The sequence below is a fragment of the Leguminivora glycinivorella genome, chromosome 6 (assembly GCF_023078275.1).
Source record: "Leguminivora glycinivorella isolate SPB_JAAS2020 chromosome 6, LegGlyc_1.1, whole genome shotgun sequence".
Taxonomy (NCBI): Eukaryota; Metazoa; Arthropoda; class Insecta; order Lepidoptera; family Tortricidae; genus Leguminivora; species Leguminivora glycinivorella.
In genome coordinates, this window is record NC_062976.1 from 9702637 (window position 1) to 10190596 (window position 487960).

Genomic DNA, 487960 nt, shown 5'->3' on the forward strand with positions numbered 1-487960 from the left:
ATTCACCACGGAACCATCAAATAAATATTTATACCACATTCTTACACAAATCAGATGAACACGTACGGCAATAAGTAAGCTCAATACGCCTCGTATTTACTAGAAATCCGCGCCACGCCGGCGCGCCGCCGCCGCCGCCGGGTCGTCAAAAATGTCGCTCCGATTTCATACTTTCTGACTAAATTTGAAAAACCGGCCAAGAGCGTGTCGGGCCACGCTCAGTGTAGGGTTCCGTAGTTTTCCGTATTTTTCTCAAAAACTACTGAACCTATCAAGTTCAAAATAATTTTCCTAGAAAGTCTTTATAAAGTTCTACTTTTGTGATTTTTTTCATATTTTTTAAACATATGGTTCAAAAGTTAGAGGGGGGGACGCACTTTTTTTTCCTTTAGGAGAGATTATATCCGAAAATATTAATATTATCAAAAAACCATCTTAGTAAACCCTTATTCATTTTTAAATACCTATCCAACAATATATGACACGTTGGGGTTGGAATGAAAAAAAATATCAGCCCCCACTTTACATGTAGGGGGGGTACCCTAATAAAACATTTTTTTCCATTTTTTAGTTTTGCACTTTGTTGGCGTGATTGATATACATATTGGTACCAAATTTCAGCTTTCTAGTGCTTACGGTTACTGAGATTATCCGCGGACGGACGGACGGACGGACGGACGGACGGACAGACGGACAGACAGACATGGCGAAACTATAAGGGTTCCTAGTTGACTACGGAACCCTAAAAACGGTCACTAAGGTGCATTAGGGTAATTCCGAAAGACGTCTAATTTCGAAAGTCGCATAAAAATCACCATTATTTCCATCATATTAAGATTCCCCTTTCGGAATTAACCGAGCATTTCTGTCATTCGGGATTACCCTAATCCACCTTAAATCGTTTTTAGGGTTCCGTAGTCAACTAGGAACCCTTAGTGCGTTTTCACATTATCCGATCCGATATCGGATGTCGGACCGATATCCCATACATTACAGGCGCCATCTTGGATTTTTTCTATTGAAATCCTTCCGACATCCGATATCGGATCGGATAATGTGAAAACGGTCTTATAGCTTCGCCATGTCTGTCTGTCCGTCCGTCCGTCCGCGGATAATCTCAGTGACCGTTAGCACTAGAAAACTGAAATTTGGTACCAATATGTATATCAATCACGCCGACAAAGTGATAAAATAAAAAGTGAAGAAAAATGTTTTGTTAGAGTACCCCCCCTACATGTAAAGTGGGGACTGTTTTTTTTTTCATTCCAACCCCAATGTGTGATATATTGTTGGATAGGTATTTAAAAATGAATAAGGGTTTACTAAAATCGTTTTTTGATAATATTACTATTTTCGGAAATAATCGCTCCTAAAGGAAAAAAAAGTGTGTCCCCCCCCCTCTAACTTTTGAACCATATGTTTAAAAAATATAAAAAAGATCACAAAAGTAGAACTTTATAAAGACTTTCTAGGAAAATTATTTTCAACTTGATAGGTTTAGTAGTTTTTGAGAAAAATACGGGAAACTACGGAACCCTACACTGAGCGTGGCCCGACACGCTCTTGGCCGGTTTTTTTTAATTAACTGCTAGTGCGCAAGGAACGTAATATTTTGCAACCTGTAATTACGACTGTATGAACAACAGTTTCATGTACTTTTTGAAAAATACCTATTGAAATTTCATTCTTCAAAACAATGACCTTGACGCCGGGGTCGCCGTACCACGCCGGGTAGATAGAAATGCCAGCGCGCCGCCGCTGGTGCTTTAGGGCCCCCAGACGGGAGACAAAACTGTTTTGTCTCCGTCGCTCGGTCTATGGGCTAGTATTGCGCACACGAGGCGACGCAACTTTTCATACAAATACGAAAGTCGCCGAGCAACTGTTGTTCCCTCCGTGTGCGCGGGGCCTTAGGCTGCGCGGATCTCTTCTCGTAACACGGCCCGGCCTACCTAGGTACCTTTTTTTATGCGATAGGAGGCAAACAAGCAGTCAGGTCACCTGATTGTAAAGCACTAAACCTTTTTTTAGAGGCAGACCACGCTAAGCTACAGTGATTTTAATATGTTTTAAGTGTTATCTCAAAAAAACACAGTCTTTGCTTTTAAAATCGCGGCTAACTTAGCATGGTCTGATTTTAATTACCTATTTCTCTGACCTTCTATTTGAAAATCCCCGGGAACCACAATACCTAAGTTCTTCATCAAAGCATCACTCTTATTGTTAATTTTCTGACTAATAAGGTAGCCGACTATAAAATAAGTAACTAAGGCCATGACAAAGCTTTGCAAACATCATTTACCACGAATGAGGAAGCCAAAGCGTCCTTTGATCGAAAGGTATACTCATTGATCAGTCTCTATTTTTTTATGTAAACATTACGCTAGGAATATATTTAAATAAAGTATCTCAACATCGATTTTTCCTTTATACCTAAAGGAAAAATCGATGTCGACAGGAAAATTATAAATTTTAATATACATAGTTAAATTCGGGTAATGAATTAGAAATTAATGATTTAGCCAATTTATAATTACTTATAATTCGTATGATCTATAGACAAATTGGGGAATAACCTAATAGTTGCTAATGCAGACTACTTATTCACTATTGTGTTTTATCATCATCATCATCATCATCATGATCATGTAGTATATAAGGGCACGAAGGGCGCATTACTGGGCCGTGCCAAAATCACCGTATAAGTGAGAGCGAGAAAAAGGTAGGTATATTTTTTTCGTCTAACAGACTACACTAAAAAACATATTTTTTAAAACATATTTATTCAACTTTACAAATTCATATACAATATACACAGAATTTAATTACAGAACTTTGAATTTGAAAAGCAAACCCTTAACACTAACAGGATTAGTACCTGCAGCCGCCCTTAATCTTCGCAGGGAGTGGACCCCAACTCATGATGAGTTAGTTGCTCGCGAGGCAATAATTATGATCACGCGGCAAGCGTGCTATGAAGACGTGCCTCGGCCGAGGCATGCGCGCGTTTTGCTCGGACGAACAACCTGCCTCAGCCGAGGGTCGTCTACATTGGACTTTTGCCACGTGAGCACATTGCCTCGCGGCTTGCCTCGCTCTGATGTGTGGACCCGGCTAATAAAGTAACGACCTGCACGGGAAGCATGGTCGCGCGATAGACGATAAAATATCAGGCCGCCCCTATCGCACTTACAAATAGTGCGATAGGGACGGCCTGCTATTTTATCGTCTATCGCGCGACCATGCTTCCCGTGCTTATGCATATTAGAATTCCAAAGAGCTTAACACCTTCGCTGCGGCAACCACCGTAACTTGTAAATAACCATAATTCGCGAATCATCCCAAAGAAAAAAAAAATTCGCGCCTTTTTCAATTAACTTTGTTTGACCGGGAGGGACCGTTGGCAACTTAGCACCGCTTGACCGACTATTTTATTTTAAAATCTAATTGTATTCCAGGTATTAATTGTGTGCTCGGAAGATTGGTTGGACCGTGTTTGCACAGAAGGTCATAGTTATTTTACAATTTAACCAACTATAATTTATTTGTATCAAAAATCAATAACAGACATCAAGCCTTGAAATTGGCCGCGGCTTGCTGCTGGATCTGGTAGGCGCGCCGGTGGATTTTGAAGCCGTATAGTTTCGGCACAAACTGAACGGCAGTCCTCTTAGGCCGGTACTCGGGGTGCACCATGAACACCATGTGCGGGAAGCCGGTGCCGAAGTACGCGCCGTCCGTGAGGTGGTGACGCGACGACTTGGGCGTGTACACGTCCATACACTTCGGGCAGTACAACTTCACCATGGCTTCGCCAGGCACGTCCGACAGACCAAGCGGCAGCATAGGGTGAGTCTCACAGTAAACTCTAGGGCAATGTCCGAAGTCTTCAGCTTGAAATTTTTCTAACATCTTACCCATACCTCTGTTAGTCAAAATGTAGCGGGCGTGTATCAGCCCATAAAGCATTTCAGAAGCCTGCTTTAGAAGGTCATACTGGTTGGGATTTTCGTCCAAATCATCATCAGGCTCAAGGTCTAAGATCATATCCAGGGCTTGTCTATAGTGCGGTACTTGTTCATTCAGTCCCGTCAGATTAAATTTATCATTAATAAAATCTTCGTTCACCTCGCAAAAGAATTCATTCCCTCGCAGTCCGCAGAACCATGAAATCCATGATATCTCCTCCGAGCTACTCATTTTCCTTTTGGTGAATTGATTTACCAGTTAACCACGCTTGTTGTTCTTCCGTTCTACCGCCTGGCAAAAATTAAAAAGTTCTAGGAGAATGGAACAATTTTTTTTTTATCATAGCAACACTTACAGGAGAAAAAGTAGATAAAAATTAAAAATTTCTACGGGTGATAAATATAATATTTTATTTAAAATTTTCGGCTCTTTCTTTTTCTAGAGTGACGGAAACGACTTGATAGACTATATTCAACTCGCAAGAAAAATATAATCGTGTAGAATACGCTTAAATACGGTTGACAGCATCTTTTTGATAATTTTGATATCTGTGGCTTAACCATCCTAAAAATAAATATTGTCTATGGTTCAGTCTCCAAATCGGTGTGGTGGTCGATTTATCAATATTTTTCCAAGATTTGTGTGCTGAATAAAGGCGGGAAGAGCAGTTTCTCAATTAAAACCTGCAAAAATGAGCGTTGAAGAAGATGTTATGAAAATACAAAAGAAATTGACCAAAATGACATCGGATGATGGCACGGTTAGTTTTATAGATAGAAATTAATGGATATAGATTTCCGTACAACAACGCTTGTCACCAAGCTTTAAACGCCGCTTACCTATAATTTCAGTGCATTACAAGAACGGAATACTTTTAAAATGATATTTTATAGGTTTACTAAACACCGGCTGAGGATTTACAAGCGGTGATTGAAGCTATATTAGTGTGTTTAGTATTACAGTGAAATGATGAATGATCTTTTGTTCATAGGGCCAAGAAGAAGCATTGGAGTTGCTTAAAACTCTGCAGACCATGGCTATCAACCTGGATGTGCTGACTAAAACAAGGATAGGCATGACCGTAAATGCTCTACGTAAGTCTAGCAAGGATGAGGAAGTAATATCCCTTTGTAAAACGCTAATTAAAAACTGGAAAAAGTTCTTGTCGGCGCCTAATACTCCGTCCAAGGAGTCTGGAGGGTCATCTAAGTCTAAGAAAGATTCTGGTAAAGACAAGGATAAGAAAGATGATAAGGAAAAAGACAAAAAACTGCCCCAATCATTCCCACCCCAGTCAAACACAACTGATGCTGTAAGAATTAAGTGCAGGGAACTGCTCACTAGTGCACTTAAGGTAGATGGAGAAAACCCTAATTCTTGTGGAACCCCAGAAGAGCTTGCTGAAGAATTGGAAGAATGCATTTTTGGCGAATTTAAGAATACAGATATGAGATACAAAAATAGGGTTAGGTCAAGAGTAGCCAATTTGAAAGATCCTAAGAACCCAACCTTGCGCACAAACTTCCTCAATGGTGTCATTTCAGCTTCTCGGTTAGCAAAAATGACTCCAGAGGAAATGGCCAGTGATGAAATGAAGAAATTAAGAGAAAAATTCATCAAAGAAGCTATTGATGATGCTCAATTGGCCACCGTACAAGGCACCAAAACTGAAATGCTCAAGTGTGGTAAGTGCAAAAAGAAGAATTGTACTTACAACCAGCTGCAGACCAGAAGCTCTGATGAACCTATGACCACTTTCGTACTCTGTAACGAGTGTGGTAACCGCTGGAAATTCTGCTAAGACTGCTTTTAAATCCGTAGACAAATATTGTGTCAATGTATGATATATGTGGTCATACAATGTTTTACTATGAATTATGAATTTGTTTTTTTCTATTTTACTTGTGACCTTACTGCTAAGTTTGACAGAGTAATCACATTGAGTAGATAAGGCATTCTTAGTTTAATACTAATAAATTAATGTGCTTATGTAAGTGAAATTATAGTTTTATTCAACCTTATGAAAACAGCTGGCGGGTTCTATAATTAATTTTTCCCCTCACTAGCTCGGAAACACGTGTTTTGTCCTTTAATACCAGCGGGTAAAAACGCATTTTATCCACTAGTGGGTAAAGTAATTTGACCTTCAATAACGTCAAACTAACTGCTTTAAAATTGATAAAAGTAGGTGAATCTAGTAATAAAGATTATTTACCACCTGTGGAACTACTGGAAGCAGTGATAAACGCATTTTTTGCATTGTAGTTTCCTCGCTATAGTGAGGGGAAAAGTTTTGTGTTACACTCGGTGCAAATGTATTTTACTTCTCGTATGTTAAAAAACTCGCAAGTTCAGGATTCTATTCTCGAACCACTCGCTTCGCTCGTGGTTCAAATATAGAATCCTTTCACTTGCTCGTTTTTCAATTCCACACTCGGCGTTAAAATACAACTTTGCCCCCTTGTATAACAAATAACTATTTCCTACTTGTAATACATACCTACATCTTTAACTACTTTATTGGAAATATTCTTCAGTGTATTTATTATAATGTCTTGTAATACAAGCTTTCATGAAATCTGCCAACTTTTGGATGGAAGAATGTTCTGCACTAGCCCAAAAATAAGTAATTACCGACTATTCTAAGTGCGTTTTCACATTATCCGATATGATACTGGATGTAGGACCGATATTCCATACATTTAAGCCGCCATCTTTGATTCTTGTCTTTGAAATCCTTCCAACATCCGATATCGGATGAGATAATGTGAAAATGCACTAACATTAATAGTTTAAATACCTACACTTATAATATTGTCTATATGATTATTGCATTAACATGAAACTGAAGTGAAAAAATCAATCCCTGATACAAAAACACATTAAGGTAGCTACGCCACTAACAAGCGGTCACCGCTAACCAATAGACACAAGTGACCCTTAGGGCCAGTTGCATCAACTACATTTGACAGACACATCATCGTCACGCATCAGACGACTATGGAACTTCCCATACAATAAAATTTAACGAACGCTTTAACGGCGACAGACGGTTTGATGCAACCGGCCCTTAATCTTATTCTTATCTTATACTATTAAACGAGCAATTCTTGTATATTTATTTATTTATTTATATATATATTTATTTACACTGACGATCTCGGAAACCGCTCTAACGATTTCGCAGAAATTTGTTATGTGGGGGTTTTTGGGGTGAAAAATCGGTCTAACTTATCCTTAGGTCCCGGAAAACGCGAATTTTCGAGTTTTCATGCGTTTTTCTTCGCGCGCCATCTCGTGTGCAGTAGTTGTACTGTTAAGACAGAATTCTTTCGGTCGATGTAAGTACTATTTATTGCAAACACTAGATGGCGACACAGGTCAAGGCTAAAACGAATAGAAAATACACTATTTGAGTTTTTGTGGCGAAATGCGCGCCATCTCGTGTGGAGTAGTTGTGTTGTTAAGGCTGAGAATTCTTTCGCTCGATGTAGGTACTATTCATTTTTGAACTAGATGGCGACACATGTCAAGGATACGAAACAGAACCGAGCGAAGCTCGGTTGCCCAGATATTGCCATAGATGTCGATGATTATTTCCTTGCAAATAGAAATTTGTATATCCTGTAATATTTACCTTATGAGATATTATCATGATCCAAAACAATAACAACCCAGGCTCATGTCAATTATAATAATTATCTATAGTACAATGACGCAATTGTTTTCTGTAAACTATCGGCTGTTTTGTATCGCGGTGCAGGTAAACCCCCTCGGCTGCGCCCACGGTACTGTATCTTCGTGCGGTATCTAGAACACAGACTAGAAGATTTACCTACACCGTTATACAAGGTTCACAGTTCACACCGTGCCGGGCAAGGGAGTTATTCCAAACCAGCTCCTTGGCAAAACTTTGTACCACCCACGCAACTCTTAAGTTTCTACTCTTGGAACTGCTACGCTCGTGGTTAAATTTTGGCATCTTTTGTACTCGAGTATCAATTGATATTGATATTAATGCTGATGCATTAGTGACTAAGTAGCAGCTTTGACCGCTTAGTAGGTACCTTGTTATTAGTAGTTGTATAGTCAACCAATTTGAATCCTAGGGAACTGTAGAAGTTTTGCACAGTAAACGTCAATGTGACTTCTATCAGGGGCGGCTCGCCGCGCTACAAGTACATGCCGGGGGCCGCGAGTTCGCGGTCCATTCAACGGTTCACGCGGCGCAATAGAATTCAATGTCTGCTGCTCGAGTGTGGTCCCTTTGTTAATGTAGGTTATGAATTTTTAATGGCGGCATTTTGTGAATATCAAAGGAGTGAGCCTTCTGTACTTGTACTATTATATATTCTGTGCTTCTATGGCAAATAGTACACGGTGTAAATGAGACAGGGTTCTAGGTGGCCTAGGATTCAAATTGGTTGACTGTAATAAATCATAGGAGATTTATACTAAGTTAAATTAGTTGATAATCAATTAAAACAAGTAGGTATATAGTTATTCATTTGTTTATTGTTATTGAAATTAAATTTGAACTGAACTGTGAACAAGTCTTCTTGAAGGTACAGTCAGCATTAGGTACATACATGCTTATTTACTTTACCTACATATAGGTGATATAGGTACATAAATATGAAGTTCTTTCATAAACATAAGATTATTAAGTACTATTTTTAGCTTTGTGAATCTGTGTGTAGCTGCTGCTAACTGTATCAACGTACAAAAACTGTAAACTATACTCTGTCAAACAAGTCTGTCAGTAAATAAGAACAAAGAAAACTATAGGTATCCTTTTCTCTAGCACCCTAAAGAAAAGGATGCATATAGTTTTATTTGTTCTTATTTACTGATAGACTTGTTTGACAGAGTATACCTTGACATTGACTGTACAAAGATAAATAGGACAAGTTTTCAAGCAAATATTTGTCAATGCTGTTTATTGTTAAATCTAAGTTACAAAATCTCAGCGTATCTAATACTTGGCACAGGTGTTTGTAAGTAATAAAATATAAATTGTTTATGGATCAACCACGTTTAGATAATTCTAAGCAGCCACTCTTATTACGTAGTTGTCTGCATACAAATGTCCAAAAAGTGTCAGAATATTCCAGTTTCACTGGATAATTATAAATAATTCTTATTTATCTAATCTATTTGACTTAATTACCTATATTGCTAGTATCTAACACCCTTTTGGATAGAGATGTACGAATATTATTATATTAGGTACCTAATATTCATTACTTTCATTACCCTCTACTTTACTAGAACAATTAACATGAAGGCGATATCCAGCGTAAAAAAAAGACCTTTGATGCTTTCTGTACCGTTTGTCAATATGACGATATGGCCAACATTTCCATTTGCTTATCTGTGAATTCCGTTTGCGACTAAAGCGAAACGATAATGACTGCACCTGTAGCAAAATTTTAATTAGATGTGTAAAATCATAAGATTATTGGTTGCTTCTATTATAGATTGACAGGTTATGTATATACATAGATTAGCGCTGTACCTAATTACTAGTATATAGATATGTACATTATCTAAATGAGGGTTTACCGCGGAAACCACAGTTCGCAGTGTGGGCATCTTCCTCTTTTACTCCAATTAAGGCGTGGTTGTTCCAGAAAAAACATGCCCGCAGTTTGTGAATTGCGGCCACTTGCGGCGTTCGCGGTAGGCTTGTTCAGTACTTCACGATATAAGTTGACTTTGGACAATCCAGTTAGGGCCACTTGCACCACCCGCTTAACTCAAGGTTAGTGGGCTTAGGGCTGTCAACTGTCAAATTCCATATATAATAAATGGTGAGTTAACCTCAACAACAATTTCGGTGGTGCAAGTGACCCTAACTGAATAAAACGTAATACGAGTTGTAGTAAGTACATTATCTTCAGCGCTATCTAGCTCCGTTGTTAACTAGAATTTCTTTAGACTTCTGATCATTTAGGGCCATTTACAATCAACCACATTAGACAGACACATTAGGGTCCCCCCACATCTAGCGTCTCGCGAGCGTCGCGTCGGGCCAACTGTATGGGCAAAGCCTGACGCCGCGTCGACGTCTTTTTCCATGTAGTTGGCCCGACGCGACACTCGCGAGACGCTAGATGTGGGGGGGACCCTTATCGTCACGCAGCAGACTACTATGGAACTTCCCATACAATAAAATTTCACGAACGCTTTAACGATGACAGACGATTGATTTGATGCAACCGGCCCTAAATCCTTGATGTTTACCTCTTCTGTGACAATACTATTGCACCGTGCTTTGCCTAACGATATTCCCTAAAGTACTTTATTAGACATTGTAAATGAGAAACGTTGTAAGTAGGTAGTCTACCTAACCAAAAATTCTATATTTTATTAGCATAGTTGCAAAAGGTAACAAAGTTTCAAGTACTATTTAATGAATAGCAATAGTCCAAAACAAAACAATTTTACCAGAGTGCTAATATTTTTAACCTAATATGGCAAGCTATACTTTGGTGAACATATAAAACAATTCCTATTTTGGCTTTCCTATACCTACTAATAAGCTATTCTGCCAGTTACTCGAATATGGTGATAATCATATTAAATTAACAATCAACTATTTTACTAACTTTATTAGGTATTCCTAAAATAAGTTACTTTACTCTACAATAAGCTCCCCTGTTTTGAGTTTGACAAATATCTTATTATCATTTGAGTCGAAAGTAATTTTTTCATCTAAAGTTATAACTAGATCAGTAGAAGACTGCTCTTTCACCGCAACTTTTATATTTAATTTTGGCCCGTTTTTCTGACCATTTTTAATGATATCTTTCAGATCACATGTTTTGCTTTCTTCTACTTTCTTGTTATCGGTCAAATCATCCTTTTCACATTTGACATCCGTATCAGTGACATCTTCATTTATATTTTCACTCTTGTCTTCATGTTTTGTATCTTCTTCATCGTCGAGTTGTTTTATGACAAAAGACAGACCTTCACTAGCTGCATAGCATTCAGGGGTCAAATGCTTTTGATAATTAAAATGAGTCTTCAAATGTTCCCGCAAAAAGTGCGATTGGACGACGACTAGGTCACAATGAGGACATTTATGAATGCCATTGGCAGCGTTTAGGTTGTCTTCGTGTCTTTTGTAGTGATTTGTTAAAGCATCTTGGCGCTGATTCGTATACGGGCATAATAGACACATGTGTAGCTTACGTTCCTTTGCGGGGCTGGGGTCCGGTTGCTTTTCTTTTTCTGCATTATTAATAGACCGTCTTAATTGTAGTAGGCGAAGTGTCTGTTGATCACTGACAGAAAATTGCTGAAAGTCACTTTTTGGCCTTGTTGGCCCCTTTGGCATTGTTTTGATCGCAAGTTTAATATTTCCTTTTGCTGGTTTATCCTCCTGTGTCTCGTTCTCAGCCTCATTCGTCTCTTCGCTAGTTTTTCTTCTCTCGGCCTGAGCTTCATCATTCATTTGATGTTTCCTCATATGCTGCACGTAGTTGGCATAGTATTTAACGGAATAATCACAAACTTCGCACTTGTACCTCTGTTTGGATCCATGTAGCGACAAATGTATTTTGTATTGTTCCCTTTTCTCAAATGCAGATGGGCACTTGTGACACTTGTATCTTTTTTCTTTTTGACGGCCATTCTTCATGTATGTGGGATAGATAAACTCTGGGTTACCGTGCATTAGGTACCCAAATTGAGGATCTGCCTGTAGTACAGGAGGGAAATGGTCGTTGGGTTTCACTAACTTGTTGTTGTCTTTTACAACTCTTTTCTGTGCTTCAGTTTTCCGCTGAAATAAATCTGTACCAGATAATGGAATGTTTTTATAATCGTTGTCTTCTCCAGATTCGTAATCACACGTGTTGGTCTTTCCTTCATTTTCGTGTAACGATTCGTGTTTGGCCAAATTTCCTAAGTTTTTCACAGTATAGCTACATTTTTTGCACTTGTGGTCGCCATCCCCTCCGTGCAACCCCACGTGATAACTTAATGCAGACGTTTTGAAGAATTTGGCTGGACATTCCTTACAGAAATATTGCTTAGGTACTCTATTCTCATTGCCCTTTTTCGAAGAATCTACAATCTCAAAGTTGGTCGAAGGGTGTGTAACTATCCAATTAACTTCTGAAGTGAGTGGGCAGTGTACGACTTCCAATTTCGGCTCCTTATGCGCCGGGTGAGATCGGTGCTTAAACTTGAGCATTTTAGTTTCCGTCGCATACTCATCGGAATGGTGGACCGCATGAGCGTTTAATTCAGTCTCTTGGGGCACTGAAAATTCACAAAGCTTGCATTTGTTCGTGAACAGCAGATCGTGGAATTTGTCATGGATCCTCAAATCACTATCAATGAAAAACCTAGCTGGACATTTATGACAGAAGAATAATATTTTAAGTTCTTCGTTGTCTTTTGGAACCATGTCGTCCCTGGGGCTATCTGGGTTATTTATTTTCTCAGATTCTATAACCTTGCGTAGCTTAGCAATCTGCTCCTCATCAGGAACGTCGGTTTCGACTGGGCAGTAAATGCGTCCGTAAATTTCTCCGTGCGTCCTCGAATGTTCGGCCAACCGTCCGGCGTTATCGCAAGTAAACTTACATTCCAAGCATTTATAAATAGTGATTTCACTGTTTTCAAAGACGATACAATGAATTTTCTCATGATTTGGTATTTTACACTTTTGAGAATTCACATAGGAACAGTAGCGGCATTTGTACATTTTGTGGAATTCGTTTTTCGCCGAAACCCACACGAAAGGAATTTCACTTAAATCAATAGGAATTTCCATTTTACAAGAGGACGAGGACGCTTCCATTTCTAATTCCATTTCAGTTTTCTTAGGCATGATTCCGTGAACTCTCATATGCTGATGAAGAAGGTGTCTCTTGGAAACGCTGTAATTGCATTCCTGGCATTTGTATGGAGTGTCAGCTGGGAGTCGGTGGAACTGCTCGTGATACATGAACTGGGACTTGCTGTTGGTTTCGTAGGGACACTCCGTGCATTTGTGTCGTTTTGTTGAGGTGGACCCGCTCGAGTTCCCTGGGTTATCTGGCAGCGGCGACTTGCACCCCATTGCTTTGGAGATGTATTCTTCGGGGTCTGTGACGCCATGTAAAGCTAGATGTTGCAGTAAATCGTGTTCTGTTTTCACGAAGTACGGGCAGAAGTAACATTTGAATATGGACTGTGGCGAAGGCTGGTGCTGCTGCATGTGATTTTGAAGTTGTTTTCTGTCTGTAGCTTTGAACGGACATTTGGTGCAAGTGTCGTTCATTTCGTTCAACAATGAAGCATCAGGTTTCGGTTTGACCGTGGTAATCACTTTGATTACTCCATCATGCTTCAAACGGCAGTGTCTCTGGAAAAATAAGATATACATATATAAGATATAAACCCATGACAAAAGATATTCTGAAAATAAATAATTGGTTTCTGCATGTTGAGTATAACTTTTTTAAAGTACGTTTCAACACCACCCGATCAAACTCACAAATAAATATAAACTTCTTGATTTCGTGTAGGTACAGTGAGCTGCAAAATTGCATGAAGAAATTATGAATGCATTCATTGATAAATGACATGCACTTTTGCAGCTGATAGTACATGTCGACTTTATCTGTTCTAACATAACTCCTCAACTCCTAATAATGCTACTGTATCATAGGTAGGCTGTGTTACCTGTATGACGTGCTTCCAGTTGGACAGCTGGTTGCAGTGGCCGCAGCGGTAGGCCAGGTCGGCCGGGTCCGGCGTGTTCTCGGGTTTCTTGGCGAAGGACTTCTCCTCGCTGCCGTCTTCGGGCTTCGAGTGCTCGCGGACGTGTGCTAGTAGCGCTTCCTTTGATGGGTCCCTGAAACCACAACACACGGTGTTATTTATTTTTATACAAACAGACATTAGATTATTTATATTGCATTCGTATTTATCGTATCGAGTATATTAATTTATCTTTGAATAAAAATCTGTGAGGTACCCATATAGGTAAAGTTTCAGCGATGAGGAAAAATTCGTTACGAATGAATTGTACCTTCATATAATGTGATGTGTCCCTACTCTAACATAGAATTTAGGCAACACTTACTTGTAGTTGCATTTTTTACATTTCCACATAGTTTTCTTGGGTTTTTGGTCTTCGTTTTTGATATCTATTGTCTCCATACTATGCTGTCCATGTAGAGTTTGCAAGTTAAGAGGTTGCATTTCAAGTGTTGTGTTGATATTATCATTCGTGTCGTTGAATGATTCATCGAGTTCCATGCTACCGTTCGCCAGTGCGTTTGGATCTATATAATCAAATTCGGTTTCTCCATACTCGTTTACAACGGGCACTGCTAAGAACTTGTTATATTTACTGTAGTTCCTTCGTCCAGTTTCATCGGTCATCAAAACCTTTGCATCGTTGTGTTCAGGGTCTCTCGCTGACTTTAGTTTTATATGTTTAGTGATATCCCATCTCCAATTTGATTTATATTTGCAAAGGGAGCATTCAAATGGTTTTTTATTCAAATGTCCGACGATGTGAACGTGGAACCGTGATGCGGTCGATGCCCAGAACGTGCAGTGCGGACATTTGAATACCTTTTTTCCGGCAGCTTGGCTCGGCGACAAGTTCATGCCTTCATTTTCATCAACTATTTCTGAGTCGTAGTTTTTACTCGTTTCGGGCATAGTTGAATCATCATTAATATTGATGTCCAAAGGCGTCTCAAATTTGGCGGTATCGGGATTAATATTATTCCAAACGAAGACGACATTCTCCATGGGATGTGGTTCATCCTTAGCGATGTCGGTTTCATGGATAGATGACGTGGCTTCATGTCTGATTTCACTATCATTTGAATGTTCATTTCCCTCTTTGTACACTTTGCCGCATGTTTGCATGTGAACATATAAATCGGCACTTGATTTGCATCTATGCCGACAGTTCTGGCAACGTGTAGAGCCAAGGCTCGTGTGTGTGTTATTTGCCAAAACCCTGTTTGCAGACACTGTACAATTCTTTTCGTGTACTGAATGTTCTGATAAGCATTTGCTTTCAAAACCGCAGTTTTTGCATGTCAACGTTCCTTCCTCTCCGGTTGCCGTAAGCAACCTTTCTTTTAATCTGTCAAAAAAGGATTCATTTTTCTTTTTCATTGCGGGTTCTTTTGTAGCAAGGGGTGTACCATTTGTGACAGGTATTATCGTGATATCAGCTGGTAAGTTGTCGACATTGTCAACTATATTAGTATCTCTACTTGGATCTTCTTTGAACTTTTTAAGTGGTGGCTCTCCTGGCGGCGATTTGTTTTGATTGGGCGTGGACGTGTTTAGGGGAATTAATTGCGGGATGGGCCTGGGTATTTTTCTGCTTTGCTTGTTTGTTTTCCATTCTCCCATTGTGCTATTTGGTGATTGGCGCTGTTGCGTATCTTGTGCCAATTCAGTGTCTTTTTTGGCGGTGCTTTCTGTGCTCGTTTCGTTGTCACTGGTACAGGTGACCATTTCTATATCTGCATATTGAAGACCCATTTCCTGAAATGATACAAAATAAGTTGATAAAATTATACTGTAGGCAGGTAGGCTTATGCTACACAGGATTATGCTAATGTGTGTTGCGCCCTATGTTCAAAACTTCTTTAGATAAATCAGATTAGTTGAAATTGTTTATAAAGAAATTAAGTACATGTCTGGTAACTTTTAGCTTTTTCAAAGAAATAGAGTAACGTCCTAACTATCGACGAGTGGTTGGGGTTCCCTATCCCTAAAGGTAACAAACCGGCAATAGCTCTCACCACACCACGCCGCGCAGGTACAAAAACTTTTACAACTCCGTGGGGTTCCTCCAACCGTATACTTGTTTTGCGGGTTTTGTTACATTGAACTTAACTTAAATAGAAATTCGTGTGAAAATATAGTTTACGTGCGCTTGATCATTGACTGGGTAATTTAGCATTGTTTATATTAAATGATTACCTACCTACTGAAAAAGGGTTGGTACGGTAGGTTTACTGTACCTACGCGTAACTTTCGTTGCCTGCTTTTTGTATTTTACATATAATGTAAACGTGTTCTTTTGCGCGATAGGTATTTCGTTCGAGCTTGGGCCCATTACACGCAAGCGGGGGGCATACCGCCGGCGGGGAACAGCGATGGGGTAACTTTATTACGGCACAACGCGGCTGCAAGTACTTCTTTTAGACTGAATCTATTAATCATATTCAACGGTATGAATTCACATTCTTGTTAAAGTTCTACACTTTGATGCAAATCAAATGTTTGCCTGTTTTGTACATCATTAATTATGCATAATGCCTAAAGATAAAAGTCACCATCGCTGATAAATAATTGTTTTGTTTACCTATTGTTAATTATCGACCCTGAATCTGTCCAGTGTCCAGCGACGGCAGTGACTAAGACAATGGAAAAGCACGGCCTTCCTAAAACTATCAATAAACGAAACAAACATTGCAATAGATCGATGTTTGTAAAATAAATACAGAGCTCACGAAGAAGGAAGGAATTGTTTATATTTTGTCCAAATTATAATACCTATACCTAACTGACTGTAACTATATATTACTTATTTTGTGATAAGTCTAACAAGTGGACTTGATTGTATAAATTACATGAGTTTAAAACTTTGCTTTTTAAAGTTTCTACCACGTTTCTAGTTTTATACAAACGTCGCATTAAGCGAACATCTGCGGGCGTGTTTAGTCGCATAAATCGCCGAGACGCGATAACGAAGACAGTGGTCGGACGACGGTCGACCTTGGGCCGATGGAGAGGAGCGCACTCTGCGGAATACTACCTACTTTATACGTAGCTGTAGCAGATCGGTATAGGTAGCCATAGCCACTGACGACCCTTTTGCGTATTTAGTTTGTAGGCTATTGGGTTTTATTAGCGTTTTATAAATGTTACGTACTACCATGGGTACCGACTACCGACGCACCTATAATGAATTACTTACTGAGAAAAATAAAACGTGTCAATGAGCATGGCCTTTTTTGTACCCGCCATATGCAAACCGTTAAAACCGTAGATAAGTGAATAATCGAAGGCCATAGAAGAAAATACATCAATGGACAGTGTATAGTACCTATCGAAACAAAAAGCAATCTTAATTAAATTAATTTTTAATAAGTAGAAACGTTTGCTAACGAATCTAAACATTTTAAAATTAAAGTAAAAAATCTTAGGTTACGAAAAATCTCTATTTTAATAAAGACATGTGTTGTGTTATTGTTTACATCCTGTTGTGATAACGCTATACAGTATACAGGATCCATGTATACTGTATAGCGTTATCACACAGACACTAAATAAATAAAAGCGCCTGGGTGGCTAGCCGAATGGCACAATCGCTCACGAAACGAAGCGCTAGTAGATATCTATCTCTATCGCGCTTGCTTATTGGCGCGACAGAGCCAGCGGCGTATCGCTTTCGTTTGGCGTCGGAGAAATGCCATTCGGCTACGGGGCCTGGCTCTTGTTCCTTTTTGATCATAATCTCGTCTTTATACAAAAGAAGGAACTGTTTTATTGTGCTGCAGATTAACCTCAGGTACGACAAGCTTACCTCTCACTAACAGTTAAATGCTGCAAATTGCAAATAACAAAAAATAGTTATTTGTTATACAAGGGGGCAAAGCTGTATTTTAACGCCGAGTGTGGAATTGAAAAACGAGCAAGTGAAAGGATTCTATAGTTGAACCACGAGCGAAGCGAGTGATTCGAGAATAGAATCCTGAACATGCGAGTTTTTTAACACACGAGAAGTAAAATACATTTGCACCCGAGTGTAACACAAAACTTTTCCCCTCACTATAGCGAGGAAACTACAACGCAAAAAATGCGTTTATCACTGCTTCCAGTAGTTACGCAGGTGGTAAATCATCTTTATTACTAGATTCACCTACTTTTATCAATTTTAAAGCAGTTAATTTGACTTTATTCAAGGTCAAATTACTTTACCCACTAGTGTATACAATTCGTTTTTACCCGCTGGTATTAAAGGACAAAACACGTGTTTCGACGAGCTAGTGAGGAGAAAAAATATTTATATCGCACTGTCTTTCAAGCAAGGTCTTGCCGGTAAACCTTTAGGGGGGTCGCGGAGCGGGGGAGCATCTTTAGGGGGTGGTAGTCGTAAGGCCTCGCAGTTCTTGCAAAGCTTCGTAAAAAATAGACTCCATACAAGTGATTTAAGTTACAAGCAGAAGATATGATCGCGTAATGGAAAAGTGTTTATTAGAAAACACTTTCATTCTAAACAAAAACACATAACATAAAGACACAGGTACCGGACTAATTATTGAGTCTTATTGGAAGGTAAATTAACCATGGGATTACAATAACTGCCTACTAGAACTTTTGTTAATAAATATGTTTGAAAATGAGCTAGTTACAGTACCTAATATGAAAGTTTAATGCGTCTCATATTATATTAATTACCTACCTACCTATAAACGGAGTTTTCAACGCCACACGCAGCGCAAGCGGTATGAGAACATGCATAGATATGAGTAGGTACACATGATATAGATGGTTACGTGATGCAAGAGCGCGAGGGGTCGAGAGCTGAGTGCATTCGCACACCAACGGTGGCGCGATAACAGCGGGCGAGCGTGACGTCACCAGCGGCGCCCAGGGCGCGGCCCCTCGGCCTCCACGACAGGGGAACACTCACCGATGCGTGCGAGGAGCGCGAGTCGCCGCTCCCTTCCTCCTCCTTGACGATGAGCGCGCGCGCCGCGTCGGCGAGCGCGATGTCGCTGGCGCCCACCCGGTTGCGTCGGCGACTCGCTACCGATTGTCCCACGGGCGGCGTGTGATGATTCATCTCGTGCACCGTCAGACTCTGCTTGATGTCGGCGGTGAAGTTGCACATGGAACAATTGAAACTCCCCGTCCCTCCGTGATTCTTCATGTGTCGATCCAAATTCCACTTGTAGGGTGTTCGGAAATCGCACATTGTGCATTTTATCATTGGCATAGAATGGTATTTGACGTGCTTGGTGAATCTTGCACGGATGTGGGTGACGTAGTTGCATTTGGTGCAAGAGAAAAATTTCGTCTTGTCCTTTGGTAAATCCGAGGGTTCTTCGGCGACAGCTCTGTCGACCTCGACCTCCATATCTGCGGAGTGGTCCATCGACTCCTCGATGCAGTCTTCTAAATCTAATTGAATTTCTTCGGTGTCCTCGACTTCTTCGAGTAAATCTTCAATTCGCTCCTCCGGCTCCGCTGTGGTCGTGGCCACGGGCGCCGGCGGAGGCTCCAAATCCGCTTTGACCACTTGAGATGGTGCCGCATGAACCATCTTTATGTGTCTCACAAGCTTTTGATGATGTCTCGACGCGTAAACGCAATGGGGACAGTCATATATTTTAAACCTTTCAAAATGAACGTCTCTCGTATGCACTAAATAAACCCGCGGGTTTTGAGTGTAGAACGTGCACTTGGTGCAATTATAGTTTCTTCTTATCTTGCACTGTGGTAGTTCAAAATCTTCGGCGGCGTCCGAGGAGGCCTCAGAGGACGCGTCGCCGCACACGCGGCCCTCGAGTCGTACTAGGGATGCGACCTCGCCGACGTGAACGCTCGGCGGCGAGGACATTTGCTGGAGCATAGTCCGCTGGAACATAATAATCGTGTGTCGGTTAAAGTGCGGGGGAAGGCGCGCGGTACGGGACGGTGTCACGCGCGCTGCGGAGCGAGAGCGACACATGTGCGGCCGGCGAGAGCGTCGCCGGCAGAGTGAGGCGGCGGTCGCTGCGGCGCGGCAGGCGGCGACGGCAGGCCGAGCGCCCCGGCGGCGGCGGCGGCCGGGCCGAGGGCGCGTGGGCGCGGGACGGGCGCGGAGGGTCGGACGGATGCGATGCTCCTATGTTTTTCATCCTCCTCGACGGCTAGGGGAGCCGGCGGGGACGCGCCGCGCAACACTCGACAACCGGCCTAATGAGATCAGGAGCACCGCTCTTGACGCTCGAATGTCTTTCATTACGTTCCAACATAGCATAGAATTACGAAGTAAGCAGAAGGTCGTTAAAGAATAACATTACAATAACGTCATGCAATGCAAGCTGTACGTACATGACATAACTCAGCTACTAACGAGTTCTTTTCTCAATCCATCTACCAACACCGTACCTACAACATACCTACCTAATTTACGCCACACCATTGTTATTGCTATCTATAAGTAGAGTGCATGGGCAATACAAATATTAGTCATCTCGCAATGAACGTGTGTTAATTAAGGACTAAACATACAGTCTAATCGCGAAGTTAAAAATAACCTAAGATATCAAGTTAACAATGTCCAGCACTTTTCGCCTTTGAAAGTTTACTACTTATGTATTTATGTACTGGGTTATGTGCATGTAGCATGTAGGTACTTTATGTTATCTAGGTCGGAGAATTTTCTTTGATACATTAACATTTCATTTACGAGCGGCATTTTAACGAACCTATTCACTCAACATGATGCCTTGATGCCTTTTCATGTATCAAACTGTAACAGTGTTATTATGAACGTGTCATACATTTTTGATCGTTTTAAAGAACGTTGATGTCTTTTCTTATGACAATCGCAATTAATATTAGTCGAATGACTTGATTTGCTAAAGACTTCTCATTATCATTCATAATAATGGTAATAAAGATTTTTCTTATAGCAAAACAATTATAGATACTGGTATTTATTGATGTAAGGATAACTTGCGTAAAGCATATTTTTAATATGTATGCGGTGCGATATAGCCAACCCTCAGGGACACATGTGATGCTCGCGTTGCGTTCGCACCGTACCCCTCACCCGTGCACACCCAAAGGCATACATGCCATAACTATGCAATCCTGCAATAATTGCATTGTATTATATTAATAATAATTACGGCAATAATCACCACTACGTGCGTGCTACGCGTGTGCTACGCAGGTGATAGCGCTACGGTCTACGCAACCTTTTTGAGAAATTGTTAAATACTTTACAAATCTTATTTTAACTGTTTTCGTTTAATTACATTGATTATATTGTACTATTTGTGCTTAATGTTGAGTGAAGGTTGATTAATGTCATAAAATCATATGCATTTACGTATACTATGCAATTATGTTTTCACCACACCAACTGTAATGTTAAAGGCTTATTTTGCTATTCGAAAACAGATAGCAAAATTGCATTTTATCCACAAGAGTGCAAAGTAATTTCATACAAATTTTAGCTTGATGTCTTAAGTTGGCTGGTAGAATTTACCTATAAATGATGATTTTGAATCATAAATATTGAAAAAATTGATGGATTTGATTTAATTTGATGTTTTATAGAGGTAGTCAGTATTTTGTTCGTGTTGGTGTGATGAAAAATTTTGTGTTTCACTCGGTGGCAAAGTTTGTTTAACCTTCGTGCCTTGAAACCCTCGCAACGCTCAAGATTCCACTTTTTGAACCACTCGCTACGCTCGCGGTTCGTCGGTTGAACCGCGAGCGGAATCTTTCGCTTGCTCGGGTATCAATATTGGCACGTGCGGCTAAACAACTACTTTGCCCCCTTGTAAAACAAATAACTATTAAATTAAAACAAGAGTTTACTGTAGTTGCAAATTATCGCCTGACACACGACAACAACAAATGATGAATGAGCTTTTAAGCAACCTTTAATAGATTGACAATAAGAGACTTATTACCTATTTACCTACTACAGAAGAGTCTCGTTTAGAGTATCTCGGTTGACAGTAAATAGCGTCTGCTCTGCTGTGACTGTGAGTATGAAAAAGGTTCGTAAGTTGGGAGCGGCTTGCTGAAATATTTGATTAACGTTGGCAAAACAGGCACATGGGCTTACTTAATGTAAAGTGTTTGCCGTAGGTAGTCTATACGATACGAGGTAAACGAGCAGATAGGTCGCCTGACAGTAAGCGATCACTGCCGCCCATGGACACCCGAAACACCAGAAGGGTTGGATTGGAGGTGCGACGCGGGGCTTTAAGATGTACACTGTACAATACACTCTTTTCTTGAAGGCTTGAAGGTCGTATCGGTTCGGAAATACCGCAGACGACAGTTCATTCCACAATATAGCTAGCAGTTTAGCAGTTACGGACGGTTTCATCTCCACGAACGGGCATATTGGCAATATTAAATTTTTAACCCCCGACGCAAAAACGACGAGGTGTTATAAGTTTGACGTGTCTGTCTGCGTGTATGTCTGTCTGTCTGTCTGTGTATGTGTCTGTCTGTGGAATCGTAGCTCTCGAAAGGATGAACCGATTTTGGTTTAGTTTTTTTTGTCTGAAAGCTGAGTTAGTCGGGAGATTTCTTAGCCATGTTTCATGAAAATCGGTCCACTATGTCGCGGTCGGGGGTCTTTTTAAAATTTTATTTAAGATTTATACACATTATACATAGTCATCAAAAACCCCTGGCTGGTGCTCATTCTGGGAAATGCTTCTAAAACCGCACGGCGAGGCGCGCACCAAACTCGTATAACATGAGTAGGTATGAAACAATGTATTGTTGCTACAGAAATATTTGACGTATTTTATTACGTGATGCTGGGATGCGACGGTTGTATTGAAACGAGGAAAAAGTGTTCTGTGGAAAAGTAGCTATTTTCTCATACAGGTACTTGAGACGGGTATTAAACATGCAGGTAATCTACACAAAACCTATGTAAGGGTCTATAAAGCCAAGGATACACTAGGGGACAAATGTCCCACGACACGTGTCGCCAGCGACGTCGGGTGAAGTAGCGCGACGTTGTCAGACTTCGCTCGATATGTCTGGCGACATCGCGCGACACGTGTCGCCAGTGACATCGGGTGATGTAACGCGACGTTGCCGGACTTCGCTCGATATGTCTGGCAACATCGCGCGACACGTGTGGGCAGTGACATCGGGTGTCGCGCGATGTCGCCAGATATGTCAGGCGAAGTCGTACGACTTCGTTAGACATCGCTGCGGATATAAGTCGCGCGATGTCGCCAGATATGTCAGGCGAAATCGGCCGGCTTATATCCTCAGCGATGTCTAACGAAGTCGTACGACTTCGCGAGACTTCGCCTGACATATCTGGCGACATCGCGCGACACCCGATGTCTTTGCCCACACGTGTCGCGCGATGTTGCCAGACATATCGAGCGAAGTCCGGTAACGTCGCGTTACATCACCCGATGTCACTGGCGACACATGTCGCGCGATGTCGCCAGACATGTCGAGCGAAGTCTGACAACGTCGCGCTACTTCACCCGACGTCGCTGGCGACACGTGTCGTGGGACATTTGTCCCCTAGTGTATCCTTGGCTTCACTATCTAAAGGGCACCTTTATTTGCACCGGAAGTTGCACGGGGAGGCCTCTTCCAGTGGGTTGTTTAGTATAACTTTTTGATTTTACAGTTATTTAGGAAAGGATTTTAGTTTTAATTTAAGTAGGTAAAAGTAGCATTATTGATAAGTTGTTTTAGCGAAAACGTATCTAAAGAAAAGTCTTGTTTTCCACGTTATTAGGTAATTACAATATTAAACAAAAAAAAATACTTAATGAGGGTCTAATAAATTTATTGTCGGTTGATCAAATAGTCAGAAAATTAAAAATTTTCGACAATAAAATTGAAAGTAGCCCTTACGGAATATAACGTCAACAGTGTTTAATAGGCCTCGTCAAAAAAACTTTGGTGGTTGACGTTTTTACTTTTAAAACAGGCCCTTTCTTGACTACCTTTACGTACATGTTTTTGTTCAAGTCAGATTACCCGTATCTCTCATCTTTAAAAGAGAAATTCTAAGCAGCGTTTTATCAGTATGGAGTATCGTCACTCGGGGCATCGAACAATACCTAAGTCACTAAACTGCAGCAACTGATACCGATTACCGACTCGACTGCTGACTCATCATATGGTGAATGATATGCATATGCACCGGTGTAATTTAGACATAGCCTGGATTGTCAGTGGTAAGAACAAGTTAGAGTCGAATGTATCCTCTAATTCAATTTATTATGCATAATTGTGAATAAATCTTAGTCCAGCGTATGAAACGGGATTAAATAAAAAGAGAATTTGAAACTGTTAAAAACTTATAAGCGAAATATACTATAACGGCTTTCGAAGGTTATGCGATTTACTTTAGTTATTTAATATATTAAATAAAGTACAAGTGCTAGATCGATGGCAGCACAACTGGCGAGTAATAATTTTTCAACGGCAGTGAATAATTTAATGCGCGGCTCGTGCAAGTGGTGAGCTGCAGTTATGTAGTCGCCGGCAGCTGTCGGACGTGCCCTGGTGGGCCGGCGCGCGGGCGCGGGCGCGGGGCGCGGCGAGCAAGTCAGGGCCGAGGCAGGAAGAAGGCATCCCAGCCCGAGCACAATGGCGGCGGCGCGCCGCAGGGGGAGCCCTCACAATCGATATGGCGTCGCTAAGGTCCGTTGGCCGCTGCGAGCGGTTTGTGCTCTGCAGAGGCGGATGCCCTCTCCCCGCGCGCGCTCGCTCACCACACCTGCTGTGTATTTATAGAGCCCGGGGATGCAGGGATGTCGGCTACCACGGTCCTCTACCTATCTGCGGCTACGTTCGCACAAGGCTGTTATTCCTGGCACATTCCCTTGGGTGAACCGACATAAGTATGTCCTCGAGATTCGTATAAACTGTCCGTAATCGAATATCACACTTATACTGCTTCTCTTCAGTTCCAATCGCGTAAGGAAGGCACACAAACATTTGACTCATGGACGCCAGTATACTCTCCGTAATCTAATTAGGAATGCGCAGGGAAGTAGAGAGTAGACGATCGCTCGCGCATGAACTCTGTTAGCGATTGCAATACGGGTCAAATACATTTTGGTCAACATGCCATTTCTGTGGTCAATGTTATGCAATTTAATGACTCTGGTACATATGTATGTTATCTTATTTTATTAACCATAACATGCATATAATGTTAAATGGGCAGGCAGCCCATGTTCGATATTTATCTATATAACATGCATATAATGTTAAATGGGCAGGCAGCCCATGTTCGATATTTATCTATATAACAGTAGCACGTAATTCATCAACTATGTATGCGGAATCCGAGCTCAGCCGTAAACTGGTCTGGCCTGACCGTGACTAAGTGCTTCGCAAGCGTTGCGAACTAGGGTGCAGAATGTTTGCACACGCTCTACCCAACGTGGATGACGCCCGGCATTTGACACAACGAACGTAAAAATACCACACGATTGCCGCGAGTTCTTACACGTGGTAGCACAGCAACATGATAACTATTCGTACCAACGTATCAAAACATGGTATAATATTATGCCGCAATAGCACTCCACATGGATGCGACTAACATTTCAACATGCTATTTTTACTTGGTATGGAGGAGTACTCGATGTCGTCAGATGTGCGCTGTTGCGAGTGGATAGACATTTTATTTGAACGAGGCGAAGCTGCAAGCTGCATCGCGTTGAAATGCCGTGCTTCGACTTGCCACCTTTTTTCTTATTTGTCCCAGAGGATGTTCTTGCTTTCAAGCTTTCGCATAGACTATGTTTTCCAAGAACAAATTTACAAGAAGAATTACCGTTTCAAAGATTACATTGACTTTAAAAACTGCGTATTTTATAAGTTCCAGTCAACAGTCGTGTGTGAAATGGCCATAGCTGGGCACCGTTAATCAAATAGTTAACTTCGATAATCGTTAATGCGTTACTATAAAAGTTAACGTCGTTAATCGTTAAAGCGATACATTTCAACAAATTTAACGGAAGTTAAAGTTAACCGATAATCCGTTAATCGTGATAAAAAAATATTTTACTGTAGCTAGTTGCATCAGTTATTAACTATTAAGTTTTTGGGTAAGTTTATTATGTTACTGTAAATGACCGAAGATCGCCAAAATCTCTTGAAAAATCCCAGCTTCACGATCCACGGTAACTTGGTAGATAGCGAGGTCCGCCGAACTCTGGCTTGATGCGTCGGTTGCGCGATTTATGTGCCATGCGTCGTGCCTGATGGTTTACATTCTGTTTCGCGGTTAGTGATGGGTGCAGTAGGACTAATAAACTTTAGCAGGTCTCGAACAAGTGATCCAAAGGCACCAATTGATATGTAGACTGTGAATTTTCGGGAAAATCCTAGGTTTCGCCGTACTCCGGCCTTTTACAGTAGCGGTTAGAGCAAGTTTTACTCGGCGCGTGCGGAACTAGATTAACGATTAACGGACTCGAAGACATTTAACGGAAGTTAACGAATCCGTTAACATTTTTTAAAGTTAACTTAAAAGTTAATCCGTTAACCAAAATGTTAACTTCGTTAATTAACGATTAACGGATTAACGAGTTAATGCCCAGCTATGGAAATGGCGTATTAAATTAATATCGAAAAATATCTATACAGTTCACCGTAGTCATAAAAATTAGTAGGTAGTGTACACGGCACTCCTTTCACTTTCGATGCCCGAGTCCGATTCCCGAGACACGAGTCATTTGGAGTTATCGAGGACGCATACTAAAACTCTTGCTTTCAACGACCATCGCTCTATTGCCGATTCTCGCGCCGTTCATAATCGACTCTACGCTACGTAGAGCACGTTAGTGTTGTGTGGACCGATAATCGTTAATTGTTAATTTGGCAAACATCAGCGCGTAGCTGTGGCTTGTGGTTTAATAACTAGTCACAAATAATTATGTTTGTCATTGACAAAAAAAACATGATATTTGATAATATTGCTCCGCCAGTTCTTAAAAAGTTTCAACTCTCGTAACTTAAATATGTAGAGTGGGTCCTAAACTGAACATGATAAGTTGAGCGGTTTCTTAATATTTATTTTTGTTTTGAACCTTATGAACATCTGGAACCCTCCATTATGCGTGGTCCGACCCGACACACGCCTAGTTAACTACACATAGGTACCTATAGTGCTTGATGTTTCTTTTAAAATTTCATTTGACAGTCACAAAACGTTACACAATTGTGTTATTAGTAACAGAGTAATTCGTCGTCTTGTTTTTAATTGTTTTGTACTCGAACAGTAGGTACAGATTGCAAATATACCTGTAAAGCGAGCGCTTAATTTGGTGCAATGAACCCCCTTTGACCAGGTGTACCTCGCATCGGAACGCTCCATTGTCACCGACAACGCCTCCGTATGATGCGAATAAAAGTATTCACTAAGCGAATATTCATTATTACGAACCGTTTCGATATTAAGAGACTATACTGCTTGCGCTCGAGAATTTTTTATCCTGTTACATTGTAACGCCGTAATGTATGTCATCCAAGGAAATATATTAGCGTTGTTTACATTTGCGTTCCGAGAGTTTCACATCGACTTTAACAACATAGGTTGTCGGAAATTGTTACATCGTAAAAGGCAGCCTAATATGCTGAAATTCTGCCCAAAGAACTATGCATAGTTTTATAACCAAATTAGTTAAGGTCTGGAGAGGTTTCGCAAGACATTATCTACAGAGTCGGCGATTTAGCACGTGCGGCGTGCACATGTAAGGTTTAGCGTCGGTGCGTTGTGGACGGAGCGTATTATTTATAACAATCGTGGCTGTCTGTGGCGTCACATACCTACTTAGTTGATGGTTATACTCTTTGGCGTCGTTAGCGTCCGTCGGACCAGAATACTCGGTAAAGCGTAGTGTTAACCGGAGCGGACGGGACAGAGACAGCACGCCGTAAACGCGTTGGGATGCGAGGACGCATATGTCGTTGTTCTATCAAAGGAAACGCTGGTCCTCAGTTGGCGTGGGCAAGTGGGCATTCCACGCGTGACTAACCACGCAAATGCCGTGGTACTGGTAATGATACTGCGCTCACCTCGCCGCGGCCTCCGCTGAACACTTCTTGCATTCGAAACTTGTTCTTGCAAACGGTTACCCGCCACTAACCGAGAATATCTCTCGCAGGCTAAACTAAAAGTAAACCTAACCTACGATACGACCAATACTTGAATAAGTAGTGATTTATTTATTGACTCAAAAAATCTCTATCTATCCAATATCAAGACAAATGCACGTAGGTCGTGCAGATGGTGCAAAAATAAATATTAGCTTTGCTCACAAACCACAAATCATTAACTGTATTAATGAATACGGTCATTAGCATTACACGCACATAATTATTTTATAGGATGTATACGAGTCTTACGCCGCCGCCGGTTACGAGCAATGATTTAATGTTTTTCGTCTTTATAATGCGATCATAAGATTACCGCCAATTTAGTAGAACCTCTACAGCCCTCTAAACAACATAATTTCATAATGACTCGAGAGACACAATTTCCAATGCAATTTATATTACTTGGAGAGTAAATACTTAAGCTTGGAGGCATGTACCTACTTATATGTATAAGTATTAGGTACATAACCAACAGCGACAAATATTACATATATGCCACTCAGCCTGAGCTGTCAACTGATAAGTCGTGAGTTGGTTCTTTGATACGCACGCCCTAATTAACACTCGACGTGACGTTGCGTCGACACCGGGAAGGCGAAGTATCCTCATGAGTTGTAGTTCGATTACGAATGTGATTTACTGTTTTCACATTCCTCGATCCCCCCATTCCCCCCGCACAAACGCTAGTTGAAAGACTTGAAAGTGTAGGCCGTACTAATTTGTTTTGATAGCAACTGTTATAAATGCTTATAATGTTGAGTGTTAGCTGGATGGTGCACCGACGCTGCGGATTTTGCGACGCAAATAATTTGCGCGCCAATTGACCTTTCATCGGACGTCGTCGGCGCGGCGCGGCGGGTGCGGTCTCACCGGCTCCAACACGCGCTATATATAGCTGCGACAACACGCCACGCCGAGCGAACACCCGCCTGGGGACGACTACGTAGGCAGTTTTCCTTTATCACCCGCCCGACAGCCTCTAGCCTGGATTTTACCGAAGCGACGCTTCTGCCGCTATGGAGACGCAGGCGATGGGATGCCGACCCGCGCCTCCCTCCGGGATCGATACAGATGGTCGCCGCAAGAACACCCTAGTGTGGAGATGTAGGTACACGCGGCAGCCGAGCGCCAAGCCCAAGCGAAGGGAACTTTATTCGATATGACAACTAGCGCGGCCGGCCCATTGTTTTGCTCATAATGCAATGCATAGCAAAGACAACGTTCATAACAACTAGACAGCTTGTTTGCCACCGACGTAGTATAAAAAAAAAGACAGTCTTAGTTGTAGGTAAGTATCAATGCTCGCATCGCAATGAAAGAGTAAATAACTTTAACAATAGTCAATAGAATTGGTAATAAATCATCGGCGGTAAGACAAACTGCTTTTGAATGTAAAAGTCGGTAAGCACGTGTGTCGTTTTAACAATAATTATGCTCTGTCTAAAGATTCTACTTAGGTAGTGAACATTTACTTTGCTTGTCCAAGTGGCCATTAACATTATTAGCATAACCTTGAAGAGGCAAAGAGGTCGGCGGCGGCGCGACGGGCGCACGCTGGCAGCCGCACATAATGAAAGGAGTGCAGCGGCAGATGATGGCCGTCGCATTAACAACGTGATCTAGAATGGAATTCGTACCGAGCAGCGCGGGCGGGTAGCGTGCTCTGTGCTCGTTTAAAGATGGCTGCGATAAGGCGCAGTTGTGACGCTCCTCGGGCATCGGGCGCGGACTCCGTGTTGTCGTGTTGGCGGCGCGGATGTGTGCGTGCCGGTGAGCTGACGCCAGCCGTCCCTGGCGCTCCCGCCCCTCGCCGCGGCGCCCTGCCCCCGGCCCGCTGCACGTTCCGCAACATGTGTGAGAGCCGCCGCCGCCGGCTCTGCGCTCTGCGCGTCCGCCCGACTGCGGCCAACACCCGACCGCAGTCGCGGAGGCCCGCTGATAATGCCCTCTTATCAAACCACCAGATAGCAGAGGTGCTGTTCGCTCGTGTAGGTGTCACGGACGACGACGTTGCGCACTATCACAAACAACAGCTTCAACTTTGTTTGTGCCTCACGAGCCATTTATTCATGTGATGAGATGCGGCAAACAAACAACAACGTATACTACCCATTAACATACGACTACGTAGGTAGGTATGTTTGATTACAAATCATAGTTAGCAACCATGTAAACAGGTTGTACATAGGTATATAGGGTCGGCGAGTGTGTCTGTTGTTAGATGTGCAATCAAGTAGAGACAACAACACACTTGCTATAAATAGGTACCTATAACTAATACGCAAAAATGGTGTGGATGTCCGTAAATGCCAAATGCGGATGGCTTAGTTACCGAGTGGACATAAAAGCGATGGTGTGCCATACACCGCAGCGAGGCGGCGACCGTCGTGCGTGCCTAGAGGTACAACAAGCCTACAATATTAATGCTTCGGTCAATTCCAGATTAAACCAGACAGCTCGAAATAGATGCCAGAGAACAATGGTATCTACCTAACTAATACCTAATGCATGGCACATGGTGTATCAAAGGTTAGTTTTGATTACTAGCGTGCTATAGCACTCATATGTGGAAGTTATATGTCTTACCTATCCTGAAACAGAGATAACGAGAATTTACATGAATGTGACAATACAAGTACCTACATATTACAAATACTATAGCTCGTATCATATCACTTATCCGATAATTCTTTGGTACTAAACAAGCATAAAGGTTCGCCTAATGGCACCTAAGCAGTCGAAGTCGACATAGCCTATGGACGCTTACAACTGCAGCGGTGTTACGTATGCCGACCGTTTCAAAACCTAAACTAGACCGAGACTTAGCTTAGGTTCTAATTGATTACAGTCTGGAAAAAGTTATTTCCGATTACCAGCCAAAAACTTTTCTACTGCTATTCGTAGGTCGATCGTAGTCGTAGACTCGTAGTTATTAATTAATATGTGTATGTAGTTATATCAATACTGTCGCCGGATACATAATATAATTACGTTGCGTTGCGGTGTCAAGGCGTGGTTCTCGTGATATAAACAAATTTAGGCGAAGTGTAAATAAATTATCTAACTCATTTCAGAGAAGTGATTCGCTCACAGCTCTATGAAAAAAAGAGAGAATTGTGAATTTTATTGTTCCTAAAGAAAACAAGACGATAAGTTTTACTCACCTACATTAAGCGTGTGGTGTAGGGAGTAGAAACCCAGGAAAGCAGTCGCAACGTGTCGCAAGAAGCCGTTGAAGTAACATAAGCTCAGCAAATTATCAGGGCCGTGCGACGACGCCGCCGCGGGCTCACGACGGTCGCTGCCTACGCGCCAGCCGCCTATGTACCCACACAACTAGCTATACACGACTATGTACTCTAGCGACTCGAGTAAACAACTCCGCGAAGGCACGCTCGCAACACCGCCGGAAAAATACGATCACGGACGCGGCAAAGGACAACCGCTCGACAATGCGCACGACAACAAAGAGAGCCAACAACCCGCGCGCCCGCTTCTCGGAAGCCGTAGGGCTGAAGAGTAGGTATCTATTGTTCTGCGTTAGCGGTGACGACACGGACGCTGCATCTGCAGGTAGCGGATTAAGGTCATGATAACGTGGGCGATCACTGTTGTCTCGCGATATTGTTGAACGTTTGGTGGTTAGTCGGCCATATTGCCGCGTCTGCCTGGAAACAAGTTTTGAAGCCGGCGCTGGCAGCCGGCCGCCAGCTGCTCTCGTGTCAGGTGGTGGCCTCGCTAGCAATGTAGTGTATAATATACTGGTACCTCTATAACAGTCCGCGGCGATCGCAGACAAACACTAATTAAGGTGCAGAGTGGAGTCAATTAGGTGACGCCGCTCTTGCTAGCGTGCTACGCCCGGCCGACCAATGAAGGCGCGCCAACTCTACCATATTATACTTAGGTATTTATTATTTAAACATACGCGACATACTCACGATTACCGTAGTAGTACATAGACCATTACAAAAAAGGGAAGGTTAAATACTAGGTACGGGAAACCCTCCTCCTCCACTACAAACTCTCCTACGACAAAATAACTCTTGTCGGCTAATATAGTTATTTGTTTTACAAGGGGGCAAAGTTATTGTTTCAAGGCACGAAGGTTAAACAAACTTTGCCGCCGAGTGAAACACAAAATTTTTCACCACACCAATACGAACAAAATACTGACTATAAAATATCCAACTAAATCAAATCTATAAATTTATTCAATATTTAGTTATGATTCAAAATCATCATTTATAGGTAATTTCTACCAGCCAGCTCAAGATATCAAGTTAAAATTTGTATGAAATTACTTTGCACTCTTGTGGATTAAATTCAATTTTGCTATCTGTTTTTGAATAGCAAAGTAAGCCTAACTTTACCAGTTGGTGTGGTGAAAAATTTATTCCGAGGCTCAAATCTTTAATTATTCTCGGGGTAGAGTTTTATAGTTTTATGAATGAATGAATGAAAAATCATTCATTCGTAAAAATAATAAACGTCTACAACCTTCAATAAACTCGGCAATTAGGCTTCAGAAATATTTTTTGAAAATCACTATGAACATCATGAATTGTTATGCAGACTTGCAAAACCCTTATCACGGAACGAACGTGAAAAAATCTTGTGCTATCGTTATCACTGTTCACGAAGACAACGATAGCACTGAAATAATCATTCAGTCGTAAGAAGTAGCCATACCACGAGTTTATTTGAGTGACATATTGTACCTTAAGTACCGAAAGGTGTTTGACATGCCTAGAAATAAATAAGTCAGGGCGCTCAAAAGTCTATAACGCAGATTACAAGAGCCACAATGTACTTACATAATTAATTTTTCCCCTCACTAGCTCGGAAACACGTGTTTTGTCCTTTAATACCAGCGGGTAAAAACGCATTTTATCCACTAGTGGGTAAAGTAATTTGACCTTGAATAAAGTCAAATTAACTGGTTTAAAATTGATAAAAGTAGGTGAATCTAGTAATAAAGATGATTTACCACCTGTGGAACTACTGGAAGCAGTGATAAACGCATTTTTTGCGTTGTAGTTTCCTCGCTATAGTGAGGGGAAAAGTTTTGTGTTACACTCGGGTGCAAATGTATTTTACTTCTCGTGTGTTAAAAAACTCACAAGTTCAGGATTCTATTCTCGAACCACTCGCTTCGCTCGTGGTTCAACTATAGAATCCTTTCACTTGCTCGTTTTTCAATTCCACACTCGGCGTTAAAATACAACTTTGTCCCCTTGTATAACAAATAACTATTTAACCCCCGACGCAAAAACGACGGGGTGCTATATAACGCCGTGGCTTGCGTGGGCGACGGTCGCGCGATGGTAGCGCGACGGCGATGCGACGCATACGAAATCAAACCTTATCGATATGGAAGTATGAGACGCGACGGCGATGGTCGCGCGACGGTCGCGCGACCATCGCCCACGCAAGACACGGCGTAAGTTTGACGTGTCTGTCTGTCGGTCTGTCTATCTGTCTGTCTGTCTGTTTGTCTGTCTGTCTGTGTGTGTGTCTGTCTGTGGCATCGTAGCTCCCAAACGGATGAACCGATTTAGATTTCGTTTTTTTTGTCTGAAAGCTGAGTTAGTCGGGAGTGTTCTTAGCCATGTTTCATGAAAATCGGTCTAGTATGTCACGGTCGGGGGTTTTTTCAAAATTTTAATTTTGTGGTTAGGTTATTAAATACACGTACGCTGAATCCTTTGCCCATCCTTAACTTAACACATTCTCTGCTGAAAATGGCGTCACGAAAATTGTTATGTAGGTATGTGCATATACCTAAAGCATTACGCACATAAGGTTACAAGTTACAAAAAATAACACTGAGCACCAGGACCAATGGGAATGAATGCTGAGAATGGGAAATCATATAGCTGTCCTAAAACCTCACCCATGTGTCAGGCGTGCATAAAACAGATTCAGGATACTGGCGAACACCGCGGTGTCACGCGTGTCTTTACACGCGTCGCTGTGTGCGCTGTGCATGTGTTATACTCGATATAGAGGCGCTGGCGGCTGGCGAGAGGCCGACCTCTTTTCGTTTCAGTGACAGCGAGCATGACACTCCAGCTGCCTAATTCACAAGAAATATCCCGCTGCGTCCATATAACGAGAACCCACAAGATCCGCAACTACCTCGTAGTTGAAGATCACACCTATATCAGTCTCCTGAAGCGCTGCGCTCGGTGGGCAATCACAATTACTTCCCAGAGAGGGGGCGCATTGAAAGCATCCTGCCAGTGCGATTCCCATAATACGATACGACGATGAACTGGAGTCCACGGACATGACTGCTAAATTTCGTTAAAGTGGGCGACACGCCAAACGAGTGGTCGTCGTTTTGACGCATCGCGATCGAAATGATTGAGAAGTTTAGGTAAAAAGTATGAGTCGCATCAACAACAAACTAATTAAATTTTATTACCAATGCGGAGCTGTTTATCAGTTTATTTAGTTACGAATCACGGTAACGCCTTTGCGATGTTGTAGAGCCGACTCTACCATTCTTTCCTATATAACAGCTCAATAAGTAAATTAATTTACTTATTCTAGAGTTCAACGTAAAAGTAGTTCTATTCAACGTCTATTCGCAGAAGAGGTTTCATGGCCTTAGCGTTGATAAATATCACATTATAAACATTTTATAACCAATAATAATGTTTGTAATTATGCGATTTTGTTTTATATATTGGATAACATACAACTATTTTTCGGTTCTTTGCTAGAGAAAGAGGTTTACGTTTTTCACGCATATTTAAGGCGTTGGCGGTCTGCATGAGCTGCAATTAAGTGCAGTGTATGTAGGGGACAAGGACAACGCAGCTCGCAGTGCAACCGGCGCAAAGAGAAAGGCGAGCTGTGCTGACCTTCCCATTGCTTGCGCGAGCGTGGGGATTAATGTTCTAAAGCAATCTAGTACATTTTGACCTCCAGATCCGTAAAAACATTGCGCCTAATAGGAGAGCCCAACACTGGTACTGCTTCGACTCTGCTCGGTTAGCGATTGCAATGCACACTCGGCCGCAGAATCCTCGGCAAGGCTATCGCTGATAACATTATCTCAGAGCGGCGTGACAGCTACCTACTTCATAAGCCGCCTTTGCCTCGACTGTCAAAGGGTGTCTAGCGTAACTTGATATCCCGTTACTTAATTGTAAGGCGTACACGGGGATACATTTATACCGGATCTCGTGAAGTAAGTAATCGTTGAAAGTAAACGGTGAACGAGCTCTACCCGCCCAGGAAAATGGTGGATGTAATTTCAGTTTTCGTAGAGGGGAAGAGGTATATAATGTATCAAGTGCTAGAACTGAGCCTGTACAAATTACAATAAAGCATGTTTTATTTTAAATCAATCCATAGTTCTTTTAAGCAAATGTTCTTATGCTTCTATTCCTGTCTTTATTAACAGTTAACTCTTAGTAATTTTAGTAAATTCTAATAAGTGCGTGTACCTGCTAGCTGCAATCGCTTTTGTTCCATTTTGGGACAGAACCGTAAAAATGATGAATTGAGATATCGTCACTACTTTTAAAAAATCTCGTATCTCACGCTGTTCCTCAAAGTTAAAACGCAGTAAGCCTATATGCATTCCATACATACTTACTACAATTGTATTTTCATTGACAGACGAAGATACAAGTTTTTTTTAAAGTAGTGACGATATGTAGTAGGTACCTTCAACTACCTTCTCAACTTACATTTAGCTCTTTAGGAACACGCACTAAATACGAGTGTAGGTAAGTACCTACTCACTTAATGACACATATATACATATGATATAATCTAAAAGAGATCAGATTCGATAGCATGCTCGAACATAAACTAATCATTTAGTGCTCGCATGTATGTAATGTAATCGAGAGTTATAATCAGTCGAGTAAAACTGACCTAATTGGTTGTTAGGACGCAGGCACCGCGCCGCGCCGAGCGCCGAGCCAAGGACGAGACGTCAGACGCGCCTGCCTTATGGCAGCTATGGCTGCTAGGCTGCTACAGTTACGACACGACGCCAACGTGCCCTCGGCCACAGCCCCGCCCGACCCCGGCAGAGGGCTCGCAACGCTTACGGACCACTTTACCCTGTGGTAACCACTATAAACCACCCTACAATCACCTCTGGTAGCGCAAGATTCTCAAGGACCTCGGGACCAAGTTACACTAGATGTGTACAGTGGTGAGACAGAACATTTGGTGAATAAAGCATCTCTTGGCTGCGGGAAACGACGGGAGGCCACCCAACCTCCTTGGGATACTTCCAACCTGCCTATCCTAATGCGACCCGTCTTCCACTAGTCGTGCAACTTTTTTGAGATTACTTATTCTGTATGAAGGCAGCATTAATGTTTAACGTGTCCTGTTATCGTTTCCCTGCATGCTATATTGGATATAAGTATGTACTGGCAAAGCAAACTAGTCAACATATTTTCCATTACATTAGCTCGAAAAGGCTTCCTTATCCTATCCTTTTGGGAAATTGCATTTAGAAATTTTTGACTACAACATTATAGTGGACTAGAATGGGGTAAGAGATGTGTCGATACTTTCGACTGTTATTTAAGTTATTTAGTTAAATTATAATTATTTAATTTAGTTATGCTATGCATTATGATTTGCAATGTTTTCCTCTCGTTAATGTGGTGGATGGAATGTTTTACCTGGTAGCGACACATCGCTACGCTCAAGTGCCAAACAATTAATATTTTGCTTTTCTCGGTTATCAAAGTAATCATTATCAATTTATCAATTAGCACGAAAAGTATATAGTGAGGGACAACTTTAGTGCTTTATAGAACAACTAGCTTTTGCCCGCGGCTTCGCTCGCGTTAGAAAGAGACAAAAAGTAGCCTATAGCACTTTCCAACCCTTCAACTGTCTCCACTTAAAAAATCACGTCAATTCGTCGCTCCGTTTTTCCGTGAAAGACGGACAAACAAACAGACACACACACTTTCCCATTTATAATATTAGTTTGGATTAGTATGGATATGTACGGTCAACCAATTTGAATCCTAGGCCACTCTAGAACCCTGTCTCATTTAAACCATGATCTATTTGCCATAAGAAGTCACATTGACGTTTACTGTGCAAAGGTTCTACAGTGGCCTAGGATTCAAATTGGTTGACTGTACGTGTGTACGTCACGTCGTACCTATTATATCTTATAGTTAACTTTTATAGCGAAAGTTGTAATTAGGTTGTATATTTTGAAATACATGTGCCCATAGAATAAACCATACGATTTATTCGTAAATAATGTACGCATTTCGTATTTTTAATAAAAACATTGGGATATTCATCAAAATTTTAATATATTCTAGACGAATATTAAAACGTTCATCACTTAGATGTCCTGTAAATCTTGCATCCAACGCATCCTTCGTAACAAAAACGCAGCGAAGCGTAAATGCGCCGCCGCCGAGACGTCCGTAATAGGTAGCGGTGCGCTGGGTGCAGTCGGTGCAGCCAACAGCATAACGAGTGCCGTGCCAGCTGCAGTGCAGCTGCCGTGCGCCCGCCGCCCGGCGACGGCGACCAATCTCGACGCACGCGAATTATTCAACCATCAAGTTGGGTACAATGTGCCGCTGCCGGGTATCGTTCAACCATCAAGGGTTGCACGGTACAATGTGGTTCGGACTAGTCTACCCTGTTACTAAGTAAACAAATTGTCTGAATAGCAAAATTTTGCTTTTTACATTACCAAAACGTGCACATTTTCTGCACGCAAAAAGCTACAAAAAAAACTCCTTTTAACTGTCGGAAAATGGGTATAATGTCAGCAATTCCCGTTAAGTTTGTACATTTGGATCACGTCTCCGATTTGGATAAAAATTGGTGGGCTGATAGAGTCCATGATGCTGAGCAAGATCCGCTAGGTTTCCCAAAATGTCCTATGTAGTTTGTATGAAATCTTCCTTTTTTGTTACCAGATTTCTATACATTTTCGGTAACAAAAAAGGAAAGTTTCATACAATCAACCTAGGACATTTTGGGTAACCTAGTGGATCCTGCTCAGCATCGTGGACTCTATCAGCCTACCAATTTTTATCCAAATCGGAGACGTGATACAAATGTACAAACTAAACGGGAATTGCTGATGTAATGAATTCGTGTGTGTGTGGATTGAGTGAGCACCTTCCGAAAATAAAAAAAAAATATGTCGTTCCCATTTCACTTTTACTAAACTATACACATATAATAGCGGTCTAAATCTTATGTTTTTCATCAAAATTCGGCTTTTCAAAAGTGTGTGGATTGAGTGAGCATAAGAAACTATTTGTAAAAAATTTAATACGTCACTAGGTGATCTAATATTTATAGAGGTAGGTTGGCCTATTTTTTACTAAATGTTAGTATATAAATATTATATGTTAAATGAATATATTCACTGTTTTCGTTGGTAGTTTGTGAGAACTGAGTGAGCACATGTTAATGGCTGTATCTTTTGATTTATCTTTTTACAAATTCAGAGATTCGTTTTACAATTGTTTTAGAACTTTTACTAAATGATCAGCATATTTTTTTTTATTTTCGGAAGGTGCTCACTCAATCCACACACACACAATGAATTCAATAAGTTTCAGTTTATTCGCAAATGTCTTGCTAATGTAATGTGAAGTAGGTAATGTTATATTTTCCACACTAAGTAACAAAATAAACTATAAATATACTGACAACAAATTGGCACCTTCATTTTTAGTTTTGCGACTAAAAGTATCTTACCACCGGCACCGCACCGAACGCAGCACCGATGTAAAATGAAGCACTTTTTTATAAGTAAGGTAACGGACCCAATCATGGACAGTTTAAGATAAAATTTTGCCTATTTTTGATATTTCACTGATAATTACGTGTAAAAAATCATAAATTATAACGAGATAAAGCGATCTAACCTCTCGTTCCAACGTAAGCTGGCAGCGACATTGGCTAGTTTTGACAGCCTCGTGTTATTTAAAAGCACTTCGTCATTACGAAAAAGTCAGCGCGTTCATGTATCTTAGGTCATTGATAACCTGCGAAGAGTGCTATGGCTAACTTCGACAAGATTTGGAAGAACAGAGGAATCCGACGTCAAAATAAAGTGCGATTAGTTCGATCTCAAGAGTCTTCTCGATATCTCGATATTTATGTATGGTGCCGAAACTTGGACCCTGAAAACCTTTGACGTAGCTAAGAATGACGCTTTTGAGATGTGGTGCTGGCAGGAAGGATTTCAAAGGCAAAAATCAAAGATGGCGGCTTAAATATATGGGATATCGGGTCATCCTACATCCGATATCGGATAGGATAATGTGAAAACGCACAAAGGGCCACAACCAACCAATGTAGGGGTTCAACTGGGCATTAATCAATTTTACCGGCAGTCTCGCCCTTCATACAGAAAACTCTGCCAGTTACAGCGCGAGGTACTTACTTTAGTTACTTAGTGTGCGAATTTGACTTGTGGGTGTGGTAAAGTTACCGTTAAGATTCTTGTGACAACCGACAAAAAATGATATGTCTTGCCAGGATAGTTGGAGTTGAAAACCCCACATGTTAATACATCAGTGGTGGTAACGACCCACGGGCCTCGACCCGGCCGGACGCCCCGCCGCCCGGAATCCTGCCTCTATACATAAATTGTTTAGTAGAACCCCGCTTATGCCAGAAAATGACATACAACGGATAACTTGATGTTTATATCCGATTTTAAGCTCTTCTTCGATAAAAAAAACGTACGCTGGCGAAGTAGGGAAAAAGTAGAGATTTATAGCTCGGATATCGCTATAGATGGTATGGATGGATATAGAGGTAAATTGAACTTCGCAACAAGCGCGTAGTTATGAATCTAGAGGTCAATGTACAGTAGTCAGAATTTTGTGAAATATAAGCTAGCAACAACTGTGAAATATAAGAAAACAGCATTCTGAAAATTTATTTTTTTTGCCTAGAAATTGCTACTAACTAGTTTAGAGCAAAATAATACAAAACGTATGTATTTATGTATCGGAATCTAAATGGATCTAGTATCTGATATTAAAATTTAAAACCAAGTCAAGCAAATTATATTAAAGTGAAATAATAACAAAAGGCTTCCGGCAGGACTTGAACTGTTATAACTTATATACCGGGACGGGGAGAGTAGATAAAATAATAATCGCGGCACTTGTGAGAATATATATAGATAATACTGATTAGACTGAAGTATGGTCTGCATACTCGTTATATATATGTACTTATAGGATCAACTGATAACATCATTGGTGTGGCATCCTTCGTCCCCTGAACCCATCTGAACGAATAGAATAGCTGATGTGAATCTATAATACATACTTTCATGCGCTTCACACATATCGACGTTTCCATAGGTATAATGTGCAAATTATAGATTTAAGGTGAAATACCCCATAATGGACGGTGATCCCATTATGGACAAAAAACACAAATCTAAAAATAAGTATCTAAAATTAGTTTCTAAAAACTGTCGGCTATGTACCATAAACTAGAGTTGTAGAGCTGTTTCATTTTAGCGGCAGAGCACGCATGAAGTAAAGACACGTGTTGATTGTTGGCGAGAACATAGTTGAGGCCAATGGTTGAGATGAAGGTTGAATTGATACCTCGTATTCGTGTACTAGTAGTCAGGAATCGTTTTGCTGCCTGCGTGTATAATTGCTGTACGGCACCAACAGTGCTAACAAAGTTAGCGGGCAATTTAGCGGAGTCGTGTCGTGATCACGGGCGTGGCTCGCGTGCTCTGAAGGGCACTCGCTCCAGCCGTCCCGCCGCGCGGCGAAATGTGTAGGTGTTGGTACTTACTATAGTCCAAGTCTAAAATATCGATACGGTGGAGGTGAAAAAATGTGTCTACGACCTCATTGCCTGGACGTTATGGTCGTTTTGATTCGTCGTCGGATATAGATTGATTTTGATGACGATGACTTACAGTAGAAGTATGTACGTAGTGCCTACTTGCTTACGTTCACTTCACGTAGTATCTATCAGCCGTAGATGGATGGAGGAGTAAGATTACTGCTTGGATGGCTACACCTAATATAGCTATAGGTATTAGGTATGTTTGTTAATGACAAGGTAATGGATGTTTCTATTTGTCAGTTACTTACTAAACAGTTTCGTCGTGATATCTAAGTACAATATACCGCAAGAGAACTTTGATGTTACCTACGCTTGGAAAGTCGCTACTACAATTTTATGGGTTTGAAGCCTATACGAGTACTCTTCTTCGTTCTAAGATCAAGTTTGAGCCCAGCAACCTTAGTAGCTTTAGTACCTAAGGCTGCTGCTTTCAGGTCAGGATATCAGGCCGCGCATTTGCATAAATAGTTGTTAGGTTGTTACCACTACTCACCTACATTATAGCTACTAATATCTTATACTTTTAAACGAGCAATTCTTGTATATTTATTTATTTATTTATTTATTTATTTATACATACCGACGATCTCGGAAACCGCTCTAACGATTTCACTGAAATTTGTTATGTGGGGGTTTTCGGAGGTGAAAAATCGATCTAACTTATCCTTAGGTCTCGGAAAACGCGAATTTCCGAGTTTTCATGCGTTTTTCTTCGCGCGCCATCTCGTGTGCAGTAGATGTATTGTTAAGACAGAATTATTTCGGTCGATGTAAGTACTATTTATTATAAAGACTAGATGGCGACACAGATCAAGGCGTCGAATACGAAACAACAAACATTAGGTAACTTATAATTCGCGGGCGAGGTGTTATAATATTTTCAAGTCTTTTTATATTAATGAAAAGAATACTTAACACGAATAGAAAAATTCACTATTTGAGCTTTTGTGGTGTAACGCGCTCCATCTCGTGTAGAGTAGTTGTATTGTTAAGACAGAATTCTTTCGGTCGATGTAAGTACTATTTATGAGAAAACTAGATGGCGACACAGGTCAAGGATACAAAATAACAAACATTGACTAACTTATGAATTTTATGATTCGCGGGTGAAAACACTTACGTATTCATTAAGTGTTTTAATTATTATTACGAATTTTAAGCTTCTTGTATTATCTCAGTACTATTTTAAAACTCAATACTTCAAACAGATGTGCTATTACATTCTAGAATTATCCGTGTGTGTGTGGATTGAGTGAGCACCTTCCGAAAATAAAAAAAAATATGCTGATCATTTAGTAAAAGTTCTAAAACAATTGTAAAACGAATCTCTGAATTTGTAAAAAGATAAATCAAAAGATACAGCCATTAACATGTGCTCACTCAGTTCTCACAAACTACCAACGAAAACAGTGAATATATTCATTTAACATATAATATTTATATACTAACATTTAGTAAAAAATAGGCCAACCTACCTCTATAAATATTAGATCACCTAGTGACGTATTAAATTTTTTACAAATAGTTTCTTATGCTCACTCAATCCACACACTTTTGAAAAGCCGAATTTTGATGAAAAACATAAGATTTAGACCGCTATTATATGTGTATAGTTTAGTAAAAGTGAAATGGGAATTTGTAAAATACAAAACGAACCACTAACGTGTCAGGTTTTTTTATAATAAATTTTTGTAAGTGCTCACTCAGTCCACACGTTTTGAGAAAGTTAAAAATGTAAATATCTTACGATTTGTAGCACCTAAGACACTCGAAAGTACTTCAACATTTAGTAAAAATTTTTACTAAATATCCACCATCTAATATTTTATATTCGTTGTCTGGTTTTAAAGATATTCAGACATAACTTTTCTCATACAAATGTATCAAGTAGGGTGACTACACTATGTCGGCTCCTGATTTTCCCCACCTTCCCATTGTCATATTGAGATTGAGGAGTTTCGTTCGTTCAATTTTGATAATATTAAACTAATACCATATTAATTATCCATCTGCAAACTGTTTTTAGGTTATGTTCTTGGCCTAGTGATGATGTGTATTGTGTAATTTTTATCGACGTCAGGATAATAACCATATCGACATGCATGCATTAAAAAGGACATGAATGATAATTGGTAAGAAACAAAGAATATAATACTTCACTAGTAAGAAACCAGAACCTGGTAATCTAATCGCGCTAACAGATGAGCGTACCGGATTTGTAAGTGGGAGCGAGAAATAGTTATTCTTTTCTCGCTCCCACTTACAAATCCGGTGAACTATTATCAAAATTGAACGAAACTCCCCAATCTCAATATGACAATGGGAAGGTGGGGAAAATCAGGAGCCGACATAGTGTGGTCACCCTACTTGATACATTTGTATGAGAAAAGTTATGTCTGAATATCTTTAAAACCAGACAACGAATATAAAATATTAGATGGTGGATATTTAGTAAAAATTTTTACTAAATGTTGAAGTACTTTCGAGTGTCTTAGGTGCTACAAATCGTAAGATATTTACATTTTTAACTTTCTCAAAACGTGTGGACTGAGTGAGCACTTACAAAAATTTATTATAAAAAAACCTGACACGTTAGTGGTTCGTTTTGTATTTTACAAATTCCCATTTCACTTTTACTAAACTATACACATATAATAGCGGTCTAAATCTTATGTTTTTCATCAAAATTCGGCTTTTCAAAAGTGTGTGGATTGAGTGAGCATAAGAAACTATTTGTAAAAAATTTAATACGTCACTAGGTGATCTAATATTTATAGAGGTAGGTTGGCCTATTTTTTACTAAATGTTAGTATATAAATATTATATGTTAAATGAATATATTCACTGTTTTCGTTGGTAGTTTGTGAGAACTGAGTGAGCACATGTTAATGGCTGTATCTTTTGATTTATCTTTTTACAAATTCAGAGATTCGTTTTACAATTGTTTTAGAACTTTTACTAAATGATCAGCATATTTTTTTTTATTTTCGGAAGGTGCTCACTCAATCCACACACACACAATTATCCGGAAATAATAGGCACATACCGCCATCTCTATTTGAGCTTTCGTGGCAAAACGCGCGCCATCTCGTGTGGAGTAGTTGAGTTGTTAAGACAGAATTCTTTCGCTCGATGTAAGTACTATTTATGATAAAACTAGATGGCGACACAGGTCAAGGATACGAAACAACAAACATTGACTAACTTATGAATCTTATGACACGGTGTTTTCAGTCAAAGGAAATAGTAAATCCGATGTACTTTGTATATGTTTAGGAAAATTAACGATAGAGGGCGTGAAAAACAATTTTATGCCGTAGTGCAAGTTGTTCGCTAGATGTCACTGTTACCCCCGCAAACTGGGTAATGATTGTTATCGTAAAATGTATAAGTATTTTTTGATGTCCAAAATTTTCGCTAGATGTCGCTGTACCACCCGCAAACTAGCGAACGGCATTCTATGGCCAATTACATGTATTAAATTGTAAATTTTGTTAATGTCCTGTTTTATTGGCAAATAAGTTAGCGTTCAAATATTTATTAATTAATGTGACTGGTAGATGAAGGACCCATTTAGAAATCTTGCCATAAATATGTGGCGTTCCACGTTTAAGAGGGTCCACATCAAAGAATATAATACTCACTAGGAGGTCCACATGCTTTATACTCGTACTTTATGTTCTTAAATCCTTTAGGCATGGAAAGTCACATGAAAAGTTGTCGTAACTTAATAATAGATGGCGCTTCATTCGAAAATCTTGACTGATAACTCTATACCATACTATCACAGAATATATAATAGGACAAGTACAAAAGGCTCACTCCTTTGAAGTTCACAAAACGCCGCCATTCTAAATTATTACCTACATTAACAAACGGACCGCACGCGTGCAGACGACATTGAATTCTATTGCGCCGCGCGAAAGTCGTCGCCACTGAATGGGCCGCGAACTTGCGGCCGCCGGCATGTACTTGTAGCGCGGTGAAAGGATCGCGAAATGAGCCGCCCCTGATACTATTCAATATACTCTATGTCTTATGATTCTCGGGTGATAAAACTTACGTATTCATTAAGTGTTTTAATTTTTATTACGAATTTTAAGCTTCTTCCGTTATCTCAGTATTATTTATTTTAAAACTCAATACTTCAAACAGAAGTGCTATTATGCGTTATGTTGATTGTGTAAACTGTCAGATAATTATGTTTAAAGTAAAATAAAGTACCTATACAACTATAGTGTATCAATTATTTGTTTATTTAAGTGATTTACTGTTGATTTTTTCATACAAATTTGTTTGGAAGTGGTAAGTCTGTCATGTAAAAAACACAAGAAGTATAATAAAATAGAACACCGAGCGAAGCTCGGTCGCCCAGGTACTTTTGGTTTAAGAAACAATGTATTTCACGGATCCGATGTGGAATGCTACTACATAACGCACGGGACGGGCATGTTAGGTACAGGAAAACACATAATATGTATGTAGGTAGGTATGTAATATAGAAACGTACGTCGCACCTATATACGATATGAGTAAAATGATATTCAGAAATAACAAATTATAGCAGTATTGGTGTGTTCTTTAAATTTGCGGTTAAATAAAAAATATCACCTAACCAACACACTCAGTCTAGTATGTTAATATTTTTTTTTTTTTTAATTTATTTAGAACACAAACAGTCACATAAACAAATGAGTTGGTGTACTACAATGTAGGTACTAAGTAATTTGGATAAAAAAAGACCTGGAGGTTCATTACTGAATATAAAGATTGTTAACATACTAACAAAATTAGGTATGTAAGCTAATAGGTAAGCAAAAGAAATCATGAACAGTAGCTAATACTTAAGAAGTTTTACAGTCATTAGACTAAATACATTTTCTTTACTACGATTGGATACAATTATAATTAATTTAGTTAGAGGAGGTAAATATTAGTTACTCATATTAAACCGAACAAAAATGTACACTTAGGTTTTTTATTTGTAATACTAGTGTTAAGTCTAAATCTAAAACACTTTTCGCTTGAGTAAAACTTTCAAACTACACAAAGAAGTGTTAAAAGGATCAATGTCAAATAGATACTTATTATAATAACTAGGGACTCGTCTGAAAAAAGTGTGCTTTGAGTAATTTTTACGAGCAAAACTAATATGAAATAGAGATCTAGGACGTAGGGGGTGTCGCGGACAACTGAAGTAGTCATAGGGCTTACGGCGAAATTATGGGCAAAAGCTGCACTTTATGCAGAAAGCAAGCCACTTTGCACAGTGATACTAGGGACCAATACAAAGGTTTTCATCCGAGGAAACACGATTTTCATCCACTAGAATTCAAGATGGCGGACATTTTCCAAAATGGCGGCCGCATATTTAAAAAAAAAATATAGAATCGTAACGGCTGCACCGATTTTGATGGTTGGGGTGTCTATCGCATCGTATTGAAGCGTTCATTAATATAAAAATATAAAATAATAAAAAAATTAAGATGGCGGCCGAATAATAAGAAAAATATGAAAATTTCAGACTTTTTTTTTCATTCTCGTGCAATTTTCCAATAAATTTTCTATGATATTGCCACATTTTTATCTATTTAAATTAAACCTGATAATATTATCTACATAATAAAATAAAAATCATGAAAATCCGTTGAGTAGTTTTTGAACTATACTCATTTGAAATGGAGCGCGCGGATTTGAAAGACGTTTTCGCACGTGATGTAAACAATTTTGGAATCATAACGGCTGCACCGATTTTAATGGTTGGGGTAGCTACCAGTTTGTATTAAAACATTTATTTATATAAAAATTAAAATCATTTAAAAAATAAAGATGGCGGCCGAATAATAAAAAAAATATGAAATTTTCAATTTTTTTTTATTCTCACTAAATTTACAAATAGTTTTTCTGCCATATGGTCACATTTTTATTTATTTAAATAAAATCTGATATTAACATCTGGAAAATAAAACAAAAAACATTAAAATCCGTTCAGTAGTTTTTGAACTATACGCATTGAAAATGAAGCGCGCGGGTTTGAAAGACGTCTTTGCACTTGATATGTGATGCATCGTATCGTTTGGTATCGCTATACACGCAAGACTGATTTTTTTTTTTTGGTCACAACTTACTATATTACTATTCAGAATCAATTTTTTTAGTATTTATATACATAATTAGTTTTTTATTCCTAGTTTAGGTATATTTAGACAACCCCCGTAAACTTGACCATCACATAATTTTTATTTTAATACGTAAAAGAACTTAAATGCACATAACATAACATTTGTATTAATAGCAATTGTCCTTTCCGAGGACTCCAGAGATAATTTTCGACAACTTCTGTAGGGGGCTTCAGAAATATCTATGTATAAAATAACTTGTTTTCTGCGACAAGGAGCGTATGTTTTTGTAGTGCTGGCGATGTTGGTGGGATGCTGGTTATTAATTTTGGTTGGAAACAGTTCCTTGCGCACCAAGTTAACCAATAAATGTTGAGTCTGCGGATCAAGTTTTCAAGCTTGGCCATTATTCCTCCAGGAAGACACTGTTCAGTATGACAACCAACAAGACTTTTTCCAGAAACTGTAGCCTGTTGATGTTATAAGTGTGGTGATTATTTTTTTCTAAACAATTTACTTCCTCAGAGAACATTTGCTCTGCTATTTTAGGGTAAACCATAGGAACGTAACCGGAAGAAGCTGATAGCCTCATTGTACCTCGCGCAAAAGATATGGCGGAACAGGGACTCACGCGTATCATCACATCTTCCGATACAGATGTCTTGGTATTTAAATAAAAACCACTGGAGTCTTCGGGTGAAGGATAGACGTAAAGTCAGTGGCCAGATTCGGGTTTGGACCTAGCTTAGAGCCTCGAAAGGTCTTTGCCTCATGTGAGACCTCGAGTGAGTTCAGGGTGGTAACGGATGCTAGAGTGTCCCATGCCCTTTGTTGAGTTTATCTCGCAGTTTGTAGCCGTGGAGGCTTTCAGGGCGTTACGTGCGAGATCGGACGTGATGTAAATGGAGGCAGGAATGACGGCAAAACGACACTTTACGAGTGCCTCAGCCGATAAACCATACCGGTAAACAGGCCTGAGTCCATGCTTGCTCAGTAAAATATGTGTTAAGAACGGTCCCAATTTGGCATTTAAGCATGTGATCTATGGAGCTAATTATATTGGGAAATTTCCAATTCTTATCTAGTATACTTTCTTAAGACTTCAAATGAGAATAACCTACCGGAGTATAAGGTACTACTGCTATTGGTGGTTTTTACGCTTTTACGTCTGATACCACTTCTTTTTTCAATACAAAAGGAAAAAAATCATATTCTAAAACATTGTTTGCACACACACTGAAGTTATACCAGCTTTGATAGAAACATCGCAGTTCTGGATATTACTTCTGTGTCTATGCCATCATCCTGGGATTGGAAGACGTACAATGATAGTTGGGTACTGCACAGCAGTGGTCTGAAAACAGGGAGATATGGTATGAATATGTATACTTGGACAATTGCGGTTGTGAAAAAGGCTGCGAAACAATACGCTGTACGTGTTGTGGGTCTACCCTGCGCGGCGCAATTCAAATAATGCAATGTATTAATAATGTTATATTTGCAAAGGGATCTGCCAAAATAAAAAGTATTTTGCAAAAATGATATTATAAATTATTATGTTATCATTATTTCCTTGTTTGATATTATTTTGTATCTCTTTTATCTTTCAGTTTAACCTAGACGAGAAGCAAAAAATATGTTTTGTATTAATATATGTTTTCGTAGCCCCCTACAGAAGTTGTCGAAAATTATCTCTGGAGTCCTCGGAAAGGACAATTGCTATTAATACAAATGTTATGTTATGTGCATTTAAGTTCTTTTACGTATTAAAATAAAAATTATGTGATGGTCAAGTTTACGGAGGTTGTCTAAATATACCTAAACTAGGAATAAAAAACTAATAATGTATATAAATACTAAAAACATTGATTCTGAATAGTAATATAGTAAGTTGTGACCAAAATAAATAATCAATCTTGCGTGTATAGCGGTACCAAACGATACGATGCATCACATATCAAGTGCAAAGACGTCTTTCAAACCCGCGCGCTTCATTTTCAATGCGTATAGTTCAAAAACTACTCAACGGATTTTAATGTTTTTTGTTTTATTTTCCAGATGTTAATATCAGATTTTATTTAAATAAATAAAAATGTGACCATATATGGTAGAAAAACTATTTGTAAATTTCGTGAGAATAAAAAAAAATTGAAAATTTCATATTTTTTTTAATATTCGGCCGCCATCTTTATTTTTTAAATTATTTTAATTTTTATATAAATAAATGTTTTAATACAAACTGATAGCTACCCCAACCATTAAAATCGGTACAGCCGTTATGATTCCAAAATTGTTTACATCACGTGCGAAAACGGCTTTCAAATCCGCGCGCTCCATTTCAAATGAGTATAGTTCAAAAACTACTCAACGGATTTTCATGATTTTTATTTTATTATGTAGATAATATTATCAGGTTTAATTTAAATACATAAAAATGTGGCCATATTATAGAAAGTTTATTGGAAAATTGCACGAGAATGAAAAAAGAAGTTTGAAATTTTCATATTTTTCTTATTATTCGGCCGCCATCTTAATTTTTTTTATGACTTTATTTTTTTATATCAATGAACGTTTTAATACGATGCGATAGACACTCCAACCATCAAAATCGGTGCAGCCGTTACGATTCTATAAATTTTTAAAAATATGCGGCCGCCATTTTGGAAAATGTCCGCCATCTTGAATTCTAGTGGATGAAAATCGTGTTTCCTCGGATGAAAACGTTTGTATTGGTCCCTAGTATCACTGTGCAAAGTGGCTTGCTTTCTGCATAAAATGCAGTTTTTTTCCGTAAGCCCTATGACTAAAGGTAATTAAGTCTAAAAGGTTCGGACACTTTATCACGCCTTTAAGAATTTTAAATAAAAACATTTAAAAACATTGCATTGAAAACATTAAAAATATATGACGCGATATACGTAGATTAATTAGTAATTACATACACGCCCGCAAACATTTTATTGATCGCTATTGAATTAGAGTGGATGATTGGTAAGAGTTAAATCATGAATGGCAATGATGTAAAAACAAAACCACGTGACGCGGAAGTCTTGGTTCGCAACTCGCGAGTCAGCCCCGAACTTGACCCGGTTTTGATCACAATACCAATGCCACGCGGACATAACTAATAACTCCTGTGAGATGACAGGAAGCCGTGAATTTTTATTAATCGGTGACAAATTAGCGTACGTCCCGGTCCCGCCTGTACCTACCCTAGGACGCCTGCAACTCCATCTATTATAGTTACAGAGGTCATGTCTTTTGCCGACCCTTTGACAAAGAGATATTAAAATTCAAGGATTCCAATTTCAAAAACTTCTAATTAAATTATGGAATTGTCGACTTGGGAATGCCCATGGGAATGCATCGTGCGTGCGTTGGTGCTCACGTTTGGTACTAACACGTGTCCGAGCACGAGGATTAAACAAAAATGTTGAACTGGCACTGAATTTCTGTTCCCGAATACGAGTCCATAAGCGTGTTATCTATAAGAACATCCGATTTTTCTTCGACGTCGAATAAAGCAGCAGATTTAGCAAATCCTGGTTGGAAGTCCCGAGCACTCCTGCGGGGAGGCAGCCGACCCACCCACCCCCGACTTTCACTCTCATCGGGCCCTCGGCCACGGGTGTTATTCCAAACGACGCGAGTCGAAAGCTCAGTGGATCCTGTGTAAACTGCTATCCTCTGATTACGCATAGTTGATAAAGATCTTGAGGCCAACATCTCACTGGTTAGCCTAACAGTTCGTCTCATCCGTATTGAGCAATATGATAACACAGCAAGCTCCGACGCCGCGGGCCCGCACGGTTATATCCCTTACCATCCCGACGTAAGTGTGACTTTGGCAAGAACTTGAATGGTGCGAGGCCGGAATCATTTTAAGCGGTGCGTCTAGGGTATAATAAGAGGCTGGAAATATTTCACCGGGTTATAGAAGCTATACCCCTATCTTAAGGATTAGATTAGCGTACGAGGTTACGAGGCGCGTAAAATACTCTGCTTTCGAAGAGGACGCGCTGTACCAGATCCTTCGTCACCAGGCACAAAACTTACGAATGTTTCATATAGGCAAGTGCATGACGCGGATGGAGGTTGGTTTTTATACATAACTAGCTTTTACCCGCGGCTTCGCCCGCGTAATAAAAGTATTCATTAAGATTTTCATTTGGATCCTTAGGTTTCTCTGGTATATTTATCTGCGATTATTTCGATTGCACATAATACTTTTGCTTGCAATGATTGTAGAAATATTACACATCGACCACAGCGTAGGTAATTCTATATACGCTGGGGAAACCTTTATAAACATCCACATAGCCCGTATTTCGACACTATATGATCGGTGGGTAAAAAGTACTTTTTTTCTTTTATCCCTTACAATTTTTTACATTTTGCTTATACTTATCGCAAACGTAATCTTCAAGCAAGCAAACAACGATCGTCTTAGAGCACTTTGATTGTAAGAGACCGCCGACCGATTATTCGTATCCCTCTTAACGATACCCATATTATCCGTATCCTTATCCGTATCCGTATCCCTATCTCTATCCCTATCGCTATCGCTATCCCTATCGCTATCCCTATCGCTATCCCTATCGCTATCCCTATCGCTATCCCTATCCCTTATATCAAGATAACACTAAGTTCTCGCGCTTTGTACACATATTTAAAGTCACATACAGGTCGAATGCGATTAATTAACATTATTTTTACCTTTTTTCCCTATCGCTATCCCTATCGCTATCCCTATCCCTTATCAAGATAACACTAAGTTCTCGCGCTTTGTACACATATTTAAAGTCACATACAGGTCGAATGCGATTAATTAACATTATTTTTACCTTTTTCCCAACGTTTCGGCCAGGTTGCACTGGCCGTGGTCGCGGAAGACTGACGTCCCAGCAAAATGTCACCGGAGATGTAAACAACACTTTTACCTTTTTTCCCAACGTTTCGGCCAGGTTGCACTGGCCGTGGTCGCGGAAGACTGACGTCCCAGCAAAATGTCACCGGAGATGTAAACAACACAAAACTACCCGATATTAATTTATATAAATGTTCGGGGTAGACAAATAAATATAATCTACCCGCATGTAATTATTTACGACATCACATTAGAAACCTCAAAAATAACAGTACTTCTCCACTATTTAATGGATGTTATTATACATATAAACCTTCCTCTTGAATCACTCTATCTATTAAAAAAAACCGCATCAAAATCCCTTGCGTAGTTTCAAAGATTTAAGCATACAAAGGGACATAGGGACATAAGGACATAGGGACAGAGAAAGCGACTTTGTTTTATACTATGTAGTGAGTAGTGATAAGTGCGTTTTCACATTATCCGATCCGATATCGGATGTGGGACCGATATCTCATGCATTTAAGCCGCCATCTTGGATTTTTGCCTTTGAAATCCTTCCGACATCCGATATCGGATCGGATAATGTGAAAACGCGCTAAGAAGTATATTACGAATGTCTAAAAATCTGTTTAGATAAGATTGCAGCAATAACGCAGAGTCGCAGACACACTAAGTAAAAACAAACGTAGGTAGGTAATTACCTACTTATATCTCTTCAAAATAAGTACTCTTTGTAAAGGGGAGGGCCAAAAGACAGCAGCAGCGGCAGATTCGACAAGCGACCCGACTCGACCTGCCATGACAAGGTATGACATCTAGATCAGTAATACAATACCTATAATTATGTCTAATCAAATCTAACGTAATGGGTATATATAATCAATCGTCGCTTAAGTGTCAGGGCTGTGGTCAGATGATTGTTCGCCATTTGTTGTTGGTCGGACGGACGGACGGACAGACAGACATGGCGAAACTATAAGGGTTCCTAGTTGACTACGGAACCCTAAAAAATGGTAGTTACGTCCTTAACAAGTATTAATAACTGTGAAAACATTTGAAGATATGTGCCAATCGGTAAACATAATAAACATGGGCATATGCTATTATCAATTGCACGGTTACGTAACGCGATCCGATAGATGCCTAGTGCCTAGGTTATTTACTTCATTGAATTGCTTGCAAATTCTGCGTCAGTTATTGCTTCAAGTAGGTACGTATTGTAGAGAAGCTAACACAAGAGTTAGGTACTTAAAGTAACTGGTACGTAGGTATGGGCAGGTAAGTTATTTATCACCAACTGAATCATGTAACAATTGCCTGCAGTAGCCGAGAAAAATTCGGCTGACGCTTTTCTACTGATCTCATTGTTTTGGTGCGAGTGTTGCGCCTTAGCTGACCGTACCCGTAGGCCATAAGATAAGGGTAGGTATTTCATGTGCTATAGGTACGCAGTTGTAGGAAACGACGCAAGAGCAAAGCAAAGAGAGACCAGCTCGAGGCCGGGCGGCGGGCGTCGCCGCGCGTCTGTCGCCGGCCGCCGGCGCGCGCGACCCTACGGCCCACGCGATAAGGCCCATAACGCCGCGCGCGCGGCTGACCTCACCGCACCGACCGCCGGCAAGTAATAAATATGTAACACTGATAAACCCGCAGAAGCGATGACCGGCGTATTTAGGGATTCTCGGGAAACAAACAACGCGGGTCATCGCGCCGTGCGAGGCCGTCGGGATAGACGCCGACGACGTCGCACATCGGCTATTTCTGGTCGCTAAGCAACAGGATCGCGCCGAAATAGCCGCGCGGTAGAGTCACGTGTGGTACGTACCTGCAGCGGGCGTAGTGGATGTCGCGGGGACGGCACTCGAGTCGGAGGCGCGCGGCGGACTGGCAGGCGGCAGCACGGCGCGCCGACAGCGGCCGCCGCCCGCGCCCCGCGCGTGCATTCCGTGCGTCGCCGCCGTCGGGAGCGCTGCCGCTGACATCAGCCCGTATCTCACTCGCGAGCCTGTCACCTCTGCGTGACCCTCCCGACCCTGCCTACCCGGCCGCCGCGCCGGCCGACCGAGGTCGTCGTTCCTGCCTTTAACAACATAATATACCTATAGGTACATAATATATCTATGTACCTACATTCTAAACCTACCTCGTCTGCGCTGTTCCGATTTCTTGCGTTTGAATTATTTTTTTATACATATATATTCCAGGTTATTAAAAAGAAAACTGAAGAATTACAATAGTAACATGTTAGGTAAGGTGCATTAGGGTAATATCGAAAGTCGTCTAATTTCGAAAGTCGCATAAAATCACCATTATTTCCATCATATCAAGATTCCCCTTTCGAAATTACCCTAATGCACCTTACTATTTATTCTCTCGAGCCTTGGGCATCTTGAAGATATGTACATACCTACTACAGTTTTTCTTACTTAAATCAAATCTACTCTAAACTGTAACAAAGTGTTACTTTAGTGTACTACATAATATGTATTCTGTGCTTTAGGTGTTTATTTTACATATGTAAGAGCTGAAACTGCATATCTAATATATCTATTAAGTACTTTGACATTACTACATCGTTGACAAAAAACGTACCACCAGCCTGGTGATAAGTGGTCCCCGTAGCCTATGTACGCCTGTACACCAGAACGAGCACGCGGGCAACTCGCGGGTCTTTAAAAAAAGAAATAATTAGGGACAATAACAGACTGTAATCTACATGGTGATCGCTATTTTTTTAACCCCCGACGCAAAAACGAAGGGGTGTTATAAGTTTGACGTGTCTGTCTGTCTGTCCGTCTGTCTGTCTGTCTGTCTGTCTGTCTGTCTGTCTGTTTGTGTGTCTGTCGGTGGCATCGTAGCTCCCGAACGGATGAACCGATTTAGATTTAGTTTTTTTGTCTGAAAGCTGAGTTACGCCGTGTCTTGCGTGGGCCGTTGCGTCTCATACTTCCATATCGATAAGGTTTTATTTCGTATGCGTCGCATCGCCGTCGCGCGACCATCGCGCGACCGTCGCCCACGCAAGCCACGGCGTTAGTCGGAAGTGTTCTTAGCTATGTTTCATGAAAATCGGTCTACTATGTCGCAGTCGGGGGCTTTTTCAAAATTTTAATTTTGTGGTTAGGTTTTTTTTTATGGACTTTTTGTGGTTAGGTTAGTTTTACATTAGAAGGAATAGAGATAATTTTGTTAGTAAACAGACTCTTTTTACACTACTTTATCAGTAAACAGCGCCATCTACAAGATAACGGTGAAGCTACATATAAAAATACGCCTCATTTGGATGTGATATGTGATCATTGCGGCTAGTTAAAAATAGCTATCTAGTGTGCTAGTAAAACAATGTCATTATTAACATTCTATTTAATGAAAATAAAGTTCTCTAATTACCACTTATTGAATTATTTAATAAAATAACGTCAATTTGCGCCATCTAGCAGCTTCTAGTTGAACTTCTTCGAATAGTTACTTTGTTATGATTTCTAAAAATACTCGTAGACTTATTACAATACATCTTACATAGATGACGCTGTTGTACTTAACTTTGTTCACGGTTTTGAAACCTTTGAAAGCATTGTGTCCAAGTCAAACTGTCAAACTATTTACCGCCATAGTGCAAATCTGCTAACGTATGAAAAGTTGAAATCAAAGCTCGAGTGCGCGAAACACAGGACACAATAAAGCTTGTGTGTTTGGTTTGTGATTTGTTGGCGAATTACGGATTGAATCATAATTTCAAGTAATGCAAGTACATCTTTAGAAAATTAATCGCAATGGAAGTTACGGTTACGCATATGAAAAACCCATTTTCGTTTTTCTTGAAAGAAAAGGGTGATGAGAGTGATCGACAACTTTCCGATGAGGATCGGTGTGATCTGCAGAACACCTATTTGAAAAAACAGTGGTCGGATGTGAACCACGGAAAAGTGAGTAGTCTCTAGGACAAGCGTCCTAATTTTATTGTATTTGTTGTGTTACTGTTAAAGTCTACCCACAACAGTGTTTATAACTTGTTCGATTTCTTGTTAGTAAATACACAGGTAATACCTGGGATGAAAGTTAGTTAAGTTTGAAATACCTAAATAGCTTAATTTTATTCATCAGAAGATTCAGAAGCTATGACTTTTCCAATAATCTTACCTTTAGTAATGTTCTTGAAAACCTCTTAATTGATACTAATTTGGATACCTTCTGTATGAAAATAATGCATGTGTATCCAAAGAAATTCAATTTGTCAGTAAATAGAAAGATTTGTTAGTTTTATTTTGATTCTAGTATGTTGCTGTATGGAACCAGGGTAAATGGACCCGTGGTGTTGTGCACATGGAGTCTCAAGTCCTAATCTGGTTGGTTGACTGTGGGTACTATGTACGACCAGATGAAAGCATGATCTATGTGGATTTACCTCGGGAATTTAAGAAATTACCTACAAAAGTTTTTGAAGCCAGTATTCATGGAGTGGTACCAATTGATAAGGTAAGGAGGTACAGAAGCCTTATATTAACTTAGCTGATTCATAATCTGAATGGTACTTAAATAAAATAGTCTACTGCTAGCATTTTTGACTTATAGATATCTAGAATACAAAATTATTTATTTCCTAGAAAACTGACAACTGTGACACTGTTCTGCTTATTATGGGTGGATTTCTCAAGTAACAATCTCTCTCAATGTGCTATACATTATATTATATGAATATTTTCAGGCACTCTCAGATGAATGTGAGATAGAAGATGTCATTGCTACCACTTGGAACCATGGGTCCATTGAAAAGGGCCATGAAATCATCAATCTGGCCAGAGCTATTTATTTTGTGCCCATAGCCCTGTTATCAACAAAGGGAAATGATGTTGTGAGTACCAAATACCTGTAAAGAAAATAAATATAAATAAAAGCTCATATCATTCTTGAGTCTATTGTATTACAGACACATACATAAAAATTATGCAATGTACAGTTGAAAGTTAAATAAAAACAAGAACAGACATTCTACTAAGAACAATGATGAAAAAATAACAGATTGAGCGTTCATAAATTATTATCACTTTTTAAGAGGCAACAAGAGTGAAATGCTAAAATTAAAAGGATTTTTCCCTTTCAATTTGGGAATTTAGTTAAATATACTGTCTTGTGGTACTGACTAGATTTACAGAAAAAAAATTGTGTTTTATGGACAACTCGGGTAAAGCATATTGCATAAAAAATCTTTAAAACTGAGGTACCACTCTCGACTTTTTTCTCCTCCAAAACTTAACTAATGGGAACGAAATTTCAGTATCTGAATAACAATGAAATAATCTGTGTCGGACCATTTCTTTTTTGGCTAATTGTTATGTATGAAATTCAGTGAACATCACTTTTTTTTTGCGGCATAATCAGTTTGGCCGTTTTTGGATAATTTTGATGGACTCTAGCGCCTTTAAAAATAAGAATATCAAAAAAATAATAATAATCTTAAATTATTTCTCTAGCTTCAAAAACCAGGAAATAGTCAAAAGCCAGGAGAATGTTTGTATTTGAACGGAGAATTGCGTCTTAAATAACCAAAATATAATTACATGTTGTACTCACAGCGGTCAATTTTGACTGGAAGATAATTTCAACTAATTGAAACATTTTCCATGTTTTACATTGCTAAATTACTAGAGTGCTATATGTGTCCATTGGTAATACATATTTATGGCTTCAGTGGACGCATATGCCACCTTAGGCATTATTATAAACACGGAAAATATTTCGATAAGTCTTATTGTTGAGCCATCAAAAATATATTGGATTGGAACCAATCACGCATGACCTATACAGGTTGGTCCAAACCTCGACGTCAAAAAAACGTCATTGGCTATCAGAATATACCCCATGTATATTGGCCGATTTTTTGTACTTTTCGAGTTACAATTTTTTTTGAAATTCTCTTCCGTAAGAAATTCTTGAGGAAGTAATTAATTTATTTAAAAAAAAAACCATTTGTAAAACCATCACTACGAACGGCGTATTTACTGGAAAAAAAAAATCAACGTCCTCACTTTGATACAAGTTGGATAAAAAAATACTAACTTTTACTTTCAAAATGTATCAAACTTACATTTTGTACTTAAATAACAAAATACCATCTACCCGAATGATTTTCGCCTTCTGCTTTTAGCAAAAAAAAAGTGATAAAACTTTGAACGTACAACTTTGAAATTGGTATTTTATTCCAACTTGCATCAAAGTGACGACGCTGGTTTTTTTTCAGTAAATACTTCGTTTGTAGTGATGATTATGCAAAAAGAAACTAGCAAAAAAACTCAACAGTTCTTTTTTTAAATGATTTTTTTTTAAGGGAAAAAAATCAAAAATTCGTAACTCGAAAAGTACAGAAAACCGGCTAATATACATGGGGGTATATTCTGATAGCCCATGATGCGGGAAATTTAACAAAAAATCTTGACGTCAAGGTTTGGATCACCCTGTATGTTTGCCAATAGGTCTTGTCTTGGGCAGTAAGCTCAATCGCCACAATTTTGCTATAAAAACACCTCACCTTTTTTTTTAATACAGGTGCTTGGCGACTTGTATGTGGACACTCTTAGCCAAGGCGTGGTTAACTTTATTGACCTGATGGAGCTGTGGCCCGTGCATTTGCAGAAGAACCCAGCAGTCTACATTGAAAGTAAGATCAATGGAGTCATAAAATTATTAGATTATGTGTATTCTTAAATAAAATTGGCACCAATAAATAACTTAAACTAATAAAAACAGGCAGATCAATATCTGGTCAACCACCTTCATATTATTGACAAAAAAACCACAACAAATGTTTGATTTTTATAGTCTCTTAATTATAATAATATGTCAGTGTGCATGGGAAAACGTCCCACTTTGTCGATTGCTATAAAGCCACTTTGTCAGTTTATTCATATAAAGATACAAGTAAATCTCGCCTTAATGGTAACCGACAAAAATGGGACATTTTACTAAACAACAGTACAAAAGTTCTTGATGTGATGACACTGAACAAACGGTGAACAATGGTGCTCACAAATCCTCATAAGATCACATTTACTGCTTTAGTTTTCCTAATAACTAATAACTGGACGGGGTCACTGCCATCTTCTGGCGGACTGTTTTCAGCCCCTGATTGTTTCTCTCTTTCTTTTTTCTCTTTAATTTTTTGATATCTTCTCTTCGACTCTTCTCTCCATTTCTTTCTTTGATTTCTTTTCTGAGTAGGTGTCATCTCACTTATGTTGAGAATTTTTTTGGTCGCTTTTCTGTTTTCATATTTTAAACTTTGCTTCTTTTTAAGTTTTGTATATAGTTCCGGATTGTTTTTGATACTGTGGTATCTTAGTCTCTCGCGTTCCCTCTTTTTAGCTAATTGTTCTTCCCGGCTCTGAGGTTTACGTTTCTCCTTTTTATCTTTCTTTGGTTGATATGCACTGTTCCGTTCTTCTCCTAGGTTTCTTCTTTGAATTGTTTGCTTACTCGTCAACGATTCTATTATCGGGGTATTAGTCTCTTGCGTTTCGTTTCTTTCATAGTTAAAATTCAGTATTGTATTGTAATTTAGCTCCTCACTTTCCGATTTTATGGAAAAGTCTTCTATACTGGTTTCTTCTCCTTCGTGTTCACTTGAGGAAGCCCTTTGAATTGGAAGCTGACAATTTCCAATACCATCCAATTTTAATTCTGGATTGTCATTAATGTTTTCATAGTTTAATTCAATACTTTCTTTCATGGCAACAACTTCTTCATTGTTCTCTCTTCCTTTTTTCTCTTTAATTTTTTGATATCTTCTCTTTGACACTTCCCTCCATTTCTTTCTTTGATTTCTTTTCTGAGTAGGTGTCATCTCACTTATGTTGAGAATTTTTTTGGTTGCTTTTCTGTTTTCATATTTTAAACTTTGCTTCTTTTTAAGTTCTGTATATAGTTCCGGATTGTTTTTGATACTGTGGTACCTTAGTCTCTCGCGTTCCCTCTTTTTAGCTAATTGTTCTTCCCGGCTCTGAGGTTTACGTTTCTCCTTTTTATCTTTCTTTGGTTGATATGCACTGTTCCCTTCTTCTCCTAGGTTTCTTCTTTGAATTGTTTGCTTACTCGTCAACGATTCTATTATCGGGGTATTATTCTCTTGCGTTTCGTTTCTTTCATAGTTAAAAAAATTCAGTGTTGTATTGTAATTTAGCTCCTCACTTTCTGATTTTGTGGAAAAGTCTTCTATACTGTTTTCTTCGCCTTCGTGTTCACTTGAGGGAGACGCCCTTTGCATTGGAAGCTGACAATTTCCAATATCATCCAATTTTAATTCCGGATTGTCATTAATGTTTTCATAGTTTAAGTGAACACTTTCTATTTTTATGGCAACAACTTCTTCATTGTTCTTATGTTTAGGTTTTTCTTTAGAATATGTATATGTGTCAAGACTATCTCTTATTTCTTCTCTTATTGGCACCATTAGATGTTTTTGTTTACGAGATGTCATTTCTACATTAGGAATGTGTTCTTTTTGCATTGTAATATTTTCATGTAATTTTTGGAAATCATCATTTAGTTCCAAATTAACACCTACATCGTCACTTTGCGCCTTTGCAGTGAAAACTTCTTCGATATTCTCAATGTTAGGTACCAATACGGTTTCTATTAAATGAACGGGGTAAATATCTGGTTCTGGTGGTTTGTTTTCCATTATTTGATCTTTTTGCTTTCTTTCCTCTCGAAATTTCTTCCTTTGCTTACTTTGTTGAGAAATTGGCATTTTACTTATAGGAAGTACTTTATTCTTTTCATTATTTCCAGCTTTTGTTTTTCTAATAGTTAACAACTGAACGGGGTAACTGGCATCTTCTGGTAGACTATTTTCAGCCCCTGACTGTTTCTCTCTTGCTTTTTTCTCTTTAATTTTTTGATATCTTCTCTTTGACACTTCCCTCCATTTCTTTCTTTGATTTCTTTTCTGAATAGTTGTCATCTCACTTATGTGGAGAATTTTTTTGTTAGCTTTTCTGTTTTCATATTTTAAAATTTGCTTCTTTTTGAATTCTGTATATAGTGCCGGGTTGTTTTTAATATAGTGGTACCTTAGTCGCTCGCGTTCCCTCTTTTTGGCTAATAGTTCTTCCCTGGTTTGAGGTTTATGTTTCACTTTTTTGTTTTTCTTTGGTTGATATCTTTGCTGTCTTTCTTTTCCTATGTTTTTTCTTTGAATTGTTTGCATACCAGTTGACAATTCTTTTATAGAGGTGTTAGTTTCTTGCGTCTTGGTCCTTTCATTCAATTCTGTATTGCTATTAATATTTAGCTCCTCACTTTCCGTTAATGTGGAAAAATCTGCTTCACTGTTTTCTTCTTCTACATGTTTACTTAGGGGAGACATCCTTTGCATTGGATGCTGGCAATTTTCAATATCATCCAAATTTAATTCGGGATTGTCGTTAAAGCTTTCAATGCCTAAATCCTCAAGTTTCATATTTATTGTTAAAACGTCTTCAGTGTAGTTTACATCCTCACTTTCCGCCTTTATGGTGATAAGTTCTTCTATATTCTCAGGAGTCGCTATTAATACTGTTTCTATTAAATGAACAGCATCAACATCACCTTCGGGTGGTCTATTTTCTGCCATAGACTGTCTCTGTTTGTCTTTCCTTTGTTGATATCTTCTTTTTGATTCTTCCCTCCATTTTTTCCTTTGAACACTTTTCTGAGTAGGTGTCATTTCACTCTTACACGCTAGCCTCTTTTCATATTTTAGTCTGTTTCTCCTCTGATATTCTGCATACAATTCTGGGTCTTTTTTAATATTTTGGTACCATAATTTAGCTTGCTCCCTCTTTTTGGCTAAATATTCTTCTCTGTTCTCAGGTTTGCTCATTATTGGCTAAAACAGAAACAATGTGATACGTAAATAAAATTATTCTGAGTATTAAGTTGATATGGGTGATTCTAAGTTAAGAGGTACTTTCGACGGCACTGACAAAAAAATATATTTTTTCAGGATAATACTTCATAATAACATATTTATTATTATTATTTATTTATTTATATAATTTAGGCAGGCAGTTGAAAAAACAACTGATATGGCCTGTATCCTGGTATCTTTTTCTAGGTTTATCTCATATTATTATTTCTCATATTATTTATTTTATAAAACTAAATGTTTTCTACCTGGGCACTCAAAATTATTACAGAAATTCATGTAAATTAGTCACAATCAGCTCTAATGTAGGAAAAATGTCTCCCCTGGCCTGTCCCCCAACCGAATTTATTTGTCAACAAGTAATTATGACTTTGTTAAAATTCACTTATTATTTTAATAGCCTTAATTTTACAAACATAAATAACTAAGGAACAGTATTTTATGAGTGGAATTTCTTATATTACTGTATTTAACAACCATTATGAACTCCAAACTTTGTCCTACGTGTTTCGTGTCTCGTCCCCTGGCTTTTTAGTTTTCGTTCAAAAGTCGGTTTAATTTGTTAATCTGTGGAGGTTCTGTCGTCTAATACACAGGGTGTTATGTGAAGTTACCGTCAAGAGGCGCGTAAGGCAACTATGCATCCGTTTTGTTGATTATTTCGGCCACGGCAATCGCTGGGTACAGAAATGTTGAGTGAATGCAGTCTTTCCTCTGGTCACTTTTATTTCACAATCATTTGTTTAAATACTAATATATATAACAATATCCACTGTAAATGTTGAATATATTGTTACGTTTATTTATGAATTGCGTATGAGAAACACTTTTACAGCTATTTTTGATTTTCATCGAAAATGTATCTCCCCTGGCGTATCAAAAAAGCCAGGGGAGATACTTTTGTACTAGTTTTGATTATTTTTATTTCCGTTTTCTCTTAACCTTTGTTTAGCGTTGTACCTATTTTTATTCTAGCTTTACGATAGAAGGTTTTCTTTCCAGAAAAACGCAACTATTAAGAAAAAAACCGGCCAAGAGCGTGTCGGGCCACGCTCAGTGTAGGGTTCCGTAGTTTTTCGTATTTTTCTCAAAAACTACTGAACCTATCAAGTTCAAAACAATTTTCCTAGAAAGTCTTTATAAAGTTCTACTTTTGTGATTTTTTTCATATTTTTTAAACATATGGTTCAAAAGTTAGAGGGGGGGGGACGCACTTTTTTTTCCTTTGGGAGCGATTATTTCCGAAAATATTAATATTATCAAAAAACGATCTTAGTAAACCCTTATTCATTTTTAAATACCTATCCAACAATATATCACACGTTGGGGTTGGAATGAAAAAAAATATCAGCCCCCACTTTACGTGTAGGGGGGGGGGTACCCTAATAAAACAGTTTTTTCCATTTTTTATTTTTGCACTTTGTTGGCGTGATTGATATACATATTGGTACCAAATTTCAGCTTTCTAGTGCTTACGGTTACTGAGATTATCCGCGGACGGACGGACGGACGGACGGACGGACGGACGGACGGACGGACGGACAGACAGACATGGCGAAACTATAAGGGTTCCTAGTTGACTACGGAACCCTAAAAAGAGGACACATTCACATTCAACTTCATATGAAATTTTCGTGAAGCTGTTTAATAAAAAGGTTTAATACTGATATTAAAAGGATAGGCTTTTGTTTACTTGTTGCCTATTGATTGTACATTAAAATTATTTTTGTTTTAATGGATAATATGGAGAAGTGAAAAATAAGTCAACTCATTAAGGAATTATCACTTTTCTTGCTGTAAAAATATTATGAAATGTAAAGTTTGAGTATAAATAATCAATAATTATAATAAAAACAATAAATAGAGTTATTTCTTAAAAAATAAAACTAAATTTTTCATACAACTGTCTCTTCCCTGGTCACAAAGTATCCTCCCCTGTGCAACAGTATCTCCCCTGGACTGAGTATTTCCCCTGGTCGCTGATAAAACACGATAAAACAAATAAATTGACTGGTCCTCTTTGTAAACACTTCAAATTGGCAGTTTTAACTAATACAAATAAACAAATAGGTAAAAAACAACAAAAAAGTTCGCGCCGTCTCTCCATACAACGTATTACCTCTTAACTTAGAATCACCCATATACTAACTGTGTATTGGGTGAATCATTTTGGCCATATATGCCCAATTTGGATGTTTGTGGGTCAGAGAGGTCTTAGAGACCACCAATAGGGTAGGCTACTTTCCTTCTAGTCAAATCAGCTTTTTTTTAACAACTGTCCAAACATATTTGAACTATCTGCTAACATGGAACAAATATGAAATTGTGTTGACTGATGTCACGGTCAACTCATTTGCTCTATCTCTATTTCTCTTCAACCACAGAACACCCCACTAGAAGCCAAATGCAAGCGATATTGTTCGAGACGCAAATCACCAATCCTTGCGGGGTGAGGCGGGCGCGCACGGTGCTGCCATTGGTCGTTTCAAATAATGGCGCGCCTTTATGATTAGCAGTAGGGATGGGAATGGGACATGTCTATTATAGACAATGGTACCGGTACCAGTACTGTGGTGAATTTGTTTTGCAACAAATTATAATATTATAATTAAATTATAATAAGGCCTAGTTACCCTTCGGGTTGGAAGGTCAGATGGCAGTCGCTTTCATAAAACTAGTGCCTACGCCAAATCTTGGTAGTAGTTTCCAAAGCGGACCCCAGGCTCCCATAAGCCGTGGTGAATGCCGATGCCGGGATAACGCAAGGAGGATGATAATTGTGATAGCATCTCAATAAAAATCATTCTAGTAACTAATAACTAAACTGTGCATTTTTACTTACGTTTACTAAGTTAAATAACCAACTAAATATTCTAAACTAATCAATGAACTAAATACCACTACAGACTCTACAGATTCTAGATAATTATTCACTATTACAAATCTGCTTTCTTTTATATTTCATAAAATGGTAGCACATGGTACGAACGGCAGTACGAAGTTCCCGCAACAGACATAAACTAACATGGCCCCATGCCTAGTCGTTTACGTGAAAGGAATAGCATATCACATTGTTAACCCGGTAAAGAGGGATGGACGCGCCTCGGCGCCGCTCAGCACAACAATATTGACCAGTATAAATGAACTCCGCGGACAATAAACAATATTCAACAAAATAATTAATTTGACTTAACTGTGGAATGTTGTTCCATCTTTTTTACATGTAGAAGTGTTAGAAGACTTGCCACACCACTTTATGCTGTAAGAGACCATTGTTTGCAACCAAAATTGATTATTTAAGATTTTTTCCCGAGCGGACACGGACACTGTTAGCGGGTCGTATACTTGGGCGCTACTGATCGGTCTCGCACGCGTTCAAACTTTTATAAACCTGATTTGTCGTATGCTTGGTGACCGCGAGTCGCCCTGTAAGGGCCATCTTGTTGTATTGATCTGTGTCTTCAACTTATTAGATAGAAATTGGGTTTAAAAATAAATAGGTATTGTCAATGTTTTTTTCTGCCTTTTCTTATAATTATCTGATACTTTATTTCGTGCATGGTATAATAGTACATTGTGCAACAAGGGGAGAAAGTTGAATATTACTAACGAGAGTAAATTAGACCACGACTGCTTGCCGAAGCGATTTAAAGACTCGAGTTAGTAATATTCATACTCCCCGAGTTACACACAATGTTTTTCATCACACTCGCAATGTAAAAAATATGTAAATAGATGTAAAAAAGTTAAGTATGGTACAAGAAGTTTCATTATTCCCTTGGGAGAACGATTTTTCTATAACTCATGCTACGCCTGCTGCACGCAGCACATTTAAAGAGCGGGTGTAATGAAAAATATTTTATTTTACACATCTTACATAGATCAACTTAGCATCAAACAAAGTGTGGCTTGGCTAAGTTGATCTGTGTAAAATCTCCCCCAATATCTATTTATTTATTTGGTTTATATCTATAAAATTCGTGGGCAGTTGGCAATCCAGGCCACTTATCACACAATACTTTTTAAGAAACCAGGGAACAAAACTCCTGTATTATAATTTTTTAACACATTTTCACTCTCCTACTAAAGGTAAAAAAAATATTAGTACCCAAAACCTTCAGTGACTACGATAGTAGGTGTATCTTTCACCTGTCTAATATTTTTCAAATTATGGACCGACATACACTTGAACAGAACAAAATATTGTTGCAATACTTGCAACCCGTTACATTAGGTATGTTTCCTTTTAAGTAATGCAAGTACTTAAATAGAAATAACACTAATATTTGCAATATTTACATGTATAGTATTGAAATAATAACATTTGCCTGGCAACGTCGTACTTTCGACTACCCACTGTGATTATAACAATTTTAATGTAACTTACCTACTTGCTATAAACTCTTGCTTGCATAAAATTTATTTCTGTTTATTATTGACGGCATTACGAATATTACGATGAAACTAACTCCAAGTGTTCAACTGTCAGCTGTCGACTGAACTGTCAGTCTGTCACATCACACTGTCATTTGTCAGTGACAGGACCGTTTGGGCGGGGGTGAGGCAGGCGGGCCGCAATAATGGTCGCGTTCATCGGACAGAAAAACGACAATATCGCTTTTCTATACGCATTTCAAAACACTTTTACGTATACCATAATACAATATGATGTAGTTCTCGAGTAGTTGTCGTTTTTTTTAACTAACGATAAAAATTAAAATCTCTGCTTGAGCCTTAAAAACCCGTGTACCTAAGTGCCGTTAAAAAAGTAGTTTCAGGGTAAAAGCTTCAATAAAACTGAATGAATAAATAAAATAAAACTTCTCGACATGTTCTTTATGTATTTAACCAACTGCAATAATTTAGAATAAAATACAATAACTTTCACTATGGTTAGATTGGTTAGATCCACAGTGAAAGTTATTGTATTCTAGTCACCCCGTAAATTACGAAAAATTATACAATGTATCTATGTCAGCATAACTCATCATATACATAATATGTTGTAATTAATTAAAAAGCGAAACGAGAACTTGACATAAATTATTACTTCTAGATGTAAATAGAACCTATAGATTAATCACTTCTAGTTTTTTATCCATCAGATATTTCCACGTTTTACTCGAGCCGGCGTAAACACCACGCATGCAATCTCAAGCCGGCCATGCCGCGAGAACTACCGACCCTGACTCCCGCCACCATCAGTCTCGAGCAGTACGAGGCCATCGCCAGGGACGCCCCGCGACTCCAAACCCCCGAACACTCCATCACCGACGAATGCAGCACCGTCCTCACCAACCATCACGATCACCATCTCACGGCAGACGAAATTGAAGAGTACTCCAAGATGTACATCAAAGTCAATGGCATACAGTATAACGTTTTAAACATTATACTTAACAAGTGCCACGATTTGAGGATGTGTGAAAAGTATAAGGATAAAAAGTCTGTCGGACGGGCGACCTCGCGACGTCCTAATACGTGTAGCTATCAACGCCCGATTTTGGATGATATCGAAGAATTTGCTTAGACGATTACGGCAGGCGCTATACCTCGAGCTTGCCACTCAAGCGCCTACAACTGTCTTGTAAACTGCTTCCATAGGTAGGCATAAGTATCAGATGTTATTTAATAATTAAGGTTAAGACACGTCCGCCTCCTTGCGAGTTAGGTGTTGCTTTTTTGTATAATTATTATGGAAAAACTTATCTTGCGTTGTGCGTAATAGAAATAATTTATTTGACAACATATTTGGAAGTAAATACCTAATTCCTTACTTAATACTTGAAATGTGCTGGCACTGCTGTCGCGTTAGTTTTTATGTTTGCAGGGCTATGATTTATTATACACTCAGCTACATTTCATGTTTTTTTTTCATGGCGTACTTATAAGTACGTACGTGTATAATATTATATTACATACCACGTTACTACATTTAAGTGCAATTTAAAGCTGGACTTATATTTTTTGCATAGCAAAGAAGCAGGTTTACATTGTGTAGGTACTTTAAGCATGTTATTTTCGTAAGTTACTTCATAGATATTTTTTCCTTATCTTAAATGGAGAGAATACTTGTTTGGAGGTTTTCTGACAGTATTGATATAGATTATAATTATTATATGTGATTGAAAGCAACGTTTATAAATGATGTTAAAAATTTAAGAATATGTATGAGGAGTTAATTATACTTAGGTATAGCATGTTTTTGTTTAGAACGTTATAGTTAAGATTTAGTAAATATTGTTACTAATGAAAAGTTTATATTTTTGTTAAGAAAGTTTTTTTTGTGAGCATGTGTCACATAATATAGTTTAAGTTGACATAATAATATGTATATGCTTCCTAATTTTTTTTATTTATTTTTTGTTATACAAAGGCGATGTTTTTTTTTATTTTTCATAAAAAGTACAAGTAATCTCACTGGAAATATAAACCTAACAGTACGACATAATAAAAGTTTTTTTGTTAAGATTAGAAATGTAAAACGACAAAGAAATAAAACAAGTTAATGATCTTCTTAATTTTATTTTATATACAAATAAAAATTCGTCCCTAAGGTGATACACTAAATTCAACTTATTTGATACTTAAATTAAATTTACTGTACAAAATATTGTACGATGTAAAACAGGCAGTGGTGCTGGGATTTCGATGTCACCTGGTATGGAAATTTGGTCAATGTAAAAGGGCCTTTAATCATCCTATGAATTCTATGAAAAGCTTAACAGGGCTACAGTGGTTTGGATCACAGTTAATGCTATATTTCAAAACAGGTTGTAAGTAGAATTGCCCCTAAATATGTTACAGTGCGATCACAGTAACATTAGTGATTACGGTAACAGGTTCCGATTTAAATAACTAAATATTAGTTGGCATGGCTACAGTAGCTCACAAAATTGCTACATTTGAAAACATTGGGTTTAAGTAGAATTAAAATTGCCCCTAAACATGTGATCACACAGAGTGATTACGGTAACAGAGATTTAAATAACTAAATATTAGTTGGCATGGCTCACAGTAATGCTACATTTGAAAACATTGGGTTTAAGTAGAATTAAAATTGCCTCTAAACATGTTATAGTGTGATCACAGAGTGATTACGGTAACAGAGATTTAAATAACTAAATTAGACGGCGGTTGATCACAGACGGAGCCCCGGGTTGGTGCTGGCGACGTAGTTGAGGAGTTCCTCGGAGTCCTCGCAGACGACGGGCTTCTCGTGGTAGCAGGCGACGTCGTGCCACGCGATGCCGTCGTTGTACACGTTGTTCAGGACGGAGAGGCAGGACTCGGCGGTCTGGTTGATGTCGAACTCGGCGTTGTCGGGCTGCGGCCGCTTCTTGTGCCCGGTCTGCGACCACGGGTTGTAGCCCCAGCCGTTGGGGATCTGGAGCGGAAAGAGCGATATGAATAAGGAAAATGGAAGTGTTAACGCGATGTCTGGTATGGTTTGAATATAAATTCTAATACTAGTGGGTTATGCGTATGTGAATTGTGGTAAATAGCGTCTCTTTTAGCAAGAACGATTTAATACTGAACTGATAAAGCCCATACAAAAAAGCGTACCCCTTGAAATATATGGGCCTTTTAGGCTTAAAACTAGGCGCTGTTCGCAGCCTGGAAGTGGCCAAAATCATATTTTCCCCAAATATTTTTGCGTGTTCTTATGTTTTGTAAGAACAAATTACATTATTTCTTTATTTCAAAATCATGACATCACGCCAATACACATTTTGACAAAAAAAAATCATCAGTTAGGTATGATAGTATTTAATAGGTGGTGCTAAAAAATCGAGGTTACGATTCTTAGTATGAAGTATGTAAATCCTATATAAATAAACCTTGCTTTTAGCAATAAAATGTAGGTAATACTAATACCTACTTTAAATTTATTGAGTTAATCTGTATTTACCATTTATAAGTAGGCACCTGGTACAAAACATTCATTCTACAGAAACATCCCACATGTGCTATTGTATAACAGATTTGCAGGAGACACTTACCCTGTTGGTGGGCGAGACCTTTTCGCGGTTGGCGGACCAGAACCACCCGAAGATGTTCTTAGGTTCAAGATCCTTGCGTCCCTCGCAACCCTTGAAGTCGCAGAGGCGACCGGACGTCCAGATGTAGGGCACGTCATCTGCAAGGAGGTAAACATATTTGATAAGTTTAATGATTTCATAAATTATTGTGTCATTGTGTATGTACATGGTATACTTGAAATATCAGGGCCATCACGCCATCAGGGGCCTTTTTTTACTACAGATAATAGCTCAAGTCGTGTTCACCTAATAGGTTCCTACAGTGAATCGAGAAAATCGTCTCATAAATATGGTACTAACGCTCCTATTACACCGGACTAAGATGCTATGGGACATATTTTTGAGTAAGATGTGTAGACTCATATTTTCACACTTGACTTTACCTATTAGTTTAATAGGTACCTTCATCATAGATAGTTGTACTTCATTGTGTGCAAAATTTCAACACTGCTGGATAGAGTAGGTATGAGGTTATTCTCCTCCTGAGTTTCTATAGAAAAGAGATCACCATGGATTCGCTGCATAGGTTGCTATCCAACTAGTTCATCTAGGTTACGGTGACCGCTTTCCATCAGGCGGACCGTATGCTTGTTTGCCACCGACGTAGTATAAAAAAAATTGCAAGCCAGCGCGGGCACGTCTGACATTTTAAAAGTGGAACTTACTCTGCTGAATGAGCTTGAAGATGAGGTTGTTCTCCTCCTGCGTCTCCATGGAAACCAGGTCCATGCAGTACTCGCGACAGAGGTTGCGGCCATCCAGCCAGTCCATCTTCTTGTTGGCTAGCGCGGGCACGTGTCCGCTGTAGAAGTAGTTATGTCCTCGGTAGAAGAATTCCTTTGGTCCTGAGGAAATAAAAGAAGATCGTTGAAATATGGTTGACGTTATATGATGGAGGAAGCTCCTGAATGGTATATTTTTATGACTTTTAATTTGACATTTAGAACTCCAGCAACGTTGACCACCAAAGCCCACGACGTTGACTACAGCTACTATGAGTACCTACTACTAATATCTCCTCGCGGCTTCTAGAAGGTTCGCCATAGCGTGCTGGCGTTCAAGAGGTTATAAGTTCGACAACGGATTGAAATAATTTACTGCGGATAACTTTTCTAACTGGCAACATTTAAGTATTATTCAAGTAGGTATATTCCCATTATTAGATCTCAGTATTGCCAGTAGTTAGATATTTTTTAATATTGCATTAATATTATAAGTCAAAATAACATAAAAACTAATTCATAACAATTTAATTACAATCAGATATTCCGAATATAATTGATTTTATCACTGAGTTGCTAGAACATGAATAGTATCTTTTCATGAATAGTATTTTTTGACGACCGGTCTGGCGCAGTCGGTAGTGACCCTGCCTGCTGCGCCGCGGTCCCGGGTTCGAATCCCGGTAAGGGCATTTATTAGTGTGATGAGCACAGATATTTGTTCCTGAGTCATGGATGTTTTCTATGTATTAGCTTCGTGCGAAGTGCATGGAGGGGGTAAGCAAAGCGATCGCAGTGCTTGCGGTTGTCAAAATTGACACTGATTGTGGTTGTCATCTATCAAAACTCATAAAATATAATACAATGCCTTAATAAGATCACTCATGGACTTTGGTTCCATAATAATAGAACCATGTCGCAAAAAAGATCTTAAAAAATTAGATGCTATCCAGGCAAAAGCCCTCAGAATAGTAACAGGGGCTATGAGATCTTCCCCTGTTAGAGCACTTCAGGTGGAATGTGCTGACCCTCCTCTAAATTTCCGTCGCCAATATTTGGCTGACAGATACCTACTCCGCTCTTCTCAATTAGAAAATCATCCCATTTTCCCAAAACTCCAAATTTTGCAGGCCCATATTGAAGTAAACGCTTTCTGGCTTAGAAAACAAAAACCAAACCTTTATACCAGTCTAAACAGATTATATGATATCAACGTCCCCATAGCTAAATTTCCAAAAATACCCATTTATACTGTTCCTTATGCTGCCTTAATGTTCGAACAAAAATCTGTCAAAATCGGCGTTACGCGAAGTTCAAATAGCATAAATGAAAAATTCCTGATTGCAATAAGAGACAAATGGAAGGAATGGGATTTATTTTTCTCAGATGCTTCTAAATCTGTCAATAGCTCTGTTGGCTGTGCTTTCATTCATGATAACCTCGAATCAGTCCACAAATTTCAACTTCCTTCAGTTTGCTCTATTTTCACTGGGGAATGCGTAGCCATTTTGAAAGCAACCAGATACATTATGGAACACAAACTGTCTAAATCTGTAATCTTCTCCGATAGCTTAAGTTCAATCCAGGCTATCACCTGTAATTCTATCAAAAATTGTGCGAAAACCCCTATAATTTGCTTAATCAAAGAATCCCTCTTTACTTGTCACCTATTAAATTTAGACGTTCAGTTATCATGGATCCCTAGCCACAAAGGCATTCATGGTAATGAATTGGCTGATAAAGCTGCAAAAGAGGCAACTGTAACTGGTAGTAGGTGTTTCTATCAATGTTTTAGTAAGGACTTGGATGTGATTTCCTCGACAAAGCTGAACTCTGATTGGTCAGATCTTTGGATTACTAATAATAAATTACAGTTCTTTCAAATTCAGCAAAAAATTTACCCCAAACCTTGGTTCTTTAAATTTAAATTTAATAAGAAGGTAACGAGCTGCCTGATTCGCCTTAGACTGGGTCATGTCTGTTCTCCAGAATTCCTATACAAGATAAAGAAAAAGCTAGCCCAGAATGCCAATGTGGTTATGGCGTGGGCACAATCGAACATATATTTTTTGAATGCCCATCGAACCGTTTTTGCTTATACGATCTCTTACTTAAATTGAAAGTCCCTCTTCCTTGTAATATAAAATCTCTTTTAGCTAGCTCAGATCCCAAAGTATTAAAAATGATAGCACATTTTCTGGAAAAAAATAATATCAGTTTGTAAATATTGCGTATATACCTAGTTGTATATGTTTATTATGTTCATAATATTATGTACCAAGTATGCAACTTATTACTTTTGATTCAAAATTTGGGGTTAAATTTTTAGGTGCACTCCTGAAATCACCCTACTCACTTGACATTGGCAAAGTGCCCTGGCAGCAAAAGCCAATCCTAACAAAAAAAAAAAAAATATAATACAATGTGTAATGTTTGATATGGGGCATCAATGTTGTTTCGTTGTTAATTGTAAAAATAATGGCATAAATAGTCGTTGCACGTTCTATGTGTTTCTTAGAGCACACTGAAAATTGGATCAAAGAACTAAATGGATAGCTACGGTGAAAAGGAAACGTAAGTGACATGTCAAAACAAACCATTATAATAAATTATATTTAAACTTTGTTTACCTAATATTGTTCAATACGCTGTTAGTATTTTTCCTACCGTAAAAGATTATGCTTAAAGATTCAGGCCTAGCTTGGGAATAGGCCCGTGTCGGATATTTCTGCGGCCGCGGACATGACTAGGTACTTACGTTTAGACTTGTTTTATGTGGCATTAACGGGACGGAGGTTTAGCGAATACCATATCACTAGCTCGAAGAACTTGTACCATTACTCCTATGTTCTTCAAGATTCCTTATATGCCCTGCCAGCACCAATTTATTGACTCTTTCTGTAGTCTGGGGTTGGAAGTTTATACCGTGAGTGATGGCTTTGGAAACTGATTTTTGGTATTATATCCATGTCTTTATAATCTATCTACCTAAATTACACTTGAAATAGTAGCTCTTGTTATTCGATTTATTTAAAATTAACGAAAAATCGTTAAAATATAATGTTTGTTTACATGTCATTTTTTGACATTTTCCACTTCAAGTTCACATGGTAGTGGGCGTAATTGTCGTGCACGTAGCCAATATAATTATGTATTTATCTATTTAAGTATGTATATCGTCGCTTAGCACCCATAGTACAAGCTTTGCTTAGTTTGGGGCTAAGGTGATCTGTGTAAGGTGTCCCCCAATATTTATTTTATTTATTTATCTGTCTTGGATGGAAATAGTTAACTATGGACTTATGGAGTATGTGAATATTTAACTCAATTTCCTCAAGACAAGTTGCTGATGCTGATGGCCCTTATAAGTGCGTCCTTATGTCGCATACTTATAAATAATAAATAAACACAGTCGCGAGGTCGTATGTTCTAACCTCACGTAATATCGGCGTGAGTGAATAAATAGTGAATAATAATTTACATACATCCGCGGAGCTAATATGCGACCCTCGACATGGGTCGTGTACCCCGAATTGCGACACCACGGATTCTGCGATCACGGTCATGGCATTGCTCCTGGATCGGAACATGCCAAATAATTATTTAATTCTTTATTGTTAGCCTAGGAGTTGCACAACTTCCCCCCGCAGGTTGCTCACCTTGTCGTGGTGGAGGGGCTTAGTAACCGTGGCTTGGTCACCCACGGTGAAGCGAAGAAGCAACCAGGGCCGGCTTGTTGATGGGCGAGCTGGCCCGAGGAGGACGCTCCAAGTGGGCTTGTAAAGCCCACTTGAGATGCTTCTAGGAGGACTGCCGTGGGAGGGAAGATCCGGCAGTATGGGATGCCGCTCTGTGCCCTCCCACGGTAGCCGAGGTGGGATCGCAGGGGGAGAGGCGTGATGGTATAACGGTGCGCCACTCTCCCTACCCCCTGCGACCTTGGCGGGGCCGCTCCGCTGTAGCGGCATTGGTGGGGCCGCAAGGGAAGAGGAGTGCCGGTATTACGGTGCGCCGTTCTCCCTATCCTTTGCGGCCGACTTGGTTAGCGGTGGAACCAGAGACCATTTCCACCGCCGGGCGCCGGAACTCTTCTGGCGCCCATGGCCTCTTTGTGGCGGACTCGAGGGGGTCCGTCACTGTACCCATAAGTGGCCGAGGAGGAGGGTGCGCCCTGTCATCTGGCGCACTCATTGTGGAGGGCCGTTGGGCATCCACGGAGGAGCTGCAAGTGGGCGGCTGCCGCCGGCGGGGTCGCCGTTGTGAGCGTAAGTGTTCCGGTAACCCCGCCAACAAGGCGGCGAGGTGGCATGTGGGGGGGTTTTTAGTGGGTATACCGTGGCCTCATTAGCTAATACGGGAGTCCCACATAACCACTAGGGTCCCCCCTCGCACCCTAGTGGTATGCGGAACGCATTTTCCCCCCCCTAAACAAAAAAAAAAGGAGTTGCACAACTTGCGCGCGCGTAACTTTGGTCAGGCAGCATGAAAAATTGTAGTAGCCAAGGTGGTCAAATACTTCGTCGTACTAAATGTGTGTGGTGTGCTGTACCGTCAAACCCGACGGATTATAGGTACTGTTGATGCAAGCTTTTATATTTGGTTGCACCCGATAGAAGTAGTTGATGTAACACTGTTATCTACATGACTGATAGTCTGTTGGTTAGCTCTTCACGCTTCCACCGATGAAACCATAAAAAAAGGCATGCATACATTTTGGAGTTCGAGGAAGGACATACTTAATGTGTAAATGAGGCAGAAGCTAGTGCCAAGATGAGCTTCATGTTATATGATGTTAGCCTTTGTCACATTAATTAAGGAAGTAGATAGATATATAACGAATCTAAGCGGCGTGAAAATATGACAAAATAAAAAAAAAACCTAGATGATGCTGTGCTCAAGGTGCATCGTTTGGCCTTTAGGCATTATATTTGCATTAGACAACTACGTATGGTATGTGTTTACAAATTACTTGTTTTTGTAAGTAAACACAAAATATTACGTAAGGTCACTGACTAATTTACAAAATAACTACCTATGTACTTGTATCACAGAATATAATATAATATTGTACCTTGAATTTTTCTCTTAGATAATTGACCGAGCGAAGTGAGGTTTTAGGGTCAACTGTGCATTTTCCTTGTTTGTGTATGATATAAAATAATTGTTTTTACGTAATAGGCGGCAAACGAGCCGTCGAGCCGCCTGATGTGAAGCAGTCATAGACCCACATGGACATTAGCAATATCAGTGGAGTGGAGCCACTTTTGCGTTGCTAATAACCCTTTGAGAACCCTAAATGCAAGTATTTCTTGAAGAACTCCATGTTACGAGTGTAGCGCAAGGGAAACACGTCCGGAAGTAGTAGGTTCATTTCCACAACTTGCACGTTATGGGCAAAAATGGGCGAAAAGACAGTTTTTTGCCAGAGTCAGGGAAGTGTAGAGGAAAATCAAGTTTACGTTTGGACACGCTTCGTTCTCAGTTATCATAAAAAAAAGTTCGAATATGAGAAGGATGGACCCACAAAATGAGGAGTTAGATAAAATGAGTGTCGAGATCGCGGGGTTTCTATTCAGGGTAAATTAAAAGCTTTTCAGTGCCACTAAAATACCGCACCGATGTTTGTTTGGTGTTTACGTTTGGAACCTTAAAGGATGAATGATTGATTTGCTTCAAAGTTATTTCATAAGTAAGGTTGTATACCTACGTACGTGCTATAGAGGCAGATGCGTCGGTCACGCGGTGCCAATGCCAACTAGGCCAAGGAGCCGCGGGCATGTACATCGAATTGTTATTTACTAACAATACGATGCCCCCGAGGCGGCCGTCGGGCGATAATTTGCCGAAATGTCGGCGGACAATAACTGATTGCAATAATGATACTTTGATATGAAAGTGCGTATAGATATAATATTATTTAGCAATTTGCTTTTCTCGCAGACTGTCGAAGACACAATTCAGAACAGATCAGCTGGGTGATTAGGTTATGAGGTGAAATCCCACAAACGCTTGTATTAGCACTATGATGCCAGCCGGATTGCTGGATGCTCGATTCAGTAATTGCAAACCCTAGCGCCACAGTAAATAAACTGCTTGCTAAACGTCGTTGGTAGCCGAACAAAGTGAATAGAAAAAATGGTTTAATTTTCAGGTTTAAAGAATCGACGACGAAACTGATGAATTTTGGTAGCTTACAGCATTCAAAACTCCTAATAGTTCTTATTTCAAAGGCCGGTTCTCTTATGATTTAGGTACGCAGGTACCTACATGTATACCGTATACCTACTCATTTTACGAACAACTGATACAATAGAACCCACTAAAGTTAATTACATCGAATTGCACAAATATTAGTAACGACTAGTAACGAGTAGGCAATGATTGCCGAGGGAATGTGTTAAGACTTTAGGAGTCGCACGCAGACAATTATAGCGAGACCTTGCGCGGTGACAGACAGACAGATGTGCGATTGTTCGTCTATCGAGCACGCAACTCCGGTGCTATAAACCTATCTTATTGTTTTCACACACAAGTACGTCGTTATGCGTGCCATTATTCAAGTAGCCGCATACCGAAACGGCTGAGTGCTAGACGTCTATGACGATTTACCTTCATGTTTACGTCTCGCATCATCGTAAAGCATTAACATTTAGCAACGATCGAGCCGCTTATAGGTTTTAGCATGGAGAGGCATAAAGATGTAATAAGTTGCACGTTAGCAATATTGAGAGGGTACATATTTGGACGAAGGCTAGATTGCGAAACGGAGGGTCTCGTGACTGTATTGTGCGGTTAGTTTGTGTATCGATCGTCGAGATAACTTGCTCTTGCATCAAAAGACGTGATGTGTGCTCGTCAATAGCCTAATCCGAGTCACGTAAACTCGAGGTGGTAAATACGTCATAAAAATAATCAAGAACACAATTTATTTTATGAGATAGGAGGTTAATAGGCAAACAGTTGAAATATCAGGAAGGTTGTAGGGTGGACATTACCGGCCTTTAAGATGGGTGTCCGACTGTATACTTTCTTCTTGAAGGTTAACTCGATTCAATATTGATGCGAAAGATTCATTTAACTAAACTGCATTGCCTCAGCAAGTAACATTTTCATCGGCTGTATAAGAAATGATATAATGCTATAATATAAATCTTAAATAGTAAAATAAATATTTGTTAACGAGACACTTTACACACACATTTACATGATTCTAAAAGCTTTTATTGATAAACGACTGATTTATCGGCATCGGCACTTGAATCAGTGACGAAATAATCCCTAAGTCGATATCACCTCAGCAATAATAGCCCTTCAAGGCTACCAATGCAATTAAAAACATTTTTCTTTTAATTATTCGAATATTTCAACATGCTTTTAAAGACTTATCAAGGGCCTGTAAAGATCAAAAGACGTGTGTATATCAGCAAAGAAGTGTGAGTAATTGCAATAATACGCATGCAGCCCATGCAGGCAATTAGCTACTGATTGAAACCGAAATGTATGTGACCATAGCAATTTTATTACTAAATTGTCTTAACACCGTTATCGTCTTACGAATGGGTAATAAAATGCGACGGCTTTATGAATATTGAGGTATCGAGGACGCCGCAGACTCATGTGTCCCGTGACCGGCCGGCCGTGAGCCAAAACTCTGCCAAGCTTATTTATCAGAATCAATTTAAACTTAATGAGAAGCCATTAAACAATCAGAAGCCAAATGACGCTTATCTGTTAAAGTGGAAATTGCTAAATAACTGGATGCTCAGCAATAACGTAGCCAACGTCACTCATGACTAAGAACTTTTTCCCTCACTAGCTCGGAAACACGTGTTTTGTCCTTTAATACCAGCGGGTAAAAACGCATTTTATCCACTAGTGGGTAAAGTAATTTGACCTTGAATAAAGTCAAATTAACTGCTTTAAAATTGATAAAAGTAGGTGAATCTAGTAATAAAGATGATTTACCACCTGTGGAAATACTGGAAGCAGTGATAAACGCATTTTTTGCGTTGTAATTTCCTCGCTATAGTGAGGGGAAAAGTTTTGTGTTATACTCGAGTGCAAATGTATTTTACTTCTCGTGTGTTAAAAAACTCGCAAGTTCAGGATTCTATTCTCGGTATTTTTATAATTTCAAGGCAGCCCGTCTTGAATATTTACTAGTATCTACTAATAATACTTAATTAAATTACATTGAGTAGTTCCGCTAAAACTGGCAAATTATTGACGATTTTGGCGAATGTATAATATTATAGGACAGGAGACTCCTTGGAGTCCTTGGGAATACATTAGTACATCAAAGCCTTCGACCTAGGAGTGCGCCTCACTGACATTAGGTCAAGAATACATCTATGAGGATAGAATCAAATGTGTCGATACGTAATATGTAAATACAGTTGAATAAATAGCCGGCCAGCTACATACAGCAACAAGTGTTTGCTATGTCTACAAAGTTATATCATAATTTGGTCGTTAATTCATTATCTAGTCGTATCGCAGTTTGTAAAGCCAGATGTTTACTAAGTTGCAAGTTGCGAAAAATCCCGAGTTGCTCAACGCTGGAGAATGATTAATGACGTTACCTTATAATTTTATCTCAAGCACTGCGACTAATTGGTTAAGATTTCAGTTTACATACGTAAACTCACGTCCGTATACGTGAGTTTACGTATGTAAACCCAAACTGCTCAAGTTTCAGTGCCACTCGTATCAAATAAGAGGTTGAAAGAAAATGAAATCCCGATTTTTGATTGCAGTAATGTGGTAATAGGTTGCTAGCCCGTCGCCCACACCATTTGACCCTACATGGCCTACATCTTACAGTCGACTTCTACGACACGGGGAAACGGGGTCCTTTTAGTTATACCTAGATATATTGTATACCTATTATACCTAACTATATTTGTTTAAGCCACTCAAAACCTTCTGCGAGGAACAAATTATGATTAAGTAAGTCACAAGAACCGAACTAAGTGTCACAATAAACACTTATGTATCTTCAACAAAGTGTTAAGCGTGAAGAGTGAAATCATAAAGTACCTAATCAGAAAAACCTCAACAATTTAAATACCCCGCACCTAAAAATAAACTCAGCATGCAATCTGAAACTATTCTCATTCCATATATTCAAACCTCATCCATATTATATGAAGACATCATACCTAATTAAAATGATACCTATGTAAGTACAGTAATTAGAAATAATACGTAACACTAAACTGTTTTAAGATAACATCAATTACGTCGGTATTATGCACTTTATGATTATAATTAAACTGATTTCAACGAGAGCATTTATAATTAAAAATATTTATGTGTGCCCTAAATTAAAATGAATGAAGACACAATATTCGTAATAAGTAAACGTTGTAAATATGAGTACCTATGCCCTGGTTCCAAAACATTTTCAGTCGTTAAAGCAATTAAGTACGGTTTTCCGGCAACTGTTACGAATTATTAAGAAGCAACATTGAAATTTTAAATTTTCACTCAGTACTCTCCTTTGCAAACATTGTAAAACATGGAAAAAAATGGATTAGTTGCATTTGCTCTCCAGTCGTAATTTGCACGCAATAAGTACCTTACTTTTGCAAACGAAGAACCAACCCAGACCCACCGATAAAAAAATTTGAAAATCGAACTTTATCGAAGTTTATTTACATTTAAATGAAGATTGAATGTGGGTTGATTCCCGTTTGCATAAGTACATCCCATTATTAGAAAGGCATGCATTTCAGATTCCATGCACGTGAGGTCCCCAGAGGCCCGGGACGGGACGCGGCCGGGAGCGCCGTCCTCGCCCGCGGCCTTCCCAGCCCGGGCAACGACCGGCGAAAGTGAGCTTTTACTTTCGCGGCCGTAAACCCTGCGGTGACGCGTGCCTGTGTTTACGATTCGTTTCCTTTATTTTAATTGTTTATTAACTGTGACTTGTTTCCGTACACGATATTAAACTAACAAGCAAAGACATGAATAATGTAGATTTCTAACTATGATGGAACAAGAGCTTATCAGCATTATATTATCTACGGCAAATTCTGCCATTAGCTACTAAAGTCGTCCCATGAATCGTGACAAAACGCTGGTATACCTAACGCAAGGAAAAGAGGAATCTGCTTGGAAGTTGAGGTATATACCTTAAAGTACAACACAATGTAGCCACTTACATATTCGAAGCAAGGTATTTTTCTTACAATTACGTGGATACGTAAAAGGTATTAAATATTTCTGAAACAGACTAAGCGGTTCAAATCTCAGATGGATTTAAATCATAAAAACCTTTTAAAGAGCGTAAAGTTCAGATCACATAAATCGCATTAAAATATGTCGAAACCTTATAAACAGGACGCACTACGATGTTATGTTAACACGATGATCTAATAAAAGAGCGCCGTGTCACATAACACCACCTAAGGTTAATAGCAGCGTTTTACCTTACAATAAAACGCATATTAAGCGAAATACCTTATTTGAAGCCTATTTAATATATTGAGAGACAGCGATACTGTTTGTAGATGCGTAGCGGTTCACAGCAGGTACCTACAGCTGAACACCTGTAAACAACTTGCAACTCCAGTTTTACGATTCAGGTTTCCCCTTCCCCCAGGCGACCCGTGCCGTAGGGACGGCAACGATGTTTCATCATTGGTTCTCAAAATATTAATTTAACCGAAGTTGCAATATACCACTTACCAAACGGTTGCATCATTTATAAATTCAAATGTGAAATGAAATAAAGACGTATCTTCGAAACTGAATAGTCTAAAAATGTTGTTTACTAGCAGCGAACAAAAAATACCCTCAAATGGGAAAATAAATGTGCCTTGGTTTATTGCAACTGAGTGTTGTAGCCACAGGCGTAGTTAAAAATATAGGCTTCAAATAAGGTATTTCGCTTAATATGCGTTTTATTGTAAGGTAAAACGCTGCTATTAAGCTTCTGTACCGTTATTTGAAGCCTATTTAATATATTGAGACGTGTCTGTATTCGCCTGGTGGTCAAGAAACGCCAATGTGATTAATTGAATCGCCAATGGAAATAACAACTTCAAGTGCACTTCACACATCAGATACCTTGTGTACCTATATGGAGGAATGTGAATTGCAGCTGACAGCAGCTGCAGTGACTGAATTGATAAGTGCACAGTGACCTATTTTTCTATTGTAACTTATTATTAGTCGGTAAGGAATGTTTGAAACATTTTTAAATTTTATCTATATACCTATTATGTATACGGATTACGGACCCATAATGATATTAAAATAAATTATGAAAAAACCTGTTACTTTTTTATTTCATCCCCCTAACAAGGTCAGGTCATGACTTATGTTTACGTTTATTTCATTATTATATCCAATCTTAGTATGTTTTTAATGTTTTGACCCCGACTCTGCAATTGCCAGTAAGTAGGGTTATTGCAGTATCATTTCTTTTAGGGTAAGTATAAGCGAAAAACTTAAGTTTTGGATTGTGTGTCAATTTCCTCGCAACTCGTTTATCTCTTTTCAGTATCATAGAATAATCGACATGACATAGGTACATTATATTAATATATTGATTTGCATGACATGATATTATTACATATGATATTATAGAAAACAGTTAAGGAACTGATCCATTCATTAATGCCTTATCCAAATAGTCACTATTTATTTCTGGCAATTACAGCATTACATAATAGACAGTGAATATTATAATTACTGCCTTATGGCTATGACATGGCAAAATTTGGTAGCGAAGAAAAATTTTGCTCAATCGGCTACAACTTTAAAAGTGTATAACACTAATGTGCGCAGCTATTGAAAACCTTAATACCAATGGTATGACTAATGTTCCAACAATCATGGTTCTTTCGTGATGTACTTAATTCGTTTATGAAGTCTAATTTTAGTAATTTTCCCGAGCATTCTAGTATGCCGGAAATATTCTTGGCCTCTTGAGTATAACCCATACTGAACCCATGTGTAACGTGGTTCCAATTTTATTAACGGAAATAATAATCTGGGCACGTTTGGTAAGTGCTAAAAAAAATAATCTAATCATTCTAAAAAGTCTTATTATCATATAGTGAGGATAAGCACACTTGTGAATTTTTCATCATTGAAATCTCCTAAGCATAAGATACTCTTTTGGTAAACGAATCTATCATCCAGAAAGGAAGTGTAAAGTATATCAAGTAACAAGACTATTGAGGCTTTGTATAAGTATAACTTAGTCATTCGTTATACATTATGAGTATACGTATTAAGGTCATTGAATCCAAGTATGAATACAGTCCTAAACAAAGTACCTCCTGTGCAATTGGTAGTATTTGTACTACAACAGTTCAACTTTTAATTGCCTTGGTTAACAGGCTACAACTTAACCTTAGACTTTTTGTCTGGAGAGTTCTCTCCCAGTTTCCTAATATTTTTTGTTAGCTATTTACCCAATATGTATGTACTTTCTGTTAAGCCAAGGATTGGCCATAGGCTAACAACGCCTAGGCGGCTAGACGCGCGTGTGCGAAGCGTTTTATTTGTAATTTGTACACATGTAGTAGCCAATGCTGATGATAGAATTTTCTTCGTATATAAATGCCTTTTTGTTTTGGGTAACCAGCTTATGGAAGCGCAAGATGTTACAATCAAATATTTTTCTCCTTAAGGATACGTATGTATGCGGGTAAGACCCGTGATTTTCGTTGGAAGCATAAAGATATATAATCATTCCATTATATGGCATGACGTAGCCTTCTGGTTTTGTAATGAAGAATATGATTTTGAGGTTAAGGTACCTAGATCTGTAGTTCCGAGATCTGAGCTCCAAACAAAATTTTGAGATACTCATCAAACCCCATGGGTCATGGGTCATGGGCTTATTCGGCATAGCTTTAAAAATTGTTTTGACGGTCCATCTTTATATGAGTATTAAAATCATTTTGAAACCACATCAAGTACTTATCCTGCAAAATATTGTTACCAAAAACAATGATTAGGTATGAGAAATAGTTTTCCGAATACCCAATGAATGTGATATATTTATTAACCATAGAGGTTACTTTATTTAAAATGCTGATGAAAAGCTGTAATATGACAGCGTTTTAAGTTTGTAGGTGGGTTTATTACCCCATACATTTTATCACTTCTTACATAGGTGTCCTTTTCCCCTCTTTTATTTTTAAAAACGTGTTATGGCGGTAATCTTAACCTAAAACTCATAATTTAAATACGTATTGTTTCATTCAGACTAAATAATGAGTAGACGAGTCACCCCGTGCTACTTTATGAGGATGTGAACACATTTTAATGTAATGGTTCTTCTTCTTTGTAACATTGCTTCAGGTCGTTCCTGGAGCCTCAAAATATGTAATAACATATCACAACTGCATTATTACATAGCGAAAAACTATGCAAAAATTTTTGCTATTTCATCCACATAGCCAATTCCTTAAAATGTGTTCAACCCACGTGGGCTTAACTGAACAAATGAATGACCTAAAACAGTCCAAAGCAATCTGATCTTTAGATTATTGGCCTCATGTGGCGCCGGAGCGGCCAGCGGGCTAGATAACTATTTGATTAAAATAATAGATGAATAACCCATTTAAGATGTTTGGGAAACGGTTAATATCCTGAACCAAAGAATACTGCGGCCTTGATATGCATCAACACTATCAACAGGTTTACTTAAATGATTAAATGACCTCAAATCCCACTTTAAAACCTAAATCAGTAGGCTGATAAAACCGTGGTTAATTTTGAATATTATCGTGTCAACCCACTCCGCGTCAGCGTGAGCTAGGTGTTTCAAACGTCGTTAACGACAAGGATAAAATATGTAGTAGATAACTATATAGTGGAAAAAGTTCCCACAAAAAAGGAAACCACGTTTATCAAGTCATCAGCAATAACTGTGATAATCTTTTTAGTCTTCACCAGACTCATCATCATCCTCCTTGCGTTATCCCGGCATTGGCCGCGGCCTGTGAAGGCCTGGGGTCCGCTTTGACAAGTCTTCTCGAGACTATTTAATGTTTACTGGGAAGTGATTCCGCAGTAGAAATATATAACCACTGTCAAAATGACTTGGTAATTAACAAACTAAGGGCTTGGTACTAAGCTTAGGAGGCGTTATCATCTTGTGTTGTTTCCTCCATCACACGTAAGTTTCAAAAACGCCTTGCGTAGGCCGACAAAAACCGCTTTAGAACCATGCTAATTGTATTATGGGGAATCTATTTTTCCAAAAACTGAGGAAGGCTTGTACTATGGTAGCAAGGCGACATAATACTCGTATTATAGGCATATGTATACTTAAATACATAATAATACAACCGTAACTCGGGAAAAAATGGACGTAGTAAAAGGAAAAAGATCCAATTCACAAACATATTTGAATATAATCTCAACGTAAAAAGGGAAAAGCCATTCAAATAAAAGGCTATTTTCAGAGGATGGCTCTCTTTCGTTCAACTACGTCCCGCTATTTGTGTGCATCACACAAATATATTCCCATACTGGGATTCGAACCCAGAACAATAGGCTCTGCAGACAGGGTCACTGCCTACTGGATCAGACTAGTGCTTTTACACCGTCTTAACACTTGATAATTTTTCCACTCATGCCTGCTTCCACAGAATAATAATTATTATACCAGCCTTTTATATCCTTATATATGTTTTTATTTTGTGTATAGTCCTATACACAAAATAAAAACATACTGGTTGTAAATTTCTTCACACCTTGCGCAGGTAAGAAGTTTTTAGTAAGCTAGTGCAATGATGCACCCTTTTACTCTGCTTAAGCAGCAGCCAAGTAATCAAATTAATCAAATACGCTCGCCTTGCGTTATTAAACGCTATTATTATAGTTAAGAATTAAAGAGTGACTCTCTCGTATGCAGATTTTCTCAATTATCTTTAACCGGTATTTGGTAATTAATACAACTCTCCACATACCCGAGTTTCACTTTGTAATCCTTTACTTCCACTGGCAAGCGGCTTAGATTTGATTAAGGCATAAGAACATTACCAAACTACATTTTTCAGAGGTATCCCTGACGATACCGTACTGTGCATTTAAAATTGCCCATATTTATTTACGGAACATTTTGTTCCACAAAGACGCTAATGATATAGGTTTGTTAGTTACCTTTCTTTAGAGCGGAAAGTCGATTTTAAGGCACACAGGGATCGGATATAAAAGCCAACATGACACTTAGAATCAATACATATTTATTGACGCCCTTGCCAAGTCCGGCAGCTATAGGCTTTACCTTTCGACTTTTGATCTATTTCTGAATTCCGTTACAGAATATCGATCTATTTAAAGAGATTGTAAAGGAATTTTATCCCGCAGCACAGTACCTACCACAATGGGCACGCACGGAAATTATCAGGTCACAGCACAGGCTCATCTTCGGCCGCAAGGCAAAACAAACACTGATCGCGTCAATTACGACTTTAATAAGGACTGTTTTAGTCTCAAAGAGGACAATGAGATCATTTTTCAATTTTTACTTTCTTGACCTGTTCCGTGCTTAAGACGAATCGATTCACTGAAAAAAAAAAATAACTGAAAAAGAAATAAAAAATCGCTTACTTACGCGACACGCTGCGCTCAAAGTGAATCGATCAGGTGCTGAGCTTCTAAAACATTTAATTTATAATAGTAAACGAACGGTAAAACCGTTTTCTAAAACGATATTTTTGATTAAACTTACAAAAAATTCCAAGAATTAAAGAATTCTAAGAATTTTTTGTAGTGAACCGAACGTTCCGACAAACAGAACGCCAATGATGAAACATCGTTGCCGTCCCTACGGCACGGGTCGCCTGGGGGAAGGGGAAACCTGAATCGTAAAACTGGAGTTGCAAGTTGTTTACAGGTGTTCAGCTGTAGGTACCTGCTGTGAACCGCTACGCATCTACAAACAGTATCGCTGTCTCTCAATATATTAAATAGGCTTCAAATAACGGTACAGAAGCTTAATAGGTACAAGTGAAGTTCAAGACCACTTCATGCTAAGTAGTTCCCGATCAACGTTTCCTTATTTTCATTTCATTCATTATGAAAATTGTATGCTGTGTCGATGAAGCTTAAAATGCGATGTCAGGTTAGATTGTGTGGTAATGATGCGAAAAAATAGCGAAATATTTGTAGAAAATTATCATTAATCAAAGATAAGAATGAATTAGATATTTTATATGCTGTAGGGGTAAGGAATACTTAATTAAGTGATTATTTATAGTTTAGCTACCTAATAGAGTGAATAAACCCACAATTTGTCAAACACGTTTTACATAATTTTAAGTCTTAAATGACATTATAAATCATTTGTATGAGAAGTTATTTCATCATAAGCCTCGTAACCAAAATGGCGACTTTTCTACTAACTCTTTTTTTTGCTCCTTTACCTATTCTAATTAATGTTTTTTATCGGAGTAGTGCTACATCCGCTATATATCTTAAGTACCCAGCAACAGAGGACTCGTTTGTGTGGACTTTTAGTATCTGTTTTATGGGATCTAAATATGTAAATGTATCGGTTTTACCATAGTCTGCTTAAAATATTTGTAGGTAACTATTATATGATTGGTTTATTTAATTTGTAGAGTTATTTTAGTCGTAGAAATGAAATAAGGCATACAAACGTGCACACCCAAAATTTTGTTCCAAATTCTTAAGACAAGGCCCATCTTTTAGGTATAGAGGCATCAGCAAAAAAGTATTGAATATAATAAACTTTGATCGGTTCGTTGCAATTACATATTCTTAACTACACTAGATTCTGTCAACACTTCATTGGAAACTCATTCAGCAAATCAGCAATGCCATGCTGACAAGTAAAGTACCTAGTGTACCTACGAGTATATATCTATATTTTGGACTGGAACAATGCAAGGACTATAAGTACAGATGTGTATACTGGTGTATTGTTGAAAACGTTCGTGCTAGTACCTAAAGCTAATTCAGTATCTAATTCAAATATGTTTTATACTAAGATTGACTGAAAAGCTTTTCACATCCGTGCGTTTTTGCGCAAATATCACGGTAAAAGATTTTCTTTCTATGACCTTTCCTTTATAGCTTGTTTCTTGTTTCCTCACATTTTACAGAGAACCTATTCATGCGTAAGGTAACCATGATTGATGACTACTCACTGTTAGCGCATTTCTCGGGCACGGGGAGCGAGAGGAAGCGGCCGGGCTTCTGCGCGTGCGCCAGGCACGCCAGCGCCGCCGCGAACGCCACCACCAACCACGTCTGCATCTAAGGACAACACAAACTCATGTTAAACATATTGACTAACACGATTTTCACTCATATTATTATTTTATTTATTTATTTGCATTCACATATCATCAGGCCCCTATTTCAAAAAGGCTACAATTGTCAGTGACATATGTCGAGCGACAATTGTCGATGACAGGTGACAAATTACAATTTTATAAAATATTTTCTATAGAATTGCTTACAAACATGACAGGCATTTTGCTACAATTGTATGTATTACAATTATGTTGTGAAACAATAATTATTATTTCTAGGCGACATATTTGTAGAATTGTCGGTGAATCTCGACAGGAGGATTAAGATGTGTCGAATTGTGTGACAATTGTAGTAATTTGTGGTTGACATACGCGTTGTTCAAAATGGCTGCCCATGCGAGTGGTATAGTGAGACTATTAGTGATAGTGACAGTAATTCCTACCTATATACTTAGGTTTTCGTACTTAGTTAGGAGTTCCTGTTACTTCGCCGTCGATATAAGTTTCAATAATGCTACGTAAATATGAAATTAAATTTGTAGCAAACTACGGATATCTCAATTTATTTTTATCATTGTACCATCGGCAGCAATGTTAGTACCTTATTACAAGGGCATAAAGCCTACCGATGATTAGTTAAGAGTGTTACTGTTAGTAAACGCTATTGGCCCCTTCGTAACATTATTAGTACTTAGGTATATTTTTGAGATTTCTCTGCGTTAATACATATTATTATACTAAATTGTGTTTTTAAACTTATGTATCATAAAAAATAATACATACCTATGTACCTAAATAGCTATAATTAATATTATTTTATACAAATACCCTCAAATTAATTTGAGCGTTTTTAAATGAACGAGTTACCTTCGTATTTAGGTACACCTAATTCCAAATTCAAATATTTTTAGTTTAGTTAAGCATTTTAACTATTAGTTTAGAATAGTTTTAATTTATTTAATTTGTTATTTGTATATTTTTATTGTAGTACCTAATGGTCAATGTTTTTACTTCTTCTTCTTTTATTCACGTTTATAAGAAATAAATTTTATATATCTTAATAATTCAAACTTATTAAATACTTAGTATAGTGCCAAGTTAGGTATATATCTTAGATATTTCTATTTCTTTGCCATAAATACACCCGTTTCAATCAAACGTTGAGCTATTCCTTTATGTTTAAGTATTAACTTTCATTGCGGATATTAATTTGTTATCAAATTTATCAAATAACACGAATTTGCGGTCGGAAATCAATTTTAAGATAGTCATCTTTCTTATTATATCCATACTGCAATATTGTTTTTGAAACAAAATACTAACACATAACCAATGCCTACTTGATACACATAAATAATGTTACCGAAGAAAATTATATAATGGTGGGAGAGGATTTAGGTAATGAATAGTTTTAAATAAGTTTTATCGAAGTTAACAAAGGCATTTATATTTATAGTCAGCCAATAAATATAAAAATATCCATTAAATAAATTTACTTATTGCCATTTGAGTCAACTACTATTCATAATTTGATACATTTATCCCTATGGTTAGTCGTGACAATTGTATTCTACAATTGTCGCACCTGTCAGCGTGGTGAAACCAATAATTCTACATATGTAATATTTTGTGACAATTGTCGCACCTGTCACCCATATGAAATTGGGGCCAGATGTCACGAATGTTGTGTTTAGGCAAAGTGCGGGTAGTTCGAAAAACTCGTACAGCTAGAAGTTGTTGATACTACTCCCCGCCAGTCTGCCTGTGACCACGGACATAATGTCACGTCCGAAGCGTCGGGTCAAATGTAAAAGTACCTAAGTCTTACGAGATTAATTCATGTTAAACAGTTGTAAGGTAACGCTGCCACTGTATATGAGGACAACACAAACTCCTGTTAAACATTATCACTTTCTATGGCGGTTTGAGGTTAGGAGTACAATAGCGAATAGAATCTCGAAACGTGCTCACTTTGAGAACGAAAGACTACACGCTTGTTAAACCATTCAATGCTGGGACCGGTCACAGCATTGTCCTGTGCCCAGACACAACGTGTAACGTTTAGTTTACACTATTCGTCTACATTTTCGAACTAAGAGGGATGAATTACGCAATATATTATTTTCTTCCTTCAAGTACAGTATTAGGTACTTTTTACCTATTTATGATGTATGTCAGTTTCGATAATAATTATTACATGAGAGCTTTTGCTGGATCAAGGATCAGATTTGTTTAGCATAAAATTATCCTCCAGAGTACGCCTGATGACTGCTCTCTGACACTTATTGCAGCACTTAATGGGAGCTTGCGCATACTAATTTCGAATGCCAGAAGATTTGCAAATTAGCGTGCCTATGCATTATGCTATTCTAAATGCCAGTAGGACTAATGGTTATTTAATATAGGCAGACTTGAGTGGCATATGTGAGTCTCGCGGCATCGTGATGCAAGTCTGCAACCTCATGTTGTGATCGGTATTAATGACGCTGTTCTAGTTTGATGCTATAAATTGAGTTTAATTTAATTTTACTAAATAATTACGGCAGTAAAGCCATTAGTTATGTACATTACAAATTATGAAACAGAATTTATTATATGTTTACAAATCCAATTTGAACCCACCTGAAGCAGACTCGTATATTACTAGTGTGATGTACTTGCTCAAAAGTATTTGACATGATGTCAAAAGGTAACCACAGTGTTTGCTGTTGCCACGACTTCTGCATGCTTAATACTGGTTCGGAGAACATTTCCGAGGTCACGAGGCAAATATGTGGTGTCGTCCGTTAGTGCAAAAAAAATCGTTGGCCTTATTAAGTTGACTAATCTATCAATACAATTTGCGTAATATTACAAGTGGTCAAGCACAAGCAGGTGCGATGCAAAAAGGTTGCGACACCAAAAGCCTGAATTCTTTCCAAAAGTCTTATGACTTGTTGGAAAGTAGATTGTGGGCGGATGACGGACTGGGGCGCGGCGGGGCGTTGGGTAACACCACCTTTTCGGGAACGGATTATCGAGAACCCTTGTCGATTATATAGAGGCATATCGCGAGCAATGTCACGGGTAAATACACGGGACATATATTGGACAAACAATTTGAAAAACAAGGCTTCTTACTTAACGATGTGACTGCAGATGACTTAATATTAGCAGAGTTAAGCAAAATTGGTGGACAATCATTATCAACAACATTAGCAACAACACGTAACTGCCGTAACGTTCATCATAGTATTTTGTTTTGTCCAAGTTGCATGTTTGCTTTGTGACTTTTTTATCATTTGTTGAAACATCTGCATATTTGAAGAATTAAAAACTTCTTTCGGTAGGAGAGTAAGAGGTTTCATATGCAGAATGAAACCTTTTACAGGATTTGATATTCGGTAACTGGCAGTCATACCTACTTAGTACAGGCAGTAGTCCCCGATTTGAATTTAGAATCGTCCAACAATAACCTTAACCCAGTAGGTAAACAATTGCAAGTACATAATTGTATTGTATTTAGGACAATAATTTATATTGCTCCAGCTTATAAAAAACAACGAAGAAAAAACAATGTTTGAATCATAAACTTAAATTCATTGTATCTTAACTATACCTATAGTCCAACACGTAGTTTTTAAACGACATCGTTACTACGTTTGCATAGAGAACCGAACTGGGTGCGGACGAACTTAGGAAATAACTAGCCGGACGTCAAGTACCCCAAACATTTGTTTGACGTCGGGACAAGCCGATTGTTTTACGATTGCGGGCCACATGTTGGTCAACTATGGCATTACGTAAAGCTGACCAACTCCCCGAGGCGACGCGTGACACGACACGACGCCCAAACTCGCGACCTGATAACCGTTAACTGTGTCATACAAGGCTGTACGTAATATACTACTTGTACTATACTTTCTTCAGATCACTTGGCACCAGCAAAGACTTTCTTCAGAATCAATCTAGTTTATAGAAGTAAATATACTTAAACATACCGACCATCATAATAATTCGTTCTTAAATAGTATAATTAACGATTTAAAATGTCATCTAATTTCTAATTGTAAATTTGTACGTCTATCATCTAAGCACACGTACTGTACAGTACTGTATCTATAAAATTTGGATGCAAAAAAAACGGTATGTGATTACACAGCATCCTTAGTGTACTTACTCACGTGTTGTAATTACGTTTAGTTAACTATTTGCCGAGCCAGTCAGTATCAGTAATGACTAAATCGCGTAATGAGTTTAGGTGATTTAGTGGGTGCAAAAAAACGCACGTCCGCATGTGTCACTGATAACATGATTATGCACTTACTAGTGAGAACAGTCAAACGTTTATTTTAACACCAACGTGCAAAATAAATATGGTAGCACCGGGTATTCGAAATCAACATATTTATTCCTATATATATATATATATATATGGCCTTAGCGTCTATTTCAGACGATTTATGGTGCAATGTCCGAAAGACATCGCTTTTGATGACTAAAGAGACCTATGCGAGAGCGACACATTTTGCCACACATCTGACAAGGAAAGCTATTATTCCTATAGACTCCAATTTTATAACTTAACGAATACATAACCTTGACAAATGAGTACTTTGAACATGAATACAAGTTTAAATATAAATATATACAATATAATGACGTCTGAAAAAAAATACTTGCATGTTTTCAAAATTTCTAAATTAAATAATCCACAATTCATATATTTTTTAATGGGGCCTTATAAATCATATTATACATAATTGTATTGGAGCTTTCGTGTTTGAAGACTGCTATATACATTTTTGTCAGATTAATTGAATTAAAGGCACTGTTAAAACGATCAACTTTTTTGTCGGTTCGTTAAGTAAATTATCCGCATTACTCGCCACAGTTACCGCTCATTATCCGCGCGTATTAAACGACACGCCATCGCCATCCAAAAAAGTCACGACAAGAGGATCTATACGGGTCACAAAAAGCAGATTAGCGATGTCGTGTTCACGGCCCACGGACCCGGAAGCCCGGGGACCTTGACACGGATCCGCGACGGGATAATTGCGAGCCATCTCGATCTCATCAATAAATATAGGAGCGTCGTGCGCGCTCAGGGTTACTGGTAATGGACTTCCGATCACCAATATGGGCATAACCGCAGTTCCGAGTTTGATGGCTCATCTTGGAGTTTACGGGGTAATAAAAGGGCAATTATAAGGTAAGGTTGTTCGATTAAAGTAGTAAAGTTTTTATGTTTTTTATTTTTGTAACTGCGATGCATCGTCTTCCATTTCATAGCTTGCAAAAGGATTTAAGTAAGTTACGTCTAAATATAGGAAGTAAATAAGTACCTACCCAATACTAAAAGAAATCTTGATTATTTTTAGAGAATAAACAGTTAAATGAGAACACTAAATATAATTATGTATTATAAGTTCCGTCAGCTGTGCACTTCACTATTCCCTTAAATAGTACGAAAAGTTTAGATAACAAATGCGCAAATGATCAAATGCGCAATTATGACAAAGGCCTACCAAAATTTTTACATTCTTTACTAAACGAAACTTTCGTCAGTTTCAATGCTTTATTGAATTCAATGTCAATTTGCGTTCAATTTCACCAAGATCTTGCGTGAATGGACCTCTTCAAATGTTTCAAAACCCGAGATTGATGATTATGCTGCAACATTGCACTCCCTAGTTCGCGGATGCAATCGCGAGTGCAGTGCGATGGTGCTAATTTGAACTCGCAAAGTCCCATATGTGTATAGTATGAATTTTTTGAAACGAACGTTTCTAAACAAAGGTATTGTTCCTTTTGTGTTGAGCGGGAGCTTCTGTATTTGCACGCGCTAAGACAACAAGAAGCAACTGTATCCTGATAATTGTAAGGTTCAAATCTGTACAGCATCAAATTTGAGATAGATTATTTTGGAAATGTGAAGCGATAGACCACACCGCTATAGGTGCGAAAATACAGCGTTTCTAATACTTTGATACTTGGTGGTGGTGCTGTAAGTAATGAAACACGTATATTATCACTGTTATTTTTTATTAATGATTTTGTTAACAATCAACAATTGTATATAGCAATATATAAATAGTAATTACATAAATATTAGGTACAAGTCTTGATAAATAAAATAACATAAATAACTAAACAAACCGTAAACCGTATTTATAACAAAACATAACAATGGCGGTCAGATTGAAAAACCTTATCAGTGTTTATTGTCACTTTGCGATGACACCTTAAGGTGCCAGGTGCTTATCAACCTTTTAATCGTAGTTTCGCTGTTTAAACGTGTTATTTTTATTATACAGACTGACATATTACCGATGATTATTATAACTATATGTACTATACTTACACCATCAAGTATCAAAGTATTAGAAGCGCTGTATTTTCGCACCTATAGCGGTGTGGTCTATCGCTTCACATTTCCAAAATAATCTATCTCAAATTTGCTGCTGTACAGATTTGAACCTTACAATTATCTACAGTTGCTTCTTGTTGTCTTAGCGCGTGCAAATACAGAAGCTCCCGCTCAACACAAAAGGAACAATACCTTTGTTTAGAAACGTTCGTTTCAAAAAATTCATACTATAACTAAGTAGTTATTACAAAGGTTCAGCTCAGCGCAATAGTTCGCGAAAGTAATCGCGCGTGCAGCGCGAGCAAAGAGTACTATCTAGTGTGAGGTTCTTCCCTCTTGTGACTAATTTAATGTGAGCATGCAAACGGTTACAAGACATAAATGCCCAAAAATGACCCCTTAAGCCGAGTTTGTCAAACAAAACTTCCCACGTTTACTCGATCACAAAGTCGTTATCACAAAGGCTCGGCGGCTCAATAGTTCGCGAATGTGCGCGAGGTCCCTTAACAATGTGTTTCCACGGGGCGTTTCGCAAACGCTTCGAGGTCGGTCGTTCGTCCGTCAGTTTTGGTCACGATGCACGATCCTGCACCAGCCGAATGCTTGTCTAGGGTTGTCACATGTTGGTGAAGTAAGTTTAGTGAAGTCAAGGATTACATACTTCGTATTCATACTAAGAGTCGTACCTCGATTTTTTAGCGCCACCTATTAAGACGATACAGGAGGGCCACAGGAGGGGTCAATTCTTCATACAAACGCTCTCGACTATTTCCTACCTGGTTTTTGAAGATAGAGCAATTATTTTTTCAACACAGATTACTATTATTATTATCTGTGTCGGACCGTTTTGATTATTTTGATATTTTTATTTTTAAAGACGATAGAGCCAATTAAAATTTTCCGAAAACGGCCTTTTTCATTATGGCGCATAAAAAGGTGTGATACCTACTCAAGATTGGTAACAATTAGCCAAAAAAACTAAACGACACCGATTATTTCATTGTAATTCAGATTCTTAAATTTCGTTCCGATTGATTAAGTTTTGAAGGAGGAAACAGTCGAGAGCGAAACCTCGATTTTTTTTCGCAATATCTTTTAACCGAGTCGTTTTTAATGGACAATTTTTTTCGATAAATCTAGTTAATAACATTACTATATCTAACTAAAATTCCCAAATTGAAAGGGGGGCTCCTTTCCATTTTAGCATTTTCGCTCCTGTATAGTCTTACTGATGATGCCTACAAATTAATTTTTTTCAAAATGTGTATTTCCGTGATATCATGATTTTAAAATAAAGAAATATGTCATTTGATCTTATGAGAAATAGATTTCGGCCACTTTCAGGCTGCGAACAGCGCCATCTAGTTTTAAGCCTAACAGGTCCATACATTTCAGGGGTACGCTTTTTTATATGGGCTTTGTCAGTCCAGTATTAAATCGTTCTTGGTAAAGTATTTCAAATGTTAATGTATTAACAAGACCGAAAAAGCTACCCAATCGGGTGATTACGCCATGTCTAGTTTCCATTACGGTTCTTTCATTGTTATTGCTATGAGTTCTATAAATATAAACTTCGAAAGCATGAATAAAAGACTACAATAGGAAAACTTGATTATGATCATACTCGTACGCATTCAAATGTGCACGCGTACAAATGGATGGCAAAAGGTAGAGATAACTAAATCTACTTATAGATAACTCGCATTAATTAACATAATTCTGACCGGTCTGGCGCAGTCGGTAGTGACCCTGCCTGCTACGCCGCGGTCCCGGGTTCGAATCCCGGTAAGGGCATTTATTTGTGTGATGAGCACATATATTTGTTCCTGAGTCATGGATGTTTTCTATGTATATAAGTATGTATATATTATATACATCGTTGTTTGAGTACCCACAACACAAGCCTTCTTGAGCTTACCGTGGGCCTCAGTCAATCTGTGTAAGAATGTCCTATAATATTTATTTATTTATTTATTTATTTAATTTATATTTTTAAAGAAATTAAATGAAAATACATCGACACGTAACTCAGTTACAACCTTCAACATAATCCATCTATTCCCCCTAAAGGAAATATATATAATATAACACAGTTATTGGTGGCCAAGGCCAGCAATGCGCGATTACCGCAAAATTTTTGAATGAACAGTCAATGGTGTGTCAGTAATTACCGACCACCGGTGGCATAACCGCGGTTAACATGCACATATTACTTCAAGTTCAATGTTACGATATGTTGTAGGTATTTAAACCAGACTTCTGCGCTGTAGGTATGTATACTCGTAAGGAACTCAAAAACCACGAAATAGAATTTCATACGGCTACCGGCTATGAGTATGACCTATCCATAGAGTGATTCTTGAATACATAGTACGCGCTGAGTACGGAACGTCCCCACGCGCTGAGTACGGAAAGACCGTCTAGTGCTCGTTGTCGCGTAATTTCATATGGAAATAAGTATCAAAATCATGTTCATTGTTATATTCTGTAATAACAAGGAGTAACTAGTGTTCGTCCTAGGGATATCTATTGAAGACCAATGGATTAAGGATGAAAAACTGGTGTACCTTCGGAGGTGTAAGAAGTGATAGATATATAAATACAAAAGTTATATTCAGTAGACGGTCTTTCGGGGTAGACGGTCTTCCCCACACTGACCTTACGTGAATCGACCACGCTCTAAAAGAATCTGCCGTCTCCAGACCAGAATTTGTTTTCCAAATACACATGTAGGTTAGGTATATATGGACATGTATTTACAGTATTTATTTAGGGTCCCCCCACATCTAGCGTCTCGCGAACGTCGTCGCCTCTCCAACGCCCGCGCGGCGTCGACGCCGCGCTTCCGCAGCGCCGACGCGACGTTGCGGCGCCTCTCGAACGTCGACGTCGCAGTGACGTCCGCGCGGCGTCGACGCCGCGTTAGCGCCGCGCCTCCTCGACGTCAGTGGCAGTAAATCAAAAGTAGCTTATACGTTTGTTCGTGTGCCTTAACCAATTTTTTGAAAAGTTATTTCTATAATGTAGGTGCATCAACTTGTTTACAGAGGGTCTGTGGCCTGTGTTGTATCAACTACGTTTGACATATTGCTTTCTCTTTATCGGAAAAACTGTCATTTCATAGAAATATTGTAAAAACACTAAACAGAGAATGTGTCGAAAAAACGAGAGCAAAAAGCAATATTTACGCGTCTAGCGACCGTCATGATGCACAAATTTAAGGTTTTTGATTAGTAGTTTACGTTTATTTGCCATAATTTGTTAGTTACTAAAAATACCGGGATTCCGATTACAAAATTAAATATCGGTTTCGAAATCTACCCCAAAAATCCCGAGATACTGGGATCCCGGTATTGGAAGGCCTAGCTGGACGTTGGTCGCCGCTGGCATCACGGCGGCGCTACGCGGGCGCGGCGTTGGCGCGGCGTCGACGCCGCGCGGACGTCACTGCGACGTCGACGTTCGAGAGGCACCGCATCGTCGCGTCGGCGCTGCGGGAGCGCGGCGTCGACGCCGCGCGGGCGTTGGAGAGGCGACGACGTTCGCGAGACGCTAGATGTGGGGGGACCCTAAGAGATCTTGTTCCACACACCGAAACGTAGGTACTTATAAGTTGTATGTATTATTGATGATTTTGACGCGAAGCCTTATCCGATCAGTTACTTTTGGAGTTTTAGATGTTGACTTATGACTACTAGACGTTAGAAAGTAAAAATTATTTAGGTGGTAACTGATAAATTGATAATCTAATTAAACTATATTCCGCAAATCTGTTAGAGGTAAAACACATTAGTAGAAACAATGAAAATGGCACATCTGCGCGGTTAACTTTTAAGTCTATGATTGCGTCACCAAAATCGCGGCAGCCTCGCTCCTGCTCGCGTGTTCGTAGAATATTCAGCTGTCGGCCGATAATATTTGTTTGTGTGCGTTAATAATGTAGGTATACGTTTGTAGTAGTGTTGTTATTAAACTATATTATTTCAGGGGTATTGGAGTAGCAAAAAGTTGTGCTACGAGTATATGCTAGACAAATTGCGTAGACATCGATGTATGTAAATAGTCATAAACATAATATTGCTATTGCTGTTATCACAACATTTAAGCTTTTAAGCAGTCAGTCAATCAGCTTGGATTATGGATCTGAGTTTCGATTATAAATATTATAATTCACCATCATTATGTGCAAGTGCAAACAAAAGACATACGTAACATAAGAGATGGTTTTATCGATAAGGAAAGATCAATTATACGCGCAGACCGCCGTTGCAAAATATTGAGGTTAAATTAATATCGGATAGACCGGGTAGGCAAGCATGGTCGCGTGATAGACGATATAACGTAAGGCCGTCATTTTCGCACTATTTGTAAGTGCGATAGGGTTCGCACCGATGCGATAAAGTTTATCAAACTAGTGTGCTACGCCCGCAGTGCTATACTCTGTCAACCAAGTCTGTCACTAAATAAGAACAAAGAAAACTATATGCATCCTTTTCTTTAGGGTGCTAGAGAAAAGGTTACCTATAGTTTTCTTAGTTCTTATTTACTGACAGACTTGTTTGACAGAATATATATGAATATGACCTAAATTTAATTAATTATAGCAATTCATAATTATACACTATGTATTAAATGTAAGTAATATTGTTTTTATTTAAATACAAATAAAAAAATTACAAGTAAAAATTGAAATTGTCACAAAAGTTTACCCGTAGCATACCTACTCGTATGTTTGCTTCTAAACATTTGCAAACAAGTTAGATATACCTCTCACGTCAAAATATGCTCCCTATGCCAATTTATTACATAATAATCACAAATTACATGAAGTACTCGTAGATATTTTTTTTAAGTTTATTACTTTTAAGGATGTACTTAAAATACACTAACCCCGAGAACTATAAAACTGCTCATACAAAAGACATCAACGCGAACATAAAATTCCTAATACGCTATAAAATCTACGATTCACTTTGACACGTAACATGATAATAATTAATAATAACCGGACGTTTTTTACGTTAAGGTCAAAAAACTTCCAGCTATTATTACCTAAAACACGACTCGAGAGGTCTATAGCCTTGACCGGTTGCGTAACATTTGACATTTGTCCCGCGACGTAAATATCTTGCGGGTAGTTCGCCTTTCGAAAGACTGCCGGTTTCAGCCTTAATGTCCTATCATCAAATAAGTGCATTCGGTGATTTGCAACGCCACTCTGCAGTCGATCATTGCTTTTTGTATTGGTTTCTCGTAAGTGGGCTAAGAGCGAAACCATTTTGGTCTAAGATCACATACGTAGGTAAGTAAGTAGGTATTTTTTACACTAATAGTACATTACTATACAAGTGCGAAAAAAGGAAGTTCGAAACGAGTGGCGATAAATTAAAATACAACCGAAGGGAGTTTAAATCGACACGAGTTACGAATTTCCCTTTCGCACGTGAATCGTACGACGTTTTCCAGTACAGATGGCCCTCCGAAATTTCGACCAGGCCCCGTAGCCGAATGGCATTTCTCCGACGCCAAACGAAAGCGATACGCCGCTGGCTCTGTCGCGCCAATACGCAAGCGCGATAGAGATAGATATCTACTAGCGCTTCGTTTCGTGAGCGTTTCGTGAGCGATTGTGCCATTCGGCTAGCCACCATGACAAGAAATGAACCATTTCTCGTACTAGTGCGGACAAAAAGCACCATATGTACTGAAAAGATCTAACCTTTTAAGAATATAAAAAAAAAATCGCACTAATTGATAGCATATGATGTACCTAGTTTTATTTCACTTAAAATTTCATAAAATTATCCGATATGAACTCGCATGGTGACGTCTTACAAAAGTTATTTCGTTGGGTCACTGTCGACTAGAGAATTTATTTTTTTGTTTTAATTAACTTTGTTTATACAAAACAGTCATTGCCCTAAAAAATAAACTTATTTATATATATAACGATATTTTGGCATCACTAAAAGAAATGACATTCAAAGTGACACAGGACAGGACCCATGATAAAACGGCGCGATTATAGTGACGAGTTAGCGACACTTGCTCGCTACCAGTTGTCAGTATCACATTTCATAATCGGCATGATCTTGTAGGATAGTGATCTCGATACGATCGGTTGTCGAACCAATTCGCACTGCATTGCCCAACAGATTCATTGCTTATCTTTGTAGCCGTGGGACCGCCTTTTTCTTCCATTGCACATTGGTAATGCACTATTGTAATTCACGTGGTTGGGCTTTACACTACTTCTGTGTGTTTCGTATACATATTACTTAGTCACATGTATACGAGAGTAAATACAGTTGAGTTGTATGTTTTATTTAAGTCAGCCATTCTCAAAGTGTGCTCCGCGGACCCCTAGGGCTCCGCAAAGCCTCTCTGGGGGCTCCGTGTGAATTTTGGGTACCTGATATGCAACTTCAACTCTCTTCCATAAAACCAAATATTCACCAATTGTTAAAAAATAAAAAAACTGCTTCATGTAATACTTCACATTAGAATCTAGTGATTAGATTTTACTATCAAGATTGCTTATTAAAATAAAGATTGCAATAAAAAAAAATTTAAGGGTTCCGTCAGATGTTTTACTTTCTAAAAGGGTTCCATGGGAAAATAAGTTTGAGAACCGCTGATTTAAGTAGTTAATTTTTGTAATATCTGACGAAAAAGAGGCTGTCAACTTATTGTCTTGGAACAGGGGTCATTCATTTACTAATTAGTAATTACTTGAGAAAACTTTGATTGTCATTTTAATCGTCTGAGCCACTTAGATACGTTGGCTATGGATGTGGTCTTGGTAGCTCTAGTGGGTTAGCGATCTAGAGGCCGTTCATTCAATGCCATCCTAGACAATAATATTTACACTTTAATATGTATCTATCTGTCTAGACAATTAGAGTCCTTTGATTTTAAACTCATAGCAAAGTGCAAATGAACAATGTTGTGATTACAATAAGTACAGAGATGTACTCGTAGATATGTACCGGCGCTACCTAAGAAAACATCAGCAAATCAACAACTTAAACATAAATGTCTTTGGAATTTAAAGTTTTTGAACCGTGTTTTTATTGAATTCCGTTAACCTCGGCATATAGTTAGGTCCATCATAGGAAACAGAATGGCATAGTTAGTTTCCTTAAATTCGTATTTTTTTCTAAAAAAAAACATAACACCTGCAATAGATAGGTATATTGATTTAAACTAACACGATTTGCACTCATAATTTTAGAACATAAATAAGTCCTGTTTTGTTCGAAAATTATGACCTGCGATAGATGTTACTTTAATTGCTGATTGAGAACGAGCTTTACAATTAACTCACACTAAGTAAGTGTCAAAACTATGACATGTCAATCGCACATCGAACACACAAATCCCGTTTCTTAACAGCAATTGATGTAACATCTATACCTAGATAGATAGATAGATAAATTATTTATTCAACCACAAACTTACATCTATCGCAGGTGTATAGTGTTTTTCAGAAAAAAGTTACGAATTAAAAAAAAACTAACTATGATATTCTGTTTCCTATAATGAACCTAACTATATGCCGAAGTTAGCGGAATACAATAAAAACACAGTTCAAAATGTTTTTTTTTCTAGATTTTGTGCTGGCAAGTAGTTCAGAAATTCCGAATAGACATCCAAATTTTGAAAATGCCCCCGCCTCTCTCACAATACTTTCTAAAGCAATAGCCACGTAATGTTCTCAAACGTTGTAACAAAGACATCGAAATGAGTATCGAACAATGTTCGGCATGTCCAGTAGCTGACACAGATCCATGCGAGATGCGCCGGCGGCGCCTGTTGCAAGCTGTCAACAGTGTCAACGCTGTCGCGCATGCGTAACGAGCGACACTCGACCACCGACTGTTTTTAAATTGTCGAAGACTTCATTTTAAGTGGAATTTTAATTTTATTGTTGGCAGCGGAAGATATTGAGAATGGCATTTGATAAAACTACAGCTTCTTTTTGATTTGGTTGAAAATATTAACTTCGGTTACGTTTTTGTTACTCCAATTGTTTCATACAACTTGACAAAGGTGTAAAAATTAACCAAATAAGAACTATTACTTCAACGAAAAATTCAACGTAAATCAATAATATTGAATTGAATTAGACTGAATTGGTCAATAAATGTTACCTAAAATATCGACTCTAATCCATAAGTTATAGACACTGCAGACTGTAGTCTCATGCGCATGCCTCAGTAGGTTTATAATATGTACTAAGCACATATTATAACTATTATAAGTATTCATTAGGATGAATCAGGTTTTTGGCAAGACATATATATTAAATCAAAGTAAAAAATACAAAAGCTTAGGCGTTTGTAGAGATACGTATGTAAGTATATTATTTAATTTTAGACTTGTTGTTTAAGACTAATGATTGCTTCACGGCATTTACAAAAACATAAAAATAAAACACCATGAAAATGAGCAGATCACACGTGTTCCCACATATAACATAGTTTATTTTATTAACCGCGTATAATATTCAAATGCCAGACGTCCCTCAGTCGGAGAACCGGTAATGTAACTACTTAATGATATTATATGACATAATAATACCTAATACGGATCTAAACTATTACTGGCCGAATAACTTTAATCAGCTTAATGAAGCACTTAGGTGAACTTATGATTGTCTTCAATTGGAATATCTTAATCGTATCTCGAAGCAATGAAAAAAATATTTAAATATGTTTTTAAATTATTATGATAATGTATGTATGTATGAACTTATAGCATCTCATCTCATAGCGACCCACAAGTTTTTTTTTTTTCATGTAATGTTATTAAAATAGGTTCATTGTTTTTTTTATACAACTCAAAGCCATGTACGAGTGGATGTTTTCTACGTGAACTAGGTAGTACAAAGTACAATATAACAATATCGTATTATAATTGTATATTATCTACGGATGGATATCATTTCATTTATGATTGGACTACCGTAGCTTAAGTTTAATTAGATGTCCATGCTTAATTAATAACTAATAACTGGCCGGATGCCTTTACAACTCGTGACACAGACAGATGTAGCAACACATCGACAGGTTCTTATAATATCAACTAATGTTAACTCACATCTCTATTTCCATATCAAAGTCTAGACCTCTTAACAATTCGACTCGGAATAAAATTATGAAACCAGAATTTTAAAAAGTTAAAATCGGTATATGTGGTTATGTGGTGTGTGTGGTGTGTTGTTGATCATCGTCGATATATAATTGACCGTTTTTAAGTGTTGAGATTTCTTTATACATAAATGCCGCCGCTGCCCTTCGGCGTCTAAGCTATACAAGTGTCGAAATGACTATAGAAAAGGGCTCTTAGGCATAATCTCAGAATCGACGGTCCGTGTTGCAATTGTGGCTTGACATACATACGAGATGTTCGCTGTAATTTGCAGGCGGTTGGCCCGGCGGTTCGCACAAAACGTAAGGACGCTGATAAGCACGGATTAGCAATTTTTCTGTCGGCCCTGTCACGTTGACGAGCCCCTCGGGCTCTATAGACCGTTTGAAGCAACATGATCGGCATGACAGGTCAGGGATGTGCCCCTAATTTATTTTTTGATTATTGCACCATATTGTCTCTAGAACAATTAACTAAAAAAATTAAGGACAAAACTAATTATGTTAAATAAACCCGAATGTTATCCCCCGGATGATCCCACTGTTATCCTTAACCCCAAGTTCACTTACCTTTATTGTTGAATTAAATAATATATGGCGGCGGGAAAAATCACAGAGTCACTGTCGTAATAGCGCGCGGCTGCTTTGGGCGATGTCTTATATAGTCGGCGTAGCGGGGATGCGCGCATGGGGGGCACGGCGCGCCCGCGCCGCGGGTTCATGGGAGCCGGGACCCTAGCATATGTCACACTCATTTGATTATTAATTAAAATAATAATACTTTATGTTATCAATTGGGAAAAAGGTTTCAAAAAGGGAAAAGCTTAGAGTACTTGACAATATGTTGTAACTTTGACGACCGGTCTGGCTCAGTCGGTAGTGACCCTGCCTGCTAAGCCGCGGTGCTCGGTTCGAATCCCGGTAAGGGCATTTATTTGTGTGATGAGCACAGATATTTGTTCCTGAGTCATGGATGTTTTCAATGTATATACGTATGTATTTATCTATTTAAGTATGTACATCGTCGCTTAGCACCCATAGTATAATGATCTGTGTAAGGTGTCCCCAATATTTTATTTTGTTTCGATAATACTTTTATTCGTCTGAGAACAAACTTATTAGAAGAAAAATATCATATTTTAAGTTATAGAATGCCATACTAGTTAGTATACTAGGCTTAAATAGACAGACATAGAAATTCAGAGGACGACAACGAATACCCGGCTTTGACCTTTGAGGCATCATGTGACGGCTATATTTACATTGTTTTGAAGATAAACCAATTAATTGATTAAGCCTCGTCCGTTTTATTACTTCCACGCCACGGAAATGAATATTTCCTAAAAAATCATGTTTTGTATAAACGACAGGGTCAAGGGGCTTTGCTCTAAATCACGCACTATATGCTTGCTAATGATTTCAGCGCATACCTAAGTTTTTTCGATTCCGAGATGGGCCCATAGAAAATGTTGTTAGGGTAATTTAGCGATTTTTTTTGCAGGATACTAAATAACCACCCTGTAATCTGTATGTTATGAAGAGATGACATCACTTCTTTTAAAATGCTGTATTTCAATCAATTATTGGATATGTTTTTTTATTTATTATAATTATTATAAATCCTCATGAGAACGTACTTGTTAACCGACTTCAAAAAAAGGAGGAGGTTCTCAATTTTTTTTTGTATGTATGTTACCTGATATCTCCGAGATTCGTGAACCGATTTTCAAAATTTGTTTTTTTAATCGAACGGGTATAACCCCGAGATGGTGCCATTGGCACCAAGTCGGGGTCTGTTGATGGGATTCTGGAGAAATCGAGGGAACTCTTCAAATGTTATAGGCACTTGTAATGTTTTTAATGTATTTTTCAAAGGTAATTTATGCCTGATGGTAATAATTTTATGTGGCTAAGCTGATGATGGAAGGTCAACTCCTCAATGTTTAGGAGTTAAAGGATAATTCTTTCACTACTGTACGCATATTCGGACTGATACTTATAATATCAATAGGAACCACTAAAAATCAAAAATAAATTATAAACTTTAAAAAAAAAACTGCCTTCAAAAATAGACGCATTACAAAACACGGAGAAACTAAAAAGCAAAAAATAATAAACCTTTTAATTCAGATTTCTTATCGGATTGCAATAATCTAAACATCCAAATTATAAACAAATCAATTATTTTGTGTGTGTGTGGATTGAGTGAGCACCTTCCGAAAATAAAAAAAAATATGCTGATCATTTAGTAAAAGTTCTAAAACAATTGTAAAACGAATCTCTGAATTTGTAAAAAGATAAATCAAAAGATACAGCCATTAACATGTGCTCACTCAGTTCTCACAAACTACCAACGAAAACAGTGAATATATTCATTTAACATATAATATTTATATACTAACATTTAGTAAAAAATAGGCCAACCTACCTCTATAAATATTAGATCACCTAGTGACGTATTAAATTTTTTACAAATAGTTTCTTATGCTCACTCAATCCACACACTTTTGAAAAGCCGAATTTTGATGAAAAACATAAGATTTACACCGCTATTATATGTGTATAGTTTAGTAAAAGTGAAATGGGAATTTGTAAAATACAAAACGAACCACTAACGTGTCAGGTTTTTTTATAATAAATTTTTGTAAGTGCTCACTCAGTCCACACGTTTTGAGAAAGTTAAAAATGTAAATATCTTACGATTTGTAGCACCTAAGACACTCGAAAGTACTTCAACATTTAGTAAAAATTTTTACTAAATATCCACCATCTAATATTTTATATTCGTTGTCTGGTTTTAAAGATATTCAGACATAACTTTTCTCATACAAATGTATCAAGTAGGGTGACTACACTATGTCGGCTCCTGATTTTCCCCACCTTCCCATTGTCATATTGAGATTGGGGAGTTTCGTTCGTTCAATTTTGATAATATTAAACTAATACCATATTAATTATCCATCTGCAAACTGTTTTTAGGTTATGTTCTTGGCCTAGTGATGATGTGTATTGTGTAATTTTTATCGACGTCAGGATAATAACCATATCGACATGCATGCATTAAAAAGGACATGAATGATAATTGGTAAGAAACAAAGAATATAATACTTCACTAGTAAGAAACCAGAACCTGGTAATCTAATCGCGCTAACAGATGAGCGTACCGGATTTGTAAGTGGGAGCGAGAAATAGTTATTCTTTTCTCGCTCCCACTTACAAATCCGGTGAACTATTATCAAAATTGAACGAAACTTCCCAATCTCAATATGACAATGGGAAGGTGGGGAAAATCAGGAGCCGACATAGTGTGGTCACCCTACTTGATACATTTGTATGAGAAAAGTTATGTCTGAATATCTTTAAAACCAGACAACGAATATAAAATATTAGATGGTGGATATTTAGTAAAAATTTTTACTAAATGTTGAAGTACTTTCGAGTGTCTTAGGTGCTACAAATCGTAAGATATTTACATTTTTAACTTTCTCAAAACGTGTGGACTGAGTGAGCACTTACAAAAAATTATTATAAAAAAACCTGACACGTTAGTGGTTTGTTTTGTATTTTACAAATTCCCATTTCACTTTTACTAAACTATACACATATAATAGCGGTCTAAATCTTATGTTTTTCATCAAAATTCGGCTTTTCAAAAGTGTGTGGATTGAGTGAGCATAAGAAACTATTTGTAAAAAATTTAATACGTCACTAGGTGATCTAATATTTATAGAGGTAGGTTGGCCTATTTTTTACTAAATGTTAGTATATAAATATTATATGTTAAATGAATATATTCACTGTTTTCGTTGGTAGTTTGTGAGAACTGAGTGAGCACATGTTAATGGCTGTATCTTTTGATTTATCTTTTTACAAATTCAGAGATTCGTTTTACAATTGTTTTAGAACTTTTACTAAATGATCAGCATATTTTTTTTATTTTCGGAAGGTGCTCACTCAATCCACACACACACATTATTTTTGTAGTCGGTACCAGCCCTGTTCCTCGTCTTGCTATTGCTTATTTGCCCCACCCAACCATACGTAGGCTGGCCCCGACTCCAAATTTTTTTTTTTCACATCATATCAATATAAGGTGCATTAGGATAATTCCGAATGACAGAAATACTCTGGAATTCCGAAAGGGGAATCTTGACATGATGGAAATAATGGTGATTTTTGTGCGACTTTCGAAATTAGACGACTTTCGGAATTACTCTAATGCACCTTACATATTTACATAATACATACATCAATTTTTTTGAAACCAATACCTACGTACTTTATTGTTTTAATGCTGTTATCATACCTATTATAGCAGCTACTTTGCAGAATACTATGAGCAATGTTGTCATAATATTCTAGGTCTAGCGGAAGATAGGAGAGGAAATGAATATGTCATACAATTCGTTTCACACGCTAGCCTATTTTACAACTGAGTTTTAACGAACTATGAATAGAAAAGGTACAATTTTACATGTAGGTAGGCATATAATTAAGAAGACCGCTATAAAATGAGATGACGGGACGATTTGGACATGCAAGGGGACGGGAACTACTTACTATGATGTTGCCACTTTTTAATGTCTTCTCTTTTTTTGACAGGCTGTAATTGGAACGTACTGAAGACCAGGTTAAGCAGGAGAAATGATCCTTTGCTCACTAAAATTAACCCTCTGTGGGACACTAAATTTTCCTTACAAAAAAAGACAAATGCGAGTCAGAAAGTTGCGTAATTTAAACTTTATTTATTTAAACTTTATTGCACGACACAAAATTGTACAAATGGCGGACTTAATGCCTTAAGGCATTCTCTACCAGTCAACCATCGGATCAAACAGAAAGGAACTTTAAATAGTGCAGGATTGTAAATCTAGAGATGTGGCATGAAACACAAATCAAATTACTTATAATTACTAAATAACTTTTATATTAAAATTTTATTTCTATTTATTAGGGAATTAGTCAAACTGTGTAAAAGAATGTCCTATAATATTTATTTAGTTGCCACTGACAAATCAATATACTATTTCCACTCGTATGTGAATGTTAAGGTGGCTCGCCTAGGTTACCCGAAGCTCAGGCTGCGTTAGATGGCGTTAATCTGCAAATTACTAGTCTTATTTTTTTTGTGAAGTCGTACAGGCATTTATATACTTTCAAGTATGCTTTGCGAACATTTCATATTAAAATTGACGTATTAAAACGAACATTAAACTTTTCATTGTAACGTAAATCCCCTTAATGTAAACTAATTTACTATTTTACACTATTTTTAAGTACCACTCACACATGCAAACAGTGTTTTTGTATTCCTTCTAGTCGATAATTTCACGCGGCGACAGCTTGTTTAAATAGCATTGCGGTAAATACGTGGCATTGCATGATTTGCATGGAAGTGGAGTGAGTTCGAATCCTGGACTTTTTTCTTTTTTGTTTTATTATTATACATAAATGTTATATAAGAGGACTTTTTCTCTTTTTTGTTTTATTATTATACATAAATGTTATAAGAGCGTTTTCCACAAAAAAGATTAAAAACCTATTCTATTAAGCCATAATAATTTTTTGGTTCTTCCAACTCAAAATTTTTAACAATTAATATTATATTATCCTATTCAGATATTTTAAAAATTTCGAAAAAGTATAGATAAATTTTAGATTCCTAAATGAGTGGTTTTGTGAAACTACGATTCAAATGATTTTTTTTTCTAATTGTTTATTTTACATTGAGCAAGGGTATTCAAATCGCTTTTGAAATTTTAAATTAGTTAATGAAAATGCAATAGTTAACCGAGTAACGTAATGCTTTAAAAATTCAAGTGGACTTCTGTCTTTTTTATCTAATTAGTAATTTTGAAAAAATATTATATTGAGCGAGGGTATAGTAGTTGTGTTTTATATCTTAACTAAATAAATGGAACATCAAAATGACAATAAAAAATCAATACGTTCTTTCAGATAAAATTGATACCTTCGGCTCGCCCTTCTTGCTCGGTCAATAAAAAAATACGAAATTTATATCAAAAAAAATATACAAAAAGTTGATATAAACCCGGGATTCGAACGCAGCTTCACGGCGTGACAGACGACTGTTCACCAACGACGCCATTACATAACACGCAGTAACCGACGAAATTAGGCTAAACATATATTAATTTAAATATAAATAATAATGTCAAATTACTCTATAATCGAAGTAGTGGAAGAATTCGTTGTTTCACCAAAGATAATCTACCAGGCATAATAAAAAATTGTATTGTATTATTGTATGAAAAAAAAAAAATAGGAAAGCAATATAGCTAAATATTCCTTTAAAAAAATAAAAAAACTTCAAAAAAAGATCAAATGATTTGAAAAATACTTCGGAATGGAACTCGGGACAGATCCCGAGTTGACTGCATCATATTTTAGTCAGTAATTTGACCGAGACGCCATTTCGATTTACACTAGCAGTGCCGAAATACACGATAGGTATCTTCATTGACAAAATGCGTCATTATTTCTGAGTCTGCCGGCGTATTATGATTCCAATTTTATCTTATCCACGTGGATAAAGCATCCGTCACGCTTTGGCAAGTATGTCAGTGTGAGAGTGACAGTTGTCTTATCCATGTGGACAAGTGATAAAATTGGAACCATGATACGTCGGCTGCTCGAATTTAACTAAACCAATATCTCTAACTTTAAATAATTACTTGTCAAGAGCCAAGTGTCACTGATGACAATGTCAACTAAAAATGCGCGAAATATGACGGCTCTGTGTCTGTACACAAAATGTGGCACGCACATTTACGTAAAATTAATAAAAAATTCACATGGATTTGTCCATGATTTCTGTATGAAACAATGTATTTCATTTAACACTGCGCCAACGGATAATGTAAAGTAGATGTATGCGCATATTTTTATTTAGTTGTAGTGTGCGCTGACTAAATAAATGTCAGTTCTTTTTTGTATGGAAAGCGAGCCACCTTAATCATTTATTATTTAATTGGCTACACTACAAACATATTCAGAATAATTCACCTATAAGTTTACCACCTTAATAAGTCGTACCAAATCTGGCCCTGCCAACAATCCAAAGTACATGATCATAATTCTGTAGTTAGTAGACAAATGAGACAAGGGGCCATCCATTAATTAAGATAACAAGGTATGTATAAGTATAATTAACCTTCATTGATTGTGTTTAGTGCACGAAAATGTCATGACTTTGATAGGCCATGGGGTCAACAACCGTACCTACTGCTTTACAAATTTCCGAATATTTGGGTCATAATTTAGATACTCGTATAAGAGACATTACAGACATGCCTATATGATATGAGCTAGCAAAATACAGAATATAGGTATTTTTTAGTTGTTTCAGGAAATAGAAAAATAAATCAATCGACAAAAAGATGTGCTTTGTAACAATCGATAAATAAGTACTTAAAGCAAAAGTAGTACCTAATTCTAAATATGTAAATATTTTACAAAAAAAGTTATATTATGTATCTAGTTAAGCACTACTAATAAAATATGTTACATAAGATTATTTTTGTGGCACCTACATCTTAATATTTAAATGAAATCATAATAATTAGACTAGATCCACGAGGTGCTGTTACGAGTAAGTATATTTACATGTACGAGTTATAAGACATTAACCATAAAATTACGGAATACTTATTCAGATATACATTAACAGAACATTTACTTTAGTTATTATTGCTACCATGGGGGGTAAGTGATGATTACGTTATCTGTAGCTATTTATTTTTTTACACAAATTTTAACCCACACAATGTCAATGCTTGAAAAGTCCCGTTTGCAATTTTAAGTATACGAATTTTTTTACGAAGCATAGGGGCCCCGGGGGCATAGTAGAGGTGGGTGGTAATTTTAGTAATATATCTACTTACGTAATACCTGAACGGCCCCTTAATGTACGAAGCGACCTAAACCTTTGGTCCCCTGTCATGTGACTACAAGTGACGAAGTGGCTGGTCTGCGGGCTCGGCGCCTTAAATAAATATTATCTCCGGAATCCGGTTGTTACGACATTTCCACGTTACCTCTTGTTATTGAATTACGTGTCACATTGACGCCCTTTTTGAGGTGAAGCTCCCATATACTCCATATAGTATAACTCGATCTCGGTCATTTGTCTTTATACATAGATATCACATGATGTGAATGGAGCCATTAAAGCCAAGTCAGAGAGAGAGCTTTCCGACCGTTCCGTAGATATTTTTCGTAGGTAATATTCGCGTGCTTTATAGAGCTCGATATACTTCAAAAGAAAATGGAACCCTTATAGGATATAATATCTGCTATTTATCCAATGTAATAAAACTTAACTCAATCACATAATTATAAACCATTCAATTCGTATCATCTCGAAGCTGCATATAAACGGATAGCTCCATTTTTATATCATTACAACTCGATATTAAGTCATATAAGATGCCTTTATAGATTCCTTTCCTTGTCGCTAGGATAAAGCGATATGAATATTCATGATATCTCGTATGGTCATGTGATCCGTAATGTTTCTGAGAAGTCCGCGACCTTACAACGCTACGGGTGAATCACAAGCTTTTTTGGTCTTTTTAGATTCGATTCATTCGATTCCTCAATATGTTAAGTAATTTACTTGATCGGAGATATGAAATGGCAGAGAAGAACAAGGGTGAACAGGCATCTTCTGGGCGAGGTCACTCCATCGTAGGCCCTTTGCCTTTGTCTGGTTTGTGGCCAAGAGAAAGCCCATTTATAATTTAAAAAAACCGGCCAAGAGCTTGTCGGGCCACGCTCAGTGTAGGGTTCCGTAGTTTTCCGTATTTTTCTCAAAAACTGCTGAACCTATTAAGTTCAAACCAATTTTCCTAGAAAGTATTTGTAAAGTTCTACTTTTGTGATTTTTTTCATATTTTTTAAACATATGGTTCAAAAGTTAGAGGGGGGGGACGCACTTTTTTGTCCTTTAGGAGCGATTATTTCCGAAAATATTAATATTATTAAAAAACGATCTTAGTAAACCCTTATTCATTTCTCAATACCTATCTAACAATATATCACACGTTGGGGTTGGAATGAAAAAATATATCAGCGCCCTAATAAAACATTTTTTTCCATTTTTTATTTTTGCACTTTGTTGGCGTGATTGATATACATATTGATACCAAATTTCAGCTTTCTAGTGCTAACGGTCACTGAGATTATCCGAGGACGGACGGACGGACGGACGGACAGACAGACATGGATAGTTGACTACGGAACCCTAAAAAATTGAATGCATTTATGTGTAAGTGTTTTAATAAAGTACACTATAATTGGAATGGTGCTTTATACAATTGTAAATTGATTACAGTTTTCCTCGAGCATACACTTGTTAATCGATTAGTAATAATTATCAATTGAAACATTTGAAACATATATAACAGTATGTATTTACTACCAATATAAAAATGTCAGAATATGAATATCAGATCAGTCTTTCTCTTTTAGTATGTAAGTAGGTTATGAGGCATTCTACTATAGGCGTCATCACGAATTCGTTTTCGTTTCAGATTATTAGTTCAAGTACGTACGGGAGACCAGCATCTCTCTTTTTCAACTAGTCGTTCTCTTTTGTCCGTCCGCTCGGTATAGCCCTTACATTTGTGTGTGTCAAAAGGGCCTCTACGTCTTGGCTTTACCTCCGCGCAGGCCTCCCAAAGATCCGTAATACCCAATGGTTTCCGTGATGGGAAAGACATACAAAGAACTTAGTAGGTACTTTAAAAGATTCAGCTTTATTTTATTTGTTGCACTTTTAACTTTAGACGAGGAAGAGATTGTAAGTTCAGGGAAAACAACTCTCGCAACTCGTATCCTCTTTTTAGTATTTTTTACAGACAAAGGGACAATACCAAAGTTTATAAAAATAATTTACATACCTAACAGGCAGAATCTTTCCTCGAGGAAAGTCACAGAATATTCTATTTCTTACTGCTATTAATATTTATTATTTATTTATTTATTTAAACTTTATTGCACATAAATAAAAAAAAATGTACAAATGGCGGACTTAATGTCTAATGACATTCCCTACCAGTCAACCATCAGGCCAAACAGAGACAAGTAAAAATGGTGCAAAGAGAATGAAAAATAACAGATTAGAATTAATCGAAAACAGCTGAAGTACAATACAAAATAGTGATAAAATAAGTGAATAGTGGTAATATTCTCACTACCTTCTGTATAACTTCACAAGTTTACCTAATTTAGATAGGTAATTTGTGTTTTATCCTTTCTTTTCCATATTTTTTGCGAATTAAGAATTGTATCGTTTATATTAATAACTAGCTTGTACCCGCGGCTTCGCCCGCGTACTAAAAGAATTATTCAAACGTATACAAAAATTAATATTTTCATTTGGATCCATAGGTTTCTATGTAGGTACATTTGTCTGCGATTATTTAGATAACACATATAACTATTTTTTTAAAGAAATGCTCGCAAAGATTGTAAAAATGTTACACAGCGACCACGGCGTAGGTAGTGGGTACGAGTAGGTATGTATTCTATATACACTCTGGGGAAACTTCATACAACCCACATAGCCAGTATCTATGGTCAGTGGGTAAAAAGTACTTTCTCGCATTATCGCTTACAATTTTTTTGCATTTTGCTTATACTTATTGCAAACGTAAACTTATAAAAAGCAAGCAAACGACGATCTTCTTACAGCACGTCCCTATCCCTATCTTTATCCCTATCCCTATCTTTATCCCTAACCCTATCCCTATCCCTATCCCTATCCCCTCCCATCCCCTGTCCCTGTCAAATGATCATGTTAGGAGGTCAACTTTGAAAAATCTTAGTGCACCTCTAAGGAAATCACGTGTCAATTCGAAATCTCTTGAACCAGAAGTAAACATAAAAGTGTGTGTGTGGATTGAGTGAGCACCTTCCGAAAATAAAAAAAAATATGCTGATCATTTAGTAAAAGTTCTAAAACAATTGTAAAACGAATCTCTGAATTTGTAAAAAGATAAATCAAAAGATACAGCCATTAACATGTGCTCACTCAGTTCTCACAAACTACCAACGAAAACAGTGAATATATTCATTTAACATATAATATTTATATACTAACATTTAGTAAAAAATAGGCCAACCTACCTCTATAAATATTAGATCACCTAGTGACGTATTAAATTTTTTACAAATAGTTTCTTATGCTCACTCAATCCACACACTTTTGAAAAGCCGAATTTTGATAAAAAACATAAGATTTAGACCGCTATTATATGTGTATAGTTCAGTAAAAGTGAAATGGGAATTTGTAAAATACAAAACGAACCACTAACGTGTCAGGTTTTTTTATAATAAATTTTTGTAAGTGCTCACTCAGTCCACACGTTTTGAGAAAGTTAAAAATGTAAATATCTTGTCTGGTTTTAAAGATATTCAGACATAACTTTTCTCATACAAATGTATCAAGTAGGGTGACCACACTATGTCGGCTCCTGATTTTCCCCACCTTCCCATTGTCATATTGAGATTGGGGAGTTTCGTTCGTTTAATTTAGATAATATTAAACTAATACCATATTAATTATCCATCTGCAAACTGTTTTTAGGTTATGTTCTTGGCCTAGTGATGATGTGTATTGTGTAATTTTTATCGACGTCAGGATAATAACCATATCGACATGCATGCATTAAAAAGGACATGAATGATAATTGGTAAGAAACAAAGAATATAATACTTCACTAGTAAGAAACCAGAACCTGGTAATCTAATCGCGCTAACAGATGAGCGTACCGGATTTGTAAGTGGGAGCGAGAAATAGTTATTCTTTTCTCGCTCCCACTTACAAATCCGGTAAACTATTATCAAAATTGAACGAAACTCCCCAATCTCAATATGACAATGGGAAGGTGGGGAAAATCAGGAGCCGACATAGTGTGGTCACCCTGCTTGATACATTTGTATGAGAAAAGTTATGTCTGAATATCTTTAAAACCAGACAACGAATATAAAATATTAGATGGTGGATATTTAGTAAAAATTTTTACTAAATGTTGAAGTACTTTCGAGTGTCTTAGGTGCTACAAATCGTAAGATATTTACATTTTTAACTTTCTCAAAACGTGTGGACTGAGTGAGCACTTACAAAAATTTATTATAAAAAAACCTGACACGTTAGTGGTTCGTTTTGTATTTTACAAATTCCCATTTCACTTTTACTAAACTATACACATATAATAGCGGTCTAAATCTTATGTTTTTTATCAAAATTCGGCTTTTCAAAAGTGTGTGGATTGAGTGAGCATAAGAAACTATTTGTAAAAAATTTAATACGTCACTAGGTGATCTAATATTTATAGAGGTAGGTTGGCCTATTTTTTACTAAATGTTAGTATATAAATATTATATGTTAAATGAATATATTCACTGTTTTCGTTGGTAGTTTGTGAGAACTGAGTGAGCACATGTTAATGGCTGTATCTTTTGATTTATCTTTTTACAAATTCAGAGATTCGTTTTACAATTGTTTTAGAACTTTTACTAAATGATCAGCATATTTTTTTTTATTTTCGGAAGGTGCTCACTCAATCCACACACACACATAAAAACTAAATGCATATGACAATTTTGATATTTAAACCCCATCCATTGCACCATAACAGGAGAGAAGGTATTTCACTTCCGCCTCGTTAGATTTTAAAAGCGTTGTATTTATCGTGATCAGCGACCCGATAAACCATAAAAACGATACCCATATTGGTTTTTTTGACTTTATCACCCCCTTTTCATCCTTTTGGGGGTAAAATTTTCAAAAAACCTGAAACACGTATTTAGGAATCCTGGGAAGTTTCGAATAAAACGGTCAAACTAATCTTGTTTCCCTATACAAACTCTGAACCCCCATTTCACCCCCTTCGGACATGAATTTTGAAAAATCCTTTCTTAGTGCTCCTCTACTCCATATAAATTTAAGAACCTACGTGCCTTTGAAATCTCTAGAACCAGCGGCTTCGACTGTGCGTTGATATGTCAGTCAGTTTGTTCTTTTGTATTTTTTTAAATATTTTAACCCCATTGCACCACAACAGGGGAGAAAGTATATCACTTCCGACTCGTTAGATTTGAAAAGCGTTGTATTTATCGTGATCAGCGACCCGATAAACCATAAAAACGATACCCATATTGGTTTTATGACTTTATCACCCCCTTTTCACCCTTTTAGGGGTTAAATTTTTAAAAAACCTGAAACACGTATTTAGTCATACCTATGCCTTTAGGAATCCTCCTGTGAAGTTTCGAATAGAACAGTCAAACTAATCTTGTTTCCCCATATTAACTTTGAACCCCCATTTCACCCCCTTCGGACATGAATTTTGAAAAATCCTTTCTTAGTGCTCCTCTTCACTATATAAGGAACCTATGTGCCAAATTTGAAATCTCTAGAACCAGCGGCTTCGACTGTGCGTTGATATGTCAGTCAGTTTGTTCTTTTGTATTTTTTTTTAATATTTTAACCCCATTGCACCACAACAGGGGAGAAAGTATATCACTTCCGCCTCGTTAGATTTTAAAAGCGTTGTATTTATCGTGATCAGCGACCCGATAAACTATAAAAACGATACCCATATTGGTTTTTTGACTTTATCACCCCCTTTTCACCCTTTTAGGGGTTAAATTTTCAAAAAACCTGAAACACGTATTTAGTCATATGCCTTTAGGAATCCTCCTGTGAAGTTTCGAATAGAACAGTCAAACTAATCTTGTTTCCCCATACAAACTTTGAACCCCCATTTCACCCCCTTAGGAGGTGAATTTTGAAAAATCCTTTCTTAGGGCTCCTCTACACTATATAAGGAACCTACATGCCAAATTTGAAATCTCTAGGACCAGCGGTTTCAGCTGTGCGTTGATATGTCAGTCAGTCAGTCAGTCAGTCAGTCAGTCAGTCAGTCAGCTTCTTCTTTTATATATTTAGATGAAAATAGTAGTTTACAACAAACCTAACTGAGAGACCTTGCAATACACTAAACGACGTGTATTAGGGCCGATTCTGATGGACTGCATTTCTACTGCAAAGACCTCTCTTTTTTCGGTCGATGCGTTCTCTGTCAAATCTGTCAATCTAGTAGACGGTTAGATACAGAAATGTGTGATTTTCATGTGTCAATGATTCTAAAAAATTGCACATTTTCTACGCATAAATAGTCATATTTTACATACTCTGTCTATAAAACTTCTGTGTGTTCTCTGAAATGGTGCCAATTTCTAGTATGAAACATCAAGCACAATCAATCCAATTATTTGCCATCCTAAAAACTGTCTATTTTAAGGAGGAAAATTTGTTCCTTAATGCACACTTGCATCTTCAGAACGACCATACCCTTGTTAAAACATTGTACATGTATGTATGACAGGAGGTAATGCGAGAACTGCCAAGTTTTATTACTTACATCTCAAGCCCATGAATTAACATTAGTAAGTAAACTTGGTAATAACTCACAAGTTGGATACAACAATGTAATTTAACCCTTTGCCTACCAAATAACTCAACTGACGACAGCAGCGCGTACCCCAATATCAACCTTCATACATTCTGAGAAGATTTATTTTGACTTGCCGCACACGATACATTTAGTGTTCAAAGGGTTAACTAGCTAAAGGATCTCCGGCTCAACCAATTGTGAATTACATGAATTAAACATAAGTACATCACACCATGATGTCATAGATTATCTTAACAGATTCATTTCAGATTCTTAATATTCTAATACGGATATCAATGGGACCGATATGCTACAAACGATCTAAGTATTTTCAAACCAAACCCGATGCCGTGTTGCCGATGAACAATTTATGTGGTAGGTATAGTTTGGTACCTACTTAACTACCTATGATTCAGTGCTTTTTCCAAGACGTGTGCACATAAGCACAGTATAATACAGAGTAACTATCGTACAGTATTGCCACTCCCGCTCCCCGCTGAAAGTGCCGCCCACCCGCTCTCGGTTACCTCATAGTTACCGCCTGTCAAAAAAGCGAACAGTCGACCTGTCATATTTTACTCATACAAGCATAGTACGCGTTCACCTACACGAGCTTAGACTGTGTGCTAGGAACGCGCCTTTTTCATATATTTGATCGCCAGTGTTCGAGGTGTGACATAAGGAAAGGCATGGAAAGATTTGCGAGGTCCGGCGCGGTTTCGGCAGCTCAATTGGTTAAGAGCAATGCACGGATTGAAAAAGATGCGGGTTCAAGTCCCCGCCGGAAGCGTAAATTTTTCAATGTTTTCCTTCAATATAAAAATGCTTAGAATCCCTTACCACGGTGCTATTGATTGTATTAAATACTACACTACTATATCTAAATAAGCTTAATTGAAAACGAATAAGATGTTTAAATTCCAAGCCATCTTGGTAACACCTACGTATTAAGTAGCAACTTGCTATTCTATGCTAAACTGCCCTAAAAGTGTATTGAAGGCCTCTCATTATGATTTATGTTACGCGGTGAGCACCTTTTAGCGTAACTACTGTATGCGGAGCATATCGCAAACCAAAAAGGATGTAGAGGTCTCGAATAATATTATGAGCGATTATGCAATGCACAGGGAAAACAAAAAGTGTTTGGCTGATCATCGATGCAGCCGGTTATGCACGTACTGTCCGTATAGGTACCTACTTATTAGTAATGACCTATGGCGAATTTTAGACTATACCTATCATTACTATAGTTAACATTAAACTAATCTTTATGGGTTTATATGAAACTGACAAGTATAGGTACACTGAGAGAAAATACAACCAGTTTTCATGTTCGTTCAACAAGTTTTTTGGTTAAAATAGCGCCTACGTGCTCTTTGGTTCAAACAACAAGCTACTTGTCATTTGAATCGGCAATATATTTGAATCAACAAGTCGATTTTATAAAAACAAACTGACACATATTGTTTTAAACATACGTTTGGCTGATTCAAACGGATAAACCGCAACAAGTCGAACTTGTTAAATTCACAATGCAAATTTCTCTCAGTGTATTCATGCAGTAACAACAGAGATAAATAATTTCCCATAGTTATCAACTTATCAACAACTTACCTGCTTAGTAGGTGCGATGAATCAGGGTCAGAAAAAAAAAACTGTAGCCTATATAATGTACACTTACTTACATTAAGCAGGTAATTAACCGATTAACATCACTTTAACAAAGCTTTGTCTGTCGTACATCGAAGTGTCTGCGTGCTTGCAACAATTCAATTGCCAAACGCCATTGTCTGGTTAAAAAATAAGGCACCATGGGAAAGGCATTGTTTGCATCGACAACACACTGGTTGAAACAATGCCAGTCTGCCAGTGGCATCTGGAGATCGACGGATGCAGAATAATAAAGGAGATATGCGTCTAGCTCCCTTGGCCGCCACGTCTTGAACACGAACGCGCTAGGTAACGAAGGATTTGAAGTCCTGACGGGTGTTTTGATGTTTTTACTTTTAAGGCGAATAAGTGCGTTTTCACATTATCCGATCCGATATCGGATGTCGGAAGGATTTCAATAGAAAATATCCAAGATGGCGCCTGTAATGTATGGGATAACGGTCCGACATCCGATATCGGATCGGATAATGTGAGAACGTACTATGGCGATACAGGAGGGGTCAATTCTCCATACAAACGCTCTCGACTATTTCCTCCCTGGTTTTTAAAGATAGAACGCTGATCTTTTCAACACATTATTATTATTTTTTTCACCACACCATCTGTTAAAGGCTTACTTTGCTATTCGAAAACAGATAGCAAAATTGCATTTTATCCACAAGAGTGCAAAGCAATTTCATACAAATTTTAACTAGATGTCTTAAGTTGGCTGGAAGAATTTACCTATAAATGATGATTTTGAATCATAAGTATTGAATAAATCGATGGATTTGATTTAATTTGATGTTTTATACTTAGTATTTTCTTCGTGTTGGTGTGGTGAAAATATTTGTGTTTCACTCGGTGGCAAAGTTTGTTTAACCTTCGTGCCTTGAAACCCTCGCGACGCTCAAGATTCCACTTTTTGAACCACTCGCTACGCTCGCGGTTCAATATTGGAATCTTTCGCTTGCTCGGGTATCAATATTGGCACGTGCGGTTAAACAACAACTTTGCCCCCTTGTAAAACAAATACGAGGGTCATGCCAAAAGAAGTTAGATACTCCATGGTCATTTGATCGATACTGGCCAGTTATACACCATTGTAAAGGTGGGTTATTTGCTTATAAATTTAAAAATGGAACACTTGGAAATTCTTAGGATTTTTTTTTAATTATTTTTTTTCTAAATAATTTTGGCGGGAATTTTCCGCAACAATGGAGCTTACTGGACGTGATTTTCGTGTTATGATATATTATGACTTTAAAAAAGGTTTAAAACCTCAAGAGTGTTTTGAACTTTTAGTCTCGACTTTTGGAGAGTCTGCGTGTTCACGTGCAACTGTTTTTAATTGGTTTGCTGAATTTAAAAGAGGACGGGAGAGCTTTAAAGTTTAAAGATGAGGCGAAGACCGGACGGCCGCCAACCGCAGTCACTGAAGAAAATGTACAGGCTGTGGAAAAAAATATTCGTGCGAACCGACGAATTACATATGTAGAGCTCAAATGTGAACTGGGCTTTGGATCAGCAGCATTGCAAACTATAATTCATAGTAAACTGTCTCTTCATAAGCGTTTTTCAAGATGGGTGCCGCACAAGCTCACCGATTTATAGAAACCCCGTCGCATGGATTGGTGCAAATTTATGATAGATAAATTCGACGCAGGCGAGAAAAAAAACGTATATGATATACTTACAGGTGACGAAACATGGCTATATAACTACGATCCCGAAACAAAGCGACAGTCCACAGTATGGTGTTTTGTAGATGAACCGACGCCAACAAAATGTCGCCGAACCCGAAGTACACAAAAACAAATGGTTGCCTCATTTTTCTGCAAGACGGGACATATTGCTACAATAGTGCTAGAAGATCAAAAGACAGTTAATTCAGAATGGTATGTGACAGTTTGTGCCCCAAGAGTACTGTCAGCTTGGTGTGACAAGCGGCCGAAGTCAGGAACCCGGCACCTGCTCTGGCACCACGACAACGCTGCCCCGCACACTTCCGCTAGAACACTTGACTATTTCAGCTCAAAAAACGTGACTATTCTGCCCCACCCCCCATATTCCCCTGACCTAGCCCCCTGTGATTTTTACCTTTTTCCTAAAATTAAAGAAAAATTAAAAGGAAAGAGATTTGAGAACTTGTATAATTATGAAATTTCTGAGGTGTCTAAAGAAGAGTGGTCATCGGTATTTTCTAAGTGGTTTAGACGGATGGAAAAGTGTATACGTGTTCACGGTGAATACTTCGAAAAAATAGATAGCTGTAATAAAGAATAAAGTATGTAAATTTTGAGTATCTAATTTCTTTTGGCATGACACTCGTAACTATATCTGTGTCGGACCGTTTTAATTTTTTTGATACTCATATTTTTAAAGACGGGCTCTAGCCGGGCTCTAGAACTTGAAAAGTCGTCTAATTACACGAATGATAATCTTTAATTCTTTGTTTAGTAGAATGATATACTTTTGTCGTAGCTGTATATCTTATTTTGTATAACCGTCTACAAGATGTTATAATTTACGCAAATGTATTCGTACTTATTTTATAATGCATCAATAACACAAATAATTACCTAATTATATCAAGGTATGACATATACAAGAAAAAATATCAATGACATCAGACTGCAAACCTACATTATCGCGATATTATGAGATTTACTATAAACTCGTGCAACACTATTCCAAAGAACTATATTTATTCAGATCAAATGGCTGAGTGATCTCGGTGATTAGTTGATTACTCAATTCATATCGGCAATCGCTAATTTACGGGGTGCAAGCGTCACGACTCGGATGCGCCCTAAGGCTGATGTTCCTATACAATACTATACATGGAAGGGACCAATATAAATGTGACCACGCGAAGTATACGCACTATGCGTATTTAAAGACCATACTAAGTGTTGGTTCACCAACACCAACGCTTGCTTCAGAATAACAGCCCCGCTCGGCCTTCTCGCATCACGTGCTACGCTCCAGCGTATCCGTTCATTTTTATATCTAAGTAAAACAAGATTGCAAAACTGAAAAGGAAACTGCACGTTTATGTCAATTTGCCTAGAATGCGAGATAATAGCGTCGCATTTCAATGCGCTGGCCAGGACGCGCCTAGCATGCCAAGTGAAGCCCGTGGAAAAATAGGCTCACCATGTATATGTAGATGTAGGTAGACGCATTGCGTACCAAGTGATATGAGTTATGGCATCGTCAACAGCTGCACTTAATGAATCATGTTCACGACAGATTACTATGAGGTTTTTATTTAATAATTTGTTGCTACAGAAGTCGTAGAACTGATCTGATTCATATCTTCGTCAAACAAAGCCGGTTTGAAGCACACGGGGGTGTAAGAAAAGCTCATTGGATATCAGATTAACAAAAACTGAATTAGAGGACTAGGTATATTTTCCAATTAAGAAAATAATTACACTGAAATGGACTATTGAATGATTTTTAGTTTAAATTATAATTTAGGTAGGTATTTTGATAAACATACCGTCACTATACTTTTAAAAAAAACTTGTATCTTCGTCTGTCAATGAAAAGAAAATTGTAGTAAGTAAGTACATAACTATGTATGGAATGCATATAGACTTACTGCGTTTTAACTTTGAGGAGCAGCGTGAGATACGAGATTTTTTCAAAGTAGTGACGATATGTAATTAAAAATAAATAAATGAAAAACTTTCAAAACATTGATCTTAACATGATGAGCGTTTATTCAACTTAGGAATATCTGATAACCCGTTCAAACTAATGTTATAGGGTCATGTAAAAAATAACAAACTTGCATTAGTGCACATCTTCAAATTAAATTAACTTGAACTTTTACACCCTATCGACAATGAAAAATAATCTACAACCGCAAGTCCTCGTCTGTTTGCGTAGGTACGTGTCTATTACCATATTTATCATAAACGTCAGAGGTTATTGAAAATAGCTCTACAATGCAGGGTTACCACGTCAGATTTTTGTTAAGTCCTGAAATATTACCCAGTTTTTGCATTTCTCTTTTTGATAATAATCGAATAAGTACCTATCATACTGAACCAGTTATTCAGAAAGTACCTAGAAGTAGGTACAGTCACGGACTTTAATTGTTGATCCACTCCTAGTTAATTTTATACTGGAACGACATAGCTTAACTATGAATTCAACAATACAAAATTGTTACGGTGTTTGTAAAAAAATATGTATTAGGACTATTAGGTAATTATAAAAAAAGGGCTTTGTTAGGCACCGGGCCTTACATGGGTCAGGTACCTTAGGTATCAATCCCATTTAAACACTATATTTTCTTAATTTTCCACATTTCGAATATAGCCAATGTAATTGGCTAAAAATGTTCAATCTTGGATTTCATTAAAAAGATATTCTAACGGTCCACCCGAGTCCTGACCTGACAAACAATGAAAATTTGTAATGTTCGGAAAATCGAGACTGCGAACCCTAATCCCGTAGGGTCTAATTATGAAGGCACGGCGCGATTGTTTTGGAGGAGTAATCACCGACCTTAGCCCGCTTCGCAGCAGTCAGCTGAGCAGACAGGCGACCGCGGCTGTTGCGGTTACAGGACAGGAGGTCACATTTTGGTGTAGTTACTAGTTAGGTATTCTGATAATTGGTTCAATGATACAGGCAATCGAGGCGGTTCTAAAAAAGTTCGACAGAAAATTATCAGCTACACTTATACATATTTATTAACCTAACACTTAGCATAATTAAAATTCAATTTGATAAAATAAAAACACATTTATTATGTATACAGTTCACTGTTCATTGGAGGCAAACCATGTTAGTAGGTACAGTCGACTACAAAGAGATGTATCCACTTTTTCACCTTATTACAATGCAATAAGGTGAAAAAATGGATAAAACACTTTGTAGTCGACTGTACCTAATAGGGATAGGTTATATGTGCCGTCTCGTAAATATAAATGATGGGCATAATAAATATTAAATACTACCTGTATTTATTTTGTTATTTTCGTTACTAAATTATAAAGACCTCTAATCAATTATTCAATTTTAAATTTTGCATTTAAATGAGAAACCCTGAAGAAAAAAACCTCGATTTTTTTGGCATAGGAATGACCTGCCTGCAAGATATTTATTTGTGAATAACAAATGCACTGAAACTCCTTTTAAATTATATACTTGTTCTTACTTTGTTACCTCTAATCTGATGGTACAGTCGCGTTGAGTTAAATCTACACACAGAGTTACGCGTACAATAGTTATATGTTTTACAAGGGGACAAAATTTTTCACCACACCAATATGAACAAAATGCTGACTACAAAACATCAAACTAAATCAAATCCATCGATCTGTTCAACATTTATGATTCATCAATGTACATATATATAAAATCTTCCAGCCAGCTTAAGACATCAAGTTTATAAAATTAGGTACTTGCACTTGGATAAAATGCAATAATCTGTTTTCGAATAGCAAAGAGAGCCTTTACTAGTTGGTGTGGTGAAAAATTATTTGAACACGACTCTAATAAGATCTCTAAGGAGATCAGGGGTTACCATGACGTTCTAAAGCCGTTCAGTTTAGGTTGAGAGAGAGGGACGGAGCTATGTAACTGCTATAGCTGTGTCCCTTTCTCTCAACCTAAACTGAACGTCTTTAGTACGTCATGGTAACCCCCCAGATCTAGTGCATAGTTGCATACTTGCATTTCATAACATTCTACGGTTACTATACCGACCAAGTTTTCGCGGATTCTGATCTGGGTACGTAGCCGAATGGCACAAACGCTCACGAGACAAAACGCTCGTAGATGTCTATCTCTATCGCTCTTGCGTATTGGCGCGACAGAGCCAGACTACCTTTCACGGTGTTTCGTTTTCGTTTTGCGTCGCAGAAATGCCACTCGGCTACAGCACCTGACGTAGAGCAAATCCGCTCTAAGAGTTTCAATTTTACAATCCGAAAGGTCAAAAAGTAGATAAACTTTGAAATGGATTCTGCTTCCGCGAAGATTAAATACTACTTTTACAGTACAAGGTTTCTTTATAATTGCATTTTTATCAATATAGCAGTTCTTCGTGCCAATGGAGACCTTGCTAAGGACAGTAAACAGTAAGGATTAGGGAATGCAATCTCGTTCTCGCGAGATCTCTTTTGTACGAGATCTCGGTCATTTTTAGCGAGATTGATCTCGGCCGAAAAATTGACGAGATCTCGCGAGATCAACGAGATTGAACTCAAGCATAAAACGTCTTATTCGAAGCTCGCGAACTGACTAGACATGTTTCGTTCGCAAGTTGTAAATGATTTATATGAACTATATCATTTGACTGAACTCGCCAACTCGTTAACTCAGTAGAGATCTAGAGATTCAACTCGCTTATTTCGCTCAATAATTTACCTATCTCAGTCAAATGTTCAGTATGACGAATGACAGATTCAGACCGTTTCGAAATAATTCGAAGGGAGCCAGGGCTATTTGCGTGATTCTCCATTATGGTATTACACTTACGGCTGTGAGTATATAACAATCTATTTTACGAATTTTCGTGCACAGAGTTTTGTTGGATGTCGAGAGAGCAGAAGCCTACATCAACCTATACTACGGCTGTCGTTTGTTAGGCAACCAATTGTTTCTATTTTACACTCAAAAAATCAAATTATTTTATTATTTTTTATTTCTTTTTTAAATAGTCACACTACTATATATATATATCATAATAAGCATTTTGTGCGTGACGTGGGCCGTCGACTTAGGTTAAAGGGAGAAGGTCCGCGCTCCGAATCGTTTCTGGTGCAAAGGCTGGCCATAGCGATCCAACGGGGTAATGCCGCAAGCATTATGGGCACTTTTGCACCGGAGGCGGTGCGGAGCGGTATTGACTAATTACTGTTTGTAATTATTTTTAGTTAAGGCTTTTTTTTTGACATGTATTTCAAATAACTATAAATTGTTAATAATGTATATCAAAATAAATTTAAATATCATAATATGTTATTATTATATTTTTGACGACCGGTCTGGCCTAACCCAGCACGTAGTGACCTTGACTGTTACGCCGCGGTCTCTGATTCGAATCCCGGTAAGGGCATTCATTTGTGTGAAGAACACAGATATTTGTTCCTGAGTCATGAATGCTCTCTATGTATTTAAGTACTTGTATATTATGTATGTCGTTGTCTGAGTACCTACAACACAATCTTTCTTGAGCTTGCCATGGGACTCAGTCAATCTGTGAAAGAATGTCCTGTGATATTTATTTAATAATATTTATATTTATTTATTTAAAGTAAAAACAGGTTTCCATGACATTACAGTAAAACCAATGCGTCTGTTTTTTCTTTCCATTTTAGTTTCTTATTTAATTGTCGGGTTTAAGAAGCGCATTATTGGTAGTCTAATATTTTTATGTAATTTATTAGTAGTCAACTAGTCATAATTAATTGATTACAGCTAATGTTTTTATGTGGGTCTATTTAATGATGGTAGGGATAATGGTAGATGACGGATGACTTTTATAATGTTAATTTTATATCCTTTCATCAATAAAGGCATACGTTGCGGAATTTTTGAGTAGTCTCTACTGTGTACTGTTCGCGGTTAACATGGCAACGAATTTGAATTTGGCACGCTTCGTTTTTTTAACTCATTCGTGAATAATTTTATTTAATTTTCTTACATGATAATCTATACTTCAAAGTTTTAAAAAAATTATTGTGAGTTGTGAGGTACATAATTTATATTAAACAATGAAAAATAAATCCAAAAAACATGAAAAAATAGTCAAGATAAATATTTGTTTCATAATAGCAATCATTCTTATTACTAATATTGTCTTCGGTTACCGCGATAGTTACTCATGAAATAAAACTATGGAAACGGATTAAATCGCGTATAATGAATTTAAAATCGGATTAAATCGTCGGGATGTATTTTAAATTCATTATACGCGATTTAATCCGTTTCCATAGTTTTATTTCATTCTTATTACTGTTATCCTTATTCATTGCTGTATTGTGATTATTTACAAGAACAAACCCACAAACCGGCCAATCTCGCGAGATCTCGAAATTGGCGAGATCTCGCGAGATTGGTTTCATGAATTCTCGAGATCTCGCCTGGACCCTAATCTCGTCGAGATTGCATTCCCTAGTAAGGATGGTAAGAGGTCTATATCGTCGCTAAGTGATATCAAGTCAAATAAGCACTTAGTTTCGTCCTAGCTCGAGTCTGATGGAAAACGTGTACTCGTTGTCACTTATAAAGACAACGAGTACACGAGGACAATCTATGACTATTACCATGCCGCAGAGATATGAGTTTGGGTATACTCATTGATGGTATGACTTATAAATAATAAATAAATTGCAATGTAGAGCAAACTATTAAGTATATCCATACTAATCCATATCCATACTAATATTATAAATGGGAAAGTGTGTGTCTGTTTGTTTGTCCGTCTTTCACGGCAAAACGGAGCAACGAATTGACGTGATTTTTTAAGTGGAGATAGTTGAAGGGATGGAGAGCGACATAGGCTACTTTTTGTCTCTTTCTAACGCGAGCGAAGCCGCGGGCAAAAGCTAGTAGACTATATAGTAAGACTAGCTTTTGCCGGCGGCTTCGTTAGCATTAAATTCGAAAATTGTGGAATGCTTCATACAGATTTCCATTGTCACCCCCCCCCCTATTTTAGGCAAGTGGGAGGGATAGAAAGAGACAAAACGTATCCTATGTCACTGTCCATCCCTTCAACTATCTCCATTTAAAAAAACACGTCAATTAGTCGCTCCGTTTTGCCGTGAAAGACGGACAAACAGACATACACACACACTTGCCCATTTATAATATTAATACAAGTATGGATCCGCCCCCACACCCCAGCGGTATCTGGGCAGAGGCGACCCACCAGGCGGCCACCAGTTGGTCTTCCCAGATACGCCATCTTGTAGCAGCCCGAACCTCTCCCAGTAAGTCAGTAAATAATTGAACCAGCGAAGTCAATGGGATTTAGTTACGCTGATGATATTCGCTTCGACCACCAACTCCTTTATAAATAAATAAATAAATATTATAGGACATTCTTACACAGATCGACTGAGTCCCGCGGTAAGCTCAAGAAGGCTTGTGTTGCAGGTACTCAGACAACGATATATATAATATACAAATACTTAATTATATACATAGAAAACATCCATGACTCAGAAACAAATATCTGTGGTCATCACACAAATGCCCTTACCGGCATTCGAACCCGGGACCGCGGCGTAGCAGGCAGGGTCACTACGCGCTAGGCCAGACCGGTCGTCCTATGTCGTCGGTCGATTTATGTCGGCATTCTTCCTTATCCTCCACGTGCCGTCCACGTCATCTGTCTTGACACGTCCCAGGATTTTGCAACAGACCTTTTACCCTCACTAGCTCGGAAACACGTGTTTTGTCCTTTAATACCAGCGGGTAAAAACGCATTTTATCCACTAGTGGGTAAAGTAATTTGACCTTGAATAAAGTCAAATTAACTGCTTTAAAATTGATAAAAGTAGGTGAATCTAGTAATAAAGATGATTTACCACCTGTGAAAGTACTGGAAGCAGTGATAAACGCATTTTTTGCGTTGTAGTTTCCGCGCTGTAGTGACGGGAAAAGTTTTGTGTTACACTCGGGTGCAAATGTATTTTACTTCTCGTGTGTTAAAAAACTCGCAAGTTCAGGATTCTATTTTCGAACCACTCACTTCGCTCGTGGTTCAACTATCCTTTTACTTGCTCGTTTTTCAATTTCACACTCGGTGTTAAAATACAACTTTGCCCCCTTGTATAACAAATAACTATTCTTTCCGCCACCAGGAGCTAACTTTCCTCTTTTTGTGTTAGTGTCCGCCTCACAACCATACATTCGATTCGAATACCTATTTACTCATTCAAATATCATTATCCGTCATGGGTTCTGAACTCCTGAATGATAGTCGTAAGCATAGGTAAGTTATATTGTACCAACCATCACTATATTATCATAATTCATCGCAGTCACATGACAACTTTTTACTATACCAGTCAATTAGGTAAATACTTAATTAACAACTTCGTGTTTAAATAATGAGCCCAACCCACTTTTGCATAACTGAGTGACAGTTCTTCGCACGGCCCTTGGGGATAATGCGTCTCTATTGTTTGGGACAGGTAGGTCATTAGCTGTATAATATATAGTATCAAAACAAAAGAAATAAATATATGACCAAATTGACCATAAGTTGCACACTCGGAAGTTTTAGGCAAGTATATAACATACATACATACATACATACAATCACGCCTGTATCCCATAAAGGGGTAGGCTGAACACATGAAACTACTAAAGCTTCAGTGCCACCTGTGTGGTGACGGGTTAAGAATTTCACCACCCCCTTTGTTCCCGTGGGTGTCGTAGAAGGCGACTATGGGATATGGGTTAAATTGTGGCGTAGGCGAGAGGCTGGCAACCTGTCACTGCAATGTCACAGTTTCGTTTTCTTTCAACCCCTTATTTGCCAAGAGTGGCACTGAAGCAAGTATATTATTAGGTTCTATTTTTATATTCATTTATCTTTTAGCAGGGTTAGCACTTGATTGCCGCGAGAGTATGTCGCCGCGAGATAGACTAACCGTCCTTATGTCATTAATATAGTTAGAAGAAGACGTATCATCTATCTCGCGGCGACATACTCTCGCGGCAATCATGTGCTAGGCCTACAGCTTCGAATGTCTAACTCAATACACCGCCTAAAGTATTTATACTTAGTATTATACGTACTAAAAATACGCTTAAAAATCTCTGAAAGTCATATAAGGTAATTGATTCAGTACTTAATTGTAAGAATATTTTATCTAGTACCTACGCACTGCCACAGTTTAACAATCTATATGTATGTAGCACTTCGCACTTATTACGCTGGCCTCGCTTATCTATACGTATGAGGGCACCGAAGGCTCTCGGCATTGGACGCGTATTTTCGCGTTTTTCGACGGACCATTTGGTGTACAAGGCGCCCAAGTATCGGCACAGATTGCACCCGGCGATAACAGACATTTTAAATAGTGTAAACATGTCACAGAGATGCGTATAACTGCGAAACCGATCTGATCCGATCATACCTTAAACCAAAATCTGACAATTCAGTATAAATAGTAACATAATAAAGAGTATCGCTGTACTTCTAACTCCTATCAAATCCAAATTTACGTAAGGTACCTTTCAATCATTGAACAAGCGCGGATCCAGCTTCGTGCCCAGGGGGGGGTCACGTGGTAAAGGCCCAGGCCCCAGGGGGGGATCACGTGGTCTATTTGTATGGCCAACCTAGGCTCCAGGAGGGGGGTCATGACCCCCATGACCCCCCCTGGATCCGCGCATGTCATTGAACAGCACATACATTGCCCAACAACTCCTTTCTTCTAGCCATTATTGAATCGAACTCGATTAATGTCTATCCTAGACTAAGGTCGCTGACCTAATTTCCGGCTTCGTGTTATTAATTTCCAAGGTCGTGTAGATGCACCGTGATACATTGACCTTGCCGCCGCTCCATGGGAATAAGAGATAAGTCAATTATTAAGACTATCAATTGTTTCACAATCGTGACAGCCCGTCATCTTGTGAGGTGACAAAAATTGTGACATTGTGGATTTTGGCCCATTTGAGCTGAGGTGTATAGGTGTTTACCTCACCGCGCCATGGATCATGAGAGCCTGGGGTCTGCCTTAACTACAAATTTTAAGATTCTATAAGAAGAAATCTGCATGAAAGCTACTGTCTTCTGACCTTCCAACCCGAAGGGTAGGTAACTAGGCCTTAGTGGGATAAGTAGTCCGGTTTCCTCACGATGTTTTTCTTCACCGAAAACGTCTGGCAAATATGAAATTAAGGTTCGAACCCGCGACCGCCAGCCCTTTTTGAAGAACGAAACATACTACGTCGCTTATAAGTTCTTATTATTGACTGGTCTGTGATGGGAATGAACTGAGCAAATTCGCGCGTTGTATCAGACTGTAATCGCAGACGCAGAGGTTCAGTCGTGAGCTGACATTATATACTAATTTACTAAATGTAAAATAAATTAATTTTAACATTGATTTAGTTTTAAAAGGTCATGGTTACTTTCCTTTCCTCCGTTTTTTGGTAAGAGGTTTTGATATAAAGTCGAGTTCACATAGGTAATTTACAAACCAACGTTTCATAAAATAGAGATGTGTATTTTTGGAAATGTTGACTTGTAAAAGATATTTGTGTGCTCAACTATAATTGCATAGATTAAATATTCAAGAAGATCATACCATCCCATACATTAAAATGCGACCGTCTAAGAACGCGCAATCGCGCATACACTACACCACATAGATGGCGCCACAAAAAAATGTCTTGTAGCTTTCGATTATACTTGTAGATGGCGATAAGCAGGGAGCGTACTTTTCATGCCGATGACATTAATCTGACGTCACGCTCCGTATAGGGTGATCCCAAATAGTTTTATTGTAAATTATTAATCATTAGTCGTCAATCATTTTAATCGTGTACAAATTACTTCAAATACAGTAGTCCATTTACATGTGGCATAAATAATACCTACCTACTTGAAATGTGAAACGTGAATATATATATTTTTTTATACACAAATTTAATTAAATAGTATTGTTAACAACACATTACAATAAATACGTAGAAAAGAGAATTCATCTCTAACGTAAAGCACACCATCCTTCTTGCATTCATTACCATGCAAAGAAATTCATAACTTAAAATGATTAATGACTAATGATTAACAATTTACAATAAAACAATTTGTGATCACCCTATATGGAGCGTGACGTCAAATTGATGTCATCGGCACGAAAAGTACGCTCCCTGGCGATAAGTGTCACTTTTGACATAGATTTATGGCTCGAAAGTGACACTTAACGCCAATCTACAAATAATCGATGGCAACAAGGCATATTTAATATATGATAATAGGCAAGTTATTGGGGGTTGTAAGTATTATTACGCTTTCTCTTACGTTATTTAGTTATGTTCTTTTTGATTTTAACCCTACGTCTGTGTTTGATAAGGACGACTTTAAAAATTTAAATCAAAGTTAATTATTTGATGACAATTTTTTGATTTTGTTTTTTTGAGTGGAGACCGCGACTCGGCAAACGTGGTGTAGGACGCCCTGTGACAAGATGGAGTGACGACATCCGCAAGTTGGCTGGTGCGGGCTGGCTGAGACTAGCTGAAGATCGGGAGCAGTGATGAATTTTTGACGGAAACAGACGACGGGTTAATTTACATATTTCTTCATGGGCAATAAACTCGAAGTGTAAAAGTAATGAACACAATTTAAAAAGAAAATAAAAAACCGCATACAATTTGTTATACGAAATGTAATCTTAATTAGATAAATCAACAACATTCACAGAATTCATTAGCGTAAAAAAATACGTAACATCTCAGTTACCGGGTTAAACTTAAAAATAACATATGTGCGTTTTGTTCAAAGATGTGAAATGTAATCTTAGAAATATATCTATTCTACATCAAGGTCATTTGTTGGAGGCTTTCTTGGCTGCTTGGTCGACCGATCGGTCATCCGATTGACTGGGTTCACTTTGCAAGTGATTTTGTATGACTCGACCATTTTTACTGAATCCCGCACGAGGATCGTCGATCTGATGGTGAACGCGTGAGAGAAACAAACTGTCGCATCGCAGAGTGCGGTCTGGAAACTCAGGTAAAGGCGATAGTGAGTTTTACTGGTCCTATGTTTGAGCTTCATTTCCACTCTGCCGGGTAGTTTAGTCCCTTTATGTGGACAGTCTACAAATTCGAAATCGTTTAAGGTGACGTCTTTATTGTTGTCATCCCGCACGCACACATGCCAGTTCTGCGGCGCTCCTGGCGTGAAGTTCACATTCTTCGTCTCCGCGTCTAAACTTACGTTGAAATAAATAATGAGGTTACCGCACTTCCTATTGACGAAGAGATCATTTTTGTATAGTATTAAATTCTCAGGCTCCGTGAACTTGGGTTCTGGAAGTCGAACTTTGAATTCTTGGCACACGTTTTTGGTTATATTGAGGATTTTGATGCTATGGTTGTTGGTGTCCGCTATGTAGAGATATTTCCCATCGGCACTGGCTGAGAGCCCTGAAGGTTCGTTAAACTTGACGGGGTCGGTGGTCTCGATCATAGTGGGGGAGAGGGTCGTCACCTTCTGGAGGCCGATGTCGACTTTTTTTATCTTGTGGTTGTAGGAGTCGGCTATGTAGAGGGTTTTGTTCGACTCGCAGTAGGCGACTCCGAGCGGGTGTTGGAGTTTCGCCTCTTGGCCGATGTCATCTACATCTCCAAATGCGAACAGGTTCTGGAACAAAGGAACTTAGTTCGTATGGTTTTAACTTAGTTACAATAATATAACTGTATGGTTGTTAACCTACCAGAGGGTTTCTGTCGCCGCCGCAGAGTGTGGAGACCTGTCCCGTGGAAAGAGCGAGCCTCCTTATGGAAGAACTCTCCGAATCCGCAATAAATACCTCAGGACTTGAACCTAAAACAATACATAGATATGTAATTATGTATTAAACGAAGCATCTAAGTAGGAGACCACCACATTAAAAATAATATAAGCAGCATTAAACGTTGGAATAAAATGCAGGTTGTTAGTATCATTTAATATCCATGGCGTAAGCAAGCAATAAAAATAATTATGCAAATTAAACTAACCCATAAAAGAACGAAGAATAAGCAGAATATCACCTTTTTGTTAAATAAGTTTAGTTTCCGCAAGTCTCCTAGAAAATAGCACACCAAGTACATACCCTTCACGTTTTACGAAAAACGTCGATACTCAATCAGGTTTTGTGTGACAACTTTCGTTTATAAGGCGTTTATTCTAAATAGGTAGATCCAAATTTTATATCTTTTCTCAAAAACAGCTTTTGTAATGTTTAGGTAATTCAAAGCCAAGTGTAGCGTTTTGGTTATTTTTTTGTCCTTGCAAGTACCTAATATTTAGTTTTCTATTTGTTAAGGCGTGCTTTTAGGCAATGATAACCCTTTGAACTTTGTGCCATTATACTCATAATCCCGAGCCGATCCCGTGATGCCGATGACGTGATGACGAGAGCTCAAGCCAATTCATGTAATGTTATTAAACTTTGAAAACATTCGACAAACTGTGCAATATCATCGGCCTCGCCGCGACGGTGCTTGGAACTTCCCATGGCTACAATCATATTTATTTAGCGACACATTTTACGAGGGGTTTAAGTTCTTTGCGTTCAAAAGGTTAGAGAAGTAAAGCCAAATATGTACGGAATACGATGACATATAATGTACAGAATAGCAAGCGCGGATCCAGCTTCGTGTCCAGGGGGGGGGTCACGTGGTAAAGGCCCAGGCCCCAGGAAGGGGGTCACGTGGACTATTTGTATGGCCAACCTAGGCTCCGGGGGGGTCATGACCCCCATGACCCCCCCCCCCCTGGATCCGCGCATGCAGAATAGCTTACCGGTCCTCAGCGCCAGGCCGGAGGGCTGCGCGAAGGCGGCCGTGTTGGGGTAGGCGCTGTTGCGCGCCGCCTCGGCGCCCGAGCCCGCGATGCACACGCACAAACCTGTACCACAGTGGAAACAAACATCACTGAAGCTCAATTTCGATTAGCATTCAAAACTGAATTCCAATCGTGACTGATATACCAACATATTACTCGTATTTTCGAAACATCTTCAACCAAACGGCCAGTCACTCACTACCTTTGGTAAAAAAATGTAATCTTCGGCTCTTTAAGTAACATATTTTGACTGTTGGTACTGATACCGTGTCTATATTCTTTAAAAATTGCATGTGTGTTACTTAACGCTTTAATAACTGTAACTGATATAAGTACCCAGTTATTTATATCAAAGGAAAAAATTGAGAGATTTACGCTTCCGACGGGAATTGAACCGGATGAAAAAATGGAATAAAGCGGAATACACAGTTTAAAAACTTATACATATACAACGTGTTTCCGGTACCACTCAAAACCTCAGACACCCCAACTGATTTTTATTTTTTTAAACTCATCTAGAGTATTAATTTTTTAATCTGATGGTTACTTTTTTTTAAATTGAATTTTTAATTTTCTGTACAGCTCTACGTGACTTTTAGCTCTACACTCAATAAAATAATTGCTAACTACCATCATAAACCATTAAACTATTTATTTGTGTACGTTACTGCAACGACATAAGGTTTACCAATAGACAGCTACGATGTCACTGTAAAAGACTTTAAAGCTTTGTCACAGTAAACTTCAAATTGGACAGGTAATCGCAGTAAGCAAATTTAAACCCAATATTCAAAATGACAAGGTTGTAATTAGGTACGAGTTCAATTTGTTGTGATTTATGATAAACATTAAGATGAAATTGACAAACAACGTCAAACTCGTAGCGGAAAAAATAATCGTCCAAGTAACCAGCCAGTATTAATACCCCCAAATACTGAAAAAGGTAAACAACCTCTAGCAATGCGATATACACAATGTTTTATTATGAATACAATAGAATAGGCACATAAAAAGTAACTAATAATACTAATTTAAATAAAAATATTACCCCCATCAAGATATAGCTCAATCGATTCTACTCTCGATTCTGAACAAACGGTTTTCAGGTTTTTAGTGTTAAGTGAAACACGGTGTATAGAGCATGAGGTATATATATTTCATACCTTCAGTAAAAGTTTTGTACTTCCACCAAATAGTGGTGTCCAAGAACAGCGCCCAGATTTGATGCGAACCCGCGCAAGCCACGAGCAGTACTCGACGTTTTTCATCTTTCTTATCTGAAACAAAAGCTTATGTTAAGTTCCTAGTTAAATATAAAATTGATCATTACGTCAGTAACATTACCGAATTGCGTGGCATGGTTAAGAAGCTAAAAAAAACTGTAGTCAACTTTTTAAACATGAATAGTGTGTTGCAACACGTTTACTCACGGCGGCAGCTGTGACAGCGGTCAGCGGCCAGAGAGCTCTGTGGGGAAATGACGTGTGATACTATACAGCAGTGTCGTGCCAGGAAGTACCTATCTAGCACGACCACAACCCATGTCAAAACTCCGAAACCATGCGGGTGTTTTTTTTTAAAAGGTAAGTACAAAAAAGTACATTTTTTTTCATTTATTTGTACTGCAACAGAAATTTAAAAACTCCAAACATAGTGTGGTCGTGCCAGGGAGTAACTACCTAGCACGACCACGGCCCCTATGTCGAAACTCCAAAACCATAAGGGTACATTTTTTTAAACGTAAGTACAAAACAGTACATTTTTTTCGTGAATTAGTACCGCAACAGAATTAATAAAATCATCCGTGGTCGTGCTGTATAGTATCACACGAGATGCCCTCGATCCTAGCGTGTCCTCATGAACGGGAACTGTTGAGCCCCACCTTTTTCCTCCTCCTTATCATCTTTAGGCAGCGCGGCCTGCCCGGGCGGCGGCGGCGGCGGAGGCAGCAGCGGCCGTACGGACATGTCCATGTCAGGCGTGCGGTATAGTACCACATCCCAGGGTGAAGAAAGCGCTTGGAATCCGAGACATTTGCCACCTGAAACATACGTAAGTTATTAATATGTAAAGTCGAAATAATATCAAGGATCATTCGGGTGAAATACGAGAAAAAGTAGGGCAAAAGAACTTGTAAGGAATCCTCAGACTATCCCTTGCCTTATCTTGTTGACGACCGGGTTTCAGTTTTCAATTTAACTCTAACGAATTGACCAAAAGTCAAAACTCAATTGAGGTTCAAGGACGCGAGTCTCTAGAGGTTAAGGGCTTATTGTATCAACCACAGACACATCTATGTACATCACGCAGAATGGAAAAAAAAATAGTGAACGCTAAATTCGATAACAGAAGTCAACTAGCAACATAGTTTTACACAGAATATAATTTTATTGCTGTATTTACTCACCCTGGTCGCCGTGCGAGGCCTGCGTGCCGCTGCCCGCGAGCACCTCCACGGTGCCCTCGTCGAGATGCAGCGCCCGCAGCGCATGGTTGCCCGTGTCGCACACTGCTAGCACACTGCCGAGCAACCAGCACACGCCCTGCGGCGAATTTAGCGCCGCCTCGTGGAACTCTGACGAATAAATGCAGGTTTTTAAGTGAACTTTCAGTGGTGTTTTTGCGTACAATCGTTTTAATCACATATTTATCTGTTAGTTGGATTCATTAACTTTTTATATGTCCAAGCACTTGTGACTAATGTGACGACGGACAAAAGCCATTATATGATACAGTACATAATGTACTTAACAATTCATTTTGTAATTACATGTAGATACGAAATAAATATAAAAATTTTACCTTCCAATAAAATTGTTATTATTTTGCCTGGTATATCCGAGGTCTTATATAGAGAGAGTACGTCGTAGACGTCGCATCGGACCGATAGATGGCGCCATCGTTCGTTGTAAGTCGCTCCGGCGTCACACCGCCGCGATGTTGGTAGTCCCGTTTTCCCCACCTGCAACATAAGGCTCCTACGCGCCCCGGCCCGCCACCAGCCACCCTCATTGTTGAGGAGAAGTGCCGACGGTATATTAAGCCTACCAGGAAGGCATCACTCAGACCTCGGATATACCAGGCAAAATAATAACAATTTTATTGGAAGGTAAAATTTTTATATTATTTGTGCCGTTTGTATATCCGAGGTCTTATATAGAGACCTGTTTATTATCTCCTGGTGGCGAGTCAGCTGGCGCGCAAGCCTTTGGTAGCCCTATTGGCATAGCATAGAAGAATAAGTGAATCGGTTGTTGAACCGATTTGACAGATGTATCAGTCGAAATCGCCTTCGATCCGCGAATATCTCGGTGCCAGAAACGCCTAAAGAGATTTTCGTGATGACGTTTAGCTTTAGTCAGCGAATAGTTAGAGAAATGACATTATTATACATTGTAGGCGAGGCTGACTTGAACAAGATACAAAAAACCTTAGATACACTTTTATTATTAACAGACACGTTATTTTATCAGGTTATTATAAACCCAATTTCAGACACAAAGTGTGGAAATTAACTGTAAAAGTAGTGTAACTATCTGTACTGTAGCAGGGTAACGTAATTGATACTGCTTTTGTCAACCCTTCGTAAAAATTATCTAAATCAATATTAGCTTTGATATGACTATTTAAAGTCCAACGTCTTACGTCCATATCAAACACAGAAAAAGGTCATCACTCACGCGCCCGAGGGCTATTTGTTACGATACTGGTATTTTCGATCAGACTATTTCGCGTCAAGCGAGCGCGGTTACAAGCGAGACTCCTGAACTCTGAACTCTTTTTAGTGAGGGCATTTGAGGATACCGATCGCTCGGTAAAACTAGCCTAGAAGATGAAAAGTACGAGCGCTGTCGATTGCTACTACACTGGACGGAGGTATCAGTCGATTTCTTCAAGTCAGTCATTGACTCTTAGGGTAATCCATTACCTAATCCAAAACCCGATGCGACGGATTTCTACTTCGTGCAATGAAGGTCGACAGTGTAGACTGAGAGGTGACGTCCGTGTCGCATCGCTGGTGGTTGCTGAACACGTCGTGGTAGCAGGTCAAGGGGTGAATTAAAACACCGCCACACATGCGCGCTTTGAGAGCGTAGGCGGAGCGCAATAATGGCGGTGCACCGCACAAACGCTGGCGTTGCGCCCAGTGGGCACTAGCGGGAACTAACGAGCGCGGATTGCGAGCGCAACGCGCGCGGGACGCGAGCGGAATGCGCGCGCATTCAGCGCGCTGATAGCGTAGCGTTAGCGAAGCGGAATGCGCTTTATGTGTGGCGGAGGCTTAATACGTACCGTTGTACGGCGTAATGCAGGGCTCTCGCAGACGAAGAGGTACGATGACGGGCGAAGCAGAAGAAGGCGAGGTCACCGAAGGTCACTTACTTGGCTCCCAGGGGGTGCATACTGACCTCGTACGACAGTCTGTTGGAGTCAGCAGTTACTGTCGTAGTTACTCGTAACCGAAGAGATGTAGTCCTGCCATCGTACAGCATAACATAACATACAACCGAACTGTGCATAGCATATAGTGCTATGCGAACCTTAATCCGGCTGCATGTCACTTCAGTCGCCAGCGCCACCGCCTGTTGAAGATTATTTTCCATCGGAAGAGCTTTACTTTGTACAATATTCCGATTATTTAAGGTCTTATCGGGCTGCAAATGCAAGCAAAACAGGAGCGATTGGCCTACAGCTATCGGCAGCTGTACGAGGTAATGCTGGAAACCAACCTCCCTCTGTAGACTACGAAAGTTGTGAAATTTATGAAATCAGGTTCTACGATCGAATCAAGCTCTATATTAATTCAGTATAGTCGAGCCAGATGATAACTACTGAAGTCCTCCTGAGTTCCTGGCCCCTTTCGCTTTGAGCTGGAATCTCAAGTTCACTAAGGCGAAGCGGGTTTATTTTTCCCAATTTGTTTATTAGAGGCTCGGCGAATAAGTTAATCTCTCGAATGGACAGGGGGCGCCACAAGCCTCCGGGAAATCGTCGTGTACTTGGAACCCCCGCGGCCAGATTACCGATCGGTTTTGGTGTCCGCCCGGTAAACAGACGCACGCTCAGGATGCAGCACGCTGGCTCGAATTCAGATCTGGACATTCTGAGAGAGTTTTTTTTTTTTTTTTAATTCCGCAAACCTTTACGATGTCTTTGACCTACACAATGAGCGACGTACAGGAATCACAGGGTCGTCTCGCGAGGCGCCTCTCCGATTAGATAGCTCGCGAACATCGTCAGGACACCCTCGCAGCAGTGCGGCTCCTCGTCCGGTTATTGACGTCTTACCTCGTTCAACTATGGGTGGCCAAGCCACGTTAGGACGTAGCATCTTTAGAATTTATCTGTTCTCACTTCGGCGACGGAGGAGTCATTGGTCAAAATAGAGTGTAAATACTGTCGAAGTACTTCACGGGAACTGGAAAGAGAAGAGTGGATACCATAGTGTACGGGATGTCAGCTGATAGCGGCGCCCGGCGTCACATTGGAGGGCAGTATCAGCCTGGTCAGCAACAGAGTCTGCAACGATACCGTAGCAGACGGAGCCCGGATATGGTCGTGGCACCATTGTAGGGGAAGACAGTGCTCGCGGTGAGCGTGACATCTTAGGCGCGACGGGCGTTATCAGCGTGGCGGCTAGCAGTACCAAGGGACCACATCAGCAATCTTACCAGCTTGTCACTGCAGCAGACGATGTTACGTTCGGCGGTGAGATTGAGACGGCCGTCGTCAGCTCGAAAGGCGTCTTCGATGCCCCTGTCGCGTCACGCAGTATCGTGCTCGGTGGCCCTCTCGAGGTCGCCGCCGTCAGCGCGGGAGGCACCGGCGCCAGCATGACAGTCAGCTACATCGGTGAACAGCATCAACAGAGTTCGCGGCGTCGTCACGGCAGACGCGGCAGGAAAATTAGCGACGCCTTCGCGGCAGCCGCAGTATTGCGCTCGGTGGCGCGATGAAGGTCGCCGCGTCTGCAATCTTACCTCGTGCGATCGAGGAGACATCAAGGCGCCAGCATCAGCGTGTCGGCCGACGACGCCGGTGGAAAACTTCAAGTACCTTGCGGCGATGTCACGGCAGACGCAGCAGAAGGATTGCGACGCCTGTGCAGCGGTTAACAGTATTACGCTCCGCATCACCACTGAGGCTTGTCACGGCAGACGAACGCTCTGCATCACCATCGAGGCGCCAGCATAAGCGTGGCGGCCAGCGATACTGGTGGACAGCTTCAGCAGGGTCGCGGCGTACGGCAGATGAGCGCGCTGCATCACCATCGAGGCGCCAGCATAAGCGTGGCGGCCAGCGATACTGGTGGACAGCTTCAGCAGGATCGCGGCGTTGTCACGGCAGATGAGCTCGCTGCATCACCATCGAGGCGCCAGCATAAGCGTGGCGGCCAGCGATACTGGTGGACAGCTACAGCAGGATCGCGGCGTTGTCAGGGCTGACGCACGCTCTGCATTACCATCGAGGCGCCAGCATAACCGTGGCGGCCAGCGATACTGGTGGACAGTCAGCAGGATCGCGGCGTTGTCACGGCAGACGAACGCTCTGCATCACCATCGAGGCGCCAGCATAAGCGTGGCGGCTAGCGATATTGGTGGACAGCTTCAGCAGGCTCGCGGCGTTGTCAAGGCAGACGCACGCTCTGCATCACCATCGAGGCGCCAGCATAAGCGTGGCGGCCAGCGATACTGGTGGACAGCTTCAGCAGGATCGCGGCGTTGTCATGGCAGACGAACGCTCTGCATCACCATCGAGGCGCCAGCATAAGCGTGGCGGCCAGCGATATTGGTGGACAGCTTCAGCAGGCTCTCGGCGTTGTCAAGGCAGACGCACGCTCTGCATCACCATCGAGGCGCCAGCATAAGCGTGGCGGCCAGCGATACTGGTGGACAGCTTCAGCAGGATCGCGGCGTTGTCACGGCAGACGAACGCTCTGCATCACCATCGAGGCGCCAGCATAAGCGTGGCGGCCAGCGATATTGGTGGACAGCTTCAGCAGGCTCGCGGCGTTGTAGGCGGGGGCAGAAGGTGGCCGCGCTGGTAGCCTGCATATTGACGACAGATCACTAACGGCGCGGCGCTCGCGTCGGGGCAGCAGCAGACATACTTACAGCGTCGCACGCGACGCCTATGTGGCGGCCACAACGTTGTTCGGCGGCACCGCAGAGATGGCCATCGTTAACGAGGAGGCAACTTCTACGCAACTTCGGCGGCGCCGACGCGGCGGACAACACTGCCGCGGTCAGTGGCGCTATCGCAGCGCTACAGTAAGTTCCGGCGCCGACACGTGGTTTGGGGCCTCCGCACCGAATCGGAAACCGAACATGTTCTTTCTAAAATAATATGAATCTGCTCACCCATTCGTCGGAGAAATTCAAACCTCCTTGGAGCGCGGTATTCCTCCACCGCGCCCGCCGCCGCCGCCGCCGCAGCCCGCAGGTCGCGCAGCCCGCAGGTCGCGAAGCACGTGGTCCCCGGAGCACGTGGTCCCCGGCGGAGCAACTTACCTACGTTACCGCTTATATTCTCGCGCGAAACTTTTAATACGCGGATAACACTTCCTACTTTAGTCTCGGAAATGCGAATAGTTTAAAAAGAAAACTGATTAACGGTAACGATTTTTGCAGCATGGAACTTTCTTACAAAAAAGTGGGTAGAATCATAAAGCACCGCTCGTTCATTTCTATCGTGAGAACCCCGAAAGACGAATAATGATCGCTAGCGAGGCATAATATATCTCATTATTCAAGAAGAACGAGCGTAAATTAAAAGGGAAGAAAGAATTGACGGTGAAAATTGAAATTGAAAAATTTCATAATTCCGAAACGTTATAAGCCACTTTTTAAATAAAAACACGAATAACTCTGGTTTGACCAGGAGTAACAAGGAAATAGAAACTAAAAGATTAATTTCGAGACACCATGCTGTAAAAATGTTCGAACGGAATACGCGACAACCGGTCACTTCGGCGTTCGACGAAACAATGAGGGTGGCTGGTGGCGGGCCGGGGCGCGTAGGAGCCTTATGTTGCAGGTGGGGAAAACGGGACTACCAACATCGCGGCGGTGTGACGCCGGAGCGACTTACAACGAACGATGGCGCCATCTATCGGTCCGATGCGACGTCTACGACGTACTCTCTCTATATAAGACCTCGGATATACAAACGGCACAAATAATAATGCCTAAAGATTCCTTGTTTCATGCTTTAAGATAATTTTTAATAATAATTAGATTTATCAGAATTCCTGTTTGAACTTCAGATAGGACCTTACTGCACTTAAAGCATAAGAAGTGGAAAATTGGATACCATTCCATTTATAAGATGTGGCCGTGAAAATTCACGATTACAATGAAGCACTTAAACGAAACTACGAACAGACAATAATACAAGTCTTGATGTTTGAACTTACTTCCATCTTTGAAACCAGGATCCGGACCTCCAATAATTCTCAGGATAACCCCTGAGCAGTCCGTTATCAATACTCGATGGTTTCCCGTATCTGCGATCGCCAGGAAAGGCTCTTCTGAACGTCCTTTGTAAAATGGATTCAAGGCCACCTACAGCGTAGAAAACAAAAAAAAAAATAGTATCAAATATAATCAACTAGCTTTTTCCCGCGGCTTCGCTCGCGTACCTAATCTTTTTTTCCCATACAAACTTTGGACCTCCATTTAACCCCCTTAGGTGAATTTTGAAAAACCTTTTCTTAGAGTGCTCCTCTACACCTTATAAGGAGCCTACGTGCCAAAATTGGGATCTCTAGGACCAGCGGTTTCGGCTGTGCGTTGATATGTCAGTCAGTCAGTTTCTTCTTTAATATATTTAGCTGTTCAGAATTCGAAGGGAGGTACACATCGTGGTACTGCACAATACAAATGTGATGCAAGCTTGAATAAACCTTTCAAGGATTAGTCACTTAAAAAACTCTGGTTTTTGTCATGTTCATGACTATACACCGTGTCCAATAAGTCCGAATACTCACATTTTACCTCAGTTCTAAAGATATAGGGGTCACAGGCCATCAAATTCTTATTTAAACTAAAGAGTATATTCCTCTTAATAAAATACAAGCACAAAGTACATGAAATTTCCGAAGTGTCTAAGAAAAACAAAGAGGTAAAGTGCCAACAAAATACTTGCTCGCACGCAGGTGACGAGTTATTTTTTATAAGGAGAATCTGTATGTGATAAAACAGACGCCACGTGTCCAAAATAAACTATTATGGGTACCGAGGATAGATAACGTTCCGGGCAACTAGAAAAATGTGCCTAGGTTCCAGAGCTCACCATCGGCCCAGGTGTGGGATGCAGTATGTAAGCGAGGTAAACTACCTTCAGTACTTACAGATAAAAGCGTTAAAATCAACGTTTTTTTCTTTAAAACCAAGGTTTTAGAGAAAAAAATGCCTTAAAGTTAAAAAGGATGCTTGGGAATGAGTATCATGTGTCCCAACAAGACGCACCTCCAGCACATTCGGCAAATGGTATTCTAGCGTAGTTTCAGACTAATTTGGCAGTTTTTTTATCCGAAACATGAGTGGCCACCCAGGCCTCCAGGTCTAGGCGTATTAGACTATTTTGTATGGTCATACATGCTATGAAGACTAAATTTTTATAAAATCATAAACCTAGATCATTTCAAAAAGGTTATCGAGAGTATTTGGGATGAAATGTGAAGAAAACGGTGCGTGCCGCGTGTGATCCGTTTGAGAAGCGTTTGAGGCTGGTAAACAAGTTAATGCTGGAGTTATTCCAAAACATTTGTTGTGAATGTAGTAAATAAGAGTGCCATTCATAAAATATAATAATAATGTAGTAACTATTTGTTCATTTTGTTTTATTGGCTATTTGTGCTGTATTCAAACTTATTGGACACGGTGTACATTTTTGTTGTAAAAACAACTTGGTTCCCTTCACCCTTCAGGAGAAACATTGGCCCATTACAATACATACCTTACTAGGAAACCGCAGCACATCATCAGCTTTCGCCTTCAGATGCTTAGAGACACCTATCGGTAGGGGAGTAGTAGCGATCTTGCCAGTGAAATGTCGCAGCGCTGCGCCCACGAACCATACAAGTTCGTCACGGTGCCCTTCACCTGTCAGGACAAACATTGGCTTGTTGCCAGGACCTGTAAAAGTTTATAAAAGCTATAATGCTTTTCTAATATTTTTTTTTTGTTTTTCCAAAACTTAAAAAATAATAATTTGTTTCCTGTAATAACATAATAAACATGCTCTTTTTATTTTGTTACCTTGATTTTGAAATCAATACACCGTGTTTTTTTGTTTTCCGTTAAATTCGACACGCAGTTAGGTTCATCATCAGCATCCAGCCTGTATATCGCTTTTTGTTAAATTCGAAAAAAAAATGTTTTCGTTTCCATGCATAATAAATAGATTAATTAGTGTGAGAGGACCTTAATCAGTCATTGTCACTTGACTTGTTTGACGGCACATGTCAAAACAAATAACATTAGGAAGTGGTGAGGGATGCCACACAGGTGTTCAGTAATTAAATTTATTTTTTTAATAATTCGATAACCGTATTGAGTTAGGACGCTTAGTGGAGTAAAAGTAAGGTACCCTGGACATAATTCAATAACTCGTCCTTTTTGATATTTTATTGGGTATTATTATTAAGCATCAAATAGTAATTATGTACATAGATAAAAAAAAATACGATCGTATTCATATCTTATAAAAATCATGAGATAAAGTACATTATCCCACTTTTCGCTAACAGCAAAATAGTTAACCGAAAACTTTGTTAGATTAACTTTGTGGTGCACTCAGATGCGATCAGTTATTAGCGATATTACACAGAAAATAAATCTGCTTGTGTACTTTTTTTTACCGTTTTCATTTAATGTGAATATCTAGGTAGGTAAAAATGGTGACCATGATATATATATCAATTTGCATTGTATTAAGTATATATAGACATTTAACACCGATCTTAAACATATATTTTTAACGCTTAAATAAACATGAATTTCTCAGTAGGTATAAATTGTAACTGAGATTTTTTTGCTTAAGACCAGGTTTTTGTGTACTATAATCATGATTTTATCAAAATTAATACTGTGAAGGTCGCGCTTAAGAAACTGTAAATGTCAGTAATTTAAAAGGGTGCAAAGTTGTCGTAGAGCGGCTGTCGCGGGGCGGGGGAGCGCGCGGGGCGCGGGCCTGGGAGAGCGCGCCGCGCACCGGCCGCGTCACCGCGGCGGATCGGTTAATAGGTTAGGGACGTAAGGTACCGGCCACACCAGAGCGTCGCGTGTCTCGGGGCGCGCAACGGACGTCCGCGCCACGCCACCTGAGTGTAATTCAAAAATCGTCTCCTCAGTACATTTTGTATAGGAAGGACGTAAGACGCGCCCCAGGCGGCGTGGCGGCGGCGTGGCGCGCGCCGCGCCGCCTGGGACTTGGTGCCAATAGGACCATCTCGGGGTTATACCCGTTCGATTAAAAAAATAATTTGAAAATCGGTCCACGATTCTCGGAGATATCGAGTAACAAAAAAACCGGCCAAGAGCGTGTCGGTCCACGCTCAGTGTAGAGTTCCGTAGTTTTCCGTATTTTTCTCAAAACTATTTTCCTAGAAAGTCTTTATAAAGTTCTACTTTTTTGATCTTTTTTCATATTTTTTTAAACATAAGGTTCAAAATATAGAGGGGGGGAGGGGGGACGCACTTTTTTTTCCTTTAGGAGCGATTATTTCCGAAAATATTAATATGATCAAAAACCGGCCAAGAGCGTGTCGGGCCACGCTCAGTGTAGGGTTCCGTAGTTTTCAGTATTTTTCTCAAAAACTACTGAACCTATCAAGTTCAAAACAATTTTCCTAGAACAATTTTTTTCATACTTTTTAAACATATGGTTCAAAAGTTAGAGGGGGGGGGGACGCACTTTTTTTTTTCTTTAGGAGCGATTATTTCCGAAAATATTAATATTATCAAAAAACGATCTTAGTAAACCCTTATTCATTTTTAAATACCTATCCAACAATATATCACATGTTGGAGTTAGAATGAAAAAAAATATCAGCCCCCACTTTACATGTAGGGGGGGTACCCTAATAAATCATTTTTTTCCATTTTTTATTTTTGCACTTTGTTGGCGTGATTGATATACATATTGGTACCAAATTTCAGCTTTCTAGTGCTAACGGTTACTGAGATTATCCGCGGACGGACGGACGGACGGACGGACGGACAGACAGACATGGCGAAACTATAAGGGTTCCTAGTTGACTACGGAACCCTAAAAACGATCTTAGTAAAAGTAAACCCTTATTCATTTTTAAATACCTATCCAACAATATATCATACGTTGGGGTTGGAATGAAAAAAAAATCAGCCCCCACTTTACATGTAGGGGGTACCCTAATAAAACATTTTTTTCCATTTTTTATTTTTGCACTTTGTTGGCGTGATTGATACATTGGTACCAAATTTCAGCTTTCTAGTGCTTACGGTTACTGAGATTATCCGCGGACGGACGGACAGACAGACAGACAGGGGGAAACTATAAGGATTCCTAGTTGACTACGGAACCCTTAGAAACATTCAGTCGAATTGAGAACCTCCTACTTTTTTTGAAGTCGGTTAAAAAAACAACCTTTATTGCCGGCCGGCAAACGGCTAACCGATTGAAACAGAAACATAAATGAAAAGAGAGGGCGAACGGCGACACCTGCGTGTCGGCGATTTCAAAGGTAAGCGCACGTGCACCCGATCTCGCTACCTACGCCCAGGTGCGGGCGCGGCTTTCGACCTTCGCGCCGTGCAATAGAATTTAATGTCGGCTGCTCGTGTGCGGTCTGTTTGTTTTATAGAGTGGCGGCATTTTCAATATCAAAGGGTGAGCCTATTTTGTGCAAAATTCTGTTATATCAATAACTTCTCACGTCACTAGATTATCGACTTTGAATGTCGAGTATATTTATAGTATCATCACTTTATTTCAGTGTACGAATTTCGTATGTGTTAAAAATCATTGTTCTAGCTTCATAAACCAGGGAGGAAATAATGGAGAGCGTTTATATGTCTTGTTTTGCCTTAATTCAATATCATCACATATTTTTGTTGCTGATAAAATAATACATCCTATATATCAAGGCCTTGTAGCTCGGCGAAAGAATCGTGATCGCGGAGTGCGCCGGCACTGATTATAATTATTTTGTCCAGTTATTATAATAACATATACAAAAAGTACCGATAGAATAGGTATTCTAATCTATATCTGCATAGAACTATTTAAAACAAACCACAAAAGTTCATAGTTGATCGTTATTGGTACAGTCAGCAACTCAGCTGTGAATACAGATAAAGTGCCAAATATATGTATACACACACCTTAATGTACCAAGTACCAACACTTGTACAGGAAATAAAATACTCTATACATATTTTTGGCACTTTGTCTTGCCAGCTGTGTTGTTGACTGTACACGATCTAAAAAGGAGCCGAACGGTTATTATAATTACGCGGCGACTTGCGTAGTCGGCGGCCGCGCGATACATAGTGCTGTCTCTGTTCAGGCCCCGTAGCCGAATGCCATTTCTCCGACGCGAAACGAAAACGAAACGCAGTCTGGCTCTGTCGCGCCAATACGCAAGAGCGATAGAGATAGATATCTACTAGCGTTTCGTTTCGTGAGCGTTTGTGCCATTCGGCTACGCACCCTGTTCTCACTACCACGAATTTGAAGAACAATATTGCTGTCTCTCTCAATCTTTAGGCGTCATTCATATATTACGTCATACGTTTTTTGTTCTTGCACTGCCTGTTAACTTTTGTTTCTGTTCCGTTTTTCCAGCTACCCTAAGGTTGTCTGGAAGAGATAAGACCGCCTGTTGTTACCTAGTTATACTCTCACTAAACATTCTGTATACATATAACATGTAAAATGGTGCAATAAAGAATATTTACTTACTTACTTACTTACTTATTTACTTACTAAATGTGACAATCCATGTTAAAGGATTATAACAAAAAATAAAACCGCCTTCAAAAATAAGCGCGTTACAAAACACGGAGAAACTAAAAAGCAAAAAATAATAAACCTTTGAATTCAGATTTCTTATCGTATTGCAATAATCTAAACATCCAAATTATAAACAAATCAATTATTTTTGCAGTCGGTACCAGACCTGTTCGTCGCCTTGCTATTGCCTGTTTGCCCCACCCAACCATACGCAGGCTGGCACCGACTCCAAAAATAATTTATTTGTTTATAATTTGGATGTTTAGATTATTGCAATACGATAAGAAATCTGAATTCAAAGGTTTATTATTTTTTGCTTTTTAGTTTCTCCGTGTTTTGTAACGCGCTTATTTTTGAAGGCGGTTTTATTTTTTGTTAAAAAAGTTTATTTATTTGTTGATTTTTAGTGGTTCCTATTGATATTATATGTATCAGTCCGAATACATGTACACTAGTGAAAGAATTATCCTTTAACTCCTAACCATTGAGGAGTTGACCTTCCATCATCAGCTCAGCCACATAAAATTATTACCATCAGGCGTAAATACTGGTTTACCTTTGAAAAATACACTAAAAACATTACATGTGCCTATAACATTTGAAGAGTTCCCTCGATTTCTCCAGGATCCCATCATCAGACCCTGACTTGGTGCCAATGGGACCATCTCGGGGTTATACCCGTTCGATCAAAAAAAAAATTTTGAAAATCGGTCCACAATTCTCGGAGATATCGAGGAACATACATACAAAAAAAAAAAAAAAAACATTCAGTCGAATTGAGAACCTCCTTTTTTGAAGTCGGTTAAAAAAAGCGTGACATTGGGGGGTCCAAATAGTAGTCCATAAACCACGTCTTTGACCAACGTGAGTTATCAACGTGAGATATCTCTCTGTCACTCTTTACGTCTTTACTAACAGAAATTTAAATAACAATAGTGCTATCTCTGTCACTCTTTACTAACAGAAATTTAAATAACAAAAATGCTATCTCTGTCACTCTTTACTACCAGGAACTTAAATTATTATAGTGCTATCTCTATTCTCTGTCACTCTTTACTATCAGGAACTTAAATTGTTATAGTGCTATCTCTGTCACTCTTTACTACCAGGACCTTAAATTATTATAGTGCTATCTCTGTCACTCTTTACTGTGTGCGGGAAGTGCACATACCACGAGTTTGACTAACATGAGTGCTATCTCTATCACTCTTTACTACCAGGAACTTTAATTATGATAGTGCTATCTCTGTCACTCTTTACTACCAGGAACATAAATTTTATTATTACAGTGCTATCTCTGTCACTCTTTACTACCAGGAACTTAAATGATTATAGTGCTATCTCTGTCACTCTTTACTGTGTGCGGGAAGTGCACATACCACGAGTTTGACTAACATGAGTGCTATCTCTGTCACTCTTTACTACCAGGAACTTAAATGATTATAGTGCTATCTCTGTCACTCTTTACTTCTAGGAACTTAAATATTTTTTTCGGTTTCGGTTTTGGTCTTGGTTTCGGTGTCGGTTTTGGTGTAGTTTCGGTGTCGGTTTCGGTTTCGATTTCGGTTTTCGTTTCCATTCCCGTTTCGGTTTCCGTTTTCGTTTTCAGTTTTGTTTTTGTTTAAACTAACAGAACTAAAACTAAAACCAAAACCAAAACCAAACCAGAAACGGGAAACCGAACACGGGAAACCGGATATCGGATACCGAATACCGGAGACCTGTCACCGGTTACCGGTTACCGGATACCGGATACCGGTTACCGGTTACCGGTTACCGGTTACCGGATACCGGTTACCGGATACCGGTTACCGGATACCGGTTACCGGATACCGGATACCGGTTACCGGATACCGGTTACCGGATACCGGTTACCGGATACCGGTTACCGGATACCGGTTACCGGATACCGGTTACCGGATACCGGATACCGGTTACCGGATACCGGTTACCGGATACCGGATACCGGATACCGGTTACCGGTTACCGGTTACGGGTACCGGTTACCGGTTACCGGTTACCGGGTACCAGATACCAGAAACCAGGTTTTGATTTCTGGTTTCTCATGTTACAACGTGTATAGATTAGTCGATACCAAGTCGGACACTTCCGATTAGGCGATTTCGGCTCGCATTGTTACGCAGCATTCGAGTGTTGAGTTTCTCACACATGAGGCCCCCTAATAAAATTTGTACCACTCATATTATTGATTTGACTCTCGCAACACAAACACCTCATGCCCACACAAATACACACAAAATAAAATCATTCACAAACTTCAAATCATTCAAAAACTCAACAGTCACACGCGCTCCTCGCGGTCCTCTAAGAACTCCCTCGCGAGAGTCGACACTTCAAAATGAAGCGACATCGCATCGGCTCATCGTCCACAAATCCGAAAAGATCCACCGATAAATTTGTACCGGAAAGACCTCACCGCGACAATGTCACATTACCCATATTACTTCAAAAATCCTCTGAAAGTGAAACAGTTCATTAGGTTTACCGTAAGAGTGAGTGAGACAGACACGCACTGTGCTTCAAATTTGCCTCGCCAAAATACGTTACACACGACTCGAAAGAATACAGTCTTAAGCGCCGCAAGCTTTCATACATATTACGTTGTTGTGATCCAAGCATCTCGTCAAGCTCGATAGGTACTATTATTGAGCTAACGACTTGACCAGTTTAACGTGACCTATCGGACTAATTGATTTGTATGACTTTTGTCACTTGTAATAAGGGAGCTCTCTTATACTGGACGGTGAAATATTTGTTATCGAAGCGTTTTGAAAACGCGGCGCCCTTGATATCGCCGAGCGAAACACGTGTTGACGACTCGCCGCCCGTTCCCGCTACTACTATACTAGCTATACCTACTCTGTGCACGACCTTATTCTGCAGGTAATAACGTTCATATTAAAGCGCAAGTAAGAAAAATATCAATTAAGTAATGAATCTTACATATTTGTTGTTTAATTGATTTCGTATAGTACTAAGAATATATTAACGGCAAAATTTACCATCTTTCAATTTAGTTAGGTATTTTTCCTTTCCTAAAATTATCAATATTTAAGATTTTGAACAAGCGCCAAAAGTATTGGTATAAGTTTTAATAATTTATCAACACACGTAATATTATATTCATAATAAATTGCAGGATTACGGTTAACAATATTTTCTAGTGAAATACGCCTGAAAATGTGTAACTTACTAAACCTTCTTTATAAATGATAGTTCTGTATGAATTATTTATAAAAATTAGATGTTTTTATATGAAATGCAGGTGTCACAACATAATACAAGCACTTTTTCCGGATTACATTTAATACTTTAGTTATAAAATCAAAAAATATTCAAAGTTCGTTTTTATTTTTTTTTAAATTGAATCAGAACCCTAATTTGATTAATAATTTGTATTTTAACTATCACTAATGATACTTTATACGACAGAAAAAGAAAATTACGGTTATCGAATTATGTCCAGGTCAAGCTATTTTTCCTGGTCTAGCTAGTTTCTTAGAGAAATTGATTGTATTTGAACTAAAGAATCTTTCCTTAAAGCTCGGCCACACATCCGCGTTTTGTAAGTGCAGCGTTAGCGTAGCGTTGATGGCGGTGCGCCAGGCGGAGCAGAGTGCGAGCGTTTTCAAAGAGCGGCGCATGCGCCGCCGATCCACTCTGAATCCACTCCGCTAACGCTGCTATCAAAACGCCCTATGTGTGGCCAGACCTTTAAAGTTGACGGAATTCAATAAAAACAGGGTGTATTTAAGAGAAGCTAAGAGACAAGCAGGAGAAATGGAGCAAAATTATAATGGATTAATACCCTCGAGGTTGTACTAGGGGCCAGAAAACCTCAAAAAAGATGGGAGGACAAACTCAATCTCGCAGCGGGCCTGAAGTGGAAAAGAGTGGCCCAAGACAGACCCCAATGGAAAGAGCTAGAGGAGGCCTTTGCCAAGCGCCACACTGAATTAAGAACATACATACATACAACATACAATCACGCCTGTTTCCCAGAGGGGTAGGCAGAGATCACGGATTTCCATTACGGATTATTACGGATTTTGAATTAAGAAATATACTCTAATTCAGAAAAAAGGGGCTAAATAGATAGATAGAGATCTAAGTACCTCCTAGTATTGTACTTTTACAATTAAATGTTGAACAGATTTACCTATATTTATATGTGATGTGGGGTTAGGCCATGGAGGGTGATTTTAACAATCATCATCATCATTTCATGCAGACAAAATAATGAGCAGAAGCTAGCGCAATATTATATAACATATGTTGATTGACAATACATACTAATGTATAGAAAAAAAATCACAAGTATGTGTACAATACCTAGAATTAAAAGAGTAGGCCAGCAGCGAATCCCAAGGGTCTCCCACACAGAGCTATCAGCATCATTCACCACTGGGTGGTGGATGTCATACCGCTGCACCGCCGATAGTACATTTGCCGAATCCTTCTCATTACTAAACTTTGCACAGTGGACTCCAATCTGTCAATACAAAAAAATATAAAGTTCTAGGTTTATTTTACTGTACATTTTCTAATAAAGAGCAAAAATGTTGTACTAAGTTGATGTTTGACTTTTTCTGTTTGGTCCACCTAAGACATGCCTCAGGCAAAGCTAAAGACCCGGGTGAGGTCAGTCTTCACAGACCAAGCTGTATTGCATAGCAATTCTCTCTTGAGGCAGCTTGTTTTGTGTATATTCTGACTGCACATACCTACCATATATTATGGAAACATACTATATTAAAAATTGTTGAAAACATTCCTTACTATTGGGTTGGCACAAAAGTAATGACACACTCTACAAAACTCTATACATTTCCTTTCTTAAGTTAATTGTTTTCGATAATATTCTAGTATGTTGTAGAACATTCTAGGTACTTCTAATGTGAGGGTATATAAAGCCGCCCTCGTGATTGGTTTAGTTAGATTGAAATAAAATGGACGAGCGACAAGTTCGAACACTTTACTTATACGAGTACTTGTTAGGCCACAGTGCGCGGGCTGCGGCTGACAATATCAACACTGCATTGGGCGCTGGAAGTACAAGCCATGCCACGGTGTCCAGATGGTTTGATCGTTTTAAATCAGGAGACAGGAGCCTTGAAAGTCAGTCACGCTCAGGGCGACCACCTGCATTCAATGATGACGATTTACGCCGCTAACTACAGTCGAATCCTGATGCTACTACTCGTGAATTAGCGGAAGCACTTAACTGCAGTCACCACGCTGTGGAATACCATCTGTATGAGCTTGGGTATCGAAAAGTTTTGGCTAGATGGGTACCGCACATCCTTACCGACGCCAGTCGTGCAGTCCGTGTCGCCATCTGTCAATCACTTTTGCTGCGACCCCGACGTAAAGAGTTTTTGACTGATCTGGTTACGGGAAATGAACCATGGATTTATTATGAGAACGATACACGTCGTGCTTTTTGGCTGCCTCGAGAAGAAACGCCACCAACTCAACCGAAGCTGAGTCAAAAGAACCGCTTAAAAGTTTTGCTTTGTTGTTTCTGGGACTCGCAAGGCATGCTGTTTCATGAACTATTACACAATGAAACTGTAAACGCTAACAAATATTCAACACAGCTCACCGAACTATCTTCTGCTATCAAGAAAAAACGATGAAGACGAGCCACTGTAATTTTACTACATGATAACGCTCGACCTCATGTCACATCTACCGTTCGCCAACAGCTGCAGAACTTGGGCTGGGAGACGATACCCCACCCGCCTTATTCTCCAGACCTCGCACCATCAGACTTTCATTTGTTTAGAGCCCTGAAACGACATTTGCGGGGTAAACAATTCAATGATTTCCATGATGTACAGGTGGAGTTGAACAACGATTTTCGAGGCACAGCCATCAGAGTTCTGGGCAAAAGGCATCCAAACTTTGCCGGATCGTTGGCAAGAAGTCATAGATGCTAATGGTGATTACATCATCGACTAAGCTTTTTGTATTGTAATAATAATAAAAAATATAAAACGTAAACCAAGTGTCTCATTACTTTTGTGCCAACCCAATATTAGTGCAGATAATGGTTTAAGACATTTTCTCATAAGAATAAACAAATTTATCCATAAATAAAACGCTAAAATATTAGTAATTCAAGTACTTAAAAGATTGTTGAGAAATGAAACCCTAAAAGATATACAGTTTATTAGTTAAATAATTTGCTTACCACAACCAGCCCATTTTCTACTTTGTGTAACTTCTCAATATGAGCCAGGTCTGGTAAGACATGATAGCAATTAATGCAGCAATATGTCCAAAAGTCCAAGACCACAATCTTCTCCGAACAGTGTTGGGTTAGCGACAGTGGCTCTGATACATTCACCCACTCCAAGTCTAGAAATAGAATACATGTCATCACAAATTAGTGATCTCTATTCAGTAGGTTCTTGAGCGAATGTAGTCATATATCAGTTGTTTAGCACTTCTTAGGAATACTTACTTTTCTTGAAGTCTTCTACAGGAGGTACAACAGCCCAAACTTTTTTTATATGGCTGATAATGAGTGCATCCCGGTCGGCTTCGGATCCCGCCGCTGCCATGGCCTCGGTCAGGTCCATGCAGGCCTGTGCTACATAGTCTAAGGGACTCGACTCCATAGTTAAATAGATTTACGAAAGCAGACTCCAAATAGTCTCATTCCTAGCAGCTACCTCTGATCTGATTTTCAATTTCGGCTGGAAGTTCTGGAAAAACAAACTACAAACTACACACAATTGTTTGACGCTTGACATATAAAATAAATGTCAATGTCATTCCTACCAGAAGCTATTTAAGGATATTCAAAAAACGTGAAAACTACTTACATTGTTGGGCTTTATGTTATAAAATGTTGTGCTTATTTAGATGTCTCAAATAGCAAATAAAAGTTTATCATCATTTGACAATTGTCTATGAAATTTTGTTGTTCCAGACATATCTAAAAACTCCTATTGCATCTAACGAGCGTTTTTAGTGAAACCTAAACCATCACAATGTCTTCCGTCGTCTCGTGAGTTGTCATTTGTCTTCAACTGTCAGTGTTTGTTTTCGGCTTTTATTTTTCTTGTGTACTCAATAGTACTCATCGTACTTTAACTGCCTTCGAATAATTTGTTTCTTATTTGAAATCTTTTCAATATTATGATACAACATGGACGCTGTATTTGATATATGTTATTTAGCAACAGATGGTAACAACATTGAACCTGATGATATTCCTAAGACAAAGGATTACGTTTGGGTCTTGGGTAAAAAATATAGTGCTATTCAAGGTTCGTATTAATTTCGCCTTTGTATTTTGCTTTGTATTAGGATATAACTTACTATTACTCGTGTCATATTTTTCTTATTTGATTTTATAGACTTGGATCGCATCAGACGGGATATAACATCCATAATATGGTGTACCTATCGAAAGGGATTTGTACCTATTGGAGATGAAGGACTAACATCTGATAAAGGTTGGGGTTGCATGTTGCGATGCGGACAGATGGTCCTTGGAGTAGCTCTCGTCAGGATACACTTAGCTTCAGATTGGGTATGGACCCCAGAAACAAGGTATGACAATGCTTACTAATTTAGCAAAATTAAAATTGTAATGTGATAGTTTTTATATTACATTTATTTATTTTCTCACCAGAGATCCTATTTATTTGAAAATAGTTCAAAGATTTGAAGAAAGGAAACAAGCTCCATACTCGATCCACCAAGTGGCACTAATGGGGGCATCTGAGGGCAAAGAAGTTGGACAGTGGTTTGGCCCTAACACTGTAGCACAGGTTCTGAAGTAAGTACATCTGTACAGTCGACTACAAAGAGATGTATCCACTTTTTCACCTTATTGCATTGTAATAAGGTGAAAAAGTGGATACATCTTCTTGTAGTCAACTGTACACTGTTGGCTTTTGTCTAATTTAATTTTTATGTCTAAAATAGATAGTATTCTCTATTTGTCTTTAGTTTACGTGTGTATTTGGTAGACCAATTGAATTCACAATAGATTGTATCACTCTCCATAAGTTAAATAAAATGTTTATATTTTATTATAATATTTTAGGAAGTTGGTGGTGTATGACAAATGGAGTTCGCTAGTGATACATGTGGCTTTAGACAATACTGTTGTTACAGAAGACATTTGTAAGTATCCCTAATAATGTCATAAATACAAAATATACATAATCATTCAAGGCTCTAGAATAGTTCTTTAATACATATATCATATTGTCATCCCACTCAGACGAATTTGCCGTCAAAAGCATCTGCATAATTTTATTATCAAATAATGCTAATTACAATGAATCAATAACCTAAGTGATTTAAATATGAAAATGAGCAGTAACAATCCTGTTCCAATCTTATCAGTTTTGGCCTTATTGTAACAAACTAGACCATGTGTTGGCCAAATGTTATCTTTATAATTGTTACAATTACTGCTTGCTAAGATTTATTATGGAACAATAGTCATAGCACTCACAAAAACATTGAAATTAGTTTATTCATACAAAATTTAAGGGACTATCCAAACACAGGCGACGCATGTCCGGAGATATATATATATATATATATATATATTTTTTGTAAAATATTGTAACCTTACACCTGATTGTAAACGGGAAGAAACTGGCTCTTGAGACACAGGGAGACCTACTTTGAGAGCCAGGGACCAATATTGTATATGCACGTAACCTTATAAGGTCAGTGTGGGGAAGACCGTCTACCCAGAAAGACCGTCTACCCAGAAAGACCGTCTATTGACTATAACTTTTTTGTTTATATATCTACGCCTCTCACACCTCTGGAGGTATAGCAGTTTTTCATCCTTAATCCATTGGTCTTCAATACATATCCCTAGGACGAACACTAGTTAACAATAAACTTGTTTCTCGTTTCGAACTCGAACATCAAGTTCAACATGGTTCCGCAAAAAAATAAAATAAAATAGAAGCAGTCGGAATATTTGTATATCATGTATGTAACGCAGTCATTTAATAACCGTTATTTCTGACTAGTACTATTATTCTACTCAAAACGCGCTCAATTTCTAGTTTTATGTTCTGAAATATGTAACTTAGAAATTGTGCCTAGTCAGAAAGTCCGGCATAAAAGAGAAAGGCAAGACCGGCATATGATAAACAAGGAGTTGCCAACCTTTTTTAGGCTTTATTGGAAATAAGACGAGTCTAAACAATATCAATATATAGGTACGTTTTTGGCTTATGATAGTTGCACCGTTTTTGATTTTAACTTCGAAATACAGTTTTGATAATGATTCGTATGGTGTTACTAAAATCATTCGAAAGTATTAAGTAAAAATAAAATATATGTGACATGGTTGTGAAGAATGATAAGAGGTGAACAGAAGTAAGCCTACACTGCATTATTCATCATCATATTTAAGTTGGTAGAATTATCGTAAGCTCTAACCGTTTTTTATTGTTTTTGTTTAAGTATATTTAGATTGTGCAACATGCGGTGACAAATATTTCAAAAGAGAGTAGGGTTTCAAGTTGGTTATTATTTTTATAATCAGCATTACCCAACAGGGACCGTATGGGTACCCTTTAAAACGGTTTTGACACTTTTGACCGACTATTTTACGGCTACCCGACCGTTAATTGACATTGCTGGCTGTCACTTTGACAAAAAGTCGTCATGGGTGTCGTCAATAGGTTTTCGGGGGTGGTAGCTCAGGTAGTTGGTAACTCTGGTAGTAACTATAGAAAAACCAAGCATTGCTAAGAAATGTTACCAAACCAATTCACGACATCTTAATATCCTATTACCTTTTCTTAATAAAAAAAAGTTTCAAAAACAGATAAGTAGTTGGATTTATATGAGTCTGTTATATCGTGATTAAATTGTATCGCAGGTGTTCGTTGTAAAGTATTATGCAATATCTGGACCTGAAAAGAAAAGGTTATGAACCCCATCTACGGGACTTATGCCGGTCTTGCCTTATAAATAGAAAAATGCTTATATGTTCAAAATTTTAACATTATTTTATTAATTATCTAGCACATTCTGCCCTGTTATTACGTAAAATAACAATGATCATGATTTTGGAACCTAGTCTCATATGAAATTACGCGACAACAAGCACTAGACGGTCTTTCTGTACTCATCGCGGGAGGACGGTCAACCCGCCGAGCCTTATAAAATGTGATTTTTATGACTTAAAAGTACCTTATTTCACCAAAATATTATAAAAGCTTTGTAAAATATAATATTTGCTATCTCATAGGACCATGCGCATTACGCCAGACTACATTAATTATAGAGTTTTATCCACTCAAACTTTATTTCAAATAAACTATGCCGGTCTTTCCCGCACTGACCTTAGTTGCAATAAAGAATATTTTATTTTTATTTTATTTTTATACTGATAAATATTATCTCACATCTGTTTAATGTTGTGTTTTTCTCACAAACGCACATTCTCTTATTTTAATGGTTAGTTAAAAAGTATTGCCAAATGCTTCCATGTAAGATATGATATGTTGAAGAATACCATATTTTCTTATTTTTGGAAACAGCATTAATTTTTAATTACTTTTCCAGTACAGCAGTGTATAGTGAAGAATGACCGAGGGGACAGCTCGAGCTCCCCTGACAAAGTAGTTACCGATTGGATGCCTTTGCTCTTGATTGTGCCTCTGAGACTTGGCCTTAGTGAAATAAACCCAGTTTACATTGAAGGACTGAAGGTATGTTCTGACCAGAGAATAATTTAACTATCAAGTGTTTTGAACTACGAGTAAATATGTGATCGACAGTCGACAGCAGTCCCTAGCACCTATTTTTGTAAAATGTTAAGACAATCATGAAGAAAAACTAACCATTGGTAGAATGCTAATAGTTAGATAAGGTACTTAAAGCTTAAGCAAATTGAGTAGCCGCGCATCATTTGACATCTTTACTGGTTACATTATTGATAAATGATACAAATACTTTATTTCCAGATGTGCTTCCAATCACCACAGTCTATAGGTGTGATAGGAGGCAAACCAAACCAAGCTCTGTACCTGATAGGGTGTGTCGCTGATGAAGTCATATACTTAGATCCACACACTACCCAGCGCTCTGGACTAGTTGAAGTAAGTATAATTAGATTCATTAACATAGCTGATATTTTTTTATAATTTAAAGAAATTATTGGTAGGGTAGAACCTAGTCCTGTATAACCTTCCCTCTTACTTTTTGACATTCTTAATAATCATTAGGTAGCCAGTGTAGCCACCATAGTGGCATAACTTTATTTGTAAACTCAATGAATAAAATCCGTAACATACTATCTAAAGAGGGCGCCTCTGGACAGTAGACACAGTCAGAATAAAAAAGGTGCCCAATTAGTACCTTGGGAATTAACATTGAAGAAAAGGGCTTGATGAAAACTATTATGTTGCAGTATTTACAAATATTGAGTGGCTATTACAGTCAAGTTAATCCATTCTTACCAATGTAAGAATGGATTAACTTGACTGATCAATATTTTAATTTTTTTTTATGTTCTATTTCAGACCAAAATTACTGATGACCAAAAAGAAATGGACTGTTCTTATCACTGCAAATATGCGTCTCGTATCCCCATGCTTGCAATGGACCCTTCAGTGGCTGTGGTAAATATTTTGTAAATGCACTATGAATTGTAGCATGTATAGGGTATACCACATTTACTTTTGAAAAATCATCATGATTGTATATTATTAAGTTGGACCTTACCAAGAAAGGCCATATCAGGAAGAAAACTGTTTATCATTTATCCTCTTGTGTGCTGTTGTAACTAGCCATACCCACAGCGCCACGGAAAATTAGTGTTACTTTTACTTCATATGCTGTCAGATTAACATTGACACTTTCAAATACTGCTTACATTAGCTGGCTTGTGTCCGTAACCTGGGTGTGTTTTATTTTATTTATGATTTAACTCACAGGCTTTAAATTAGTTTTTCTTTGGCTATCCGTTTCCATAGTTTTATTTCATGAGTAACTATCGCGGTAACCGAAGACAATACTATCTTTTTATTTACTTTTTTTACGATTCATACACTTGTCTATTTATTCTCAAACTAGAATAATAATTATGTTTTCAGTGTTTCCTGTGCCGAACAAGAAGTGACTTCGACGAATTGTGTACCACCATTCAGCAAAAGCTAATGAAGGAGACCCAACCCCTCTTCGAAATATGCGAGAAGAGGCCATCGCACTGGGGCCCCAGTACTGCCGACATAGATTTACAAAACACGAGCCTATTTACTGGTAAATACATTTCCTATGTTCGTTTATGCTGGTATTGCCATTTCCACACATGGGTGAAAAAGTATGATCCGTCGTAAAGCCCAGTCTCTTTGCCTAATATCCTTAAATTCCTTAACTTCGCCTGGATTTGTAAAAGCTGAAATTACGCCTACTGCAGGTACACAAAATGTATTAATTGAATCTAATTCGAAGTAGTTTTTTTTTACGTCACTTGCATTAAACACTAGGCTTCAGCTGTTATTAGGCGAAAAGACCTGGTTTTATGGTATAGGAATATCACTATTTATTGATATGATGAAGCCTATTTTAGATCTGGTTTTAAGTGCAACTCTCCGCGCTACAATTTTCGACTGTATTTTGTATTTTTGCTTACACAACATTTTATTTTTCAGAATTTGAAGATGTGGACCGGCAATTTGATGATTCAGATGAAGAATTTGAAATTCTATGAGAGGAGTCTGATATAGACAGGTATAGAGTAAAATAATATTTAGTGTTATACAAACATACAATCACAAGAACTTGATATTACTATGGTAGCGTGATAATAGTTGTATTGGCGCCATCTAGCGTAAGCTTTTTTAGTTTTTTATATAGATTCCAAAACGTTGCATAATTTATTCGTAATAAATTAATTTCATATTAATTTCTGCAAAAGTTTGGATTCGCGTATTGCCTGCCATTCCTTAAAACATTTACAGAACGCATTTCATTAAGACAGAGTCAACTGAAACGCCACCTTTACCAAAATAAATGTAATCCTACAGAAATAGATGCAATTTTTTTAATTTCGTTGTATGTATGTATGTGTAAGCTTTATTGTACATAAAGGAAACAAAAGAGACATAGTTACAGAGTCAGTAATGTACAGTCACCGGCATAAATAAGTGATAATTTCTGTACCTTGTCATATTAACGTCTTGTTTGAAATTGTCAGACGATTAATAGCGACAAGGTACAGAAATCATCACTTCTTTATGACGGTGACTGTACAAATATTGATCATGTGAAGATAATTCAGTTTTCTAGTCATGTTGACCTGCAGTACGGTGGCAAACTAAAGTGTTCATGAGATACCTATTATATTTGGTAGAATACGACGTTTAGCACAAAATAACTGAAGTTCAGTTCCAAACAACTGTTAAATTTTATACATTTGCAGCTTTAAATACAAAGAATTATATAGGTAATTATGTAGGCATCTACTCATTTTAATCGAGAAAGCATTACTTGCAATTAACACAATTGTGTCACATTTAAGTTGACGCTTGTTAATTATATTAATAAATAGCTATTTTTATACAATTACTGTAATTTTTATTTGTCCATTATGTATGAATATACTATGTACCTACTCATAATTTTGTTAGCTAGGAATCTGTCGGAATATAATTATAGTATACCATATTGTGTTGGAAACTTAACCAACACTTATTTATTTATTGTATCGCTTCTCATAATTTTGATTGAATAAATGTTTTAATTATATACTACTTTCTTTTCTATTTCACTAAAAGTATTACACACATTAATGATTTCAGTTCAGATATTTGCAATATAAAATAGTACTTATAAAACGCAATAGTAGTTAGTTACCTCACGGCAGACTTTGTCCACTGACCACTGTTTATCCATGAGAAAATACGTAAATATGTGAATGCCTTTAGCGACAACGTGACCTCACAACTCACAAGTGCAAGTCATAATCGTAGGGCTATTTTTATTCCGTCAAGTGCAGACCACTGTTAGACATGAAATGGTAAGATTAGTCGGTACTTTTTTAATACCTTACTATCGACTTGATTATTACATGCTGCCTACTGTTGTACATAAAATAGGTAGATAGATAAATAACTTTATTCGTATCCACAACACAACATATAAAAGCTTACATAATAAACAGGAAAGAAGAAATGTGAGTACACCGCTTAACTAACCAAAGAAAAAAGAAACAAAATTATAAAGAAACATGTATCGTGGTACAAAAGGCGCTGGCTCAGCGTTGTGATGTGGCAAGCCACATCGCTGGTACATATTATACTAGCGAGACATATTTACCGGGGTTGTTTGAAGGGCCAAATTGTAGGGCCCTTTAGCTACAGTGGCTCCATGATCATCAATTATGATTTAAACAGGAAGAATGTCTTTGTTTCAATGTCTACATATACTAGTTGCGCACTTCTATCTATTATTAGAATATTGAGACATTCAAGTCATTGAACTACTTCAGTTAGATAGTGTTGAACATCTACATATATTACAATAAAACGCACATTTTATCAATACATATTTATTTACGTACACACACTTTGGTACATGGGCAAATCACATCACTAATTCAAAATTACGCACCGAATGTATACATACATTGAGAAATATTTAGAAGAACAGGTTAAGACGCAAGAATATATAACACTCCTGCGAGCCAACAGGGCCGAATTAGGTCAGAAAAGCAATGAGTAATCCCGGGCGACGAATTAATCTCATCATATGTCGACATCGTACCTTAGCGTAACCATTTTCGTTGGTGCTAATTTTGTACCCAGTAGCAGTTCATTTCAAGAAGCCTGGGCTGGCTTAAGAGCCGAAGAAATAGGGTAAATTGCCAGTATCTGATCACCTTGTATTAAAAATGAACTCTGTATACTGATAAACAGAATTCATTTTAGCATAACGTGGCTAGTTACTGAAAGGTGGCCAGTAATAGAAATTCTATGTAAAAATGAGCTTTATTATGTTAAAGGATTTTTTTTAGTATAGGGTGGCCAGTTACTGGCAATGCACCTACGTAATTCCTTGAGCAGTGGAACAGGTCTCTGGCAATGGTCGGCCCACAGAACTATGTTATCCTCCCTTGGATTGCAGTCAGCCTGAGTTCTATGCACCCGTACGTAGCTCAGCTGACTGTACTCCGTCTGTTTACGTATTTATGGACATTCAAGAATACTGTTTGGCACTTTTCCGTCAGATGTCACTGCAATTCTTACTATACCACATTTTCAATGAATTTTCGATCGTGAATTTTGGCCCCTATTTAACAGCAATTCCCGTCACCTTTGTACAATGCCACGTCAGCAAATTTTAATTGATCCTATTTTGTTACCAACATTTAGTAATATAATTCGACTTTCGTAAGATATATACAGGATCACAGAACTTAATTTAGATAGAAGAAACAAATTCATATATTTGTATAGGGGCCGAGCGTGTCAAATTTTGTACTGAAGTTGATTCTTGCCTGTAATTTTAAATATGTCTCAGGCTCTTGATTGTTCATAATTTTTGTGTTGTTGCAATTGAATATCACGTAACGAGGCATTTTTTATGTTTTGGTTGACTTCAACTTACAAAAATTGACGCCCGAAAGCTGCAAGCTGCGAGTAAAGACGGACAACTCAGTGGATTTCACTGAGTTCATTTGACACGCTAAGTAGATACGTTTGCTTGATCTATGGTATATATGACATCTGTGAGAGAACCTTAATGACGAAATAAAACTTAATAAAATCTCAATTCATCAACAAAATCTTGGTAACAAAATAGGAATTAATAAAAACAAATTTAACTTTTCCCTTAATTTTTGTACAAACTTTTCGAGAACTGCTGTTAACATGATCTCAAAAGAATTCATTTTTTTGTAATCACAAAATATTGTACTTGTTAGTAATGTGGAACATATTACATATCTACAAAGTTATTATGTTAAATTTAGTAAGATGACGTACAAAAATACTTTATAGTAATATCTACACATTGTATTTGATACAATGTTATTGCACAAAGTATTGAAAAAGCATTAGGCATATCTAGAGAATTTTATAAAGTCCAAGAATAATTGTTATAGCGCCTTTTTACAGGGTGATTCGTGAGACGTGACCAGGGCCAACCCCAACACTCGGTAAATCTTAATAGACCAATTAGAGTCATATTTAAATGAAATACTCACTATTTCCCTATTTGGGCATTTTCAGAATTTAGGACCCCCCAATTAGCTTAAGTTGTTAACAAAAATTAACTCGCTGTCAGTTTTGTGACGACAGTTAAGCATACAATCTGTCTAAAAATGTACTTTTTTTCACATTTCGAATGTAGATTATCGCTTAAAGTTTATGTTATTAACACAAAAACAATATTTTTATAGAAATTTCATGCTTAATTATCGTCACAAAACTGACAGTGAGTTAATTTTTGTTAACAACTTTCGCTAATTGGAAAATGCTCATTTTGACTTCATCCTATAAGGACAAATTTAATTATCTACAATCATGATAACTCTTAAAACTTTTTAATGATTACAGGTAAAAACCATTATATACCCATCACAATTGCACCATGATTATATGTGTCGCTAAACTTCAAACCTGGGTAAATCCATTCTGCTTTAAGGTTGAATATATAGAAAATATTATATGATCTGAAAGATCAATCAACCTTATAGCAGAATGGATTTACCCAGTTTTGAAGTTAAGCGACACATATTGAAATAAACAAAAGTATAGCAAATAGCTACATTTTTACGAAATAGTTCCTTAAAATTTTGCTAATGGGTTTTATGGGTTGATCATGTTCATGTCTCCTAAATCATCCTTCCAGTCAATAAAAAAATACTAAACTATATAGAAATTTATGTTACAACTTGGCAAAAAAGACCATATTGTGGCAATGTTATGAAATTGCAAGTTTACACAGTAGATCCTCTTATTACAAAGTTTTTACCGAAATCATGACTAGCACCAGAAGCAATAACATGGTAACAACTTTCAAATTTATCCAACTAACACAAAGCCACATCAAATGCAACAGTTTTATAATATTACAGTCTGAACACAATGCAATATTTTGCAAGAATATTTAAAATAATAACTGCACAACAGGTGTAGATCACTAATGCATGGTACTATTCATGTAAATAAGCAATTAAATGATTTAATTTAATACTACAAACATTCCAAAATTTTTAAAAACCATTATTATATACTAAAGCTAAAGTACTACACTAAAGTAATGTCAGATAAATGAATAATGACAGAATCAAGTTTTTTTTTCTTTACTAAACCTTAACATTTCTGTGACCATCACAACCATGCATAAATTCAAAATTTTCTTTTTTTACATGACAATATATGTTCAACATTCAAAAATATTATAAATTCTTTGTTAAAGCAAGATAACTACTGGACAAGGTATGGACATATATGAATATGTTATTATAATCACATCTTGAAAATTCAACTAGAAATATTAGGTATATACAAATAGAATACATATTATGCCTTATCAAATACACACCAAGGACTATAATATATTATTATATCATCAAATTTTAGTACATTGAAATGCATGCAATGTCATTATATTTACCTCTCATGCCAGTTTCCATGAATATTTGAAGTTAGGACAATCTGGCAAGTTGCTTGTATTAGGCCACAATTTTCTTTTATAAAAAAATAGTGTGGACAAAACATATAATTACTTAGGAACTCGTTACAACAAAAAAAGACCAGCAAAAGTTTGTACCAAACATCTGTACATGATTTGTACTAATTGTTTGCAATCTCTTATACAATTCCAAGACACACACCACAAAGTGCTGGCCTGTGTGACCTTAAACCTTGTCATTCAGTATAATGGATTTAATGCAATTCCTTTTAAGATCCAGTTACTCTGTAGCAGACGACACAATTTTGTTGTCTAGGAAATTGATGACCAGCACTGTTATGTTGTCAACAGAGCCCCTGTAATACGCCTGCAGGGTTAAACTTTTTGCTCCATAGTCAGGTTCATCTAATCGTTCCTTTATAAATTTGACTGCTTCTTCATTGGAAAAGGTGTCCCATAAGCCATCAGAGGCCAGCACGAGGAACATAGGCTTATGGTCACTGAGGTTGAATGTGAGAATGTCCGGGTCCGCAATAACAAACTTTTTGTCCTTCAATGGGTAGTCTCCCATTGCCCGAGATGTAGCCAGGATGCCCGCGACTCGCCAAACGCCATTAAATGCTATGTAGCCACCTGCTGCTTCTATTCTTTTCTGTTCCCTTACCTATAAAGAAAATCATTGTACATTATGCATGGAGTAAATGCTAAATGACATGTGATAAACATTGGAACCAGCCATTTGTCAGGATGGAAATAGTATAAAATAGAGATAAATTAATGGGTATGGCTTTTACCCAGCAGGGATCAGTGTAACAAACTATAAAAATGAATTGAATAACACTAAATAAAGCTAGAATATTAATAAAAAAAAAAGAACTAAATAGACATTCTAATTCATAAATACAGCTGAAATCTGAAGATAGATGTAAAAATTACCTGTTGTGGTTTATGGTCAAAAGATACAGGAATAGCATTTCCTCTTGAGTCGCACATGACACCTCTGGAGTCTCCCACATTGGCAACTATCAGGTGGTTTCCCTCCATGATGGCCAGCAATGCAGTGGTTCCAGCAACATTCATGGATCGCTTAGCTGCCTCCACCAGCAGTCTGTCTGCCGCCAACACCTCATCAGTCAGCAACTTGCCAAAGTTAATTTTCCCTTTATCTAAATAGCTGGTTAATGGTACAGCAACATTTTTAATTGGTTTGGTGGGTCTCACTTCCCTAGTTATTATTGGTCTGGCCTTTGAGAGCTGTGCCAGCAATTCTGGGTCAGTTATTTCCTTTTTAGAAGTGTCATCAGCAGTGCTCACTGATTTCTTAAAGCTAGTTTTTCGTTCAACACTACTATTGCTTTCTGGTTCTTGCTGTTTTTCCTCCTCTGCATTGTCTCTAGTGGGGGTACTAATGATTTTTCCCTCCTTGAAAGCACTTAATTCTACAATTTTGTTATAAAGATTTTGTATGAGATGATCTTTTGCATAGTTTGCAGCAAATTCTCCACCATGTCCATCAAATATAGCAAACAGGGAGATACCTGTACTGTTGATGTTTTCATTAATGATGAATCTGTCTTCCATATGCATCCTTCTTCCTTTGATTGCATAAGCTGCACTGAGAGAGCCTTTTAGTTCCCAGCTTTGTTTATCAGCTTCAGACCCTTCCATGAACTTCATACGCTGAACAGAGCTGATAGGGCTCATGGCATGTGAGAGTCGACTTAGTAACGTGCGACTCCACTGTTCAATCGTTTGCAGGTACATAATAAACAATATTATACCCAGTGTGATCACTGCTACCTCAGACCGCAACAAATAAAGACGCACCATCTTCCATAAATAGCCCACCGGAGTATCAAGCGGCGCACTGCTCGTAAAGCGCGTCACGATTTTCATAAAAGAAAGATACGTTTGATGCAAAACTCGATCCTCTAACTCGTCTTCCATGTCCTTGGCGCAAGTGTGAGGTGTTTGGAAACAACGGTTTTATGACTATTTCACAATCTTTTTATTTTTAACTATAATTTCCTTGCGTTGGCACCCTCATCACGCATATCTACATGTTGTGGACTAACTGAAAGCACTGAAACGAAACTGAATAATGAAATTGATTGAACACTACTTTGCTTTGACAGTAATAAAAACGTCAATTACGTCAATCATTTTAGGTGCGTTCAGATACTCCGCACGGTTACCACAATTTCGAATTGAACGCATCAACGCACCGAACCAATAATAAGTTTCACAGAGTGAGGGCCCCCACAGACGGGAGACAAAACTGTTTTGTCTCCGTCGCTCGGTCTATGGGCTAGTATGAAGGTGCGCACACGAGGCGACGAACTTTTCATACAAATACGAAAGTCGCCGAGCAACTGTTGCCTCCAGTGCATGACAGTTAATTTCCGTAACAGACTATCGTTTCAGACCAAGGTCACCCATAAGTCAAAGAGCAAGAAAATATTATTAAGCTAGGAACATACTACGCGGACGTCCGTCGTAAATCGACCGCGACCGCGACCGATCAGTGTGCACGGAACAAAACATCCAGCGAGCCAGATTTCGATTGGACGTCCATGCGCTCAAGGCCACGTCCACGTCCGTCGACCGATAGTTTGCACGGTTATGTGTAATTTCATTGTCCATTCCCGTCCGCGGTCGATTTACGACGGACGTCCGCGTAGTATGTTCTTAGCTTTACTCTCGCTTGGATGGATGACCTTGGTGTAGTACGACAGTCTGTTACGGCATTAAGACAAAAACATGCTACCCAACTCCTAGTGAGTATATTCTTTGACTCAGACACATGCACTTAATAAAAAAAAATACGCTGTTCAAAAATACCCATAAATATCCCACACTACGCCCAGGATCCTGTTTTAATAGTACATTGTGCAACAAGGGGAGGAAGTTGAATATTACTATACGAGAGTATTAGTTATATCGCGACGGCTCGCCGGAGCGATTTAAACACTCGAGTTAGTAATATTCATACTCCCCGAGTTACACACAATGTTTTTCATCACACTCGCAATGTAAAAAATATGTAAATAGTTGTAAAAAAGTTAAGTACGGTACAAGAAATTTCATTATTCCCTTGGGAGAACGATTTTTCTATAACTAAAGTGCGGGTGTGATGAAAAGTTCGAGCGACGGTGGGAAATAATATTATATTCCCCATGTAAGTTAAGGCATGAAATGAAACTCGATTGATTGGTTTTATAAAATGTATTAAAACAGTAAAATTCTGATTATTTTTATAGGAAGATACACTAGTTTGTGCATAAATCGTTACAAGTAATAAAGACAAGATAATCTTATTTAATAGCAATAATTTATCGGGAATCGTGTACGCATGATACAGACAGTCAGTCCAAGATAATTGGCAACGATTTTGATAGTCTCTCCGATGAAAATGCTATTTTTAACGTCAAACTTCGATGAAATCATGTTTATGCTATTTTTTAAATTGAAATCAGAAGTTTACTTCCCTTACAGATGCGGGGCTATCGAAATCGCTGCGAACTTATCTTGGCTTGACTCTAGCTAGAATAGAAATCAAATCAATACATTGTTCAATCGTGAGAAATCTGCAGAGAGCCTATCTATTAATTATATTAATAACTTCTTGTAATAAACAAATACAACATATAATCAGATATACAATGGAATGAAACTACATACAGTAGTGATAAAAAGGGAATCAGTCACATGAACTTATAAAATTCATGTGAGATTTATTCATATTACATGGATAATTCTTACAAAAAAGTAAAATAAAATATGTATTCTACAAATAAGATAATAAAGATTTCTGCAATGAGGTTTGTAGACAGAAATAAATGGATTCAGCCTTAACTTAAAGTTAACAAAATAAATTATAAACTTTGTTTAAAAAAAAGTCCATAATACCTACTGCAATTAGCTTATTGGTGATTGGTAGATGAATTTCTATCATATCGCATTCATTTTATATATGACGTAGAAGGAAATCAGTTTTGTTAAAACCATTTTGCAATTTGCTTACTGACTTTATAACTCATGTAAAGGCGAATTAAATGAATAAAAAAAAACAATTTATTGTATTACAATCTGGATACATTATCACACTGTTTTTATAACTTCGTCATTACAAATATTTAAAAGTTAAATTACACCCATAATTCGCTGTAACTACTGTACGTAGCTAACTACAGATATAAGTACTTGTTATACAAAAATGTCGACGATTCGTTAATTGTTTGAAATATTGACAAGTCTTCAGAGATGAGATCAGTCTGAATGGTAATTTTGAGCTTGACAGTCTATTTCAGTTTTTTTGAGCGAATAAGCTCTGTTAGGTATCAATGCACTAAAAATCACCATCATATTGAAATCCATAAAGTAGACAGCTAACATTTTTGTGTGTTTAATCTTGCACTAGGGAATACATTTTTTTTCGGCTCGAATTTCATCATAAGTCTGACTTAGACGGCGTGCGAACTCGCATGCGATTCTAGTTACATTGCGGGCTGTTGAGGTTACATACAATTTTGCACAGCCATCAAATACCGTAATGTAATAAAACTCGTATGTGAGTTCTCGTACCGTCTAAATCGGCCCTCATATAATTCATCTCTTATCAAAATGTGCATGTATAGGACGATTGTAGGATTTGTAGGGTTCAGTATATGACGACTAAACATGTTATTCAGTTTCGGATAAAAACTTGACGTGTGTTTCTTTGTCATAAAATTTGCCATCAACAATAGAAACATATCTTGGGTCATTCTAACCCGTCCATACTCCAGCAGACGTATGACGGACGCGGTTATCCACGTGGCAAAGCAACTGAGACATTTTAACACTACTAGATAGAAAAGAAACGCTGCCAATATCATGCTATCACGGGGATAACTGCGACCACCATATACAAAGGTAGGGTAGGGACATACAAAACTACTAACTACAGATACCTAGCTATGATAACAATCACTTCAGGGCTCAGCCCTATTATTGTAAGTATGAAATGTGTGTATTACGTTTGGATTTTATGACTATGAAATGGACTAATGGCACTTATTTCTAGTTTTTTTGCTAGCACTTACGTACTAGCCTAATTAAAAGACTGCAAATTCTCTGTTCATAGTTGTATGTATTTGAACTTTTTCTATCAACAATGTTGAAGGTATATAGGTAGGTAGGTAGGTGTTGATATTATGGGACACAGGATGGAATATAATTGAGGTTCAATGTATGAGCTTGTCTTTTACATCATTTAGGCTGGTAAATAAATAAATAATAAGTAAAACTAAACACGGTAGACATACGTAACACGAAATAAATTACGAAAAAAACAATACCTTAATAGTTACTACATCCATACAATCAAATAAAGCGAAATTGCTCATTTACTTTCAGAATAACATTTTGTTCGAAGTACATTATAGAATATCGTTAACTAAGAGGGACTTGATATCCCTATCTATAATAAATAATAGTTATAAGTATATTAAATATAATTTCGACTATAATCACCTGGAAAATTACCATTAAACCCGAAAGGCTAATAATAAAATTTTAACTAATATCCTGACCAGATCACCACCAGCATTTGTCATTTACATCTAATATCTCACTTTCTTTCGCTGCCGTCTTTATTAATACCCTTGACCGCTAAAGAAGGCAATTGCCTTGCGCTGTGACGAGCTATATAAATCTCCGCGTACTGATGAACCAACGGAAGGTTTCCAAAATTCTGCAATTTTCACATAGGAAAAGTTCCGAAACTTTCCATACTTTGTATGGACAATTGTATGGATGGAAACTTTTCATTTCGTAAATTTAAATTCTCTTTATTTTTCGTGATTTTTTTAAGTAAGCACATCACTACCTCCGCGCATTCCGACCACATTAGCTATAGGCCAAGAGTTAGACTACATTCAATGATGATTTCATAACTCATTTTCAAGTTTAAAGTAGTAATTTCGTAAATAGTCATAGAATAATTGCTTCAAATTCTTAGGCATTGCTGGAATCCAATTCGACACCAGTGACGGTGGTGCTAAGGTTACCGTTGACGAGTATATCGTGCAGTGGCTGCCCCAGCACGGAGGAGAGAGAGTCGCTGAGCTTCAAGTAGTTGGCTTCCAGCGCTTCGTGGTACGAGACTTGGTCGGAGCTGATGAGCTTCGCGTTCAGTTGGAGAGCTGCGTGGCAGACTGTCAGGAATTCCCTGAAAAAAATAGGTGGCTATTTAGTATTAATTCAAATGCCACCAAGGTTGTGTCTAACAGTTCACACTTATTGCCTGGATAAAATAGACGTCAATAGAGAAAAAAAAGCGAACGGGTGTTTATTTAGTATACACGGTGCTCGTGAGCATTGCGAGAGATTTTAACCACGTATTTCTGAGGCTAAAGGAAAGATTTTTAATACACATGAGGAAATTTTGCTAAAAAAATTGTTTTTTTATTTAAAAAAATTACTGTTTTCGAATGTATTTTCACATAAAAAGTAAATGTTATTCATAAAACTAGCACTTAAAATGAATTTTGACGTTTTTTATCTAAAAACCTCATTTTTGAAAGGTTTTATTTCGTTTTCTATCGACCCCTTATTTGCCAAGAGTGGCACTGAAACTCGAGTAGTTTCATGTGCTCTGCCTACCCCTTCATGGGATACAGGCGTGATTGTATGTATGTATGTTTATTTCGTACTTTTGGACATCTATCAATGAGGATAGTGAGACTAATTCTCCATAATGGCATCAACATCGTTAAAAAAGCCTTTTGTACTGAGTAACAATAAGATTTTTATTTTTTTTTTCAATTGGTCATAACTCTGAAACTAGGCGAAATCTAGAAAAGTGTATATGACATTTTAGTCTTAAAATGGGATCAGAAATATGCTCTTAAAATCTCTCGTAATGCTCACGAGCACCGTGTATTTAAGACGTTATTATAAACGTTGCTACTTGCTCAAATTACTATAACATAAAACACCGATTAACTATTATGGTCCTTGTAAAGTTTAGTAAAAAATGTGAGTTGGTCCCGTTTTGACATTTATCTGGAACCAGTGCGGAAGAAAGATAAGCAATATATTGTGATGATTTGACGTTTCTTAAAAAAGATTACTTAGTTTCACTGTTTTCTAATTCTTAGTTTCAATCACAATCAATTGAAAGGAACAAGTACTTACTTGAAAGTGTTTTTCAGTTTGTCGACTAGTTCGTCAGGATACATGGGAGCCAGAGTGGGATCCAGGAATGCGTTGGCGTACGCTAACGGCCCAGCGTTGACCTGCACGCACACGCTGCCTTGCAATCTGTAAACACAGTTATAAATATAATCAATTGCTGGAATAACGTGGTCATTTTTAACCCCCGACGCAAAAACGACGGGGTGTTATAAGTTTGAAGTGTCTTTCTGTCTGTCTGTTTGTATGTCTGTCTGTCTGTGTGTGCCTGTCTGTGGCATCATAGCTCCCGAACGGAAAAACCAATTTTGATTTAGTTTTTTTTTGTTAGAAACTTGAATTAGTCGGGACTGTTCTTAACCATGTTTCATGAAAATCGGTCCATCATGTCAGTTGTAATTCTGTGGTTAGGTTATGTTGCTTTTAATAGGTGTAGGTAATTTTTAGTATGAGTTAACTAACGCAAATCATCCGCCACACTGTCCTCAAGTCAGTGACTGACAAGAGGTTGCGCAGGTTCAGGACAGGATCACAGCCAAAACAGTTAGTTTAGTTAGGTGTTACGCATCTGAGATGCAACTTCTTGATGTCAAGCGCCTTGGCATTAACGATCTCGGTCAACTCGAGAACTTGGCCCTCCATTTCAGAGACTGCCACCTCGATGGAACTTTTCCCTTTCACCCAGGAGGTCGAGATCGGAAGGCAGACGGCCGCTGACGAAAAAACGCCATGGGTATCGACCTACAACCCTGTCTAACAGCAGTCGAGACGGCAACAGAGGGGTTTAGGTACGTGGCGTACAATGTTACCTGAGTTGCAGCTTCTTGATGTCCGGCGCCTTGACGTTGACGATCTCGGTCAGCTCGAGAACTTTACCCTCCATTTCGGAGACTGCCACCTCGATGGGACTCTTCCCTTTCACTCGAGTTTCGATCACATCACATCAGGAGGTCGAGACCGAAAGGCAGACGGCCGCTGACGGGGTTATGGAAAAACGCCAAGGGTATCGACCTACGACCCCGTCGAACAGCAGTCGAGACGGCAACGGATGGGTTTTAGGTACGTGGCGTACAATGTTACCTGAGTTGCAGCTTCTTGATGTCGGGCGCCTTGGCGTTGACGATCTCGGTCAGCTCGAGCACTTGGCCCTCCATTTCGGAAACCGCCACCTCGATAGGACTCTTCTCCTCCACTTGAGTTTCGATCACGGGCACGCGACGTTTCACGTACGGGAACCAGTTCTCAGCTGAAATAGTTCAGAAATTATCAATTAGTATTTGTGTAACAATAGTGATAAACACCGCTGCCTCTGCAATTAAATAGGGTTAGTATTCTATTTAATTGCAGAGGCAGCGGTGTTTATCACTATTGTTAAAGTTCGTTTGTCCCTTTCTATCACACATATACGTCGGAAAAGGACAAACGAAATTTATCGGCTTGATAACTTTAGTGAACGTTTATGAATAAGGGGGTTATAATTTAAACCCATTTCAAGAAAATGCAAAAGACCTGCGAGGGCTGCGAGGAAAATAGCACAGTTTTCAGGCCCCGCAGCCGAATGGCATTTCTCCGACGCGAAACGAAAACGAAACGCCGCGAAAGGTAGTCTGGCTCTGTCACGCCAATACACAAGAGCGATAGAGATAGATATCTACGAGCGTTTCGTGAGCGTTTGTGCCATGTGTGTGTCTCTAGGATATCGGTTATATTGTGGCAGTTCAAAATACATACGTTGTAAACAAACAACCTATTTGTTCATCATGTCATTATGTTATTATCATTTAATTTTGATTGACTGATGTCAGAGCAGGTTAAAACACAATGGAAAAAGATGGCTACTTTCACAATTTACTTTGTTAGTACAAAATATGTCAAATGTATGGATTTCTCATAGATGTCGCGCTTTTATCGATTGACAAAGTGATTATTACAACACTTAATGCTTACCCCCTTATTCAATAAACGTTCACTAAAGTTATAAAGCCGATAAAGTTCGTTTGTCCCTTTCTGACGTATTGGTGTGATAGAAAGGGACAAGCGAACGTTATGGGGTTGATAACTTTAGTGAACGTTTATGAATAAGGCCTGATTTAGACGGTGTGCGAACTCGCATGCGGTTTTAGTTACATTGCGGGCTATTGAGGTTATACAATTTTGCACAGCCAATGTAATAAAACTCGTATACGAGTTCTCGTACCGTCTAAATGGGCCCTAAGGGGGTTAATATTGAGTTACCGGTGAGCTTGGTGAGCCTGAGCCGCTGATGGTGCACGGGCCCTCTGGCCGCGCCGTCCCTGGTGAAGGGCGTCTCGAACACGAAGCGCCGCACGTTGTGAGCGCGCTCGAACGACTCGCCGCTGCTCGCGCCCGCCGCCACGCCTTCGGGCGCCGCGCGCACCCATGTTACTTGGATGTACGCTAGTTTGCTGTCCAGTTCTGAACGGTTTACCTGACGAAGAATATTACATGACATGAGTAATACAGGCAGGCAAGCACGGTCGCTTGATATAACGTCAGGCCGTCGTTCGCACTGTTTGTAAGCGCACCGATGACACACCGATACGATAAAGTTTATCACACTAGTGTGCTACGCCCGCTGGAGTATATAAATATGTCAGTAAGCACACAATTGTGAATAAAGATGAATAATTATGATAGAAATCTCAATGGTTGCTATTTCATCTGTTTGTTACTTTGTACAAGTGTACATTTAATTTAACATTGGGAGAGAATTTTATCGTTAATCATCGACATCACGATGGGCTAAGAAATTTATTAAGTAGATATCATTTTACGTTTTTTTTTAAATATTTATAGAGCATCTGTTACGTCGACAAGAAAAGTAAATACATTACTACTTCGTGTAGAAGGGAGTATGTATCTATCTTGTATCCCAGGTTTCAATTAATTGGCAAAAAAATAGCTTTGTAGCTATTATTTAAGTACAATATCATTGGTCATCCAGTTATAAGCATAATTTTATTCAGAATGTGAAACAGGGAAGTCATGTGCTGCTGTAAAGTGCTGTATTTGTAATGTATCAAAGTATCTTATGACAGATGTTGACAACACAATTAGTTATTTACGACAGGCAGGTAACATTGTTTCTGAAATTGATTTGCCAAACTACAATGAACGATATTATTAGTTACGGCTCGGTGAATTACTCTTCGCTCTATTGTATTGTTTTACGGTACTAAATACGCGTTGATACATGGGTATATTGATGTTACAATACTTATAATAAAAAAATCGCGCTAAGGATTGTATTTCTCACTGTCATATAGTCATATAAAACTGAGTAGGTACAGCTTGGCAAAAAAATAGTAGAAATTATAAAGTGGCAACATCGTAGAGTTGTCCCGTTTTCTCATACATATTGATTTGAAAGGGACGTCACGACGACGTTAGTACATTTTAATTTCTACTCTTTTCTTGCCTGGCTGTATAGCTAATAATCTTTTACAATTACAATACACTGTGTATATACTTTTACCTACGCATTTGTGAGGAAGTGATAATGCACTGTTTAACTAATCAGTACCGTAAGATTTTTATGAATAAAGCTTACCGGCGCTGAGTCCATAATCATTTTAACATTTTCCGCCCCATACTTGTGTTCGTAGTAAGTCTGCAATTTCTCCGATATCTCGCTGAGTGAGGTCAGTTTCGGTTCCTTATATATAAACTCGACGCCTTCTTCGTCTTCGCCGAAGTGGGCCTTGCCGAAGAACGCCACCCGGTAAAACCTTCCGAGCATTCGCTTCCCCGAGTTTGTGACTTCGATAACTTTGGCATAAGCTTTGGTGAGGTGCTGGTAGCAAGTGAGGAGGGCTTGGTAGTCCTTCCTCCGTTCGTAGATGGGGATGATGAGGCGGTAGAGCGGCCCGAGGAGCTCGTACCGCTCCGCTTTGTCGACGAACTCTGTGCAGATCATCAGCTGATCCAGAAGAGCTTGTTCGTTGTATTGGACGTCGGTCATACCTGCAAGAGAAGAAATAAATATGATTAATTTACTGTTGTCTCAACCCGTAGAAGTAAGATGACAAAAAACCCCTTTTGATAATCTGTTGAAATCACAAATTAAAAAATTACAATGATGTCGCGTGATTCGCGTGAAACACGACGTTTTCGTTTAAGAGGTTAACAGGAGAGCAAAGCTTTGTTAGACAACAGTCTTGTACTATTTCAACAAGTCTGTCATAAAGCGGTGACAGGGGGTGACAGGGGTCATATTAGATGATTATGGTGTGAATGGGAAAGTTTACGACCGCAGTTAGCACTTTTTTGCACATGCTCAGGGTCGGATTCAAGAGGCCCATATAGCGCAATATGTAACATAAAAAAACTGTAGAGTTGTGGTAAACAATTAATTGCCATCTTAAGGCATTGTACCTTAAGTTCATGTCATGCTTGGCCATACAGGCTGATTTATTTTCATTTAAGGTATTCCTTGTATAAGCCAATGATTCTACATTTTAAAAATCAATTGGTCAAAAATAAATGAAAACGATATATCTACATGGACATGTATCTATGTTTGTTTTTAGTAACTCAACCGTTATAAATTGAGATATTTGATTGTTTCCATTGCAGTTAGTTTTTATAACAATCGTGATTAGTTGGTATTATAATGCTGTACACCATACAGCGACCGTGACTTAGTTTCATGCTCATTAAGTCATTTATTTGATTTAATACCCGTAATAGGTACAAAGATACATGTTACACCAATAAGTAGTTCTGTATATTGTCGATGCTCGAAAGGGCGACTAACTAAAAGGTTTCGGGTCTTCAATTCAAGACTTAATATTCGGCTTCCCGAGACCTCATAATTTTCTAAGCGAATTTTTGGCCCAGAATCTTGTCGTATAATCAGTCCGCCAATTTGTTTTCAATAATTGACCACACCCGGAATCTGTTAACAAATTAAAAATAACTGTAGATGCTTTCCATGTTGCTGAAAAAGAAGACTTTATAATACTTTTTTTTCCTATTGTGTAACTTGATCTTTCGATTCCAATTGGTATCTACGTCACTTGAGCCGGCTCCCCGGCTAAAAGCTCAGAGCCTTTAGCACAAACTTTTTTTTTTTCAATTAAACAGGTAGTTATTAAATACCCAGCGATTATCCACGTGCCATAACTGTATTTTAAATGAGATTTTAAATACCTTACATTACGAAATCATTAAGTTCACTTCAATAAGTGTTTAAAATAAAAGAAACATAGAAATAAAGTGTCATACTGTAAATTCAACCATGGCCGGCGAAAGTAGAACAACTTCAAGATAATGATATCAGGTTAATGTATCATGGTTTATTATTTGCCTTAAGAACGCTTAAAAATGTAACAAAGTCAATAAATTTTATTATGATGTCATATTTCCTCTTCCTACATTGGCGACAGTGCCGTTCCGCTATTATTTCGCACGGCAGCAGGAGCGGTGCGATCCTAATCGCTCTTGAATAAACTATTCTATCAGTATATAAATGGAGCAGAGGCTCGGCGCGTTGCAGTCGAAAAGAGCTCGCGACCGCGCGCTGCTGGCCTCAGTGGGCGGGAAATAAAAAAAAAATGGGTATAGCGACTGTCGTTGTATTGTCTTTGGTCGCGTTGACGTGTGGCCAGGAGATACATCAGGAGGTGGACCAGCCGGTGGACCTGGCGGATGAGGTGGCGGACACCGATGTGGTGCTCGCTTTTGTGGTACGTCGGTGCTGATCGCTATTGTGACAGTCACGCTCGTTTTGCGTGCTCCAGGCAACTTGGGCCGTGGTACGGATTACCGCCAACAGCTGTATACATAAGTATATGCAAATAGTTACCGATCATTTCCTGCATATTTTTATTTATCGAAAAATAAAGGAATTTTAACTTTAAGTAATTATCGTAAAATTTATCTTTTAGTGAAAACGTATTATAACTTTAAGCAGTTACCTACTAGAGTCACAGTATATTAGTATTGCCTAATGATTCAATATTTTAAAACTGATGAATTGTGGCGACCTTCGCTAGTTTTAATAAAATAACAATACAGTTTAGTTACTACAAGGTCACACTGAAGGGACATGTAAACGAATATTCCGATGCTATGGATTAAACACAAGAAAAGCTTATGTTTTAAATATATACGTTTGTTTAAAGTGTAAAATTATAATATTTTTCGATAGGATATTTATATATCCGCCAAACGATAAGATTGTATACCTACGCTTTAAAGAAGGTATTGTGTTAAGAATATTAGTGCACTCATCCATTATTAAGAAGAACGGGTTAACACGTGCGTAAAATTTATCAAGCCTTGCGATAAACTAATCATGCACTGGGGTAAATTCGACTGGGGATCATTTTCACCTGATCGACATACATATTTTTCAATTACATTACACTAGGAAGTCGTGAATAGGTATTTCAAAGTTTGTCATTACATGAAATCCTCGAAAAATACATTGGGTACTTAGTAAATAAGATAATTAAGGTAAGGTCAATACGGGTAAGGTGTCACAAGGAGAAGTGTGTCTGGCCTTCGCATTTATTATTTTTACTCATAGTCATGTTCATGCTTTTGCAACTTGCTACTCACGGTTAGTGGTAAATATATGAACTCTCAATAAACGCTTATCATTGGTTTAAATAGGCCAAATGTGAAGGTAAGACACACTTTCACTTATGACACACTTAACCGTATTGTCCTTACCTATAGTGTATTTGTTTCGGAGCTTATAAATACCTACAGGTAAAAGCTGATAGACTAGTAAATGAACTGTGTATTCCCCGTTGTCACCGACGCACAAATGTAGGGAATATCTACATACAAATCACCCTCTTTTGTGCCCTGATTAAAAATGCGGCCGAAAATTGGGCCGAGATCTCGGTCTCGGTTCTCGGCCAAAATGGGCCGAGATTCTCGGCAAAATCGAGACTGCGGTTTTTAGCTTTCAGTTTGTTACATCGCCCGTTTGCATGGTATCCCGATTTTAGTGATTTTGGTAGGGTCTTTATCGATATTTTAAGCCAAAAACAAACAAATACCTAGGTATCATTCATAAAAGAGTGTAAAATATTTACGACAACTTGATGTGTGTGGAAGACAACGACGACGCGAAAAATCAAAGCAGCAGGTTAGAATAATATAATACCTACCTTACATGATAGAAATGGCGAATTACGGTATATCGGACGAAATTTTGAGCTTTGTGGATGCTGTTTTGAGTTTTTTTTAGTAAGTATGGGTTTTCCATAGTCATTGTTTTGCACACTGGCGACTGTGGGATATGGGTTAAATTGTGGCGTAGGCGAGAGGCTAGCAACCTGTCACTGCAATGTCACAGTTTCATTTTCTTTCAACCCCTTACTTGCCAAGAGTGGCACTGGAGCTTTAGTAGTTTCATGTGCTCTACCTACCCCTTTATGGGATACAGGCGTGATTGTATGTATGTATGTATGTATGTATGTATGTTTTTAATATACATACATACAATTTTGGAAATAATCACTATCAAAAAATAAAGTTCGTGTCGCTTAACTTTGAATCATGTGCCTAAAAATACGTCAAAATCAAAGTAAAGCTTAGTAAAGTTAATACCCGTAGAAAACACGATTCGACAACCTGTTTTATGATTTCTTGCAAAAAGTCACAAAAAATCAGGGTATTAAACGCGCGTGTAAAACCTCTGAAATTGCATGCCTCTATAGCCTATGGCGACTGCTTACCACCGGGCGAGCCGTATAGTTGTTTTTGTCACTGACGTAGTCTATTTTGCTACGGTAGGTAGGTAAGGAGTGCGGGTAGGTTTGGATAGTTACGGAACCAAACACTAAGCAGGACCCAACATACTCTTGGTTTCCTGGTTAATAGGCGAATTTCGATTATGAAAACCTTTTTTTTGTAAAAATGGCATATTTTTTACTGTTTTACAAATTCTCGGTCTCGGTCGAGAATCAAATTGAATCTCGGTCTCGTTCTCGGCAGAGACAAAAATATCGTTCTCGGTCGGACCTTAGCCCTGATGTCTGGTGTCACTTTCGTGATGAGGATGAGAATACACAAAATTAAATAGGAAGGAAATAAATAGGAATTAAATAAGTCGGTTCTGTGGCAATACTCACAATCAAGTCTATTCTTTCTTATTGATGAAATCAGGGGTCAACAAATGGCGGACCGCGGTCCGCATCCAGATCGCCGACCTACTCTAATGCGGACCGCGGTGACCCCTGGATTAAAGTATAATTTTGTAACAGATATTCCGGCACGGCGACCGCACCCCTGACGAGGAGGAGCTGGATCTCTCAGCGGAAGCCGTCAACAGAAATGTCTTCTTCCCTTACGGTATGAAGGCGCTAACCAATGTAAGTAAGTGTCCTAGTGGTTTCACTTCATTTCTCAAATAATATTATACTCGTGAATATAATTATTTCCATAGAAGGGTCCTTCTTATGTCTTCAATTAATTCAAAGGTTTAACCGTCTCGCCGTAAATCCAGATAAGATATGAATTGTGTCTTAGAATTAGGGCCGAATCCCTTTACTTTCCTATCAATTCTAAATGGTAATGAATCTACGGTTGTACTCACGTTGTTATATCGCTATTGCTGCGACATGTCTATCAGCGTGCACGCGCAGCGGGCGGAGCGGCGAGCGGCGCGGCCAGTTCACGGAGTTTAGCCGCCACGTGAACTCCTAATATGCCTGAAGAGGGGCCTCCGAATTGGCTCGAAACATGTCGCAGCAATAGCGATATAATAACGTGAGTACAACCCTAGATTCATTAATTATTTGAATATGTCTCACGAAAGTTTAACGTGTATATTCTAAATGGTATTTTTATTTTGGCCGCCTGCCGCTATCTCTGTATGCTATGTTTGAAAATTTTAAATTTAGGAGTAGTCGTTCCCACAAAGGTGTCATCCTAACAAACCTACCTTTCTTATTAAATATTTGTATATACCGAATTTTGAAAAGTGACAGCATCTAAATCAATTTAGACAAGTTTATGATTGAAATTTTTCCAAAACAGCGGGGTAAGCAACGAGCTTATCAGGTCGGGCAGTACATCAGGAGACGCTACGACGGCCTGATATCACGGCTGTACCTGCCGGACGAGGTCGTGATCCGGACAACGGACTATGCGCGGACGAAGATGACGGCGCTGGCTGCGCTGGCCGCGATATACCCGCCGCCGCCCGCGCAGAAATGGAACCCTGCGTTGGACTGGCAACCTGTGCCTTACGATACGTTGCCGTACGATGAGGATGACGTGAGTATTCTAAAAGTCGATTGTACCAAACCGTCTGTAATGGCTAGAACGTTTATTGTTTACTGCTTACGAACGAATATTCAAAGAATTTGTCTTGACACTTTTCCGCAGAGTAAGGATTTTTGGTAAATGGGTAAAATAGTTTAGGGCTGCGGTATATGTAACTTATCAACAATTAAATTATATTTACAGCTCCTATACTGGTACAACTGCCCACGATACCTCTGGCTGCGAGACAGAGTGTATGAATCGCCTGAGGTCGCTTCCACTTTGAGACAATACAACAGCTTATTCCAATACTTGAGCCAGCACTCAGGATCAAATATCACTACACCCGAACAAGTATTTTTCTTGGACAACCTTTTCCAAACACTGGTGACTATTTCATATGTCATATTTTTATTATTTTTCTTTTTATATAATGCTGGATCAAAATAAGTATTGTTATATTTCAGAATAATGTGAATCTAAGGCCCCCTAAATGGGCGCAAGACGTAATGCCTCAAATCAAAGCCATGACAAAGATTGAATATGCAATAGAAGGCTACAATGACGAATTAAAGCGATTGTCGACAGGTAAATATTTCCGTGTAGATTATAGGTACTTAACTACGCCAGAAAATAAATACAATACGAGGGTCATGCCAAAAGAAATTAGATACTCAAAATTTACATACTTTATTCTTTATTACAGCTATCTATTTTTTCGAAGTATTCACCGTGAACACGTATACACGTTTTCATCCGTCTAAACCACTTAGAAAATACCGATGACCACTCTTCTTTAGACACCTCAGAAATTTCGTAATTATACGCAGCCAACGCATCTTCTTTGTTCTCAAATCGCCTTCCTTTTAATTTTTCTTTAATTTTAGGAAAAAGATAAAAATCACAGGGGGATAGGTCAGGGGAATATGGGGGGTGGGGCAGAATAGTCACGTTTTTTGAGCTGAAATAGTCAAGTGTTCTAGCGGAAGTGTGCGGGGCAGCGTTGTCGTGGTGCCAGAGCAGGTGCCGGGTTCCTGACTTCGGCCGCTTGTCACACCAAGCTGACAGTACTCTTGGGGCACAAACTGTCACATACCATTCCGAGTTAACTGTCTTTTGATCTTCTAGCACTATTGTAGCAATATGTCCCGTCTTGCAGAAAAATGAGGCAACCATTTGTTTTTGTGTGCTTCGGGTTCGGCGACATTTTGTTGGCGTCGGCTCATCTTCAAAACACCATACTGTGGACTGTCGCTTTGTTTCGGGATCGTAGTTATATAGCCATGTTTCGTCACCTGTAAGTATATCATATACGTTTTTGTTCTCGCCTGCGTCGAATTTATCTATCATAAATTTGCACCAATCCACGCGACGGTCTTTCTGTAAATCGGTGAGCTTGTGCGGCACCCATCTTGAACAACGCTTATGAAGAGACAGTTTACTATGAATTATAGTTTGCAATGCTGCTGATCCAATGCCCAGTTCACGCTCGAGCTCTACATATGTAATTCGTCGGTTCGCACGAATATTTTTTTCCACAGTCTTTACATTTTCTTCAGTGACTGCGGTTGGCGGCCGTCCGGTCTTCGCCTCATCTTCAAAGCTCTCCCGTCCTCTTTTAAATTCAGCAAACCAATTGAAAACAGTTGCACGTGAACACGCAGACTCTCCAAAAGTCGAGACTAAAAGTTCAAAACACTCTTGAGGTGTTAAACCTTTTTTAAAGTCATAATATATCATAACACGAAAATCACGTCGAGTAAGCTCCATTGTTGCGGAAAATTCCCGCCAAAATTATTTAGAAAAAAAATAATTAAAAAAGTATAACTGGCCAGTATCAATCAAATGACCATGGAGTACTTCTTTTGGCATGACCCTCGTAAGCAAGACGGAAATTATTACAAAAACTTCTTAATATCGGTGTGTTGTGTTTTGAACTTCCACATGCGTTTACAGTCATGGCATGTGCACATAGACACTTTATAGATTTCCGTACTAATGTGACTGTTCTCTGTCTTTTTAACCCCCGAAGAAAAAACGACGGGGTGTTATTAGGTTTTGGCATCGTAGCTCCCGAACGGAAGAACTGATTTAGATTTAATTTTTTTTTTGTTTGAAAGCTGAATTAGTCGGGAGTGTTCTTAGCAGTGTTAGATGGAAATCGGTCCACTATGTCGGAATTTTTTTCAAAATTTAAATGTTGTGGTTAGATCCAATGTTTTTTTTCATTCGATAGGAGTGCTGATGGCCGAAATCGTGAATTCGACCAATGCCGCGATAGCGGGCTACACAGACCAGCCCAAGTTGCGACTATACTCCGCTCACGAGAACAACGTAGCTGCCCTGATGGCTGCCGCTGGAGTCTTCGAACCGCACCAGCCCAAGTACGGAGCTACATTCTCCTTGGAGTTGCGACGTCATCAACTCACCGGCCAGTATGGAATTACGGTAAGAGTAAACATAATGTACCTAACGTAATCAGAATCGTAGCTGTAGCAGGCCCCGTAGCCGAATGGCATTTTTGCGACGCAAAATGCCGCAGAAATGTAGTCTGGCTCTGTCGCGCCAATACGCAAGAGCGATAGAGATAGATAGCTACGAAGGAGATATTATCGTGAGTGTTTCGTGAGCGTTTGTGCATTCGGCTATGCACGCTGGACTCTCTGAAACGTCTGGAAAGGTTGCGGAAGAGTACTTCGTCATTCCTGGGACCTGACAGAGCCTGGGCCGACGGCTGCTACCGGCTCCTGTCTGTCCATAGGCTGATCTGGCTTCCCCACTTTAGTTCTTTTAATGCCCGTAATGCATTTACCCTCTTTAATGAAAAGGACTCTTTGAAATGTAACACTAACTATGGATTTGTCGTCTTTCGTTGGAGTAGATATAGGCATTCCCGTAGATACTGGGTAGGCTGTCTTAGGGATTTCTATTATCAGTTATTCTAACAGACGAGTACTATTTACATTGACGCATCATCGCAATAATAACTTAATTCAAAGTCATATTTGATTAAATAAATTCGGACATCTTAGGACAAAATTAAATTGCTCACAAAAGTAATGATTTCAATATTTTATCGACTTTCGTTCGAGCAATATAGTTTGAAATGTTTATTGTCAGATTGTGAGTTAGGTACGATGTACAATAATCTTAAAACTATGTCAGGATGTCATCACAATCACCGCGATGCGGCGTACAATATTAATAATACTAAAGCTAATCTTACAGCTAAAAAAAATTATTAACGAAAAATTAATACGAAAAAATACGAATGAAATAATTAATACAAAAAAAAAGAAAAAAGAATGAATTATTTGTACCTATGTAATATCAACCATTTTAAATACTATTGTTAGTCATTAGGTATTAGGTCCTGATACTATAAAGTCCTGATTTTTTTTCAAATCAAACGTATGTATTTTTTTATTGCTGACTGTAGGTACTAAGATCGCTTCAATGACATTGTACTATAATTATAATGTCACATTATTACTCGACAGGCCGTGTACACGCCCGTCCCCGGCGAGCCGGAGGAGTACCTCAAGGTAAAAGGGTGCGGCGGCACTACGTTCTGCAACTACAACCACTTCCTCGAGCTGACGCAGAACGTGCTGTGGTCCCGGGAGGAGTTCCGATACCAGTGCCCGAAGAGACATTAGTCATAATCACTGAACTATGGGAGTAAAACTTTAACAAAACTTGCTAAGTGGACATTATAGAGTTCTTACAGCCCTGAAAATATTAATAGTATTGTAAATCTTGGATTCAGGCGTAGAATCAAATTTAATTTAAATTTAACCTCCTGGGGTTCCATGTCATAATATTAGGACAAAATGCCTACGATGAAAGGCCATGCCAGGATAAGCTAAGTGAATCTGCCCCCAGCGAGTTTTGGCTTGAATTTTTTTTTATTGATTCGTCTTTGTATTAGTATCGAGTATGCCAAATTTCAGCTCCCAAAACTTTATAGTTTAGTAATTAAAAAAAAAAACGAAATTTGAACTTTCTTCGATATTTTTTTTTTCTGGGCAGCCGATTTCGACGTGCGTCACGTATATTATGCATGTAAGTAGGACAATTATATGATATTAATTTTGTGTTATGTTTCCATACAAAAACTCAAAAAAAAAATAAAAAAAAAAAAAAACATTTTTTTTAAGTATTATCATGCAAGCGACACCTCCAGATTTTTCATCAAAGTAAGCCTCTTTAATAAGCTACCAAATGAATATAAATACTTAATTTTATCTGTGGTAGAACAAGGTGTTTTTTTTAATTGAATACATCACAATACATTTTACTCCCATACACGCTCGTTAAAATTGCTGACAAACTCCAGAGAAACGTGTACGTTGGTCATAAACACTGGCCACTATTAAAAATAAAAAAAATATATATATATGAATGTTTTTTTGTAAAAAAATTGCGAAAAAAAATTCTTATACAATTTCTATGAAAAAAAAATTTTTTACATGGTGTTTTTCTGATGCTAATCGATTTCATTCCTATTCAGTATCAATAGTTTCTTAGGGCTCAACTTCCGGTAATGTACTAAAAGCCGAAAATTGTAGGAAACTTTCCACATTTACCCCATAGTGTGTATATGTAGATATCTACAAAAATGAAACTATTTTTTACAAACAGTTTTTTTGTTGCCAATCGATTCCATTCTTATCCAGTATCAATACTTGCTTTGCATTAAAAACCCACAAATCAATGGATACATTTTCCATACATTTTGTTATGGGGTAAATGTGGAAAAAGTTTTCTTCAATATGTGGCTCTTTAGTACATTACCGCAAGTTAAGCTCAAAGAAACTTTCGATACTGAATAGGAATGGAATCGATTGGCATCAGAAAAACACCATGTGAAAAAAAATGTTTTTCATAGAAATTGTATATGAAAAGTTTTTTGCAATTTGTGACTTTTTTTTATAAAAAAAAACATATTCATATATATATTTTTTTAATTTTTATTAGTGGCCAGTGTTTATGACCAACGCGCACGTTTCTCTGGAGTTTGTCAGCGATTCGTTTTAACCTTTTAACGAGCGTGTATGGGAGTAAATGTATTGTGATGTATTCAATTAAAAAAAACACCTTGTTCTACCACAGATAAAATTAAGTATTTATATTCATTTGGTAGCTTATTAAAGAGGCTTACTTTGATGAAAAATCTGGAGGTGTCGCTTGCATGATAATACTTAAAAAAAATGTTTTTTTTTTTTTTAGTTTTTTTTTTGAGTTTTTGTATGGAAACATAACACAAAATTAATATCATATAATTGTCCTACTTACATGCATAATATACGTGACGCACGTCGAAATCGGCTGCCCAGAAAAAAAAATATCGAAGAAAGTTCAAATTTCGTTTTTTTTTTTAATTACTAAACTATAAAGTTTTGGGAGCTGAAATTTGGCATACTCGATACTAATACAAAGACGAATCAATAAAAAAAAATTCAAGCCAAAACTCGCTGGGGGCAGATTCACTTAGCTTATCCTGGCATGGCCTTTGAATCTATGTTAAATGGAATTGAGCTGCTTTTGTTTTCATTTGTTTGATTTTCAAACAAAAGGAATTCTGCCCTGTTTTCTAGTACAATTGATTCATATTTGTTTGGCAATTTTTTTCGTATGGTGGGCCGCTAGAGGTTATGTCAGCTCTAAGGTTTTGTTAAAGTTTTACTCCGATAGTTCCGATCACTGGTCATAATGACCAGGGCCGTGGAGCGGCCGCTCTAGACGCCAAAACATAGGAGGGGCGCCAAAATGGCAAATGGCCAAAAGAATAGCCTCATTTGCGGGTTTGGTAAAAAAAAAGTGTTACCAAAGGCACCATAACTTCATTTTAGTCTACTCCGATTGAGTGCTCGAACCGGAGCTCATAATGAGGAGTGTCTCTTTAATAAATGTTTTGTATGTGGAATGATCGTCTCTAAAACATTCCTGAAATATGTTAATATGTAATACCTTTTGCTACCTGAGTAGCGCCTTTTTTAATTCAGTGAGTGTCAAAATCAGCAATTGGTTCTTAATATTTTGTTTGTAGACAATCTGACTAAACTATGCCATATTTTTGTTTTATTTATTACATACTTATTTGTTTGTCATTTGATATTTGCCAGTCGCTTTTCGGTGAAGGAAAACATCGTGAGGAAACCGGACTAATTCCAATAAGGTCTAGTTTACCCTTCGGGTTGGAAGGTCAGATGGCAGACGCTTTCGTGAAACTAGCGCCTACGCCAAATCTAGGGATTAGTTGTCAAGGCGGACCCCAGGCTCCCGTGAGTCGTGGCAAATGCCGGGATAACGCAAGAAGGATGATGATGATGATGATTCGTTTGTTAATTTTTGTTGAAGTCTAAATGCACTGAAAAACAATGACTGCGCGAAGAACTATGAATTTTATTACATTATTAATATTATACTATTTATAAGCAGATGTCGTAAATTTTTGCATTTCGGTGCAGATGGTGTAGCAATATTATAAAGGCGTTTATACAAACAGTTTCTAGGTATATCATCAACTAAGAATTATAACTATTGCTGTCAATAATCCTAATGAAGTGTTCCAGCTAGATTCGGACATATACCTATGCCTTCATTGCGACTGTAACTAAATTGCTAGAAAATGTACGATTTCTGATTATAACCAGAGGGCGGAATTGCTCATGGCAAAAATTAAACGTCAATAGAGTTGGAATGTTAAATTTTATCGACATTTTCAGCTATCGATAAATTCAGTCTCCTTTTACATTTCTGACTTTAACATTAACCTCTTTGATTAGCTATTCGACCATTTGATTTTGACTTCTTTGATTAAATTAAAAGTAAATTGTATGACATATAATTACTATTTCTGTCACTAGTCCTTTTGAAACTAATTCACGTTTGAAAAAAATGGTTAATCCAAAACGAAAAACAGTCAACAAATGGATAAAAAAGTATCCTTGTCGTACTTACGTCGAAAACAACTCAACAATATACTGATAATTTCAGTGTAATCGATAGTCGATAGAATTCAACGTTCCAACTCTATTGACGTTTGATTTTTGCCATGAGCAATTCCGCCCTCTGATTATAACTAATATAGTGAGCAATAAAAGGGCTGTGATTTAAACCTTGTTTTCTTTTCCTGTGTATTTTGATATCTACATAATCTATCTAGTACGTGTAGACATACATGTACTAAATAATTTATTAGAATATTTAATTTTAATAACGGTACTTGCGAAATATACTTTTTATGTACACAGATAAATAAATAAATATTGGGGTCACCTTACACAGATCAACTTAGCCCCAAACTAAGCAAAGCTTTTACTATGGGTGCTAAGCGACGATATACATACTTATATACATAGAAAACATCCATGACTCAGGAACAAATGTGCTCATCACACAAATAAATACCCTTTCCAGGACCGCGGCTCAGCAGGCAGGGTCACTACCGACTGAGCCAGACCGGTCGTCAATGTAGGTATTTTCAAGACAATAAAGATTGCTGTGACTGCGCAGACGTTTTATATTCAAATTTCGTAAAATGAGCACAAACTAGCAAACTGTGCCTGTGGGTTACTGAACCATCTACAGAAAACTCATATGACTTAATCCTTCAACTATGAATATTAATACTATTAATAGTAACTAGAAGTAAATTAATTAGGTATTGGCTAATTATAACGAAACGAAGACTATTTCGAACTTAAGTATTTAAAAAAATCTAAGGTCAGTGTGGAGAAGACCGTCTACCCAGAAATACCGTCTACTGAATATAACTTTTGTATTTATATATCTATCACTTCTTACACCTCCGAAGGTATACCAGTTTTTCATCCTTAATCCATTGGTCTCCAAAAGATATCTCTAGGACGAACACTAGTTAACAAAAAACTTGATTCGAGTTTCGAACTTGACCATCGAGTTCAACAAGGTTAGGCAAAAAATTAAAATAAAATAGAAGCAGTTGGAATATTTGTGCATTATGTATGTAACGTGTTAATTTAATAATCGTTCTTCCTGTCTAGTACAATTAATGCTCTTAAAACGCGTTCAATTTATTGTTTTATGTCCTGAAATATGTAACTTCGAAATAGTGCCCAATAGGAAACACCGCAATATAAGAGTAAGGCACCTTTTTTAGGCTTTACGGGAAATAAGTCGAGTTTAAACGAGTGTTGTAGGTTAATTTTAATAATAAGTTTCGGCTTTGCTTTTGTCTGGACCTGAAAAAAGAAGGTTATCAACCTCATTTACGGTACATATGACGGTCTTGCCTTATAAATAGAAAAATGCTGATATGTTGAAAATATCAACGTTATTTGTTTTAATATCTATCACATTACTCCCTGTTATTGCAGAATATAACAATGAAGATGATTTTGATACTTATTTCCATATGAAATTACGCGACAACGAGCACTAGACGGTCTTTCCGAACTCAGCGCGTGGGGACGGTCAACCCGCCGAGCCTTAAAAAAAGTGATTTTTATCACATAAGTTTACTTTAATTCACCAAAGTATATAAAAGCTGTGTAGAATATAAAATTTGCTAGCCTATAAGACCATGGGGATCACTCCAGACTACTTTAATAATCTAGTTTTATCCACTCAAACTTTATTTCAAATAAAGTATGCCGGTCTTGCCCGCACTGACCTTAAATAAACAATTGGAAACTGATGGCCTGGGTCTTACGAGGATAAATGTTGGAGCAGCCTTGTTACTCGTATTACTTTTTTTCATATGAAAAAAGAACTAGCTAAAAAAATTAAATAATAAGGAAACTAGAAGAAATAATGCTTGATCATATCACATCACATGTACGTACATATGTAGGTATGTCTAAAACACATACAGTAGAGTATTACTATTATTGCCACAGCAGCTTAATGTTTGTAGTTACAAAACTAGAGACCAAACATATAATAAAGTATGTATTATCTCCTTGTAGTTTAATTACATCTTGATTAGAGATAATAGCAAGTACCTGCATGTCGTGATACATCCGAGATCACAAATCACAATTATATCATTTCTGTGTCTCGTGTTGTGCGCGTGTTCTAATACCAAAACATTTTAATAACACATATATACTGTGATAATAAAATGTGAAAATAAAAACTGCATTTGTGCGTAGGGTTGTAAATAGAAAAAAAACCAAATGTTTTTTTTCAGAATTGTGAAAAAAACATGAAAAAAAACCGAGCACCATGGTTTTTTTTCTAAATATGGTTTTTTTTCAGATGAACAAATAATACGACAATAACGGTTTTTCGTGAGTTGTAACGTGTTTCAATAACAATAACGTACATTTTAATTCAATTAACATTCAGTATTACAAACGTTTATTGGGGAATTCCCGATGCTGTGTGTAGCGTGGAGTGGCGGTGGTGTTGCCAACAGTAAATAGTGATAACTACCAACTACAGATTTCGTAAATGTTACTTTTATAAGACCAGAAATTAAAGTTATTTCATTAAATTCGTTTAATAGTTAACATTAAGTCTAAAAAACCGTATAAAAGTATTAACTACTTTGCAAATTTTGAGATTCCGTACTTTAGAAAAAAAACATACTCCAGAAAAAAAACTGTTTTTTTTCACGGTTTTTTTTCATGTTTTTTTTCAAGCCAGAAAAAAAACCGTTTTTTTGCAACCCTATTTGTGCGTCTAAATCTGTAATTATACAAAGTAGTAAGAGAGTTCTAAAATGGTGCATTTATCGAGCATAATCTGTATCAAGTAAGTTTGTTTACATTCTATGGTTAATACCTAATGTCAACATCTCAAGTTTATTTACCCAGGAAAGATTCTTGTATTTTTGAAAACTTAAGATGTAGTCCATACTAATATTATAAATAGGAAAGTGTGTGTGTCTGTTTGTTTGTCCGTCTTTCACGACAAAACGCATGTAACGTGTATAACGTGGTTTTTTTAAGTGAACATAGTTGAAGCCATTGAGAGTGACATAGGCTACTTTCGGTCTCTTTCTAACGCGAGCGAAGCCGCGGGCAGACTAGTTAAAAATAAAAGTAAAAAGGTAATTGCTGAAAATTGTTATGTATAACCTACGTTACGCGGTTACATATTTCTGTCAAACCAGGCTTTGACAAACAAAATCTAAATACATCATAAAGGTTGAACACGCCAAAACTGAGGCATATAAATTCATTTGCTGCTTCGTAGATTTTTTTTTGATGCCAAATAAATCGTAAAAAAGTATAGTTTTTAAATATATCAGGTACTTTTGTGAAAGATTTATATATGTAGCGATATCGAACAGGCAACTGAAACAACGTGAACTTATTTTGCACGAAAACACAAAAAATCCAAAACTCAGCTACAGGGATGTGGGTAAAAGATTAAAATTTCCACAATCCACTGTTTGTTGCGTATTGAAAAGGTTTCGGGAACGCCTAACTTTAGAACGAAAGCCAGGATTGGTGGGTTGCAGGGTATAAAGGATAAAAAAAAGAAGGAACGCATCTTAAGGATATTTGCTTCAAATTGTATGATGTTACCTCGTGACGTGGCTAAAAAGTAAAGATGTCCCAATCGTATGTTCAAAAGGTGAAACGTAGAGCAGGGCTAAGAAGTTTTAAAGCACAAAACGGCACCAGATCGGAATATAAGACAGAAATCAGCAGCAGAAACTCGATTGAGAAACTATACGAAAATTTATTAACAAAATTTGACTGCGTTCTGATGGATGGTGAAACTTACATAAAATCCGATTTCTAAGAAATCCCTGGCCAAGAGTTTTATACTAGCAAAAGTAGCACAGAGGCTCCCAAAGACTGTCAAATAAAAAAAGATCTAAGTTTCCAAAAAAAATACCTACTTTGGCAGGCAATTAGCAGTTGCGGGAAAAGAAGCAGCTCTTTTGTCACTACCGGAACAATAAAGGGCAGCATCTATCAAAAAGAGTGCTTACAAAAGCGATTACTTCCGTTTATTAAGAAACACCACTCCTGGCCTTTATTTTGGCCAGACCTTGCCAGGTGTTACTACGCGAAACCTGTCATGGAGTGATACAAAGCAAATGGTGTAGCCGTGGTACCGAAATATAGCTATCCACTAAATTGCCTAGAACTACGGCCTATCGAGGAATATTGGAGTATAATGAAAGGGTTTCTTAAAAAGAGAGGCGGGGAGGTTAATTCCGCGGAGGAGCGACGAAAACTGTGGACCTGGCGACAAAGAGGTATCCTGACGTGATGGTGCAAACTCTTATGAGTCGTGTTCGAAGAAAAGTACGATCGAGGGCTTATTCGTCGAGAAACCTTGACTAATTATGGTTTGCATTTAAAATACATTAAATTTGCTCATATTTAAATCAAACATCTTTTATTTATTTATTATATTTTTTTTATAATAAACATTTAAGTGTGCCCCATTTTTGGCGTGTTCAACCTTTATGTAAAAAAACAGTTAACTGTAAATAAACATACGTTTGTAAATGCATCAAGATTATTCACTCCGCAACCCTGTGTGGACGGAAGGTATCGCGCATTCGCACGGAACAGACGAGTGCAATTGTTTAATGCCAACTATCAAATCACATCAGCATCACCCTGCGAGTAGTAGGGTATGGCTGCACTCTACAAGTCCATTATCTCTTCCGCGTCTTATGAGGAACGGCTTACAATCGTAGCTATAGTTTACACTTAGAGCCTCTTATAATTGATATTTTAGAATGCGATATTCTATGTCAGCGAAAATGTACGTAAGTTTTGGTTCTAGCAAGTAGGTAAGGTAAGTTACCCTTGGGAGGCGCTCGCCGTTTACTTTTTCTAGAAAATAATTGTCTTTCGTGACATTTTACTTACTCTATTGAGTAATGTATTCTAAAACATCAAAAACTCATATTCCTAACAGGCTCTTTTCATACTAGAAGTAGAAGTGTCGTATCGAATACTTACTGTACTTACAACAAAGGCAGGATGAACTTTTTAGGGTTCCGTAGCCAAAATGGCAAAAACGGAACCCTTATAGTTTCGTCATGTCCGTCTGTCCGTCTGTCCGTCTGTCCGTCTGTCCGTCTGTCACAGCCGATTTACTCGGAAACTATAAGTACTACAGTGATGAAATTTGATGGGAATATGTGTTGTATGAACCGCTACAAAATTATGACACTAAATAGTAAAAAAAAATTGGGGGTGGGGCCCCCATACATGTAACTGAGGGATGAAAATTTTTTTTCGATGTACATACCCGTGTGGGGTATCAATGGAAAGGTCTTTTAAAATGATATAAAGTTTTCTAAAAAACATTTTTCTTAAAGTGAACGGTTTTTGAGATATCAGCTCTCAAAGTCGTAAAAAGTATGTCCCCCCCCCTCTATTTTTATAACTACGGGGTATAAAATTCTAAAAAAAATAGAGGTGATGCATGCTAATTAACTCTTTCAACGATTTTTGGTTTGATCAAAGTATCTCTTATAGTTTTTGAGATAGGTTGATTTAACTGTAATTTTGGTTAAGTTATTGGTTTATTATATTTGCTGCTACGGAACCCTTTGTGCGCGAGCCCGACTCGCACTTGGCCGGTTTTTTGATTTATATTGATTGAGAATGAATGTCCGTAATTGAAGTTTTTACAAAGATTTACCCGGTGTAATTAATCAGCAAGTTGTACGTCTATTATTAACACATTTGCTATAGCGATTCCGTACATGGCTGGAATCGTCCAACTGTAACCGTATAGGTCAAAGCGTGCGCATGAGTAAATAGGTGCCGTGGCACAATCGATTGGACAAAGTCAATCATCTGCGCGGACAGGTCGCAGCGACCGTGAATCTGTCGCGCGCCTCAGTGGGACCCCGGCGGGCGATCTGTGCGCTTCCTGTACGTTACATCCAGTACTGACCGCGGTGTGATACAGTGATATAAGACTCAATTGTGAATGTCCCTAAATATTACCGGAAAAACTGACAGCATCAGATTACAATGTAGAGCTGCCCATAAGGCCGAGGAAAATGTGAGTCACGAGTGAAGATGAATCCCGTACTTTGTTAGTCGAAGGATTACAGCTATTAGTGGCTAGTTAATGTTGTGAAAGACATTGTTATTATGTCATTAACCGTAAATTACGGAAATGTTAAGTGTGTAGGTATTCATTAGGATAAAAGAGGGCACTAATACGAAATTAAATCAGGGCTCGAAGTCGTTATCTACTAAATACTTGAGTCGATCAACCAACTTTTTGAGAGTTGAAAACTGGAACTTATACCTGCGAAGTTGGAAAAGCATTTAGGCTTTTTTGAGATTTATATTTTGTGATCTGAAAGATATATAAAAAAAAATAATCCCGAAAATGCTTTGTAAAAGTTCTGCATTTGTGTACACTGAAGTCTCTAGCAGAAGTCTTCAGTGTTGAGAAGAGTCGCGGGTGTTTTCGTAAATGTGTGCGTTTGCGCAGGAGAGAGGGCGGTCACGAGGAGGAGCCGACCAACGCGGCGGAAGCGGCACCGGGCCTGCGCACCGAGCACACCTGCTGCTGCCTCGGCGTGTTGGTGGGCGTCTCGCTCATCGCCGGTAACTCGCACCTTATAAACTTGCCACTCCAGGGTTAGCAGACTAAGGGCCATTTGCACCAACCACATTTGACAGACACATCATCGTTACGCAGCAGATGTCTATGGAACTACCCATACAACAAAATTTAACGAACGCTTTAACGATGACAGATGGTTTGATGCAACCGGCCCTAACTAACCTTCTGTACTGTACTGTACTGCATAAATGGTTGACCCTGGATTAACGTATGCGGAATGAAATCTGGACAAAGTTTTGATATCGAACAGAGTAAGTAAATAAATAAACTAAAATAATGTATATGTCGCAGGGACATGGCCAAAACAGAGATTTGATCAAATCTCTAAGGGATTTGATCAAATCACGCAGGATGTCAAAATGGCGAATCCATTTCATCATTTCTCTAGAAAATTTCAGTCATTTAACTAAATCCCTGACTCTGTTTAGTGAAGATCACAAAATCGGCCAATAGACACGCCACGTTTTGTCATTTCACTAGATTTGTTTAGGGATTTGATAAAATCCCTGAACCGAGACAGTGAGTTGACGAAACGAACTCAAAAAGTCAACTAGTTTTAACGTTTCGCTAAACAAGTTCAGTGAAAAGTCAACCGTTTTTAAGAGTTTTCTATAAATAAGAAAATAAGAAAAAAAAAACAAGTTAAGAAACAAAGCTAAAAATGTTTCATTTTAAATTATTTTTATATTTATTAAAACATTCTTTTCACTGAACATGTTTAGCGAAATGATAAAACTAGTTGACTTTATAAGCTCATAAGCTCGTTTCGTCAAGTTACTGACGTGGTTCAGGGATTTTATCAAATCCCTAAACAAATCTAGTGAAATGACAAAACGTGGCGTGTCTATTGGTCGATTTTGTGATTTCACTAAACGGAGTCAGGGATTTAGTCAAATGAGTGAAATTTTCTAGAGAAGTGATAAAATCTACTCGCCATTTTGACATCCTGCGTAATTTGACCATATCCCTTAGTGATTTGATGAAATCTCTGTTTTGGCCATTTCCCTGCGACATATAAATGCCAGATTAAAGTTTACATATCTGTCATTTAAACTGGTAAGTTTCATGAGTATTGGATTCCTTTTCTCGAAATGATGGTCAATCGAGAAGGACGACCTAGCGAAACTGTTTGTAATTTCTACATACCAATTTTCTGTGACCGAATGCAAAGCCCGAGGAAAGTTTTGTAGGAAGGGTTAGAAGCTAACAGTCAATTTATAATAATTTTGCGTCCTTTTTCTTTACAAAAACTACCGCAACAAAGCGTGGTCCAAGAAAACATTACAGCATTGGGAAGTTTTCTGGGAGAGATTTGATTAAAAGAAATGTCGGCCCCCTAAGGCACAAAATCTCACAGAGAGCTCGAGACAGCATTCGAATGGGGCAGCGAAAGTGATAAAAATTATCTTGAAGACATGAGTATCGATACACATTCAAAAAAAGTTAGGCCTATAGTCTTCAAAAATAAAATAAACAACTTTGTAAATGCTGCTACGCCGTTAAGTCAAAAAATGTAAAAAACAGCTGTTTTTGCATTTCTGGGTTTATGAATGACTAATAATATGTCGAGTAAATGGAATTTCACGACAAGAAAACTATTATTTTGAGAACACTAATGATCCTACGGACAAGAATGTGAAAAATGTAGAGCATATGAAGCTTCTTTAAAAAGTTATCACATGGAAGATAAATTTGGACCTTAAAAAATGCTAACATTGGTTTTGTCGACACCGATGGACATAAAGTATCACAAGTTCTGTTAGAAGGCTCACATTGGCGAAAACTAACTCTTTTATTTATCGATATTCAATACATAATTAAAATCACGAAAGATATCAAAAATAAACTATGTTATATTAATTTTATAAGACATTGAATTTTGTCCAGATTTCATTCCGCATACGTTAGTTGCTTTACCCTAGATTGAGCATGCGTGAGCATTTTCAGAATTTGGGTCCCCCCAATTATCGTAAGTTGTTAACAAAAATTTACTCGCTGTCAGTTTTGTGGAGACAATAAAATTAAGCATAAAATCTGTCTAAATATTTACTTTTTTCATATTCTGAATGTAGATTATAGCTTAAAGTTTATGTAATACAAAAACTTTAAGCTAAACTTTATTGATATTTCATGCTTAATTATCGTCACAAAACTGACAGTGAGTTAATTTTTTTTTTCAACTTACGCGAATTGGAGGGTCCTAAATTCTGAAAATATCCATGTAGCCCTTTGATAGTAAACCCTCTAAGGTGTTAAAGGTAAGTTCGGGATTTTCGGGAATTTAGAGTACTGTCCTCTTTTACTTCAACTAAGTCGTGTTTCAAGTGATAGAAAAAAATACCTATTTTGTAACGTTTTTGTTCGGTCTACCCTTTGATTAAAAAACATACGTACTTAATCAAATAATGCGAACCTGTGTTTTATGCCTACCTATTTCTCCATAGGAGTAAATGATTAACATGGTTGGTCAAATAAATACTTACTGGACTAAGTAATAAAGACGAGAACGTAATTTCATGCTGGTGCTCCGTATAACTTAAACAATATCTGGGCGACCGAGCTTCGCTCGGTTCTGTTCCGTATCCTTGACCTGTGTCGCCATCTAGTTCAAAAATAAATAGTACCTACATCGAGCGAAAGAATTCTCAGTCTTAACAACACAACTACTCTACACGAGATGGCGCGCGTTTTGCCACAAAAGCTCAAATAGTGTATTTTTCTATTCGTGTTAGCCTTGACCTGTGTCGCCATCTAGTCTTTGCAATAAATAGTACTTACATCGACCGAAAGAATTCTGTCTTAACAGTACAACTACTGCACACGAGATGGCGCGCGAAGAAAAACGCATGAAAACTCGAAAATTCGCGTTTTCCAGGACCTAAGGATAAGTTAGATCGATTTTTCACCCCCGAAAACCCCCACATAACAAATTTCAGCGAAATCGTTAGAGCGGTTTCCGAGATCGTCGGTATATATAAATAAATAAATATACAAGAATTGCTCGTTTAAAAGTATAAGATATTTGTTAATAATTGCAAATGCCTTTCGCCCCATCCTTATTGCTTTTGATTTAATTGTGCTGAATATCCTAATATTTTTATTCAGCCCTCGTAGCTGTGATCCTGATGAAAGATAACAACGTGGAAGTAACTGTTTTACGACAAGTACATGTGGTGAGTTAAACTTTTTCAGACTATCCTTTATTTTTGGCAATAAACTTAAACCCTAGACTGCCTTGTCCCGTATCGTATCCGTCACAGTCACAGACAATTTGGACATTTGAAATGTTGATTGTGATTAATCTAGTAGCATTTTTTTGACATTGGAATTCAATGGGTTAATGGGCAAATGTTAGTAATTGGGTATATTGGTATTATTGGTAATAAGAAAGTGGGAAAGTGGCATGCGCCACACCTACTTATACCTATAGGTCACAAGCTTGACACTGATCTTAAATAGTCGCAGACGATAAATAGTGAATATATTATGTCAGTGTCAAAATAATGGTGTCTTCACATGTGATAAGTAATATACGAATATATGGATTCAATCAAGAATCCATAAAACTACCATTCTGCAATACAGTCAAATTAATGTAAGTATATTACACTACGTAAATCTGGAAACTGCAGTCAACCACGGAAATTATAAATTCAAATTTACGAAGTATGACTGCCTCAAAATTATGAATAATTTTCGATGATGCATATATATCACATCTGTCATCTAGTGGCACTGTGTGGGCTTGATGCATTTCGCAATTGCACAAGCAATTTTGTTAGCAATCAATATAAATTATGTTGGTTGAACATATCTTCGCGCTTGGAATATGGATGATATTTAATTGAAGGTGTTTCAGCTAATGTCCCACGGCGAGCGCACGCCCAGTGAACGCGAGCTGGCGATACTGGGGACTCCGCCTCCGGACCATGTCTTCGCGCCCTACGGTGCCGGAGCCATTACTAATGTGAGTTACGCATTTTAAACTATCTCTTACTCCTTAGTCTGTTACACACAATCCACATCTTTACGCCGAAGTCTGATATATAAGAGAAATATTTGTCTACGCCAAATCTTGGTATTAGTTGCCAAAGCGGTTCCGAGGCTCTCACGAGCCGTGCCAGATGCCGAGATAACGCAAGGAGGATGATGATGATTTGTATGAACTTCGTAATGGCGGCGGCACACTCAATGAAAATTTCTAAGCGGTTAAGGGCCCATTTAGACGGTACGAGAACTCGCATACGAGTTTTATTATATTGCGGTATTTGATGGCTGTGCAAAATTGTATGTAACCTCAACAGCCCGCAATGTAACTAAAATCGCATGCGAGCTCGCACGCCGTCTAAATCAGGCCTAAAACTGTTAAAGGTTTCTTGTCTAATGAGTACCTAACTCGTTAGTACATATTTATTAAATTATTCACTTTTATGGATGGAGTCAAATTGCTACAAAGATTACTCATTACTTTTCATGTTCACATTGCATAGATCTCATTTATAGGTTTCAATGATTATGTGGAACATTAGGCAGACCGTCCTATTCGGCACCATTGTCGTGTTATGTCGTATCGTGTCTCGATAAAGAAGTTGCAATCGCTCAAAAAAAGCACAAAAGGATATCAAAGCCATATTCAGGTGTACCGTGGGATTTTCATTTCATATCTGCACTAGAGCTCAATATTAGTGTCATAGCCAAAATAAAATTCAATTCCACTTCGTGGGAATCGCCGGAACAAAGTTTCGACAATAGGTTTTTATGAGCGTAGTTCCTCGATTCAGGAAAATTGGTTATCCGGCGGCCGTAACCAATCGCTTGCGTCATTCCAAACTTGAGATACACGAGTTGTTTGAATGAGGTTTCTGATGCATTGGTGCTTTATCCCGCCATGCCATTCAGACGGGACAAACGGCGTCCTTGTGGTGACTGCTCTCAGTGCATTGCAACGAATGCAGCTGATGTAATGTACCCCCTACAATTCTTTTACGGGATGTCAACAATTGGATCATGTTTATAATACAACTGCGCTGTACGAGTGCACGTGTTATAGCGGTTAGGGATCTGTTTAGAGTTTATTATATCCCTATCTTTCTATAGTAGGTATTGCAACTTCATAATTCTTCTGGACTTAGGTATCAAGAGCCGCAGGTATAATCAATGTTCATCATCATCCCCTTGCGTTATCCCGGCATACGCCGCGGCTCATGGGAGGGTCCGCTTTGACAACTAATTCCAAGATTTGGCGTAGGCACAAATTTTACGAAAGCGACTGCCATCTGACCTTTCAAACCGAAGGGTAACTAGGCCTTATTGGGAATTAGTCCGGTTTCCTCACGATGTTTTCCTCCCCCGAAAAGCGACAGGCAAATATCAAATGACATTACGCACATAAGTTCCGAAAAACTCATTGGTACGAGCCGGGGTTCGAACCCGCGACCTCCAGATTGAAAGTCGCACGCTCTTACCGCTAGGCCACCAGCGCTTCTATGTTCATAAAGTTTATATTCAGCTGAACGACTGGATGGAAAGTATTAAGGCTAACATATTTTCTTTTCCGACATTACACTAGACCCAGTGCATCCGTAATCGCAGCCCGCATCTATTCGCAAGTATCGTAACCAGGATCAGGGTCAGTGTGACAAGACAAAACGAGACAAATGAGTTTGTAACGAAGTGTCAACTTCCCGGTCAGGGAGAGACCTGGCGAAGGTCGTGAGGCTCCGATCGCGCTATTTACAAAGAGTATCTAAAGATATCGCGAGCGGACAACCATGTCTCTATAGGACATAGGGATCAGGATATACCAGATTTAAGCGCACAGTCGAGACAAACTGTTTTGTGAATGATAGAACAGGAACGTGGTAGCTCAGAAGAGGCAGATTACAGCGGACACTAATAATGATATATGACTTGTGGCTCCACGTGACAATATGTTAAAAAGTGTACGCATATACGAAATGATTTCAAGGTTTCGCGCACGGTAATGGATTTTATTTCCGCTTCTTTAATGATAGCCTTTACACGTCCCGTTCCTGGTTTAGTATTTTTAGATACACACTCTGAGGGGCTTTTTCTTACCAAGATATCCTTGTTTGTTCTTGTTTTAGAACTTATGTGTATATTTTGCATTTTTAGGAGGGCAAGATGTTGACTTACGAGATGGGCGCATTACTTAGAAAAAGGTACAATGACTTCATGGGACCCTATTATGAGCAAGGTATGGTAAAGCATTGTTGAACTGAATTTATCCATACTTAGAATATTATAAATGGGAAAGTGTGTGTGTCTGTTCGTTTGTCCGTCTTTCACGGATAAACGGCGCCACGACGTGATTTTTTTAAGTGGAGATAGTTGAAGGAATGGAGAGTGACATAGGCTACTTTTTGTGTCTTTCTAACCCCCACTTCCCTAAAATGGGGGGTGGAAGTTTGTATGGAGGATTCCGCAATTTTCGAATTTAACGTGAGCGAAGCCGCGGAGAAAAGATAGTAAATACATACATTTGATTGTTCTCTGTTAATTGTTCCCGGGATTAATATAAGATTGCATCAAAGAGCTGGTCTTAGGGCGGAATTGGAACTAATTCTGTAATCAAACATTTATGCAGCGTTCATGCAATGTTTCATTAACCAAAGTATTATGCCGACGTCTCATAATTTTAAGTTCAACAAAGTAGTCTGCTATTCGCTAGGTGCTGCGTGCAAATTAGTTCCAACCGCCGCCACTAGCATTAATGATTGACATGCCCTTAAGATTACGTGTATTTGTTACAATTAGCGCCACTGCTTCACGCACGTTATAAATATTATTATTCAGATTTCTATTAAGAGCATCTTGATAGCATATGCAAAGTGCATGTGATCCAATAGATTAGGGCGTCTTTACAACTAAACTAAATTATAAAAGAAAACCGACGAGCGTGTATGAGAAACGTTATGAAAGTGTGTGAAGCGAAAGTGGTTTGTCAGGATCGTAGTATATGGAAATCCGTGATCTTTGCCTACCCCTCTGGGAAACGGGCGTGATTGTATGTATGTATGTATAAAAGAAAAATTGAAGCCTCCAATGCCCGAAGCACTAATCGAAATAACGTATCTCTCGTATATCAATAACGATATAATTTTACACCTGGCCAGAAATATATGACCACTGTCAAGAGGGCGCTTGTATTCTGATGTATGCGGTGACAGTTCAGTATTGTATGAAAAAAATAGTTCTATTGAAATTCCGCAACATAGTGCGTAGTTATATACTTACTCGTATTTCTGGCCAGGCTTTATTCATAAATATTTTACATGTAATTTTCTTAACTCCAAATATACATATTGTACACATTTATCATCCTACAATCACGGCGCAGATACCTAGGTAAGATGCTTAGCCAGTTTAGCTATCCGCAACAGCAACAGTTCAAATTATTAGATTAATACTTAATAGCGTCACTATTTTCAATAAAATAAATTAAAACATTTTCATCTGAAGCAATGGCTTATTGAGCAATCATTTTATAGCTATAACGAGTTTATAGCGTATAAGGCATAACACATGTAAAAATACCTCTAACATTGTAATTTGGAATGAACGACTTAAAGCAATTGTTTGTAATAATTATTCATATATTATATTGTAGTTAATTACTACGAATTATTTATTGTTGACATGTAAATTGGTTTTATAAATAAAATATTATGATTATGATTATGATTTAATTAGTGTACTTTGGCATTGGGGTATCTAGATATAATTTTGATTTTAGCATCCGTTTGTAAAGTACCTAGTTTATACTTTAAATGACACTTTTTACCACAGATAACAGCATCGTGATAGCGTCGAACACGAATCTAAGCAAGATGACAGCTCTGCTGATATCTGCGGGGCTTTGGCCGCCGCCGCAGGAGCAAATGTGGAACGACACGATTAGCTGGCAGCCGGTGCCGTACAAATACCCTCCGAGGGATAAGGACTTTGTAAGTTGAAGCGTCTTTTTGTAAATTGTGCTGTAACGGTTGTTTTTATCAGCAGGCTAGCGGTTGTCTCATCTACGGTTTGATCTCTAAAAAATTTTCCCGTTTGAGTGTTTGCTCTCAGTCGTATACTACACTTGTAATTATAAACACGAAACAGTTACAAACAAAGTTCAAATTGTTCTACCAGTCAGGTGGATTAAAACAGTTCAGTCAACGGCAAAAACAAATACAACAAAAATAAGGCTGCATAAATATCTGACACACTTATGGCTCTAATCTAGAAATAAGATTGTCTCAGATATTTTTGCAATGTTTTTGTGCGATGTTATTGGCGGTGACAGTTCAAACTTTATTTCACAGCTACTGTATGAAGAGAACTGTCCAAGATACGCACAAGAAAAGGAGAGAATATTAGACGCGTACATAAAAGAGAGCTTGCTGACGCCTTACAAAGATCTCTTCAACAAGATCGCGCAGATGACTAACATCAACTACAGCACGCCGCAAGACGCTTACTATTTAAACAATTTGTTCCTAATACAGGTAATAGTTTTCTGCATATAATATTCGTAACATTCAATAAAGTGCAATCATTGTAACGGACGTTATTCGCATTTCCAGGACGATATAAAAGTACCGAACCCAAAATGGGCAAAACACGTGAAAAGAAAACTGATCGCCGCAGCTCATGTGGAGTACCAGATGATGTTTCACGACAATTTGTTGAAGAAACTCAGTGGTGGTAAGTGTTAAAGTACTTGCTTACTCTAACATTTACTTGATAGGTTGATTTAAGAGTTAACTCAAAGACGTTCTCGAGAAATACTTGCTTTATTGTAATGATTGTACTGTCTAGACAGAATAGAATCGAATGAATAGAGTGCAATAAAAGAGAGTAGGCATTTACCTAATTGTAGTGTTTATATACAAACTAAATGCTGATGGTGCAATCAATCACATGACTGGTAAAAACAATAATCACATGATTCTTTACTCGATGACGCATGTGCAATTTACTTGTACAGTAAGTGAAAAGATGGTAACAATAGTTATTTATTTTACAAGAGGGCAAAGTTGTTGTTTGACCGCACGTGCCATAATTGATACCAGAGCAAGCGAAAGATTTCAAAAAGTGGAATCTTGAGCGTTGCGAAGTTTTCAAGGCACGAAGGTTAAACAAACTTTGCCACCGAGTGAAACACAACATTTTTCACCACACCAAGACGAACAAAATACTGACTAAATATAAAACATCAAACTGAATCAAATCGATCAATTAATTCAATATTTATGATATAGGTACCTAATCATCATTTATAGGTAAAATCTACCAGCCAGCTGAAGACATCAAGTTAAAATTTGTACGAAATTACTTTGCACTCTTGTGGATAAAATGCAACTTTGCTATCTATTTTCGAATAGCAAAGTGAGCTTTTACCAGTTGGCGTGGGAAAAAAATACTTTACTGGAAAAACTATAAAACTAAAGTCAGTAAAGTTAACCTAACCTAACAATTTTTATTTTTTCTTTCTTTATTCATATAATTATTTGCGTACATATTCATTATCTCGGGTTTACTCTGACACGAGAAAAAACTTGTCAAGCTTTTTTTCCAATTTGACTCATTTTCCGTATTTCAGGGGCACTCCTTCAACAAATAATAAAAGAGGCGTCCAACTCCACTTGGCGAGTGATAGTGCGAACAGGCACTCCTGTAAATGTGGCTGCTCTGCTCGCCGCGTGCGTAGCGGCACCTCCCCGTATGCCAGACCCGGGCGCGGCGCTGCTTTTCGAATTACACGAAAAGCTACCACAACCGAATGACAAGAATACATTGACGTATGAGCAGAGGTTTGGTTTTAAGGTTAGATTATCACATTTTTGGCCTAGAGTCTAGAAATTAACAGGCACCCCTGTAAACGTAGCGGTACTACTGGCTGCGTGTATAGCAGAACCTCCCCGTATGTCATGATCCGGGCGCGGCGTTGCTTTTCGAATTGTACATACTAAAAGCTACCACAACCGAATGACACAAGAATACATTGTCGTATGAGCAGAGGTTTGGGTTTAAGGTTAGATTATCACATTTTTGGTCTAGAGTCTAGACATTAACAGGAATCCCTGTAAACGTGGCGGCTCTCCTAGCAGCATGGTAGCGGCGCTTCCCCGTATGCCAGATCCGGGCACGGCGCTGCTTTTCGAATTACACGAAAAGCTACCACAACCGAACGACAAAAATACATTGACGTATGAGCAGAGGTTCGGTTTTAAGGTTAGATTTTCACTATGGTCAAGACATAAAGTAAAGAATTAAGCCGCTTTATTAGTTAAAAATGTAAACACGCGCAAAGGACAAGGTATACAATGATGTTTTTACACTGTTGTACCCTTGTCGTATGTTTTCATGGTTCGTTTCTGGTTCTATCGATAATAGGATCGATCTTATCGTGGTAGGTATTTTACAAAGGTTCTTTCAACAGTGTAAATGTGTGTGTCAGTCATTATCTTTAACGACGTTGTTTGCCTACTTGTTTAAATTCGTAGGCAGGTTTTTGAACTCGAAATGTTATCTCTTTTGCATTATTTCACGACTGACTGATAATCATTAAACAGTTCAGATGACAAAAGGATATATTATGTACTATGTAAGATTAATGGCTTCATAATTTTATAACGTTACTTATGAAGTTTACGATGTTTTTGTGTAATTCACGCAGAATAATGGATTGTAAAAATTTGTTCGTTTCGACTATAAAGTAACCTTAGTTACTTTACATACCTATTTAGAATATTACGCGTTTACATGCGTTACATTTCACTACATGCATGCATGCATGTGACACTCTTTGAGTTGCAGGCGTTCATTGGTTACGGTGACCGCTTTCCATCAAGCGGGCCGTATGCTTGTTTGCCACCGACGTAGTATATAAAAAAAAAACATTTAACTCTTTCTCAACCATAAACCCACCTAATGAGCGCTCGTGAACTTTACTCAGATGCCGGAGAACCCGCCAGCAGGTTCACGCCACACAAGCAGGCGGTTATAAATTACGACCGGTTTCTGATGTAGTGCACCATTTTTTGTCTGGCAGTGAATGTGTTAATACATATATGCCTCTAGACCACTTTCTTCCTATATGTCAACATCAAAATCAAAACAGGTTACGTATTATCGCATCCACAATTAAAATTTTGAAACAACCCCCCACTGGTGAAGTGGGGGTTGTTTCGAAATTAGATTTTCATAAAACATGGCTAAAAACACTCCCGACGAACTCAGCTTTCAAACAAAAAAAAACTAAATCTAAATCGGTTCATCCGTTCGGGAGTTACGATACCACAGACATACAGAAAAACAGACAAACACGTCAAACATATAACACCCCGTCGTTTTTGCGTCGGGGGTTAAAAATGATATTGCTTATGTTTTATTCGCCAGATTTACTACTGGGACGACGATTCAGCCGAGCCTCGCCTGATGGAGGTTCCCGGGTGCAACGCTTTCTGTCCCCTGGAGACATTCAAGGAACTCACCGCTCTAATGGTGCCCGTCGACTTTACGAAGGAGTGCGAACTGACTGCGAACTGAATAGTGATATAGTGTAGTGAGACGAAGTGCAAGGCTGTGGTTTGTATTTAGTATTGGGCTTTAGGTAATAAAGCACGTTATTGTATTGAGTTTTCGTTTGATATTTAATTCAACCCCACGGCGTACAGTCAACGGTAGAGTAGAAGTACCTAAACTTCGCAAATATGAGGTAAGGATTTTTTTATCCAAATAGTAACATTTGTGCTAAGTAATTTACATTTTGTAATTAAACGGATTATCTTTTTTCTCTCTCCCAATAAGGCCTAGTTAGTTACCCTTCGGGTTGGAAGGTCAGATGGCAGTCGCTTACCTACGCCAAATCTTGGGATTAGTTGTCAAAGCGGACCCCAGGCTTCCATGAGCCGTGGCGAATGCCGGTATAACGCAAGGAGGATGACGATGGATTTTTTTTTTGGTGATAACAAGTTTTATTGCATACAAAGAACACAGAAATTTCGGCAAAGTCGCCAACGCCAGCTATAATTGTTGCAATATCATGATCACTTGACATACTTAGCTACCTTACCTGGATTTAGCTACCTTTGCCGATTTTGAGACCGGTATTCCCGTTCCGTTCTCGACAAAGGCATCAGGACCCCATTCCAGATTCGCCCGTAGTTTGAGATACTCGTGCATCGATAACATAATCATTTGATATACGGACTTACCTTCGTCTATTTTGAGCCCGGTCTCGTCTTTGGGAATATTCAAGGAGATCTCAGCGAAGGCGTCGGCGCCCCACGCGAGGTTCCCCCGCAGCTTGAGGTATTCGGCTATCAGTGCTGCGATGTGGAGTTGACAGCACATAGCCTACAAACATAGATAATATTAGGGCACAGGTAGAATAGTGTGTGTAGGGCACAGATAAAACAGGGGGCCGATTTTTGAGTCTCACGGCGTTCGAATTCAGAAAATTGTCACTGAAAATAATAGGCAATTCACCGTTTTCAACCGGTATTTTAGTGACAGTGAGACTCAAAAATCGGCCCCTGGATCTGAACGAAAAAAAAAACTATAATTAGAGAATTTTAGAGCTTTTAGTAAAACAATGTGCTTTAGATATTAGCTACAAATGACCAAAAGTTAGGCTACATAACAAATTACGAGTCACTACCTCGTCAATGTTCGTTGATGCTTCTGGACTTTGTGAGATATGCTGTGAAATGCAAGCAAGTACATGATGAGATGACGGGCGATAGTCATATGAAAGAATAAGAAGAAGAGAATGGTGTTACCAAACCCCTAGAATCCATACTAATATTATAAATAGGAAAGTGTGTGTGTCTGTTGGTTTGTCCGTCTTTCACGGCAAAACGGAGCGAGAAATTGATGCGAAATTTAAGTACCTAAAGATAGTTGAAGGGATGCAGAGCTATAGGGTACTTTTTGTCTCTTCCTAACCCCCTACTTCCCTAAAATGCGGGGTGGAAGTTTGTATAGAGCATTCCGGAATTTTCAAATTAAAAAAAAAAAAAAACTCTTACCTCATCATGGTCGCTCTGCCTCGCGTTGTGCTCAGCCAGTGTGGCCAACCATGCGTGCCGTAACCGCGGCGTCGCGCGGCAAGACGCTGCTAGCGCGTGCTGTAGCTCTGCTAAATGCACGCTGCCTGCTCCTATAAAGAAATCATTATGTTAACGAGTCTTTTCAAGTAATATGGTTGTGACGTACGAGTATGATAAAACCATAAGTACAGGAACCGTAAAAAAGTAACATGTGGTAGCTACAGAAGAATATAATTAATAATAAAATTACCCGCCGCGCCTCCACTGCCGCCAACTCCAGCCAATCTCGCCCGCGCTCCAACTACGGTCCGCACGCGACGCATCAACTCTGCTACCTCCGTTGACAACCCTGTCAAAACAATATTATAGTATGTAACTATGTATAGTTTTAATAACTTTATCAATTATCAATCTAGTAAATATATTATGTAGAGTATTTCTTACTAAAGGATTGATTCTATGGAGGTAGGCCTGTTTGAAAATTCGTCTGTTTTATCGGTAGATCAGATGCCTTCACATTGGAGAGCAAACTGTTTTTTGCTGTTTCAGTCCTGATCATAATAGATAATAGTAAAACTTACTAGTTTAAAAGTAACACAAAAGACACCCTTACTGTCAATGGTATTTTTTTGTGTTTATATACTTTTTTTATGAGTTTCATTCACACGTTTAGATAACCAATATAGCAATAACATTGGTGAATATTATCAAATATTGCTGTGATATTAAATCATCAGCGACATGCTTTGACCCTTTCGAATCAAATATTATAAAACTGTTTTAACGAATAACCAACACCATGACTACAAAATGCAAAGCATAACACAAACATACCTGTGCCCTTCATCGCCTTGTCGCCGGTCGCGAAGCAATTTATCACAGAAAGAGATTCTTGAAAACGTTTGCAGTTGAGAGCCGTTGATGTATCGAGGAGTTTGGAGACTGCTATGATGACCTGCGAAATAATAGCTTTTTGAAAAACTTAAATAAAGTTTATAAATAATTAAATAGACCAGAGACGGCGGGATGAGCCGCAAGACTTTGACAAAGACTTCAGGGGGTAGGGATACTTAAAGGAATTTGAGAGAAGCCTTTGCCCAGCAGTGGGACAATATGGGCTAAACAAACGCGTAAAGAAGTATTTCTTGACACACAATGCTAAATTAAACATAAATGGCCTATAAATGTATAAAAAATGCGCGTAATGTATGAAATAAACTGTAAACGTAACTGATTAACGCAAATACTAATTTGTACTAAGTATAACTGATAAATGAAACAAATTTTACAAGAGATTCTTAACGTACTTGTAACTCTACGTAAAGATGACAACTGAGCAATGATCTCATAGAATTTCGGTAGCCCAGTAAAATAAGAGGAGTGATAAAATACCGTTAGCGCTTCGCATTGTCCACTGCACTGATCGATTTACCGCGTCTTGGTGAGGTCATTGGTCCACAGTTGACAAACAATACCGAAACGTGATTGTTATTGAGGAAAAAATTTTAATTGGTGCGAAATAAGACTATATGTTCAGGGCTATAGTAAACCATATTAGAACCTAATATGTTTGTCAATATGTAGTTGTTTACAATTTTTTTAGTTAGGTCCGGGCGTTTTCGTTCAGGGCAATAAGTTTTGTCAGTTTTCTTATAGGAAAGAGAATTCAGTAGGAAATAATAGTAAAACTTTAGTAAAATATAATATTTATTCTATATAATATATTTATTCAACACTTTGACTTTATGACCTTGTTGCACAGGAATGCATCTTCACAACTATTATGATCCTGGAGGAAAATTCACAAAATGAATAACGACGACGTATAGTTAACCTTCGGGGGCGTCAGCTGCTAAGGAAATCGAGATTTGCCTGGTCCGTCTCTCAAGGCCGGTTGCATCAAGCCGTCTGTCACCGTTAAAGTTCCATAGACGTCTGTTGTGTGACGATGATGTGTCAAATGTGGTTCATGCCACTGGCCCTTAGACATATTTACCTGTAAATGTACGCGGGTCAAGCTCCCGCCGCCGCCGTGCTGGTAATTAGCCCGCATAAGCAGATACAGCGCGGCAGCCGCCTCGCGTCGAAGCCACGCCGCGCGCGCTTCACATAATCTTACTACTGCACTGACAACGCCGGCGCATAATGTGCTGCCACCTGGTAATAAAAATTGCTTGAATGTAACTAGTATTTACAAAAAAATAAACACAAAGGGCGAATCACCGAAATCCGGACACGTGACAAAGTTGCAATACACGCATGGCTGAGGTGAGCGAACTTCAAATATATCACCATAAATTAAATATAACAAGATCATACCATCCCATACATTAAAATGCGACCGCCTAAGACCGCGCTTACACTCCACCACACATAGATGGCGCCACAAAAAAAAATGTCTTGTAGGTTTCGATTATACCATAGAGGAAATAAGTAAGGGAAGAGTTGTAACTCCATACATCAGTAAATGCGAGTTATTTGTAGTGACATCTATCGTCATTCACTCGTCAATCACGCGCCAACTAGCGTAAATTATCAGTACTGCTACTTGTCAATAGACGTCACGACGAACAAAAAGTCTATTGCTCAACAATTTTTAGCTAATATTACAATAGTATTAATCAGTACTTTGCTTTCAATTACTTCAGCTTATAATATAAGGTGTAAACTGTTTTAATATTACATTTTTGGCAAACGCAACACTGTCGGCACCTAGTGTCGAGTAGCAGTACTGATAATTTACGCTAGTTGGCGCGTGATTGACGAGTGAATGACGATAGATGTCACTACAAATAACTCGCATTTACTGATGTATGGAGTTACAACTCTTCCCTTACTTATTCCTCTATGATTATACTTGTAGATGGCGTTAAGTGTCACTTTTGACATAGATTTACGCCTAGGAATTGTCACTTAATGCCAATCTACAAATAATCGGTGGCAACAAGGTATTTTTTTGTGGCGCCATCTATGTGTGGTGGAGTGTAAGCGCGTTCGTAGGCGGTCGCATTTTAATGTATGGGATGGTATGATCTTGTTATATTTAATTTATGATATCACGGAGTTTTGTAGGTACCAAATTTTGAATCACAAACAGAAATTGTTCTATCTATGATCTAAATGCGCCAATTCGATATAGAAATATGTCTTACCTTCAAACAACGTCTCTGAGAACTGATTGATGTACGCTCTCAAAGCGGCGAACAGATGTTTATAAAGCGTTTCGTTCTGAGAAAACTGCAGTAAATAAATATCTTCTATTGTATTCTATTCAGTAGCCTCAGATAAGGCCGGGCCGCAACCGCAGAGAAGTTGGCTGCGCCTACGTTCTTCGTAAAGATAACTATAGATCAGGTCGATTATTGTGAAATCGACTGTGGCTTATGTCGAGAAATATGTAGTAGTAAAAGTGTCAATAAATTTCTTACCTTCAAACAACGATTCAGAGAACTGATTGATATAAGCTCTCAAAGCAGCAAACAGATGTTTATATAGCGTTTCGCTTTGAGGAAATTGCAGTAGCCTCAGGTAAGGTCGGGCGGCAGAGCCTTCGGCCGCGCCTAAGTTCTTCGTAAAGAGGCAGGTTCGATCGATTATTGTGAGGCCGACCTCGGTAGCCAGACAGCCGGCTGATACGACGGCGTGCTCCGCTATGGTTTCTAGTTCTGTAAGAAAATAACAACAATGAAACGTGAAAATAAATAGCATGTTTAGTGTCGAAATGCGGAACAACAACCCCTCTTTGACTTTAATTGATGCGGCTTGGCGTATGGTCTTGGAACCACTTTATTGGCTAGCCAAATTGGTAATTCAGGTTGGGTACATTCAGCAGTTAAACTATTTCTTACCGGAGGTAACAGTGGCAGTAGCAAGATTCTCCCTATTGACCGTGTTATTCTTCTCGACAATAATAGGCGGTTCTTTCGAGAAGTCCGGCGGGCTCATCCTAGCGGGCAACGTTCGCGCTTTGAGCGGCTTCAGTTTACCGTTGCAGTCGGGAGTGGTCGCCTTAAGTTCGGAAAGGATGCGCTTGCGGCCGATGTATTGGAATTGTTCTGCGCATATTCTGGAAACAAATGGGTCTTTTAGAATTATTTCGATGAAATAGGAGCACATTAATTTGATATAAAATTGTACGGTAGAATATAGAAATTAGAAAGGTATCTGAAAAAGAAATCGTGGCCTACTAGGTAATTATACTTAAATGTAATTTCATTGGGTTGTTCGTTTCCCCTTCTTCGATCTTACATTATTCCAGGATAGTAGGTGTAGGTACGTTTTTTCTTTGAAGCGTTTTAAAAAACTAGATTAGAATCTTCTTGCTTGAATTGTATCCTTCAGATTCGCCTGACTGTCATGTTTTGCTTACAAGCAAAATGCGCGGGTGATCAGGCCAATAAGTGCAAACTATTTGTCGCCTACTTTTCACATCTGGCACTTACTGGGTTCAATTTTCTTGGATTTGTTTCTGATTAAGCGCATGAGACATAACTGCCGAAGAATTCATGGACAAAACTGTGCATGTAGCCATAACATAGAACTTACTCTAAAACATTGAAAAACGCCTGCTGCTGCGCCGTAGTATGCGTCTTCCACCACTCCACGAGCCGCTCCTCGTCTAAGTACTTCAACACAAACAGGAAACACAAAAGCACATCGCGCACCTCCTCCGCGGACATCACACCAAATCTGGACACACACAGGACGAATACACACTTTAGTACAGGGACATACTTAAGAATTAATCCAGCTTGATGCAGGTATCATATGAAACACTCGTATGTGTATACAACATACATACAGGAAAAGGTAAAGATACAGCTGTCTGTATACTCTGTATCTTATCTGTATAAGAGCTGTCTCTGCTCCAGTATTCACAAAGATTTACAGATTTACAGATAAAGAGCTCTTGTGTTCTCGATGATGTTTTTAGGGCGTGATACAGCTTCATTGTTAAAAAAATAAGGCTACTCTCTCTAAGAGAGATACGGCTACGGTGTGTATTTTGAGCTGACGTAATTATTAAAAACGTACAAATGGAAAGATTTACTGTAACAGTGAATATAGCCGTGTGCTGTACAGTCGACTACAAAGAGATGTATCCACTTTTTCACGTTATTGCATTGTAATAAGGTGATACATCTCTTTGTAGTTGACTGTACCAAACATTTAGTCCCCTCTGACGATAACATCATTCAACAAATGCTCATCGCCCATCATTTACCAAATATTAATGTTGCTACGTGTACGAACTACATCTCACGTCACGATGTTACGTTTTCGCAAGTATATTGCATATCCATTCATCGCTATTTCGCCTGAGCATAGGGAAAAGGTGACCATGTCTATATTCAGAGAGAGCTAAATGTTTGTCTTGAATCTAATGTGTTATCGTTTACCTATTGACTTGATCCCCGATATCGCTCAGGTCCAAGCGGCCGGCGTTCCGCGGGAGCGAATCTCCGCCCGACATGGTCGACACGGACTCTAGAGAGCTTTGTGACGCATTGTTTGTGTGATCTACAACACACAAGTGCATACTAGATAGCTTAAAAAGTGTGGAATGTACTTGAAATGAACCCTTTTCGTGGCGACACGTAGACATTTTGAAATAAAATATAAACCTTACGAACATCATGAAGTGATTAGCGTACTCCATTACAATTATATAGGCTTCTTAAAAATTATAAATTTATGAGCAACGGTGGCAGCGGTTCGTACGAGAGTGGGCTGGTTGCCTTCGCAAAAGTTTAACTATATTCAAAGACATATCGTCACTACTTGTTAAAAAACTTGTATCTTCGTCTATCAGTGAAAAGAAAATTGTAGTAAGTATGTATGGAATGCATATAGACTTACTGCGTTTTAACTTTGAGGAGCAGCGTGAGATACGAGATTTTTTGAAAGTAGTGACGATATGTAACTCCGTATAGACGGATAAAGTCTATGAAAAAAACGTACCTCAAACCCATAGAGAAAAAGGTACGGTGGCCTAGATGGCGTTACACCTTTGGGGAACGCTCGGCTAGATGGCGCTAATATTTTTATTTGACATTTTAATACATATCAAGCTAAGAATATGGGCCAAATTGTCAAAACTGAGGTTCAAAAGTTCTAAGCCTGTGTCGAGAGATTTTACTTTGACAGTAACTCTCTATAATACTCGATCCTCTTTGCTATATGGAAATAAACTGATCTTTCTTTTCTCACCATTCTTTCTCAGAACGAAAAGAAACACTGCCATCGTTGCGCAAACGCAGAGTCGTAAGGGATTTTGTGTAAATATTGACTAAAAATTGTGACACTGACAGTGTGCGTTAAAAAACAAAGGGACATTTCCAAAACCATTTTACAATAAACATTTGAAGACAAACAAGGGTAGCAAGCAACAAGAAAATTACAAACATACTATTACTAACCTTTGCCATAATTATTAATTTGCACGACCGGCGGATCTTTGAAATGTGCAGAATTCCTTACTGGCGTGTGGTCAAAGTGTAGCGTGAGTCGATTTCTTCGCGGCGTGCTGTTTGCTGAAACGACATCTTTAGTCGAGTTGTTGATGATCGGGTTGGCGGTCGCGTCGCCGTCGACTTTGTCATGGCCGTTCTCTAATACTGGACTGGCTAGTGTTTTGGTTACTAGGCGGTGGGCGTTGTCTATAATGAAGAAAGTATTGATGAAGCAAATAAAATTAAACAGGTAACATAGGAACATGATTTATCTAACTTCAGAAGTAATCCTTTAGCTTATATTTAGAAAAAGAGTTGTCGTTTCTAATACAAAGCTACTAAGAGTCTATGAATACGAAAGAGAAAGTGAAGTACGCTTATGTCCTTCCGCAACGTCAGAGCGCCTTTTGGTGGAAGTGGTCGATATGATCTAAAGTCTAAACATGCAACAGTTAACACACGTCCTGGATGATCCAAGGCGCGTAAAGAGGTGCTAACATTGTCATATACGGTAGTTATTACAGAAACACAACTTATGTCGGCTACTAGCAAGATTTGACATCCACAGAGAAAGAGCGAGAAATCCTCATCTCCGAATACAAGCCTGTTATGCGCGAGGCTCCACGTCTCTAGTGCTCCGCAGCATTTCTTAAGCCCCATTTAGATGGTACGAGTTTCTCGCCTCGAACGTACGATTATCGAAGTACGAGAAAAAATATCGTATCATGTAAACTATATGTACGATATCGCACGGGAGAAGGCGATAATCGCCTCGCCTTTTATGCGCTACAGTCGAAATGAATTCTCTTTACCTAGAAACAGAAACCATTTTATTTTTATATTTACAGCTAACTCTCAGTAACAGCTAAAACCAAAAATAAATTAGGGTTATCATTAAAAATCGAAATAAGATGTCATATATTAAAGAAAAAAACCGGCCAAGTGCGAGTCGGACTCGCGCACCGAGGGTTCCGTACAAACCTAAGGTTTTCGGAATTTTTCCTTTATGTGTGCTATAAAACGTTGCTTCATGCCAAATTTCAAGATTCTAGGTCGACTGGAAGTACCCTTTAGGTTTTGATTCCCTTGCGAGTACTTGCGAGTTTCAAAATATGCAGCTTAAATTGCTGTTTCTTTTGATTGCGTTGACATAGAAGTTTGATTTTGTTACAGCTTAAAGGTATTATAGACCTGAGTATTTGGTATGAATTTCAATTTAATACCTCTACGCGTTTATGAGGAAATGGGTAGTAAGGTTAAAATTATTAAAAAAAAATATATTATGTGATGTAACTAAAAATTTATGGTTTTCGTAATTTTTCCTTTATCTATGCTATAAGACGTTGCTTCGTACCAAATTTCAAGATTCTGAGTTCACGGGAAGCACCCTGTAGGTTTTGATTCCCTTGCAAGTGTCGAAAATTTGCGGCATAAACGGCTGTATCTTTTGATTGCGTTGGCTTAGAAGATTGATTTTTTCACAGCTTCAAGGGACAGTAGACCTGAGTAATTGATATAAATTTCAGCTTCATACCTCCACGCGTTCCTGAGAAAAAGGGTCTTGACAGACGGACGGACGGACGGACAGACGGACAGACGGACAACAAAGTGATCCTATAAGGGTTCCGTTTTTTCCTTTTGAGGTACGGAACCCTAAAAATGACGAGCACCACCAGTGGTGAAGGCCGGATTCGAACCGGCGTCTTTTAGCAATCCGGGCCAAACGCCATCACCCCTAGGCCACCTCGCCACAGCGGAAGCCGTCGAAATTTCTCTTCTATATGTCATCTTTGTAACAACACACAAATCAGAATATTTGTTAAAATAATTTGATTTGTTCCCATAGTTGCGTAGGGTTATCATTATCAATATTATATAGTTAATGTAGGGTATAATGCTATCATTTATAATAAATCTTATCTATATTCTATGTTCAATAATATCCTAAACCTAATCGCAAGTATCGCAACCAAGATTTTATTAGCTAGGTAACACTACGGTCGAATTCATTATTTTCCCTATTATATAATTATTATTTAGACCTTCATAAATGATTTATAGTGTTTTTAATATTATTGGGTACTATTCATCTTAAATTCAAATAAATCCAAAGTATATCCAACATTATAAAAAAGTATGAAATGTATGTGTTTATAATTAATTAATTAGCAACTAAGCACGCAAGTTGACAGGCAAAACTGGCATGAAAATCGGTTCGCTCCGATTCGTGCGATAATCGCACGTTCGAGAAGAAATGTCATACGAGAACCGGTTTAGACGAGTCGAGAAATGTTATGGAAATATTTCCCGGAAATTCAACTCTCCGTCTAAACTATTTCGCCTGGCGAGTATCGCATACGATACTCGTATGCGAGTTTTTATTTCTCGCACGAATGTAAACGTGTTCGTACGATAATCGCCAGGCGATTATCGCATACGATAATGTCATACGAGTTTCTCGACCAAAACGGGCGAGAAACTCGTACCATCTAAATGGGGCTTTATGCTGGTGGCGGGCCTGTCTCATCTACGTACCTCGACCGGCAGTAAACTAGGGAGCATATACAGTTGCCCGAGACAACCGCGGCACTACTCCGATCGATACCGATCGTCGTGTTCGTACTTCATTAGTTTCATTACCAGTCCGCGAAGTACACGTTGCATCCTTTCTGTAGCTGCCGGCAGGTATTTTTGTACATACAATCAGCGCTAGAAGACAACTTACCTCGCACGACGGTAAGCCAGGGAGCATATAGTTGCGCGAGACGTGCACGGCACTGTCGCGATCGGTAGCGATCGTCGTGTTCGTGCTTCGTGAGTAGTGCGCGAAGCACGCCCAGTGCCGTGCGCCGTTTTTGAGGTGCTTCCCGGAGGGATTGCTCCACCTGAAATCGTTTTTCCTTGAGCTAATAGGTACTACAAAACTAAGGATGATGAGAGAGTTAAAGTTTTTAAAAGACGCATTGTAAAATTAAACAATCGCAACACAACTGGAATCTCAGAATAAACATTTGTGCTATTGATGGATGCTTACTTGTCTGAGTAATACTCCTGATAGAAAATGCCTCATAATAAATTCCTCTGATAATTTTAACTTTGCCGGGTCTGCAACATAAAAAAAAATACTTATTACAAAAAAGGACCCCAAAAATAAAAACACTTCTATTGTGTAATTATTATTTTTTACCTTCATCCATATCTTTTCCCAGCTTGTTTGAGTGTAATGGCAAGTTGAATGGCACATAGTGTTCGTGTGAGCATATTGTTTGGAGGAACGTGAACTTGAACTCGAACAGCGCTTTGGGCTCGCACGCTTTGAACTTGTCTAGGTATCTTTTGACTTGGCGGAACACGAAGCCACGATCCATAAACGACAGGCAAGACTGAAAAGTACAAGTAATGGTTAAAAAAAACAAAATTCGTACTCTAGAATGAGGTTTAACTTTCGTGAAAGAAGCAGTCCTAAGGCCAAATATTCAAGAAAAACTCAAACAATGCCGCATCAAACGTTGGTAACTTAGGTTCCTCTGCCTACATAACCTGCTTTTGTACTATAAAATAAAAATAAATAAATAAAAATAAAATGCGTTTATTTCAGACTAACATGTGTCCATAGTTTGTTAGTAACAATGACAAGAACATCTTAAATAACTATATTAGTACCTAATCCTAAATGAAGTGAGGACCAATGCCTGATTAGGCCACTGTCCCACCTCTCAGCCACTACGCTCAGGAGGCTGTGGCGGCTGTCGCGGACTCTGCGGAGCACTGCGGCGCAGCGCTTGCGCAGCGTCGCGTGAAAACCATCTACGTGCGCGTCCGCGAACATGCCGGATGCGCTGCAGTGCCGCGGCAGCCGCAACAGCACCCTGAACGCATCATTATATTGAACCCGCAATGTATTTAGCGAGCGTTGCGTAAAATTTGTCCACAAGCTGCAGGTATACAGCGATGTACAGTACGCACGGAACAGGGTAATCTTAACTTGAGCTGTGCACCGACTGAACCTGCGAGCTATCATATTGGCTCTAACAGCAAGAGCCCTTCGCTCCCTCTCGATATCAGAATCATCACGCAAATCATCGGTAACCAAGTGCCCAAGGTATTTAAATGAATTTACTCTCCTGAGCTGCTCACCGTTCAAGAGAATCGGCGGGACATGAGACGGGCACTTGGTTCCCGCCTTGAAAACCATATACTCACTTTTCGATACATTATATTTTAAGCTATGTCTTAAAGCATATGACTCACACTTTTCGATAAGGGTTCGAAGTCCTCCAACCGATGGGCTCAACAACACCATATCATCTGCATAGCTTATGTTGTTAAATGCTACCCTGTTAACATGGCATCCGACATGCATGCTGCTGAGCCCATCGATGAGATCGTTAACATACAGATTAAATAATTTTGGTGAGCTCAATCCGCCTTGCCTGACTCCACAATTTAATCCATACTCATCTGACAAAACATTTCCCCATCGGACACTATTTCTCTGGCTGGCGTACCAGTATCTAAATATGCGTGTTAATTCTTTAGGAAAACTGGTCTCTCCCAGCTTCTGCCATAGCAAATCGTAATTTACCAGGTCAAAGGCCTTGGAAAGGTCTAGAAAACACGCATAAATAGGTGTCCTACGCCGGGTATAGTACTCAACAGTGTTCTTAAGACAAATGATCGCACTTTCCGTCGACAGGCCGGCTCGGAAGCCGAACTGTGCGTCATGTAGCTGCAAGCACTTGTCCAATTGCATGTTAAGTAAACTATCAAGTACTCTGGCTACGATTGTTGCCGGAGAAATAGGTCTGTAATTCGTCACATCAGATATATCGCCAGTTTTGTTTTTAACAATAGGTACCACTATAGTTTTTGTCATATGATTGGGTAAATAAGAGTGACCGATACATAGGTTAAAAAACATTGCTAGGATTCTAGGCAAGTGAGGGCCAGCAAACTGCAGGTGCTCAACGCTCAGGCAATCATGACCGGGAGACTTTCCCCTTTTCATATCCTTCAGTGCCTTAGTTATATCTCTTGCACTATAACGAATCTGCAAGTCACTCCCTACCTCATCGTCAGGCACCACCAGTTGAACTGACCCTGCAGGTACAGACTTGTCATTAAAATGACTTTTAAAATGGTCCTTAAACGTGTCAGCGATACCCTTGGCGTCAGAGACGCCATTGACACTAACAGAAAGCCCAGTCTTCACTTCCACTTTCTTTGTAAGTTTCCAGAAGTTACGAAAGTCACACTTTTTATGATGGGCCGCCAGCATATCCATCTTGATCTGGTCTTGGTGGTTTTGTACCCAACGCAGCCTAGATTTAAATATCTTTCGACTAATTCGCATTGAATTAAAAACATGACCCGTATTTGGCTTACCGCACAAGATCCAGTTTTGAAAGTGAAGTCTGGCCTCCCTGTGGGCCTCGCTGACATGCCTATTCCATCCCACAATTTTCCTATTTCCACTACCCCCTGCACTCACTTTACTGTAAACAGACGCCTCACTCAATGCGTTAATAATGTTTAGATACATGTCGTCAAGAATATTTATACTACTATGGGACAATAATAGGAGTATTGGGTGGATATTCAGTATATAAATATCATCATTCGCTTGACCTTATCCCAGTCGCTTGGGATCGGCGCGATATATAGAAAACATCGTCCACACACAGTAAATAATATGACCTATTATTATTGTTTGTAATGTAAAGGTTACAATTTGAATACATACCTTAAGAAATACGGCAAGATTTTTGTTAAATATGTGAGTCTGCAGAGGCTGTTGCAGAATGTATGATGGTTCAACGGTTGTGACCAATTTTTCAATGTTGTCCAAGAGATCAGCATGAAATCGTTCGTTTCGAGACATCTGTAAGCATAACCCAAAAGTAAATAATAGTCAAGAGTGAAAATACCCGTACAGAAATCAGTAAATGTCATGGGATTTTAAAATTATGATCTTTATATCGACGTGTCTGTGTGATCGCATGAATTTATAAGTTTGTTTCATTCGTACCTCTTCTTGACTTGAATTGTAAAACCAGTATGTATCTCCTCTTCAAACAAATACACAATAAGAAAGTTACATCCGGTATGAAGATTTACGGACATTTAGCCTAGGCGTTACCGAAATTCAGACAGTTACGAAGCAGTTAATATAAATGTGGCACTAACCTTAATTCGTCCAGTGTTAATAAGATACTGCGCCATGCTTTTGATGATAATGTCGAAGAAGAAACTAGAGTACTGCATGAACTTGTGCCCCAGTAGGAAGTCTTGCTGGTTGGGGTCCACGAACATGTACAGTGGCGCCGTCAATACCGTGTGCAGTTTGAACTCTACGCAGTTGAATACGTACTGTAAGAAAGAGATTAACATATTATAAAAATGCAAAATAAACGAAGACTAATCGATGGAATCAGGCGTTACTTTGAGGAAATCCATGTTTTTGATTCCATCCAATCCATAATATCAATGTTTTAGATTTTGTTTAAATGAAGATTACTACAAAAATAATTAGTGAAGTTTATCAGATCACAGATCACTGTTCCAATGGTCACATGTTTAAGGGCCGGCATAGACAGGTTTAAATCAAAAGTGAAATTTATATCGGAGCCGCAGGCTGATTGGACGACGACTGCACTTGTGTTAAAGTCCGTCTGTACCGATCCTAATGTATTAAAAGATTCAAATCTTCTTATCTAGTAGACTTTTCCTTTTAAAAGGGTCTAAATAATAATTAATCATCATCCTCTTTGCGTTATCCCGGCATTTGCCACGGCTCGTGGGAGCCTGGGTTCCGCTTTTGACAACTAATCCCAAGATTTGGCGGGCACTAGTTTTTACGACTGCCATCTGACCTTCCAACCCGAAGACCTAGTCTTTCGAAGAATTAGTCCGGTTTGTTCACGATGTTTTCCTTCACCGAAAAGCGACTGGCAAATATCAAATGACATTTCGCACATAAGTTACGAAAAACTCATTGGTACGAGCCGAGCCGAGGTTCGAACCCGCGACCTCCGGATAGAAAGTCGCATGCTCTTACCGCTAGGCCACCAGCGCTAAATAATAATTAATATCATATAGAAATAAATAAATAAAAAAAAAGAAAATCAATAATTAATTTACCTTGACGTAGCTATCTAGCAAGTCTTTTCGTCCGTAATCATGGATCATATGCACGAAATGCACGATCAACTTCACGATTTGATATCCCATGTCGTGCGTATAACTTTTCTCCACCGTCTGAAACAGAAAGAAAAACGAATTTAGTTTTTGGAAATTCATCGAAACATGTATGTAGCAAACAAGCGTCTTCGTTTAGCGTTGGCAGTCGCATGAACTTATTACCATGAACTCAAACGCTGGTTCAATATCGTAGGCGAATACGCCAGTAGCATTGCACACATAATTCGGGAGGTGAAGGTGAAGTAGGTGGTGAATTAGTTTTGATCAGAAGCTCCGCTTGCACGAATAAGTTTTTCACTTCTCATGCTCAAAAAGTGCACCTTTATGTCGTGCGTAGACGACATAAAATCGCATTTTATGTTCTAGAGCATAAAGTAAAACTTTCTTTTAAGACTAAGGTAATCGGTCTCAACAGCCAAACAGTTAAAACTTATTGCACAATTTTACTGAGCAATAAAATTGTGTAGATGCAGTAGATGACAAAACTTGTTATACTATTTTTTTTTGCTACAATTTATTAAAATTCCGTATTTTCTGTCATTAAATTTAGTAAATCACATATAATAGGAGTCGATTACCGTTCAAAAATGCTCCGAAAAGTTTGACTTGGCCGAAAACCAAGCATCTGAAACTAATCACATGTTGAAAACTAAAAAGTTAATTGACGGGAATTGGTTATGCATTATGTTCTTTCGCTTTACGACAATTTCGTGGTGTAAATTGCCAAAAAATATAATTATTTTACTCGCAATTGAAGTGAAAAGCAGAGTGTACGCTTCGCTCAGACCAAAAAATTGCCTCGGGTAAAAATGGGTCACTTTATGCCCTTGTTGTACAATCTACTACTGAAGATGTAGTATTTACGAGTCTAAGACTAAAACTTACCATTAACTCGAAGAGCTGGTTCAATATCGTAGGCAAGAACGCGACCAGCGCACTCAATTTGATCGCATGAGCAGCTTTCAAAGCATTACAGACATCATTCCACGGAGGAGGGGACGGTGATGTAGGCGGCGAGTTGGTTTTGATAAGTCGCTCCGCTTGCATGAATAAGTTGTGCAGGTGTGTGTCGCGGGTAGCTACTGTGGAGTCTAGGACCAGTTGGCAGCGGAAGAGTTGCTTCTCGCCTTCCACCCAGATTACTTCGGGGCCTGCGTTCTGTGGGAATAGTTTAGTCAGAACTTGGGGAGTCAATTTCAAACACGAATATTTATAAAAGCATTGTATGAAACTGGCAGACTATACTAATCATACTAGGCCAAGAATGACAACTTTGTATTTTTTGGCGATTATTTCCTGACGTCAATAGCTTTCTTTGCAGCGAAGTGAAGCGGAAACTTCGTTGCATAAGACGTCTCAGCGTGGGAAGGAGCAACTACATATACCTACGTACGTATACGTCAATAAGAGGATCTTATCAAATTGAAATAGTAACTTTTATATTAAAATGTTACTCACCCCTTTACCGAGTCCGAGTGGCTGGATGGACAGATAACCCGATGGCAAATGCGTGGCTATAGACAAATTCACGATCTCATCCACAAACTTGTTGTTCTTCAATAATGGCACCCATGCGTAGCTGTAAAAGAAAAAGTAATCATAAATGTCCAAACCATCGTTATATCATATATTTATTGTGATGCAAATGTTCAACGGAAACGTGTCTTTGCCGAGCTAAACGTGCATGCTGTCTCGGCTAAGGCAAAAACGTTTGCCGCGAGAGCATATTGCCTCGTGACGTGCCTGACTGTGTGGACCCGGCTATTCACGTAAGTGCCTTACCCAATGCACGTTTCAACGTTAGCATCGTTCTTCTTAGTCAAATCGCATGATATGTGATAAAACGTGAAGAGCAGGTGATGGTTTGGAGTGATAGTGGCTGGCAGGCGGATCTTGGCTTCATCGCTCCATGCGGGGTTCGCGTTGTGATGTAGCACGGAGCAACGGTATTGCGTTGTCATGCCGGCTCGCCCGTAGACCACCTAAGAGAGAATATTAGTTTAGAAAGAATAAAGAAAATAGGATGTAGTTCTTTTTTATCGTGAATCAAGAAGTACAATCAACAAAAAAAATGACATTACACTGATCCAGCAGAGTTAGTACATGATTGGTGCGAGAGTATGTCGCCACTCGCCGCGAGATAGACTACCCGTCCTTATGGCATTTATACAATTAAAATAAGACGTGTGATCTATCTCGCGCCAATCATGTGCTAACCTAGCTGGTGATTCATTAGGCGGGATCAGAGCAAGCAGCGTCGGATGTAGTTACTTCAATACAAATATTTTCTGAACTCTTGGAGTGTTCTAAATAAAAAAGATAGATCAATAATTAAACTAACCTGTAAAGGCTTATTATCGCCCGTATCACACTCCCTCAACTCAATAGAGCATGCGATATTCCTCGCGCGAGCGAACATCTTCTGCGACTCGAAGTTTAGCGACAGAGGCCTGACGTATAAGTGGTGTATGAAGGCCGCATAAGGTTGTTCTGGCTCCATATTTAGTGTGGCTAGTTCCAAGGTGAGCGGTGAGGTTGGGGGGAGGGGAAACGGCTTGAGTGCTGCGTATGCTGTTGACATGCAATCTAAAAAAAAAACATTTTATACGAAACGCTCTACCAGTTACCAGTTTCGATCAGATTTTGAGGATCTTGGACAACGAACATCAACTGCCCCACCTCTACAGATCAAGCGTGCGATTTCTACAAACGCGAGTAACCCATTAAGTACAATTATATTGTGTTCGGGTTATACGGAACGGCGAACCAAAATAATGCGCGCGCACATATGTCATAAATCTTACTAGTGTAATCAAACAGATAAACAATAATTTATTTGCGATAAAGGATAGGGATTATCTGCTGTTATTTTTAAGTTTTATTGCATGTATTTCTACTAAATAAACATTGATTTGTTCATTCACAAAACACTACTATTTACTCACTTGGTATTTGTTCGTTGCTAGGCGAAATGTTGATATTGAGCCAACCTGGTATTGTAGTCAACTTTGCTAACTTTTCCGGCTTCCGGAAATCTGACAGGATCTTTAACAAATCATCGTCTGACATTTTGTTCGGCTCTTGGCGGTAGATGGCGGGAAATTCTGGGGTTGTGTCCAAATCGTTGCTGTATAATCTGAAAATGACACAAATAAAGTTTAAAACTGATGAGATCCATCCACTAACATCTCGTAGAACTTGCAAGCTGCATAAATACACATAGGTAAAACTTGTATGATGAGTACAATAATCCCAAATTTTGAACAGTATAAATATAGACTCTTAAAACCATATTCTATATCACTGGTTAATATTTCAATAAAATCGATTTTATAAAATGTCTCGCAATTTGATTTGGCTTCTATTCTAATATCACTTCGAAATAGAACGTCAAAAATGTCTACATTTAAAAACTCGAAATCTCGGATGAATCTTTTATAAAACTCACTTCGTTCGTGTCATAAACCAACAAACTACAATCCCATGTCACAATCCCATTAACTTCAAATAGATTGCAAAATACTTACTTAAACAGTGGCTTTGCAGTCCACGCAAACGGCATCCTATAAGTTCCAACTCGATGGGCGTACGACTGGACAGTTTTGTGGACTTTGAGCCCGAGACGCGGGTCTTTGGTGGCTTTGAGGTAGGGCTCCAGCACTTGACTCACGTGGCCTTGCAGGATCTTGTCGATTTTGACGACTAGGAACAGGTCTGGGTGGGGATTGTTTATTGACAATAGGACCTGTAACAAAATATGAAGGAAATTCATTTGACAACTCAAATGGTACTTAAATGGTAGCCAATGGAGCGGTCTAAATCTTATGTTTTTCATCTAAATTCGGCTTTTCAAAAGTGTGAGGATTGAGTGAGCATAAGAAACTATTTGTAAAAAATTAAATACGTCACTAGGTGATCTAAAATGTATAGAGGTAAGTTGGCATATTTTTTTACTAAATGTTAGTATATAAATATTATATGTTAAATGAATACATTCACTGTTTTCGTTGGTAGTTTGTGAGAACTGAGTGAGCACATGTTAATGACTGTATCTTTTGATTTATCTTTTTACAAATTCAGAGATTCGTTTTACAATTGTTTTAGAACTTTTACTAAATGATCAGCATATTTTATTTTTATTTTCGAAAGGTGCTCACTCAATCCACACGCACACCGCTGTATGACCCCATACATTTACTATGTGGACATTGGTTAACCAATAAAATGTGACAATCCACATCCTAATACATATAGTATTTTGTCAGTCAGCTGCTATCATGAGCGACATAGGTGCTCAGAAAATTATTTGAACTAGCACTCTGGATAATACCTTGACAGTAGAGATGTATTGGGATATGAACAGTGAGCAATTTAGTCAATTTTATGTATCTCAAGGTGACTGCACAAAGGTATCTTCTTCAGGTTACAAGATTCGTTTTTGCAGTACGTGAAATAGAAATCATAGCTTACCTGTCTCTTCGACCTAAACCATTCCTCCGGTATCAATTTAACATCTACCTTCACATCATAGCTAAAGTTCTCGACCAGCGAGTTCGTATCCTCAACATCTTTGACTAGCTCCTTCACTGCCGCATGGTTTAGATCAAAATGAAAGTTCTCTGTCAACTTCTTGCCACTTCTTGCGTCGTATAAAGCGAGGTAGGTGAAGTAAGGCTCTACTTGGCATAAGAGCTCTTTTTCGCCATCTATTGGCGCTTGTAACCTAAATTTTAAGCTTTCGCATTTGAGCAGGATTTTTTGGCCGAAGTGTTCTCTGAAAAAAAAACATGTTACTGTAAACACTGTAGCATGTACATCATATTTTCTAGTTGGAAAAGCGAAAGGACAGTTATGTGGATAGAATAACAAACACATAAAACAATAGCGATATCGTTTTGCTCAGCGTTATTGGTTGAGTCAATCGATCACAGTAGATCAGGAATGGTCGCAGTGATTAGGCGCTACAAAGCCTTACATAGCCCCTAATAAAAATTAAAATTTTGAAAAACCCCCGACCGCGACATAGTGGACCGATTTTCATGAAACATGGCTAAGAACACTCCCGACTAACTCAGCTTTCAGACAAAAAAAACGAAATCAAAATCGGTTCATCCGTTCGGGAGCTACGATGCCACAGACAGACACACACACAGACAGACAGACAAACAGACAGACAGACAGACAGACGGACAGACAGACAGACACGTTTAACTTATAACACCCCTTCGTTTTTGCGTCGGGGGTTAAAAAAGAAGGGTAAAGACTTATAGGAAATTAGAATAAATATAGAAAATCATTCATTCATCTTTGGTCTTGATTGGGTATATGTAGAAATAATAAGCATTGATTAGCTACTGGTATTATTTAGATGTTCATTACCTCGTTCTAGAAGTAATACATTCTTACTTGAATGGTTCCAGCTGAGGTTCAGGAGAAGGCGTCCGTTTGTATGGCATGCTGAATATGTTAGCGCGGCATTCGTTTCTCGCCGCTGCTATAGACATGTCCGTCTCTCTTGAATACCGCATTAGAAGCGGATTCATGCTGTGTTCTAGGCCTTTTAGGGTTCCGTACGTTGGAGGTGGCGGCTCTGCTGTCAGCGAGACATCTGCGTCTGTAAAGAATATTTATAAGTTTTACAATTGTTTTAATATAATGTATTGTATTCCTAGAGATTTTTCAATCGTTATTTTCAGTGTACGCTATTTCTAGTTTTATTACCATTTAGCGTACAATAACTGAGTTAATAAGAAAAATCTTGATAAGCTTAATGAGAAGGAAACATTTTTCCTTATTGGTAATTCTTGAATATATTTAATTTAATTTGCAAACTTAGAAATGGCTACGAGAACAGGAAAATAATGCGTTTAACGTTTATATTTATTAGAAGACTTATATTATAAGTTATAAGTGTTATAATTATACTACACGGGCAAGGGTAACCGCTCGGTTTACCCTTTACATTTAATTTAAGTGTCAAAAGGGCGTCTACGTGGTGGCTTCAGCTCCGCGCACGTTTTTCAAAAGTCCGGTTCACCATTGTTCCGTGGTGGGAAAGATATTCATGGGCACATTTTGTACGTTCATCTGCATCACTATCGCTTATCGCCTGAAATCGCAAAAGCGATACAGAGGGAGATAACGAAATTTGGATGCTGGATGAACCCCAGTAATCATGGTATAGGCACATCTCGGACACTGGCGATCAAATATATGAATGAGGCGCGTTCCTAGCACACACTCTAAGCTCGTGTACGTGAACGCGTACCATGATTGTATGAGTGAGATATGACAGGTCGACTGTTCACGTTTTTGACAGGCGGTAACTGTGAGGTAACCGAGACGGGGTGGGCTGCACTTTCAGCGGGGAGCGCGAGTGGGATACTGTACGATAGTACTCTTTATTATACTGTGGTATAGGATGCAAACAGAACAGACCAATCCAAGCAAGCGTAAACCAGAGGGGTTGTAAGTTTTTTAATTTTTTTTAATGAAATAGGCAGCAAACGAGCAGGCGAGCCACCTGATGGGAAGCAGTCATCGCCGCCCATGGACATACTCGTAAACAATATTAGGGGAGCCACTTATGCGTTGCAGACCTTTAAGAACCCTAAATACCTGCTTCTTGAAGAACCCCATATCATAGCGCAAAGGAAACACCTCAGAAGGTAGCTCATTCCACAACTTGCACGTTCTGGGCAGGCCCGTTTGTTCTTGGTTTGCCACGTGTCGAGAAAGTGAGGATGAACTTTGTTTGTTTGGCGGGAGGTGCGGTGATAAAAGCGCGACGGTGGCACCAAGTCGAAGAGTTCATAAGAACATTCCCCGTTGTACAGACGGTAGAACAAGCACAGAGAGCCAACTATATATTTATATTTCGTTTTAAATTTTATCGTCACCAATTAATAAATTCATTTGTCGTCTGGCAAATTTGTTTACATTGTATTTTCGATATTTACATGCAAATCATATGATTTTAAAGAATTATTTCAACATCTATAAAAGCAGCCGATCTCATTTACATAGAAACGAGCTTATTGTTCATTTTTGTATTATCGGCGTCCTTCGGGAAACTAATGTATTATGCGATAAGATAACGCTAAATATAGTAGTCGTTTGATGCTTTTAAGAGTATTTTGTTTATTATTTACGGGAATGATGTTTATTTTGCTGGTGATTGTTCCCTGTAGTCATATTCACGTACGATATCGATATTAGCTTTAAATATCGATAAATAGTTTTGAAATCGAGCTTATTAATTAAAACATTATACACAATATAGTTACTCAATAAGGATATAATTATGTGGTAGAAGTTTTTTTTAGTGTGTTAACACTTTAAATTACTATCATCAGTCCGCGCGTCTTCGTGAAACTTGTTGCAATGCAGGACGGTTGATATTGGACACAAATAAATTCCCTTATCGGGATTGGAACCCAAGACCACTTAGCAGGCAGAGTCACTACCCGCTACTAGCTATATAGGCCATACCGGTCGTACTTGGTACTTTCTTCAACTTAAAATCTGTTCATACGGATTAGGGTAATTCCATGGCAGAGAGCGAAAAAAATCAATTTTTTGAGGTCAGAATTTTTAAAATATGGTTATGGGGTAATGTTCTTTGGCTCTAGACAGACCTTACTTGAACCGATTTTTTTTTCAGCAATTCCCGTCAACTTTGTACAATGCCACGTCAGCAAATTTTAATTGATCCTATTTTGTTACCAACATTTAGTAATATAATTCGACTTTCGTAACATATATACAGGATAATTGTTATAATTAAGAAAATATAGATACTAGAGAACCTTAATGACGAAATAAAACTTAATAAAATATCAATTCATCAACAAAATCTTGGTAACAAAATAGGAATTAATAAAAACAAATTTAAATTTTCCCTTAATTTTTGTACAAAGTTGACGGGAATTGCTGTTTTAATAAACTGAGTTTAACTAAGTATGCCAATTTTTTTAAAGTTTAAAATGCGTGCTTTTTAAGTTACGTGCGTAAACTGAACTAATTAAGACTCACTCCCTAAAAATCAAGGAATCCTGTATTTTTTTACTTCTGTAACTTTTACTTCATATTTCGATCAGTAACTATAAAAAAATACGTTTCATTCGGACGTAACAAAAGTTACTGATTTCTTGAAACGCAAGTTACCAATGTTTTGCATGGTTATTTTCATAATTGAAAAATATTAAGATTCCTTTTTGCTACATAAACATACCTGTACTCTTGACTGACACGATTTAAGTTACAAGAAAATTCGTAAACCAATATGGAAATAAAATAATCGTATTTAAATGATGCTTTAAAAACCCATGTCCAATTTCTGTAACGAAAGTTACCACCTCATTTTAGTGTACTGAGGCCAGAAAATGGTTATGTTTCAAATAATTTCCACTTTAGTTTAATGAGATTTAACTGTATTAAATGGTGCACCAGCAAAAAAAGATATTTAAGTATGAATCAAGCCACAAATAACCTTTGTTTGACAACTTTGCGTTCTAAATGTAACGCAAGTTATCATGGAATTACCCATTACCTTTATCTAACGCCTCATCCTGGTTGATTTCTGGACAATCCTGGTTTTTCTTCAAAGCCGCATTAAACGCTGCTATCCAGTCATTCATTTCCTCCTCACTGTCCGCCGAGAATGTGTACCCTTTTCCTCCGGCCATACGCAGCTCGAAACAGTGGCGCCCACGCTTTGGGTTCTGCAAACAGAAATAATGTAAAAAAAGGAAAAAAAAAACCCCGACGTAGTGGACCGATTTTCATCGAACATGACTAAAACCCCTCCCGACTAATTCAGCTTTCAAACAAAAAAAAAACGAAATCTAAATCGCTTCATCCGTTCGAAAGCTACGATGCCACAGACACACACCTCGTCGGTTTTGCGTCGGGGGTTAAAAATATCGTAACAAAAGCGTAGATAAGGTAATACAAAGAACTATTTTACTATTACACTAATTACGTGGCGCCAAACAGTACACAATGTACACATACTTCAATGAACGGCTAATGACTCGTTCTAATGAGTTATTTAACGACCGGTCTGCCGCAGTCGGTAGTGACCCTGCCTGCTACGACGCGGTCCCGGGTTCGAATCCCGGTAAGGGCATTTATTAGTGTGATGAGCACAGATATTTGTTCCTGAGTTATGGATGTTTTCTATGTAGGTATATAAGTATTTATATATTACTAGCTTTCGCCCGCGGCTACGCTCGCGTTACATTCGAAAATTACGGAATGCTCCATACAAACTTCCAACCCCCATTTTAGGAAATTGGAAGGTTAGAAAGAGACAAAAAGTAGCCTATGTCACTCTCCATCCTTTCAACTATCTCCACTTAAAAAGTCACGTCAATTCGTAGCTCTGTTTTGCCGTGAAAGACGGACAAACAAACAGACACATACAGTTTCCCATTTATAATATTAGTATGGATATATATCGTTGTCTGAGTACATACAAAATAAGCCTTCTTGAGCTTACCGTGGGCCTCAGTCAATCTGTGTAAGAATGTCCTATGATATTTATTTATTTATTTGGCAATCAGTGTTTAGATGCGAAAACCTTAGTAAGCTTTGCCTCATGTTTTCCTTAATCTCAATGTACAAGGTCACTTCTCCATAAATAGCCTAAGGGACCGGCCACATCAGAGCGTCGCGTGTCTCGGGGCGCGCAACGGACGTCTGCGCCACGCCGCTTCAGTGTAATTCAAAAAACGTCTCCTCAGTACATTTTGTATAGGAAGGACGTAAGACGGGCGCGCCACGCCACCTGGGGCGCGTCTTACGTCCTTCCTATACAAAATGTACTGAGGAGACGTTTTTTGAATTACATTCAGGTGGCGTGGCGCGGACGTCCGTTGCGCGCCCCGAGACACGCAACGCTTAAGTGGGAACGCTGGCTAAGAAGCACAACTAAAAGTACCTACGTACTTTTATCGAAGTGTCCGCCGACAGAGGTGTATTTTTATTTATTTTATTTAACCTTTATTGCACGTAAAGGCGGACGTAATGCCATAAGACATTATCTACCAGTCAACCTTTAGGTCGTAAGTTTATACTTTCTTAACGAATTAGAAATAAACAAAGTAGAACTTACTTTGACAACATCCGAGCAAAAATCCATGACGATAGTAAGCTTCGTATCGGTTTTCTTTTCATCCTTGTAAACCTCGAGAATGTAAGCACCGTCTGCTTCCCGGACCATTGAGCAATAGCGTTTCTTGAAGGATTTGGAAGCAAGGTTGCTGAATATTCTGTCTGAGCCGATTTCGGGCCCTTTGAGCAGGTAGCCCTCTTTGGTGCCAATGTCCACTTTCGCTGCTTGAGCTTCATTGTCGCTTTCTGTTTCGGCGTCTAAGTCATATACTTCTTCTAGTAATTTGTTATCTATTGGTCTGACAAAGAAAAAAAAAACATTAAGTACTATTTCATAACTCCCTACCTTAATAACAACGGGCTAATGAACATGGAATCACGTCGTTCTCTGCATTTTGCATGTATGCTATTTGGCATTATTAAATCATTGACCCCCCAGTATTTATCGAACAAGTTGCAATTTTCTCAGCGACATGTTAGGGAAGCTACTCGCCTCATCTGCCCACGGCACAACACAACTGCATTTCGTGGTAGTGGTGCAGCTTCAGATATGCCGCCACGAAATGCTGGAATAATATACCGCCGCCCATAAGAAACTCCCGTACAATGTTGTCTTTTAAAGTAAAATACAAAAACTACATTGCTTTTGAATTTATAAATTTGCAGAAATCTGTTCAATAGATCACTTGCTAGTGCCAATGCCATTATTTGCCTTATATAAATTTCGCTCCATGCAACCAGTAGGTAAACTCTAATTAGTCTCAGACATAGGTTAAATTAAAAAAATAAATTAATGCTCAATGTTAATGTAGTCATATATCTAGTTTTAATATTTATTTATTTTTCTTTCCAGATCTCGTAAGTTTAATTTTTGTTTTAAATATGTACTGACGCGATCGCTTGGACAGGTCTTCATGGAAGACCAGCGTCAAGTTACCTGGTAGGTAACTTGACAAAATGCTGAGGGGAGACCTTTTCAGTGACGTTCATATAATGCCTATTAATGTGTATCATAGACGTAAGGAATATTGTTAACGTCCTGAATAAAAAGTGGAAAAATACAGCATAATAAGAGGGACTCCCCTTACATTAGCGAGTAATGTTTACAATGGGCATTATTCATCAAATTTCTTAGATTCTAAGAAATGTTGATGACCCCGTTCCTAAGCCAACTAGCTGATAACACAAAATGGTTTATTATTACGGAAGTAATTTAACCAAATAAGGTTTTTAAATAATAATAATTTAACATGTAAGTATACATGGATCTCGGGCAAATTTTTATGCTTTTGAATTTAGAACCTGAAGAGAGAGAAGCCTTTTGAATACCTGACCTTACTGACGCACCTGAAACGTATCCTCCTGGAAGTCCTGGGTCCCGGTGCCCTCGTACGAGTACATAAAGTTTGAACTTTTACAAGAATAAAAGAAATTTATAGGACTTCCAGGAGGATACGTTTCAGGTGCGTCAGTAAGGTCAGGTATTTGAAAAATTCGTGAAAATTTAAATTCGTAGAATGCTCTTAATATAAACTATATATTGCATGTTTAATGTATTTAGGATTGTGGGTCAGGGAGGAACATTGAACGGTGCCAATAATGGTCTATGTGTTTTAGTGATAATTTAGTTACAAAGTCTATAATTTAACTGGGAAGATGAATTTATTTGGGAGAAAATATAATCTATTGATTGAAAGACGGAAACCTTATTGGGCGTTATCACACTGTCGATTTACAAGCGAGTTGAAAGAGAACTCGCTGCGAATCCGCCTTGCTTCAATTAGTTAGCAAATGGCCAGTGTCAAAACGCCCTAGTCTGCGGTTAAATGATCGTGCCTTAATAGACAAAAAACATTGATGATTTGAGAACTGTTTCGCTGATTAATGTTGCTAAAATTTTGGACTACGTAAGTACAAGAGAACGAATTTTTTCACCAAACTTGCCAGGAGGCATGCGTCGCCGGCCGACCGTAATGTCTAGCAGATTAGTGAATTTCAATCAAAAAATCAATAGATAGGCAAGATAGGTTCCGAAAGCTTGTCGTAGCATTGTGCATGATCGGACGCTATTAATGTAGGTATTTGATAATATCGTTGGCATGAATATGCAGCAACCAATAATTATGCTATTCTAATTTTGAACTTGACACTATTTAGCAACAAAAACGTTTACTGTAGTTTTTTCATGCAACTGATGGTAAATGAGTCACATCAGATAGACAGCTGACCTTGACAAGCGTGGAGTTAGAACAGTAGCCTGCTCTCATGACCATGAAATGTTATGTTAATTGTGCTGCTAATGAGTATTTCTGTTGTGGTTTCATTCAATCATAGCTAATTATTCGATACTTGGCATGTAAGGCCTGATTTAGACGGCGTGCGAACTCGCATGCGATTTTAGTTACATTGCGGGCTGTTGAGGTTACATACAATTTTGCACCGCTATCAAATATCGCAATGTAATAAAACTCGTATGCGAGTACTCGTACCGTCTAAATGGGCTCTTAAGCTTGTAAACTACATTAGAGCAGAATTATAACACTTCTACTAGACTTATACTGAACAGGCAGTGATGTCTTTTTTGTTTACTCAGACTGTGATGCATTTAAATGCGTCGAAATGTTGAGAACTCGATGATTGTACATTCCAAACGAGTGGCCTTAAACTAAAACACGACCGAAGAGAGAATCTTCGCAAGTGTATCGTACGACAGTACGTACGGCCATTTATTTTTTTGACATAGTTGCGTAAGGAGCTCATTACCTAACTAGTGCGGTAATATATAAACATAAACATAATATATAGACCCATATATACTGCAAAAAACAAAACTGTCATCACGGCATATATCCCAGTCAATATAGTGAGTATAGTGAAACTAAGTGTGAATCATCAAAAATCCTATCAATGCAGCTCCATTTAAAACAAATTGCTTTCCAACTGCATATTGTTTTGATTCATAATACCACTTAGCATGATTACAAATCACCGTGTTTACAATAACATATATTGTTACAAGGATACACATTCAATTGTTATAATAATTGTGTTACTGGTTTATCCCTGATTGAGTTGTTGAATGATATTGCCACTAACCACAAATTTTAGATACCTATTAGGTACTTTTAAAAGTTTCCCTATGGTGTAGTAGATATAATTTGGTCGGTTTGTAAATTATATTATATCGTATGATGGCAATAAAGACAAACCTCCTTCATAAACGTTCACTAAAGTTATCAAGCCGATAAAAATTGTTTATCCTAAAAATAAAAACAATGCAGGCTTTACGGTAGAACAAAGGCTACAGCTGAAAACCAACAACATTTGTATTAATTGTAAAATAGTTTGAAGTTTTATAAAGAGTTCTGTTGCACCAATTTTGCTATAATGTACAATTTCAGATAAGGGACAGAGGATCAAATCTCGACTGGGGGGGGGGCAAATGTAACTGGTCCATTTTTTTCATGTATTACAATGTTTGCTTTATTAAATAAAGTGTCCACCGGGTATATATGGTAGGCGTGTTCAGTGGACATGTAGATCTCAAAATCATAGTGTAATAATGGAAAAAATGGATCAGTTACAATTGGCCTCCAGTCAAGATTTTCCCCGCTGTACCTTATATAAGATACTGAAAAACATCTGAATATGCATTCCAACCCCTTGACAAAAAGAGACATTATTAGATAGTTATGTGAGAGGCTTGGTCATTCTGATGTACTGTACAATAACATACATTAGTTAACTCACCTGGGTAAATTGAGATATGTGCCAGAATAACTATTATACTTGAAGTGTATAAGATTCCAACTGGAAGCATAGCTGAGCAAGGCCTGTCGAGTGAGCAGAGGGCAAGTGGAGGCCGTCCTCACATCAGGCACCGCTGTTGTCACTGTTCGCCAGCGGCGTGGGAGGACCACACTCTGTAACAAAATACTTGGCTTAACATAAATTCTCACGAAAGTTTAACGTGTATAATGCTATTTTTGCTTATTATTCATTTGTTTTATTTTTAAACTATAATATATTTCTATTTTTCCATTGACAACTTCAATCTTGTCCTATAGGCCTCTTCCACAGCCTTCCAGGTATCATGGTCTCTCGCTTTCCTGAGCCAGTTCACTCCGCCTATCTTTTTAAAGTCATGTGACCATCGGAGATTGGGCATGTTGACATGAAGACGCTTACGCCTCGTCGGCGCTGAACGCATACGTATGCATGTTCACACTAACAAGCGATTTTTGGTCGCCGAAAGCAGATTCCGTGTCGATAGGTATGGGGAGACCCTAAATTGGATGTGATAATTAAAACCATTACTGTGGTAATTAGTATAACTCATAATTAACCATACTTTGCATGGTGTCCTTTGACCCTCTCCCACATTGACCATGTTAATTTACACTATCAAAGGGAATTACCACTTAATAGTACTTATGAAATGAAAAACTTCAGTTAAAGCAACTAGTGGCTTATAGAAAAATTACCTCTGAAAGTTCACACTGATTTTGTCTAATATAAGATCTAGATCCAATTTATAATTGGTGATAAAATTGAATAAGAATTCCATTAATTGCCCCCCAGTCGAGATTTTTGCCCCCGTTGTACCTTAACAAATTTCATGAGAAAGATTCATAATTATCTTATATTTATTTTAGAGAAATACAAAGCATAGTATAATGAATTGCTACAAACTACTCCTAAAATAAGTGTCTAAGCAGGCAGCATCTGAGAGTGAAGAGTAAATGTAAGTTTAGGTTTTATGATCATAACACATCACAGGTTTTATGATCAGCACATTTTAATAATTTGTATGCATATCAATCAATCAATCTGTATAAGAATGTCCTATTTTATTTATTTATTTATATACCTACTAGTTATATGTCTCATGATAAACATTTACTGTATGTCTGAGTCACAGTATTTATAATTCTAGACATAAAAAGGCACAAGTAATTAATCAAATTTCGGCAGTTCAAAAAAATAGGAAGGGTTGCCCGGTTAATTATATATAAAAATGTTGTACTCACAGAAACATCATCAGATGGGTACAAAAGAATGTCTCTAAGAGGATCGTTCAGAAGCAAAGTCTTGTTTTCCTGAATATAACTCTCAAAATCCAATGCTGTGCATTTCTTGGCTATGATGTTCTGAAACAATTGGATTATAAACTTAATTTATATTTAATTAAAAATAATATTGCGGAATAAAGAAGATTTAGAGCTTTACAAAATTGTCTTGTACAAGTTATTTTCTCACATTATGAATGTAAAAAATGGTCAGTAAAGTAATCATGGACTTAACCAAAAATGCATTTGTATTGGTCAGCTCAAGAAAAAACTCATTTGTTTTGATACTGTATAAACTGTGAAACTACTTTGTTGTTACACAACATAATAAATGCATCACCAAAAGCACTGAACAGGTTTCTTTAATCAAATATTCTCAGATCTTGTTTACAATATTCTATAAATAAGTATTATGTAAAATACATTATTGATATTTACTTCAAACATATTATGAAATAAATAAATTAATCTTATTGGAAATAGTGGCATGCATGATTGACTGCACGTTACACAAACGTTTTTATTTATTAAATACAAACAATATTTTTACGGGTTGACCAAACCCGGCTCTACTTTCACCGACAGAACACACCCTACATTATGGGAAAATTGAGAACACAAACAATTATATAACATTATGTATAAAACTAATCTTTCTTGAGCATAATATATAAATCGGGCTTTCTAAGCGTTCATTTATTCATAGTTAAGTCATTAAAATTAAACAATATTTACCTCGTACTCTGCGCTACTCTTCCCTTTAGAATTTATTGGAGGCATTGTACTTATTTTAAAACACTACACCACATATTAATGATTCATTCATTTTCTACACAAGTAAACAATATAAATATGATCATTCTGAATAGTAAGTCGATTGAAAACACTTAAATAAGCAGAAAAATGGCCCAAGAAAAACAACGACCGCCTCTCTACCGAAATCGAGGAATACCACAGATAGGATAATATTTTGGAAATGACAGTTGTTTGCCTTACCACAGATAATTAATGTGTCCTGTCCACACCGTGTAAAAAACGCCAACTGATAAAAGTGCTTGCACATGGCGTGTGTGAACGGTCAAGCAAATCTTGTCACTAAGAGGGTGCGCCCACGGGCGATTTTTCGAGGCGACTTTTTTGTCGCGACCATGGGCTAGTATGAAAGTGCGCTCACGAAACGACGCAACTTTTCATACAAATACGTAAGTCGCCGAGCAACTTTGTCGCTCGTGGGCGCGCACCCTAAAAATTGAAAATATCGTGAAACGGCGCCAAATCATGATTTGGCTTAGTAACATTCGCCATATCGTTCATAACTCACCGTTTAACGATTTGCCCAGTGACGTTTAAGCAGATCATGAAATTCCTAGGCATATCGTGAAACGTCGCCATTTTGTGATTTGGCTTAGTAACATTCGCCATATCGTTCATAACTCACCGTTTAACGATTTGCCCAGTGACGTTTAAGCAGATCATGTGATTCCTAGGCATATCATGATACGCCGCCAACGCCATATAGTTCAATACCTAAGTAGGGTTCCAAAATTGAAGTAAAAAATGCAAAAAAAACATAAGTACAATATTTAATCAAATACTTTCCTCCTTATTCATAAACGTTCACTAAAGTTATCAAGCCGATAAAGTTTGTTTGTCCCTTTCCGACGTATTGGTGTGATAGGACAAACGAACTTTATCGGCTTGATAACTTTAGTGAATGTTTATGAATAAGGGGGTTTCGTATTATACAAATGAAATGAAACAAGACTTGTATTGTTACCTACTTGGAACAAATATTAAATTAACCTTTTCAATGATTTTGTTAAAACTATCGTGAGACATATTTAATCCATACTAATGGAATGGGAAAGTGTGTGTGTCTGTTTGTTTGTCCGTCTTTTACGACAAAACGGAGCGACGGATTGAGGTGATTGTTTAAGTGGAGTTTCACGATATGCCTATATCTGACGGATTTTACGATCGGCCGCCGACATGTATATAAATTTAAAACCTAGAAATGTCTTAGGCAAGCTATGACCAAACACCGTGGGAATTGATCATGCCCTTTTGCATTATTTATAATAGGTTGGTATTACTGGCTATCTGTCACTGTCACTGTCAAGTGGTCTATGGTATAAACTGAGTAATTTTCGTTTTAGATTTGATAAAGTTTCTCGATTTAAATATCCTGCCGTTACGGTCTGTATTAAGTGAACAGTATTTGGCAAATGGTCGTAAATACCATAGTTTGGAAGGTAGTTCTTGCTCGTGACTATTCTGGTTAGTATACATATTTATAATAATATACGAAATTTGAAGGCATTTCCGCTTCTTTTCTGTATCCAGTACTCACAATACGAAATGTCTGTGTATTAAAGTTGTTCTGATGGTCCAAGAGCTGGCAGGATTTTGGAGTAGGTCCTTGAGGCAACCTGGAAAGGTGCTCAGATGCTTCTCTGATCATAGCCAACATCAGGTCTGCAAGTCTGGCAGCTGGGGAGCGGGGCTTTATCGAGCTATGAATTTTTAAAGATTTAATTTTTTGAGGCCCAAAAAAGGTGTTTGAGGCAACCTGGAATTATTAAAAAGTGAAAATAGAGTTCCTCAGAAGTCGCATAGTATTTATGCCAGATCATTTGGCCGGGTCCTTCACCGTGCCAGAACGGTACAAAGTGGTAAAAAAAAAATTCCAAAAAAGGTTCTTGAGGCAGTCTGTCATTTTTACCAGTGAAAGATGAGGGTCTAAATAGCCATGGAAAAATAATGCCATGACATGAGGTGGGGTCCGTACCCTGCCATTCGATCTTGAAAGTCAATTTTTTAGTTTTTCGTAAATAACACGTAAACGGTGGCCCACAGCAAAAAAATATGTTAAACAGAAAATATCTACATAAAATTTCCTACAAGAAAGGTTATGTACGTTTTTTCGATAGGATCAATATATAAATGGATAATTTAGTAAGAAAGTTTTTTTTAATCGATTACATGCTCCGTTTTTCGTCAATACCTCGTAAACGGTGGCCCACAGCAAAAAATTATGTTAAACAGAAAATATCTACATAAAATTTCCTATAAGAAAGGTTATATAACTTTTTTCGCTAGGATCAATTTTTTAGTTGGAAAGTATTTTTAAATAGATATTTGGGCCGTTTTTTGTTGATAACTCAAAAACGGTGGCTCACAGCCAAAAATAATGTTAGACAGAATTAATCTACATAATATTTCCTACAAGAAAGGTTCTATACGTTTTTTCGCTAGAATCAATATTTTAGTTGGAAAGTATTTTTAAATACATTTCATGGGCAGTTTTTTGTTAATAACTCGAATTCGGTGGCTCACAGCCAAAAATAATGTTAAACAGAATTAATCTACATAATATTTCCCACAAGAAAGGTTCTATAACATTTTTCGCTAGAATCAATATTTTAGTTGGAAAGTATTTTTAAATAGATTACATGGGCCGTTTTTTGTTAATAACTCGAAATCGGTGGCTCACAGCCAAAACTAATGTGACACAAAATTAATCTACATAATATTTCCTACAAGAAGGGTTCTATAACATGTTTCGCTAGAATCAATATTTTAGTTGGAAATTATTTTTAAATAGATTTCATGGGCCGTTTTTTGTTAATAACTCGAAATCGGTGGCTCACAGCCAAAACTAATGTTACACAGAATTAATCTTCATAATATTTCCTACAAGAAAGGTTCTATAATATTTTTCGCTAGGATCAATATTTTAGTTGGGAAGTATTTTTAAATAGATTTCATGGGCCGTTTTTTGTAAATACCTCGTAAACGGTGGCCTACAGCTAAATAAAATGTTCACGAGAAAAAATCTACATAAGATTTCCTACAAGAAAGGTTCTATACGTTTTTTCGCTAGAATCAATATTTTAGTTGGAAAGTATTTTTAAATGGGCCGCTTTTTGTTGATAACTCAAAAACGGTGGCTCACAGCAAAAATAATGGTATACAGAATTAATCGTCATAATATTTCCTACAAGAAAGGTTCTATAAGAGTTTTCGCTAGGATCAATATTTTAGTTGGAAAATATTTTTAAATAGATTTCATGGGCCGTTTTTTGTAAATACCTCGTAAACGGTGGCCCACAGCTAAATAAAATGTTCACGAGAATAAAATCTACATAAAATTTCCTATAAGAAAGGTTCTATACGTTTTTTCGCTAGGATCAATATTTTAGTTGGAAAGTATTTTGAAATAGATTACATGGGCCGCTTTTTGTTAATAACATCAAAAACGGTGCCCCATTACCAGAAATAATATTAAACAGAAATAATCTATATAATATTTGCTACAAGAAACGTTATGTATGATTTTTCGTTAGGATCAATATTTTAGTAGTATTTTAAATAAATTACACGAGCCGTTTTTTGCAAATAACTCGAAAACGGTGTTCCACAGCTAAATCAATCTTCAACGGGAATAACAAACATAAAATTTGCTACAATAAAAGTTTTGTACGTTTTTTCGCTAGGATCTATCCTTCGCTAGGATCCTAAAATTGATAATGATAACGTTAAAAAATATTATTATATTTAAATAGATTTATTTATTTATTTACACAAAGAAAATTACACAGTATGACAGTATACAAAACTAAAGCACCGTGAATTTTAAATAAACATTACAACAAGTAACACAAAATTAAATATTAAATAAACAGCAAAATCAAAACATTACATACCATAACATAACTAATAAATAACAGATGAAGGCCTAGCATCCAATCCCACACAAAACCTCATGCATTCGTCACGTATAAACGCCCATCTGCTCGCAAGAATATCAACATTAGGTGCCACGTCTAAAAACTCATTCACTATTTGCAGTGCACGAACTAGCGGTTACTTGCGGCAAAACACGGTTCGAGCGGCCGGCACCGCCAGTAGGGGTTATATGCTTTTCGTGAATGTAGGCATCACGAAAAGCATATTTCGTCACAGAGGGAACAAATAGACGGACCAGCTGGGATACTAAAACCGGGCAATCTGACTCCCCTTCAAAATACCACATGCAACAGACATCAGCACGACATTACGCCTAACTTCTAACGAGAAGAAACCCAACGTCCCCAAAAGGAATTTTGTTGGGTACAAGAATCGGTAATACCCGTACATTTTTTTATAAAAGAAACGCAAAAATGTTTTTTTGGACCTTTTCGAGCAGCAGGATGTAGGGCGCTTCATGGGGATTCCAAACGGCTGAGGCTGTCTCAAGCTTACTTCTCATGAGGGCAGTATAAAGAAGCTTTATGTCCCTGGGATTGTCAAATTCTTTGGCGTTGCGGACAACAAACCCAAGCCTGCGGTAACAATCTGCAGCAAGCATTGTCATGTGCTCATGAAAGTTAAGGTGGGAATCTAAAACAACCCCCAAGTCCCGTATCAATGTGACACGGGCGATGGGTTTCCACCCCAGGAGATACTGCCTACACAGGGGACTACGCGCTTTACAAAAAGTAATAACCGCACAGTTGTCAACATTGAACTGAAGTTTCAGAAGTTTGTTTACAAGACTCAATTCATAAACCCGATCAATATCACTTTGTAAAGATTGTAAGTCAGAATCTTCCTGGACCCTGTAAATTAGTTTCAGGTCGTCAGCATAGAGTAGGCATTGCGCATGCTTAGGCACCAAGGCCAGATCATTGACCATAACATAACACCAAAGAGCAGAGGACCCAGAATAGAGCCCTGACTGACCCCGGAACGGGTGGGGTAGGCACTCGACACAAAGCATCCGTGCTGCACATATTGCCGTCTATCACGTAGATAACTAGCAAAAAGGCAAAACAGTTTAGGCGAGAAACCAATGCTGCATAATTTGCTTAAGAGTACGTCGTTATCTACGCGATCAAAGGCTCTTTTAAATCAAAGTACAGCACGTCCACCTGCATCCCTCTATCTAAGTAGCGCGAAACGGAATCAACCAAGGTTAAGAGGCCTTATTCCTAAAGAAGAGCGTTTTTTGCAAAATGTAACATTTTTCATTCAAAACTATAAAGAAACTATACTTAAGTGATTATTAAAAAACTGATAATGTTCCTAAAAGAACATATCTTAAGCTAGTTAATCATAATATAATATTTTAAAATATGTCTTTTTATACTTAAAACAAATCAGTTTTTTCGGTAGACGTTTTCAAATTTCGTAGTGGGATCACTCGTTTAGAATCGTGATTGTGCTGTTAAATATGTTATTTGGGGTAATAAATGATCACAATCCTATTTGTTATATCCAGCACGGGAAGCATGGTCGCGCGATAGACGATAAAATATCAGGCCGTCCGGATATCGCACTTACAAATAGTGCGATAGGGACGGCCTGCTATTTTATCGTCTATCGCGCGACCATGCTCCCCGTGCTGTACGAGGTAATCATAGTTTGACATTTTAAGATTTATTTGAAATGGTGGATTTAATAAATAACCTTCCGTATCTTCCCCATTTTTTCGATAAAAAGAGGTTTACATTATGTATTTTTCCTGGGATTCCTGCATTTATTGTAACTCTTAAATAATATTATCCTAAACTAGAACTTCTTGTTGACATATAAAAAAAAAATTATACATATAGGACATACCTTTCTGTCGACAGACATTTTTTTAAAGCACCTAAAATTCGAATAAAATACACTGTGTTGATACGGGCCCGCTCAGTCTGCGCCGAGCGCTCGTAGGTCGTAGACAACGGATTTGCGTTCGATCGTCCGGCGCTCCTTGCTTTCGTAAGTAGCTAGTTCCGAGAAATGCTGTATACTGCGACTTAACAAATCTTGATCCCGTGGGTGGCAAACAGGCATACGGTCTTATATATAGCTGCAACCCCACTGATTTCTAACCTCTCCCTATATCTGGAGAACGGCTAAACCGATTTCGACGGTCGAAGTGTCTTTGTATAGAGGGAGCGGGGAGACGTGTGCGAAAAATATGGAATCTGGTCTGCGACTCTTGGGTCAAAAAATGTTGGACGGCCTGGCTAAACGGGGGGAGATATTGGGGGGGTGCTCGACCAAATGTCATAGAGGACCCTGGGCAGTTTTTGAGGAGGCCATTTTTTTTCAAAATGGCCAACTTGTTTTTTGTCGATTTTTCAAGTTTATCCTAGAGTGCTCAAATTTTGGTCATAGAATCTCTCTAGGGTCTAGATTAGAATGATATAAAAAAAATTTGAAAAATGCTACAAATGGGAAAAAAATTCCACTTTTTTTGTATGGCAACTTTTAAACCGTAAGAGATAGCCGGGGGGTGCTCGATCAAATGTCATACAGGAGCCCGAGTAGAAAAAAGTTGCATCAAAAAATTCAAAATGGCCGACTTTTTTTTTTCAAGTTGGTCCGAGCGCGCTGAAATTTTGCATGCGGAGAGGTATGGGCCCCTAGAATACAAATGTCAAAAAAATTTTTTCGAAAATCCAAGATGGCCGCCGTTATGGCAAAATAATTTTTTCAAGTATTTTCGCGAGCCCGAAGGGCGAGCTTCAGGGTGGGAGGCTGAAGGCCGACCCCGCGGAGGGCCGCAGGAACGGAGCTCACCTTTAGGCTCCCACCCGGGCCAAATCAAAGTAATTTCACTGCGGGCATAAAGTGCTCCCATACAATTTCCTTACAAAAGTGTCTTAAACAAGCGTAACCGGCGGGCCGAAGGCCCAACGTTGGAGCTTCGGAGCCGAGCGAAGGCCGAAGGCCGAGCTCCGCGTAGGGCCTAAGGCCCGAGCGTCCCTGATGGACTCGCCGGCGGTCCGGGAAGTTGGAAAAATACTTTCCAACTAAAATATTGATCCTAGCGAAAAATATTAAAGAACCTTTCTTGTAGGAAATATTATGAAGATTAATTCTGTGAAACATTAGTTTTGGCTGTGAGCCACCGATTTCGAGTTATTAACAAAAAACGGCCCATGAAATCTATTCAAAAATACTTTCCAACTAAAATATTGATTCTAGCGAAAAATGTTATAGAACCTTTCTTGTAGGAAATATTATTTAGATTAATTCTGTATAACATTATTTTTGGCTGTGAGCCACCGATTTCGAGTTATTAACAAAAAACTGCCCATGAAATCTATTTAAAAATACTTTCCAACTAAAATATTGATCCTAGCGAAAAATCTTATAGAACCTTTCTTGTAGAAAATATTATGTAGATTAATTCTGTCTAACATTATTTTTGGCTGTGAGCCACCGTTTTTGAGTTATCAACAAAAAACGGCTCAAATATCTATTTAAAAATACTTTCCAACTAAAAAATTGATCCTAGCGAAAAAAGTTATATAACCTTTCTTATAGGAAATTGTATGTAGATATTTTCTGTTTAACATATTTTTTTGCTGTGGGCCACCGTTTTTTTTTTTTTTTTTTTTTTTTTTTTTTATTTCGTTATAAACAAAGAAAAAAATTACAACAAGTTTTGTACTTATCTGCCAAACTGCACAGCAGTTTGTTGGCAGAAAAATTATTCTACCCTCCACCATTTATGTTGAACCACTTATTTTGTATTTCATACAATGATAAAAAAGTACCTATGTAATTTAAACATGCAAGTATGTCCTACCCAAGGTATCCAAGCACTAATCTTATAAAAGTAAAAAATAATCAACGACAACAACTTTAATGTTGGGTTTGGAGTAAATAAAATTTTTTTAATGTTTTTTTATACACCACCTTTGACATGTTTTTGCACGATCTTAACTGATCTGGTACTTTATTTAGAATCGTGGGCACTAAGTATTTTCGAGTACGTTTTCCATAATAGTTACAGACTTTAGGTACTAACAATCTGCGATGACTTGATTCCTTGGTAACGCTTCTTGTTTGAATTTTATGATTTATTGGTCTTTTGTAATCATTAAGTTGATATTGTTCCATAGCTATGAGCATTGACCGCTTTTCATGCACTGGCAGTATGTTGCAAATCGGAAATAGTTTATTATAGTTATTTTTACATGACTGCTTTGTTTTTTTATCGACTAAATATTTTAGAAATCGTACTTGTATAGCTTTGATTCGGTCTAGATATGTAGGAAATGTGCGGCCATAACTACTGAGACCGTAGGACAGGATCGAGTCTACAAGTGCATGATACAGCATGTATAGTGTTGCTCTGTTTACTACACCTCGTAAATGATAAAATTTTCCGAGCACAGCTTTAAGTTTATCACATACGATATTAACATGTGCTGACCACGACATATTACAGTCTACTGTTAACCCGAGATACTTATAATTACTCACAAACTCAATTTCACTACACCTGCAGTCTCGGCCCCGTCTATGTAAACATTCATAATCATGTCCAACAATGCTTAAATTAACATGAGAGGATTTATTATATGGTGAGCGTATATGCATACATTTTGTCTTACTGAGGTTTATGATAATACTATTATCGTGTGCCCATTTAACCAATTTATCCAAGTCACTTTGTACTTTGTCATTTACAACCGCTATATCTCTGTCTGCGTACAACATGCACGTATCGTCCGCATACATTCCGCATACATTCCACGTCCGTTTACGAGGTATTGACGAAAAACGGAGCATGTAATCGATTAAAAAAAACTTTCTTACTAAATTATCCATGTATATATTGATCCTATCGAAAAAACGTACATAACCTTTCTTGTAGGAAATTTTATGTAGATATTTTCTGTTTAACATATTTATTTGCTGTGGGCCACCGTTTGCGAGTTATTTACGAAAAACTAAAAAAATGACTTTCAAGATCGAATGGCAGGGTACGGACCCCACCTCATGTCATGGCATTATTTTTCCATGGCTATTTAGACCCTCATCTTTCACTGGTAAAAATGACAGACTGCCTCAAGAACCTTTTTTGGAATTTTTTTTTTACCACTTTGTACCGTTCTGGCACGGTGAAGGACCCGGCCAAATGATCTGGCATAAATACTATGCGACTTCTGAGGAACTCTATTTTCACTTTTTAATAATTCCAGGTTGCCTCAAACACCTTTTTTGGGCCTCAAAAAATTAAATCTTTAAAAATTCATAGCTCGATAAAGCCCCGCTCCCCAGCTGCCAGACTTGCAGACCTGATGTTGGCTATGATCAGAGAAGCATCTGAGCACCTTTCCAGGTTGCCTCAAGGACCTACTCCAAAATCCTGCCAGCTCTCCGTCTCACCTAGATAAGCCAGACAAATAAAGAATTATTTCGTTGATAAAGTAGAATAAAACTGTCTCACCTACATGGATGGAAATAAAACACCAAAAAGTTAAAGCTTTAAATTTATAACTTTTTTTAATGTACATAATTCAAATGCAATAATTGTTGCAGAGCATTCTTTCTGTATATGATCAGATTTAAAATATGTTATTACTTACATTGGATAAGTATATATTATTATTAATCAACTATCCTTTCTTACATATCAGGTAAGTTACCTGCGGAAACTTGAACCAATCAAGTGAGCCTGTATAAACTATGTCTACTATGATCATTCTATGTATTTGGCGTTACAACAGTGTTTGTAAAAAATAAAACAAATAGTCTGATGGTGGTTTCCACCAGCAGGGCGCGATAACGAGGCGAGGAGTGAATTGAAATTGGACTGGCCCTTGTCCACTAAAACTTGGTGTTGATTGCAATCGCGAGCCTGCCCAACCTCTGATACAAGTAGTTTTAACTATCATGAGCATTCTCAGGTAACATATATGTATAGCAACAAACAACAAAAAGCTATCGCGAGAAGTGTATTTTTGTAGCAGAGTTAATTTATACTCATCATAATAAATACAGTTAGTTTTACACCAAAAAACGTAAAATAAATTCAAGTCTCACACATCTTCATCAATCCTTACTAATACCACAGAAGATGTGCTTGGAGAGGATTGAAAATTTGACATACAAATTTCAATGTTCGTCCCACCACATCTTGTCTCGCCTTGCTGGTGCAAAATCACCTTTATTCCAAAATATGTACTTAATACTAGCATATTTATTCCATTCTCGAAAGGTAATATTGATAACTGGTCCTAGGCATTTGCAGCCTTTGAATTTGGCCACAACGCACAGTATAAAACTTTGGTAACTAAGTCACCAACTTTTTAGGAATATACCAATCTTAAGTCTGATTTCTTAACCTTTGTAAAAAGTACTATACATATAAAATTTAGTTTTCATGCAATAGTCAATACAAAACCACTTTTTTTAACTAAAGAAGATGAACAATTGTTAGGTTACCCTTAAAATTTAAATTTCTACTATTTTTGGTGGGGTCATTTCTTTTCTAACTTAGCATAAAATGTATATGATACAGCTTGTGCATCTGACATTAGATTAGAATCATGAAAGTATGTATAATGTTTGAATGTGCATTAGGTAGTGGCTACTTGTCAAGTATTCATAATAACATTTTGATTGAGTAGAGATGGTTCAGCCACAGGCAATATCACATAAAAAGAATGCCAAAAGTATTTGACACAACTTTGACGACCGGTCGTGACGACCGGTCTGGCGCAGTCGGTAGTGACCCTGCCTGCTACGCCGCGGTCCCGGGTTCGAATCCCGGTAAGGGCATTTATTTGTGTGATGAGCACAGATATTTGTTCCTGAGTCATGGATGTTTTCTATGTATATAAGTATTTATATATTATATATATCGTTGTCTGAGTACCTGCAACACAAGCCTTCTTGAGCTTACCGTGGGACTTAGTCAATCTGTGTAACAATGTCCTATAATATTTATTTATTTATTTATTTATTTACTTTATGTCTAGAGCCATAAGGGCTAGTTCAGACAGCGAAAATCGCGCGGATCAACCGCGCGGATCTTATTTTAATGGCATAGTACTAGAACGTTCACAATACACCGCGCGGAATTAGTGTGAACGTTCTAATACTATGCTATTAAAATATGAATGAACATTTGAAAATGACATAATTCTCAAACAGCCACTGTAGGTTCTGTATGTTACCTTTGTATGCGGCCGCCGGCGCCAACTTATTGCCGGCTTATAAAATATGTTATAATTATTTCCGGGGCGGTCTTCTGGCAACAGACGCAACAGTGCATGTTGCAGGGTTGCTGACTGCATGTTGCTGTGTTTCCGCTTAAGTGATCAAACACATCGCGGATAGTTCTGCAACTAGCCCTAAGAGTGTGTCAGATGTTTATGCAGCCTTCTTTTTGTACGATATTATTGCCAGTGACTGTTCTGTATCCCCATATTTATACATATTATATTAACATGAGCTATAGTTATTGAGATACAATATGAAAGTGAAAATTCAAAATACTTGCCAAATAACTGTCATACGAATATAATTGTTTATTATTAGCATATTTTCTTCTTCTTTATTAATTTATCCAAATGTTAGGCCATGGGTATATAGTCACAATCATTATACAATGTTAAACATGTACACCGGTGTTTACAGTAGTAAAAAAAATGATTATTCCTCTTTACCTATGAGGCCACTATAAAATAGTACAAAGTTATGTAAAAAGATTTAACTAAGAAAAATTACAACACCTATGAACATTGAAAAGTTTACATATAAATTTTAAATCGATTTCCGTAATAAACACACTTTTGAACAATGTGTTTATAGTATAGCTTTTAATAGTAATTAAATATGTACAAAATCCACGACTAATAAATTAGAAACCTTATACTTTGCTTATAAGAATAATTGAATTACATATCTAATGATTTGGTCAATAATAGTGTAAATAAAGAACATTCATTTCTTACATATTATACGTACAACGTACATATACCCACTTTCACATAAGAGACCTGCTATATGACTTGCGTTCTAAAGCGCGATTTAGTACATTTTGTGAGACTTGCGCGTATGGACTTGCGCGTTTGCAATTATAAATATTACTTAAGTAAAAATCAACTTTCGTAATGGTCTTTTCATTACTTTGTTGTAGCACTGTTTCAGTACAGTTCAGTACCTACTATTTCGTCATTAATTACAATGAAATAAAAACTGTACTGACCAATAACATAATAATCTATTTGTGAATCGTCAATCTATACCTCCGTATTTGGTCAATAAGAAGATCTAGTCGTAATTATAGTTATTATAAAAAAATACATATCTATTAATAGCAAGTATGTATATATTATCGGTCAGTTAATGTACATAGATAAATAGATATGGCACAACATTTAAGAATTATTTCCATACAATTTAATGCCTTACCCTAATTCCGTACATAATATTAATTTACACACACAATTAACTTGTCGAGCAGTCCATATTATTACTTTCTTATCGTATTACAACTTTGTAGACTTTGTAGTGTTCAATGTTCATTGTTACACGTTTGTATCTCATGTAATGTCTCTTCAGTCTCTTGGTCTACCTCACGACAAGTCCTAATTATATTAAACATTCATTGCGATTCTTATTACAACACGGAACCTACACGGTTCTTTATATAGTTTAAATATTATGAACAATTTGGTTACAAGTTATTATGGAAATATCACACTATAGGTACTTATTATTGAGTATTTATCCATTGAGACTCCTAGACGTCCATTTTTTCACGGTATTCCACTTTAACATTCGAAATGAGCGACGGTGGTTTGGGGCAGAAAGGAGAAGGTGAGCGCGGATACGGCGGGCGGCGAGGTGCGCGGCACGTACTGCGACGCGGGCGCCGGGCGCGCGGCCCCCGCTGCGCCTCGTCACGTGTACTCGTCCTCCTCCTCCTCCTCCTCGCTCGACTCCGGGTCGGGGATCGTGGCCAGGTAGTCCACGGGCGGCTGCGGCGCGGGGATCAAGTACCCGGCCGAGTCCTGCGGGGGCGGCGGCGGTCGCGGCAACCGTATTTGTGTCGCTCCACCTGCCGACGCGGCTATCTCCAATTTTCTACAGATCTCTTCGAATCCTATCCTATCCCGCGGATCTGTTCTCCAACAGCCGCGCATCAGTTCACACGCAAAACGTGGACAATTCTCCGGGGGCACTAGTACGATACCTTGGAGAATAAGTTTTGAGGCGTCGTAATTAGTATGCCCGTAGAACGGTTGTTTGCCTCGGCTGTATATCTCCCAGAGAACTACGCCGTAGGACCATACGTCCGACTCGTGGGTGAATCTGGCATAGACTATGCTCTCGGGAGACATCCATCGCACTGGCATTGGCCGCTCGCCACCCATTTTGTAGTAGTCGCAGGTGTATACGTCCCGTGACATTCCGAAGTCTGCGATTTTAACAGTTAGGTTAGCTCCAACGAGGCAATTTCTGGCGGCGAGATCACGATGCACGAAGCGGCGGGCAGCCAGGTACTCCATGCCACGAGCCACTTGTAACGCCACGTGCAGCAGAGCGGCGTCGTCGAGCGTGGGCCCGGCGCGCCCGCCGCCGCGGCTGCCGCGCAGCACGCCTGCCAGGTCTCCCCATTCCATGTACTCGAAGACCATCCATGGGCTTGAGTCAGTGTCTTCTGTAAATTAAATATTTGCAATAAAATATACATTTTAGATGTAGGTATTATTTCCGTTGATTTTTTTTCATTTAGCTACTAAAGTATATTTGGAACTTTTTTTACATACCTCTATGTACTACTCCAATGAGGCTTAAAATGTTCGAATGTCGGAATGCAGACATAATCGAAACTTCTCTCACGAAGTCTTCTTCCGCGCTACGTCCAGCGCTCTTTTTGAGAACTTTAATTGCGACCACCTTTTCATCATTTTCCAGACGAAGTAACCCTGTAAGAGTAATAAAAAATGTTACCTCATTGTTATTCTAACACTATTAGTGGGTCATTTCGATTTCAAAGAGAAAGATGGACATTGTGAAAGTTTTATAGCTTGTTTATAAACTCACCTTTATGAACTTTTCCGAAGCATCCTTCGCCGACTTCTTCAAGAAAGGTTAATGCGTTCCTGTCCAAAAGAGGAACTTGGTCATCCGTGACGTCGGAGGTGACGGCTGGGAGCGCCGCGGGCGTCGCCGGCGCCGGGGCCGCCGCCGTGCCTGCGCCGCACACTCCGTACTGCGGGTTCGTTATATACCGTTCAGCAAGCAGAGGTTCTCCTGGTCGCACACGCTACAATAACGGAATAAATCGTAGTTTATGTAGCTGTACAACAGGAAATTAGCTCAAGCAAATTGTTCAGGAAATGTAAACAAGTAAACATGCAATCTCTGAAGGACGTTTCTTATCAAACGTTTCTTACCGGTTGACCTTTTCCTGCTACAACACATATCCGTCTCCTGAGGTAGCATATGAGCACCAGGGCGAGCACAATGACTAGCATGAGGGCGCCCACGACAGCGCTGGCAGCTAGCAGAGCTGAATGGTTGCTGACAGATCCACTGTACACTCCTGTTTCGCTGCCCGCTGTTCCCGCTGAATCCGGTAAAACATCACTGATTAATGAGTTGGGTACCTGCAGAAAAAAGTTTGTTTGAATTGTATTTTTATGAAAGCGTCATATTTTTTCGCTGTTTGCAATCGAGGCATTCTTATCGCTTTTTGAACGTAAAAATTTATGGTTCCGTTTTTGGTGCCGTTGCGAACATACCTACTCTATTAAAACATTAAAAAAAAAAGCATTAAAACATTTATTTATCTACACAAATTCAGCATTCATCATAAAAGGAAGAAATTAAGCTTAAGACAATACAGAATTTGAGAGAACATCGCTTGTGCTTTCCCTTATTACGTTGACCTGGTTCCTACACTATAGGCGAGGCCTGTGCTGTAGGTAACCAGCTTACATCCGAGTTACAAATTTGGCGCAAATTGATACAGATAAGTTGGCAATTATATTTATGTAAAGACATGTTAAAGATTATGAACTTAATCGAAGTAGACACTAGGCAATAATGGTTGAGACAAAAGCAGAGATAAAATAAAATATAACATAAACACTTATTAACTACTTGGTTTCTTTTAAGGTTTTGGTTGACACAGACCTACCATACTCTTGTCTCATCGATCTCGCACCGCACACGGTTGGTTTTTATACTTTGTACTTTTGGCACTTGAAAAAAGTGTAAACAAACCGGAGCCGTCAAATTTGACAGATCCAGGGATAGTGAACCTTTTAAGGCCAGAAACCTTTTCCTGTAAAATTTAGCTTAAAACCAATATTTCGTAAAAAGTCATAATTTTTCGTTGGTAAACTTCGGGAGATAAGGGGGGGAATGGTATTTTATTTTTTACATTTTCCTTCATAATTCTTTTTGTTTTCCACTACAAAAAAATTATAAAAAATAGTTTTGATATGTAAAATTTGAGCTCTTTCTAACGATACCCCACTTGACCTAGTAACTTGACATTTACAGTTTGCCCCCCTTCCATTTTGGCCATTGTCTATAATTAATATTAATATATTTTTTAAAATAATAGTTTCAGCTTGTAGAGGTTTAAAATGTTCATAACTGTTCCCAAATCGATAGCGTAAGTAGTTCTCGAGATATTTAGAAATGTGACAGACATACAGACAGACGGACAGAGCGTCGCCATAAGGCTTCCTTTTGTACCTTTTTGGTACGGAACCCTAAAAAACATAAATATAACAATCATCAACACAAATATCGAACTCGGAACAGATGATGATGATGATGATGATTGATAACAAGCAATGGCAAATGTTAGACATATAAAATTAAAAATCGCGTAAGTTGTACTACCTTTATATTTTAGTAGAGTTAGTGCGTTTTCACATTATCCGATCCGATATCGGATGTAGGACCGATATCCCATACATTACAGGCGCCATCTTGGATTTTTCCATCGAAATCCTTCCGACATCCGATATCGGATCGGATAATGTGAAACCGGAGTTACACCCAGATTAAAATGCAACCATGAGTTTTAAACCTCTGCAAAATTAGGTACTTTTTGGTTGATGATTCCCTGAAGAAAATAATAATATTCATTAAATGTAATGACGATATTTTTATATTCGTGAAGGTGTATACGTTTCATCAAATTAAACGAAATTACATGTCAGTGGAAAGAAAATGGAAAATAGTAGTGAGCTCAACTATTTTTAAATAGAGAAGAAAATTCAGGAACCAAACGTTACCTAATAAACAACCCTCAAATTTGACAGCTCAGGTTTGTTTACACTTTTTTCAAGTGCCAAAAGTACAAGGTATAGTGTGCAGAATTAACCAGTCGACGCTGAACTGGGTCTAAATCTAAGTTCTCCGTTTGTACAGATTTTTTATTGTATTTTTTCATGAAAATCGCAAGATTCTCGAGAACATTTTTAGACTATTTTATCCTATTATCTATTCTTATAATATCCCAAAATAAGTTAAACCTACGCTAACATGAAACTATTTATATTACAGTTATTTCGAACAACAACATTGTACTGGACTTGTTTGACGCCTACACCGCTCGTAATTGATCACTTTGACATCACTCTCAATTTGGATTACGCGAACAACATTATCGCCTGACCTATCTATGAATATTTATCAGCTGTGATGGAAAAAAACTCTTCTGAAATAAAAGCATCCATCATGGTTCCAATCCACTCACAAAATCGATTCTATCTACCTTTGTTACATTTGTCTGATTTGGTAGACAAATGAGACTTATTTAAGTTATTTATCGCCCAAAATCCTTGATTACTTATTTAATACCAAGTCAGTTCTACGATCTGTAGTAAATATTAGGTACCTACTGTATGTAATCTATGTAAGCGCCTCATCAAACATTCACTCTTCATTCACCAATATAAAACAAGTCTCTTGACTATTATTGCCGCCAAGTGCAGTAAGTTACAAGTCTTAAAAGTAATGAAGATGGTTGACTCGCTTCTCCCGTTTGTGAGAGGGTGAACCGCGCGCCGTCCGAGTTGTTCCGACTGCTGCTCGGTGGCTGGACGTCTAGGACTGGCTTCAGAACTACTGGCACTGTCAATAAGTTACGTCTTAAAAGTAACGAAGATGGATGACTCACTTCTCCCGTGGGTGAGAGGGTGAACCGCGCGCCGTCCGAGTTGTTCCGACTGCTGCTCGGTGGCTGGACGTCTAGGACTGGCTTCAGAACTACTGGCACTGTCAATAAGTTACGTCTTAAAAGTAACGAAGATGGATGACTCACTTCTCCCGTGGGTGAGAGTGTGAACCGCGCGCCGTCCGAGTTGTTCCGATTGCTGCTCGGCGGCTGGACGTTCAGGACTGGCTTCAGAACTACTGGCACTGTCAATAATAAATAATAATGTTATTTCAAATTTGCAAATATCCCAAAATATTGCTGGGCAGATAGAGTGGAGGTTGACCTCCATGAGCTCGGCGTCGACGAAAGTTGGCGCGATACCGCTCAAGACCGAGCAAAGTGGCGTGCTCTTGTGTTGGAGGAGGACTTGGAGGCCAAAATTCATTTTGAGTTATCGCGCCACCCAAGTACATTATTTTTTTATGGGATAGGAGGCAAACGAGCAGACAGGTCTCCTGATGGTAAGCGATCACTGCCTTTAAGATGGGTGTACGCTCTTTTCTTGAAGGTTTGAAGGTCATGTCGGTCCGGAAATACCGCAGGCGACAATTCATTCCACAGTTTAGCTTAATCCTGCTCCTGCACAAACGTCTGCGAGTGATACTACATTATCTTAAGTAAGTAACTAAAGGAAAAATGAAACCAAGAACCCACCCACATTAAGTCCGTTTTCACATTATCCGATCCGATATCGGATGTCGGAAGGATTTCAATAGAAAAAATCCAAGAAGGCGCCTGTAATGTATGGGATATCGGTCCGACATCCGATATCGGATCGGATAATGTGAAAACGCACTAAGGTGTTTGAGCATAGGGAAGGCATGGAAAATCTTGCACGCATCTGGTAAGTGTCGGTGGCTCAGGTTGTCAGAGCGGTTGGACAGGTGATCCCAGAAAGGTCCCAGGTTTAAGTGCTGCTGGAGATGTAAATTTTTCCATTTTTTCAATCTTTGGATAAGATTCTCGTAGAACTAACTACCCCTACAGATAGGGAGGTAAAGGCGTAGTTTATTGAGTAGGGGCGTCGTATAGAATACCTACTTCTGCGTTGTTGTCTTGTTGCTTGCAGGTAAAAGCATAGAAATGTTGTACCTAATGTACCTAAATATAGTTGGTATAGTAACCAACCACTATACCAACTAAATATAGTTGGTAATAGTGGTTGGTAATTTAGTCAACCGGAGCTTAAATTTTCCGATATCCCCATTTTAACTCTCGTTGAGCATTTGAGGCAGAGCAAGTTGATGGAACCCCTTAAATATGTGTAGGTAGGTCTTAGTTACGTTATTGGAATTGAAACTAAGTGGTAGCTATAATATAACATAATAACCGTCTGTACAAACCTGTGTTCCTTGGACATTTGAAGTCTTTACTAGGCGGTTCACCGCCATTGACACATAAGCAGTAATGAAGTGTTGTGCCGTTGGTTTTAGCTACGGGCACACAAGCTTCTTCATTAGCGCAGGAATGACTCTGACATTTTCCCTGTTTGCCTGAAAAGCACCAATAAGCAATGTAAAAATCTCATGAAGAATCTAAAATTTCAAGCTACGTATTGTGCATTTCGGTTTATTAAAGAAATAATTCAAAACATTATTTATTATATTTACTTTTAACGCAGTAGTGTTGATCTGGACTATCTTTGACAGGCACGCAGACTTTCTCCTCTTCACACGAGTGAGGTCCACATCTTCCAGGTATGCCTAGAAAAAAGCAGTATATTAGCTATATACCTAGAAAAGAAAAACGGTAGTATCGATACTAGCTACATTAATTAGTAATTTATTAGTAAAATTGGGCAACAGCATACATTTCTTGCGGCCAACAAGACGACATTGATTTTAACTATGCTTGGATGTTTCCCACATAAAAAAATAGGAGAACCGTTATAGACACTCTGAGCTTTAGTGACCTAAGTTGGCAAGTTTAAGTTAGGTAAAATTCTCGGTCACTAGAAACACTAGAATCATCCCACGATAAGTCTGCAATAGTTTGCATAGATTTTAATAGCCCTGCCTCTGCAAGGGTAAAATTTTATTAACATCTGCACTGGCGAAGCTGTGAAAATCGTTGTAAACTTGTCGTGGATTACGTATAGTAGCGTAAAGGCAGAAGTTTCTTGAGTCGGGTCCTCATACTAGAATGCACGGCGTAAGATTGCAATAAATATTTGCTTGTGGAAAGGACCCACGTGAAGATCCTCGGGGAGGCTTTGGTTCAGCAATGGACGTGTTTGGGCTGATATGATGAGTTTCATTGGAGTTTGAACTATTTATACATATAGTGACTCGCATAGGCTAGTACGAAGCAATTTCCCAAGCTGTTTCAAGTTCAGTTGGCACGGCCCATCGATAGCTCTAAATTGTTTTGCGTCGCTGGAACTGGAACGCTAGAAACTTCGTTTGCGTCATTCATTTTAGTGCAGGCGTGTAACGAATGGAAATTTCAGAAGAAACAGTTACATGTCTTTAGTCGACACACAAACATAGGGAGCAACAAGTAAGGGAAGAAATACCTACCTAAATATCTTTAGACAACATAGCCTAGTTGACGATTCATTTTAAGGTTCCGGTCCAAAAGTCGACCGGACTGGCCTAGCGTAGCGCGTGACCCTGCCTGTGAAGTCGATAGTTCCTGGGTCCGAATACTGATAGGAACATTTATTTGTTAGGGAAGTCTATCTGTTTATCACGTTGCTAATCATTTCACCAACAATTTCTACTCGTTACACCCACAACGACTTAAGTAGTATTATTGTTCAGTTTGTACAGTTAGGGATCGTGTTCGTGTCTGTAGCATATCGTTGCGGATTATACCTACCATGATTATTGCGATTTATTGTTATTATAAATTGTATGTCGTCTTCTTGGCACGGTGCAAAAGAGCAGAACTTTTTAAGTAAAATCTTTAAATTAAATTTCATTAGCTTCAATTAAGTTCCAAAATACTTATATACACATACCAAGGACCATTTAATACTAGACTGATATAGCTCATACAAAAAAGCGTACCCCTGAAAAAAAGCTTATTTTTTGCTTTAAAACTAGATGGCGTTGTTTCGTAACCCGGGAGTGGAAAAAAACATATTTTCACCCATATTTTTACTTGTTTTTATATTATACTATGAATAACTATCAAAAAACTATATTTTAATATCAAAATATTGGCTCAAAACACAATTTTTACAAATTATATTTTTTGGTCGGCCTCGACGTAGTTGTAATCGCTTCGCTGGCTAAGTTTGTTCGCATGTTGTCTAATTATTGCCAAATAAAATGACTAGATGACGTTGGTGGACTATGAAAATGTCACATCCGTTTCGTTGTTCATTAATATAATATACTTAGTGATAATAAACCTATATGTTGAGCTCAAATATACGTTCAACAAAACGCAATCATTGTGCCAACAGATGTGACATCCATGTCACATCACAAATGTCATTGTATGATTTATTGAATATTCATAATATGGATATTAAATATTTTAGAATCGCAGCAGCAATGCGAGTAGAGATACAGAATTAATAACTGTATAAATTAATAATTGTATGACCAATGACCGCATACATAAATTTACCAGTTTAGGTGACAGAAGGCGAATCCAATTTGTAAACATTAAATGTGCTAAGGAAAAGAATCTTTCCGATTTTCAACGGGACACGGCTGAAGGGGCGAGCTGGTTTCGACTGCGCCCATGCATCTCAATTGTCCAGAAAGTTCATTCGAAGATCATTCTGCTTATAATAATCTGAGTAATCACAGTGAACAGTTTGACAGTACTTCAGCTAACATGTAGAGAGACTTGCTAGCTTCGTCGGTCAGGCTTCGTCTTGGACACAACGCGGATAGTTCAGCGTTTCTTGTATATCACTCCGAGCACCCTAACCATCGGCAGCGTAGGCCATGCACTGGCCGACTAGGTGTGGCACTTTGGATTACGTTTTTATAATAAATTAATGATAGTTTGTATTGTTTTGGTAATATATTTTCTACTCGTATACTACTCGTTTGGTACTCGTATAAACCTAAACTCTGACATAAGTAATAATTAATGAGACTAAATGCGTTTTCACATTATCCGATCCGATATCGGATGTAGGACTGATACCCCATACATTACAGGCGCTATCTTGGATTTTTTTCCAATTAAATCCTTCCGACATCCGATATCGGATCGGATAATGTGAAAACGGACTAAGACAATAGATACCTTGTTAGTGTTATATACCTATGCCTATGTATATCCCACCAAAAACATTCTGTAAAAAATAAAACCGCCTTCAAAAAAAAAGCGTGTTACAAAACACGGAGAAACTAAAAAGCCAAAAATAATAAACCTTCGAATTCAGATTTCTTATCGGATTGCAATAATCTAAACATCCAAATTATAAACAAATCAATTATTTTTGTAGTCGGTACGCGTAAAAACCGCCGCGCATAGTAGTCGACCATCCAACGCGTACTTGCTCGTACGCCTATCACCCACTTGACGTCGCGCCAACACTTTATGGAAAAAGCGGGTTTTCGACAACGTTCTACCAATAAGATTTTAGACATTCAAAAATCTTCAATAATACTCAACTGTTTCAGTCGCACTTGTTCAAATATAGGATAGGATTGTGACGTGAGCGAGACGGTCAGGAGATTGATTGTCAACATGATATATATCATAAACACCGTTCGAAATGGCCTCATTAAAATCTAAATTTTAAATATATTGAAAGTAATATTACTAATCAATCATTGACGTCACGCTCAAAATGAAAGAGATAGAAAATTTTACAGTATGGTACTCTTTTGCATGATTGTCATAATTCAAAATAAGAACGATGGCTTGCGTTGTAAACAGGGACTGAAACATGACACGGGCCCCTAGCGTCATCTATATACTTTTCACTGTATCACTTGTAATGCTGTTGAACTACCGCGTGCGTATTTAAAAAAAAACGACATTTTTATTCAAATGACACTCTTAGTGACATCTAGTGACATAGATTTACGGCTGCCAACGGGGTACGGTATTTAGTATGAACTCTGCTGGTCCTTTATAATCGTCCTTGCACATACATACATATATTTAACGTAGTGTAGAAGAGGGAACCCCAATCATTTTCATTCCGCGGCGTACTTGTAAGGTTAAAATTTTATCACCGCTGTCTAACCTAGCTAGGTTACCATGGTGACGATTGCCTTACGGCGCCCCTTCTTAATCCAAGTGTCACCGCGAGCGAAGCTGACTTATTATTCTTATTAATTAATAGCTTCGGTTCAATTCATTGTTGGCGTCCATTTGTTGAGCCCTAATGTCCCGATAACCCGGTTTTACTGTCTATAACGCCCGGACTAACCAAACCACTCTAGGACTCCGTCTCTGTCTTGGGTGAAGTGCCGCAGGGTCACTTTAAGCATTCGACCATTTCGACCGCGTGCATCTCGGGCCGGTGGCATGCAGTTTGGGCGCCAGTTTGTCAGGCACCTCCAGTGACTCCAGTCCCGTGGTCTTATAAGCACAGGTACTTCCCCGTAGTCCTGCGCAGCCCACGGCTTACAGTTTGGAACCCCTGGTGTAGTTTAGTTTCCCATGCATTAAACCAGAAACTTACGAGGTGCTGCATGTGTTGCCTGGTCTCCCGGTATGTGTTCATTGGGTGCTCCGTCTAGCCTTTCACTTCTCCTTAGCACCTGAAAGAAAAAAAGGTTTACTTTATTAAAATATCCCCCGTTTGTATTATTATAATCACTATAACGGCAGTATAACCAGTCGTGATTCGTAAGTTGAATTTTATGCGTTATCAATATGTATATATGTTAAAAAAATAAAAATCATTATTTTCGGTCCACAGAATCCATACAAGGTTAATTAAATCACACTTAAGTACTATGTTATGCTTGTTACTTATAATTATTTTTTTACTTGTTAGCCACTAATCTGAAGCGTGTCTAGAGCGTGTTTAGTGGCTACTTAGGGCAAGAACTATTATTTACTTAGGTATAGCAATTAAAATAGACACAGTTTATGTGAAAAATCGTGCTAATTGTGCCTACAATATTTGTTCTCCCTTAGGTACTTACCTACTTTTTAGTTTAGGTACACTTATATCACATGCGATAAAAAATCATAAATAGGCTTCTATACCGAAACCTCATTACTGAGAAAAACAACATTGCTGTGCGAAATCCTATCAAAGCAAGTCATTAGAATGTAGGACCATTATTGCAGACTACCCGTTGTCCATAATAAGCGAGCATAGGGCAATTAAGCATCGTTTAGACGATTTAAATACGCTTTCATATTAATTGTCACGCCTTAGAGCCTTATAATTCATAGAAAAGTAGGTATACAGGGTAGTAAGGGTATATTTTTAGGGTTCCGTAGTCAACTAGGAACCCTTATAGTTTCGCCATGTCTGTTTGTCCGTCCGTCCGTCCGTCCGTCCGCGGATAATCTCAGTAACCGTAAGCACTAGAAAGCTGAAATTTGGTACCAATATGTATATCAATCACGCCAACAAAGTACAAAAATAAAAAATGGAAAAAAATGTTTTATTAGGGTACCCCCCCTACATGTAAAGTGGGGGCTGATATTTTTTTTCATTTCAACCCCAACGTGTGATATATTGTTGGATAGGTATTTAAAAATGAATAAGGGTTTATTAAGATCGTTTTTTGATAATATTAATATTTTCGGAAATAATCGCTCCCAAAGGAAAAAAAAGTGCGTCCCCCCCCCTCTAACTTTTGAACCATATGTTTAAAAAATATGAAAAAAATCACATAAGTACAACTTTATAAAGACTTTCTAGGAAAATTGTTTTGAACTTGATGGGTTCAGTAGTTTTTGAGAAAAATACGGAAAACTACGGAACCCTACACTGAGCGTGGCCCGCACGCTCTTGGCCGGTTTTTTAAATGTTATAGTTCAGTCGCCTTCAGTGCATCTCATGTCCTAAGTTCCAAGTTAAAGTACATATATTGATTAAATAAATCTTCTGTAGCACTGCTCTACCCTATACTACCCAGAATGGCCTGGTAGAAAATTTAAGGTCCGATATAAACGGATTGGAATTGCGCGACATGACATTTTCAGTTGGCTGGCAGTCCGTCTGGACCGGCCTTAAGAAGTCACATTTTTGTTCTATGAAACGAATGTTTCTATTTCTAGCACACCTTCATAGAAAAAACAATTGTTACGTAACTTATAATAATTTCGTGGGAAACCTCTCCTACTTAAGCTAACCTTACCTACTTAAGGTAAAGTAATAAATCTATCCAAGGACAGAGTACCGTTTTATTCCGTAAGATCGATTCACATTCCCATCGTGACTGGACGTTCATCAAACGGTAGCGTGTGGAATGACTAACTTACTAGCACCATAAATTAAGATACGATCCTTTTGAATATAACTCTAAACAGACACTGGACGTATTTAATGTTACTGAAAATTTAAAATACATTTATGTATATAATACATATATTTTTCACGTTCTAAATGTAGATTATCGTTTATAATTTGTGTAATTAATACAAAAACATATTTTTTATTGAAATTTCATACTTTAATCGTCACACAACTGACAACAACGAGTTAAAGTTAACTTTTTGTTATAAATAAAATGAAATAAAATAAAAATAAAAAACAATATTTATAATAAATATTTTATAACTTTTTGTTAATTTCGCTAATTGTGGGTCCCAATTTCTGAAAATTCTATAATATAACATGTCTTGTCTTATGTGAATTAACTCACTATTAGTTTAAAGGTAAAATTATATTGATCCAAAAAATATTGAAAATGTTAATTAATGTTGTATGTTAATGTTGTAGCCAGCATAAATCAATATCGCACCTGACTTGCTGTCGCGCCACACTTGGAAGTTGGAAACAATATCAATTCGCATACCTTTACGTAAATGGAGCTTATTTTGGATTAAGGTTAAGGGATATCGTACAAATTATCCCTTTTTTGTTTGACTTAAACGGCAATTAAAATGCGACTTTTACAAGCACTTTATTATTCTAACCGTTTTAATTGAGGCAAATCTGTTTTGTATTTTGAGCCTCAAGTGGCTCATGATTTACCGATCTTTTGCACTTATATTCAGAGTATACTCTACTACGAAGCCATTATAGAAGTAATCGAATAAAAATAAGGCGATTAGGCGGTGCTCCCTTATCTGAGGAACGTATGAGATGCGAGCGTGGAGTTATTTTGGCCACCTTATCGTGAGTGGCCGCGCACTCTACAGTGGCCCGAGGCTACGATAAATCAATAATATCAATAAGTGAATTATGTTTATTTACGTTAATAATAACGTAAAGTCTATGCGATCTCGCTGCGCAATCACAGAGTTAACTACCACCTATGATGTGAGTAATGGGTGTCTACGACGATGTATCTTCCATCGACAGTTGAAGCAAGCCTTGGTTATGGGTTTCTTGTCTTTTATTGGCAGGAAAACAAACCACGTGTTCTGTGATTAATTTAATGTCACTTCTCATATAACTATAATTGCCTGTAGTAACTATAATAAATTCATAATATATATTACTTCATATTTTTCCCAATGATCTCGACTGAACATGAATAGAGTTTCGGTAAGGTATGTAGGTACCTAGGTACTAACCGAAATTTTGAAATAAAATTTTACTTATTGCGCTTCGGGTCACAAATGTAACAATACTTGTTGGGTCATCGGGGTCACAACCGCCTCCCTCTGTCGTGATGGCTGCTCCTATAATTTGTCCACGTGACCCCCCCCTGTGGCCCAGGTTGAGCCTAGGATTTGACCATGTGTCACCCTCTCCTCCCCCTGAGTAGAAAGCTGGATAATATGCCTACTCTTGCTTATTAACTTTGTAATGTTATTTGTTAAACGCCGCCTCAAATCTCTCAAAGAAGGAAGGTTCTCAATTCGTCTGTATGCTTTTTTTTTTTTTATATGTTTGTTCCACGATATCTCCGTCGTTACTGGACCGATTTTGAATTTTTTTTTTGATTGAAAGTATATGCGTATTATGCATACAGATTGGTTCCATTTTTCTCAGAAACCAGTTCTGATGATGGGATCCTGGAGAAATCTGCAAGGCACACATATGGTGATTTTTGTGTTTTTTAAGGAACAGCATGCATTTACGTACGGAACAGTGACATTTGGTGCAGTGGAACTGCTGATGATGGTCAGAACGGAACTCCTCAAATCTGAACGGCACGCTTATAGTGACTTTGGTATTTTTATAAGAACAGCATGCACTTACGTCTAGAATAGTGATATTTGGTGCAGTGGAACTGCTGATGATGGTCAGAACCGAACTCTTCAAATCTGAACGGCACACATATAGTGACTTTGGTATTTTTATAAGAACAGCATGCACTTCCGTCCAGAATAGTGACATTTGGTGAAGTGGAAATACTGATGATGGTCAGAACCGAACTCCTCAAATTTTAACGGCACACTTATAGTGACTTTGGTATTTTTATAAGAACAGCATGCACTTACGTCCAGAACAGTGACATTTGGTTCATGAGGAATTGAGGAAACTACTCAAACCTTAACGGTATACGTATATTCATTTGTGTTGCCATCAAATCATCATCATCTTCCTTGCGTTATCCCGGCATTTGCCACGGCTCATGGGAGCCTGGGATCCGCTTTGACAACTAATCCCAAGATTTGGCGTAGGCACTAGTTTTACGAAAGCGACTGCCATCTGACCTTCCAACCCGGAGGGTAACTAGATCTTATTAGGATTAGTCCGGTTTCCTCACAATGTTTTCCTTCATCGAAAAGCGACTGGCAAATATCAAATGACAAATGTGTTGCCATCAAATAATTAAAGTATTAAAAGCAGCTTTAAAAAATAGCTTTCACAGAACCCCAAAGGCGGCGGTTTTTTTTTTCTTAAAAATTATTTATAGCTTTATTATTCGCTAAAAAGATCGCCTGCAGCCTTTGTAAGTAGCCAACCACCTGTAATAAATACTTAGTCTTAAAACTGTCTAATAAACTAAAATACCTACTTAAAAAACTTTGGCGTCACGTCTTTTGTACTTTTTTTATGAAAGCGAAACTAAATAAAATGATTTAGTTCCACGTGACTAAGTACCTATCCGTTGCGATCGACGTCTTTTTACAAACTCATGATTTTTTTTCAAGTTTCAGCTTCCAAATCTTCCAATACAGTGGATATTTATTGTTAAATGCTTTCGACGTAAGAAAGTTTGATGCTCTTTAATATAGAGGTGGTATGTATAGGTATATAACATCGGTATTTTTAAGGTATCTTCTTGGATCGTCACATTCGTTTTTGGTTATCTAAATATATAAAAGAAGAAGCTGACTGACTGACTGACTGACTGACTGACTGACTGACTGACTGACTGACTGACATATCAACGCACAGCCGAAACCGCTGGTCCTAGAGATTTCAAATTTGGCACGTAGGTTTCTTATATAGTGTAGAGGAGCACTAAGAAAGGATTTCCCAAAATTCACCTCCTAAGGGGGTCAAATGGGGGTTCAAAGTTTGTATGGGGAAACAAGATTAGTTTGACTATTTTATTCGAAACTTCACAGGAAGATTCCTTACGACATATGACTGAATACGTGTTTCAGGTTTTTTGAAAATTTAACCCCTAAAAGGGTGAAAAGGGGGTGATAAAGTAAAAAAATCAATATGGGTATCGTTTTTATAGTTTATCGGGTCGCTGATCACGATAAATACAACGTTTTTAAAATCTAACGAGGCGGAAGTGAAATACCTTCTCCCCTGTTGTGGTGCAATGGGGTTTAAATATCAAAAAAATATATAAATAAAAGAAGATATTGACTGACTGACTGACATATCAACGCACAGCCGAAACCGCTGGTCCTAGAGATGTCGAATTTGGCACGTAGGTTCCTTATATAGTGTAGAGGAGCACTAAGAAAGGATTTTTCAAAATTCGTCTCCTAAGGGGGTTAAATGGGGGTTCAAAGTTTGTATGGGGAAACAATGTTAGTTTCACTGTTTTATTCGAAACTTCACAAGAGGGATCCTAAAAACATATGACTAAAGACGTGTTTCAGGTTTTTTGAAATCTAACCCCTGAAAGGGTGAAAAGGGGGTGATAAAGTCCAAAAACTAATATGGGTATCGTTTTTACGGTTTATTGGGTCGCTGATCACGATAAATACAACGTTTTTAAAATCTAACGAAGCGGAAGTGAAATACCTTCTCCCCTGTTGTAGTGCAATGGGGTTTAAATATCAAAAAATATATAAAAGAAGAAACTGACTGCCTGACTAACTGACATAATATATCAACACACAGCCGAAACATAGGTTCCTTATATGGCGTAGAGAAGCACTAAGAAAGGATTTTTCAAAATTCTCCTCTTAAAAGGGTGAAATGGGGGTTCAAAGTTTGTATGGGGAAACAAGATTAGTTTGACTATTTTATTCGAAACTTCATAGGAGGATTCCTAAAGACATATGACTAAATACATTTTTCAGGTTTTTTGAAAATTTTACCCCTAAAGGGGTGAAAAGGGGGTAAAGTCAAAAACACAATATGGGTATCGTTTTTATGGTTTATCGGGTCGCTGAACACGATAAATAGGTACAACGATTTTAAAATCTAATGAGGTGGAAAAGAAATTTTCTCCCCTGTTGTTGTGCAATGGGGTTAAAATATCCAAAATAGCCATTAGTTGCATATATGTATATTATGTATATATCTTTATAATTATTAAGTTGACTTAGTTTAATTTAGATTAGTTTTTAATTTAATTGTATTTTATTTGTCTTAAGTGGGCAATTATTTATATTTTTGATTTGTAGAAACATTTTTTGACAAAAAAATAGTACATATTAGTAGTTAACTTAAGACAAATAAAATACAATTAAATTAAAAACTAATCTAAATTAAACTAAGTCAACTTAATAATTATAAAGATATATACATAATATACATATATGCAACTACCTGAGGTCCCCCAAGTCCGTCCCCTGTGGAAGTGTGCCCATGAGGCTGGCTACATTCCCTCGCTGAATAGCAATGCCAATTCTTTGGCCAAGGAATGAGCCAGCCCTAGGATCTCCCGAAGTCTCCCGGAGTCTTCTTTTTAAGACCCGGAAGAAGTTAAGGGCATCACCGCTCCATGGTCCCAAGGTTTCCACCGCAAACGCCGCAAATATGTGGTTTAAGTAAGTTAACTACTAATATGTACTTTTTATGTTAATTTTGTTAATAAGTTATAGAATAAAATAAAATATGGTACTTACTTAAATAAAATATAACATAATCCAAAATAGCCATAAGTATAGGTTTAGTTTTTATCTTTACTTCTGGTTCAAGAGATTTCAAATTGACACGGAAGTTCCTTAGAGGACCACTAAGAAAGGATTTTTCAAAGTTCACCTCCTAGCATGATAATTTGACAGGGACAGGGACAGGGACAGGTACAGGGACAGGAACGGGATAGGGTTAGGGTTAGGGTTAGGGTTAGGGTTAGGGTTAGGGTTAGGGTTAGGGATAGGAATAGGGATAGGGATAGGGATAGGGATAGGGATAGGGATAGGGATAGGGATAGGGATAGGGATAGGGATAGGGATAGGGATAGGGATAGGGATAGGGATAGGGATAGGGATAGGGATAGGGATAGGGATAGGGATAGGGATAGGGATAGGGATAGGGATAGGGATAGGGATAGGGATAGGGATAGGGATTGGGATTGGGATTGGGATTGGGATTGGGATTGGGATTGGGATTGGGATTGGGATTGGGATTGGGATTGGGATTGGGATTGGGATTGGGATTGGGATTGGGATAGGGATAGGGATAGGGATAGGGATAGGGACAGGGATAGGGATAGGGATAGGGATAGGGATAGGGATAGGGATAGGGATAGGGATAGGGATAGGGATAGGGATAGGGATAGGATAGGATAGGGATAGGACAGATAGGGATAGGGATAGGGATAGGGATAGGGATAGGGATAGGGATAGGGATTGGGATTGGGATTGGGATTGGGATTGGGATAGGGATAGGGATTGGGATAGGGATAGGGATAGGGATAGGGATAGGGATAGGGATAGGGATAGGGATAGGGATAGGGATAGGGATAGGATAGGGATAGGGATAGGGATAGGGATAGGGATAGGGATAGGATAGGGATAGGATAGGGATAGGGATAGGATAGGGATAGGGACAGGGACAGGGACAGGGACAGGGACTGGGACTGGGACTGGGACTGGGACTGGGACTGGGACTGGGACTGGGACTGGGACTGGGATTGGGACTGGGACTGGGACTGGGACTGGGACTGGGACAGGGACAGGACAGGGACAGGGATAGGGACAGGACAGGACAGGGACAGGGATAGGGATAGGGACAGGATAGGGATAGGGATAGGGATAGGGATAGGGATAGGATAGGGACAGGATAGGATAGGGATAGGATAGGGATACGGATACGGATACGGATACGGATAGGGATAGGGATAGGGATAGGGACTGGGACTGGGACTGGGACTGGGACTGGGACTGGGACTGGGACTGGGACTGGGACTGGGACTGGGACTGGGACTGGGATGGGACTGGGACTGGGATTGGGATTGGGACTGGGATTGGGATAGGGATAGGGATTGGGATAGGGATAGGGATAGGATAGGGATAGGGATAGGGATAGGGATAGGGATAGGGATAGGGATAGGGATAGGGATAGGGATAGGGATAGGGATAGGGATAGGGATAGGGATAGGGATAGGGATAGGGATAGGGATAGGGATAGGATAGGGATAGGGATAGGGATAGGGATAGGGATAGGGATAGGGATAGGGATAGGGATAGGGATAGGGATAGGGATAGGGATAGGGATAGGGATTGGGATTGGGATTGGGATTGGGATTGGGATTGGGATTGGGATTGGGATTGGGATTGGGATTGGGATTGGGATTGGGATAGGGATAGGGATAGGGATAGGGATAGGGATAGGGATAGGGATAGGGATTGGGATTGGGATTGGGATTGGGATTGGGATTGGGATAGGGATAGGGATAGGGATAGGGATCGGGGCCAGCCTGCGTATGGTTGGGTGGGGCAAACAGGAAATAGCAAGGCGACGAACAGGTCTGGTACCGACTACAAAAATAATTGATTTTTTTATAATTTGGATGTTTAGATTTCTTATCGGGGCCAGCCTGCGTATGGTTGGGTGGGGCAAACAGGAAATAGCAAGGCGACGAACAGGTCTGGTACCGACTACAAAAATAATTGATTTTTTTATAATTTGGATGTTTAGATTATTGCAATCCGATAAGAAATCTGAATTCGAAGGTTTATTATTTTTGGCTTTTTAGTTTCTCCGTGTTTTGTAACACGCTTTTTTTGAAGGCGGTTTTATTTTTTATATGTTTACGTTTGCAATAAGTACCTATAAGCAAAATGGAAAAAATTGTAAGCGATAATGCAATGAAGTACTTTTTACCCTACCGACCATAGCGTCGAGATACTGGTTATGTGGGTTGTATGAAGTTTCCCCAGTATAAATATTTATATAGGTAAAATACAAACATATTCGTACCTACTACCTATGCTGTGGTCGCTGTGTAACAATTCTACAATAATTGCAAGAATTTCTTTTAAAACAATAGTAATATGTGTAAGGTACAGTCAGCCAAAAAAGTGGTTTACCACTTTTCGATCAATAGAGTCGAAAAGTGGTAAACCACTTTCTTGGCTGACCGTACAGCAAATAGATCAGTTACAATGGCCCCCCAGTCGAGAATTGCCCCGCTTACCTACAAAGAAACCTACGGATCCAAATGAAAATCTTATTTTTTGTAAACGTTTCAATAAGAATACTTTTATTACGCGGGCGAAGCCGCGGGTAAAAGCTAGTTTCTTAAATATGTCCATTCTGCTTTCGCCGCACATTCTTCATCCCTCACTCGTCAGTTGGTCTTTGTTATATTTTATCTTTTAGTTCGTGCCGGTTACATTTTATTTTAAAATAAACGTGAGATTGTTACTTTTCATTTCTCATTCTCTGACACTTGGTAGTTTTTTAAAAAGTGTGCAGAAAGTGATACCTTTCTGTATTGGAAGTGATAGCTTGTGTTACAATGTTTGTACAACTGTAGGTACCTACAGGATTAGCTATTTACGGATATGTATGTATCTAACGCTTGAAACTCTTGTTTTCGAACTACGCGCATTATAGCAGAGACATGATTCAATTACAAAATGTTTGTCCAATTGCAATTGCAACGTATACATCGGAAATGAACGTATCTCCACGTGTAGTGCCACACCCGGTATATCCCAGCATGTTCATTTAAAATCCCATCAAATTACACGCCTTATCGTCAAGGAGTGAAGTTCATGTCTGAACGAGCTTCTAAATGCACATAATACGATCGACATACGTCTAGTGGTGCTATGGACCTGATATTAAACAACGCGGCTAGTGGCTACTGTTTCGAGTTGTGTATTTATTATAAATTTCAAATGGCAAAAGTAGAAATAGCACGAGTTGTAGGCAATTGTAAACAACGAAATTAGTTACATGAGTCACACAGTTACAGATGTTTAGAATTCGGAACCGAAATTTGGGTGTAGAATTTTTAATAGATTTTCCGTTATTCCATTTACCGTACTTCTGGCTACATAATTAGAAGCACATCATAGTCGAGCTATTGATATCTTAGAAGTAGACAAACGAGTATTTCCAAACTCTAAGCGGCTCTTAAGACAAATATATTTAATTAATTATTAATTGCGTAAATAATTAAAGTATGAGGTTCTTCAAAAAGAGTGACAGGTTTTTAATTTGTCCAAAAGCTTGGGTGATGGTTTTATACAATAAATCGGAATTTTTGTTAGCTACTAAAGCTGTATGAAAGAAACTCGAAACCTGTTCTAAGCAGAAATTACAACCCTCCCCTTTTGTTGTACTTACATACTATTTACATACATAACGAGATTTTCCTCATTCCTTTTTGGTAAGCGTCTGAATTAAATTATAAATGGCGCCTTCGTCCGCATTTTTGTAGTTATATTCCGCGCTATACTCAATCATCACAATAAAAGTGAGAGCTCTTCTTTTATTCCACTTTAGTGGAATAAATGTCTGATAATATAGCTAGAAGTAAAAAAAATGTCTGCGGTCTCACTGCCTCAACTCATATATTTAATGAGTCGAGACGAATACACGCAACCGCAGACAAATTCTGAGACATTTAAATACACGCCTAAACTTCCACGTCATTTAAATAACCTTGGCCTTATCCGCTAAGCCTAAACAGTTAGCTCAGGCTTTCCCATTAACTGTGTCCTATCGAACACAAGAAGGTGGTCAACAATGTAATGGCTACCGATCGTAAAGAGTAAATATCGTTATAAAGTAACATTAAGCCACACGATAATGTGGATTTACGATCAAATATTGTTGTGCGTAAAACATAGAGTTTCTCCTATACACTCTGCATTATGACGCTCATTTGACTCGGAGTTTGTTTTGTTACAACATGGTATAAAACAAAGTCGCTTCCCGCTATCTGTCTCTATGTATGTATATAGAAATAATTTTGCTTGTAACTATTTTTTTATAATTCATACTTTTATACTCCCATTCCCAGTAGTGGTTAAAAGTGGGAAAAGTATGGCCCGCGGGGCAAATCCGGCCCGTAAAAGAATTTTATTCGGCCCTCCACGCTCCTTAATAATGTACTATAAGGCCTGCACTATAGTGATAATGTATTTTGGTGTAAATCTGGAATCTGGCCCACCTCTAAAATTTCTTCAAATTCTGCCCCTTAATGAAAAACGTTTGCCCACCACTGGGTTAAGTGATCTGCGTGGTAACAATATCCGTCTTCTTAGATCGAGATTATTGCACAATCAGTGGGCATTGGGCATTCGTCTAACGGCACTGTTTGTTAACGAGCCCCGGCATTGTGGTCAAAGTGAAATGTGATCGATCCGTATTAAAAGCGTCTGCTCTATATCAGTAGAGAATAGTCAATAGTAAAGACAGCAATATCTTGCTGTTGAATTAATATAATACTAGCTTTTGCCTGCGACTTCGTAGACTTAGGGTTTACCCAACCTATCTACGCGGAATCGGCTCTAATAGCCGACCGAAAATCGATTGTTAGTATAAAGACGCTTAGGCGTCGTCGTCGCTGAACGCATGTGCATACTAATGAGCGATTTTTGGTAGACGAAAGCTGATTCCGCGTTGATAGGTTTGAGGCCCTTATGAATTTAGATGGTGCCCGATGGCCGATATGACATTAAAATCTGTAATCCAATTTGCTAAAAAATTTTACATCAGTTAATAGGCCTTCCTGAATTTCGGAGTTAAAATGTGATGTTTTTTACCCTGTTTAGGGATAATATCGGGGATAAAAATTACCCTATGTCCTTCTGCGTGAGATTCAAGTCAGTGACTGACAAGAGGCTGCGCAGGATCGGAACAGGTGGCGTGCTCAAAGGCCTAGATTCACTTTGGATCACAGAACCAAAATAGTAGTTAATATATCTCAATTTGCTCGCGTTGCCTGTCCGGGCAAACAGCTTCGAGCTACAGGCCGTCTGAGAACAGTCCCCCGTCGCATGGCACTTTCAAGAAAGAACCCGCGTGTCATTGGCCCTAATTACTACGAACACTTACCTGCCTATCTTAGGAATGAGCCATGTGACGAAGCATTTAAGCGCAAATTGAGAAACCTTTTATTAGATACCCCCCCCCCCCTGTACTCTGTAAATGAGTACATGGAATTGAATTTGTGATAGCATGCATTTGATTACACTGACTTCGGATTTTATTTCATTTGTTAATTTTATTGTGCTTTGTGTATCTCTCTTTGTAAATGACGATCTTTATTGGGAGAAACTATCCATTTTATTATTTTCAATTTATAATGTAATTTTTGACGATCATGATGAGAAGATAAACATAACTTTGGCATCTAACAAATTTATAATGTATAATTTTTATCATGAAATAAACAAATGTAATCTAATCTAATCTATGGATTTGGATAGTGCTGGACGTGCTGTTATTAACTACCTCACATTGAAACAAAAATCTAAATTAATGAAAAGCATATGGGATATGGGTAGGGCTGCCACTTCGAATTTAGCCAAACCCGGACAAAGATACAAAAAACCCGGACATTTGGCGTAAATCGCATTTTTTCCCCGGACGAGTCAGAATTTATTTTTAAAAAACATGATGAGATGAGATTTTTTTAACCATTGAAAGTTTGTACGAATACGGAACCCTCGGTGGGCGAGTCCGAGTCGCACTTGGCCGGTTGTTTATTATGTAAACAGATATTAGTTAATCAGTCAACTCAAATTCGCTCATACTACTTAAATTCAATGTGGTGCTTCCTTTCGTGAAAAGTGTTCGGGTTTTCCCCGGACACTTCTTGACTCCCCGCCCGGACGGCCCCCGGACGGCCTCCAAACTAGGACAAATCCGGGGAAACCCGGACGGATGGCAGCCCTAGATATGGGTAGTATGGAAGAAAACATCAGTCTTTACTTTCTATTGTCTATGGGTTTAATTTGAAGCTGGCTTCTTTCCGGAAGTTGTGGGCAGACGATGTTGGTGTTGATAATCTCACATGGACGATAATTAAAGTAAATTGTGTGGAGCCTTAATTTATCATGGCTATGTACTGACACCCCCGTAATTAACAGTAAGTAATATTGAAACAAGCCAAACAAGGCTTCTGTAATGTTACTACTTAAATACCAACGGGCAATAAGTATTTTTTTTTTATTTTGACGTAGAAATGCTACGCCATACTTTTATTTATATCGTCCAAGTCTCAAAATACCTAAATGTATAAGAGATGTATGTATGTTTTAATAATGCCCAATTCTCGATATGACTCTTCACGTAGTGTATTATGTTTAACTACTTTTTTTTTTCATGTAAATGACCACTTTTTTATAAAATGTAGGTTTCTTGAAACGTGAGTTTTAGGCATCAAGTTAATATGAAAATTAAATATTATGGAAATGTGGTATTTCGAGAAAAAATAGGCATTCTGAGATTCAGACTATTTGACACAAGGAATTTTGGTAAATGGGTAAAATAAAATTTCAATAAAACCAAAACATTTTCAGCGATATAACACCTATGCTTAGGTATGCATTATCTTATTTATTATTAACAATGGATCACGCTGCTATATTTATTTAGCGTTATATTTAATTTATATTTAGTTCGTAGTAAAGGTACCTAGGCGTCAAATAGAGAACAAGATTTCTTGGAAAAATAATACCTGTACTCAAAAACGTATCTGAACTCAAACATTAGTGCTCTGTCTGTATGATTAATTGATTATATTATTTAAACTCGAGTAAATGTTGAGTTATTATTTTCTATTCAATTAATTAAACTTAACTAATGAAAATCTCTGTATGTAGCACTCTTTGAGTTGCAGGCGTCCATAGGTTACGGTGACCGCTTTCCATTAGGCGGGCCGTACGCTAGTTTGCCACCGACGTAGTATAAAAAAAATGTAGCCATACTATACCTATTCGTAATATTTAGTCGTAATCCCAACCTAGTCTGCGGGCCGATTTTTGAGTCTCACGCGTTCTAATTCAGAAAATTGACACTGAAAATAATAAGAAAGTCACCGTTTTCAACCGGTATTTTAGTGACCCAATCGAGTGAGATTAAAAAATCGCCCTCCTGAACCTAATTGATATTACTCACTTATTTTTATTTTTTTATTCTTTGTCTTTTATCATAAATAATAACTCCGGCTGCTCACTAGTATCAACATTTGAAGGTTTATTTTGACGTTACACATTTTCAACAAACGCGTTCCGTACGTGGGTGAAAACCGCATTTTAGTAAATGAAAATAAAAGTCGACAAAGTTTTCCCTGTTCGTGAGAAAATCCGAGAATGCTAAAATTATTCTTGTCTCCGCCAGTCCGTTTTAAATTCAACCGTTTAGGAATATAAATTGTCAACGTTAATTTAGCTTTTCTCGGACTAGAGAATTAAGAATGAATTGAATCATGCAATTTACTCAGAAATTTTGTTTTACTATCTTATATTTAATATTCTTCAATGGGGTTTAAAATTACTAATTGCTTAGGTGCTCCAAAGAACGGGGCAGTGCTAAGTTGGATACATTTCTTTCGCATTAAATTAATGTATTTTGAAAGCATTTTATTCTACATGTATTTTTTACAAGATTTAGATAGTACTACCTAAGTACTTAATGTGTAGGTTAAGTTTTAAAAGGCTGAAACATTGTCTATTTTTCGATTAATTGTTTTATCCTATATTTTCTTACCTAAAACATAGTTTATTTTGAAATGAATGTTTTAACACTGCACTAGTGTACCTTGTTCTTATCTCCTCATGTCGAAACCGTCGTAGGTAGTGAAAACAATACGTGAAAGTCGTTACAGTTTAATGGCTCAACACGACAGTTTGTTACACAACAAGTCAATTTGAATCAGTTCTGCTCATATACAAAGTAAGACAATATTGCCATTATTGCCACTTGATATATAAGTAGTTCAATGTACAGATTTATTTAGTTTTCTATTGTTAAATACCTATGAGAGTTTAACACAAAAAACGTAAATTTAACACAAAATAATTTTGCCAACAATAAATCATAGAATTTCATTAGAGCCTTCATATCAAAACCAAAGTTGTGTTTGTTTTTGTCAGTAATATAATAGAACATCATTTATTTGAGTGTAAGTACACAGTGCACAGAAAGCGAGAAAAAAAGACCTATAATATAACTAACCTATATATATGTCGCAGGGAAATGGCCAAAACAGAGATTTGATCAAATCTCTAAGGGATATGATCAAATCACGCAAGATGCCAAATTGGCGAATCCATTTCATCATTTATCTAGAAAATTCCAGTCATTTGACTAAATCTCTGATTCTGTTTAGTGAAATCACAAAATCGGCCAATAGACACGCCACGTTTCGTCATTTCACTAGATTTGTTTAGGGATTTGATAAAATCCCTGAACCACGGCAGTAAGTTGACGAAACGAACACAAAAAGTCAATTTCTTTTAACATTTCGCTAAACGAATTTAGGGAAATGATAAAGTCTTAACTGAAATATGGTATACATATTATAATAAATATGGTGATTTGATCAAATTTTTGGACAGGTTTCGTCGCGAAGTGATAAAACAAGTTGACTTTATAAGCACGTTTCGTCAACTTACTGTTGTGGTTCAGGGATTTTATCAAATCGCTAAACAAATCTAGTGAAATGACAAAACGTGCCATGTCTATTGGCCGATTTTGTGATTTCACTAAACAGAGTCAGGGATTTAGTCAAATGACTGAAATTTTCTAGAGAAATGATGAAATGGATTCGCCATTTTGACATCCTGCGTCACCTGCGTGATTTGATCATATCCCTTAGAGATTTGATCAAATCTCTGTTTTGGCCATTTCCCTGCGACATATACACTGTAATAATATTGAAAAAGGTTAACACTCAGGATAACGCTTCCGTGAACACCTGAAGGAAGCGTAGTTGCACTAACTACTTACTTGTACTATTATATATTCTGTGGTTGCTCGCAGCTATTTACAGCTACATTAGGGTTAAAAACTTACCCCCTATATATCATAACAAGTTAACATTTCAAACTGTAATAATTACGATATTATATTTAAAAAAGTTATATTTCAATGTTACACGCCTTTGGTTCATCAGTGGGTTTGGTTTGGTGCACCCACGGCCACGTGACGCGATTGATGCATTGCAGTTGAAACAATTGTCTAACAAGTTCTAGCCCGCGGATATTGTTACCGACGACGGGCCAATTCGGACGAACACTGATGTCAAATTTTTTAATTTTTTACAAGGTAATTCCACTAAAAATGGTTTGGTTTATAATCGTTCAAACTTCTAAAAGTCTATATTTTATTATGGTTGAATTTTGTGCCTACTATAAAAAGAGCTGCAGATTTACATTCATATAAGTCTTCCTGAATTTTAGATCAATGAAAAAATCAATATATACGGTGGGATTTATTTGGTGCAGATTGTACTAATATGTATTCTGTGGTGCAGCTAAGTATTGCGGTTATCTTGTACCTATTTCGTTTAACTAGTTCGTATCGACTTGTTCTGTTTACCTTTTTTGTTGTTTTGTGCTAATAAAGAATCTATCTATCTAGCGTATAGTCTCAAGTGTAAGGCGTCAATTTCGACTCGCGAATCGAAAAAGAATCCACGATTTACATTAACTATTAATTAGTTTGCTAATGTGTCTATTTGGTCATATGACTAGCTTGTTCAGTGGGCACATTATGGAACCTCACATATTCTTGCACACGTTAGATGTTAATGACGACGACTTAATAATATGATTAAAATATCATGCCGTTGTCAGTGTTGGTTCGAATCGACCGTTAGTTGCGCCTGAGGACGAAACAATACGAATTACCGAGACATTGTTAACAGCTTGCATCACCTAAGGTGCCGGGAATGTAGCTATTATAAATCATTCAGGCACTGGCTAGACTAATTAATAATTATTTTTTGACTTCCTTTTCTTCCCACACGCTTCCTATTATTGGTTTCTTATACATATTTTGTTCTTATTTTTCTATTTTTACATTTACATAAGGAAGTTGTACATTTACTTACTAATTAGTCTGACGACCGGTCTGACTCAGTCGGTAGTAACCCTGCCTGCTGAGCCGCGGTCCTGGGTTCGAATCCCGGTAAGAGCAATTATTTGTGTGATGAGCACAGATATTTGTTCCTGAGTCATGGATGTTTTCTATGTATATACGTATGTATTTATCTATTTAAGAATGTATATCGTCGCTTAGCACTCATAGTACAAGATTTGCTTAGTTTGGGGCTAAGTTGATCTGTGTAAGATGTCCCCAATATTTATTTATATTTTTATTTATTATTTATAATATCACATAGGTACTTTAATATATTACACGTCAGACTACGTATATATGTACATATATGTACTTGCGGGTAAAGCTAATGTAATAAGTAAGTTATACCTACCGGTGGACAATCCAGCATGAAATCAGATTATGCAAATTTATCTCGCTTAACCGTTATTTTATGTGATTCAATTATATATTTTATATGTTATTAGCAATAACAGATTTCTCTGTACTTAATGCATTAATATCCAAGTAATAAATGTGGCATTAAAGTGGTAAACTTGTAATTTAATTTAAAAACTACTTTTGTGCCAGGAATGTCGCGTGAGGGGTTAAGTTATGACTAGTGTAGTTAGTAGATTTCTTGTTTATTAACCGCCGCACCCAAATCTCAAGGAAGGTGGTTCTCAATTCGTCTGTAATTTTTTTTACGTTGGTTCCACGATATCTCCGTCGTTACTGGACCGATTTAGAATTTTTTTTTTGATCGAATGTATATACAGATTGGTCCCATTTTTATCAGAACCCAGTTCTGATCATGGGATCCTGGAGAAATCGAGGGAACTCCTCAAACCTTAACGGTATAGGTACGTATATTCATTAAATTTGTGTTTCCATCAAATAATCAAAGATTTATATTAAAATCAGTTTTAAAAATTACCTATACACATTTCTACATAATCCAACATTCGCAAGTACCTTTCACCAGAACCCCAAAAGCGGCGGTTTTTTTTTTCTTAAAAAATATTAATTACTAGCTTACGCCCGCGGCTACGCTCGCGTTAAATTCGAATATTGCGGAATGCCCCATACAAACTTACACCCACCATTTCAGTGAAGTGGGGGATTAGAAAGAGACAAAAAGTAGCCTATGTCACTGTCCATCCCTTCAACTATCTTCACTTCAAAAAATCACGTCAATTCGTCGCTCCATTTTGCCTTGAAAGACGGACAATCAAACAGATACACACACTTTCCCATTTATAATATTAGTATGGATATTTCTTAGTTCTTAGGTAATTATTGTGTGCAGCAGTTATACATAAATAATTGAACATAAAGGAAAATTAAATTAAAAACCTACATATATTATAGAAATGAGTAGTAAATGCCGTTAATTATAAAATCAAGATAATAATTATAGTCGTTCATTTTGTCAAATTCATAAAGGCTAGATTTAGACGGAGGTTCATTTCTTTATACACGTGTAGTGCCTAGAAGCACTAATGAATAATTAGTGTTTTAAAATCTGTTACGAATTTTCAGTGTACCTATGTATTCTGTAAGTACTAGTTATAAATGAAGAGTGTCTTTACATAATTTTTAAGAAAAAAAAACCGCCGCCTTTGGGGTTCTGGTGAAAGCTACTTGCGAATATTGGATTACGTATTTCGGTTCTGACCATCACCAACAGTTCCACTGCACCAAATGTCACTATTCTGGACGTAAGTGCATGCTGTTCTTATAAAAATACCAAAGTCACTATAAACGTGCCGTTCAGATTTGAGGAGTTCGGTTCTGACCATCATCAGCACTTCCACTGCACCAAATGTCGCTGTTCTGGACGTAAGTGCATGCTGTTCTTATAAAAATACCAAAGTCACTATAAGCGTGCCGTTCAGATTTGAGGAGTTCCGTTCTGACCATCATCAGGAGTTCCACTGCACCAAATGTCACTGTTCTGGATATAAGGGCATGCTGTTCTTATGAAAATACCAAAGTCACTATAAGCGTGCCGTTCAGATTTGAGGAGTTCTGTTCTGACCGTCATCAGCACTTCCACTGCACCAAATGTCACTGTTCCGTACGTAAATTCATGCTGTTCCTTTAAAAATACAAAAATCACCATATGTATGCCTTTCAGATTTGAGGAGTTCCCTCGATTTCTCCAGGATCCCATCATCAGAACTGGGTTCTGTGAAAAATGGGACCAATCTGTATGCATATACATTCAATCAAAAAAAAAAATTTCAAAATCGGTCCAGAAACGACGGAGATATCGAGGAACAAACATAAAACAAAAAAAAAAACATACAGACGACTTGATAACCGTCCTTCTTGAGAGATATGAGTCGACGGTTAAAAAGGACTCATTTCTATAAGTCGACAGAGGTTGTTTTTATCTATGTCTTCGTAGAGAAATAACCCTCATTGACTTATAGAAATAAGTCCTTTTGAAAAGACACTCCTCAAATGAGCTTGTCTATTAACAAAGGCATCAATTTTATCCACTCCCTTAATTGCCCCTTGCCACTTTTGAATTCTCAGATTAAAGGTGTATAGTAACTGTGGCAACGCGGCGGCAACTGTCAACAGTTTGCCTCCCTAAATCTCCCGAAATATGTCTGGGGAGGTGTGATCAAAATGATTATCTCGAAACTTTGTTTATGTTCCCTATAATTTTATTAAGCTTATATTTTTAATGGACAACTTCATGATAATTATTTTTAAAATCGGGACTTAATCGCGTATGACTACACATTAAACTGACCTCCGACGTTTCAGGGACGGCGTTGTCCCCGTGGTCTCGGAGGAGTCCCGATTTTAAAAATAATTATGTGTAATAATCGTGAAAGTTTAAATCAGTGTTTAACTTCATGATCTTGTACATCAGCATAGAATAAGTAATCCTAGCATGTAAGTACTTAGAGCACACCTCGGACACTGGCGATCAAATATATTCAAAGAGACGCATTCCTAGCACACAGTCTTAGCTCGTGTAGTTGAACGCGTACTATGCTTGTAATATGACAGGTCGACTGTTCGTGTTTTGACAGGCGGTAACTGTGAGGTAACCGAGAGGGGGTGGGCGGCACTTTCAGCGGGGAGCGGGAGTGGCCACACTGTACGATAGTACTCTTTATTATAGTGTGCTTAGAGTGTGATTTGTAACTATATTTGCATGTATTTATACTTGTAATGGCAAATAAATCATCTGAATCTGAATCTGAATTAACATCTTATAAGGTGCACCGGTACATTTTCAACTGAAATATTTTCCATGTTGTACACTATTATAACTAGAGTGCCATATGTGCCCACCGAACACGCGTGTCATATATGACCAGTGGACATAGGTATATGAGACTCGTAGTCAATAGTTTAAAACGTGGAAAATATTACGATTACTTGAAATTTTCCTCAGTCGAAATTGTCCCGGTGCACCTTATCTTATACTTTTAAACGAGCAATTCTTGTATATTTATTTATTTATTTATTTATTTATTTATATATTTATTTACACTGACGATCTCGGAAACCGCTCTAACGATTTCGCTGAAATTTGTTATGTGGGGGTTTTTGGGGGTGAAAAATCGGTCTAACTTATCCTTAGGTCCCGGAAAACGCGAATTTTCGAGTTTTCATGCGTTTTTCTTCGCGCGCCATCTCGTGTGCAGTAGTTGTACTGTTAAGACAGAATTCTTTCGGTCGATGTAAGTACTATTTATTGCAAACACTAGATGGCGACACAGGTCAAGGCTAAAACGAATAGAAAAATACACTATTTGAGTTTTTGTGGCGAAATGCGCGCCATCTCGTGTGGAGTAGTTGTGTTGTTAAGGCTGAGAATTCTTTCGCTCGATGTAGGTACTATTCATTTTTGAACTAGATGGCGACACATGTCAAGGATACGAAACAGAACCGAGCGAAGCTCGGTCGCCCAGATATTACATATATTAAATCGATAATGTATCTTAACACGTTCGCGGACGCTCAGTCACCCCTCTGGGACACCAATATTTTGTATGGGAATTTTTCGACTGCTATAGCATACCTGTCCTTAGACAGCTTATATTAGGGTTATTATGTGACGAGGAACGCTATAGCATTCGGATGCTATAGCATACCTGACAAAATACAGAGTTAAAATGTGATCTTATGTGACACCGTATGCTATAGCATACGATGCTATAGCATACCGTGACACAATACTGAGTCAAAATGTGATCTTATATGACACCGTATGCTATAGCATACGATCCATAGATGGTGATACAGCAGATTCATTCTGTAGAATCATATCAAATAAAACATTTAGTGTTTATGGCTGCGGGGATGATGCCCACAAATAAAAGTATAAAGCTTGTTCACGAATACAGAGTTTTTTGGTACAAGAAGAATTGTCTAAATGTGTATCTCCTACAGACTCTTTTGGAGTACCTAACTTTCGTCAGAACTGTAGTCACCCGTTTCGTCATTGAGACTAGAATAATGTTTGTTCAAACCTGCTGTTGTATAGGTGCTAAAGGCCTTCATTTGGTGTGATGATTTCTGGGTAGAACTTATCCACTACCTCTCACTACGCGATGATTCGCCCAGCTTTATATGCTATTTTACAAGCATCTAAACCAAGTTCAAGTAGTTAAACACCAACAAAATTCACTCAAAAAGATATAATTTAACGTAAACAGTCAGTATCAACCAGAAATAGGGTTTATTCACAATTATATGAGCAAAGCAATGACTAAGTACGAAGGAAATTACTCAAAAAATAGGTGTAAACATGCTTCGGTTTTCTTAATTTATCGTAACCAAAATCACGGTGTATTATTATAAAACGACAGTGGACATGTTTCTTAACAAAACCGCAACACAAAAATATATATAAACTGTAAAAATAATTACTTATGATTTTTTAAACAATCCGTAAAATTGCGTTTGCGCTCGAAATTTGGCCACATTTCACGGGCCAACTCCCGGTGACACTCGCGGGGCTACTGCGCAAATTTCCATACAAAGAGGTATTCTATAGCATACGCGTCACAAAAAGGTGAACTCGATCTGTGACGCCACAGCATATTTTTTAACTGCGATAAAACTATGTAATGTTGCAGTATGCATACTATGATTCTAGTGAATGGTAGAGGAAATGTTGGTGAATAATATTATACTGTGAACAAGAAGATTACTAAGCAAACAGACGCAGAAATTCAAACCAAATAACGTATTCTATAGCATACGCGTCACCAGAAGGAGTACAAAAACGTATGCTATAGAATACGCGTCCGCGAACGTGTTAAAAATTCATTCATAAGTTCTATTGATTTTCATTTTTTTGATATTATATTATTGTATGTTTTGCATGCCAAATTATTAGTATTGACGATTATCATCCTCCTTGCGTTATCCCGGCATTTGCCACGGCTCATGGGAGCCTGGGGTCCGCTTTGGCACTAATCCCAAGATTTGGTGTAGGCACTAGTTTTACGAAAGTGACTGCCATCTGACCTTCCAACCCGATTAGTATTGACGATCATAATGTAAACTCATATACTTCATATTACGTAGGTTAACGTAGGATAATTTATAGGTAAGTAATGTAATTTATCTTATGAAATAAAAAAATTAAACTAAATCCTTAAAAATTCAACTAAGCTACTTATATCGGAAATCGTCCTAAGAAAAACATGATTGACGATATGATTAAAAAAAACGTTGTCTAAGTTCCTATAACGCAAGTCTCCTTAAACTAATTAAACTTAGTTGCTTAGTTGTTTAGTCTTAGTTTCTTATATAATTATGTAAATATGTTCATGTAAATAAAGAATTAAACTTAACTTATTAAAGTTTTGCTTAAATTCGCCAGAACTTTTTTCGAAAGTGAAAGGCTGAAAACAGATCAATCACGCTATAAATATACTTATACTTATTAATAAAATATCCCATAGTTTTGCGCTAAAATTCAATTTCAATTACCTACTAAGTACAGTCACCGGCATAAATAAGTGATGATTTCTGTACCTTGTCACATCAACATCTTGTTTGAAATGTCATACGAAGTTGTCCAATGATTAAAAGCGACAAGGTACAGAAATCATCACTTATTTATGCCGGTGACGTGACTGTAGGTGGTGGTAGGAGTGTTCAGATATTTGTGAGCACCTCGGGCGCTCCGATACATCTGATGGCGACTGTACAATATGTGTTTATATCGTTTATTTGACTTTGAGATTAACTACTTGACACCTCCGAGTCCCGACAAAGTTGAACTTCAAAATTGAAGGAGGGGCGTCTGTTATTGATGTTTGAACGATTTGCCCTTTCTTTTCTTAATGCGAACTTCTGCAGGGTTAGCACATGATTGCCGCGAGAGTATGTCTAGACTACCCGTCCTTATGACACTAATACAGATAGAAGAAGACGTGTGATCTATCTCGCGGCGACATACTCCCGCGGCAATCATGTGCTAGGCCTACTGAGTGGAAAAGTAGATCTTCGTCGTGCCAAGGCGAGACGTTTTCGACTCTTATCTTTTTTCAGTGTTTATCTGTTAAGTACTACATACACTGTGATTCTGTAAAGTGAAACTGATCATGAAGAATTAACAAACAATAATGATCCCTGATCAATCTTTGACGCTTCATATCATTTCGTATATAGTCTTCTCTCTATACTCTTCCATATTTCCTAGTGCAACAGAGCTAATTGCGTATAGTTTTCCTTGGAGTGTCAACGATTGTACGTTTGCTCATACACTAGATACCCATGCAGGATCCGAAGAGAATTGCGCAAGCTCCATTTGAATAACATAATAATAGTTATTTCAACTGGTCCACATGTATTTATCAGATAAATAGGTTACTGTTTTAGGAACAAGAGATCGGGAGTGGGTGCGCGGGCGCAGTATGGGCGCACCTGGCGCGGGCGCGGGCCGATCATTAAAAATGTTTATTTAAAAATCCGACCGCTTAACGCCCGTTAATACAATGTCAGAGGGAACCATTCACTTTACCTATGACTTATTTTTATAACTTAAATAACTTTTTTTTTTAACTTAGGTTCATAATCATTTACCTATTTATTTATTTCATGCACAATCTTATAAGAACACATTTTAAATTAAGTTTGGGTATTATGTACATACAGCTTTTTTTAAACCGTCCATTTCAATTTCGTTCAAGAAATTTCGTATCAATAAAAATAATTTGCGTTATTCCGGCATTTGCCACGGCTCATGGGAGCCTGGGGTTCGCTTTGACAATTAATCCCAGGATTTGGCGTAGGCACTAGTTTTTACGAACCCGAAGGGTAAACTAGACCATATTGGGATTAGTCCGGTTTCCTCACGATGTTTTCCTTCACCAAAAAGCGACTGGCAAATATCAAATGACATAAAATGATTTGAGTATAACACCAAAAATTAGGGGTCAGTTTTTGTCAGTCAAATACACACACATACACAATATCTGAATATTAAGATGAGTGGCCTATTTTAAACATTAGCTAGCTTTTAAGTTAATAATTAATAATATAATTATGTAAATATGTTCATGTAAATAAAGATATTTACTAGCTGTCTGTTAAGTACGCTGGCTTACTTGGCCGAAGTCTGATAAATAAGACAAATCTTCGTATCGTACTACCGGCGGCGACTTCAGTATCGCTCCATGAACATTTTTAAGCGGTAAAAAGGTCTAACAATACTGACATACACCATGATGCATAAAGCCGTCCAATGCCTAACAACGTAAAGGCCTGTCTATTTTCCTAAAGTGTCGGAGCGCGGGCCCGTCGGATCGGGCTGTGCTTCTTAACAAAACATCAACAACATTTCAACGATTATACGCGTTAACGGCTTAGATATGCGTTTACAAAACAAAGACCTTTATTTATTTGTTTTACCATTATCCGCATTCATAGCAGGTATTTCAATCATTTACTTAGTATTAAACTTATATGTTTAACTAAGTACGATGAAATGCAATACGGCTTTCGTTTTAAGCTTACATTATACGCTTATTATGCGTGACGTAAGAATTTCATTGGGAGCAACAGAGCTGGGTTGTTCGTAAAATGCGATCAAGAGATCATACGAGGATATTGGGGATTATTATCACGTTTGACTGTTACTTTTATCGGATTACTTACGGTCTACAAGACCGTTTGAATAATTTATTGAAATATTTGGTTGTCCTAAAGTTCAATAAAAGAGGAACGTAATGTATATATATTTCTGGAGAGCTCGGTCAAGTTTAACTATATTGAGCGTGATTACCCTTTCTAAATTAAGAAATTCCTTATGGGCCTCGTTAAATTAGGGAATGACTGAAATGAATGTAAGTGTCAGATAGCGCAAGCAAGCACCGACTGAACAATCCTTAGATGTTTACTAAGCAATAAAAGGCGCCTAGAGCGCACTAAAGTAAGACATAAAAAGTTTAAAAAGCTCTCAGTAGATCAAACAAAACGAGAGTTGGCGGTTGTCAGGCGGGCCGGTGTCGGGTGTCGGCGGGTCACGTCACATTCGTCCTAAATAATAAACACCAGATCGGTGTCAAAATGAACACATTTTATTATCCCATCAACCCGTAAACCCCGGTTCCGTGCAAACCGACTGTTTATTTTTAATAAATCTTCCGCGAAGGTTGAACGCCTGAACGGTCTTTGATCTAGTAATCGAAGTTTTATGTTTTGCTTTGATTGTTATAAATTATTCTAATGCATTACAACTTTGCAATTGTGTTGTGGTTAACGGAATGTTTTATTCAGATTTATGTGCCGATAAAACTATGGGGTTTAGTGTTATACCTTGAAATTCTGTAACATGTTATTTCCGTATGCTCCGCGAAATGTAATTGTTAAACGATTGCGGTTACGTATAGATTAACGATGAGAATACATATTACGCAATGTTATCACACTTTGAAAATGTAAATTACAAAAAAAAATATTTTATCTTACGAAATCATTCATATTGCTTAATCCTAAAAAAATCAATCCAGGATTTGTCTTTCTGATGATTTATTTATCGTATCACCACCGACCTTAAGTTAAATGGCATCAAATGAACAACATCGTTCCCACACGCCCGAAAAACAATAAAATAAAGAAAAATGCTTCGAGTTAAATTAATGATGTTGGATTTACTAAAAATAGTGCAACATTAACCTGATGGCTGGCTGTTAATCAATTTAAAGGGCTATTCAATAAAGATATCACAACATTTGTATTGCGGATTGAAAAGTAAATGCTCGAAGAAGTAAGTGCTAAGCAGACATTCGTAACTTTTCCAGCAATTTTAGTGCATCATTGTCTCGTTAAAGGATTATAAAATATGCCTGAAGCCATCTGAAATAGTTAATTAGGATTAATAACAGTAAAATAAGATATATAATAACAGTAGAATTCTTTTATTTTTACCGTGCTGCACCGAAATTGGTGGAAAATTTACGATGTGTGGCTTAGCAAGTTATGTGCGTATAAGGACATAGCTTTCACGCAATCACAGAGAAAGCTCAAGGATTGAAGATGCACAGGAATGTTATTCTTCCGTCTAAGTACTTACAAGTTAGCTAAGGAATAATTCCCACAGTTCGCACTGAGTCTAAATTGGCCAATCCTATACCATAATGAGGAACCGGTGCCACCATATCGGGATACAGCGAGTAGGGACGCGCCAAATTCGGAGTTTTTTTTGCCGCTTTTAATGCTGGCCTTAAATGTCACGTCTATAGCCGGTATCTTGATGTCAGATGCCGTTGATATTTTTTACCTCATTAAAATGGCGTTGCTTCTTAGATACTTTGCCAATGTCAAGTAGGGTTAAAATATTATACAATAGTTATTTGTTTGCAAGGGGGCAAAGTTGTTGTTTAACTGTTCGGCGAGTTTTAAAAATTGAATCATGATTTTCACGATTCTAACAAGTGGAATCTTGACTTATTGATCGTTGCGAAGGTTTCAACCGTCATAATTAAACATGAAAGTCAGGACACCAAATTAACGTTATTAAATATTTATCAGTCTATATCACTATTTTAAAACTCAATTCTACCAGACAAAATAATCGAATCAACTCGCAAAGAACAAGTCGGTAAAATGGAACTTTTCATCAGTTTTTGAACAATCTAGACGGCCCTGGTTAACTGAAGGTTTTTGTTAGTTATATCTTAAAACAATAAACAAATTATCCATTTAAGTTACCAACCCTTTCTGTTTTGCCAGAATAAAAATATAAATGATTATTTATAGAATCAGATAAAAACCAATAACCAATGCCAACGCTGTCGAGACTCGAGACAGAGATTTTTCACTAATTACCTCGTTTAATATAAGGCCAGTGTATGTTAAACCAAATCGTTTTTTAAATAGTCAAGTGATATGTATGAGGATAGTTAACTGACGTTAAGGTAATGGCATAATTGATCATTTCAAGAATATTTCAACCAACGATGCAAAATGTAGAGACATTTATTCACTGGTGCTGCCCTCATTTTGTTGGCTTTTCTATGTTTAAATCTTGCTGAGTAAATTTAGTTCCAACGGCCGCATTGTCATTCCGTATAAAATGACTTGTAGATTTGTGACAATCAACGCCAACGTCCCTCAAGTACGTAAGGTTCCAATACTAAAACGTGTATTAAATTGGGGATAACGGATAACAGGCCCTTCCTAAGAATCAAGTATGAGTAGGATAAAAATCTTAGCAAGGTTTTCATCTAATAATAAATACAATTTACGAAGCCTGACGGTGTCTGGCAGGTTTCCGAGAATTGCGCTACAAATAAATATACCTACACACCTACAGGGTTTTCCGTTGCCGTACCTATCGACAATATAACGAAGAGTGACAAAAGTTATCCGTTATAGCTGCATCTTTTTCTATCGATTTGTAATTATTATGAATTATTCTTTGGAAAGTCACTTTCGTGGAAAGAAGACCGCAGATACAAAAAGACGTAGTCGCTAAAATACTTTGGGTTTTCTACTGACAAAGTGTATTTTAATTTTGATTGCTGAATTGATTAATTTTGTTTAATATTGTATCTTTATTTTGGAGACAAATCTGCCTAAATGAAACGTTAATTTACCACACGATTGTCACTCTAAATTGCAGTCGCTTTCGTGAAATTAGTGCCTACGCCAAAATTTGGGATTAGTGATCAAACCGGACCCCAGGCTTCCATCAGCCGTGGCAAATGCCATGTAAATATTGCCCATCCACGCATGTATGGGCAGAATTACCATTGCCAGTTAATCTGAACTTGACACAGACTGTGCTCTAGTGTCACAGGCGAGCGTAATGCGGAAACCCGCATTTGGGGCAGCGTTGCTGCCGGCGTAGCCGAATGGCAATCGTCGACGCCAGACCCCGACAGAAATACAGTCTGGCTCTGTCCCGCCAATAAGCAAGAACGATAGAGATATCTGTAGATAGTTACGAAACAGATATTATCGTGAGCCTTTGTGCATTTGGCTACGTACACTGAGAGAAAATACAACCAGTTTTCATGTTCGTTCAACAAGTTTTTTGGTTAAAATAGCGCTTACGTGCTCTTTGGTTCAAACAACAAGTTACTTGTTATTTGAATCGGCAATATATTTGAATCAACAAGTCGATTTTATAAAAACAACCTGAAACATATTGTTTTAAACATACGTTTGGCTGATTCAAACGGATAAACCGCAACAAGTCGAACTTGTTAAATTCACAATGCAAATTTCTCTCAGTGTACGCTGGCGCTCCACTGCCGTTCGGAACTGCGTCCTACTTGCCCGGCCCACATACTTCGCACCGAACTTTAATTAGACGTCGAACGGATTAATGTTGCAACACTTGCTATTCATTTGTGGTGTCTACATAGGTATTGGGTCGTGGTACCTTACATAGTCTGGACCTTTTGACCACCCGGGAGCTATGCACCGACTGAAGAAACATGCGCTTATTCAAATTAGTATAGGAGCATGTTTTGGGAACCTATGGGTTAAAATTCGTCTACAGATCCAAGATAAAAGGATTTTCATAACCTCGCCAATGCAAATGTTATTTTATACGTCAAACTTTACGTTTATTACGTTTACTTAACCCTTGCATGGCCCGACTCTACCTAACGAAAGTGAAATATGTATATAAATGAGTCCTAAAAAAGTATTTTCAATATTCAAGACTTATCAAAAGAAAATGCATTTTCCATCATCTAAATTGTAATTGAAGTTTCCTTTCGTTTCTTAATTTTACGGAATGCTGAGCTTTCAATTTCTGTATTTTAATTTAGAGAAAATGCAGCCCTATATTGAAAAGAAAAGCCACTCACATTGGCAATCTAAATTCATACTTATTGAATAAATAAAGCTCGTAATAATAATGTCTGGCGTAGGGATATGACGACCCCTTCGCCCACTGGTTTAACCAGTGCAATCAGTCAACGCAGGGCAGCTTGTGGCGAGCTGTTGGGGAACAGCGACCCCACCGTACCCGAGTGCTCCTGGGGAGTTCTGTTACCCGTAAGGCGGGTGGGTGGGACAGTACTCTACCTCTGGCTTGCCTTGGCTGGCCGTCCAGAGTGGTGTCGTTAGGGCTGTATGCTCCAGGGGTGGAAGTGAAAATTTGCATAAGACACGAGTTGGTACAGTGGCTTGACAGCCACTGGGCAGAAAGCGGTGTACACCTCTAGACACCCTTAAGTTCTCACACCGGTGTTGCCCTTGAGCCATCTTGGATGTTCGCTTTTTGTGGGGGCCCATCTTGTGGGGACGAATCACCGTCTGCCGGAAATAAACTGGATACCGTTTTATTAGGCAGGCTTCCGGTTTCTTATCCCATAGCCCAGTATTTAGTCCATCACTTTCATCAAAATAGCCCAGTTCATTTTAGATTCCATTAACTCTCAAATAGTCCTTACACCCTGGCGGGTGCTGCCTCTGCGTGTGTCCCATGATACGGGCAAGGGCAACATCCGCTCGGTGTACCCCTTACATTTCATTAAAGTGTCAAAGGGGCCTCTACGCGTTGGCTTCGGCCCCGCGCACGCCTCCCAAAGGTCCGGAATACCATTGTTCCGTGATGGGAAAGACATGTCTGCTAAATATTATCAAAGTTAAGATTATCAATACCTATAATTGTTAAAACGGGAAGCTGTGACCCGTAAATATAAATTATTCATCGTTTTATGAATCGGAATAAACACACAATACGTCTTAATAACATCCAAAGAGGATCGAGTATTATAGAGAGATACTGTCGAAGTAAAATGTGTAATCACAGTGCATAGACTGCCATCACTTGACACAGGCTTAATACTTTTGAACCTCAGTTTTGACAATTTGGCCCATATTCTTAAGTTTGATATGTGTTAAAATGTCAAATATTAATATTAGCGCCATCTAGCTGAGCGTACCCCAAAGGTGTAATATGCCATCTAGGCCACCGTACCTTTTTCTGTATGGTACTGAGGTACGTTTTTTTCTTAGACTTTATCTGTCTATACGGAATTATATATGTCTTTGATAACATCTAACGTAGCGAATCACACCACAATGCACAGTAAATATATAATTTATTAAGTAATGACCTATACTTTAAAAACTGATTGGATTTAAATAAAGTAAATAAGTACGTAGGAGGTGACAGATGCTTTGAGGATGAACTATGGATATATTTCTATTTGGAAAAATATTTCAGTAACTTATAATTTTGGTGCGTTGTTTTATCCAGTACTACATTTTTAACCCCTTGTGGTGACAGAATAAGAATTTACACTTATGAAGGTATACTTATTTTTTTATGAATTTCTTAAACATGGTCTAAAAATCACTTTTACGAAATTTGGTTTTAGTCATGGGTATTACATACATGAAATCGACATTTTTGAATTTACCTTTGACTTTTCTAAAAATTCAAGAGAGATTTTATTTTTAAATTAAGTAATTAAAACAAAAGTTATGACCAAAAAACCAGTTTTTGACCCTAAAATTCACTTTGATGATAAATATCACAGAAACAATGAGCTGTGAAGTAATTATGAGATACTATTTTGTCTAAAGACGATGCTGTTAAGTTAATATGATAGGCGTTAGAAACTATCATAATTTCAATGGATTCAAATCGAAGGTCATTGGCGCAGGAAACGCCCTTAACTACTTACTTTCAAATAACAATTACTTAAATAATTTAAGTCTAAGGTCGAGTCATAATCAAGCGGTTTAATCTGTAGATAAAAACTTAGTAAGTACAAATCAAATAAACCTCCACATCTTCCTCTGAATGATGTTTTAATTTAAATTGCTGTGAAATGCACTAATTAGTAAACGTTCAACTACTAATTGAATAGGTATCCCTTTCCGAAATGAGATCGCTGGCGGGTATTATGTACAATACACGTTTAATCACTTTCGTAATAATTATTGTAAACAAATATTTAAATAAAATAATGTGCGGATAAGGCAATTCATTTAATTTCGATTGAAAGTTTTCAAACGCTATAACGAGGTTGCTTATGGGCAAAGAGCGGAATTCTTCATAGCAAAAATCAAACTGTCAAAGGGATCGACCTAACTGTTTTATTTATCGATAAATATTTGTCACTTAACGAAACGAAGTTAAATTAATGAAATCAGGCTTTTGAATATACATACAAACAAATTAACGGCGTCCCTAATTAGCTGACCGCCACTGTATTTTAGTATAATTTTAGCAAAGAATAAAATAGAAAATACTTTTGTTTTAAATTTTCTATACGAAACTTATCATGAAAAATTAAAAACAAATATTGCTAAGAGTAGGTAACTAATCTTCTTTCAAAACAACAGAGTCAAAATCTAAATCTGTACTTAATATGTTTTCTTCATCTTCCCTCTTAGTAAAAGAAAATAGTCATTATTTTTTCAACATTGTCACCTTTCAAATTACTCCTTTTTTCATTGTAGATCTTTTAAGTTGATTATGGATACCTAATGCGATATTATTCCTTAACATCGATAAGTCAATAAAACAGTTAGGTCAATCCCTTTGACAGTTTGATTTTTTGCTATGAAGAATTCCGCTCTTTGCTTATGGGCGTAGCACGACGAACGTGGTCTAGAGTCGGGTGTCTTCGGCGGCGCGCTCATTCATTGTTAAAGAGTCGGGCGTAGCCCGACGTACGTAGACCAGGGAACGCTGCTAAATGCACAAACGCTAACGATAATATCATTATCTTAGCTAGCTTTCTCTATCGCTCTTCCGTATTAGCGCGACAGAGTCACATTTCGTTTCGATCGGCGTTTACGTCAACGATTGTAGTTTCGGAGCCTGGGATGGCATTAGTGCAAAGCGTCGCTACTCACACCGGCTGCCAAGTCCTTCCGAATTAATATATGAGTCAATGACTGTACCTATTCTGCTGGGCGTAAATGTTTATGAAACCCTTGATGAATGAACTTAACTTGCACTTCAGGTTTAAATTCTCAACTACGAAGAATAAGTTTTAGCTTATTAGTTTGTAAATATGATATCGCTTTCAATATTCTTGTTATTCGCGAAGTTTATTGTTTGACTGGGTAAGTTATATAAACCTGCTTTAGCTTCATTCAATGTTTCCTAGGGTAATTGATATTGCCCAGATTGGGTCTGTTTCTTCTTTTTAACCACCGCCTCAAATCTCTCAAGGAAGGTGGTTCTCAATTCGTCTGTATGTTTTTTTTATTTTTTTAATGTTTGTTCCAGGATATTTCCGTCGTTAATGGACCGATTTTGAAAATTTTTTTTTGATTGAAAGAATATGCATACAGATTGGTCCCATTTTTCTCAGAATCCAGTTCTGATGATGGGATCCTGGAGAAATCGGGGAACTCCTCAAATCTGAAAGGCATACATATGGTGATTTTTGTGTTTTTAAAGGAACAGCATGCATTTACGTACGGAACAGTGACTTTTGGTGCAGTGGAACTGCTAATGATGGTCAGAACGGAACTCCTCAAATCCGAACGGAACGCTTATATTAGTGACTTTGGTATTATTATAAGAACAGCATGCACTTACGTCCAGAACTGTGACATTTGGTGCAGTGGAACTGCTGATGAAGATCAAAACGGAACTCCTTAAATCTGAACGGCACACTTATAGTGACTTTGGTATTTTAATAAGAACAGCATGCATTTAAGTTCAGAACAGTGACATTTATTTGTTATGAGATTTGTTGTTTGTTAAGCATATTGAGTTTTCAAGTCAAATTTTATGAAGCTTCGATTTCTTATAATCGGATTTATGAGAAATTGAGGAAACTCCTCAAACCTTAACGTTATACGAATATTCATTTGTGTTGCCATCAAATAATTAAAGCATCAGAAGCAGTTTTAAAAAATACCTACACATTTCTACATAATCCAACTAGCAAGTAGCTTTCACCAGAACCCCAAAGGCGGCGGTTTTTTTTTCTTAAAAATTACCTGTGTGGTGACGGGTTAAGAATTTCACCACTCCCTTTCTTCCCGTGGGTGTCGTAGAAGGCGACTATGGGACATGGGTTAAATTGTGGAGTAGGCGAGAGGCTGGCAACCTGTCACTGCAATGTCACAGTTTCGTTTCCTTTCAACCCCTTATATAGTAGAGGAGATATAGCCTTGGGGGTCATAATAATTACCACAGAACCGAAGTTTGGTTTTTTTAGTTCTTTGTGTGTGTCTTTTTGACATACTAAAAATATAGTAAAATATATTTATGCAAAATGCGTTTTTTCGACCGCCAAAAGTTGTATGAAAAATTACTATGGAAAAAAAATCCTAAAATTTAAAAATCGTCTCTGGTATCAACTTATGGGGAATTAGACGGCAAATTTTTTTATAGCGTTGATGTTTAGCAAAAATATAAATATTTTTCACTATTTTGGTAAAATAAATAAAAATCATAAATTTGATGAAAGGAAATAATTAAAACATAAATTTCAGCAATGTAATTTTTTTCATATGTCCCACACCATGGTAAATACGGGTACGATCCGCCTGGTGATTAGCAGTTACGGTAGCCTATGACGCCTGCCAATCTAGAGCCTCCACATGCGCGTTGCTGGCCCTTTAGGGTACCTTTCCACGAGAGATGCGCAACGTGATAGTGTTTGATATCCACCAATCATGTTCACTGTTCACAAAGCGTAGCGCTAGTAGGAACGGGTTCGACTAAGCTGATTGTGGATATCAGAAGCATCCATAACACATCTCTGGTGGAAAGGCACCCTTAACAGTCCTCAGCTAGCTCGCAGGATAACGCGCGTCCGCGGGAGAAAAATCCTCCTATTGGGTAACCGTATTTACCATGAACTTGTATTTTGGTGGGGTTCAATATAAGTAGGTATATAAATTGTCGCATCCCATAAAAAAACTGTCGATAAAGCATTATATCGAACACGAGAGAAAACCAAAACCTAATAATCATCGGTTTTTCTAGTCATAAATCTGCGCATCCACACACCCTGGACCCGTATATGGTCGCACACTGCGGCTTCTTCTTCTTCAACCTAGCGTTTTCCCGGCCTAGCGCCAGGGTCCGCTTTCCTACTCAGTCTTCTCCACTTTGCCCGGTCTTCAGCATACTTAGACGTGAGATTGTTCTCTTGTATGTCCGCTCCCACGACGTCCAGTCAGCGCTTCTTTGGGCTACCGGGGCCGCGTGACTTAGAGCCTTGGACAGCGAGATTAAGGCATCTGTTTTCGATGTAGGCTTAGGAGGATTTTTCTCCCGCGGACGCGCGTTATCCTGCGAGCTAGCTGAGGACTGTTAAGGCTGCCTTTCCACCAGACATGTGTTATGGATGCTTCTCATATCCACAATCAGCTTAGTCGAACCCGTTCCTACTAGCGCTACGCTTTGTGAACAGTGAACATGATTGGTGGATATCAAACACTATCACGTTGCGCATCTCTAGTGGAAAGGGCCAGCAACGCGCATGTGGAGGCTCTAGATTGGCAGGCGTCATAGGCTACCGTAACTGCTAATCACCAGGCGGATCGTACCCGTATTTACCATGGTGTGGGACATATGAAAAAAATTACATTGCTGAAATTTATGTTTTAATTATTTCCTTTCATCAAATTTATGATTTTTATCATTTTTTATTTTACTAAAATAGTGAAAAATATTTATATTTTTGCTAAACATCAACGCTATAAAAAAATTTGCCGCCCAATTCCCCATAAGTTGATACCAGAGACGATTTTTAAATTTTAGGATTTTTTTTCCATAGTAATTTTTCATACAACTTTTGGCGGTGGAAAAAACGCATTTTGCATAAATATATTTTACTATATTTTTAGTATGTCAAAAAGACACACACAAAGAACTAAAAAAACCAAACTTCGGTTCTGTGGGAATTATTATGACCCCCCCATACAAATTCTCATTCCACTCCTCTACTATATATGCCAAGAGTGGCACTGAAGCTTAAGTAGTTTCATGTGCTCTGCCTACCCCTTTATGGGATACAGGCGTGATCGTATGTATGTATGTATGTAAAAACCGGCCAAGAGCGTGTCGGGCCACGCTCAGTGTAGGGTTCCGTAGTTTTCCGTATTTTTCTCAAAAACTACTGAACCTATCAAGTTCAAAATAATTTTCCTAGAAAGTCTTTATAAAGTTCTACATTTGTGATTTTTTTCATATTTTTTAAACATATGGTTCAAAAGTTAGAGGGGGGGGGGGGCGCACTTTTTTTCCTTTAGGAGCGATTATTTCCGAAAATATTAATAATATCAAAAAACGATCTTAGAAAACCCTTATTCATTTTTAAATACCTATTCAACGATATATCACACGTTGGGGTTAGAATGAAAAAAAAATCAGCCCGCACTTTACATGTAGGGGGGGTACCCTAATAAAACATTTTTTTCCATTTTTTATTTTTGCACTTTGTTGGCGTGATTGATATACATATTGGTACCAAATTTCAGCTTTCTAGTGCTAACGGTTACTGAGATTATCCGCGGACGGACGGACGGACGGACGGACAGACAGACATGGCGAAACTATAAGGGTTCCTAGTTGACTACGGAACCCTAAAAATTATTGTTCTTCTGGGTCCGCTTTGGCAACTAATTCCTGGATTTGGCTAGACTACTTTTACGAAAGAGATGTCATGTCATGCACATAACTGTCTAAACCAGAGGGAAAACTAGACCATATAATTATATTACTCGTATATACTTTGCGGATGTAGAGTAGAGGCTTTATTATTATTAAGGAGTGGAATTCCTTGCCGGCGGCTATATTTCCGAGTTCATATAACCCGGCAACCTTCAAATCAAGAGTGAACAGGCATCTTCTGGGCGAGCTCACTCCATCGTAGGCCACGTCTTTGCCTTTGGCTAGTCTGTGGCCAAGAGTAAGCCCATTTATAATAAAAAAAAACATGACATAATTAATTAACCACATGACGCAATCTCTAATGAATCTTGTATTAGCAGTAAATATACTAGTAAATTAAAGCCTGGCCAGAAATATATGACTATTACGCGCCATGTTGCGGAATTTGATTAGAACAATTTTCTTCATACTAAACTGAACTGTCATCCCATACTTCAAAATAACATGTTCTGAAAGTTCGCCGCCCACACTTTGAGCTAAAGTGTTAACACAACACAATCAAACAGCCATTGTGTTATTGTAATCGTTATATTTGTATCAGTTGCTTTCTTTGTAATTAGTTAAATTTACCGCTTATATACTTGGCTTCTGTCAAAGATTTAATCTATACTAGAAAAAAGGTACGTCACAAACATCAAGCAAAAATTATGTTCGTTTAGATACGACATAACTTTTGGTTGATGTTCGGTTCGATGGTGGTAAAGGATATGTATCTAACTGTCAAAACTTGAGATTCTAATCTAAATGTTTTAATCCTAATATGCCTCTTTGCGTATAATTAATCAAAGAGGATTGAGTATATAGAGAATTACTGATAAAGTAAAATGTGTAATCACAGTGTATAGACTGCCATCTTTCGACACAGACTTAATAAAGGACTTTTGAACTTCAGTTTTGACTATTTGGTCCATATTCTTGATACGTGTTAAAATCGTCAAATATTACATTAGCGCCATCTAGCCGAGAGCCAACAAAGGTGTAGCGCCATCTAAGCAACTGTACATTTCTCTTGACGATCCCGAGGAACGTTTTTTTCTTAGACTTTATCTGTCTATACGGAGTTATACAAGTCTTTATAATTAATGTTCTCTTTTGTCTAAAGTCGCGGTGTGCTCAATTTATGAAGATTACGTCGAGTGAAGCACGTATGGCTTTGTATGATTGATTCCACTTGATTGATTACTAAAACATGTAATATAATACGTGATGCTTCTCTCCTGCGTGTCGGTAATGCCTTCCAAATCTATTGGTCTCGATTACTTTCTTCGTTTATATATCACTTAACTTTATTTGCATAGGCAATATTGTCGAGTAAAAAATAAATTGGTTAAGTAAAGTAACTAAATAACTAATAGATTAGTGCCATTGTGAGCAGACTGAGCTGCAGACCGCCGAATGGCATTTCTACAACGCGAAACGAAAACGAAACGTCGCGAAAGGTAGTCTGGCTCTGACGCGCCATACGCAAGAGCGATAGAGATAGATATCTACGAGCGTTTCGTTTCGTGAGCGTTTGTGCATTCGGCTACGCACGCTGATAAACATCAATAACTTAAGCCATTATAAAAATGATTAGGACATTTTAGAGAAGGACAACTAGACAAGCATAAAAACATACATACAACATACATACAATCACGCCTGTATCCCACGAAGGGGTAGGCAGAGCACATGAAACTACTAAAGTATCAGTGCCACTCTTGGCAAATAAGGGGTTGACAGAAAACGAAACTGTGACATTGCAGTGACAGGTTGCCAGCCTCTCGACTACACAATTTAATCCATATCCCACAGTCGCCTTCTACGACACCCACAGGAAGAAAGGGGGTGGGTGAAATTCTTAACCCGTCACCACACGGGCAAACATAGAAAAGCATATTTATTCAAGCAAAAGCTCGCTCCTTAGCGCACGGATGGACAATAGAAACGTAAAAACATCGCACATTTAGAACGAAACTGACCCAACTCAATAGCCATTTCTTTCAGTTAGGTCAGCTTCGCTCTTTATGTGCGACACATTAGTATCAAACTTTTTATTTGAAATCCCTAAAGCTGTTAATCTAATAAAGTGTCATCTCCTTAATCACAATGTTAACACATTACGAGTATGGGCGTGGGAAAGTAAATATTCTGTCTAGTTGACATAGCGCTTATCTTCAGTCATTTAAGAGAATAAAACTCTTATTACAGCAAATTTCGTATTACATAATACATATACGTGATAAAGCATGAGTTTTTACAAAGTTTAAATCTTAAAACAACACTCAATACATTATTTATTTTTCCCCTCACTAGCTCGGAAACACGTGTTTTGTCCTTTAATACCAGCGGGTAAAAACGCATTTTATCCACTAGTGGGTAAAGTAATTTGACCTCGAATAAAGTCAAATTAACTGCTTTAAAATTGATAAAAGTAGGTGAATCTAGTAATAAAGATGATTTACCACCTGTGGAACTACTGGAAACAGTGATAAACGCATTTTTTGCGTTGTAGTTTCCTCGCTATAGTGAGAGGAAAAGTTTTGTGTTACACTCGGGTGCAAATGTATTTTACTTCTCGTGTGTTAAAAAACTCGCAAAACTTTCAACTATAGAATCCTTTCACTTGCTCGTTTTTCAATTCCACACTCGGCGTTAAAATACAACCTTGCCCCCTTGTATAACAAATAACTATTTTACATGTTATGCCTATCGACATACGTGATAATATTACATTTACAAATTGTTAATTTAATAATTTCTATTGTTTTTGAGTATGATTGACATTATATTATTTTATCTTTGCATGCCAAATTATTATAATTGACGATCATAATGTAAATTCATATAGGTTAACGTAGAATAATTTATACTGTAATTTACCAATTATGAAATAAATAAACTAAACTATTAAGTACTGCGGGTCGAAGTTAGTTTCTTAGTTTTGCTAAAAAAATATGAAAAATAAGATATAAGTATTTTTCTCCACCCCAAAATGCTCTCTCTTGATTCTTCAAAAACGGATGAGACAATTCTATTTTATCTCCAAGAGTGTAAAGTAATTTAATAAATTTTTTTACTGTTCATTAAAGTTTAATAATATATGAATGGATTTGTTTTTTTATGTTATTTCACAATTAGTGTTTTCCCCACGTCGGTGTCGTAAAAAAATCTGTGTGAAAATTGTGTGTGTGTGCGGTTAAACAACAACCTTGCCCCGTGTAAAACCACTATTTAACTTCAGTAAAGTACCAAAGTCACGTTCTCGATTATATCTCTATCACTCTTTATGTTCAAATCAGTACCTAGACCTACCAATAAGTAAACTAAAATCTTTCTATAATTGGGCTTAACATTAGGACATTTGACCTTTGTATAACTTTGATACAACAGTAGAGAATTAACGTGAAATTAATTGTTTACGAAGACTTGCAATTTATATTCAGATTAAAAATAAAGCGCTTATAAAATTAGTTATACTATCAGACGATCTGAAATATTAATATTTTAGTTGATCGGAGTTAAATTTAGAACATCCATTTATGATATCCTAAAATTTTGATCTGGATTTATTATTTTGCAAACCAATTTTAAAATACCTAATATTTGAAATACACGTGTCAATAAATAATGAGTAGGTAGGTACTAACATCTATCTAAAACCATGCAAATCAAAATCAATTATGCTTTTTCTGAAACTATAACAAACATTATCAACCTAAATAGGTACACTATGACCCGATACGACACGTCCTACAAATTGCTGCGTTATATTATATTCGGCAACGAATGATGCTACATAATCTTCGTTACGAAGGATTTTTATTTATTTTATTTATTTAAACTTTATTGCACAATATAACAAATAAAGTACATGTTAATGCCTAAAGACATTCTCTACCAGTTAACCAACAGGCTAAACAGAAAGAGTAGTGGGTGCAGGCTTAAAAAAAATAGGTAACTGAAAATGAAACTTAATTGTAGCAAATAATACATATTGTCAATGATAAACTACACACACATATATATCTATAAAATTACATAAACTTACATATATATAATTACATACATACGTATAGATATACTACATGCTTTATGTACCCAGTGCAAAGAATACTATGCCTATGATAAACAAATTAACCAGTGAGCTTGTCAAAAAAATGCTTGCGCAACATGCGCTTAAATGAGAGCTTAGTTTGCGCCTTTCTGATATCAAGCGGAAGATCATTCCAAATCCGGATCGCCTTTTTTGTGATTTTGCAGTCTCGAACTCGCGTCAGGCTTTTTGATTCTGGTATTTTTTTGGTAGGTTTAGTTTAAGAAAGTCTGAAGGCAAGAGCCTTCAGACTTTTATTTTGTTTTGGTTTTGGTTTGATGATGAAAGTCGCTGAGGACAGCGAGCGGTTCACTTACGTTGAACCTTACATCGGGAAATACCCCCCATTGTAACGTAGCGAATTTTTCTATTAACATAGTTAAATATTTTGGCTAATTTTAATTTTTGAATGAAACACTTCCTTCTCGTTCATTGCAACTTTGTATGTTTTGATAAAGTTTAGGTATTGGGTTTTGGAAAATTTAATATTTTAGAAACATGATAACGAATGTTATCACAAGTTTGTAAAGGCTGTTCTGGAATGACATTTGTTTGGGTTTTGTTTACTTCAAGTGCTGATACAGAAACTGGAGTAATTTTCAATTAGAGTATTTATTGTTCATTCGTTTGCCACCCGGATTTTGTTTAGGGTCCTTTAAATTCGAAATCATTCAGTGCGGCGTTCTTTTTGTGACGAGATCCTCTCCCGTATAGTGATCGGACGGCCGTATAAGGGCCTGGAGCCCGGCATGCCACGTGCTGCCGTGGCGTTCCATATTTCGTGTGGTGCGTCCTGTCAGGCTGAGTAAGTAGATTTAATTGTGAGCTTTTGATATTTCCATGGCTTGAAACGTGGAGATGTTCTTAACCATAAATTGGTTTATTTCCAGCTGGCAGAAACATGCTAAGGGTGGGAGTGCTCCGTGGAGATCCTCGGTCTGCAGTCTGCAGGTCTCCGGTGAGCTCGCTTACATATTTTGTTGTAGTTTATCACTGTGTGTGAGGGCACTCGACTAATGTGGCCAATTTATTTGTTTAACAGGATAGAAGTTTCTAGTGGCCTATTAGAAAATAACACTACGGGTTCAAATGAATTTGTCTCCTGTGTTTGACTCTGGCTGGGGTGACTCGGCTGTTGAACTTGTTTTCGTCTTTATCCAATGACTTGTATAGTGTGTATATTAGTTCGTAAGGATATGGCATAGGTACGGACACAAGAGATGGCTTCACCGCCTCCACCACAGCGGTGTTACAATTACGCTGCGTCGTTTACTTTATGCGATCACCTACAGGAAAGTACCTGTGAGGTTGCCAGGCAACCGACATTGTTTTCATGCAGCGAACGACACAGTGTAATTGCTGCTTAAGTTACACCTAATGCGAGCTCAGCGTGCAGTCTATGCGACCAACCGCGCGTGTGACTCGTCAACAATTCGCTGTAAAGCGTTTCAGCAAAACGCATAAAATAAGAATTGTTCGATTGGGATGATATGAATTGCCGTAACCCTATTTTTTTTTTGAAATCATTATATATATCGATATATTTATCACGGAGGAAAAATAGATTGATTGTCTTACAAAAATACTAGTATACTTGCATTACATTGCGGGAAGAATATTTTTTTAATTGATAACATTTTAATTTAAGTTGCCTATAACTGAAAGTTATCTAAATGCATTTTTGTCCTATACTAAACACCGTTAAGACATTCGCCGGTCGTATTAGATTGCACACTGTATATTCACTCAATTAATATTTGTTTAGATGAGGGCTTGCAAATGGCTCTGCGATAGTTAAAAATTAGTTTTCAACTTGTCACTGAATAGGTTTTATATTAAAGGAAAATGGAAAATTTTACGCTTCCGGCGGGACTAGACTAAAACACGCATCAACCGCAGACTAGGCGGCCGCTCTTAACCAATTGAGCTAATATGGAAGCCATCACGCCGGACTCTCGCAAATCTTTCCATTCATTTCCTTATCCATACACATTTTGGGGTGGCGTATGTTTGTGGTGGCGGTGGTGGTGGGGTGGTTCCTATTCGGGATTTTGTATAGTAATGTGAATAATGTGTATTAGAAATAGGTTCAACTTGACGATGTATTGTAGACTATCCGAAAACCTTTTTGTATTTTTTTCGCACATCGCCATGATCCCTGAAAGCTCTGCCTGATGGACCTGCCTTTCAAAGCTTTATAATAAAAAAGCTCTCATTCCGTCCTAGAGATAATCTTCCTGGAAAAGCTGGTATGAGTTGTGTGTCATTCGTTACTATACTGACAGCTCGAGCATTAATCTGGGGGGCGATTTTTGAATCTCGCATACGGGATTTTGTCACTAAAATACCGGTTGAAAACGGTGACTTGCTTATTATTTCCAGTGACAATTTTCTGAATTCGAACGCGTGAGACTCAAAAATCGGCTCGCTGGAACGTGAAAATATGAAACGCGAACCGTGTCGCGTGTACGTTTCGCCTACGCGTGGAATATATGCTATTTGAAAATAAACTATAAATATTTATATTTTACATAACGAGCCTGTGTTTTGTTGATGCAGGCATGTACAACATTTTATTGATTTCCGTTCACTTTAAGGGAAGGTTCCTTAAAACATTTAATTTCTCGAAGAAACTAGTGTTTTTATTACTTCTTACCGCTATCGAAAAATACATTTTATGGATCAACAAGCCTTTGCTACTACTGCAAATATTTAAAAATGTTTTATGTAATATAGAGAAAACAAAATGAATTTAACTGTATATTACAATTTATACATATATAGTATTATTTTCTAAGTAAAATCTTCTTAAGATTGACATAGAAATTGCGCAAATCTTGTTACATAATATATACATATCATTAGAAAAGCTTAACAAAGGTATTTCTTTTCTCTGCTACGAATATGTACGGGATTTAACTAAACGACCACTGGTGCTGCATTTTATAAGGATGAGATTAAACATATAAATTTAATTCACTTTGAATCAAACACAAAAGCTAAATGCACGCAATACAATTAGCGGAACAAAGAAGCCTACACATTTGGTTTGCAAATGACGTTAGTGATTTTCGTCTATTTCCACTCACATGGGTTTTTTGCTGATATTATTGGAATGCATACTATCAATTGCATATAAATAGTTTCCGCACCACAGAAAGGCTTCGCGATATCAATAGCACACACTCGGCTTCGCTTCGCAATATCACGAAACCTGACACCCTTTGTTTGGGTTTGTAAACCCGAACTTTTTCCTTATTAGAGCGAAAACTTTTGTCCGTTCTTACCTATGTCGATGTCGGATGACCTTTCGAGACCATCTGTGTACAAAATGCGCCGCTGGCATTCAAATTATTTTTTCCTGCAGCATGGCTTTTTTATTAACAATAGATAAGTAATTGATTGTATAAAATATACCATCCACTTTCTACTTCCTAGTTCTTCGTAGTCGTATGACAAAATAAAACGCTGTAAAGATACTCTTTTGGCCGCCGTACCTACCCCAACCTATCTTGCGCACGAGTGCTTCCATGCGAGATGTTGCCGTGGCTACAACCCAAAGCGAGCGCCCTTGAGCCAACCGCTATGTTTATTCGACTGTCGTCTAGCACTTAACGCCGATGTCGATATTCACTATTTTTGCGCGATACATGCGGTGAAACATCCACTTTCAAAAATTTAGAGCCACTCTACTTTTACGCCTAGCGTCAATTCGGACATTGGTATAAGTAATGTTTGTTTACGCTTTTGTACAATTTTAAAACACCCTGACCTAGCATACACGTATAAGTTGAGTGTACTCGTAGGCATGTACTGTTACTATGTCAAAAAATATTATGCAAACGAAAATATGTACTTGCCCAAAAACATTGCATCAATAGTCGGTTTTTTGTGCGAGGCAATGGAGCAGACAGGTCGCCTGATGGTAAGTGATCACTGCCGCCCATGGACACCCAAAACACCAGAAGAGTTGAAGGTGCGTTGCCGCCCCTTAAGATGGGTGTACGCTCTTTTATTTAAGGTTTTCAATTCTTAGTATTTATTTGGGTTAAATTAATTGGTTTCCAATTTAAACAAGGTCGTATATATGGCTTTTCCAACCAATACATATTAAGCCATTAGATTAATTGCACCACCTAAATATTTGCTCAGATAGCCCACACTTTTGGATGTGTCATATTTTATCTAAATCGTCTAAATCTGCTAACATCAAAACAGATAAGTAGGGTTTGTGATTTTTAGCTTTGCCACGCCAGGATAAGCGCGGAATTGGTTCGGCCCTGTCGCGAATAGTTGGTAAATGGGCTGGAAAGATTGCGCAGCGTTTTTTCCACTTACAGCCTACACAATGTTCGTGATAATCAAATGGGGTATCAAAATAAAAATATCGTCATTTTTCTTTTTGAATGTTCTATTCAACTTTGCACACGGAAGTTGAAAATACCTTAAAGACTCAATCAATTAAGTATTTTAACCCAATCAATGGATTGTAAATTCTCAATTGAGAAACTAAAATTGTTTTAAATCTTTTTAAGTCTTAGGGTCGGTTGCACCAAACCGGCCGTCACCGTTAAAGCGTTCGTTAAATTTTATTGTATGGGAAGTTCCATAGACGTCTGCTGCGTGACGATGATGTGTCTGTCAAATGTGGTTGATGCAACTGGCCCTTAGTAATTTAACTTAGTACGAGCAGTTACTAATTATTAACATTAAAGTCATAAATGTAGACGATTTAAGCAACGAAAAGCATTTGCAAGTAATAGGTACTCGTATTTAAGACTATTTTTTTTATGCAATACTTGTTTTATTACAAGCCATGTCAATTTGGTGTAGTGAGTGGTGTAACTTGTCATTTTTGTTTCTAGACTCGACTTCCATTTGCAGATCAAGAGAGTTCAAATCTAAAGTACTATAATTATGTTCTCTGCCTATAGAAAATTTAGGTATAATGACAACGTCCCGTTTGAAGTCACCAAAGGTAATTAACTTACTACTGTCGCAAACAACCCGGTTTAAATGTTGTAAATGAAGGAAAGAGAGTCTACGAATACGAGTCTAGACGAATTTAATCGTTAGCTTAAACTTTATCCCCGTTATTCATAAACGTACTCTAAAGTTATCGAGCCGATAAAGTTCGTTTGTCCTTTCCGTTTGTCCGGAAAGTGACAAACGAACTTTATCGGCTTGATATTTTTAGAGTACCTACGTTTATGAATAAGAGGGTATATATTTAATCAATCAATATATCAGTATAGTAAGTTATGTAATTAAGTGCGTTCCATGTTTTTATCTAACAACGCCTGTAATTTCCTTATGTTAGCCAAAATTAATTTCATCAACCATAAGATTAAAATCAGTTTCGCCATCGAGTGTGTCGAACATTTAGTAAACAAGAATACGGTAAGATACATATATAATCATTTTCTCAATTCCCGGGTCAGTTTGTTACCGTCTATAAATCGGATTGACCTCGAGATCGAAATAATTCAATACCTCTCTCTTTGAAAAATTATCTTGTCAACAGCCCCGGAAAGCTCTGATACCTGACTTTTTCATATAAATCAACCAAATTGGTTTTAATTATATATTTAAAACATGCGACGGCTACTCGCTTCCACCGTTAAGTGATCAATCATTGTAGAAACTATCATCGGTGCTATCCATAAACAAATTTAACTTTTAATGCGTTTTGGATATGTAACTATTAATTCATTGCCGGTGCCTGTCTGCCTGCCCACCATTTAGTTACACAAAGCTTATCAACAGAAGTAATTTATTACAAGAAAAAAAAACCGGTATTTTTTACATTTTCCTTCATAATTCTTTTTTTTTTCTACAACAAAAAAATTATAAAAAATAGTTTTGACATATACATATTGAGCTCTTTCTAACGATACCCCACTTGACCTAGTAACTTGACATTTACAGTTTGCCCCCCTTCCATTTTGGCCATTTTCTATAAATAATATTAATATATTTTTAAAAATAATAGTTTCAGCTTGTAATGTTCATAACTGTTCCAAATTTCAAATCGATAGCATAAGTAGTTCTCGAGATATTTAGAAATGTGACAGACAGACAGACAGACGGACAGAGCGTCGCCATGAGGGTTCTTTTTGTACCTTTTTGGTACGGAACCCTAAAAATGACTGTGTCATTCAATATTTTAAATCAATGTATACTTGAATAGGTTACAGATGATTTTTTCTTTATTTAAAATAAACTCACATGTTAATCATCAATTCATCATCGTCTCCGTTTGAAATATGGAACCTAAAAAAGAAATCGATACAAGTAGGTAGGTACCTAATAGTCCGTTGCTTCTGGAAAGTTATGTGTGAAAATGTTGGCATAATTAATGGAAGATTTTTTTTTTGATTGGGATATGTAGATTACAGGCCGAAGTTATTTTTCATCAACCCTCCCCATCCCTCCCCCCTCTGCGTCACCCCTCTTCCCCCCCTTAAATAGCCGAAAATGCGGTTTTTCGCGATTTCTGACAAAACCGTTGTAGATACAGAAAAAGCGTGTAGGAAAAAAGTAATACTTGATAAATTTACTACAAATCGTTCATTGACACTTTGGTTCTAGCACATAAGTGCTAGAACCAAAGTGTCAATGAACCAACTTTCGTGATGGATCACGCGAAACCTATAAAGGTTTCGCGTGATCCATCACGAAAGTTGGTCCTTTACTGCAATTTTCTTTAGTGAATGTTAAGTTTTCTCCCAAATTGCTTACGAAATCTGTTTGATATTACTAAAATATTATAAACTGAAAATGAATTTCATGGGGAAAAATCACTACCATGGATGGGTGGGACTTGAACTCACGGCTACTGGATTGATACTCCAGGGCTCTACCAACAGCTACCAAAAGCTCATCCCCAGTCATAGATACACTATATAGATCAATGGTACTCCTAGCGACTACTACCGTGAAAATATTACGTCTTAAATAGTTACTGGAATTCCAAGACATATTGGAAATTCCACCCATGGTAGTGATTTTTCCCCCTTAATTTTATTTTAGTCATGAGTTACAATATTTTAGTTATATCAAACAAATTTCGACGATTTCGTATGCATTTTGGGCGAAAACTTAACATTCACTAAAGAAGATTGCAGCAAAGGACCAACTTTCGTGACGGATCACGCGTAAACTATAAGTGCTAGAACCAAAGTGTTAATAAATGATTTGTAGTAAATTTATTAAGGATTACTTCGTTCCTACGCGCTTTTTCTGTATCTTCAACAGTTTTGTCAGAAATCGAGAAAAACCGCATTTTCGGCACTTTAAGGGAGGGTAGAGGGGTGACGCAGAGGAGGGAGGAGTGGGGAGGGTTGATGAAAAATAACTTCGGTCTATAACGTACATATTTCAATTTAAAAAAACCTTCCATTAATTATGCCGTAATTTTAGCTAATTTCCCCCTGCTATAACTAAACTCTTACGTTTACTAATTACGTTCCCTAACGCCTTCTGACCTATTTTCATTTATTTCGTCAATATCCGCAGTATCCGGACCAAGATTGACGCAAGCAAGTTGCTTGGCGTCATTCGTATCTTCAATCTTGTCCCTTACTCTACTAGAAGAGATTATCTATCTAATTATTTTAATTAAAGTATGCTATCGTTTCCGATTATTGGTTTATAATTAATCTCTCGGTCGACTTGCCTGTGTCTAAAAACACAAGCCGGCCAAGAATCTAGATCGAGGCCCTCGCACTTCACACACTGAGTAACTACTATTACAACCATCATTAGCGCATGTTAGACATCGATTATCAGCCACAATGGCCGTCCACTCCACATAGTATAACGATTCTCGGGACTCGACGCAAAGACAGCACAGTGAAGACGACTGTTATCTCTGGTTTTATCTCCGGAACGTGACCCCACTATCTCTCGCACGCCGCCCGCCCATCTCAGACTTCTTCTCAGACCAAGGAGAATAAATACTCCCAAGTGTATATTACCGATCGTAAGCCATTCATTTAGAAACGCCGATCTGTCGCTCGATTGTTTACGATTCACGAGTCGGACCACCTTGTCCGTGTTATTAATTGATCGGAACCGATAAGCTTTTTGATATCTGTTAAAGATTCAAATCCATACAAAGGCGTAAAACTTAATTATAATTTCGAGTAAGTCTTCAGGAATTGTTTTAATAAAGTTATGTTTGAATGTTATTGGTTTTGCGATTTAGTTTTGTTTATTTAAATACATTTGTAATTTAATGTAAATACAATTGAACATTCTAATTAGGTTCTGCGGAAATAGGTACTTCGTAGAACACTTCGTCTTGTTTATATTGAATAAAAGCCTACCCTGAGGTTTACATGTCTGTTCTAAATTACTTCATGTTAACTTGATGTTAACCCTTTATTTTTCCTCCTTATTAATTTTCTTGAGTAGGTGACGCGGAAACGCCATTTTTATAATGGAACTAATAAAATACGTACTTATTAAATGAGATTGATTCAGCAAACATTATTTCAATTAATATAAACAGAGGAGGAAATTGGACCATTGATAATAAATATAATAACAAAGCAATAGTAAACTAAGGCAAAACTAGACTCTATATGGGCCAGCCAGCGATTGTTATTTGAGTTCGTTGGGGTCAGCATTATTACCACGTTTTCGCTACATGAAACAAGTGACTGATATTTTCAGTGGATTCTATTATTGGGTACAATAATAGTGACAACTGGTAATTACAGTTACCAAAAGCATGATATCAGTTGGTAGAATCTAGACTGCTTGTCACTAAATCGGATATTAGATGACAAATGCGACGGGTCCGCGTGGATAGCTCTACCTAAAGCCTGTTACACATTGTACGGATTATTGTAACAAGTTACATTACACTTTTCTATTTGTTAATTTCCTTTCCAAAGTCCAGAAGATTAAAATAAAATGCACAATACATGCAATGATTTAAGGGATGGAGTTTCCCTGTAAGCAAAAAATAGCTTGTGTTGGAAGAAACTGACTTTGCTAATCCTTGAAGAATTTCCTTTTTTGCATATACCTATCCTTCTTTTGTTCACGTTTATCAATTCCTTTATCTCGAGATTACTTTAATAATGGAGTGAAAAGTACAGAAGCTTCTGAAAACGAATTCAAATCAATGTCACTGTTTCTTTTGTATAATAATTTTAACTTCGACGAATTTTACTTATTCCAGAATAAGATTATTTTGTCTACTCGTTCAATATCTTTCTCAATCCCTCCCTACGAAAAATAAAAAATAATAAGAAGCCTTATCATGGCGATAATATCATACACTTATCATCGCCGTTGTTTCTTTTATTTGATGCGATTTTCCTAGTATTCGTTTTTGGTGTTTAGTTTAGACGCCAATTTTTTTTTAACTAAGAGTAATCCGCGTTTAAGACTCCACAGTAGTGATAACAATCATACCTAATCATAACATCCACTGGGTAGAAAGCTGTGCACACCTCTTTTGAGCGATCTTATAAATGTTAATTTTTTGTTGGGGCCCATCTTGTGGGGGTGACTGGGGTGAGTCACCGTCTGCCGGATATAAAATCGGCGTCCGTTTTGTTTGGCAGGCGTTTTTTATCCCAAATCCCAGTATTTAGATTTAGTCCATCAATTTAAGATAAACCTGCAAATGAGATGACAATATATGTTCAAGTCAAAAATAAATACAATGATTGTCCCCAACGTGTGTAAATAGCTTTAACAGTAGTGACAGTCTGATAGTAAAGTGCGCAGACACCGGACATGATTGCGAGGGGGCCTGCGCGTGGGGCACACGCATCACCTGCCTGCGTCAGAGCATTCAGAGATTGACTCCATGCTGTCCAGTCTATATTTAGTTCACAATACTCAAGATTGGGTGCTCAGGTATTTGTGCTATCCTCCATTGTTCCTGTTGACTTCTGACGTCTGCCGTTCGTTCACTCGTGTCAGAGTAGAAATTGGAAAACGTGAATAGTAATGTAATAAGTAATGTCTATAAATTAAAAATGGAATGGATGGATATAAGGGGAGGAAAAATTTATAACTATTTATTGTCAGATCTCCGCTGAAAACTGTTCTTGGAGATATATTATTTTGGGATCAATGTGGTCTTGCAGAATTGATTGAATATAGTTTAAATGCTCGATTCAGAAACTATTAGTATAGAATAAACGAGTTCAGATGTTAGAGAAATCCAAACAAATGAACCGACCGGTCTAAATTCGGCACCTATTACTGTAAGAACAATACTACGTGACCGGGCTCCTAAGGTTTTCTAATCATGAATCATTGATTAGGTAGATAGACATCAGAGTCAATTATAGCAGAAATCAAGAAATGGAATTTCTTTGCGTTAATGATGTGTATTATTCGGTCCAATCAGAACGAATATGTATTGAAATACATTATACTAATCTGAATTACGAGTATTCAAGTGTGAAAATCCGATGGTGTATAACTTAGTAATATTCGAAGGTAGTATAGTATACCTAATATAGCAAATCGTATAGCAATCTAAAACTTTTAGTGGTCGAATGTTTGGAGTGCAAGAGATTGAATAGTAGTGACTTTGAGTTACTCAAAGCTAAACTTGATTCCGGGGTTGAAACTTTGACAGCATTGGCTAGTGCAGGTGACTAAGTTTGGTTTGAAGTTAGCTTCTAATTGACATAACAATTGACTCTTGTGTTGGTCATGTCATGAGTCTGTCTTCTATGTGTAATAGCTAAATCATAGGGTGTCCTAGCTGACGCGTGTGAGTGAGTCTGCCAAAAATGTGGCATTCCATACCTAAAGGTTCCATGTGCTACAAGTTATGTAACAATTTTTCTCGTCTGTGGTTTTAACTGCTACTTTCCAGTTTAATAGCTTGTTTGAATCAAATTATGACGCATATTTTGTTGAAAATACTTTATTTTATGTTGGGACGTTGTAATCTGTTCATTTTTTAGGGACGTAATAAAATCTAGACTTCATTTTTAGGGTTCCGTACCTTAAAAGGAAAAACGGAACCCTTGTAGGATCACTCGTAGGTCTGTCTATCCGTCTGTCACAGCCAATTTTTTTAACACATTACGCAGTGAGTGTAGGTATGTCTCCTTTAAGCAATATTTTCATAACATTTTCTCGGGAATTTTATTTTACGAGTATACGTAGGATTTGTGAAGAAACAAGGCTTATATGGCTCGCGCGTGAATTATGGATTTGTAAAAAATACACGTTTTTCCATACGAAGCAAATAGTTATGTTCAAATTGTTTTTTATTTATTCACCTCGTTCCGCGGCCTAAGTACTCTTACTATTAGACTGACATTCGTCGTAGTTCTTTTAGGTACTACATACATAAACATATCAACAATTGAGCATCATTATTAAGGACTGTATCGATAAGTATAAGGACAAAACAAACCTCGTCTAAATGTTGACGTGTGCATAATTTTATATTATTATGTTCCGAGAGTATGATCTGAAGGTATTGGTAAGCACTATTTGATATAAGAAGGCCTAATTTTATTTTTATTTTAGAGACTTTATGGTACTTTCATTAAGGTCTAGCAAATAAATTTCGGACAACCCCTATCTGGCTTAATTTGAGAATATTTCAATGACTGTTTGTACGATTTCAACAAACAAAGGTTAATATGCTGCCAAAATATATTCTTTAAGAGTCCTCTTCATGGTTTTTCAATTGGGTACTTGCAGAATAAATGCGGTGAATTAATATAATTAAAAAAAACGCTATTTTGAGCAACGTTCCGGATTGTCGTAAATTTTTGATGCAAGCAGGATGAGAGAAACAGATAAAAAAATTAGCCATAGGCCAAAGTCTAACTGACATTCACGGTGCCTAAACCAAATCGATATAAACAGTGTATGATAGTTAAATTCGACATCAAAGTCGGAGTTAGAGGAAGCACCATGCCACATTCTCTAAATGGCCGCCATACACAGATCCTGAACTTTATTTCTTAAAAATAACTATGGCTAGACTATGTCCAGATATTCTGCTTTGTGGATCATATGTCGTTGAGGTTCACACAGTCCAATTTTTTTTCGCAATCGTATCGTTTTTTACGCACTTTGTGAATTTTCTAGTAGCATTTGTCCGGAATCGTAATTGTTACTCGGGAGGATTAAGTCAATACTGTCTAAACCACTTGCTTTACGTCGAGTTTCTAGGACAAAATGTGAACCTTATTATGTGCTTTATTAAGCCTATGTCTTGTTTTAAGAAAAAAATATAATAGCAAATAAATACGGCTACTCAAAGTTGTCCTCATACTTAACGATACAGTCTTTAGTCTACAGACACGGCAAACTTCAAACGACCATTGTTGCTATAACTTCCAATAAGCACTTTTAGAATTTAGTTACGTTTCTCGATAACAAAAGTGAAGGGTCAAATGCAACTTGTTAATATTAACTTGACTAAAATAACCGCCATTATTATAGTTATTATCTAGCAAGAAGTTGCCCAATTCATGTTTACACAGTTTTGTGTTATCAAAAATACCGAGCGTGACTAAAAAAATGGTTTCTAAGAAAAACGATAAGTTTTATAGGTACTTGTTATGAGAAATGTCTGATAATTACATAGGTTTAGATAATTTATTTCTGTTGTTATGTTTTTAATAAGCGACGGTTCAACGGCTTAATGTGTGAATGAAGATCTTGCACAAAGAATACCTTTTATATGAACAGGAAACGGATAAAGATGCCAATTATGAAGGAGCTCTCTTGTCGACTTGTAATTTAACGAATTATAACCCATTTAAAAACAAATATTTTATTAATTTGAACTATAAAACTCAACATATTTAAAAATTATTTTAAGCGGGTTACTCACGTATTAAAGTCGATATAACGCTCGACATGTTTCGATCCATTTCCGAGGATCCTTTTCAAAAAGTAGCGACCCCGCCTTTACTAGTCTATTTTTTTAATGTATATTTTATGAGTATAAAAATATTAAACAAGTACAGGCATGCAAGCATGGTCGCGCGATTTAAACATCGGCCGTCCCTATCGCACTATTTGTAAGTGCGATAGGAATGGCAGATGTTTTATTATTTATCGCGCGACCATACTTGCCTGCCAGATGATGCTATATGAAATGAAAATGAAAATGAAATATTTATTTTTCAAGTAGGCATATTACAATGCGCATATGAACGTCAAATAAAGCTACGCCGGCTCTAACCCTACGCCTCAGCCTCGAGAAGATTTCAGTCCCCCCTCAGTTGGGAGGGGGGTATCCACTATGGGACCGGCAAGAAACTCGGCGGGCAACTTCTTTTCAAAACATTACATCTTATAATTAACATGCATTAAATAACAACATACAATTTAACATGCAAAAGTATTCATCAAAGAATATGAACAGACTAGGTACTCTATGGAAATCAATTTCAATAAATTATATTATTGCTTAATAATACGTCGTTCTTCTTCAGAGAAAACATATCAAATTGTCATAGAAGAAAAAGATAATATGAATCTCAATATCATTAAATATGTAATTTACCTACACAACATAAAATATAAAATATTTGATGTGCTTTCTTATCTGAACTGTGTCCTCTATACATAATACAATTATTTTAATTGCTATTCGTTTTTTGTAGTTTCTGGTTCGGGCCATGCATGTTTGTCTGTCAAATAGTCCTCGACTCTGTAATAAGCCTTTAACATCAATGATTTTTTTAAGTAGTTCTTAAGAGCTGGGAGGGGTAATCTCAAAGCAGTGTCAGGTAACTTATTATAAAAATGAATGCATTGCCCAACAAATGACTTCTGTACTTTACGGACACGAAACTTCTTTATGGCAAGCTTATTTTTGTTTCTAGTGTTATAATTATGGATATCAGAATTCTTAGTTAAACAGTCTAAATTCTTAACAACATAAATTATACTATCATAAATGTATTGGGAAGCTACAGTTAAGATATTAATTTCTTTGAAGAGTTCTCTTACTGATTCACGTGTTCCTAAGTTGTAAATAGAACGAATGGCTCTCTTTTGTAATACAAAGATAGTCTGTATGTCAGCTGCTTTGCCCCAAACCAGAATACCGTATGACATTACACTGTGAAAATAACTATGATACACTAGGCGAGCTGTCTCAACATTAGTCAGTTGCCTGATTCTCCTAACGGCGTATGCGGCTGAACTTAATTTGCTTGCTAGTTTCTTTATATGAGGACTCCATTGTAGATTTTTGTCCAATGTTAAACCAAGAAACAGTGTTGTATCTACCATCTCTAAGCATTCATCATTCAAAAGTATTTTTGTATCGATTGGTTTAACATTCGGCAGAGAAAATCGAATACATTTGGTTTTCTTAGAATTAAGAAGTAAATTGTTGACAGTAAACCACTGCAGTACATCAGCTAACGTGCTATTAATTACATTGTAATCCGTAGATTTTCGGTCAACATTAAAAAGCAGTGATGTATCATCAGCAAAAAGTACTGTTTCACAAAAGTTTTTCACTATACATGGCAAATCATTTATATAAACCAAAAACAGGAATGGACCTAAAATTGAGCCTTGTGGCACTCCTAATTGGACTACAGTCCCGCTAGAGCGAGTTTTGTTAACAACTACTGTTTGTGTTCTATTGCTAAGGTAAGAAGACATAAAGTTTAGGGCATTTATAGACAAACCATAGTGTTCTAATTTCAAAATGAGCGTTCCATGATCCACACAATCAAAGGCTTTTGAAAGATCACAAAATATGCCAATTGCATCACAAGAATTTTCCCAAAAATTATATATATGTTTAATGAGTACCGAAGCAGCATCGGTCGTGGAACGGCCCCTTGTGAAACCGAACTGTTTGCTTGTAAGTAATCTATGTCTGTTGAAGTGTCCCAGTAGATCATTTAACATTAGCTTCTCAAAGACTTTACTTAGTACAGGAAGTATTGATATGGGACGGAAATTGGTTATATCACTCGAATCACCCGATTTAAAAAGCGGTATGACTTTGCTACATTTCATAAGATCTGGAAAGGTGCCTTGTGAAATTGAAATATTATATATTACGGCCAAGTAAGGTGCTATTATATCTATGACATGACTAATTACTTTAACTGATGTTCCCCATAAGTCTTCCGTTTTCTTTAAATTGAGTGACTTGAATGTTTTAACAATATTTACAGAGTCTACTTGACTAAATTCAAATGAATTATTACATTTCTTAACATTAGCACAAAGTAATGAATGGGCTTGAGCCGCAGAAGAATGTAAACATTTTGTGGTGTTAACGGCTATATTTGAGAAATAATCTTCGAATGCCGAGGCAACATCGCTGTTCGACACTATTTGTTGATTATCTGATACAATGTTGACTTGACAATCGCGTGATTTACATTTACCAGCTTCTTTATTTATAATACTCCAAGTTGTTTTCACTTTGTTGTCCGACACTTTCAATTTAGAACTAATAAAGTTTTTCTTGGCAGTTAAACACACTTTCTTGAAGATTCTTGAGTAGTTTCTTACATAGTCCAGGAATTCTGAATTCTTGTTCAGCTCTCTCTCACCATAAAGTTCATAAAGTCTTTTTCTACTTTTGTGAATACCTACAGTAGCCCATTCACTAAACTTTGTTTTAACTTTTGACCCACTAATAGATTTCACTTTGAAATTGTTATTAAATTGATTAAGAATTACATTGAAAACATCTTGATACAAATGATTACAGTCATAATGCGAAAATGGTATTATAGACAAACTATGTAGAATTTCATTTTTGAATGATTCCAAGCGAGATCCAGTAATGGGTCTATATGTTATTGTTTGTGGAGTATCATGAATAACGTTTAAGAAAGCTGCCCTTTGGCCGCTGTGATCGGAATGAAAACAGTATACATATACATATTTATGACTCTTACGAGGGTTAAAAAAAAAAAATTGGTAATAATAAGTAAACCGCATTAATAATAAAGTGATAACTTTTTGTTTACTTACATACGAGTATCACTGTATTGGAAGTCATTTAGAGAACGGCTTCGAACACGCGTATCTAAACGGGGGGTGAAACCTTTGATAACGCAAACATCTCGGAGGCTTAACATTTAAACGAACCAATTGTGGCTTACAATATCTAAAGGATCCATAACATAAGCCATGAGAAATTCCAACACAAATTTTAAAAACATAAAAATGTTGAAAACACCCCCGACATAGTGGACAGATTTAACTAAGAACACTCCCGGCTAATTCAGCTTTCAAAAAAAAAACTAAATATTAATCGGTTCATCCATTCGGGAGCTACGGTGCCACATACAGACAGACGTCAAACTTATAACACCCTGTCGTTTTTGCGTCGGGTTTTAATAAATGGTACTTATTGAATTCGAGGCATAAGTACTCTTTAGCCAACGAACGCCACAAATGACAATTTCTAGAGGTAACAGGAGATAAATTAACATTTTTATGGGAAATTTTCGTATTGAGCATTATTGTTGCAGTTTGCATATCAGTGGCGTGAATTTATATGTATTTTATCGTTGTTCGGGTCCCACGTTTACAAAGGCATCTCAATAATTTAAGACGCTACAGGAGCGAAAATGCTAAAATGGAAGCCCCCCTTCCAATTTGGGAATTTTAGTTAAATACTAGTGTTATTAACTAGATTTATCGAAAAAAAATTGTCCATTAAGAACAACTCAGTTAAAAGATATTGCGAAAAAATCTTTCAAATCGAGGTTCCGCTCTCGACTGTTTCCTCCTTCAAAACTTAATCAATCGTAACGAAATTTGATAATCTGAACAACAATGAAATAATCTGTGACGGACCGTTTAGTTTTTTTTGGCTTATTGTTATCAATCTTGAGTATCACACCTGTTTTTGCGCCATAATGAAAAAGGCCGTTTTTGGAAATTTTTGATTGGCTCTAGCGTCTTTAAAAAATAAAAATAACAAAAATATCAAAACCGTCCGACACAGATAAAAATAATATTAATCGGTGTTGAATAAATCATTACTCTATCTTCAAAAACCAGGAAGGAAATAGTCGAGAGCGTATGTATGGAGAATTGACCCCTCCTGTATCGTCTTAACAAGAAATCTTGCGGCGTACGAGTTGTCAACCAGCTGTATCTTATTATCTTATTGTATAGCCACATTCGACTTCCATACGACGATTTTGCTTTATTGGAAATAACTACCATTCAAATTTGTTTATTAACTTAACGTCGCATAAATAGATGTTAAATTGCCGATTTATGTATAACGAATATAACTTCATTTATTTAATCTTTATTATACGCGATATCTTTATTGCATTTCGTACAAAAGGAAGGCTTAGGCTTACCTAATGATGTAAAGCATGCAACTTTCTAACAACTTACCCCTTCGAGCAAAACAGGTACGTTGCAGGCGGTGCTAGGTACTTGAAAATGAAATGAAAATGAATGAAAATGAAAATGAAATATTTATTTTTCAAGTAGGCATATTACAATGCGCATATGAACGTCAAATAAAGCTACGCCGGCTCTAACCCTACGCCTCAGCCTCATAATACATACTTATTTTTTATTTTATATGATTTTCATGAACAAAATGCAAAACAAATACAGTTATATTTGTGTCGACAGATTGCGTCAGGTGGATCATGGAACGGGCCATGTAAATCCTAAATTAGTAAGTGTCTAAATACAAATACTCGTAATATTTAAATTTATTGAGCAATTTATTGTTATGTTCCAAGTATGCACATAGAAGTATACATAGAGCCCTAAAGAATAGTTATTTAGTTGTTTGCCACTATGTGGTATATAAAAAAAGCTTAGATAGATGTAGAATTATAGAGTTCTTCTTTTCACATTTACTATTTTAGGGCCGGTTGCACCAAACGTCTGTCACTGTTAAAGCATTCGTTAAATTTTATCGTATGGGAAGTTTCATAGACCTCTGCTGCGTGACGATGATGTGTCTGTCAAATGTGGTTGATGCAACTGGCCCTTAGTCTACTCGACACAAGAGAAATAACACCAATTTGTTTTGCTTTCTCGGAACCTACATAGTTAATGCTATAAATATGTTACAGCAAAGGGGGTTTTAGGGAATAACCGTTAAAAATGGACTCATATCTGGATAAATCCTTCATAATCCGATATCGACGCCAAGGTTGTCTGTTATTCAAACACAATTTATTATTGTTTATGAATAAATAAATGAAATGAAATGAAATTTTTAACGAAGTCCACATCAATCTCGGCAATAATGGCCAGTGATTATTAATTAAACAATTTAACCTGGGCCTACTATTCCATATAGTTGATACATACCGCGAGTTCAAACTATACAAGCTACGGACTTGCAGTCGAGAGAAATGTATAATTTGTGAATAGTGGGGGTGGATTCTGATCATGAATATTATACACTTTTACTGACAGCACTAGATACAGGCTCATATACATATTTATCATTCCAACTTATCGGTTATTCTCAGTTTGAATAACGTCTTCTTATCCTCCTTTTTCACAACTTATTTATTATTTAGGTACATTTTATACGTAGATGTTTTTATTCAAAGGGTTTAATAACAGAGTGCTTAGTTAAACGGGAGCCGTTAACAATTTTTTTTTGTTTGCCGATAAGGCCGATAACCACTTTAATTTTAAAACACTCTCCTCTTTATTCCGCCGCCAAAAGCATTTCATTTCCATTACTTTTGGAGCATCCCTCGTACGCTACATATTGGCATGGTGTATTTAATACTGTTCACATAATACCAACAGTTTTTATACTGCTCAATAGCCAGAGACAGTGAATAGATAGTGCATCATTACCTAACAGTTCCTTAACCTACATGACACGATTCTGATAACGCAACTCGACTTTACGTCCGTGGACCGGCGGGGTGTAATTTATGATTAGAGAGTGTATTCTGTGCACCCTTCGTATGCATGTGCCTCGTCAAGTAATATGCTTTAGTTAAGTTTCATAAAATAATCTTAATACCTACTGATGTAGGTCGTGTCCTTGTAAGTTTAAGTGTAATTTTTTTTTAATTAATCTATTTTGCAACTTAAAATCAATCCATTTATATTTTTAACCCCCGACGCAAAAACGACGGGGTGTTATAAGTTTGACGTGTCTGTCTGTACCGATTTCGATTTAATTTTTTTTTGTTTGAAAGCTGAGTTAGTCGGAAGTGTTCTTAGCCATGTTTCATAAAAATCGGTCCACTAATGTCGCGGTCGGGAGTTTTTTCAAAATTGTAATTTTGTGGTTGGGTTATTTACAGCAAAAATGTCACTCTCACCTCCTACTACTCAGATCGCCATGTGCGCTATTGCTATTATACATAGATCTACAAGTAAGATTGTGTCACATATTATTGCGGTCTTTTAGTCAGGACCAAACGACCTCTTTTCCAAAAAGTCGTCGACATCTCTTCTAAATACCTAAAGCAGGTATGGATGTATTTCTCGTTCTCTCCAGATTACGAATTGACCTGTTTTAGTTTAAGGGTCGAGAAAAAGGGGGGAGAAAGATGGCGGCGACCATCATAGATATTTATTCACATCTCGAGTCCTTTGGCACCAATCTGTTCGTGCGAGGTGTCATTTGAACTGTTTTTAAATAACTATACTCATAAAAGTAACCGTTTACGAAATATTTGAAAATATGTGTTTTTTTTTTCGAGCATGAATTGCACAAGTACTGGTAAAAAATGCTTCTAACTCAATAAACAATAACTTTACCGCAATTGATGTTATTATAAAATATACGCGACTATTCATGCGCTTTCTATAAATATAAGTTTTATTGGTATATGATAATATACAACAATGTAATTACGAATTTGGTTTAGCAGGAGTCACTCCGCCCGGTCGCATAAATGGGCGCTGACCGTAGTAAATATAAAAGTATTCAATATTTTTGAGGTCCTATTTTACGGATCCATATGTCAGAGGTATCATTTGAAAGCAAATTAAACCTACTATAATTGTTTTAAATAACTATAGTCATAAAGGTAGCAGTTTACAAAATATTTGAAAATATGTGTTTTATAGAGCATGAATCGCACAAATACTGGTAAAAAATGCTTCTAAATCAATAAACAACAACTTTTACGGAATTGATGTTAGTATAAGATTTACGCGGAATTTCATGCGCTTTTTAAAAACATAAGTTTTATTGGTGTATGATATATTATATAACCTTTCAAATGACACCTCGCACGAACGGATTAGTCCTATTAGGACTCGAGATGTGAATAAATATCAATGATGGTCGGTCGCCATATCCCCCCCCCCTCTTTTCTCGACCCGTCCCCCCTCCTTAAACTAAAACAGGTCAATTCGTAATCTGGAGACAATGAGGACCACATACATACCTGTTTTAGGTATTAAGAAGAGATGTCTACGAAAATCGTGAAGGAGACGACTTTGTCAAATTGGTCAAATTGGCTCTAAACTATTTGTTGTCTATCATGTTTTTGTCAGTGACCGCGTCAGGAGCTGTGCTGCGTCGGCCCCAATATATGTGACTTCCGATCACGCACAGTTGTAATGGATGCACGGGTCTGTCTGTGCTACTACTACGCCTTAACGCTCACTGCGTTTCCGCCGTAGTAGCGTGGATTGTTTTAGTTGAAAGTGAATGAAAAATACATGTATTTTGCACCAACCAGTTGGCGGACATAGCTGAAGTGACAAACGCAGTACGGCTCTGTCGCGTCGCGCCGCTTCGGGCAGGCAATTATGGTCGCGCGATAAATGATAAAACATCTGGCCGTCCCTATCGCACTTGCTAATAGTGCGATAGGGACGGCCTGATATTTTATCGTCTATCGCGCGACCATGCTACCCGTGCAGGAGAGCGATAGGGAGAGCTAAGTTACGATACGTTTAAAAAGCGTAAGCGATTGTGACGTTGAGTAGGTACCCAGGCTCTGTAGATATTACGCATCTGGGTCTATCACACCAATATCACCAATAGAGAGAGAGACAGAGAGATAACTAGGATACTCCACGAAGCGTTAACGATAGTACTCTTGGCTAGACACCTAGTATAGCGTAGTCTGTTTAGGATGAAAGCCTGAGAAAATATACACGGTGAAATTTAGTCGGTGATCATAAATTTACGTGATGTTGATATCTAAAAGTACATAAGTATGTAAACGTAGTTTGTTCTTTAGGTAGGTACACACTTTTCAAGTATGCATAGGTAGTTAGGTACGTTCCTACTATCCTTAGGATTTTGGTTATTATTTATTGAAGAGGTAGCATAATATAAACAAAGCTTTTACAATATATTTTATTTGATCTAAAAAAACTTACGAGAATACTTTGAAACTGGCTTAACTATAATGAGTGTTCAAGTTTTTTAATCTATCTAATTAAGTTAGTGAGTCCTCCAAATAATAAAGTCCTCAAACAATAATATTATGACTGTGGCACGAGTAAGTTAGAGAGACATATTGAATGTAACAAATGCTACATGGTGGTTTTGACTACCAGAGCTCTAATATCATTAATAATTAGTTATAAAACAGAATGTTGAACTACAGACGATTCAGAAGCTAATAATTATTACACTACAATACAATACTAATATTCTTTTAGAATAGAATAGAAAATATTTATTTGGCATACAGATACATGATAAAAACAAGTAATACTTAATAACTAGTACACCAAATAGGATGCCACTCAGCGAATACCGTGTCTAATAGACGCGGCACTGGTTTTCAGGGCACCCAGAAAATTAATAACTAAGTCTTATAACTAAACAGAACGTAAGAGCACTTATACAGAAGCTATGTTTGGGCGTAATAAAGAATGTGTGTGTTTACCTACTGACAGAACATATTATTTGTAAATGTAAATAATTGCAAATGTGGCCGCTTAGTGTTAATCATTTAGTTGAGATTCAAGTAGATGCTGTTTAAGATTGTACTTGAAAGAGGTAATGGATTTACAGTTTTTGATTGGTGGCGGTAAATTGTTCCAACATTTCGTGGCAGCATATCGCAAGCTGCCACGAAAAGCGGCCGTACTGTGTTGCGTACCAATAAGTCTAAGAGCACCTCGTATATATAGTATAGCCTTTGAGTACTTGAGTTTTTCGAATAAGTAAGATAGTTGTTTATCACGAATTATTCCAAAAAGCAGTGACGCAAAATGTACGTCTGGCAGCCATGTTTAATAAGTTGTTACAGTTCAAAAATGGAGTGATATGGGAGCGAGAAGGAACAGAGAAACAAAAACGGGCGCAAGCATTTTGAACTCGCTGTAATAGCACCGAGGTACGCGCCAGCATACACCCCCCAAATACGGCATCAGCGTAACTCAGCTTGGACAGAATGAGCGTGTCACAAAGATTTATGCGCAAGTTGGTGTCAATGAAATCACGGACGCGATATAATACTTTAAGCCTATAAAAACAGTTTTTAGCGAGTTCCAGAGCGTGTTCTTCAAATCGCAATTTACTGTCCATGAGCAGACCAAGATTTCGAGCTATGGAAACACGCTCCAAAACATCTCCTGATACTATAACCTGCGGCTGTACGGGGTTATACGAAAGTTTATCAGAACCAAAAACCATTAGCTTGGACTTGCTAGAATTAAAAACAAGATTATTCTCTTTACACCACTGAGCAATTTGATCTAAGTCCGTATTCAATTTGCTAACTGCTGATAACATTTCGTTGGGCTTAAATGGTATGTAAACTTGTAAATCATCAGCATATTGATGATAGTTACAATGCTGTATGTTGGTAACAATATCTGCGCTATATAATATAAAAAGCAGTGGACCTAAGATAGACCCTTGTGGAACTCCACGTAAAACGGGCAGTGGACTAGTTTGATATTGACCCATTGACATCTCTAAGTTCGACAGATTGAGTGCGTCCATCATCACACCCGCACTTTAAATGTGCTATTGCACGCAGGCGGAGCGTGAGTAATAGAAAAATCGTTCTCCCTAGGGAGTTAAGAAATTTCTAGTACTGTATTGAACTCTTTTTTACCTTTTTGCATATTTTTTATAATGCAAGTGTGATGAAAAACATTGTGTGTAACTCGGGAAGTATGAATATTACTAACTCGAGTCTTTAAATCGCTCCGGCGAGCCGTCGCGATTTAACTTATTCTCGTTAGTAACATTCAACTTCCTCCCCTTGTTGAACAATGTACTGTTATTGCTCACCAATATAACAATATGAAAAAAAAACCACATCAATTTAACTATGGTAGACAACAGGTGGTCTTAACGCTAAAGAGCGATTTCTTCCAGGCAACCTTTGGGTAGTGGTAGTTATTAATATTGTATTAAAGGTCTTCATGCTCAGTTCTTTGCAATATTTAAAACGTGTCTCACGATAATTGACGTCTATAACCATTCATAATTATGATCATTGGAAATTGTTTTTCTTATGATATTAGAATGTATACAAAATACACAGTGATAATGGTTATCGGTGCTATTCTTATTTAAATAAAATTGATATAATGTCAATTGTTGACTTGAGAAGTGTTCATAATTTTGTTTTGAGAAGTGTTGTTATTGACTACCGAGTACCGAACGACGACTTGGAGCTGCGGGTACCTACCTACATGTATCACATTCTTGGAGTCTTAGTTCTAAGATAATAATTAATATCATATTGTTTGTACGTATTGCATATGTACAGAATGATTGATGATGAGCCAAACATTGCATAGTGACTATTGAGGACATAATGAACAACTTCTATTATGGGATTGAATTCGCGAAAAAAAATTGGTTATTTCATATATTACATACACTTATTACGATTGACGTGTTGCCTATGGAAAAACCAATTTTTTTTACGATTTCAACATTGGTCCCATAATAAAAGGACAGTTGTGTTGCTTAACTTCAAACTTGGGTAAATCCATTCTGCTATAAGGTTGATTATCTTTCAGATCAATATTATATTTTTTATATATTCAATCTTAAAGAAGAACGGATTTACCCGTTCGAAACTAAGCGGCACAGTTGTTTATTATGTTATGACCTGAAAAGTCACTAGGCAAAGTTTGGCTAAAACTTACAAAATCATCCTGTATGTGTACAACCGAGATGTTATAGTTAACCGAGAATTCTCAAGAGCCTCGGGAACTACATATTTGCCTCACTTGATGTACAAACTAAGTTTTCAATGTAATAGTTTGGTAATATTGCATGTTAGGTACAACATCTCTACAGATTACGTGATTAGATTATGCTTGACGTGTTCGCGCCAAGTCCGAAATGAAAATTTTCGTTACCTAGTTGGATATTAAAGAAAAAAATAATATATAATAATCCATCAAAAAATATAAGTAGGTAGATATATGTATTTCACTAAATTTTCTTTCGCAACTAATATAAAAACGTACATATTGCAGTTACAAGTACACCTACTAGTAGATACTATATAACTATGATCTACCTAAATACGCATTATTCATGTTAATAAACAACCCCCGCAATAAATTTTTAATACCTATCAGGGAAATAATAGAACAAATGAAAATTAATCGTTATAAACCCAGTTACCAGTTGCTTAGGTTTTAATTCCAACTCATGGTCGTAATTTCTGGAATACCACGTTTCTCTAGTTTTTTATTATTTATTATGAATGTTAAATAAACTGCATTATACTTTTTCTTTCATGTGTCACAAAAAAACACAAAAATCGTAAATAAGATCAACATTTTAAAATTAAAATCCGTTTCCGATGGTCCACTCACCCTCACTCGTTTTCCTTTCTGCTTTTCCCGTCGATTCCGCTGTCCCATGTTGACGAATTCAAAATCCAATTACACGACACGAAAGTTTTGCGGAAAGCCCAAAAAGTCACTACAATGCACTGTGCATAAATCACTATCACACATCCATAAGGTAGTTATCAGTATAGGCATTTTCGAAAAGTTTTTTTTTATCAGTAAAACTTTTTGTAAGTTTTTCACAGCTTGTCAGGATGAAGTCACAGGTAATTTTAGGTCACTGTTTTGAAATTTTCACTTGTGTGGAAAGTGTTATCAGCGAGTTTTTTCGCGCGGCGTGCGGGAGGCGTCCCGCGGCGGATCCAGCGTGGCGTCGAGTGCCGAGTGGCCCGAGTGGGCATCCTGCACATCTCGGCCCGCCTTCTGCCCCGCCCGCGCCTCTCCGGCAAACATCTCGAATTAAAATCCCTTGCTCACCCCTCATTATGATAAAGGGTCGTTGATTATTGTACCGTTGCTATTTTGTAATAATGAGCTTTTGTCTAATGTGGATAATTAAGACGATACGGTAGGGGTCAATTCTCCATACAAACGCTCTCGACTATTTCCTCCCTGGTTTTTGGAGATAGACCAATGATTTTTTCAACACAGATTGTTATTATTTTTATCTGTGTCGGACCGTTTTGATTTTTTTGATATTTTGCTTTTTAAAGACTCTAGAGCCAATAAATTTTTTTCCAAAAACGGCCTTTTTCATTGTGGCGCAAAAAAGGTGTGATACTCAAGATTGGTAACAATTAACCAAAAAATCTAAACGGTCCGACATAGATTATTTCATTGTTATTCAGATTCTCAAATTTCGTTCCGATTGATTAAGTTTTGAAGGAGGAAAGAGTCGAGAGCGGAACCTCGATTTTAAAGATTTTTTTGAAATATCTTTTGACTGAGTTGTTCTTAATGGACAATTTTTTTTCGATAAATCTAGTTAATAACACTTGTATATTTAACTAAAATTCCCAAGTTGAAAGGGGGCTCCTTTCCATTTTAGCATTTTCGCTACCGTATCCTCTTAAAGCAGCCTTCAGATTAAGATGTAAACTTGCCTAGGGCTGTTCCATTCATTAAGTAGCTGGATAATCCATTCATAGAATTGTCTGATATGTATAAGGTGTCCCCCAATATTTATGCAGTTACGTTGCAAAAGTAAGAGCAATCAAAATTACCTTATTTGATATGTCTAAGATCTTATCAGGCTCGTATGGAATCAAGATGCTTGACTACGACTATCAAAATATTGATGGGAGCGACCAAATTGTTTTTAGAGTGTATATTTGCTTTTCTTTAACTTGAATAATTTTAGGCATTTGGTTGTAGAAGGAGTTTGACCCAGCACGCTCGACCTCATCTGCTATGTTGCCATTAATGAGTACCCGACCCCAGAATATACCACATTTTTAGCCTTTTGCCATCTCTATAAAACTCGGCACGTACACGCACGTACGGCAATAAATCATAGTCCCACTTATATTTACTTTATTCTGTTTTTAGTATTTGTTATAGCCGCAACTGAAATACATCATGTGTGAAATTTTATAGACTTTGACTAATATTATAGACTAATCTCTAGATAGACGGACAGACGGACGGACGGACAGCGGAGTCTTAGTAATCGGATTACGTTCTAACCTTTGTATACGGAACCCTAAAAATCATGTTTCGCTAATTAATAAAATGCTTAATCGTGGCAAGTGACCAAAAAATAAAGACATGCTTGAGTTGTTCCGTTCCAGTGGCCCGGAAATAGAAAAGGATCGATTCCGCCTTAGGACCAGTTGCATCAACCACATTTGACACATCATCATCGTCAAGCAGTAGACGTCTATGGAATTTCCCATACAATAAAATTTAACGAACGCTTTAACGGTGACAGACGGTTTGATGCAACCGGCCTTTAATCCGGTCCACGGGTTTATTTACAATATACAGTGTGTAAATCTAATATGGCGAATCTCTTTAGTAGTGGGATTGAGGGACATCACGTGTATTTTTTTTTGTTCCTCTGTGATACACTGTACTATAGTTAGTAAACAAAAAATAATATTTCTGCGCTATTATTTTGTGTAAGTAGGTAAGTGATTTAAAATAAACAGTAGGCCTAGCACAAATGATATAGGGACGCGTAGTCTATCTCGCGGCGACATACTCTCGCGGCACTCATGTGCTAACCCTGAAGTTTCAAAGAGCTGTGTACTGTCGATTATTTTTAATTCTCAAAGATATTTTTAGTTTGTCCACATCACGTGTACTTAAGTGCGTAGACGTAGATTCATGTATTCGAAAAATGTCTACTTAAATTGGAAAAAAAAAAACACGCGGTATTGGGGGAGGAGAGTCCTGAAAATATGACCAAAGATCACCGTGGGGGAGGGAGGGGTCTAAAATAACCCAAAAACGCATGACGTGCTTAATGAACGCCCCCTATATAGAAAATAAGAGGTACAGAGTGCGTAGCCGAATGCACAGACGCTCACGAAACGCTCACGAAAATATTTCTTTCGTAGCTATCTATCTCCTATCTCTATCGCTCTTGCGTATTGGCGCGACAGAGCCAGACTACCTTTCGCGGCGTTTCGTTTTCGTTTCGCGTCGCAGAAATGCCATTCGGCTACGGGGCCTGGTACCACAGAATATATAATAGTACAAGTACAGAAGGCCCACTGCTTTGATGTTCACGACATGCCGCCTTTTTAAATGCCTACAAAATTCTAACAAAGAAACGAGCCGCACGTGCGCGGCGTCCGGCGATAGGGTTGCCTATGGATTAAAACGAATTAATACTCAGATAAAATGTTATACTATTATATTCAAGTCTTGGGTACTTTCTAGGTATATCTATAGTATTTATATATTTTTGTTTAAGTTCCAACATCACAAGCCTTATTGAACCTTTCCGGGGTACTTATTAATAGTAGATCTGTGTAAAAATGTCCTATGGTATTTATTTTATTCATGATATCTATTTAACTAAGCATTATTAGCCATTCCATAAGCGGACATCGCATAAGAACCTTAAAAAAAACTCGCGACGTAAACTAACAATAGAACGTGCTAAAGTGCGTTTCGTGAGAACGCGCGCCACCCCTCATTAGGCCGCGAACTCGCGGCCGCAAGCATGTACTTGCAGCGCGGCGATAGAATCGCGGAGTGAGCCGCCCCTGCTGGTACGTTCGGCACGCAAGGAACGATTCTCATCTTGTCAACGCACCCTGTATGGACACAAACACCGATGTTCGCAAAAAGCGGTCCTTTTCTCTGTCATTAATTAACGGTTGGCACTAAAAACCGTCGATATATGAAGATTCTCAATACTCAATGGTTTACTATACACGTATAATACCTATTTGTGAAGTGTTGCAGTTTTGTCATCTCTTCCCTATGCAGTAGCACGCACAATTAGTATGCGTTGGCGACGCAAGCCGACGTTTATTGCAAGCTCAGTACTCGAGGCATTAGGTAGCAGCTTTAATGTGAGACTCGGCTGTATCTAAATGAATATTGACGTCCACTTCGATTAGATTCTAAAAACGACGTCGATATCGCAACTGTGGATAAACAAATTCGTGTGGGTCTTTGACGAATGACTCTATACACACCACGCGATTCGGTTCTACGGAGTATCTCATGAACTTGAAATTTCTGTCCTGCAATTGCTCTTGAACTAGAAGTACTCCTAGTATTAGAAATTAGACTGTCTGATTTGAAAGTGTTGTAGTTTGTAACCTCTTTTGTGCTGACAAATGTCGTTTTTATAAGTTCTAGTTCTATTGTTCTATTTTTTGATATATTTTTGTATAGCCGTCACTTCAAATAAAACACTCATAGCAACAACATCTCTTTTTACTATTTTTACAAATAACTTCCGTTATATTAGTTCTACAACACGTTATCAGCACGAAACTGCTAAAAATTAATAACGAAAAGTTTAGTGTAAAAAGTGTATTAGTAAAATAATTGAGTTTAGTGTTTGTGTGATTTGAAAATAGTAAATATGTCACACGAAACGGGAGATGCTTCGAGTGTTTCGAATTCCCATTCGAGCTCATCTATTCCATCGTTTTGCTTGAGAAGCAAAGAAGGTTACCCTGCATGGAAATTCAAGATGCGCAATTACCTACTTCACGAGGATTTGTGGGAGACAATCGGTGGCTACCCCAAGGAAGACACGACCCCTGCCTCTACTAAGGTACGCAAAGATTCGAAAGCCCTGGCAAAGATATGCTTGACAGTAGATGGTGCGGCTATCACTCATGTGAGATGTGCGAAAACCGCAGCCGAAGCATGGAAATCCTTGCAGAAAGCTTTTGAGGATAAGGGAATGGGACGAAGGCTTGCTTTAGAGCGAAAACTGTACAGGTTGAGTCTGTCCGACTTTTCGAATATAGAACTGTACATTAACGCAGTTATGTCAACCGCACAGGATCTCGCGGATATCGATGTAGTTTTAAAGGATAAGTCTATTGCTGCTATACTTTTGGGAGGTCTCACCCCAAAATATGAACCTCTTATAATGGCATTAGAGAACTGCAATGTTGATGTGACTACAGATTTAGTTAAGACAAAACTGCTGAATGAGATGTCCAAGGATGCGGCTACACCTACGGAATCTGTTCTTAATGCGAAGAAGAAGCCGAAGTCAAAGAAGAAGGACATAGTTTGTTACGAGTGCAAGATGCCTGGACATAAACGACCAGACTGTCCAATGAGAAGGAAGAAAGAGAAAGCTAATGAGGTAATAAAAGCTCTTAATACTTCTGGCAGCTCAAGTAAGGACGTCATTTATGTAGACTCGGGTTGCACAAGACACATGACTTCTAGGCGAGATTGGTTTCAGAATTTCACGATACAGAACAAAGGTACCGTTACTGTCGCAAACGGAGAACAGATTAAGTGCTGCGGAGTTGGAAACATTTCATTAAACACACCCGAGAACGTGGTCAACAAGATTAGCGATGTGGACTTTGTACCTGACTTGAAAGCTAATTTGTTATCCGTGTACAAAACTGTTCAGAAGGGTTTTATATGTGTTTTTGATATTAATGGATGTAATTTTTATAAAACTGATAATTTTCGTTTTACAGGTGAATCTGTTGCTCATGCCTCGCCCTGTGGCGGACTGTACGTTTTAGACGGTACTGTCAATGTTCCCGAGAATGTGGCAGATAATTTTATGACACAGGATGTGCACTCTGACTGTCAGGATAGTTATAAACTTTGGCATAGGAGGCTTGGACATTTGTGTCGGATAGGCATGAACCAACTGAAGAATCACGAGGTAGGCGTAAAGTATTCAGTAGTAGATAAAAATAGTTGCATCGCTTGCGTGGAAGGTAAACAAGCGAGGAAACCTTTCAAGAAGGTAGCGTTTAATAGGGCTACTTCCCCGTTAGAACTGATTCATATGGATCTCATGGGACCAGTGTCTACAACCTCCTTTCAAGGAAATAGGTATATGTTAACCAATTTAACCATAGTAGACGATTATACGCGAAAGGTGTTTGCTTATTTTATTTCTTCCAAAATTGATGTAAAGAATAAATTCTGTTTGTTTCAAACTTTTGTTGAAAATCAATTAGACAAGAAAATAAAAGCTGTTAGGACTGACGGAGGTAAGGAGTTTGTTAATAAAGAGTTTGTTGATTATCTTGCTTCGAAAGGTATCCAACATCAAACGACGACGCCTTACAGTCCTCAGCAGGTTGGAGTCGCGGAACGCACACATCGTTCGGTTACGGAGAAAGCGAGGACGTTGCTAGCTGAAAGTTCACTGCCGAAAGCATTCTGGGAAGACGCATTTCAAGTTGCCGTATACCTGAAGAATAGGTCTCCTCATCGAGCCTTAGGTGGACAAATTCCTTATGACAGATGGTATGGTCGCAGAGGTGATGTCAGTTACCTGAAAGTGTTTGGATGTAGAGCACTTGTCCATGTACCCTCGTGTCACAGAAAGAAATTAGATGTCAAGGCACAGGAAGCGATTTTCGTCGGTTATTCAGAAAATCCAGGTACTTATATATTTAGGGATCCTGCTAACCCACGGAAAATGTTTACGTCCAGAGATGCAACCTTTTTTGAGAATTGTTTTACAGCGCTGAAGCAGAGGTCGGCTGAACCTGAGGCACAGTCAGATTCTATCTTACTGTTCGAAAATAGAAGAGAAGCTGAGTCTGAAGACTGTCATTTTTATGACTGTGACGAGAGTAACGAGCCTGTGCCGCCACCACCTTCACCGATAAATCTAGAAAGCGCCGAAGATTCAGTATGTATGGAAGAGCCAGAGCCTTTCATTGAACAGAGGCTGCCTAGTGCGGAAGAAGAGCCAGTTAGTGTGGACGAGGAATCTCTTCCTGAACCGAGATATCCTGCTAGAGATAGGAAACCACCAGATTTCCTGACATACAATGTGTCGACTGACTCTAGAGAACCTATGACTTACTATGAAGCTACTCATGCCGATGATGCAGACAAGTGGAAACATGCTATGGCTGATGAGTATCGTTCATTGAAGAAGCTCCACACATGGGACCTAGTTGATAAACCTGATAAAAAGGTCATACCATGTAAATGGGTCTACAAGATAAAAAAGGACGCATACGGTAACGTAACGAAATATAAGGCGAGACTCGTTGTCAAAGGTTTTCATCAAGTTGAAGGAGTTGACTACGACGAGACATTCGCACCAGTGATTCGTCATTCTTCCCTTCGCACTTTATTCGCGTTAGCTGCAGAGATGGGGTTAAGAATGAAGCACTTGGACGTTGATACCGCATTCCTAAACGGCGACTTAGAAGAAGAGGTTTTTATGGAGCAACCTCTTGGTTTCATCGAGAAAGGCAAGGAAAACAAGGTTTGTTTATTGAAGAAATCCCTTTACGGCCTTAAACAGGCACCACGAGCATGGAACAAAAAGTTGAATGAAACGCTTTTAAAAATAGGTTTTACAGGAACTCCTTCCGAACCTTGCGTATATACAAAACTTTTTGGTAAGGAACTCGTTATATTGGGAATATTTGTCGATGACATAATTGTCTTCTATAAATGTGATTCGACGTTTGACATTGTCAAGAAAGATTTGTCGAAATATTTTTCTTTAAAAGATCTCGGAATATTAAAATGTTATTTGGGATTACAAGTAGACTGCAATTCCAGCTGTATTAAAATAAATCAGCGAAATTATATTCTTTCTTTACTGGAAAAGTTTAACATGAAGGACTGTAAGACTGTGGATACTCCTTTAGTTAAAAAGAATATGGAAAGAAGGAAAGATGGTGAAGTCGGTGAGTCTTATCCCTATCAGAATTTAATAGGATGCCTGATGTATCTGACGGTAAACTCCCAACCCGACATCGCTTACGCTACGAGTTATTTAAGCCAATTCAATACGTGTTATACAAAGGAACACTGGAATGCGGCTAAGAGGATTCTGCAGTATCTGAAGGGTACTATTAACTATGCGTTGGTTTACAGAAGGACTGGAGAACCTTTAAAAGGCTTTAGCGACGCGGACTGGGCCAACTGTGTGATGGACAGAAGGTCGTATACGGGTTACGCCTTCAAGTTGAGTGGATGCCCTGTATCCTGGCAGTCGAAGAAGCAGCCTACGGTTGCCTTATCATCAGCCGAAAGTGAATATATGGCTTTAGCGTCTGCCACGAAGGAAGCATGCTATTTACGTCGATTTATCCAGGAAATAACAGGTAAATTGCATATAGTTAACTTAGCTTCTGACAGTCAGAGTGCCATCAATCTCGTTCGAAATCCTGTACACCACAACAGGTCGAAGCACATCGACTGTAGGTTTCATTTCATTAGGGAGAAGGTCTCTAATAATGTTGTGAAATTAGAATATATCAAAAGTAGTGATATGCCTGCCGATGTACTTACTAAGCCACTAGGGCCTATAGTACATAAAAGGTGTATACTTAACTTAGGATTAGAAACTTAAGTTCTTGTTTTGTGTTTGTCTAGCACAACGTCGATTAAGGGCGGCTGTTGTAGTTTGTAACCTCTTTTGTGCTGACAAATGTCGTTTTTATAAGTTCTAGTTCTATTGTTCTATTTTTTGATATATTTTTGTATAGCCGTCACTTCAAATAAAACACTCATAGCAACAACATCTCTTTTTACTATTTTTACAAATAACTTCCGTTATATTAGTTCTACAACAGAAAGTTAATACAGTAGGTAAAGTGTTATACTTTAAGTTCTCGCGCTTTGTATATTTGTATATTTATTACAAATATACTATATTTGTATATTGTATATTTGTAAGTCACATACAGGTCGAACGCGATTAATTAACATTATTTTACCTTTTTTCCCAACGTTTCGGCCAGGTTGCACTGGCCGTGGTCGCGGAAGACTGACGCCCCAGCAAAGTGTCACCGGAGATGTAAACACCACAAAACTACCCGATATTAATTTATAGTTCAGGGTAGACAAATAAATATAATCTACCCGCTTTTAGTTCATGTTTATTTCCCACCGCAAGACACACAGCACTCACAACATCCGCGCACTGGTCCGAAGATAGATGTTTTGGTTTGAACATTTGAATCACTGGTCCCCATGTTGGCGGTAATCTATAGCCGTCTTCCCTGTTATTTTATCTAAAGATGAAAATTTAACTGAAATAACAGAAAAAGGGACGCTATCGCTCGGCTCGACTAATGTTTAAAATCGTCACCTTGATCAATTAAGTTTATAGTTGGCAGTTTTGTCCAAAATACGTTCTTGGATTATTCTGTATCTATCTTGTTATATTTAGGTATAACTCAACTAAAATATGTATTCATTAAGACGATACAGGAGGGGCCAATTCTCCATACAAACACTCTCGACAATTTACTTTCTGGTTTTTGAAGATAGAGCAATGATTTTATCAACACAGATTATTATTATTTTTATCTGTGTCGGACCGTTTTGATTCTTTTGATATTTTTATTTTTAAAAACGCTAGAGCCCATCAAAAATTTCCAAAAACGGCCTTTTTCACTATGGCGCAAAAAAGGTGTGGTATTCAAAATTGGTAGCAATTAGCCAAAAAAACTAAACGGTCCGACATAGATTATTTCATTGTTATTCAGATTCTCAAATTTCGTTACGGCAAAACTTAATTTGAAGGAGGAAACAGTCGAGAGCGGAACTTCGATTTTAAAGATTTTTTCGCAATATCTATTAACTGAGTTGTTCTGAATGGACATTTTTTTTTTCGATAAATCTAGTTAATAACACTCGTACTTACATTTAACTGAAATTCCCAAATTGAAAGGGGCACCTTTCCATTTTAGCATTTTCGCTCCTGTAGCGTCTTAAGTCGATTGCACGAAAACTAAACTTTTTACACTTACTTAGTTGGATGTAAATAAGCTTCATCTAGTATATTTTATGACTGTTATGAGGTTCTTTTTATCACAAGCTGTAATGAGAAATAGTTTATCGATTAATTTAGCAATAGTGACGTAGATAGGTACCGTGCCGGGAGTAGGTACTAATACGATTGTAGCCTAATAAGTATATTCTTACATTATATACGTATAATAAGATACATAGATAATCGCGTCTAGATACTCTTTCCATTCCGCACAAACTCAAATAAAGTGAACTGATACGAATAATATGGGATACAAATAATTACCATACCAAGAGTTGGTTTTGAATAGCCTGCGCACTTATTAACTGTGATTATCGAAATTATAGTACAGTACTATATATTCTGTGATTATAGTTAGGTTTTTAGAATGAATGAATTCGACTAATAGGTACGTAATAAAAGCCAGAGTATAAAAAATGCACCTATAAAAAATCCCAATGAACATTGAAAAATACTATAACATCTATTTATTAAGATTGTAGGTAACTAGGTATATAGTGTGATTAAATCTACCTACCTACTTAAATTATAATATAAACAAACGCCGTATTAAATACACGAACATGAGCATTCATATTCAACACGGATTTTGTTATGTATTAGGGATTTCATTGGCACTATATAACAATATTGATAATTAATTAAAATTACGTAATTTTCTTAAATGTATTACGAGATTTACGAGTACATATAATAGCTGTTTGCATTTTACTTGGGCCATTTGATTTTGTATGTCGGGTTGTTTTGCTTTACACAGTCTACACTCAAAGTTATCATTGTTATCTTGGTCTATTGATTCTGCTGAAATGTTGTGACCAGATTCCAATCCGAGTTTTAGCTAATATTCTAACCCCCTTATTCATAAACGTTTGTCTCTTTCCGACGTATTGGTGTGATAGAATGAGAAAAACGAACTTTATCAGCTTGATAACTTTAGTGTAAGTACATTTATGAATAAGGGGGTAACACTTCATGTTCTTCACTTCATCCTTTAACATATGTAGCTTGACTGTAAGTGTTAATATAAGGAATAATAAATAATAAAAAATGTTTTCATTATGGTCTTGTTAATGTTATATAACAGCCCACACTGGGCAAACGGCGAAGCCGAAAATTGTTAATAAAGACGCCACGACTATTTTTTGACTCAGTTAAACACCGTTGCATACAATACTTTTTCTACGACCATGCACTTACTTTTTAATAGTTTTCTAGAATAACTTTCGTGAAATTCGCACTATTTCCTGTATTTTGACTTGTCTGCCTCCCCTGTGTAATGTTCCTGCACTCACCCTGTCGCTCGCAATCCCCCGCGCCGCCGCCAGCCCCCGGCGCCCCGCGGACCCCGCTATATCCCTTAAAGGCTTCCTAACAATACTTTAAGAGCTATATCGTATGCGTGGGTGCGCGGGGCGCCGGGCGGGGGCGGGCATCTTTTATGTAGGGTTTTAATTTTAACAATCTATGCACGACACTGTAAATGACGAATACAACACGGGAGTAGAAAAATTATTTTAAATTATTTATATATATTTGAGGCTAGTGCCAATTTAAAATATAATGATAATAGTAGAGTTAGTAGCCACAATTCATAATTATGTAGGTGAGAACACTACATTACAACGATTATAAATAATCTATCAAAACCCGATAAACCACAACTTATTAACAAATTATATAGCCGATAAAATTATACTATTCAATGGGCCACCGCCACCGCAGAATGTAGGGAACTGCGGCCCATTCATTTGCTTTATATACTAATGGTCGACAGCAATTTGCCATGCCCGCACTCAATCATTCTCACCGCACCAACTGGTAAAGGCTCTCTTGGTTCTTCAAAAACGGATGAGAAAAATGCATTTTTTTCACAAGAGTGCAAAGTAATTTCATACAAATTTTGTGCTGGTTGTGGTTGGTAGAATTGACCTGTGGTGATTTTTAATCATAAATGTATACTATTTAAATTGATGGATTTCAAAAGAAGAAAACAAAAGTTTGATTGATGGCATTTCAGCCAAATAATGCGTTTTCGGTTTTTTCGATACTGCGCGCATGCGTGGAAAGCCGCGGACGCTGGCTTTGGGGAATAGACTTTTATGTAGGGTTTTAAAGATCTAAGTATGCGCGACTCTGTAAATGACGAATAGTTCGGGAGTAGAAAAAAATCATAATACGCGATATTCATAATTAGTTTCATGGTTTAATTTCATGAATAACTTGCGCTAACCGAATACAACATCCGTAAGTTTATTAGAGTTAAAGTAGGATATAATTAACCTGATGACTTCAGGGCTAGCACATGATTGACGCGAGGTTATATTAAGTAGTCGCGAGTCGAAGACTTATGATCTATGTTCAGCGACATAGTATCACGCCTTCCTTTTGCCAAAATAATAATTTTCCCATTGGTTAGGTGTTTGTTCCTATTGTCTTGAAATATGAATGAATCTTTGTCGGAGGGACGCTGACCCCCGAAAAATAGTTATATGTAGGATACGGTTTATGACTTACTGTTTTCTCTGAAATTCTTAATCTTATTAGGTATAGTTTTATCTGTGGACTAGGTAGTGATATTTGTTATTTTTAGCTTATATACAATTCTCTCACATGACTCATATGAGTTAAGTTAGCAGTGTAAAATGTTAGAAAATAAGCTAATTACCTAGTACTAAAAACAATCAAAACAAATTTATTGCTACTAGTTAATACACGGTGAGTGAAGGCACGAACAAAACCAAGCAGTATTTATTTTTTTATTAGGTAATAGTATTTTCACAAAAATTATGCCAGTTTTCACTTAAATAATTGGCCGTCTGTTTTCAAAAAGTATAATGACATTGGATCCGGAGAAAATATTACTCCGTTTCGCAAGTTATTTGAATGAGTACGTAACGTACTCGAACTAGCTGTTTCTATTTTATAAAAATATGTATATATGTATTTTTATACATATACAAGGTAATTGACTATGCTTCTGTTAAGCTATGTAAGTCCAACTTTCTCTTCACTCTGGGCGATTAATTGTCGTGAGCTCACCTTTGTTCCACTACCTTATTAAGGGTCACCGAGGACTTATCACTATCGCGCAATAAAATATTAGCTTGGCTGAGTCTGAGGCCGTCTAGGACGTTATGGAATTCTCCTTGTGGAATTCTCTCTGGTAAATTGTATTTGTAATTGACGGAGTGTGCGGGTCTCCGTTTCAACTTGGGAAACATGTTTAGGTATATTGTTTAATGTTTATGTGTGTCTATTGTCTAGATGTGTCTGGTTGTCCCTACTCCCACATAATGCCTACTATATACTTCTTATATTATTCGCCTGTAATTTTGTGAGAAACATCGGTATTAGTTCTATCCTATATGGATTTTTTTGGTTATTCGCCATTTGTAGCAAGAGGTTCTCTCGAGGTCTAAATACAGTGTGTTTCTTTAATACACACAGATGTTTACAGGTCATAGCTACTTTTACTGGTCTTTACCATAGTTATGATTTCAAAAAATCTTATAGAAAAACTTTTTTGTTACCTTAGGTACTTATTTCGCCAAGGTATTGTAAAAATTGCCCGCATTGACCTTTAGTAATTTATTTTGTGATGAAGTTCATTACTGATCTGCATTATATTTTATAAAGGATTACAAACTGATACGATACATGGTAACAATTAAATATTTTCATTTTGTTGCAGATTACGGGAATCATCCATAGCCGACAGGAACAATGCCAAGTCGAACTTTTCCGATGACTGAGTAATAACCCAACAGCGGTATTCCAAGATTACCAACCAACAAGTAAATGATGGTAATTAGATTCCTGAGTGCGCGGTGTGAATAGGCAAGTGGAGGTCCTCGCAGGGATGTGGGTCGACGGCGTCACGCACGAATACCTTTTACGAAGGGACATCTTCAGCTTGGACTGTTTAAATATTTCTGATGCTTGCCTTGTCAACCACTCAGGCCTAACCAGTTTAAAGAACATCTCATCAGGTACGAATTTCTCGCATCTTCTTGGATAAGTATAAGATATAAGTCAATAGTAGATCTGTGTAAGAATGTCCTATGGTACATATTTTATTCAATATAAGATATTCATAACTCGACTAAGCATGCAAGATTTGTATGACGTTATAGCTAACGGTATTTATGATTATGACCTACTATCGTAGAAAAAAAAAATCAATAAAATCGTACGATTTTCCGCCCCTTAATTCATGACATGAAATCGGCCTTGATGTGATCTCGATATCCGTATCAAGTGGGTAGTTGCGGAACGGCAAACTTTTCGGCTTGGAATGATAAAATAAATTGGAAAAGTTTACCTTATATTTTGATCTCCATCGAAAAGGAACTTAGACATACCGTGCCTACTGCTTCAGTTCAGTTCATACGTCGTTCATGGTCATTTGCTAGTTTATCAAACACGATCTGCGAATCATAAAGTATTATTAAGCGTAATATTAAAATTTTGAACCTTATTATAAGCACGCTTTATATTTATTAGTATTTCATTTACATAAGTAGTTGGATGTACATTTATACGGCTCAGTCAACTTTTTCGTTACGAACGAACGTTCGGCTCAAAAGCTCTGCGAGCGTTTCCAATATCTCGACGTCATGCCGCGTTAGGATTGTTCTCGCTGCACGCTTTGTTTACCAAAACACTGCGTCTTACTACTTACTATTGTCGGTCACAGTCCAGTCGATTGAACAATTATTAGCTAATGTGGAGCACTGCAGCGCGACACACATTCCCAACAAGAGAATTCAAATCAAGCCAGGCGGTTACTACCGAGAATCCCTACTATGTAGTATGTAGGTACTTACATACCTAAATATGTGAATAGGTTTGCCGCCATTCACTACTCAATCAATTTCACGAGACTCCTTTAAAATAAAAGAAGAGATGAAACATGAAACAATTTTATAGTGGCAAATATTTACGCTACGATGATAGGAGATTTATTACATATTACATAGTCTACCTGGAGGAAATGAAAAAGGAAAGTAACCTAAATCCTGTTTTACGGCTATCTATAAAAAGTATTTAAAGTCACACACAGGTCGAACGCGATTAATTAACATTATATTACCTTTCCTTTCTTTTTGGGTAGTTTTGTGTTGTTTACATCTCCTGTGACACTTTGCTGGGACGTCAGTCTTCCGCGACCACGGCCAGTGCAACCTGGCCGAAACGTTGGAAAATATGTAAAATAATGTTAATTAATTGCGTTCGACTTGTATGTGACTTTAAATATGTGTACAAAGCGCGAGAACTTAAGGTGTAACTAAAAAGTACCTATGTGGGCAAAAAAGTCAGAAGTCTGAGTAATCACACTATGGTCTCATCAATATAATTACTTCGCCTATCAAATAGCAATAATATCTGGCAAGGAGAAATTAAAGATTTCCCAGCAGATACAGTCTCATAAAATATTTATGACCAACACAAACGTCGTTAAGCCAAGCGTAAGCGTATAGCGAGGTATGATGTCAATCATTTGAGGGAGTTGAAAAAATGTATCAATTTACTGATTTAAAACCACATATTTCACGGATATTTTGATTATCAGTTATAGCATCGTATTAATAAATTATCCGACTCGAAAGTACTTTACCATGTTCGTCTATACTTAGAATTTGGGGTTGTGGAGTGTCTTACTTAATCTTAGAAGAAATATTATTGCTGTCTATCATCAATTCGTTAATGGGACTGATGGCATTTTTGCAATGAACATTTATAAATTATTTTTAACAGAAAAAGTTTTCATAAGTATATGCGTTTGCTGTCGACGATACTTTTTTTTAATGAAACTGTCATTCACCTTGTATACTCATCAAAACTTTCCTACGTAGCCGAAACTCAATTAGATTGCTTTTTCTAATTTCTCTCACCTACTCGTAATTTTCCACCATTTTATTACTATCAGTCCCGTCTAGATCAGATGCTGAAACACAAAGATCCATTAGATATATATTACAGATTAAGAAACAGTGCACCTTACTATGATGCTACGTATAATGACTCAATCCATCATGGACGTCTTCAATACAAAATGCCTATTTCTTATAAAAATGTATCAATCCACGAGACACGTAGCAGAGATTGAGAGATTAGCGGTAATCTGAGTCGTTTCGCACAAGGGCGCTTTGTGAGATCCAGTCTTAGATGATTCAGGTCAGGCGTCAGGCCGTCAGCGCCGCGGTGACTGGGGCGCAATGGCGGATTCGACTTATTGTAATGAGGTTTGATGACATGACGATGTTTTTCTTGGGGTGCGGTGCGGGTCACAGCCAAAGAAAACTAAGACCAGCGAATAGTATTTTGAGTCATTCTAGATTGAATAGGTAGATAGGTACACTCCTTTTTGGGCACTCGTCTTTAAGACGAAACCACTGTAATTGATATGCACTTTATAAAGAAACGAGCAAGCACGTAGAGACCTTATTCCATTATTAGTAGGTACCTACCTACTTGCTTCAGTTTGGTCAGTCGTAAATTCTCCAGCGGATTGAAAAAGTGACAAATTCATGATTGATGTCAGTAATACAAGTATGTACCTAATTAGATACATACATATATAGACTTGTGCTCTAGTTTGCCATTCAAGGGCGATTGATGGCAAATGTGTGATCGTTCGCTAAACGCACTAATCGTGTTTATGTGTGTATGCAAATTTTACTGTTTGTTTAATGGGGTTAATTATGATGGCGTATCCGAGATGCTTTTAAAAGGTAAATTTATTGCCTAAGTACCTAACTTACGTGATGTTGTCTGGGTAGTTCCTAAGCAACATTGAAGCGAGCGCAACAGTTGTTTACCTACTCGTATTTTAACGACGATACTGATTTAGATATTTTACTCGGTTCCCTTTATTTTGGCATAATTTTACAATCAAGAATTTTTTTGGCATAATGTATATTGGCATAATTCACCTTTCGCATATTTTTTTGTGGCATAAGTATAGTTACGCATAATTTGTCTAGGCATATTTGTTTGTCCGAATATATTTCGTGCATATAGGTTATTCGGTTCGGCGGTCGGTGCAAATGGTTTTTATGCATAACATTGTTTAGTCGAAATTTACCACGCAGAATTTTTATCATAGGTAATACTACTATATTTATGTTGTAGTTCTAACCTAACCTAACCGACATTCTTGTCAAAAATTTGTATTTGTTGAGGTCGCAGTTCTAACCTAACCTAACCGACTCTCCTGACTCCTGACAGTATTTAGTATGGGTGGTAATTCTGATTTTAAGAAATATGCCATATTCAATTATGCGATTTAGTTTTATTCATAAACACAATCGGCGTAAACAGAATTAGGTATGCGAACTTATTTTCGGACAAAGTATTATTTTAGATTATGACAAATAAGTTTTCTGACAAATTAACATTCGTCGAAAACCGATTATGCGAAGTCTGTTATGCGAAAATCGTTTCGAACAATTAAAGGTATGCCAAATAGAGGGAACACATTTTACTCAGATACATGTGTCAAGTAAAGTATCCTACTCATCTAGTCAAATTAGGGACCTCTAGCCTCTACTATGAGATTTTGATGTTTTAGAACATGTTGCGTACTTGACAGCATAAACGTCAGGGAAAATGTATTAGAGCAGGCTCCAAGAGGATGTTCGTTTGCAAAAATAGCGCACCTCATTCTGACTTCTGATATATATTGTATAGTCCCAGACATCATATAAACAGATGTTGCCAAGCAGTTTTATGGTCCCCGTGCCCCCACCCCGCCAATTAAAAATTGCATACAAACAAAAAAAAAATTCATCAAATCATGCCGTGTAGGGTATCAAAAGAAAGGGCTTATTGAGTAGTTTACGAATATATAGCATACTATAACATTTCTTACACTTTCTCTAAGATTTTTTTAGAAAATTTACGAAAATGCCTCATTTTGGAGTTCACTTTAAACCACTGTAGACTAAGAACTAAGGAGTATATTTTTATAATTATTATTTTAAGTAACTAACAAGAGTCCAATGTCTACGAACCAATAGTTCGTACAGTGAAAAAATTGCATTTGGGAGCAGGGGGAGCAGTTGAGCAGTCAAAGATGGCGAGTTTCGATAATTGAAATATCCTAACATTTCGGTCTCTGAGTGGAGTTCCGTTTGCGGACCTCAATCTGGCATATATTTATTACATAGACAGATATTGTCAATCAGTTTTACACCCCCCCCCCCCCCTCACACTCCTTCACAAATATTATTGAAAATTACATAGATTTTTTGCTTTTCATTATGGAATTTCATTAGAAAATTACTACTTATGGGTGTCTGTATGTGTCATAAATAAAATACAAGGCAGTAAATCAATAGAACATTTTTTACGAAATTTACGAAAAAATGCTTACACATGCAAGTAATAGTTTGACTTCTACTACTACTACCTACTTTACTACTACTACTTTGTTACATGTTTTTACAATTATTATTTACCTACACATTTACATAATGATATACATTTAAGTGCTGCTTTTTTGCAGGTACACGACATTGTGCGACAATTGGATTTACATTTACATGGTTTTATTAAAGAGTCGGGTACAGATTTTTTGGTCATTTGCTTTGGGTATAGGTTTCCTTCACGTAACTCGTAACCAAATTGAAGGAAATCAATATGCTCAAATAGCGGTTGAAAAGAGCTTTGAAAGGTCTATGAAATGAAATGAAAGGACCGGCAAGAAACTCGGCGGGCCACTTCTTTTCAAAACATTACATCTTATAATTAACAACTATACTACATAAAAAAACTAAATGTAAAACTGATTGACTTCTGTCTATGTAATAAATATATGCCAGATTGAGGTCCGCAAACGGAACTCCACTCAGAGACCGAAATGATAAGATATTTCAATTATCGAAACTCGCCATCTTTGACTGCTCCCCCTGCTCCCAAATGCATTTTTTTCACTGTACGAACTATTGGTTCGTAGACATTGGATTCTTGTTAGTTACTTACGCCGTGTCTTGCGTGGGCGACGGTCGGTCTCATACTTCCATATCGATAAGGTATGATTTCGTATGCGTCGCATCGCCGTCGCGCGACCATCGCGCGACCGTCGCCCACGCAAGCCACGGCGTTAAAATAATAATTATAAAAATATACTCCTTAGTTCTTAATCTACAGTGGTTTAAAGTGAACTCCAAAATGAAGCATTTTCGTAAATTTTCTAAAAAATCTTAGAGAAAGTGTAAGAAATGTTATAGTATGCTATATATTCGTAAACTACTCAATAAGCCCTTTCTTTTGATACCCTACACGGCATGATTTGATGAAAAATTTTTTTTTGTTTGTATGCTATTTTTAATTGGCGGGGCGGGGGGACGGGGACCACAAAACTGCTTGGCAACATCTGTTTATATGATGTCTGGGATCTATACAATATATATCAGAAGACAGAATGAGGTGCGCTATTTTTGCAAACGAACATCCTCTTGGAGCCATATGTAATTTTTTATGATTTACCTAATTAACCGTTTGGAGCCATTGCATTGCTGATTTTCTTCATGCAATGAAAGTCATTTGTCAGTACAGATGGTGTTTTTTTACGCAGTAGTGCCAGAATTGGTTCATTGTCAGTTCGAAACTGCGGAGGGCCATCTGTATTATTCTGTACCTACTGAAAATCGTCGTACGACACACGTGCGAAAAGGAAATTCATAACTCCCTTCGGTCGTGTTTTAATTTATCGCCTCTCGTTTCGAACTTCCTTTTTTACGCACTTGTATCGTAATGTCCTATTTCGTGACGTTCTAAAACGACAAAGACATTGTAGAGGCTATTGAAGAATGAAGTACTGATATTTAATGACATTTTAGTCAACACATCGTTCCGTGGCTTGGTGAACCAACAGGACCAAGATCGTAAAAGACAATATTTTTTATCCTCTTATCTTTCTGTTGCTGAAAAATGAAGCCTTTTTCTTAGGAGTACCTAGCTTCGATAAGGATAACCATCTCAATTTAATAGCGAGCTTATAGGTACCTCAGAGACCTTCGATCGACAAAATAAATAAGTAGGTACTTATAGTAATTCATTTGACAAATTAATCGCAGGATTATAAACGACCCTCTAAATTAAGTCTTATTAGGTACGTAGTTTTTGGCTATCTATGTATAATATAATATCTCTAGGGTTTGTATTTGGTTAGTGTCATCCATGATGGCGCGCAGATTTGTCGCATCTAACTTTTAATAACACGACATCTTGAATGACACGATGTATATTTGATCACATTTAACGAGTGAATGATTCGGGTAAGGTTCGATCACATCGAAAACTAATTAAGTTTTCCGATGATTAGTGTTAAATATAATGTGTAATTTGGCTTCGGAATATATTTACTAATAATATATAAAATAATTATTATATGTATGTGAAAGAGAAACGCACGTGTATACGAGACACGTGTAATGTAGGTAATATACAGCGTGTGGATTCCGTACGGGCGAATAATGTATCCAGCTATAGTATCTGATCATACGAATCGTATAGGATAATCATTTTGTTAAAAAGTGTTATTAATTAAGGGTATTTTTTTTTAATTGACCAAGCAGCAATGTACCTACGCCGTCCAACTTAATTTGACATGACATAAATGTCATGTCGTAATGACGTTTAGGTAGGTACGCTAATTGATGTGGACGTAATACATTGCGTGCTGAATTATTATGTATGAAAAAACATTTCTCATCTATTCCAAAAAAACCATGTAGTTAGGCTCCTTAGGTCCGATACTAATCGTTATTAAGATATTCGCCCGTATGGAATACACACGCTGTGTTGATTAGGCTTTGCCTCATTACCTCAGTGCTGGGTCTATAGCCAAGACTAAATCGTTGACGGCTGACGCTCCGTGGCGATCGATGCGCAATTACTCGTAGTGTACATTCTTGGCTGAAGGCACAGTTCTTCTCTGGTAAGCGAGTACATAATGTACAGTCACCGGCATAAATAAGTGATGATTTCTGTACCTTGTCACATTAACATCTTGTTTGAAATGTTATACGAAGTTGTCAAATGATTAAAAGCGACAAGACAGAAATCATCACTTATTTATGCCGGTGTCTGTACTTGAGCCAATAGTTTTAGTTTTGGTACTATGCCAAAGATGCAGGTTGCATCAGCATTTTCTTGCTGCAACCCACGTTGACATCGAAACGCACCGCAAGCACCATTGTCCCTGAAGACTGCACCTAAGAAGTCCTTTGGATAAGCGACAAATTGAAACATATACTTCAGTGATCAATTTAATATCGAATACGCTAACAAGAAAAAAATAGTCATTTGTTTAACTGCACGTGCCAATATTGATACCCGAGCAAGCGAAAGATTCCAATATTGAACCACGAGCGTAGCGAAGGCACGAAGGTTAAACAAACTTTGGCCCCGAGTGAAACACAAAATTTTTCACCACACCAACACGAACAAAATACTGACTATAAAACGTCGAACTAAATGAAATCTATGAATTTGTTCAATATTTTAATTCAAAATCATAATTTATCGGTAAATTCTACCTGCCACCTCAAGATATCAAGTTAAAATTTGTATGAAATTATTTTGCACTCTTGTGGATAAAATGCAATTTTGCTATCTGTTTTCGAATAGCAAAGTAAGCCTTTACCAGTTGGTGTGGTGTAAAATCATTTAAGCATCTATCACATACTACATTCGCAACTTCGATCTTCGCTAAAATGAACTTCAACTATTCTTGAACTTTTCTTCCAGAAAAACGTAGATTACAAAGCTACACAGAAAAACCGGACCATTTTCATTATTACGTCCAAATACTTTACCACTTCGTTTGTGATTTGTGATGGATTACGTAACATAATTTATCAATCTCATATTAACTTTGCTCGACACTCGATAGCTTATAAGAAATAGGGTACCTAGTACCTACAAAAGTAATCCTTTCACGTAATTTCTACATGAAAATTATTCAAGTGGAAAAGACTGCCTAATACTTAATAAATTTAAACACGATGGAAATATTGTATTTTCCCCTCACTAGCCGGAAACACGTGTTTTGTCCTTTAATACCAGCGGGTAAAAACGCATTTTATCCACTAGTGGGTAAAGTAATTTGACCTTGAATAAAGTCAAATTAACTGCTTTAAAATTGCTAAAAGTAGGTGAATCTAGTAATAAAGATGATTTACCACCTATGGAACTACTGGAAGCAGTGATAATCGCATTTTTTGCGTTTTCGTTTCCTCGCTATAGTGAGGAGAAAAGTTTTGTGTTACACTCAGGTGCAAATGTATTTTACTTCTCGTGTATTAAAAAACTCGCAAGTTCAGGATTCTATTCTCGAACCACTCGCTTCGCTCGTGGTTCAACTATAGAATCCTTTCACTTGCTCGTTTTTCAATTCCACACTCGGCGTTAAAATACAACTTTGCCCCCTTGTATAACAAATAACTATTGCAGTATCGTAATTTGGCACTATGACCTATGACGCAAGTGAACACGGAAAGGATGAACCGGCCATTCTTGGAGGCGTCGCAATACAACGGGCTAATCGATGCTTCGACCACACACGAAGAGTTGACGTGCGTCGTCGGTTGCTGGGGGGTTACATGACGTGCTAAAGCCGTTCAGTTTAGGTTGAGAGAGAGGGACGGAGCTATGTAACTGCTATAGCTGTGTCCCTTTCTCTCAACCTAAACTGAACGGCTTTAGTACGTCATGGTAACCCCCCTGGAAGTGAGACGGTGACCGATACGGATTACGGACTTTAACATACGTCCGAAATTGGCTCTAGAGGTATATAAGTAGATAAGACAAACGACAGTGACGTTTTTAAGGTTCCGTAGTCAACTAAGGAACCCTTATAGTTTCGCCATGTCTGTCTGTCCGTCCGTCCGCGGATAATCTCAGTAAGCGTTAGCACTAGAAAGCTGAAATTTGGTACCAATATGTTTATCAATCACGCCGACAAAGTGGTAAAATAAAAAGTGGAAAAAAATGTTTTGTTACGGTACCCCCCCTACATGTAAAGTGGGGACTGATTTTTTTTTCATTCCAACCCCTACGTGTGATATATTGTTCGATAGGTATTAAAAAATGAATAAGGGTTTACTAAAACAGTGTGTAGAAATAGTTAGTTTTCTTTTTTTCTCATTAATGAAGCCATTGTCCTAATTTCACTGTTGTTGTTAATTTTAAATTTAGTTATTTCGTATTAGTTAGTCTTTAATGATATATTAAGTGGTGGCAACTGTATTGGTTCATAAATTATGTATTTACTTTAGCTATAAGAAACATGTACCGTTTGTGCCCAAATAAACATTAAAACAGTTTTTTGATAATATTAATATTTTCGGAAATAATCGCTCCTCAAGGAAAAAAAAGTGTGCCCCCCCCCCTCTAACTTTTGAAGCATATGTTTAAAAAATATGAAAAAAATCACAACAGATAGAACTTTATAAAGACTTTCTAGGAAAATTGTTTTGAACTTGATAGGTTCAGTAGTTTTTGAGAAAAATACGGAAATCTACGGAACCCTACACTGAGCGTGGCCCGACACGCTCTTGACCGGTTTTGATTGAGCAATCGTGTCATGACATTTTTTGCGCATCCATATCTTGTTTCTTAAAGTTCGAATAGGGCCGAAAGTAAGCAGACGATTTGTACCAACGAAGTTGGCAGAGAAACGCGAATGTGTTTAGTTTTCCAACATTATTGTTCTTAAGTGTTTACTGGCATATTACCTAATAATCGTGAATGTGTTTAGTAAAACGTTCCACTTTGTCGGTACTAGGGTTGTAAATAGAAAAAAAACCAAATGTTTTTTTTCAGAATTGTGAAAAAAAACATGAAAAAAAACCGAGCACCATGGTTTTTTTTCTAAATATGGTTTTTTTTCAGATGAACAAATAATACGACAATAACGGTTTTTCGTGAGTTGTAACGTGTTTCAATAACAATAACGTACATTTTAATTCAATTAACATTCAGTATACAAACGTTTATTGGGGAATCCCCGATGCTGCGTGTAGCGGTGGTGTTGCCAACAATAAATAGTGATAACTACCAACTACAGATTTCGTAAATGTTACTTTTATAAGACCAGAAATTAAAGTTATTTGATTAAATTCGTTTAATAGTTAACATTAAGTCTAAAAACCCGTATAGAAGTATTAACTACTTTGCAAATTTTGAGATTTCGTACTTTAGAAAAAAAACATACTCCAGAAAAAAAACTGTTTTTTTTCACGGTTTTTTTTCATGTTTTTTTTCAAGCCAGAAAAAAAACCGTTTTTTTGCAACCCTAGTCGGTACGTAACCATTGAGGCGAGATTTACTTGTATTTTTATAGGAATAAACTGACAAAGCGGCTTTATTATTATTTATTTTATTTATTATAAACTGGCCAGTGATTGACCTTAGTCGCACCTGATGGAAAGTGACGACAAGGCCGAGGTTGTAGCTCACTGGTTCAGTAACAGCCTATTCACTCTTGACTTGAATTCACCCAGATTGTATTCGCCCGGGAATACAGATAAGGGGAGCATGTTCCATTCCATAGCAGTTCGCATGGCTTTATAGCAATCGACAAAGTGGGACGTTTTCCCGTGCACAGTCTCAATTGTTTAAAAGGTAAAAGGAATTCGCTTGGTTAGGTAGGCGTTAGGCATATGATTAAGTTTCTAGTGTATATCTATTAGGTATTGTTTTTGGTAGAAACCGCATATTCTGTTGGTAAAAATGTAAACCTGGCTCTAATTTGCAATTAATTAATTACTTATAGTCAGTACCTATGCCATCTGGTTGTTGACTTCAATTCATATTTTTCATACACCGTGCCTAACTTTTGGGAACTTTTCATACGCTGCGTATAATAAACGGGAAGCCCCGTCAAATGTTTTTAACAAAAGACACAGTTCACGCAGAATTGCTACAAACACATGAACAACGTGAATACTTGTTCTCGAATATACAATACGATATGTAAGTATATTACTTCTTAACAGCAGCTATTACAGTACGGTACACATTTCAGATAACACATGACATGAATGCGTATCTTGCCCACGGTTCACAGAACTTCAATTAGGTATAAGTATTCGTGTACTTTCTGTTGGTACACAAGTAAAGATACAAGCTTAGGTATATCTTACGTACCTCCTCAGTTCTCGTGTACAAATTTTTGTACATGCTCCAACATCTATTCTGAACTTTTAGTGCGTTATAAAGAGTTCTAAATCCAAAATCAAATCATTTGCATCTGGGACTCAGGAGGTTAAGTGGCGTCCGAGTCAATGTCGACTGTCATTACGATATCGTTGAGGTGTCGTTGGGAAATGAACTTAGGACGAGCCGGGACTTCCTTATCGGACACATTGTTATCGGACATTTAAAATGCTTATTAATTGAGGTTCCCGATATTTGTAAACAACACGGTAAATGTCTTGGGGTATATCCTTGGTCCAATTTTTTTATTGTCAATCAACCATTCAAGGATAATGATCCTTAATATGCTTGTGATGTTTATTTAGACACTATTAGCTAAGTATCGGAAGTTTGTGTTGATTCATACATGCATTCCGGTGTTAATTTGCTTTTCCTGCTTACTTTAGTAATGAAAGCGTATCAGTAGAGTAGTTCTAAAATATAAGAATGGAGATTATTGGTAGGTACTACTTACTTATCCGTAAGTAATATAGAACGTAAGTTAAACGTTAAGTAATAAGAATATAATAGAACCGAAAACCTCCCTTGAGTAAAAACTCCCTATAATAAACGTATCGTTTTAGGGCCGATATGTATTTTTTATAAAGGTCCTTTAAAAAAAAATTCAAAAAAAAAACGTATCGTTTTAACCCACAGCACAGATAATCAATAATAATAAGCCATTGATTTTTATTGTATAACTATAGATAGGCATTACACGCATCATTAGTATTTACATTTAGTCAGGCATTAATGCTTAGGTATTTCCAAACATAGTCCCGACAATCAATTTTCTCTACGCGCCGAGCCGGAGGCCTATTGTCGCTGTAACAAATTGCCCACAAGGGCTGAGGGCCGGGGGCCTACCGCGAATGCCGAAGTTCGCAAACGACAGACAGTGACAATGATTCCCGCAATTTCTGAATTTCGGTGTCCTCGGTAGGCCCTCTGTGCGAGATTCCTCACGGAATATAACCATAAGTTTAGCGAATCGCGGACGTCGATCTCATCGGACAGCGGCGCTGTCGTCGGCGGAATTCGATTTATCGCCGGCCACAGCGGTCCGTTGTGTGCGCAGGCGCAACACTTTAGTTCCTATCGCTTCTCAAGTAACCTTCTCAGATGAACCAGTATGTAGAGTCCATATGGTAGACGGTTCTCTCATTCAAGACTGTCCTTCCTTCACCTATGTCTCATTCTTCCAAATTAACTGTGGCTTGTGGCTTGTCTACAAAAAATTAGGCCCGCAACTAATTTCTAAAAACATGTTTTTTATTGTATGTTACTTTAAATCGTTTTCATATGACACACGATATTAGACGACCAGTCTGGCTTAGTAGATACCGTAGATAGTGACCTGGACAATATGGTCCTGGGTTCAACCTGGGCATTTATTTGTGTGATGAGTTCAGTAACTGAGTAATGGAAATGTCTCTACCGAACAGGCCAAACATGCTGCTGCTGAATTAATTTTACAGTAGAACGGCATCTGGGATATGCACCTGTAACTGTAGGTTTACGCATCAGAGCCACAATTATCCAGGGTGCGTAGCCGAATGGCACAAACGCTCACGAAACGAAACGCTAGTAGATATCTATCTCTATCGCTCTTGCGTATTGGCGCGACAGAGCCAGACTAGCTTTCGCGGCGTTTCGTTTTAGTTTCGCGTCGGAGAAATGCCATTCGGCTACGGGGCCTGGTCCGCCTGGCGACACTCTGTGTAAGTGTAAGCGATATACGATAGATACGTAGCCACTGGCCAGTGCGTAGTCAGGGCTATCAGCGATTTGTTAGGGATAAAATAAACATTACAGCATTTGGTCGTGTACTATCCGTACATTCGACCTCAGAAATCTCTCCTTTCCCTAACCAATTCATTATTTTTTCTATGTTTGCAACCTCAGACATCCCCGCGTTCCGGTGCTAGAACGCGGCGTTCCGCTTTGACCGCCCCGGGGCCCGGCCAGACTGCCGTGCCGGCTGTGTGCGTTATTGCTACAGACTCGGTACATTCTAAAAAAACCGGCCAAGTGCGAGTCGGACTCGCCCACCGAGGGTTCCGTACAAACTTTCTTTCAAACTACCTAGTAAAAATAATCTCATATTTTCACATAATTCTAATGACTTGACTAGAAGACAAAAGTATAGGCACTAATGAGTATTATTGTGTATAGCGCCATCTCCCGGTCAATTTGCTAACTAATTTGCGCGACCTGGTTTTTCAGGGATAATTAATTCATTATAATGTTCACCGATTTAAACAGTTTTTACTTTATTGGACAGAAGATGGTTTACGTAACATCTCGTATTCATTTGAAGTACGATATACATCCGCAAGGGTGGGTAAATTGAAAGTAAAAATCTGAAAAGTTTTTTGAGAATTAAAAAAAAGTATTCAAAATACAAACACGATTATATTTTTCCTGTAATATTTAGCATAAAACCAATGTTTACTAAAATTTTCATAATTTTTCGTTGCTAAACTTCGGAGATAAGGGGGAGGGGAACGGTATTTTTTTTTACATTTTCCTTGTAAATTCATTTTTTTCCACAACAAACAAATTATAAAAAATAGCTTATTTACGTTCAATTTGAGCTCTTTCCAACGATACCCCACTTGACCTAGTAACTTGAAATTTACAGTTTGCCCCCCTTTCATTTTAGCCATTTTCTAGAATTAAAATTAATATATTAAAAAAAAATACTTTCTATTTGTAGAGGTTTACAATGTTCACAACTATTCCAAATTTCAAGTTGATAGCATTAGTAGTTCTCGAGATATTTAGGAATGTGACAGACGGACAGAGTCACACCATAAGGGTTCCTGTCGTACCTTTTTGGTACGGAACCCTAAAAACGCAGAACTCTGAACGCGGAACGCAGAACTCCAAACCGCTCTCTGTCTGTGCACGCTCTTACTGCGGTAACGAACTCGTTTACTTATTATTGCTAGGTATATGGTGTACACTTCACTAAGATCATTCATTTGTCGTAATATTTAGGGCTCCCGGTCGTGACCGTGTATCGTGAACACGTAGCCGTACGCACGTTGCCGTGATACACGGCAACGGATTTCTGGTTCGTTCGTCACGTGAAAATAAATCACGTGAAATTAGGGTACGTACGTTCGTAGATCCGTACGTACGTACGTACGAATTCACGTGACACGCCCGTTCGGTCCGCCAGCGGCGTTTCATGAGAGAAGATAAGATCGGATGCAGTCTCTATAAGTTATGAATAAAAATGTAGATATCGTAAGGTTATATCTTAATTACTTTTGAATTAAAATTTATATTCAATACTGCGGTTTTTCAAATATTAATATGTAAGTAATAAATAAATATAACCAAATAAACGATACGGGGTTTCCGATAGGCTAAATTTAGAAGTGGTTATTAAAATACCAACGATATGGGTAGGTAACCTTTTGTAAGGGTAACTGCTAGATTTGGTAACCGTTTCAGATAAAGTTTCCTTCCAGTCATTTGAGTTTTTTACTCTATCCAAAGGTTTTCAACAGTTATAATTCTAAATTCGACTTATTATTGAATAACCACTGTTAGCATTGTCTCTACGCTACAACCGACGCTTCGAGTACAAATTCAAAAAATGCTTATACTTTCACTAAAATATTACTTTTATGTTTAGTAAAATGGCACTATACCATGACTATACCTTATCCTTTGTTAAGCTTAATCTGTTGAGTGGTTGTGGCTGAAAAATACCATGCGTTAACGTGGTAATATGGGATGGGCTTAACTGTGCACCGTGATACCCTTGAATCTGCTTATTATGTGTCTGCAATATTCGTTGACAAAAACTCTCTAGTTACCCTCTGATTAATAAGATTTAATAGGTAGATAAGTATCCACGGTACCATTCAATTATTGATGCAAAGAGTAAGAAATTTGTCAATTTAGTATAAAAATTAAGAATGTGACGATAGGATGACATCCACGGAAACGTAATTTTAACTCATATCTAGTTAATAATTATGTTATACATTTTACGCCAACTTACTTAACTGTTATAGGCCTATTTAATTAGGTAATTACGTTATATAGTAATAAGATTGATGGTAGTAAAAAAAGTCTACTTTAAGAGTGTTCAAGGCGCAGGATTATCATTTTATTAAGATGTAAATACTGTTTTATGACTGATATATTGTTTGAAAAATAATAATTAATATAATAACTAAGCCATTTATTACTGATTGCTTAATAAAGTGAGCTTCGTTATACTATTTACATGCAATAACTTTAAAATAATTTTTTCATGGTATTTAAACTTAGACCTTTGCTGCTTTCATTTACTTATTATGGATTACACCTATTTAAAAAATTAACTTACTCGTTTGATGTCGTAACAGTAACAGCACAGTAACAGTGAAATCTCAAATGAACTGACGTCAAATGCCTCGCGATAGATCCTGTAGTACCATGACGACACGGAAACTCATTGTTTGTCCGATCCTTGCAAAGACTACATAAAATTGAATCTCCGACTCTGGTGGCATATCTCCACACCAAACTTTTCTTCGATGTTAAGAGTTTCAAACATTAACAGTCACAATACAAAAACTTAACAAAACAACAACGACAATAACTTTTAAATTCACCGCTAAAGTAAAATGTCAAGGTCTTCAAGTGTTGATCAACTGGAATCTTACAAGTGACTAATTGAAATAAACTAAAATTCTAAACTGCCCCATCCAGATTAAATAAAAAAATCCTAAAATGTAAAACTAACACATCGCTCACTTCACTCAGCTTCACGTACAAAAGGCTGCTCGTAAATTTTACTGTCTTTATTACCACGTGGTGGAACTGCACTTATTATTTGCAAAATACCACCACAATAAGATAGCTGAGCTCGTTCGTCAAACAATACAGTGCTTTAAAGGAATATACTATCTAAAAGTATTATTTAATGTACCGAAACTGATAAGAACTGCAGCTGTCATTTTTTTTGTCTTAGCCGTGGCCCCGCGCACATGTGTGCATATTTTTTTGCCTGGAGTATAATAGTCATCAGAAACTTGCTCTTTTGTTCACCTACACTGCTGTTTGTCTTGTTTACATTTAAGATTACGTTATATTCTTACATAGTAGCAAGCTTAAATATTAATTAATTAAAGGCACTTGGTAGGTAAATCACTTTTTATAAAAATCTTTTTCATTTTCATACATAATAAATGAAAGAATAAATGTGAAAACCTTAAGAATAACATAATAATGCTTGACCAGAAATATATGACTAAGCGTCGTGTTGCTGAATTTCATCAGAACTATTGTCCCGGATCCGTAAGTTCACATTTTTGACACATTTGTTTTGGAAGTATGTTGCGATGTGGCTAAGACGTATCGTTTGCCAAATCTAACGATTAATTTCGAATTGGTTGAATCGATTAGGCCCTATGGACAAGGAGGCGCTTAAACAAATATACGATTTCTATCAACTTACTGAAATGTCATTTGAATCGAAATTACACTCTGCCACAGCACTAGTTCAGGGGCGGCTTACTCCGCGATTCTATCGCCGCGCTACAAGTACATGTCAGCGGCCGCGAGTTCGCGGCCCATTCATTGGCGACGACCTTCGCGCGGCGCAATAAAATTCAATGTTGGCTGCTCGCGTGCGGTCCGTTTGTTAATGTAGGTAAGAATTTAAAATGGCGGCATTTTGTGAACATCAAAGGAGTGAGCCTTCTGTACTTGTACTATTATATATTGTGTGACTAGTTTAAAAATAAAAATTAATGTTAAAAATAAAAGTAATGGTTTAATAAGTAAATCTTGCATTATAAATTAATATCGTAAAATACTTACTAACGAAGTTCCGCAAAAATGTAACATGTTTTAGATTATGTTTAAAGTGAACGAAATATTATTTTTCTACTCGTCGACTGTAATCTGTCAATTAGGACACCACAGACTAAACTATAAGTGCTAACTTTTCAGTGTTGGATACTCTATGGCAGTTCCGACTCAACTATAATAATAAATGTAATCTCATTATAGTTGACTTTAAGTTAACTGTAATAATTTCAAAAATAGAACATCATACAATTTATATACTAATTTGCGATACCTGGCAAATTTTTCTGCATTTGAAATATATTTTTTTTTATTTGTCGCGTTATCGGCCAATCAGATACGGTTGTTACAAACAATTGGTTGCTAGGTAATTCGATGTTGATACAACGGTGAACGACGCTATTAACATTAATTTAAACTTGCATGAATGGTGATATTTCCGTCCATTGATGATGAAGATGATGACTCGTAGAAAAAGTATTGTATACAATAGTGATATAATTAAGCTTTTCACTCTCGTACCGTACTATTAGGCCACACAGCTAAGCTTCGTGGCCTAAACATGGTACTCGACTGAAAAGCTTTGTATTATATCGCGATTGTATAAAATACTATTTTAAGTACTTGATTTTTTTAACCATTATTACAGGATTTTACGTTTTGTGGACGCTGTCATGTGTGAAAAAGAGGTTCTTACCCTTCTTACAGCTCTGGGACAATAGTTACTCCATACTATACTAAACTGTCACCACATACAGTTTTAAGTTAGTATCGAGTATTTGAGGATTCTGACGGCACATGTCAAAATATAAACAATATTAAGACGTAACGTAACACAGGTTGACATTTACCATACAGGTATATAGTGTAAGGCATCGGACAGTTTGCTAGTTTTAATTTCAATAAAATCGGAAACAGAATAACGCCATAAATCACTTAATCTTCTCATAAAATAAACTCTCCAGCCGCGTCTGTCTGTGTGTTCGCGATAAACTCAAAAACTACTGAACGGGTTTTCATATGGTTTTCACTTATGAATAGAGTAATTCTTGAGGAAAGTTTAGGTATATAATTTGTTAAAGTTTTGTTTGAATTGGTTGAAATATGACGATATTTTCTAATCGAGTTGGACAAAATCCCGCTGGCTGAGAGCTTTAATCGAATACGCTGCCGAAACCGTTTGAGCTATATCAAAATAATGTATTGGAAAATTGTGTCTCTCTAATAGGTCTACAAAAAAGTCCGCGATGGCATATGTCTATCTTTTACGGATAACTTATTATAACAATTTTTATCATAATCCCCGTGCGTAGCCGGGAGGGCCGCTAGTTATATGTATTGTATAAAAATCGAAGCAAAATATAAATATAAGTTTAATTCATATGTAAAAAAACTTTCGTCCAGTATTAAGTATAGGTATTAAGTGATAATTCAATAATAGTTATGATTTGGTTTTCTCCCGGGCGAGATGAATCTACAAAACGTACGATAAGTACCCAACCACAGAAATGAATATACACTAGAAGAAGCAAATGTATCTACTTCGCGTGTCCGAACTCAGTGGCAGCCACTGAGATGGCCATTTCTAATGACAGTCCACATACGTCAGCTGTTGCAGCCGCACGTAAGAAAAAAAATACAAAATGCCTCATTGCATGATAATTAACTGCACCAGCCCAAATATTTCCAGCGCACAAAAACAAAAACATATTTCCCATCACACGTAAGTAATTTTTAAATAATATTGTGCGTGAATTCATTTTTAATAATTTTTTCCGTATTTTTATTTATGCGTCCAAGGATGTACCTAAGTAACTATAGAATTACGTTACAAACCGGCGTTTACATTGCATTGCTGCGTTTGCTTTAAGCGTTTGATCGACCATGTGTGTTAAAGAGATGATGAATATGAGGCTAGCGATACTCTCGCGTATCGCTTCGACTTCGTAGTACAGCCCATTTCTCATTCGTCCGTCAAATTTAGCGACTAGTGTTGTTCGTTCTACAATAAATATCAATAATCGTTTGTAATCGATAATCGAACAGACGAATGATAAACACTATTGTCTATTACAAAACACAATTTAGTAGTTATTAATAAAAATATACTCGTGTTCTAATTTTAATAAAATAGTTACGTATTTGTTTTACAAGGAGCAAAGTTGTTGTTTAACCGCACGTGCCAATATTGATACTCGAGCAAGCGAAACATTCCAATATTAAACCGCGAAGTGGTGGTTCGAGAAGTGGAATCTTGAGCGTTGTGAGGGTTTCAAGGCACGAAGGTTGAACAAACTTTGCCACCGAGTAAAACACAATTATTTTTCACTACACCAACACGAATTGAATCGAATTACTCACTATGAAATATCAAATTACTTAAATAAAATCCATCAATTTATTCAATATGTATGATTCAAAATTATCATTTACATATTAGTAAATTCTACCAGCTAGCTTATGACATCAAGTTACATTTTTTTTAAATACTTTGTACTCTTGTGGATAAAATGAAATTTTTGCTATCCGTTTTCAAATAATCAAGAGTTTTTATCAGTTGGTGTGGTGAAAATATTATAATTTTAATCATATACAACATAAGTATAACGTTTAAAAACACTCTTTCTTATAGTTTCCCACATGATCCGGTCGTAAAAGAAAAATGGATTGCAGCCACGGGAAGGAAAAACTGGTTTTTCATGACGTATTCGGCTAGCTTTTCTTTTGGCTTCAAAAATGTCTTCCCTGGTTTTCTTTTGAGACTTTGCTGTTTCCATAGCCTACAAAAAGTTAAATATGATTCTGCTTGCTTACAAAGTTAAAACTGATACTGTATAGGTACCTAACCTATACTGTAAACATATAGGAAAAGTATAAGATAAAACCGCTTTTCGACTAAATGTATTTCTGAAATTTAATTCAAAAATTATTCAATCACTCCGTTGAAAATCATTCGTCTGTCAGAAAATCGATACCATTCATGTTAATCGATTTGCGATTTTTAGGTTATCTGAATTGATTATGTCTCTTACTATGCGTTTCAATGGTAACAATCTTTCTTGTTTCTATAAAATGTCAACAAATATATTTAAAATACTTACTTGATATTAATATTACGCGAAGGTATCCAAAAGCGTGGACAGAATGAAACCGCTTAATAGCGTGACGTGAGCGTGACCTCCCTCTTTGAATCTTTTTGTCATACTACTCGATTTTTGGGATAGTTTGCAGGGGAGCGGGGAGTGAGCGAGCGAGCCCACAGATATAAAATCTATGTGTACGAGAGAGACGGCTGCATTGTTGCGGGGCGGAGGGGCATTGGTGTCTTTGAATCGTTTAGGTTTTCCCATCACTAAATGCCGACCGTGACGTCTCAGTGACAGCTAAAAAGTCGGCACGCTTGGTTCCCATACAAATGGTGCTATTTACTTCATCTACTGAATATCTAAATCTGTGTACCCAACGGAACCGCCACCCGAAGCTCTGCACACGAACTTAGTTCGGGCGGCGGCGTGTCACGGCCCGCGGCGTGTCACGTGAATCCGGGCGCTAAGGCAAGTACGTACGTACGTGCGTACGAGGTACGTACCTTGCCGTGTTCGTGAAATTCGTGATCTTAGTACCGCCGGTGTTAAGATCACGTAGCTACGGTTCGGCGTGAATCACGTGTATCCAGAGCCCTAGTAATATTGTTAGAGATAGCACTACTACGTCGCGCTCTCGTTAATATAAATAGAACACGAGATCATATTATCCTGGTTCAACTGGCGACACCCGCCTGTCGTCAATAAGCGATATACGTGGCCAGTGAGCCAGGGCTATCAGCACGCGATCTGTCGCTTACTGCGCTAACGAACTTGTTCACTTACTGCTATATATGTAGGGTGCACTTCATTGACAAGATCATCCATCATTCATTTGACGTGTAGGCACAATTTAGAAATTCATTCCCAGTTCAATTCACTTGCAAAACACTAAGCTTATTTTAAGGCGAAGGTGACAAAGGGCGACAACTACCTTTAGGGTAAACTCGCCCCATTCGGTGACACGCCTAATTCGGTGAAACAACCAAAAATCGTCTTTCGGAATATTGCTTCAAAGCTTGTATCACCGAATTAGACTTATCCTCTTAACTTGTATGCAAGTTATTTCTGATGCATGTTGCGTTGGTGACGGCATCGTATACTTATCGCATAGATACCAAGGAAATACCTTCGTGCATCTTAGCTCATTCCAAGTTTGACTAACTTAGAAACAGTATGAGTAAACGATATCGGTAAAAAAACATTGTCTTTTTATCAATGCTAAGATCATGTTCCCATTTTGCTAATATGCAGCTGTCTAAAGTTTTGTTTAACCCCGTCCACATGCTGACATTGTCTCGCCCTACAAATTGTAGCTATAGCGTCTCATGTAGATTATTATAGGGTATCAATGGAACAGTGGTAGCCCTGTTATGGAAAGCCCGCAAATTAGTAGAGGAGATTGAGTACAAGAGGTGTCGGATTACCCGCGGGCGAGGGCCTTGGCCCAGCCTCCGACCCCATCCCATACGTTGCGGTTTCCTTCTAACAATTAATTGACAGTCTACTGGACATACTGATTTGCGAATATCGTAAATACAATTATTATACGTGTAAAGGGGACTTAAGTTAGACATAAATATTCAGTTATCCATTTGGCGGTAAATTTTAACGACGTCTGTAAATTATTGCCCTTTATGAGCAGTAATCGGTTGTGAATGTTGTGATGTAATCAGGGTTTAGCGTGAGTTAATATTGTAAGTACGCGATTTAAATGAAAATTACATAAACTTTGATTGCAGTGTGGTCGCTGCACCTACATGGGTACATAAGCCGTTTTATAGTTTTTGAAATATAATATAAAGTACAACATAAAACACTATATACAATAGTATTACAATCAATTATAATTTTGTTTTGGTTACCTAATAAAAAAATTGTCTGACTAGTTTTGAATTTAAATAAAATAATATTAAAACGCCTACAAAAATTTAAAACAGGTACGTAACATAAAAATGCCAAAAAAGGTACTTATAGGAACATATACTTTATCTTTTTATACAGAAGGCAATGGAACTGGAAATGGAACAATAGGTACTGTTAATACCTAATCAATTAAATAATATCAATTTATCTACTACCTATAAATACAAAATATACAAATACAGGAAACGTCGTCGTAGTCTTTACACATCCCAAAGCTATTGAAAAGCCTTGCATCAAGGACGAACGACACGCGAGACCGTAACAGAATGTATGTACAATTAATTATGCGACTAACTTAATTAATTACCGATTCCACGAGCCCGAAGATCCGTCGGAGATTTATGCCGAGTAATTTCGATCATACTGCATACTTACCAGTAATAATATCCCTTTCCTCTCGCCTGATAGTAATTACTGTTACCCGGTATCATCATCTCCGGACTTCCATCGACATGGATGGTAAATTAGCAAAAAATAATGGTCTGCGGCCGCTTTGATTTGCGCGAGGCACATGCGGCAAGCGGGCCCTCAATGTCGTCGCTTACTGATCGCTTGCTTTAGAGAAACCAGTGTAGGAATATAGAATATTCTCTAATCTCTATATCCGTAATGACCAAAATGCATAGCCAAGAAGTGAATCGTTCGTTCCGTTTTTTTCCGTTCCGGTTTACCATAAACACTTCGAGAAAAACAGAACGATGCCGTCAATTTGCGAATTTCGAAGTTTGAGACGAGCTCTCGGTAAGCAACGTGAATGTCGAACCTGTCCTTGCGCACCATTGCGGGTAATGAGCGAAATTGAACCCGCAGAGCAGAGGTTTAGGGTCGAACATGATGCAATTTTATTTAAGAATGCAATTAGTTAGGTACATAAGGACAACATGTTACATATACAATATATTATACTTATGAAACAAAGATAAAAATGTACCTACTTAGGTACGTAAGTATATTAATAAATTAATAAATATTGGAAAATACCTTAGACAAAATGGTTACGCCATTCACAAAATGAAAGATCGTTAAAAGTTTTTGAGATTCCAACAAAATAGTTAGGCAATTGCAGCTTCGAAGCTTTAAGCTACTTGAAGTCTCGCTTGAATCTTGAAGATGTCGTTTAATTTTCTTGCATTGTTTCTCATTCAAATTAATTTTGTCAAAGGTAATGTAGTGTACTAAATCGAAAATGCAAATTTAGATGCGCATTTAGAAAAAAATCTCGGAAATAATATAAAAAAATAGCGCTTTTCCGCTAACAACAACATACATTGCGCTGACGGCCGAACGACCAGGAGAAACACTTCAATCATTACTAGATACTCTTTGAAGTAACAGAAAAGCATTCGTAAATTCTGTTTACCGATTGTCCATTGCGCCATACCCTTAAACAGTGGCAGCTGGGTAAGTTAGAATAAGAACGCTTTCCCTGAAACTATGGACGTAAACATGGAATGTGTTACAACACTTACAACAATATGAAACAAATGAGGTCGTGTTTTCGTGCGTAGCTGAGGGCATTGTTATTCAGAAACGTGGACTGTAACACCAATTCAATATCTATACCGATTTGATTGCCCTTAAAAGACTAACACAGACTTTCGATTTAAATTAAGGTAATAATTTGCACTAAATTTGAAGTGCTTGTGATCCTATTATCCCTCATTAGACAGGGCTCATCCACATGAAGAATTTTCCAGCTTTTATGATGATGTGTGGCTACATCCAGCGGAGTCCAATTGAGCCAGCCTCCTTCTCAATTTATGTGTGTGTGTGGATTGAGTGAGCACCTTCCGAAAATAAAAAAAAATATGCTGATCATTTAGTAAAAGTTCTAAAACAATTGTAAAACGAATCTCTGAATTTGTAAAAAGATAAATCAAAAGATACAGCCGTTAACATGTGCTCACTCAGTTCTCACAAACTACCAACGAAAACAGTGAATATATTCATTTAACATATAATATTTATATACTAACATTTAGTAAAAAATAGGCCAACCTACCTCTATAAATATTAGATCACCTAGTGACGTATTTAATTTTTTACAAATAGTTTCTTATGCTCACTCAATCCTCACACTTTTGAAAAGCCGAATTTTGATGAAAAACATAAGATTTAGACCGCTATTATATGTGTATAGTTTAGTAAAAGTGAAATGGGAATTTGTAAAATACAAAACGAACCACTAACGTGTCAGGTTTTTTTATAATAAATTTTTGTAAGTGCTCAGTGCTCACTCAGTCCACACGTTTTGAGAAAGTTAAAAATGTAAATATCTTACGATTTGTAGCACCTAAGACACTCGAAAGTACTTCAACATTTAGTAAAAATTTTTACTAAATATCCACCATCTAATATTTTATATTCGTTGTCTGGTTTTAAAGATATTCAGACATAACTTTTCTCATACAAATGTATCAAGTAGGGTGACCACACTATGTCGGCTCCTGATTTTCCCCACCTTCCCATTGTCATATTGAGATTGGGGAGTTTCGGGGATTGGGGAGTACGGTCATGTAATAGCAGCTTTACAGCGTGCGTAGCCGAATGGCATTACTCCGACGCCAAACGAAAACGAAACGCCGTGCCAGTTAGTCTGGCTCTGTCGCGCCAATACGCACGAGCGATATAGATGTCGATATGGTTATTATTCTGACGTCGATAAAAATTACAATACACATCATCACTAGGCCAAGAACATAACCTAAAAACAGTTTGCAGATGGAGAATTAATATGGTATTAGTTTAATATAAACTATTATCAAAATTGAACGAAACTCCCCAATCTCAATATGACAATGGGAAGGTGGGGAAAATCAGGAGCCGACATAGTGTGGTCACCCTACTTGATACATTTGTATGAGAAAAGTTATGTCTGAATATCTTTAAAACCAGACAACGAATATAAAATATTAGATGGTGGATATTTAGTAAAAATTTTTACTAAATGTTGAAGTACTTTCGAGTGTCTTAGGTGCTACAAATCGTAAGATATTTACATTTTTAACTTTCTCAAAACGTGTGGACTGAGTGAGCACTTACAAAAATTTATTATAAAAAACCTGACACGTTAGTGGTTCGTTTTGTATTTTACAAATTCCCATTTCACTTTTACTAAACTATACACATATAATAGCGGTCTAAATCTTATGTTTTTCATCAAAATTCGGCTTTTCAAAAGTGTGAGGATTGAGTGAGCATAAGAAACTATTTGTAAAAAATTAAATACGTCACTAGGTGATCTAATATTTTTAGAGGTAGGTTGGCCTATTTTTTACTAAATGTTAGTTTAAAAATATTATATGTTAAATGAATATATTCACTTTTTTCGTTGGTAGTTTGTGAGAACTGAGTGAGCACATGTTAATGGCTGTATCTTTTGATTTATCTTTTTACAAATTCAGAGATTCATTTTACAATTGTTTTGGAACTTTTACTAAATGATCAGCATATTTTTTTTTATTTTCGGAAGGTGCTCACTCAATCCACACACACACCAATTTATCGCCTCCATAAGGTAGATATGTGCCTATTCAAAAGGTCCCACTTTGGCGCACGAATACCTTGTCATAGCGTTCTTATTGCGATTTGCGAGCGACAAACTTGAAATTTTTTCTTGGAAACGACACATAAGCTATACATTTGACCTTTGTCGAAAATAAATAAGTGATTTGACTAGGACGTCGGTACCTACGTATAATCTATATGATATCTAACCAAAATAATTATACTTACAATTTTACGTGTAGTAGAAAATGTGCATTCATTTATAAATACATAGGTACCTACCATGATAAAAATAATATTAAAGGTACAAATTATTATGTATTTAATACTGAATGGCAGACATGAAAGAAAATCTATCACACCGCTGGTGTCAAGTAGAGCGGCTCAATCCGCTCAATATAATTAAAACCTTTTGCGTGAACGTTTATTAATTACTACACAAATTAATCTTTCACATTTTTTTATCCCTGCCTTAAATCAGTGAGATGTGTTTGGTGAAGATGGACCTAATTATGCATTCATCTCATGCTCAAAATACCTACTTTAGAATTTAGGCTATGTAGATAAGTAGGTACCTATCTACATTCAACCTAAGGTTTTATTTATAGTAAGTACATAACTTTAGTGAGGTAGCTAGGTAAGTGCCCCTTCATAAAGTGATAGGTAGACATATATTGAATTCTTGATAAGAATTGTATTTATATCTATTTATAGAACGTTTTCCTGGGACAATAAAGGACGACTTCGGGAGAGAACGGAATGTTTTTATTAACCATTTGGTCGAGTTGTTCCTCGTCATATTCAAAGAACGAATTGAAGGTCGACGTGTAATTCAAACAATCGTATTATAAATCGGGCTTAAATTATTGATTCAAAAGAAGGTTTATTTTCAGTGTGCGTTCTAGGTAGACGCTTCGAGACGGATGTGGCCGGCTGGCGGTCGAGTGGGCTTTAATTTCCTGTAGTTTACACCGTGGGTTGAGAGGAGTGGAGTTTCTCGAGAATTTCAACATGTCAGTGAACTCTAGAAAAATTGTTTATTACGATATACTAAGGTTCAACGTTACTCTTATTTTTTACATACACAATAGTTTCTCTCGGTTTCAGTAACACAAAATACACAAGAAAACACATGAAACTTAGCAGCATGCTACCGAATATTATCTTCACTATGAAATCACGCCACCAATCATTTAATTTATTGTTTATTCCGGCCCACAAGCCTGTGAATATCACAATCTCGACAGTACACACTATGATCCAAAACACGTGCCACACCCTCACGTGACGGAAACGGATTTTAAACTCCATTAAACAAAATAAATATATAAATGCTAGAAATATGTAAAAGCCCCTTTTTATTGTACTAGCTTGAGGGACTATTAAGAGAAGTAGAATTATTTGGTAATGCGAAAAAAGAACTATGATCGCAGCAAAAGGAAAAAAGTTTATGAAAGCTGCGATAGAGAGCAATCGGGAGATAAAGAACATGTGCCAGCCCAGGAAATGTACTAGTGCGGCCGACGCGTCTTGAGGTTCGAGGCCCCGCATGATGAGAGGGCCGGGCACATGGCGTGGTACGTCCGGCTCGTCTTTAATCACCTCGACGTGTCTCCGTCGAGGAGGCGCTGACAACCAGGTCGGTATAGATTCCGCATTCTCCACTATCTTCTCGGCCCACAACGATAGAGTGCCTGGCCTAGGAGCAGGCATAGTCGGGGGCGGAGGTACGTACACTTCTTGTATAGTGTACTGTGTGGTCTGTGTGTCTCTCCGGCGGGGTGCAACTCTGTCTATTATCGATATCGGTCTAACATACTCGTCGTCGCTATTTAATGACGAACTTCTACGCGGTACTTTGCTCATAGGATTTGGAGGTAAATATTCAGAACTCGAATCGGTGCAACATCCCTCATCCTCGAAAAGCGGTTCAGTAACATCGGAGCGTGGAGAAAACTGAATCATATCACTCACAGCCTTACTTCTACTGTGGTTCGACCTTTGTGATGTTACAGACGCTCGATGAAGTGGCGATAATGTTTCGTAAATAGGTTCCTCTTCCGTTTCCTGTTTTTGTTCTTCAGTTTTGTTAACTAATTCAGTTTTTTCATTCGCAGAGTTATCAAGCTCTTCCGAATATGTCTTCCACGGATAATGGCGACCACAAATTTTTTCACGTTCAAATCTTCTATACATAGTAGCCGTGCTAGCCATCCGAAACGAAGACATCACTACACTCACCCACACTAAGGAGACTGAAAAGTGAAAGAAAAACAATTGCAGTCTGTAAAAATAAAGTAACGCTACAGTAAATGTTCGCTAATAACTTATTATATTAAGGTTAAAGAAATCAGGGAATCCTCAACCCAAATGATAGGTAAACATGTGATAAACAATACCTAAGTATGTAAGTAATTGAAGAGGATGCATGTCATGCAATGTCCTAATTTGATGCACTCAAATTTAGATCCTAATTCGTAGGTACGACGTACATTAGGACATGTAGCTAATGTAAGTAACTGCGTAAGAACTATTTTCCGAATGAAAATAAAGAAAGTCTTACATTTTTCGAATTTAGGATCAGAATTATGATTCATCGTGTCCAAAACGTTCACAATAATATGTGGAGCAGAGTGGATGAATGCCTGAAGGAACAAGTAGAGCTCCATCGGAGAAGGGGCCTTGGCTATTTGTATGGCGTTTCTGGTACGCTCATCGTCTTCATCTCGAGCTGCACACACTGCTTCCACCCACCAGAACACTTGGTGACAGTACCTAAAATGTCATATTACATTATGGATTATATAGTGTGGAAAAGAAGAAATTCGAAATTAATGACGATAAATTAAACCCTGACAAAGTTTCGATTATTATTGTGTTAGATTTAAGTAAGAAATTGAAAAGCGCTGGTAGCCTAGCGGTAAGTGCGTGCGACTTTCGTTCTGGAGGTCGCGGGTTCGAACCCCGGCTCGCACCAATGAGTTTTTCACGTATTCGGTGAAGGAAAACATCGTGAGGAAAACGGACTAATTCCAATAAGGTCTAGTTACCCTTCGGGTTGGAAGGTCAGATGGCAGTCGCTTTCGTAAAACTAGTGCCTACGCCAAATCTTGGGATTAGTTGTCAAAGCGGACCCCAGGCTCCCATGAGCCGTGGCAAATGCCGGGATAACGCAAGGAGGATGATGATGATTTAAGTAAGAAATTGCTAACTTTGCAATACCCTACTATGTGTATGTACTTGGAAGATAATAAATATCTCTATTATCTCTAAAAGGGATGTTTTTAAATTTAGAGTTACGAATTCTTAAGTTAAGTCTTCACTCGTTGTACGATATTTTACAGTAGGTACAGTCGAGTTCATAAATATGTGTACATTTCTTCACCTTAACTCGTTGCAATAAGGTGAAAAAATGTACACATATTTATGAACTCGACTGTACATGTGGTCATTGAAGTTTCGATATAGATACGTAAAGTTTTAATTGCGAGCTAAGCGAGCTAAGAATGTACTAAAGACCATATAATACCGGAACAGACAAAGCCCATACAAAAAAGTGTACCCTTGAAATTATGGACCTTTTAGGCTTAAAACTAGATGGCGCTGTTTTTTTTTTTTTTTTTTTTGGGGAACAGGTAAACCATTTGACCGCAATCTCACCTGATGGAAAGTGCCGATGCAGTCTAGGATGAAGCATGTTTACCCAAAAAATGTCTATTCACTCTTGATTTAAAAAGATCCAAATTATAGTGGGTTGGAAATAGACATGCAGGAAGTGAGTTCCACTCCTTAGCCGTTCGCATGATAAAGCTAGATGCAAATCGTTTAGTGCGAATCATTGGCAAGGAAACGACGTAAGACGTAACGTTTCGCAGCCTGGAAGTGGCCAAATTTTCCCCCAAATATTATTGCGTTTTTTTTATTTTTATAAGAACAAATGACATGCTTCTTTATCTTAATATCGTGATATATCACGTCAATACACATTTTGAAAAAATAAATTGTACCTAGGCATCATCAGTCTATAATTATGATAGTAATAATTGGCGGTGCTAAAAAATGGAGGTACGATTCTTAGTATGAAGATTGTAAGTCCTATATAAATTATCCTTGGAATGTAAGTACCTATTTTTTTATTAAATCCAAAATCCTCACCTGCCAATTGCAGCAATCGGAAAGAATAAAAAGTTTCCAATCTGCATAAATATCCATTTCAAATCGTTTTTCTCCAGCTCCACAGAAATAGCCGAGTCTTCAGTCTGTAGTCCTGGGGGTGGTGACGCTAATGTAAACACCAAGCTTAACAGGGCAGGTAACGCCATTAAAATAATTAGGAAAATCCCGATACTGAAACGAAAAAAAAAAGTTTTCTCGACTTCAGTGACTTCAGTCTAGAGTTTACCCGAATATTGAAATTTTTAAATTATTTATGTACCTGCTCTATCGCTCTAATAACACCTTACATGAAGTAAAAGATACAAATGCCCCAATATCCCGCAATATTGCAAACTTCGATGTTCCCTGTAGGCCGTAAGTGTATTTTCACATTATCCGATCCGATATCGGATGTCGGACCGATATCCCATACAATACAGGCGCCATCTTGTATTTTTTGCATTGAAGTCCTTCCGACATCCGATATCGGATCGGATAATGTGAAAACGGACTAAGAAGGTGAAAATTGGTCTACACATTTTTACAATTTACAAATTTTTGTAAGATAAATTACTTAAGTAAATACATTTCTTTCCGAATATGTAGTATCAACCGGAAAGAGCTGATAGAGTATTGTACAAAAACGGCTTTGGCAATGGCATAGACTCCTCATACACTTTGTTTTTCCACTTTAGCTAGGTACAATAGATTGAGATGATAATACATCTGCCGAACTGTTTACTCACCCACGATCGTTGCTCAGGAAATGTTCGCAAACAAGAGCAGTATCGAAGCAAATCAGTGTCAGGTAGACCACTAGACCTGCACAAGCAGGCAAGACTCGATGCAGAAGCAATGCTGTCCATGTCGGCAACTCCCAACCCAAGAGCTCACCCGATACCTCGCTGTCCAACTTGCATGTTACCATTGTGAATCATTCCATATAACGTGAATCATTTAAACCATTGTCAATCAATGATTAGATATTTAACACTGTTCATCGTATGTCTTCAACTTTACTCGGTCACATTTAAACATTGAATTTAGATCAAATTAAATTTAACTAAGGTGTTTTAGTGTGTCAACTAAACTGTTTTGTTTCAAGGCGAGAAAGAAAAGTAAACTGGTGAAACATTCAACACACCCATTGATAACGATAAGATAAACGGCAAATAGATAACTAAAATATAGGACTCATTCGAAAAAGTTTCCTCTAGAATAGTACCACCGTTGAGTAATTACGTAATATGTACAAGTACCTACCTAAATAGTAGGTGTAGTGCAGTAAGATTAATTTTCAGTACAGATATTGTTTTTTTTACGCACTAGTGCGAGAAATGGTTCATTATATGCCAGGTCGAAACTTCGGAGGCTCATCTATACTGAAAAACGTCGTACGAATCGTACGATACACGTGCGAAAAGGAAATTTGTAACTCGTCTCGATTTAAAACACTCCCTTCGGTCGTGTTTTAATCTATCGCCACTCGTTTTAAACTTCCTTTTTTACGCACTTGTATCGTAATGTACTATTTCATCTTTCTGTCCACGCCCAGTATTATAGGTAACGATTTGATTTTGTTTGAGGGAAATGTATTCATGGGGACATTAGAAATTTGAGAATTGCTATTGCATATCGGATTCAAATTGGACCCAGTTTCTCCTACGCATAGATTCCCCTTATATCTAGAAGTGTAAAGCTTAACGCAGATGGCGCTGGTATCGTTAAAGTAGCTAACACACAGCCGCACCGCATACCGCACCTGTAAGTGGGAGGGAGCAAAGAATAACTCTTTCTTGCTCCCACTTACAGAATAAAAACCGGCCAAGAGCGTGTCGGGCCACGCTCAGTGTAGGGTTCCGTAGTTTTCCGTATTTTTCTCAAAAACTACTGAACCTATCAAGTGTCCGTCCGTCCGTCCGTCCGTCCGCGGATAATCTCAGTAACCGTTAGCACTAGAAAGCTGAAATTTGGTACCAATATGTATATCAATCACGCCGACAAAGTGCAAAAATAAAAAATGAAAAAAAATGTTTTATTAGGGTACCGCCCCCTACATGTAAAGTGGGGGCTGATATTTTTTTTCATTCCAACGCCAACGTGTGATATATTGTTGGATAGGTATTTAAAAATGAATAAGGGTTTACTAAGATCGTTTTTTGATAATATGAATATTTTCGGAAATAATCGCTCCTAAAGGAAAAAAAAGTGCGTCCCCCCCCTCTAACTTTTGAACTATTAGGAGGGGCGGCTCACTCCGCGCTTTTATCGCCGCGCTACAAGTACATGTCGGCGGCCGCGAATTCGCGGCCCATTCAGTGGTGACGACTTTCGCGCCGCGCAATAAAATTCAATGTCGCCTGTTCGCGTGCGGTCCGTTTGTTAATGTAGGTAAAAAATTAGAATGGCGGCATTTTGTGGACATCAAAAGAGTGAGCCTTCTGTACTTGTACTATTATATATTCTGTGCTATTAGTTTAAAAAATATGAAAAAAATCACAAAAGTAGAACTTTATAAAGACTTTCTAGGAAAATTGTTTTGATCTTGATAGGTTCCGTAGTTTTTGAGAAAAATACGGAAAACTACGGAACCCTACACTGAGCGTGGCCCGACACGCTCTTGGCCGGTTTTTAGTGCCAAGTTTTGGTTGCTCGTCTATAATTTGTAGATTTATAGAAATCGTTCCTTTTATATTACAACGATTTATTAATAAACCGGAACAGTCCCGACCCATCGATGTGACATTGACATTAGCTGACTTGAATATATTGTAGGTTATGTTTTGGGCAATGGAAAATAACAAGAGTAACTAGAACTTCTAAAGACGATAATTTGCCTTATATATTGCCGATCGTGAATTATATTATCATGTATAGAAATATTTTATCAAGGTCATTACTTGGTAAATCCGCTAGCTTGTTCAAAGATTCTGTTGAAAGTGTTAGGCAACTTAACTGCGGGATTTGTTTAAGAAATCCTAGGCAAACGCCGAAGCCAAACAACCAAGCCTCTCCAGCAATAGCTAGCAAATACCAGGTCATTACAGATAGCAATGCGACCGTGATAGAAAACACGGCAGAAGAGTTATATAAGGAGGATACAAAGTACCCTATTTTTAGTGATGAATTTGATGGTGTTAACCTTGAAAGTATGGCGATAATTGATCTATAAATTATCATAACAATAGGAATTGGCGTGATTATTTCTCATGCTTAATTTTTTTTCAGGAGGAAAGACAGGTGTTTTTGAAATTGAGGATTTAGTGTCATTACTCCAAAGAGAAAATTCAAAAGATATATTTGTAGCCACTGTTCCTCAAAGTATTAACTATGTTGATTATATTTGCGTTGTCAGTGCCCGCAGTAAAAGACATATTTTAGCACTGGCTGAGTTTGTCAGAAAAGTTTACAAGAAGAAATGTTACAAAACTGACTCAATACCCAGGATTGAAGGCAAAGATTCCGAGGAATGGATGGCATTGGATTTAGGTATTAATTATCTTTATTTCTGTATCCATAATTAACAAGACTACTCAGATAAAGTTTGCCAAGACTATATACAGATAGAGACATTCAAAATACTAACTGGACATTACGACCTCAAGGAATTTCAAGAGATGTCCAAGCGTAATAACAACACTCGTTTGAGAGGTCATCACTTAAAGCTAGAGAGTGATAGATCTCACAGTAACCCTTATAAACACTTTTTGAGCAATCGAGTAGTAAGATCTTGGAACAAACTCCCAGAAGATGTGGTCTCAGCACAAAATGTGAATCAGTTTAAAAATAGACTAGACAAGCACATTACATCTACAACTCGGCTATGATTACTGTCACAATGATCACTGGATACAGGCTATATCAGTTCTTTAACTGCCTGCCTGCTTATTAAATAATAATAATAAAGACTATGGTAAAATTTTTATCTTAGAAAATTGAACTACATAACAATTTTTTTTTCAGGCAATATTGCACTTCACATTTTCTCCGAAAAAGCAAGAAAGGTCTATGATCTTGACTCTTTGTGGGCAGTTGGACCAGAATATGATGAACAAATGAATAAGAAACATGATGTTGCAGATATATTCCAGAATTATAGTGAATATCTGAAAGACCTCAAGCCACTAGCTTAGCTATTTAATTTGATGAATAAAACTATTGTTTAAATCTAGCTACTTTTCACTAAAACCTATATCATCATCCAAGAAAAAAATATCAAATATGATTAATTTAATTACCAATTATAAATTGAGCTACCCTTTTTTGGGCTTGGAAGGCTTACATTAATACTAAATTGTGGTGTAAAGATTATTTTACTTGCATCTACAGAAGTAATAATAATGTGCCATGATGCAAAATTTCATCATATTTTCTAAAAAGTGAAATAGATTCAATTCTTTTGGAGAATTAGTCTACTATAATCTTATAAGGGTCCTCCTCCAATCCATCCTGGTCACAAGACAACAGGACCAACTAAGAAGTACCAATATCCTTTTAATCTAGAAACAAAGCCCTAATTTCTTTTTTATATTAGGCTGAGCCCTACTGTAAGCTCAAGAAGGCTTGTGATGTGGGTACTCGGAAAACGATATACAAAATATACAAATATTTATATACTTACAAGAAAACATCCATAGGAATAAATGTCTGTGCTCATCACACAAACAAATGCCCTTACCGGGATTCAAACCCTGGACTGTGGCGTAGCAGGCAGGGTCACTACCGACTAGGCCAAACCGATAGTTAATTACAGGTGATCATGTTGTGGACAAACATAAAAACGCAAATGGATTAAAAGACTATGCTTATCAAATTAAATTAAAAAAATATTTTAAAAGGATTGTCGACTGTACAGGGTATCCTCTAAGTAAAATACTTGGAAAAATCACATTTTGATGTTGACAATTCAGTTATTAGTAATGATTGATTAATATCTTCTTTTAACTTAAAAGCTGTGCTCTTGTTGGTGGAGCAATCTCCAACTCGTACGGTTCTCTGCCAAATCCTTCACCTTCTGGTATGGCACAATTAATTTATGAGAAATTAAAATAAGTGGTCCATTAAAAGTCTCATATAAAACGTTTATTTTCGCTTAGTTATTTAAGAGATACATAAAGTATTGGTTGTGTGAAATTATAATACAGCAACTGATTTGTATACTAAGAATGGAATAACATTAAATTTGAATACAAATTTTAATTAATTCATATCTATTGAAATAAAATGTCCATCTGTTAATATAATTTGATATATAAAATAACAATTTGGCATATTTTTGTTTATGAACTAGCTTGAATTCCTAAATGCATTGTTACAATGTAAAATAATTATAAAAGCACAGCTGTCGACTACAACATTCATTCCACAATCACAAGATTTATTTCATTTCAGTCAAATGCAGATGCACTACCTAATAAAATCTAATTATTACTAAATAGCATAGTTTAGGAAGCAACCTATATTTATAAATATACAAGTGCTCCTAATGGACTAATAATAAAATTAATTGGAAGCCAATATATTTATGATAAACATAAAATGTATTATGATAAAACATTAATAAATTATAATAAAATATTGTAAGAATTAAGAGTTATGTTGTATTTAAAACAATCATTGGACCGCTTCGAAGTCTTTCATTTTCATGACTAACATCAATACAATAATTACATAAGGATTATAGGGTAGCACTGCCACACGCAGCCACAACTATTTATTGGCTTTCCACAAAAAAATGACCCACAAAATACTGAACTAATAATTTGCGTTAGTCAGATCTTAAAAATATGATCGAGACCTGTTTCTGTTCAACTTAGCAAAATGAAGGCTACAGTTCAAATTATGAATTTGGTGCAAAATTTCTAAATATAATTTAAATATATTCATACAAAATACACAAATACATACTCCAAAGTGGTTGCTTTACTTTTTTGCAAAGTTTTGGCTCATGACTACTGATTTAAGACAATATGGCCACACTTCTCCTTACCCCAGCACCTGAATTGACATTGTCTAAACTTGACCATTTCTTTATGCCATTCTTGGCAATTTCAGCAGATATTTTATCTTCCATGACTCGTGACATTGCTTCTAATTTTTGTGCTCTCTCCTTACTCAGTGGTTCACTGGGAAAAGCAAGGTCATTTGCCTCCGCAAGTGTGCGTAGATCAAAATAGTATTTGGCATACACACTAGATGGAACATTGATATTGAACTGCAGCATTTCAAGAAACTGTCTCTCCAACTCATTCATATCTTCTACTGTTATGTCTTTTAGAATTTGGCAGTAATCTACATTCCAGACTGCCTGGTCATCCCACACCTTACTCGCCAACAATATGGCTCCTAAAACTATTCTTTTCCAGTTGGATGGTGCAATATCTAATTCAGCACAGATGAGGAGGCGCTCCAAGTAGACGAGTGTGATGATGGCGCATTCTGCTGTTAGTTGTGCAGCATTAAATAAAGTTCTTACAAACTTATATATCTGTTTGTGCTCAGGATTATATTTATCATAGTCATCACTCACCCCTTCCTTGCTCAATGGATGCAGTTTTTCATCAAAAATGTCGTGTCTTCGTTCCGATGTTCTATTCTTGATATGGTAATAGATGGCCAAGGCGACACACTTCACAGTATTCTTCAAATTAGGTTGTGACACAGTACTATCATCTAAATAGATAGTAGAACAAGAACTGCTTTTTTTGAGTTTGTTGTCTGCAATCTGATGTTGGCTGCGCTTTCTGGTGATGCCGTTCTCTATAGACGCCTTAGACCTCTCCATGAAAATGGTTTTTGCTATAGGATCTTGCGAAGGGTCGATATCGCCGTCATCAGGCTCGCGCTCGCTGATGTGCTGGATATTATTAGAACTGACCTCGCCCTCGGGCAGGTAGTCTTCCAGTTTCACGACGTCCTTCCGGATCGGCGAAGGGCTCCGGTAACAACAGCAACTATTTTGGTTACCCATCTTCGAATGCAAATTAGGAGCGCTAAAGATAAGTCGTTATCATTCTACAAGCACAGCCAGTGTCTGAACGCGCGTAAATAGCGTGCCGAGTCACTAGAATCACAAAAAAGGCCCATAGTATCTGAAACAAATATGTACCATCAATTCTATACGTTCTAGCGAAATGAATATTCATACAGTTATCACGTGTGGCATATATTACATCAAGCAACGATTAAAGTTAGGTACCTCGACAATTGTGATCAATATTAGTCACATTTCACTGAAATGCAAAAAATAATAGAAGAGAAAATATATCATTCACTATATTGGAGGTTCGATTCTCTCCATTTGACAGAACTCAAACGTCATTAAATTTGTTGCTGGGCGTTTTTTTACCGTGCTTGCTTTTTCTAAAAGAAATCATGTTGTTCATGGTTCTTCAGGATGCGCATTGCTGGCAATATTTTAATCATTTTTTTTTTTTTTTTTTTAATTTATTGGGAGCATTGGCAACTTGGCCATCAGCTCAAACATACAATATTTAATAAAACAGAAGAAACAATTAAGTACAGGTATAACAATTACTATGTTAAACATAAAAGTAAATAATTGCACATATTTAAATGATAAACTTATGACTATTTAGTAACTACACAATACAATGTTTAATCAATAAGAAGTAGTTTCGATCAATTAAAAATTATTTACAGAGCGCCAATAGTGTGCATAACAAATTCACAAATTACAGGGTACAATTGTGGATATTTTAAAAGAGCCTGTACAGAGTTTGGCAGAACTTGAAAACCCGTATCCATGCACATGGCAACAAATAACAACCTCTGCAAATTAAATGAAGAACAGTTAAAGAAAATGTGGTCAAGATTACACAAATTAAAATTACAATATGGACAAGCAGCGGAATCACTTAATTTTAATCGGAAAAGATGTGCTGGAAAACGAGCATGACCAATTCGCAATCTACATATAGTTGTAATAAATCTCCTTTCTATATATTTTCTTTGATATTCAAACCACGACTTGGTGCTGGGAGCCTGGACTATTTCGGCTAGCCATTTGCCTTTAACTTCTTTGGATTTAGACCACGAGTTATTCCAACGTCTAATCATAAGTTCTCTAACAAAAGGAACTAAATCGGTATAAGGTACTTTTAAATTACAAACTTGAATATTTTCAGAAGATTTGGCTAGCGTGTCTACAAGCTCGTTACCAAAAATTCCTGAATGTCCAGGAACCCAGCAAAATTCAACAATTATATTTCTATCTATTAAAGAACTTAAACAGCTTCTTAACTTATAAATTAAATAGTTAACAGTTGCACTTAGACATTTATTTTTAAGAGCTTGTAAAGCGCTCATGGAATCAGATAGAATTAAAAATTTGGTTTTATTTAAATAATTATCGTTAATATGCTCTAAAGCGTAAATTATGCCTAATACTTCAGCCGAAAATACAGAAAAGTAACTACTACATTCAAACACTTTTCCTAAGTTCAAAAAAGAATCATAAAACGCAAAACTGGTCCTATCTTTAGTCTTTGATCCATCTGTATATAGTTTAATAAAATCAGTCTTCATATCAAGAAACTCCAAGAAGTCATATTTTGATTCAAATTTGATGAGTTCAACAACCACGTCTCGCATGCTATCATAGTATTCATGTTCAAAACAGGGAAGCAAATGCGACCAATACACTATATCTTGGAATTCAAAATTTAAATACGTTATAACTCCACTTATGGAAGAAGAATTAGTAAGCGGTACTAAATTATAATTTGGTATGTTGACATAGGTCAAGTATCTATAAGCTACTTCATTATCACGACTAACTAACTTAAGGCCATATTTATCAGTAATATAAGATCTACGTATAAATAGAGGCACAATGCCAGCCTCTATCTCCAGAGAATTAATTGGAGATGACATCATAGCTCCAGTAATAATTCGTAGCGCCCTATTTTGAATAATATCTAATTTCCTTAAAAGGTGGATATTCGCATCAGCAAAAAACATACAACCATAATCAAAATTACTTCTAATAGCTGCGATATATATAGTCTTAAGAACCTTAGGGTCTGCTCCCCATTTTACTCCTGTTAACGACTTCAATATATTTAAACCTAGTTCGGCTCTTTTAGAAATAGTATCAATATGAGTTTTCCACGAAAGATCATAATCAAGAAATAGGCCAACGTATTTGACAGAAGACTGAGCAGGAATAACGCTAGAATTATATAAAACTTGAGGGTAATGCAAGCCATTTTGAGAAAAGAGAATTACAGAACTTTTGGAAACATTAACTTCAAGTTTTAGTGAATTTGTTAATATGTTATGAATACTACGCAGACAGTCGTTCATAATAGATTCACCAACTTTTATATCATTACAGTTTACATATAAAACCAAATCATCTGCATAAAATAAGTGCTTAACAGAATGCGGAATTTCTTTCATAAAACAAACCAAACTTAGTATAAATGTAAGAGGAGATAATACAGAGCCTTGAGGAGTACCCTTTGTAGAAACTTTAGAACCTATTAAAGTAGATCGAATTTTTAAAGTTAGAGATCTTTTATTAAGAAAATTAAATAACCAACGTAAAATATGCCCAGGAAACCCCAATATAGATAAACTTTTAATAAGATATGCGTGATCAATGTTGTCAAATGCCCCTTTAATATCTAAAAAAACAGCTAATGTATACTGATTAGATCGAAAGTTATTCTTAACATCGCCAATTAAACAACTTAAGTTATCTATTGTACTTTTACCTTTCCGAAAACCGTATTGAGTACTTGGAATAAGTTTGCTGTTTTCCGTAAACCACTCTAGTCTATTTTTTAACATTGTTTCAAAAACTTTCGCGAAACAGGATGTTAAGGAAATAGGTCTATATGACTCAACGCAATTAGGATCCTTATAGGGTTTGAGAATTGGAACAACGTGTTGTGTTTTCCAAGTTGGAGGAATACAATTATTTTGCCATAAATCATTCAATATTTGCAATAACACTTCTTTGGCGTGATTAGGTAAGTTTTTGATGACACTGTAAGAAATGAAATCAGGCCCAGGTGATGTATCTTTTTTATTTTCTAGTGCAGCTAAAAACTCATTAAAAGAAAAGTTGTTAACCATCCATTGAGCCTCCGGGAGGCCACAATTCTCAAAGTACTCATTAAGGTCACCATTTGATATATGATTATCGTCTGAAGCAATCCTGTCTAAAAACAGTGTCGAATTATCTGGATTTTGAAACAGATTTGAAGATGATGAAACTAAATTAAGTTTTGCATGCTTGAATCGGCGTATGTGATCCCAAATAATTTTACTCGATGTCATGCGATTAAAGGAAGAACAAAGATTAGACCAACACTCTCGTTTAATTTCAAATAGTTTTCTTTTCTTAAAGGCATCTAATTTTTTATATAAAATGTAGTTTTCTACAGATGGATATTTTTTGTATGATTGTAAGGCTATTTTGGCTCGTAAAACTACACATTCACATTCTTCATTCCACCAAGGAGTAGCTTTTAAATTTTTATTAAACTGGTAACATTTTTTAGAAAACGTCATTAATATGTCATGTAAAATACTCAAATACTTCGTATAATTTTCTAGAGGGTTATCTACAAACTGAAAAGCTTCATATTCAACATCACATAACTTTTTAAACTTGGCCCAGTCAATCTTTTTGAAATTTACATTAGCTAGTGAATTATCTTGGCGAAGATTAATACCCGGACTCTTAGATATTGGAGTAGGCGAGTCAAAAACTACACCAATGAGCAGAGGGAAGTGATTACTACTAAGAAGATCATCAAGAACAGATACCGAACAACTAGAGCTAAGAGCTCGGGATGCGAATACTAAATCCAAAACATTACCTTGTTGGCCAAACGGAGCAAAAGTCGTGATCGTGCCGTCATTTAAACAAACAAAATCAGAATTTTCTATAAAAGCATGAAGAGCCTTACCTCTTCCATCATTTTTTACTCTTGAACTCCAGGAGGAGTGATGTGCGTTGAAGTCACCTATTATGAGACGGTTATTGCTTACAAATTTTGAACACGAATCTTTTAATAAATCTATACTAAACTTACCATTTGGAGGTGGAGGTGCATATACACACAACAAATCTAGAAAAAAATTATTAATGTCAACAGTAATTAGAATATTTTGGAAATGGTACTGTGATGAAGTGTTGACAACACTAAACCTGAGTTTGGAACGGATAGCAATTGCAACACCACTGTGGGGATGGTTAGAGTCTCTTCTAATGACAGTAAACCCAGGCAATTTTATAACTTTGCTAGGTGACAGCCAAGTTTCATTAATTAGTATGATGTCAACACTCTCATTACAGTTATGTAAAAAATGTATTAACTGACCTAATTTAGGAAATAGACTTCTGGAGTTCCAATGAAGTATTTTTAATTCTTTAAAACCTAACCTATCCATAATTTAAGTTGTGAAACTTGTTAAAAGCTGTTCTTTTACCATTTGGGAGGTTATAGGGATAGGACCAGAGGAAGTATTATTGATTTCTTTTTTCTTCAATAACTCTACAATTGTTTTGGTAATTGCATTAAGAACAATATCAGAGTTCAGGATATCAGCAATCACAGCACGTCCTTGAGGAGTCTTAGCAGGTGGTTTTTGCATCTTACTATTTGAGGTATTATTGGTATTGTTTTTAGGTGTAACAGCTACTGCAGCTGCCGTAGCATAAGAGAATTTGCCACTGATCTTGTTCTTAATTTGAGCAATTTTTTCCGCCTTTACCGTACAAGAATATGAAACTGCCGAATGGGGTCCACTACAGTTTGAGCACTTGAAGTCAGAAGGTGTGGGACATTCCTTGTAAAAATGTCCTGCCGAACAAATGGAACAAACTTGTGAACTTTTGCAAGCTCCACTACCGTGATTAAATTTGTAGCATCTGAAGCACTGCAGCAGTGGCCTGATGTACTCCTGTACAGGCATCCAGATGTGATCATAGATGACGTGGTCGGGTCTAGTTGCAGCCATAAATGTCACCAGAACAGTCGGAAGCGGTTTATATTGACCATTTTCTTGTTTTTTGGCAAATCGCTTCACACCGAGAACCATGCAGTCTGCTTTTAGTTCGTCAAGTAATGTCTCCTCACTGAGATCAACGGGAGCACGAATTATTCCTTGGCATTCAATACTATCGTAGGGGATTGTTGCCTTCCAGTTGTTGGCTTGTAATAGAGCATTGTTCAATAAAAATGCATTAGCATCTTTGGCACAACCAAAATAAACTTTTACATAAAAGTTACCCGCTGCTTTAACATACTGAACTCCAGTGACTTCTTTTAGTATCCTATTAACTTTGAGGATGTCCATGGGAATTTTATGCGTGGCCTCATTGGCATCGGACTGTAATAGAATGGCATATTCCTTTTTGGTCAGGTCTTCGTATATAGGATTGTGATCTTTGAAAAGACCACGCCTGCTTCGTATGTGGGTCATTTTTTGTTTACGTGATGTGCACGTATCATCAGAATCCGGTGTTTCTCTGTTTTTCTTTCTTTTTGAAGAAACTTTGGCGGTGTCTGTTTCCATGGGGGAGGGGCCGCCGCCCGCACCCCCGTTTCCCGGGCTCATCAAAGGTTTATTTCAAGAATTTCAATTTGTAGTTAGTTTTAATGAAAAAGATGACAAAATTATGTAGGTTTTGCTAGTAAAAAAGGACTTAAAACCCAATTAATGAAAAATTTTCAAAAAAGCCGCCTTGCTGTTTCGGATTCCCGCCCTTTTTTCACCCAATATTTTAATCATCATCCTACCATAGACGAGTAACAAGATGGCGTATACTTGAATTTCCGGTGGCGGCCATTCGTTGAGAAAGAAGCGACATTGTGAGATTGTTTGAAGTTGATAATTAGTGAATTTAAAGAGTCTTAGACACCGGTATTTGTCTTAATCTATTTAAATAGTGTAATAATATAATAGTAAAATATTTGTAGTGTATACAGAGTACTGTTTTTGGTACGATGCGTCGTAAAAGTGAGCGTACAGCTAGCAAGAAAGCAAAGCCTTCTCCCGAGAAAAAAACAGCGGAAAAGGCAAAAAAGACCAGAACATCTAGGCGACGTAAGCAGTCTAATTCATCTGAAGAATCCGGGGAGGATGCTAGCCCAGTTCGAGAAGCAGAAGCGACCCCCGTAGTAGAGCAGGAAACGAAACCTCCACAGACCCCTACTAAAGAAAAGGAAGTTTCACCAGAAGACGCACACGAAGTGTGGCATGTAAAAGCAGCAGAGACTCCCAGCGATACGGGGGAAATACAAAAATTGAAAATATGTCTAACTCGGCCTCCGTCGACCCCCGAGCGAGTGGACAGATCACCGCGCAGTCGAAGGAAGCACTCCCGTGCTACTAGTTCCAGTGATACACCGAGTGTTGAGGGTGTCGAGGACCGTAAGAAGAGTAAGCATCGCTCCAAACGCTCTGCGCGAGAATCTAAGGATGAGTCTGAGAAGAACCAAGATAGCCAAGGTGATGAAGCTGATTCAGAGACACCATCAGAATCTAAAAATCGTAAAATTTCACAGAGTAGTGGAGCTGCAGGTGATACTGTTCCTGATGAAACTCCCATGTCCACTACTAGCGAAGATAAAGTGAATGAGTCAGATAATCCTACAGCTAGTGATCAATCACATACTGAGGTACATTCTAAAGAGTCTGATGCTGAAGGGAAGACTTCTGATGCTGATACAACAGTAGCATCACCACGGGATGAAGCTAAAGGAAACCAGCTGGAAGATAGTAAACAATGTGATAAGAAAAATTCACCTAAAAGTGAATCAACAGAAACATCCCAGGAATCGGATAAAGCTGATGAACGGAAAGTAACAACACAGTCAACAGAAAGCAAAGCTGACAAGACTGAGACACAGGAGCAATCTGATGGGTCACAAGAAAAGGAGGAGACACCGAGCGAGCATGAGGTAAGTAAAAGTGAAGATAGCAGTAATAATAGTAAAAATGAGGAAGCAGAGTCCTCTCAAAATGAAAGTTCTAAAGCTATTAATGACAATGATGTTGTAGATAGCTCTGAAAAAGTAAAAAAGAAGCAAAGACAGTCTGCTTCTCCAGAGCCAGAGAAGGAGAGGAGAGTAGATCATGGAACGGAGATAAATAATAGTAGAGATCTAGAACGTTCTGATTCAACACAGTCACAAGAAGAACCCATACACAATGGCCAAGCAGCTCCTATTGTTGTAAGTCGGAAAAGGAGATGGGGCTCGAGGCCAAGTAAACTCACTACCCAGAAATCAATAACTATCTCTACTGATGTATTGAAAGACATTATCCCTGATGTGAAACCTGCTGAATTTGAAGAGGTAATTGAAGAAAAGAAACACAAGCGAGTTCAATCCAATGAGAAAGTTGACAGACCTATTTTACCCAAGATTGTCATTGACAATACTGATCACATGGAGCACCATAAAAAGGAATATGAAGAAAGGGAACCTGAAAACTTAAAATTCAGAGAACCATTGTCAGCGAATAGAAGAATATCAATTGTTAAAGATGATAGCATTATTGCTCGACCACTGAGTCCACCCAGGAACAAACAATCGTGTATTCTGTACATCTCCAACCTTGTCAGGCCATTCACATTGCCTCAACTGAAGAACTTATTACAACGGACAGGAAGAATTTCAGAAGATGGTTTTTGGATAGACAGAATTAAGTCAAGATGTTTTGTTAAATATGAAACTGAAGAGTAAGTATTTACCCAGTATTACCCATATTAATATTTGCTTTATGTGTAGCATCATCTTATGTATGTTTCCTTCATTTTGTTACAGCCAAGCAGTTGAGACCAGGCATGCTTTACATGGAGTTACTTGGCCTGTGTCAAATCCAAAAACCCTACAAGTGGACTTTTCGTCTCAGGAGGCATTTGATAAAGCTAAGGCTAATGAGGATACGGACAATGCACAGACAACTACTATACCCGGCACAGTGGAGGACTGGCTGCGGGAGCAAGATATGAAAAGAGAACGAGGGGATTTGGTATGTATTTTGTTTCATATACTAAAGAAAATATAGCTAGTATGTAGAACATCTACAATTGTGTATTTATGTATTTAAAACTATGTATTATTTTTTTTATATTTAAGTATTTGTTGTCTCAAAAGATAATACTTATCTGGAAATAAAATGTTTACAACCTATTAATGGTCAGCTAGGTTTTTGTTTTATTGTGTTATAGTTTATTTATACTGTACTTAATTTATACTAATGTTCTCCTTTTAAGATTTCTAATTTGTGGTTATAGCAATCCAGTAAGTAAGTCTTATTAAGTGGATAAAAAATGTTGCAGTATTTGGAAAAGTCTAGACACCAGATGTTGAGATTCTTGTTTAAAATTCACCCTGCAGCAGGGAAGATATTCATGTTATTTCTGAATACATTTACTATGTTATCATTTTAATGTTCCAGGAGAAACCATGGGAGCGGAAGGCGGCTGCAGTGCGAGAATGGGACTTTGGCAAGAATGAGAAAGACAAGGACAAAGACAGACCCAAAAGAGATGAACGTATTCTGGATAAGCGACGACACCGCACGCCTGAGAGAAGCCCAGAGCCAGGTATGACACACTTTTTAAATAAGAGTGTTTTATGCATGTTGATTTTACATTAAATGAATGTTTTCCTCAAATAAAGTTTCTAGATCCCAAATTAAGAGATCCAAATTATGTATTTGGATTCCTCCTGTACAGGTCTTTACTTGCTGAAAACACCATGACCAAATTTTCTGACCTTACCTTAACATACTAACAAATAATTGTACTTGAGCAGTGCGTAATAATAATGTGAAAATTGTTCATTCCAGCAAGGAAATTCAAGAAGAAAGAGGAAGAAGCTCCAGCTAAGCTATTGGATGACCTATTCCGGAAGACAAAAGCCACTCCATGCATATATTGGTTGCCGCTATCTGCTGAAATGGTACCTTTTTACTATCATCATTTTAACCCTTCTCAAAGCATAGTACGATTTATCGATCACATCGGCGCCAATAGAATAGGCTAGTTTCCTATACTTTTAAAATATTTTATGCAGTGCACGAAATTAAGTACCACATAATTAGAAGAAAAATATGGACAGTAGTTATATTTAAACATAATTTTCCTCTAATTTTCACTATTTAATAAGTCAAAGAGAAAAATATAAAGTAAACGAATTGACCGTGACGTCACTCCTCAGTATTTCATAGTAATTCCATATTAGCAAATCGTTTTGACAGTTCTTAAAAAAACCGGCCAAGAGCGTGTCTGGCCACGCTCAGTGTAGGATTCCGTAGTTTTCCGTATTTTTCTCAAAAACTACTGAACCGATCAAGTTCAAAACAATTTTCCTAGAAAGTCTTTATAAAGTTCTACTTTTGTGATTTTTTTCATATTTTTTAAACATAGGGTTCAAAAGTTAGAGGGGGGGGACGCACTTTTTTTCCTTTAGGAGCGATTATTTCCGAAAATATTAATATTATCAAAAAACGATCTTTGTAAACCCTTATTCATTTTTAAATACCTACCCCTATCCAACAATATATCACATGTTGGGGTTAAAATGAAAAAAAAAATCAGCCCCCACTTTACATGTCGGGGGAGTACCTTAATAAAACATTTTTTTCCATTTTTTATTTTTGCACTTTGTTGGCGTGATTGATATACATATTGGTACCAAATTTCAGCTTTCTAGTGCTAACGGTTACTGAGATTATCCGCAGACGGACGGACGGACGGACGGACGGACGGACGGACGGACGGACGGACGGACGGACAGACAGACATGGCGAAACTATAAGGGTTCCTAGTTGACTACGGAACCCTAACGGCTCAGCCACGACATTGGTCTAAGCGCGACAGCGGTGAGCGGCGGCCATACATTGGAGCGAGACACAGCGACGGGACTTTTCATTCGCACGTATGGCTGCCGCTCACCGCTGTCGCGCTTAGACCAATGTCGTGGCTGGGCCGTAAAAAGAAGCTGATTTGACTAGTAGGAAACTAGCCTATTCGAACATTAATATTCCGATTAGAGTTGAAATTAGATCGCAATTTCGGGAAAGATGACTTACAAAACAGACTGTAGGTGCGCCATCCATCTGAAAATGCGTTTATATTCGGGTACAGCCTGCAAGCATAATAAAACTACCCATTATTTAATTGAGCCTTATTTAAGTCAACAGACATGTAGGTATGTAATTTGGGTGGCTAATGTGGTAATACCATATCATAGGTATCGTAGTGTCGTCGAGCTAATCTGACGGACGCAGGAGAATCCTGCCGGCGTATCATGCTGCCAATTTTATCACTTATCCACGTGGATAAAGTATCCGTCACGCTTCAGCAAGTATGTCAGTGTGAGAGTGACAGATGTCTTATCCACGTGGATAAGTGATAAAATTGGCAGCATGATACGCCGGCAGATAAAACAATGTAACCATATTGTGTTAGGGTAGCATCTACTCATCCTCTTGGTGCACTTACGACAGCTAGCTGGCACCCTTTAAATTCAAGTCAAACTAGTTCTAAACAGTGATAAAAGCTACTATCAAAAAATATTTATCAGTTAATTTACTCTTTGCAAGTATTATTGAGTGGGTATAGTGATTAATTGGCCATTTGACCTTTTCAGATTGCCATAAAAGAGGAGCAGCGGCGCCAGCACATGGCCGAGCATGAGCGCCGCATGCAGGAGCTGCGCCGCACCCACCGCCGCCACTAGCATGGTCCGTCCCACACTCGCTCATCCATCTTACACACAAACACACTCACACACATACCACACATACACATCTTCACTCACAATCTCACAACATTTTTTTAATACAAACACTTCATTCTCATCTCAACTAATCTTTTGTCGCTCTAGCGATCTTTCTTTCCAGGTTTCACTAATTCATTTTGAAGACCTATCTTTTACTTTAATTACTATTGTTAGAGGAACATCTAAGTTCTGGTTTATTGTAAGTTAAATGTAGGTTCAACAGAAACAAGATTGTCACGAGTGAGACATTTGATTTTATTTTCTACAAAATGTTATAGAAAGGCACGCTTGGATGGAATCCTATGATTTAATTGGTCGTCGCTGATCGCGTTCGATAAACTGAGAGGGGACATTCTCGGGACGCCTGCAGGGATAGAGACCACGTCGCTGAAAGCTCTGCCGATACGTTGCCACTTGATGGCGTCGTCGGACGTTCCTCGCCTCGAATAGACCGTTGGTCGTTGACTCGCTACGCTCTAATGAGACTCCGATACAATTATGATTGACATACGTAATGACATGGAAGATATAATGAACAATCAGAATATGACTTCGACAGACATGGCACTGGATATGAAACGTTTCCAGCCATCGAGGAGCTTACAATGGATAACAAAGATTGTATGCCCCAGGAGCTAGCAGTTGTTACTAAATATAAGGAAGTGGATCTATATGAATTGTGAATTGATTGTCCACTGTCCGCCTATAATAGACTTAGAATGAAAACTTAGGGAATTGTGTGCTACCCGTACAGAAATGTTTTCCAAAAACTTCCATTGTTTGATGTTCAATAAACAATATTACATTTTATATCCTTTTTTATTCAATATCCCAAGGAACTCCTATGTATAAATTCTTTAAAATATTTTTTACAAAGTACATTGCGTAAAGTAAAACAAGATGATTATATTCTTTGTATATATTTGAGAGGTTATGTAGATGGCGCTGTGGAATTCGGTACATTACTAGAAACTGGTAATAAGTAGGTACAACAGGCGACAGGCGCATATACTGCGTGTACGCATTCTGTTTATTCTTGCCGAACGGAATTTTCTCTGCAATTCTCTAGAAAGTATTATACTATATTGGTTTCGACGCTAATGCTAAAAATATGTAACTACCTTAACCCTTAAATGCACAGCAAAGAGGATCGAGTATTACGGAGTTATATGTGTCTGATGCATAGTAATACAGGGTGGAAAAATCGAATGCCACATGGATGGCAACTACCTTAAATCAGCGATTGTTAATATACCTAGATGTCTAAAGAGCTCTCAAAAATGACCCCACGAATATTGTGCCACGGTGGGCGGGGCCTAAAAATTGTGCCACGGAGCTTGTCAGTGCGCTAATGGCGGCCAGTCGGAACAGTCGTAGTACGGCATATTTAGAATATATGTTTACAAAAAGAATATGCCGTACTGTTTTGTAATATCATGTGCTAGTCGTTCCAACAAATACGGAGAAAAATATGGGATTAAGTTTCATGTGTAATTTGGCGAGGATCATAATTATTTCGATTTATTTTGTACGAGCTACTTTTGTAGGGGGATGATGTTATGCAATATTTTTAAGAGCCATTGATATTTTAAAACTTTCATTTTTGTATAATTTTATTAATATCGCGCGACCATGTTTGCCTGCCTGCTGTGCGGCCGACATAGGCCAGTAAACTTGTTTAAATACACGTACGTGTCAGTGGCATAGGAGTTCGATTATTTTGATCACAGACCTTGTGTCACCGGCCAATCTGAACACATTCGTGGACACGTATGGTATAGCATACGCGTAGTCATTTGTTTCCTTTGGTCTATGACAGATGACGTCACTAAGCGTCCCTAAACGTGTTAATTTAGAAAGTTGTAGAATAGAAATAGACGTGACGTCCAGTGTCAGTACGGCGTATTATGATTTTGGAACCACTTTTCGGCTGGCATTTTGTTTGAAAGTAGTGTTCTATGTTATTATCTTTCGGTGGCGACATCTAAGTAATAACATATTCAAGGGCCGGTTTTTTAGTCGCCAGATAAATATATCTACCAGATAAAGTTATCACTATCCTTTTCATCACACGTTTAAATTACAGTGACAGCTAACATTTATCTGACAGATATTATTTATAGATACGTTTAACACTTGTTAACAATAGATGGCAACTGACAACAACCTGAACGTGACTGTACATTGATTACAGATATAAATTGAATTTATCTAGCCATAAAAATACTTATTATAGCGGCATACGTGTAAGACATAATTATTATTTTCATATGTAGGTTGTTACTTCATAACAACAAATTAATTATGTAGTTATTTTTTAATATGCATAAAATTAAAATTATTTATGCTTGGTTCTTTAATGTATGACATAAACCCATCCCTTTTCGTGTCAAATTTTAGTCAAATATGAACCGCGAATTCTTAGCTGCCAGTACGTACAGCAAGAAGGTTAGGGAACATACCCAAACTACGTGACCATATTTGTGCCGTTTTTTGACCCCCTCCCCCCCCTGCGTGACCAAGCGTAGTATATGCCGAGATCCCCCCCCCCTCCCCCTGTAGTTGTCACGTAGTATTTATAAATGAAGTTTTAAATAATTTTTTGCAGAAATTTGTTAATAGATATTCGTGTGTCTATATCAAATTTAATACACTCAGCGTCAAAAAAACCGCACCTCTCAATCGGTTTCGTTCAAGCGATTATAGCCCTTATTTATTTATTTATTTAACCTTTATTGCACAACATAAAGTACAAATGGCGAACTTAATGCCTTAAGGCATTCTCTACCAGTCAACCATTGGACCAAACAGAAACTTACAATTGGTGCGGAAAATAAAACAGAAATTTAAATAGATATAAGTCACTATCTAAATACTATATGCATCATCAATATACATACATAAATAAGTACAATCATATACATACATAAACTAACTAAAATATATAATATACATATATATAGTACCCATTTAACCATTACTGTCTAACAACGTTGGTGTACCTGCGAGAAGTGTTTACGTAATTGACGTTTGAAGGAAAACTTGCTCTGTGCTTGTCGTATTGCGAGAGGGAGATCGTTCCAAAGACGAATTGCCTGCATAGCGAAGGAGTTGGACATGAACCCGGTGCGATAGAGGGGGATAGCGAGCTTAAGGCTCCGAGACTTACGAAGATCGCAATCGGGACGAGGAGTTATAAATTGAAATTTAGATCGAAGGTAGTCTGGTGCGGCTGGATCAAACAGGATAGTATAGAGCATGCAAAGTATTCTAGACGACCTACGCTCGCGGATCGGGAGCCAGTTTAGTTTTCGGCGGAAGATGGAAATATGGTCGTACTTTCTGAGCCCGTAGATGAATCGGATGCAGTTATTAAGCAAACGATCCAATTTATTTAGTAATTCCTGCGTAATGTTTGAATAACATACGTCACCATAATCTATTACAGGCAATACTAACGCCTGAATAAGGAGCATTTTCGTGCTAACCGGCAAAAAGTGTTTAAGCCTGTAAAAAGACCGCAGCATATTCGTTACCCGGCGACAAACATCCGAGACTTGCGGAGCCCAAGACAGACCACTATCCATTAATAGACCCAAGTTTCTCACTTCCGGCGCGTAAGGAACCACACTGCCCGCGTAAAGGATCGGAGCCAACTGATCGACATTTACTAAAGAAAGCAAGCGAGGACTTCCGAATATGATGGCTTGACATTTGTCCGGATTAACATTGATGCCGAAATTACGAGACCAGGTAGAGATATTGGCCAAATCATTATTAATTTTCGTCACTGCTTGTTTTAAACGAGTTAAATCAGTTTGCGTATATATTTGTAGGTCGTCAGCGTATAAATGATGAGAGCAGAGGATCCTAGAAGTGATTAGATTTATGAAGACAGAAAAAAGGAGAGGAGACAGAATGCCGCCCTGAGGAACGCCAGAAGTCAGTTCACATCAATCGGAGATAGCATCATCCGCCCTGACCGCCTGATGACGATCCTGAAGATAGGAAGAAAACCACTCTGTCACTGTTGATGAGATGTTTAGGTGTCTTAATGTAGCAAGTAACAAGTCATGATTAACTGCATTGAACGCATTGGAAAAGTCGATCAAGACTAGCACTGTTAACTGAGATGTCTCCATGCCTGATCTAACATCCTCAACAACTTTCAGCAATGCGGTAGTCGTGCTGTGACCAGAGCGAAAACCTGACTGATAAGGAGATAGGAGCTGGTTGTTGAAGATGTGAGCAGACAATTTCTTATGGACAATGGCTTCTAAAACTTTGGACAAGAAAGGTAGTATAGAGATAGGCCGAAAGTCTTTCATTTCACTAGGATTAGCCTTCTTAGGTAATGGAATTACGTACGCTTTCCGCCACAAAGAAGGAAAAGTGCCAGTAGACATCGATAGATTGACAATATAAGTGAGAGCAGGTAGAATACTTTCAGAAATATGAACAATCATTAGTCGGCTTATATCGTCAAGACCAGTAGCATTCGATCTAATAGATGAAATAACGTTACTTATCTCATCAGCAGTGACAGGGGTGAAAGTAAATTGAGTTATGGAATTAAGAGGCAGGGCATTTATTTCTGAAACACTTCGATCTATTGTAAAGGGATCTAAATTGGAAGATTTAGCAAAATGCGAATTAATATCATTAATAGAGAAAGAAGAAAAAGAAGAGGAATTAGTCTGGTTTACAGGCTTTCCAATGCCTAGAGTTTTCAAGAATTTCCAGGTATTTGCTGTGGAGGAAGAAGCAATATTGTCGTGAACATATTTGCGCTTTGCTGATCTCACCATCTGATTGCACTTGTTCCTAGCCTTTTTGAAAGTCACCCAGTTCTCTTCACAACGTTCGCGTTTGAACTTACGGAACGCACGATCCCGCCTTGTCATTGCCATCCGTACAGCCTCTGTAATCCACGGAACAAGTGGACGCTTCAGCTTGACACTACGATGAGGTGCGTGCAAATCATACAAATTTAAAACTAGCTTGCTGAACGAAACAGTCGCATCGTTTACTGAGGAAGCAGTTAAAACGGTAGACCAGTCAAGAGCTCCCGCGTCACGTCTTAATGCATCGATATTTAATTTCGCAAAGCTACGGAGTTTTACTGTCTTAGGTTTCAGTTTGGGAGGCCTAACACGATAGCTGACGAAAATTAGATCGTGGTGTGAGAAACCGGGTGCCGGGCACTGACCAACCTGATCCACATGATCCACAGAAGCAGTAAGAATGAGATCTAGCCAAGTATCGGTTGTGTCAGTATTATGATGCGTAGATTGGAGTGGAAGAATTGTCATATCGGCAGACTCTGCGGCTACCCTCAACTTACGCGATCTAGAATTGCTTTTCAAAAGGTCGGTATTAAAGTCGCCCATAATTAAAATATGTTTATACTCAGTGCTGACTGTGTGAAGTAGTGTCTCGAAGTCTGAAAAATAGTCTAAAGTAGGAGGACAGTACACAACACCAAGGACGGCATTCGCTCCTTGCATGGTAACCTCAATCAACAAGTGTTCCAAAGAATTAGAGAATTGTGTAGGGGACGAGGAGAGAATTCTATAGGACAGTTCGCTACGCAAGTAGATGGCAACACCTCCCCCCTTTGCCCACTCGATCGTTTCGCAGTAACACGTAGCCGGGTAGACAGTACAGAGTAGAAGCTAAACTAGGCTTGAGCCAAGATTCAGATATTAAAATTACATGTACCTTTGAACCAGAGAAAGTTTCGAGTAGGTCTTGGTAATGACAAGGAATGCTTTGGGCATTAAGGTGACAGACATTCAAGTGTTTATGAGCATTTTGGAAAGTGCGTGTTACGAAGTCACCAAGGGTGTCAGGCGTGGATATTGAGCAATCAAGAGAGTGAAAAGAAGAAGACAAATCACAGGCTGAATGGTATGTTTCGTCATCTGACATAACAGTTTATAGAAATAGGTACACAAAAATATACTATATAGCTATAAATAAATATATATAAACATTAACTAATATAATAAAGCATGCAAATTACGCAATGAAGCACGCAAAACTTATTTCGGTTTGACCCGCCAGTTGACCGTTTACACAATGAATAATTCAAGTATGTAACAATAAAAACTAAGATACATGACACAGGAAATAAACGTAGACATATATAATCTAAGAGTAGGCATAAAAAGAACAAAAAAAAATGATAAAAAAACAAGAAATTAAAATTAACAGAGATCGCACTATGCAGTAACAGAACGCAATGAATGACAGACAGCTACAGCTGTCAATGTCAGTTTTGATTTGCGATCTTAGTAGTTGGTGTTTGCGATTGCGTATTTATGTGACGTATTTACGGTAGATCATTGAATTAATTATTTAAAGGAACAAAAGAGTAGATCTGTGGGTAGATCTAACCTGAAGATCAAATTATCAGTGCGCTCTGCAAAAAGGAAACACATGCCCAACAAGATTAACAACAATATAACGCTACGGATACAAATCACTTTCGTCTCGCACTTCTCATAGCCTTAGGCGGCTCGGCGGCTGCCTGTGGCGCTGACATAGTGTTTGTTGTAGGCGCCGGAGTAGTAATTACCGCCGGCGCAGGCGCAGAAGCTCCATCAGTCGCAGCAGCATCGGCCGTGGGGGTCGGCGCGGACGTGGTCCTAACTGACTCATACTTAGACGACAGGTCCTCGAGCTGCTCTGCTGTGGTTATACGTTCTCTCTTACCACCAGGCAGCTTAATATATATATTGCCGTCAAGACTCCACACATTGCGCATCCCAAAGTGGTTTCTTGCTGAGATGAACACTGCTCGCCGCCGCTTGGTCATGAACTCAGAAATGACAGTAGAGGAGCCCTTCAGTGATGTCTTTTTATGCCACACAGTATTCCTCATATGCTGGTCCGTGAACCTAACAAGAACAGATCTGGGGCGGCCGTCAGCTCTAACTCCAAGACGATGACAGACGGTGATGGAGTCTCTAGTTACCTCCGGTAACTGGAGGTTTTGTTGGCATGTTTTGACTACAGAATCTGTGATGTTCTCATTGGCCTCCTCAAGCATACCGTCAAAGAGCAGAAACTTCCTGCGATGCCTCATCTCAAGAGTATCCACAGCATTGGTCACACTGAGGATCTGCTGGCTGAGCAATTCAAGCATAGCTGACACCTGCTCCTTAAATGATGTCACCTCCGCGCTGAGGCTGGCGATGGTGGTATGAGTAGGTGACGCTGTCTTCAGTGCCATGTCCAATTCCCTGAACCGTTTGGCGACGGTGATCTCCAGTTTCTTCTGTCCATCCAGGATTTTATCCATAGCGTCCATGTCAACAGTGTTTATGTGAAGAAAGTGTTTGAGTGTCAAGTGATAGTAATGGGTGCAAAGGTCAACTGGTAGGTAGACTGTATTTAATCACTCAAATGGCATGAAATATCTGTGCCCACACTGGTACTAATTAGTTGTTTAATAAAGTTAAAATTTTGACTAAAATTTTGTGTTTAATTTAATTATTTTAAATAATTTACATAAAGTAAATAAAGATGACTTGTAAACTTTTTGACAGCTACCCACCAAAACTTATATTATACAAGGAAAAGTATGACTATGTGGCCTTATTTGAAAGGTAATCTAACGCTCTATTGGAAAATGCCATATAATTCATGACATTTTTCACAAAAAATTAAAATTTTCAGGAAAAAGGAGTTAACGTGCATTCAGGTTTAAAAATAAAAAAAAATCAAAGACAATAAAATCAACAAATATCGAAAAAAATTACTTAAAACGAAACTTAAAACCTAGTGTTTTCTCCCTCTCGCCCTTCGTGTAGCTTCCAGGCAATCAGTTATGGACCTTTAATCAGTGTTACGATCCGTTTTTGAAGAATGTTATCCCACTCCTCAATAACTGCGGCTTCCAGCTCGTCGAGGGTGGCTGGAGCACGATCCCGCGACCAAACAAGCCGTTTTAACTCATCCCAGAGATGCTCGATGGGGTCCAGGTCGGGACTCGTTGCTGGCCACTCCATTAGGGTACATTCCGACCTCATGCAGGGATTCCCGCACTGTCAAGGCAGTATGGCAACGGGCGTTAACGTGCATAAATTGGAAGTCAGGTCCAACAAACTCAGCGTATGGGACCTCATGTTCTTCAAAAATCTCCATAATGTAACTGCCAGCAGTTAAGGACCCCTCAAAACGACCACAGCCAGTGCGGGAAACGCAGACGAGATCCGTTTTGCCGTCGATGGAAGTGCCGCCCCAGAACATGCACGAGCCGCTCCCGTTTCTGACTGTTTCTTCGGTGCAGACTGGTGTAAACTGCTCTCCTTGACTCCTGTACACCCTCTTGCGTCCGTCGTTTGTGTAAATGAACCCCCTCGTCTCATCGGGGAACAAAACTTTCCTCCATTGCTGCAACGTCCAAACCTCGCGAAAATTCTTTCTGGCAATTCGATGTCTTAAATTGGGGGCCCCTGCCAGCTCTTCGGGGTAACATCTGCAGCCCAGCAGCGGTCCGAAAGCGGTTCCGCAAAGAGGCCGATACAAATGTACCGGTCCTCTCTAGCGGTGGTGCAGCGTCTTCTCCCAGATTCAGGCTTCCTAATGTAGCCACAGATCTCCAGGAACCGCAGCAAGCCTCGTCGCACCCGGAAACGGCTTATGCTTAGGCGTTCAGCAACTTGCTACTGCCGTAGTCCATTTAGGAGCAGTGCCACCACTTGAGCTGCCTTTTCTGGAGTTGTACCCGTATTATGAAGGCTTTTTCATTCTGCAAGTGTTCAGTAGTGTCCTCGGTGACTTTTGGAGTGCAAATGATCCACATGACACCTTTACACTTCCTTTTAAATCCGTCTAGGGTAGCACACCTAGAGACCCATTAAAATCGCATCGTTACCCTTTTTTTTAAAACCATCGTAGATTGGCGATTATTATTTTTAAGAAAGTTGTACACCTTTTTCTTAAAGGGCTTTCATTGTACTTTAAAGTGATACCAATATTGATAGGTTACAGCAAGGACCATTTAATACTAGACTGATATAGCCCATACAAAAAAGCGTACCCCTGAAAAAAGCTTAGTTTTTGCTTTAAAACTAGATGGCGTTGTTTCGTAACCCGGGAGTGGAAAAAAACATATTTTCACACATATGTTTACTTGTTTTTATATTATACTATGAATAACTATCAAAAAACTTTATTTTAATATCAAAATATTGGCTCAAAACATAATTTTTACAAATTATATTTTTTGGTCGGCCTCGACGTAGTTGTGATCGCTTCGCTGGCTAAGTTTGTTCGCATGTTGTCTAACTATTGCCAAATAAAATGACTAGATGACGTTGGTGGACTAGGAAAATGTCACATCCGTTTCGTTGTTCATTAATATAATATACTTAGTGATAATAAACCTATATGTTGAGCTCAAATACGTTCAACAAAACGCAATCATTGTGCCAACAGATGTGACATCCAGTGACATCTGACATCCATGTCACATCACAAATGTCATTGTATGATTTATTGAATATTCATAATATATGGATATTAAATATTTTAGAATCGCAGCAGCAATGCGAGTAGAGATACAGAATTAATAACTGTATAAATTAATAATTGTATGACCAATGACCTCATACATAAAATTACCAGTTTAGGTGACAGAAGGCGAATCCAATTTGTAAACATTAAATTTAATGTGCTAAGGAAAAGAATCTTTCCGATTTTCAACGGGACACGGCTGAAGGGGCGAGCTGGTTTCGACTGCGCCCATGCATCTCAATTGTCCAGAAAGTTCATTCGAAGATCATTTTGCTTATAATAATCTGAGTAATCACAGTGAATGGTTTGACAGTATTTCAGCTAACATGTAGAGAGACTTGCTAGCTTCGTCGGTCAGGCTTCGTCTTGGACACAACGCCGATAGTTAGGCCGCCAGGTGTGGCACTTTGGATTACGTTTTTATAATAAATTAATGATAGTTTGTATTGTTTTGGTAATATATTTTCTACTCGTATACTATACTCGTTTGGTACTCGTATAAACCTAAACTGAGATAATAAATGAATAAAAGGAAATAATTAGTGAAGCTCTGATATAAGTAATAATTAATGAGACTAAATGCGTTTTCACATTATCCGATCCGATATCGGATGTAGGACTGATACCCCATACATTACAGGCGCTATCTTGGATTTTTTCCATTTAAATCCTTCCGACATCCGATATCGGATCGGATAATGTGAAAACGGACTAAGACAATAGATACCTTGCTAGTGTTATATACCTATGCCTATGTATATCCCACCAAAAACATTCTGTAAAAAATAGCCGTCTCGATGGAGCTGCTTGTTTATCTCTAAAAAGTAATGAAATCTACATAAAGTTCCTTACTGCGATTTCTTTATTATTATAGTTAACTAGCCTTTGCCCGCGGCTTCGCTCGCGTTAAATTCGAAAATCTCTCCACAAACTTACATCCTCCATTCTAAGGAAGTGGGGGGATATAAAAAGAGATAAAAAGTAGCCTATGTCACTTTCCATCCAGTCAACTATCTCCACTTAAAAAATCACGTCAATACGTCGCTCCGTTTTGCCGTGAAAGATGGACAAACAAACGGACACACACACTTTCCCATTTATAATATTAGTATGGATGTTGTGTGACTTGGCCGTTGAAGTGTAGCGGTGCTGGCGACAGATTGGTGCAATGGTGTCATGGAGCACCTGGTTATAAACTTCTTTATACCCTTGTGTATAAAGAAGTTTATAAGTTTCATATTCGATGGTCCGAGCTAAGGTTCGTAAAGCCATGAAGCCGAGCTGATAATCATTGACGCTAAACGCCGATCGAAACGCAGTCTGAAGTGGGTGATAAACGTACGATACGAGCAGGTATGCGTAGTTATGGCTCGACCACCTTTTTCGATTGTGTGTCACCGTAAGTACGCGTAAAAACCGCTGCGCATAGTAGTCGACCATCCAACGCGTACTTGCTCGTACGCCTATCACCCACTTGACGTCGCGCCAACACTTTATGGACAAAGCGGGCTTTCGACAACTAAGTACCAATAAGATTTTAGGCATTCAAAAATCTTCAATAATACTCAACTGTTTCGGTCGCACTCGTTCAAATATAGGATAGGATTGGTATGAGCGAGACGGTCTGGAGATTGATTGTCAACATGATATCTATCATAAACACCGTTCGAAATGGCCTCATTAAAATCTAAATTTTAAATATATTGAAAGTAATATTACTAATCATTGACGTCACGCTCAAAATGAAAGAGATAGAAAATTTGACAGTATGGTACTCTTTTGCATGATTGTCATAATTCAAAATAAGAACGATGGTTTGCGTTGTAAACAGGGACTGAAACATGACACGGGCCCCTAGCGTCATCTATATACTTTTCACTGTATCACTTGTAATGCCGTTGAACTACCGCGTGCGTATTTTAAAAAAAAACGACATTTTTATTCAAATGACACTCTTAGTGACATCTAGTGACATAGATTTACGGCTGCCAACGGGGTACGGTATTTAGTATGGACTCTGCTGGTCCTTTATAATCGTCCTTGGTTACAGTCAATAAGATTAGAGCTGTATTTTCTTGAAACGAATTTTGGGCGAGGTGCGATTTTTTTGACGCTGAGTGTATTTGTTTAATAACGCGTGTTTATCATCTTTTTTTCCGGCCTTTAAACAATGATTTTCATCCCATCACCTTCATCATCATCACCAGCCTATATAAACGTTCCTCTGCTGACCACGGCTGGGCCAATATTCCACAGGTTACGTGACAAGAAGTTAGACCCCCCCCCTCCCCCTCTGTGACCAAGCGTAGTATTTTGACGACCCCCTTCCCCCCCCTAAACGTGTCACGTAGTTTGGGTATGTTCCCTTATTAGCCGAATAAAATCGCTGATTGGTAGTTAGTAGGGTTTGCAAAAACCGGTTAACTTTAAAAACCGGTTAATAACCGAACCTATACCTTCAAAACCGGTTAACCGGTTTTTAACCGGTTTTGCGGATTTTTAGTAAATTACCGTACTACGCAATAATATTACCATTACCTTCAAGAATTCTGTTGTTTATGATATCGTAGCAGGTATTACTTGCACGATGAAGATATTGAACATCGTTTTTATCCAGCTTTTGGAAATTTTGTAAAATGCAGAAATTGCCATAAAGGACTTGAGTGCCAATAGTGTATATGGCGCTTAAAACTGTCGTGACTTTACTGTGTTTGTTGTACTGCGTTTTCTAAGCATGTCGCGGAGGTCTATAGCTCCCAGAGACACTAGTAATACAAGGAATTAACGTAAGAAAACCAAGATCTTCATTTTCCCTTTATTTTAAATATATAATTTGAAATATACAGTAGAGTCCGGTTATAACGACGCCCAAGGGACCGCTGATATTACATCGTACCAAAGAGGATCGAGTATTATAGAGAGTTACTGTCAAAGTAAAATGTGTAATCACAGATAGTGCATAGATTGCCATTTCTGGACCCAAGCTTAAAACTTTTGAACCTCAGTTTTGACAATTTGGCCCATATTGTTAGCTTGATATGTGTTAAAATGTCAAATATTAATATTAGCACTATCTAGCCGAGCGTTCCCCAAAGGTGTAACGCCATCTAGGCCACCGTACCTTTTTCTCTAGGGCTTTGAGGTACGTTGTTTTCTTAGACTTTATCCGTCTATACGGAGTTTCATATGTCTTTGGTCGTACTAACTGGACGCCGTACAAAACGAGTTTCATTTCGGTTTAAAGATATGTCATTTTTTAGTATGCGTGCTTGTTCATCACCGGCAAATTACTGTCGTATATCGTAATAATAAATAGTCGCATTCCTTGAACCTCGATTTACGTAATTAATATGACAATTGATTTTTTTATTAAGTAAAACTATAGTTTATACGCAATCGAAAAATAAAAAGTGGGTTCTGTTTAGCTTATAGATTAGATCCGAGGCGAACCAATTGTCACATGGCCACAATCTCATCTCGCTACTTGTAGGCAAGACAGGGGGCCATGCTTGGGGCGGAAATAGCTTTGTTTCCTCAATTTACTAGTAAGAACGTTGTCACTCGTCGTTGTAACCGGACTTGACGGACGGATTTTGCGTAAAATTACGTCGTAAAATGCGGTTGGTCGTTAAAACCGGAGTCGTAATTAACGGATGTACTTTCATAATATCACATATGAAAACCAAAAAAATACCTGTGCTTCCGTTAGTCGGTTATTGTAAGCGGTTGGACGTTAGGTATATGCTGAGTCGTAATACTAACCGGACTCTACTGTATAAAATGTATATTTGAATGGACTCGGGACTATTGTTTAATCTTCACGTTTAGTTAGATTATAAAATCATGATTATACTGTGACTTCTTTAAGAAATTCAGTGCAGGTGCGTAATGTTGTCAATCTTTATTGTTACAAAACATTGAATAATTACGTACTTTTGACCCTTTTTTATGCCTAATTTGGTAATTTTGGGATATAAATATAGTTTCGGTTATTAACCGGTTAGAGACTATGAAAACCGGTTTTTAACCGAGGCTAAAAAGTCTCGGTTAACCGGTTTTTCGGTTAACCGGTTAACCGGTTTGCATACCCTAGTAGTTAGTGACATTATATGCATTTCAGCTACACTTATCTGTGTGCATTAGTATAAAAGAGATGACTATTGTTTTGTTTACCAGTTTTGATTACAGGGCCTGTAAACGTATTGTCTTGTGTAAATGTAGGCGTAATTGTGTATGTGTGCTAAACGGTGCCAAGAATTTGAACGGTAATGTTCTTAAAAGCGGCTTGCATGTTTATCTTACTTCGTTGCCTTAAATATTGTAAATAGCACATTGTGTGTAAGGGAGACTTTCCTTTGTTTTTAAAAACAATAAATTCTGCATTTAAGGATTTATGAAAAATCGCTTGCCTCAGTCGGGACTCGAACCGGTCAAATGTGACAAAAAATAACGTGCCAAATTTTCGAGGCCTTCCGTTATTCTGATTCGTTATTTAGAGAAAAATGAACCTTATCGGCAACCCTTTCAATCTGCATCATAAAATACGGCACGTTATTTTTTGTCACATTTGACCGGTTCGAGTCCCGACTGAGGCAAGCGATTTTCCCCATAAATCCTTAATTGCAGAATTTATTGTTTTTAAAAACAAAGGAAAAGTCTCCCTTACACAAAATGTGCTATTTACAATATTTAAGGTAGTTGCCATTGATGTGGCATTCGATTTTTCCACACTGTATACATCATGTATTTTTGACTATTGACAAGACGTCAAAATTCAAATTTGAACAAATCCTTGAGTCTAGGTCATACATTTAACAGGCGAATCATGGGACTAGTCCATTATCCATATTTTTGGCACTTTCGCTGTGTTTACGATTTAATGTAGTGGGGTCATCCACTTTCCCTAAAGTAGTGACCCGGGGTTATATAAAAGTATAGCACCTATTACCTATCTACAGATAATACTTTAAGACGCTACGATACCCCTCATTTCTCCATACAAACGCTCTCGCCTGTTTCCTCTCTGGTTTTTGAAGCTAGATCAATGGTTTTTTTCAACACAGACTTTTATTATCAATATCTGTGTCGGACCGTTTTGCTTTTTTTGATATTTTTGTTTTAAAGGGAATTAGAGCCTCTCAAAGTTGGCAAAAACGGCTTAATTGAATTTGCCAGAAAGAAAGGCGTGGTATTCAAAACTGAGATCAATTTTCCAAAAAAACGAAACGGTCCGACACAGATAATTTCCTTGTCATTCTGATTTCCAAATTTCGTAACGATTGGTTAAGTTTTGGAGGAGGAAACAGTCGAGAGCGGAACCTCGATTTTTGCAGTTTTTACGCGGGATTTCGCGCCTGAGCTGCAGTTGTCCCTATCGCACCAAATTTAGGGGCGGGTCTAAGTTTTTATATACGTACACTGAAATAAAGTGATGGGAAATACTCGACATCTAATGTCGATAATTTAGTGATGTGAAAAGTTATCGATATACTACGTCGAAATATCGACATACCGTGTTTGACGAACTTTTTAGTTAGAAATACGTACTATTATATGTTCATATTTAAAATTGGTGGTCCAAAAAAGACCAGTCTGCTCCGAGACCACGGGGACAATGCCGTCCTTGAAACGTCGGAGGTTAGTGTTTAAAACATAGTAAATACGCGATTAAGTCCCGTTTGCAATTTTAAATATGTGTAAAAATCGTGAAAGTTTGAATCTGTATTATATATTCTGTGGAAATACTAAGACCATATTTTTATAAGTATAGGTACGTAACAATTGCATAGGTCTATTTTATACATGCATAACTTTTCTCGTCATTGGTTTACTACTTAGTAACAATTATAAAGTTATGCTGTATTTTACGATAGATTCTACGAATATTAGGCAACTATTTGGTATTCGGTCTTTTCAGCCACTTTGACGAAAATTTGGTATTCGGTCATCATTGTTTATTTCTTACTATTCTGCCGAACACCAATTAGGTAAGTAGTTATATTAGTCATATTATATGTACTTATTTACACACAATAAAAACAGACATAATATTAATAATTTAAGTCATGTTTTAAAATATTTAAAAAAACGATGGGCCTTATTTAGTAATACATAGTTTGTTCAGGTTGGTACCAGTACCTGCCCTTAATAAGGCCCAGTGCTTATATTTCTTCTAAGTTTTATCAATCATGCCGTTTTGTATATTTTATTCGCAGACATATAATCAAAAAATGCCCTAAATAGTTACTTCTCTAAATAAGGCCCATCGCTCGCTTCTTAAGTTTTATAACTTTGTGTAAACATTGTGTTCATGAATTCAATCATCAATTTTTGTGATAAGTATTTATACTACGGTCTGTCGTCTAAAACACATTTATTCAGGACTATGCATTTAGGATATGGCACTCTAAATTAGAGGGGTTCAAGTCTTAACAAGCAGTGCGTCAAGGTCAATGTGGTCAAGATAGGCAGACTTTATTTCATATTAAGTTTAAAGGGACAAAATTAGGTACTTAATTAAAGTAGTGTGGGGTAGCCTGCTGTCCTACGGGGCAATAAATATTATAATGTATTGTGTTTATGTGTATTGTGTATCATAAGTACTGGGCGTTTGCGGGGTCGCCTTCCACTCTGAGGCCACCACTCAAATACTGGCGCTGTTGATAGCTCATCTTTGAAGATTATATCCGATCCATCTCTATTTCCGCAGCGCTACTTCTTGGGTATCGAAGGTTGTGAACATGTGGATACATGGGCGGAATGGGCCTTATTTCATACCTGCATCAAATAAGACCCATAGTTTTTCTGTTTAATAATACTTACTTTTTACTTTTTTACTTACTGCACGAAATTTTTGAACCATTTACACTTATCAAGTTATAAAATGTACATAACATTTCGAAACTTAATAGCCGGGCCTTGTTTGCATTGACATTACATATGCCCTTAGTAGGTAGATGAAATGAGTATTACCAACGTTTTAATTCTGCGGTAACAAAAATGCTTTGCCGAAAAGTATAAATAAGATCTAAATAATAAAAGTATATAAAGTATCTATACATTTAAATAGCCTAGGTTTAAATATAGCTGGAAAATTAGTTAAGCATTTTTATGGTTGGTATGCATGTTGGTAACCACGAAAAAATGCACATTTTATTACATTATGATTATGGTAAGTAATTAAATAATTATATAAATATTGGGGACACCTTACACAGATCAACTTAGCCCCAAACTAAGCAAAGCTTGTACTATGGGTGCTAGGCAACGATATAGCGCAGGACACCATCGCGAGCGCAGACTTCTGGCCGAAAGGTGTGGTTTTTCGGCGATTCCGGGGCAACTTGCCGAAGCCTACACCGGGGCAAACGATGCAACGGAGCCACGTTGTTACGTCATCGCCCAAATAAATTGTTTAGTTTTAAACTTTATTGGTTGTTTTTTTTTTCATGTTCTTACTTACTGTTTTTTTTTCTTTTTTTTATCTAAGTTTCGTGACGCATTGGTTTTACTGTAATGTCATGTAAACATGTTTTTACTAATAAATAAATAAATAATACATACTTAAATAGATAACATACCTACATACAATCACGCCTGTATCCCATAAAGGGGTAGGCAGAACACATGAAACTACTAAAGCTTCAGTGCCACTCTTGGCAAATAAGGGGTTGAAAGAAAACGAAACTGTGACATTGCAGTGACAGGTTGCCAGCCTCTCGCCTACGCCACAATTTAACCCCATAGATAAATACAAAACCATACTTAAATAGATAAATACATACTTATATACATAGAAAACATCCATGACTCAGGAACAAATATCTGTGCTCATTACACAAATAAATACCCTTACCGGGATTCAACGAACGACGAACGACGACGGGAATCGAAGACAACATTAAAATTAGGTAGTTAATTAAAGTACTTTGAAGTAACCTGCTGTCCTACGGGATAATAGTACATTACGATACAAGTGCGTAAAAAAGGAAGTTCGAAACGAGTGGCGATAAATTAAAACACGACCGAAGGGAGTGTTTTAAATCGACACGAGTTACGAATTTCCTTTTCGCACGTGTATCGTACGACGTTTTTCAGTACAGATGAGCCTCCGAAGTTTCGACCTGCCATATAATGAACCACTTCTCGCACTAGTGCGTAAAAAACACCATCTGTACTGAAAATATTATAATATATATAGCTATCCATATATTTTGATTCTTTTCCTTCTGGCGACCGTCCTTTGTCACCCATGTTTCACAACTAAAGAGTAAGACGAAATTGACGAGTGAAGATGCTCTGACTGAAACAATTACTTTTCATATTATTAATGTTTACCATTACACACAGAGCACAATCTCATCGGTAAATATTGACAATTTTACTTTATTTCAACGTGCATTTATCATAGCGCTCTTGAATAATACGATTTTGTAAAGAAAATATATCCTAGATACATACTATCAATTGTGCCGCTTAGTTTCAAACTTGGGTACTTAAATCCATTCTGCTTTAAGATTGAATATATTAAAAATATATATTAACCTTGTAGCAGAATGGATTTATCCAGGTTTGAAGTTAAGCGACACAATTACGCTTAATTCGGTATGTAAGAAATACCTTAGTTTTCGTTAAGTTACTGATGGGCCTTATTTCATACATGCAGCAATTTGGGAAAAGTGCACCTACTTAATGCACAATTGCACATGGACCCAATTTTTTGACCCATTTACACTTATCTAATTATAAAATGTACATAACATTTCGAGACTTTTAACCGGGCCTTATTTGTATGTAGATTACAGATGCCCTTAGTTGGTAGATGAAATGAGTGTTATATACGTTTTAATTCTATGGTAACAGAAATGCTGATATGTAAGTATAAATAAGTTTTAAATAATAAAAATATCAAAAGTATCTATACGTTTAAGTACCGATACCTAGGTTTAAATTTAGCTGGCGAATTAGTTAAGCATTTTTATGGTTGGTCTTGTTCTGTGCTAAGTCTTGTATTTCTAATGCTAGGTAGGTAATATGTATACACAACACTAGAAAATTAGAAATATAAGATGCATATGTAGCTTTCCATCTGAAAAAGGTCCTTATGCTTCATATGCAATAAGATTTTGTTTGGCAGATTTTTTGTTAGAATTCTGTTAAAAAGTTCTAATTACCTTGGAACATAATCCGGTGTCTGGTAATATAATAGGTACCAAATTGTTACCTAGTTAAATTTTCCTACGCTGTCACTTCTGTCAAACATGTGCAAAAAAAAGAATAAGATTCACATACATTTTTGGTAGGTAGATACTGTCAACCAATTATGTAGAATCCTAGGCCACTCTAGAACCCTGTCGTATTGACACCGTCATTTATTTGCTACAGAAGTCAGTTTTACTTTTACTGTGAAAGGGTCTAGATTGGCCAATGACGTAGGATTCAGATTAATTGGTTGATTGTACGTACCTACTCCTATAATATGGCTTCTCTTTGAAATCGAAAAGGTTTTAGCTTTTTACATACCGAATAACTTTATTTCGCTAACAATGTGACTCTTAAAAGAAATCATCTTTTAAGATAATCACATTATGTATAAGATAAGGAATTGTTTCTACGATTCCTTAAAACATTACAAATTTGCATTTTAGTCAAATCAACATTATGCATCAGAAGTCCGAAACTAGACAAATATAGAGAGCGCTTGAGCGCGAGTAAGTACTTGTGCCGGCGGTGGACGCGGGTGTGTGCGTGCGCCACGCGCACGCACACAGGGCCTCTGTGGGTGCCGCCCCCGTCAGCGCGACGGCGATAAAGACCTAAAAATCTCAAATTTGAATTCGTGCTTCGGTATCGTATCCTCTTAATGATCTACATTTGTTATCAAAGCCCGATATTCAATATTTTATAGCGAGGATAATCGCCGCAATTATTTAAATTATCAATATCTTGAGATAAAATTTTCTTATCAATGGGATAGGAATTGTTATTCTTGGCGATAAAGTTTAAGTAGTCGTGCTGGCGGATTATGACCGTCAGCCGCTGCATTTGTATTTAAAGTGGTGGCATTTTGAACAACACCATGGTGAGTACAATTTTTATTACCTAATGTACATGGCCTGGTACCTATAATTTTGGTTTATGGCATTATTCCCGAGGCTTCATAGCAAACCCCTCTTTGTAGCCTTGACCTGAGTATGACTATGGTGCTGCCTTTTATCTTCGCTTTCTTCCTAAATTTCTATCTTGTATTATCCATGGTATTACCGTTGTTAAGGGTCTGGTAACGTGGTGCTGCGCGGCGGCGCTCCTATCGGTGGCGGCGGCCCAGTTTCCTATCACCATAGAAGAGTGGTTACGAGGAGACTTCACTCAACGGGGATTCAGGGGAACTTGGATTTCGGGTAATTATTGCTATTCAAATATTGTAGGCGTTATACTTTTTTACCTCTCACTCGCGTTTTTGATGTATGTACTTGTCTATTTTTTTTTTTCAGATACTGAGTTCACTTATGTAATCGCTGGCGAACCCGGCATCTATGTTTACGATGCTTCAATTCAAGAAAGCAGGGTGCTAGTGTCTGGCGAACTTATGGTACGTCTTAAGTACCTACAAAATATACTTATAATATATTTGCCTATACGCTAGCCTATATATAAATTATATAGCGCTAAATTCTATATTTTTATACACAGGCGTTCCTGAATACATCCAGTCCCATTTTGTCAGCAGATAGAGAATATATTTTGGCGCCGAGTGACGTTGAAGAGGTACATGGCTAATGGCTATCTTATATTAACAAAATAACACATTTAAGTAGATAAGTTTATTAGGAGGAGGTAATTTGATTTTATGGTTTAATAAATGAGAACATTATTTAAAACTATTGGAAATGCAACATTAAACTTGTCGCTTTGTACAATATATAAATTTATTTAGCGGTAGGGCTAGGTGTGTATTGATTTATCTACGTAAGTTATGTAAGATAATTGACAAGTTACAATTTGATAAGAATATTACAGTATTCATAAAGATAATAAGCATGAATTTAACATTTTTTTATAAAACATAGATACTAATACCTACCTATACACGGTGTTTATTAAAAGTGACTTGCAATAATGTACTATAAATGATGTACCTATTTTTTAAGCACCGAATATGGTGTTGCAGCATCTGTTAAATGCATTGTAGGAAAACGAATCATTTATTACTATTTTTTTCTGTATGTATCATCAATCATCAAATAATGTCTTACCATTATTTTAGGTTTACAGATATTCTACCACGGCGAGGTTTGCCCTTTACCATATTGCCTCACAGTAAGTTTCCGATTTCAATATTTTTCAGAATTGTTGAGATTAAACTTTAAGTCGCGAGTTTGTTCCTATAAATTTTTGGCTTTGTCTTCTTTTGCTCTTACTTTGAATTGTCTGCATATCATGCATATGTCTAGTACAATCAAACAAAATCTAGTCCAGTGTTCTTCACATACCCACTCCACCAATTTTTTTCTGCTTGGCCTAAAGGTTGACTGTTAATACCATGTACCTATTAAGTCCGCCATTTGTATCTTTCCAGTTTTTATTGTGCAATTAAGTTTATAGAAATAAATACATTTGTACCGTTTTTAACTACAGGCAGGTGACATACGTCGCCGATCACCAGCGCCTCCAACTGTGTATCTTCGGAGGTGGGCACTCGCTAGCGTACGTGCTCGACAACAACCTTTACTACCTGCCCGAGAACTCGGATCAGGCTATACAGCTCACCGACGATGGTATCCCCGGTGTTATTTACAATGGACACTCTGACTGGGTTTATGAAGGTAGGCTTTTAATCAGTTCTATATTTTATAACAAAGCTGATTTTGTAACAAGCCACACTACCAGTGGCGGCCTGACGGCGTATCCGAATAGCAATCGACGCCAGACGCTGACAGAAACGCAGTCTGGCTTTGTCGCGCTTATACGCAAGAGCGATAAAGATAGATAGCTACGAAACAGTTATCGTGAGCGTTTGTGCGTTTGGCTATGTACCCTGGCAAGAAAGTGATGCGGCATAATCTCGCCCGCGAAGTAGCCCCTCCTTTACTAATAGATAAAGCTGGATATTATGTGTAGTCTTTATTGCGAACGGCTTGATGCCGCGCAAATCTCGTGCTATTAGACCGTTTTCACATTATCCGATTCGATATCGGATGTCGAAAGGATATCAATACAAAAAATCCCAGATGGCGCCTGTAATGTATGGGATATCGGTCCGACATCCGATATCGGATCGGATAATGTGAAAACGCACTTAGGGTCACCAGCTATACCATCTGTATGCCTTGAAATAGCAATACCACATGAAACTGTGTTCCTATTTTTATCATAATTCATGTTCTGTGATCATACTTATTGTTTGCTATTCATTCCATTCATTAGTCTTCTCACTGGCTTCTCTCCATTTCAAAGTGCAAAACCTGAAGACCCCTTGTACTAAACTTAGATAAATGTAAGATCTCAAAAACTGAAGGTCTCTAAGGATATGTACGATAAGGAAGGAAGGATATAATATAACCATCAAAATTTATTGAAGTAAATTGTCTAATGTGACTACCAACTGACAGCGTTAAACGTGTAACGCTCACTGACAGCGTTATTCGAAAAGGGTTACTGCCGTGCCGCTTTTTTGCTTGACTTAACGGGGGCACGGCAGTGCGTACGTTTAACGCTCAGTGTTGCCAATCCGAAATTTGAAACAAGGAATATGCCAATTTTTGAAGTGAATCTCTTGTAGTTATCCTATTTTCATTTCCACATTACGAAGCTTCACTTCTTCCGGAGGGACTCCAGGCACAATTTTTTTTTCAGAGGACGTGATGTACACGGGCCAGGCCACGTGGTTCAACCCCACGGGCTCGCACCTGGCCTTCGCTAGCTACGACGATACAGACGTCGGGACCTACTCCTACTACTACTTCGTCGACAAGACAGACCCCGAGGACTTGTACCCGGAGCTCTTCCATCTCAAGTATCCTAAAGTAAGTAAATAGGTTTTTTCGCAAAAAAAAAAAAAATCATTTTTGGCACAAGATTTTATCGTCGACTGTACTTTTCTTTCAACAGTCATCTACAGCTCTCCGAGACATTTGTAAAAACCCCTTGACTGCTTTCTGCTCCATCATCAGATCAGCTCCGCGATACCATAATATTGCATTGTCACGTTATTTAAAAAAATAAAAACCACAAAAATAAGGTTCATTATATGTCAGGTCGAAACTTCGGAGGGCCATCTGTACTGATAAACGTCGTACGATACACGTGCGAAAAGGAAATTCATAACTCGTGTCGAATGTTGTCGCCACGCGTTTCGAACTTCCTTTTTTACGCGCTTGTATCGTAATGTACTATTATTTGCAAAGACACATCGAATAATTCAAAACAAACAATAAAAGAAAAATATGTGTGCAAAATTTCAGCTCAATCGGAAACCGGGATATAAGCTGGTAAAAACACCTATATACAAAGGCAGTTCAGTGATTCGCACTGGCGTCATTATTCTATTTACGATTCTACACTATCTACCCTAAACAAATTTTCGTTATATTTCAACTGATGTGCCCTGGCCTACAGTAAACTACAGAGACAACTAGGACTATGTTTACTATGAAGTTATGAACTTGTTTGCAGGGAAGGGAATGCAATTACGAGTATCTCTGCAGCGGACTGTTAACAAAACCCTTCCTCCTAAATCATTGTATTTAACAGCATAGCTAGCTATACCTATACATTTGTCACCCTCCTATAACTTATTCTACGTTTTTGGATTCGAGGTTGGCTTGCTGGAAAATTAGCCATAAGTTCTAAATGGATTTTACAGAGGCCGCGGCAACTGTGCGATCTTTTATGACAGAGCTTGTTCGGGGCTTATATGATTTTTTGCACTTTTCAAGCCTCAACTTTAAACTTGCTTCCAGGTTGGCGACACAAATCCCACAGTGAGGCTGCGCGTAATTAACCTAGAACGCCTAGTGCAGGACGGCGTTTGGGAATGGCAAACGCTAGCCGCTCCTGAAGTCGTCACGGACGACCACATCCTCGGCGGTGTCGTGTGGCCCACGGCTTATGAGATCGCCGCTCATTGGCTGAACAGGAGACAGAACTACACCGTGCTAAGAATCTGCAACGTGCAGACTGGACTGTGCCCCGTAAGTATACACAGTAGAGTTGATACCTAGTTACTGACAGTGCCCTAACCATCGAAGACTATATCCTCGGCGGCGTCGTGTGGCCCACGGCTTATGAGATCGCCGCTCGCATTGGCTGAACAGGAGACAGAACTACACCGTGCTAAGGATCTGCAACGTGCAGACTAGACTGTGCCCCGTAAGTACACACAGTAGAGTTGATACCTAGTTACTGACAGTGCCGTAACCATAGAAGACTATATCCTCGGCGGCGTCGTGTGGCCCACGGCTTGTGAGATCGCCGCTCATTGGCTGAACAGGAGACAGAACTACACTGTGCTAAGGATCTGCAACGTGCAGACTGGACTGTGTCCCGTAAGTATACACACTCTGCACTCTAGTGTATACTTACGGGACACACGGGACTTACGGGGTGTGTAGTGTATAGTGTTACGGGGTGTGTAGTGTAGTCTCGACTCTAGTCGAGGCCCGTTTGATTTTAGAATCTTGTGATTGTTTTTTAGGTACCGAAAAGGGTGGATAATCATCAACTTAACGAATGTGATTCCGTTGCCAATTTGTTACAACGTATTGGAAACAATGAGCAATTCAGTTAATTTATCTTTTTGTACTGTATCTATCTATAGTATTATGATACGATTAATGATTAATTTATTAACGTATGTGCACGTAACTTATTTTTAAATAACATCATATTCTAATAATCTTAGTGACGTAGTCTTTGGGATTCTACAACACTAATTTACGTTTTTGATGATAGTAAATTAGTAGGTATTGTTTTGATTCAAGGAAAAACAAACATCTCATTTGACATCCCCAGAGGTAATTATTACCAGTAATTCTACACATAACCAATACTCTTTTTCAAACCGTTTGTCGACCTAAATCTAAATGCATCTAAATGACTCGTTATATCTGCCCTACCCGTATGCATACGGATTAAATGTCTACACATTTAGATATACTTTTAATGACTTTTTTATCCTAGGACCGTATTTCTTATACATACATACTTTATTACAAATGCCATTTAGATATTTGCATACAGAATGGTATTTATCGTTTAGAAGTCGTTATGTGAGCATAACGAGTTTCTATTAATTGTTATATTTATTGAATATCATAAACATAAACCATCTTAAATAACTGGGTAGATCCTGTTATCCTCACGTGACCCACTTCATATGTATTGATGATGTCATTTTTATAAGTTAGGGTACACAGTGTCTTTCTTAGGTATAATTTAATTTTAGTAAACGGGACAGCTATATTTCATACCTATGTGCATACTTACTTGCTTAGCAGCAACTTGTGTGCACACCTATTTCGAATGTGCATCCCGTCTTACTATTAAATGGTTTATGCAGCAATAGGTAAACATACTTTTTTATATCTAATTTTCTTTTATGTATAACTTCTATTTTCAGTACAACAGCTACACTAATGATAGACTAACTTATGGAAAAAAATCTTCCCGGGCAACTGATTCCATCATTTCGTCCTTTCAAAATTCTAACTCCAACTTTTTTATAGGAAGAAGAGCACCGCCAACAGCCCAACGGCTGGGTGCCCATCGTACTGTCGCGCTTCAGCTCTGCGGGAGATTTCTACGTGTCCACGCGCTGGTCGCTTGAGCAGGCCGACGGCAACATCTGGCAGCACCTTTACGTCAGCATGCGTATTAATGGGGAAATCGTGTCGAGTTCCATCACACCTGGCGCTTTTACTGTGAATAATTTCGTTGGAATGGATGAGTCCACGCTCTCTTAGTGAGTTTAAAAATCAATTGATAGGCCGTCGGCAACATCTGGCAGCACTTTTATGTCAGCATGCATTTCAACGGCGGTCAGCGAGATAATATCGAGCTCGATCACGCGCTCTGTGTTTTCACTGTAAACAACTTTGGTAGAGTCTACTTTTCTTATTGAGTAAAACGACAAGGCCTGCGATACACATGCTTGTAGCTTGCTCAACAGGCATGCCAGCTACGTACAGTTGTGCAAGCTACAGGTGTGTGTGTCTCAGGCCCAATGATCAGATTTTGGTTGATGGAGAATGTCACCATTTTCCGTTGAATAATTTCCTTGCTCATTATTTAGTCTTCATTTTGATATTATGTTTACCGGTTGTTATTTTCCATAATTACTGTATACTGCTGCGAGCTATCTGAGGACTGTTAAGGGTGCCTTTCCACCAGAGATGTGTTATGGGTGCGTCTGATATCCACAATCAGCTTAGTCGAACCCGTCCCCACTAGCCCCTATGCTTTGTGGAACAATGAACATGATTGGTGGATATCAAACACCATCCACGTAGCGCATCTCTGGTAAAGGGCCAGCAACGCGCATGTGGAGGCTCTAGAGTGGCAGGCGTCGTAGGGTACCGCGACTGCTTATCACCAGGTGGATCGTACCCGTATTCACCATGGTGTGGTACCTATGAAAAAAATTACATTGCTGAAATTTATGTTTCAATCACTTCCCTTCATCAAATTTATGATTTTTATCAGTTTTTATTTTATCAAAATAGTGGAAAATTGTTATATTTTTGCTAAACATCAACGCTATGATTTTTTTTGCCGCCTAATTCCCCATAAGTTGATACCAGAGACGATTTTTAAATTTTAGGATTTTTTTTTCATAGTACTTTTTCATACAACTTTTGGCGGTCGAAAAAACGCATTTTGCACAAATATATTTTACTATATTTTTAGTACGTCAAAAAGACACACACAAAGAACTAAAAAAAACAAACTTCGCTTCTGTGGGAATTATTATGACCCCAAACGCTATATCCTCCTGTCCTCTACTAACAATACAATACAATACAAATCCACTTTATTGCACAACCTCAGAAATGTACATAGGAACACACACATTACAATAAATTACAATGTAACAAAATAAATCTCCATCTCCTTAGTTACTTCACGCGCACGGTGACGGACTCCCCATGGCAGTCTCAAGTGCACGCCGTGGGCGCGCAGGCGCGCTGCCTGAGCTGCGAGCTCGTCATGCCGGAGGGCGGGCCCTGCACCTGGGCCACCGCCACGGCCAGCCTCCAGGCCGCCTACATGACCGTCACCTGCTCCTCGCCCGAGGAGCCCTCCGCCACCTTCATCATCAACCCCAGGGTGAGTGAATGCTGTGCTGGGCCTCCATCACTGTCAGCAGGCAGTGGTGTCTCATGATCAAAGTCTACTCAGTATCCCAGAAGCAATGCCCTAGCAATAGCCTAACTAAATGGTTAATCCAAGAGTGATTCAGTTGGTTTTACATAACTGTCTGCGTGCGATGTGCGATGCTATTTGCGTAGCCACGATGACAATAACTTGCGTTTTGTAGGGAACAATGTATGTCGTGTCGAAGGGTAATAGGTAGGACCTCTCAACCTCCTCTGTGTAAAAATTCGAGATCAATTTGTTATGGCTTTACAGAACTCTTCCGTTCCATATGAAAACTATTCAGAAGTCAGAACCTATATCTACCCTTCATAGTCGGAAATATGAATTTCAATGAAAATGAAAAAAAAAATTAAAATGAAATATTTATTTTTCAAGTAGGCATATTACAATGCGCATATGAACGTCAAATAAAGCTACGCCGGCTCTAACCCTACGCCTCAGCCTCGAGAAGATTTCAGTCCCCCCCTCAGTTGGGAGGGGGGTATCCACTATGGGACCGGCAAGAAACTCGGCGGGCCACTTCTTTTCAAAACATTACATCTTATAATTAACATGCATTAAATAACAAGATACAAGACAATTATAGACTAACGACTTGTTTTCTCCCAGACCGGTGCCGTACTCGAAACTTGGGAGGACAACCAGCGAGTCCGTGACAACTTCCTCGGAAGGGACCGCCCGCAGAGCATCATCACCACCGTGCCCCTTCAGAACGGGTTCCCCGCGCCAGTGAGGCTGTTCCTGCCCCCCGGGCTTGATGTCAATGACACGGACACCAAGTACCCTTGCGTCTTCTACGTGTACTCCGGCCCTAATACTAACACTGTCTTCGATACCTTCACTGTGGGTATGTTGGTTCATTTTTGTGTTATACTTATTATTTTTATCACGGTCGGCTCAAAAGCTTTTCAAATCTAAGACAAAATAAATAGAGATAATGAGTATCGTTATCATCACGGCGGTGCCTCTTCAGAACGGGTTCCGGCGCCAGTGAGGCTGTTCCTGCCCCCTGGTCTTGATGTCAATGACACCAACACCAAGTACCCTTGTGTCTTCTACGTGTACAGTCGACTACAAAGCGATGTATCTACTTTTTCACCTTATTACAATGCAATAAGGTGAAAAAATGGATACATGTCTTTGTAGCCGACTGTACTCCGGCCCTAATACTAATACTGTCTATGATACCTTGACTATTGGTATAATACCTAAGAGGATTCGATTGGGTCGCCATTATAAGAACATTAAAAACAGATGTACCTACCTATATTGTATCTGTGAGGTTTAAAAAGATAAGAACAGACATATTTTGTTTATTTACATCAGGTTAATCATATCAGTCTATTAGGTGTGTGGCTTAGTATTCATTATGTTCCTAATTTATGTAGAATAAATCAATGAAAAGTGGCGTTAACAGAAAAATGCTCGCACTGAACAATGAACATATGCATTAAAATAGTATGCTAATGATCGTGATTCGTGACCAAGCTTGTTGTAGTGTAACATTCTTATCTATTTAAATTGCGCACGCGTCGCGGTCTGAATATTACGCATGTTTTCTCTTTAATCTATTTGTCATGTAATAGACATCATCATTATCCCATCGAAACCAGCAAAAAGTTTGGATTATGATATAAGTTAGGTTGGTAAAGGAAATAGTTTTTATAGGTATGTGATAAAAACCGACTTATTATTTAATCCTGCTTTTAAAGTAGATTCTTGGGTACTTTTTGATTTTTATGGGTAGGTATAGGTATTTAATTTTATATTGTTTTCGTACAGGCTACCACACGTACCTAACCACAAATCGCAACACAATCTACATGTTAGCTGACGGACGTGGCTCCGGCCTGAAGGGACAGGACATCCTGTACTCTCTCAACAACGCACTTGGCACCGTTGAGATCGAGGACCATTTCGTTATTCTCAGGTAATAGTTCCATACTGGCTATCATTTGTTTCTGACTGTCAGCAACACAATCTACATGTTAGCTGACGGTCGTGGCTCCGGCCTGAAGGGACAGGACATCCTGTACTCTCTCAACAACGCACTTGGCACCGTTGAGATCGAGGACCATTTCGTTATTCTCAGGTAATAGTTCCATACTGGCTATCATTTGTTTCTGACTGTCAGCAACACAATCTACATGTTAGCTGACGGTCGTGGCTCCGGCCTGAAGGGACAGGACATCCTGTACTCTCTCAACAACGCACTTGGCACCGTTGAGATCGAGGACCATTTCGTTATTCTCAGGTAATAGTTCCATACTGGCTATCATTTGTTTCTGACTGTCAGCAACACAATCTACATGTTAGCTGACGGTCGTGGCTACGGCCTGAAGGGACAGGACATCCTTTTTCGCTCAACAACGCGCTCAGTACCGTTGAGATGGAGCACCATTTCGTCATCCTCAGGTAACGGTTCCATACTGGATATCCCTTATATCTGACTGTCAGCAACACAATCTACAATAATTTACATTTTAGCTGGCAGACGTAGCTCCGACCTGAAATAATAGGATATCCTAGCTGCAGGAACGTGCTCAACAACGCGGTCAGCACCATTGAGTGCAATTTCCCCATTCACAGGTAAACTTAGCTTCAACTAATTTAAAACCGCGCAAACTATAATTTATTACAGACGTTGTCTTGAGAACGAAAGACAATAAAAAAGTAACCTCGTATTTTATTTATACATATCTAAGCAAGATCGGAGTTTCGTTACGGTATTTATAACAATAACCTTTACGCAGCCTTGAATACGCATAGAATTATAAGCAGTCTTTGTCCCCATATTATTTCTTCTGTATAGATATTGTGCATTTAAATTGTAAATGGAATTACCGAAGGTATTGAATAAGTAATGTATAATAGGTTTATAATAGATGACAGATGACCCGCTATTCTGTTGTATTATTAAGATAAGGTGATGTCTCACCGTAAGTGATTTCTTATGACCATCACTTTTAGAAAACGTCTCAAACGTCTGATCTTAGGACCATATCGTGGTTGTATTCTTATCGTCTTTTCTGAGAATCTCTCACACTTTAAAATATCATAGCATGACGTCGTAGGTTTAAAAACCGGCCTTGATGACGATAAAAGTCCGATAATTTGCTGCCGATGCTCGAAAGTCGTCATGGTGGCCACCGGTGGTCCTTCGATACGCAGCAATCATAATCACAACGTAAACACAGATAAACGTCGTTATCGGAAATCCAGCTTAGTAGGCAGGGTCACTACCAGGCTATTCCAGAGTTTTTCAATTTTATGACGCGGCAAATCGTACTAAGGGTGCCTTTCCACCTGTTACGCTACGTTGCTATGCGTCTGATATTCACCAATCAGCTTAGTCGAACCCGTTCCCACTAGCGTTATGCTTTGAACATGATTGGTGGATATCAAACATACCCACGTAGCGCATCTCTGGTGGAAAGGCAACCCTAAAGGGTCAGTCCGTATTTTTTTCACCGCTCGATCCCATTAGAAGGTATATAATTATGTATTCCTTTACGGCTGATTAAGGCTTGGCCCCCAGTTTCTTAAACGCTGGTCTAGTTCTAGACTAAGGGCTATTTCACCTAAGTGCGTTTTCACATTATCCGATCCAATGTCGGTACAACCGACCGATTAGGACCGATATCCCATACATTCAAGCCACCATCTTTGATGTTTGCCTTTGAAATCCTTCCGAAATCCGATATCGGATCGGATAATGTGAGAACGCACTATGCCTAACCTAACCTACCATTGCAGAGAGGTGCTAGCCCGCTACCACTTCATCGACCCCGCGCGCGTGGGCATCTGGGGCCACAGCTACGGCGGCTACGCCACTCTGCTCACTCTGATCCACGACGACAACCACGAGTTCGCGTGCGGCATCTCGACCGCGCCTGTTACATCTTGGCTTTACTACAGTATGTTAATTACTCTACATAGTATTGGGTGGGGGTGGGACACTTTACACAGATCAACCTAGACCCAAACTAAGCAAAGCTTTTACTATGGGTGCTAGGCAAGGACCATATAATACCGGGACAGACAAGGCCCATACAATAAAGCGTACCCCTGAAATGTATGGGCCTTTTAGGCTTAAAACTAGATGGCGTTGTTTCGCAGCCTGGAAGTGACCAAAATCATATTTTCCCCTGATATTTTGGCATGTTTTTATTTTTTATAAGAACAAATGACATGCTTCTTTATTTTAATATCATGATATCTTGTCAATACACATTTTGAAAAAAAAAATGTAAGCATCATCAGCGTAGTTTTATGATATTATTTAATAGGTGGCGCTAAAAATTGAGGTATGATTCTTACTATGAAGATTGTAAATCCTATATAAATCATCCTTGGTGCTAGGCGACGATAATACTTACTTATTATCTTTGTATCTGTTAATAAAGTTTCCTTCTGTCTGTCTGTCCTATGTATTGTTAGATCTTTAAAACTGAAACGGATGTTTAATTAGAGTGATTCAAGACGAAGTTTTAGATGTATAATACCCGTGCGAAGCCTTAGTACCTACCTATGGTGACTGACTAACATCGCACCATAAATAATATCAAACAATAGGTATGCACCTTGATATTACCTATACATTTCGATTGGTATGAAGTGATTTTGTAACACCTTGAAGTGAACATGCTGCATTCAATATTATTATACATGTGACTTTATATACTTACAGCAGAGTGTTTTTAAAGTCTGATTTAACTTTTAGTGCCTACGCTTAGCTAATCTTATTTCCTGTTATAACCCGAAAAACTCAGTTTCTTCTCATAAAATTACACTTTTAGATATGTCAAAATCAGCAAAGGGATTGCATGGATGCCTGTCTATCATTTTGTCGCCATACCTGTTAGGTTCATTCAAGTGCTTATAGAGTGCGGAAGTACTATGACACATGGCAAAAACATGACGATGGTACAGTCACCGGCAATAATATCGTACAAAAAGAAGGCTGTGTATGCTGCTTTTATGACTAGAAACAAGATTGTGTCAGCTAAACTCTGTCAAACAAGTCTGCCAGTAAATAAGAACAAAGAAAACTATAGGTATCCTTTTCTCTAGCACCCTAAAGAAAAGGATGCATATAGTTTTCTTTGTTCTTATTTACTGACAGACTTGTTTGACAGAGTATATTTTAGCGGCCTTCTTTCTAAGCGATGTTATTGCCGATGACTACCGCTGCACTTGGCTGTCACATTCCGCTCATTCCAGATACCATGTACACCGAGCGCTACATGGGCGTCCCGACGGCCGAGGACAACCTCGCGGGCTACCAGGCGGGTGACGTCACGCTCATGGCCGAGCGGCTGCGCGGCAAGAACCTTCTGCTCATGCACGGCAACGCCGACGATAACGTGCACTTCCAGAATGCTGCAAAACTAATGCGTGCTCTGCAGGAACTCGACATCGACTTTGACCAGATGGTGAGGCTTTAGGTTATATTTAACTAGTTTAGACCATGATTCCCATTTTGATTGTGTCGAGCATTCGAGATTTAAACAGTGCATTATGATCAGTAAACTGGAGATGCAGAGTCGGGAATATCTCTATGAATCAACCGCTACGGTCTCTTAAAAAAAATGGTTCAGCTCTATTTTTTTTTTCAACACTAACTATACTGTAATCTACTAATAATTGGCTGCATTGCATTCAGTATTTACTATAAGTTTCTTGATTTAAAATAGCTGTCACTTACTGGAATTTTCTTATTACATATCGTATTGATCTCAACACAATTTCTCCATTGTATTGACAGTGACATTAGTTACACCTATACTTATTAGCACAAAAATATTGACACAGATGTAAGTACCTACCTATCTTAATATGTTTATTACAAATTATTGACGTAATATTTGTTTCAGTCATATCCCGACGAGGCCCACAGCTTGGAGGGAGTCGGTCTCCATCGCTACAACGCTATGAACGCCTACTGGGAGAAGTGCCTGAGGTTGTAACGCCCTAGTATTGAAGCCTAGAAATCAGACGTAAAATGGAAACACAATGTACAGATTGTACAGCTGAGTAAAAAAGAGTAGAAATATAACTTTTTTTTTATCATAGCAACACTTTTCTCATACAGAAGTGTCAAAATAGTCACCACGTTCAAAGCAGTTTACATAAACGGTGGCGCCCCTATTTTTTTCTAATCTTTTTGCCAGGCTGTGTAATCATCAAATGAAAGACCCTACTTAATGGATGCTAGAACTTGGTTTCACTAGCTTATTTCCGACTGGCTAAAATAATAATCTTCTAGTTCTAGGTATTCCGATTTAGAATCAAGCCATGTCAAATATACACAAAGTAGTAGTCTGTCACACTTGCCGATTCGTTCTATCACCAAATGATTTGATGCAGTTCCGCTAGCCGCTATTGCTTGGCTTCGATGAATATCGTACTGGGGACTTCTTATTGTTTGATGTGAGTTTTCTCTATATATATTATATCATGTGTAAATGAAGTTGTTCCGTGAGCTACTTCGGCAAAGACGCTTACTACCTGACAGGTAAATGTAAATACTATGTCTAAACGAAAAACCGTCTCAAATTTTTACATTCAGTTTATTTCAAATGTTAATTTCATAGTTATATTATAATGTAATGTAAATATAAGTAAATTAAAGTTTTTCTACAAAATACAGCTAATTTTTATTTCGGTTTCCTTAACGAAATCCAAAAATCATTAGTAAAAAATTGATGTTAACAAAACCGTAAACCTGTAAACACTGCACATACTTCACGCAGTACTGCACGCGAGCAAATAATCGCAAAAAGCGAACCAAACAAAAACCTAGTCCATACTAGCTATGTACATATTTATTTCTTCTCTAAGGTATCACGCAGGGATTTAGATTGCACCTTGTATAGAGAAAAATACCTCTTCGTCTATCCTCTCGGACGACCGGTCTGGCGCAGTCGGTAGTGACCCTGCCTGCTACGCCGCGGTCCCGGGTTCAAATCCCGGTAAGGGCATTTATTTGTGTGATGAGCACTGATATTTGTTCCTGAGTCATGGATGTTTTCTATGTATATAAGTATTTATATATTATATATATCGTTGCCTGAGTACCCACAACACAAGCCTTCTTGAGCTTACCGTGGGCCTCAGTCAATCTGTGTAAGAATGTCCTATAATATTTATTTATTTATTTATTTAATATCTATGGTATAGTTTAACAATTGCGCACTACGCATACGTAAGACGTACACTACATAGTAAACAACTATTATTGTAAACAACTATTTAATACGAAGCAAGTGAATGACCCGAGACAGGAAAGATATAAAAAGAGCAGGATGCGATTATACAAATGTCCAAGTTTCAATGGACTCTAGCGATAGTGAAAGGTGGTTGCGCTCCCGATTGCCGATTATACAAGAACGCATAACAGTGCTAACTATAAACTGACCTATTAGGGAGTGTGTGGGTTATTTGCAATTAGATTTACTGCCAATCTACCTAAAAAGAAGAAACTGACTGACTGACTGACATATCAACGCTCAGCCGAAACGGCTGTTTCTAGAGATTCCAAATTTGGCACGTAGTAGGTACCTTATAAGGTGTAAAGGAACACTAAAAAAGGATTTTTGAAAATTTACCTAAGGGGGTGAAACAGGGTCCACGTTTTTAATTATTTTAGTGCGCGGACGAAGCCGCGGGAAAAAGCTAGTACAGACATAATGTGTGTAGGTAATAGGTATGAGATCTTGCAGCAAACTATGTTTAATTTAGTGCTGTGTTTATAAAAAATCTATAATGTTTATTGCTGATCTCATCTAATTCGAATTAAATTGTCATTTCACTTTAGCAATGCAAACATTTGCTTGTTACATTTCATAATATAAAACACGGCGGCGTACTTTTGGTAATGTTTCAGAACAAAGTAACAACCAAAAGATTCTCGTTAGTCTTGCCGAGTTCATGCGGTTTAATTTCGTCTTGGTGGGTCGTGACAAACATTTGTTGCGTGATCCTACGACGTTGGGTTAGGTAGTTTTTTCTATTTTTTATAATGTTGATGTCAAAACACTTAGACTGGTCTGTTATTATTTTATGACCTATTCTGTTTCTACTCGTAACAAGTGCACATTATTTTTTGTTTTACGATACATTCACTTGGGCGCAATAAGTAACCATTAACTAACCAAGCACCTAAGTGTAAGGCCTGAGTACACGCTCATATTCGGCGTGCAGCGGGGCGGGGCGTGCGGCGCGCGGCGTGCATGTTACGGCCCGGCCACGACATTGGTCTAAGCGCGACAGCGGTGAGCGGCAGCCATACGTGCGAATGAAAAGTCCCATCGCTGTGTCTCGCTTCAATGTACGCCGCTCACCGCTGTCGCGCTTAGACCAATGTCGTGGCTGAGTCTTTAAACAATTGAAGTTCGTACGAGTGGCCAGAGTGGACGCTGCATAGATTGTATGCACGCTCGCCCGCCCCGCCGACCGCTCCGCACCGAGCGTCTCACTCTCAGGCCTTACACTAACAGTGTAAGGCCTGAGTGCACGCTCATGTTGGGCGTGCGGCCTGGGGCCCGTTTCTCGAAAGGTACAAGCCTTGTATTACAAGTGCGCGAACTGTCAAATCGTATGGGTTGTCATGGAAACACACTTGTAATACAAGGCTTGTTTGTACCTTTCGAGAAATGGGCCCCTGGAGCCCATTTCTCGAAGGGCCATGTATATAGTTACAATTTACAAATGGTTGTCGATGTCTAATATGACAAGTTGGAAAGAGACTTCCGCTTGTAACTTGTAACTTTCAGTTTTGAGAAATGGGCCCCTGCATGTCAAACAATTGAAGCTCATACAATACAAGTGTCCTGAGTCGATGCTACATAGGGTGAACGCACGCTCGCCTGCCCCGCTGAACGCTCCGCTCCGAACGTCCTCTCAGGCAGGCACGCTTAGCCTAGCTTATGTGTGTGGTAAAGTCAGTACCACAACAATCGGGAACGCAGCCACTTTAATTGTTTATCCACTTGTAGCTCATTTTATACTGGACACGTTATAGCTTAACTATGAAATGTCCAGTATAAAATGAGCTAGAATTGGATCAACAGTTAAAGCCCGTGACCTTACCTAACAAATGCATTGGTACTATTGTAGTTTATATGCATTATACCTACATACACAAAGATCCACCTAATTTGTGTAATCAATATATAATTTTCTGTAATATCAAATGGGGACTACGATTGTATGCATTGGGTGCCTGTGGTCGTCTACTTGCCTAATTGTCATCGGTGCGCGTAAAAAATCAAAATAAACCCATTCCACGGCCATTGCCCTCTCATTCGGCTAAATCTTCGCACTAGTAGTTATCCGGGGCATTTAGTTATACGAACGGTCCAGTTCACAAACATCTTTACTAGACAACATTCCAAATATATGTTTAAACGACCTTATTGTCGTTGTCTTAGAGACTTGTATATATATTTTTGGCATGTTGGTTTGTAAAGATATTTGTGAAGTCGACCGGACAAGATGGCCGATATTGAAAGGTTTTGTAAATGGTTGCGCAACTCGGGCTCACATAACTTCATCTGCAATCGGGCTAGGTATTATGTCACGCAGGTAAATCAGTTGGCAATACTTATGGCTGACATACTCGCGGCTCAAATTATAGCCCCATTTGTAATCAAGGATGTTGTGTTTGTTATTTTGTTTATTGAATGTTTACGCGGGTCTTCGTAATGTTCTGGCTATTTTAACACTTCTTCCGCTTTTGATTCGATATGTACAGTCGACTACAAAGAGATGTATCCATTTTCCATTTTTTCACCTTATTACCATAGCTGGACATTAACTCATTAATCCTTAACTAACGAAGTTAACATTTTGGTTAATGGACTAACTTTTAAGTTAATTTAAAAAAATGTTAACGGATTCGTTAACTTCCGTTAAGTTTCTCCGAGTCCGTTAATCGTTAATCCAGTTCCACACGCGCCAAGTAAAACTTGCTATGGCCGCTAGTCTAAAAGCCCGAACTACGGCAAAACCTAGGACTTTCCCGTAAATTCACAGTCTACAGACCAATTGGAGCCTTTGGATCACTTATTTGAGACCTGTTAAAGTTTATTAGTCCCACTGCACCCATCACTAACCGAGGAATAGAATGCAAATCATCAGGCATGACACACAAATCGCGCAACCGACGCATCCAGCCAGAGTTCGGCGGGCCGCGCTATCTACCAAGTTACCGTGGATCACAACTACGATTGCACCATGACTTGCCGCATGAATAACCCAATATCTACATGTCGCCAAGGAAAAACCTAGGATTTACCGAACCAACATTGGCATCTGGGGTTTTAAAGAGATTTTGGAGTACTTCGGGCGGGATGCAGACTACACACGTGTACACCACCTACTACACGTATACAAACGTCGTATACATAAAACATTTTCAATTTGCCAAAACATCAGACACAGGTGCAAAATTGAAATCAAGGTTAAGGCTTATCGCACGTGACGAGTCTTACTTGACCAGTGGATCATTGGCCGGCCGCGCTGCCGGTTAAAAGTAGGTATTTACTTATTACTTAGGTACCTACCTAAATAAAACTTAACTTGCCGAAGTTGTTTTGTGTATGCATGAAAAACGGTTAAATTACATTGGCAGGGTATTCGATAATACAGTGTGTACCTTATACGGGCGATTAATTAAACCAGATATATAATTAATTAGTGTTAACATTAATTAAAAGTTGTTTTTAAGTTAATCTTACTTTTCGCCGTATAATTAATTACATACGCGTTATGAGCTTTTAAATTAACAGTAACTGTCAACGAACGTTTACCGTGAAAGTGTTTTGATATGGCATTAGACCGGTGCATTGCGGGCTAAATTATTTTGTATGGTTAAAATTTAAGTACCTTTCTTATGACATATGTTATGTCCTATAATGACCACCGTTAAGATATTCGCCGTATTACATAAACACACTGTATTAAACGAGATATTTAGTAATGTGACAGACAGACACATGAACAGAGTAGCACCATAAGGGTTCCTTTTGTACCTTTTTGGTGCGGAACCCTAAACAAGATCTTTTTATTCTTTTTCCTCTCACTAGCTCGGAAACACGTGTTTTGTCCTTCAGTACCAGCGGGTAAAAACGCATTTTATCCACTAGTGGGTAAAGTAGTTTGACCTTGAATAAAGTCAAATTAACTGCTTTAAAATTGATAAAATTAGGTGAATCTAGTAATAACGATGATTTACCACCTATGGAACTACTGGAAGCAGTGATAAACGCATTTTTTGCGTTGTTTCCTCGCTATAGTGAGAGGAAAAGTTTTGTGTTACACTCGGGTGCAAATGTATTTTACTTCTCGTGTGTTAAAAAACTCGCAAGTTCAGGATTCTATTCTCGAACCACTCGCTTCGCTCGTGGTTCAACTGTAGAATCCTTTCACTTGCTCGTTTTTCAATTCCACACTCGGCGTTAAAATACAACTTTGCCCCCTTGTATAACAAATAACTATTATAAGTTATTGAGTGTGGCTCTCGAGACGGAAACTTGATTGTGTTCAATTGCTATGCTGATCATGTCTTATCCGTAGTTGCGGGTTGCAAATTAAATACAGTTGGTTAGGCTAGTTATCGAGTCGATAGGACGACACTCAGACAGTGCAACGTCCTTTACTAAATAACAACGTTCAGTGGCTTACTTCAAAGCAAGTAATGCAACTAGGTAAGCCAAAGCTGAAGACAATGAGAATAAATATATGGGAGTAGGTTGAGATTAGATAATTACTTAGGTACATAAACTGGTAATAATGTCTCATAAGGTTAATTAGTTTAACGATAACACTAAATATAGTAAGACGGGGCTGGGTTCGGGCCAGCTTCCGCCGCTTCGTTTTTAATGGAAACATCACGATATCATTGATCAGGTCATAGAAAACTGAGCGCCAGAAACTTTAGCCCGTACCTACTCGGCCCGGTCTAAAGTCAGTCCTTCATTTATTGATCGTACCTAATTATAAACAAGAACCTTATTAACTCCCTGTGACATGTGGTACCGGCATCAGGCCCCGTAGCCGAATGGCATTTCTACGACGCGAAACGAAAACGAAACGCCGCGAAAGGTAGTCTGGCTCTGTCACGCCAATGCGCAAGAGCGATAGAGATAGATATCTACGAGCGTTTCGTCTCGTGAGCGTTTGTGCCATTCGGCTACGCACCCAGAAAAGAATAGCACCACCACCCATACCGTCCCGTGGGTGTCGTACCTTTATGGCGAGTTTGATGGCGACTAAGGGAAAACTGATACTCTACATACTAGATAATAGATATACTGTACATAGGCAAGTTTCGCCCGTATCCTTAGCGAGGTCCTTGCTCACTAGACCTGTGCACGCCATCGCCACCACAACAAAAAAAAGTTTTTGAGGAAGGAGGAATGCGGAAGATGTATTTATTTATTGTGCCTCGCAGTCCGTTCAATGTACATTTATTTTCATTGTTTATATGTAAATAAGAGTATCTACTGTGTGAGTATCAACATCAATGAATCAGCTGACCAGTCGGTACCTTACTAATCAACGTTGAGTATTGCGTCGTAGGAACTTTTATTGTATCTTATCTGAACGTAAGGTAGGTACTTTGGCAGATATAAGGTACCTATCACCTTTTGTTACTAACCTTTGGACTAGGTTCTTTCTTTAAGTAAAGTAAATACTACGCTAAGTAAGAAAGAACCAGATGTCAGATACAACTTAGTATCATTTCACCTTATTTGCGCCCCTTGTGCCTAGGTAATTTGAGGTCAAAGAAGCTCTTCGGAAACTACCTCGTGACGACGGGAACAGGATTGGCCCCTATAAAACTGTCGCGCCAGACTAAACGAAAAACATCAATCATAGGACTAAATCCGTGAAACCAGTCGCCACGCGACCGAGTGGCAATTGTTTCTGATGCGTTCACAGTCGCCGACTGCGCGGCCCCGGCTACGCGCGTGCGCGAGTGATGTTCCACCACTTAGCTTAAGTATTAAGGATTACTCTCGGCGTCCCGCGTCCTGAACCATGGTGAGTGACCTTAAATGTGTATTAGGATAGGATTACGACAATGTTTAAGTCACGAGAAGGACAGCTTCGGCGGATGGGAGCGATTTAGGCGATTCTTAAACAGTGTCTTGTTTTTTTAAACTTGTGTGTGTGAGTTTACGAATAGTAAAACATGGATGATTATGAATATTATGATGACGGAAAGAAATATTCATATGGCATTTATTTTCTAGAGCAAGGATTACAAGCAAAAGTGACGGTTAATTAGGGGTATGGATATAAACTTTACTAACGTGATTTTATATTGATATTGCATTATTTGTTTGTAAACAACAAAAACAACGTTTAAAAAGTAGATAAAAAATAATTCAGCCTGAGACAGTAGGTAAATGGGCCCTAATTATATATTTACTACTTATTTGTACACATAGGTAGAACTATTTCCTACACTGATTTAAAAACAACACTTCGTACCATAGTAATCACAGGAGGGGATCAATTATATCCAAGCACCAACCAGGGATGTCTTACAATATTGTCTTTCTATATTTGATTGCTCCATTATTGCCTCTTACGCTTCTTGTGTTTTTAAATTTTGCGGACCATTATAGCTTATGGTAATTGAATCATAAAATACAATGAAACATACGTCAATGCAGATTAATATGATTTACATTTTATTTACCGGAAAATGTTCGACAAACATATTAGACTAGTAAGTATGGAAAAACCGGAAAAAAGCGAGTCATCTACTCAGTACCCGTAGTACAAGCTTTGCTTAATTCGGGGCTAGATTGATTTGTGTAAGGTGTCCCCAAAATATTTATTTATTTACTACATTTACTCATTTAAAAATAATGCGGCCTGCAATGTAGTGCAAACAACCTCGCGTTAAACGCTCGTTGCCAGTTACGTTTAAAAGGTCATCATTGCGTATGTATTATGTTTTCAGGACTGTTGAGATACATTTGAAAACTTAAGAGTAACTAAAAACACCCCTTAATTAACGATAACACTAATGCATTCTCTGTCTGGTTTAATTGACTCGTATAATGATTACACACTGTATATCTGATATGCACACTTTGTGTACCTATGCCATTGATATTGATATACTACAAACTACAACTGACAATGTTGATAATTTCTTTCCGGTTTTTATCCTCATCTTGGCCTCCATTACCGTCTGGCTAGTATTATATGTAGGTAGATAATTAGAAGTATTGCATAATACCTACCTTTAGGTGCATGTAGTGGATATTATAAAAAAACTGTGTTCTTAGGCATCTGCACGGGTAGCATGGTCACGCGATAGACGATAAAATATCAGGCCGTCCCTATCGCACTATTAGTAAGTGCGATAGGGACGGCCAGATGTTTTATCATTTATCGCGCGACCATACTTACCTGCCTGCACGGGAAGCATGGTCGCGCGATAGACGATAAAATATACAACCTACAAATAGTGCGATAGGGACGGCCTGCTATTTTATCACTTATCGCGCGACCATAATTGCCTGCCTGGTTGAGCTAACTGGTGACTGAAGAGCTGGCGGCTTGCACAGTGTATCAGCATCGCGATACAAGGGAGGAAATGTCGCCAGCATTCTTGATACAATGCCTAGTAAAAAAACAATATTATCAACACAATTATAGGACCAAATCGACAGAGTTACTGCTTGAGGGAGCTTAAAACAATAAAGCTTCCACAAGGAGCTTAAAACAATCGCACGCATTTCGCAAATATTTCGTTCCATTTTTAACCGCCTTCCAAATCTCAAAGGAAGGGGTTATCAAGTCGTCTGTATGTTTTTTATTTTTTTTAATGTTTGTTCCTCGATATCTCCGTCGTTACTAGACCGATTTTGAAAATTTTTTTTTTGATTGAATGTATATGCTTACAGATTGGTCCCATTTTTCTCAGAACCCAGTCCTGATGATGGGATCCTGGAGAAATCGAGGGAACTCCTCAAATCTGAAAGGCATACATATGGTGATTTTTGTGTTTTTAAAGGAACAGCATGCATTTACGTACGGAACAGTGACATTTGGTGCAGTGGAACTCCTGATGATGGTCAGAATGGAACTCCTCAAATCTGAACGGCACACTTATAGTGACTTTGGTATTTTTATAAGAACAGCATGCACTTACGTCTAGAACAGTGATATTTGGTGCAGTGGAATTGCTGATGATGGTCAGTACGGAACTCCTCAAATCTGAACGGCACACTTATAGTGACTTTGGTATTTTTATAAGAACAGCATGCACTTACGTCCAGAACAGTGACATTTGGTGGCAGTTCCATTCTGATAATCATTCTCATCTGTAAGTACTTCAGAATCATCCAGATTTCAAAATTGGTTCAGAAATGACGGAGATATCGAATAACAAACATTAAAAAATATACAGACGAGTTGATAACATAATCCAACATTTGAAAGTATTTATCACCAGAACCCCAAAGGAAGGCGGTTTTTTTTTTCTTAAAAATTATTATCCCTTATATTCCACGAATGCGCAGACACAGATGATGAGATTATGGACACCTGCCTTAAAGTCGTTTACATTTAACGAAATTATCTAGTTATGCGCGCTACTGACCTTCCTGATTTCAAGCATAATATTGTATATATTTTGTATGCAAAGTGCAGCAAACTTTGACTGCCATGATCTTGAATTTTGAATTAGTTAATTTTTGTTGAAGTAGTTTTTTTTAAATAATAAGTACTTATATTTAACTGAAGTCTGGAATATGTCTAACATTAGATACATACCTGCTGCAAGCATATTGCAACCATAACTCTGTAAGGTTGCTAAAAACTATATTCAATCGGTTTTTTTATTCGACTAGGTACTACGATATGATACGAACGATAGGGAACATTTTAATGTAAAATATAATTATATGTGTTTAAGTAACTGTGCGAATTGATAACTGGAAGATACCTAATATTAGCCATATTTTTCCTCGTATTTTTGGAATTTCCACAATGTGAAATAATGTAGGTACCTATAGCTTTTAGTCTAAAATGACTCGATTCGCCAAAATGAATCAAGCCACACAATTACCTGTTTGCTTAGCTGCGTCGATTAGCATAAAACGAATACAAATTAGCAAATGTACCGCATTTCCATTCTTGCACCGCTAATTATACGGTGTTGATAGTCAAAAATATTTGTTTTTTTCCTGTTATTCACTTGGAAAGTCTTCATTAATATGGTATGGTACTTACATGGATGTCAAATCTTATTGGTTTAGCGATGGAGTCACAGGTTTAGAATTGATCAAAATTATCAGAATACAAGCAAACGTAGAGTATACAGATGAAATACTTAAGAATAGCTAACTTGCCTTTTTGTTTATGGTACTGATGAGCGTGGACCACAGAACACCCACTTGGGTGGTCTGTGGTGTGGACATACGTAATTTTATTTAAGCTAGGTAATTTAATTTTGAAATTTCGAAAGTGGGAAAGTATTAAGAACCGGGTCATCTCATCTTAGGCGCCAGTAGGGTTTACCTTAAATCATTAACATAGGTAGGTACTTTTCAGGTCCGCATACCCATATTCGTTGGACTCCTGCTGCTGGGAAGCAGCAGGTCCTCTCCGCAGGCGGTGCTCAAAACCTTCACTCTGGAGGAACTGGTCCCTTATCGAGGGGAGTTTGCCCCGGACAGACATACCGGGGATTGGATCTCAGGTGAGCCCACATCCCCATATTTGTAGGGTTCCTGCTGCTGAGAAGCGGCAGGTCCTCGAAAGCTATATACATAGGTCTATTATATATATACATAGAAAAATAGTACAATTTATTCCAATGATTTCGCGTGTGGTGATAGGCTAAGAATTTCATCACCCCATTTCCTTCCGTGGGTGTCGTATAAGTCGACTGTGGGATTTGGGTTCAATCTTGGTGTGGCATTGCATTATCTTTGGTTTCTTTCAACCTGTTAACAGTGGCACTGAAATTTGAGCAGTTTATTGTGCTCTGCCTACACCTTGTGGGAATACAGGCGTAAGTCGCGCGAGTTTAAGTACTTGTAGGTATCTTATACTATTAAACGAGCAATTCTTGTATATTTATTTATTTATTTATTTATTTATTTATTTATATATACCGACGATCTCGGAAACCGCTCTAACGATTTCGCTGAAATTTGTTTTGTGGGGGTTTTCGGGGGTGAAAAATCGATCTAGCGTAGCCTTAGATCCCGGAAAACGCGAATTTTCGAGTTTTCATGAGTTTTTCTTTCGCATTTGTAAACGTAAAATATGGTCCTTAATTTCGCCGCGCGCGCATCGATTCCGCGTAGCTCAGTCGCACGAGGTCGGTCTAATGTACGCAGATAGATCGTAGGTGTCAGGGTTTCGAATCCCGGCCAGAAATTAAGTTTTTGTTTTTTGTCTTTTTTTTGTTTTTGTATTTATAAGAGTTTTTTTTTTATCTAAAGACGTGATATATTAAAATAGAACCGAGCGAAGCTCGGTCGCCCAGATATTGCATTTATTATGTAGCAATTACAATGACTACTACAAACATTGAGATTTTACGTATTATAATGCAATTGTTTGTCTTAATAAACAAAGGTGTTGTTTTCATTCCCTGTTCAAATATTTTCTTTTATGACATACTGCATGTTGCTTTTAATGGAGCATAATAACAAAAAGACGACAGAGGCAGGTTCAGACTGACGCGTTATACGTCCGCTGACTATAAAGTCTTTTATGAAATTTATGATTGTTATGGATATGTTTGCACGGAAAAATCAAATGTAGATAAATTAATCAAGAGTTGTAGGCGACCATGCCGACCATATGCTACGGAAATTGCTTACCACTAGGCAGGCCTTATGCTTGTTTGCCACTGAAGTAGTATCTAAGTAGAGGTATATAAAAAATACTGCGCGGGTTAGTGCTTAACTTTGAAAGGACCGTACACATATAGAAACAAAAAAAATAGTCTAGGCATTGCGAATTAGTTCTAAAATAAGTTAAATTATTGGTCGTTCTCGGTGCTAAATTGGTGTAGAATCCCTAAGGGGTAATCACACGACGCTAGCTAAAGTTCACACAGCTCCTGATTGCAACTCGAGGTCGTTCCCACCGACTTCACTTGAACTTTACTCAACTATTTCTATACCATCTCAGTATGCTTATATTGCTCAACTACTCGTATCTTAAGACAGCACTCGTGCCTATAAATAAGGCAAGGTTTCAAAAACATGCAGGTAGAATTATGCCGATAAAGTCGGGTGACTCGGGTGATTATACGTTGTATGTAGGTGCCTGTATGGGAGGTAACATTTGCCTTGTTCAAAAACCGGTTGGTCTTCTTTTATTTTAAATAAGACTTCAATTTTTTACTTAAATCCATAATAGTATAATTATGTCTTATTGACTAGCGATTCCTTCCCTCTTTACATATTTTGCCAAGGTTTTGACCAGTCATACACTAACCTAACTCATAGTGTTGTGTTCCTGCCGGTGAGTAAGGCTGCCAGAGCTCAACGAGGGTGCGGTGTGCTGATGACGGGAGGACTTACGGAACTGACTTATTCCGTATATTGTCCTTTAAGTCGTCGGCAACCCAAACCCTCCTTGGAGCTTGTACACTCCTTTTTACTGTGTATTTAACACAGCAAAAGGGAATGTACAAGTTTCTAATGGGGTGGCAACGCGCATGTGACACTCTTTGAGTTGCAGGCGTCCATAGGTTACGGTGACCGCTTTCCATCAGGCAGGCCGTACGCTTGTTTGCCACCGACGTAATATTAAAAAAAAGCCAACAATCCGAAAATGATATGATCAGACTTCTTATATTATAAGTTTAGAAAGCATACCTATATGTCTCTCTTCTCAGTCGTTCCCTAATGGCTGAGGATCGTGACCGACAGTGATTTCCTTCCACTTGACGCGGTCTAGAAATATAAGCATTTTTTAATATGGTATCTTATAACTTAAATCTAGTACTTAGATTATGATCTATTATGTGATATTTAAATTTCAGAAAAAGAATTCGTGCAAAGAGAACCCGGGCAGGGGATCATAAAGTACGATGCTTCGACGCGGATTCAATCGACGCTAGTCGACGAAACCGATTTGGTAAGATTTGATTGAATAAGCGGGGCTGAAAATATATCTTGACTCGCTTGATGTCGTTTAAAAGATTATAAGAAACTATAAATTATCTAAATCAAAAAAAGTATGACGTAAAGCGGTGGGCAAAGATTGGAGGGTTTTTTCGAGGGATAAGATGAAATATGTTCCGTATATCGGAGCGCTATACGGGGGCTTTCTATCTTACCCAGCAAAAACATTTCAGTCTTCCCTCACCTTACTTTAATTGTATAATTATAAGAATTCTAATTATGCTTTCAGCACCAATTGACCGGGTATTCAGTTTCCAAGTTCTCAGAGGACTTAAAATATGTATTGCTGACATCAGAGGAAAAAAAGGTTAGTCACAATCTTCCTTTTCTCTATCTATTATTAAAATAATCGGTAAAGTAGATACCTAGGCAATAAATTTTTAACGGAAAGTTCATATTCTAACGTTCCGCAAACTGAGAAACATAAGTAAGTATGTGCTTAAAGTTATCGACTTATCGGCACCATGAAATGAATTTATATTGTAGTAGACTTTGAAGACTTTTTTTCTACTCCCGAACTGTTATTCGTCATAATTACAGGGCAGTGCATAGATCTTTAAAACCCTACGTAAAAGTCTATTCCGCAAAGCCAGTGTCCGCCAGCTTTCCACGCATGCGCGCAGTAACGAAAAAACCGAAAACGCATTGTTTGGCTCTGTAACCATGGCAACGCATCGTTATAATGATACCGCGCGCGTGCGCGGGATGGCTTTCTTTGGGCAGCTGCGCTGACATTGCAAACCTTTGCGTCAAAATACAGGAAACAGTGTGAATTTCACGAAAGTTATTCTAGAAAACTTTTAGAAAAGTTGTAGAAAAAGTATTGTATGCAACGGTGTTTAACTGAGTCAAAAAATTATCGTGACGTCTTTATTAACAATTTGAGGGGAGCCGAAAATTGTTACACACGCCACTCGTCCTTTTTGACCTCCTTTAAATGCCTGTTGCATAAAATACTATTCGTACACGTGGTTTATCTATGAAAAAACTTACGCATATTACCATTTCAATACTTATCTATTATTAATAAACATGTACCCTATTTGAAACATAATTTATATAGTAGACAGTCCTATTGTATTCGTAAATTGCAAAATATATGTAGTTATCGCTAGCATGAGATGAATGTATTGTAGTAGGCGTACGCATGTTGTGAGATGGATATAATTTACAGCACTTTACACGTGTTTTATCTACCGTAACGGTTTGCTCTGCCGGCCAGCCGGCCTAGCCGAAGTGACAATCGTTGACGCTACGTGACCATCGAAACGCAGTTTGGCTCTGTCGCGCCACTACAGTAGGCCTAGCACATGATTGCCGCGGGAGTATGTCGCCGCGAGATAGACTACTCGTCCTTATGTCATTAATACAGTTAGAAAAAGACTTGTAATCTATCTCGCGGCGACATTCTTTCGCGGCAATCATATGCTAGGCCTACAGCAGGTCTAGCTGAAATGACAATCGTTGACCCTAGACGCCGATAGAAACGCAGGTTGACTCTGTCGCACCAATACGGAAGAGCGAAGATATCGTAAGCGTTTGTGTATTTGGCGACGTACCCAGAAGGGCGATAGGGAGTAAGCTACGAAACGCTTAAGCGTAAGCGATTGTGACATTGGCTAGGTTCCGTGGTATGCAAACAAGGTGAAAACACGTTAATATTAGCGATTTTCTGAATTTTAATACAATTGTTATGGGCGTTATTAAAACACTTGAGTAGTCAGATTATTTTCTATTGTATGTGGTTGTGATAAATGTAAGTAAATAAATGAGTAGATAATAAATAATAATGAACAAACCGATTAACCCAGGTTAATGACCCGCTATAAGTAACATATGTTAAATTTCATTTTGTTAACTAGTCATCTGTTTCTTGATTTAACCTTAACTAATCACCATTTATTCAATTTAATTACTGAGACTCAATTAGGAAATATTAAGAAAGACTTGTAAATTAATTCCTTCTGAACTCATCTAACAAAACGAGCCCCAGGTCCTATCAAACTTCATCTTTCTTTTCTAGCCACCGATCCAAATTAATTACCTACATATTTTTTAACATAATTTAATATATTAAACATATAAACTGGGTCAGTCACGTGTATATAGTCGAAATTCGCTCCACATGTTTCGCTCCGTAACGAGGATCATTTTCAAGGAGCGCGCGCTTTAAATGTCGAGAGAATTTCGACTATGTATTTATAGGTGAGTGATGTAGTTTCGTTATTAAAATCACTTATTAATTATGAATACGTAATTTTTAAACAATCGAAAAATATTTTAATTTAAATTATGTTTTTCAGGTTTACCGATATTCACGCCTCGCCGTGTACTCGGTATATGACCTCGAAAACAAGTAAGTGAATTCAATAGCTTTGTGGCTCTTGCTGTTAAGTAATTGTAAAAAGTGTAGCAAGGCCAAGATGTGCCTATTTTGTGTTCACTCAGATATAGACGTCTACCTAATTTGCATTTTGTTAAATAATAGGTTTTGTGGTTATTTATGCGTTTATGTGGAAGTTATTGAATATGTACCTATAATTATTTCTTTCCATATCTCGACCTGAGACAGATTCACATTTGCATTTATGTCCTTATCAACTTTGTTGTAAGTCTCGAGTTGTGTGAAATATAGTGAGCCAGTTACTTGAGCTAATCTCGACCTCAATTAATAACTAGGTACGTTACGTTCACCACGAAAATAATTACATGACTGTTATAAAATGTGAAATAGATGCCATCCTTTCACCAATAGAATTACATATTAAATGCCCCCGAATCTACAATATCTACATGACGGACATTTGGGCTAAAACTGTCACAATTTATCCCCAGGTCGACCCAAAATATAAGCAAAGGGCATCTGCAGGTGGCGTTGTGGGGCCACGGGCACTCACTGGCATACGTACAGAACAACAATGTGTACTACGTGCTCGACGCCGCGCGCCCCGACGAAGTCACGCCGCTCACTACCCGGGGCAAACTGGGGGAGGTCTACTTCGGCGTCGCTGACTGGATCTATGAAGGTATTGTATACAGAGAGGACCTGCAGGGCACTCGCTGGTGTCTCTGGCATGCGTACAGAACAACAATGTGTACTACGTGCACGACGCCGCATGCCCCGACGAGAAGTGACGCCGCTCACCAATCGGGGCAAGCTGGATATGTCCGGTACGATCGCGATTATCATTCAATACCTACCCATTAGTTAGATTAGTTTTTACTAACAGTGTCTCTGAGTTAGATAGATTTTATGTGATTTTTCCAAACTTTTGAGTTAAATTTTCCGCATCAAGGACACACCAGCTTTTCAAAAATACGAATCGATACACTTTTAATTTTTTTTTCAAAAAGATACGTTAATTATGTGAATGCATTTCATTCATAAAATGACCTACCTATGCAGATTTGTTAGCTGTACGTCCAATACGCGGTTCGTCCAAATCGTGTTTCGTCCGTTCGCCTACTACGCAGTTCGTCCATCATGTGATGAGTCAATTTCGCGATTTGTCAATACACAATTCGTCAATTAAGTGATTTGTCCGACCGCATTTCGCCGACTTCGCGATTCGTTAATACGCAAATCGTCAATTAAGCGATTTGTCCGACTGCATTTCGTCGACTTCGAGATTTGTTAATACGCAATTCGTCCATTTCGTGATTTATCATATCACAGTCGTGTCCAATGCGCGCAGCGACGTAGACGCATTGATGATTTAATTTAATCATAAATTGCGAAATCGCGCGGCCCTGCCGCTGCCGGCAAATTGACACGATGGCAGATTCTAAACAGGGTCAACCCATCGTAAACGAGTTCCTCGCTTTTCTGCAAGAGAAAAATAAACTGCTGCGGGAAGGAGCGATGGATGCGGCGACTGCTGTTCAGATGTCTTCGCGCGCGTCGAAGTTCACCGTGGAAGACATCTGTGTAGCGAAGAAACTGTTGTGTGAGTTCCATGGAATAGCCGGCACCTATGTACCTCACCGAAGAGGAGACGAAACTGGGAAGAAGAGCCTGGAGGACATAATGAAGATCCTCAAAGACTTCAACGACCGGATTCCGGAGTTTGTGGCGACGACGGATATCTCCAAGATTTCGTCGTACAATCCGGACAACGTCGACGTCAGATGCTTGTTTAAGGAAATCGTGGCCCTAAGAACAAGTTTAGCCGAAATGAATACGAAGTTTGAAGCTAGCCTAATTACTATTTCTGAGTTACGTGAAGAAATAAAATGTTTGCGAATTGCCCCAACTCAGACAGCGGCTTCAAATTTCAAGTCTGATAATCGACCTGCTGACAAGTCGGTTTGTTTGCCTGTTGCCGCAGTGGCGTAGCGAGGGGGGGCCGGGGGGGCCATGGCCCCGGGCGGCACATGACAGGGGGCGGCAAAATCGGCAATTAAAAATTATGACATACATAGAGACAGAGTCGCACCATAAGTGTTTCTTTGTACCTTTTTGTTACGGAACCCTACTAATAAATAAAATTGTAACTTATAAGACCACCATTTTTCAAATCGCGCTGAGAAACGCGCCAATTCTCTGTTTCGTGCTGGCGCCGAATGCACCACAGAGCTTCCACGAACTATAGGCGAATGTTCGAAAAACTATGGCGAAAGAGCTTAAGCGGCAGCTATATTACACGATAAAACACCTTATCTTCATACTGTTAAGCCTTACTTTGTAATGAATGGAGTTTTACATTTTTGTACTTACGACAGGTGATTACTGGAGTTGAGCAAACAAAATTCGTCGTTTTGTTCTGAAGCTTCGATTTTAAAAACTGCAATTACTTCTTAGTGCTAAGTTTAATTATATCAGGAAAATATTACATTTGATTTGTGGATTGATATTGAATTCACTTATTGTCAAATTGGGTAAGTGCCTATTTTAAGTATTTTTGAATTTGAATTGAATGTTAGTTTTGTTCCAAGTTTGAAATATTTTTCATATGTTATGTGCGTAAGTAATAGTTATTTGTTTTACAAGGGGGCAAAATAGTTGTTTAACCGCACGTGCCAATATTGATACCCGAGCAAGCGAAAGATTCCAAAATTGAACCGCGAGCGTAGCGAGTGGTTCAAAAAGTGGAATCTTGAGCGTTGCGAGGGTATCAAGGCACGAAGGTTAAACAAACTTTGCCACCGAGTGAAACACAAAATTTTTCACCACACCAACACGAACAAAATACTGACTATAAAACATCAAAATAAATGAAATCGTTCAATTTATTCAATATGTATGATTCAAAATCATCATTTATAGGTAAAATCTAGCAGCCAGATTAAGACATCGAGTTAAAATTCGTATGAAATTACTTTGCTCCCTTGTGGATAAAATGCAATTTTGCTATCAGTTTTCGAATAGCAAAGAAAGCCTTTACCAGTTGGTGTGGTGAAATAGTTATTTGTTACACAAGGGAGCAAAGTTGTATTTTAACCGAGTGTGGAATTGCAACACGAATTAGCGAATGGATTCTAGGGTTGAACTACGAGCTAGCGGATGGATTCTATGGTTGAACCACGAGCGAAGCGAGTGGTTCGAAAATAGAATCCTGAGCGAAGCGAGTAGTTCAAAATTAGAATCCTGACCGTAGAGAGTGTTGCAATACACACGAGGTAAAATAACTTTGCATCCCGTATGTAACACGCAATAAAAACAACTGGAACCACAGAATATATAATAGTACAAGTACAGAAGGCCCACTGCTTTGATGTTCACGACATGCCGCCTTTTTAAATGCCTACAAAATTCTTACAAAGAAACGAGCCGCACGTGCGCGGCGTCCGGCGATAGGGTTGCCTATGGATTAAAACGAATTAATACTCAGATAAAATGTTATACTATTATATTCAAGTCTTGGGTACTTTCTAGGTATATCTATAGTATTTATATATTTTTGTTTAAATTCCAACATCACAAGCCTTATTGAACCTACCCGGGGTACTTATTAATAGTAGATCTGTGTAAAAATATCCTATGGTATTTGTTTTATTCATGATATCTATTTAACTAAGCATTATTAGCCATTTCACAAGCGGACATCGCATAAGAACCTTAAAAAAACTCGCGACGTAAAGTAACAATAGAACGTGCGAACGTGCGTTCCGTGAGAACGCGCGCCACCCCTAATTAGGCCGCGAACTCGCGGCCGCAAGCATGTACTTGCAGCGCGGCGATAGAAACGCGGAGTGAGCCGCCCCTGCTGGAACATAATTGCACAGAACTAAGTCAATTTGCGTTTGTTACAATTTCCACGGTGCACCGACCGACACCACAAAAGTTTCAAATTAAGAATCAAGAAGAAAAATATATTTATTTGAGTGCGTTCCGATTCACGCGTTTTGAGATTGCAATGTTAGTTAAGGTGCGTTCTGAACTTCTGAATAAGTACAATGGAAGAGTCAAAAATACAATTTCTTGTACGATTTCAAGTGTCTTATGGTAAAATCATGTTATAAAATTGTTTGAATTTTATGTTTTTAGTCGGATACAATTCGATATGAAATTATTTTTACGTTCACATCACATGATTTGTTGAGACAATTTAAGCACAGGGACAAAATTGTCCTGTCTGGGACATGCCTTTACAAGAAATTATATTTAAAAAGTAACTAATGACACGTTCGGATTTCAAATATTCTTTGCACTCTTGTGGATAAAATGCGATTTTGCTATCTGTTTTTAAAGAATAAAAAAGCCCTTTCCGAGCTAGTGAGGTGAAAACAATAATACTTTAGCTTAGTGCTAAGGCCACTGAGTAATATTAGACGGTCAACCAAATTTTAGCACTAAAAAAACCGGCCAAGTGCGAGTCGGACTCGCCCACCGAGGGTTCCGTATAAACTTTCAATAGTTGAATCATCAAATGTTATTCATATAACTCTACAAACTTGAGTAAATCCCTCAAGACTCAATTCCCACATAAGTAATATTTTAATATACAATTTTATTGTTAGACAACGTCCAAAGAAAATCACGACTCGACTTCAATAGTTTACGACATGTATAAGGACGCTCCTGAAGCGACCTCATTATATCAGGAAAAACGCGATGTAGGAAATGAGCGTTCAACGTACAGCGATATCTTTCAGAAAATTAAGTAAACTAATGTGTGCGAGCTAGTATGGAGGATGATTTTTATGAGATACCTAATTGTTTATTGTGTGAACCTATTTTAACCATTTTTCCTCTCTTTGAAAGCAAAAACTTTCATTTTTTTTTCTGTAAAAAATACAGGTACAATAAACACCCGCAAGAGTGTTCAAATTGAAAATGTAAAACTGGAAGGATTTTTTTTATAAATTAAAAAAAAAGGTCACATTTTTCTCCAAAAACAAAAAAAAAATTTTGAAAAAAATTGTTTTGATATGTATAGTTTGAGTTCTTTCTAACGATACCCCACTTGCCCTAGTAAATTTGAAATTTATAGTTTAGCCGCTGAGCTCTCTATTTTTCAAATTTTTTAGTACCAAGATTTGGTTGACCGTCTTCTTTAGTAGGAACAAAAGACAAAAGCTATTGGTTTGGATACTTTGGATTACCTCAAAAGGGAAAAACGGATCCCTATAGGATCACTCGTGCGTCTGTCTGTCCGTCTGTCACAGCCTAATTTCTCCTAAACTACTGAACCGATTAACTTGAAACTTGGCACACATATGTCCTGTGACCCAAAGACGGACAAGCAATTTAAATTAAGAAAATTTAATTGTTGGGGTCACTTTTGGTTGGTAAAAATGAAAATTAAAAATTAAAGTGTTTTAAACTATATTGTGTTACATATCAAATGAAAGAGCTTTTTATAAGTATTTCAAAAATATTTTCTCAAATAATTTTTAGTCAAGTAATTTAAGAAAATAGATAAAAATAGCACAAAAAAATACACGAGATAGCCTTCAATCTATGGATTACACAGGAAAGCCTATTATAAATCTACAGTCAAGCGTAAGTCGGACTTAAAAGAAAAAGAACTCAAATTTCACACTCTCTGCCGCTGAAAGGAGTTACCAATCTCTTGAAATCTACCTAAATTAATTTCCGTTTTGTTTTTTTAGAAATTGTTCAGAATATCGATTATTCTCAAAAATGATTTACGTGTCTTCAAAAATCGAGGCGCTTAAGCCCTTCTTGTGGTGTACGGAGCCCTTACAACGATAGCACAACTCGCACTTATAATGACCAAATAATCTAGATATGTTGATCATAAGAGGGGCGGCATATCGGCAAAATTGGTGATCGGCCCCGGGCGGCAAACACAGACGCTACGCGGCTGTGTTGCCGGCGCAGTAAAATGTGTCGCACGCGCCGATCCGCCGCCCGCGCGCTCCCCGCGCGTCCGGCCGCCACATGTCCCAACGAACTCGCGTCAGCGTGCATATGCTGACGTTGTCGGTGAGTCCGTCGCAACGAACCGGGTAAATGCACCTGTAAAGGTATCACGGGCTCCTATTGTGGAAAAGTCTGCCCGCACCAATGTGGATGAGGAGGGATTCACATTGGTGCAAAAGAAGAGGGGAGGACTCAGCCTCAGAGCAGTCGTGTTGTCGTTCGCTCCACAGAAAAATTATGAAAAAACGCGTAAAAAGTGCTAATAACATCAAAACTATTACGAACATTTGTGAAGAGAGCCGTGAGAACTCTGTTGTGTGCAAAAACTATACCAAAAAGTGCATTAATTATCTAAAAACATCAAATTAAAATAACAAACGACTTTGTGCCGTTCAAATTTTACGCACACATGGAAACATTTAGTGGTTTGTGACAAGTGCATTATCCAATTAGCGCATAGAACATTAACTGGACCACTCCCACTAAACTTGCAATAATAGAACTCTAAATTCGTCAGTGACGTCACTCGCTCGCATAGCCGAGCGTAAACACAAGCAGAAAAGTGCCCATTGAACGCCGCTGTGGCCAGCCGCGTAGCGTCTGTGTTTGCCGCCCGGGGCCGATCACCAATTTTGCCGATATGCCGCCCCTCTTATGATCAACATATCTAGATTATTTGGTCATTATAAGTGCGAGTTGTGCTATCGTTGTAAGGGCTCCGTACACCACAAGAAGGGCTTAAGCGCCTCGATTTTTGAAGACACGTAAATCATTTTTGAGAATAATCGATATTCTGAACAATTTCTAAAAAAACAAAACGGAAATTAATTTAGGTAGATTTCAAGAGATTGGTAACTCCTTTCAGCGGCAGAGAGTGTGAAATTTGAGTTCTTTTTCTTTTAAGTCCGACTTACGCTTGACTGTAGATTTATAATAGGCTTTCCTGTGTAATCCATAGATTGAAGGCTATCTCGTGTATTTTTTTGTGCTATTTTTATCTATTTTCTTAAATTACTTGACTAAAAATTATTTGAGAAAATATTTTTGAAATACTTATAAAAAGCTCTTTCATTTGATATGTAACACAATATAGTTTAAAACACTTTAATTTTTAATTTTCATTTTTACCAACCAAAAGTGACCCCAACAATTAAATTTTCTTAATTTAAATTGCTTGTCCGTCTTTGGGTCACAGGACATATGTGTGCCAAGTTTCAAGTTAATCGGTTCAGTAGTTTAGGAGAAATTAGGCTGTGACAGACGGACAGACAGACGCACGAGTGATCCTATAGGGATCCGTTTTTCCCTTTTGAGGTAATCCAAAGTATCCAAACCAATAGCTTTTGTCTTTTGTTCCTACTAAAGAAGACGGTCAACCAAATCTTGGTACTAAAAAATTTGAAAAATAGAGAGCTCAGCGGCTAAACTATAAATTTCAAATTTACTAGGGCAAGTGGGGTATCGTTAGAAAGAACTCAAACTATACATATCAAAACAATTTTTTTCAAAATTTTTTTTTTGTTTTTGGAGAAAAATGTGACCTTTTTTTTTAATTTATAAAAAAAATCCTTCCAGTTTTACATTTTCAATTTGAACACTCTTGCGGGTGTTTATTGTACCTGTATTTTTTACAGAAAAAAAAATGAAAGTTTTTGCTTTCAAAGAGAGGAAAAATGGTTAAAATAGGTTCACACAATAAACAATTAGGTATCTCATAAAAATCATCCTCCATACTAGCTCGCACACATTAGTTTACTTAATTTTCTGAAAGATATCGCTGTACGTTGAACGCTCATTTCCTACATCGCGTTTTTCCTGATATAATGAGGTCGCTTCAGGAGCGTCCTTATACATGTCGTAAACTATTGAAGTCGAGTCGTGATTTTCTTTGGACGTTGTCTAACAATAAAATTGTATATTAAAATATTACTTATGTGGGAATTGAGTCTTGAGGGATTTACTCAAGTTTGTAGAGTTATATGAATAACATTTGATGATTCAACTATTGAAAGTTTATACGGAACCCTCGGTGGGCGAGTCCGACTCGCACTTGGCCGGTTTTTTTAGTGCTAAAATTTGGTTGACCGTCTAATATTACTCAGTGGCCTTAGCACTAAGCTAAAGTATTATTGTTTTCACCTCACTAGCTCGGAAAGGGCTTTTTTATTCTTTAAAAACAGATAGCAAAATCGCATTTTATCCACAAGAGTGCAAAGAATATTTGAAATCCGAACGTGTCATTAGTTACTTTTTTAAATATAATTTCTTGTAAAGGCATGTCCCAGACAGGACAATTTTGTCCCTGTGCTTAAATTGTCTCAACAAATCATGTGATGTGAACGTAAAAATAATTTCATATCGAATTGTATCCGACTAAAAACATAAAATTCAAACAATTTTATAACATGATTTTACCATAAGACACTTGAAATCGTACAAGAAATTGTATTTTTGACTCTTCCATTGTACTTATTCAGAAGTTCAGAACGCACCTTAACTAACATTGCAATCTCAAAACGCGTGAATCGGAACGCACTCAAATAAATATATTTTTCTTCTTGATTCTTAATTTGAAACTTTTGTGGTGTCGGTCGGTGCACCGTGGAAATTGTAACAAACGCAAATTGACTTAGTTCTGTGCAATTATGTTCCAGTTGTTTTTATTGCGTGTTACATACGGGATGCAAAGTTATTTTACCTCGTGTGTATTGCAACACTCTCTACGGTCAGGATTCTAATTTTGAACTACTCGCTTCGCTCAGGATTCTATTTTCGAACCACTCGCTTCGCTCGTGGTTCAACCATAGAATCCATCCGCTAGCTCGTAGTTCAACCCTAGAATCCATTCGCTAATTCGTGTTGCAATTCCACACTCGGTTAAAATACAACTTTGCTCCCTTGTGTAACAAATAACTATTTCACCACACCAACTGGTAAAGGCTTTCTTTGCTATTCGAAAACTGATAGCAAAATTGCATTTTATCCACAAGGGAGCAAAGTAATTTCATACGAATTTTAACTCGATGTCTTAATCTGGCTGCTAGATTTTACCTATAAATGATGATTTTGAATCATACATATTGAATAAATTGAACGATTTCATTTATTTTGATGTTTTATAGTCAGTATTTTGTTCGTGTTGGTGTGGTGAAAAATTTTGTGTTTCACTCGGTGGCAAAGTTTGTTTAACCTTCGTGCCTTGATACCCTCGCGACGCTCAAGATTCCACTTTTTGAACCACTCGCTACGCTCGCGGTTCAATTTTGGAATCTTTCGCTTGCTCGGGTATCAATATTGGCACGTGCGGTTAAACAACTATTTTGCCCCTTGTAAAACAAATAACTATTACTTACGCACATAACATATGAAAAATATTTCAAACTTGGAACAAAACTAACATTCAATTCAAATTCAAAAATACTTAAAATAGGCACTTACCCAATTTGACAATAAGTGAATTCAATATCAATCCACAAATCAAATGTAATATTTTCCTGATATAATTAAACTTAGCACTAAGAAGTAATTGCAGTTTTTAAAATCGAAGCTTCAGAACAAAACGACGAATTTTGTTTGCTCAACTCCAGTAATCACCTGTCGTAAGTACAAAAATGTAAAACTCCATTCATTACAAAGTAAGGCTTAACAGTATGAAGATAAGGTGTTTTATCGTGTAATATAGCTGCCGCTTAAGCTCTTTCGCCATAGTTTTTCGAACATTCGCCTATAGTTCGTGGAAGCTCTGTGGTGCATTCGGCGCCAGCACGAAACAGAGAATTGGCGCGTTTCTCAGCGCGATTTGAAAAATGGTGGTCTTATAAGTTACAATTTTATTTATTAGTAGGGTTCCGTAACAAAAAGGTACAAAGAAACACTTATGGTGCGACTCTGTCTCTATGTATGTCATAATTTTTAATTGCCGATTTTGCCGCCCCCTGTCATGTGCCGCCCGGGGCCATGGCCCCCGGCCCCCCCCTCGCTACGCCACTGGGCCTGTGGCGAGAGTTCAAATCCTGCGCGACGGAAATTTACGTTCGCTCCTGTTTGTTTTATTTTTTATTTTTTTGATTTTATTTTGCACTTAAATAACAATAGTGCAACAAAATCAAGGTAAAAATAATAAACTTTGGCAAAAAAATGAATTGTCTAGGCTGCCATCTTAAGATTGATAGGGGAGAGCGATTAACTTGCTCTCAGTGCCAGGATTGTTATCACTATAAATGTTTTAATTACACCTCAGCGTTTATAAGAGAGCATGGGAATGAATTAAGAAAAATATGGAAATGCCCAAAATGTGATAACGTTACACGAAGACGCCGTGATGATAACACACCTGCGTCTCCTGCGCTAAGACAACTGCAGTATCTTGAGGAAACTAACATGTCATTAGACATAAGCAATATCTCAAGTTTAGGAGATACAAACGTAGAGACTTCGGCTATTTGTCCACCTACAGATAACCCTCTTGAACAAATTGTGAATGAAAATACCTTGCAAACGTCTAATGAACAATATCCAACCACAAAACAAAGTAACGAAATATCCACTACTATCCTGAACGAGCTGAGAAGCTTTCGATCTCAAATCACAAAGCAACTAGAGCAACAAGAGCTAAAATTCACTTGCTTAATTAACAAAGTTGAAAACAATATATGCGAATTAAACAAAAAATATACAACCCTAAGAGATGATGTCGACAGCATCAAAACTACCACGGAAAAAACAAAAACTGAAACGTGTGACATTCGACAATTAACCACTTCCCATATTAATGACACAAACAAAAAAATTAAAAGTCTCGAAGATAGCTTGGCTGATTTAAAAGAGCAGGCCCGTCAGTTAGAAAACAGATTAAATATTTCAAATATTACGTCCCCCAATAGTACAGACAACATGAGAAATATGACAAATGATGAGACGCATAGAAAATTTGTCCTTTATGGGTTAGACGAGTACTATGGAGAGACTGAATCGTGTCTTTATCCTCGTATAAGCCATATGTTTAACGACATATTAAATATTGAAATAAATGGCTTTATAGAGTCTGTTCGACGAGTAGGAAAAAAAGGAAATCGCCGCCCACTAATTATCGAGCTTCTTAGCAATAGGATGAAAAAATACGTTTTAGACAATGCGCATTTATTTAAGCTCTACGGCTACTCTGTATCGAACTTCCTTACGAAAGAAGGTATAGAAAAGAGAAATCAACTGAAAAACATTTTAATAGAAGCACGCAAGAAGGGAAACCACGCAACCATCCGAGACAATAGGCTTTACATTAATGGTAGAGAACATAAACTATACACAGAAAGCCAGAGAAGGCCTGTAATAAATAACTCCATTTGCAACCATTCTTCACCAACCATCACCGCCACCCCTGCCACCCTTGCCAGCCAGAAGCCTGACGTCGAGGAAATCGTGCATAACCCCACTTTGAATTTGGATAAAAGCACCGAAAGCATAAGTGACACCACTGCTAGTAATTTTCGTCCCTAAAAAGCGCACCGACTTTACAGTTTTCTTCCAGAATATGCAAAGCCTCAATAATAAAACTCATATATTGGAGGCATTTCTGGAAAATCACTCATTTGATGCATTGTGCTTATGTGAAACCTGGATGACCTCACCGCAGTTAGAATTGATCCGTTTTTCCGGCTATGAACTGGCTACACATTTCAGCCGCAGTAAGCGCAACGGAGGTGGAACGTGTATTTTTATTAAGAACGGAATAGAGTACTTTGTCAGAGAAGATCTCAATAAAATCTCTACTGAATGTATATTTGAATTATGCTGTGTTGAATTGCTTAAACTAAATACTATACTTATTTGCGTGTATAGACCTAACAGAGATATAGAAACCTTTTATAATTGCCTGGAGACCATTTTAGAAAAAATAAAGCATAAGGAACATAAGAAACATATATTGATAGGAGGTGACTTCAACATTGATATTCAATTAGATTCTAAATGCTCTCGCCGTTTATCCGACCTTATGTTGACTCTGAATCTTGATAACATAGTCCAAGAGCCGACTCGAATTACTCTAAACTCCTCCAGTTGCATAGACTTAGTTTTTACTAATTATAAGTCACAAGTGTCTCTTATCGCAGAGTACGGTCTATCAGACCATAAAAGCGTTGTATGTAAACTTGAAAATATCCGTAGTAAAACCAAATCTAACAACAATATTATCATATATAAAAGAATACATAATCTACATAGCCAACTCGCATTTAAAAACGAACTGAAGAATATTAATTGGAATAGAGTCTTAACTTGCAACGACATGAATGACAACTTCAATGCATTTCACGATATACTTAAACAGATATTGGACAAAACCATTCCTATAAAACGGATTTTACTTAAAAATAAACCTAAAAATATGTGGCTTACGAAAGGTTTAAAAATATCATGCTCACACAAACGACTATTACAGATTCATGCTAGACAATCAAATAGCCCCGTCCTTAAAACACACTATAAAACATACGCAAACATTTTAAAAAAACTCGTCACCAGGTCTAAGAGATTAAATAATATAAATAAAATGAAAAAATCTAATAATAAAACGGCGACAATGTGGAATATTATTAGAAATATAAAAAATAATGTTAAAACTAGGAAAAATATTAAAATAAACATATCGGCTCAGAACATTATTACAGAAGAACCCGAAATTGTAGCGAACACTTTTAACAATTTTTTTACCTCTATATTTAATGATACACAAGGTTGCCCCTCTACAAACACACGGGGCCGCCCCGTGCGATCCCCACTAGAAAAATCTCTGTACTTGTACCCGGTAACGGAGAACGAGGTCTTTAAAATTATACGTGGACTTAAGAAAACACATAGTACTGGGATAGATGAAATCCCATCGACTTTACTAAAATTGTGTGCCACTGAACTATCATTCCCGTTGTGTATATTAATTAATCAATCGTTTAATGAAGGGTGCTTTCCACAACAACTAAAGATGTCACTAATTAAACCCATACACAAAAAAGGCAATGTTCTTGACGTCAACAACTATCGGCCAATAGCACTACTGCCCACTCTATCCAAGATTTTTGAGAAGTCAATGTGTACTAGAGTCTATAAATTCTTAGAGAAAAACGTTGCATTACATGACGACCAATATGGATTTAGGAAAAACAGATCTACTACCCTTGCAGTAAGCAAGTACACGCAAGAAATCATGGACATTATCAACAAAAAATGCGTTGCAGTAGGACTTCTGCTAGACCTCACCAAGGCATATGATAAAGTTTCACACAAAATTTTGCTTCAAAAACTATACGGATCAGGTATTAGGGGAATCGCTTATGACTGGTTCAAGTCATACCTAGACCACCGATCGCAGCTTGTACAGATTGAGTATCTCGACCCTTCGTCTGCCTGTTTGCAGACTGTCCGCAGTGATGTTAAGGAAGTAAGCGGATCTATCCCCCAAGGAAGCGTGCTTGGCTGCCTGCTTTTCTTAATATACATAAACGACCTTCCAAAAGAAATCGACGTTAAATGTACCCTATTTGCAGACGATGTTTCCCTCCTCTTTGAATTCAATAGCAATGACGATTTTAACGCGACATTAGCACAAACCTTAAATAAAATAAACCATTGGATGAATGACCACAATCTTAGCATAAATTCTGATAAAACAAAATTAATTCAGTTTTATCCTTACCAAAGAACCCCTTTACAACTAAATCTAACGCTAAACAACAAACAAATTGAAGAAGTAAATAATTTTAAACTTTTAGGTGTGACAATCGACAGCAATTTGAATTGGAAAGCCCATATTTTAGATATTAAATCCAAATTATCCCGATTCCAGTACGCATTATTCACACTTCGTAAATACTCGAATTTTGCTGCAGCACTTTCTGCGTACTATGCTTATGCACATTCTTGGCTGCGATACGGTATCGCAATGTGGGGAAATAGTACTGACGCACACGACTTGTTCGTAATGCAGAAAAGGTGTATACGCATATTAGTTAATAAATATAATAATGAAAGTTGCGAGCCTTACTTTTCAAATCATGGTATACTTACGTTACCATCCCTTTACATTTTTGAACTGGCTATGTTTGTAAAGAAAAATATGCATCTATTTCAAAAGCAGCAAAATGAACGTTTAAGAAATAAACTGCAACTGCAACTACCTGCACCGAAATTGGAACTATTCCGAAATAGCCCTCAATATGCTGCTGTAAAAATCTATAACCAACTTCCAAATTACATTAGGTCAGAGGAGAACGACAAAAGCTACGCAAATAAGTTGAAGACATTTCTTATCAATAAAAACTATTATACTGTTAAGGATTTTATGAATGATAATGACATGACATGAGCACTGATTAATTATACCTATTACTATTTTAATACTATGAAATTGATTATCACATTCGGTACTATTTGTAATAATTAAAGTATGTTGCTAATAATAATGATGTTAGTATTTTAATAATTATGTTCATATTTAAAATTTTATTCATTGTAATTCTTAATTAATTTTAATGATATACATGCACATATGTATTAGCACATAAGTTAATTTTAAGATTTAAATTGCCATACCCATCTTGGGTCCATGAGGTACTGACTATTTCGCATGTAAAAAACATATTGTAATTACCATGGTGCAATAAAGAAAGAATAAAGAATAAAGAATAAAGAAGAGCAAGGCGCGCAGGGCGCCTCGTAAGACTATGTGTGGCAATGCGGAACCAGTGAATTCAGGTCTACGGATTGCTACGCCGAGTAGGGCGCTCTACGTGTCGCGCTTGCACTACTCCGCCGGGGCTGATGAGGTGGTGGAGTACGTTCGCCAGAAGACTGGCTACACGCTGAGAGTGTTCCAGCTACAGTCGCGCCACTACGTGCACTTCAGTTCGTTTGTGTTGCGAGTGCCGCGGCCGCTGCAGGACACCATCGCGAGTGCAGACTTCTGGCCGAAGGGCGTGGTGTTTCGGCGGTTCCGGGGCAACCTGCCGAACCCTACGCCGTGTCAGACGACGCAACGGAGCCACGCTGTTACGTCGTCGCCTAAATAGAATATTGTTTTTTTTTGTCTGATTTTTACTGTTTTATGTGCTATACCTATTGTTTTTATTTTTTAGTTTCACAGTGCTTTGGTTTTACTGTTATGCTGTGTAACTTATTTGAATAATAAATAATAAATATCTGAGGTCCCTCCTCTTATTTCAACATCACCATCATCATATCAGCCCTTTATCGCCCACTGCTGAGCATAAGCCTCTCTTCTAGTACGCCACTTGTCCCGGTCCTGGGCTAATCTCGAGTCGAGCCAACGGATGCCAGGCACTTCTTACATTTGTTAGCGGCCACCATTCCGTTAACATTTCAGTCCACCTGCTATCACTCTGCCTAGCAACATGTCCCGCCCATAGACTACGGTAGAGCGATTCCTTTAAGCAAGATCTAAATTTATACCATTCTGTACACTCTCGTAAAGTATGCCATATACTGAAAGAGACAAATATGGGTTCCCTCTATTTGGCATACCTTTAATTGTCCGAAACGATTTTCGCATAACAGGCTTCGCATAATCGGTTTTCGACGAATATTAATTTGGTAGAAAACTTTTTTGTCATAATGTAAACTAATACGAATATTACTTTGTCCGAAAATGCTAAAACTATACTATGCCATAACAGATTATGCGAAAGGTGAATTATGCCAATATAGATTATGCCAAAAAGAATTCTTGATTATAAAATTATGCCAAAACAAGGGGAACCGACAAATATACCTACTCAATTCGATCTTCAATTAGTACCGTGTCGCCATTTTAGCTACGAAATGTACGAGCGAAGCGAGTGGTTCGAGAAGAAAATCCTGAGCTTGGCGAGTTTTTCAACACACGAGAAGTAAAATACATTTGCATCCGTGTGTAACACAAAACTTTTCCTCTCACTATAGCGAGGAAAGTACAACGCAAAAAACGCATTTATCACGGCTTCCAGTAGTTCTATAGGTGGTAAATCATCTTAACCACTAGATTCACCCAGTTTTATCAATTTTAAAGCAGAAAATTTGACTGTATTCAAGGTCAAATTACTTTATCCACTAGTGGGTAAAATATGTTTTTACCCGCTGGTATTAAAGGACAAAACACGTGTTTCCGAGCTAGTGAGGGGAAATAATAATTATAAGTGTGGAGCACTTATAGTTGTAAACATTTAAAAATACTTAAATATAAGTACCTACAGGTATATTGGAGGACAACAGCTCACACAGAACGAACCTAGCCCCAAACTAAGCATAGATTGTTACTATGGGGGCTGGCGACGTTATTTATACGTACCTCCTTTAAATGTAGCTACAAGCTTTAAATGTATCCTACAGCCTTCGCAATATGGTTACTAAGGTAGGTAGCTAGGTAGGGAAGCCAATATTAAAAGAGGTAAAACGGCGGGCCAACGCAGCGGGCCAACGTCCCGGTCCGCCGGCGCGCCTCGTAGTAGGGACGCTCCGGCCTTCGGCCCTACGCCTACGCGGAGCTCGGCCTTCGGCCTTCGCTGGGTTTTGAAGCTCAACGTTGGCCCTCCGGCCGCCGCTTCTCTTTCTAGACACTTTTATTACTGTTCTGCGTGGGAGCACTGTCTGTCCGGAGCTCGGCCTGCGGCCTCGCGTGCTTGGGAGCCTCTCAGAGACGCTCCGGGCCTTCGGCCTTACGCGGAGCTCGGCCTCCGGCCTTCGCTATTTAGTTATTTTGCCCTCCTCAATAGCGGTGGTCCACACAACGTTTCACGTTATCCATAGCAGCTGTGTCCCTGACGCAGCCTACCTTTTTTTCATAAGTACATAATAATTCAGCACGCAATGTATTATGTCCACATCAATTAGTGTATCTACCTACCTAAACGTCATTACGACACACTGTGGTACGAAATCCGGCTCTCGAAGACATAGGAATCGAAGTTGTTATTTTAATATATTTTTTATTGAAATGGATTTAGCTTATCATTTCTATGACAACCTATAAATTTTAGGCAATTTGACTTGAAAATTACAGTTTTATGATTTTTTTTTCGATAAAAATTTATGGAGTGGAAACAAAATCTCAAGAAAATCAACTCACTCACACACTCAACCGTTATAACCTCGCAGATGGGTATACTACGAATTATTTGTGATTTTTTGGCATACTAAGTTTTTCCGCCGCGACTGAGGATTTTTTTTAAATTGTTGAAAGTTTCTATGGAAAAATCACAGAAACCAAAGTTGACATCTTAAGGTTTTTTTCTTTAAATGGGTTTGGGTGACCATTTCTATGACAATTTATAAATTTCAGGTGATATGGCGTGAAAACTATCGTTTTATGATTTTTTTTTTCGATAAAAATGTATGGAGCCAGAACAAAAACTCGAAATATTTTAAAAATCTCAAAACGTAGAGTTATATCGTCGCAAGTAGGTATACTACAATTATACTGTAATTATATGTGATTTTTTCGCATACCACAAGTTACCGCTACACTTGCGGTTTTTTTAAAATCGTTTACTGTTTCTATGAAAAAAAAAAACCAATGTTGACATTTTAAGGTTTTTTTTTTTTATTGAAATGGGTTTTGTTGACACATGAGAAAAAGGGTTTTGATTTGGGTTCCTCAGTCGCGGCGGAAAAACGTAGTATGCCAAAAAATCACAAATAATTCGTAGTATACCCATCTGCGGTTGAGTGTGTGAGTGAGATGATTTTCTTGAGATTTTGTTTCCGCTCCATACATTTTTATCTAAAAAAAATCATAAAACTATTATTTTCAAGTTAAATTGAGTAAAATTTATAGGTTGTCATAGAAATGATAAGCTAAACCCATTTCAATCAAAAATATATTAAAATAACCACTTCGATTCCTATGTCTTCGAGAACCGGATTTCGTTCCACAGTGCGACATGACGTTTAAATATCATGTCAAATTAGGATGTACGCTACATTGCTGCTAGGCCAGATTTAAAAAATAATTACTCTAAATTTGTAGCACTTTTTAACAAAATGATTATCCTATACGGTTCGTATAATCAGATACTATAACCGGATACATTAATCGCCCGTATGGAAACCACACGCTGTATAGGTTTTATAGTTACAGAAATATAAGCCACCGCGCCGTAACACTTTTCGTTACACCAGATGCCGTAGCCGAATGGCATTTCTCCGACGCGAAACGAAAACGAAACGCCGCGAAAGGTAGTCTGTCTCGTCGCGCCAATACGCAAGAGCGATAGAGATAGATATCTACGAGCGTTTCGTTTCGTGAGCGTTTGTGCCAATCGGCTACGCACCCTGGTTTTCGGTCCGGCCACTCTACTACGGGTTTTTAAAGACATTCACCTAATGTTTCACGTCAAAAAAACTTTCAATTAGGTATTAGTAGATTTGGTACTAACTTCCTGGTATCCCTAATGTATGACAGCGATGACGTCACTGAATAATGTTGACATTGTCAATAAGTGCGAGAGGGACACCAGCCCAAACAATGCCCTCTCAGGTGGACACACTTTTTGGCCTACTTAACTACTTATTCTGGGTTAATTATAATTCTGTGGTACCTACTTCGTTTGGACTAAATTCATATTGGCCGAATTGATGTTTGGCGAAATACTTGTTGACGTAATACGCTTTGGCCGAAATGCTATTGGACGACATGCATGTTTGACCAAAAGCGTGTTGGACGAAATGCTAATTGAAATACCATTTGGACGAAATGCTATTGGACGACATGCATGTTTGACCAAATGCGTGTTGGACGAAATGCTTATTGAAAAATCATTTGGATGAACTGCGTATTGGACGAACAGCTAACAAATCCCTATGCATAATTACAACCACAGATGTCATATATACCATAGATCAAGCAAACGTATCTACTTAGCGTGTCAAATGAACTCAGTGAAATCCACTGAGTTGTCCGTCTTTACTCGCAGCTTGCAGCTTTCGGGCGTCAATTTTTGTAAGTTGAAGTCAACCAAAACATAAAAAATGCCTCGTTACGTGATATTCAATTGCAACAACACTAAAATTATGAACAATCAAGAGCCTGAGACATATTTAAAATTACAGGCAAGAATCAACTTCAGTACAAAATTTGACACGCTCGGCCCCTATACAAATATATGAATTTGTTTATTCTATCTAAATTAAGTTCTGTGATTACAACTCACTACGGAAGAAAATTCCAAGGCTCCAAGTTACAACCTTTGCCAACCTATAAATTAACTGACGGTTCGCACCTTCCTGCAAATATTTGCCCCGCTTTTTACGATCACAGCGGCTACACTAAAATTTGGTTTTATAGGCGTAGAGCTAATAAGACCCCCGGCAATGAATGTCAAACATCGTTTAAGTAACTAACATTATACCGCACCTATTTCGTAGTAACAAGCTAGTCTATGAAGTTGGAGAATGTATGTTTAATGTCACGGCACTAAAATGAAACAATGATACGAGTACAATGCATGGAAATATCGAAATTATCATTACACATAATGATATGTGCTTGCTCGGTGGTTTTCGGACTCGGTGTAGACATTCGTGTTTCGCTCAAAATGAATTCACGGCAGCAGCAGAACCATGTTGTCGCTCGTTTCGTGTAAATTAAACAGTGTTGCATCTATAAATATTTACAGCCTAATAAATGTTTTTGTACCTGGAATACCTGTGAAAATGGTGAAACTTTGCGCAACCATTAGTGTGCAACATGTTTACGGGTATCTTGTATGTACAATTATTTAAAAGTAATAATAATAAAAATATGGATACTCACTCACTCACTCCTTTGGCATACTACGGTGGACCCAGACTGAGCTGGACGCCCTGGATCGGAGGGTCCGCTCACTGCTTACCACACACCGTATGTTACACCCGCGCTCGTCTGTTATGAGATTGTACATCCCACGGAAGTGCGGAGGTCGAGGCTTCCTAAACGCCAAAGATCTCCACAACCGTGAGGTGTACAATCTCAGGAATTACTTCCTTAACAACGAGTGCGGGATGCATCGTGATGTGGTGGCAGTGGACGGAAACCTCACGCCGCTCTCCTTGGCGAAACAGAACTGGCGCAAACCTGTGGTACTAAGTACTGCGGACCGCAAGGCGGTATGGGAGAGCAAGCAGCTACACGGGCGGTTCTACAAGGCCCTCACGGGACCCGATGTAGATCTGCTCGCATCGGTGAACTGGTTACGATTCGGGGACCTCTTCGGAGAAACCGAGGGTTTTGCCTGTGCAATTGCGGACGAAGTTATGATGACGAACAACTACCGGAAATATATCCTGAAGGACGGTACGGTCGACATTTGTCGGGCATGCCGCCGTCCCGGAGAGTCACTCAGGCATATTATTTCCGGTTGTTCTCATCTTGCTAACGGCGAGTACTTGCACAGACATAATCTCGTAGCCAGGATTATTCACCAGCAACTTGCTCTTCAATACGGCCTTGTGGACCGCGAAGTACCGTACTACAAGTACTTACCTGCGCCAGTTCTCGAAAATGGTCGTGCCACGCTCTATTGGGATCGATCTATTATCACTGACAGGACTATTGTAGCCAATAAACCTGACATTGTGATAATAGATCGACTGCAACGCTGGGCAGTGCTCGTTGACATCACCATCCCCCATGATGAGAATCTCGTGAAAGCCGAGAAGGACAAGTCCAGTAAGTACCTAGACTTGGCTCACGAGATAACCGCCATGTGGGATGTTGAATCAACGATCATTGTTCCGATAGTCGTTTCAGCGAACGGTCTCATAGCGAAGAGTCTCGACCAACATCTTAAGAGACTCTCGCTAGGTGGCTGGATCAAGGGCCAGATGCAGAAGGCGGTGATCTTGGACACAGCGCGGATAGTTCGACGGTTCCTCTCTCTGCAGCCCTAACCACCGGCAGCTTGGGCCCTGCCCCGCTGCTGGCGGCACCCTAGGTTAGGTTTTTTATAATGTGTTTATATATTTTGTATTGTTTTGTATGTGGTTTTGTATTTTACTTTTATAATCATATTATAAAAATCCTAGCCTAAGAATTAAATTGAATAAAGGAATAAAAATATAACAGCGACCCCACGTACCCGAGTGCTCCTGGGGAGTCCTGTTACCCGTAAGGCGGGTGGGTGGGACAGTACTCTCTACCTCTGGCTTGCCTTGGCTGGCCGTCCAGAGTGGAGTCGTTAGGGCTACATGCCCCAGGGGTGGAAGTGAAAATTTGCATAAGACGCGAGTTGGTGCAGTGGCTTCACAGCCACTGGGCAGAAAGCGGTGTACACCTCTCGACACCCTTGAGTTCTCACACCGGTGTTGCCCTTGAGCCATCCTGGATGTCGCTTTTTGTGGGGGCCCATCTTGTGGGGACGAGTCACCGTCTGCCGGAAATAAAATTGGATACCGTTTTATTAGGCAGGCGTCCGGTTTTTTATCCATAACCCAGTATTTAGTCCATCACTTTCATCAAAATAGACCAGTTCATTTTAGATTCCATTAACTCTCAAATAATCCTTACACCCTGGTGGGTGTTGCCTCTGCGTGTGTCCCATGATACGGGCAAGGGCAACATCCGCTCGGTGTACCCCTTACATTTCATTAAAGTGTCGAAAGGGCCTCTACGTGTTGGCTTCGGCCCCGCGCACGCCTCCCAAAGGTCCGGAATACCATTGTTCCGTGATGGGAAAGACATACAAATAATAAAAATATTTGATTCCAGAGGAGGTGTTGAATGCGGCAGAGGCACTTTGGTTCTCGCCGGAAGGCACTTATCTAGCGGTGGCATCCTTTAATGATACTAAAGTGGAATCGGCTTCATATCCTATCTACGGGAACCCATTTGACATGAACAACCAATACCCTGAAATGGTGCGGTTCAAATATCCAAAGGTTGGTAACCAATTTGATATTTGATTGAACGTAATATTTTGTTTTCCTATTTTTATTAATAAAAAATATTAACTACTTGTATTTTATTGTCAGGCAGGTCGAATAAACCCCGCAGTAGGTTTACAAGTCTTCAAACTTGGAGATCCTCCCAGTAAAGCAATGATTATTCCAGCGCCAGTGGACGTCGTCGGTCTCGATCACATTCTGGGACGAGTGGCGTGGGCATCCGACCAAAATCTAATAGTGCTGTGGCTCAACAGACGGCAAAACATTGGCTTATTGGTCAACTGCGACTTGTCAAATTCCAAATGTAATATGCTGCAGGAGCTATCGGAACCTAATGGATGGATAGATATAACTCAGCCATATTTTGACAGCATGGGAACTAAAATGTTGGATATTCAACATCAATACTCTGACGATAGAAGGTTTTCACATGCTACCATTTTCGATTTCAATAATTTAGAAACGAAAGACCTAAGTCCGGGCAACGTGACTGTCACGGAACTTTTAGGATGGAACGAAGAGATGGATGTAGTATATTACATTGCTGCGCCTGAGAGCCTCCCATGGCAAAGACATTTGTGGTCGTCAACTTTGAATGGCGAGGTGCGGTGCGTGTCGTGCAAGCAATCTTCTTGTCATGTCGTGGACGCAGACTTTTCACCAGGTGCCAGATTTGGTATCTTATCTTGTAGTTCGAGTAATGTTCCTCCTAAAATATTTTTATACAGTACACAGGTAATTTAGGTGTATCTGAAGCATACTCTACCTGGCTTACGAAAGTAAAATCAAAATTGTTGCTTATTTATTGCAAGCTTTATTCTTTATAAAGTTCAGTACAGGATAAGAATTCCATTTACTTACAGACTGCCCGATAAATGCGATCACATTCTATAAATAAAGCTTGTCATAAAACATAATAAAATTGATATTAAATAATAGAATAACATGACTAACAATGACGTTATTGTTTTTCAGACTGATGAATTCGTATTGTTGAAAGATAATCAAAGACTGAAGGAGAAATTAAGCAAGTACAAGTTGCCAATGACTTTGTTTAATAAGATAAAGTTGGAGGAGGATTTGACGGCGAACGTTAAGCTGTTACTGCCGCCAGCGATCGAGAAGGGTCATCAGTACCCAATGGTATTGCGAGTGTACGCCGGACCTGGGACGGCCCGAGTGTTGGACAACTTCGATTTAGGTACAGCTCTTAAGACTTCACGGTAAAAGGTTCATAAGAAAGTCGAACATGAAATAAATATACTTACGATATAAGTGGTAGGAATAGTTAAATAGTCGTACTCTAGAATAAAATGTCAATTGTCGTCGACAAATGCGATGGCACTGTATTTGAATTGAGCGAGAGCTCTGATCCGTAGCTGTAATGTGTATCGTGTATGTGTCTTTAAAAACAGATTTCTTTTACAGAATACTACACTATGTACTTATCAGCGAACAGAAGTTTTATATCAGCGTCAATTGACGTGCGAGGGTCTAAAGTGATGGGCGTTGAGAATTTGTTCGCCGTGAACAACGCTCTCGGGACCGTGGAAGTAACGGACACTCTCGCTGCCATCAGGTACCTACCGACCATAATTTAGTATTAAATTGATATAAGATGATACGACGAGATATCTACAATTTTTATACATCGTCAATAATCTTAAAAATAAATTGGATCATTTTAGAGTAGTTATTACTTATCAGGTCAATCTCTATTTCCTCTTCACAAATTTTAAAAATAATGATTCATCATCATCATTCTCCTTGCGTTATCCCGGCGTTTGCCAGGGCCCATGGGAGCCCGGGGTCCGCTCTGACAACTAATTCCAAGATTTGGCGTAGGCACTAGTTTTACGAAAGCGACTGCCATCTGACCTTCCAACCCGAAGGGTAACTAGGCCTTATTGGAATTAGTCCGGTTTCCTCACGATGTTTTGCTTCACCGAAAAGCGACTGGCAAATATCAAATGACATTTCGCACAATAAGTTACGAAAAACTCATTGGTACGAGCCGGGGTTCGAACCCGCGACCTCCGGATCGAAAGTCGCACGCTCTTACCGCTAGGCCACCAGCGCTTTTATTGATTACAATAATGATTATTGATTATATTGGTATGTATATCAAAATGTTAATTATCGTTGATTCGTTACTGCTAGCGCCATCTATGCTCCCAATGTATAAAACTTATTGAGTACCGTTACTTGTCAAATAAATCAGTCTGTTGCGAATATTCACAGTGTTTTATTAGGTTATGGGCGTTTCCTAGTTTTTATCAGTTATTTTAGTGTAAAATAGATAAAAAGTGAAAGTTTATTCGCGGTAACATGACTACGAACTATATTGCCAGTGTGCCTAAGTTGAAAGGCAGGGACAATTACGATGAGTGGAGTTTTGCGGCTGAGAACTTGTTGGTGCTAGAAGGGATGGAAGGTTACATCAAGCCGTCAAAAACCTTCGAAGTTAAACCAGTTGAAGACGCAAAAACGAAGGCAAAGTTAATTTTAACTATTGATCCTGGATTGTACGTGCATATCAAGAACACACAGAGCTCAGCGGAATTATGGACTAAATTGAAGACCATGTTTGACGACTCTGGTTTCTCAAGAAAAATAACCTTGCTTCGACATTTGATAAATATCAGACTTGAAAACTGTGACTCGATGTCTACCTATGTCACACAAATGGTTGAAACAGCTCAAAGGTTAAACGGCACAGGATTTACGATCACCGATGAGTGGGTAGGATCATTACTATTAGCTGGTTTGTCCGACCGTTATTCACCCATGATTATGGCAATCGAACATTCGGGTATTTCGATAACTGCAGATGTCATCAAGTCAAAGTTACTTGACATGGAAGTAACGAAAGATTCTGAGGTTGGCAGCAGTGCGGCATTCGTAGCGAGAAGCAAATGTCACTCTGGCAACACTAAGCCAAAGAACTATGGCGGGAGTGGCGGCTTGTCAATGTCAAATAAGAAGACAGTGACAGATACAACAACAAAAGAAGTGATTTGCTACAAATGTAAGTCCAGCGGACATTATCGAAATCAGTGTCCTACGTTGAAGAAAAACGCTAGTAAATGCGTATTTAGTGTTGTTTTCCTTAGCGGAAAGTTCAGTAAGGAAGATTTTTACGTGGACTCCGGCGCGAGCGCGCATTTAGTGGTGAACAAAGACTGGGTGAAAAATGCAAACTTTACGCCTTGTTTACCAGAAATCATTGTTGCAAATGAAGAAACAGTGCCTGTTGTTTGTTCTGGAGACGTGGAAATTGTTTCCGATTTGAAATGTCAAATAACAGTGAAGGATGTGCTATGCGTGCCTAGTTTGACAACAAACTTGTTATCAGTGAGCGAGCTTATCAAAAATGGCAACAGAATTAATTTTGATGAGAAACATTGTTACATTAGTAACAGAAACGACGAGTTAGTTGCTATAGCCGATTTGATTAACGGTGTTTACAAGTTGCGACTTCAGAAACAGAGTTGTTTGTTGGCAGCACCAGCAGTTACTGGAGAGCTTTGGCACAAACGTTTGGCTCATATTAACAGCCAAGATTTAAATAAAATGAAAAACGGCATTGTTGATGGTGTGTCTTATGAAGGATCTTTAGACATAACCAAGGCACAATGTGAAACCTGTTGTGAAGGAAAGCAAACAAGGTTACCTTTTACACATGTTGGTACCAGAAGCACAGAGGCTTGTCATAGAATACATAGTGACCTGTGTGGACCCATGGAGGTTAATTCTTTAAATGGCAGTAGGTATTTTATGCTATTTATCGATGACTACAGTAGAATGACTTTTATATATTTTCTGAAGCAAAAAAGTGAAGCTTTTAGCAAATTCAAGGAATTTAAAGTACTAGTAGAGAACCAGCAAGGCAAGAAAATTAAGATATTTCACACGGATCAAGGTTTGGAGTACTGCAACCGTGAGTTTGGAACTTATCTCAAGAATGCGGGCATCATACATCAGACCACAAATAGCTACACACCAGAGCAAAATTCAATTCCAGAACGGTCTCATCGCAGTATCGTAGAGAAAGCTAGATGTCTCTTATATGACGCAAAGCTCGACAAGAGATTTTGGGCAGAGGCGGCCAGCACCGCAGTTTATCTGAAAAACAGGTCCATTGTGTCGGGATTGGATAAAACTCCGTTTGAATTGTGGTATGGTTCAAAACCTGATTTAAGCCATATAAGACTGTTTGGTAGTAAGGCGATGGTTCATATCCCAAAAGAAAAGCGCTTGAAGTGGGACAAGAAAGCAGCAAAACACATATTAGTGGGATATGGAGAGACAGTGAAGGGTTACAGATTGTACAATCCCTCCAAGAAAACCATTATTACCAGCAGAGATGTCATAGTGATGGAAGGTGAAATGGATGGGAGCGACACTGGTGAGGACTTGGCTCTTTGGATACCTAATGAAGAGGCGCAGACAAGCAGTGTGGAGGAGAAGAGCAGTGTTTCAGTGGGGGATATGCATCCTAATGTTCCAGATGAGGAGCATTCTGAACTCTCTTCAGATTCTTCAGTATACGCTGATGGTAATGAGACTTTGACTGAGCCAACGTCAAGTGAGGAGCCAGAACCAACAGTCCAGAGTACATCGACACCAGAACCGAGAAGCAAGCGTGTCAGAAAGCAGCCTGATAGGTATGGCTTTGGCAACATGTGTCTTCCCAGTACTGTTCCAGCTTCAGAGGAGATCACATACTCGGAGGCTCTTGAGGGGCCAGAGAAGGAGCAGTGGAGACGCGCCATATCTGATGAACTGCAGTCGTTCGAGGACAATGATGCGTGGGAGCTTGTCGAGAACCCCGGTAATGTGTCGGTAGTGAAGTGTCGGTGGGTTTTTAATAAAAAAAGTGATGTGGACAATAATGTGCGTTATCGTGCGAGGCTCGTGGCCAAAGGCTTTACGCAAAAGCCTGGTGTTGACTATACAGACACTTTTTCTCCTGTTGTGCGTCATTCAACTTTGAGATTGTTATTTGCTCTTAGTGTAAAGTTAGGAATGAGTATAACGCATTTAGATGTTACTACAGCTTTCTTAAATGGTTTTCTCAAAGAAAACATATACATGTCAATTCCTGAAGGTTTTGCAAACAAAAGTGGGGGAAAAGTGTTAAAACTTAAGAGAGCTATTTACGGGTTAAAGCAGTCTTCTCTAGCCTGGTATGAGAGGGTTAAAGATTGTCTTTGTAAATTGGGCTTTAAAAACAGTCAGTATGAACCGTGTTTGTTTGCAAAAACTACTGGGAAAGTTAAGATAATTGTCGGGCTCTATGTAGATGATTTTCTGATTTTTTCAAACAGTGATAGTGAAACTGAAAAATTGAAAAATGTTTTAAGCTCACAGTTTAAGTTAAAGGACCTAGGCCCTGTAAGACAGTATCTTGGCATGAGAATAAATTTAAATAAAAATAAAGATGTAATAACTGTAGATCAAGAACATTATATTGAACAGTTAGTATGTAAATTTCAGATGTCAGAATGTAAACTGCAAACTACTCCTATTGAGCCTAAGTTAAATTTGGGAAAAGCTGAAGGAAGTTTACCTAATGTGCCTTACCAAAAGTTAATAGGAAGTTTGATGTACTTGGCGGTCTTAACAAGGCCAGACATAGCATATGCGGTAAGCTATCTAAGCCAATTTAATAATTGTTATACCAGTGAACATTATAATTATGCAAAACGAATTTTAAGATACTTACAGTGTACAAAAACCTATTGTTTGAGGTACAGTAATAATAATTGTGATTTGCAAGGTTTTGTAGACAGTGACTGGGCAAGTGATGCTATAGACAGGAAGTCTTATACTGGTTTCTGTTTTGTTATGTCTGAATCAGCTGTTTCTTGGCAAAGCAGAAAGCAGAAGACTGTTAGCCTTTCAAGTACAGAATCGGAGTACACAGCTTTGTCAGAAGCTTCTAGAGAAGCTGTTTACTTAAGAAACTTATTACATGAAATTATAGGTGAATATCATGTAATTAATTTAAATTGTGATAATCAGAGTGCTTTGAAATTAGCATCTAGTTGTCAAAGTCACAATAGATCAAAACATATAGATGTACGCTATCACTATATTAGAGATGTTGTTAAGTGTAACTATGTGAATATTAAGTATATACCTACAGAGGAAATGCCTGCTGACGTACTTACCAAAGGTTTGTGTTCTGTTAAACACTACAAGTTCATGAAAATGATTGGTATTGTTCCTTTGTAGATTTATCTCATTTACCCAATTATGTATGGGATTTTTTGTAGTTAAGATTTTTTTGTTTGGATGTGTATCCATGTATAAGAATTTAGCTTATTTTGATAAGTGGGGGTATTGGTATGTATATCAAAATGTTAATTATCGTTGATTCGTTACTGCTAGCGCCATCTATGCTCCCAATGTATAAAACTTATTGAGTACCGTTACTTGTCAAATAAATCAGTCTGTTGCGAATATTCACAGTGTTTTATTAGATTACCATTTGAATTGTTTCACATATTTCAATTTATTAAACGTTTATTTAATTGCCCTCGTTATGCCATTCTCGCTGTAACAACTTTAAACTGCTGTAATGACATTGACCTGATTTCGTAGCCATAATAATAAATATTCACCGGAACTTCACGAACAAGCAGAATAATGCGTAGATTGCTTTGTCACGCTTTTAAGTAATAATCATAAATAAAATTAATAAAACATCGCGCTTTTACTTAAAAATTATTGTACTTTTTAAACAGTTCGCCTCATTATGCATTGCTTTTTCATTGCTTTTTCAATGCGTGTAAAGTAAAACCACAAATATATGTATTTGTACCGACCTTCGCAATAAACGCTCTATACCTATACATAGACGTAGTAGTAGTTAAAAGTAAAAATACTAGTGCCGGACTTAGTTAATCATTGATCAACAAGGCATACTTAGCGACAAAATGGATCCTATATCTTAACTATTAAAAAAACTGACCATAGCTTTCCGTCTTCAAATTACCAGACGCCTGAAGCAGTTGTATCCGTTCATCGACCCGCAGCGCGTGGGCGTGTGGGGCTGGAGTTACGGTGGCTTCGCGACCACCATGATGCTCGCTCGCGATGATCAACGCCTGCTCGCGTGTGGCGCTGCCGTCGCACCCGTCACCTCCTGGCTGTATTATGGTAACTATCTATCTTACAACATTGACTTACAATACCAGTACGACCGTGGCCGTATGGGACCGGAGTTACGGCGGCTTCGCGACTACTATGATGTGTGTAGTGCTCGCATTCATCACCGCTCTGCGCCCTTCACCTCCTGTCTGTATTATGGTAACTTAGCATGAACATTAAAATTTAATGTTCATGCTATGCTTAATAATGTTAACTTTTAACGTATGCACCAGTAGTTGTAATGACAATTTGTGTTTGAAAGCAGTTTTTTGACAGTTCTCTGGGAGAAGACAAAGATAATATAACGACGAAGTATTTATTTAAGTCAGTGACTCAGAGGAAAACAGTGACATGAAGAATAAAAGTAAAAACCACAGAACTTAATTTAGGTAGAAGAAACAAATTCATATATTTGTATAGGGGCCGAGCGTGTCAAATTTTGTACTGAAGTTGATTCTTGCCTGTAATTTTAAATATGTCTCAGGCTCTTGATTGTTCATAATTTTTGTGTTGTTGCAATTGAATATCACGTAACGAGGCATTTTTTATGTTTTGGTTGACTTCAACTTACAAAAATTGACGCCCGAAAGCTGCAAGCTGCGAGTAAAGACGGACAACTCAGTGGATTTCACTGAGTTCATTTGACACGCTAAGTAGATACGTTTGCTTGATCTATGGTATATATGACATCTGTGGTAAAAACCCATAATTTTGTGGTTAGTAATGTTAGTATAGGTAGTTTCAACTCAGTTGAGGCCACGCACACTATAACACTGTCATGTAAAGACAACGAGATTTTGAAATTAGTGTTCTTACCGTGTACCGACTGCAGATTCAACAGTGAATTGCAAGAAAGACCAAAAAGTTTCTATTATTTTGTTAAGAATTACGTCTATAGAATAATTTTCAAACAAAGCAGAAAATAAAATATCTCGTATGTGATTAATTAAATGTCAGATTATGATTGTAATATTAATCGTAGAAATCAAAGATATTTTATTAGATTGCCTTATTTTATCATCGTAGCTGTTAAAATGGTGTTTACCTATTTTTTCATTAGGTACTTATTAGCAGACATAGAAGTCGCAGTAGCAATACGTCAATTAACATAGGGACATCCTTCCGATACAAAATATATCGATAGCTGAATAATTATTTGGAAGTGAAATTTCATATGAGCTATAAAGTTCACCGGATAATACCATTACTGCTTTTAATACCATTAATGATAAGTCTATCAATAAATAATAATATTTTTCAAAAATATATTGATAGTTTTTTTACATTCACTCACTCATTTCATTCATTCATTTTTTTGCAATCAGTACTAATCTTCATTTAGCTGTGTGTGTTATCATTCACTTCAACCTCCGTGGAATTACCTATAACTAACCATCGGTAGACTTTACGCTTTTGTAATAAGGATTACAAATGTACCTACAGCTAACAGTGTTGCCGATGGTACACACATGCTGTTACTATTCCGCATAATTGATGTCACCTTCGTACCTTTTAAAATCAGTTCGAGTAATGCAGTGATGTGAAAAATAGGAAAGCATTTCCACTGCTCAGTATAATAGGGCATAATTTTTCTAATTCAACTCTGAAATCTGCGTAAATCCCTGAAAATCTAAGAGACCTCCCTTTGCAGACTCAATCTACACCGAGCGTTACATGGACACGCCGCAAGTGAACAAAGCGGGCTACCACAACTCGGACCTCATGTCCCTGTCGGAGACTCTTCGCGGTCGCAAGTACCTGCTCGTGCACGGCAGCGGCGACGACAACGTGCACTACCAGCACAGCCTGCAGCTGGCCAAGGTGCTGCAGCACTCGGACATTGCCTTTGAACAAGTTGTGAGTAAACCTCAAGTCTGAGATTATATGGAATTTGACAGATGACAGCCCACTAACCCTGAGTTAAGTGGGCGTTTTTCAAATTAAATCCGAATATCGAATTTCACCAGATCTGGACGTGTTTGGGCTCATCCGAGCTGATTCGATCCCGACGATAAAAACTGTGTCCCAGAGTTTCCATACAAAATTCGAGTTTCCAATACGTCACGCTCGTAGGAAGTTCAAACTAAAATCGTGAAAATTAGGACATATTTTTTTATCGTCGGGATCGAATCAGCTCGTGATTCTGAGAAGTCCAGATCTGGTGAAATTCGATATTCAGGATTTAATTTGGAAAACGCCCAAGTAGTTGGTGCAAGTGGGCCTTAGAGAGCGGACACGCCACCGGCGGCCGTGTCGCAGATGTTAGTTCATTGGGTATACAGTTGTCTTTGTGTGCTTGCGTGATGCTGATGACACCACTCTCTGTTCTTTCTCATGTACACAATGATGCGCGTGTATTGCTCAGCAGCCCATCAATAGGAGTGTCCATCTACTAGTGTGTGTGTGGGTACTGTGGGTTCTGGAACTTGAAGTGAGCTGCAAAATTGCATAGAGATGCTAGCGTGTGTGTGGGTACTGTGGGTTCTGGAACTTAAAGTGAGCTGCAAAATTGCATAGAGATGGATATGAATGAATGCATTGATAAATTCGCCATGCACTTTTGCAGCTCACTTAGTTAGTTACTTACATAGTTGATTATACCAGTCATAACCTATTAATATAATACTTTTTTTTGTATATCTTTTTTTTAATATCTTTTTCTTTTAATTTATCATAATTAACTTCGCTTCCATCACAGATAAAATTGGTTGTCTTGTTTGCATTTTTGTAGTAAATTACCTGTTGTGTCTGTTTTTAAGAACTTATCTCACGCATGTCTATTTCAGAGCTTTCTCATGTATAACTTTAAAGTTGAAACTGTTTTGGCTTGTGAACTACCTTTAATTTGTAAGACATATGTATTATTAATGCTGTAGGTTTCCCAAATCAATAAAATAAAAAAATAACTGTATACAGGTCAATAATCTATTGCAAAATAAGAACTTCTTTAGCAACGACATTTTTTCTATAGTAGGGCTCGTTCAAAAATTAAATAATCTTATGAAATTCCCAATCGACATACCCAAGCATATTACATAACTCGTAGATCAAAACCAATACTACTTACAACTAGTTAATGAAAATGTTTCCAGCATGTCTGTAACTTGCGAAACTATTTTAATTTCAGACCTACACGGACGAGAACCACTCGCTTCGAGGCGTGAGTCGGCACTTCTACCACACGCTGGATCGCTTTTGGACTCAATGCTTTTACCCCTAGTTATTAATTATAGACGGTCAAGCAAACCTGACCCCTAAAAAGGCGCGAAAGTCAAATTTTCTATGGATGATAAACTTTCGTCCCTACATTTTCAATACCTATTTTTTTAAGTGTGAAAGAATAAAACGCACTAGGTCTTGATTAATACATTTATTAAGTTAAATAAATACACAACGCTCGACTGTCCTGACTCCCATAAAACGCGCGCGGGATAACTTCTTTTTAATTGACAGCTCGACCACAGAGAACAGCGCTGTCAGTTAGGGTTACGTTCAGAATCTAGCTTAAATACATCATCATCATCATCGTGCCGCTTACATGATATGAGGAATTATCAATATAACGAGACAAAAGGTATATGATTAATCCATATTTTGTATTAAACTAGGCGGCATTTCTAACAATCGGCCATCCTGCTGTTTGCCTGACTCTAGGCAAATAAGAAACAAAAATATATTTCTTAAGAAACTAACAGATTATCATAATCATCAATTGCATTTTGCTAGTTAAGGTCATTCGTTTACAATTTATATCAAAAAAGATAACGCAAAGAGGATGATGATGATAAGAGAGTCCTAATACATTTATAGGTTACAGCTATTATAAGAATTGCCAAGTATTAGTTATTAATATTTGTGCACCTTTAGCAAAACACTGACAAAAAAAAAGGTTGACTTAGCAATCTGTAGGTATAACATACACAATTTTGGCATTATGCAGTGGAAATTTTGGACACAAGAAAATATAATTTTCCAGTGGGTAATTTTGTGTTAACGACGACTTCGTCTTATGAAGGTATATAGATAGTATTAGCCTTTATTGGCACACCTCCGCAAAAGATACTTACAGAAAAAAAAAATAGTGGCGACAAAACAAATTATTTTAAACAGAGGCAGACAACAGGTGGTATTATCGCTCAAGAGCGACCTCTACCAGACAACCTTCGGGTAGCGAACATAAAACATAAATCAAAAACTAGGTGTCACGAAATCAAAAGTCAAGGTTCGAGTACCTAAGTAAAGTTCCACTGCATAAAAAAAATATTTTTACATTTTGACATAAAGATTCTAATAAAACAAAGACAGAACAATTTTACTTATACATAATGTCTCCGGCCATCTGTAATAGACTGGATGTCCTCATCCAACTACCGATGTATAAGTACATAATCATATAGCTAACACTTGTTAACAATTTAGAAAATAAAATATATTTTTATTTTAACAAAAGTACAGTAACAAGTTAAGCAACATGCAACCCTAGAAAGACGTATCCAAAAAGGTGTATAACAGCATCAGTCTGTCACGGTCTACATCCCAAGGTCAACCCATATTGTTCGAATAGGCTAGTTTCCTACTAGTCAAATCAGCTTCTTTTTAAAAACTGTCAAAACGATTTGCTAATGTGGAATTACTATGAAATACTGAGGAGTGACGTCACGGTCAATTCATTTACTTTTTATATCTTTTCTTTGACTTATTAAATAGAAATAATGTTTAAACATAATTACTGTCCATATATTTCTTCTAATTATTTGGTGCTTTATTTGGTGCACTGCATAAAATATTTTATAGCCTAGCCTATTGCATGTTATTAAATTTTCAAATCACATTTTATTAATAATATCTGTTTCAGTTAAAGCAGTAACACCCTTACACAATAATATGTAAACGTTTAACAGTTTAGATGAAATTTATTAAATTTGTAATATCGAAAATAAGTAAAGAAGCAGAAAACTACGTTGAGTTAGTTATTCATATTTTATTTAAATGTTTTGTGTTATGTGGAAGCATTCGCTGGTTTATTTTGGAAATCAATTACACCTCTAACAACGTATTAGTTTTCCGAAGGCTGTGCCAACTTCCTTGTAGATCTAATGTTATACCAAAGAATGATATGAATGCCATAAATAATATGAATGAAGAAAATCGAATATTATAGAGTTCTGTCAACATAATATATTATGTAAGCACAGTGCATAGACTGCCATCTCTCTACACAAGCTTGAAACTTCTAAACCTCAGTTTAGACAATTTAGCCCATATTCTTAGCTTGATATGTGTTAAAATGTCAAATATTAGCATTAGCGCCATCAGCCGCGTAGCGTCTGTTATTGCCGCCCGGGGCCGATCACCAATTTTGCCGATATGCCGCCCCTCTTATGATCAACATATCTAGATTATTTGGTCATTATAAGTGCGAGTTGTGCTACCGTTGTAAGGGCTCCGTACACCACAAGAAGGGCTTAAGCGCCTCGTTTTTTGAATAATTGATATTCTGAACAATTTCTAAAAAAACGAAACGGAAATTAATTTAGGTAGATTTCAAGAGATTGGGTAACTCCTTTCAGCGGCAGAGAGTGAAATTTGAGTTTTTTTTTTCTTTTAAGTCTGACTTACGCTTGACTGTAGTTGTATAATAGGCTTTCCTGTGTAATCCATAGATTGTAGGCTATCTCGTGTATTTTTTTGTGCATTTTATACCTATTTTCTTAAATTACTTTAAAATTACTTGACTAAAAATATTTTTGAAATACTTATAAAAAGCTCTTTCATTTGATATTGTAACACAATATAGTTTAAAAAACTTTGATTTTTAATTTTCATTTTTACCAACCAAAAGTGACCCCTACAATTAAATTTTCCTAATTTAAATTACTTGTCCGTCTTTGGGTCACAGGACATAATATATGTGTGCCAAATTTCAAGGTAATCGGTGCAGTAGTTTTGGAGAAAATTGGCTGTGACAGGCGGACAGACAGACGCACGAGTGATCCTATAGGGATCCGTTTTTCCTTTTTGAGGTAATCCAAACCAATAGCTTTTGTCTTTTGTTCCTACTAAAGAAGACGGTCAACCAAATCTTGGTACTAAAAAAACGGCAAATTTGAAAAATAGAGGGCTCAGCGGCTAGCTAATTTCTTGAAACGCGTGCTTTGACGTTGGCGGAATCATCGACGAACCATATCCTGATATTCCTGACACTGTGACACTTCAAAAAAACTATTGAAAATATAGGGGCAAAGGTTAAATTCCCATAGAAAATGTAAATTTCGCGCCTTTTTAGGGTTCCTTACCAAAAAGGTACAAATAAATTGGCCTTATGGTGCGACTCTGTCCGTCTGTCTGCCTGTCTGTCACATTATTTAATACCTCGAGAACTACTTTTATGCTCATCATCATCATCCTCCTTGCATTATCCCGGCATTTGCCACGACTCATGGGAGCCTGGGGTCCGCTTTGACAACTAATCCCAAGATTTGGCGTAGGCACTAGTTTTACGAAAGAGATTGCCACCTGACCTTCCAACCCGAAGGGTAACTAGACCTTATTGGAATTAGTCCGGTTTTCTCACGATGTTTTCCTTCACCGAAAAGCGACTGGAAAATATCAAATGACATTCCGCACATAAGTTCCGAAAAACTCATTGGTGCGAGCCGGGGTTCGAACCCGCGACCCCCGAACGAAAGTCGCACGCACTTACCGCTTATGCTATCATCCTTATTTGAAATTTGCAATACTTATGAAATCGTTAATCTCTACAAATTGAAAGCATATATTTTTTTAAATATATTAATATTAATTACAGAAAATGGCCAAAATAAAAGAGGGGAAAACTATAAATTTCTTTACTAGGGCAATTGGGGTATCGTTAGAAAGAACTCAAATTATACATATCAAAACTATTTTTTTCATAATTTTTTTGTTGTGGAAAAAAAATGTTTTTGGAAAAAAATGTGAACTTTTTTACTTTATGAAAAATCCTTCTAGATTTACATTTTCAATTTGAACACTCTTGCGGGTGTTTCTTGTAGGTACCTGTATTTTTTACAGAATAAAAATGAAAGTTTTTGCTTTCAAAGAGAGGAAAAATGGTTGAAATCGGTTCACACAATAAACAATTATCCCATAAAAATCATCCTCCATACTAGCTCGCACACATTAGTTTACTTAATTTGCCGAAAGATATCGCTGTACGTTGAACGCTCATTTCCTACATCGCGTTTTTCCTGATATAATGAGGTCGCTTCAGGAGTGTCCTTACATGTCGTAAACTATTGAAGTCGAGTCTTGATTTTCTTTGGACGTTGTCTAACAATAAAATTGTATATTAAAATATTATACTTATGTGGGAATTGAGTCTTGAGAGATTTAGTCAAGTTTGTAGAGTTATTGAATAACATTTGATGATTCACCTATTGAAAGTTTGTACGGAACCCTCGGTGGGCGAGTTCGACTCGCACTTGGCCGGTTTTTTTAGTGCTAAAATTTGGTTGACCGTCTAATATTACTCGGTGGCCTTAGCACTAAGCTAAAGTATTATTGTTTACTTACTCACATAACATACGAGAAATATCTCAAACTTGGAACAAAACTAATTCAGCATTCAATTCAAATTCAAAAATACTTAAATAGACACTTACACAATTTGAAAATAAGTGGATTGAATAATGAATATCAATCCAAAAATCAAATGTAATATTTTCCTATTATACTTAATTTAAACTTAGCACTAAAGTTCGGAACAAAATGACGAATTTTGTTTGCTCAACTCAAGTAATCATCTGTCGTAAGTACATAAAAATATAAAACTCCATTCATTACAAAGTGCTTAACAGTATGAAGATAAGGTATTTTATCGTGTAATATAGGTGCCGCTTAAGCTCTTTCGCCATAGTTTTTAGAACATTCGCCTATAGTTCGTGCGCGCGGCCGCTCGCGCCCCGCCCCGCGTCCCTCGCAGCCGTGGTGCATTCGGCGCCAGCACAAAACAGAGAATTGGCGCGTTTCTCAGCGCGATTTGAAAAATGTTGGTCTCATAATAAAATTTTATTTACTAGTAGGGTTCCGTAACAAAAAGGTACAAAGGAACACTTATGGTGCGACTCTGTCTGTATGTTATAATTTTTAATTGCCGATTTTGCCGCCCCTTGTCATGTGCCGCCCGGGGCCATGGCCCCCCGGCCCCCCCCTCGCTACGCCACTGAGCGCCATCTAGGCTACCGTACCTATTTCTAAATGGTTCTGAGGTACGTTTTTAGGGTTCCGTATTTTCTTAGACTGTAGCTGTCTATACGGAGTTACATATGTCTTTGGTTATACTTACTTATTCTAGGTAAATTACAATCATTGTTGAACGAATTTTGTTGTAGTACATATAAACATTACGGCCTTACAATACACACAAAAATTGTTGCAATTTGAGGAAAATGAATATCATAATTCACATTGTTTTCTAGTATCACTACTGAAAGTACTGAATGAATATTATTTATATCTACGTAACACATATTTATATATTGATTTTAAAAATAAGTTTTGTAATTGCTAAATCTACATCTTTGGACAGCGAGTGCATAGTCAGGTAAACATACACTTCAATATAGGTACCTACTACCTATAACAAGAGTAAGACTGTTGCATCACAAGCTAATGTGAAGCTTAAGGTTATAATTATAACCAATAACACCTACTACACTTAGGGCCACTTGCACCAACGAAAATGAAGGGTTAACCCGAGGGTTAACCCACCATTTTATATGGAATTTGACAGATGACAGCCCACTAACCCCGAGTTAAGTGGTTGGTGCAAGAGGGCCTTAGTCGCTGCTCGCAATGCCGCCGCTGAACCGTGGGTATGCCACACTACAATATATATGCTCTCGTGGTCACCCAAAACTACCGTCAGTAAATGTAATGAGTTGGACTTGGAAACAGAAAGTAAGTGTCTGGTAACTTGTGTCATCACATAACGTGTCCCACGTCCACACCCACACACGCACGGGGTGTATGTATAGTATGGTACCATAGCGTGGATGATTTCCTGCAACTCAACGACTAGCGTGAAGTTAAGGCAGAAAGTTTACAACAGTGTTGGATAATTAAATACACACAAACGGTGCAAAATAATATACAACGTGTTTCCGGTACCACTCAAAACCTCAGACACCCCAACAGATTTTTTTTTTTAAACTCATCTAGAATATACATTTTTTTAATCTGATGGTTATTTTTTCTTAAATTGAATTTTTAATTTTCTGTACAGCTCTACTTGACTTTTAGCTCTACACTCAATAAAATAATTGCTAACTACCATCATAAACCATTAAACTATTTATTTGTGTACGTTACTGCAACGACATAAGGTTTACCAATAGACAGCTACGATGTCACTGTAAAAGACCTATTAGAAATGTATTAAAATCACACTAATGTAAATAACGACTACCCATAGAGGATAATAATCATAACGTTCAAAACCCGGCTCTTCGAGTCGTTCCTGATGCAGAGGTTATTCAGATTGTCCATCGCCATTCACTGTGCTGGGTCGGAGTCGGATTTCTCTTTAGCTTAGGTTAGAGACATAGGGACCCACGCAACTTGGCCATGGCAATGTTTTTAGGATGGTGAAACTTAAGGAAGGTATTCCAATTGTCATATCAAGCTAGGCACTATCTATAATTTGTGAACGTCACGCTAGCTAAGTAAAGCTTTGTCACAGCTTCAAATTGGACAGGTAATCTCAGTAAGCAAATTTAAACCCAATGTTCAAAATGACAAGGTTGTAATTAGGTACGAGTTTATTTTGTTATAACTTATGATAAACATTAAGATGAAATTGACAAACAACGTCAAACTCGTAGCAGAAAAAATAATCGTCCAAGTAACCAGCCAATATTAATACCTCCAAATACTGAAAAAGGTAAACAACCTCTAGCAATGCGATATAGGTACACAATGTTGTATTATGAATACAATAGAATAGGCACATAAAAAATAACTAATAATACTAATTTAAATAAAAATATTACCCCCATCAAGATATAGCTCAATCGATTCTACTCTCGATTCTGAACAAACGGTTTTCAGGTTTTTAGTGTTAAGTGAAACACGGTGTATATGCACAGTTATCATTATATCACGACGCACACAATACAAGGCATCAAAACATTTGGACCGCTACACTTATATTATATCCTGAGACATGCATAGGGAGTAACAATATAAATATCTACTGTTATTTTTATAATATCAATACACACACTAGGTGTGAAGTTCACTTTAGTAAATTGAGATGTACAGACACAGGCTGTATGGTGAGCTTGTTACGGCGTACCCGCACAGAGAGTATCCGTCTCATGCAAGCATTAGTTGTCCTTTATTATATCCTGATACACGCACAGGGTGTAAAAATATATGTACTATTATATTTATAATGCCACCACGTACCTATTTTCGCTCAGTGATCCCAAATGAGTCAGCCTACGAAATGAGAGATCACCACCTGTCCCGATCCTGCGCAGCCTCCTGACAGTCACCGTTTTAAAGCTGTCGCAGCTCCGCCGCCACGCTGTCCACTGGCGCTGTCGATGAAGTACACAGACACAGGCTGTGTGGTGAGCTTGTTACGGCGTACTCGCACAGGGAGCATCCGTCTCACGCAAGCGTAGGGGTGCCTCTTGTTACCGCGTTCTCACACAGGGAGCTATCGGCCTCAAGCAGGCTATTTGGTGATCTCTGTTACCGCGTTCTCACACAGGGAGCTATCGGCCTCAGAGACCCTTACTTGTACCCGCGTACCCGCGCAGGGGGTATCGGCCTCAAGCGAAAATAAGATTCAACACCGCGTGCGCACACTGGACGCAGCGGCCTCCAGCGAATCATCTTCAACACCGCGTGCGCACACTGGACGCAGCGGCCTCACTCCAACCGCCGTGGAGTGGTGGCAAGTTGTCTTCCATCTACCGCGTACGTACACACAGGACGCAGCGGCCTCCAACCATGTCACCGCAACTCTCCAACCATGCCACCAAAGCTCTCCAACCATGTCACCGCAGCTCTCGGACATATACATTCAGCATCCAACATGTAAACCAATAAATATTTTACACGTTATTTATCAAACATAATTATGATTGTGAACACATATAAGTACAAAAATATACATTTATCTATCTTTTAAAATTGGTGGGAAATGCATCACCATTTGCTGGAATTAAAATTAAGCATTTGCGTTGCGTCACGAACAGTATGTGACATGTACTGTAGTTTAGAAAGTGAAAATTATTTTATAATTAGTCTTCCGGACACAAGTACTAAATTCCAAAGTCAGGATCATTAGTACTCCAATATATTTACTTTCCACTAAACTTTGTATATTGACCCAAAAATATCTATAAGTAACAGTTATAAGCTATAGAAATATAAAATAATTAAAGAGCATTTCACAATTGAATACATTAGCGTCTGGCAGACAGTTACTACATGGCCAGGGTTAGCAGGTTATGACCAGTTTAATTTTACCCTAAGAACAGACATTGACATCGTGAACTTTATTTTCTAATGAAAGAGAGATAATCTCATGCACATTGTTTTGTAGTCTCAAACGGCTTCAGTATTGCTTCCAATTAAAACTCCCAATTTACATAAAAGCTTAACAAGTCATACATCGAAACATCTCAAAAATCAATCTATCAGAGGTAAACACCGCATTTTAAACATTCGTGTAACAGTTTCTGAGTTTATCGGGAACGTACAAATAGACAGACACAAATACAGATGCTGCAAGGGACCTTGGTTTGTCAGGTGCAGTGATAGTAATATTCATTGCTGTCGTTTTAGACAAAAACTTCTTACATAGGTATTTCAAGTTCCAATGTTAAAAAGTCAACATGCTGTAATATTATCACTAAATTGAGTGTATTTTCCAAATTTTTGGTATTTGGTAATATTATACAATAAAAGTAAATTTTAATGTAGAACTTGAATAGAAATGGATTGTGATAATAGAATGTGAATACTCTATAGAATTTAAATCGACGCAGTTCCGCAACTACAAGACACCATATAACTTACATTTGACCCACTTTATAGGCACTATATTTCATAACTAGGTACTTTTTTTTTTTGCGAGAAACACTTGCAGCAAAACGAGGCATAAAATGTTTTATCATATCAATAAGAACGACCAGTAATGCCTCCCGTTTCCTGATGTCTTACCAACGTTAAGAACAGTTTTACTGAATAAATGAAATAATACCTATCTCTAATCGTAATCAGTAATCACATCTAGTACTGGCAGTAGTAAATTCTTTCATTATTCTTCTTATGCAATCAAAGTGAGCAGTTCCTTAGCGCTGTACTTGTTGCACAGGTTAATATTCCATCATAATGAATGTCTATAATACCTACACATAAGATAGGCAAACACATACAAAACAATAATAATACTTGGATAACATAAATCTCCTACGTTATGGAAGTATTTAATTTCCATTATGTATTAATAAATTTATTTGCGATGAGCTTTTCAACAGCTGAACATAGTTGTAAATTTTGCCATGTTTCCTCTTGTGGAACTAACCAATAGTCATTAGATTTCAAATCAATCTAAACTATCATCTCAAAATATTCAAAATCACACACCTACTGTACTTCCAGCGAGATACAATCTTCCCTTCACATCACACTAGTAAATACAAGTACTGAGTGATGGATCAATTAACCTCAAATGGGAATCTGACAAAATGATCATAACTTCAATTTAGTTCTATTTAAAAAAATAAATAACTTCAATGTAGTCTAACATCACTATTAGGTATATAAGTCATATCACTGCGGCACAACACAACAGTGCAGTCACGAATTTCTTATTATTAATAGAATTGACCAGATATCTTTTGAAATCAACTCAATCAACATATCAGCAATACAACGAGGAAAGGTCGCCAGCATCCTTTGTACAATGCCTCACGGACCTATTTTTTGATACAAGCTAGCATAGTTATTATGTAAATTTGCTCATATAAATAAATAATTTTCATATTTAACCGTTAAACAATTACTTCCCCGTTGATAGGCAAGTGGCAGTTTAAACTTATTATAACCCGGTTCACTTTAGCAACATACAACAACAACTACACTAATATTCCTTACCTCAATACTTTCTAAAAATTCTGTAAATACATCTTAATTATGATTTATTATGGAATTCAGCATCTCCTCAAGGTGCCAAGCACATTTATTTCACACTTAAATTAAGAATAAGTCTCAGAGACTTTACCACAACTATGAACACTTCTATCATTCCAGCTCTACGGCACAACTAAATGCACCCTCTTCAAATTATTCAGTACACATTTATAATTTAAAATATATAAATAATTATTATTTCTCAATTAAAAACATAATAATTATCTCACAGTATTACCTGTTTTGGCATCAATATATTATATACATACCGCTATGTTACTTTGCAGACCCATATCACATTAGAAAGGGATGGCTATAATGTCCATATTTATGTTGTTTGTTTCATCCAAAATTTTGTTCCACAATACATGAACATTTCTCTGATACATGATCTCCATTCCTAGGAGTCAAAGCAATCATTTCTGATCTGGAAAATAAACACAAGAAACCACGGCCAAACCATAAGTCCAGTGTGGTATTATAATACTGATAATGCATGTTGTGCATGCACTAGATGTAATAAAAGTGCAAGTTTGACAGAAATCACACCCCATGGCAATCAACACACCACAAACTGATATAAACCAGCTTCAAAATGAGCATTTTTATTAGGCATTTCTTTACTGGACTTAATGTACAATACATAGATAAATGATCAGATTGTATTATCATCTTATTTGTGAACTTGTCAGTGCGTAAAACATTTCATTATTAGTTTCACATTTCAACACACCTGCACTCAGGCATGTAACTTACCTCAGAGACAGTATTGTACTTACTGGTTGGACAATAGATATCACACCTTCATTGAATATTGATCAATCTATTTAAGTACTTCGTGACTTTAGTGCATTTAACCAAAACTTAGTGCATTTTACAGTGCGTAAATGCGTTTATTTGGAACGTCGCGTCGTCATGACGCTAATGATAACTTCGTATGATAATCAACTTATTTGACCGAAATACTACGTGAGCATGAAAGTTTGAAACCGCACTTCTGAATTGAAAGAATAAAACGCACTAGGTCTTGATTAATACATTTATTAAGTTAAATAAATACACAACGCTCGACTGTCCTGACTCCCATAAAACGCGCGCGGGATAACTTCTTTTTAATTGACAGCTCGACCACAGAGAACAGCGCTGTCAGTTAGGGTTACGTTCAGAATCTAGCTTAAATACATCATCATCATCATCGTGCCGCTTACATGATATGAGGAATTATCAATATAACGAGACAAAAGGTATATGATTAATCCATATTTTAATCGTAAACTAGAACTTTCCTTTGCTAATCCGCGAATAGATAACGTGCAAGTCAATCAGTGCTAACCTGTTATAATTACTTGCGTATTTTTTACATGCAATTAAAAAAAAAAAAAGAAAAAAGTGGAAAGTGGAAAGTTCTAGTTTACGATTAACATGGATTTCCGCAAAGTAACGCCTGATTCCATCGATTTAATCCATATTTTGTATTAAACTAGGCGGCATTTCTAACAAGTGTTATAGTCTTGTTGATTATTCCGCCAACGTCATGGTTTAGGAAGGCATGCGCTTTATGAAGACAACGCCGGGCCGGTGAGTCCTATATTTTTCAAATTTTCCGCCTTTTTTAATGACAAGATTTGCTTGACCGTCTTTTACTTAGATATTTATTAGTACTTTGTTATAAGTAAGACAACGAGCTTGTGTTCAGCGTTATTGTAACATTATGATCTCCAAACTGAAGAGGAAATGAATTAATTTCTGAACTCGTTTTTACTGTGCCTGTTAATACACAATAAATAATAATTTAATAATATATTTTAATTGTTTTATTTTTTGGTTTTATAGTTTTAGGCCCGCTCGTTTGAGTATCATATACTTATACCTGTTTGATAATTGAATTACAGAAGGAATTTAAATGAAACATATTACATACGCTTAGAATATAATTAATATTCCCGATCTCACTTACATACTAATTCCTAATTACATATTATTTACATAACCGTTTAAACTTCCAGAAAAAATAAGTTTTCATAAATCCATACTAATACTAATATTATAAATGGGAAAGTGTGTGTGTCTGTGTGTTTGTCCGTCTTTCACGGCAAAACGGAGCGTCGAATTCATGTGATTTTTTAAGTGGAGATAGTTGAAGGGATGGAGTGTGACATAATTATGCTACTTTTTGTCTCTTTTTATCGCGAGCGAAGCCGCGGGCAAAAGCTAGTTTTGATTATAAAAATACAAATGTTTTTTCTTATGAAAACTAGAAAGGTATGTCAATTTTGCTATGCATCTTCTTTGGTTTTAGGTCTATGACTATATTATCTGTCCGAATTCTGACATCAAAACTATGGATCAAAACCATGAAGAATAGAGATAAAGGAGCAACCTCTTTATGTATCAGAAGTGCACATATTAAAGAAAAGATAGGTGGCGCTGCAATTGCAGGTGCATAACGGTTTGACAATCTCTTAGACTTCTCGGTAGTGACCCCGCCTACGGAGCAAGAGGTCCCGGGTTCAAATCCTGATGAGAGCTTTTTTATTTTTTCTACAGATATTTTTTCCTCAATTATTTTATTTTTCTAATATCTAAAAAAAAAAATTTTTTGTTTAGTACTGAGGAAATTAAAATACTAAAAAAAATCAAAAAACAAAAAAGTCGCTGTCAGGATCGAACCTGAGAACATTCGCATACGAAGCCAGCGCACTACCACGGAACTACGTCTTGAGTTGCTTAGTCTGACGAAATCAGTCTAGAGTAAAGAACGTCTAATTTCATGTCACGTCTCTGAGTATTGAGCGAGACATGCGCTCCTAGCGGAGAGATTTGTAAGGTCATTTTTGCGACTGTTCTACTTCGACAGATTGTCCTCCTTACCTCTATTCTCCCTGATCAAAACTATCAAAACAATTAGGTCATGTCAATGAAATTATCAAAGTTAAGAATTTTAAGTTACCATGAAAATTTTAAGTAAAAATACCATCCCACTCGCAAAATGCTGGTTGAAAACTACTAAAAGATGGTGAGTTTGTTAAAGGTCGGAAAATGATTGCCAGTAGATGAGGTAGGTTTAAATAGTTTAAGCCTATATTGTTTTCAGTATAGGGGGGTCCGAGGAGCCGCCCGTGACGGCGCCGTGTGCGCCCGTCGTGGTGGAGCGCGGCATCTGCGCCGAGGAGCCGTGCGACCCGGAGTCGTGCTACGAGGAGCCGCGCGTCGTCATCATCGGCGCAGGCATGGCGGGCTTGTCCGCCGCCGTGCGCCTCACGCAGCGTGGCATCAATAACTATGTCATTCTAGAAGCTTATGAAAGGTACGGATACCTAAATACCTTACCAAAACATAGGAATACCAATAGACGATTAATTTAAATCCTAATAAATGATGATTGTCCGCAGGCCGGGGGGTCGAATACGTTCAGTTTTTTTAGGCGACGTGGTCGCTGAACTGGGGGCCGGCTATGACTTTACCCATTGTCCCAGTCATCCTATTTATAAAATGACGGCAGAAGAAAATCCTCCCCGTCCCGGTGTGCCGGCCACGGCACACCCGCGTGGCCTCTTTCACAGAGTAGCTGCGGGAAAAATGGATTATAGACCAATTATAACGGCTTACTACAAATTTCGACAGATCGAACAAGAAGCGGCTTCCATTTATTGTCTAGGAGGGAGTAAGCAACATGGATCTTTAGTCAATTTTATAAGTTTGAGAATCCAGCAAGAGCTACACGAGTTTCCAGAAGATCAACAGCACGACGCGGCCAGGATAATGTTCGGGCTGTCGCACATGCTGACCGCGCGCTGCGGGTACGACAGCGCCATGCTGTGCTCCGACCACGTCGGCTGCTACATGTCCATGCCGGGCGGCGTCGTCCGCGTGCCCCTAGGGACTCTAGGCGCGTTATCACCACTGCTGCGAATTATACCCGAAGGTCGAATACGCTACTGTAAACCTGTAAATTGTGTCTACTGGGGAACTGCTCAAAAGCAAGGACCTCGCGCAATAGTGACTACGCCTGACGGTGAAGAATTCCACTGTGATTACGTCATTAGTACCGTTTCTATTGGCGTCCTTATGGCAAATTCTTCCAGTTTATTTTGTCCGCAACTGCCATTAACCAAAACGTGTGCGATGACCCATATCGGAAATGGTATAATTGATAATATTTACTTTGAATATTATCGCCCATTTTGGTATTGGCACAATGGAGAAATAAACTTCAAATGTTGTCATAGCCAACTCGGCGGTGGAAATGATTGGACCCGTGGAATCACAACCATTCAGAAAGTACCGAATAGCAATAATGTCCTTTGCATTCGAGTGGTTGGAGAAGAAGCACGAGCGATGGAACAGTTGTCTGAACAGGATTTGGCGGAGAGTATTACAAATATATTGCGGTGTCACACCGGTAATAGTTGCATTCCATATCCCATGACGATAATAAGATCAAATTGGGCTACTGATCCATTTTTCTACGGATCTTATTCGTATGAGAGTTCGGATTCCTGCGGTCAGGCTCAGAGAACTCTCGGCTGCCCTGTCCCCGGGCCGGGTGAGTCCTGCCCGCCGATCATCTTGATTGCGGGGGAAGCCACGACGCCCTACCACTTCGGCACTATAGCTGGCGCGAGGCTGAGTGGCATAAGAGAAGCGGAAAGAATAGTTCAATTAACGTTGCAATTTCAAGGACCTCCACTTCGCGATTTGCGCCGGAAAGATGTAATTGATCAAGCTAAGAAACGTCAGGCTAATAAAAACTAGTTAGGTAGTTATCTAAAAGTGCTCCTTCTGTATTTTTTGTTTTGAGTAACAATGTAGCATGTTTGAACTTGTTTTGTTATTCAAGTAGAATTTAGTAAAGCAAAAGTTTCCATTACAATCCATCCAGACAAATCTATATACTCCTGCTAGGAAAGTAGAAACTTTCAGTTTAACTAAGTAAGTATAGGTACTGCCCACAGTATTCAAGTCGTAAAGAACAGTTGGCAGTGTCTCTAGATAAAAGTATTTCTATATTTATAACACAATAAAATTGGATAAGTACTCTTATTTGCGATGACTTATAATTCAAAACCATCATTTGAGAACTCGCTGCGCGTTCGCTTCGCTCGCAAATCGCAAGTCTGTTAAGGTCCTATCAGCCAGCTTGGGTATCAAGTTAAAATTCTCCAATGCACTCTTGTGGATAAAATGCAACTTTGCTATCCGTTTTAGAAGAATCAAGAGAGCCATTACCATTTGGTGATGTGAAAAATATTAGGTAATTATATTAAAAATATTAATAAAGCTAATGACAGAAATCATTAAGATTGTATTACAGAAAAAAAATTGTAACTACAGGGACCATCCAGTGAGTAGTGACCTACAAAAGTTGGTACATACTTTGCATTACTTGAAATAAATTCGACTTTATTACACTTTTATTTTGTGACTATTCGTCGTCCGTCAGTAATTGAACGTTTTCTTTGTCGTCAAAGCAGATCTGACCAAATTCCAAGGAACATCGACCTTTCCGCTTTCCCAAAGTTCTCTTCCGCAGTTGTGGGCTTGCGGCCTTTGGCATGACTTGGAGCGTGCATAGTTATAATAACTGGAAATTGCTTTTTTTGGTTTCCGGTGACATTAAGAGGGAACGGCCCCTGTGCCATACAAAAGAAGGCCCCAGTTTCCATCTACATTATTAGTATTTATTTTGATTTAATTTACTTATTTAAATAAAAATTTGAAGCAAAATCATTTTATGTTTCTGTCAAGGACGATTTAATACCGGGACATACAAAGCTCCTACAAAAAAGCGTACCCCTTATGGGCCATTTAGGCTTAAAACTAGATGACGATATTTCACAGCCTGGAAGTGGCAAAAATCATATTTTCCCCAAATATTTTTGCGTGTTTTTATTTTTTATAAGAACAAATATCATGATATCACGTCACGTCAATACACATTTTGTAAAACATAAATCTGTAGGCATCGCCAGTGTAGTTATGATAGTATTTAAACTATTTAATAGGTGACGCGACGCTAAAAGTAGGTAAGATTCTTCGTATGATGATCGAAAATCCTATGTAAATCAGCCTTGATTTCTGTGGAAGTGCTCCTAATTCTTAAAATACCTAGATTATAATTAGAAAAAATCAAGCTGGCAGTGTCTCTAGATAGTAATAAATATTCTTAAACGGGGAAAAACGAGGAAACTGAAAAACTCAATGGGTTTTGAAAAACTGAATTTTTTATTTTATACTTAATTTTTCTCTAATTCTTTACACATTTTGTAGTTATAAATAGGGTACTTATCTTAAACAGGTAAATGACACATATCTAAGTACTTGCAAAAATGAAAAACGGATGTTAAGTCAAAAACAGCATGCATTTCAGACTACGTTTACATAATCGCTACGATCGAGATCCTCCTGCGAACTCTTCGCCCGCAGCCATTTTTCACGGTCTCCGCTTGCAGCAGCGGCAACATTAATTTCAATATAGAAGCGCGTTTTGTACTCATCGCTCACGGATATTCTTATCCCAGAGATATATTTGCCTTAAAGGTAAGTCCTGATATATACACGGTGTAACACGAGGAAACCGAATAATTTTAACATCGTATCATCATATTAGAAAAGTAAAAAGTCATATAAACTTTTCTGGATTTCGCCTACTTTCAGAGTTATAAGCATTTAAAAAAATTAAAAATTATATACTTATTATTTCTCAGAACAAAACGCTGTTATGATGGCGATGATGCCGTTATCGGACATAATCTAACTATCCTCGTTGATAGATATCAAAAAGTAACTATAAATTTTTTTCTAAAAAATACGTACTTTTTAATATATTGATAGATATAAAAAAGTACGTATTTTTTTGAAAAAAAAAACAATTTTTTTAATTTTAAGTGCCAGTTTTACGAATAACGTTACTTTTTATGTGATAATACATCCAAACTAAAAAAAATTACACAAAAAAAATTTTTTTGGCGAAATTTGCTTGACGTCATAATCTTTCGGTTTCCTCATGTTACACCGTGTTTATCTGCTGAGTTTCACTTGAATAACAATAAACACGGGTTCTCGTAGGTTTTTTTTTTACCACATCGGTGGCAAACAGGTATACGGCCCGCCTGATGGAAAGCGGTCACCGTAACCTATGGACGCCTGCAACTCAAGGGGTGTCACGTGCGCGTTGCCGACCCATTAGAAACTTGTACACTCCTTTTTTGAAGAACCCCATACTGTAGTTCATCGGGAATACCTCGACACACTTCCACAGGGGTAAGGGTTCAATACCGCCTGTGAGTTAAAGTTAAGAGTTACATTTTGCATCAAAATAATATCAAGATGTTGTCGGTATAGGCAAGTGATTCAATGCTCTATGGAAGGAGAGGGCAGATTATGGACCGCCTCTAGCCCTCTACTACCGCTGATATGCTATCACACTGAATCAACTCTATGGTCGTGGGTCTTTGCCCGTAAGTTTCTAATCAATCAGTAAAAAATACAAATGACAATCAACCGTCACGTGCCGTCACTCTTATAATATTTTCAAACGTCAAAAACATTTATTTTTATTGCATACATATTACCAGAGATATTAAGTAGATAGTATATATCTATTAAATCCCATGAGCCGTAGCAAATGCCAGGATAACGCAAGGAGGATGATGAGTATATATCTATTAAAGATAGAACGTAGTGATTATATTCTCTTTGGATATTACATAGTCTCAATTAGGTACATAATATGGACCCTGCAAGCATGAATTTAGCATCCTCGATATCTACGAAAGTGATTTGGCTTATGAGCCTATTGATAACAAGATGAAGAGAATTAAGCCCCCTAAGAATGTAAGTTGGAGCACGTGAAATCTTGGTTCTCAAATAACTTTAAATAACCTGAGTCCTGCCGAATGATATCTCTCGTTTATTCAACCTCCTGTTTCACGAGTTGCACAAATATTTCAGTGAGGAGTAGTTATATTTCCAACACACAAAAGTTGTAATACAAAATGACATAATAGTATACCTCAGACACCCTCGCCAGACAAAGAATGAAGAACTTTGGAGCAGGCTACCTGGCACCGAAGGACTTCAGAGAGCTACCCATGAGCCTCATCATCCGATACGTGGAGATGGTCGAGAAGCTCCTGAATAGCTGAAGGATCTTAGGATCGTAGGGGGTAATTGCACAAAAGATCCCGATGGGTCGAAGTGTATCCGTAAGGGCCCCCGCAGATTTAAGATAAGATAAGATAAGATACCTCAGACACCTCGGACACTGGCGATTAAATATATGAAAGAGGCGCGTTCCTAGCACACAGTTAAGCTCGTGTAGGTGAACGCGTACTATGCTGTATGAGTGACATATGACAGGTCGACTGTTCGCGTTTTTGACAGACGGTAACTGTCAGGTAACCGAGAGGGGGTGGGCGGCACTTTCAGGGGAGCAGGAGTGGCCATACTGTATGATAATACTCTTTATTATACTGTGCCTCAGTCCTCAGCCTCTACTAATGTGACTTTCTGAATTCATGTTATAACGTTATATAACGTCAAGTCTGTCGCTTAACTTCGAACTTGGGTAAATCCTTTCTGCTATAAGGTTGATTATCTTTTAGATCATATTTTGTATGGAAGGGATTTTCAAGGCATATTATTATTTTGTTGCATTATTTATGAGTACTCCTTTAGATAAGGAAAAATCTACTAAGAACATAACATTTAGTAGAAAAACAGTAGCAACAAAAAAAACTAGGTACCTATATTTTTAACAATGTCACATTTTTTTAAAACCATTTTGTATTGCAATATTTATAAAAAAATGATATATATCGGATATTTATATCCATTGATATATTATCGTCGAACCCAGCTGGTGTGTGTGTCTGTTTGTTTGTCCGTCTTTCACGGCAAAACGGAGTGACGAATTGATGTGATTTTTTAAGTGGAGATAGTTAAAGGGATGGAGAGTGACATAGGCTAATTTTTGTCTCTTTCTAACGCGAGCGAAGCCGCGGCAAAAGCTAGTATATCCATAATTATGACATCGCCTCCAAACGATTACTTACTTACAATACAACCAAATATTACACAAGTAATTTACGTTTTCTGTGATAAAACATCAAAAAGTAATGGTTGAGGTTCTTAATAGTGCGTTTTCACATTATCCGATCCGACATCGGATATCGGAAGGATTTCAAAGGCAAAAATCAAAGATGGCCGTTTCAATGTATGGGATATTCGGTCCTACATCCGATATCGGATCGGATAATGTGAAAACGCACTTATAGGTGTACCTATACCTGCCTGTCAATAATTTATTTATTTATTTAAACTTTATTGCACAGTAAAAAATGTACAAAAGGCGAACTTAATACCAAAAGGCATTCTCTACCAGCTAACCTTTGGGCCAAACAGAGATCAAGAAGAGCTAATAGGTGCAAGAAATATAACAAGACGAGAAATTGAATATCTACTTAATAAACCTAAATGGCCTAAACCTAAATAATCTGTGCCCATCTAGTGATTCCCCGGTTGTTTACGATA

The 487960-nt window shown here is 38.0% G+C and overlaps 19 protein-coding genes across 35 annotated transcripts; 9 read left to right on the top strand and 10 right to left on the bottom strand.

Moving 5' to 3' along the window:
- Positions 1-3405: 3405 nt before the first annotated feature.
- LOC125227092 (casein kinase II subunit beta-like) lies at positions 3406-7774 on the bottom strand. 2 transcript variants are annotated; one of them, XM_048131286.1, is made up of 2 exons: positions 7607-7774; positions 3406-4260 (listed from the first exon to the last, which is right to left on the bottom strand). In XM_048131286.1, exon 2 carries the CDS (start codon positions 4198-4200, stop codon positions 3571-3573), a length of 630 nt encoding a protein of 209 aa, XP_047987243.1. In that variant the 5' UTR covers positions 4201-4260; positions 7607-7774; the 3' UTR covers positions 3406-3570. The 2 variants fall into 2 exon arrangements, with proteins under 2 accessions (XP_047987243.1, XP_047987244.1); XM_048131287.1 differs by lacking the exon at positions 7607-7774 and adding an exon at positions 6774-6880.
- On the top strand, positions 3722-5969 carry LOC125227091 (transcription elongation factor S-II). Of its 2 annotated transcripts, none has more exons than XM_048131285.1 (2): positions 3722-3849; positions 4961-5969. In XM_048131285.1, exon 2 carries the CDS (start codon positions 5003-5005, stop codon positions 5768-5770), a length of 768 nt encoding a protein of 255 aa, XP_047987242.1. In that variant the 5' UTR covers positions 3722-3849; positions 4961-5002; the 3' UTR covers positions 5771-5969. The 2 variants fall into 2 exon arrangements, with proteins under 2 accessions (XP_047987242.1, XP_047987241.1); XM_048131284.1 differs by lacking the exon at positions 3722-3849 and adding an exon at positions 4562-4729.
- Positions 7775-10076: 2302 nt separating the features above from the next.
- Positions 10077-53643, bottom strand: LOC125226897 (zinc finger protein 729-like). 8 transcript variants are annotated; one of them, XM_048131066.1, is made up of 5 exons: positions 53534-53643; positions 18650-19597; positions 14057-15489; positions 13654-13825; positions 10077-13333 (listed from the first exon to the last, which is right to left on the bottom strand). In XM_048131066.1, the coding sequence occupies exons 2-5, from the start codon at positions 19589-19591 to the stop codon at positions 10610-10612; spliced, it is 5271 nt and encodes a 1756-aa protein (XP_047987023.1). In that variant the 5' UTR covers positions 19592-19597; positions 53534-53643; the 3' UTR covers positions 10077-10609. The 8 variants fall into 8 exon arrangements, with proteins under 8 accessions (XP_047987023.1, XP_047987024.1, XP_047987026.1 ...); XM_048131067.1 differs by lacking the exon at positions 53534-53643 and adding an exon at positions 31020-31313; XM_048131069.1 differs by lacking the exon at positions 53534-53643 and adding an exon at positions 31024-31176.
- Positions 53644-54799: 1156 nt separating this feature from the next.
- On the top strand, positions 54800-68130 carry LOC125226850. 3 transcript variants are annotated; one of them, XM_048130984.1, is made up of 6 exons: positions 54800-54896; positions 55323-55634; positions 55984-56184; positions 56414-56560; positions 58252-58363; positions 66715-68130. In XM_048130984.1, exons 2-6 carry the CDS (start codon positions 55482-55484, stop codon positions 67137-67139), a joined length of 1038 nt encoding a protein of 345 aa, XP_047986941.1. In that variant the 5' UTR covers positions 54800-54896; positions 55323-55481; the 3' UTR covers positions 67140-68130. The 3 variants fall into 3 exon arrangements, with proteins under 3 accessions (XP_047986941.1, XP_047986940.1, XP_047986942.1); XM_048130983.1 differs by having other exon boundaries at positions 54822-55634; XM_048130985.1 differs by lacking the exon at positions 54800-54896 and having other exon boundaries at positions 55505-55634; positions 55967-56184.
- LOC125226849 (myb-like protein X) lies at positions 56610-66091 on the bottom strand. Of its 2 annotated transcripts, none has more exons than XM_048130981.1 (2): positions 65997-66091; positions 56610-61570 (listed from the first exon to the last, which is right to left on the bottom strand). In XM_048130981.1, exon 2 carries the CDS (start codon positions 61562-61564, stop codon positions 58739-58741), a length of 2826 nt encoding a protein of 941 aa, XP_047986938.1. In that variant the 5' UTR covers positions 61565-61570; positions 65997-66091; the 3' UTR covers positions 56610-58738. The 2 variants fall into 2 exon arrangements, with proteins under 2 accessions (XP_047986938.1, XP_047986939.1); XM_048130982.1 differs by having other exon boundaries at positions 58507-61570; positions 66001-66070.
- Positions 68121-103769, bottom strand: LOC125226852. The gene is made up of 5 exons (XM_048130986.1): positions 103700-103769; positions 87518-87626; positions 70317-70496; positions 69613-69749; positions 68121-68996 (listed from the first exon to the last, which is right to left on the bottom strand). Exons 2-5 carry the CDS (start codon positions 87624-87626, stop codon positions 68751-68753), a joined length of 672 nt encoding a protein of 223 aa, XP_047986943.1. The 5' UTR covers positions 103700-103769; the 3' UTR covers positions 68121-68750.
- Positions 103770-132635: 28866 nt separating this feature from the next.
- On the bottom strand, positions 132636-155568 carry LOC125227099 (NHL repeat-containing protein 2). Its single transcript, XM_048131306.1, has 11 exons — positions 155310-155568; positions 155037-155203; positions 153173-153332; positions 144782-144960; positions 143238-143385; positions 137229-137396; positions 136704-136862; positions 135985-136098; positions 134780-134884; positions 133707-133816; positions 132636-133633 (listed from the first exon to the last, which is right to left on the bottom strand). Exons 1-11 carry the CDS (start codon positions 155464-155466, stop codon positions 132797-132799), a joined length of 2304 nt encoding a protein of 767 aa, XP_047987263.1. The 5' UTR covers positions 155467-155568; the 3' UTR covers positions 132636-132796.
- Positions 155569-155871: 303 nt separating this feature from the next.
- Positions 155872-162586, top strand: LOC125227149 (cysteine protease ATG4B). The gene is made up of 9 exons (XM_048131373.1): positions 155872-156120; positions 156211-156406; positions 156489-156635; positions 156906-156985; positions 159407-159552; positions 159808-159942; positions 160366-160464; positions 160939-161104; positions 161497-162586. The coding sequence occupies exons 1-9, from the start codon at positions 156000-156002 to the stop codon at positions 161553-161555; spliced, it is 1149 nt and encodes a 382-aa protein (XP_047987330.1). The 5' UTR covers positions 155872-155999; the 3' UTR covers positions 161556-162586.
- A 3549-nt stretch (positions 162587-166135) lies between these two features.
- Positions 166136-168606, bottom strand: LOC125227382 (protein phosphatase 1L). The gene is made up of 2 exons (XM_048131688.1): positions 167420-168606; positions 166136-167147 (listed from the first exon to the last, which is right to left on the bottom strand). Exons 1-2 carry the CDS (start codon positions 168428-168430, stop codon positions 166764-166766), a joined length of 1395 nt encoding a protein of 464 aa, XP_047987645.1. The 5' UTR covers positions 168431-168606; the 3' UTR covers positions 166136-166763.
- A 3090-nt stretch (positions 168607-171696) lies between these two features.
- Positions 171697-239314, bottom strand: LOC125227381 (dedicator of cytokinesis protein 9). Its single transcript, XM_048131687.1, has 34 exons — positions 239096-239314; positions 238322-238441; positions 237042-237214; positions 233293-233590; positions 231727-231898; positions 228582-228789; positions 227646-227949; positions 226703-226920; positions 226121-226311; positions 225517-225761; positions 224958-225157; positions 224634-224754; positions 224061-224333; positions 223116-223232; positions 222162-222344; positions 221719-221856; positions 219163-219358; positions 219010-219080; positions 218701-218860; positions 215943-216182; positions 214923-215043; positions 214069-214212; positions 213372-213589; positions 212952-213188; positions 211520-211680; positions 210358-210478; positions 209774-209872; positions 209503-209633; positions 208687-208828; positions 177231-177643; positions 175895-176108; positions 174740-174905; positions 173663-173788; positions 171697-172694 (listed from the first exon to the last, which is right to left on the bottom strand). The coding sequence occupies exons 1-34, from the start codon at positions 239138-239140 to the stop codon at positions 172481-172483; spliced, it is 6180 nt and encodes a 2059-aa protein (XP_047987644.1). The 5' UTR covers positions 239141-239314; the 3' UTR covers positions 171697-172480.
- Positions 179183-186747, top strand: LOC125227385 (venom acid phosphatase Acph-1-like). The gene is made up of 7 exons (XM_048131691.1): positions 179183-179367; positions 181903-182010; positions 182678-182917; positions 183110-183292; positions 183373-183493; positions 185142-185353; positions 186406-186747. The coding sequence occupies exons 1-7, from the start codon at positions 179236-179238 to the stop codon at positions 186562-186564; spliced, it is 1155 nt and encodes a 384-aa protein (XP_047987648.1). The 5' UTR covers positions 179183-179235; the 3' UTR covers positions 186565-186747.
- Positions 191969-208107, top strand: LOC125227384 (venom acid phosphatase Acph-1-like). 2 transcript variants are annotated; one of them, XM_048131689.1, is made up of 11 exons: positions 191969-192033; positions 192568-192649; positions 196328-196443; positions 199568-199635; positions 200322-200429; positions 202598-202679; positions 204272-204429; positions 204790-204972; positions 205051-205171; positions 206070-206293; positions 207869-208107. In XM_048131689.1, exons 2-11 carry the CDS (start codon positions 192618-192620, stop codon positions 208016-208018), a joined length of 1242 nt encoding a protein of 413 aa, XP_047987646.1. In that variant the 5' UTR covers positions 191969-192033; positions 192568-192617; the 3' UTR covers positions 208019-208107. The 2 variants fall into 2 exon arrangements, with proteins under 2 accessions (XP_047987646.1, XP_047987647.1); XM_048131690.1 differs by lacking the exons at positions 191969-192033; positions 192568-192649 and adding an exon at positions 195707-195886.
- Positions 239315-240506: 1192 nt separating the features above from the next.
- On the top strand, positions 240507-374151 carry LOC125226799 (mitochondrial assembly of ribosomal large subunit protein 1). 3 transcript variants are annotated; one of them, XM_048130902.1, is made up of 5 exons: positions 240507-240637; positions 257978-258025; positions 339980-340277; positions 373212-373472; positions 373947-374151. In XM_048130902.1, exons 3-5 carry the CDS (start codon positions 340148-340150, stop codon positions 374114-374116), a joined length of 561 nt encoding a protein of 186 aa, XP_047986859.1. In that variant the 5' UTR covers positions 240507-240637; positions 257978-258025; positions 339980-340147; the 3' UTR covers positions 374117-374151. The 3 variants fall into 3 exon arrangements, with proteins under 3 accessions (XP_047986859.1, XP_047986860.1, XP_047986858.1); XM_048130903.1 differs by lacking the exon at positions 257978-258025 and having other exon boundaries at positions 240515-240637; XM_048130901.1 differs by lacking the exons at positions 240507-240637; positions 257978-258025; positions 339980-340277 and adding an exon at positions 372748-373132.
- LOC125226796 (BDNF/NT-3 growth factors receptor-like) lies at positions 251503-327219 on the bottom strand. 2 transcript variants are annotated; one of them, XM_048130899.1, is made up of 9 exons: positions 326883-327219; positions 261934-262012; positions 257939-258031; positions 257672-257821; positions 256434-256531; positions 253543-253755; positions 253190-253358; positions 252913-253071; positions 251503-252803 (listed from the first exon to the last, which is right to left on the bottom strand). In XM_048130899.1, exons 1-9 carry the CDS (start codon positions 326928-326930, stop codon positions 252043-252045), a joined length of 1770 nt encoding a protein of 589 aa, XP_047986856.1. In that variant the 5' UTR covers positions 326931-327219; the 3' UTR covers positions 251503-252042. The 2 variants fall into 2 exon arrangements, with proteins under 2 accessions (XP_047986856.1, XP_047986855.1); XM_048130898.1 differs by having other exon boundaries at positions 253190-253412.
- Positions 366576-371098, bottom strand: LOC125226797. The gene is made up of 4 exons (XM_048130900.1): positions 370730-371098; positions 369984-370175; positions 368392-368603; positions 366576-368083 (listed from the first exon to the last, which is right to left on the bottom strand). The coding sequence occupies exons 1-4, from the start codon at positions 370909-370911 to the stop codon at positions 366879-366881; spliced, it is 1791 nt and encodes a 596-aa protein (XP_047986857.1). The 5' UTR covers positions 370912-371098; the 3' UTR covers positions 366576-366878.
- Positions 374152-375039: 888 nt separating the features above from the next.
- Positions 375040-377304, bottom strand: LOC125227113 (cyclin-Y-like protein 1). The gene is made up of 2 exons (XM_048131326.1): positions 377182-377304; positions 375040-377074 (listed from the first exon to the last, which is right to left on the bottom strand). Exon 2 carries the CDS (start codon positions 376951-376953, stop codon positions 375943-375945), a length of 1011 nt encoding a protein of 336 aa, XP_047987283.1. The 5' UTR covers positions 376954-377074; positions 377182-377304; the 3' UTR covers positions 375040-375942.
- A 5496-nt stretch (positions 377305-382800) lies between these two features.
- Positions 382801-421310, top strand: LOC125226995. Its single transcript, XM_048131186.1, has 20 exons — positions 382801-384708; positions 384794-385001; positions 385431-385578; positions 385824-385936; positions 387629-387717; positions 407342-407366; positions 407559-407685; positions 407779-407876; positions 407978-408052; positions 408552-408604; positions 408923-409110; positions 410141-410310; positions 411247-411477; positions 413011-413246; positions 414400-414610; positions 415271-415508; positions 416444-416591; positions 418418-418578; positions 419885-420096; positions 420538-421310. Exons 1-20 carry the CDS (start codon positions 382970-382972, stop codon positions 420628-420630), a joined length of 4563 nt encoding a protein of 1520 aa, XP_047987143.1. The 5' UTR covers positions 382801-382969; the 3' UTR covers positions 420631-421310.
- Positions 421311-427582: 6272 nt separating this feature from the next.
- LOC125227133 (venom dipeptidyl peptidase 4) lies at positions 427583-480229 on the top strand. Its single transcript, XM_048131351.1, has 14 exons — positions 427583-427711; positions 431246-431393; positions 433701-433795; positions 434072-434149; positions 436146-436198; positions 436678-436868; positions 457902-458071; positions 458165-458812; positions 459053-459278; positions 459506-459656; positions 465084-465244; positions 466887-467092; positions 468363-468565; positions 479927-480229. The coding sequence occupies exons 1-13, from the start codon at positions 427709-427711 to the stop codon at positions 468453-468455; spliced, it is 2223 nt and encodes a 740-aa protein (XP_047987308.1). The 5' UTR covers positions 427583-427708; the 3' UTR covers positions 468456-468565; positions 479927-480229.
- Positions 479985-483181, top strand: LOC125226996 (protein anon-37Cs-like). Its single transcript, XM_048131187.1, has 3 exons — positions 479985-480004; positions 481521-481733; positions 481819-483181. The coding sequence occupies exons 1-3, from the start codon at positions 479985-479987 to the stop codon at positions 483179-483181; spliced, it is 1596 nt and encodes a 531-aa protein (XP_047987144.1).
- Positions 483182-487960: the final 4779 nt, after the last annotated feature.

What these genes read in the sequence shown, in the direction of transcription:
- LOC125226852 (XM_048130986.1), bottom strand. Translation starts at nt 87,626, where the DNA reads ATGCAGACGTGGTTGGTGGTGGCGTTCGCGGCGGCGCTGGCGTGCCTG. An exon ending in CTTCAAGCTCATTCAGCAGA is followed by an intron (nt 69,750 to 70,316) that starts GTAAGTTCCACT and finishes ACCTCCTTGCAG; the next exon opens with ATGACGTGCCCTACATCTGG. An exon ending in AGGTCTCGCCCACCAACAGG is followed by an intron (nt 68,997 to 69,612) that starts GTAAGTGTCTCC and finishes TTTCCGCTCCAG; the next exon opens with ATCCCCAACGGCTGGGGCTA.
- LOC125226796 (XM_048130898.1), bottom strand. Translation starts at nt 326,930, where the DNA reads ATGGGACAGCGGAATCGACGGGAAAAGCAGAAAGGAAAACGAGTGAGG. An exon ending in TAGCAGGAAAAGGTCAACCG is followed by an intron (nt 253,413 to 253,542) that starts GTAAGAAACGTT and finishes CCGTTATTGTAG; the next exon opens with CGTGTGCGACCAGGAGAACC. An exon ending in CATTGGAGTAGTACATAGAG is followed by an intron (nt 252,804 to 252,912) that starts GTATGTAAAAAA and finishes TTTAATTTACAG; the next exon opens with AAGACACTGACTCAAGCCCA.
- LOC125227091 (XM_048131284.1), top strand. Translation starts at nt 4,661, where the DNA reads ATGAGCGTTGAAGAAGATGTTATGAAAATACAAAAGAAATTGACCAAA. An exon ending in TGACATCGGATGATGGCACG is followed by an intron (nt 4,730 to 4,960) that starts GTTAGTTTTATA and finishes TTTTGTTCATAG; the next exon opens with GGCCAAGAAGAAGCATTGGA.
- LOC125227113 (XM_048131326.1), bottom strand. Translation starts at nt 376,953, where the DNA reads ATGGGTAACCAAAATAGTTGCTGTTGTTACCGGAGCCCTTCGCCGATC.
- LOC125226850 (XM_048130984.1), top strand. Translation starts at nt 55,482, where the DNA reads ATGGAAGTTACGGTTACGCATATGAAAAACCCATTTTCGTTTTTCTTG. An exon ending in CGGATGTGAACCACGGAAAA is followed by an intron (nt 55,635 to 55,983) that starts GTGAGTAGTCTC and finishes TTTTGATTCTAG; the next exon opens with TATGTTGCTGTATGGAACCA. An exon ending in GAGTGGTACCAATTGATAAG is followed by an intron (nt 56,185 to 56,413) that starts GTAAGGAGGTAC and finishes GAATATTTTCAG; the next exon opens with GCACTCTCAGATGAATGTGA.
- LOC125226897 (XM_048131065.1), bottom strand. Translation starts at nt 19,690, where the DNA reads ATGTGTCGCTCTCGCTCCGCAGCGCGCGTGACACCGTCCCGTACCGCG. An exon ending in TGTAAAAAATGCAACTACAA is followed by an intron (nt 13,826 to 14,056) that starts GTAAGTGTTGCC and finishes TTGTGGTTTCAG; the next exon opens with GGACCCATCAAAGGAAGCGC. An exon ending in ACTGGAAGCACGTCATACAG is followed by an intron (nt 13,334 to 13,653) that starts GTAACACAGCCT and finishes TTATTTTTCCAG; the next exon opens with AGACACTGCCGTTTGAAGCA.
- LOC125226797 (XM_048130900.1), bottom strand. Translation starts at nt 370,911, where the DNA reads ATGGTAACATGCAAGTTGGACAGCGAGGTATCGGGTGAGCTCTTGGGT. An exon ending in TTCCTGAGCAACGATCGTGG is followed by an intron (nt 370,176 to 370,729) that starts GTGAGTAAACAG and finishes TTTTCGTTTCAG; the next exon opens with TATCGGGATTTTCCTAATTA. An exon ending in CCGATTGCTGCAATTGGCAG is followed by an intron (nt 368,604 to 369,983) that starts GTGAGGATTTTG and finishes ATGACATTTTAG; the next exon opens with GTACTGTCACCAAGTGTTCT.
- LOC125227099 (XM_048131306.1), bottom strand. Translation starts at nt 155,466, where the DNA reads ATGGAGTCGAGTCCCTTAGACTATGTAGCACAGGCCTGCATGGACCTG. An exon ending in GGCCTCGCACGGCGACCAGG is followed by an intron (nt 136,863 to 137,228) that starts GTGAGTAAATAC and finishes CGTATGTTTCAG; the next exon opens with GTGGCAAATGTCTCGGATTC. An exon ending in CGGCCTGGCGCTGAGGACCG is followed by an intron (nt 133,817 to 134,779) that starts GTAAGCTATTCT and finishes GTATTGTTTTAG; the next exon opens with GTTCAAGTCCTGAGGTATTT.
- LOC125227384 (XM_048131689.1), top strand. Translation starts at nt 192,618, where the DNA reads ATGGTGCATTTATCGAGCATAATCTGTATCAA. An exon ending in CTCCGAGGGATAAGGACTTT is followed by an intron (nt 204,430 to 204,789) that starts GTAAGTTGAAGC and finishes TTTATTTCACAG; the next exon opens with CTACTGTATGAAGAGAACTG. An exon ending in GTTGAAGAAACTCAGTGGTG is followed by an intron (nt 205,172 to 206,069) that starts GTAAGTGTTAAA and finishes TCCGTATTTCAG; the next exon opens with GGGCACTCCTTCAACAAATA.
- LOC125226849 (XM_048130981.1), bottom strand. Translation starts at nt 61,564, where the DNA reads ATGAGCAAACCTGAGAACAGAGAAGAATATTTAGCCAAAAAGAGGGAG.
- LOC125226996 (XM_048131187.1), top strand. Translation starts at nt 479,985, where the DNA reads ATGAAGACAACGCCGGGCCG. An exon ending in ATGAAGACAACGCCGGGCCG is followed by an intron (nt 480,005 to 481,520) that starts GTGAGTCCTATA and finishes TATTGTTTTCAG; the next exon opens with TATAGGGGGGTCCGAGGAGC. An exon ending in ATTCTAGAAGCTTATGAAAG is followed by an intron (nt 481,734 to 481,818) that starts GTACGGATACCT and finishes GATTGTCCGCAG; the next exon opens with GCCGGGGGGTCGAATACGTT.
- LOC125227149 (XM_048131373.1), top strand. Translation starts at nt 156,000, where the DNA reads ATGGACGCTGTATTTGATATATGTTATTTAGCAACAGATGGTAACAAC. An exon ending in TTTACATTGAAGGACTGAAG is followed by an intron (nt 159,553 to 159,807) that starts GTATGTTCTGAC and finishes CTTTATTTCCAG; the next exon opens with ATGTGCTTCCAATCACCACA. An exon ending in AGCGCTCTGGACTAGTTGAA is followed by an intron (nt 159,943 to 160,365) that starts GTAAGTATAATT and finishes GTTCTATTTCAG; the next exon opens with ACCAAAATTACTGATGACCA.
- LOC125227385 (XM_048131691.1), top strand. Translation starts at nt 179,236, where the DNA reads ATGGGTATAGCGACTGTCGTTGTATTGTCTTTGGTCGCGTTGACGTGT. An exon ending in TGCCGTACGATGAGGATGAC is followed by an intron (nt 182,918 to 183,109) that starts GTGAGTATTCTA and finishes TTATATTTACAG; the next exon opens with CTCCTATACTGGTACAACTG. An exon ending in CCGGCCAGTATGGAATTACG is followed by an intron (nt 185,354 to 186,405) that starts GTAAGAGTAAAC and finishes ATTACTCGACAG; the next exon opens with GCCGTGTACACGCCCGTCCC.
- LOC125227381 (XM_048131687.1), bottom strand. Translation starts at nt 239,140, where the DNA reads ATGCCTCCAATAAATTCTAAAGGGAAGAGTAGCGCAGAGTACGAG. An exon ending in AATTAATAATTATGGCAAAG is followed by an intron (nt 215,044 to 215,942) that starts GTTAGTAATAGT and finishes TGTGTGTTGTAG; the next exon opens with ATCACACAAACAATGCGTCA. An exon ending in TACTGCCACTGTTACCTCCG is followed by an intron (nt 213,189 to 213,371) that starts GTAAGAAATAGT and finishes ATTTTCTTACAG; the next exon opens with AACTAGAAACCATAGCGGAG.
- LOC125226799 (XM_048130901.1), top strand. Translation starts at nt 372,853, where the DNA reads ATGTATAGAAATATTTTATCAAGGTCATTACTTGGTAAATCCGCTAGC. An exon ending in TGATGGTGTTAACCTTGAAA is followed by an intron (nt 373,133 to 373,211) that starts GTATGGCGATAA and finishes ATTTTTTTTCAG; the next exon opens with GAGGAAAGACAGGTGTTTTT. An exon ending in ATGGATGGCATTGGATTTAG is followed by an intron (nt 373,473 to 373,946) that starts GTATTAATTATC and finishes TTTTTTTTTCAG; the next exon opens with GCAATATTGCACTTCACATT.
- LOC125227092 (XM_048131286.1), bottom strand. Translation starts at nt 4,200, where the DNA reads ATGAGTAGCTCGGAGGAGATATCATGGATTTCATGGTTCTGCGGACTG.
- LOC125226995 (XM_048131186.1), top strand. Translation starts at nt 382,970, where the DNA reads ATGCGTCGTAAAAGTGAGCGTACAGCTAGCAAGAAAGCAAAGCCTTCT. An exon ending in GCATTTTGAACAACACCATG is followed by an intron (nt 407,367 to 407,558) that starts GTGAGTACAATT and finishes ACCGTTGTTAAG; the next exon opens with GGTCTGGTAACGTGGTGCTG. An exon ending in TGCAGACTGGACTGTGCCCC is followed by an intron (nt 411,478 to 413,010) that starts GTAAGTATACAC and finishes ACTTTTTTATAG; the next exon opens with GAAGAAGAGCACCGCCAACA.
- LOC125227382 (XM_048131688.1), bottom strand. Translation starts at nt 168,430, where the DNA reads ATGGAAGACGAGTTAGAGGATCGAGTTTTGCATCAAACGTATCTTTCT. An exon ending in TTGACCATAAACCACAACAG is followed by an intron (nt 167,148 to 167,419) that starts GTAATTTTTACA and finishes TTTTCTTTATAG; the next exon opens with GTAAGGGAACAGAAAAGAAT.
- LOC125227133 (XM_048131351.1), top strand. An exon ending in CGCTGACTGGATCTATGAAG is followed by an intron (nt 436,869 to 457,901) that starts GTATTGTATACA and finishes ATTTGATTCCAG; the next exon opens with AGGAGGTGTTGAATGCGGCA. An exon ending in TGCGGTTCAAATATCCAAAG is followed by an intron (nt 458,072 to 458,164) that starts GTTGGTAACCAA and finishes TTTTATTGTCAG; the next exon opens with GCAGGTCGAATAAACCCCGC.